Source organism: Esox lucius, chromosome 15 (assembly GCF_011004845.1).
Source record: "Esox lucius isolate fEsoLuc1 chromosome 15, fEsoLuc1.pri, whole genome shotgun sequence".
NCBI lineage: Eukaryota > Metazoa > Chordata > Actinopteri > Esociformes > Esocidae > Esox > Esox lucius.
Genome location: NC_047583.1, coordinates 10,443,466 through 11,010,000, shown reverse-complemented (window position 1 = coordinate 11,010,000; position 566,535 = coordinate 10,443,466). Strand labels below are relative to the sequence as shown.

The window sequence follows — 566,535 nt, the reverse complement described above, 5'->3', positions numbered from 1 at the left end:
GTCAAATGGCTTTGTAGAGTAGTGGCTTTCCAGGTACACCTGCTGTCAGGTACACCTGCTTGTCCGGGTGTGGGATTGGACGGTGGCGGTGTGTTGTGAATTCGTTTCTTTCCCAGTTAAGCCCTATGTCTTGTGACATCATTGCTGTCTTGACCGTCCTCTCCTCAACGGGTCAACATTGCACGTGTTTATTACAGAGGGATTTAGACAGCAGGCTGATCTCACTGGCCAAACTCTACCATGCCCCTACCCCCCCCCCGCACGCCCTTTTTTTCCTCATCCAATCTCTCACCCCCTCTCCCTTCTCACCTCCTTTTATAATATCTCTCACCATCTCTTCTGTCTCCTCCTCTTACCAAGTCTCTCCCTCCATCTGTCATGTTTTCTCCTCTTCTACTTATAAAGTATAGACACTCTCTCCAGTGACTGTTGACTGAAGCCCCGAATGCAATTCGCTTTGGGATTCAGAAAGGTCTCCGTTCAGCCCTTTCCTGTCTCTGTTGGAGGGCCTGTACGGTTATCCTGGACTTGCGTGGCCAAGGTTCAGTGGTTTTAACAGCCTGGAAGAGGGCCTAGGGATTTGTGGGAGACTTTTAAGGGTCCTGAAATGATTGGGCTTTACGGCAGACAGCTGTGTTTAAAGCTATTCTGGCAGGAGCTGGTCTGTGCAGCAATCAACATGTAACCTCAGTAGTCAGGTCAATGTGTACAGTATATTTCGTGTTTCGACTATTGGGCCTTGAGGAAGTGTCAGGTTAGGTGCGCTGCCAAACTTCTCTAATCTTTGTTTATGAAACACTAACTAATATATGTGACCTGTAGAATGCAAATGAACTGTTGACCTTTCTGCTCCTGTGCCACACACGATACATTTAAGCGCTAACACGTCCAGTGATTTTCAATCATGTTTTGTTTTTCGCCATGCCCTCCTCCTTGACTTGAGTTAAATAACTCTATATGACATGCTGTCGTTGTCAGAATCATATTACCACAAATGATGTTAGAGCCACTGTCAGGCGGCCATTTTAGTGTCATTATTTGCCCCCGCTGTCCTTCCTGCTGCACGTCTCATCACTTTAAAGTACTTAACAGGCTGATTTACACACAAGCCCTACTGAAAACACTACTGTCTTTACTTTTTTGTAAAGTCATATCAGCACTATATCATAACATGCCATTGCAGCTTTTGTAATGTATGTTCTCTATTTTACTGGGCAAGTTGGCATTTTCTGTTTTGTGATCTTGAAAATAAGCTGGAACTGTGTTCCAACTCTCATGCTTTCAGTTTTAGACACAACACAAATAATATTGATTTTACGCTCAAAAGTATGTGTTTATAGTCTTGCTTCAATATCTTTGTATTTGTAGTCTACTTCCGGACATTCTTATTTATGTTATACAGATGAACTGTGTCCACCAGTGGTTTATTAAATGTGTAGTTTTTTGTCTCTGTAAAAATAAGCCGTTACCGTGTTCCAACACACGCTTTTTGTTTTATATTTGTAACAACGGCCCTCTATGAATAACAGACTTTACACTCAAAAGCCTTTTTTTGGTTGTAGTTTTGTTACATTTAGCCTGAGACAATAACCACACAAATAACACAGGAGTGATCGAGGAAATAAATAATCTAGCCTTCTATTATCCACTGACATCATATCAATTATTTCAACTAATGTCATGATACATGATAATATAAAGTGACCTAAAGTAGGCCTTGGGAAATATAACCGACAGCTGTTCTTCTGATGTGAAGGACCTTGTTCCTGACTATTCTCCCTCTCATAATTGCATCAGAACTGAACCTATCACACGTAGCAACCGACAAAATCCTTGATGGGGGAGAATGGGTTTATGGGCGTCAAGAAGCAAGCAGTGCGTAAGCATGTAATCACAGAATTCTCCTGAACAATAGATGCCGTTCTGTTGCATTGATATAGCATGTCGTTTTAATAGTATTGTCAGGCTACTCCGGCCCTAATTCAGCGTGTACAGTGGGAACGCACGGAATGTACAGTGGCAAGGCCAAGGCGATTGGCTTCACGCGTGGTTTTGGTTATTCTTCATGAGAACTCTTCTGATTCTGAGCCCAAGTCTGAACCTATGCCTCAGAGACCTAAGCGCAAAAGAGCAAAAATACACTGAAGGTTGCCGAGCCGTCTTCACACAAAGGAGTGAGAAAGGAGAGTGGGAAGGATGGCAGTGTTTGTCTAGAACAAGCTGTTGACAATGCTCCGGGCCAATAACAGCCCACGCTGTCCTCGCGGAGGGAGAAGGGCCTACAGCGCCAGTCAAAAACAACATCCGCAATGCACACACCAGTTTAATAAAATTTTATTTACACATAACTTTCCCGTGTTTTTGTTCATTTCTTTGTACAAGCTACAGAAATGTAAACTACTATAAACAATTCTAAATAGTTTTTATATTATGGTGGGGGGGGATCCCATGATGTTGTATGTCACTAGTACTATTATGGGTCGAGAAAGAACATGTTTTCATCAGTTTCCCCTGAAGCAAGGCAGTGTCGGGTTCAGCTGTGTTGAACTACGGTAGAGCAGCTCTGTCATCTGTCATCCCCTGGAACCTGCAGAGTCACCCTTCCAGTAGGGCTTAGGGACTCCTCACGCTTGCCTGCCTACCTGTCACAACATGCTTTACATCAATCCGGAGGAGGTGGGGGGGGGGGGGGGGGGGGTGGCGGGGAGAGGGAAGTAAGGGATCAAGAAGAGAGAGATGAAAATATAGAGTTAGCGAGGGGGGGGGCATCTGGAGAGTGAGCAGAGTTCCCCACCCATCTCTCTGCCATGACAGGCTGCCTGGTCTTTCATCTCCACGCTGTTTTTCTCCTGACATACAGCCGTATTAGCCACAGCCCTGTATCACCACACTAGTTATTACTCCCTTCTGAGCCTCACAGATTGCCTCTGCCTGGGTCCCGGCCTCTGTGGTTATACTATCAAAGCCCCAGGCCCTTACTGCTCACTTTCATTAGCTATATAATAACACATAACATTGTGTAATAAGTCTGTCGCTCTGGGTTACTTCAGTTTTAATAGATGACTGCAGGTTTGAATAAGTCCGATAAGCCTGTGATTGTCTGTGTTGCAGATCTTTGAAAGTGATGAAAGCGGAAAGCCCTTCTGTCTTCCACCGACAAGTACCGAGGTGAGTCCAAGTTCCACTTCATCTAATCATTGTTTGATGCTTGAGGTGGTGAACATGGATCAGGAGTATCATGTGTCTGGGAAACCCTCACGCATAGGGGTTACATTGACAAGCTGTGTGATGACATCTCAGAAGTCAGGTGTTATTAGTATGTTTGCAGTTTGAGGCAGGTTTAGGGATGGGGTCTGTACCGTACCAAGGTCAGAGCCGGATCGGCGTTGAGACACCGGTTATGCCTCGGCAGAGATCTGGAGATCCAAAAAACCCTAACCTGCTCCTCTTCATTTGCAACGCAAAATTCATTAGTCCTATAGAACTTTTTAATTTGTGACTGCTGAAAATGGGGTGTGCAGTAGTGGTCATCTTATATTAAAAAATTTTAATCTCACCCGGCAGGATCTAATCATTTATTGAAATATTGTTACCTCATCTGATTTTGATCCAACATGGGGCAAAACAGAAAAATGAAAAATGCCTTTAAAAATGCTACGTGTGTAATTCTATCTCCACTGTTGGGGTGGTAATTAAGAAGGTTGAATCAACTGAATTTTTAATGAATCTCTCTGGACGAAGACCCAAGTGTATTTTGCCTCGAGGCACAGAGAGGTGGATGGTTCCAGTGGTAAAAGGGATCACAGAGGTTGAGTTGCAGGAGTTGGTTGCGTCATGGGGTCACAAAAGTCTCCAAAACTATAATTAGACATCACCTACATCCCAACATGCTATTTAGATGTCTTGCAGGTGAAAGCCTCTACTTTGGGAAAGAAGACTCTACTTTCAGCAAGACATCATTGTCAGTGCCTGCAGTTTGAAACAGTGTTGGACCTTTGACGGGAGCTGAGTTCGGTGGTCAGATGTCAGGTCCTGAACAAAGTAGAGGCTTTCGTCTGGCAAGTTGTTGCAATATCTTGTTGGCAATGAGGTGATGTGTAATTTCAGTTGTGAAATGTCAGCCCAAGATCAAAAAAACCTCTGCAGTTCTTAAAATAAATGTACGTACATCTCAAACCATCCTCCTCACTGTGTAGAAAATGTAAAACAACAAGTTAGACAAGCAAACCAGTTATGAAATCATTGTATCTGTATAAATGATGATCCGCTCATTTCTGGGTATACATTTTCACAAGATCAGAGGTTGGCAATTGTTATCCAAGCTGAGGTTAAGATCATCAGTGGTTATCTGCTATGTTTAACTAGTATTGTTTAGACCTACTAGAAGTTTCCTTTGACGTCTTCTACTCCGCTCTACCCCTCCTAGACTGAGCAGCACTCAGGGTTAAAATACTAGGGATGCTCTGGTGAATTAGTGAGGGTCCCTGTCTCACAGCATTAAGGTGATAACGGAAGTGCTTAGAGACCTTGTTAAAAAAAACTTGTTGGTGTGAATGTGTTGAATGAGGAGCGAATACAACCAACTCTCCCCTTTCTGAGCAGTCTCATAATGAGTGTTACTGTTAGTCCCCTTGGATCACACAATGGAACTATTAGGTGGTTATACACACATTGTCAAGGAAGTTCCAAGTAGACTGTCTGTTATGTAATCGTCCATATGGCCCTGCCTCCCTGGTGTCTATGTTGCCCATCTTTAATTTCGGTATGTCTGCTTCTTTCCCTGAGCTGTTCTGGTCTGTGCATTTTCTGTTCTACGCGATGTTTCATGTTCTGCATGAAACATGCCGGGGCTCTGAGCAGAATGCGAGACCATTAAATCCCCACTGCTTGGCCAGTCCCTGTGCGATTGGATGCATGGGACAGATAAAAATTCCCTGGTCACAATGAGCGTACTGAGTGGGCAGGAAATCCGTCCGGCCGGCTGGCCTCACTCCTCTGGCCACAAAGCTCCATATTAACACTGAGTCAGGTGTCAAGGGAGCAGTGTGAATGTGGCCAATGTCTGAGTCATGTCTGAGCCACTGCTAACATTAATTGTGTCCCAGCCTCAGAAAAGGAATTGGCTAATTTGCCTGAAGAAGGGACAAAGATGCTCTTTGTTAGGGTACAGGCTTTAATGTTGTCGTGGAAGTGTCACAGTGTTCTCGCTGTTCCTCTCTCGGAACTGGATGCGGACACAAATCTTTTCCCCAGATCCATTCTGATTTAGAATTGGGATTATTTTCGACTTGGAGAAAAAGCTAGCAAGCTGGATTGGATTGATCGCCCCCGTGTGTTTTATCTTGTCTCCGTTCCCTCCTCCAACTCCCTCCTGCTGCCTGTGATTTATCTGATGTTGTTGGGTCTTTCTGAGTTTTTACATCCAAGAATGTTGCTATGAATCAGGAGTGTCAACGTATCTTGCGGTGTACATCTCTCTTCAAGACTCTTCTCCAGAGATGGGCCGTTCCACCCCCCTCCCAACACCACTGCCCCCATGCCACTTCTTCATGCCCGAAGCCACCCCACCCCCGTCCGTCCGCCCTCACCGCCATCCCTCCTCTTCTGTCGCCACCTCTGCCCCTCCCCCTCGCTCTGCTTCTCGGGAACACCTTTGCCCTATGTCAGGTCAGGGCAGAGGAAGTGACACTGATGTTAGCTGGTCTTTTTCACACAGACATACTGTACATTTTTGAAGAAACAGGCCATGTTTGAAGAAACGGGACGTTTTTGGGTAAGTGTCCCTCAGCCGCCAGAACAGGAAGATCTGTCGAGTCCTTGAGCAAGATAGATAACCCAAATTGTTCCCGGGTAGCCATCGGCAATGTCTGTTCCCTGTCTGTGACCCCACTCTCCCAGAGGTCAGGGAGAGTCAGTTATGCAAATAATATTGCACTTGTGTAAAATATCTGGAATATAGGGCGAATACAAGCAACCGCTTAATTATTTTATTATGCTAGCCTTTTTAATTCCTTATTTAGAAGGCTCAGTGAGGAGGTTGGCTGTTCGAAATGATTTCCCCTCATATTAGAGGAAAGCCTGAGGTGTAAGTAACACAAACAGGAACAGTAAGGGCTGGTGTGGCTTGGCGGAGCCGGTGGAACGTTCATCAGTCCGCTTCATGAATGACGGCACTGTCACAGCAGCTACTGGGCCTAAACCAAAGAGGCAAACTGGTCACCAACCATTAGTTTTCCAGCCACACCATGTTAGACAGACAAACAGGCTGGATATGCAGCCCTTCCCGTGACAGCTATTTTCTGTCTTTCTGAAAATATAAACATGACCTCATTAACCCACAGGACTGGACAGAATGCTGCGAATGAACCAGCTCTCTGTTTCTTGACTCCCCAAAGGTTAAAGCAACCCATTGGCCAGAACATTAGCGGGCTTCATGTTGGGAACGTTCTGATTCGTTACCCTTCCCAAATGGACCTGTTGCTGGAAAAAGAAATGACTGTTTTCACGTTGAACCGTATTTTTTCCAGCCAACCTGATCAGAACGCCACTTTGTTATCCGCACCAGGCACTCTGGTTCTGTGTCTCTTTGTGTGTCTGATGTGGATGTTTATGCCAAAGAAACATAGCTTTCTTAAAATCACAGCCTTATCAAAGAAACCTTAGTGTAGCTGTCTGGGGACAAATGTCTCCACGGTGTCCCCCGGTGACACAGAGACCGACACCGTCCAGTAGACACATTATGGTGGGTTCCCCATGTGCTAAAACCCCACAATTCTTCTCCAGACCAAAGTCACCCCAGCCACTGTAAATGTCGATCTCTCTAATGAGAAGCGTTTTCATTGAAGTGCTGCTGAGTCATTGGTTGTTTCTGCTGGTGGTGACTTCCTCTCCATGTGGAGCCTGTGTAGCGTGTGGTCTGTGGCGTTACTGTGGCGTCGCCCACAACCCCTTAATGCAGTGGCTGTTTTCCCTTCAGAGACATGGAGTCGCAACCAAAACCCAAATACTGCTCCTTCTGAGGGCCCGGTGGCAGGACAACCCGGCATTAATGCAAACCCCAATCTCATGTTAATGTGGATGGGAGTCGTTGGCTCAACGTCCTCGGATGACCTCCAGGGGAAGGCCTGTGGAGTTAAACCGCTGATGCCTCACATGAATTTGGGTGGCCCTTATTTTTCTTTTGGGGGGGGGATAATATGTCATATGCTTTTGATAGTTTGGCAATATTTTTGTTTTGCGGTAGTTTGCTATACCTACACCAAAACATGTCTTTTTTTTCTTTATTATTTTGTAGCACTTATATTTCACGATCAGATTGTAGATATCACAGTGCTTATCAAATCGGCACCTAGGTTTGCTGGTAATATCTCATGGGGAGGTCTTGTACTCCTCAGCTCTCACGTTGCCCGGTTGAGACACTCTCCTTGCAAACTCTGCCAATACCACCCCCCCCCCGTAAATAATCTTCCCGTGTACACCATCAATATGATGGCTATTATATGAAGGGACAACGTCCTTAAATGTCAAATGAATTTGAATTGCATGACATTTTTTGCACTGCTCTTTGAGCCCCTGCCAGTTTCTGCATCGGTTTAATGGAAACATATCGATTTGTCCACCGAATGAATGTCTCTCATCCGTGCCTTCTCTCTGATACTGGACGGCTGGTACAACCACTACTCTTTGGCTCCCCCTGAGGGTGGTCAGTGGGAGTACGTTGGGGAAACCCTGATCGGGGAAACCGCTGAGATATTTGTGATGTGAACAGATTGACACAGAGGAGCAGCATTTATTTCAGGTTATGCCTTCCTCTAATTTTGAAAACAAAAACATCTTTTAATTCCATCTTGTGATATGCTCCAATCCGTGGCTACTTTGACCGGCCGACGCTCGGCGTCTCTTATAAAACTATAATATGATATCCAAATTGCCTGTAGGCTTATACTCAGCATACATTGTGACACACACCGTAGCCTCCGCCCTGTCTTTTAGCTGTGAAAGCCGTAGGATGGCTAGCTAGTTCATTATTTCACCCACACAGCAGACACCAAGCACAGACACTTCCTAATTTCGCTTCACGCTAATCACCTTTGTGCTGTAGCAAGCACTTCCCATGTCTGTCGGGATGGAGTTACCTTCCTTCCTGTGTCGACCAGGTTGCCTTGCCTTGACTAGTTGTATTTGCTGTCTGCGGCTGCGTCCAGCGTGTTTGACAGGTGGTGTTCCCCTATCACAGGTGAAGCAGCTTGCCCCCACCAATGACGAGCTCCACACGCCCCAGAATGTGGAGGTTCTAAGTCCAGCACCCAGGGAACCGCTACATGACATTGTGAGCAAACACCACTGGGAGTCCTTCTTGGCCGCTCATGTGTAAAACATAGGCATGATGTATCGCTGTACTTGCCATCGCTGAAGGAGTTTCCCATGTTTTTTTTTGCAGTACTGTGATGGGGTATTCCTACAGAACATTTTCACCCTGCACATGACGAGACCTGCCTGCGCTGGAGACTTTGGTGAGTGTTCTGTGGTCTAGAGAACAGGATGTGCGTGTTACACAGAGGTCCATTGGTTCAGTTCTAGATGTAATTATACGTTCAGCGCAACCTACACTCAGCCAATGACTCTCATCCATGTTGTCAGGCTTTGCAGTCACGGGGCACATTAACAGACAGAGCAAAAGCTGCATCTTTGTCAGTGAGGTTCTGGCGGATGGACTGGCCTTTAGTGAAGGTATGTTTGGTCCAGTTCACTTACATTTCCTGTTGATTTGTTTCTGGAATCTCTGAGAACCTGTGTGTTTTGTGTGTAACCCAGGACTGAGACCAGGGGATGAGATTCTAGTTCTGAACGGTATAGGCGTGTCCACTCTAGACCTGGGACTGATCCAGACTCTCTTCGCTGAGGAAACCCTCCAGCTGACTCTCAGAAGGGATGCCCCGCCCACCTCGCCGCTCGCCACTGGTCGCCTGACCCCGTCCCCATTACTCAGCCAATCACAGCAGCTGCAGAACTTCCTGGACACACACCACCGTGCCAAGTCTACTACTGGTGAGAAATGACATGCGCACGTGCGTGCACACACACAGTACTGTGTCTTTGCCAAAAAGCTGGTAGGCATGTATTTCTATTCCTAGGTCTAACAGAATTACTCTAACTATACAGCCTCAAGTCACTGGCTCAAAGAACTGTGTTTTTTGACAGAGTTTAGCGTCAACTGGATTAATTTAGTCACTAAGAATTATAGTAGACAGATTGATAAAACTTTCATGGTGATTTAGGATTAGTTGTGCGTGTATATGATGTCAACCGTGCAGTGAGAGCAGTAAACATGAACATCTCCCACCACAACAACAGGGCTGGGTTACGAGGCCCGAGGCCTTTGTTTTTTTATTTTAAGTCTTTTTTTAAGATAAGCTACTTTGAAAAACATTAGATGAGTTGTATGGAAATAACGTTTTGTTTCTACAGACGTATCTGTTTTCTCTTTTCAGCAAGTAGGCCTTTGCTTCAAAATGTAGCCTACTTTTTACCCCCGTAATTAAAATATGGGAAAGATTAACGGACAGCTTCAACTGAACTATCACAAAGCAACGAGCTGTATTAACCCATAGTTGGCTTGCGTTCTGCCTGAACTGCCTGAATTATTTGACTAAATTGGCCTGTTAGCCCCATTCTAGCCTAGTGCTTCAGCCTCTGTAAGTCACAGCCTTAATATGGACCAGCAGACCGCCAGGCCGGCTAGTGTCCCTGGGTATGGCAGATGGCTGATGACAGAATCACACTTCCACAGGATTGCTACTACTTGGCAGATACTGTGTGCTAGGACCGAGCCCACTGTCAGCATGTGTGAGTGCAACCTGCCTCGCTTTGGCTCCTGACACTTTCTCTGGAAACTGTCTAATAACAAGCTGTTGCTATGCCTGGTTCTGCTCCACCATTGGGATTTTAGAATCGAATCCATGCCAGAATATCAGACAAATGCTGAATGCTCAGTGGAAAATGCCAGCAATACATTTTTGGTGGGGTATAAAATCACTGTACAATTATAAATATTATAAAAACAATCATCAGTTATTTGACAAATGAGTTAGATAACATTCCGTGAGCTCTCTCTTGTCTTTCATAGCCTTCTACTCCCAGCGTATACTTTTCATGGTCTGTAGAGAAAAGATGACACATACTTATCACTTACACCCTATGAAGTCACCACAGACTTTCTGCAAGTCAAATACTTCCTCAAACACCATTAGCCCCAATCATCTATACTTCCTCAAGCCCCGTTGCCCCTTAAGAGGTCGAATGAAGTGAGCCACAGGAAGGTCTACAAAGGTTTTAGCTGCTTTAATAAGGGGTATTATTAAATGTCCCTATGTGCTATTGCCTGAGTTTGGACAGGATCTGGATGATGAGGCCGGGGTATGTACTATGGCCTCCTATGGAACCAGCTCAAGCTGTCACTGTTAAATAGTTTTTTTGTTTGTCTTCGAACCGTCGTCTGTTCTTCCTTGGCTGGTGTTTATTTCTAAGGTAAGGGCGTATGCTCAGGCTTTCCCCTAACTGTGTATTTATAATGCGCCACGTTCCTGAAGAAATGTCTTTATAAAGTGGAGATACATTTAGTGTGTAATTTGCTTTTGTTGGTGAAATTTATAGTCTTGCTGAAATATTCTATGGAACAAGTTGATTAAGGGTCACCACGCTGCTTTCAGATATGGGTTTCATGGCTCTTTAAGTTATTTGTTTAATTATGAGAACTCAAAAACATCTATGTTTTCAGAGTACAAATGACCAGATGAATTGCTGCAAAGAGGCAAGGCGTTAAGGGCAAATTGAAATGGGCGGGGAGAAATATGGATTAAAATGAGCAAGTGTATCTCCTTGGAGAAGTTGGGCTGTTGAATTCCAACAGTTTGATGTAAACAGGGTCACTGACAGGTCTGGTGATGACTAGAATTCACCCCAAACTGTCTTGTCAAAGCAAATGAATGTACACCCACTCTTACACACGTTACTGAGATATGAGAAGTGAGCAACATGACTGCATTTCTCTCCTCTGCCTCTAGATGGGGTGTGATCCCACTCAGGCTGATGTGTGAGTTTTAAACTCATGGAGTGCGATGGAAAAAACAGCCTTCCTCTCTAGTGTGTGCTGGACACATTCTGTTTGAGATATGTTTAGCAAAGTGTATGTTCAGTTCTATACTGCAAAACGGATGAGTGCTTCTAAAGGCTACAGGTAAATACGTAAATGGGAAGTGGGTACACCACTTCCCTTTTATATATTTGCCTACTTAACCGGGAATACACTCAAGCCAGTTGATTGTGCACTAGTACAGTGTTGATTTCATGTCTTTGTTAAAGCAGGGGTGGGGGGGAAGGCAGGGAGCGCCAGGCCCAGTTAGCGTAATCAGATCTGGCCCCAGTTGATCCAGTCAGGTGTGTTATACCAAGGGCAGCCTTCATATAGTCATCGTTGAGAGTGTGTGACCGGCCGCTTTCACACAATTACATTTTCTGAAAAACTGCAACAGGAGTAATCAACGTCTTTCTCTAAAGACCACTTCTAACAGGCAGAGGTAACCAGAGCATTTTTACTCACTAATGGATCTGTGGATGTTTATAATAGAATGTGAAACTGTTACTAGAAATTTTACTAGATGGATGATATAATAAGAATCAGTTCCTGTTTAAAGAAATTGTCGGACATAACCAGCCTTTGAAAAAAAACAGAACGTCCTGTGTACGCCGCTGTTTAAAATTGCTGTACTTGCAGATGCTGATTCTAATTGCTGTGTCTCTCTGCCCAGATGTGTCCACAGTTCCAGAGGTCCCTGCTGAGTCCCTAGACTTTGGGCTGGGGAACGGTTTACAGCAGAACAGCCACAGGGCCGAGAAGCACAGCAAGGTAACACTGAAGGAACGCTGCCATTACCGTCACCCCCACTTGAATGACTCAGCATAAACATACACCGAGTGGTAAAAGGGGGAGGGAGAGAGGAATTCATATCACAGAGTGATCGACAGAGCTCTGAGGCCGTGAACGTACACGCGGCAGGCCTGAAAGAATTCTGAAACAAAAGTCGCTAATGTACGCACGTGCGTGCGCGAATTAGTATTTGCGATGTGCATGTAAATGGGTGCACTGCTTGGCGGCCCTCATCGGGGACAGCTGTGCTGTGGTAGACGCTCAAGATGCTCTGGCACCACTGTGCAATTACACCACCCTGGACTCAGTCTAAAGACAGATTATTACTGTCACACTCAGAGACGCGGGCCCTGTGTCTCTGTCTCTCGCCCATAATGTGCCTGCCAAGTACCCCTGCACTGTCACTCCAAGGCTAATATCAGACCACACGCCCTGAATAGCAGGAAGTAGTAATGACAGAGTTGGGGTTGTCCGTGCTGGGCCCCGGCCAGCCCACAGTAGGAACAGCAGAGGCTGAGCGCTGAGCTCCAACGCCTGGCCCTCCTGTAGTCCGGCCTCCTCGATGGCTTCACCCCGGCAGGGAACAGAAGTGGAGTCAGGAGGTTGTTATTCGGTCTTAAGGCGATATCAATGACTAAGCCAATTTTTGGATTTCAAAGAGTTGTCAACACCTCCAGGTTTTGTTTCAGGCGAGGTCTAGGTTTGCTCTGTGACCGTGAATGGATAAAGGCCGGCTTGTAAAGCAGTGACCGACATTAAGCCTTTTTCGAGACTTAACATAGTTTTTTTTTTTACAACAATAATGTAGACTGAGCTTGTCCGAATGGACAAGAAAAAAATTCTAAAAAGTTTCTAACGATCAGTCCGAGTGTCCTAAGGAAGCGATGGGTTGTGCATTTTTACTTCCGAGTACACGTGATTGTTTTAGTTGTTCTGTAACTGAGCTGCAGTCTCTGCCCCCTGACATTGTCCGTGTGGCGAAAAGAGCACGATTCGTCCCGACCTAGTCGAACAGTTGCCCAGCCCAACCAGCTTCACAATTCTTAAATGTGCTTTATAAACAGAGACCAAAAGTCTGCAATATCTTTTATATATATTGTTTGTTAAACAAAATATGGTTATTGTTTATAAAAGTAACTTGAAAACAGTTAAAGAGTTAATTAAATCAGTAGCAAACTACCTGTGATTCGACAGCAGTTAAAGTCCCATTCAAAAGCTCCAGAGCCCAAGTTCTGCCATCCAGCCCACAGTCCCAAGCCCCGGCCACCAGCCCACAGTGCCCAAGCCCAGCCCACAGCTCCCCTGCTGACAGTGCCCGTATGCAGCCAGACCTTTCTCACTGACTGACCACCCCTTGTTAATTATTGCAGGGGTTAGAGATGCGGGCTGCCAAACAAGAGCTCCTGCGTTCGAATCTCGTCAAAGTCAAAATAAATTATGCGTTAGGATTTGTTCTGGATATATAAAAACGTTGCTGGCTACAACCTTCAGTAGCTACGTTATAGAATGCCTAAAATAAAACGGTTTACTTTTATATTGTGAGTACTTCTGGTGGATTTTCGAAGTACACGTCTGTGCATGCTTTTTGGGTCAGGATAGACAAAAACTTTGCTGGCTACAATCTTGAATAAGCCTAGAATAAAAAGTTTTCCGGCTATATTGTGACTATTTCTGTTGGGATTTTGAAGTACATATCCATGCATGCTTTTTGGGGTAATATAGGCTAGATCACAACCCCTTGGGCAGTAAAAGAGGAGGGGTTTACACAATTCTCTCGTCTTTTCAATTGACAAAAATGTCAGTTATCGTCACCTATAAGTAGTTTGGGGTTAAAGAAAAAACCGCTCACGTGGGAGCCCCAGGTTTGAATCCGGTGAGGGCACTTCGAAGTGTGGGCCAGCTTAACTAGGCTTGCTTGGTTCCTTCTCTGGTCTTTACTAGTACATTCAGCGGACGGACAAGTAAAAAATCTGTCTCACTCGCCGGAAGGAAGTGGTTGAAAAACATAATGTCAACCCCTGTAAAGGCTCCACCTTGCATTCTGTAAATATGCAAGTAAATGTCTCTTGATCATTCAGTCCATGTTTATTTTTGTCCCAGTGAGTTCTTGTCAGTTTTTTTGATATGTAAATAGTAACTTATTGAAGTCATTAAAGTATATTCATGCATTTTTTTTGTAAAGTTTTTATCATGATGGCAATAAAGCAGATTTAGGGGAAAGTGTCTACTATGTGTATTACTGGGCTGCATTAATGAGTCCCGTCATCTGGAGGTTTAATGGTTCACACTTCAGGGGACTGAAAGTACCCATGCAGCACAGAGGAGACACTCTGTATGCAGTTTGATGCTTGTAAAGTCTCCCTCTTGAGACCTAAGACACTAGCTGAAGATCTGCAGTATCTAGGCTGGCTTTTGCCTACATCCCTGTGCCTTGCACTTCTATACAGCATGTTGTCAATGTCTCATAATGCTTTCTCTAATACATTGTTATACACTGTACTGGGACAATGCCCATAATCTTAGTATGTGGGCTGTGTTGAGTCAGGGTAGTTGCAGGTCTAGGTTTAGATCGTGGCCTGCGTTAAGTCGGTCTAGTAGCAGGTCTGTAGGTCTACTACATTGGCAGTGTTAATTCGTGTAGTAGCAGGTCTGTAGGTCTAGTTCATTGGCAGTGTTAAGTCGTGTAGTAGCAGGTCTGTAGGTCTAGTACATTGGCAGTGTTAAGTCGGTCTAGTAGCAGGTCTGTAGTTCTAGTTCATTGGCAGTGTTAAGTTGGTCTAGTAGCAGGTCTGTAGGTCTAGTACATTGGCAGTGTTAAGTCGTGTAGTAGCAGGTCTGTAAGTCTAGTACATTGGCAGTGTTAAGTTGGTCTAGTAGCAGGTCTGTAGGTCTAGTTCATTGGCAGTGTTAAGTCGTGTAGTAGCAGGTCTGTAGGTCTAGTACATTGGCAGTGTTAAGTCGGTCTAGTAGCAGGTCTGTAGGTCTAGTACATTGGCAGTGTTAAGTCGGTCTAGTAGCAGGTCTGTAGTTCTAGTTCATTGGCAGTGTTAAGTTGGTCTAGTAGCAGGTCTGTAGTTCTAGTTCATTGGCAGTGTTAAGTCGGTCTAATAGCAGGTCTGTAGGTCTACTACATTGGCAGTGTTAAGTCGTGTATTAGCAGGTCAGAGAAAATGTGTATTAAGGAAGACAGGTGCCTCTGCTAATTCTTTTTGCCCAGTGACAAGAATGAGTCTCACTTCTCTGGGATCTGCACTGCGGAAACTGTCTGTGTGTGTGTGTGTGTGTGTGTGTGTGGGGGGGGGGGGGGGGGTAAAAGCGAGCACTATAAGATATTGTTCTGGCAAATCTTATTGCCATTATGAACGGTGCAAATTCAATCTTGCAACCTGGGACTGTGTGTGCCCTGCAGCAGACACAGAGCAGAACAGTCTAGTCACTGGTTAGAAACTCACGTGTATCAGGCAGGTAGCACTGGTTTATTGCAGCCTGAATCCCTGTGATTGAACAGAGGCTGATGAAGGGGAGTACTAATTTCAAGCCTTTTGTCACAGCATGTAATGGCCTGCCGCGGTACACTGACTGACTTTGATTAATTGGTCTACGGGTTTCTAATTTGCTAATATTACAGCAGAGAGGAGGGAGGGAGCACACGAGGCAGAGTTAACCTCACTATTTATCCCGGTGTTGTGACAATCCCAGAGATTTGCTGCCATGTCGTCTATGTTGTCGTCGTTCATGTTGTTGCTGTTTCGGGACTTGAAAGAGGCGGGGTACCCTGGTGTTGTCAGCCCACAATGCAGCCCCTCCAGGAGAACACTAACCTGGCTGTTGACAGGGGAGACTGCGTGGGCGGGTGTGGGCTAATTTAGGCTGGTGTACACATAGACGAGGGCAGCAGCGGATGGATGATGCATCGTAGCAGCAGCAAACGTGCGTGTTTAGTGTAGTTGGATACTAAAGGGTGGGTCCTAAAAGGAGAACGTGGCTTGTAGTTCGATGCTCACCTGATAATAATTCTAGACCATTTTCAAACCACGTTTGCAGGTTTTCTTTTCGACACACCGATTTGTTTGTAATTATGATTATGAAGTCTAGGTTATTTGTCTTACGGTGTGGGTTGTTGGGGTATGTTATCAGTACAATTTAATTTACTGCTATACCACCAGGTTGTCTTCATCAAATTTGCATGCTGTGGAATGGTTTTGCTTAAGCCGTTATGAATTATGTCTTCACTTTATGAAAAACTGATAACATCACCCCGCTGTTAGTTTTACAGCTCCAGCCAGGGCTATAAACCTGGTCTATGAGTCCCAGGAGAGGCTGTTCCACTGACTGAATAGGGTCACATTGGCCGTCATCTGGCATTGGCATGAAGCTGCTGTGTTACAGGTGCTGTTGACCCAAGTGGTTAGGAGTTCAGTTTCTCTACTTTCTGCCACCCTTAACTGAACCTGTGAAGTATGAAGACCCAGTATTGTTAAGCACCAATAGCTGCCACCTCTTTCCTTTCCCTGTTGGTTCCCCATCTTGTTCATCAGATTCATTGCTGTCATTCACTTTCTGATGGTTTAGTGCAGGACTGCTAAATCCTGTTCCTGGATAGCTTCCGTCCTCAAGGTTTTCTCTCTAAACCAAATTTAGCGCATCTGATTCTAATAATTTGCTGCATAACAAGCCAAATCAGGTTAGCCACAACTTATGTTTGGAGAGAGAACTGGGCAGGCACTGACTGGGCTGTGTTTACTGTAAATGGATGCATGCGTTTTTAAATTACTGGGAAGCATTCAGTTGCCCTATTCTCCGACCTAGACTATGAAAATGTGAACAGGGTTTTCAACACCTTAAAATGTGTGAATGTGAGATGTCAGATATGCTCTCCATTCACAGTGTGTGAGCTACTCTCCTCTACTGGGCTGTACATAAAAGCGAGCAAATACAAATTAACCTATAGAATCTAGAGCCTAGGGAAAGGGCGACAGCCCCCAAAGTCAGGCAGTCTTGGACCGTCGTCGGAGTCCTGCCTATGGAAGTAGGTGGAGTGAATAGCGATTATGTCTAATTCTGTCAGTCACCATATGGCTCTGACTAGCCTAATAATCTGGGCTTAGTGTCTGGAACGGCCCGACTGCCGATAGGCTGAGGTAGAGGAACATACCACGGAGATGTAGCCAGAGGACACCAGAGGCAAGCTGGATAGCGTGGCCTGATCCAGCTCTTCATTAGGGACCAGTCCCCGGCTCGGGGCCCCGTGCTCTCTGCAGAAACCATGTGCTGGTTCTGGCCTGGAGGCTGCGGGGCCAATCTGCCGACCCGTCTGCTGGAAGACACGTCGGCTGTGTGTGGCCTGTGAGAAACCATTAGTCCCTGACCTGTTCACTGGACTCCTGGTAAACATCCTCAGACTTGTTGTAGTAGATCAGGCCAGGGTTGGCTGATAGACACTCTGACCATACTAATGTTTAATCTGTGCATGTTGCAGTTTGTCATGTCTTACTGTATCTGTGTTGTGCTGTTGCAGTTCTGCTTTGTCCTGCCCACCCCACCATGGGAATATCCAAATTGATTTTTAATCTCAGGGTGTTTCATTATTAAATTAAAACACGGACTCTGATGTGTCCTCAGAGACCCTGTGGAATAATATTTGTTTAGAATGAATAATAAAGCATGTGATGGTAAAAGCGGAGGACTTCCTGGCTGTTTGATTTATGAGGCGCTGTCTTATAAAGCTTTAAAATGTGGCTTGGCAATGTGGCACAATAGGCTTAACCTGAGGGATGAATCCGCCCCTGTCAGACTTTACTGTGGTCTGACAGGACCCGATCTTGTGAGCAATGGGCTCAGCTGGCCAGAGGGACAGCATTTTTTTTTTTTTAATCCTCTGCTTTATACTTTATATTTTTGTATGTTTATTTTCCTTTTGAAAAAAAAATAGTATTTTAGAGCCAGGAGGCGGCGGCTTCTTTGATTTGAAACGCGTTTCATCTCTTAAAGTAGGCCGAGCCCTCTGATTTGAATGACTCTGTGTTAATGTCTGACAGAGAGAAGGAGATTAAACAGTATCCGGCTTCACTCAACTTTTTGACAGCTCCTGTTTTTCTTCAGGCTCTGTCTATTTCTAACCTCCCTGTATTTTAATACTATTTTGAAGACATCAGTGGAGGCATGTCACAGTGGTCTGACCTCAGGAGACACGTGGCTTGGTTTTTCTGCCAATGTTTGTATAAAGGAGGGGAAGGATGATGGAGGTGTTGTGAAAGAACACTGTTGGTGGGTGGAAAACTACAGGCTGGATAATCGTCCTGGTTGGCTACCCAAGCAGGAGTAGTAATCTCCCCACAAACAAACAGGTCTCTTTAACGCCAGCCAGTACTCCGACTAGCCTCCGAGATACAGTGGCGTTTGTAAAGATAATGGAAGTGTATCCAGTGTTATCTTCAAGGCTGGAGACTGTTGAATCCAGTGTAATACATTGTTTCTGTAATGAGGCTGTGCTTGTGTTGTTTTGTGTGGGTGTGGTCTGCGCCAGCTGGCCTGAAGCTCCAGTCAGGTGGTCGTATGTTGATTTGGAACAGAACAGGCTACGTGACTGTAAACAGGCTAGTGACCTCGGGTGGCCTTGTTCTCAAACACAGGATCTAAATCCCCTCTCAGCGTTAAGACGCAGCCGACGCCTCCATAAGATGTTTACTGTGAAACATAGATTCTAAAGATAGAGACCCCCCCCCCCACACACACACACACACACACACACACACACACACACACACACTGAGACGTGTCGGACGCCTCTGTAACGCAGTGCTTAACGTCAAGCGTAGCTTTTAAATGTCGAAGGCCCTTCCCTGCAGCCTGTTCCGTGTTGTTGACAGCGGAGCCGCCCCCTACCCCCGCGCCCCTCCCCCTCTCCACCCCCAGGCCAGTTCAACAGACACAGCTGTTCCCTGACAGGCTAGTGGCCCAGAAGAGTCCTCATTGTACTGATGTATTGAGAGGCCGGGCAGTGGGCCTGTGGCAGAACCGCCACTAAACACAGCAACACTGGCCTCTGCATTGTGCCCTGTGGAAGCGGACCGGGGTCACGTGGACCGGAGACGGGGCGAGACCGACAGACAGACAGACACACAGAAAGAGAAAGCAGCGGGAGGAATTCCCCTCCGTTTGCAATGTCCGCTTTGATTGATATGCAGATTGGAGTGGGCAGCAGCAGCAGTTCTCCAGTCAAATTCCTACATTTTTAGAGCCGCCAGGCTTTAGGATCAATGGCCAGATCCCATCCAGCCGCCCCTGGAGAGAGAGGTGCTTGGGTAGAGTGAGGCTTCTCCAGACTGGGTGGGGGTGGAGTCGTGAAACGCCGGCTGATTAAGCCGTAAGGAAGAGGACTGGGCGGCACGCTGGATGTGAAGAGGGAGAGACAAAAGGCCAGCGGGTGTGATTTGAACTATTAAGTGCTGTCTGGTCAGAACCGTTCCGGGCCATAATGCCGGCGTCCAGACCCAGTAGGCTGCGTAGGAAAGGCTGTAACCTGGCCCGTAGGACTCAGAGGCAGGCCGCCGCAGCCTGGAGGATCCTATACAGACTGCTGTTCATGGTGAGTGGGACAGGGAGGGCCCGGAGGTTGGTGCCGGTTTGGTGGGGTTCAGCCGTTCACTGTTTGGGTGTTGAAGCGTGGCAGTGAGGATGAGCTTGCAACATGGTTTGGGACTGTAGGCATGGTGACAGAGGTGAAAACTGTTCCCAGGTCTTCAGAGCACCACAGAGGTGGGAGTGTTCGGTGTGGGGGCGGATTGACGATATGGGATTCAACCGGTTTCTTCCTTCCCCTGCATTCGCACAGGCTTCATGGCTGCTCAGTGAGGAAGAAACCCAGACAGCGATGTTGTGCACGTGGGCTTGCAGTCACCGCGCTGCCCCCCCACTTCTCGTCGTCTGCCGTTCACAGGTCTTAATTAAACATCTGAGTTAGTCGTCAGGCATTCACAGGTCTTAATTAAACATCTGAGTTAGTCGTCAGGCATTCACAGGTCTTAATTAAACATCTGAGTTAGTCGTCAGGCATTCACAGGTCTTAATTAAACATCTGAGTTAGTCGTCAGGCATTCACAGGTCTTAATTAAACATCTGAGTTAGTCGTCAGGCATTCACAGGTCTTAATTAAACATCTGAGTTAGTCGTCAGGCATTCCGCTCAGACTGGGATGGTAGGATTGCTGTGTGAAACATGAAGACTTCTGAGTCACGCTGCCAGAACTGGAGAATTCTCCTGTTTGTTTTGCCGCGTCGGAGCGCGTTTGCGCCAGCGTGCTACAGCTTCCTGTGTGTGTGTGTGTATCTTCTCCAGATCCTCTGTAGGCCCCAGGTGCCTGAAGTGGCACAAACAAGCGGCAGACGCATTCCCCACGAAAACACTGTTATCCGTCTGTGTGAGACAGGTCTGGCTTGTGAAGTTACCGCAGGGTATTTGATTAATGTCAACATGATATCCTTCAACATGTTCCCTCCGTAAACTGGTCTCGGAGCATTTCAGCTGCCTTACGGGGGAGCTTTGCTCTGGGTTGGTGTGTGGGTGAAGCCCATGCTTTGTCTGCGTGGGCGCCGGTACTCGCCCGCACGGCTGAATCTGCTCCGTTGCGTATCGACAGTAGACAGCCGAGTCTCCGTTTAATTATCATTCGCCCCCGAGACGCCGGAACGACTGGCTGGGTGGTCCGATCCGAAAGCCAGACTGTCCCGGGCCTGGAATCCTCCCCCTCCATCCAAGATCGGTGCCCTGGCGGTACCATTCACGCCGTGCGGCCCAGTGAGTTCTCTGTGCGCTCTACAGATTAGTATTGAAGCTGCTTTGGGAGCTGGTCTCCTGGGTAGCCGTGCTATAATTAGCTGTTTCATGATGAGCTTGCTGGCTTAATAGAGGTCCTGATCTGAAGCGGTGTGGCCATCACTTGGTTACGCAGGCAAGCTCTAGACACGGTCTGGGTCCTGCAGGCATGTTTTACTGTCTATTGATATGTCATGTGTGTCAGTGCACATTTGCTGTTGCAAACTTGATGCTTTGAAGCTCGCCTTTAACTATATGTGTTTCTCACACATTTTCGCTGCCACATTCAAATAGACACTTACTCTTTCACAAATGCAAACGCACTAACCCACACGCACGCACACTCACACAGGCAGATAGTGCTGAGCAACTGTTTTGGAGGGAAGGATGTCAGCTCCCCATAGAGCCTTCTTCTGCAGTACAGGCAATGTAGAGCCAATGGCAGCAGCTAGCACTATCTGTTCTGGTATTTACTGTTCAAGTTAGCCCTTAGCTAGGGTTTAGCTCTGTGGACTCTCTCTTCAGTGTGCTATGAAGATCAATGCAGAGTTTGATTTAAATTGACATTCATTATATCTGGTTAAATGGACAAAAGCCTTTGTGACCCTTATGAGCGTGGTCTCAACGGCGTTGTTTAGCCAATCTGTGTCTCCCTACCGCCCCCTACAGAGTGTGGACACCGTGTGCACGCTGTACCACACCTTCCAGGAGGGCTCGGGAGGCTTGATGGAGGGTCACAAAGCCCCAACGCACCCAGGGGCCAACCCCACCCTGCTCAGACCCTGCCCCCGACACATGAGCCCCACCGAGAGGCTCCGCAAGGTCATCCAGGAGCTGGTGGACACCGAGAAGTCCTACGTCAAGGTACGGATGGGTTTTATCTTGGCATTCAGGGCAACGGCCAAACGGCTGATTCAGTCCGTTAAGCTCGCCCAGGACGAAGAGACCGCATGCGGGGAAGGATATTGAGTACCCATTTAGTCATGGTCTGTTTGCAAGGCGTCATGGGTAGGGAACACCTATTTACCGCTGATTATTGTTTCCGCTCGGCCGCACGCAGGCTCGTCATTCCGACGCCACGTACGCCACAGCTTTCCATTTCGGCCCTTTACTCGGAGGACGCATAAAGGGCCCCTGTCATGATCTCCGCCTCGTCTTCATAATGCCTGTCAGAGGCGTTGGCTGATTATCCTACAGCCCTCTCTCTGTCACACTCTGTCACTCCCCTCACTCTCTGTCGCTCTCTCTCCATTCTCTCCTGGTGACAGTGGGTGGGTGATTTGTTAGAGCGTCCTCTGCTTTAGCTGTAACCATTTGTCTGTGGTGTGCTGTGTTAGGCGTACGGCCGGGCTATATATCAGCCTAATGAGACTGGCCCAGTAATGCCCTAATATGCCGCAGCCACGTGAAAACACAGTGAGGGGGGGGGAGATGAGAGAGGTGCTGGGCTGATGGAGGAACCATTGGTACTGAACTGTTGATGTGTATGAGACCGGCACCGGTGTAGTTGGATTCATCTCCCGTCTGTGTCCCTCCTCCAGGACCTGAGCTGCCTGTTTGAGATCTACCTGAAGCCTCTGCAGAACGAGACCTTCCTCACCCTGGACGAGGTAGGGGAGGAGCACGGTGGGCGTGGTGGGGGGTGGGGGGTGGGGGGGTACATTTATTTTCAGTACTTCTCCTTCTTAAGACCCCTACTCAAAAAGGACTATATCTTAGAAACAACAGTTTAAAAGATGGCTCTGCCTCCCATTGTATTTTGGTAGTGTTCCTGTTATTAATGGATGCACGATTGAGTCTTCTCTCATGTTAGGATTAATCCTTGCGTATCCATTCCTCGTCGCCCTCGGCAAGGTTTTGGCTGGGAATGCTAATGAAGTCAGCGTAGCTTTATTCCTGCGTCGCTCGACTGGTGAACACCGATGTGAACTCAGCCTGACCCCGGCCTCAGAACGACGCTCTCACAGGAGTGATCCATCGATACCCACTGAGGACTGGGCTGATTAAAACCCCATTACCAGACACTCAAATGTGCCTAAGCACACAGTGGACAAGGGAGCAAGACACCCTGAAAACCTTTTAATGATGGTGTGGGAGAGGGAGGAGGAGGGTTGAGTGAGAGAGACAGATGGAGAGATTGTATTAGTGATGGGCAGAGTGAGAGGCTGGCTTTTCCTAAGTGCCCCTCCACCTGAGACATCAGCGAGGCTGCTAACGAGGCACCGGCTGCTGTAAAGAGATGTCTGTCTCGGGGGTCTATCTCTGTCTCACTGTCCGGTCTCCTCTCCCCTCCTCTCTGCCTATAGATGGATAGTCTGTTTGGCAGCCTGCCAGAGATGCTGGACTTCCAGAGGGTCTTCCTGCAGACGCTGGAGGAGAGAATCGCCTCCTCCCCTGACTTCAGCATGTTGGAGACACCTGTGCAGTTTAAGGTACAGCTGCCGGGAACGCACACGCATGCAGCCATATGTTACGTTATACATGTGTACTAGAAACACTTCGATAACATGATTCAACAACACACAGATGGGCCTATCAAACAGTGGGCGTACTATAGAAACCTACGCCTATTCCAGCTGCATTACTGTAGTCACCCCTGTGATGTTTCAAATGTTAGACTCACGCTGTTATTCAGAGCAACGTAAAGTACTGAGTTTCCTGTGGCACCTTGTGATATTTATTATTAAAGAATGGTCCCATGTTCACACGTGGCTGCTTTATATCAGCGATAAACCACTGCACTCTGGGGTTAGAGGTCGCTGCCGACTCTTCAGACACCGCCCCTGTGGGAGGGAGTTGACAGTGGGCGGGTCACAACTTTACCTGTTGTCCTTTACATGCTGACACTCTCCCATCTGTCTCTCTGGTTCCAGAAGCTTCTGTTCTCTCTGGGTAGATCCTTCCTTTACTATGCAGATCATTTCAAGCTCTACAGTGGGTTCTGTGCCAACCACATCAAGGTCCAGAAAGTCCTAGAGAGAGGTATGGGTCTCCTTTCTACTCCCTACATTCTAGTGTTCTGCATCAGGTCAGATAAAGATGATTCCCCACACAGCTGACCCGTGAAAAAATAAGCTGCGGTGGAAATTAAGACATTCTTTCAACCCCGCAAATCAGCAGGCAGTTTATAACAATTAGGTCAGAAACATTTTAAATTAACACCTTTTGTGTGAACCCAGGTGCTTGTTATGTTCAATTGTCCTGTCAAATCCCATCACCTTTGTCTACTGTGAAGTTAACAGAGGAGGACACAATTGTATATCTGTGTGTACACTACCATTCGAAAGTTTGGGGTCACTTAGAAATGTCCTGGTTTTCCATGAAAACATACATGAAATGAGTTTGAATAGGAAATATAGCATAATGAATATTAAATATAGTAATTGACTAGGTTAGAAATAATGATTTTTTTTATAAAAAATAATAATTGTGTCCTTCAAACATTTATTTTGTCCAAGAATCCTCCATTTGCAGTAATTACAGCCTTGCATGCCTTTGGCATTCTAGCTGTTAATTTGTTGAGGTTATCTGAAGAGATTTCACCCCATGATTCTTGAAGGACCTCTCACAAGTTGGATTGGCTTGATGGGCACCTCTTACGTACCATACAGTCAAGCTGCTCCCACAACTGCTCATTAGGGTTGAGATCCGGTGACTCCATTATATACAGAATACCATCTGACTGCTTCTTCCCTAAATAGTTATTGTATAGTTTGGAGCTGTGCATTTTGTCAATGTCCTGTTGTAGGAGGAAATTGGCTCCCATGAAGCACCATCCACCATTCTGTAAGGTGTTGCAAAATGCAGTGATAGCCTTCCTTCTTCAAGATCCTTTTCACCCTGTACAAATCTCCTGCTTTACCACCACCAAAGCACCCTCAGACCATCACGTTTCCTCCACCATGCTTGACAGATGGCGTCAAGCACTCCTCCTCCAGCATCTTTTATTTGGTCTGCATTTTCATATCGTTTTCTTTGTAATCCGAACACCGCAAACTTAGATTCATCTGTCCTTAACACTTTTTTTTTTTTTATTGGCCAGTCTAAAGTTTGGCCTCTTCTTTGCAACTCTGCCTAGAAGGCCAGCATCCCAGAGTTGCCCGTTTACTCTTGATGTTGAGACTGGTGTTTTGCGGGTACTATTTCATGAAGCTGCCAGTTGAGGACCTGTGAGTCACCTGTATCTCAAACTAGACACTAATGTATTTCTCCTCTTGCTCAGTTGTGCATCTGGACCTCCCCCTTTTTCTATTCTGGTTACGAGATCTTCAGTTTCATGGCAGTTCCTCACATTTCATAGAACAAAAATAGAGTTTCAGAAGAAATTTCTTGTTTTCTGACCATTTTCAGCCTGTAATCAAACCCACAATTGCTGATGCTACAGATACTCAACTAGTTTAAAGAAGGCCAGTTTTATGGCTTCTTTAATCAGCACTACAATTTTCAGTTGTGCTAACATAGTTGCAAAAGGGGTTTCTAATGATCAATTAGGCATTTAAAATGATAAACATGGATTACAAAGGTGCATATACATTATGTTTTCTTCGATATTTTATTTTAAAACTCTGAAACTCAAAATCTATTATTGTAAGGTGCCATTGGGTCTATGTTGAGGAATATTTGTAAGAAATGAAATGCTTTGAGGTGAGATTCTTTAAAAAAAAAAAAAACTTAATCAAAGAATACGTATTCTTTTAATCACTTTTAATAACTTTTAATAAACCTAATCGAAGTATCTTAACATTTAAAAATATTAGAGAGCTCATCTGAAACATAAGAAACTCTAAAGTGGTCATCCATGACTCTCTGGTTCACTGGGGTACAGAACTGGGGTTACCCATGCCCAACTTCCTTAATCATCTATTAGCACAGAGAAGGTTGGAGAACACTCAACTAAAATGACACAAAAGGTGGTTGACCTTGATAAATAAGGCAGTGACTATAAAACCCAAATGTTCCAAACATGAATATGGCCATCTCCACTACTAGGGCAATAACTAAGGAGATAAATAAACTGGAGCTGTGATGTAAGAGGACCCAAGTATGTTTTGCCCCTACGCACAGACGTCTCCAACTATAAATTGTAATTGTTCAAAAGAATGCTTCTACTCCTAACCAGCTCGGAAATACCTTCTTGCACCTCCATTTCATCATTTATTTCCTCCCCAGCACTCTATGTAAATGACATGCTTGACTAGGCTCCCAGGGTCCGGCATCAATAATGTACTCCTGTAAAATGTCTCTGAGTGGAAGTACTCGCTTGGTAAAAGTGATGTGGTGAAGTGATGCAATTCTACTTTACTTCAACTTCCTCTCCTCGTATTCCCTCAATCAGTCTGAACCTCATACTTTCTCTTTCATATTCATCTAACTTGAAATGCCTCTAAAACTTCTGTTGCATTTTTCAGAGATGCCTTCGGTTGAGGTCATTTCGATGATGTCAAAATCATCACCTATAATTTTCTCAGACTCTGTGATCAATCGTACGTTTTCTGGGAGGTGTTCAGATGGGCGGTGAGTCTCTAACCACGCCATCACCACTAACAAACCTGTTAGGATGGCCTTCCACTGTCACGGGTTACTGACAAAAAGGCAAAGGTCAATTATACAGATTGGCAAATGGATTAATAATCTCATCAGCACTCTGAATACCACCGCCCTACACTCTGAATACCACCGCCCTACACTCTGAATACCACCGCCCTACACTCTGAATACCACCGCCCTACACTCTGAATACCACCGCCCTACACTCTGAATACCACCGCCCTACACTCTGAATACCACCGCCCTACACTCTTGATCATTTTCACTCTAGATGGTGTATCCTCACTGAAAATGCTTCACTCAAGCTAATAATTTTTTTTTTAAATGTATTACTTAGAAACTTCCTGTTTTTAGCAGGTGATCTAACTGAAGGATAATGCCTGTTTCAATGTGCATCTGACATAATGGTAGCCTATCAGAGATCAGAAATTATTTTTCTGGTTCTAGCTCTATTTTTAGTAACTTTGAACAAGGAGCCATTTGGTAGGCAGATTTATGGTGAACATTGACACAACGAGTCGGTTCTCCAAAAATACTTGGAATGCCCATAACTGTATTTAGCAAAGACTAGCTGTAAAATAAGGTCTATGGGTGTGGTGTAGGGTTCAGCTGGAACGAGGAATTTGGGAAGAAAAGTGCCAAGTCTAACTGAAGTGTGCCATTGAGCTAACTAAAGCTGGTCTGTAACGAGAGAAAGTGCATTAAATGCTGACAGGGGAGTGCTAGTAATTTTGAGTGTCCCTGTATAGATGATTGATTATAAACGTTGAATTTTATTTATGCCTGCAAAGTTGGCCGTCTCCTCCATTTTGGGCATGCTGCCCAGCACCGAATGAATGAAACCAAGGAGGCGCTCCGCCTGCCAGGGGCGGGAAATTGCACCCATGTGCCTCTTAAATTCTTCTCATTACAAGATTCCACGCAAAATTCCTAGAAGCAGGTAACGAAATTGAACTTTAATGGCACAGGGAGAATCTGGCAAGCGGATTTGCCTGTTCCACAACAGTCTCTGATGAATCAGAAGGAACCAGACTCGGATGCAGCAGAGTAAACATCTAGTTGCTACAACACTACTGTTACAGTGGGGATCGCACGGCAGAGCCACAACATGGCCATTCATGGAGAACCTCTGGGCATCTGTCGGCGGTTCTAGAAATTACACATTCTCATTCTGGCTCGGCCTCTGCCGGGTTCTCGCTGTGCACACACTTTTTCTGTTTACTCATTAATTGCCTGCCAATTACTGGGTGAAGTGTGAAAGGGCTGCCTGTCTGTCTGAGGCTCAGACAGCTGTAACCGACGCTGTAGTCTCTCAGACTTACCACACAGAAAGACACAGTCAAGTGGTAAGGAATACCAACACCATATCTCCAAAAAGCCCCTCGATGTGTTCTGACTGTCCCAGCACACACCAGCATCTCTTTGGTGTAGAGTTGTAGTGTGTATTGTCCATTTACACACCGGTAATGAGAATCACTGCAGTGGCGCTTTTGAATGGAGTGGCAGGATCATGTCCAAACCATGTTTTACAGTAACCTAACTGCAGTGTGGCCATTTTACTGCAGTGATCATGCTAGTAGTCAATACTGCCCCCCTGTGGCCAGCAGTGCTGTGTCCATTAGCAAGTGGAGGGCCCCCCGCCCCCCCCCCTTTTTTTTTGGAAAATCAAGTATATCCATCTGTTGTCTGCAGCTAAGACCGACCGGGCCTTTAAGGAGTTCCTGGACGCGAGGAACCCTACCAACCAGCATTCCTCCACCCTGGAGTCCTACCTGATCAAGCCAGTCCAGAGAGTGTTGAAGTACCCCCTACTGCTCAGAGAGCTGGTGTCCCTCACCGACACAGACAGCGAGGAGCACTACCACCTCACAGGTGCAACAAGCATACACACGCAACACACCTCTCACATACGAAACACACCACGCACGCACGCACGCACGCTCACTCTAACCCGTCCTTTTCCTCCCTCGTGGCCCCCCAGAGGCCCTCAAGGCCATGGAGAAGGTGGCCAGCCACATCAATGAGATGCAGAAGATCTACGAGGACTATGGATCCGTGTTTGACCAGCTGGTGGCGGAGCAGGGCAGCCATGCCAAGGAGGTAACTGCACCAGAGGAGCCCTCTTCCTCCATTACAGCTGCTTTCATCACTCTCACATCTTCAATCCAGCCACGTAGTCAGACTGAAACCAGCACAGCCTCCCTTTGCTGCGTAGCCATCAGGGTCGATTCGGTCTACTCAGGAAAACGTGACAATGTGTCTCTCACTAGCTAAGCTTCCCTATAGGTGGTCAATATTCGCAGTAGGTTGTGTGTGTGTGGTGTCCGACCGGTCGTTGACCCTCTACAGTGATTCAGCGTTAGTATGTCCCTCACATTCCTCTCTCCCAGGTCACGGAGCTTTCCATGGGAGAGTTCCTCATGCATTCCTCCGTGGTCTGGCTCAACCCTCACCCCTCGCTGGGCCGCATGAGGAGGGAGCCGGAGCTGACCGTGTTTGGTGAGTTAGAAAGCCCCTGAACTGCTACTGCAGCATCATGGGAAAGCTATTGGCTGACCCTGGCCAGAGGCAGTTGGCAGGCTGCCTCTCCCCGGATTCGTCTCCCATTCCATTTGAAATGCTGAGTCCACAGGCTTCAGACAAACACATGTAAACACAACACAAATGTAATTAGTAGCTAGTAGATCAAAGTTTCGTACCAACATTTTAATGATACTGTTTAGTGTAAGACCAGCGTCATTTGGGGTTGTGTGGATATACTGTAGTGCCAACATGCTGTGTGCTCAGATCTAAAATGCTTCTGACGGGATGGATTTCATGTGTGCATTCTTAAAGTGGTGTTCACATCCAAAGTTTTCATGTTGTTCTCTCATCAGTGTTCAAGAAGGCAGTGATACTTGTCTACAGGGAGAGCAACAAGCTCAAGAAGAAGATGGTGGGTCCTCTATCGCTTTCATTTACTGTATCCCTTTGATGCCAGCACAGCCTAACAGCTCCCTCCCTCGTGTGTGTGTGTGTGTGTGTGTGTGTGTGTGTGCGCATGAAGACCGCCCCTCGCTCTGCACACTCCCACGGAGACCTAGACCCCTTCAAGTTCCGCTGGCTCATCCCACTCTCTGCACTGCAGGTCCGACTAGGCACTGCTACAGGTAAGAGAGACACAGGCACACGTGCACGCACACACACACACACACCCTTCTGGCTCTAATTAATTAGCAGACATCACATTCTTTTGAGTGTTTTCAAACCACATCTCGATGTTTTAATTCAAAGGCTCTTCTTCAATCCTCCTAGGCTCAGAGACTAACTGCATCTGGGAACTGATTCATACCAAGTCTGAACTCGAAGGACGTCCCGAGACCGTCTTCCAGCTGTGTAGCAGGTAACAGAGACGTGCACCCCATGGATCTATAGCTCTGGTCCTTTAGGGCCCCTGAGAATGCCCCTCCTTATCCTAGGCTTTTAGTCAGAGGCTGCCTTTTACAAGGTCAGAGGGCTGAATGGACTGTATGCAATCAGTGGGTGTTTGCATGGGTGGAGTGGTCCCTTCCTGCTGTTTTCTCTCAGAGCTTGGTAATAATACAGACTCCTACTATCTCAACTCCAGTGTCCCGGAAAGCAAAGTCCCCCTCATCAAGGTGATCCGCTCCATCCTTCGGGATAATGTCAGGCGGAATATGCTGCCGGCCGAAAGGGGGTGCAAAGAGCGCCTCACGCCTCTACGCAGGACGCTGCCCTCATCGGCCAGGATAGGTGAGTCTCTGAGAAACAACACTGCCTTGGATTCCCCCGCTTTACACTGTAAGATTTTAAGCGGCCGTTGACTGCTCCACGCTGTTTGTGCCCTGACATTAGCGGAGTATATCGCTCAATTGGCAGCTCTCTGTCCTCCACCCCCACCTACCAGGTTCATCCAGAGCCTCCTGGCTGTGTAAGAAGCCCCCGCTGGTTCTCGCCGCCGACACTCTGAAACCCAGCCAGCCTGACTCCGACGAGGGCAGTCTGAGCAGCCGCACCCAGAGCTCCTCTGGAGCCCCCCCTGGAGACCATCCCACCCGACAGGCATGGTCCCGGGCCTCCCAGTGCGGCCAGCGCCCCTCCGGCTCCAGCTCCCTGAAAGAGTCAGACATACTGAGTGACGAGGACGATGACGAGTTCAGTGAGGCTGGGGGGCGCGAGGAGGAGCAGGGAGGTCCCCCGGAGAGCGCCATCGAAGCCCAGTTCGCCGGACTGAGGCTGACCGAGGAGGCGGCGTCCTCCTTGTCACCGGCCCCCCGGGTGCAGCCAGAGGGAGCGGAGGTGGACACGCCGGAGACCCGGCCCAAGGTGGGCCCGGGCCACTTCGGCACCATGAACAGTAAAGCCTTCAGAATCCAGCGGCGGAGTCGCTCCCTGGACAGCCAGACGGACATGGCCGCCGTGGACCTCAACGCTTTCCTGGAGAGAGATTTTAGCATACAGAGTCTTACCTCTGCGGTGAACGAGGACTGCTTCTACAGCCCGACAGACACCAGCAGTGCCCCCAACGCCGCACTGGGGCAGTGACGCAAGGAGAGAAACCAAAGCACTGCAGAGCGGTGTCTGCTCCCTGGCTCAGGGTATGAGAAACCCTGGTTCAATTCTGCCCCGGCCCCAGGTTTTCACAGGGTTCTGATCGGCCTCAGCTCTGAAGTCAGACTGTGATGCTGTCAGAGTGTACATTTGGCTGGTCCCACCTTCTTGGCTATGCACAGGTGTGAAGGACAGAATAATGAGCTGTCTTTTGCTCAGCGAAAAAAATATGTCCTCCCTGGAGAGAGACGAGGTGACTCTGTCCCTGTTAATGACTGCAATGAATCTGCTGAGCACTGATGCACACGTATGCTCCGCCTCCACCCAGCCCTGCTCCGCCTCCACCCAGCCCTGCTCAACCAGGGCCCAACCATATGGAATGACTTCATCTCTGGTTTACGCAGGATAAAGGAGAGTAGTAGGATGGACAGACTGCTACTGTCATGTCCATGTCATTCACATCAGTCAGCAAAAAGCAGCGAGATGAGGATTCCACTTCAGACTGTTGAGACTCTTGAAGGTTCTTTTGAATTCTGACTTCCTCTGCTGGAAGTCAGTCTGAATCAAGAACAGGACGTGTTCCTTCCTTCAAACATTACTTCAACAGAAGCAATCAGAGGGACCTACTTGAATTTTGTCCAATAGAAACTGCTTGATGACACAGTCCCTGTTTTGCTCCGTTTGCTTCTGTTGAGGAAATGTTATGCAACATAACTTTTTGTTTGGCCAAATGAATACACCCCAGGATAGGCATTGATTTTGTGACTGCCTTGCTGTATTTCGTGCACTAAACTACACTGTTTGCCTATATTTGCGCTCTTTTTATTTGTACATCATGAGATTTTTTGTTTTTAAAGCAATGCTTATTTATTGATAGTTTAATATTTTTTTTTCATGCTTTGCAAAATATTGGGTTATGGCTTGAAGAAAAAAAATTTAAAAGGTATATTTTTTTTAACCCAATTTCAGATTATTATTCCCAGTATACTGAATATGATTTTGGCTGTCAGCCTACCAAAGTGTAGCTTCCAATGTACACACATGCATTGTCAAAATAAAACAGCTTGATTGAATCCAAATAATGTTGTCAACTTGCCCAGGTTGCTGAAGCTGTAACCTGTTTCCTTTGTGTTGTGTACATAAAATTTCTAAAGATTAGTTGTACTGTAACTTGATTTGATATCTTTCATATTCTTACACATGCTTGACATTGTACAGGTAGATACGGCTGTAACTTGCAATAAATACAGGATCTGGTACTACAGTGGTTCAGGGGTATTTCTGTAAAGATTCTTATTTTGCATCTTGAAAATACTGGGGAGAGATCATCTCTGTCAACTTACCAACACATTCCACCCTGTTTGGCCACTCAACTGAAGTGTAGACAAGCCTTTATTGCTACCAAACCAATGAATGTGAAACACAACACCCCTTTTCTTATGGAACTGTTTTATAAATAAACATTTTTTATCTGTGAGTGCTTGTTTTATCCAGTTGTATTTCAAAGCTGTCCCAGTCTGTCTTTGAGAATGTATATTCATACCACGAGCTCTGGTCCTATTGACAGGTAAAGCACAGGGAAGATGAAAGTTTTATTTCCAGCTCTATCCCAAAGCTATGTTTGCTCTTCCTTGTTGATGAGCTGTCATAAAGAACCCTTGTTCTCAAATACTGGAGTAAAATCTACCCTGAATGATGCAGGTAATCAGGTGATGGAGTAGAGATGGAAACATGCAAAGGAAAATGCATCCTATTGCCATATTTGTTACAGGTGATGGAATGAATATATTTATGACACCGTAACAATGCCATCACATACGAAGCGTTTCAAAACGGATAGCCAGCAATGTAGTCTTTATTTTCTTATATTTGGACAAACGGATATTTGAGCTAAATTCCAACCGCATTAATTTTTAAACGGTCATCTGAAATAATCAAACCAAAAAAAAATATGTTAAATATTCAATGAATAGATATGAAATGTGGAAAAAGTACTTATTTACTTTCACAAAATGGTTAAAATTAGAATAAACCGCAAAACCTGTATGTTAGAGGGTAACTTGGGAGGGTCCAGCCTTACAGAAAGATTGGAAAATTGGTCTGGTTTGGTCTTAACCATATGGGTGTGTAGTAATACAACATGCCAAGAAGAAAGATTATTGATGCCCATGAGTTTTGGAGAGTTTACAAAGATATTTCCAAGCAATTTGAAGAGCATCATTACACAATCATATACAAATCATCTAAAAGTGGAAAAATTCCAGACCACAGTTAGTCTACACAGTACAGGTTGTCCCACCAAATTCTGCTTGTCGACTTCCAAGAACCCACAAGTGACATAGAGGAAAACCTGAACCAACAACGGATCCTTCAACAGAACACAGAATGGCTGAAATAAGAAGCATTATGAGGGGGGGGGTCCTCTCAGTCAATGTAAGAGACTGATGGACAGTTAAGAAATGGTACATGATGTGAACTTGTTTTTTTCACACTATGAAAATGCATTCCTGTAGATTTTTGATGAATATACAATTGGCAAGTATAATCATTCAGTTTTATTTGTTAAATTATGTTACTTTTATCTGTCAATAGTATTGAAGTGAGGATTACCTGTCCATGCGTCCCAAAAAAATTATATATATCACGTTTTTCACATGTATATTATTTCTAACAAAGCACAACTGAGTCCTCACTGAAGATTTTGGGATTTCAAAAGCCTCACCAGAAACTGACAACTTCCAAACAGCCCTTCTCCTTCCACTTCCCACTCATCTCCCCAGTGAGGGAGACAGAAGAGAGGCGGAATGGCCTGAATACCCTCAACCTGTTTCCAGACTCCCACCACAAGATGCGGGCATGAAGGGTTGAAGAGAAGAATCGGGTGTGATGGGAAACATCTGCCCCCCACCTCAAACTCATGCTGGTCATTTCACATTGTTCATTGGCTAACTGGACAGGAGTGCCTTTCAGTTAGCCACATTAGCTGGGGGGGGGGGGCTGGGGGGGGGGGGGGTGTCTCCCTCCCTCCCTCTCAGAAGACAGCCGGTGTTCACATCTCCCCATGTTGTTTCCCCCACAGTCCCTCTACCCTCTCCAGTATTCACTGTCTCTCGCCCAGCGCCTCCAGGAGACCAAAGAAAGGCGTTTAAAAATGCATGCGTGCGCCAGGTGGAAATGTCAGTGCTAAGAGCAGTCCGTTGTCCCACTCGTCCCTTACAGAACATTAGGTGCTTCTTCCACTGTGCCCTTTTCAGCGCCTCTCTCTGGAAGACGCGTTTTCTGAGTCCTGACAGTGGTCATGCCCATTCGCTTGTTAAGGTGTTTGAGCCGGAGCTCTTCTCTGAAGTCGTAGGCGAGGAGGCCCGGGTTCTCAGAGCAGAGGTGGCTGTACGCGTCTGTCAGAGCTCTGAAGTCAGTGATTGACAGCTCTGTGGGTCGAAGGGTGGGATCAACGTCTGCCTCACGCATCATCACCTCAGCCAGCTCCAGCCTCTGGGCCTCCGGGAACAGCATTCTGGGAAAAGAACACAGTGTCACAGTGTCTAGTGGATTCCTGTCCATCATGACAACTCACAGGGGCAATATTAGCCGATGCCTTTAGCAATGTTTGTCCAGATAGAAAACACCAGAAGAGGGAATTAAAATGAAAAAAAAATGCTGCCATGAGGTAGGTTACTGTGGCTAAACAGGCAGACAAAGCAGTGGGTGTGTGAATGAAAAGGAAAAACATCAGACCACACTCCTACTGAAGATTAAAATAAGTCAAAATCCTTCTGACACAGTTCTTTTCTATTCAGAAACTTGAAGACTAAAGAGAGAGAATATAGGACCATATGCCCTCACCAACAACACAACACGGGTCTTCACATAGAGTTAGGATACTTGAAGAGCTTGACAGACCAGCTCAGCATCCACATACCTACTACAGATGCCTGCTTAGCGCTTCAGTGCCAGATAGCTCCTTCACAAGCTGTTAAAGCTGCAGTTACGTAAGTTATCCTTCCTCGTCTTCCTATGACACCCAAATGACTCATAATTGCTGCCATATACTTCTGTTATCCAGGCCCCACATCCTTGCTATGTACACTCCTCACAACCCTCCAGGGAGGAGGCGCTTTCTCTGGGGCTGGTCAAGGATGAACTAAGACTTCACTTCATAGTGGCATTTATCAAAGAGAGAGGCAGCGCGGCTGTGGGAGAGATTGGGGGGGGGGGGGGGGGGGGGGGAGCGTAGAAGGAATGTGGAAGGAATGGGAGGGAGGAAAGAAACCTCAGAGTATGTGCCATAGGAGGAGGTGTAGAAATATTGCTTACTCGATTCCTTTGTGGCAGTGCTTCCTCCGGAATTGGAAGACGTTCCTGACCACCTTTTCCACCAGCTTGAATGGCTGCTGGATCTGGGGCTGAGCCAGTGGGGTGAAGTGTACCACCCCCACATCCACCTACACACACGGAACATGGGCAACAGGGGGTTTAAACAGAACACTCAAAAGGACCCACTCATGGAAGTGAAGAGAATGTGGGTGAGGGGAAAACAGAGGGGTGGCGGGGGACAGGTGACCCAGCACGCCTTGGATGGAAAGCCCGTTCCGGTTGCCACAGTAACACCTTTGCAAAGGAACAGAAAGCCCACCCTCTCCCTGTCACGCTGCCACTCAGCCGGCGCCTGACGAGACAAGAGGTGATCCGTTCAAACGCCAAATTGGTTTTGTTTCTGAGGGAAGTGCGCAGGCGTGCACGGTAGGGCGGGGCCAGTATGAATGCTCGCTGAGGTTCCGTTGCCTCCCTGCCTTCCGATCCTGCTGTCGGAGCCAAGCTGATACGACAAACTGTTGATGCAATTGTGCCAGACTCAGCAGAGCTTATTCAGATACTCCTCCTCCCAAACTCCCCCTATCTCTCTCCCCCATCTCTCCTCTCTCATTCACTCAGTCACTCTGCCTGCCTGCCGCTCCTCCTCCTCCCTCTGAGGGTAATGAAGGAATAGAGCACCACACAAAAAGGAGCACAACTTTTCTTCTGGCGGATCTGTTGTTGGAAAGCAAACACGCCTCCCTCCCCCTCACATGACTCACCCAGGGAGGTCTAATGGGAGGACCCCCTTCCTCACCTACCTTCACCCAGATCAGGAGCCAGACTTACAACACAGTACGGACCAATGGCACGGCAGCACAGTGAGACACTGGGTAACAGAGCAGAGTATTGTAGTCTGTCTGGCCGGTTGGTTTCACCTGCTAACAAACTGGTTTCTGCCGTGAATGACTGACTGACTGATTCACTGACTGACTGGCAGCAGCGGAGGCTGACTTCCCTGTCCACAGGGAGAGGAGGTGCAGCCTGAGACGACAGCATCTCGCTGGGCAGAAGAACACCACAGTCCTGCCAGAAGGACCCAGTCTGGAGGCAATGGCACACAAACACTTACAAAGGTAAGTGAGACAGGATCCAATACGAGGCACAGGATAACAGAGTGGACGGAAAACCGACACAGGTACGTGGGCGTTTCATTTACAGCAGAGCTCCCCCCGCTGAGACCACCTGCCCCGAGGAAACTCCAGCAGCTCCCTCTGCGTCTGGGTTGCGACTCCCCCTGCTCCATCTCCCTTTGTTATTCCGGGCTATGGATGGGGATGGGCAGGATAATTACAGGAGGAATGCTAAAGTGGTCCGAGGACGTGAAGGAGGCGACAGAATGAGCTGTTTAGATTCTCCCACTCGGCGCCGGGGAGATTGTGGCGCAGTGTCTGGCTAGGCTTGTGAACCATGACCACAGTCTAACTCACCGGGTCTAAAACAGTGAATGACGCTGCTGCCGACCGGCTGATTCTACTGTAGCGGCACCAGTTCACAGACCTGCCGGCTATGATGTTTATACCATAGACTGGTACAGCTAGCTCATGGGACGCTCACTTCACTGATTGCTCCAGGAAGAGGGAAGGGTTTTGGACACCGGTTATAGTCTTTCAGCAGGAAGGAGGATTGCTTTGTGAGATATGGAGGCTGAAAAGGGCAACTGTGACACGAGAGATTGACTCATCTGCCACAAATGGGCAGAATGAGGCTGACATTAGGAAAATACATTCTTCCACCTGCCACCTCAACATGCTAGGGTAATAATGGGGGGGGGGGGTCCCCACACCCTGCTACTGCAGTCTGCCTGGCAAGAACACCCCTCTCCCCTCCCCCAGAGTGATTCTGCATCAACCGACCATCTGGTCTGGAGAGGTAATAGAAAAGAAAGCCTTTATTTTCACTCTCCTGGAGTAATTAGGCCATTTATATTCCTCACTTGATGATTTAAGAGAAGCAGAAAGAAGTCAATATTCAGACTATACGAGCAGCAGCATTTCAGCCATAGGCTTGTCCAACTCACTTTGCCTTGTGATTTATGAAGGGCCCACTACATGCCTTCACTAGGTGCTCTGCTGTAATATATCCCCCCTCGTGCCATTAATCATCCCCTGATAACCTTAACACGCAAGAAACTTCCATCTTAAATCAGGCGCCACCACCTCTAAATTGCACTTCAGCGCTTTGAAAATGCGCTCACTCAAATAGTTTGCATGTGGTGGGAGACGGTGGACTGGGAAACCAAGGCTGACTTATTTACCCTGTGACAACCTTAATATCTGTCAATGGCTCTCACTGTCATCTGTCAACCTCCATCCTCTCAGCAAGTAGAAAGCATCATACCCAGCTGAGGACTGGGGGGGTGAGACTGGGATGATGGGAATGTAAATAGGGCTTAATGTTGTAATGAACATGCATTTTAGGGCAGGAACATGGTAATCATAACCCCTCGTGATTTCTAGATTAATTTCGCTACTCCAAATTGGCTCATTATATAAGGATCGACGTAGAAATTCTTCAGCTCTCTCCATTGTTAACTTTGTTCTGCCTCTTTCAAACAAAGATTTCAGACATGAATAGTGACTTTGAGTCTATGGTTTCTCTTACAAACTAACGCTGAATGCTAAATAATGTAACTCGACTTACAATACTTTAAATATTTTTATAATACTTTCATAGAAGTTTATCCCTCCAAACACATTTTTCTGAAAAATCACAGATCTGCGTCTATCCATATAGATAGAGTCACACGCGCATCCATATTAACACTTTCACATTTCCTTATTTCATCTGTATGGCTTTCTCCATGCTCGGCAAGAAGACTGTTACACTTGCTTTCCCTGGGTCTCTTTGCCCATATACGCCATGGACTGCTTTTTCCTGACCCTACTCTCTGCCCATTGGTGTGTGAGCAGTAATTTGTCATCTCCCTCTGAGCGTAACCAAGAAGAGGTGGCAGGCCCTCGGGGTGGCCAGCCGCTACCACCTGAACAAGCCGCAATTTCCCCTTACGTAACGGCTGCAGGTTCTGAAGAGGGAGAGTGGAACAATCGAATGCAACGCTGGGGAATACAGAAAGTAAAAGAAGGGAAAAAAAGCTATAATTCCTCTGAGGGGAAAGAGATGCATTAATTATAACAATACCTTCAAAAGACAACCTTTATTACATCAGAAGCAAGGGAGGACAAGATAGGCACTCAGGAGATGTAGACACTAGGCAGTCAGCACCACTAAAGCTATCAGCTCCTGCCGGAGGGGCCCCTGCCTGTCCGTGCTGCCAGCTAAGGCTTCCCACGCTCTCAGAACAGCCTCTGGCGGACAGCACAGACAAACGAAGAACCCATCCTGATCCATGCCCATCTTATTCCCCCGCTCTGAGATCTTTTCCCAAGGAACACTTGCTGTCAAAAAACGCAACTAGGCAAAATGAAGAATTCCATTAGGTCACAAGAAGAGACAGATGACTGGGGAACAAAATGGAGTGTACTAAACAAACAGAGCATCTATGCTGGTGTCAATGCGGTGATATTTTAAACTACTCCGACATCCGAACACTTGATAAACACCTGGTAGAACACACAGAGAAAACAATGAGGGCCTAAATCAAATGAACCCTGGATAATCTCACGTTGCGTCACAGTGGCTTCCTGCCTGTGACGGCTTACAAATGTTCTGCGAGTTAAAAATGGACATGCCCATACATGGAAGAAAACTGTGTTGACAGCAACCTGGCCCTTCTCACGACACCTCCGACAGCAGTGGTTAATAACAAGGCATTTACGAAATGATTAGCCCAAAGAGAATACACCACCAAATAATAAATATGCTAATTGAACAATAAAAATCCCCTATATCAGGAAAGGACGATCTCTGTGTCCGGTCTTCCCCTGGAGCTACACCGTCGACAGCTCGCCTATGAGGTGATAAAAAAGAAGGGACCATGCTTATAATAGCCTGCCATGTCTTCACACATCACAGCATCACACATCTGCACTCCCTGGGTACATGTTAACTGCAGTTCCCTCCACCTCATCTCGCCCGTCCTGTTATTTATTTATTTATTCAATTGTATTCCCAGTGGAACACCAACAACATCGGCACATAAGATCCTGTTGGGGAAAACCTAGTCTAACACTCTGACGTGCAGAAACACCGGATATTTGTCCATCTACTGCAGCAGCCCACAGGGGCCCAGGGTATGCTGCCTGAAGGTCATCAGCACTACCACCACAGGCTATACTATAGTAGTGTGTGTATATATATATATATATATCGCTGTGTATGCAAGGTCTTACAGTGTAAATGGTCTCTGAGGGGACATCTTGGTCAGGAGAGTTAGGCCATTGGACCAAATTAAGCGAACAGATCAATCACCAAACCCAATCAATCAATCGATCGATGAACACCCTTCGGGTCGTTACAGGATTGGCGTGTGGAGAGCGGTCATTTTTGTTGTTGCTGGATGTCCAGGACGATCGTGCCCACGCAGCAACATTTTGGGAAACGATACATCGGTCATCAACGGGTATCACTTCTACTGGCAAGGGCTGTTTTTTGTGTGCCTCTTTGTCATTTAGGAGTCAAGGCTGTCCGTCCTGCCCCTCCTCCCTCCTCTATGAAAAGTCCTCTGTAGAGGGGAGTGGAGGAGAGGGGTAGCAGCTGTGAGTATAGTCTCAGATTGAGCGGTGGCTGATGCCCACTGCTCTAGAGGGTCCATTTTGGCATAGGAGGCTGTAAACACAACCACATTGCCCTGACCCTCTGAGGGACTTGACAACAAATATATATAGCTAGTTATAAAAAAAAAAAAGAGACAGACACTGCCACGTTTGCTGTGGGTTTTACCTTGATGTAGTTATTGTAGATGTTATATTGCATTATTATTGCTAAATTAGATATATTAGGTTGAATGATAGATCTGACATTGGGTTTAAAGTGAAGACATTGTTGATTAAAATATATTTCCCAGTGTGCAATTGGTTATTTTGAGTCCTAAAGTTGAAAGAAAAGCTGCAACATGGCCATCGACCGTTGGGGGCTCAGTTAAATAAAAGATGGCCAGAAAAATTCTATAAAGTTCAAGTAATTTCCTTAACTTAAATACCAGAGACTGGAGGTAAGGTCACGGACACAATTTATGCATTTGTCTGTCATTAGGCAAATGCTAAATTGCTTGCTAGCTAGCTATCGAAGGTAGATGTAAAAATGTTTTGTTGTATGTTGTTGAATATGTTGCCAAAAGTGCATACAAACTGACAATGTTTAAGATCAATATTGCTTGCCATGAAAAACAATCCAGTGCGGCTAAATGTCACCCCTAGCTAGTAATCTAATAACATACGTCAATTTTGAAATGGAACAGCTCTGTCATGATTGATTGCGCTTTTGCTAGTAGCGCGCTTAGAAGGATGGTAATAACACCGTTGCTTGTCTCCATCATTTGCTGCAGAAATAAAGCATGAGTCACACATGAATTGAAGAACAAAATTAATTATAATGCATTGCTGAAAAATGTAGTAGATGGCAGTTTACACTCAGACACACAAATACAGCAGCAGTGTCAGTTGTGACACGTTTTACCGTAGCTTTTGAACTTACATAGTCCACCACACAATTCTTTATCTATGCTCACGAGCCAAGTGACGTACACTGAAAGGGAAGAAAAGCACACCCTCTTTAGAAGCGCGGAGTGAGCATGTGTGGTCCACGACTGGCTAGGATGTCCTCTATACTGTTGCTAAGGAAATGGATGACATGAATGGATTCGTTCGTAAGGTTAAAATCTTCCTCGCCCCTCCTCATCCTGTGTTTCTTTACATGTCTGTTTACAGAAATCGGCGCGGACAAACTGGCGCGTCATAAGGATCTCTGCAGCATCAGCCGAGGTAAGGATCACAACATTGCTCTCTCTTGCTGTACATAGTGAACAGTTATAAGTAACGGGTCTCTGTCCTTGTACAGTTACTAAAGGAAATAATAGTCAGAGCATGAGAGATAAAGCTATGCTGGCAATTATACGTAAGCATCTTAAATGAATAAAGAAAATGTTATTTCAAAGTTTTGAATAAACCAACTATGTGAACAAAGAGTATACATTTAAAATTGTGAGAAATTACCTTGGCTTAAAAGGAAGTCACTGTAGTGGGTTAACCTTATCGGAGGGAGGTGAAGAGGACACTGCAGCCGAAGTCCACGTATTGAGCATCACAAATGTCAGTAACTCATTCTCCTGCACACTAATAGTTCCTTGTAGTGTCAGCACAGGGAAGCCAGACGCAACAAAAAATACACTCTCACATTAAAACCAGTGTGTCCTTATTTCAGTAACCAGGCAGGCTGTCTGTTCTCTCATCGGTCCAGCCCCACATTCTCCTTTGTTCCTGCAATAAAAGTCTTGAGTGTGTGGGGTGAGTGAGGGTGGGGGGAGAGAGAGAGAGAGAGAGCGCGCGAGCGAGAGACCTGCTCAATTCAATTTCTCATTCCTGTCTCCTCTCCAGTCCAGTGGAGCCGGCGCTGAGCAGAGGGGCTGAGGATCGGCTGCTGCCAGCTCTATCAGCAGTATCCCCCTCCAGCCGACTGAGCTGAGCGGCGGCGGGGGCGGAGGAAAGGTGACTGGCCGGCGCTAGGTGGATGGTGCCTGGAGGACGGCGGGCCTCGGCAGCAGGAGGGAGATGGCATCCACGGGCATGCAGATCTTCGCTTTCGTCCTGGCGCTGCTGGGCATTATGGGAGCCATGGTGGCCACGATGCTGCCCAACTGGAAGGTGAGCGCGGACGTGGGCTCCAACATCATCACGGCCATCTCCCAGATGCAGGGCCTGTGGATGGACTGCACCTGGTATAGCACCGGCATGTTCAGCTGCACCCTGAAGTACTCGGTGCTGTCGCTGCCAGCCTACCTGCAGACGGCCCGCACCACCATGGTGCTGTCCTGCGTGACGGCCGCCATGGGCCTGTGCCTAGCCTCCCTGGGGCTCAAGTGCACCCGCTGGGGAGGCGGACGCCGCTCCAAGAGGCACACGGCCATCGCCAGCGGGGGCTGCTTCATCGCCGCCGGCTTCCTGTGCCTGGTGCCGGCTTCCTGGTTCACCAACGAGGTCATCACTAAGTTCCTGGACCGCAGCGTGCCAGAGAGCAATAAGTTTGAGCCCGGGGGGGCCGTGTACGTGGCCTTCCTGTCGGCGGGCTTCCTCTTCGTGGGGGGGTCCATCTTCTGCATGACGTGCCCGGGGAAGAGGCATGGCCACCAGGACATGGTCCTTTTGCCGCCGCCTGATAAACTGCTACTGCAGCAGCAACAGGAGCAGCTTCAACACCAGTACTGCTCCCTCTCCCCGCTGGACAACAAGACTGGCTACAGTCTGCAGGACTACGTCTAGGCTACGGCCGGGAGACCCGCATTGCCGCGCGCCACACCAGCTTGGGGAAGCCTCCGCGTGTGATACACCTGGCTCTTAGCGGAGCGAGAGACGGAGGAGGAGGAGGGGGTGGTGAAGAAAATGTGAGAGGAGGGGAAGGACTTGGATGGCATTTTTTTTTCTCCCCCTCATTGTATCTTTTTGTTTGTTCCGCGAGCGCGAGCGGCGGAGGTGTTCCCTGAGCAGCTCCTTGGATAGACAGACGGTTGGTGAATGCAAAGCGCAGCCGGGGGAGGACGGACGGCGCTGCGGAATGGGAGGGGAACCGCAGCTGAACAAATGCAGATACCCCAGCAATCATCAGTAAATCACATTAAGAGTTCCCGGGGGAGTGGATTCGCTGATAGCCTCCCGTTCATTTCCTTTTCCTTGCCAAAGGTTTGAATTGATAAGCAATCGTTTAGCTGCTAACAATCGTTTGGTAACCACCCATTCGGCAGGTCAGCAATATTGATATTATTGTCTCAAAGAGGCAATAATACTATGTGGAATTCCTTTTTCATAAGCAAGCCATTGTAGTTTCCAACCATCCACTAGATATGCTAGTTGTTGGTACTGATTTAATAACTGATTTTTATTTTTGGTAGCTAATAGAGTGATTGATATTTTTGCCTAAGCATGCTGTCTGAACCTGTCGGTGTATAATGCAGAGGAATGCCTGGTAGGGAATGACACATATATAGTGGAACAAAATGCCTGTGCCTAAAAAAAAAAAAACTGTTGTACATTATCTTTCCTGCTGAAACTGTTCAAAGAGGATTGTTAAGATGAGTAAACAGAGTGCTGGGCTTGGAGACGGAACAAAATCCTGGATCTCACACTGCAGGTATAGACAGACAGACCGACAGACCGTGAGAGAGACTGACGGGGAGAGGAAGATGGACAGACTGATGGAGAGAGGGAGAGCCAGTAGAGTGGGCTGTTTGACATGTATCTCGTTGCTTTTTCACTGAGCTCCTTGTGCTGTGCTACGTGCTACTGACTTCATGTATTAAGGTATAGAAAGAAAACACACAAACCCACCCCACCCACAGACATACAGTTCAGTTCACATCCATGCAGACGTTACATAATTATACAAACACCCACACACACACACACACACACACACACACACAGGCAAACATCCACACACAAACACGGGGAGGAAAACCCACACGCTCACAAAAAGAAACACACTGTACCCTTTGACACACTGGGCTGGATGTGCTTTTCATCCTGCTGTCCGCCTCCTCACTGCCATGGAAACGGGATCCTGCGCCCAAATATCTTTATTGTCTGGGGTGTGTGTGTGTGACAGCTAGTGCTTTGAGGTTGGGTAGGAGGGCATCTGTCTCTGCATGGCCCTATCAGCCTGCACAGAGCATCCACACACAGAGCATCCACACACCAGAGCATCCACACACCAGAGCAGCTTCACTAAACCCCTTCATTAGCTCAGTGACAGGAGGCACAAGCCAGTCTGGAAAGGATATGTTGTTCATGACCCTAAATGCAGTGTTTCTAACATGGAATTAGGGTTGATGGCGTAACGTGAGGTTTTTGTTAATGTTGACTCAAGTAAAATCTAGTTTGAGTCATTCCTTCATATGTGAAGTGCATCAACAGGTCACATGTCCCTCCGCCTAATTGTGGAGCGATGCTTGGACTCCAGAGAAAAGCAGTACGTTGTGCAGGTCCATCAGAACCTCCAAGACGTGAGGTGATCCGCAGGTTTCCAGACCAGTAAATGCACAGGTTACGATGTGGGACAGAACTGTGGCCTCTACTATTTTAAAACGGTTAGGATTCTATGCAGCTTGGTCTTTCAGGTAGTGTGGTCTGTGTAAGACCTTGAATAGTATGACACGATGTCCAGAGTTCACCTTTCCAGCATTATTTATCTGCCTCTCCCTCCATTTCATCATTCATATGTCTCGCTCTTTTCCTCATCACAGGGACTGACTGTCTGTGACTGACAGGGGACACACTTGCATGTTGAGAGCATGTTATCCAGCATGCACCCACCCTGCCGTCCATCAATAGGTCAGGTGTCACTGTCGGCCTTCGACGCAGTCCTGTTTTAATGTGTGTCCGCTACACGGCACAGAGGAGCGGGGAGGGGGTCGTATCTGGTCTGAAATGGCTGCTCTGGTGACTGCCAGTGATGTATGGCCCAGGCCGGATGTATTCCCCCCCTGACACGCCACCTCGGACAGGGAACAGCAGATGGTTGAGTCCAGCTCGCCCCCTGCAGGTGGCCGACCACCAACCGGGGCATCACGTAAGGTCCTGGCAGGCCGCGACGGACAGGTTTCGTCCCCCCCCAGCGTGCTCGGGCGTAGAGCAGTATTTTGCCCAATGCCCAGGCGTCTCTCACAAATGCAATAAAACGAAGATAAGAATGTGACTGTGCCCTCCATGAGAATGTGCCAAATGGACTGGTGTCAGGTTGGGTACTGTTGGTAATTCACGCCGTTTACCTTTTTATTACGTCTGTATGTGAATTATACATTGGGAGATGTTTTCTAGATGATTTCTCAGTCAACTGGTCACCTGTGTACAGTAGGACGCAGCTTTCCAGGGTTGTTTCTTCAGCCTCATTATTCAATTATATTCCAAAGCACACAATCCTTTCAGAAGCATGAAAAATATTTTAGTTTCCTCCAGAAAGGTTTGCACAGTTATTTTGTTAGTAATGCTGAAATCATGCTTCGGGATTTCTTATTCAAATACGAGTCTGTACACATTTGACTAGTACATCTCTGGACTTAATTTTATATATTTTTTTCTGCCAAGGGGAACATGCTTTCCTATTTTATTAGAATGTCTGAAGTTCATAAACTGTACCTTCTTTATAAGAAGACTACTGGATCGCACCTCTGCTTGTGTTCCTTGGTTTGACAGCAGTTTGTTTCAAGTGGCTGAGCCTCGCTTGGTTCTCTGGACTGGTTCAAATGTTCATCATGCAACTGGCAGGGTGGAAAACAGCAAAGCCATTTCTGTCTAATACCATTTGAGCAGGCCAGTGTGAGCTGGAGGTTTGTGTCGTTATTTAGATGTGCAGCCTGTTCATCAGCCAGCGCACCATTTCATTAGCTTCAAATGGCCTGGGATCAAAGAACAGCCTCTAGACGTCTAAGCAGTTTCAAGACCACAATGATCATTCTGATAATTGCAGCTTATTTCTGTGGACGCTTTAGCACTTCTTCATTTGCCAGATGATTTTGAAACAGTTTGAGTGTTATAATTGCAGTGGTCTTAATGTGCTTGTGCTAGTAGTTCTATTTTCTACTAATAAAAGTATTTTGTGGAAGCAACATGCGTATATCACGTGTGTGTGTGTGTGTGTCAGTGGGCAGTTTGAGGTGGTTCTTAACTTGCTGCCAAAGATTTCTGGATGCTATGAAACATACGGAGACAGGCTGTCATTTGGTAGTATTCCTTTAGCCTCCCATAGTTGCTCTCTGAAGCACAGCTAGCCTACATCAGACAGAAAACTGATTGTATCCATAAAACACTGCACACAGACAGACCGAGAAGAGGATCTGGAAAAAAAGGCTGAAACAGACCATAAAGCACGTTCAGACTCTGGTCCTTTCTCATCGAGGTAGAAGCACGGAACACCTCAGAGGTGCGGCGGGAGCATCAGTAATAACTGAAATAACTAACCCTAGGAGAGCTCCGGCAAATGAAGATTCTTTCGTCTGGATGCATGTCAGTCTGTGGGAGAACATAAATGATAATGAAAGACAGCGTGTGGCTGGTGCCTTTCTCCAATTTGACTGGAATAATAAGCCACGGCCGGTAAAGTCGTCCAGTCAGCGTGGCCACCATGGAAGTCAGTCACAGCTGCAGTCTCTATCCCCCCAACGCTCTGGGTCCACTGAGCATCACACCCGCCATGCCGGCATCAAAACAGTCCGGTCAGCTTTAAGTCTGCCTAATATGAGCAGGAATGCCAAATCTGACTTACACTGGTCTTACACCAAGCTGGGGGTTACATCCCTCCTCCTTAAACCTCTATCTTTGTGCCAGCCTGTTTAAATTAATACACGAGTATGGTATGTTCCTCTGAATGTAGAAGTAGAAAGGATGTGTGGGAAGCTTATTAAATAGTTACCACTATAGATAGGCTTGTTAATCTGTGAGAGGATCTCACATCTCATTACAGTTCATTACAGCCAAGTCGGGGGTGGGATGTTCAGGAAAAAAAAAAAAGTGCTTTTCTGAAACAAACATGGATTATTCAAGGCTTTCTCCTCTTGGTTATGCAAGATAGTGGAGATCAAATAGCAGCACCCCTCTTGGGTAAAGTCTAATAAGATCCGCTCCTCTTGTGTATTTAACCTATATTTCCTTCAAAGGGTTTCCTGAGTTGCCGTCATGACATATCAGAGATGTGGGCTAAGATGCGGAATGAGTGTTCTGAACCCTGAAGACGTACTGGAGCTGGGGTTGATCTGTCTGAGCATGGAGACAAGTCCACTTGCACTGTGCAGAGATGCTGATGTTAGCTTTAGGCGGTGGTTCTGCGACTGCAAAACCCATGGCTGTAAATGAGTTTTCTACCACAGCAGTTAGGGCTGCACGATATATTGTTTCAGCATCGTACGCATCCGCAATAGTCACATTGCAGACCGTGTGATTTAGTAAGGTAAACATACATCAGTCCACAATATATAATTTAAAAAATTGAAAACCAGCATTATATCTGTCTGATATATGGTCATTTACTCTGATTTATGGGTTATTGGATACACAGTTTATTATTATTATTATTTTAAACATGCTTCGTTGCTGCACTTTTGACATGCAGGCTCTGCTTGTGCGTGAAGAAATGATGAGTGAGGACCGAAATTGAGAATTTGGTTGCATAAAGAAATGCATCGTCAGTTACATGGAAATATTTCGGCTACAGACAGGATGATGTTGACCAAAAACAGGTACTTTGTCGAGAGTGCCTTGCAATTGTTGCCACAACACCACCAATTTGTACGATCATTTAAAGCGGCACCACAAATACTCGTATGACGAGTGCAAAGCATCTCAATACGGTCCAAAGCAAAAATCTATTTCGGATGCATTTGCCAGTATTACAAACGGCATTTCCCCAGAGGATCATACAAGTGAGAACATTGCAACAGGGATGACAGAAGCTTTAGCTGATTGAGGCCTAGATGAGAGTCGTCTAGTCTGTATTACAACAGACAATGCCGCGAACATGGTGAAGGCTGCACCTCAACAAGTAGACCAGATTGCAGTGCTTTGGCCACAGACTGCATCTTGCAGTTGATAAGTTATGCCCAATTGCGCATTCTATTTCACTACTGTTGCTATTGCAATACGATTACTGTTACATATTATTACCTAGCAACCTGTTCTGAAATATAAACATTTTCGTGAGTTTCATAAATTAAAATTGCAGAGGATGGGGCTGGGGAAGAATGAAGGATACATACTGTCAGGTTGATAGCCAAAGCTCTTTCTGAAGACATTCTGTATTTTTTCATATCGCAATATATATCGCAGAAAAATTAAATACTGCAATGTCAGTTATTTCCAATATTGTGCAGCCCTAACAGCGGTATTCAATGTAAGTGTATGCTTCATAGGGGACGATAATGAGTCTCTTTAATAATAGGCAGCAAAGCACCTTGGGAGTCATGACGATGGCAGCTGTAAATACAGATATAGGCTGGCCCTGGTAATCTCAGCGCCCTATTGGTCATCAAAACCACATCAGCAACAGCCCTTGTGCCTTAATACATTGTTGAGAACAATCGCCTAAAGTGCTCCATTATTTCACCTTGGTTAACTTGAGGCAGTTCATTCTGGACAACAATCATCTTTATGAGAGGCCATTTTGGAGATATGAAACTGTACACTCATCAACGGCAGCGGAAAATGACCTTGCGTTGTCCAAGACTTTATCAGCACACATACAAAGGTGGGGGAATAATGGGAGTGACCTTGCTGCTGTATTTAAGCACTGAGAGAAGCAGTATGAGCTACACTGGTTTAGATGACACAGCGGGGCTTCTAAGAAAACAATACACTCTGACAGTTCAAAGGAGCATTTAAATATTTCTGATCATCATAAGCTACAGAACTGATTTTGTCCACAAAAGTCTGGTGCAGAAGGTACATGACAAGGGAGGAAATACTAAAACAGACCATTTCTCAATTTCCTTTATTATTTCAGGTATTCTGAATTAACCAAAAATGCAGAGGGAAAATGATTTCAACGCATATTTTAAAACATACGTGTGTGTATATATATATAAAGTCCCGTAAAAAAGTATTTGCTGATTTCCTGTTTTATTCCAGATTTGTCACACTGTATGTTGTCAGATCTTCATACAAAACATAGTATAAGACAGAGAGAACACAACCACATAATTCAGTGTTGAATTACCATTTTCTTTTTTAAGAACAATAAGTGATCCAACACCCACTGGCCCTGTATGGAAAACGTGACTGCCCCCTTAGTTACTCAATCAACCCATTAAGCCTATCAACAGATCATTGGATTCAATTGGAACATTCAGGCTTGATTACTGCCAGACCTGTTCAATCTAACCATTTATATAAAACCATCAATGTGAGGTAGACTACGAGGTCTCAACAAGCTGCATACCTTCCCGTGATCAAAATAATTCTGGAAGAGACAAGGGAAAAGACATATCAGCAATCCAAGTTCATATCAGGCATCATCACATCGCTGCCTGGCGCCTGCATACAGCAAAGGCAGTCATATGTGAGGCTAATGCACAATCAAATCTAATAATCAAATTAATGGACACATCTATCTTATGACTTATACAACAAACAAAGCCACTTCTAAGTCTCTGGGACTCCAGCGAACCACAGTGAGAGCCATTATCTGGTCAATCTTCCTAGGAGTGGTTGGCCTCTTTAGTCTAAACTAAGGTTAATGTTCATGAATTGAAAATAAGAAACAAACGGGGCATAAATGGAATTCATGGGAGAATTACTAGCTAAGCTAAGAGAAACATTAGCACTCATCTCACATTTGCAAAAAGCACATTGAAGACACCCAAGCCATCTGAACCAGAATCTTCGGGAGGAGAATGTCCAGCCATCAGTCCCTGATCTGAAGCTGAAGCGTAATTGGTTGGTGCCGCAGGACAATGATCCGAAACACAAGAAAAAGTTCACCTCAGAATGGCTCAAAAGAAACACCGATTAGGTTTTGGAGTGGCCTAGACAAAAACCTGACCCCATCGAGATGCTGCGGCAGGACCTTAAATGTACAGTTCATGCTCGAAAACCTTCCAATGTCTCTGAATTACAGCAATTCTGCAAATAAGAGCAGCCCAAGATTCCCCAAAAGGAATGTGAAACACTGATCTCCAATTACAGGAGGTTGCAGCTGTTGCTGCTAAAATGATTCTCGTGTTTACTAAGGTTTTCATCATTTGTTGTATATTACATTTTGTATGAAGATCTGACACCATTCAGGTTGACAAATATACAATTACAGATGAAATCAGGAAGTGTGTGTATATATGTACACACATATACAGTACTAAGCAAAAGTCTTAAGCATCTGAAAGTTGAACTAAGGCCTTCTTAACTATATAGCTGTGTGGTAACATCATCCCAAGATCTGAAGAACTATCTGAGACCCTATGAAAAATGAGACTGGAAGGGGTGGCATAGGATAGGTGGTCCCACAAAGTGCATGAGTGAACTGTCAGAAATACAGTGCGCACACTTGTCTCTGCTCTCAAAAAAGAATATCAAGACAACTGACATTTGTCAGACAAAAACTAGGTAAAGACCAAAACTACTAGAACAATATGCTGTGGGCAGATGGGTAAAATATAGATTACAAGAATGTATGTTTGGCTAAAACGAAACACTGCTTTTGAACAGAAGAACCTCATACCAGCCATAAAACATGGAGCTGGGGGCATTATGCTTTGGGCCTGCTTTTGATCAGAGTCAACCATAAATTACATATTGTAACTGAGAATTCTTGAGGAAAATGTGAGGCCTCAAAAAGCTGCTGCTTTACCAAACATGGAACTTGTAACAAGCCCAATGATCAAACATTCAGGGTCATACAGTGGGCATGTCAATGCCCAGATCTCAATCATATCCAATACTGTGGAGGGAACTAGAAGCGGACGATGCATGCCAGAAACAGGTCTGTAAATACGAGTGAGGACAAATTCCTCCAGGTTGATGTAAAAGACTGACCAGCAGTGACAAAAAAACATGGTTAGATAGAATTATTTCAGCCAAAGGGGGCACCAGTAGCTATTGAAGCTAGACGTACAGCCTATTCTGCACAATATATTTTATTAGAGAGATTTTTGATGATAAATAGTTGCATATTATACAACATTTTAATTTGTTAGGTTACCTTTTCCTGTCAATAATGGGGACATTTCAGTCTTGAGATGTTGATAAGCCAACACTGCCAAGCCGAGCATTCTGATTGGTAGGTGGGGGGTGGTATGACGACGAGGATAAAGTATTTTAAGCATTTTCTTACCTTGGGACTTTGATATATTGAGACCAAGCCTTCAGGCATTTACTCTATCTACACCGAGTCATTGAAATAACTTTGCTATACTCTTGATACTGTGGTTGACCCCATTTACAGGACAGGAATAGTCCAACTGAGTGCTGTTGTACAATGTAGCAGTAGTATATACTCAAGGATAAAACCTTATAGTCTACTGATAGATTGATTACCTACTGTGGTTGAATGGTAGTCTGGTAACGACCACCGGAAGGTATTAAGACAAAAAATGATGTATCACCAGTGTCCCACCCACTTTCTACATTTTACTCATGGTAAACAGAAACCACAGACGGTGAGAAGTCCTCATTTCAGTAGCAGTCGTAAGGCCCTCGTCATCATTAAGGGCCGTGTGCAGGGGACACATCTGTACGGCCCCCCCCCCCCCTCAGAGACCTGGGAGTCAGGGAGGGTTGATGATGGCTGATGCAGTCATTACTCAGGAGGGCTGACCATGGGCACCAGACCATCTGCTGGAGGTGTGCTTCACTCTGCCGGCAGATCAATCAATGTCATGAATCTGTCTCCGGATGTTCTCCTCACTTAACGTGTGGAGCACACACACTGACTTTAAACATCACTTGCCCTATGCCCCACCCCCACCAATGTCTTCAGCTCTGTCTCGTTGACATGGGTTTCAATAACAGATTTCGGGTGAAGCATTAGAAATGCACGCTTGGCAACAAGGCACACAGGATTGGCAGTGAAGTTGGAAGGTAAGTTTGTGTAGCTAGTCAAACGCTTTTCATCACCTGAATAAGAGACACAGCAATTGAATGCCCTTTCTATCAAGCCAAAACCTTTCTTGTTATTCCAGAAAATGATTTCAATCTGTAATTTACTGTCTCTCCATTCACCACAAGAAGACTGTGTTTTTTAATGGTCAGATACAGAATTTAAAACCCCAAAGCTGATCAGGGAGGATGTTGACAGAGGTGCAAATGTGATCCATGATGGGATAAACCTGGTGCCCACTGGTCCTCGGGGGCAGACGACCATTCAGGCAATCGCGCTGTACGGCCTTCAATGACAGTCAGTCAGTGGACGTGACAGAGGTAGCCAGTGAATTCATTCCAGGGCTGAGAAGATGCATGGTAACAGACGACACAACCCAAAGGAGGAGACGTATCTTACCACGACATGTCAATATGGATCAGCTTCTGTTAATGGAAAATAGATTCAACGTTTCCTCCTCTCTAATCACCAGTCAACCACCATGTGCCTCTCTCTCCCCCTCAGGTTAAACTGCATTAAAACAATCTAGGAGGTTTTTTCTTTCCCCCCCTTAATAATTCCTATTTTCTCTGCATTCGCGTTTAAGAAGTGCAATGGATTAACTATGTCTGCTGTTATTCTTTGTTGTTAGAGCACACGGCTTTGAAAAGGATTAACTAGGTTCTCTGTTACTGTTTGTTCGTTACAACGTAAATTAATGAAATGCATTTTCACCAATCAGGTGACCGTAAACGTGCTGCTAATTGCTATATGCGTAACATGTCCTCTGACTCTTGTAATTGGGTTTGATGTACTGTAAAAATCAGAGATAGCTCCCTGACATATGCCTCACACTGCTATGCTGAGTTTTTTATGACACAGTTTTCAGAACTCTTGACAAGTATAATTACAGCCACGCACCATTAATATTCTTTTATCTGTATTAACCCGTTACCACTGCTGTGAAGACAAACATGTTACCATACTAGTGGGGAGCCCAATAAAAAACACTAAAATCACATTTTCCCGTAACCTAAACGGAAATGTAATTGTTACACCAAACACAACTCAGATAATGAAAAAAGCTTTTCTCATAACAGGGATTGGCAGAATGTCCCCACAATGTCAAATTTCCATTGTTTCTGAATACTTTTCAGACCCTGCAAGAAATTTGGATTCAACGTTTGTTCAACATTTTTCCCTAACCACACACACACACACACACACACACACACAAAAAAACACATAACCGTAACCCTAATTTTAACTCCAACTGTAATATGTACTTTAAACCTATCCTGTGTTAACAATTGTATTTTCCTTGTGGTGACTGGCGAAACCAAGCAATGTGAAACATTATGCCCACATCAGGGAAGCATAAAATGAACACTAAGCCTACACCTGGTTAGCCTACCACAGTCCTGATGAGAGTGTGGAATATTTATATTTAGCCTACTTATATTCCAGCAAATGCCTTAACATAAATTTTTTTTTTAAAATGATTAGCGACACAAAGCTACAAAGAGAACAAGACAATGCCAACAGAGCAGTAGTCAGAAATCTTTGATGTGAGAATGTCTCCTCTGTCCATGGGCTGCACCAAGCCTAAGCATGAAGTGGAGTCACACAGAGACACTCACCGAGACCAAGCCTCAAGGGATACAGCTTCTTCTGTCCACCAGCCACTTTACTTCACATGCATTGCTTCATAGCAACAGTTATTGCCAGCGCATCTCTTGGCCAAATAACACACATTGATATTCAGTTTCATGTGCGGCGTCAGAAGCAGTGGATATCAAAGCCCTACCTTTTTTCCATGTGCCTTTTTCCAGCTTTCATGTTGAAAGTTGATATTTTAGGCCGTTTTTAGACTAGTCCACGCCTGCGGTAAGAGCCTATGAGCTGACAACAGTCAGTATAGACACTGTTGTGTAATTTCACTGCTTAATGTGTTCAACTACTTTATTATAGTAAGACAAGGGAAACTGGACACTGTGGGGCCATTTTGCCGGTCACCTCCATCATGTACAGTATGGGAGATTAATTCGATAAGAGGCCTGGTGTCTTCGGCTCCCCCTCAGATTGCAGGAGAGTTGTCGCAATCAGGCAAGGCCATAAACGTAAATGGGACAACCTACATTGTCAAACAGCGTTCTCTGCGACTGGGTTTCTATGTGAGGATCGCCAAAACAGCCAGAGACAGAAAACCATTCCCGCTCACCTAACATGGCGTCACGTAAGAACGTACATTTAACCCAGCCTTTCAGGAAAAGACAAAGGAAGAGTTAGTGAGCGGAAGTATTATACTATTTACATGAATACGTCAAAGCATGGGTACAATTGAGCATAATGGCAGAATGAGCTCATGTGTGCTGTTCTGTCTTTTATGTTATCAGCAGCAAGAGACAAGCTCATGAAATACTCATCTATCTTAATGACATCCACTCTCCCCAGCGATCTCATAATAATGGTTTGCCTGAGATACCCTACATAAACACGCGAGTGCACAAACCAACTGCAGCAGCACAATCAACACACTAAGTCACTCAGAAACACTTCCACAGAGGCCTGCTTGGAAACGCGCGCGCGTCAAACATACATCGAAACATTCAGGCACACACCAGAACACACAGATGGTGTAAAAGCCCCCTCTATGCGATGAAATAATCATTGGAACTATTTCTTCTAAGAGAATGAACAATCAGCCCTAGTTCCATTCACTTCACTGCTCTGCTCTTCCCTTACTCTGTCCATTCCGTGCATATTAAATATTTACCAACAGAAAGCTCTTAGAGAGGGACTACCACTTCAAGGGGACCCTAGTTCATCAGACAGCAGCCTAAAGCCTATCCGATGGAGCCGAGAGGCTGTATCGTCTGTAGCCAGGGTCTCTAATATTCCATACCACCCTACCCCCCCAGCCAAGACACAACAGGCACCCTCATTACTGCATCCCAAATACCCAGCAGCCATCCACACCCAACGTGTAACCATTCTGAAGATACTTCCGAGACAACGTTGCTTTAACACAGCCGTGATGAACCCGCGTGGCGTCCGCATTGCAGGGGGGTGGGTGGGTGGCAGGGGCGTGGGTGGGTGGCAGGTGCGTGGGTGGGTGGCAGGTGCGTGGGTGGGTGGCAGGGCGTGGGTGGGTGGCAGGGGCATGGGTGGGTGGGTGGCAGGGGCATGGGTGGGTGGGTGGCAGGGGCATGGGTGGGTGGGTGGCAGGGGCATGGGTGGGTGGGTGGCAGGGGTGGGTGGGTGGCAGGGGCGTGGGTGTTTTGGGGACTACCTCAGGTTTGGGGATGAAGGCACGTCCAGGGATGGTGAAGCAGCTCTTCACAGTACAGAGGTACTGGGCCATGATGGACAGACGACTCCTCTGGCGACTGGATGTGCTGGCTGTCAACCTCTGCCGAAGAGATGCAAAATGCTGTGTCAGTAGAATACACAGCACTAGGAGACGCGTGTACAGTTGAGAATGCTTATTTTTGTAATTACATTTTTTAATCTCTCATGGTGATATATTGGAGGAGGCTAACTAAACCTAACGAAAAAGCTGTTCCCGATTCAAGGAAACTGACTGAGAGAGAATGGGAACAATTGGGAGCAACCAGCACACAAACCTCTGCCACCTCTTTCTGGAAAGTAAGAGTGAGTCTGGTCCGGCCGTATACAAAGGGTCCAGTCCTGTTGGATATGTTCTCCAGCCATTTGATGATGAGAGGAGTGGACACATTGAAGGGAAGGTTCCCAATGATATGCAGGTCCGGTGGATCTGATGAAGGACAATACTGGAGGTATCACACCATTGCATGTTCCAACATATCGCCCAAAACATTTAGCAACACATCAATCTCTTAAAAGCACCGCCCTCGCAACGACCGACTTCACCTAAACTCACCATCTTCCCACGCTTTGGTTAGGACCTTCGGGAACCCTCTGTCCATTCTGTACGTGAGTATGTCACCCTGGACAATCCTGACCTTCCCTGGCGCCACTTCGGACAAGAGCTACGGAAGTCGACAGGCCATTTAGCATTTAACAGCGACACAGACCATCTCCAACACCATTGTCCCAGTAGCCCACCTTCAGTCCGGGTATGAAGCGGTTGTCCTTCTCCACCAGCAGCAGGTCGGCAGCCCCGGCGTTGAGGATGGAGCGGGTCAGTCCTCCAGGCCCGGGGCCCACCTCACACACATGAGCGTCCCTCACACAGCCCGCCTGGCGCACAATCTTATCTGCACAGAACAACCACGGAGGCCGGGGTTCACCGAGCGCTACTTCCTCCCACTGAAACGGGTGTACTAACGGGTACGACGTGTCTGTCTAGTTAACGTCACAGGCAATATTTACATGAACATCCCCCGCGTGCCTCCATGAGACACGCAGGCTGAGTCAGGGTTAGAGACGGCCCTGTATTTCAGCGTGAACATAACTCCTGCTCGTATCTCTCCCAGGCAAAGTTGTCTATGCTTCTTCGGTGCTTTTATCTGAATTACAAATCTTGTTCAAAGGCACCAGATCAGATCTGCAGCGCTGCACCACAGATACAATCAGATCCGTGGTGTCGGCTGCTTGCGGACATGGCTACGTGGGCACTGCATGTGATGGGAACACGGGGAGGAAAACAACCCATTGCATCCGCGACAGTCTATCTGGCGCTGGTGCATTGCAGTTTGACTGACTCACCTGTGAGCCTCATGTCCAGCAAAAAGTTCTGTGACAGCTGTTTCTCTGCTCGCAGCTTGTACAGCTTGATTATCTCCCCAATGGTGGGCAGGGGAGGCAAGCGGAACGGCACTATCTTCCTGGAAGCCGCCATCCCCCAAACTGTGCTGTTGAGGGAATGTAAAGGGTGGTGCTGTGGTAGGAGTGTGATGATTAATGCACCTCTTTAATAAAGGAGCAATTATAAAGAAAGTGTAAATGTCAAAGTAATTAGTGATAGATCAGAGATCTGTGGATTATCTGCTAATCTCTCAGGATGATAAACAAGCTAATGTTATACAATCAAATTGTAACTAGCATGAATCGAGGGTTCCATTTTACATATCCCTTATGTTTGCATGAAATAATGTATGCAAACATAACTGCTATCTATAATAGTCAAGGAATATTAAATAGTAGTGGGGAAAAACAGGGCACAGGTATTTGCTATTATGAAGATAAAAAAAACATGATCTGTATCGCCACCCAGTGGACAAACGACCAACCTACATCGAGTTACGAAATGTTGTCCTGCTTTGTCTTGACTTAATGATTTCCTTGTAGTTCTGCCACATGAATGTCAAGTCTATTACAACATTATGCAAGCTGTCTTAGAAAAGTGTGAACGGCAACACAAAATGTCATTAGTTGAATTTAGTTGTCTTGATTATTAGGAACAGTTAATTATAGTAGTAGGACCTACAACAGCGAAACACAGACAAGACCTTCAACAGTTAATGTTATACATTGTATGGTTGATACTGTGTGACCATAAAGAGATCTTGCTACGACTTTATTCTGAACCTTTACTGTAACTGTAGCAACTCAAAACGTGTAACTCTGTAGCTAGTTAGCTAGCAGGCTAACAAACTAAGAAACCAGCGCCTTCTGTCAGCTTCCTTTTCTCTCTACAGGACAAGAGAAAAAGCCTCTGAACTGAAACAGATGTAACAAAGGTTCACAAACTCGACCATGCAAACACATATGCGAAAAACAAACTTGAAAAGTTAACACAAGGGTGGAAAGGTAAAAGAGTTGAACCGATAACGCGTTTCTCACCAGGCTGGATGTTCTTCCTGAAATATGGATGTCGTCATGAAACATTGTAGATGACATCCAATAGGATTGCAAGAATCGGTTCTGCAACCAATTAAAGAGTGAAAGGCGGGACTTCAGTTTGCCCTTGAACATCCACGTTACGGATGTAACAGCAGAGAGAAGCATTTTGATTGCAGTTTACTGCAGTTGACAATTGTTATCTAAAGTGTTTATCACAAACTCATTATTGATTGAAGTATTTCTTGGAGAACAATTCGTTCTGTCGTGATTTCTGTCATCCTCTGCGTCTTTGAGCTATTTACAAATGCGGACAAACTTGATCCTGACTCACCTTTGGGACATAGAGCTAATAGTTGTTTCATTCAAATATTTCTTTTTTGAATAATGGATCTCATAGTTTTAAATGTAGTCACTCTGATTGTATGAACTTATTGCCTAGGTTTATAAGGATGCAGATGTACCCATACTCTATGCGTGAGTCATGAGTCAACACAGCTCTTTTTCAGTGTTCCTATGGACAGATGCAGCATCTTATGCAGGAGTAGTTCACAAAGCAAACGTGATGATGCAAAATGTTAATATACTCAGGAGCTCATTATACATATTCCTATTGACCTATTGGTACAGAATTATACATCCCGCATAAGACCTTGCAACGCATACACATAATTACATTACCCTCTCAGGGAGATTGAGCTTCAGAAGGTTTAGCTAAGGAGGGTCTATCGTACACGTGCAGCTGTTGTTTAGAATGAACCCCATGGCCCTGAGCCCCTCATCTCTCTGGCAGCTCTCCTCTGTTCACACTACAGGGAGGGTCAAGGTGTCACAAATTCTTTTTGTTGAGATGGAAATGCTCCCCTCCAGGGTCTGTGGATGAGTGGCAGTTACAGACCCTGCTGTGGCCGACCTTGGTGGAGAGGAGAGAGAGAGAGATGTTTGGACTGGAAAAAAGGAAAGCAGTTTGTCTGCTATGCTGCTGCTGCTATGGAAACAAGTCGACCAATCACGTACCTCAGAGAACGCTTCTTATGGACCTCCTGTCTTCCCTGTCTCTCCCAGAAAGTCACCTTTCTTGCAATTTATTCTGATAAGATGCCATTATTTAATTATCATTGAAGAGCAGGGGACAAATCAGCACCTTCCTGATAGGGCTACATGCATATTTCAGAGGTCAGCTGCATTTATATACATAATTAGAAGTGTACCATGAGAATCATACATTTCACAGTTTGCTGAAAACTAAATGTAAAAACATTATGATATTCATCAGTCTTAAAATACTATTGATAGACAGTAGGCCTGCAGTATTATAAACAGATATGTTTACTGAAAAACATGAATGAATAATGCAATAATTTAAAAGTTTTCACTGAGTTACACTCACCTAAAGGATTATTAGGAACACCATACTAATACTGTGTTTGACCCCCCCCTTCGCCTTCAGAACTGCTTTAATTCTACGTGGCATTGATTCAACAAGGTGCTGAAAGCATTCTTTAGAAATGTTGGCCCATATTGATAGGATAGCATCTTGCAGTTGATGGAGATTTGTGGGATGCACATCCAGGGCATGAAGCTCCCGTTCCACCACATCCCAAAGATGCTCTATTGGGTTGAGATCTGGTGACTGTGGGGGCCATTTCAGTATAGTGAACTCATTGTCATGTTCAAGAAACCAATTTGAAATGATTCGAGCTTTGAGACATGGTGCATTATCATGCTGGAAGTAGCCATCAGAGGATGGGTACATGGTGGTCATAAAGGGATGGACATGGTCAGAAACAATGCTCAGGTAGGCCGTGGCATTTAAACAATGCCCAAATGGCACTAAGGGGCCTAAAGTGTGCCAAGAAAACATCCCCCACACCATTACACCACCACCACCAGCCTGCACAGTGATAACAAGGCATGATGGATCCATGTTCTCATTCTGTTTATGCCAAATTCTGACTCTACCATCTGAATGTTTCAACAGAAATCAAGACTCATCAGACCAGGCAACATTCTTCCAGTCTTCAACTGTCCAATTTTGGTGAGCTTGTGCAAATTGTAGCCTCTTTTTCCTATTTGTAGTGGAGATGAGTGGTACCCGGTGGGGTCTTCTGCTGTTGTAGCCCATCCGCCTCAAGGTTGTGCGTGTTGTGGCTTCACAAATGCTTTGCTGCATACCTTGTTTGTAACAAGTGATTATTTCAGTCAAAGTTGCTCTTCTATCAGCTTGAATCAGTCGGCACATTCACCTCTGACCTCTAGCATCAACAAAGCATTTTCGCCCACCGGACTGCCGCATACTGGGTGTTTTTCCCTTTTCACACCATTCTTTATAAACCCTAGAAATGGTTGTGCGTGAAAATCCCAGTAACTGAGCAGACTGTGAAATACTCAGACCGGCCCGTCTGGCACCAACAACCATGCCATGCTCAAAATTGCTTAAATCACCTTTCTTTCCCATTCTGACATTCCGTTTGGAGTTCAGGAGATTGTCTTGACCAGGACCACACCCCTAAATGCATTGAAGCAACTGCCATGTGATTGGTTGATTAGATAATTGCATTAATGAGAAATTGAACAGGTGTTTCTAATAATCCTTTAGGTGAGTGTACATTTCATATAAGGAAATCAGTCAATTCAAATTAATTTAATTTATGGATTTCACATAACTTCGAACACAGATATGCATCTGTTAGTCAAAGATGCCTTCTATGCAGAGCACCTCAGACATGTTCAGTGGGTGACAACGTTGTTATACAGACCATGAAAGAACTGCATCATGTTCATCTTCCAGGAGTTGTGTACAGATTCATATAACAGAGGATTGTGCTTTATTATGCTGAAACACGAGACGACAGCGATGGATAAATGGTAAAGCAATGGGCCTCAGGACCTCGCTCTGGCAAAACTTTGGCCCAGACCACCAAACCCAAGCCCCAGACCACCAAAAGGACACCAGAACAGACCACCATCTGCCCTGAGACTAGGCAGAGAATGGCCTGCGGAGTTCTCTCCCATCACACAAGCCCTATGGGGCAGACAGAAAAAGGTAGTCGGTGACTCAACACATTCAGTTCGAGTGTAAAAAAAAAAGCCTCTTAGGGACACCATGGGGGAACACAAGTGAGCCTGTGACTCAGACGCTGTAATAGCATTGGAGGGAAGGTATCCCATTAGAAAAATGGAAGCCTACTGGGCAGGGATTCATCAGCCCAGTTCCTAAGCCTAACCTTACTGCCACTGGGCTAGACAACACTTAGTCATAGGATATACTAGATGACTCTTCAGTAAAGACTTAAACATTGAGACTGAGTTGGAATATCTTACATGGTTCTCATTCCAAAAATAATGGAAGAAATGGGAGAAAGCCCTGCCACTTGCTGTTTGATTAAGCCAGGAGGCCTGCATCTTGTGACTACAGTATTGGCTATTTATGGATTTGTGAGGCAGGACTCATTCAGAGAGGTGAGTAGAAGAAAATGCATGTAATTCTTTGTAGGTTAGCAGTAGTTAAAAAATGTGTTAACAAACTGCCAGTTTGGAGAGGCTAGCGCTAAAAAAATTATAATATCACTCAGTTTTACAGGCGTGTTAGCAGGCGTGTTAAGACATTTTTGAAGTCTATGTAGGGTCTTATCAGGGTCATTGGAAAGAAGAGCATTGGAATAGCCTAAACTTAAAAAAAAAACACTTGTTTAAGTACTGTTTGCCACAAAATTAATTGACAAGAAAGACAGTAGACCTACATCCTGTCTTCAGACAAACCAGAAGAAAGTAATATACTCTTCCAGCAAATGTTCACAGTACCTTTGATTTTTCGGGGGGACCGAACATCCACAGATACTGATATCAGAAACGAATATCTTTCTAATTGATAGGATCTAACTTCTGCATAGTCCAATGTGAGTTTCCAATCAAGTGAATGTGTTGTTCAATAGTGTCATATAGTCACTATGACCAAGATCCAAAATCTGACAACATTGGAAGGTAATTAACAACTGTCCTGGGTGTACTCTCAGTACTATGATCTAGTATTATGAGTTAAGATGCTCTGAGTGCCCAATGATATCTTTGCTGGCTAATTGAAATACCATTACAATTTTGTGAAAACTTGAGGGTCTAGTACATTATCTTCTGTATAACAGTGAGGTCGATTTTTTTGTTGAACATTTATTTCGTTTTCAGCAGTGAAACTGTATTTAGACTTTAACTCAGGGTTATTTTTAGATCCTTGCTTACATTATTAAGAGATTTATATCCTTGAGTAGGTGAAAGAAGTTTGGAATGGCATCTTAAGTCTTTTTTGGTTGTCTGAGACCATTTTAGTCAATTTTGTCCCCAAAGGCTTTGTGGAGTTAACCTCTCCATACAAATATTGAAAACTAAAGAAACCAAACATTTTAATATTATCTGCCATGACTACGAGGTGGATAGGAATATTGGGAACTCCTAGAATCTTTTGTTGACGGACAATGAGTAAGGCCCAGGGGTCCTGTAAATGGTCGCTATAAAAAGTGATTGCTGAATAGATTTCAATAGCCTTGACTTTGTAAATGCCTTTATTCTATGTTTCACTGACTTTGAAAACGTTTGCCTGTGCAAACTTGTTTTCAACCTCTGGGTTAAGCTGAACAATGTTTCTCCATCTAATGGCAGTTGCTTCAGAGGAGCATATGCTGGTAGACCTTGAACCTATCCTGTATTTTAAGTCTAAACAATCTGAGGCCTTTAGTAAGCTGGATTCATATCTGGGTCAATTGGCAGATGCATCATTCTTGCTGTCCTCAGTTCGTACAAACTGATTCCGGGGGCTCAGGAGGGTGTCAAACTATGGGTAGAGGATCTATCTTTTGTGTTGAGCGAGCCGCCTGGAAATCGACAACTTCAGAAATGTCTTTCTACAAAACAAGCAGCCTATGGGCAATATGCTGCGTGAAACCTCTGTTTAATATTTAACATTTTATACATATCCCTTGTGACTTAGCCTTTGAATTGCTCCCCTCTGTCTGGCTATAAGTGAAGGCTACACAGTTTTTCCTTCCTCAGATAGGGTCTGATCTACAGAGTCTTGTACGGCTATGTCACTCCCCTGGTTAATTTAAACACTTCCCAGTACAGTTTATTCACACCGGTGCCCAACCTTGGCCTCCAACAAAACCTCTTTACTAGTTGAGCTGCGCTGTCTGAGGACACATTTGCATATTACTTATACATTTTGATGAGGAGCTTTAGTAAAGAATGCCAAACAACGAACAATCCCTTGAACAACTGCAGCAAGGGAATTAGCCTCTCATTTCGATTTAACCTCTCATTTTCGATCAGAAAATCAGAGTCTCACAATTATTTCTGATACGCAATTATTGAATCCATGGGAGGAGCTCGAATTGCACTAACAGGTGTGTAACCTGTGTGGGCAGACTGAGAGTGACTAAAACTGATTAAGACGAGTCGAGAGAATATAATCCCGCTACACTATTTCATCTGACCCAATCTACTATGAATGAATTTGGGTTATAAATAAAAGTATTTATGTAACCAAATCTAGCATAGACCCTCATATCATGGTAAAATACTTTACATAAAGTTGCCCATGATACCTTTAGCAATTATAAAGAGGATTAGAGCGTGAGCTTATTAAAGCGATAAGTGCCCCGGCATTTAATTATTGTGTATCATGGATCAACGGTTTATACTTGGGCTCGAAGCATATTTTCTATGTGTGTGTAAGCCTGCTTTGGAAATATGGGACGCATCTCCCCGCGCTCAGGATCAATGCAGTTTTCAACTTATTGAGCTTTCGATCAACTGACCTCTATCATAGAAAATTCAATTGAATGCCCACTAACAGAATTTAGGCGGGGTGTCCACTGATGCCCATACAGTATTTTTTCAGTGGAGAACTCTGACATCACATAAAGTATGTTACAGTGCAGCCTCTGTGTCCCAATGTTAAGGTCTTCTGCTATTTTCGACCTGCTGGGAGCACAGAAACAGTCACGCATGCTTTAATTCTGACTAGAGTAACTGCGGTGGTTTCCAGCTCCATGAACAGTTTGTGGACTAGGTACGGTTAATAATCTCCTTACCACTGGAGGGCAGTATAAGCATGATGGAAAGATGATGCCTTTTTATTTTCACTGGTGGCTGTGTTGTCAGATTTATACATGCTCATTACAACACGATTCATATGAGTTTGTAGAAATGTAAATACTTTCCTCCAGGTGTCAACTCTAAACAGCTGCGCTTGCAGTGATTATAGCTTATTTTCATCCAAATGCCAAGAAGACGCCAAGCACTGTATCTTAATGGCACTGTATCTTTATGTGTGGCAGTATAACAATCTGAAGGAATACATGAGAGACCATTATCCACCTAGATTTCTCATCGGCACCCTAGGGAACAGATACCAGGGCAAGTGGTTTGATGAGAAGGCCATCCTCACCAAGTTCGTAGCCATTCAGATGGCTACGAACTGGAATAATGACATGACAATAATGAGACCAACCTCATCTCCAACAAGCCTGTGTTTAAAGACGCAGATCCCTTCTTTATCTCTGAGCTGCTGGAAGTGCTGCAGTTTCAGATGCACTTAACCAGCGACCTAATCATCCATAGGGAAGCTATGGGAGATGGCATGTACTTCATTGACAGGTCCACTATGGTGACAGAGATCAAATTGATTAAGAGGCTATTGTCTGTTGGAGCATATTTTTTTTTTGATGTATAAACATCAGTGGACAACTGTCAAGGCTGCTGTTTAGGTTGGGCCTCATTTGACTGTGTATTGAGTATCTAAAACAATTAGAGATAATCCAAAATCAAGGCTTCAGTGGAACGCGTTTGTACTGTATACAACAAAAAAAGTTTTTTTCAAATGTTGGTGTGTTGCGATCTGGAATGAAAAATTACTTTATAGCAATTCTCCTTTTCATTAAAACCAAACAGACAACACTTTGAAAAATATATATTTTTTATGTGTATTAATCAGTGATTTAAAAGACAACATTAACATAAAAAGACAACATCAACATATTGTTTCAAAAGACTCCCCATAACATGGCACAGCAACCTGCTTTCCCACGGGAAGGGAGATGAACACTGGTGGCTTGGCTGCACACAGCATTTTGCATTCAGGGCAAAACATTTTGTCTCAACTGATCAGACTATTTTCCACATCTTTGCCGTATGTACCATTTGTCTTATGGCAAAATCACAGAAGGATTTAATGTGACGGATCTAATTTGATCAGCAATGACTTTCTCTATAAAACTCTACCACATTGACCAGCTTTGTGGAAAAATGCCATTAACATACAGATTTGTGATCGCATCCTGGCTGTGGAACTCTGCAGCTTCTTCAAAGTTACTACCGGCCTCTTGGTGAATTCTGTGACCACCAACCTTTGTGTCCGGATGCTCAGCTTCAGTGGATAGCCTGCTCTAGGCAGAGTTATTGTTGTGTCATATTCTTAACATGGTTTTGTAATGGATGTAACCATGATTGAGATATATTTGTTTTTATAACCCAATCCTGAATGGAACTTTCTGACTGTTGCATCCAATCTGCAATAATGTGACACTCATTTTAATTCCACTAACATAAAAAAAAATTATTCAACTAGGTATGTGAATTTTGAAGGCAATTGCCTGCAACACATATTATTTTGGTATGTCATAGCAAAGTGTATGGATACTCTTGTAATTTTGTATACTCTTGTATATAACTCTTGTATATTGAATACATATATATACAGTACAAGACAAAAGGCACACCTACTCATTCAAGGGTATTATTTATTTTTACTATTCTCCACATATATCCACTATTCTCCACATATATTCTCCACACTCACCTAAAGGATTATTAGGAACACCTGTTCAATTTCTCATTAATGCAATTATCTAATCAACTAATCACATGGCAGTTGCTTCAATGCATTTAGGGGTGTGGTCCTGGTCAACACAATCTCCTGAACTCCAAACTAAAAGTCAGAATGGGAAAGAAAGGTGATTTAAGCAATTTTGAGCGTGGCATGGTTGTTGGTGCCAGACGGGCCGGTCTGAGTATTTCACAATCTGCTCAGTTACTGGGATTTTCACACACAACCATTTCTAGGGTTTACAAAGAATGGTGTGAAAAGGGAAAAACATCCAGTATGCGGCAGTCCTGTGGGCGAAAATGCCTTGTTGATGCTAGAGGTCAAAGGAGAATGGGCCGACTGATTCAAGCTGATAGAAGAGCAACTTTGACTGAAATAATCACTCGTTACAACCGAGGTATGCAGCAAAGCATTTGTGAAGCCACAACACGCACAACCTTGAGGTGGATGGGCTACAACAGCAGAAGACCCCACCGGGTACCACTCATCTCCACTACAAATAGGAAAAAGAGGCTACAATTTGCACAAGCTCACCAAATTTGGACAGTTGAAGACTGGAAGAATGTTGCCTGGTCTAATGAGTCTCGATTTCTGTTGAGACATTCAGAATTTGGCGTAAACAGAATGAGAACATGGATCCATCATGCCTTGTTATCACTGTGCAGGCTGGTGGTGGTGGTGTAATGGTGTGGGGGATGTTTTCTTGGCACACTTTAGGCCCCTTAGTGCCAATTTGGCATCATTTAAATGCCACGGCCTACCTGAGCATTGTTTCTGACCATGTCCATCCCTTTATGACCACCATGTACCCATCCTCTGATGGCTACTTCCAGCAGGATAATGCACCATGTCACAAAGCTCGAATAATTTCAAATTGGTTTCTTGAACATGACAATGAGTTCGCTGTACTGAAATGGCCCCCACAGTCACCAGATCTCAACCCAATAGAGCATCTTTGGGATGTGGTGGAACGGGAGCTTTGTGCCCTGGATGTGCATCCCACAAATCTCCATCAACTGCAAGATGCTATCCTATCAATATGGGCCAACATTTCTAAAGAATGCTTTCAGCACCTTGTTGAATCAATGCCACGTATAATTAAGGCAGTTCTGAAGGCAAAAGGGGGTCAAACACAGTATAAGTATGGTGTTCCTAATAATCCTTTAGGTGAGTGTATATCATTCCACATATGTATGTATATATATATATATATATATATATATATATCATGTAATATATCTCTATGGAATCATGTAGTAAACGTTAAACAAATCAAAATACATTGATATTTTTTAATCTTCAAAGTAGCCACACCCTTTGTCTTGACAACAATTTAGCTGTATCTTCCTCTTAGTTCCAGAATGTGCCACTACAAAATATGCAAATGTTATTTGGGAGGGGATACCATTAACATCATCACTGCATATTAAAATGTTCCCATTTACGCAATTTAGGAGATCACTCTTATCCAGAGCAACACACATTTTAATACTGCCCCTGTGTATCAAACCCACAACACTGGAGTTGCTAGTGCAATGCTCTACTAGTTGAGCTAATCCTAACCCACCTGCATGTATTTGTTTGGTTTAGTAAAGTGAATGGATTATTAGTATTCTAGATTAGTACTGTATACTACACTCAGATCTTGTCAAGATGGGGAAAATAATTATAATATGGTGCATAAATTGACAGAGCTTATGCGCTGCTTTTATACTGCATGTAACATAACCATATTATATGCAGTGGCTCTCAAAAGCATTCAACCCCCTGGGACCGTTCCACATTTTATCATGTTACAACAGGAAATTAAAATGGGTTTAATCAGGGGTTTTCACACTGATCAACACAAAAATATAGCTACAGTTATTTTGCTACAGTTATTGTTGGTTACATAGTAATGGCAACTTTATATATAGTGTGGCAATTCTTGTAAAGCCACATGGGAAAAAAATTGTAATGTGCTTCAGCATATCCACCTAACATTTTTATAGTATACACAGAATTATTTAGCTTCAAGGTAGCTCAATTGAACTGCACATCAGTCAATTAGAAAATCAGACATTTTCCATGATTCCAATTTAGTGTGGAGTCCTTGGCTCCCTTTGGTTCTCCCCTTTTAGATTTTCACCCTGACAGTGACAAATTACTCCTCTGCTTGGCGAGATTGAAAATTAAAAGCATTTAGAGTTGCTCATGCATTTATGCTAATGAGAAATTCAGATATGATTTGCATGCAAAAGAGGCCAGTCTGAAAGCTCATCATCCCCCCCCCCCCCAGCCCCAGCCTCACTGTGTGTCTCTGGGCTTTTCTTTTCATTTTTATGCTAGTGAAGAAAAAACGCACACTGTGTATACACTTCAAAAGTGACATTTAATACGCCAAAGCAGCATTATAAGCATAAAATTCTGTGATGGTTTGTGAGATGTTAGTATTTACATAGCCTGCAGGGTGATCACCAGCCCATGGCTGCTCAGCCAAACTGGGTCATTGTGTCTACAGTTTTCTCACAACACCACATCAGGGGAGGCTAGGAACATTAGCGTGTTGTACAGCTTCTCCTTATACATCATATTTTGTTAATAGCAATGGAGAAGTAATATTCAATCACTTCTGTAAGTGGCTAGTATTAATAGGCAAGATGATTAATGCCTTTTTAGGTTCTTTCACACGGCAAAACGTTTGAGTTTGTTTAAATTATAAGGTTAAACAAGCTCATTTTGTGCTACACATAGAATCTCTGAAATTATTTAGGTTAAAATGCTTAGCTGACCTGTATTTTTACTGCATCCAATCACTTCTCTATTACAGCAATGCATCTTTACTAGACTTTTTTGTTTCAGTTTCTGTAATGATTGTAACCTTGGCAACAGCTACATTAATGAAGGTAGAAAATGAAATGCAGGCTTAATTTGTTTTAGTGTTCCGCAAAATGGATTTTCTTTGATTGAGGAATCTGATGAGAAGGGAATGCGCTGACATGACACTTGTATTTGTCATCATGTCATTTCAAGGAGGATGGTGCTGAAATTATGAATACGAGTACACAGCAATTAAAAGCTGTGGCATTCATTAATAATTTTTATATTAATTTATCAGTGCAGGCTGAAATGATTGCCACTGAACTGACTTTCCAATTACGCTGCTTAATTAGAAATGTCAATATTAAGAAATAATTAAACTTGGGAATACATTAAGGTTGTCACATATACTCCTTTAAAAAAGTTACCACCATCACTCAAATTCTATCTCCGGTAATATGTTTTGAAATGGTTTGTAAGAACAGAAAAAAGGGTTAGGCTTCTGGTGATTATTTTCCTTATACTGAATTAACAATAGCTGTTCTTTTCTCTCCTGTACATTACTCCTGTCCTGACCTCTGACCTCCAGAGCTGTGCTTGGGCAAGCATGGTGCCAACGTGACAGCGCAGACTCCCTGCCAGCTACACTCATTATGGATGCAGGACATCAGAAGGATCTGGTCTTAAAGCCCAGATGGAGAGCATGGCCTAGCTGAGCCTCAGTGGCCTCTGGAAGTCAGTTAAAGGCAGGTGCTTTCTACAGAGAACCGAGCTCCAGACCTGGGGTTGTCCGGCGTTATGAGCCCCTGCCTCTGGGGAGCATGTGCTGCTGCATTGTGGGGTTCAATCCGGTCCACTACTCTTTGAGCAAACATGTAAAAAAGATGAGAACCAACATTTCTTTTAGATACTTAGATACTAACCCTCCCCGCCAACTACGCTACCACTTCAGGACATTGTTGATGTTTCTGACACTATCCTAATGTCGTCGGAAAACATCATCTCCACGGTTGTTCTTTCTGACGCTATGCTAATGTCATTGGAAAACATCATCTCCATGGTTGTTCGTTCTGACACTATATGTTAAGGTCGTCTGAAATCAGGGTGACCTCGATCTGTTCTAATGAAACGTACTGATAGTCTACTCATGTAACTTTCGGGTTTGTACACAGGCTCTGAAGGTTTGCAGAGCATACATTATATCTGTTGTTTTGATCATGTGTTTGGATGCACATATAAAAAGCAAACAGACAAAAGCAAAAAGTTGAAAACGACGCTGCATTTCTTTCCGCTCAGCAATTTTGCTCTTTTTTTTCCTCTCACAAAATAATGTGTAGACAACAACAGAAGAAGAATATGACGAACAAATTAACAAGAAAGTTAAAATATATGAATAATGTATGTATGTACTCAGCATGTGGGACAGGATAAAGGAAAGATAAGACAACCAGACAGATTTGTATGTGTCTTTATTCAACCCAGATCATCAAAGCACAGCAGTGGACAACACTTTACTACTTTAATAACACTGTGTGAATACCATGTTTACAGTACAGAGGCATTTATCACTTCTGTGAGCTTGAGGTTGACTCTGGGCTTTCATTGGACTTCTAATCAGTTTGAACCAATCTCCTTAAAGCACCTGTTGGCTGCAGTGGCTGCAGATAAAACTGAAGAAGACTTGAAAGCATTTTCAGCTCATAGGACGGAAGGAAGCCTGTGCTCTAATGAAAGGATCAGTGCTACAGCACTTCTTGAGTTAGCTTCATCTGGCTCAAAGCACACGTGAAAGCACACTAATTACACTGTTTCCCTCACCATTGTACAATGTTATTAGCATCTGTGTTATTGTAAGTTAATTACATTTGTTTTATCATAACAAAGGAAAACTTGAAACCCATGGAACACTGTTAGACATTCTAAGAACTTTGCACAACTTTTGTCTTTTTTTATTTTGTTGTTTTTGTGTAGAAATGACCAAAGCAGGGTGAATTTCATTTGGAGTCATGGATGGGCAGCAATAGTAAAACCATGTGTTTGATTTTCCACTAAATGTAATTGCGGACTGAGACTGGACCACCTGGGAACCTTTAACAATTCTTGGAAAGCCTTTGTATTTGGCATAGACATGAGGGTAATTGTCTCACTGAAAACGACAACTATATCCCAGCTTTAGCTTGTCATAAGTGTGAGTTCTCCATTAACTTTTTACCTGGATGTCACTCCATTAATATTCTATGTATACAGACAAACTCCTCAGGCCCCACGACAAGGATAACCATAACACCACAATCCCTGAACCTACAATACTAGGGTTGACGCTGTGTTTAATTTGATCCAAACCTGTAGTTTGCATTCAGGAAAATAAATGACTGCATTTGTTGTTTTGTCCTGCAGTGTTACTTACCAGCCATGTTGCAATACTAATGGACGATATGGAATGGATCTGTTTACAGTGACTTCTTTTAACTTAACTGCACAGGCTAGTAATGTGCAGAGACTTCAAAGTAGTTTACCCCTTTGTACTCCCTGGTATTGTGGTGACCGCATCATGTTATTGGGATGCTTTTGAACAGCATAACTAAGGAGTTTGTAGCATCAAAACAGATTTGAAAGGAGCAAAGCCCATGTAAAAAGATAACAGAAACCCTAACCCTGGGAAACAGTTACTTTTTCTGATGAACGGTTGTGCATGTTTTAATTTCAGCGACACACCATGAATGGCTTTCCACAAGGTGTTGTACATGTCTGTTCTACATTAATACAAGGGTGTGTTGTTACTATCTTATTTTAAAAAAAATCCAGTTATCGTCCTACACAAACAGGGACATTTTCAGAACCATTAAGTTTCAATATAGCTTCCATTGTTAAAACTGGAGTCTGTCAATATTCCCCTAGTAGGGGAAGTGTGCAGTTATGAGCATACTATGAGCATGTGAGGTTATTACCATGACCCTGATGTTTTTCCCATCTCTTTCAGTCATCATATCTTCTCTGCTTTCCCTGCTGAATGAACAGTGAGAATAAAGAGACCCTGGCGGCAGAAAGGCTGTATCAGTCAGGCGAGAGGGAGCGTGAGCGATTCCCTCCTCCAGCCAGCGGCTCCAGATTAGCTCTGAGAGGAAAAAGGAGCGCCCCAGCTCTGTGACAAATGAGAAAACCCTCCGTCGGCCCGGCCAGACTGACAGGGCCAATGGAAGCTATTCCTCCCGAGGCGGAGGAGAGCGGCTGTGACGAGGGCCTGGCATTCCAGCACCACTCCGGTCTGGGGGGGGGGGGGTGGCCTCGCCACAGCGGCCTTGCTTCCGGACAATTGGCATTTCTCTCAGCGTGGCGGTTGGCAATGCGGTGAAGCAGCTCTGGGAGGTGGTGTGTGACGCTGACCTGTGTGAAACCCCGTCAGCCGCGGATCACCGTCCCCTTTTACCTGCCACTGTGTGTTTGTGCCCCCTCTGCCCAGCCCCGTAGAAAAATGAGAGTTGTGTGTCAGCGCTACTGTGTACGGAGAGACTTATATCGGAGCCAATTCTGACCACAACAGCTGTCGTTAAAGCCACTGAATTCAAATAGCATTAGCTTAACACGTAAATACAACCAGGTCACAGGCGCGCCGCACTTTGGCCCGTCCACTGACCTGGAAGGCATATACTCTGGCAGTGTTGTTGACCAGGTCGCGAACATGTTGCTCCCCATTGAACAGGTGCTGTTGCTGGTGATGGGAGAATTGTCTGTGTGCCAATGTGCCAATTCTTCTGATTCTCTTTATACGTGGAACAGGACCGAACGACGCCACCGCTCATTCACAGCCAGACAATCGTCTTTAGACCTCGGTTGCCGTCTATTATCTTGGACGCAAGCAGATGTTGTTCATCCAGATAAACCTGTCATAGTGTTAATCGGCTGTAAGATGATGTCTCTCTCAATGTGTGTTGGAGTCGAACGTCCAGGCCAACTCAGCTCCGTCCACTCCAATTCAGTCAAACTAAGAGGCCTTCAATAGTGTGATTTACACCGTGACCCTAATGGATTAAATCATCTGCTGGTGAGATGTATGCTTTACGCTGGTGCTATTCAGCCCACTGTCTCCAAGGATACACTCCCAGAGTGGACTGGGAGGAAGAGTGGGAAGAGAAGGCTATATAAGGAGATGGGCTGAAATGGAGATGGAGAGGAGCCGGATATTTGTCAGTTTGAAGACAAGGTCCAGTTGAGATTTGGCTTGGGCATTTAATTCAAACTCTCTTGGAACTATTATGGTCAACTGCCTGGCTATTGGATAGAACAGCAGACTCCTCCTCCGCTTTGCCGGCTTTGATTTGATTTAGCAACCTTTTGGTTACTGGTCAGATGCTATAAGCATTTAGTGAAGATGAATGAAGGAATTCAGGATACAAAGGACTGTTGATAGCAAACAGTCAAAAGGAGAGAGAGTTAGTGAGAAAGGAGTGGAAGTTGGCTATCCTTCAGCTCCCCTGTCAGCGTTTTGTGCATGGGTGATGAGGATGACACTAGGGAGGTATGTTACCGGTTCTGCATCATGGGAGAATACAGCTCTCTGTGCACTGCCTCACCCCGGGCCAAATGGTCCAGGGTTCAATAAGACCGACAAATCCACTGTTAATATCCATCCTTGCCTGAGGAATCAATTACAGCCAAGCACCATTGTTAACAGGCGGGATCTGGCCATTAAAGTTTAAAAATATAAAAGATTAATCCTTTCAGGGACACACGCAGAATATTTACTGTTAACAAATAACTTAATAACTTTATCTTACGATTATTTATTAATGCTCTGTTCCGTCTCATTGCTGGGATCTGACTTGCTGTTAATTTCTCTGGTTTTCTACATTGGTTAAATATGCATTGCCTCTTTACTACGGCACAAGTGCAGCGGACCGATCTATCAGCTCTGTGTTGGCTTTATGAGAAAACCTGAGCTATGGTCTCATTGGCCTTTTATAGACTGTTTAAACAGGGAGTCTATACAAGTATAATTACAGTTCACATTGTGTTAGCTCCCCAAGCTAATGCCTGGGCTATAATAGCTCAGTGGGTTAACATAGTCAAGGCCACATAGAGATCTGTGGCCGGGCCAGGCTAATCTTATTCCTCCTATATTCAGATGAACTCCATAATTCAGCAGGGGACTAAAATGGGTCAGAGGGTGATGGAGGATCAGGAAAGTGGAGCCAGCTATCGGTAGCCCCACTCCCGCTGAAAGCTTGAGGAACAATGTGGCAGACCTGAAGTACTTCACAGCTTCAGCACATTCCCTGGGGGGTGTAAATTGGCTCTCAGAAGAGTAAAAAGAAACAATTGCCCTTTACCTCTGAGGTTGCATGTCATCTCTCCACCACTCACCACTGGGCCGATTAAGGTCAAGTCGACCATTTTACCTTCCTTCTCTGCTCTGAAGGCAGAGTGAAAAAAAATGAGAGGGAAACAGACAGAGAGGGAATCCGAAGGTCTTTGAAAGTGGTTTTACAGCCATCCCTGGTGATTTTCTTCCCTCAGTCTAAGAAACATGTTGATAATGGTTGCTTGTCAGATAGGATGAACTCAAAACAAAACATAGAAAGAAAGCCATGTTGATCTCATTGCTGTTGGATGTGTCCCAGCGTATTTTGCAGTTGTCTGTGAATGAGTACAAGAGGCAGATATGTTTATATGGCTTAAAGTTTTATCCAGGCACTCTGCATTGCACTGTGCTTAGGAACAGCCCTTAGCTGTCGGTGCAGTGTGTATACACTACCATTCAAAAGTTTGGGGTCACTTAGAAATGTCCTGGTTTTCCATGAAAACATACATGAAATGAGTTTGAATAGGAAATATAGTCATTGACAATAGAATTAACGTTTTTTTAATGGAAATAATTATTGTTTCAAAAACAAGGACATTTCTAAGTGACCCCCACATTTTTGAACGGTAGTGTAATTTGGAATTTATATTTTGTGGTGTAGGTGAATGTTATTTATTGTTGAAATTGTTGTTACCTATATTGAAATGCAATTAAGTATTGTGCGGACAACCTATTGCCAATCACTGTGGAGTTATTTTACTCATTTAAATATTTGAATGACAATGTCTGGCCATTTCATGTCAAGGGCAGAGTCACAGACTGCTTGCAATTAAAGGATAACAGTAATATTGTGCTGAGTCTGGCATGGAAACACAAATATGGAGCTATTTCTTCAGCTTGAAATTATTCTTATCAGGTACCTCACCTTCCTGAAGGTTAAGGGTCAGTCTGAGCAGGCAGCCAGCATTTCTCTACATAATTGAGAGGAGTTTTGAATTAATTGTATAATTAATCTTGTAGAATTAAGTTACACAGAAGTCTGACCCTAAATTAGGCAGTCTGGAATATTCCAAATTGCCTTAATGTGAAATCTGGCTCCAGAGTAGACATTGTTCTCTCATGATGAAATGAGCCAAGTTTTTTGCAGAGATGAAAAGAGTGTGCAGTAATAACCTGTTATTAGTACTTATCACGCTGTGCCTTTATATAATACAATTCCTCACAAAATAATTGTAATGTTTTCTTTAAAAAGGACATTTTTTAAGCAAAGAGGGAGGCGTATTTCATTAGGGTGAAATTAAAAAGGGACACTGTGGAATTTATGAAATACTCAATGACTACATAATGTCACATTTAACAAGATGATGAATGGTTGATATATATGACTTTTCCTGTGTGTATCCAGTCATAAAGTCAGGTTTCTGCTGTGACTCCTCACTCTGATCTTATACCCCTGTAGCACATCCGCGTCACTCATGTCAATGTTAAACATTTCAGCTGAAGTCCCTCATCCCTGCCTCACCCCCTCTAGTCCTGTCCTGCATCCCCCCTCCAGTCCTGTCCTGAATCCCCCATACAGCCTTGTTCTGCCTCCCCAACCTGGTCCTGCCCCCCCAACCCTCCAGCCCTGTCCTGCCTCCCCCCTCTGGCCCTGTCCTGGCTCTCAGCCGTCTGAATCAACCTCCCTCCTCTCATCCTGCATGTTGGGGATTTAGCAGGGGCAATAAAAAGGCAGCATGCAAACATCCTGTCTGCCTAAACGACACCCATTATCACCTGCTTAGCAGTGATGGAGTACTCCTCGTTAAGCCCTGTGGCAGACAGCTTCAGAGGCCTGGGTGGAACGCAGGCAGGGTCACATTAGTGCCTGGGTCTCTCTGGCCCTATTGGATTAGTGGATTTCAGAAGGCCTTACTGTAGTGACCAGTGGGGACATGTTAGACCGTACATTTCGCAGCCTCTGTAATGTGGAATTCCTATCTCCTCTGATGTATTACGCGTCCTGGTTTAGGATGGAATGTATGCGTCCAGATCCTAAACGGGTTTGGTCTCTGATTCCGATTTTTCATCACTTACTTAGCTCATTTTTATAGAACACTGCTCAATAGTAAACAAGTCAAACTAGTTCCTACAGGGTGTATTCATCCTTGATACGGCCGCACTTCTGGGCCAACACAATGATTCATTTCAACAGCATGGAACACGTGGCATCTCACGCCAGGTTCCACCAAGGCGTGTGATTTCTGACAGGAAAAACAATACTTACGGAGGAGTGCAGAAGTATTCTTTATCGCCAGGGTGTTACAGGAGGCTGACCAAACTCACTATCTGTCTTCACAGTTACTGAAACGGTTGTTTCTGTCAGAGGCATTCAAATGTACTGATTGAAACCTATAGATTAACTGTATAATCTGCCAGCGTGTTTTCACCGCCATGCAACTGTTTACTCTAATGACTGATTTCAATCTGCATAGAGATGCATGCACAGCTGTCTCTCTCCTGGAGAGCCCGGAGGTCTCTGCCCCTGAGGTATTTGCAAGCATAATTCTCCTTTTAACACGACAACCATACTCCGTTCTCATTGTCAGGTTTAGTAACAGCAGTGGCTTGAGAACAGTTTACTTTAGTAGGTTTGTGTGTGTGACAGCTGGAAGCGTTTTTTTCACGGCCGCTGTGAGGTACCCCACCGCAGCCTTTCCTCCACACACGCCTGCGTAAGTCTTACCCCAGCAGAGCAGTGTCACCCAGAATGCGGACAATCTGTCCTTTTGCAGTTGTGAGGAACGCTTGTGTCTATCAACATCCAGTAATGGGGAACACACGGTGCATTTTGATGTTCTATGTCTGTGTCTCTCTAGTACTCATCCCCCAGGGCCAAGCTGGTTCTCACCCCGGGCACAGAGGTTGTCTGGTCTCCTTCAGCCCGGGTGAATAGTTATCATTGTCTTAAAGAGCAAATCAGTATCTATTAGGCCCTATGGGAGAGAACATTATCCCAGGCTGAGATAGCAGGAACCCAGCATGTCTTTCCCATGACCGCTGGCGCGTGGAGAACAGCCATGTCTCCCCTCTTCCCTCACTCCACCCAGGGCCAATGACTGATTATTCACATATTTGGCCCATTTCATTCCCACACCAGGCACCCTGCTGGTCTGCAATGGAACCCCACTGCTCCTGGGGGTCTTTGGTTTTATTTCTCTCTCTTTGATTGTTACGGGAAATCTTGTAAATGCAAATGGGGCCAAAATAGAATGTAATTGCCGCTGCGTGATGATTAGGTGAGAAAAGTAATGATTTCCCAACACTAGGGTCAGCAAGGGTTTAATTAGGGAAGCACAATCCGTGTCACTCCTCTCTGTCTCCTGCCTGCCTGGGCCCATGCCAGAACCATGGGACCCACCAAGAGGCTCTCAAGACAATGGGCTTCCGAGGACAGAGGAAAGGGGAGAGCAATCGGTTCTTTTGTCTCAAATGGGAACGTTTTGGATGTAGAGCTTCTGAGGTCAGGGTTAATGGAAAGGTCCAGGTACTCTTCAAATCTCCAGCTGCTGGTGACATCAGACTCACACGCCACAGTGCCTCCTCGTATTGGCGTTGGTTCACATACTGCCACCAAGAGTTTTCACAGCGGTGGGATGCAAATGTCAAGATTTTACATTTGAAAAAAGGCCAAAGTGATCTCTAACTCGCCAAAACACCTACTGGAGGATCAGGCTGGATAAATGACTGAGACACGCCAGTTAAATGGAGCCAAGACCAATCTCCATGATTATCCAATCAGTGCACTGAAACGTCAATTGTTCTAAGTCGATTGATGATTAAGAGGGATAATTGGCAGGGTATTCACTGTGGACACTAGACCTGGTGCTGTTCCACCCCTCAGTCTTCTCAAGGCATTACCCCCTACCTCAGCTCACTGGCTGTTTCAGGAGGCCGTGATTTACGGCATCATCGCCCGACCACGTCAACAACACTGATCCCTCACTGTGCCTGGCTCCCGGCCTGCTTGGCCTTGCCTCTCTGTGTCCGCTAAATGGAAAGGGCCTTTAATACAGAAAGATCAAGAGGACAATGGGCTTCTCAGAAAGGAATCGAATCAAATAGGACCTGTCTGGGCTTTTGGTGAAAGGCCTCTAGCATTAACCTGGAATAAGACAGAGCAATTGCACTGTAATTCCCTTCCAGCTATTAGCCCATCACAGTTTGCCGTTTGCCTCGTTTCTCTCCCCAAACCAACCGCTTTTGATTAATTCATTAATTCACAAACAAAGCTGAATTACATCTTGGCCCGGGCGCCTCATTCGATACAGCAACAATCCCTCCCTTTCACTTGACAAAGAAAGAAAATACGGCGTTACGGAGAAAATAGATGTGCTCTCATTTGGCGTAATAATTTGTGGGCTTTTCATGTTTTATTTATGCTCAGAAGAACCGCTATGGGTCTGGAATATCACCGGGCCAATGAGGCGAATCACTTGGGCTGTATTGATTTAGTTTGACTGTGCAACCCTCCACCTCTCCTCCATTTCTCCACCCCTCTGCAACCCCCCCCCCCCCACACCATGTGCATCCATCTGGGCTCAGCCCCAGCTTTCCGTTCAAAGCCTAGCAGCGCCCAGGACACAATTCAGTCCCAATCATTAAATATCCCCATTATCAGATTCATTAGTTCAGTCATTGTTTTGCTCTCGTTAAGGAGAGATCCATTGTCTTGGACAACTCAGAATTATCATGTCAACCCATGGCTGCTTCTGGAATAATAGCATTCTACTATTAGCATAGCTCTGTGTGTGTGTGTGTGGGGGTGGGGGGGCACGTTGACCTTGGGTTGGCTGACATACGGACCCCTTTAGAAACCTGCTGACACACTTCATGTATGCAGACGTTTATCCCCCCCCCCCCCCCCCCCCCACCAAACACACACTCAAACACTCCCAAAGTTCGACGACAGGTTTTAGATGCGAGGCAGGTCCTTGTATCGATTGTGTGCAAGGCCTCTCAGGCCGTGCCCAGCAGTGGAGGCCATTCATCACGGAGGCCATGACTGCGAGAGGAGTCTGTCTCATCAGGGGGCACGTCAGACCTTGCCCGGGCAGGGACGGGCCTGGCTGTCTCACAGAAAGCTGCTGCTCTCCGGATGATGCTCCCGTCAGCTTGCTTCACGACCCAGACTGGCCCGCTCCCTCAATGGAGAATGCCCCCGTCACGAGTGTACTTGGTTTCAGATATCTTTGCATCATGTGGGTCTACATATGTCTAATGTAAATGGAACGACTCGTGGAAAATCCTTCTCAAACAGTCATCATCCTGAAAAAAAAACTGTCCACACAGAATAATACTGTGGTGCATTTGTCTTTTACATGATTTTGTCTGTGACTTATCTGTCTCCCCCAGTGTCAGTCCCGCCGTCCAACCTTCCGCACCTTCCGTCCTCCCCCACAATCTCCCTCATGTTCTTCCAGAGAGGCTTTGATTGATAGTGAATTCCGGAGGCACGGGGAGACATTTGTCCTGCCTGTACATGGTTAGCCCGGGGATGGTGGTGACAAGGACGAAGCAGAGCTCAGAGGGAGCATGGCGCGTGGCCCGGCGTCAGATGTGTTTTAAATAACTTTGACAGAGGAGCTGGGCCGTCTCTCAGGGCTGCAGCTAATCTGATGTGAGGGGACGCCACACTGAGGCAGAGAAACAGGACGCGGACAGAGAGGGAGAGGCAGACCCTCAGCTGGTGGGAAATCTTCTGATTCTCTCCGTCTCTCCCTCTCTACGGGCTTGTGTCCCATCCTGCTTCTCCCACTTATGTGTCCCAACCTCCATCCCTCAATACAGATGATTCGGGAAGACGTAGCTCTTCCCTTCCATTTATGAAATTGCTAAAGTGTCGCTTCCTCCATGCCTCCTCTTGCTCTCCCTATAAGTCTTTGTGGACGTGTCCTTTCAGCAGACACTCAGAGTCAAATCCCATCCAGAGAGTGCAACTCAGTGGGCGAGTGCACCAAAGTCATAGCAGGGTAATCCTCCCTCCCTGGGCCCTGACTGGCCCCCGACGCACCCCGAGTTTCGCTGTGGGACACCCTTAATCCGCATCCGCGCCCCCCGTGTCTATGTACCTCCAAAAGCAGAGCCGTCAGTCAGCCGATCCGCAACTAAGGACAAACGCTGGTGGATGAGGTTGTACTACTGTCATTGTGTGTCTGTGCTTGTTGTGGTCAGACAGGGAGATTTAAAGGACCTTGAGTGCCCCTTTCTGTTCGCGTGACAGACTGTTTTCAGGGCCTGTGTTGGAGGGCAAAGGGAGAATTATGGTTTTACATTAAACAGGATGGCAGAGGCTGTCTGAATGACAGAGGGTGAGACATTCTATTGTACTGTGCGTGAGTGTGTGAGTGTGTGTGTGTGTGAGAGAGAGAGCCTTTCAAGCTTGAGTGTTTATGTGATAAACACTAGAATAGAGTTAGGCAACTGGATTCAGCTGGGGGAAAATTTTTGTCACAGAGGATGGTGGGGGGGGGGGGGGGGGCAGGAACATAATTCAAATAATGAGTTTGCTGCAAATTGTTCACAACCAAGCCCCCCAAAATATTTCATTTAAAAAGAATAGGATTTTTATACCTGCAAAAAAAAATTGTGGGGACAGACTCCCCAAAGACATTTTGTAATTGCGGACCCTTTACTGAAAACACAGAATGGTTAACAGAACGAATTAGAGAATGTGAAAGATTTTAGATTAAAAGTGGGGACCATAAGGTGCAAGATTCATTTATTGGGTGCAAGGTGCATTATACATGCATGTATGAATTTCACATTTGTTTACTGCAAATCGCCCACTCTGGGAACCCTGTCCCTGCACCGCCTCTTGTGTCGCCCCACCACTGCTCTTCAGCACACAGCTCCCTGGGTGTCTATGAGGGGAACTGCCCTCCAGCACACTGCCTGGACCCAGCACTGCCCTCCAGAAAATTAATCAACACACAAACCCCACGAGCATATCCAACAGACGGACTGGCCATCATGTCTATGCGCACAAACGACTCCGTTTGTGGGGGGGGACCTTCATTTCTTGTGAAGTGAAGACAGAGTAGGCCTACATGGATGTTTATGCTTCCAGACAAATCAAGAAAGCTGAGTTCTCCTTAAAGGGATGCATTAGTGTTTTGAGATTTCCTGCTTAGTCAAAAACTGACAAATTGTTTTTTAATCAGTGTGCAGTTTGTTTCATGGAGCATTGGGGAACTGCCTGCAGTTACACTTCCACTCCCCCTCAGACCTGGTCTACTGGCTCTCACCACAGCTTTGTGGAGCTGGTCTACTGGCTCTCACCACAGCTTTGTGGAGCTGGTCTACTGGCTCTCACCACAGCTTTGTGGAGCTGGTCTAATGGCTCTCACCACAGCTTCATGGAGCTGGTCTACTAGCTCTGTGACTGATTCAGCCACCCACTGTGCTGACATTCAACTGTGGCTTCTTGGTAAATTTTGGCTTTCATAATTAGGCTAAATGGAAATGTTCTCCATACATCTCAAAGTGAAGGTCAGACATGTTTTATTAAAGTTTGTTTCGATTATTTGAAAGGAATCCATTTACGCAGCAACCTGGAGCCAACACTAACTGGCTCACAAAACCACTTCAATTCTTAAGAGAGCCCAAGCCGAACCCAAAATAGTGTGTCTTTGGGGATGTTGAAGGACCTGTTCCCATCCCACACAGTAGGTGGCGGCATGCACACTATAGTGTGAACAATATAATCAGGAGGTAAAAGAAGAACACGTTTTTTTTGGCGATTATCTGTAACAAATTCATTTATGTAATTCTGAATAACCAAACCTCAAAGAATCCTTTTAGAATGACCGATTCCTAACAGTAGACTGTAGACTATGAATAGTGTGCATTGGCTTGCACCCCCTCCTCTCATTCTCTTCACCCTCCTTCAAACCAGCGACCGCTGACAGACTGCCAGGTGTGTCCTCACCCAGGAGACATGCCCAGTGTCACCCAGCGGAGTGCATAGATGCCAGCGTGGGCACACTTTTACTTTTCATGGACAGAGAGAACTTAGCTGAAGACCCCAAACGCCTGTTGGTGACGTGTGTTGGCACACTTCCCTCTCCTCTCATTCCCCAGGACCGTCTTCGTACTGACCGTAAAAGTGACCTGCTAGCTCTTTCGCAGAAGCTCAGAATATGAAATAATCATATTATTAAAGCTGTACCTTTTGACATCGTCCTCTGTCTGTATTTCTTCTGCTCCTTCTTTTTCTCTCGTAGATTCTAATGCATTCAGCTTCTGTTTAAAACAGCTCAACTCTTAAAGCTGTATCACCTGGTGGGAATGACTGGCATACTGATCTTTTAATAACCATTGCCCATGTCTTCACTAGCCATTTAACATGATCATACGGAGTGCATTCTGCATTCAGTTGTACCAAACAACATGGGGTGTCTAGTGAAGGTCCTCAGTAATTTTCCTGGCATTACAGCTCTGTAGTTCTGTGGTATATTCCCAGTACTCAAACAGACTGTCTTCTGGTTTCAGTACTGTGTACTAGAGTTCTGCTGTATACTGTTTATAGACTGCTAGTCTTCCGGCGTTATCACTGTGCTAGTGGCTTGGTTATAGTCCTGTCTTCGAGTACTGTCTCTCTACTGGGTGTTCCTAATGCTTCCCTGATCTGACGGACTGGATGGACACGGGGGAATCGCCTTTCCTTTCACAGCCACATTGTGCAATTTAAACCTGCCTCGGGCATGTAGATATTACTCCCTAGCGCAACGGACGAAAATTAATGGAAATTGTTTTAGAGGGATCATTATTAACATTCTCCTTTCGATGCCCTTTTGTCATATCACCACAGATTTTCTTCACTATTATTTAGACATTTTCCATTTTCAAGAAATATATGCAGACTTTCCTATTGGGGGTGGGTACTGAGGTATGGTCATGTCCGCATGAGCAAATATGTATTATTACAACGATAACTATACAATTGCTTTAATTTAACTTCCTTACTTCATGAAACATTGCCCTGACAGTTTGGTCTATAAATACCCCAAAGTTTAATTGTATTTTTAGGATCAGGGATGACCATTTGACAGATTTGTTGTCTGGGTATTTTGTTCTTGCTGAACTACAGTTTGCTAGATTTCGATTGAGATGACCACTGTTGAAATAGTTTTAATTCCTTAAAAATGAGGTGTGTTGTACAAATTAAGTTAATCAGCATTGAAATTCAAAAAGGTGCTTCACCCAACTATGTTCTGGCTTTGGTCCAACCCATAGGTATCTGGGACCAATCAAAATGATTTGAAATGTTTTTACATTCTACAAATCTTTTTGCAGGTTCTCCACCCTGCACAATGGGAAGTAAATACATGTTAGTTTATAAGGAAATGGAAAGAGCAAGCCTGCAACATGATTTCCACTTTTGTCGGTTAGTAAGACAACACCCCGTCTAAACACCTCTACATTCACCGTATTTGTTTGCAGAAGACATTTGCAGATTCTCCCCTGACAGTTTTATTTTCTCCTTTGCCTTAGGTGAAGGGGAAACTTATTGGGATCTGGTTCTAATAGGTTTCTAAGAAGTAACAAACATCTGTGGGTACGGCGTAGCATTTGGATGGAGCAAGAAGTTTGGGTAGCCTGGCAAATGTTTTCTCTCTCTCCGTCCGTGAGTGAGTCACTGCATATTGCAACTCGTCCTCATCACAGGCGACGGAATGAGATTCCCTCCAAGCTGCTTTATTTCACACCTCTGGCTATATTAAGAGGCGTCTTTGCTCAAGGCCTGCTTGGGAATGGGTAAATATCACCCATGTTCCTGTGGCAGGGAAATCCGCTATTTAAGTGGAAAGTAATAGAATTGACATTTTCCAGTTCATTATGCAGCCCCTGACCTTCAGCAGGTAGGACTGGGATGGTTCCACGGCGTTTGTACTCACACTTCCCCCTAATGGGAAATGTTTGACCTTGTCAGAGACGCGAAGAGGTCAGGAACGAAGGAGGCTGAGCTCCATTCCACAGAGGAGAAGCATCCAGGACGCAGTGGATGAGCAGACATCGATAACACCTAGAACACCCTGCTTACCGGATGTTAATTGGCCAACACTTGCCTTGGTGTCATTCATGGGGGAACGTGTGTTTGTTGGCAAGGAAAAATGCTGTGAAACCACTCTTCGGACATCTGTAGCTTTCTTATTACACGTGTTGTAAGTACTCTGTGCACTGAGAAGTTTTATTTTAACAATCTGGTGTGAAATGTCTAGTATGTTAAGCCTTGCTCCTGGGTGGTGTCTATGTTTGTTCCTAGACCCAGGAGGAGTGTCCCTGCTGGAGCTGTGGTATTCAACTGAAGAAAATCTTTAACTGAGTTTTCCTCTTGTGTTCGTTTGTATTTTCAAATACTAAGACCCTCACTTCCATCTCTCTCTATGTCTCCAAACTTAATGAAAAATAATCATATTGGAGTCATTCACGGATTATGGCGTTTTGAATGTGACTTGTAATCTCTGCCATTTGTGTGAAACACAATGATGTCCACTGGCCGTTCTGTAGAGATAATCGTATTACTTTGCGGTCTTTTGTTTTCAGCTCCCTGTTTTCATTCTTTTATTAAAACATTTCGATGCATTAAACATGCTAATTTGTAACTGTGTGTAATTGGGGTCCTGCTTTAAAAAAAAAAAAATCTCTCCCCGTTTGTCAGAAGATTATGAATTTTATCCTGTGGATTATAGTTGGGAAGAGTTCAGTTCCATGAAATGAACTTGGTTTCCATTATTCCATAGGGTGTCCAAGCTAGTTCATGTAAAAATACAAAGCCATGACATCCTCGGTGTGATGCTGTACCATTCATACTTAATATCCCCTTTTGGTTTTAGCTGATCTGGTTTCAGCTTCAGATAACATTGGTATGTTTGTGATTAGAAAGTTGGTATTAAAAACAATCAGATGATTAGTTTTCAGCGAGATCAAGTCAACGTTTCTGTATAACATGTTTTATTTGTCCAAAACATTGAATCATGCTGGAGTAAATGACGGAATGTAGTCTACGTAATAGATTGTTTACAATGAAGGGACCAGAATCCAATGGATGTTGTGTGGGTTCAGTTTAACACCAGCAGACTGTTACAGATTCATGAACCGATCAGAAACAACTATAACACAAAGGTCTACACTAGTTATTGGATTCAGTTTTTTTCCATGTGACTTACAGTAGATGTTCGTAAAACAGAGATGAGTGTGGCATGGAGATGATAGCTCGTTCGGAGATGAGAAAAGATGAAAAAGATTGTCTCGTATTGGGTGAGGATGTCAAAGTCTCTGTCAGTCTCCACTGTTCAGGTGTCTGTCTGGTTCATATCGGGACTTAACAACTGATCATTTGGATCAGGGAATCTCTCTGTTCAAATATTGAGTAACTTTTGATTTTGTGTCAAAACATAATTAAATGTCAACACAAGCGCCACGGTTCCTATGGAGGAATGCCTCGTGCTTGTCACGGGAGCGTGCAATTTCCCTGTACCAGACTGCTTTCATATCCTGGGTGACATGATAAGTGCCTGTGTGATACAAAGGGGCTCTATTTTAATTGTTTAGACAGATCTCTCAGCGGAGAAGTCTTTGATTATGTGTGTTGACAGAATAGGCACAGGCTCGCTGAGTGACTGTGGTGTCTGCCTACTCCTCTGCCGCTCTGCTCTCATTGATTTCAATCGATTGATTATTTCTCCTGGCCGTGGATAAAGGACAGGCTTAGCCCAACGCCGTGACGCACAGGTGTTTAGGGCCGGGAATCATTTACATCACGGAAATACAATGTCAGTATAAACTGGAGTCATTTTACTTGGAATCAATCAGCAATCATGGGCCTGTCATGAATCTAAATATGACTGAAAATGGCTGGCTGGCAGATAGATGACTGAGGACCTTATATGAGGAAAAAATATAAGAATGGACCTAAAGGTGAGGACTTGTAGTATTTAGTGAGTCTTTTCGGTCTGTCTGCCCAATGTCAGAGAGCAGAGGTCAATGTCAGTCGTGTTCTACACTAGAACCTGTGTCTTAGCTCTTTGCTCTCTCATCTCGGCAGCTCTGGGGAATGATTAGGGTGACGGACGATCGGCGATGGCACAAGAAAGCAACCCCCCCCTCCCACCGCCCTCCCTCCATTTAACACAACAGCCTCAAATTACCCACTTTGCTCTCAATATTATCAGACCAATCGCATCTGTCGTAATTACAGTATCTGTGTCGCCTAGCCTCCATTAGCCTAACAAAAGGGCCCCAGAATCATCCCACTTTCGTCAAATAACGTGGAGCACACTTGACTTTTATGGAGATAGTCACTCACATCTGATGCCATTACCCGACTGGAAGCTCCGTATGCCTGGCTGTTGCTGGGTGAAATCTGTGGTGCTCCAGTGAGACAGGCAGACAGTGGAATTTCCACTCGGCTCTGGCAGGGCTGCTGTGTACACACCGAAAGACGGCGGGGTAGTGCGCAAGGCCTCACACAGAGACAGCGTCTTCACTCCATGCTTTCTCATTTCTTTGACAGCAACACAAATACAAATATCATTAACTGAATCCTGAGCCAGTGGAGCTTGTATTTCAATTACACTGCGTTAGATGCAGGCTTGCTGAGAAGAGTTACTTTCTCCCCGGCTATGGAAAAGGCATTCTGTATTCTGAAGCGTGGCGTGTGTTTGATCTCGGCCGTACCCCCTCTAAGACATCATCGCGTAACACTGTCAAAGCTGAGGGATACAGAGCATATGAAATATCAAGGAAGTTATTCATAAATATTGGATAAGATCAAAACAGCCGCTTGCTCTCCAGTGGCAAGCTACTGGGTCAAGCCATCTAGATCTCTTTGATTTGTTCCACCTAGGCTGAGTGGTCGGCTACACAACACAATGGGCCTCAGAATCTCACACATTCAAATCGCGTTCCTAAGGAATAAAGCCCAAATAACACTGCTTTGGTTTATTTTCTGATTATTCATTTTTCTTTCATTTGTGTTGTGGTCCCTAATGTACGTCCAACCTGAGGAGATGAATCATCAGGCGTTCTCCTCTCCGTCCACCAAAGCTGCTGCTGACACAAATTGGTGAAATATCCCTTTGATCATGCCTCCTGAACAACAAACAAAATGCAAACCTAATTAGCTTCATTCAGAATTGTTCCAAATGCCCTTGTTTGTCTCTGCGTGTGCTCCATGAAAACCGGAGTTTAACCAGGCGTGACTCCCTCATATGGATTCTCTCTCTGCAACTGGGTCCCTGACATGGTATGTGGGCAGATGTTCGCCTAAAATACTTGTCACTCCATGACCTTTGAATTCTTTGCTCTGTGTAGGCATGACAGCTCTAAAAGAAACATCTAAATGAAAGACTATCACCTTTATTCATTGGTTTTATCCTGTCAGGAAACAATGCCTGTTCTTTATTTTCGAAATGTGAAGTAGGCTATGTAACGAGTATATATAATACAGTATAGTCTATACCACACCTTGCAATGACTGCTGGCAAGCTCTTCCTGTTACATTTTGACATCAAAGGCAGTGGAAGAAGATATTCTTCCCAGGCAGTTAAAAGTGGGCTCAGCTCAGTGTGGATCTTGTAAATGTGGTCTTTGAGTGAGTGTCTCTCAGGGGACACTTCACACAGTGCTCTGTGAAGGAGCTCTCTGTGAAGGAGAGGACCAGTGACAGTCATCAGGGAAAGAGGCTGGGGGCTCCACCGCCGCTCTGCACGGACAGGGGCTCTCTCTCCTCTCCACATCTCTCTTCCTCGTTCCCTCCACATTTCATGTGAAGAAAAATCTTAATTCTCTTTCAACTATTTTTATTACGATAAGGGCAGATGGATCAAACAGTAAATGCATCTTTCTCATCTTTTTTTCACATACATTAAAGCACGTGACAGGAGCCAACAACACCTCCCTCCCTAAAGGGCTGTTTCACCCACCCCATGGGTGGTTCTTCAACATTGTTATGTTGGCATTAACTTTGTCCATCAGAGGGGGGAGTTTAGCTTTAAATATAGAGGAGTAATGTTTTGTAACTTGAATACCCAGATGGGTAAAAAAAAATTCAGGAGATCTTAAACGGGAGATGTTCTTTTATTCCACTTGATTTTGTAGCCTGAGGAGATACCAAACCGATTAATCAGGTTTTCAATCGATGGGATCCTACAGTGAGGGTCAGTTACACAGAGAATGCAATCTACGTACAGATACATTTTATTTACACTGTCAGTAATCATGTATTGCTGTCTATGTTCTGATAGTTTGGGCAAAAGTCCCCAAAATACAAAGAGTATAAAAAATGTATGTGAAAGTAATTGTCCTGTTTCCTTATGGAGTATCCTATTGAAGTAAGGCCCATTACACAACTGTCAACAAGAGATTTTGTAGGACAGTAGATCAGTAGAAATAAGTAGGGTCGTTTGACAAAGACCTTCTCTGCATTCAGAGATTTGATGGCAAGGTCCACATTGGGCAACCTCAGAGGATATGTTATAGTAGAGATTGAAGGATGGGTTTCTGTCACAGATGAAAACGTTCAAATAGACTAGTTTGCCCACCATTGAGCTAAACCTTTTAGGCAGAGTCTTGATCCTGGGTTCTCATTGTGTCGCCCCCTCGCACCCCTCAGATTTGAAGGGGCTCTGTAAAATGTGGAAGTAAAATCTAGGTTGGACTGTGGATGCTAACTGACAAATATCCAATTTCTCTTTTCATCTGGATGGTTTTCCTTTCATCTCCAGTATAACTGGAATTACAGCCTTATTCCGAGTGGCAGGGCTCTGTCATTACTGGCTTAGCTCATCAAATTCAGAACATCCCTGAACTTAGACAAATTGGAATGATTATTATTTGTCTTGTACTTGCTCTGGGGGTGTAATATGCAGTATGGCATGCATAGTTGCTTCTGGCACCCCAGTGTACTCAGATTTTGCTCACTTTATTCATTATTTGTTTCGCACAGTATGTAATGCACTGGTTATTGCATTCCACCTGCACACACCCAGGTCCTCGCTGATTCCTGGACTGTCCTTGTAGACTGATCAATGCAAATGCAGTTATTTACCCAACCCTGAAATTAAAAGACTATGGATCAATCTCTCTTCCACAAGACAAGGTATGCTCACAATAGCAAGCTGGCTTTGCTAAAAGACCCAAAGTCTGAGTGGCTGCGGTATCATTCCTATCTCGTAGTTCTCTTGCACTCTCACACATTCAGACACCTCTGACACCACTGCCTGAGCTGTGTTTTGGATGACCCACTTTCTGTGCCCGGCCAGGCAGGAATGCAGGCTGCTGCTATGCTCCGCTGGGGGAGATCCCAGAAGATTCTCCCAGAACAGTCCTCCACAACAGCCCCCCTACAACAGCCCCCCCAACAACAGCCCCCAACAACAGCCCCAACCTACCAACGAACTAGAAGAGCGGCATGTTGTCTCCCCATGACTCAAGACCTACGCCAGGCTGTCTCTGTGTGTGTGTGTGTGTGTGTGTGTAGGGGTGTCTCTGTCTATCTCCCACACGCCCACACGCGCAGACGTTGAGAAATACATTTAATCCACGATCTGTATTAATTTGGCCCCTCCACTTCTCTGTATTTGGGTGAGATTATTGTTTCAATCTTGCTGCATCAGTAGGCCTGAAGGTTATAAATTAAACATAAATGCAAATGCGCTGAGCCATTGTTCCTCTTCCCATTCAAACAGATCAATGTGTCGGCGGATTAATGCAAGAACAGTCTGCTTTTTTAATGAGCGGTGTGGAACATTTTAGTTGCAAAGCTCCCATGACACACCTAAACCAGCACTTTCATTTCCACGATGAATGTTGTATCCTTTGACCACATATTTCACCATTAACTATGTTATTCCTAGTGATCTGCATCACCTTCCAAAGAAGACAGTAACAGCCAGATGTGTAGATGACATGCTGCTAGTTGCAGGTAAAACATGCTGTTTGTTGGATTCCGCTTTCTAGTTTGTTTATGTAAGATAACAATAGGCAGTTCCATTATTATCAACAATACATGACACCATATGCCTTAACAGCTTTTCCATCTAGATAATTCTCATGGGAAATGTATTTGCCAATCTACACACACAGACACGCACACACACCAATGAACCCAGGATTTGGTCATCACTTCATCAAGTTGTTCCTTCTCTGCCATCTGGTCTTGATCTCACTTGCGTACTATTTACCCTTTGACCCTTCAAGACTGGGGAAGAGTCTCCCAATCCATGTATTTTGCCATCACACTTCTGCGTTAAAACAAGTGTCTGTTGAGAGTACATGCAGGGATGTAATTAGCCTGTCCAACCATCATAGTGCCATGTTATAAAGATGTCTGACATTTTATAAATGTGTCATAACATCAGGTGCACTTTAATGTAATTCAGCAAGTCTTGTCTAATTGCGATTACACTATTTATCCACCAGGGGTCTTTCTATATTGCTACTGTTGATGTTGACTGCTGATGAGTGGAGGGAAATTCGCGTTCATCAAATATGTGCGAAGTTCAAAAGCTTTGACAAGTGACATAATCTACAGTAGGCCTACTCTTGCATTTGACGAGAAATGTGTTTCGCAATTGGGTGCCATCATCATTACCATCATTGGCATCATCATATTTGTGTAATGAACCGTTTCCAACCGTCTCTATTTTATCCATCTACATCAAGCTGCTCTCTATTCAAGATCATGAGAATTCTCAAATCAAATGCTTTTGCACATTTAAGGCCAATTCAGACGTGTGAGCTAACGTGTTATTCGATGTTAAGAGTACATGGCAGATTGTTAGATATTAAGTCCTATGGTGGATCCTCCCCCCAAAATAAGAAGTGTGATCCTTAATATTTTTTGCCCAAAATATATGAAGATGAAAAGAAAGAGCAGCGTAGAAATAAAGGGACTTAAGACTATGACGTCACATATACTGTATTTCAGGCCTAGTCTTGCTAAATATGATGAAAAGCAATGTGTTCACGGTTATTAATCGTGGAAAACTTAAAAGTGCATGGTTTCACATCTCGACAAGGGCACTGTGATTATATACTTATTTTGATGTCAACATTATTGCGCGCAGCAGCTACAGCATTGCATGGCTCTGCGCTGTCTTTCAGAGCTGCTGAAACTGGATTGAGCCGAGGCAGAGCTGAGACCGGGCAACATTCAAAGCCAGATCTGGACTCTTGGCATGAATTTAAGGACACGATTATAAAGGGTGGGCTGCGTTCCAGCATAAACGTATAACAATAAATGTAATATATTATGATGTCTTCACGTACAACATGTATTTCATCCGAAACGAATGTATGGATTGGAGCTGTTGAATTTCTTTCCTAGAGATCAGAAACACTTTTTTAAGGTTTTCAGCTTTTTCTTCTGATGGACTGATTCAGACCTAAGACACTAGTTCTGGGTTCACAGTAAATTCTGTGTTTTTTATATCAGCTATGAAAACGTTCAACAAAAGGGATTTGATGTGAAAAATCCAATTGACGCATTTGGGCTGCCTGAATAAACGCAACCCATGTGAGTGATATAGGTAGCCTAGAAACAAACAAAAAACATGTTTCTCCCTCTAATACTATAATCGAAAAGCTCTCCTATCATTTAACATTCGCCCCCCCCCCCCAAAAAAAAAAATCATACGACTCTCTTTTATTTACATTGGATAATCCGGTCCACGTTTTTCGTGTGAGGCGCGCTGGAGCCGGGAGTTGGATAATAGCTGGTGGAGCTCCCTCTCTCTCATGCCATGCTGGGCCAGAAGGGCTCCGGGAGACATGCATTTACCCATATCCGGGTTGGAGGAGAGGAAAAAAGTTTCATTTAAACCTGGTCGACAAACTTCCAACATGAAGCCACACTGACAGCGCAACAACTGCGGCTGTCAGCGACGAATTTCACCGCGGAGTTTTACAAGCGTTACTGCGCTATAATAGCTTGGGTTTTCTACTGTTTTTTCCTCTACTTGTGTTTTTCCTGTCTATTTTTTGTACGTGATTGTGTTCTGTGCGTGGGTCAGTTTCACTGTCAAAAATGTTGAAGTGACAATGGCTGCGCAAGTGGCATCAGCACCGACGTCAACTAATAAGAACAAGAAATTATCTGGCAGTTTGGGTCAAGAGATACATTCTGGGAAATCGGGAGGAGGAACTATATCGAGATCTGGAACAATGCTTGGAGCTGGAGATGGGACCAACACAATAAATAACGTAGACCATCATCACCGAAACGAGCTCAACATGGTCAATTCAACTTCTCCGAATAACAATTCAGACATACGGGAGAAGGAGAGTGGAAATAACATTACGTCAAATTCGACGACCTCTTTGGAGGGAATTGAAACGGGTTTGATAGCGAACCACAAACTGAAAAACGTTAGCAGCGGAGATCCTCAGCACCTAACGCCGCCGCAACATCCCCAATTTAAAACGTTCTCTCAGCATCAGCGCCAGATACAAAGTAACAACATCAACAATAACAAGAGCCAGGCTACAAGGGGAGAGGCTGAAAATCAGCCACACGGAGGGAAAGAAGGTGTTCTGGGGAGCCAGGCAGAGCAGCAGATGCTGATTAAAGGTGAGGGGGATCATACCTGTAAACCAGGGGAGCGGATTGGCGCCAGGTATGAACACGCTAACTTGGGAACAACGACGAATAACGTCAGCAGTCAGCCACCGAGCGGCGGAGGGAACAGCGCAATTTCAGAGTTTAATAACTATTATGGCACTTCTAGAGTAGGGCCCTGCTTTGATCAACATGGCGGACAACAAAGCACTGGGATTGGGATGATGCACTCCTCAGGACCCAACAACATGGACCCAGGGCACAACTCCCACGAAGGGTACCACAACAACCAGTACAACCACTACCCTGGCTACCGGCAGGGCTACGGAAGCACGGGCTACGGCATGATAGCTCCGTCCAGACAGAGCAATAACGCGATGATGGGCCCGGGCAGCAACATTACAGCTGGACATGCCAAGGCTGCTATGGGAGCTGCTGCCTCAGGTTCTGGTGGAAGTGTTGGGGGCTTTCAGAGATTCCCAGGACACACACAGCATCCCTCCGGGGCCACCCCGACTCTAAACCAACTGCTGACGTCTCCAAGTCCAATGATGCGGGGTTATGGTAGTGGCTACCAAGACTATAACATGCCTTCTGCACAACAGCCTGGCATCGGCCTGGGCAAAGACATGGCGTCTCAATATGGCTCCACTACCCACGGTTGGCCAAGGCAACAGAGAAATCACCAGTCCGTGAGTCCTGGAAACGGAGGGCAAGGTATCAGCAGAGCACAGGTAAATACTGAACTAACTCAGCTGTTGTTCACTGAGAGCCGCTCCTGAGAGCCACAGAGTCTTCAGTCTGGCAGTTATAAAAATGCACTTAAAAGTGTTGGTACAGAGAATGACTTGGCCCTCTCCACATCGGTGAATATTGCACTTCTAATATGAAGGTAACATTATCAAAGAGAGCAGACATGTTTTCGGATATGTTCAAGGTGACTCTTGCTAGAAAAACAATAGCCTGTCAGTCACCTATGTGAGCAACTCGAAACGGATAATTTACACACCGAATTTATTGGTCCATAAAGCCTAAATTGGCTAGAGAACTATTTTGTTTTGCGCGTAGAACAAAGTAAAATGATGTTAATAGGCAATTATGTATTTATTTAAAATCGATTGAACGCACAATCTTTCAGTGTGTTCATTATGACCCTCACTATTTTTTTAAATATTGAATAGCTTTATTTATATGAGACAGTTAATACATTTTAACATTTAATCAAATCAATTATGCCTAGCGTTGAAGATTCGTCCTCTTGCCGACGTGGTTGCCGACACGTTGCAGAACGCCCTCTTGAAGGACGCGCTTTATGGACGCTCTTCAAATAATAACGTTACACATATAATAATATTGCGTTTAATTAACTTTATATCTCCAAATCCTTCGATGTTTAGCAAATATAAAAGCTGTGACGTCTATAAAAAGCGGATACGCATCTGTATTTCGTTGTCCTACGGAGTACTCCGCTATGGAAGTAAGAAGGTCTCCTCTCCCTCGCAAGATTTGGAATTTGAATTGTGGAGGTAAAGTGGCTGTAATACTCTCCAGACGGCTGCCTCTGAGTTGACATCAAATCTGCCATCTGATTGGCTCTCCATCTCTCCGCTGGGTCCTGTGCGCTGCTCATGTAAATAGAGCTGAACCTATAGCTGAACTCTTGTTTCATGCGCTCAACCTGGAGCATAGTAAATGGCACGGACCATTAGAAACCGCCGCTATAATGTCATCTTCCAGTCTAGGCGATAGAATAAAGGACAGTTGTATACAGTATGCTTCTGGGTTGTGGAACCGTGTATGGATAGAAATCTGTTCTCACAGATGCGCTCTGCTGAGTATGACTCATATATTTGACCCTTAGGGCAGAGAGGAGGTGAAGCCTACTACCTGACACAGTCTTTTCGTTTCTAATATTCTTTTTTATTAAACACACTGAAAGAAACACTGATAGGAAAGTAAAACACAACATCTCAAAAATGTAACATTGACACACACACACACACATATGTGTATATATATACATACATACATTTATAAATATGTAAATATTATTATATATAATATAAATATTCTATGTTGAAATTGTTTTAATTCTTCAGTAGTTATCATATTTTTCACAATCACAGTCGGCCTACTATGCTGGACAATTGAACTGGTACACCATTTTGCCTTACATTAATGTACAGGAAAAAAAATTCTAAGCAATTTGTAAAATATTATTCTTGATTACAGAATATCAATGTATATGTCCGTTTTCAGTGCCTTCCAAACATTCTGAAGTGCAGCCCTAACAATAGGTGGTCATCGAAGGGTGATTGTAGAATGTGATGCCTACCGCAGCCGAGTTGTGCAGCCATTTAGATAATAAGCCTCTCCTTCAGCCTCAGAGAATAATCGCTCCCAAATTGAAATTGGTAAATAAATTCTAGTAATGATATTTAGACCTATTATTTAAAGGCATCTGTGGGCTTAAGATTGGATAATGTGTGCAGTAAAATACACAACATCATAAACATTAAATTTACAGGCATAAGACATCTCTAGAAGATATTACCCAATTTCTTATTGATACAAATATTTTACAATATGTCATGCACAGATTGCATGCATTTTAACTTGTAATGAATGTATTTACATGCATTTACATACATTACTAAATCGTTTTATACTAGAACCAGAAAGGGTTTGTGTTGGCTTTTCCTTATGAACGGTCAGTGTATCTGTGGGAAAAGCTGTTTGTAATTACCTGTGAACTGTACCGCAGACAGGGTTCTTCTGTTATGGATCCTCCAAACTGGCCCATGATCTGGCTTTATGAATATCAAGGTGTGTGTGTGTATGCGTGAGCTGGACAGTATGGATAGAATCCATATTCTGATTTTGAATTCAAATTTTCCCATACGGCCTAGCTTCAGATCTGGAGAGTCGAAGATGGCAAAATGTTTTCTGATGCAGATCTCACAATGCAATCCTGCTTATTATTACAATGTTCAGTCAACCAGGAAGTAGTTTTCAGTATCTACAGCCTTGAAGGAGAACACATTCACTGGCCAACAACCTGGATCGCGTGTGCCCCACCTACAACAAGGTGTTGGAAAAGTGTATTGAGGCAAGGCATCCGGTTCCAACAACAGCCGAGCCCATTTACAATGCTGTATACGAGGCCTCTGGGCACTGACCTACGCTATGACAAGGACTTGAACTCCAGGCCGCAGTGACGCAGCTGTACTGCGAGACAGTGATGCTGTGCCACTTGGGGGTTCCTCTTTTATTGACCCTTTAAAATACTGGAACTGTTTACATTGTTTCAACCAGCCATTGTCCCATTAACAATGACCCATATTAACTTATTAACTTATTTATTTGAAACTTCACTATCTCTAGTATACATTACTTTTGATAATGAACTATATCAACATAACGCCTGTATGAGCGGGTCGATATGGTATTTGTGAGTCGTTGTTGGTTCATCAACATAGCTGTATGGTCGTTGTGAATCGTTATTGGTTCATCAACATAGCTGTATGGTTGTTGTGAATCATTTATCAACATAGCTCTATGTGTGTGTGTGTGTGTGTTTGTGTGAGGGTGATTAAACATGGCTCAGTCACCTGTTGAGAGAATCTTCCTTTTTCCAGTTAATTTCCTCCCCATTGCCTCTCTTTAGGAACAAGCTGTGTGAGGAAAACGCTTTCCTCATTTACAAGCCAGTTTCCCTCTCTTTTCTGGCCAGCAACCAACAGGCAGGGAGGTGAACCCACACGCACACACACACACACACACACACACACACATGCACACGCACACACACAGACAAAACCGCAGTGAGGTAAGCCCTAGTTTAAGATGCTCTTTCATCCAAATGGCATTGTCCTGGATTTTGATTTACTCTGTCCTATTTGACTGAGGATATGGAAAGAGGAGCATAGTCTCTGTGATGTCATAGATGACTTCGTTTGGGCACAGTTGAGCTCATCAAATAGGGCTGTCAGAAATAACACCTCTGTTGATTTGGAACGTTCAAGTCTCCTTCCAGATGTAGTATTCACTTCATTTGACACAATACTTTAATTCTTTGAGTCCTGGTACACAATTTTTCTTTTGACTCCCTTTGTTTCCCTTATTTGCCCCAGTATATATTGGTGTGGTATTTATGTTGTATCGACCCACATTTATGGGTGATTATAATTCCTTGTATGTCTAGCTTTATATTCATATAATTCCTTGTGTGTCTAGTTTTATTTTTATATTATTCTATGTATGTCTATCATAATGTTCATATTATTCTATGCATGTCTAGCTTTACGTTCATATTATTATACATATGTCTAGCTTTATGTTCATATTATTATATGTATGTCTAGCCTTATGTCCATATTACTTCTTGTATGTCTAGATTTATGTTAATTCTATACTTTGTAAATCTAGCTTTTTGTTCATATTATTCTGTGTCTAGCTTCATGTTCATATTATTCTGTGTGTCTAGCTTCATGTTCATATTATTCTGTGTGTCTAGCTTCATGTTCATATTATTTTGTGTGTCTAGCTTCATGTTCATATTATTCTGTGTGTCTAGCTTCATATTCATATTATTCTATGTGTGTCTTGCTTAAGGTTCATAATATTCTATGTATGTCTAGGCTTGTGTGCACATTTTCTTATTTATTGCAGTGGGAGTGTTTGTGTGTGTGTGACAATGGGAAGCAGACAGAAGAAGCCTCGTCAGCAGTAGTTTTCAAGGCCAGCATCGGCCCCAGTGTTGACTGCTTCACCTGCTCGCTGTCCACGCTCTGTTTATGTTGGTTTGTTTACATCCCCAGCTCTTCTAGCCCAGTGTAGCTCAGCCTAATGCTGATTAGGAACAACATAGTGAAATGTTAATTTGCTCTGTTGGTCCCGATAAGGAGCTGAAAGACTGCCAGGGTTTTCATCTTGCAGGATGAAACAAATGCGCAGGAGCGTAATTGGCAACTATGTTATCCCGGGACTGCCCACGGATTTCTTCAAATGCCAATTAAATCAAACAAAAAAAATAGATTATTGACTGGACGTATAATTAATCTGCTAATAAAATAATTGTAGCTCAGGCCTGTGATTCTCTCAGAACAGTCAAATCTTCATTTGGATTTGAAGGAGAACCATTTTTAAATTATTCAGTATGTTTTCTTTGTGACTTTTGGAGTTTAGGATGTACTTTAGTTTCAGGTAGCTAGTACACGTGCTTCATCTGTGGGTGGAGAGATGGGTTCTTGATCTGAACAAGAAGCCTAACATCTGTCTGTATGTAAATTTGTTGGAGTAGGATAGCAATACTGGCAGCAGCATTTGAACTCACAGGCCACTGAGGTGTGGGGCTGACTACTGAGACTGAGAAAGAGGGAGAGTTGTGAACAGAGGAAACGTCAGTGTTAAAAAGCTATGCGTGAAAAGTTACCCCAGCCTCAATGTGTGAAAAGAAAGGTCCGGAAATACGGTGATGTGTGTTTAGGGGAAGGCTGGTTGGTCGGGTGATTTCAACCTGCCTGTGCTTTTCTCCTTTCTCTCTGTTACCCTGGAGCAACCCCTCCTCCCCCTCCAGAGGTGGGAGTGCCATGTGTGTGAGGGGCAGGCAGGCGGGGGTTGGATGGGCGGGTTGGTGGTTGGGTGGCTTGGAGGGGAGGGCTGGGCACAGAGCCAGGAAGGCCAGCAGGGGGCCCTTTTTTGGCCTCCCTCACCTCCCACAATCCCCCTGACCTTCACACATGCAAATTAGCCATGTGCAGCACAAACGCAGACACACAGACAGCCACGCACACACACACACACACACACACACACACACCCCTCTGAGGAAAAGGGATATCTCTCTCCCTGAATTCTCTGTCTTTCCTTTTAATTTTCTCAGTTTTTTGTTGTTGTTCCAATCCTCCTGTCTCTCCCTCTCTCCCCTCTCCTCTCCCTGTCTCTCTATTTTCTGATCCCTGCTGCCTATTCTAAGCCTGTGCGTCCTCCAATGGAAGGTTAAACGCAGTCAAAAGGAGGGGCTATGCCCTAGTGGGGCTCCCTCTACCTCTATATCTATCTCTATATCCCCCTCTACATCTATATCTCCATCTACCTCTATATACCCCTCTACATCTGTATCTCCACTTACCTCTATATACCCCTCTACATCTGTATCTCCATCTACCTCTATATACCCCTCTACATCTATATCTCCATCTACCTCTATATACCCCTCTACATCTATATCTCCATCTACCTCTATATACCCCTCTACATCTATATCTCCATCTACCTCTATATACCCCTCTACATCTATATCTCCATCTACCTCTATATATCCCTCCACCTCTATAACCCTCTCCACCTCTATATCCTCCTCTAACTCTATATACTCCATCTACCCCTATGGGCTTGTTTACAACCCTGTTTCCAAAAAAGTTGGGACGCTGCATAAAATGCAAATAAAAACAGAATGCAAATATGCAAATCATTTATTCATATATTTAATTGAAAATTGTACAAAGAAAATACATCAAATGTTGAAACGTATAATGTTTTTGGAAAAATACATGCCCGTTTTGAATTTGATTCCGGCAACACATTTCAAAAAAGATGGGACAGGGGCATGTTTACCACTGTGTTGCATCACCTCTTCATAATGGGCCGTATGTTTTCAGTGGGTGACAGCTCTGGACTGCAGGCAGGATAGTTTTGCACCCGGACTCTTCAACTACAGAGCCATGCTGTTGTAATACATGCAGAATGTGGTTTGGCATTGTCTTGCTAAAATAAGCAAGGCCTTTCCTGAAAATACATGTATGTCTGTATGGCAGCATATATTGCTCAAAAACCTATATATATTGTTCAGCATTAATAGTACCTTCACTATTAATGCTGCACCCCCATACCATAACTGATGCTGGCTTTGGACTGTGCGCTGATAAGAAGCTGGATAAGAAGGCGTCTGTGATTCCCAAAAATAATTTCAGATTTTGATTTGTCAGAACACAGGACAGTTTTCCACTTCACCTCAGTCTATCTTAAAGGAAGTCAGGCCCAGAGAAGGTAGTGGAATTTCTGGATCTTGTTTATATATGGTTTCTTCTTTGCATGGTAGAGTTTTAACTTGCATTTGTGGATGCAGCGACGTACTGTGTTTACAGACAATGTATTTTAGAAGTGTTCCTGAGCCAGTGCAGTTTCCACTACAGAATCGTGTCTGTTTTTAATGCAGTGCTGTCTGATGGCCCGAAGATCACTGCCATCCAAAATTGGTTTTCGGCCTTGTCCCTTGCATATAGAGATTTCTCTGGATTCTCCAAATCTTTTAATGATATTATGTACCGTAGATGATGAGATACCCAAACTCTTTGCAATCTTACATTGAGAAACCATATTCTTAAATTGTTCCACTACTTGCCTGCGCAGTCTTTCACAGAGTGGTGAACCCCTGCCCATCCTCATTTCTGACAAACTCATCCTCTCTCGAATTATCTTTTGATACGCAATCGTGTTACTGACCTGTTGCCAATTGACCTAATTAGTTGTGTGATATTCCACCAGGTTTAGTTTTTTAGCATTACACAACTTTTCCTGTCTTTTGTTGCTTCTGTCCCAAAATTTTTAAAAACGTGTTGCTGGCATCAAATTCAAAGTGAGCATATATTTTTCAAGAAACAATAAAATGTCTCAGTTTCTACATTTTATTTGTTGTCTTTGTACTATTGTCTATTGACTATAGGTTTTAAATGATTTGTCCATGTTACGCAGCGTCCCCACTATTTTGGAAAAAGGGTTGTACATTATGAGAAAATAAAATGCTAGATAGACTTACCTTAGCTTGCATAATCATTTCCGTTGTAATTACACTTGCATGTTGGAGACGTACCACGCCGGATTGTTGCCATCGGTCACGGTGAAAATTGAGGGGTACACGTGCGCACTGCCCAGAAGCCCAGAAGTTCAGTTCTGACTCTCAAGTCTTCTTTGATAGGTCTAGGAAAATACAGCACATTGTAAACAAGCCCTATATCAACCCTCTATCTTTATATTATTCCTCTACCTCTATATCCCTCTTCTACATCTGTAACCCTGTTTACCTCTGTTTCTTTCTGTTTCTTTCTCTCTTCCTCTGACCACTCTCCATGTCTCTCTGTCTTTGTATGGTAAGAAGGTTTAAGGAGTGGAATAAAGTGATGTTTGTTTTAGATCCTGCAGATCCTATCCAATATTTATACACAAAGTATATCTATATCAGTCTGACATTCTCCACTTCCCATTTGCCCCAGGGGAGAATGCTAGATGATAGGCCAGCACTCACCTAAGTGCGATTCACAGTCTACCAGAATAGAGCCATCGGATTGCTGAAGTGTTTCAAGTCCCCACATGGGCGTCTTCCTAAACACAGTATCCAGAGGTGTGAGCCTTGATTATCTCTTAAGAACCAGTTGAATAGATATTTGTCATAATAAAAATATATTTCGTAATAAAGATATATTCCAAATAACATTCACATTGAATTAAATACAAATTTTGATTCACACTATGAATGACTCTTGATGCACCACAAGGCAAAATGCCTGCGCCAGAATTTCTATTTCACCGCTATTTCAGTCTAGTCAAATAAACAATGAGTGAGACATCTTTAGATCTCATAAGCTCCAGGGAGTATCTGTCAGGAAAGTGTCCCACGTTACTTCGCAAGTCTTGTTCATCGAAATAAATCCATCGTAGTGTAAAAACACTGCAAGGCAGTGTGTTGTTCCTTGTGATGTCATGGGTAGTGGTTTTATTTGTTTTTGATCTATAAGGCTAGGCTAGTGGTTTTCACCTGGGGGTACTTGGCCTGTCCACTGGGGGTTGTTGTGAAGACCATGGTATTTTGTTTAGAAGCCTAATATCAAGTGATTCCAGGCTGTTGTAATGACTCTGTAACCAACTAGACATCTGCATTTTGCCCTGTTATCAAAACATGATGTTCTATTTTTTAGCTGATAGGAGGGAAAACATTTAAAGCAGCATATTAACATTTTATAATGTTGTTTATTACACCGCAAGTATATTTAAGAATATTTTATGATTTTTGAATCTGTTTATTGTCTGGAGATAAAAAATTAAGCCACCATTTCCATTTTAGGCTAGGGAAGAATACTTGATTTCACAACAAATTGGAAGACAAAAACAACCAAACTCTGCTGTCGCCCCCTTGTGAATAGGAGTGGGACCTGCAAGGTTATCATATTACCAAGAGTTGACAGATGCTCGCTAAACATCCTCCACCCACTCATGTTAACTGTGTGTTCAACCCTATGTGTGTGTGTTCCACTGCCCAAGACCAGTACACTTCTCTGTCAGGCTGCTGTGCTGTACAGGGTTCATTATTGTTTTGGTCATCTTACTCAATGTTGAACTCCTTGCCAAAAGGGTCAAACAGTGTTGTAATCCCTTTTTTTTCATTTAGAAACTTTGACAACTCATTTACATTCAGATTTTCCAATACTTGAGTTTCTGTAGTCTAACTTTTCTGATTGTCGGAGAACCTCTCTCTTCATCTTTTTCTCTTTCACACAGTGCTAGCAGCAGTATGTCACACCTGGTCATGTAAAGCTACACTGCTATGCAGATGACAGAATGACAGTCAGCGTATGGGAAGGTGTCATGATGATGATGATGATATAGAGGATTTAGTGCGACTGGTCACTTTGTCTTGTTGATGAACATCCATTGCTATTGCTTGATCAGCATATAAAGGTTACTCTAATGTCAGCTGTTGGTTCTGTTTGCCTTGTTGTAGATCACATTAGCATAATCTATAGTTAGGCTAACGACGTGTCCCTGTGCTCAGAAAGGAGGCTGAGATGAGAGACATGATAAGAGACATGAGTGTTGAGGCACCTCTGTGCGATGTATCACATTTAGTGGTGGGTGATAATGAACCCTGGAGATCTCTAAATGCAGCTGACTGTAAAAGCAGGGCCTTTTACTGTAGTATATTACAGCACATATAGAGTCAGTATTTGACTGTGTGGGAAACCGCAGACCTGCACATTTCGACTGTCTGGAACATCCACTGACATTGACAGAAGTGCAAACTTAGCTTTAGGTGAGGTTGCAGTCTGAAAGGAAACATTTCTGAAATGTCTTTCTTCTGTCTTCCACTGTCTCCCTCCTTCATTATCACTGTCTCCAGCTCTCTCAATTCTGTCATTACCACTCTGTGTCCACCCTCTCAATTCTGTCATTATCACTGTCTCCAACTCTCTCAATTCTGTCATTATCACTCAGTGTCCAACCCCTCTCGATTCTGTCATTATCACTGTCTCCAGCTCTCTCAATTCTGTCATTACCACTCTGTGTCCACCCTCTCAATTCTGTCATTATCACTGTCTCCAACTCTCTCAATTCTGTCATTATCACTCAGTGTCCAACCCCTCTCGATTCTGTCATTATCACTGTCTCCAACTCTCTCAATTCTGTCATTATCACTCTGTCTCCAACTCTCCAAATTCTGTCATTACCACTCAGTGTCCAACCCCTCTCGATTCTGTCATTATCACTGTCTCCAACTCTCTCAATTCTGTCATTATCACTCTGTCTCCAACTCTCTCAATTCTGTCATTATCACTGTCTCCAACTCTCTCCAGTTTGTCATTATCACTCTGTCTCCAGGACTCTCTCCATTCTGTCATTATCACTCTGTCTCTAACACTCTCCATTCTGTCTCCGCCCTTCTCGCTCTGTGTCCCTCTACTATCGCTCTCTGTCTCTACCTTCCCTAAGTGTTGTCAACTCTCCTCTTCATTCTCCTCCAGTCAGTCCTTAGTGTTGACCTTCAGTGCTGTAGTTAGTTAGTGGGTGACTGTTGCTGCCTGCCTGCCTCCACTCTTACACCATTAAAGATGAATAGTTTCATTATAGGATAGGAGGAAAAAAGACAATCAGTCCAATTAGAGATAATTAAGAACTTAGAGGGCGAGAGGAGCTGGAGGACAAAGGGACCTGGGCTGTGGAGGTCCAACTCAGCACCGGCAGGTGTGTGTGAGTTTAGGGACGACAACTGAGGTTTGGGGGTCAAGGGACAAACCCCTTCTTGATCTGTGACCCTGTCACCCCTCCCCCTGACAGCCCTGTGGCATGATGGGAGCTTGTTAAAGACAGGGTTTTTGAAATGCCAAGCCAATAGCATCACCTTAACGAACATTCTCACATCCGCTTCTTCTGTTAATTAGGCCATGGATTTTTATGCTGATTTGCACTTTCAATATTTAGAATGCTGGAATGAAGGAGAAATCCAGGGTCAGAGTCTGGAATTGACTCTCACTCTCTCTCTCTCTCTCTCTCTCTCTCTCTCTCTGCTTTCCCAATCAGGGTCTTGTTTATGTGCCCATTTTAAATGATCACTTGGGCCTACTCTGATAATTATTCGGTAAATTCTGACCTCCAAAGAGCTACATACTACTGTGTTGTTTTTAACATGTTTATAGTTGTGCTGTACCTGTCTATTCTGTATCATGTCTCTCTGTATCATGTTTCTCTGGACCCCAGAAAGAGTAGCAGCTGCTCCTGGCATTAACTAATGCGGGATCCTAATAAAATCTCAAATATCTGTATAATTATTTTGTCAAATTGAAACAGCTGTACTCCTCTGTGTGTTGCACATGTAGGCCAAGACAAATCATCTGCCACTTGGAGAAATGAGAGGAAAATTAGTCTGGGAACATTGGAAAGGAAGATAATGACTGTATTCCAAGGTTGAGCCTTCTCCAATGGGAGCTCTGGTGCTGTCCTAATGGGCAATTCACCTGGGTCAATATTACTCTGTTAATACATGTCAGAGCAGGGAAATACAGGGCAGATTATTTCACTTGACAGACAGATAGTTTTTCTCAGATTACAGAAGAGGATGCAGTTGTACAGCACACTGTAATGTGTGTGTTGTTAGAACCTTGAGAATGTGTGTTTCAGAGTTAAATAGTGCGTGAGAGAGGCCCTGTTCTACCTCTGTCAAGGTTCCTGCTCTCTACCTTGTTGATGTTTAGTTGGGCGTGCAGCTTGCTCCGGTTCTTGCAAGACAGGCGCCCCATCTATTCCTTATTGGTTCCCAGCTTAGGCCTGTCACGTACTCCATTGGACTCAGGCCTGTCACGTACTCCAATGGACCCCACTATGGGCCCTGTGTGCATCAGAAACCATTATGCATAATGGCCTTTACGCATATCATTCTCCTCGTGTTATGACACTTATTTTATGACTGCTTACATATAAAATATTTAAATAAACAGAGCAGGGGCTGGTTGACGCCGGGGGGAGGGGGTGGGGAAATTCATTTCCGAACGCTCAGGCGGCGGTCATGCAGCACGACAGGAAGAGAGCGGGAGAGAGAAGACAAGAGGGAGGAAAGACGGCCGACGCGAGGAAGAGAAATGCTTTGCTTGCCTCCAATCAAAGCGGCGGAGGAGGACGTTTCTTCGCCTCCGCCTCGCGGTGGCGGGCGGGCGGGCGGGCGTCGGAGGGGCCATCCGTCAGCGTTTCTCTTGGGCCGGGCTGAAGGCAGGGCCCCTGTGACTAGTAAAAGCAGCCCAGCGCTGTGCACCAGTATCAATCGCATGCCAACTAGAGCGAGCAGAGGAGAAAGCGGAGGTAAAAACGGAATGTAACACAACAACATGCATAAAAAGAAAGGACAGAGGGAGGGGTAGGCGACTGATTTATCTATCTCTGTTTCCTAGAGAGAGAGAGAGAGAGAGAGGTAGGCAGAGAGGAAGAGAGAGAAAAAGAGAGGGGATGAGCCGTGCCGCTTCGCGTCGGGCAGCTTTGGTGGGAGGCCCATTACTGTCAAGCTAATCTTAAAATAATTAATTGCGAAGTCGATGCTTTTAAAGAGTATTGTAATTGAATCCTAAATTAGGCCTGGGAAAGAGGACACGTCCTGCTTTACTGTGAGCCAGTTCTCGTTCCCTCTATCCCTCCTCTCTGCCTCCATCGCTCCATCCTTCCTTCTTTCCATCTTTCTCTCTATTCAGAGGAGAATGCGTGGCAGGAAATGCTAATGAAATGCATATTTGGGGAAAAGGGGCCATCTATAATTTAGCTGTGTTCTTTGAATTTGAATGATGCGTGTGTGAGTGCTGTGATTTATTTGACTTGTGGAGAGGATGATTCTGTCAGGCTTTTATTCTTGTAAACAGAGAAAAGGGAGAATAAAAGTAGAGTAATAAAGTAAACAGAATGGAATGAATAAATTGAGTTTTGTCATGAATATTTTGTTGGGAACGAAGGGAAAGCCATGTTTTCTCAGAGATTGACATTTTGTTTTTATGTTGTTAGTCCTGACTGAATTGAAAGATATTGGATATTGACCACAATTGTATATTGTTGTTGCCTTGGTTTTGTTATCCTGCACCCCCCCACCCCCTCCCACACGCACAAACACACGGACACGTTTCTTATCTAATCCTTGTGGGGATGTTAAACACAGATATCCCTGTTTCCTATCCCCTCACCCTAACCCTAACCTTAACCTAACCATAACCCCTAAACTTGCCACGTCATAACTCTTTATGTAAATGTAAAAGTAAACCCAATTCTAATACACTGCCCAATTATATGTTTTTACCTTAACCCCCGTCAGGTTGTTCTGGTGGTGATCTGTCAGAATCCCCTGTGGGGAGTGATTTGTCGAGGTCTTTATGTTCACGTGAATCACACACGTACACATGATTGTTTCACTTCTCACAGTTGTTTTTATTTTTGGGGTAAAAAGTATTTAACCTATCCTTTAACCATGACCCCTAATATAACTCCTAACCCTAACTAAATCTTAATTCTAACCCTAATTGTGGCTTATTTTTTTTACCAGTGTTCATTTTGCCAACTTTTTTATTTTTTCGAGTCTTAGTCAATTTGAGTAAAAATCTTGATGGCTTATATTTGCCATTTGATCAATAATTTGATTTCGTTATTATCAAAATGACAAAACCCTGTGAGCAATTTTAGACAACAAAATGCCCTTACATTTTTAATACATTTTAGTCAAATCAAATTGGTTTCCTCATTAACCTATAATATAAATATAGTACACTGACTTCAGGGAATAAAATGAACACCAGTCCTACCAAATGTAGGTGAAGTTAGCTATCAGGTAGCCAAGGAGCGTACAGGAACACCATTTTTTTTATTTCAATTAACATTATCCAGCCAAATCCATTAAAATAAACCTACAATAAAATGTCAATTAATTACGTATTTTGACAGTTGACAGTTTCTAATCTCATCTCCATTCCAGTCTCGATTTGCTCATGCAGAATTTGACAATTGAGCTGCTTGCTGAGCAAAAGAAGGCTATATAATTTTCAATTGACCTGATAAAACCATGGGCCTTAGCCAGTGCTGTAGGGTTCTCTGTTTCACTGCTTCTAATTGCCACAGAGGATACAGCCTCCCTCATAACCGTGCCTGTTAATAGGAAAAATATGTGCTAAATAAATATTTTACTCACTATTTTTGTGGATGAAATTGGCACTGGTTTACACTAAACATGACCCCTAAGTCTAACATAGCCTTTTTCCTGATGGGGACGGGACACACACACACACACACACAAAGAGAGAGAACTACTTGAACTCTGTGTAGACTCCACACCTCCATTAGACTGAGGTGGAGCTGTTAGATCCAGAGAAATGTAAAGGACAGCCTGTAAATGTAGCTCAATGTGCTTCCACTTACCCTGCCTGCCTGCTCTCTGCCTGTTGCCTGCCTGCTGCATGCCTGCAGCCTGCCTGCCGCCTGTCTGCTTGCCCTTACCAAGACCCCTGACTGGCCTTCTGGATCAAAGCTCTGGGACGGTGCTGCCCTCCATAAAATGTCTGCCTCCATAGTGACTTGACGAGAGGCCTTGGATGAAAGATGGTGTTTGCTTTTTAGGTCAGTTTGAGGGTGTGAGCCTCACAGGGAAAGATGGGAACCCTTAACCATTTTGTAGTGTGTATATGGCTTGTTCTGGCTTGGTGGGGCTGAGCCTGTAACTGTTTCTGGTTCTGGCTTGGTGGGGCTGAGCCTGTAACTGTTTCTCGTTCTGGCTTGGTGGGGCTGAGCCTGTAACTGTTTCTGGTTCTGGCTTGGTGGGGCTGGGCCTGTAACTGTTTCTGGTTCTGACTTGGTGGGGCCGGGTCTGTAACTGTTTCTGGTTCTGGCTTGGTGGGGCTGGGTCTGTAACTGTTTCTGGTTCTGGCTTGGTGGGGCTGGGTCTGTAACTGTTTCTGGTTCTGGCTTGGTGGGGCTGGGCCTGTAACTGTTTCTAGTTCTGGCTTGGTGGGGCCGGGTCTGTAACTATTTCTGATTCTGGCTTGGTGAGTCTGGGTCTGTAACTGTTTCTGGTTCTGCCTTGGTGAGTCTGGGTCTGTAATTGTTTCTGATTCTGGCTTGGTGAGTCTGGGTCTGTAACTGTTTCTGGCTTGGTGGGGCTGGGTCTGTAATTGTTTCTGGCTCTGGCTTGGTGGCGCTGGGTCTGTAACTGTTTCTGGTTCTGGCTTGGTGAGTCTGGGTCTGTAATTGTTTCTGGTTCTGGCTTGGTGGGGCTGAGTCTGTAACTGTTGAACAGAGTAGGACAGATTATTCTCCCTCTTATTGTCTTGCTTTCTGTTGATCAAACAGTACATTCCTCCTACAGTAGAAGTGTTGCCAAATATCTGTCTGCTGTCCAAGACTTCACAAATAGCTAGTTCTCTCAGCATCTGGACCCAGATGGGATACTGAAGCAAAGTCCAAATGGTGAAGTGAAACAGACTGTGCACACTTTGGCCTTTGTCTATACTTTAAAAAACACAGCAATAAAAACCTTATGGTTCAAGCTAGTCAATTCAAAATTATAAATGGAGGCACAGTGGGGAGAACAAGTATTTGATACACTGCCGATTTTGCAGGTTTTCCCACTTACAAAGCATGTAGAAGTCTGTAATTTTTATTATAGGTACTTTTCAACTCTGTGTGACGGAATATAAAACAAAAATCCAGAAAATCACATTGTATGATTTTTAAGTAACTAATTTGCATTTTATTGCATGACATAAGTATTTGATACATCAGAAAAGCAGAACTTAATATTTGGTACAGAAACCTTTGTTTGCAATTACAGAGATCATACATTTCCTGTAGTTCTTCACCAGGTTTGCACACACTGCAGCAGGGATTTTGGCCCACTCCTCCATACAGACCTTCTCCAGATCCTTCAGGTTTCGGGGCTGTCGCTGGGCAATGCAGACTTTCAGCTCCCTCCAAGGATTTTCTATTGGGTTCAGGTCTGGAGACTGGCTAGGCCACTCCAGGACATTAAGATGCTTCTTACAAAGCCACTCCTTAGTTGCCCTGGCTGTGTGTTTCGGGTCATGTCATGCTGGAAGACCCAGCCATGACCCATCTTCAATGCTCTTACTGAGATACATGGCCCCATCCATTCTCCCCTCAATACGGTGCAGTCGTCCCGTCCCCTTTGCAGAAAAGCATCCCCAAAGAAAGATGTTTCCACCTCCATGCTTCACGGTTGGGATGGTGTTCTTGGGATTGTACTCATCTTTCTTCTTCCTCCAAACACGGCGAGTGGAGTTTAGACCAAAAAGCTCTATTTTTGTCTCAACATGACCTTCTCCCATTCCTCCTCTGGATCATCCAGATGGTCATTGGCAATATTCAGACGGGCCTGGACATGCGCTGGCTTGAGCATGGGGGACCTTGTGTGCGCTGCAGGATTTTAATCCATGACGACGTAGTGTGTTACAAATGGTTTTCTTTGAGACTGTGGTCCCAGCTCTCTTCAGGTCATTGACCAGGTCCTGCCGTGTAGTTCGGGGCTGATCCCTCACCTTCCTCATGATCATTGATGCCCCACGAAGTGAGATCTTGCATGGAGCCCCAGACCGAGGGAGATTGACCGTCATCTTGAACTTCTTCCATTTTCTAATAATTACGCTAACAGTTGTTGCCTTCTCACCAAGCTGCTTGCCTATTGTTCTGTAGCCCATCCCAGCCTTGTGCAAGTCTACAATTTTATTGTAGACTTGCACGGAATTCGTACTGGTTGGTAGGTGTTCAAATCCTTATGTCATGCAATAAAATGCAAATTCATTTTAAAAAAATCATACAATGTGATTTTCTGGATCAAGCAGGGCTTGACTTTTTGGTCAGAAATATCAGATTTTGTACTTGTCCAATTACATAGGTTTCAAGTATCTTGATGAACTTACTTGTTTGCAGTACCGGGGAACGAGTACTATTCTCTTTCTGTGTCAAGTCTAACTCAGGGATAACTTTGGTATGATTGAATTTGGATTCATAGACATTTTTGTTTTATTTATGCCAATGTATCAATAACAACACTTAGTTATTGATGGCGACATTATGCGTGTGTGTTCTACAAATATCAGCTGTCGGACAATAATATTCTTATGGGTGCATCCCTAAAACGCACCTTCGCACAACCACACAGGGCCCATAACTTCTTGTCTCCCAGCCACTGTGGAATAACCTACCAGTTTCTGTTTAGACAGCTTTTTTGATGCAAAAACCTGTGTTAACACCTGGAGGTTCAGCTCAGTTAACGGAATTTAGCTGAGAAGAATGAGGTTAGCTATCTTGTCCTCTTAATCTCGCAATATGATATGTTTGAAAACGGAGGTAAAATCACAGACACGCACACACACACACAACACACACACACACACACACACAAACATCTTTTGAAAAAAATAGACTTCATGAACTGATATCTGTATAATCTATGGTAAATACGGTTTATTTGTGTTGGGTTATAGTCTGGGGGTGTGGTTTAAGTCTGGGTATGCGGTTGGAGTTTGGGGGTGTGGTTAGATTCTGGGGGCGTGGTTGGAGTCTGGGTATGCGGTTTGAGTTTGGCGGTGTGGTTAGATTGTGATAGCTTGGTTGGGGTCTGGTTATGCAGTTTGAGTCTGGGGGTGGGGTTAGATTCTGGGTATATGGTTGGAGTTTGGTTGTGTAGTTGGAGTATGGTTGTGTGGTTGCAGTGTGGGTGTGTGGTTGGAGCCCTGGGTGTGTGGTTGGAGCCTTGGGTTGTGGTTGGAGTCCTGGGTGTGGGGTTGGAGCCCTGGGTGTGGGGTTGGAGTCCTGGGTGTGGGGTTGGAGTCCTGGGTGTGGGGTTGGAGTCCTGGGTGTGGGGTTGGAGCCCTGGGTTTGGGGTTGGAGTCCTGGGAGTGGGGTTTGAGCACCGGGTGTGTGGTTGGAGCCCTGGATGTCGGGTCGGGGCCCTGGGTGTGGGGTTGGAGCACTGGATGTCGGGTCGGAGCTCTGGGTGTGGCGTTGGAGCTCTGGGTGTGGGGTTGGAGCACTGGGTGTGTGGTTGGAGTCCTGGGTGTGGGGTTGGAGCCCTGGTTGTGGGGTTGGTGCCTGTTTTGGGGCAAGGTGTGCCTGGACTAGCATACATTTTTGATGCCTCAGGTTCTCTCCCAGCAGGGTGATTTGATTCAGAAGTCTTAACAGATTTGAGGTGTCCTGGGCTCTGTGCTTTTCTCTAGGGTGGCTTGGAGAGGCTGTGGGGATCATAGATAGCCTGTTTCAGTTCACACCCAGGTTGAGCAGCCCATTATGACAGACCACATGGCATTAAAAAGTCAATCTGGCCTCATCCCGTTTCAGAGTTGTGTCAGGGAGGGGGACCTAGTTTGGTGTATTTCAACAATCCACCCTAAATTACATGTGCACACACAATCGCATGTACAACACACACGCCACTCACACCTCACACACACACACACACCACACATATTAAATGTAGTTGGAGTGCGCAGGGTGATCTCTTTACTAGCCGGGTGTTCCTCCATGCATGCTATGTCCTGGCAGCGACACAACAGCGGCAGCCAGCGCATCATGTATATGAATGCAGAGAAGAAAATTAAATGAAAATCAATTTTTTTCTAATTAACTTTGTAAATTTCCCGCTGAGCTATCAGACAGTTCGGCGTGCATCGCGCAGAGTCCGATAATGAAATCAATTTGGTTCAAATTGTTTCAGGTGACTTTTAATGAGTATCTAATAACCGCCGGAGGATAGAAGGTCAGGATATCTGTTTGTTGTTTTATAAGTGATGGATCGCTTCGATGAAAAAAAATGATATTCAGAGAGGACTGGGCCGCCCTCCAAAAACCAGAGCACAGTGACACTCTGTCACTCCCTGTGCTGTGCTGGAGATTCACTAAGACTGCACCATGGGTTGGAATGCTGTGCTTGAGGAGTGACACCCAATAGATTAATGAAGACCTAAGGGTTGAAGCATTGCCACATTAATTTAGCACCATACTTCATACTGTAGCAGTACAGAATTTTCCATTTTACTAATGCTCTACTTGAGGCCGTCCTCCTCTTGTTCTACAGTTAGCACTGCAGCCAAGCAGCCTGTTCATTATTACAGCTAGGAGCAGTCTGATGAATGAAGGAGAGAGTTCTGCCCAAAGGAGCCTTCAGCTTCATTTGTGTATCTATCGGTCCTCTTAATATTCACTTATGTATTTTTCCCCTTCTCTGAACACATTACTGGGAATAGCCATTGCTAATTCATAAACACACTTGATAATTCTGCCTCATTTATAGTTATTGGAGCCGTAAACTATTACTCCCCCTTCCAGACCATTCTATTAGCTTAGGTGGTGATTTCCCTGAATAACTAAAGTGTAATATTAGTGTTTATGGAGAGTGCTGGTCCCTAAAGAGAGAGAGAGAGAGAAAATATACAGCACATTTCCTCAATAACAGAATAGCCTCGTAGCCTCTGCACTCTCCCTGGGGCCATGGAGTTATTGTTGTGTTTCTTCTTCTTGGTTGCATATTGCGTCTCCCCATCAGAATGCTTCTCTGGCTGACCGGTTGGTTCTCTGTCTCTGGCTTGCCGGCTGGTTCTCTGTCTCTGGCTGGGCCAGATGGTTCTCTGTCTTTGGATGGCCGGCTGGTTCTCTGTCTCTGGCTGTCCGGCTGGCTCTCTGTCTTTGACTGGGAGGAAGGGAAAATGAAAAACATTCTTCTCATGCCATGGCTGCCCTCCCTCACATAAAATAACTGTGGTGGCTGAGGCTGTTTCCCAGGGATCCTGCTGACAGGAAGTGGAGCGTCTTGCACTCCAACACAGCTCAGGCCACGCCATCTCCTCAGAGAGGCTGGGGGAGATGGGCATCATCCGCCTCCACCTTTTCCACCTCTGCATCTCTATGAGCTCCTTCTCCTCTCAGAAACTTTAGACAGCCGTCCAACCAGCCAGCTGGCCAGCGTGATGTCAAGCAGTGAGGTCTGTCCCTCTCAGACACTTCAGACAGCCTTCCAGCCAGCCAGCCAGCCAGCCAACAGAGTGAGGTCTGTCTCCTCTCAGACACTTTAGCCAGCACTCCAGCCAGCAGAGTGAGGTCTGTCTCCTCTCTGACACATCAGACAGCACTCCAGCCCGCCAGCAGAGTGAGGTCTGTCTCCTCTCTGACACATCAGACTGCCCTCCAGCCAGCCAGCAGAGTGAGGTCTGTCTCCTCTCAGACACTTCAGACAGCCCTCCAGCCAGCCAGCAGAGTGAGGTCTGTCTCCTCTCAGACACTTCAGACAGCCCTCCAGCCAGCCAGCAGAGTGAGGTCTGTCTCCTCTCTGACACATCAGACTGCCCTCCAGCCAGCCAGCAGAGTGAGGTCTGTCTCCTCTCAGACACTTCAGACAGCCCTCCTGCCAGCCAGCAGAGTGAGGTCTGTCTCCTCTCTGACACATCAGACTGCCCTCCAGCCAGCCAGCAGAGTGAGTTCTGTTTCCTCTCAGACACTTCAGACAGCCCTATAGCCAGCCAGCCAGGAGAGTGAGGTCTGTCTCCTCTCAGACACTTCAGAAAGCCCTCCAGCCAGCCAGCCAGCAGAGTGAGGTTGGCTCTTCTAGTTCTGTGGCTCTGATGAGTTCATGGTAGAATGAATGGGTGCATCTGGCTGTGGCTCTGCCGTGGCAGGCCTGGCATAGCACCGTCAATTCATTAGCGTTGATAGACTGTCTGGTGAGGCATAAAGGGCACTGGGATGGATCTGGTGTGGCGCACGCAGGATTGGTGTTGGCAGAATGTTGCTTCATTTTGTTTAGGTACGTGCTGTTGTCAGTGTGTCTTACTGGGTTAAGCTGCTTTATTTGTTTTGGTATTCTGTGCTGGTGTGTTTGTGTCTGTCACACACGTCTCATTTTGTCATTTCGTTTTTTCCCCCCTCAGTCTCAGTCTTGTTCTAGGAGGAAAAGAGTCCCTGCCATCCTCTGACCCCAATCTCTCCTCTGACAGATGAGCTTCCCTCCCTCTCTTCTCCTCCCTCCCTCCCTCCCTCCCTCCCTCCCAGCCTCCCATCTCTCTGTCATTCCCTCCTCTGTTCCCTGCTCAAATTATGGCTGAATGTTCCACGTGAGGAACCAAACGCTTGGCCACCTTTCCTTAGCGGCGGTGGGGGGGGGGGGGGTTAGCATTTGTAGCTGCGCGAGGATGTGTTGTAAATATTGGTGTCAAACGTGGAGGGCACTCTCCTTGCCTAACGCCTCAGCAGCCTTGGCATCCTGACATCAGGGGGAGCGTGATCCCCCAACAACAATAGTACGAAGCCGCCGCTGCCTCGCTGCTTGACATCACGCTCTTACACGCCTGCTCTGACTCTGTCTTTAGCTTTCTACCTACCTACCTCTCTCTCCATACGCATATCTATATCTCCCCCTCTGTCTGTCAGCCTGTTTATCCATCTGCCTATCTATCATATGTAACTGAGTCTATCTCTTTCTCCGTCTTTTCCTTTTGCGTTTCTCAGCTCTCCCTTCTGATAATTTGATAAATCTCATTCCTAGCTGGCCTTCATGCCTAGCTGCCCGTGCCAGCCGGGAACGAATGTTGGCATGTGGCGTCAGCATTTAGGTTGCTACATATACAGGTTCGACGGAGTGTAGTCCCATCAATTCAAATCAGCTAATGTGGCTGCATTGATCCACTGTTATTCTGCAAAAGACTGGTCATGACAGAGGTACGTGGGTCCCAAATTGCAAAACATTTAGTGATACGTTATTAAACTACATTTTAGACCTGTATATTTAGCGACTGAATGTAAATGTCAAATAAAATCTCTGGGCCAGACTACTGTTATGGCAAAGATAGCTAAAGATGGTATTAATGTTGTACACTGATGCAAGGGCTGTCTGGATACGTACTCTGCATTATGCACCAAGGGTGTTTGCTCCAAAGCTGTTTTTTAAACATACTTTCAGGCATTTTGATGCTTTATTTCACTGGAAAGTGGAGATGGATAGAGATTAGTGCTTTTTGCCGAAAGAGCAGTGCATTTGAACCCATGTTCCTGTAACGTTTTTTTGAAATATAACAGTTCCAAATTCCGTGGTCAAATGTCCAATTTCCAATTTGCACCATGGTCCTTTTGAGGAAAGCCAATTTCCCCCACCACAACTCCCCAAAGACTGTTCACATGGTCACCGCTAACATTTGCTAAGAGTGGGTTGATGTGTTAAGCAGAATGAGACTATTGTCTTGTTAAGTTTCACATACACACTTAAAATTCAGACCTGAAAAAGCACCTGCCTCTATCCCCTACATAGGAACACAATGTCAGTGTGGCTGGATTGTTAGTTAACTGTTTACAGGCCACGTACGACGTTGTTACTAACTGAATGTTGACATCATTTTAAAAGATTCAGGCCAGCTCTCTCAATATTCAAAAAATTTGTATCAAGCAGCGCACGTATACAAAAAACATTGCCGTCAGATTATCCTTCTCCGTGCATTTTATCGTCCTCGTCGTTAGCAGCTAAGAGTTAGCGTGTCTGCTCCTCTCCTCCTGATGACATCAGTATTGTCTTTGTATCCATGAAATTAATTTTCTAATCTTAGTCAGCAGGAGCGGGGAATTTGCACATTAATATGGAACTCGATCTCCTCTCCCCCTGCAGCCTTTCCCTCTCTGTTCTCTTCAGTTTAAAGCAGCGGGCCCAAAGCGCCCGTGTTTCAGGCTAACGCTAGGCTTTGTATCATACTGCAGGCACAGCCGTGTGGTTTCATTGGAAGCACTGGATTTTGTGCTTATTAACACAGAAAGGATGTCAGTCAGATTTTCTGCCATTTTTGTATCTGCATGTAGATTCTCAGGGGTCCAGAGCTGCTGAGAATGAAGGGAGATCAGAATCCAGCTGTTGTGTAGCTAATTGTATATAGATTATACGAAACATTGGCGAAGGCTTTATTCATTTGTTTCTCTTAATGGCGAATGGTGTTACGTTTATAGCAAGTATTGTCCTATTACAATAGTCTTGCACACAGAATAATAATAAGACTGCTATAGTTGTTAGCTGGTTATGATAAGATGGCCTGTTTCTCACTATGTGACCTTACACTGGTCTCCAGTCTCACCATGTTATGTGACTGGACCAGCGTTGACTCCAGTGAACCCCGGGCCGGAGATTACAGATGATGAACAGCGGTTAGCGGGTGTGGCCACGACTGGACACAGACAGTAAATGACTGTAATGACAGACTGTCTGTCGGAGGCAGGTGGTGATTTGCTCATCTGCATGAGTGAAAGGGTAGAGATGGTCATTGTGACTGACCGCAGACACCGGCCGGGCCTGGATTCAGGGCAGTAGCTGTGTTTGTTAGCTTGGCGGGGCAACCATCGTTTTTCTGCTTTCAGCAGCTGGAAGACACATGGACAATGGCGGGAAGGCATGGAAACATGGTCTCATGCACACGCGCATTGCATATACACACACACACATAATTACCCAGTCACACATATTGCCATTCAATAACGCACTGCAACATGGTGGCAAACAGTTAAATTAACCAATAAATCAAAGATTTATTTCCCCACATTCAAAATGGGATTATAATAATAACCATTAAGTCAAATTGCTTTTATGTCTATTTGATTTTGATGTGTAAATGATGTTGTTTTATAACCCATGTTTCACATAGTTTTGTGGGGAGTGTTTTGTCTTTGCTGATTAACAACTTTGCACATTAAAGTGAAAGACTGAAACCATTTTGAAGTCATAAAATCCGAGTCAATAGAACTCTGAAAAGCAATTTAACAGGTTTCACCCGGTAGTCATTTTGCTCGTGTTCCTTTCTTAATAGCTTTGTTTTGCAATAAGCTCACGAGAGTTGGAAACTGCAGGGGAGTTCATAAATTGAATTTCAGATTTAGCACTGAATTAGTATTGTCTCCAACACCTCAATTGAATGGCATGCCCAGATGAACAAAACTGAAAATACATTTGAACAAATAAAGCAATTTTACTGTTTTGCCTGTGACTGTTTTATCTACTGTCCCTCTTGGCAAAAATATGATTCAATTAATATTATTCTTCTCTTTTCAAGTTAAGCCATTTGTCCAAAAAAAAAACACTGTGGTTCCCTCTTATTGTAATCAGAGCGGCGCCCTGCCTCAGCTAAATTGTAATGCACTGCCACAGAAAAATAGAATATGTAACAGAATATAAAATATTATTTAAAACAAAATGTATTTTTCCTGGGTTGTGCGCAGTTTACCATCACATGAGCATCAGAGTAGAGCAACAACGTCCTGCACTCAACGGTCAGAGTATCAAGCAAGGTCAGCTAGCTAGCTAACCCTCTGTGCATACTGCCCGCTCGCTAGCTCAAAAAGAGGCACGCTCCCATTAATTTCTAATGAGAGCCAGCGAATCACAGCGAGAGTGGGCAGTGCTACGCTCTGAGATAAAATCTCCCAGACAGATGAGAGTCGAGAAATGAGTTTGGCAACAACCAATGGCAAGATAGATGTTCTCCGCATCTTGAAGTCCCTTCTCTTTTCTTTGCGTTAGTTTAAAACTCACTCGCTAGCTTAAAACATTGACATTGACATATACGTATATACATGTACAAAATCGCCAGTGTATCAAATACTTGTTCTCGCCAATGTATATAGTGTGTATTGTGTACATTTTCAAAGGGGAAACTGTGTGGGAAAAATATACACTAAACAAAATTACTATTTCAATAATTCTTTACATAAGATAAAGAATATTATTAGGTGGAGGACATTGTTAGAGATTAAGTTAGTAAATGTAGAGAACATCTCTAATATAAAAAGTCCTATTTACATGTTTTTACTGTTGTTAATTAGCTTGTGCTCAATTGTTTTGGATAGGGATTGTGTTATAATACCAACCACGCTTTCACTATTCCATGTATGTACTCTACGTGGACATATTACCTCATTAGTTAGTAGGTAGTTGCTTTTATTAGGAGACTGGGAGGGGATTCATGAACAGTTCTGGAGAATGGTTAACTGAGGGGGAGTACTTAGGTTATTATTAGGGAATGATGTTAAGAAAGTATTGTCAAATAATGTTAAGAAAATGAAGTTGACAGGCAAAAGAGACTGGTGTACAGGGAGGACTATACACCAGTCAACTCCCCCCCGTTGGGAAAAAGGTTGTGGAAACACTTGAAGATATTTCAATGGGTCAACAATTATATTATTTTAGTATGAGCTTGTTGGCTCATCCCAATAAAAATGTTTTTGTCTGTGATGAAATCTCATTTAGCAAATATCGGAAAAGCTGTTTTAGTTTAGGGAAATCTGGAGTCAGTTAAAAAATCTGGGGCTAGTTACTGCATGGATTGTACTAATGGTGTGTACTAATGGTATGTGTTTTAACTATGAGAAGTAAGTCTCAGAAACTAGCATTTTACTTTCCTCTGAAGAGTGTAGAGGTGGCATTCTGAACTTGGCAGCAACATGAGTGGATGTTTTCCAAGTTGCGCTCACTGTTTTGGCAAAGAGGACCCCCTTGAGACAGAAAGAGGACTGAGATGGGAAGGAAGAGCAAAGAGGAGAGAGGGCAGAGAGGGGAGAGAGGAGAGGGGAGAGAGAGGAGAGGGGAGAGAGGAGAGGGCTGAGAGAGGAGAGGGCTGAGAGAGGAGAGGGCTGAGCGAGGAGAGGGCTGAGAGAGGAGAGGGGAGAGAGAGGAAAAGGGAGAGAGAGGAGAGGGGAGAGAGGAGAGGGCAGATAAAGGAGAGGGGAGAGAGAGGAGAGGGCTGAGAGAGGAGAGGGGAGAGAGGAGAGGGCTGATAAAGGAGAGGGGAGAGAGAGGAGAGGGCTGAGAGAGGAGAGGGGAGAGAGAGGAAAAGGGAGAGAGAGGAGAGGGGAGAGAGAGGAGAGGGGAGAGAGAGCGAGGGGCACCTGAGCATATCCCATATCTCAGCAGAGTGAGTGACATAGTGCCCTGGATCTGTGGGCTGAGGAGCTGTGCCTTTTAGCCACACTTGTCTAATTAATCAGAGTGTTCAGCAGGCTCCAGGCAGGCAGGCAGGCACATCAGAATACTTCAGGCTGCAAGCAGGCAGAGATGTTATGTGTGCTGGGTTTTAAATGAAGGTGGTTTTAAGGGGTTATGTAGGATATGATATTCCTTCAAAACCTAAAACAGCGTAATTAAAAAGAACAATCATCTGATTCTCTTGCAGCTGTGCGTGCGTGTGTGTGTGTTTGTGTGTCTGAGCGTCTGCTGAGTTTGCTTCCACATTTTGTAACGTGTTATTAACTTTGTGGTCAGATTATGGTCCCCGAGGAGCGAGCGTGTGAGTGGGTGGGTGGGTTTGTGGTTGTCCTTCTGGTCAGTGACTGAAGTAAGTGGTCAGTTTGTACAGGCAGAGCATTCCTATTGGAAACCAAACTAGAAGACAAGCTTGGACATCCAGCACTCCCTGTTCACAAGAACAGGCTTTGTGTACCTTTCCACAGCGGAGTAAATTCCTTGGTATTTTGCTGCATGGCATGTATTTTGATATTGTCTCTTGATTAGGCAGACAACCAGTCAGCCATTCAGTCTGCCAGCCAGCCAGTCAGCCAGCTTGTACAGTACAGTAGGCCATTCTACTGCTTCACGCAGGGTTGGCTAAGGCCTTATTGAGTGGGGATATGGAACTATTGTTGAGGGAGCCTGGAGATGAGACCCACACAAAGCCCCCGCCCCCAACACACACACGCACACACACATGTGCACACACACACACTCACACGTCTGACTGAGGCAGACAGTGGGAACAAAATGTCATAAATCATCCATGATTCAGCACAATGGAATGGAGAGGAAATAGCAGGGAGTAGAGAATGGGAGACATTACAGTCCACATCATATGCCTTGCACACAAATCCTCCACACAGGTGACAGATTAACATTAGCCTGACATCTAGGCTGCTACTCTCTGGCAGACTCAGAAAATAACCTGTAAATGTGAAATACAGTGGTTGAAGGGAATAGATTGCTTCAGGCACTTCTCTTTTTTTTCAGTTTCAGTGTGATATGTAACAGTTGTTCATGAAGAAGATGAGTATTTGACAAACAGACAGGTTTGAATCTATTGTTAAATACACTAGTAGTGGAATTGGACTACAGTAAGTTCACCTAAATGACTCCTTTGCAGTGCGGTCAAGGGGTAATCCACCCCCTGGAGTAATTGCACAGTAAATCCTCTATTTTAGTACACCCTGAAATGCATTTATTGTAAACATATCTTTAAGGTATTGCTATAACAAAGAGCACTAACCCGGTCGTCTCCCCCCGTCTGGCACTGTGTCCAGGTGGCCTCGATGGACTTCATGGCTATGAAGCGTTCCCAGCTCTACGGAATGGGCAACAACCTCTACTCTCAGCAGCAGCAGGGCGGGCCCTACCCCTGCCAGCCCTACGGAACGCCTGCTCCACACCGATACCCAATGGGAATGCAGGGAAGGGGCCAGGTTGGCATGAGCGGGATGCAGTACCCTCAGCAGCAGGTACGAACCGTTTGTCCATATTAGGAAGACGTTTACAAGTGGCTTTAGCAACCGTTTATGCTACCGTTACTTCCCAGGGCGAATAGCTCTGTCGGACCATGTGACCTGAGCAGAGAGAAGACAAGCCCGTTCCCTGGTTCAAGCTTGACATGCGGTTTGAATGTATGTTGTAGTTTTGCTCAATTGCAAAAACACAATTTCTGAAACCTTGCTCCATTTTCTGAAAACATTAAACACAAAACCTCATCTTCAAGCACTATTTACAAAACCTCTGACTCCTCTCGCAAAATAAAAACAGTTTTACCTGTGTTCAAAATCAAACACTGCTCTCAAATCATAAACAAAGTGATCAAAATGATATACACTATCAAGCAGTCAGTAAACAATACACCAAACAATTTAAAACACATTGTTCAAAACATATAGTCCTCAGGGAGAAGTAATTTTTTTAAAATCTCAAAACAAATTTCATATTTTTCCATCATTGTCTTTTGATGAATGAAAACATGTTCTATAAAAGTTGCTCAAAAACAATCAGAAATTACTACTCTGCTTTGCTCTTTGCAAGTTTCTTTTTGTTCTTCCTCCTCCTTGTACCCCTATTTTTACAGTATTGAACCCTGAATCTCAAAAACTTGTCCTTTGTCTCTGTGATACTGTAATTATTGAACCTGCAATCAGTCAAAATCTATTGAACAGTCAGTACTGTTAACAAATGGATAGAACAATGTTCAGGGCCATACTATTTGTTCATTGTACAGTATACAGCGTACAATGCACTGTACTACAGTATACAATACTAAAAGGGACAAAAATCTAAGCAGTAAATGTGATCAATGTGCTTATTGGTTGTGTCACATCATTTCTGAGTGAATTTTGAGTGGTTGTGTTCAATCAATGACATGTGTTCTCTATTTGTATTTGATTGTTGCCACTTGTGTTTACCAGCATGGATGACATGTGCATTAGAGTGCAGAATGTGTTCTGAGAATGAGAATGTGTTAAGAGTTTTGCTGAAAAGTCTAAGTGAGATCTGCAAACGGTGTTTTACCATGTGAAATGGTTTAAGGTATTGACAACAGACTGCACAATTAGCTAAATGAGTTCAGGCAACTGAGAGCTTTGTTCAGCCAATGGGTTTTAGTGTTTTAGCAGTTGAGAAAAAACTGTAATACTTTAATTCTTGTTTTGTCTGTAAGGTACATCACGTCTGACAGTCCCGTGTGCCCGATTGCCCACTATTTCAGTAATTGAGAAACCCTCCTCTGCACGGTAGATTACAGGGAGCCGTCACAGTTGTCATATATGGGACAGCAATTGGTATTTGTTTCTCAGTGGGAACCCTATCTATCTGTAGGCCTTCTCTCGAGTGATGGCGTGTTTCATTGCAGATTTAGCCCAAAGTGCCATGTCGGGTGGCCTCTCATATTTCCGTGGCTGGCATCTGGAAGTGTCAGCGGTGTTCATCAATGCATTCCCTCTCTTGTCCTGGCGGAATGGGCTGCTTGATGTCTGTGGTGTGATGAAACCAAACCCAGTGTTGGAGACATTCTAACAGTCAACATCCATCTAGCACAGCCCAGAGCTGCACTTAACTAATGCAATGATTCAGTGTTGAAATCAAATATGTGTTTGTCCTGTCTAACACACTCTATGGTAAATCCCATTGGTGTGTGTGTGTGTGTAGGTGTGTGTGTGCGTTTGATTGGTTGTTAAACAACTGTGTTTTCTGCCAATGCAGGCCAGTCTATTCTGGGTAGAAGGCTCTCTCTCACCCCCCCTGCTGGACTGCTATATTTAGCCTGGCCTGATGGTCTGAGTTTAATGTGCTCGCCAAGGTTTGCTGCACACATGGTGAGAGCACAGATGATAGTCAGAAGGACAGGCAGGCAAACGCACACACACATGCACACATACACACATATACACACACATACACACACATACACACACATACACACACATACACACACACTCGAGGTGCGGTGCCACAGACCAAGTGTATTCCACAGTAAACTAATGCCACCGGACTACAGAGTTAATGGAACAGCAGAGGCTCAGCCCTTTGTGTCCTTTAAGTCTTTTTCATTGTTTACTCTATGTTGGTCTCATTGTTTTCCTGATTAGACCGGGACCCCAGGGTCGGCCCTGCGTGGCGGTGTGTGTGTGTGTGTTCGTATGTATATCTGTGTGTGTTTTGTATGTATGTGTGTGTGCATGCATGCGTGCCAATGGACTGAGACTACAAATCACATAAGATACTTCCAGCTTCAGCTAAGCTGCTACTAATACTGCTGCCATAGGCAGCTTCTGGCTCACTGTGATGACATCATCTTGTCATACATTGAAAAACACAGACATAAAGAGGCATACAGAGACTTAAAGTCTTACAGATAAATACAGAGACATAATGACTTACATCAATTTAAAGAGATTTACAGAGACTTACAGATACATTAAGACTTACGGAGACATATAGAGCCATTAAGACTTACAGACACTTAAAGAGACATAAAGATGTACCGCGACATACAGAGACATTAAGACTTATGGACACTTAAAGAGACATAAATACTTACGGAGACATACAGAGACATAAAGACTTACAGAGAGATAAAGACTTACAGAGACATACAGAGACATAAAGACTTACGGAGACATACAGAAACATTAAGACTTACAGAGAGATAAAGACTTGCAGAGACATACAGAGACATAAAGACTTACGGAGACATACAGAGACATAAAGACTTACAGAGAGATAAAGACTTACGGAGACATACAGAGACATAAAGACTTACGGAGACATACAGAGACATAAAGACTTACAGAGAGATACAGACTTACAGAGACATGAAGACTTACGGAGACATACAGAGACATGAAGACTTACAGAGAGATAAAGACTTACAGAGACATACAGAGACATAAAGACTTACGGAGACATACAGAGATATAAAGATTTACAGAGACATACAGAGACATAAAGACTTACGGAGACATACAGAGAAATAAATACTTACAGAGACATACAGAGGCATAAAGACTTACAGAGACATACATAGACATAAAGACTTACGGAGACATACAGAGACATACATGCACATACACATGCACACATTGTCAGATCCAAAAGCTTCTCTTCATCCTTTGGTGCTTGGACACCTATGTGTATGAGGTTTTTACCCTCACCTGTGTTCCTCATCACTCCCTAGTTTAGTTCCTCCTCTCCTTCCTTAGTGTATCTTGTCTGTCATTTTTGTGGATTCTGTTCCTTTTGTAACAATGTTCTGTTCATGTTTTTTTGTAGTTCTGTTACTTCTCAGTTCTTTTTATTTAAAGTCCTCCGTTCTCCCTTGCACCTGTGTCCTGCCTCCTACAAACAACATTACACACAATCAGACACACAACAAACAACATTACACACAATCAGACACACAACAAACAACATTACACGCAATCAGACACACAAAAAACAACATTACACACAATCAGACACACAAAAAACAACATTACACACAATCAGACACACAACAAATGACATTACACACAATCAGACACACAAAAAACAACATTACACACAATCAGACACACAACAAACAACATTACACACAATCAGACATACAAAAAACAACATTACACACAATCAGACACACAACAAACAACATTACACACAATCAGACATAAAACAAATAACATTACACACAATCAGACACACAACAAACTGATACGCAGGGAGAAAGAACATAAAGTCAGCAGCAATCAAAGGGAAGGGAAGGCAAAGGGAACTGATGTCTAAAGTTATAATTATCTGCCGATTGCATTAAAGTGTATTGGGAGAAATATTACAAACTGAAAGTAATTCATATCTGGTGATGAAAGCGTATCAATACGATTCATCTTCACAGTATAAGGACAAATTGAGACTAAGCAATGAAGAGGTTCTTATCCCTGATTGGTACAGGAGCAAAGTCTGTCTGTGATGACAAGCCTTTGACTGTCTATCCCCCATGATGCATTGTGCTCCAGGCAGGGAGAGGGCCAAGTGTGCTACAGAGAGGCATGCTGGGGGGTTGCCAGGCAACGTGTCATGTAGGCCTGTGTAGGCCTGGGTTGTCTAGGTTTAACAAATCAAGGTTAAGACAAGATGCTGTTAATTGGGAGTGAATGGAAGCAGGACAAAAATCAGTGAAACACTTAATGAATTTGATGAACGTAATGAACTCCACAAAAACATAACATAACTTCTTCTCTGTCATTTTAATAATTTAAACCTTTTAAAATCTACAGTCAGTTTAAAACTTTATATGCAGATCTCTTGTTATGTTTCAGATCTATTCCTCTGAAATCCGGCAACACACTGGTTTCATGAAATTGCTGTAGCAGAGGGTGTTATGCCTCCTGTCTAAATGTCTTGGTGTGGCTAGAGGAAAGAGGTGTCTGCTGTCAGGGACAGTCGTGTGGATAACTTGTATCCCAGGTTTATTCCTCTCCCTGGGGGGTTGAGCTGCCTTGACCGCCCCACAGCCTGGAGCACAGGAGCGAGACTATAGGAAAGGACTGACTGCTCCTCAGGTATTAACTCATAAATACACACCCCCACACACAACCAGGTACCCATGCTCATGCACGTACACACACACACACACACACACACCGACACACGCACAGACACTTGCACAGTGACATTGCTGCTCAGCCTGGCTGCCCAGCACCAGCGCTCCTCAATAGGCTCACAGTCAGAAAGCAGTGTGGCATCAATTAAAGTGATCTGTCTCCTCCACCTCTCCTTTAAACATCCACTGGTGGCTAGCAGGAGGCTAGCTCAGGTACTGAACTGTGTTTTATATCTAAAAGAAAGCTTCCGCATTTAAGTAAATGTGGTGCTGCGCTGAATTTGTTAAAGTGTGTGTGTGTATGTTCGACAAAGAGCGACGTGACAGATTCAGCATTGGCCCACAGGAGGCAGAACAAACAGAGCAAGGAGCAGAAGGATCTTTCTGGTGACAGGAAGAGACAGGTATTTGTTTGGAAGTGGAATGAACTTGAAAGTAAAAAGGCTGCCAATTCCACTGTAATTTCCTGTGATGTCAAAGTTGGCAGACAGAAAGGAAACGGAATTTGAAGGAAACATTAGCGTTTGATGTGTCTGAGGAGAGAGGGTAGAGAAAGAGATTGCCTGTGAAATGAAAGAGGGAAAATTTGCCAACAAGCCAGGGAGAAACCATTACCGATGGCTGTTGCTTGTTCGTACACACTGACTCACCTTGGCCAAGTTAATAAAAGCCAGCCATTAAACTGGAGCTACATTCTTCCACTAGTGAAGACCTCTGTCCTTTCCGCTTGGCTGTTCTTTCCACCTCTAATTTCAGAGCTTCATTCAAGGAAAGGTTGACTGAAGCATTTTCCTCTCTTGTGTTCGCACATTTAACCTTGTAAGTATGACGTTCCTGGTTTTCCTCCTTCCTCGCCGCGCCATAAAACGCTGGATCCCACTCTCCCAGATGGGCTGCCGTCACCTCTGTGCCATGGCAATCCACCACAGGGAATTAGCCATGTAATTTATGGCATTGATTGAGGCATGTTTCCGTCCTGGTGAAGCACACTTGGAGCCGGTGGAATCACTTAGGAGCCTGGCGGCTGTCTGGGAGGTTAATGCACTGAGCGCTGGTCAGCCTGACGGATGGCTGAAAGGGACACATCCATTACACTGGTGTGGTGGAGAGGAGGGGAACTGGGGCTGTTTGATGGCTCGCGCTGGGGGCCCGGGGACCATTTAAAAGTCCTCTTGCTCCTCCACCCATTTCCTCTACTCGGGGACCAGGGGCATAATTTCCCGAATCACAATGAAAACAAAAGCCTGTAAGGGGGATGGAGAGAAAGATACTGGAATGGAGAGAGAGGAAAATAAGGAGATTAAACAAGAGTCTGATTAACTAAGGTGCCCACACTGTAGAATAGATGAAGTTTCAGGTTACATTAACTAGTGGGAAGCCTGCACGTCACTGGCTCTAATGGCCTACTCTCATTGGTTACCTTTATCACCGTACTGTTCTATATGTCCCGGGCCAATCAGCCGCAAGGAGCAGGATGCCAATGCGTCTCATGTCGTCCCTCAGACCGCCAACTCATTTGTTTTTCCCAGCAGTGTTTCGATCTAGGCACGCTATCTTCCATTTTGATGTCTGTAGTCAGTTGTGAAAAGTTTTCGAGTAGGTCATAAACTGCCCCGTGTATTGAATTGAATGAGAGGAACAAGTTATTCCTGTACTTAAGGTTTGTGTTTCCTTCTTACCCTGTCACTGATGGTCTGAGGGTTTATGGGTGTTTGTTCTCTCCATTCAGGTCCTAGCTAGCTGCTCATTCATACCGCCTCTGATGGTCTATGCAGAATATGGGTGTTTGCTCTTTCTTTGTCATGACCAATGACTCTGACAGCTGGTAGCTCATTTCTCCCACAAAACAACACTGAAGTATTATTTCTTTGTCTTTGTTTGTACTGAAAGCCAACAAACAGCCGACAGAATAAAGATACTATCTGCCACTCAGCACTGAGCCAGATGGAGAGAGAGATAAAGAAAGTAAAAGTATTGAATATTGTGTGTATGACACATAAGAGAGAGACAGACTGAGAAATGAAGTGGAGAGACAGACTGACGTTTTTGTAATGTCTTTGTAGAGTTAGGGCGAGATTAGTTTGTCCTCTAATTGGCTATGCTGAGATTAATGTTCCTTTGGTTACAGATACATTAGTACAGGTCAGGTCTTGCATTAAGAGCTGGTTAAATACAGCCTTCATTCTCATATCACATCCACTCTCTAGATAGTTGGATGAAATCAGCATCAATTCATCATTTATAATTAGTGTTTCTGTTAGAGTATTGTGATGGTAGCATTAACAGAACCATGTGAAACATACAGTCCATAAGTTTTTGGACAGTGCCACAAGTTTTGTTTTGACTATGTGCTCAAGCCCAATGGATTTGAAATGAAGCAATGACTGAAAGTCTTTTTACACTACCACAGTTATATTTAGATTAACAAAAGTTGTTGCAAAATTTGCATAGAATATACATTTTCTGAAGTAAAAAATGCCTCACCATCCGAATTTTCCCCACAGAAACAACCTGAATTGTAAATACTTGAGTCGTCACGAGGTAAAAATTGATAAATGGATTGCTTCATGAATCCTACTGACCAAAATGATTGTCGGTCTGCCTGCTCGTATTCAAATTTTTTCAACAATAGTTTTGTAATTTCAGTTGTCGTAATATGCCCTAGGAGTACAGACTGTCAGCTTTGAATTTAGGGTATTTAAATCCATGTAACGTCAACAGTATAAGAATTAAAGCCCTTTTCTTCCCTACCAGTCCAACCAGCTGCCAAAAATAGTCAATAGTCAAAAAAAGTCACATTGGCCTGCAGCTCGCTATAGTTTCAGGCACATTGTTAGAAAGTGTTGTTTTCCCCTTTAACAATGATAATAATATTAATAAAAAAACTAAAAACGGCCATAATGGTTTATAAAGATACGTTTGTCTGCATGTTAATGCTTTATTGGATATAGAGACAGTGGGAAATGTTTAGGATGGGGTTTTGGCTTTATTAACAGGCCAACATTGAACTCATGCTGTAGTGGTACATGTGCTCCGGGGGCCCTTCAATCACAAGACCAACCTGGGCCACACTTAACACGTTTTATACTTATACATAACCAGGTTTTAACTAATGTTACTGAGTATTTTAGCTCACAGTGTTGCTGGTGAATAAAAACCCATGCTACCTAGTCTTTAAGAATACTCAAACAACTACTGTAAATATGAGCATTTAATAAGCATCAAAACATATTGATTAGCATTATGCAGGTAGCGTTACCCCTTTGGTGTTATGTGATTCTCTGTTAGCGTGCTATTCTAAGACATGCACTGTCTGATCTGCACTGGTCACAGTCAGTGAACTAGAGAATGAGATTCCATTTCCATGGTCACACTCCTGTAGTGCTTGATGGAACCTGACAGGTCACAGTGTCACTGCCAACACCATATACCAACGCTTTATATGTCAGAGTCGGTGTCTACAGCGGCTAATCTACCAGTATGGGAGGTGTTCTATGGCAATCGGCAGGATAATCTGCTGTCCTAATGTCAACCGCTAATGATAAGGTGCAGTGTTTGCCTAGCAATGTGTGGTTTGCATTCACAGTGTTCAAGACTAGGCTAACCGACACAAGTTACAGCTTGCCTCTATCACGTAAGGGTGAAAAAATATTACTTCAAACAAAAGAAAATGCTAATGAAATGGAACAGGAACGCATTTTAGCATCAGCGGTAGGGTTTTACTTACCAATCAATTGATGCTCTTTGGTGATGTGGAAATGAAATTGAAGGTAGCTTTCTGTGAAATGTGTTCTTTCCAACTGGCAGAGATACTGTAAGTGAAAATGATATTGTGGGGGTAGAGGGTCAAGAAAGGTGAGGGGGTTTAAATATAGTTGGTCAGGCAAGCTAGAGCAGTTCTCTTTCTCTCTTCCTCTGTAAATTCCTTCTCCCTAAAGACCAGGGCATATTCAGCCTCTGCCAGGGGACTGAAACCATTTTCTCTACATGAATCAGATTATCTCTTTTCTCTCGTCTGTGTGTGTTTTTTTTCCTCAGTCTTATTCTTGGCCTCAGATTGGGGTCAGGAGTTTAGTGGGGGAAAACATTTGAATGGGTGGCACCAGCCCAAAGCTTGGCGGTGCTGCTTACACATTACAGAGCCGACATCTCCATTACAGCCTCTGGAACAGCAGAATGCCGCGGCGCTTCAGCAATAAAGAACACGACGCAGCTACCTTACCTCTACGCCGCAAAGGTTTTCATCCATCGTTTGAAGCGTGGTAGAAGAGCACAGAGGCACAGCACAATGGCTCAAACACACACTCAGAGATACATGCGTGCGCACACACTCAAACACACACTAGCCTCAGAGCGGAGGGAAAATGGAACCAAGGTTTCAGGAGAGTGAAACAATACGACCACAAGCTGTCCAGTTTAGCCAATCAATGAAATACTATCAGCTTTCAGTCAGTCAGCCAATCAATGGAAACTATCAGCACCCAGTCTGTCAACCAATGTTATGGCTGGACTGAAGCTGCGGATGTAAAGTCATCAGGTCAATATGCGTGTCACTATCAGGCTGCACTACTGTTTATTTCAAATGTTGATCGGGATGGAAATAGATATTCGATTTTGCTGTAAGTCATTTTTTATCTGTAGCGTTGTGCGTACATTTTGGGTAAAGACCACTCTGCTCTCAGGTCGACCTCAACTAGGGCTCCAAATTATTTTCACTGTACAAAAGGAAGTTCATAGTAATTGCACTGGTGAGAGAATTGCGGCCCGTGGTTATGCATGTTACACCCCCATCCCCTCTCCGCCCCCCCGCTCCACGCCGTCCAAGGGCATCTCATTTCTGATGTGTCAAGTGGCTGGCGTGTGGAGCAATGGAGGGAGAGAGAAAAAAAACGAGAGAGAGAGAGAGAGGGGGAAGAGCGAGACACAGACAAGGAGGGGAAAAAGGATTGGTGAGAGAGAAGTGAAGGGGAGAAGAAGAGTAGAGATCAAAAGAGGCAGTTGGAGGTTAGTCACCTGGGGAACCACTATAGAAGATGTAATCTCTCTGCCCTATGTTTAATCATGAGCCCAGGTTGTTGATAGCCTCTGCGGCCCATCCGCATCTCATTTTGGGGCTCACTACCGCCCGGCACACCCTCTTACAGGGTAAATTAAAAGGGAGTAATTCTGCTATCTACCTTCCTCCACATCGCCAACCTATAGTGCTTTAGTCAGAGGAACAGACGATGGTATCAACTCTTTACCTGAAGTGGCGTTGGGCTTTCATCTACAAGCATCCCGATAACCTTTGTTAACAGCTTTGACTACAAGGTTGGTTCAGTCTGCGATTTAAAATGGGAGCCAGCGTTAATGGTGTTTCGTCTGAGTTGGCGCCGTTGTCTCTGATTGCAGCAATCTTGCTAGTGCTTCCTCAGTCTACAGGTGCTTCCTCAGTCTGCTAGTGCTTCCTCAGTCTGCTAGTGCTTCTTCAGTCTACTAGTGATTCCTCAATCTACCAGTGCTTCCTCAGTCTACCAGTGCTTCCTCAGTCTACTAGTGCTTTGCTCAGTCTACTAGTGCTTTGCTCAGTGTGCTCATCTTTTACAGTCAGGGGGAAATATAAAATTGACTGTAGATATACTGATATTAATGTAATCCAACGACCACTTCATCCTGTTTAGTAAGACCTATCCTAGAATGCTTTGCCTCATACAGACATCCTGTGGAGTGTGTGCATGTGTGTGTGTGACACTGATGTGGGTATTATTAGCCATTATTAGCCATTGTTTTTATTTTCAGTGTTCTCTGATTTCCCAGCTACTGGTGATGATCATACTAGAAATCATCCTTTATTTAAGCTAAAGCCATACCAATTAGAAGAACAGACACTGATGATTTATGGTTTCTAATTCAATATTATTTTTTGATTACCTGTAACCGTAATAAACGGGTGTGACAGGTTGTAGAGTGTCGCACCAATTAGGTTTGATACCAAAATCCTCTGATTGGGCTCCTCCCACTAACATAAGTGCTTGTGTTTGAGCAATGGATGATCAAACATTCTTACTAGATTGTAATAATTTTTAACAAATTACTCTTGAAATTAGAACTAGAGAAATGTTTGTGTCGTTAATTGAAGGTTTGTTCATATCTTAACTCGAGAATTGCCAGTCAAATATTTTCCAAAGCGCACATTTTTTGCATTGTACTGGGAATGCAGATAATGTATATAATGTACTGGGAATGCAGGTAATGTTTATAATGCACGGGGAATGCAGACAATGTGTATAATGTACAGGTAATGCAGTTAATGTGTATAATGTACAGGGAATGAAGATAATGAGCTTAATATATGGGGAATGCATAAAACTGTGTATAGTATGGGGAATGCAGATAATGTAGTTAATGTACAGGGAATTCAGATAATGTGTGCAATGTATAGGGAATGCAGATAATGTGTGTAATGTACGGGGAATGCAGATAATGTGTGTAATGTATGGGGAATGCAGATAATATGTATAATGTACGGGGAATGCAGATAATGTGTGTAATGTATGGGGAATGAAGATAATGTGCTTAATATATGGGGAATGCATAAAACTGTGTATAGTATGGGGAATGCAGATAATGTAGTTAATGTACAGGGAATGCAGATAATGTGTGCAATGTATGGGGAATGCAGATAATCTGTGTAATGTACGGGGAATGCAGATAATGTGTGTAATGTATGGGGAATGCAGATAATATGTATAATGTACGGGGAATGCAGATAATGTTTGTAATGGATGGGGAATGCAGATAATATGTATAATGTACGGGGAATGCAGATAATGTGTGTAATGTATGGGGAATGCAGATAATATTTATAATGTACGGGGAATGCAGATAATGTGTGTAATGTATGGGGAATGCAGATAATGTGTATAATGTATGCGGATTGCAGATAAGTTGTATAATGTGCTGGGAATGCAGATAATGTATATAATTTACAGGGAATTCAGATAATGTGTATAATGTATGGGGAATGCAGATAATGTGCATAACTGTGAGAATGTGTTCATCCCAAGTACTGTACTGAAGTTGTGCTTAATTGTTATCTATTGTGGGCCTTTTCGATTGTTAATTGTTTGTTTGTGAAGTGGCCTATTCCCATTGGTCAGTTTAAAAGCTGGCCTACATTTTTGTTCAGTTTATTTCATTTTCAATTGTTTTTATACTGTATTTTCCACATTCCTCTTCCTTCTCGCTGTTAAAATCCACCCTTGTTTCTTCTCTAATGCAAACATATTCTTACCGATCTGATAATTCCCAGAAAACATAGCAAGGTAATGGTTAGGATCTTGCTTACGGATTTGCCGTAAAATTCCCGTGGAGGGTGATTCATATCACTATATCAGATAAGGCCAATGGGACATTTCATTATGTTTTGCATGCAATGTCGATATTGCCTACTATTATATTAGGCCTATTTATTAGAATTTTAAGCACAGCATTGTGCCCAGTATGGAAGCGTGACATTTCCGAAATGTAATTAGCCAAAGGAAAATGGGTATTGCACACTTATTGTTATTGTTCGAGCATTTTAATTGACATGGATGGAAATATCAGTTTGAAATATAAGAACAACTTTTGATAGTTAACAAATTAGGGTATACCCACTTCTCCAGGCACCACAACACACCATATAACTCCGGAAAAAATTAAGAGACCACTGCACCTTTTTCTTTCCTTTCCAAAAACGTTGAAAAGGAAAGTTTTTAGTGAGGAACAGAAGTGTTCAGTTGGCAGTGTCTCTTAATTTTAACTCTTCTGTTCCTCACTCAAAACCTTCCTTTTTGAGTTTTTTGGAAAGGAATGAAAAAGGTGCAGTGGTCTCCTATTTTTTTCAAAAGCTGTATATTGGGATGATGTGCTTTTCCCAAGTCTTTTGACCTGTCTTTCCAAAATGCTCCTATCCAACTATTAGCTCCTATAAACTAGTAGTTATTTTTTATTTATTTTTTTCTGTTTCTGATGAGCCACTTATCGTCTCATAAAGTTAGTATTTAAAAAATATTTTTGTCACTATTTTTGTTGTACAAAATTAATACACCACTTTTATACTGTGTGATTTCTAATCTGTCAAATCTCGTAATACATTCAGAATCATAGCTAAATATCAAGCCTAACTGTTTGGTGCTGTACATCTTTTTCTTTTACTTCCATCTTCAATTGATTAGCCAGCTATTTCCTAAAGTGCTTTAAGTTAATCTAGTGAAGTTGAGATCAGACGACAGTGTTTGTCACATGCCTAGTTTTCACTACAGTGACTTATTTTATCCAATATGTATCCACGTTCATGTTCATTGCTATAGAATTTCCTCAAAAAGATTCCTCGGACTGTTCATGAAGTGTATTTTAACATATTTTAATATGATTTGTTCTTAAAAGTTACACATTAAACCTTTTATATTGAGAGTTGTTAATAAAAGGTTGTGTGACATCCAATTCAATCGTGTGCAAGACTTATGGCAGTCATAAAAAGGTCAGTATCGTAACGATACTTGGTATTGGCAGATAATCATAGTTCCTCAGAATCGGTATCGACATGGAAGAAGTGGTAGTGGCTCATCCCCAGCTGCTTTGCCTTGTTTTCACTCTCTGTTGTGGCTTGAGTTCAATCAAGGTAAAAGACAGGCAAATGCACTATTTTCTGCTTGTAAGGGTTCTGGCGTAGACCACCTGGTTGAGGGAGTGGCGTGATAAGTACCAAAAAAGCATCAGATATGCTATTTTGGACACACATCTAGGCATTGTCACTCCCAGGTTTGCTGGGAGTTGCTTCGATGAAACAGGGCCTTAATCACAAACTGAATATTACCAAACTCAGGAGAGAAAAATTATTCTAGACTAGCTTTGATACAACACCCCTTCTCTTGACGTCACCACCAACAACCTCAGCGATGGCAGCCATAGGTAGTGAACGACAGCGTAGTGGGGTCCGTCAGATCCGTTCTAAAAAGGATGAGTTATCTCATCCTGTGGCCCTGTCTCTTCCTTGCACTCTTAGGGTGGCCGCCTTTCTCCATCCACCTTCTCTTGTTTCTTCCTCTCATCACCCCTTTTCGTGCCCTCCTCTGTCTCCCTGCCTCTCACTTCTTCTGATGCGCTTGCTGGTCTGTGATCCGTGGAGAGGGCATTAGCAGCGGTGGTGTGCTAATGCTAATATAGTCCTCTGTATGCCGGTGATGTCTGTTTGGCCTGCTTACAGCTCAAACACTGCTCTGGTTGGGTGGATCCATATGTCACTCAAATGGGCAACCTGTGTTCTGGCAGAGGTCCGGTTGCCAGCCAACCGTGTCGCAGCGGCTATAGAATTATGAAAATTTGTCTGTGCTCATTGGTCCAATTGAATTACAAGCACGTCTTTCTCTCTGCCCATCTGCTGTAGTGTTCTAAATGGGTTGTCGTGGTGATGTGGCCTGTAACAGGGCTTAGACAGGGTTACCACGACGGCAGGGGGATGTTGTCTGGCGCTGTGTTCTCATGACTTTTTTTGTTTTCATGACTTCTGTTTTCATAGGCTTTTGATGGATTCTTGGGATTCTTCTGTGGCATTGTTCTTTTTTATTGGTCTGTTCTTTTCCTATTTGAAGCTCAAGCCCTTGGAGTTTATGATATCAGTATTACATTTTATGGTGAATTATTTGCTTCACAAACTATAAAGGCTGTCCGTTTCTATGAACACCAGTCTTTCATGTGCTGTTGGGTTTTAGGATCTGTATTCTTCACCTTTATTGCGCGCGGCTGTGTGTGTTGGGTGTTATTGACTGAGATAGAGTCTGCAGGGCTCAGCAAATATTGGAGCAGATCCACTGCGGTGCCTGCCTGTCTTGTAGCCTATATCAGACCGACAGATCCTCATTCACAGAAAACTGTTCAGCTGTCAGGAAACACACGTAAATGGTAACATGAATGTATGTTTTTCTCTCCCCCCCATCTTCCTGTCTGAGCCAGTCAGTGCCATTACACCGCTGCACACAACGTGATTACAGCAGGCGTCTTCATGCCACTGTGTTGTGTCATACCGTTCATACCGTTCATACCGCAACATTTCAGACTCTTTGTTGTTTTGAAGGGAAGCATACGTGGGCTTATTGTCGTCTCTACAACTCTGGAAAACAGTTAGCATAGCATCATTTAGGCTCACTTCACAGTGCCGTGAATACGCCGGGGTCTGGTTTATGTTCGAAGGTTGATCGGTGCTCCAGTCAGACAGGTTGCTGCTTGTTGAGGTTTGCCTCTGTCTGGTCTCACCCCGTCGCCTCTCATCTGTCTAGGCGAGAGGGAGAGAGAGAGGGAGAGAGGGAGAGAGGAAGAGGGAGAGCGTGAGAGAAAGGGCATGAAAGAGAGAGAGGGGAGCAAGCAGCCCATGATTGTTTTCATGGCTAAATCCTGTCCTGTCTTTTTCTACCTGGCAGTGACTAGAGAGGAGCGTACTGTAACATCACAACACAGCGTTAACATTCTCAATGACTTTAATGGAGTGTGTGAATAGGTTTTAGGGTAAACAGCCACGTGTATGCATGTGTCTGTGTGTGTGTGTGTCTATAAATTGGATGCAGACTGAACGAGCGTTGTCTCATTAGGCCTAGCAGACGCAGTGAGATCAGACGGTTTGGCATTGGGGTTAATAGCTTGGACCTTCTTATTCCAACATCACCACTGCATTCATTATGTTGAACACTCACACACACACACACACACACGCCAACACAAACTCTCTCAAACACACAAACCATGTAATATATATATATACAGTATCTCACATTATACACATTAACTACACAGTACACCCCTCACATTTTTGCAAATATTTGATTATATCTTTTCATGTGACAACACTGAAGAAATGACACTTTGCTACAATGTAAAGAATTGAGTGTACAGCTTGGATAACAGTGTAAATTTGCCCTCAAAATAACTCAACACGCAGCCATTAATGTCTAAACCGGTTGTAACGAGTGGTTATTTCAGTCAAAGTTGCTCTTCTACCAGCTTGAATCAGTCGGCCCATTCTCCTCTGACCTCTAGCATCAACAAGGCATTTTCGCCCACAGGACTGCCGCATACTGGATGTTTTTCCCTTTTCACACCATTCTTTGTAAACCCTAGAAATGGTTGTGCGTGAAAATCACAGTAACTGAGCAGATTGTGAAATACTCAGACCGGCCCGTCTGGCACCAAGAACCATGCCACGCTCAAAATAGCTTAAATCACCTTTCTTTCCCATTCTGACATTCAGTTTGGAGTTCAGGAGATCGTCTTGACCAGGACCACACCCCTAAATGCATTGAAGCAACCGCCATGTGATTGGTTGATTAGATAATTGCATTCATGAGAAATTGAACAGGTGTTCCTAATAATCCTTTAGGTGAGTGTATATATGCAAAACTAAAGGTATGTAATCAGGTGCAGGCTGTAATCCTCAGTATGTAAGACTGGAGAGTCTCCCAGGGTTCCCCACCTCAGCTGGAACGGGCTTGGTCCCTAGCCTGTTTCCGCCAGCTTTACACCACTGGTTCATGAACTGGTTTTATAAGGAGGTTTTGGGTGGACCTTTGCTCCCACACCCATTTCAACTTTAAAATCTTGTATTCAGATGAACACACACAGTGTATATGCACACACGCACAAACATGCAGGGACACACAAACACCCAGACACTCGTAAGATAGCGACTTCAAAAGTAATGTGTGTGAGTTCAAAGTAATATTCATCATCTTAAAAATAAATCACTTTTATTTGTGTCGTTGGTGGGATGTCAGGGAGAGTTGGTTTAAAATGAATAACTTAGGTGCTGGTGTCGATCAGTGTTTGTACGCTTTACGTGTGTTTTCATGTGTCTGTGTGCATTTGTGCCTGTGAGAACGCTTTACATCAGTTTTTACCGTAGAACTCAGGAATGGTATTTGCATGGCTAATAATCACAGCCAATTACACATTTTAGTAGCGGTTAACAGGCTTACAGCCAAGGTTCTGGCTGAGGCTGAAAACAGTTAGAGGAAAACCTGACAAGAAGAGTGTTGCCGGACCACAGCAAATGTTTAGGTTTCTTGGGAAGAGTGGGGCGTCCCGCGGTGTGTGTCTGCGTGTGAAGCAGTGAGTGGGTTCCGGGACGGCTGCCCATTAGAATGTGTTATGTCAAGCCCAGTTCAACAATGGAAAACACGTTGACGAATGGTGGAGAAAAGGGAGCCGTGGCACGCCGTTCAGTCGGCTCGGAGGGAAACCGATCCTGCATTCCCAAGACTACAGCGGCTCCCTCACTCCCACGGCCCGGGCACAGCGCGGAGGAGAGAGGAGGCAGGGAGCCTTTCATCATGCCTCCATGAAGCCCCACGTGGAGGGATCAACACTGGGACAACGCGTGCGTTAGCACGGCCGCGGTGGCCCGTGTTGGGGCAAGTTGGCGTTGACGCGCGTTGACGCGTTTCTGTCAGCACACGCAGAGGCGGATGCGGAACACACATTTAGTGGACTTGAGTAAGTCTACTGAAAACCTAAGTGCTCTACAACCGGGGCGGAGGGCCTAATAACCGACATTTGTAACGTTTGTAAGTGAGTGGACTAATACTGGCACGGGTAGAATGGTGTTTTGGTTGGCACCGCCTACTAACATGATAGGCCAGCTGGTCAACTGTTAATGAATGAAGGGTCTGGTTGATGCACTGCTCACATAATGAGGCTGTTAGTCAGCTGGTAATGAATGAAGGATCTGGTTGAAGGTTATTGGTGGGTCCAGGCTACTCGGAGGGCTCTCATTAACTTGCCGGGGACGGAGGGAGAATTAGGACACATTTCTGTACATTTTCACTCTCATGAGTTTTGGCTCCTCAAGCATGAATGGGAAGCGTTAGGCCTTTTGGATTATTTTAAGTTAGAGCAGATTGACTTCCATGCAGCTCTAAATGTTTTCTTGTTTGTTGTTTCGCCAGAGGGGAAGTGCTAGCTGCTCTAACTGGTGTGTGATTGGTTTTATTCTAGCAGGTTCCCCCCCAATACGGCCAGCAAAGTGTGGGATCATACAACCAGCAGCAACAGGGAACGCCCCCAGGACCCTACTTCAGCCCCCCCCAGCAGACCCCCACGGCCCCCCCGTCACAGCCCTACCTGCTGCCCCGTGCCCCACCTCAGTCGGTAAGGCCTTTGTAGTTCTCTTATGCTCCAGGGTAAGGAGAATTTTTTACTGATATCTAAGGGCTACTTCAGCTCTAGGAACTCTGCTATCCCAATGCTTTGCTCCCACACAGGCCTCCTGTTGTGTGTGTGTGTGTTTGTGTGTGTGTGTGTGTGTGTGTGTGTGTGTGCGTGTGCGTGTGGGCAGAAAGGCTGGCTCTGGCCCCACTTGTCTGATGAGTCGTCCAGATTATTCATGAGGGCTATTTCTGGCGTCTCCAGCTTCCCCTACTTTCACAGACACACACAAACACGCACATCATACACCACACACACAAACTCGCCACGAATGTACCACGCGCGAAACACACACACCATGCACTGTAAACACACCACGCACACCATACACCACACACAAAACACACAATGCACCATAAACATACCACACACCATGCATCCACCATACACACGCACACCATAAACCGCAAACACACAAAGCGCACATACAATGCACCATAAACACACCACACACAAAGCGCACACACAATGCACCATAAACACACCACACACCATGCATCCACCATACACACGCACACCATAAACCGCAAACACACAAAGCGCACATACAATGCACCATAAACACACCACACACAAAGCGCACACACAATGCACCATAAACACACCACACACAAAGCGCACACACAATGCACCATAAACACACCACACACAAAGCGCACACACAATGCACCATAAACACACCACACACAAAGCGCACATACAATGCACCATAAACACACCACACACAAAGCGCACACACAATGCACCATAAACACACCACACACAAAGCGCACACACAATGCGCCATAAACACACCACACACAAAGCGCACACACAATGCGCCATAAACACACCACACACAAAGCGCACACACAATGCACCATAAACACACCACACACAAAACATTGGGATCACAGAGACAGAGCGTTTGCCAGGAGTCATGGGCAGAGTTACTGTCAGACAGGAGCTCTCTATCTGTGTGTCCGTGTGTCTGAATATCTGCGTGTATGTGTGACTGTTTCATGGGCCAATTCTTTGTATACACACCAACAAATTCAGGATTTGTTTAACAATGGGAACTAAATTATGGTTCCAATTTTGTAAACGTACTACAGTATTCCACACCCAACCATTTTCGACCAGATCTGTATGTGTGTCCGTTTTTGCTCATGTGTGTGAATGTTAACTAGTGGCCACATCAGGAACTTTCTCACTCTTTCCAGCCTTGTGATTCAGGACCCAATACTTTACAAATCTGATAGGCTACCCAGGATATGCGGTGTCCTGCCTAAAATAGGGAAAATTGCTCATCGGTGCCTGATTGGGTGTCCAGGGTGCTGCCGGAGAGAGGCGCTTCTGGGCTGCACCTCATTCGTGCCATCAAAAGTGATATATAACGTAAATCATGCATTGGATACATTTGGGGATATGTTATATACTGTATCTTCTGTGTTATCATCCTAACTAACCCAGTGTAAAGAGCGGAGCTTCTGCTATTTTATTCACCTCACACAGGATGTCCAAGAAGTTGTTTGAAATAATGTTTCTTTTAGGATGAAGCACTTCCAACACTTTGCCCCGCCGTTTAATCCTGGACGATAAAGAAAAACATCTCTGTTTCAGAAACGATACATATGTGTCTGTGCAATGATTTCTCTTTTCTTGCATTCTGAATGTACGTGGTCGTTGAGGTCTTTATAGGCGTACATTTGAGCAGCGATTGTGTTCTCGTGTGCGAGGGTGCATGATGCGAGTCTACATAATGTGCCATTGGTGGGATTAAATAGAGCTTGTTCGGTGTTTGAAATGAAACATTGTTGCCAACAATAACACTTCGGGGAGTCACAGTGTTGAAATCAAAGACATCAAACTATAACAGAGTTGTTATTAATAAGCCTAAAACATGCGAGTCACACCCTGTGATTATTCGAATTACAATAAGAATGAAAAAGAAACATTCTATGCTTTCTCAAATAAGCTTGCCCTAACAAATTTCCTTTCATTTAAATGTTGAATTTGACTGTCAAGTTTTATAGTGTTTATTTTGTGGCTGCCTAGTGTGGTTTCTCTATTACTTGTCTATTCATGGGTACGCTGGCCCTGGTCTTGAGGTTTGAACCAAGTCCTTTCAGGGGTCTGAGGGCAAGCCCATTGAGCACCACTGGCTGTGAAAGAGAAATGTTGGGACGGAGAGACGTTCCAAACCCTAAACCGTGCCGGTTTTACAACCTGGCTATTTACTCCCTATTGCAACCTGAATTGCAACTCTAAACAACCCCCAGTCATTTATCCGTCATGACTTTATTGTCTGTCCTAGCCAATGAAGTGAGGAGAGCAGAGAATCTCTGAAACACAGAGACTTTCATGCTCCGGATGCCCTCAGTGAGTGCTCAGGCAGGATGACAATCTCTTCTGTCGCATTTCCATTGGGACATACAGTACCCCAATGGCAGTGTATCGGTTTTGTTTGTGTGGATAGATGGTTTCACACACCCCATCTCTCTTTCTCTCTGTATTCTGCGTATAGACTGTAGGCACAACTATCCGTAATGCAGTTGGCCGTTGGTAATTTGTTGAAAGATAACATTTCTATGCAGACCGACAATAAGGAAATAGACTTGGGATTTTTCAATGCAGTCTATAGCTAAAGGCATTTCCTGGCTGCTGCTTTACATAATTTAAAATCAATGAAATTGAACTGTGGTATAGTCTGTAATTGGGTCAAATTGACCTGTGTAGTATATGGAGAAGAAGGACATGGATCCAGATCTAGCCCCATGAGAAGGTTCCTGTGTCTGTCTGGTCAGGTGATGTTGATTGAAGCAGACTGAGAGGCTCAAGTGGTTAATTAAGGTAATCATTCAACTTTCTTTGGAATTGATGTGCAAGTCATTATTTTCTGTATTTTTTGTCTCTGACAAATGTAATGGTAGATGGGTATTTCTGGACAGCAAGCCACAAAGATTGTAAGTTGCCCCAAGGTGTACAATAGCATGTTCACAAGCTGGGTAGCTGTACCTTAACCTTTCGCTAGACAGCTAGCTGCTGGATCTAGCTATAAATTATACATAATTTCCCCCTCTTTTACATTGTCTCATTAGCTAGCTTATATGTGACAGTTTGCGTAACTAGGTGCAAATCAGGTCGCCAATTGCTCAAAATGTACCAAGTTAGTTCATTAGCTGGCCTACAGTACAATGTATGCAAAAGCGGGGTTTTCAAAAACCTCTCGCATTCAGTGTCAGTGAAGAATGAAGAATGAAAAATGAAAACACTTATCAACAGAAATTGTTCACTGACCATCAATTGACAATGCCAGGGAGGAAAATACATAATCTATTTTATGTATTTTGAGCCAAGGTTCATTGGGTGGTAATTAAGGGTGTTAATTAAGGGTGCTCATCCTTGCTCTTGAATATCAAAAAATATATATTTGGACAGTGAATCTAAAAAAGTAAATTTTATTTTATTTTCCAGAATTTTAGATGTGTTGATAAATGATTAATAGAAGACAGTATATAATGTCACTGTTTATTGAAGGTAATTTTGATAGATTGGCCTTACCATTACATTTAATACAATAACAAGTGAAATGTTCCAGTTACAGGACAAAGTGCTTGTCAGGGACATATGTCATACTCATTTAGTAGACTTTTTTGTGTTTAGTGGGAAGAGGTATGTTTGCTCCTACAGCCTCTGAAAAGGCATCTTTTGTCCTTGAGTACTGATGGGAGCTCAAAACATGAGCAGTCCAAGGTAGGAGAAATACAGAGGCAAAGATATTGGGCCCTTGTTTGATTTCCAATGCAATGGAGACTGCTGGTGCTAAATTTCTCACCACAATCTGAAATTAAGTTTCAAAGACCATAAATCCCTAATCTGTAATTAGCAGAAAAGTAAAGATGTTGTTCATTCCCCATGTGTTTTATTTGCTTTACACTAAAACCCTTCTCCAGTGTTGTTGTGGATCTTTGAATCTTGACATCATAATGACCCTAAATAAGCTGTTATTAGCTGTTCAGGCAGCGATATACAGTGACAACAATCTTGCTACGCTTCAAGGTTCTTTGTTAGTGTAATACTTTGTTGTTGTTACACTTTGTTGGTGTAACTCATTGTTGGTGTAACTCTTTGTTGGGCATTTGGGATCGGGCCTTAAGGACATGTTGTGATTGATGTCTCATGGAATAACCAGTTTATATTGTCCCCTTTGGCAGTGAAGCATCAGAAGAATATGGATCATTAGGAAGATTGGTTAATGATGACCATAGATCGTTTCATTGTAGAATGAGGACATTTCCTGTTAAAGGCAAACCCTATCTTTTCAATGGAAAACATAGCCACATGATCTAAAATAAATGATTGAACTCTGGGGATTGCAACTGGCATTGGTAAGTAAATCATCATACTTTCAGTGGTTCAGCAATGATTGAATCAAATTTTGTTTTAATGGAGTTTGCCTGCTGTATTGGTTAAACTAGATGTGGAGTCTGTATGTGGCCTGTGTGACTACATTTACACAGGCAGCACATTTCAGAAAGTTCTTTTGCACAAATTTGGTTTAAAATATTACAGTGGGCCTATGTGAGCAAGTGCTGATAAACACTATTGTTCTGGAATTACTGCAGATATTTTGGATATTTTCTTAGCATAGAATGCTAAACTTCCAACATAACCCTCTCCACTACATATTGTTCCTGCGGTGAGGATTCACAGTATCTGCAGTAATTCTTCATCGAAAGTTGTATAATTCATCTGGAGATTAACGTCGCTTATGCAATTCCTTAGGTTACACTGATAAGTCTATCTCGTGTCATGATCTGGGTTTCCATATCCAACGAACATTGCCTATATGTACCTTTGTTACGATATTAAATCTCTCTGTTCCATGTCTTATTCAGCACCGCCCAATGAAAAAGCCTGATTCGAACCCTTTATCCAAATTATCTAGTATCGGCCTGCTAACTAATTACTCATTGTGTAACAAACAATTATTCGGACAGAGCGCCAGAGCCAGATGTCACTCCACTTGACTTTTTGCCGGCACTCAGAGCCGACTTCAGACCAAATGCTGCAGAAGCTCTACATTTACATTAGGTGGACAACCCCACAAGCTACTTTCATTGCCATCAGAGAATCAATGATTACATAGTTGGGGTTTCCCAAGGAGCTTGCATTGTCAAGAGGCATAACGGGTTTTTGTGGTAATAAAAACAGACATGTTTTTACACTGCATTTTTACCTGGTTCTACTCTGATCTGCCTTAATAATTACAAGTATCTGAGATTTGTTACCAGAGTTCCCCAGTTTTGCCACGAGCCGCTGAGAATGTGTTGCTGTTTTGCCAACTCCACAGTCAAGTACTTGGAAAACACTAAGCCTTTTGTCAACATGCAATATTACAAATCCTTCCTCCGAAATTCAACTTTGAGAACATAAAGGTCAGAAGAAAGAAGAGGGATTCTACACCTTCTGAAGAACCGAGGAAACTTAGTTCATAATGCACTGGTAGTGGCAGTGAAGAGATGGTTTCAGGCAGAGGTCTCAGTAAAAACAGAATAATTTAAGACTGCATTCATGGTCAAGGCCTATGCTCAAAACAGTTACAGTTACGGGGAAACGTGAGATTCTTTCTTCAGAAACCTGTGGATGGAGAAATAAAAGTTTGGAAAAAGAGGGTTTATTCGCTGCCTAATCTGTCCTCACCACCACCTGGGGATATCAGTAAATCTCTGCAACATTGCTTTGTGATAAATACTGATGAGATTTCTTCTGTAGTGAGAAGTGAATGGTACTTATTTTTCTGAAAACAGATGTACAACTCAAACAAGTTACGTTCGGGAAGAAACTACATTATGTAAGAAAAGAAAATTGGGGAAATGGTAAGGTTAGTCATCACATCGAAATTTGTTACCTTTGAAGAACCTCCAAGACTTCATCATGCCATGCAACTTCCGTAATGTATTAAAGGCTGTGAGGGTGTGTGGCTGGATACAACAAGGAGACCAATGTTAATGGGATCACCTCATTGGCTATTAAAATAGAAGAAAAAGAAGCTGGCAAACAGAATGCACTGATGTTAGGAAATGTCAGCAAATACTGCAGAATTTGTTCAGAACTTCTAAACGCCATGAGAACCAGTGGAATTAGTAAAATTCTGCTGGTGCACACATTTGCTTACTCAGGCGAACTGGAACAAGCCACAAATCCTAACTTTTATCGAGGACATACAAGTCGAACAGCATGTATGAAAGCTCTTTAGATAGGGCTCAGCACCAATAACTTTAGAAGTCTGTCTGAGGTGACTCTTGACCAGGTTATTCTGTTGAACAGGACAGGGTGAAGGGTCATTTCAAGGGATCAGACAAAGGTACATGTTGATCAGACAGGAACACATTGCTGAGTGACTCAGTGGGTTTGAAAAATAAACTTAGTGAATGCTTTCTAAGGGTGGAAATCTGTGGCAAGAGAGGGAGAGCTCCCAGTGCTGTTGGCCCCTGAGAGAAGAGTGTCAAGTTCACAGGGCAAACAAGAATGTTTTCACATCCAGCTGCACTTTCACACAATCAAAGTGCAGACTGTTTTTGAGAATATGCAAAGGCCTGTGGCGCAAAACCCCCAAGGTTCTTTGGGTTCTTTCAACACAGCTTTGCAAGTATGTTACCCACTTATAATCTGTGCTCAACCTATAAATCACATCATGGACATGTTGGTGATTGTAAAGGGGTATAAAATCATCTGGTATTATACCTACATCTCTCCCCCAAAGTACAAACAATTATATAGTGTTCAATGTCCTTATCAAATGTTTGTTTACTTTGGGTATTTATGAAAGAAGTAATCAATATTAAGACATGTATACAAATGGGAATAGCAGACAAGCATGCATTGCACTGTAAACAACAGTAAACTATTATAGTAATACTGAATGGATTGAATTGAATACATTTGTTTAAACAAATCTACACACAATTAGTGGTATGCCGTTTGCGAACGTTGTGAGACGTGGTGCAACAATTAATAACTTTTTTTATGATGATCGACACAGCTTCAAAGAACCAATACATTCCCAGAGCCTTCATTCAGCTAGCTCGACACTGAATCGTTTGTGGAGCTACTGCACTTCACAAATGACATTATGTGCATATCCAGCAGTCCCTTCCAGCAGTCAGGTCAAAGCTGTTCAAAATGTAATCCGGTTGCGGTCTCAACTAGACCACATTTGAAATCCATCACCCTTTATTTTGTATTACTAGCAATCGCACAAGTGTACAGTTTAATGCATACTGTTAAAAGTCTCACTCACAATTGACAGCAATAAGCCACTTATGCTGAATGGATGGGAATGAGAGGATTGTAGAATCACGACTCATGAGTTCATTTTTTGCTGGTAAGTGGTCCTGCAAACGCTGGTTGTTATTAACCATGAATTATAAAATTAATAAGAGGAAGATTTTATCCAGTAAGGAGACAATCTCACACATTTGCATCTCTGAATTGGTTTGTATGCTAAGTCTGGATTGCTTTGCTTTGTCTATTCCAAAAACAGGTACGAATGAAATCAACTTTTAATATTTCTTTTAACTTTGAATTTGTGTCTAATGTGTTTAACAACACTAAAACAAAATTGAATAATAATGTCAATAATAAAAATGAATAAAAACATTTTAATTATTATAATATTTAACAACTGTTAAGCAGCGAAACCCTGGTCAGCATGTTCAACATATTGATCTACTTAGGACAATGTGGTGTCTCAGCCCCACACTGTACACTGGGAAACCATATTCCGCTACCAGACAAGTTGAGCTTCATTTATTTCAGACCGCAATAGCCGAGAAAGATATTCAAAAAGCCTCAAATAAATGTTGCTCACTGTAGTTCAAAGACATCTACACATGTATTTGGGCACAGCAATTTGAATGGGCAAATGGATTCATTACTTAACCAATGTTGAAAGTCATGTGTGACACTGTGATAAAATATTTATTTCATCACACTCTCACATTTTCTTATCTTCTCTTCCAATACAAACCTGAAAACACAGGTTCAGATCCCAATATGTATTTCATGAGTTTGTTGGCATGTCAAGCAACATACTTACTTTTATTATGTATATTATCCACTATTGTACTGTGTTTTGATATATGTTTGGACTCCAGGAAGAGTAGCTGCCTCCTAAACAGAGGCTAATGAGGATTATGATAAAACACACAAAAAACGCTATGGAAGCGTGATTCCATTTTTGTGTGCATTATTTTCAAACCAACTAGTGAATTTGTCACTGTTCCATTTGTAGAGCTTCACAATTCATTTTAGATATGCCACATTACATTACTATATGTGATTTGTGACACACATACTAAAGTGTTAGCCCCAAGTCTCCAATTTCCAAATAAACCATACAATGTCATCATGTGTAGGTAATTATTCTAGTGATAAAAAAGGACTTATGATCAATAGCAAGATTTCAACAGATGGTATTTATAAACAGTGTTGTTTCTAAAAGGCAGCTGTTTCTTTCTTGTCTCTGGGAAATGTCTGTGAAAATATGTAATATTTCCAGCTTTTCACATAAGTGTGTGTGTGTTTGTGTTTGTGTGTGTTTGTGTGTGTGTGTGCTTAGAAGGAGTTAAATGGGGAATGTTTTTACATCACTTCTACTGGAAGTGAGTCGCCAGTTCCGGAAAGGGAACATGGAGAATGAATTGGGGTTGAAGCAGTGCTTAACCCCGCATGCTAGAACACTGGGAGTCTGGGGCGAATCTGTGTGTTGGTGATCCAGGGTTTTAAGGAGAATCATAGTTCGGAATATGGCCAGAGGAAGAAGGCATTTACAGCAGAGAAGATGGTGCATGTTCTTGCACTCTTCCAATTTCGGTTGTATTTACTCAGTCCTGTTGAGAGAATGTTGTGGGTTGACTGCCAGATAAACTTTTCTTTCTTTCTCTGTCCCATGCATTAATCCAATCCTGCTCTTTATCTGAGCCTTCTCATCTGGTCAGGGAGTCTGTCACCAGACTGCAGGTTGGAGTAGTGTGAGGTACTGTAGCATCACCAGACTGCAGGTTGGAGTAGTGTGAGGTACTGTAGTGTCACCAGACTGCATGTTGGAGTAGTGTGAGGTACTGTAATGTCACCAGACTTCAGGGTAAATGAAGAAATTAGGGTTAGGGTCAAAACTGGAATTCAGGAATTAAAACATTTGATTTGTTTTAATTAATTAATATGTAGAATTGCATTCAGACCACTTCTAAACAACTACTGAGATGTGAAACATGAATGTCTCTTTCATTTGACACATGGTTCATCAGTGGTGTATGTTTCTGTTCCACACTGCAGTGTGTGATCTAATACTTTCTGGGAAATTAACATTAACATTTAACAATTCTCAACAGTAGGTGTCACAATTATTTATTTTCAGTAGCTTACCTTTTGAGAAAAGTGGTACAGAACCTTTTTTAAAGATGAGATCATGAGATTTAGAACACATTTTGAGGGATCTAAGACCGTTCCACCATAAAGAATTATTCCAGATCCATCATGAGGCGGGTTGGTTCCAGCCACGCATTTCCCGATTTTCGAATCTCCCAAGCCCAATGGCAGCTGCGGCGATAAGGCACGGCCATAAGCACAAATTCGATACCATGAAGTAAAGAGAAAAGGGTTTTGGGGGGGGGGGGGGGGGGGGGGGGGGGGTTTTGGTTCCTTCCTGATCCTCGACATCCTCAAGGCGTTTACATTTGTTGGATGACATTTAGGAATTGAATTGGAAATAAAGTGCAATTCGCAACTCAATCCAGAACTGACCCCGACCCTAATGTGTATGTGAATTACAGGAAGAGAGGAGTAACCATGCTCCCTCTGGCCTCCTGTGTTATTGTGGTTGTGTAAAATCCATGTCTCATTTCAGCTCCCAATCATAGAGAAAGGTCACCATTCAACCTTTTCACAGCTTTCTTTGCCGATCAGTGAAAACCCACAGACAGCACTCTGCAAGAGATTAGGATGTCATGGTTGTTGTGACCCCTCTTTCATGACCTCTTGTTACCAGAAGAGAGAAGTTCCTGTCTGCGTGTGATTAGGGTGATGCTTCGCTCCTCTCCACATTCATCTGTCCAGGTGAAAGGATTGCAGCTTCTCTGACATTATATTGCTTTAAAACCAGAATATCCTTTTTTTTTATATCCCTCAGAAAATAAAATGCTCAATTCAGTAGAGTGTGTTTCATGACCCTGGTAATTGCAGGAAATAGAAAGGCTTTTCCAAATCTGACCCATCAAAGCGGGTGCTTGAAAACATCTCAGAAATATTTCTGTCTTGATGAGGTGGAATGAAAACCACGGGTCTGTGTTATAGTCTCAAGCAATTAAGGAACGTCTCTAAGAAGTCATAATAGCAGAGTGTTACTGCCTCATCTCTCACCTGCTTTCTGCTGTCTGGCATCAACTGGTATTTTTCTCTGTTGATCAGCTTTGATAAGACAATGTTCCTCTCTGCCTTCTTCACTAACAAGGCTTTTCTCATTGTGTGTGTGTGTGTGTATGTGTGTGAGAGAGATCGAGAAAGACTGTTCAACTGTGTGCTTGCTTTCCGGTAGATACACACCTTTCGTTTCGTGGCTGCTATTCCTTTGTCTTGCTAGTTCAGGTGTTTTCAAACGTTTTAATGACAATTATCCCGAAATATTGTCAGTGAGGTGTTCCCACTCGTCTCGGAACAAAATCAGCACGCCAGTGTTGCTGTGACTACCATAAACTTACAATGACCTGCATATTTACTATCTGAGCAGGGCTGGATCTGGCCTTTTGGGGCCCTACATTAGTTTTGACTGAAATAATAGAAATAATAGTAATTGGTTTTATGGGCCCCTGGAGGACTGGGCCCTATGTCATGAGCCCTTTGGCCCTTCAGTAATGAGACCCTTCAGATCAATAATGGCAAGAGCCAAATGTGATAGCAGATTAATGGAAAAATATGATTACTGTTTGGATGGATAAAAAGGCAGGAAGATTGATTAAGATATTGCTAATTTTATTATGTAAAAAAAAAAGATATATGGATCTCCCTTTTGCCGTCTAGCAGACCCCTGGGCACCAGGGGCCGCAGTTTGAGATCACAAGTTCCAGGTATCATTACCGTATCCCAGTGTGACAGGACTACTTCCTGTTTTTCACGCTGTTACTAGTCAGGGCCATTGATTGTTCAGTTGTGTCACTTAGACTTAGTTTCTGATGAGTGATACACAGAGAATTCAACAACCAGAAGTGTACTGCTTTGCCTCTCCTCTCTTCAGTGAAATTTCCCAATCTGTACCCCTCTGTCAGACTGATCTCTAGGGCTGTTATCCTGTTTCCTGTATTAATCACAACTGCTTCCTGTATTCTCTCTAAGGGGCCTCAGTGGCTGCTCCCCCCCCCCCCCGTGTTGCTCTCTGCTCCACTTTTCTCTGTTCCGGTCTCTCCCTTTTCCCTGTAGTTCCCCTGTCCTCTCTCTCTCCTAATGACACAAGGTTAATTAAAACACTGTCACATTCACTGGCTGCCCGTCTTTATCGCCACTCCTGCTCTTGCCGCCCGCCCAACACTGCCGCTTTAATCACTGCCTGTCGATAGCACACCTCCCCGCGCATCGCCCCGAACCCTAGGATGCCACGGCAACGAGAGACCGGCGGAGGGGGATGACGAGGGGGGAGATTGAGGGAGGCAGGCCATTCAAAGTTCAATGTCATTAATTGGTCAGCATTTGAATATTAGCTAAGAACTCTGTTAATTAACTGGATAATAAAAGCTCAGATTGGGGGGGCTGATGGAGAGAGAGAGAGATGGAGGGAGGGCTACGGAAATAGAGGGCATATGGCAGAGCTGGGGAGCTGGGTGCCAGGAGATAAGAGGGACCCATCCGTGGTAAAGGTCTGGCCACTGTAATTTGCGGTAGCTGCTTTAATTGTCATAACCTTTTAAATGGCATAGTTTATCAGAGTCCTCTAAATGTCCCTGCATATCGCTAGGCACCAGTGCCACGGCAACTAGCACAGTGTTCCCATTGGCTGGCTGCTACAAGCACTTAAGCCTGATGAGTTTAGAAGAAAAAAAACGAAAGCCAGAAAAAAAACTGGTGGTTAAATTTGTATTTTTTTTGCCGGTTGGATTGTGTTTTTACTGTTGTGTGTTTTCACCTCTCTGCTGACTGGCACTTGCTAATTGCGTGACTGGAATGGCTTGCCATGTTTTTCTCATTTATGTTTGTCTGTACTTTTGTGATTCAAATGCAAATGAGAGGTGTTTTTGGAATGGTTAGGACAGTCTTAATCATGCTGGAAAGGGTAGTATTTAGCACTCTGCACCCCAGGGGGCTAATTTAGCACAACATTTGTTAGAAATGCCACTAAATGTTCCAGCAAAGAGTTTTGAAAAATACGCAGATGCACATGGAAATTTTGGACAATCACTGATGAGGCTGCCAACAGAGCTATTGTTCTGCCATCCTCTAACTGGGGTAACAACGTCTGCCTGAAATACAGTCCCTCAGGACAGCTCCAGTAAATACTACAGGATGTATCTCCTGCCCACATAGACACGCCATGTTCTGGTGTCCATGTTGTTATAATGGGATACAGAACCAGCAGAAAGGATATGGGCTCTGAATGGCCCGGCTGATCTGAGCCCTGTCTGTCTGTCTGTCGGAAGTGATAATAACTCAGAGAGCCAGCGTCTTCTAATTTTGACAAGTCTGAATAAAAGCAGTTCCAACATAACGTGTCATTACAGCAACAGAGTGTGAGAGATTATAATGTGAATAGGCTGACCTGGGGTTTGGTGGGCCAGGGGTGGCGGTAATATGTTCCCTCGCAGGTGGTGCTGGTTCGGTCTAGTTGGGTCTGACACGTTGATTGGGATTGGTGGTCAGATGGCTCTGAGTTGAGAGTGCCGTCTTAACACACCCAGACTAATGGATCAATTAAAGTTCCAGTCAAGTGAAGAGGGGAAGGGAAGGGAGGGAGAGGAGATGGCAGGAGAGGGGAGTAGAACTAGGAGAGGAGATGGGAGGAGAGGGGAGGAGAACTAGGAGAGGGGAAGGGAGGCGAGACCAGAGGAGAGGTCCCTCCTTGACTCTGTCTTCGCCCTGTGATGTTTGTAGAGAGTGGCTCTGCTGCTGCAGCCCTGCAAATGTATAAACACCCACACACACACCCCCACACACACACACAATGGCAGATAGTCTACAACCTTGGGATATGGCTGGTGTATTCACACTCTTTCCTTACAAAGAGATCACAACATATTAGTCTACAACAAACCAGTCAGTCAGTTAGTTGGTTTTTACTCTAGAGATGCTGTTGTATTGTCTGTGTGTTCTGTCTGATCCAAACTGTAAGTCTTTATGGAATCTAGAACATTTTTCATATTACAGGCCATAATAAGCTCTGCCAGCTTCTCCCTGGCAACCCCTCTCCCTCCTGTAATACAGTGCAACTTGCTGATTGCTTTAATTATGGCATCCCAATCTAAAGCGCTATTGTTATCTGTTATAATGACGGGCAGGATCGATGAATATGGATGGCCTGCATCTCCCTCTCCTCTGCAGCCTGCCTGCCTGTCTTTGTCTGTGTCCTGTTTCTTGTCATGTCTCTGATGTGCCGTGCTGCTTTGTGAACACAGACGTGTGTGTTTGTATTTTTAAACGCCATGATTCTCACATCCTCTGCTCTAAATATGAAAGCTAAAAATATCCCCCTCAAGAACAATCAGAAACAGACATGCACTCACACACATAACACACACACACACACGTGTGCACACACACACACAGAGCTCCTGTGAAGCAGGGATGAGAGGATGCATCAGTGAGCTAGTGTGTGATTGAATAGTGTCAGTGTCTCTATAGTGTTACATTCCTATCATTATCTAGGAGTACTGAGCAGTAACACACTACTGTATTATATAGAGGAGTACTGAGCAGTAACACTTTACTGTATTATATAGAGGAGTACTGAGCAGTAACACTTTACTGTATTATGTAGAGGAGCGTGGAGCAGTAACACTACTGTTTTATGTAGAGGAGAGCTGAGCAGTAACACACTACTGTATTATATAGAAGTGTGCTGAGCAGTAACACACTACTGTTTTATATAGAAGAGTGCTGAGCAGTAACAGTACTATATTAAATGGAAGAGTGCTGAGCAGTAACACACTACTGTATTATATAGAGGAGCGCTGAGCTGTAACACATTACTGTATTATATAGAGGAGCGCTGAGCAGTAACACACTACTGTATTACATAGAGGAGTACTGAGCAGTAACACACCACTGTATTATATAGAGGAGTACTGAGCAGTAACACTACTGTATTTTATAGTGCTGAGCAGTAACACAGTGTGCTTGTCTTTCTCATTCTTGTTCTCGCTATCATTCTCGGTCTTTCTCAGTTTCCCTCCATTCCATCTCTCTTCGCTTGTGTGTAGGGGTTACAGAACTGGCTTTCCTCGGGGGGCCAAGGATGCACTAGGGCCATAGGGCTTTTTAAAGACATGCAATTAAGCATAATTTTTAATGAATATTAATGGAATTAGTGGCAGATTTGGCAGAGATCTGCATCTGTGAAGGTGTGGGAATGACTTCATTTGGTAGTCATGAGGTTCCTTGCACAAGGGAAGGATGGAAAGAGAGAAGAGATCCCTGCAATTGACATGAATATCCTTTCTACTAAAGAGGAAGTGATGACGAGGGGGTAACATTCTTTTCTTTACCACTTAATTTGTTTTATTAATTTATGAATGGTCCAAGCCCTCAGACAAACAGCCCATAACACCATTTATCAAGCAATACTGTATACTGTGTGTGATATTATCTCATATCACAGCTGTCTAACATCATTTAAGTCAGGTTTCTGCATTCCCTCATGTACTTCAAGCACTTCTCTTCAATAGTCCCTTTTCTATTATACTGAAATGAAACCTTGTTAAACGCATGGTGAGTGTGTGTCTGTCTGTGTGAGAGTGTGTGTGCGTGTGTGTGTGTGTGTGTGTGAAGACAGGATTAAGTATAGCTCTGGGCATAAGGTAAGGAGTGGGTAATATTCTAGCTGCTCATCATACCAACTAAAGTAGCTCAGAAATAGGATTTTCAAGAATGACATAAAAAATACATGAAGCAAATTGGGAGTAACTTCCCTCTCACACTTTGTTGGTGACAGCTACTCTCCGTTTCTCTGTCTGTTTGTCTCTGTCTCTCTCTCGCTGTTTCGTCTCTATGTCGATCTCGCTGTTCATCTCAGTCTCTCTCTTTCTCTCTGTATGTCTCTCTGTCTGTTTGTCTCTGTCTCTCTCTCGCTGTTTCGTCTCTATGTCGATCTTGCTGTTCATCTCAGTCTCTCTCTTTCTCTCTGTATGTCTCTCTGTCTGTTTGTCTCTGCCTGTCTGTCTCAGTTTGTCCCTCGATTTGTCGCTCTCTCTATTTGTCTCTTGGTATGTCTCTCTCTGTTCATCTCTCTGCCTGTCGCTCGCTTTATTTGTCTCTCTGTGTCTCTCTATTTGTCTCTCTGTATCTCTCTATTCGTCTCTCTGTTTGTCTCTCTGTGTCTCTCTATTTGTCTCTCTGTGTCTCTCTATTTGTCTCTCTGTGTCTCTCTGTTCGTCTCTCTGTAAATCTCGCTCTGTTTCTCTATCACGTTAGTCAGAGTGAAAGGAAGTGATGTCAGAATATAAACACAGGACTAAGAACTGTGACCCAGTTGTGACAGCATTTTAGTAAACGCAAACAAAAACACTCTCACTTTTTACTGTCCTTGTTTGAACCCCAGACAATATTCCCATTTAAAATCCTGTTTCCCTAAATCCTGACCATAACTACTAAAACCAAACCGTAGCCTTAAACCCAACCCTTAATCCCTAAAATGGACATCGCTGTTCACCTCATGGTGACGGGTGTAAAGTCCCCGTCACCAAAGGTTTTTGTACCTCACACTCAAGCACACACACACAATAGTAAATATTTGAATTGTCTTTGCTGTGTCTGTCCTGTTTTCAACAGAGTGAATATACTGATGTGTGTGGCAGTGTAGTGGTGAGTGTGGCCAGAAACTTCTCAAGTGGATGACTTCCTCTGTCCCCCTTTCTCCTGTGTATTTATCCGAGGAACGCGTCCTTGTTTAAGACTGTCTGTTTATTTAAGAAACAGGGCCATGTGTAAGGCTGTACTAAAGGACTTCTGCTGATGCAAAGAGTGCATCTGACCTCTCCAGCACTGTACTTACTATAGAAACTGTTTGTCTTGGATCAGATCCAAAGTTGGCATCACCTACTGAAATGAAGGAGGTTCTGTCTTAGTTCTGTGTGTCTAGAGTATTTAGAATTTTTCTAGTCATGTCAAGCGATGACAGCGTTTGTGCTTTTGTGTGTGTGCGTGGGTGTGTTTGTGTGTGCTAGCATCAGTTATTGTACAGCTAGCAAAGAGGGAGAGAGGGAGGAGAGAGACAAACAGACAGACAGGCCGACAGGCCAGGTAAGGAATAAAGACAAAAGGTTGTCTGTATTGTCCCATATAGGAGGAGTTTATTACTGTCTGGTCACTCAAAAGCCCCATGTAGGAGGAGTTTATTACTGTCTGGTCACTCAACAGCCCCATGTAGGAGGAGTTTATTACTGTCTGGTCACTCAACAGCCCCATGTAGGAGGAGTTTATTACTGTCTGGTCACTCAACAGCCCCATGTAGGAGGAGTTTATTACTGTCTGGTCACTCAACAGCCCCATGTAGGAGGAGTTTATTACTGTCTGGTCACTCAACAGCCCCATGTAGGAGGAGTTTATTTCTGTCTGGTCACTCAACAGCCCCATGTAGGAGGAGTTTATTTCTGTCTGGTCACTCAACAGCCCCATGTAGGAGGAGTTTATTACTGTCTGGTCACTCAACAGCCCCATGTAGGAGGAGTTTATTACTGTCTGGTCACTCAACAGCCCCATGTAGGAGGAGTTTATTACTGTCTGGTCACTCAACAGCCCCATGTAGGAGGAGTTTATTTCTGTCTGGTCACTCAACAGCCCCATGTAGGAGGAGTTTATTTCTGTCTGGTCACTCAACAGCCCCATGTAGGAGGAGTTTATTACTGTCTGGTCACTCAACAGCCCCATGTAGGAGGAGTTTATTACTGTCTGGTCACTCAACAGCCCCATGTAGGAGGATTTTATTACTCAGTCAAAGGGAGGAAATGAGAGAAGCACTTTCAATCTCTGGAAAGAAAATTGGTTTACAGACTTAAAATTGGTTTTGATTATTGCAGAGAGAAACGAGAAAAGGATTTTAGTGTTGTTTTCTCAAGATATCAGATTTGGTGGAATAAACAAAAGTACTGTGTGTATGCCATGGTAACTGTGTGTCTGCCATGGTAACTGTGTGTATGCCATGGTAACTGTGTGTCTGCCATGGTAACCAGTGTGGTCACCAGTAGTCAGAACCTAATTACCTTCTGGTTTCACTGTCCAAAATCTCTTTCTATCTATCCTCTGTTTGTCTGTCCCATATCTCTTTCTATCTATCCTCTGTTTGTCTGTCCAATATCATCTATGTTTGACTGTCCCGTATCTACTATCTATCAAATGTCAACAACAAAAAAATCTATCACCCACTGTTAGACTCATATCTCCTTCTATCTATCCTTGGTCTGACTGTCCCATATCTCCTTCTATCTATCCTTGGTCTGACTGTCCTATATCTCCTTCTATCTATCCTTGGTCTGACTGTCCCATATCTCCTTCTATCTATCCTTGGTCTGACTGTCCCATATCTCCTTCTATCTATCCTTGGTCTGACTGTCCCATATCTCCTTCTATCTATCCTTGGTCTGACTGTCCTATATATCCTTCCTTCTTCCTCTGTCTGACTGGCCCATGTGTCCAATCTATCAACGGTCTGACTATGCTCCTTCTATCCATCCTCTGTCTGACTGTCCTATATCGCCTATCTCCTTTGACTGACTGAGGGACACTCAGCTCTGCCTGTTTGCACACCCACAGACATGCTCATGTACACTTGTGCGCGCACACACACACACACACACACACACACACACACATGGAGACTCATAAACAAACACTCACACAAAAACACACAGAGTACCCTGAGGTGTTCTGAAGAGACATGCCTCTTACAGTTAGTCTAGCTCACCTTGAAGTATCACAAAGGACTGTTAGAACTGCTTCGTTCATCAGACCCCCCTAGCCGAGAAACACTGTGATACATAATGTCATGATCTCATTCTCCATCTACTCTCTACTCCTTCTCTTTTTCTGTCTTTTTCTCTCCAGGAGGCTCCTCAGGAGATTTATGGAGGCAACACCAGGTGTCAACAACAGGCTCCTGGTAGTTCTGTGAAGACCAACCATGAGGACATGGGTCAGGACCGCCCATCCAGCCTCCCGGTGAGTGACAGCTCTACCGGCCAATCGCCACACAACCTTTCAGTTCCCCAATTGTGGAGTGTGAAATATGTCAGATCTAGTAGATGGAGAGTGAACAGTACGCAGCATGACGAAGAGGAGGCACGCGCCTCTTCCCCTTCCTCTCGCCACCTTACCTCTCAGAGCAGGATTTGCAGACAGCCCTGTCAATCAGGGCGGGATCAGAGCTCTGTCCTTCAATCAAACGCGCTTCGGGCTCCGAGGGCACACCCCGGATTTCACTGCCCGTTTCAGATCTAATGCCCAAGGAAAAGGGCACCTTAGATTACGCTCTGCTACGCTAAGCATCGTTAGCGCAGACCCCCTCACCGTGTGCACTCCCCTGTCCCTCGCTTGCTAAGGTAGGAATCATTAAGGAGGGTGAGTGGAGACGTAATTGAGGAGAGTGTGTGAGGCCAGGCAGAACCGGGGAGAGGAGAGGAATGGGGGGGGTGTACTGAGGGGAATATTCTGAGCTCGATTCTGCCTCACACACTCATTAGAATAAGGCTTGGCAGTGCACTCTCAGCTAGTCTCCAGCTAGTCAAGATGGAGGAAGGAAGTAACTCAGCACAGGGACCATGGCATCCCTCCCTCTCTCCTCGCTTTCATGTAGCCCTTTTCTCTCATTCTATCTCTTTTAACTGTCTCCCTCAATCTCCCTCTCTCTCTCTTAACCACCGTTTCTCCCGTTCTCTCTGAACATCCTCCCTCTCTTTCTCTGTCTTTCGGCAGTCCCCCTTTCCTATCCTCTTTTCTCCATGTCTCTGAACCGCCATCATGAAAGCATTTTTTTAAATGAGAGATTGCATTGATGTGTCAGTGTGTTTCCACTGTCTCAGACTCAGGCCCGATTCAACTTTATTACGAGCCAGGTGGCTTGAGCCCTGCATGCTGATTGGCTGAAAGCTGTGAGACACCACAGGAATTACTAAAATGACTATGTGTTACTGCACAAATGATGTTGGGGGCCATTACACTAAAATGTAAACAGGGTGCATCAAATCCTGAAATCTAATTGGCTGATAGCCGTGGTACAGCAATACATTTTAAGGGGGTGGGTTCTATGGCCAAATACTACGGCTAAGAGCTGTTCTTGGCAAGAGGCGTCTCAGAGTGCCTGGACACAGCGCTTAGCCTTGGTATATTGGCACCACATCACAAACCCCTGACATGCCTCATTACATAATTAGAGCAGTAAAAAGTGATGTGCTTTCATACTCCTGGTATATGGTATACCACATATACCACGGCAGTCAGCCAATCATCATTCCGGATTAAAACCACCTGGTTTAAATTACACCATATACCACAAATATGACATCATATAACTTTTACTGCTCAGTTGATAAGAGCAATACGGCAATTCGGGGGGGTTGTAATTTATTGGCAATATACCACAGCTAAGTTCTGTGTCCAGGCATCATACCTAAGAACAACTCCATGTACCACACCCCCTCACTCCTTATTGCTCAACTATTCTATAATACACATCTTTATACTATACTAAAATTTATCATAGATCACACTACTATCATTATCCTACATTTTACTACATGATACTACATTATACTACAAACTCAGCACAGTATAACAGATGGATGAAATAGAAATGAATTGCTTATTAGAATTTTTGTGTACAGGACACACTTTTCTGCAGCGGTTGGAAGAATGCACTGTGATTGGTTGGCTACACTTGCAACCAGGAAGGGCAGAGTTTGCATTGTGAAGTGAGAACGTTAGACCCAGTTCTTACTTTCAATCCTAAAATTACCCTTACCTAAACTTAAACTTACCCTTTATATAACATTTTATTTCCTGTACACAAAAAAGTAAAACATTTCTAATCAGCAATTTGTCCCTATTTCACAAAACCTGTGATAGCGTCTTTGATATACTACAATATGCGACATCAAATCACATCATACTTCAATACATTAAACTACATTTTACAAAAATATACCACACAATAATAAATTCCCATTATGTGGCTTTAATCCCTGGCTAGCCAGAGGAACTAAACATTTCTGAACTAAATAGACTACATTAGAAACAGTATGTAGGGTTGTTTAGAGGCTTTATTTTGTTTCTAGAATGCCACTACTTTCCCCTTTTTCCAGTGGTTGCGTGTCTGTGTCAGGCAGCCAGAATGGTTTTCTCACGTGTTTGATGTTGGATCTGTAGCTCCTGTCATCTCTCTAATGAGTGAACCGTGGGTCAGTTTATGCTGTGGTTTTTATTTGTGCCTCTACTCAAGCAGACTTGGTTTTACCTTGACGTTCCACTTTACGTTCACCACTGATTGCTGGGTTGATGTCCACCGTTTCTATGAGAGCAACTCCCCAGGGCTTAGTCAGTGAATTATGTTCCTGTAACTGAGAGCCTATTTAGACTAAATCCCTTGTTGTGACAACAGTTTTATTCAAATAACATTAACATAACATGTAAATCTTATTTTTTTCATTCTCGAGAAACTGTCGATGCGCCACAAGGCGAAAACACACGCGCGCAGCACTTTGGCCCGACCACTGACCTGGAAGGAGTATCAAATCACTGACTGTGTTGTTTAGCAGGTCACTAACACGGCACTCTCCGTCCAACAAGTGCTTTTGCTGGTGACAGTGGAACTGTTTTGGTAAAACACTGAACTTTCATCAATAATCTGCCCAGGGTGTTTTGCTGAAACATCTTTCCTTTGTTGTAGTGCGCGCGCATACAGCTAATGTCGCGCACACACAGTCAGGCATATAAACTTGGCTCTATTTGAAATACACCCCGGCTAACTGACTGACTGGCTGTCTGGTTGGCTGGTTGGCTGGCTGACTGACGGCTGACTGGCTTGTGAAAGGTTTGCACTGGAGCGTGTTTAGCAGCATTTAGCTAGATGTCAGTCCCTCTGCATGAATGATTTAGTGTGACGTTACACTCATGCACCATGTCCACTATAGACACCCACACATGACCAGTATTGCAGCCATGCCTACAACAGGATATGAAACACACTGTCCATTCACTGTGTAGAGTCTCTTTAGCCTCCAACAGGATATGAAACACACTGTCCATTCACTGGTTAGAGTCTATTTAGCCAAAAAAAATAATAATAATTGTGAAAAATCAGATTTAAATGACATTTACTTAATATGCAAATACAATGTTATATTCAAACTAGCAATGAGAAACTCTCTGCGCAAGAGGTAAGGCAAATCTGTCATCAAGTCTTGTACATTGGAAAAAAAGCTAACGTAGTGTAAAAACATCCGTAGAGTGGGTGGGATCAACTCAACTATATTTTCAGATCAGAACAGGTGTTCTTTTCTCCCAACTGATGCATCAGCTGTTGGGTCATTGCTTTCCGTTTGAATGTGTCTGTGTGTGTCTGTGTGTGTGTGTGTGTGTGTGTGTGTTTGTGTGTGTTTGAGTGTGTTTGTGTGTGTCTGAGTGTGTGTGTCTGAGTGTGTGTGTCTGAGTGTGTGCGTGTGTCTGAGTGCGTGTGTCTGAGTGCGTGTGTCTGAGTGCATGTGTTTGAGTGTGTGTGTTTGAGTGTGTGTGTTTGAGTGTGTTTAAGTGTGTCTGAGTGTGTTTGTGTGTGTTTGAGTGTGTTTGTGTGTGTCTGAGTGTGTGTGTTTGAGTGTGTCTGTGTGTGACAGAAAGCAGCAGTGTGTCAGGGTTAGGTTGCTCAGCTGTGGAGGACGAGTGTAAACTCAAGACCTGTCCCTTTTCCTTTGCTCCACTGAACCCCAACAGACGCACGCACACGCTGACGCACACGCGCACGCACACACACTACATTTTCAGAGTGAGTGAGAAGTTGAAACCGAGAGGGATGAACCTGGTTAAGCAAACACAGCCCAGCTCGTCTGCAACCTATATTACCCCTAACAACAGAGAGGAGGGGGGAGGGGAGGGGGCCTGTACTATAACACTCAGATCAGGAGGAATAGACTTGAAGAACAGAAAGAGAGAGGTCATCTATATACTATATGTAAAGGTGAACTGCTAGTTGTAACACTTCCTATAACAGAAAGCACACACCACAAGGACATCATTGGCGAGAGAGAAAACACACAATGAGGAGAACATTTATCAGAGAGAGAAGGCAAAGCATTGTTAGGACTATACTCACTAATTATCAAAATCCAAAGAAATTGCTTTTGAATTTGACAATCACCTAAAGGAATCCATTTTCAAAACTTCCATAACAAACACCTTACAGACCCCACAGAGTGCCAGGACAGCAACACAGTTGGACCCAACCAAATCATGGGAAAATTACACTGAAAATTATCAACCAAGCAAAAAGCTCATTGGAATGCTATCCTGCTGTAAACAGAGTGTGTGTAACAGAATACATGACCACTGTGAACCAAAGATTCTGGATGAGCACGCCCTGGTGGAGGAGAGACCATCATTCAAAAGACACACTGCCCACAAAATGAGGTGGAGAGGGAGCTGCACTTTCTAATCTCCTGTCTCATGTATGACCACATTAGAATTAAATCAAACCTTGATAAATTCCCATCTGTTAAGCTGCAACTACTTATATTATTGTCCAACTCTACTATTTATTCTCTACTTCTATTCTCTACTATTTATTTTTTTTTATTAATTAATCTTTGTTATTTTCCACTCAATTTAAACAAATGTTATCCATGCCAGAAAAACCCATGAAATTGAGATTGAATTATAAATTGTTGAGTGTTTGTCTCAGTGTTTTTTTTTTATATGTGTGAGAATATGTTTGTGGTTGTGTGTGTGTGTGTGTGTGTGTTGGGGGGTAATGAGATGCAGGGGCTGGTGCAAAACTAACGCACCTAACCTAAATCTAATCTTAACCTCAATAACCTAAATTAACCCTCCACCATCCCTTAATCCTAATCCATAATGCCTAAACTCTTAGTTTAAGCATACTTTTAACCCTAGAACTAATTCTAACCTTAACGTGAAAAAACCTAACCAAGACGGAAACATTTTACTGTATAGATGAGGACTGTGGAAAAAGTCTTTATTTTCTCAAAATCTCCTCCCTTAAATAGTGTGAAGTAGTCACTTTGATTGCAGTTTGACCACACACATGCACACACACCTATACACACACACCTATACACAACTATACACACTTATACACACACACCTATACACAACTATACACATACACTTATACACACACCTATACACACACACCTATGCATACACACCTATACACCCTTATACATACACACCTATACACACACACCTATACATACACACCTATACATACACACCTATACACACATACATATACACACACACCTATACATACACACCTATACATACACACCTATACATACACACCTATACACACATACATATACACACACACCTATACATACACACCTATACACCCCTATACACCCCTATACACCTACACCTATACATACACACCTATACACACACACCTATACATACACACCTATACACCACTATACACACATACATATACACACACACCTATACATACACACCTATACACCCCTATACACACATACATATACACACACACCTATACATACACACCTATACACCCCTATACACCCCTATACACCTACACCTATACATACACACCTATACACACACACCTATACATACACACCTATACACCACTATACACACACACCTATACACACACACCTATACATACACACCTATACACCCCTATACACCCCTATACACCCCTATACACATACACCTATACATACACACCTATACACCCCTATACACCCCTATACACCCCTATACACCCCTATACACCCCTATACACATACACCTATACATACACACCTATACACACACACCTATACATACACACCTATACACCCCTATACACACACACCTATACATACACACCTATACACACACACCTATACACACACACCTATACACATACACCTATACACACACACCTATACACACACACCTATACACACACACCTATACATACACACCTATACACACACACCTATACATACACACCTATACACCCCTATACACACACACCTATACACACACACCTATACACACACACCTATACACATACACCTATACACACACCTATACACACACCCCTATACACACACACCTATACACATACACCTATACATACACACCTATACACACACACCTATACATACACACCTGTACACCCCTATACACACACACCTATACATACACACCTATACACACACACCTATACATACACACCTATACACACACACCTATACACACACACCTATACACATTCACCTATACACACACACCTATACACACACACCTATACACATACACCTATACACACACACCTATACATACACACCTATACACCCCTATACACACACACACACCTATACACACACACCTATACATACACACCAATACACACACACCTATACACACACACACACACACACACACATACACATACAGAAGAACTATTGAAGCAGCATCCCCTTTCTAGCTGGCATGGTATGTGTAGTTCACTTGATCCATAGACAGCCATACCCGCCGGCTCAGTTACCAGGCTGGCCCAGTCTGAGAACGGGACTCTGTGAGGGGATGCAAGTACTCTGTGGGTTTGCGTATGTGTTTGCTCTTTAGGAGGAGAAAAGACTTGAGTTTCACCTAAAAGTGTATGTGTCATGTTCCTCAAGCACATGTCTTCTTAGGTAGATCACATGATGGAATGTGATAGTGATAGATCATGTGATGGAATGTGATTCTACAGTGATAGTGATAGATCATGTGATGGAATGTGATTCTACAGTGACAGTGATAGATCATGTGATGGAATGTGATTCTACAGTGACAGTGATAGATCACGTTATGGAATGTGATTCTACAGTGATAGTGGTAGATCACGTGATGGAATGTGATTCTACAGTGATAGTGGTAGATCACGTGATGGAATGTGATTCTACAGTGATAGTGATAGATCACGTGATGGAATGTGATTCTACAGTGATAGTGATAGATCACGTTATGGAATGTGATTCTTCAGTGATGGGTAAGGCCATCCATCCTCTTCAGATGAACTTGTGGCATGTCTCTGAATGCACATTGAAAGAAGGCTCTTTCTATGTATATACAGCTGGTCAGGCAGTATAGATGTCACTCACTTTTTACATTTGGTGTGAGGTTCTGTTAATGTTTGTAAGGAGTTCCTCATGTGTTATCTGTGTTTTTTAACTGTATATTGTCATTTGGCAAAGCTTGTGGAGAGTTGTGTGTGTGTGTGTGTAATTGTGTGTGTAGTCTGTGTATACAGTATGTGTGTGTGAAGTGTTTGTAAATATGTGTGTACTATGTAGGTGTGTGTGCATATGTGGTGTTTGTGTGTGTGTGTTGTGAGGGAGAGATAAAAATAGGAGGCTAGATATTGTTGCCATCTCTCCTCCCTCCTGTTTCCTCCGGCAGGGAATAGCATGTCCAGAGACACAACTGATAGCCTCTCTGGTGTGACTCAAAACACACTATGCTACTGCCTGAACCTGTAAATATACAGTGGGGAGGACAAATATTTGATACACTGCCGATTTAGCAGGTTTTGCTACTTATAAAGCATGTAGAGGTCTGTAATTTTAATCATAGGTACACTTCAGAAATCCAGAAAATCAAATTTTGTAATAAATAATTTGCATTTTATTGCACGACGTAAGTATTTGATCACCTACCAACCAGTAAGAATTCCGTCTCTCACAGACCTGTTAGTTTTTCATTAAGAAGCCCTCCTGTTCTCCACTTAATACCTGTATTAACTGTACCTGTTTGATCTTGTTACCTGTTTAAAAGACACCTGTCCACACACTGAATCAAACAGATTCCAACCTCTCCACAATGGCCAAGACCAGAGAGCTGTGTAAGGACATCAGGGATAAAATTGTAGACCTGCACAAGGCTTGGATGGCAAGCAGCTTGGTGAGAAGGCAACCACTGTTGGCGCAATTATTAGAAAATGGAAGAAGTTCAAGATGACGGTCAATCTCCCTCGGTCTGGGGCTCCATGCAAGATCTAACCTCGTGGGGCATCAATGATCATGAGGAAGGTGAGGGATTAGCCCAGAACTACATGGCAGGACCTGGTCAATGACCTGAAGAGAGCTGGGACTACAGTCTCAACAACAGTCTCTCTGCTCAAGCCTGCGCATGTCCAGGCCCGTCTGAAGTTTGCCAATGACCATCTGGATGATCCAGAGGAGGAATGGGAGAAGGTCATGTGGTCTGACGAGACAAAAATAGAGCTTCTTGGTCTAAACTCCACTCGCCGTGTTTGGAGGAAGAAGAAGGATGAGTACAACCCCAAGAACACCATCCCAACTGTGACGCATGGAGGTGGAAACATCATTCTTGGAGGATGCTATTCTGCAAAGGGGACAGGACAACTGCACCGTATTGAGGGGAGGATGGATGGGGCCATGTATCGCGAGATCTTGGCCAACAACCTCCTTCCCTCAGTAAGAGCATTGAAGATGGGTCGTGGCTGGGTCTTCCAGCATGACAACGACCCAAAACACACAGCCAGGGCAACTAACGAGTGGCTCCGTAAGAAGCATCTCAAGGTCCTGGAGTGGCCTAGCCAAATATACCAAATATTCTGCTTTTGGGATGTATCAAATACTTATGTCATGCAATAAAATGCTAATTAATTACTTAAAAATCATTCTGGATTTTTGTTTTAGATTCCGTCACTCACAGTTGAAGAGTACCTATGATAAAAATTACAGACTTCTACGTGCTTTGTAAGTGGGAAAACCTGCAAAATCGGCAGTGTATCAAATACTTGTTCTCCCCACTGTAGTTGCTACATACGTAAGATGTCCCAGTATGCATAGAGCCGAACAGGAGGGAAAGAAAGAGGGAGAGAGCAGGAGGAGGGAGAAAGAGAAAGACATTTGAGAGGCGGATGAAAGAGGAAGACAGTGAGTAGAGGTGAAACAACACACCATTCTTTGCCTCTCTCCTGCCCCCCCCCCCCCCCCCCCCCCACAGGATTGGTTCGGTCCACCTCGTAACCTTCCTGGATATTTTTATAATTAATCATCAGCTGCCTGGCAGCTAGCGCCCGCGCCAGAGTATTCTCACCACTCCCTCTGGCTGTTGGAAGTCTGAAATTACATCTGTCTTTGATGTCGGGTGCACTGTTAGCGTTGCTATAGCGACAGGGACGGGGAGGGGGACTGGTGGCCTCCTTGGGAGGAAGGATATGCATGAGGAAGGCAGCGAATTGTCCTGATGGTATTACTGTGATGTTATTAACGTCTCATAAGATCTGGTGTTAGTTGTTTGGTTATTAGTGGTGTGACAACATTTGTCTTCACCGTCGCGGGCTCTTCCTGCCTGACGTCTTTAGATGTGTGTCGCTATGTGTTTGACGACTGACCGTCAGTCTGGAACACCACTTCTTAGTTACGGGATGTTATTGGTTTGGAAAATGTGTGTCTGGTGGTTTGCGCTGTCACACACGCTGATGCACATACCGACGTGTGTACCAACATGCACTTAACACTACCCCACAGAGCCCAAGTCAGATTTCACAAACCTGTGTGAATTGTTTGAGCTCCTAATATTCCACTGACTACTGGATTATTCCTGTCTTTAGTTTTTTTTGCTGGTGATGCAAGTGGTTGGAGAAGGTGGTAGGCTTGTTACCAAAGGGTGGAGGGTGGGGCCAAAGCCTTCCCCAAGTCCTATTACTTTAGGATACCTGATGGAGAGAGGAAGGGGATGGGGGCTGAGGAGAGCTTTTCCAAATATGTTTGGGTAGAGTTTTTCCGTTCCCTGCCTGTAAGGATTCATGAGAGCATGACAGTGAGAGGTAGAAGGCGATGGCTGTGGTGGTGAGGGGAGGGGGGGTGAAAATAATGTTCCATTAATGCAGAGCGGAGCCTGTGAAGGGCCCGGCGCCAATCTGCATTTCCCCAAAGTCTCAGCGTTATACATTTTTCATGAACACTGAGCGGGAATTAGCGACGGATTGCTGCTGCAAATCGCTCCTTGTGGTCTGAGGCGATGGGGGGGGGTGGGGGTGGGGGGGCTAGGAAGAGTGAGGGGGAACGGAGAGGAGCAGACAGAGAGGTGAAGGGAGAGATGACCCTGGGGAGGGCTGGCGAGGCTCTGTTGTAACTGCAGGGTACACAGAGTGGACCCCCCCACGTGTTTGATTTAAACATTATTCTTAGTGCTGTAACGCCACTGTCAATGGGGCCGGGCTGTCCAGACTGGGACATGACCTTTACAGTCCGGAGGTGTTGAGGGTGAAGGTCTATGGAGGGTTGGGGGGGGGGGGTTGAAGTGGGATGTTATGGTAACCCAAGGCGACGAGCACGAGTTTGACCTCTAGCGCCTCCCCTTCAGACAGCCTGCCCCCTCAGTGGCTGTGCAGCTGTGGCTTTCCTGTCAGTCACCGGGCAGTGCATTGTGGGGGTTAGGCTACAGAGCCTACACCACACTAAAGACAACTAACTGAACACTGGCTTGGTTAGAGGGAGAGGTCATCTAATCGTCTTTGGGCCATTGTTGAGGAGAGCAACGAGCGCTGATCAACACACACAATGCCTCACCATCAAGGGCCCGGTCACGCACACTTCTGGCAGTGTTCTTGTTAATCTCACTGTGGCTCCCTTGATCGCGGGTGACAGTAAATCATATGGAGTCTTCAGTGCTTTAGAAAACAGCGTTTTAAATCTCTTAAGAAGCCAGACTGGGGAAGCCTGCTATCCTCCGCTTCAACACACTGCCTGCTGAGACGGACACCACACCTGCATGGCATGGATCTCTTCATTACTTCTCACACACACACTGCATTCCAAACGCACGCAAACACACACACACACACACACACACACAGGCACACATTTGGAGGGGTGTAGGGCAGCTGTGGAATGGACCCCCATAGACAGACCACTTGTGTCCCGGCTCCTGTTTTTGCTACTAGGCCGCTTATCTCTGTCTCGGGGACCAGAAAACAGAAAAATCCATGTTCCCTAACTTTAACCTAACCTTAACCTCAAAAACCTAAACCATGTTGCCTGAACCTAAAAGTAACCTAAGTTCTAACACTAGCCCCATTTGTAAGATAGAAACTAAACCTAACCTAAGCTGAAAATTGACTTTTCCTTTGTGGGGACCAGCAGAAACTCTTAATTAGGACAATTTGTACAGTGGAGGATTATTTTTTTTATCCCCTGCTGATTTTGTACGTTTGCCCACTGACAAAGGAATGATCAGTCTATCATTTTAATGACAGGTTTATTTGAACAGTGAGAGCCAGAATAACAACCAAAAACTCCAGAAAAACGTATGTCAAAAATGTTATACATTGATATCCATTTTAATGAGTGAAATAAGTATTTGATCCCCTCTCAATCAGAAAGATTTCTGTCTCCCAGGTGTCTTTTATACAGGTAACGAGCTGAGATTAGGAGCACACTCTTAAAGGGAGTGCTCCTAATTTCAGCTTGTTACCTGTATAAAAGGAACCTGTCCACAGAAGCAATCAATCAATCATTTTCCAAACTCTCCACCATGGCCAAGACCAAAGAGCTGTCCAAGGATGTCAGGGACAAGACTGTAGACCTGGAATGGGCTACAAGACCATCACCAAGCAGCTTGGTGAGAAGGTGACAACAGTTGGTGCGATTATTCGCAAATGGAAGAAACACAAAAGAAACACATTGTCCCTCGGTCTGGGGCTCCTTGCAAGATCTCAACTCGTGGAGTTGCAATGATCATGAGAACGGTGAGGAATCAGCCCAGAACTGCACGGGAGGATCTTGTCAATGATCTCAAGGCAGCTGGGACCATAGTCACCAAGAATACAATTGGTAACACTACGCTGTGAAGGACTGAAATCCTGCAGCGCCCGCAATGTCCCCCTGCTCAAGAAAGCACATGTACAGGCCCATTCTGAAGTTTGCCAATGAACATCTGAATGATTCAGAGGAGAACTGGGTGAAAGTGTTGTGGTCAGATGAGACCCAAATTGAGCTCTTTGGCCTCAACTCAACACGCCGTGTTTGGAGGAGGAGGAATGCTGCCTATGACCCCAAGAACACCAACTCCCCATCAAACATGGAGGTGGAAACATTATGCTTTGGGGGTGTTTTTCTGCTAAGGTGACAGGACAACTTCACTGCATCAAAGGGACGATGGACGGGGCCATGTACCGTCAAATCTTGAGTGAGAACCTCCTTCCCTCAGCCAGGCCATTGAAAATGGGTCGTGGATGGGTATTCCAGCATGACAATGACCCAAACACACAGCCAAGGCAACAAAGGAGTGGCTCAAGAAGAAGCAGATTAAGGTCCTGGAGTGGCCTAGCCAGTCTCCAGACCTTAATCCCATAGAAAATCTGTGGAGGGAGCTGAAGGTTCGAGTTGCCAAACATCCGCCTCGAATCCTTAATGACATGGAGACGATCTGCAAAGAGGAGTGGGACAAAATCCCTCCTGAGATGTGTGCAAACCTGGTGGCCAACTACAAGAAACGTCTGTGATTGCCAATAAGGTTTTGCCACCAAGTGCTAAGTCATGTTTTGCAGAGGGGTCAAATTCTTATCCCACTCATTAAAATGCAAATCAATTTATACATTTTTTGAAATGTCATTTCTTTGTCAGTGGGCAAATGTACAAAATCTGCAGGGTCCTTGTGAGGACCTCCGGTCCTAATTTGACCTTTTTTTTTTTAGAACCAAAACTGATCTGCTGACAGACACAGGTACATGCAGACAGATTTGTCCCCAGCAACATAGAGAGGTTGCTTCAGATGTGTCCTTTCACAACCTGACCTTTGCAGGGTGACCTTATGCAGCCAGCTCTGGTTACGTAGCTCCTCTCTTCGACAACATTCTCCTCCTCTGTCCTCCTTTTCTCTCTCCAGTTTTTTTTCCTCCTTCTGCTCCCCTCTTTTCCTCCATTCCCTCTTTTCGCCCCCACCCCCGTCGAACACAGTCAAACACACAGCGTGGTCCAACCCCGTCACTCTCTGGCTCCTAAGACCCAGTGAGCTGATCCATTCTACCCTGATGGAAATCTCCCATGAGCCCTCGGTGTAATTCCAGCTGGCCGATACAATTTGATCTGGGCCAGATTACAACTGTTTCACCGGCCGCTGTATATTGCAGCGTTATAGGCAATAAGTCAGAGGTCCTGGCAGTGTGTGTACAGAGCCCCTGATTGGCTCAGTAGTCTGGTCTGCTCCAAACAGTTATTAGAGCCATTCAGGTTCTGTGACGGCTCTTCTGGCCTTTACAGACGACTGTTATTACCGAACAGACCTGGCGTTGTACCGCAACCACTGGACGGGGGTTGTAACGTGGACCCACTTTGATGTGATCGGTTTCTTTGTTTTTGTTTAAAAGCAGAGACATGTCCTGGGGCAGCGTACGCTGTCTTTCTCTCTCACACAGACACACAGACACACAGACATGGCTTTAGATGCAGCCAGACCCAGACAGGATTGTGTAAATCCACTGTGAAACATGAACATGACCATTATGTTCTACCAAGATGAGAGGAGGCAGGAGGAGGTGGGACATGGAGGTTGGAAGAGGCACCTGATGGCAGGGAAATGAAGTTCATTTTGGGGGGTTTGTGAAAATTCACAATAAGATTGATTGGTCATTGTCCTCACTCTGGCGGTTTTCACTGTCTGGCTGAGCTTCATTGTATATCTCCTGTTGCTTTTGTTGTCTCTCCTTCTGTAGAGTGATTGGCCGGGGACACAAACCAGTGTTGTGTTGTTAGATGGCATGGTGTTCTCTACCAAGTGAATTTAGCAGGTTAATACCCACAAACAGACAATGCTTCGTCTGCTTTAGTTTATAGATCTCTTGTATCACACATACCTTCTGCCTGACTGACAACTAGTTATTTTGTGGAAATACAGCAGAAAATGGGAAATCAACATCCACTTTCATAAAATAAACTTTATGAAAATGTGCATCAGAGCAGCTAACAAACAGCCCCGAAAAATAATGATCTACAGCACCGCAATTTATCCTAATCACTTTCTGAGTGGTCTTAATGGTAGCTCCCCACACCTGTTCAAATGACTGGGTTGGGTGAAAAGGAAAAGTCACTTCTTTGTGGAGCGCTAAGAAATATCCCATTCACTTTTCCTTGAAATGAGTAAGAACCCAGGTTGAACACGGCCATCACCTCGGTTTGTCAGTGAACATACTGAAAGAAAAAGCCTGGACATCATTTTTATCTATAAATGGTAAATTGTCCCAAATACATTTTCCAAACTAAAGATTTACTCTAATCATTATAATAATTAAAGGCTACTAGATTTTAGCACCATTTAAAATTCTACTTCAAAGTAGGGCCATTGGAAATCCAAGGAAGAGAGTCGACTTTGTCAGCTGTTTAAAGCGCTTTGGCACCCTGTTATCCAAACACACAGAGTAAACATGCAGATTGGTACAGACATTTTCAAATAGAAAAAATAGAACATTACACAGAAAATAACTAAATTACTGCTGGGCTATAAAACAAGGATAGAAATTGTCAAAACACCTCTCCAGTGTCAGGGATACTAAACAGAAACTGATGCTGATCTGAAAAGCCCAGTGTCCACCTACTGGCTACAGCAAAAGGAAGACGGAGAGATGTTGCTATCCACATTGTGTGATCGCTGGACAGAAGGGGAGACATACAGACATACCAATCAGGATCTGGCTTCAAATACTCCAAACAGTAACAGAACCAGTTGGCCTTTATGGTTGTGAGGTCTGGGTCCACTTTGTAACCAACAATTCACAAAATGAGATAAATATCTAATTGATACTTGGCATGCATGCAAATAATGCATGCAGAACAGATTAGGAATATACCCACTAACATTCAGAAATGAATTTCACACATGCTTAAAAGATAGTTATTCTCACACAATCCAAAATATAGCACAGAATGGTCTAGAATTGAGCTTCACAGACCAGCTGGTCCCACACACAAACTGATCCTACAGAGCCCTGTGGGGCAAATTAAAAAGCTACTTTGCCCACACCCGACAGTATTTTTTGTTTATTTTTCCTTTGTTTTAACAGGGAAATCAAGCTGAGACCAAAAGTCTCTTTTGCATTTGAGCCCTGTATTACTGCAATAATAAAAAACATAGAAATATAAAATGCTTAATAAAATCTAAAATGAAATGTAAAACATAAAATAAAAAATGTACATACATTAAGAAAAGCAATAAAAGTGAAAAATAAAAAGGTAACAAATCAAACATTTAAATTTCCTTATGGGCACAAGAACATGCAAGCAACTTGCAAGGCATTCCATGATTGGTGTGTGTAATAGCCAAAGGCAGTTCTTCCTAACTCTGAGTTAGCCTTCGGTATCTCAAGGACTAGCTACAGTAGTCTTCAGGACAATTTTTTTTAGGTAAGATAATGAGGAGGTTTCTCTAGTACAGGGTTGCATTCTGCACCAGCATAAAAGCAAGTAAAGTGACGATTGAAGGAATATTTTTCCTGTCAGTAATAAACCCTGTATCCAAAACTATCTGTTTTGGCAGAGTGGTATATGAACTGCTCTTCAGGGTTTTCCCCAGAATTTGACTGGATTCCTATTACAATCCGATAGTGTAGTGACCTAGTTCTCAGATTTGGCTTTTCTAACTAGCTTTATACACAGGTTCATCAGTTGCCTTAAGGCTAGTTAGTCGGAACTGTAAGCATTTTTTCTAGCCTTAGCTCACGTCGCATTTCTATTGTGTTTAGCATCAGATACGTGAACCAGCGGTTTGATCTGTTCTGCTGTTGTACTCCTTTGTTTGGATTGTGCTTATCTGCAATGGAATTAAAAACCCTATTGAAATGTTCTAGTGCCAGCTCTGCTTCAAGTAAAGCAGAGCTGCAATCCAGGTTAGTACGATAAAGGTTGGATAAGAAAGCATGTTTTTTTTTTAATGTTTTTAGTGATAGTGCAAGGTTTGACCCTCTGGATTCTAGCATCTCTGATACATGGGGGAAATGATCACTAACATCTAGTGAAAACACACCACTAGTCATATATGCATCAGGTGCATTTGTTAAAATATAATCAATCAAGATAGACTTAGTATGTACCTTACAATTAAGCCTGTTTGGCTTAATGAATAACTGTGCAAGATTAGGCTATATACACAATTATGTGTTTCCCATTCCAATTTTAAATCTCTGAAGATAATCACCTCAGATTATATGAAAGGGCATAAAAATAAGTTAGCTGGTTTGACATACTGTTCTTAACAGCAGGTGGACAATATACACCAACAAATGTAATATTACAGTTGTTTTCAAATTTTAGGCCTAACGCTATCAGCTCAAATTGCTTAGGAATTGAAATACACTTAGGGAGAGATACCGAGAGACTAATTTTTGTAAAAATGACAATACCCCCACCTTAACCTATCCTATCTGCCCCAAATGCATTGTATCCAATAAGCTCAGTATCAGCATCATTAATCTTATTGGATAACCACATCTCAGATAACATGCAGATGGATTTTGCTGTGATACTAAAATCTTAATGAAATCCAATTTAGACTATAGGTTCCATATATTTAGGTGCAAAAATCCAAGCCCATTAAAACTTGTGGGTTATCATTACATACAGGATCACTCAAAGCAGGTTTACATTCCAGGTATGGACATTGCATGGCAGTTGTAGTTAGATTACTGGAACCAGTCCATTTGGCGAACACCTTGTGTGAGGCTGATACTTACAATGTCACAGCAGTATAGAGTGGCAGAATAACACTGTGACTAACCAAAACATTTCAAAACGTTGACAGACTCAGTGAGCATGGCTTCTTTGTCGAGAGTTCCCCCGCAGGCAGACCCGACTCTTGAGAGAAGACAGGATATGTGCACACTGCCCACATAATGAGGTGGAAACGGAGCTGCACTTCCTTACCTCCTGTCTAATGTATGACCACATTAAAGACACATTTCCCTCAGATCATACAGACCCACAAAGAATTTGAAATCAAATAAAACATTTATACACTCTCGTATCTGTTAGAAATCACAGCAGAAAGATGTGTGACTTGTTGCCATGAGAGAGGGCAGTCAATGGAGAACAAACATCATGTGAACATAACCAATATTTATTTATTTATTTATTTATATTTGCTTATTATTTTCATGTCATTCAAAATTTGCACGGAATTACTATGCTATACATAGCTAATACAATTACATTTGAAAAGCCATTATCCTTTTTTTTTTTTCTGTCTGTAATATCTATGTAGACTGGTTGTTGTGTCCTGGGGTGGTCTGAGTATACAATGGTCCAAGTGTTTAAGTGTACATTAGAATGTGCCCTCTGGGTGAGGGTGTATCTCCTGTGTTCTCATTGTCTCCTGTGCCCCGCGGCTGTGCCCGCTAATCCAATAGAGGAAGGTGATCTTGTCTCCTCCTCTGACACTCTCCCTCAGTCTTCCTCAATTACATCCAGAGCAGGAAGCACATTTGCATTGTATTACTGCTTCAGCTTGCATCATCCCATCTATCTCCACGACAACCGTACATAGCGCACCCCGAGATCACATTTAATCTGCAGCTCCAGCCGCGCTGCACTGCCAGGCGTTGACCTGGTTAACTTATACCGCTGCATATTTATTTAACTTTATATATGTTTAATAATGCAACGCGTGAGAGCGGGTGTGGTGGCGTCAGCAGGTGTGCAGCGCTCGACAGGAGGCCCGGGTTAAGAGACAGCAGGATCCGGGATCTTTTCGACCCACCTCCACCTCCATCCCGCCCCCTGCTGTGAGTTAGTTCAGTGAACACTGGGCAAAGTGTATTTGTGCGTGTTTTTACAAAGAAATGTGTCGATGTCTGTTTGAAGTATTAGTGATGAAATATCAGGTCATCCTCAGATATATGGTCGTGGGTCTGCTCACATTTTTCATACACAAATGCTTGGTTGCGCTCTCAGCCTGTTGCCTTACAATTGTACTGTATGTTGAATTAACTTTAGTTCCTCCTGTTATGACAGTGTGTGTTTTGTCCAACCATTGTGATGCTGCTGCTCTGGAAAGCCCATTAAATATGAGGCACAGTGAGGGAGCACATCTCAGAATACATCTCCACCACTGCCTCTCAACACACACATATGTGTATGTATTGATATACATATAGTGCCTTCAGAAAATCTGGACCTCATCTCTTTCTCTACATTTTGTCATGTTATAGACTGTCATAAATCATAATGACAAAGCAAAAACATGTTTTTAGATTTTTTTTCAAAAGGAAACACTGTCGTTATGACATTCACTATCTTGTCCCGAAGCCACTCCAATGTAGTCTTGGCTGTGTGTTTTGAGTCATTGTCAGGCAGATAGTTGAATCTTTGCTCCAGTCTAATGTCCTTTGCTCTCTGGATCAGGTTTTCCTCAAGAACCTCTCTGTATTTTGCTCGATACATTACTGCCGCTGAGAAACATCCCCATAGCATGATGTTCCCATCACTATGCTTTAAAATAGGGATTGTTTTAGCCAAGTGATGAGCGGTACATTGTTTTTGCCAGACATAGATATTGGCATTCAAGCCTAAAAGCTAGATTTTGGTCTTATCAGACTGAAATCAGACCAGAAAATATTTTTTTGTTTTCTCTTAATCCTTCAGGAATGGCTTTTGTGCAGCCACTCTACTATAAAGGCTTGATTGATGGTGCTACAAAAGCGGTTGTCCTTCTGGCAGGTTCTCACATATCTGTAGAGAAACCCTGATCAAAGTTTCCAGGATACCCCTGAGCTCTATTTGGAGTGTCAAGTATCTGAAGACCTACAGTATGTACATCAATATATTTCAGTCGCACATTTTCGATACATTGGCACATCATTTCTAGGGTTTACAAAGAATGGTGTGAAAAGGGAAAAACATCCAGTATGTGGCAGTCCTGTGGGCGAAAATGCCTTGTTGATGCTAGAGGTCAGAGGAGAATGGGCCGACTAATTCAAGCTGATAGAAAAGCAACTTTGACTGAAATAACCACTTGTTACAACTGAAGTATGCAGCAAAGCATTTGTGAAGCCACAACACGCACAACCTTGAGGCGGATGGGCTACAACAGCAGAAGACCCCACCGGGTACCACTCATCTCCACTACAAATAGGAAAAAGAGGCTACAATTTGCACAAGCTTACCAAAATTGGACAGTTGGAGACTGGAAGAATGTTGACTGGTCTGATGAGTCTCGATTTCTGTTGAGACATTCAGATGGTAGAGTCAGAATTTGGCGTAAACAGAATGAGAACATGGATCCATCATGCCTTGTTACCACTGTGCAGGCTGGTGGTGTAATGGTGTGGGGGATGTTTTCTTGGCACCCTTTAGGCCCCTTAGTGCCAATTGGGCATCGTTTAAATGCCACGGCCTACCTGAGCATTGTTTCTGACCATGTCCATCCCTTTATGACCACCATGTACCCATCCTCTGATGGCTACTTCCAGCAGGATAATGCACCATGTCACAAAGCTCGAATAATTTCAAATTGGTTTCTTGAACATGACAATGAGTTCACTGTACTGAAATGGCCCTCACAGTCACCAGATCTCAACCCAATAGAGCATCTTTGGGATGTGGTGGAACGGGAGCTTCGTGCCCAGGATGTGCATCCCACAAATCTCCATCAACTGCAAGATGCTATCCTATCAATATGGGCCAACATTTCTAAAGAATGCTTTCAGCACCTTGTTGAATCAATGCCACGTGGAATTAAGGCAGTTCTGAAGGCGAAAAGGGGTCAAACACAGTATTAGTATAGTATTCCTAATAATCCTTTAGGTGAGTGTATATAAATGCGCACACACACACACGCACAAAGACACATGTCTGTAGAAATGGAGTCTGGCATATATGCCTCCCCTATACCTTTTATCTTGGATATCTTGGTGTGTGAATACTCAAACCACATACTGTCAAAGGAAGAAACCCTGACAGAACCAGTTCCCAGAAGAAAAAAAAGAAAAATTATCCACTGGCTAGCTGGGCTCATGGTAAAAATAACAGAAGAATTCTGTCTGATGTCCCACCCATCCCATTTCATCCATCTCTAAAGTTCATCCTTTCCCTCAAGTTCTTACTGTCTGGCAGAAGCAGCAGAACAAACAAATGGCTTTAAATCTACTGCTTTATTGGGATATGTAAATGTATGGTGTTAGTAGAAACAGTGTGAGCGAGAAGTAATTTACTAAGCGGGCTCTGATAGCGAAGAGAGTGGAGCAGCAACTGAAGGCTGGGAGCAGAGCGGAGGAAGCCAGCGCAGGGCTAATGGCAGCCATACTGCTCCTCCAAGGCAGCACATCCATTACAACGCACATTATTGCCACATAATGGCTTATTTGTTTGCCGGAAAGATTGCCAAGGAGAGAAAGTGACAGAAAGAGAGAGAGAGAGAGTGAATGAGTGACTGAAAGAGAGAGAGAGAAGAGAGAACAAGAGTGAGATGAGCACTTGGATCATTTGGAATTGAGTTACACAGGTTGTGATTAGTTTCTTCAAAGTCACTTTTTCTCCCGTCTTTTTTTGTAAATTTATTTCTCTCCCTCCAGCCGTTGTTAGTTTAGATGTCATGAGGGCGTCTTTAATGACAGGAAGAGCTGTCTCTCCCGGATTATCTCATTTGTTTTGGGTGAGAGAGGATATCTGTCAAACCATAACACTGCTGCCTCTGTGATGTGATTGGAGGGGTGGATAAGTGTTATCCATGTTTACAGTTTTGTTTGTTTTCAAATTGCAGTGGGGAGTTGTGAGATAGATGGGCAGAGATGGGTTTAGGAGTTTCTCAGCAGGGGCCCTTTGCTGGTCTGGCAGTCTGATGAACACTCTGCTTGGTGGGTGATCTGCTCTTCCACCTCACTGTCCTTTTATTACCTGGAGAGGAAGACAGACTGGCTACTCAACCTAATGACACACACACATAGTTTATATATATATACATACCCACGCACCTTCCCGAAGTTTCCGAGGAGTGTTCTTTGTGTGTGGGAGAATGTAGTAACTTTGGAACTTTCACACAAAGGAGAATAGCCAACCTGCACCCCTCAAAGAGATCAGCCTTGCTCCGGGGTTACAGTTTGTCACTGTAGTCTCTCTCTCTCTCTGAATCTCGATCTCTGTCTGTCTCTGTCTCTCTCTACACTTGGCAGTTCTGGGACTACCTGCACAGCAGCTTCTGGAGGCCTTTAGCTAGCTCCTACGCACTCATATGCATATCTCACAAAAAAAAAACAACACACACATACACATACATTGAAAATCTGGCTCACAAAAGTCCTTTATGTGCGGTACTTAATATAAACCATCATGAATATCCATAATCCATCTACAGGTGACAGTGGTTGAGAAAACACTTGATTAGACAGCATACAGGACTCTCTGGGGTCCAGTCAAGTTGACACTGAGAGCTAGGAGGGCCAGCATGTGTGCCCATGTAGGAGTTTCTCTCTGTTTGTTTCTGAGTATGTCTCTGTGTGTCTCTGTCTGTCTCAGTGTGTCCTTGTGTTTCTATTAGTCTCGGTGTGTCTGTTTGTCTTTGTGTGTCTCTGTTTCTCGGTGTCTATGTGTGAGTATGGCTTTGGTTGGTTGGTTGGTTGGTTGGTTGGGGAGTAGTTTTAAAATCATGTGCGTACTTGCGAGAGTAGCGTGGGTGTATGTTGGGGTGGATAAATGATGTGGAAATCTAATTCACCTTCAAGTGTCCTTCTTTTTCCCCCTTCCTCCTGGCTTTGAATGCGCTTCTGTGTCGAGTTCAAAGGCAAGTGTGTGTGTGTGTGTTTGTGTGTGTGTGCTGTCTCTCCCATCTTTAAATGCTTTACTCTGTTCATGGAAGGCAGACAGGGATTAGAGGAGTCCACGTCCTTCCTTCCTTTTCTTCCTTCCTTGTCTCAGTGTCTCCTTGTCTTCTCCTTCCTTATTAGAATTATCCTCACTAGAGGACATGTGGATGTGTGTGGGAGGGTTAATGGTTGATTTAGGTAGGAGGTTGTGGGTGCCGATTGACAGACAGACTGAAAGACAGACAGACAGACAGAACAGTCAGACAGATTGTCTGACAGACAGGGAGGAAGGGGACATGTCTCTCTGATACACAGTCTGTTGCTGTTGAAACCTTTATAGGTCTGAGGGACATGAGGTCAATAAAGCAGGGGTGGGAACCACACTTTTTTCTTTCTACTGCTCTTACCATGCACAGTACACAACTAAACCTTGACAAATACCCCAAAATGTGTGGCTTATATCTTTTTATTTTGCTAAATTGTTTTGATGTGAATATATATATTTTTTAATTACATTTAGCTCTTTGAATTTCTCCGGTCAATGTGGATGAAGGACCTGGCTATGGAATGGGTGAGAGGAGGAGGGCTCATAGTAAGGTCTAAAATGGAGCTAACTGAAATGGTATGAACAACTGTGTGTGATGTGTTTGACACTGGTCCATTTAATCCATTCCAGACATTACTATGACCCTGTTCTCCCCAACATAGATGCCACCTGGCACCTGTGGCTAGCCAGTTGTTTACTTGCTTGATTGAAAATATGTGTAGGGCGTAAAATACTACTCACATTTTGCAGGTGGGGAGAGACATGGACATGACGGAGGAATCACCTGGAGCATAATCTGAAATGTTAGTTAACAGAATTAGAGAGTTAGTATATAACTACATAGAAAGGGCTGCTATGAAGGAATGTTAATGTTAATTAAACACCCAAGATAGCTAGCCCTGATGTTAGCTAGCCCTAGATCATCGTTGACATTAGCTAGCCCAGATGTTAGCTAACCCTAGATCAGAGTTGACATTAGCTAGCCCTGATGTTAGCTAGTCTTAGATCAGTGTTGACATTAGTTAGCCCTGATGTTAGCTAGCCCTAGAACAGTGTTGACATTAGCTAGCCCTGGTCTGAGTTAGCCCAAGATCAGAGTTGACATTAGCTAGCCCTGGTCTTAGTTAGCCCTAGATCAGAGTTGACATTAGCTAGCCTTGATGTTAGCTAGCAATAGATTAGAGTTGACATTAGATAGTACTGCTTTTAGCTAGCCCTGGATCAGAGTTGACATTAGCTAGCCCTGGTGCTAGCTAGCCCTGGATCAGATTTAAAGTTATCCCGGTTAACATTAGCTTGGTGACAAGCACGTATGCAGTGCAGTGCTAGAATCAAGAACGCATCTTACATTGTAGATATTAAATCCATTGTGTACCATGATAACTATCGTTTCTAAGACTTGGGAAGTTAATCCATTATTCTCTAATTAAAAATCTTTCCTTATCTTCTCAATCAATCTGTAGGCTACAGTAGGGGTAATGCTTTGAAGAGGGAGGAGCAGGTACTCCATACACAAACACACGCACACACAAACACACATGAGCAAACTCACATACACACATACACACACAAAAGCAACGGTTTTAAGCTGCAGGCCTGATACTGGAAGTAGACGTTTCTAGTAAAAGGGAGTGCTTTGCAAAGGCTCTTTGTTGCATTTTTTGTGGGACTGGGAAAAACATTGAGAGTATAAAATAAAATTATTAACCCGTTCCCTTGCTAGTTTCGTTTCTGTTCTATGAATGTTTGTTCTTTTCAGTTTTTGAGGTTTATTTCCCTGAATGCCTTCCAACCTGACAAGTTTTTTTTTTTTTTGCTACGATTAGCTACACAAAGCTGAATAATAACAGTTTTTGCTATTTTTCTGAGTCTCAGTCACCTTGACAGTATCACATGCAGGAGGCGTGGAGGCTAGCTGTGTTCTAAACAAATGTATCCAGCTCCCGGTAGAAGAGGCAAATCTGCAACTAACACACAGTCCAATCTGCTCATGGGTCTGGCAATAAGCATTCTTGTTCATACTTTTTCATACGTGATATATGTTTCAATATCTTTCAACAGTTTGGTTATCCCCTTTTCACCATATACTCCCTTTTCGAATGTTGGCATATAAAAACTTTATCTGTGTCCCTGTTTCATTGCAACAGTAGATCCAGCAAGACTGCTAAAGCCATGCACCCGCACCAAGCCATTCTGCTTGTTCCTAGACTGGTCTTCCGAGTCACTCGGGTAACCTATGTGCAGCTAATCAGAATCTCCTGATGACCTGCGTTAGCTTTGTATTCAACCGAGCCTCTTGAGGGAGTGACCAGAGCATGATGAAACCAGGAAATACCTGCTGCTAATGCCTCCTCGGCATCGCTGGTCAAGTTGTATCTCTTTGCCCAAATGGACTTCCTTTCTGTAGACTGGCACCCCAAATGGGTGATGCCTCAGCGGCTTCTGGGAGCCAGAAAGACTCACCACACAACTGTCGGAATCGTAGGTCGGTGTCCTTGCCACCGATCCTCTGCCATAGCTCTGCAGTATTCTTCTAACTTCCTGTTTCTGTCATGATTCAGGTAACATCTTCACTAATGTTCTCAAAATATCGGGGACTGGAATGCAAGTAAGAAATGTATGTGGTCATAAATTGTTTAGTATTAATTGGAGCATTCGAGCAGTCCCTTGGTGAAGACTTCAATTTTTCAGGTTACTGTATGAAATTCAACAACCATGTCTTTGTCACCACTAAATTAAGTCATGGGGTGGTGTCTTTTGCATTCTCCTGAAATGCATTCTGAGAAATTTGCAAATACATCTTTACAACATAGGGTGTTAAAACTACACCACCAGCCAGTGTTAGTAATTTGTCCTATGAAAAATTGGTAGAATATTTCTTTCTTCTCCCTTGTCCTCTATTTTCAATAAGTTGTCTCTGTTGCAGTTCTAAGTTGTGTTATTCTACTGAAATAGGGCCAGTGTGAGATTGAGTGGATCTTGGGGGAGCCAGGGTTGATTATGCGGCCGGTGAAAAGGTGTTCGTAATTCCTCAGTGTCTAGCCGCCCACGATTCCACCACCATTTTTCTTTTATCACAGCTTGAAACCTGCGTCAAATCAACCAGGAATGAAATTACAGAGAAATGGTGGTATTGTATCATGCAACACATATACATACACACACGCGCGCACACACACACACTCACATACACACATTGGTACACTAACACACCCTAACCCTAACACACACTGTAAACCAGAGGAGAGTGGAGGAGTCTTAGAGGTCAGTCATTTCTTTTCACAGCAAAGGGTTTTCTGTGTCTGTTCCTCGCCAGGGCTTGAACAGTCTGTGGCGCCAACTCCCGTGTTCCCCCGGTTAATCACACTGACTCCATCTTCCATTTTATCTTCATCAGTTTCTTCCCCTCTCTTCTTCCTTGTCTTTCACCACCTCTCTCTCTCCCCCTCATTCTCTCCTCTCTCTTTTTCTCTCTCCCATTTTATTTGTTCCTTCTCTGTCTTGCTCCAATATCCTCAAGAAGCCTTGCTTTCTTCCTCTCTCCACTACACTCCACTCCACACCTCTCACTCCCTGTTAGTCATGTAGAAGATCTTATCCTGAGCCAGTTACAATCAGAGCATTCATGTGAAGAGAGCGAGGTGGGACCACCACACAGCCCTGCAGTATTACCAGTAAACCCTAGTCATGTAACTAGTAGTCTAGTGTTAGCAGGTTAACTAGAGGCCTCACCTCATGCTCCTCATTCCATGACTTCAGCTCTTCTGTCCTCTCTCTCTTGGCTTCTTCTCTCCCTTCCCTGTCCTCTCTCTCCTGCCCTGGAGACGATGTGTAAAGGTCATCCCTGCCTGACATTTTTAGGGGCCTCATTGATTCACCTCCTCCCCCTTTCTTATTTTTCGTCCCGAGCCAATCATTCCCTTTTGCCCTTAACCCTCTTACCAGAGATCAGAGGCCGTCTGCAACTCCGTGGGTCAACGCGGTCCAAATAGCTTTCGCTTTCTGCTTCTCTCTCCGCATCCCGTCATATGAACCATGACTGTCCTGAGAAAGGAGCAACGGGGGGAGGCAAGGATGAGATTGAAAGGAGAGACATGCAGAGGCAGCAGTCGTCTCTTACAGTAGACAGTGCGCGTTAGACTGTGAATGAGTGTGTGTTTATACTGTACTCTTAGTAGTTACCGTGCGTCTCAAAGCTTGTGTTTTCTGGCTGTGTGCATGTCTGAGGGAGGCAGGCAGAAAGACAGAGGAAATTACGGAGGGTGGGAAAAAGGAATAGAGGGAGAGCTTGGCGGTCAAGCATGGTGCTTCCAACACCAAAGATTATGGGTTCAAATGTGGGTTTCCTGGGACCACCCACACATACAACGTATCCACTGTAAGCTCCTTTGGGTAAAACAACTGATAAATGGATAAATTATTATTCTTATTATTGTTAGAGGGAGAGACGGAAGGACAAAAAAAACGACAATGAGAGAGAGAGAGATGGAGCTCACTGTCCTGTTCCTCAGGCTGGCGTCTCCTCACGAGACGAGTGCTGGCGAATAAAATGTCCAAAATAAGTAGTGTAAACAAACAAGCATCTCTCTGATATGATAATGTTTCCGACTCTCTTTTTGCTCCTATGCTAATGCAGTGCATCACACAAGTAATCACTTTCAAGCCTTCAGCGAGAGGAGGAAATAGCAGGAAAACAAAGGCTTGAAACATAGCGGTGCTATGAGTGTGTGGATGGCTGGGCCCCGGGCTGCAGTAACCTAAGGAGGCTCATAGGTCCCACACCTCCCTGTAACAGTCTGTCGCAGGCGGTGGCCGGTAGAGTGTGAGAAGATGGCCCTGGGTGCTGCCCGGAGAAACAGATGGCGCTACAGTAGTTCACAGTGTCACGTCGCTGGTGCGGTAGTCCTCGTTCCCACCACTACTCATTACCCAGGCGGGGTGAGTCTCCCTGGGCGTGTGTCCTTAACAACAGCCGGAGATGTCTGGAACAATGGCAGCCCTCCGTTACGGCGCCACATGCCTCCGTGTGTGTTCTCGCTCGTCTTTGTGGGGCCTTCACAACAGACTGGCTCAGGTTACTGTGGAGACACACCTATTCAGGACAGAACGTCGTAGAGAGAGACGGACGGAGAGGGGAGGTGGGGGCAGAAAGGGAGGGAGACGGCGATAGACGGAGAAAGAGGGAAGTGAGATGGACAGAAAGAGGGAGATAAAGCTTGTTTACATTGATATTGAATAGAAAAAGAGAGCTAAAGATGGCTGGCGATAGAGACAGGCATGTAGATGAACAGGCTGAGATAGTGAGGAGAGGTGTGCGGTGATAGCAGCAGGCAGAGCACCCATCAATCAACTGGCCTGATACTCACGCAAAAAGTGCCATGTAATGATAGTTTGAGTGTGCCTCACGTGTCATGAAGGCCTTGTTGTGTTTGAGCGGTAAGTGAGTTGCATGTGATGTTTGGAAGAGAGTATCGGTCGTGTCTCAGCCTCAGGGGAAATGATGTAGCCACATCTTCACCCCGGCCACACCTCCACGTCCATACGACGCCAGTTCCCCACAGCCCCTCTGTGTGTTGCCGGGTGGAGGGCATCAGCCGCGCTACGCACCGCCGTCTACAGAGAGAGATATAGCCAGAGTACAGGCATCAAAACCCAGCTACAGAAAATATCTGAGGGCTTTGCTCTCGAGCTCTCTTTAGTTTACCTTCATATTCTAATATATTCTAACATGTTATCTCTCCTTTCCACACCCCAGCCTTGGTTGATTAACTTCAGCTTGTTTCCCTTCTGCTCACACAATTTCGGTTGAAAATAGGACCTCCGAGACCCATTTGTTTAACCGTATTTGGGTAAGACCTTGAATTTTGGGAAGTTTTCAAAGGCAGGTTGGTGAATTCATTCAACAGAATAATATTTTCCCCTGACTGAAAGTGGATTGTAGGATCGCCTTGAAGTTGCCACTTATTATTATGTGGGTGTGTGGCTGTGTGTGTGAATTTCTTTGTTTGACTGTGTTAGTGCCATTATGAGTGAATCGGTCTTAAATCGTCAGTGCAGTGAAGATGATATTGCTATTACATTGCCATTTACTGGACTACCATTCACACCCAGGAAGAGTAGCTGTCGCCACTGGCATCAGCTAATGGGGATCCAAATAAAGACAGAACCTCCTCCATTGTGCTTGGTCTGTTGTGAGAGAGAAGAGCCAAACAGTACAGCCTGTCCCCATTATCCCACATCACCCTAGGGTCCTGGAGAAATGATTGGAAACAGCCTCTTCTGAGGGGGTTATGGGCAAGGGAGAAGGTGAGGGCAGCAGGGGTTGTCCCATTTGTTTTAATCACAACAGCACTATCACTGGAGGCAAGAACCGCACAGCTAAGAGAGGGCACTGACGAAAGCAACTGTCTGCCTGCGCCTCCATCTTGTTGTGGATAGCCTGTTCTCCAGGTAACAGTGATGTAGAGCAGGACAGGCCTCAGGCTGAGAACCGGGAAGGGACACATAACAAAACCATTCAGCGGATGGCAGCTCAGAACAGCTCCACTGAAAGGCAGTATCTCAGCGGATCAGACACTCTTGTGTTGGACACAAGGCTCTAATTCTCAGGGGTGTCGTTTTTCACCAGCTATAGAACATAAACAGAATCTGCCTTTTCACCCCTTGACAACAGTTAAACGATTGGGCCGTTAAATAGCTTCTTCAACAATATCTGTGTGTGTGTGGGTGTGGGTTTGGGTGTGGGTGTAAAGCAACTTACGCCTACTGTACAGGAGAGAAGGTTAACATTGTGGTAATGAAAGTCAATATGTTTAGACTGGTTATGGTGTCCTCTTATGCTGGTTGTGGTTTCCTCTTAGGCTGATTGGCCCTCATAATTTCAAGCCGTCTCTACATCCCAACCCAAGCTGACCCTACATCTATACACTAGCTTATCCTACAATTATACCCCAGCTGACCCTACATCTATACCCCAGCAGACCTACATCTATACCCTAGACGACCCTACATCTATATCCTAACAGACCCTACATCTATTCCCTAACAGACCCTACATCTAAACCTTATCAGACTCTACATCTATACCCTAGCAGACCCTACATTTATTCCCCCGCAGACCTACATCTATACCCTAGCAGACACTACATATATACCCTTGCAGACCCTACATTTATACCCCAGAACACCTACATCTATACCCTAATAGACCCTACATTTATTCCCTAGCAGACCCTACATCTATACCATATCAGCCTCTACATTTATACCCCATCAGACGTACATCTATACCTACATCTATGTGTGCATGTAAAATATGTGTATGTCAGGCTTCTGTTGAATTTCAACATCCTATTGGGGTTTGAACCACTACATATACAGACGACCAAGGGTTTGCAGCCACATTCTATCTCATAGACCGGCTGCTCACAGGTGGATGGAAAGAGGGAGACGTTAGGGATCAGTAGAAGGTTTATACAGTAACGTTATCCATGGCTTCTTATTTATTTCTGCCCGAAATCAATTGGAAAGGTAATGAAATCAACTGGAGGCAGGAATTAGGATGGTAATTGGGGCATTTTGTGTGAGAAGTAATAATGAGATTTAGAGAGGAGAAAAATGGAGAAGACGCTCAGTTCTTTTCTCTCTGTCTCTAATTCTCTTTCTCTCAGTCTCTCTCTCTCTCTGTTTGTTGTTGATGGCTTTATGCCATTAGACACATGCTAATAGAATTCCTCCACAAAATTGAATTCATTCTTACTCTTGCAGAGCAAATTGTGCCCTTAGACCAGTAATAATTTCTGCAGACTTCCTTTCAAAGATCCAGTAGTCTTTTTGCACCCAGCGCTCTTCCTTATAGAACATCTCTCTACTTCAGTCAGTCTGGCCATCAGTCCCCCATCTCACTCCCTGTCTCCTCATCTCTCTGCATGTCTCCACATCTTTCTCGGTGTGTTCTCATCTCTTTCCGTGTCTCCTCATCTCACTCCCTGTCTCCTCATCTCTCTGCATGTCTCCTCATCTCTCTGCATGTCTCCTCATCTCACTCCCTGTCTCCTCATCTCTTTCACTGTGTACTCATTTCTCTCTGTCTCTGCATCTCTCCTTTTCTGCTCATCTCTCTCCCTGTCTCCCCATCTCTCTCTGTCTCTTCATCTCTCTCCATGTCTCCTCATCGCTCTCCCTGTTTCCTTATCCCTCTTCCTGTCTCCTCATCTCTCTGTGTCTCCTCATCTTTTCCATCTCCCAGTCTTCTCTTTCCCTGTATTTGCCTTTTCTCTCTCACAGTCTCTCCCCGTCTCTTACTTCCCCCTCTCCCTGTCTCCTTATCTCTCTCCTCGTCTCCTCATCACCCTCCCCGTCTCCCCCGTCTCTCTCACTGTTTTTCTGCTCTCCAACACCCTAGTCTTGTGTCAACAGCAGTAGGTTAGATCTTTGAGGCAGACTGGCCAGTAACCTCTATGAGGACAGATGGCAGGGCCACAGACAGGGAGGAGAACAGAAAGCGTCTGGTTCTCTTCTCCCTCCTGCCTCTGTTCTTCACTAACCCCAGGGATGGGACAGAGCTTTGTGTTGGGGGCGTCTCTCACCCAGGCCAGATGAAAGGCAGCTGGTAAAAGACTGTGTGTGTGTTGGTGGTTGGGGATGGTTCTGTGTGTATGGGTGGTGGGAGTGTACGTGTGTGTTGGTGGTTGGTGGGGTTCTGTGGATTTGGGTGGGTGTGTTTGGTTTGTGTGTGTGGTGGGGGGTGAGTGTTGCAAGAGAGAGTGAATGCCAGATGTACTAACAATAAAGTCTCACAAGAAAGGGAGCATGTTGTTGATTCCTAGCATTTTATCTCTCTCATATCTCTTTCTCTTATCTATCTCTGTCATTCTCTTCTAACTCTGTCCAATCCCTCTATCCTATCTCTCTCACTTTTCTCTCTCTCTACTATCTCAGTCTTATCTCTCCTATCTCTCCTATATTTCTCTTCTCTCTCTTATCTCTCTCATATCTCTTTCTTTTCTCTCTCTCTTTCCTTTTCCTCTCTTCAATATCCCTCTCTCCTATCCCTCTCCCCTGTCTCACTCTCCTATCTCACTCTCCTATCTGTCTCTCCTATCTCTCTCTCTCTCTCTCTCTGAGTACTCTGTCAGTTCTATTGTTGCGTTGTGTCTGGCCTGGAACAGTTGTTTTACAGAAGAGTGGTATCCAATCCAAGCAATCAGTGCATTGATTTTTACTACTGCTTGTAACTCGAGTAATAGCACACACATTCACACACACACACACACACACACAGATAAACACACACACACACAGACAGAAATCCTTTGTATGCCACCTGTGGCTGTCTGGGCATGTCACACGTGGTTGGCAGTGAATATGTAATTAAGGGCCATGCCAACCCAGATATATTAGTGTTGATCACATGGTACATGAAGCCACGATGAGAGCCTGGGAAGCCACTGCGAAGATGTCTGACTGCCATAAAACTGCTGTGTGTTTGATTGAGCCAAAACTGTATAGAACCACATGCCCCCCCATGGTCCAGCCGGCCCGTGTTGGAGCAAGAGACGACGGACCCCTGGACCTGACGTTTTCATTCTTTATTTCGTTACGTTAGAAACGACTGAAAGCTCTTTTGTTTGAAGGGAGACGGTCCGTCAAGAGTCCCCCGTCGGAGAGGAGGCAGAGAGAGTAGAGTTGTAGCAGGACGAGACGGAGCGGTACGACGCTGAGGAATGACTTGAAAGGAGAGAGGGAACGCTATCTATTGTAACCCTCGAGGCACAGCGGTTGCTATCGCCTTTGAAGTTAGAACGCGGAAAACAACAAGTCTCATCATCCTCCGCCGCAGAAGGAATCACTCTGCTGCCTTGGACTTAATGGAGGGAGATCATGGAGCTCAGCCTGTTAGGTTCTGTTTCTGATTGTTGAAATGATGTGGACGGACTCTGGGTCTGGATCCTGAGCCAGCCTGTACCAAAGATTTGGCACCGAGGGGTCACAGCCTGCTGGCAGGCCTGGGGTAGGGACCAAAGGTACAGGCACTGAGGAGGCAGGCGGCGACGGGCTGAGGTGGGGGTCTGGATTTGGGGTTTTATGTCAGAGGAGGTACTTCAAGCCTTCAAGCTGTCAAAGTGATTTACTTGCTCAGTTTTAAAGCCTCCATGCAGTCTTTGTAATTTTATTTTTAAATCATGTGTACATCTGATAAATCAGTGCTTGCGAATGTATACAGAATGTTTTATTTCCCTATGGCCTCCTAAAGCACTTGAAATGCTCAGTCAGATGGAGTGGGAGTTGGGGAGAAGATGGGAATCAGTGGTGGTGGGTAAAATGACCAGGGAAGCTAAGTCGGGGAAAAAACATTATAACCTCTATAAGCCATTATTCATAGCCTATACATATTATAACCTCTATAGGCCGTTATTCATAGCCTATACATATTATAACCTCTATAGGCCGTTATTCATAGCCTATACATATTATAACCTCTGTAGGCCGTTATTTATAGTCGATAATATTACAACATCTACAGCCATAATCCATACTCAATACATATTATATCCTCTATAAGCAGCTATTCATAGTCTATACATATTATAACCTCTACAAGCCGTTATTCATAGCAAATTATGCGCTTATACAAAACACAGAGGTTGAATAATTCCTTCACACGTATGAGTCAACACCAAACCAAGTTTGTGAAAAAAGGAAAGACCTCCCTTCACTTTTCCAGCAGTATTTAATACAAATCATTTTATAACCTATCGCACTGACAAATATAGATAGAAAATACGCTAATACTTTCAAATGTGCCTCTATTACAGTACCTTTGTGCAACATTGTACATTGGTAGACTACTATTTGTGTGGGTGTATATGTGTGTGTGTGTGTGTGTGTATCTGTGTATGTGTGTGTGTGTATGTGTGGTGCACATCTTAAATCTCTTTATGGGCTCATGACATTCTCCTCTTCATGTTGCCAAAATGTCTTAACTTTGTACGACAATACACACATTTAGTTTGTTGTCCAATTTTCTAGCTGGATTTAGTGAAACATTACCTGGCTGAACGCTGTTGCCCATCTTGCTTCAGCCAACAACGAGCCAGTTGAACTTTAAATTCTGTCTTCTCAGGCCTAAGGCACAACATCCATGGGCCTAACCTTTAGTGCTACCTGACCAGGCTAATATAGGTTTTTTGACAATTGCTAATATTTCAACATTCTTATTTGGTTAGCTCAACAAAACAGGAACAGAAATTTGTATTTGTTTTTCTGAAGTGAGCCTTTAACAGGGAGCGGGAGCCTGGGTAGCCTAGTGGTTAGGAGCGTTGGGCCAGGAAAGGAAAGGACACTGTTTCTTGCTCCCAAGTCATTGCTGAATATAAGAATGTCTTCCCAGGCTCCTTCACTGGTAAAATAAGGGTAAACAGATATATGCTATATCCTACACTTTCACTCAAAAAGAGGGGATGGACAGCAACTATCTGTATAATTTTACAATGTTCATATAGGTCAGGAAAACAGTGTTGGGACATTGCATCCTCACATATGTGTTGTGATTGTACCTTCCAGGGAAGCAAATCCGTTTAGAGGATAATATTCCATATCTTATAAATAACTCTGTTTACACCCCATGGACAAGACAATGTTATCATGTTGCGTCTTGGGAATGTTCATGTAACGTCCCTATAACTAAATAAAACCCTGTTTAGATATGATCCCTATAACATCACAGGATGAAACCCTGTTTAGATATGATCCTATAACATCACAGGATGAAACCCTGTTTAGATATGATCCTATAACATCACAGGATGAAACCCTGTTTAGATATGATCCTATAACATCACAGGATGAAACCCTGTTTAGATATGATCCACATCACATTACTGGATGAAACCCTGTTTAGATATGGTCCCTATAAAATCACAGGATGAAACCCTGTTTAGATAGGATTCTATAACATCACAGGATGAAACCCTGTTTAGATATGATCCTATAACATCACAGGATGAAACCCTGTTTAGATATGATCCCTATAACATCACAGGATGAAACCCTGTTTAGATATGATCCCTATAACATCACTGGATGAAACCAGTATTTAGATATGATTCCTTTAACACAACTGGATGAAACCCTGTTTATCCTATAAGGATAGCTGACCCCTCCTCTTCAATCTGCTTCTAATGCTTTGTTTCCTCTGGATGCTAATGACAGGCTGTCCCCCTCTCCCCCTCTAATTAAACACCTAACCAGAGAGCCAAGCTGGAAAACAAAGGGAATGGATGAATGCACCCCTGCTGGTGTCACAGTTGCCTGTGCTGTCTATATTTTGAGGTGGAGTAAATCCTCCTGTCTCTAATGTGTACCTGAAGCCGAGGAAAAGCAAGGCCTGACACTACCCCACATGCTCTTTCTTCCCATGTTAAAAGGCTCTGTTCTGTTTAGATGTTTAAACAGGCAGCTCCACAGACAGCCGTGCCGTGGGTGCATAATTAAGGACCCCTGCTCTATTGGGTTTCCAGTGGTGTCTCAGAGAAGAGACACAAGCTGCAGTCTCCCCCTCGCTAGTCTGAAGCCCCCTTCTGCTGGTCTGGGCCCTCTGTCCTGTATCTCTTAGTCTTTTTTCTCGTTCCCGTCCTCCTTCCATTCCTCCCTCCCTCTCTTTCTCCCTCTGCTCAGCGTGGCACGTCAGGGCCTGAGTTAATCATTCATCGGCATGACAACCTATCTATTTTTATTGGTGCGGGGGACTTTTCTCTCTCTTGTTCTCTCACTCACTCTTCTCGCTCCAGAAAAGGGTGTGGGGTGTGGGGGGGGGGGCGATAGAGGAAACGAGAGAGAAGCAAGCGGAATAACTTTGTCCTTGTTTTGGTCTGTGGTGGGTTAAAGAAAGAGAAATATTTAAATTACAAACGAATGAAGCAGCCGGCAGGGAAAGAATGAAAGAGACGAGAGAAGAAAATAAAACAGAGAGGGGGGGAGTGCAAGAGAGAGGGGTGCAGGGGAGGAACGAAGGGGTGTGGGGTGTTGGAAAGGAGAGAGAGAGAGAGAGAGACCAAGAGAGAATTTAAAGGAAGATATGATTAAAAGGTCTTTAGGGGGATGAGAGCCCGGAACTAGATTCCTACTGAAGACTGGCTGTAATAAATAAAGCATTACTGAAGATACCGATACAGCCCTCTGCTGCCTCGCTTACCATGGAAAACACAGAGCAAGAGGGGCCCTGGGATCTAGTGCCGAAACCAAAACGAAATTGTTTGGTGGGAAAAAGCACACAAGAAAAGATTCCAGCTGTCCTTTCATGTTATTTCTCCCTCTCTCCTCTCCTCTTCCCGTCTCCTCCGTTCCTCGCTGTGCTTCTAGCTCCAGAGGCTTCTAAAACAGTCTCCCCAACTCCGCTCTCCATCTCTCCCCTCCCCTCTGTGTTTTGAGGCAGAGTGTTCTGGGCTGAGGGGAGATGGAGCCTGGCCTCTTGGACTGGTAAAGGACTCTGCCTGTGCTATTCTGTGTGGGGTGTTTGTTGTGTGTGATGTGTGTTGTGTGAACCAAACAGGCCAGCACTAGGCACACGGATGTGGAATCCAGATGCATGAGGCGCACACACACAGACACACACACACACACACACACACACACAAGAGACCAAACCTGGGACACATTCACCCTGAGAGGGGGAGGAAGGACACTCACATCCCTTAGAGACGATAGCACACAGTCACACACACACACACACTCACACACACACACACTCATACACACACACACTCATACACACAGCTGTCCATTGGGACGTGGTGGGGAGAATGTCAGAACACATCTCTCCAGTCTTTCTGCAGCTAGAGGTCTGACATGTCAGCAATGAGAGAAACTGTGGGGATGTTGTGGGGCTGTTGTGGGGATGTTGTGGGGATGTTACATCTGCCTGTGGAGGTGAGGACCCAGGCTTTGTTTTAACTTGTAACTGGAGAAGGATGGATGGAAAGTCATCACACACACAAATAATATTGTAGCTGTACTCATTGTTTTTGGACATTCCAGATGTACCTCTTAAGCTCATTGGTTCATTTTGAGAAGCTCTATTTATCCCATCCGCAGCCACATCCCACAAGTTGCATAGTCCCTTCAACTCCCTCCTTATGTCACTTTTGTCTGTGTTTCCAGTGTAGTATCTGTTTGTGTTGGGGTTCTCACTGTCTGTTTAGTATCATGTATTTTTGTGTTGAGGTTTTCACTGTATGTTCAGTATACTGTCTGTTTGTGTTGAGGTTCTCACTGTATGTTCTGTCTACGGTTTGCTTTCGGGTTCTCACTGTATATTCCGTATACTGTCTGTGTTGGGGTTCTCTGTGTATGTTCAGTATACTGTCTGTTTGTTTTGGGGTTCTCAATGTATGTTCAGTATAATGTCTGTGTGTTGAGGTTCCTACTGTATGTTCAGTATACTGTCTGCCTGTGTTGGTGTTCTTAGTGTTCAGTATACTCTCTGTGTGTTAGGGTTCTTACTGTTCAGTATATTGTCTGTGTGTTGGGGTTCTTCCTGTTCAGTATATTGTCTGTGTGTTGGGATTCTTACTGTTCAGTATATTATCTGTGTGTTGAGGTTCTTACTGTTCAGTACACTGACTGTATGTTAGTGTTCTTCCTCTTCAGTATACTGTCTGTATGTTGGGATTCTTACTGTCCAGTATATTGTCTGTGCGTTGGGGTTCTTACTGTTCAGTATATTTTCTGTGTGTTGGGTTTCTTACTGTTCAGTATATTGTCTGTGTGTTGGGGTTCTTACTGTTCGGTATACAGACTGTATGTTAGTGTTCTTCCTCTTCAGTATACTGTCTGTATGTTGGGATTCTTACTGTCCAGTATATTGTCTGTGCGTTGGGGTTCTTACTGTTCAGTATATTTTCTGTGTGTTGGGGTTCTTACTGTTCAGTATATTGTCTGTGTGTTGGGGTTCTTACTGTTCGGTATACAGACTGTATGTTGGGGTTCTTACCGTTCAGTATATTGTCTGTGTGTTGGGGTTCTCGCTGTATGTTCAGTATACTGTCTGTATTGGTGTTCCTACTGTTCAGTATACTGTCTGTGTTGAGCATGAGCCTGATCATTCCTTTTTTTGTAATCTACAGTCCTAACAGCCTGTAATTGCCCTCCACTTAATGAACAACACTGAATACAATCTGATAACCACCAGCATGGCCGTTCACCAATACGCCATTTTAAATTTTTTTGAAACAAATAAAGTATTTTCTTTTGATATATAGAATTCATATTCGGTGTGCCCTGAAAGTATGTGTTGTCTTAAATATGTAATTATAATAATGCCACATCATATATTGCTTCATATTAATATCCCCTTTCTCTGTCCCTCCTTCACTGTCTCACTCTCTCTCTGTCCCTCCTTCACTGTCTCACTCTCTCTCTGTCCCTCCTTCACTGTCTCACTCTCTCTCTGTCCCTCCTTCACTGTCTCACTCTCTCTCTGTCCCTCCTTCACTGTCTCACTCTCTCCGTGTCTCTCCTTCACTGTCTCACTCTCTCTCTGTCTCTCCTTCTCCGTCTCCCTCTCTCTCTCTCCACCATCTCCCTCTCTCCCTTTCGCTGTGTCTCTTCTTTGCTCTTTGTTCTCTGTGTCTCTCTCTAACTCTTTCTAACCCTGCCTTTCTCTATGCCTCTCAGTCTCTTTCTCTCATTCTTGTATTTGTCCCTATAACCGGTCTTTCCTTGGTAGTACTCTAGAGGTAGGCGTTTTTCGGTGGTGTTCTTTACAAGGGTAACAATATTGCATTGTGTATGACACTAACCAACAGGGATGGGTCTGGATTGGGGCTTTACTATGTAGGTTCTGGAGTGAAGTATCACCATGTCAGGTGTGGAGTGACACTACATAGGGGCTTAATAACATTACACTATTGGTAAAAACAAAAGAACACATTCTCTCTGACACACCTTCTCATATGAATAATAGGTAAGCAGGTCTTACTGATGTTAGTTTTCTTAGCTGAGCTTTTGTAGAATGTGGCCCATTGGGTACATGCCTGAGAAGGAGGCAGAGATAGAGAGAAAAGAGAGAGACATCTCCTCAGTGTGTGACTGAAGGACTGTGTGATAGTACAGGGCTGCTGAACAATCTGTCTTTGAGATGAATTGGGTTCCATTCCCTGCTCAGTGTGTCCCTCTGAGAGCTCCATAAAGGCCTTATCTGCCTGTAGTGGATGGGGACTCCACAATAACCTGAATACACACACATATATAGCACAAACATAATCTGAATACACATGCTTACACGCACACACACACACACACACACACACACCCCTCTCCTTGGAATAGCCATTATCTTCAGCTCCAGTCCGGTTTGTTTCGTGTTTCTGCCCTTGGATGGTTTGTCTAAGGTTTGTACATTTCACAGGGCACCTGTCATCCCAAGTACCATCTCCAGCTACTGAATGCACACATCAACACACACACAGACAAACACACACCTACATACACACACACATTGGTACTCACACACTCCCGGGTTCCATTTCCAAATTGACCAGACCCTCTCCAGACCCCCTGAACGAGTGTGTTGTCTTGAAGTCAGTCCTCTACATGGCCTTGTTCCTCATTTACTCTGGCACTAAAGGCCTGGCTGGCCTCTCCCATAGATACACTCCTTATTTGTCCAATGCTCAGGAAATAATACATAGGCACTGAGAATATTTTTCGCCATTTCCACAATTGGCTTTATCCCTATTTTTACTGTGGCAGACTCGTTTGTTTCTCCCTTTACTCCGGCCCTGGTTCATTTCCCCAGGCGGGCCAGAGGCGAGAGGAGTGGAGATGTTTGTTGGCCTTTCTCTGTGGCAGGGTCTTGGGTTTAGGAGGAGAATCAATCAGAGTTACATATATTGGATTAGAGGACAATGGGAACTGAATTGAGTTTGTTCTTCCTCTCCTCTTCTTTTCTCCTCGTCTTTTGTCTCTTCTCATCTCCTTCTCGTTCGCTACTCTGGGGGTATGAAAGAGTAGAAAGGGATCATGTTATTCTTCGTTTTTCTTCGTGTTTTTCCTCCATCACCCCATTTCCTCATCTTTCTGACCTCTATCGTTGTCCCTGGGGCCCTGGGGGCGGGCAGAGGGCAAAGAAGGAATCCCTTTATTGGATGGGTGTAGGTGACTGCTGAGTGAGCCAGCCAATACAGTGCATGACCCATGGTGCAATTCCAATTGCCTCCAAAAGGCTCCTGATTTCCCCAGTGCTGCTTGTCTGGGATCTAGGGGACTCGGGAGGAGAGAGAGAGATGAATGTCAACCCCTCGCCACTGATCACATTATGGGGTCACAAAGAGCCCCAATAAGGCAGGGGCCTCACTGTCTGGTGCCTCAATCTGTCCCTTGTTCATTCTCCATCTTTCATCCATCCTCCATTTATCCCTGGATGATCTGTCTGTCATCCATCCTCCATCTATCCCTGGATGATCTGTCTGTCATCCATCCTCCATCTATCTCTGGATGATCTGTCTGTCATCCATCCTCCATCTATCCCTGGATGATCTGTCTGTCATCCATCCTCCATCTATCCCTGGATGATCTGTTTGTCATCCATCCTCCATCTCTCCTTGGAAAATTCATGTTTCCTCTGTCCTACACCTATCCCTGAATCATCCCTGTCTCTCATTCATCCACCATCTCTTCTAATCAGAGCTGAGGACGAAGGACATGTGACCTTTATCCCTGGAGTGGTGTAAAATACACCTGGGCAATAACTCTTGGATGAATGTACACTCTCATTGAGACTGTCGCACTCCTGTTGTGATGAATAATTCATATTTAGAGACATCCAGTTGCAATCGCACATTCAATTCACTTTCATTTAATTCCACCAAGTTATCTCTATTGCTAATTCTACAGTGTTTAAAAAGCCTTGTCACCTTGTAAGTCATGTGAATCCATCAATCTCACCCAGCCCGTCAGTGTGCCAGGCAGTCATCCAGCCAGTCGTTCAGTTAGCCAGTCAGCCAGTCATTGTGTGGTAGCTCATTGTAAGGTAATCCCTGAATTGAGTGAGCAGTGACCATACATATCCATGACTGTGATTCTGTCCTCTACAACAGACTGGGACAATCTGCCAACCTGGCTCTGCTTATCAATCTCTCCTTACCTCTTTCTCTATTTACATCTCTCTTTCTGTCTCTCTTTATCAATCTCTCCTTACCTCTATCTCTTCTTCTCGCTGTGTTTTTCGTCTCCTTGTCGTTCTGCTTGACAAATTTGATCCATATATGGTTTGACATGTCTGGCGTGGTCTCCTGGTGTGGTTAGCATGTTTGAGATGCTTAGACTCCTACAGGCTGGTCATGGTCTTCTCCCTGATGTTCTAAACCACACTGTTTATTTTCACCTCCTGGAACGCCTCTGTTTCACTTAAGATGGGCCGAGTTGTCCTGTGTGTGTGTGTTGGGTGTTGGGTGTTTGTGTGTTTCTGTTTATTTGTGTGTGTGTGTGTGTGTGTGTGTGTGTCTGGCTCTGTCTGACAAGCTGGCGATGAGTCAAAGAAGGGCAGCAGGAGGGCATGTGGCCTGGTGCCATGACCAGAGGCCCTGCCCACATGAAGAATGGAGAGGGAGTAGATGAGGGGGAGATTCTCCCATTACTCCCTAGTTGTAGAGGAGGGGGGAGATTCTCCCATTACTCCCTAGTTGTAGAGGAGGGGGAGGTTCTCCCATTACTCCTTAATTTTAGAGGAGGGGGAGATTCCCCATACTGCCTCTACCGAAAGCCCCTTACTGCCTCTACCGATAGCCCCTTACTGCCTCTACCGATAGCCCCTTACTGCCTCTACCGATAGCCCCTTACTGCCTCTACCGATAGCCCCTTACGACCTATAGCCCCTTACTGCCTCTACCTGTAGCCTCTTACTGCCTCTACATATAGCCCCTTACTACCTATAGCCCCTTACTGCCTCTACCTGTAGCCTCTTACTGCCTCTACTGATAGCCCCTTACTACCTATAGCCCCTTACTGCCTCTACCTGTAGCCTCTTACTGCCTCTACTGATAGCCCCTTACTACCTATAGCCCCTTACTGCCTCTACCTGTAGCCTCTTACTGCCTCTACTGATAGCCCCTTACTACCTATAGCCCCTTACTACCTCTATCTATAGCCCCTTACTGCCTCTACATATAGACCCTTACTGCCTCTACCCGATAGCCTCTTACTGCCTCTATCTGTAGTCCCATATTGCCTCTACCTGTAGCTCCTTACTGCCTCTACCTATAGCCCCATACTGCCTCTACCTGTAGCTCCTTACTGCCTCTACCTATAGCCCCTTACTGCCTCTACCTATAGCCTCTTACTGCCTCTACCTATAGCCCCTTACTGCCTTTAACTGGAGCCCCTTTCTGCCTCTAACTATACAGTAGTCTGCTGCCTGTCTTGCTGAGGAGAGGAGAACAGAGGTATTAAGGGGATTTGAAAGGCAGAGAGGAGGACAAAATGCTGTAGACCGGGCCGAGTTGTATTTAAATGGGCCGAGTTGTCCTGTGTGTGTGTGTTGGGTGTTTGTGTGTTTCTGTTTATTTGCGTGTGTGTGTGTCGTGTGTGTGTCGTGTGTGTGTCTGGCTCTGTCTGACAAGCTGGCGATGAGTCAAAGAAGGGCAGCAGGAGGGCATGTGGCCTGGTGCCATGACCAGAGGCCCTGCCCACATGAAGAATGGAGAGGGAGTAGATGAGGGGGAGATTCTCCCATTACTCCCTAGTTGTAGAGGAGGGGGAGATTCTCCCATTACTCCCTAGTTGTAGATGAGGGGGAGATTCTCCCATTACTCCCTAGTTGTAGAGGAGGGGGGAGATTCTCCCATTACTCCCTAGTTGTAGATGAGGGAGAGATTCTCCCATTACTCCCTAGTTGTAGAGGAGGGGGGAGATTCTCCCATTACTCCCTAGTTGTAGAGGAGGGGGAGATTCTCCCATTACTCCCTAGTTGTAGAGGAGGGGGAGATTCTCCCATTACTCCCTAGTTGTAGAGGAGGGGGAGATTCTCCCATTACTCCCTAGTTGTAGAGGAGGGGGGAGATTCTCCCATTACTCCCTAGTTGTAGTGGAGAGGAGTGGAGAGGGCCAGAGATAATGACATGGGCTTCATTATGGGTTTTGATAATCGACATCAAAGATAATGAAAGGCTTGGAGACTTCCCAAAACTCAACTCAGCCCCCTCTCTGCTCTACTGTTCTTCATCTCTCCCTCTCCCATTCCAGATAGCGCTCACAAATATATTCCCTGAACGCACTCCTTTTGCGTCACTGTTGAAAGGCGAATACGTTATTTTTTAAGATTACCCCAACAAAGCTATTTTCAACCTTAATGCTGAAAGAACTGTGTTTATAATTCAGTAATGCCCTTGGATTTCAAAACCCATTCACCCCAACGATATATACTATCTTGGCTACTCAATTCATCTGTTCGTGTGTGTTTACAATGCTACAGAGAATGTATTTATTCTCCATCTACAAATGTCATTTATCCACTGAAATGTATATTAGGTCAGATATGCGCTTTTTAATGTCATGAAGCATTATTATTGTCATAATGAAAATTATAATTTCTGCTCTCTGACTGTGTTTGTCAGGCTCCTGAGCAGCGGAAAGGTCATGGGGAAAGGTCAAGCACACGACTGATATACAACTGTGTGTATGCCGCGAATAGTTCATTTTACTGACAATCATCCGGGGTTACAATGTATTGCTAGTCCTTGTCAATTTGCGTCTGTGTGTTTTTGTCTAGGCCTGGGTGTGTGTTTGTGTCTAGGCCTGGGTGTGTGTTTGTGTCTAGGCCTGGGTGTGTGTTTGTGTCTAGGCCTGGGTGTGTGTTTGTGTCTAGGCCTGGGTGTGTGTTTGTGTCTAGGCCTGGGTGTGTGTCCTTAGAGCAGGAAGCTCAGTGAAAACACGTATGTGATAATGAAGCCGGGTGGAGTGTCCTGCTCCTCATATCCATCTTGTGAGCAGCAGTAATAATCTGCTACATCATTACCGTTCTAGCCTACACAGAGACCCTGCAGCACAGCACACAGCCAGTCTCCACTCAATGGCTTTTTAAGAGGGCCCGTCCTTGAGCGCTCGCCAGCCTCTGGAGTGGCTGCATATTAAAAACTTCTCTCCTCTCCATGCGCTCCGCTGTGAGGAGAATTCATAAAAGACTGCAGCCTCAAATAGCATGGCCCAGCGAGGGCAAACAGGAGAACCACTCCACCTTACGCTCTCAATCTCTCTCTCTGCCTCCTCCCTTCCTCACCCTGCCTCTCTCCATCTGTCTCTTTCTTAGTCATCTCTATATCTTCTTCTGTCTGTCCACCTGTCTGTCTGTCAGTCAAGGTAGTAAAGGCATACGTTTATTATTCCCCAACAGCTGCCCTCTGTCTATAGCCCCATACTGCCTCTACCTATAGCTCCTTACTGCCTCTACCGATAGCCCCATACTGACTCTACCTATAGCTCCTTACTGCCTCTACCTATAGCCCCATACTGCCTCAACCGATAGCCCCATACTGCCTCTACCGAAAGCCCCTTACTGCCTCTACCGATAGCCCCATGCTGCCTCTACCGAAAGCCCCTAACTGCCTCTGCCGATAGCCCCTTACTACCTCTACTGATAGCCCCTTACTACCTATAGCCCCTTACTGCCTCTACCTATAGCCTCTTACTGCCTCTACCGATAGCCCCTTACTACCTATAGCCCCTTACTGCCTCTACCTATAGCCTCTTACTGCCTCTACCGATAGCCCCTTACTACCTATAGCCCCTTACTACCTCTATCTATAGCCCCTTACTGCCTCTACATATAGCCCCTTACTGCCTCTACCCGATAGCCTCTTACTGTCTCTATCTGTAGTCCCATACTGCCTCTACCTGTAGCTCCTTACTGCCTCTACCTATAGCCCCATACTGCCTCTACCTGTAGCTCCTTACTGCCTCTACCTATAGCCCCTTACTGCCTCTACCTATAGCCTCTTACTGCCTCTACCTATAGCCCCTTACTGCCTTTAACTGGAGCCCCTTTCTGCCTCTAACTGTACAGTAGTCTGCTGCCTGTCTGGCTGAGGAGAGGAAAACAGAGGTATTAAGGGGATTTGAAAGGCAGAGAGGAGGACAAAATGCTGTAGACCGGGTCGTGTCCTACCAATGTGGAGTGTGACTTTAGTTTAAAGCCCAGAGAGTTGCCCCAGTCCCACCAGCCAAAGAACAGTGAACTGACCAGCATTGACTGTGATGAGACAAGCTTGTCTGAGGTGACCAGACGCAAACACCGGAATGCCACTGCACACACACACACAGACACAGACACACGCACACACACAGACACACATACACAGACACACACACACACAGACACAGACATACACACACACGTTGAGGCCTGGCGGGCCTGGCATGCTAATCAATAAGTGATGGAGCGTAAGTGTGAATCCTATGAGTGGGGACATGGCTCAGCGCGTGGAAGGCCTATAGGTTATGACAGACAGAGGCAGAGTTGGACCGGGACAGTCCTGCCGGATGACTGGAGACGTCACCCAGGGATGGCAGGAAGAGACGGAGGAGTGATGAGAGAGGAGCAGGCACCGAGGGGAGGTGGGGGGAGGGTGCTCAGGCAGGCTTCTCCTGTGTTGGATGTGATGTGCTGATGTAGTTAGATTACTGGGGTAGGGAGCATAAAGCACTATTATCCTCACCTAACACACTTGATTCTGTACCTGGCCACAGACAGACAATTGCCATTGGCTCATTTGATTAATGCATTTACCCTTTTTATCCAATCACCCATCTGATGATGACAGATCATGTGACCCGATCAGAGAGTTGAATTATTATGAATTGTCAAGCACTTGGGTATAAATAGCGTGGATAACTTCACTTCTACAATTAGATCATAGAAATAATAGCTTACTTAATAAATGAGCTAACTGAATAAAAAGAAGTAGTTTAAGTTAAATGTGCTTTTGACTTGTAACGCTGCCGATTTCAAGGCAGTCTGTCTGAAATGTTGTAGTAGCTTGTCCACACATTCACTGCGAAGGCGTTTGCTGCGTTTGCTCAGTTGCCCGTAGGCCTGTTGGGCAAACGTTCTCAACCCTTGAGCGATAATGTGTTTGACTGCATTGTCCAGCACAGTGAATCCACTTTTTGGAGACCGTGCTTTTCCTGTTTCTCCTGCGGGGCGACTCTAGGATAAAGAATGACTTTCTGATTCAAATCAGGAATTTGAAGAAAGATTATATAAGACATTTAGTATTAACATTTAAATTCCTTATTTAAGGAGTACATGGATGTCTTGAATTGAAAGGGCCATGTTTTTGTGATCCAGTCTGACTAGCATCCAGGCCAATCTAGTAGATCACCTGTCTGGGACAAAGTGGTGATGAAACAGTCACTTTTCAGTCCGCGTGATGTTTTCCTTTTGACAGACTCCCAGTCAGAGTCCCAGTCTGTGCTGGCAGGAAAAACCTGCTTGTTCCACTCAGCTGTTATTATCGGGTATAAATAAACATACAGCACGCCTCAGTGTGAATGGCTGCTCAACTCTTCTCACTATCCACAGGTGTGGTTCAAGGTGAAAGCTGCTTAGTTTTCTCCTCTGTTCTCTGTCACAGCTACCCTGCCTTTCTCTCAGACCCCCCCCCCCCATTTGCTCCCACTGTCCCCCCCCCCACCCAGCCCCAGTCCCCCCCAATCGCTCTCACTGCCTCACTTCCCCTCTCTTTCTCTCTCAGCCACTGTGCTCCTCTCAGCTGTCAGCTCACCTCTGTGCTACAAGGTATTACTCCCCTTCCTAACATAGCCATGGTGAATGTGTGTGTGTGTGTTTGTGTGTTTGCTGGAGTGTGTGTGTGTGAGAGAGAGAGTGTGGAAGTGTCTCCAGTGTCTGGTCCTTTCATGTGTCACAGAGCTAGCTGCACGGCTCATGTTTGCCAATGAGGCAGCTACGCTGGAGCTAAGCTACGTTAAGCCTGAATTCCGCTCAGCGCTTCACACCGCGATGCTGAGCCTGTTACAGCAGGCCTGGAAGACAGACAGAGACAGACAGACAGAGAGAGAGAGAGAGGCCTCTCACCCGTCACTCACACACCACATTACAAGCTTCACACACGCTCAGGGGACAGGATATGTCTGTGCGTGTGTGTGTCATGATGTGTCACATGCATTTATGTGTTGTATGTGACTAGCTTTGTAAACACACTAGCTATTTTGGGCTGCCTATAATTTAGTCATTTTAGGTTTCACTTTTCTTTTGTCACATTATTTCATTGAATTGTTTCTATTGGCAGTGTGCTGTTGACTGTGTTTTCTGATAGGCTGGTACCCTTTATTCCATTGTGTCCTCCTCTGAGGACGCCCTCCTCTCCTCCATCCCTCCCTCCCTCCCTCTCTCCTCCAGTATACAGACAGTGGGGACCGGGCCTCCCTCCCTCTCTTGGTCTCCACCCGTCCCAGTCTCTCTCTTCTTCCCTCTCTCTCACCTTCTTTCTCTCTGTTGTTCCCTCCTACATGTCCCTCGTTTATTGTTCCTCCTTTATTTATTAGCATCCCGCATGCGTTCTGTGGAGGCCACTGAATATGCAATGAAATCTGTGGGGTCATTGGTCCCCAGTCATTTTCATAATGTAGAATATTGAGAGAGGGCTGGAGGAGATCCGTGAAGATGGCCATTCTTTTTTCCCCCTCTTTTTTTACTGCCTCTCTTGTCTTTTCTAGCTATCTCTTTCTCTCATTCCCTCTCCTTCTGCTGCCTCTGTCTTCTCCGGAAGAAGCAGATGACAATAAAAGAGAAATGGCTTCTCCTTGTTCTGTCAAATGGATGATCTTAAGTCATTAATCTGTTTGTTCTCACTATCTCTTGCTGGCTCGGTGCCTTTGCTTTGTAAATGGGAATACACCTTTTGAATTTTACATGAAAAATACTCAAATTAAACAGAAATCCATACACACACACCAAACCACACATGTGTACACACACACACGCACACGCGCAGACACACGCACACACACAGAATATATTTATATTTTGAAATGGTGTTTAAAACAGTGCAATTCTTTTTTAAGCTAATATTAAATTCCATTTGAACACACAGTAACATGTAATATGATAACATTACAACTTAGTCATAAACCTTCCTGGGAACTTCCTGTCCAGCCCCGGTTGTCACGGTTATTATTAAGCCAATCAGCTTGAAATGCCTCAGAAGGCTAATTTATTCATGTATTCACTAAGTACTGTTTCATTAGTGTCTTTGTTTACTGCGTTAGCTGGAGGTGTCTGGATAAAGATCGCTGAACAGTGCGCTTGTGTTTGGACCCTCCAGGCCTCTGTAGCTCCCTCAGCTGTCTTAACTCTTCAGCCAGAGAGGTTAACCCTGGGGGCCACATCTCTCCTGCACCTCATCTGCTGCTCTATGCCTGTCCATCCCAACCCCAGACTCCAGGCTAGAATACAAGCCTCAGCTCTGTGGGTCAATGGAACTGACCTGTGGATGTGGACAGTCTGTTGATGTGAAGGCTCCGGGAGCTTTGCTATTGCCCGGTGTTGATGAGTTAGCCAAGAGATGATTGGGGTCTGGAGACCTGACTGTCAAGGAGAGGAGAGCAGACGGGGGGAATTCACGACGGGAAAGCTTCTTTGTCTCACTGAGGGAACGATTACTAGGGCATTATTGTTCTGTGATCTGTAGCTTATGTTGTGTACATGGTTGGTTTCTGCATTTTAATGCATGTTTTCTTTCCCTCCTCCTCCTCATTGTGCTCCAAGTGTGTCCACCATGTTTTTCTCACCGTAACACAAACGCTTTTGACATGGTAAAACTTTTTTTTGATCTCCTTCTAATCCTCTCTCCTTCTCTTTGGTGTCGCTTGAGAGCAGGTGTCTGTCCTCCTTCTCTCTCTACCCCCCCCCCCATATGTTAGCCTTAAGCCCCATCTCCTAATTCCTCTCTCCTATTCCTCCTTTCCTCTTACTCATTTCCTCTCTTTCTTTCTCTGCCTTTTCTCTCCTCAGCGCTTGGGGGATTTGACTCTAACTGGCCCTGGCGCCCGTAATGAAACCAAATCTATTTAAAGCCAAAAGCGATACAAGTTTTAATTTCCTATTCCAGACTTAACCTTTTTGGCTGCACAGCATTTCACAACCACTTAATAACTTTTACCCCTCCACTTCCTCCCGCCAACTCCCCCCCCTCCACCTCCCTCCCTCCTTTCCTTGCCTCCTTGGTTCCCCTCTACTCCCTATGAGTCTTTCGTTTCCTAGTGGCCCCGTCGTTGCCTGCAAAGGAGAGGAAAGCAGAAAGCAGCGCAGGCTGTCTCTTCAAGGGCAGTATCTGTCAAATGATTCCCCAGTGAAATTAAGATAGAAGCCATCAGAGAGAAAGGAGAAGGAGAGTGGGGAGGAGAGTGGGGAGGAGAGGAGAGATGCCAGCCTGCGTTCCTTTTCTTCTAGCTCTCAATTCAATCTAATCTCACAAAACAAGTTAAAGATAGATCTGGAGAAGGAGTCTTCATGCGTTTTACATTTCAAAAGGATGCGCTGGGAATGAAATATTTGTGTGAGATTTGAAAAAAAAAACAGCCTTTTATTTTGTCAGGACCAAATACAATGAATGTTTTTTACACGGCTGCACAGGGATCTATTATTTGTTTACATGCGCGATTACTTGCGCCGTTTGTTTGTTGTGTTCGGTGGTGTAGCCTGGATTGCACTTGAGACCCAATTCTTTGATATTTGGGGGGTGTATATGGTGTCTCCAGAGATGAGCGAGGGCTCGTATTCCATGCTATGATATTTGGGGGGTGTATATGGTGTCTCCAGAGATGAGCAAGGACTCCATGCTATGCAGGTGTATGACCTGGTCCATTAAAGGTTTAGTTAAACCTGTCTGTGATGTGGAGGTAGTCAGTTCTACCTCCGCTCCCCTGTCCCCTCCCCACCTTTTTGGGTTCCCAGTATACACAGCACCATCTGCTGGCTAGGACAACTAATGCAATAAGCCAGTAATGGGACTTAAGAGAACTTAAACCTGAGACCTGCTCAGACATTCATCATCAAAGTATTTGGTGTTTTATATTGATTTATTTGATAAATCGTGTGTTTGTTGATTCCAACAGCCCATTATTAATTTGTGTATATATGATATACATATGATATATGATATATATGTACATATATATTATTTCATTTAAATTTAAAGCTGATGCATACATGTCCAGACTGAAGAGTTTGACGAGGCGCCTTGGGTCTGTTGAAGTATTAACCCGGGGGCTCTTGGCACGCACAAGGAATTGCCTTTATCAGACTGTGATTGGAGTGTCAGGATTAGGACTGCAATGTCTAATGTCTAGGTGGCGTAACATCCAGCAGGAGGACCACTGCTTTCCCTGTCTTTATTAGTAGACAGTAAGCAGTAGACAACATTGTGTATTAGGAAGATAATGTCAAGTGGATGACATAAGCTTCCTTGTTGCCTGTGAGAAGAACATTCTGAACATCTTTCTGCCAATTCCCTCCAAGTGGTGTCCTAAGCTAGTTTTCCATGCCTGGTTGCCAAGTCCATCCTCAAATGTCTGTGTGTAAATGCAGGGCTGTCACTAACACGATTCAGGGGCCACGTGGTTTGGCAGGGCCAACTGGCCATAATGATTTCGATGTGGTCTATAGGTGAGGGGTCCCAGTCGCCTGAAGGCCGGAGAAATTGTGCTACGTGTATCTTTTCCAACATCGTGACATGCGGCGATCTGAAATGGCACTGGGCCGTGACGGTAATGACACCGATCGCGTAATATCTAGCACGCTGACGCGCTCCCAAAAGTGCACACGCGCAGGGATAGAGTGAGCGAGGGGTAGAGTGAGCGAGGGGTAGAGTGAGCGAGGGATAGAGTGAGCGAGGGATAGAGTGAGCGAGGGGTAGAGGGTGTGGGACTGCAGGGAGACACGGTCCTTTCTCCGGTTGGTGTATTGACTGTCTCATCCAATCAGCCTCCCCCAGTCACAGCTCCTTTCACCAATCCTCAGCCAGTCTCTCATATATGGAAACAAACACACAGCAATGGCGCTGTGTTATCCACCGTATATACAATATATGTTCCAGTGGATTTGAACGTAGCAGCCTAGTCTTTTGGTTTCATATGGGATGTTGGTTCACTGTTTTCACTGTGTCTGCCTGTCCACTGATCGCCCCGGTCGCTAGGCCTCACTGTCTCCCTGTGATTTGTGGTAGCCCCGCTTTCCATCGTAGAAAGTTCATCTTGTTCTGTTTCTCTTCCCATAGTTGTTGTCTTTCAGCTTCTTAGCTTCCAACGCCAGCTGTCACATCGTGTTTACCGTCGTCATTCTGAACACTGACAAGTTCAAGAGAGAAAAATACACTGGAAAAGGAATATATATCAAAGACAAATATAGCCGAAAAATATCAAAGTGACCCTAGATAAAATGGCTCGACGTTTGAGCTATATGACACTGACATGTTTTGTTTCGTGCAGTTTGGTTTTATTTTATATTTATTCTGTTTTAAAGGGCATAGTCCTTTCTGTTAGATATGGCTGCTTCATTGGTTGATGATACTCTTTCTTAGGGATCGTCCTTGTAGGATTTTTCCTTTTACAACATTCATCACTTCATTGCACTGCAAGTAAATTATATTCTATTTTGTCTTGACAGACTTGTATTGGTCCAATTTACTGTAGTTTTATATTCAACGTGATGACCTCATGCTACATAGATGCTCATCCACCAGACTGACATTGAATATGACATCATAAGATGATATTTTCAGGGAGCTGTAATGTTTCATGCTTTATGTGATTCACAGTGTAGTGCCAATCAAACACACGCATTTCGTTTGTCTCTGTGTAGGCCTGTTATTTATATATTTTAGGGCCACTTTCGACTACTGTGGTTTTTTACTTTCCTAAAATGTGTTTAATGACGATACACGTTACTTTTAGCACATTCTACCTACAACCAGATAACGATTCATCCTCTGTTTTCACTTGTACACCAACATCTCACATAGTGACACCACCATCTCACATACTGACACCACCATCTCACGTACTGACACCACCATCTCACGTACTGACACCACCATATCACATACTGACACCACCATCTCACATACTGACACCACCATGTCACGTACTGACACCAAACATCTCACATACTGACACCACCATCTCACGTACTGACACCACCATATCACATACTGACACCACCATCTCACATACTGACACCACTATGTCACATACTGACACCAACATCTCACATACTGACACCACCATGTCACGTACTGACACCAACATCTCACATACTGACACCACCATCTCACGTACTGACACCACCATCTCACATACTGACACCACCATTTCACATATTTATTATAACAAGATATGCAGGAGCAAACATGCACACATCTATGCACAAGCCTCACTACAACAATGGGAAGTGTCTGTAAACCAGTCAGCCAGACAGCCAGCCAGCCCAGCCAGCCAGATAGTCAGCCAACCAGCCAGGGGATACATACTGCTGCGTAATATTAATTGTGAAAACAGGAGGAAGAGGGGAGGGAGGCCCTTGCATGTCGTTGGAGGTATGGAGAGGTAGATGGATAGACCCTCCTCTCTACCCAGAATCCTCTATGCTGTGTGCTCTGTGACTTTGTGTCAGCAGTTTGTCTTGTGCGTAGTTAACGAAGGAGAAGCATGTGCTGGGCAGGAGGCCACTTGGCATGGGCCTTCGGAGCCGTCCCTGTCCCACGCTCACTCTTTCCCCTCCTCTCTGCCGATTCTCCTCACATCAACAGAATCCTCACAAATAAGATGTTTCCTCAGGACTAAGTGCTTGGGAGAAAGATGTCTGTCTGTCTATCTGTCTGTCTGTCTGTCGATCTATCTGTCTGTCTATCTGTCTGCCTGTCTGTCTGTCTATCTGTCTGTCTGTCTGTCTGTCTGCCGGTCTGTCTGTCTGTCTGCCGGTCTGTCTCAAATGAAGTGAAATGCTCTGGGTTGTTTTCCTTCTATATTTTCTCTCTCTTGTATTTTCTCTTGCTCACTCTTTTTCTCAATTTGAGGTTTATGCTAGAGGGAACCCGTGGCAAATTGTTCTAATGAAAGAGACAGGAGAAGGTGAAAGAGAGAATGAGAGAGATGGAGAGTAGAGTGAGATGGGAAGAGGGGGGGAGGAGAGACTGGAGCACACAGAGTAGGAATGGATGTGAGGAGAGAGCGAGAGGAGGGGAGACAAAGAAAGGATGACAGAGGAGGAGAGAGGGCAGAAAAGAGAGAGAGGAGAAGAAGAGGAGAGGAGGGGAGAGGTCAAGGGCATCCTTGCTGACTGCTGAAAAGAAACAGCAGTAAATTGGTGGAAAAACAAGAAAGAATAGTTGGAAATGAAAACAAAACATGTCCAATTAGGGGGAACTTTTGTTTCCTGGTCATGGACAGTCAGTTACACACTCTGTTGAGTGGATGATGAATTACCATTGCTATTTTTTGTAGCTAAACTCTTGCAGTTTTCTACCACCTACATTGTCTTGTTCTCAATTCTGCATGTATGTCTGTGTCTGTATAACAATGTGTGTGTGTGTTTACTGCATGGATTGATACAGAGAGCAGTTTCCTTTGTGGAGCTCCGAGCATAGAAGCCATTATACATGTGGAGTCGACCATAGCTAGCTGTATTTATGATGGTATGCATCCTGGTCACAATGTTATATCGGTCAACCAATCCACCAATCGTGTATTGATTGGTTGGGTCTGCGGCTAGGCTGCACTGATGGATGACCGAGGCAGGAGCTCTGACAGCAGGCATGCCCAATCCCAACAGACAGAGATGAGTGTGCATCGCACCAATCAAATCAGCTGCAGCAGCGCTAATTTTGATCAGTGTCATTTTGACAGCGATGCGTAATGCAGAGCGGGCTGCCAGGGAATGCAGGGACGCTCTGAGGCAGAGGATGATGGGGGGGGTGGGGTGGGGTAGTGGAGGAAGATAAACCCCCGGAAAAATCCATTTGCTCCCTGACCCTAGACGTGTGAAAACTCTCTCCCGTCTCTCTCCCGTCTCTCTCTCGGTTTCTCTCTCTCTCTGTGTACTGTCTCATCGACAAAAAACTTTTTGATTTGTTGTTTTTGCTCAATACTTTTTGGTGTTTCTTTATTTTACCTTCCTGCATTTTTCCTCTGCTTTGCCGTGGTAAACGCTAATAGATTACGTCCTTTCTCTGGAGGTTAAATCAGAACAAATCAAAACTCTCATCCTTCCGTGTTTTTTTTTCTTTTTCTTCTTTCCCTTTCTTTCTTTCCCTGTTGTTTCTCTCCTCTGTCAAGTTGAAGTTAGCGTCGTTGTGGCTTTCATCTCAGAAAGGCGAGTGCGGCCCAAATCAACAGAAGGTAATGTTGTGCAGCACTGAACTGCAGTAAGCTGAGGAAACACAAAGGCCTGGGGAAGAAAATCAGAGGCAGAGTACAAAGGAAGTGTGCTACAGGAGGGAGCTAACCTTGTCTGGCTCTGATATTCCTCCTCACGCCCTGTAACACTGCCATACCCAGCTATTACTGGCACCATGTCTCTCTCTCTCTCTCCACCCTCTCTGTCTCCTGTCCTGTCTCCGATCTCTGTTTTGCTCTCTCATTTAGCCGGGATACCTATGTGTTATAACCTTGAAGGATCTGGAGAATGTCTGTTCATCGTTCTGCGAACAAACAGGGCCTGGAACAGAAGATAGTTGGTAGGGAATTAAAGTTGGAGAGTTTGGGAAACAAACAACACAGTGGACAAGGTTGCAAGCAGAGCTACCTGGACTATAGCATAGTACTGAAGGTTGCCCCCCCCCCACACACACACACTGTTGGTCCTGTCGGTGTGCCAGGGTCGTTGATTACCGGCGCTCTTCCCCAATTATGGGCTGATTATTCCACCGCGCTCTAATTGACTGGGGAGATATGCAAATGGCTGTCATTTGGGATGATAAAGGATGCGCGGCGCGCGATGCACTGCATTATTCAGCCGTGTGGTTGCTGTGTGCGGCGGGCGGGCGGACGGAGGGCGAGGGGGGGAGGCAGCGGCACGGCGTGAAGGATGTGGCGGCTGCTTTAATTGCTGAGGAGAGAGAGAGGTTAAGCTGAACGAGCAGTTGAATTAGAAATGAGGAATTTGGCTGTTTTATTTATTTATTTAGTTAGTGTTCCCACCTTAACTGTCAGTTCTCTCTCTCCCTCTCGAATGAGTGGAGTGGAGGGGTTTTGTGTGTGTGTGTGTGTGGGGGGGGGGTGGTACTGGAATGAGTGAAGTGGAGGGGTCTGGGGGAGGGGGGATAGTGGAATGAGTGGAGTGCAGAGTTGTGGGGGGAGGGGGGATAGTGGAATACCATAAATAAAAACATTAGTAGATGCAAAAAGTGCAGAACAAATAGGTGCGTGGGGGTGGGCTGAAGGGGAGCGTGAGTGGTCTGCTTATGCATTAAACCAGTTAAGAACCTTGGTGGTTAATAAAAAATGAATAATAATAAATTAAATAAAAAACACTTCAGCAGCTCAGACAATATGGCCTGCCCGGCCTGTCAACTCATCGAGGCCCCCGCATTTAAATGGAAAAGTAGGCTGGTACATTTTAATAAAAACTGTGTAGTGGAACATTAATGACCCGGGCGCGATAAGACAGGGGGGCGTGGGGTGGCAGCATCGACCTCAATATACTGTAGGGTAAAAAAAAAGAGGGACTATCCTGAACATTTCTCCTGTGATTAAAGGTTGAGCTGCGGAGGGCTGGGGTACTTTCTTTTCTTCATTGTTCAGAGAGACAATGAAGACAATGAGGCAACGCGTTAAGTGAATAGGGCCGGGTGGCGTGCGTTAAGCGCTCGTCCTGCTTGGCTCGTCTCTATCGGCTCTGTGGTATTATCAGGGGGAATCACAGTGAAACTCAGCACTAATCCCCTGGTTTGGAGACAAGCGCCACCAGATTTGGGCGTCTTTACAGGCTTAGGGGTAATAGGGCTTCAAACGGGTCCTCCAAACAGACTCTCTTCATATCTCCACATTATTGGGGCTTAGAGAGCGAGAGTTTATCACTGCAAGCTGCCTATCTCACCAATGACAAATAGCACTAATGGGCTAGTTTTAGCATTAACACTCTCTCTTACAAATAACACTAATGGGCTTGTTTTAGCATTAACGCTCTAAGGGCAAGTGGTGTGGTTTGCTGGCAGCGTTGTTAGACTGATTGTGGTTAATATGCTATGGACGCAATGTATTTGGGCTATGGACAGAGGCATTGGCTTTTATGAGGCAATGCTGTATAGTAGTAGATCTTGGGAAGGCAACATCTATGACTAGTATCTGAAGAAAGACTGAGATAATTTAGAGAGTTGTTTTTGTTGTAAAGGTGCCGCAGTATTACCGTGCCCGGCCTTTGTGCCGCCATTTTAGTGGAATAGAAAAGTACATATTGCTTTCTGACACCATGTCTCCGCTGTAACTTTAGAGGCATGGAACAGTTAGTTCTCACACTGTGTTGTTTGAGACCAAAAAATAAAATAAAAACTACCGCCTTGAATATAAAACGCAAATAGATTTCGGTAATGTCCCTCAGAATGGGTCCAATAGCCATGCTGTGGTTGGCAAACACAGCGCCCTCCCTCACACCCTCTATCCAATGAATATGCTGCTGGTCGAGCTTCAGCCTGGAACTGGTTGTTTCCAGACTAGATGACAAGCCAGCTGTGAGTTTTTCCTTGCAATACTTCCTTGGTTTAATCACTGAGTTTAATCACTGATGCTGTTGCATAGAGACAGACACAGTAAGGGTCCAATGAGGTCTGAAATCAACACTGACAGAGGAGACCATGGCTCTGAATACAGAAGGCCCACAGGCTGTCATCATGGCACCAAGCCGGCCATGGTGTTGTGTGATGATACCTGCCTTCCCAACAATGCCAACTGGGAGTGCAACCAGTAACCGTCACTGGGCCTATGAGAAGAGAGACAAGAGGTAGTTGTGAGAGACGCTGAGGAGTGAGACAGGAGGTAGTTGTGGGAGATGCTGAGGAGTGAGACAGTAGGTAGCTGTGGGAGATGCTGAGGAGTGAGACAGTAGGTAGTTGTGGGAGACGCTGAGGAGTGAGACAGTAGGTAGTTGTGGGAGATGCTGAGGTGTGAGATAGGAGGTAATTGTGGGAGACGCTGAGGAGTGAGATAGGAGGTAGTTGTGGGAGACGCTGAAGAGTGAGACAGTAGGTAGTTGTGGGAGATGCTGAGGAGTGAGACAGGAGGTAGCTGTGGGAGACGCTGAGGAGTGAGACAGGAGGTAGTTGTAGGAGATGCTGAGGAGTGAGACAGGAGGTAGCTGTGGGAGATGCTGAGGAGTGAGACAGTAGGTAGCTGTGGGAGATGCTGAGGAGTGAGATAGGAGGTAGTTGTGGAAGATGCTGAGGAGTGAGACAGTAGATAGTTGTGGGAGATGCTGAGGAGTGAGATAGGAGGTAGTTGTGGGAGACGCTGAGGAGTGAGACAGTAGGTAGTTGTGGGAGACGCTGAAGAGTGAGACAGGAGGTAGTTGTGGGAGATGCTGAGGAGTGATATAGGAGGTAGTTGTGGGAGACGCTGAGGAGTGAGATAGGAGGTAGTTGTGGGAGACGCTGAAGAGTGAGACAGTAGGTAGTTGTGGGAGACGCTGAGGAGTGAGACAGTAGGTAGTTGTGGGAGATGCTGAGGAGTGAGATAGGAGGTAGTTGTGGGAGACGCTGAGGAGTGAGACAGTAGGTAGTTGTGGGAGACGCTGAAGAGTGAGACAGTAGGTAGTTGCAGGTTGTGTGAAGCCTATGACACGTTGGGCAAGTCACTTGAAATGATGATGACGGTAATGATGATGACGGTAATGATGATGATGGTAATGGTTAAGAGGATGATAATAGTGATTAGGTTGTTTCCATCCCCTACAAAACACACACACACAGCCAATACCAGGTCTATTGTGTGTTGTTGGGATTGTGGTGATTTCCTTCTGTCTCTGTCTGTGTGAGGTATTTAATAGCACCTGGTGATGGCTATTGCTGGGAGCTCTCAACGTGGGGTATCCCATTACACACCACCCTCCTCTCCCTCCCTGACACACAGCCATTCACAGGATCATTTGAATGGCATTTCATTTCCGGCAGATCTGGCATCAGCTCGAGATTTTAGGGAAGGAAAAACATCTTACGTGTAACAGCGTTTCCACTTAATTTCTGCTGCTCCATAGAGAGAAGCAACAGTGGCAGCTGCATTGCAGTCGGAGCCCAGTTACGAGGAGGCCGCCGGACTCACACCAGACAGCTATTAGACCTAATTACAGCTGTCATCATTCTATTTACTCTGAGAACAGAGAGGGATAAACCTTCTGTACTGTATGAGCCCACTAAGTCCCTTTTAATACCAGTGGGTAGAGTGGTTGTAGCTTTGATAGCAACATGAGTGATTAACATTTGGATCTTTTGGATTTTGAATCCGTTTCCCCTCCATTAAAATGGTCCCTCTTACGTCACTGCCAGCACTTTGAATATCAGCTTCTAACCCGTTAACGGCCCTGTTTGAGGGAGTCTCTACCGACTGGAAACAGAGAGAGAGGGAAAACCCGCCACCATCCCACATCCTCCCAGCTCTGCAGCCTGTCCGTGCCGCCTGCTGATGTGGCCTGGTGGCAGGGTTGAGGCAGCTGTCCATAGTGGCTTGGTGGCAGGGTTGAGTCAGCTACCCTAAGTGGCCTGGTGTCAGGGTTGAGTCAGCTACCCTAAGTGACCTGGTGTCAGGGTTGAGTCAGCTACCCTAAGTGGCCTGGGGCATGGTTAAGTCAGCTGTCCTCAGTGGCCTGGTGGCAGGGTTGAGGCAGCTGTCCCTAGTGGCCTGGTGGCAGGGTTGAGTCAGCTGGCCTTAGTGACCTGGTGTCAGGGTTGAGTCAGCTAGCCTTAGTGGCCTCGGGCATGGTTGAGTCAGCTGGCCTTACTGGCCTGGGGCATGGTTGAGTCAGCTGGCCTTGGTGGCCTGGTGGCATGGTTGAGTCAGCTGGCCTTGGTGGCCTGGTGGCATGGCGGTGGCAGCAGGGTGGCGGTGCTGGCAGCAGCAGCGGTGGTGACAGGGGGTGGCTGGCCCCTCCAACAGCGAGGTGACACTCTGGACAGCAGCACCCTGGGAACCACTAACCGGAGTTGACAACACCATCCCTGCATGACCCCGGCCCTCTGCTCTAGACCCAGCTAGCCACAGTCTCTGGCGCAGCCCTAGAAGCAGCCACAGCCTCTGTGCCAGCACTAGTACACTCCCCTGTGGTTAGCTGTTGTGAGAACGCCCCCCTTGCCCAATACAGTCATGTGGCTCACCATGTTGAATGTGTTGCTCGGTTTTTGTGAGGAGGTTTAGGGGTCAGTGCTCTCTCTCCCCTTGGTCCGCTGGCAGGAAATGGTAGTGTCTGACTCCTCCCTGTCTAGACAGCGTGATCATAGAACCCATGCCTGGGGAACACTCTTCATTTTTACCTCCCAGCAGCCCTCACATCTCTGCCAGCTGAAGAGGGACAAGCACTGGGTCAGTGGGAATGAGGCAAAGCCAGGTGGTTCCTCACTGTAGGGGCACTTCTCATAGCCTGGTGGTTATTCACTGTTGGGGCACTTCTCATAGCCTGGTGGTTATTCACTGTTGGGGCATTTCTCATAGCCTGGTGGTTATTCACTGTTGGGGCATTTCTCATAGCCTGGTGGTTATTTACTGTTGGGGCATTTCTCATAGCCTGGTGGTTATTCACTGTTGGGGCATTTCTCATAGCCTGGTGGTTATTCACTGTTGGGGCATTTCTCATAGCCTGGTGGTTATTCACTGTAGGGGCATTTCTCATAGCCTGGTGGTTAATAAGTGTAGGGGCTTTTCTCATAGCCTGGTGGGTCTTTCCCCTCCTTCAAAACTTCAAAAATGTCAAATAATATTACAGTACATTCTAATTCAGGCACAAGGTATTTTTAGCATAAGACAAAAGTCTGAAAACAATAACATGAGAGTTATTCACGTGTGTGGTTGTGTCCAAATTAGAATGTTTCTCTTGTAACAAGTTTCTTTTACTTATTGAGGAAGCATGTAAGAGTTAGGAATTCTTGTAAGAATTCATGTAAAAGCATGTAAGAGTTAGAATTCTTATTCTTAGCCCTTATTCTTAAGAGTGAAGAATAAGAGCTAGGCCTATTCATGTAAATTAGGTGAAGGAAGAGGTTAGGTGTAGGTTAGGTCATACTGATCACGCTGATCACACACAAACATTCCAGACGCTCTTATGTCCTTTCAGGTACTTTTAATGGGCATTAGAACATTCCTTTGCATGTGCCATTCAAAAGCATATTACACTCAAATGTATCTATAATACTCATTACTTCCACCATACTGTTCATACAGTATGTATATTTTTGCTTATATATTCTTCTTCTTAACTCTCACTACGTTGTTGTCGGGTGCGATGCCACAATAATGTCATTGTGCAGGATGACACTGTGTTGTTCGGTGCATTTGACAAATAAACGTTGAAACTTGAAAGTAGGGTAGGGGTTAGAGTTAGGGTTAGAGTTAGGGTTAGAGTTAGAGTTAGGGTAGGGGTTAGAGTTAGGGTAGGGGTTAGAGTTAGGGTTAGAGTTAGGGTTAGAGTTAGAGTTAGGGTAGGGGTTAGAGTTAGGGTAAGAGTTAGAGTTAGGGTAGGGTTAGAGTTAGGGTAGGGGTTAGGGTAAGGGTTAGAGTTAGGGTAGGGGTTAGAGTTAGGGTAGGGGTTAGAGTTAAGTTAAGGGGTTAGTGTTAGGTGTATGGGTTAGAGTTAGGGTAGGGGTTAGAGTTAGGGTAGGGTTAGAGTTACGGTAGGGGTTAGGGTAAGGGTTAGAGTTAGGGTTAGAGTTAGGGTTAGAGTTAGAGTTAGGGTAGGGGTTAGAGTTAGGGTTAGAGTTAGGGTTAGAGTTAGGGTTAGAGTTAGGGTTAGAGTTAGAGTTAGGGTAGGGGTTAGAGTTAGGGTAAGAGTTAGAGTTAGGGTAGGGTTAGAGTTAGGGTAGGGGTTAGGGTAAGGGTTAGAGTTAGGGTAGGGGTTAGAGTTAGGGTAGGGGTTAGAGTTAAGGTAAGGGGTTAGTGTTAGGTGTATGGGTTAGAGTTAGGGTAGGGGTTAGAGTTAGGGTAAGAGTTAGAGTTAGGGTAGGGTTAGAGTTAGGGTAGGGGTTAGGGTAAGGGTTAGTGTTATGTGTATGGGTTAGAGTTGGGTAGGGGTTAGAGTTAGGGTAGGGGTTAGAGTTAGGGTTAAAGTTAGGGTTAGAGTTAGGGTAGGGTTAGGGTTAGAGTTAGGGTAGGGGTTAGAGTTAGGGTAGGGGTTAGAGTTAGGGTAGGGGTTAGAGTTAGGGTAGGGGTTAGAGTTAGGGTAAGGGTTAGTGTTAGGTGTAGGTTAGGCTAAGTGTTAGTGTAATGTTAGGATTACAGGTTCAGGAAAATTGTATGTTTTGAAAATGCATGTAAATATTGTTTGTGTGTGTTGGTTTCTACTGTGCATGTTTCCATTGTGGTTGGTTGTACTGTGCATGTTTCTACTGTGGTTGGTTTTACTGTGTATGTTGCTACTGTGTGTGTTTCTACTGTATATGTTTCTACTGTGTGTTTCTACTGTATTTGTTTCAACTACGTGTTTCTACTGTGTGTTTCTACTGTATATGTTTCTACTGTATATGTTTCTACTGTATATGTTTCTACTGTGTGTTTCTACTGTGTGTTTCTACTGTGTGCTTCTGAGAGACAAGGAGCAAGAGGGAGAGAGAGGGGAGAGAAAGGGTGGGAGATAGAGAGAGAGAGGAGGTAGTTGTAAGAGACACTGAGGAGAGAGAGAGGATGGAGGTGGATGGCAACACCCCAGAGGTCAAGGGTCATACAGGTCATCAAAGCAAGTTGTTAATATCACCTCAATATTTTTGTTATTATGACAATTACATGCTTCACAGGCGAATTAAGTGATACAACATGCCAACTGGGAGTAGTTGACAGCTATTTGGAGACTCAATGCACAGAGCAATTTGCAGCAGAGGCAAACAGATTGGGTTCGGGCCACTTTGGAATGGGCCCCAGCAAGCTTGTTGGATATTTGGACGGATTCTGACGAGGCCGGCGGTTTGCTGCTCTGTAAACAGCACTGTGGAGAGTGGTAAGAAGCTGCATTTGGGCTTCATCATTGTCAGACATTTACTCTTCATATGGCGCTTGGGTTGATTCCTTGGGCTCTCTCAGTCAGAACATTGTTTAGATGTGGTCAAGCATGAGTTTAATCCAAACAGGTCAGTCATTGAATCCTTCAAATTAATTTTGTGCTTCTCCGCCCAATGGTTAATGGAGAACGGACGACTGGCAGGTAATGTAATTATTCACAGTGCTTTCCTCATTTTTAATTGTCTCCCAGCTAAATAATCAGGTAGATGTCACGCTGGATTGGCCTGCTTGGAAAGCCATCGACGTGGCTCCCTTGTTTGTAGAATCCCACTGTGTCGAATGGCACACCTGTGGTGACCCGGGACTGCCTGCTTAGAACCACAGCTCGGCTGATTGGTTGAGACAGCCTGTGACATCATCTGGCTTAGAGAAGTTGATAGGTAGAGTCAGATGGTGACACCATTGATAGAGGGGGGATGAGGAAGAGAGAAAGAAAAAAAGGAAGAGACACCTGGTGTGTGTGTGTGTGTTTGTTTGTGTGTTTGTTTGTTTGGGCGTGTGCTCGGCAGATGTGTGAGCGCAGGCAGATGATCCCATGTGACAGTCGGAAACAGCCTGGCAGAGCGGAGCGGGCAGAGTGGCAGTGGGTGGGCAGCCATGGAGGCGTGACGAACAACAAAAGCATTTGCCACCACAGAGGACGTGTTAACAACCAGCCAGACATTTGCCAACATTTGTCACCAGAAAACCAGCTTATTGGCTCTCACTGTAGAAGCAATGCTATGCATATGGGCAGTTCATCACGATATACCGCTGTACGCTTTTCCCGCCATATCGTGTGTTAACAACCACTGGAATGCGTACTTGTAACAGAACCTGTGAGGTTTTCTTTATGTTCAGCTGTTTCAACCATTTGAACAGTATTTCCATTATTGACCAAGGAGACATGTTTGTCTATGGGCCAGTGAATGTGTTTGGTTTCAGGTGCCTTGTTCGCAGTGGTCGCTGTACATAAATACTGTATTACATTTTAGCCATTTAACACATGCTCTCATGCAGTTAATGCATTAATTTGAACATATCTAGATTTGAGAGCCGCATGAGTACATTGGTTCCAATGAAGATGGGTGGACTCTACCTTCCTATTGTCATGAAAACCGCATCCACCGTTTGAGGCGCAAGGACCGAGAAGACTTGGCTGAGAGTTAGTAGGCCTCGCATATGGATCGAACGAACCAAAACACTGAGTAGAGCAGAGTGCTTAGCCTGGGATATTGGGTTTGAGAATAGCCTGGAAATTAGGAGGGACAGACCGACAGAGGTACCTCAGCTGGTGTGTACCAGGTATCCCAACAGCCACCGGGAGGTGGGTGGGTGATGTCTCTCGGCTGGAGAGCTGTTGTGATGTGTTTAAAACTGACATCATCAACACAAACACATCCACCTGGACTTCCTGCCTCTCTCCATTGCGTTCTGTCTCTTCTGTCTTTTATCAGACTATCATTCAGCAGTCTGTCAGCATTCACAGGGGGTTCCCCTTGATTCAGTCAATACTGAAATCCTCCCTGCCTGCCCTCCTCCACCCTGTTGGACTATACTAATAGACTAGTTTTAGGTTATACTAATAGACTAGTTTTAGGTTATACTAATAGACTAGTTTTAGGTTATACTAATAGACTAGTTTTAGGTTATACTAATAGACTAGTGTTTGGTTGTACTAATAGACTAGTTTTAGGTTATACTAATAGACTAGTTTTAGGTTATACTAATAGACTAGTTTTAGGTTATACTAATAGACTAGTGTTTGGTTGTACTTATAGATTAGTGCTAGTTTGTACTAATAGACTAGTGTTTGGTTGTACTAATAGGCTAGTGTCAGGTTATGCTAATAGACTAGTGCTAGTTTGTACTATTAGACTAGTGTTAGGTTATGCTAATAGACTAGTGCTAGTTTGTACTAATAGACTAGTGTTTGGTTGTACTAATAGGCTAGTGTCAGGTTATGCTAATAGACTAGTGCTAGTTTGTACTATTAGACTAGTGTTAGGTTATGCTAATAGACTAGTGCTAGTTTGTACTAATAGACTAGTGTTTCGTTGTACTAAATGGCTAGTGTTGGGTTATACTACTACTGTAGTGTTGGACTTGATGGTTTACAGCACTGTGATCCACAGCATACACTGTTCATGTCTTTATTATGTTTCTCTTATGACATTCCTCACTCACCATTGTCTCTCTTTTCTTCTGATCCAGGACCTGTCTGGCTCCATAGATGACCTCCCTACTGGGACAGATGGTGGTCACAGTTCAGCCGTCAGTGCTACAGGCTCCACTAGTAGCCAGGGGGAGCAGAGTAACCCAGCCCAGTCTCCCTTCTCACCCCATGCGTCACCCCACCTGTCTGGACGGGGCAGTGGCCCATCACCCTCTCCTGTTGGCTCCCCTGGAGGTTCGAACCAATCCAACCATTCACGCTCCGGATCTGACCCCATCTCCCCTGTCAGCGGCCCGGCCACAGTACCAGGTAAACCACATCTCCCCTGACCACGGCACAGCCACAATACCAGGTAAACCCCATATCCCCTGTCAGGGGCCAAGACACAGTACCAGGTAAACCACATCTCCCCTGACCACGGCACAGCCACAGTACCAGGTAAACCCCATCTCCCCTGTCAGCGGCCCGGCCACAATACCAGGTAAACCCCATATCCCCTGTCAGGGGCCAAGACACAGTACCAGGTAAACCACATCTCCCCTGACCACGGCACAGCCACAATACCAGGTAAACCCCATCTCCCCTGACCATGGCCCAGCCACAATACCAGGTAAACCCCATATCCCCTGTCAGGGGCCAAGACACAGTACCAGGTAAACCCCATCTCCCCTGCCAGCGGTCCAGACACAGTGCCAGGTAAACCCTATATCCCCTGCCAGCAGCCCAGACACAGTGCCAGGTAAACCCCATCTCACCTGTCAGGGGCCAAGACACGGTACCAGGTAAACCCCATATCCCCTGTCAGGGGCCAAGACACAGTACCAGGTAAACCCCATCTCCCCTGCCAGCGGTCCAGACACAGTGCCAGGTAAACCCTATATCCCCTGCCAGCAGCCCAGACACAGTACCAGGTAAACCCCATCTCCCCTGCCAGCGGCCCAGACACAGTGCCAGGTAAACCCCATCTCCCCTGTCAGCGGCCCAGACTCAGTACCAGGTAAACCCCATCTCCCCTCTCAGCGGCCCAGACACAGTACCAGGTAAACCCCATCTCCCCTGTCAGCGACCCAGACACCATAGCAGGTGAACCCACAAAGTTCTTCACAGAGCAATCCCAGAACCTCCTTCAGGTCATCAACTCTGTTTCTCTATTTAACTCCTCTGGTCTGTCTGTTCTAGTATCATGTTCTGTTATTATTTTCCTGCTGGAAAATATGATCAGATCTACAGCAGTGAACATGTCAACATAACCCATTTGGCTGACCAATATAGTTTCACTTCTGCCCTTTCTATTAAAAAGTATTAGTTTTCATTTACAGATACAGATGGCTGCTATTGGCATTGATATTCCTATAGAAACAAAAAGCAAGAAAATAAGAAAATAGGACAATAGGCAATTTCCATGTGTGAGCAGTCGGGGTTGAGGAATAGTGGAGCGTTAGTCGAGATAAACAGTGAAGTAATGAATGGGAATGTGTTGGACAGGCCTTTGACAGGTCAGAGTGACACACGACTCTGAGATGTGGACGTGACTCCGCCTGCCCTTCGCACCCGTAACGTCCGTTCCCAGCCTTTGCTGCTCTTCCTGATTGGGGCCTGACCGACACGTCAGTGACTCTCAGATCTGTCAGTCACACTGACAAGGCGGGACAAATGCTTGAGTGAGCTTCTGAGGCCAGCGAGTTGTTTCAGGCGGACCGAGCGTGTGCAGGAGTGATTGACACTAATGAAAAAGTGGGACAGCCGCTCCCAAAGACCACGCGGTGAAATCCGTTTTGAGATGGCGGGGCGGGAGGCAGATCTCATCAGAAGGATGGATGGGATTAATAGAGTGTATATAAACTAAGTCATTCTCATCCTGGTAACAGCAGTTGTGGTATTAGACTAATACTAATTAGACACACCAGCAGCAGGCATTTGAGGGAGAGAAACCCTGTGTCACCAAGTGTCATCATTTCGACAACTCAGTTGTTACTGTCTGGTTGCCTTTCTTTAAATAGCACGTTATGACATTTTATCTTATGAACGACTGGTTACATCTAGCACGTTATGTGTGATATATCAACCTGACCACCTTCCCAATATCTCTATGGCCATGTTCGACAGGACCAAAACTGCAATGCAGCATGGGTAAATTGCCACTGACTGCCTGATCTGTAAATAATATCGAGTGGTTGTTTATACAATGTGATTTGTAGATCAGTCAGTTGACGCTTGCCCGCAGTCGTTCTCACCACGCTGGCCACGGCCTGCATCTGTGCATGAGGATATCTATAGCTGCCCCTAACCCTTGGCTCTGAGTCCTACCTTCACTTGGGTATCATATAGCTGGTACAGAGTGTCAAGGTCCAGTCCGCTGTCCTGCGACGGCAGTGGCACCACGCTTTGCTGCTGACCGGGATGGCACTGTACTGTGACCGTGATGTGACCGTGGCTGTGGTTTATCGCTCTCAGACAGCGGCTGTCAGGCTTGCCTCAGTTACCGGGGCGACGCACGTCACATGGCCCAGTGCTCACGGAAACCTGTCACCCCTGACAACGGTCAGAGGAGAGCAATTCCACATTGTCAGCTTTCACCTGGCTGTCTCACGCGCCGCGTCTCACACACACAGACACGCACACAAACAGATGCGCACACACACCCACACAAACACACACACCAAGAGCCTGGCAGTTGTAGACAGTACAGACTGAAAGGTGTGTTAGCAGGCCCATAGATATACAGTACATATATTATGTTGGAGTTGGAAAGCCTCAGGTTCCCTCAATATAATGCTCTTTCTTTATTCTTTTTCCTTAATCTCTTTTTTCCCTTTTACTCTATCCCATCTCCCTCTCCTTCTTTCGTTATGTCTCTCCCCCCTCCCTCTCTGTTTTTTTTTGCAGTTTAATCATTTAAAAGACGCTCTTATCCAGAGTGACTTACATTCTTCTCTCCCATTTTGCCTCTCTTTCTTCCCCTCTTCTTCTCTCTCTCTACCGTTGTCTATGTCCCAAAGTCCCTCTCTTTCTCTGTCTCCTTTACTGCCTCCTTCACTTTCTCTGTCTCTGTCCTTTTTCTCTCTCCCTCTAACTCTGTCCCTGTCATTTCATAGAATATAGAGTATCTGGGTTAGCCTGGTATTTGGATTCTCCTCAAGCCAGGAGACACATACGGCAAATTGATTTTCTTGTTTTGCTAGATTTGTGACAGTCAAGCAGAAATCACATTGCTCAGCCCCAATGTCTCTAAACCAATTCGGAGCACCTCGCATTTCTTGGCTTTGGGGACGCAAACGGCATTACTCTCATCCGCATGCCAGGCAGAATGGGATGCGCGTTAAGAAAATCCATCAGTCGTTCTGAGCGCACTCAGTGCACTGTGAAAGGAGAGGAGGAGAGGCAGTGGGGCTTTGCTTGACACCCAGCGTTCAGTCACTGAACAATGCCTCGGTTTCCCTGCCTACTGCTGGTGATGAAATTCTCTCATGTCAACGCTGAGGAGTGAATGGTGATGTGGCTACTGATCACCACTGTGATTCTATTAGCTGTGATGATCTGTTGGTCTGGTTGGCTAACAGACCGTGTCCACCTTATTGATTGTCACTTCCTGTTCATTCTGATCACCATGGAGATAAATCCCTGGGTGTATGTGGACCGCAGGGACTGACTGATGACACTGTCCTTTGACCTCTATTGTAGTAGTATCCCGATACAGGGACGCATGTGTGTGTGTGTGTTTGTGTGTGTGTATGTGTGTGGTTGTCTATAAAGACTGCAGGAGATCCACTTATTTTGTGCTGCTGATAATGGACACAGACCACATCCTTACTCCCCTATGGCACAACACTGGTTGAGCCGCCTGCTGTAGAAAATCACAAACGCCTGTCTCCCTTTCACTCATTCTCATCCAAGGTCCATCAAGGTCCATTTAACATGGCCACGGCCCGCTCAATCCCTCCCTCCAGCCCTCCTCCTCCTTATTTTCTTCTAAAGACGTGATTGAAGCTTTCTGACGAGCGCTTGGAGAGTAAGCTGTTTATCTGCGCCCGCTTGATGTGCTTCCAGGGCTAGAGGAGCGCTGAAAGGTCAGGGCGAGTCACGTAGCGAGAGAGAGAGCGTCTCCGGATGGAGAGGGAGTGAAAGCCTGCCGGGTCTGGTATGAGTACAGCCCAAAGAACCCCCTCCGCACCCTGCCCCCATGAAGATGTTGGAGCAAAAACACTTGACGGACTGGCTTCAGTGAGGTCTGCAAAGATCAAGTGAAGGGTTGTTAATGACACAATTTGCATCATATTTTCAATTCAACTGAGCGTCCATGTTGGCTCAATCACTCATACATTTACATTTAAGTCAGTTAGCAGAGCGACTAAGCGACACTAAGTAGTGAGTGTGTTTCATAACCCCCCCACCCCCCCGCAGCAGAACATGGCACTGCAGATGTGCTCTGTGTGTTAGATGTTAAAGTTACCCCATGTGTTTCGGCTGGGAACGCCACAGTGGCAGTTCATCAGGGGCTATGCGTGCGTGGAACACTGCCTCTGGTCGATCCTCTCGTCAGCCTACCTCTTCTCCCCGTCCTTCACTCTCTTTTATCTCCCTCCCCTTCCTGTGTCTCTCCCCCTGCTCCGCGGCCCTCTGGCGTTGGAGCTCTGGCCCTCATGACGTTTGGAGCTGCAGCCCTCTGGATAACCTGCCTGTTAAAAGGAGAATCAAAAAGCCAGCTTGCTGCGTCGGCCCATTCAGACAAATCCCACTCTGACTGGCTGAGTGGAACCCGGAGCAGTTTGCTCTATTATTCTCCTGCAGCAGGCAGCCCAGAACACTGGCTTGAACGATGTGCCCCCCCCCCCCACACACACACACACACCACCCCCCATTTTAGCTTAAGCTGCACTTTTCCGCCCCTTGCCCTACCATCTCCAGCCTAGCTCAGCTCAAGCGCTAGGTCTATAATGAGGTCCGTAGGAGAGTGTTTCCCCTGCCCTAGCACATTCCCATGTCCCCCACAGGAAGCAGTAACTCACGTTAGCCGCTTGCCCCAGGTTGGAAAATCATTGACTTATGCTCATTGAGATCTAAACCACCATTATTCAGAACCCGCTGTTTACAGCTTACAGCCCCAAAAGACATAGTAGCATTTACCTTGCCGGTGTGTGTGTGTGTGTGTGTGAGAGTGTGTGTGAGAGTGTGCCTGCAGGGTGTATTCCACCAACCTGAGATGCTGCTGAACCAGCTCTTCTCCTTATTTTCCTGTCAGTCCATTAGCACTCAGCACGATTGCTTCACTTACTCAGAATGCCTTCTGCTCATCCTAATGTGTGTATGTTTGTGTGTGTGTGTGCCTCTCTTTCATCATCAATTAAATTGCTTTTATTTTCTCAGTGGGTCCGAGCTGACGTGAATCTGCATGGGATTCGCTGTGCTCAGAGGCTTAATATTGCCAACCTGAAAACAGAGATGAATATGGCCATGAGTACTCTAGTACGTCTTTGAACTATTCAGCAGCATTTGTGTTTGAAACCCTTCAAAAAAAAGCTTCAAAGATGAATCCTCTGTCTTCAAAGGGTCTTGCGTTGCCCTAACAATCCTAGCCGAGGAATATTTGAAAGTTTATTGGGTTTTAGCACTAGTATTATCTCAAAACGCGTGAACTCCATTGCTTTTTGGCTCTCACTTTGTATTGTGGGAAAAGTTCAAATGACTGTACTTGTTAAACGCTTTAAAATGGAAATTACAATAATGTTATTTTACTCCTGAACAACTTCAAAGACACTTGGTTCTAATTTAGGATATCTTTTTTACCACCAGTGGTGGGTTTCAAACAAGACACTTATTTCCTCTCCAACTTTAGCAATGAGCAACAGCATCTTGATACTGCTAAGTTCCTCCAGAATCTGAATTAAAGCTGTTCATTTACGCCGTGTGTGTTTCCTCGCATGTGTGTGTATGGGTGTGGGTGTGTGTGTGTGTGTGTGTGTGCATTGACTAGGTCCTCAGCGTGGGCTGTAGTTGAGGTGTAAATTGCTTGTAGTGGTGTTTGAGCAAGCCCACCGACAGGCATAGCAAGCCGTCCAGAGTGCTCCACCTGATTGACAGAAACGCTAATTGTGTTCTGGAGCAGCTATGGGACTTCATACACCCCCAACACTCAACATGTCTTCTAGTGCTTGTAGAAATACAGAATTAGCCCTGTTGTGGGAAGAAGCCTCCGACTGTCCTGTCCTCCAGGTCCCGAGTCAGTTTGGGTGAGCGCTGACAAACACCTGAACAACCACCCTGATGTTGCCAGACACTGGTAATAAAGACGCTGGGTTTGAGTGGCGGAGGGATGTGGGATTAAGGAAAATCCTGCTGACATTTAAACCGGCTTCTCTCTGCAGCGCTGAGCTGTAAGAAGCTGAGCAGAAGAGCCTCCTCCTGATCGTTGAATTATTAATCAGACTCAGTCTTAAACGTGCTGCCAGGCCGTGCTATAGTGTCTGTTTGTTTTATCCACAGCTAATTATTTAATGGGGCTCATTAAAGCTAAGGTGGAGAGCAGGAGAGAACCACTGTAGAGAGGAGGTGGTTCGTGGACGTGAATTTGACTGTTCTTATCGGCTTCTCTGTTCGGTCCCTTTCTCACTCCCTCTTCTGTTTTCTAATTTCCCTTCCGTGCTCTCACCTCTTCTCCTCCTCTTCTAACCTGTTCTCTTCCTCTTCTTCACATGATGCAATCCACCAGCCTCGGCTCCCTCTCCAGTAATCTCTTCACCAGTGCCATCACACAAACAAACACACACACACACACACACAGACCTCTCACTATACATGGCCTCACTCCACCTATCACACACACACACACACCCTCAGGCCTGCCTGGCTGGGAGAGATGGGTGAGAAGGATTTATTTGCGGAGGGTGTGTGGTCGTGGTTCCTCGGGGCTGTAAATGGTGATAACATGCCTCCTGCTGAGACAGCCCGAAGCCCCCTCTCCAGGAACATGTTCCCAGTGTGGTGACATGCCTTAGGGGCTAGGGTCTGGCCTCCCTTCTCTCCTCCATCTCCTCTGCGCACCACTCCTCTTATTCCCCTGGACACGCCGAGGTGGCGCAGGCTGAGCGGAGAGCTGTGTTGTTCTGCTGTTATTTCACTGTTAGACCTGTCTCCTCTTCTCCACCAGAACGGGGTGACACACTCGCTAATCGAATATTCTCGCTTCCGAGTGTTGCCACTGGAGCAACTCAAGTGGTGGTGGTCGCATGTGCGAATGTGTGCATGAGGGTGTCTGTGTGCGCGTGTGTGCACTGGTGATTCTGTGTGTTAGTGTTAGTGTGTGTGTGGGGTTATATATCAATGTATGTAAGTGTTAGTGTGTGGGCGGGCGGGTAGATGAAAATGTTGTTTGTGCAGTTTATGCAAAGCAATTATGTTGACTTAATTGGGTTTGTTTACGTGAAGCCACCTCCAGTCATGTATTTCAGCCCCACACAGCAACCAGCTCATCTACAGCTCCCCATCTCTCTCTTACCCTCCCCATCTCTCTCTTACCCTCCCCATCTCTCTCTCCCCCTTTCTCTTTTTCTCCTCCTCTCACCGTTGTCTCTTTTTCTTCTCTCTGTCTTTACTTGACACCTCTTTTTCTGCCCCTCTTTCCCGTTCTCCTTCACTCTCCATCTCACACCTCCTTGTATATCCCTTCCTCATTTCTCCCTACCTCATTTCTGTGTCCCACTCACTTCTCCCTTTCTGCCTTTCTTTCTCCTCTCTCCCTCCTTGTCTTTCCATTTCTTCATCGCCCTCCCTCTCCCCTCTCCCCACTGTCCCTTTTCTCTTTCCCCCCACATATTTAACAGAGAAGAGGGGGAAATGTTTCTGGCTGGAGGATGGACGATTCTGTACTCTTTGTTTGGTTCATATAAATATACTGCATGGGCATGTCATATGCATAGGAGAGCATTGCCCACGGGATCAATATGTTCTGTTTTTTTCCCAAGATTCTCTGGAAAATTCCTATTCCATTCGTAAATTACATAATGAGTAAGAGAGAGGCGTGCCTTACTTGACCTGTTGACCTTTGTATGAGGCAGATCAATCCATTAATCAGTCCTGCTCGTCTGTAGTAGATTTCTGTGCTACAAGAGGAACATCTGTGATCAATGAACCTTTAGCGGTGTGTTTAGAATGGTTCTTAGACGGGCCCCCCCCCCCCCCCCCTCCGTGGGCACCCACTACATTTGCCAAGGCACATTAAAACAATATCCCACACCACTTTAGGAGAGGAAACAAACTGCAGCAAACAAAACAGAGGAGAACAAACGTAGAAAGTGGATGATGTTTAACAAAGGTGTTCTCACAGCATCTGTTTTGCCATCAGAGGCAATTGGCCATATATCAGATGGCCCGGCCCAGGTGATCCAGTCTGTCAAACGAGGGGGACAGGTCCAACACATCCAACAACAATGAGTCCAATTAGTGTGCAAAACAGAACCAACCTGTATATCTAAAAGGATTGAATAGATAGAAGAACCAAAGCCTTTTTTGCGATTAAGGATTGCATTAATTATGCTTCCAACGAGGGTGACACATTGCCCAAGCTACTGGTTTATGCTCCCTGTATGAGAATTAATTTAGATATGGACTCAAACAGCCATCCATTTAATATGAACACACATTAATTAGGTTTGTGGTTATGTTCTTCATCTTTTTTTTAAGCTAGGAAAATCCATTGATTGGATAACCCCACGTAATTATGACAAGTGGATATGAGGCAATAACATTCTGAAAAGTAATCTATTGTACCAATAAAATATTTCCTTTTTTTTCTTTTTTGCTCTCATCCGACCTTGGGATTTGTGGAAGGATGGTGGATCCATTCAAACCAAACCTTTCTTTTTTTAAGATTAAAATGAAGAATGAATGTGTATTTTTTAGAGATAGGGAGGATTTACAGTAAAGAATGATGTTCATTTGAATTGGTTACTTTAATGTCAGGTTGAAATGATGTAGTATTTGTAAGTATTGTATTGTATTTTGATCATTAGATGGCCTACTCTATGTATGTTTTCAATGTCAAGAACCATTTTGGAAACACATTTTAATGAATATTTTGTAATGCTGTACACTGGGAACATTATAAATACACTCACCTAAAGAATTATTAGGAACACCTGTTCAATTTCTCATTAATGCAGTTGCTTCAATGAATTTAGGGGTGTGGTCCTGGTCAAGACAATCTCCTGAACTCCATACTGAATGTCAGAATGGGAAAGAAAGGTGATTTAAGCAATTTTGAGCTTGGCATGGTTGTTGGTGCCAGACGGGCCGGTCTGAGTATTTCACAATCTGCTCAGTTACTGGGATTTTCACGCACAACCATTTCTAGGGTTTACAAAGAATGGTGTGAAAAGGGAAAAACATCCAGTATGCGGCAGTCCTGTGGGCGAAAATGTCTTGTTGATGCTAGAGGTCAGAGGAGAATGGGCCGACTGATTCAAGCTGATAGAAGAGCAACTTTGACTGAAATAACCACTCGTTACAACTGAAGTATGCAGCAAAGCATTTGTGAAGCCACAACACGCACAACCTTGAGGCGGATGGGCTACAACAGCAGAAGACCCCACCGGGTACCACTCATCTCCACTACAAATAGGAAAAAGAGGCTACAATTTGCACAAGCTCACCAAAATTGGACAGTTGAAGACTAGAAGAATTTTGCCTGGTCTGATGAGTCTCGATTTCTGTTGAGACATTCAGATGGTAAAGTCAGAATTTGGCGTAAACAGAATGAGAACATGGATCCATCATGCCTAATTACCACTTTGCAGGCTGGTGGTGGGGGTGTAATGGTGTGGGGGATGTTTTCTTGGCCCCTTATTGCCAATTGGGCATCGTTTAAATGCCACAGCCTACCTGAGCATTGTTTCTGACCATGTCCATCCCTTTATGACCACCATGTACCCATCCTCTGATGGCTACTTCCAGCAGGATAATGCACCATGTCACAAAGCTTGAATCATTTCAGATTGGTTTCTTGAACATGACAATGTACTGAAATGGCCCCCACAGTCACCAGATCTCAACCCAAAAAAGCATCTTTGGGATGTGGTGGAACGGGAGCTTTGTGCCCTGGATGTGCATCCCACTAATCTCCATCAACTGCAAGATGCTATCCTACCAATATGGGCCAACATTTCTAAAGAATGCTTTCAGCACCTTTTTGAGTCAATGCCACATAGAATTAAGGCAGTTCTGAAGGCGAAAGGGGGTCAAACACAGTATTAGTATGGTGTTCCTAATAATCCTTTAGGTGAGTGTATATCTTTTGTCTTAATGACATTTAATGAATTTCACAATTGACAGTGTAGTTGAACTTCCTGCCTGGTTTTTAAGTGTTGTGGCACTGAAACATCCTTAGAGTGTGTCTCAGCGTATTCTGTTCACTTTGTTTCCGTACAGGGCCCCAGATGGCCCTCCAGACCCCTGGCAAGGTGCCGGATGGGCCCCACCCCCACTTGATCCAGTCCCCCATGTCTCAGGAAAGGGGTGAGTATGACCACCAAGTCTGTGTGCATGTGGGTGCCCATGTTTACATTTGTGTGTGTCTCTTGTGTATCATATGGTAATTGGAGCATTCCCTTCGGTTATGGCCCACCTGTTTAGATCAGCATGGTGGGTCCTGGCTGATTGGAACCAGAATTCACTGGATTCTGGCTGATGGGTCTGGGGACAGTATGTGTGCCGGTGTTTCACAGTGGCAAATTGGCAGTGTTTCCCAACACTCTGTGGGAACTCACTGAACTGGTAGACAAAGGCAGGATGTGATGTCATGTTACCAGTGCTACTGAGGTCTCTATACCTGACCTTTTGGCCAGTGCAGAGGGCTTTATACCTGGCCTGCTAGTAGATACTGAAGACTCTATACCTGACCTTTTGGCCAGTGCAGAGAGCTTTATATCCGGCCTATTAGCAGGGTTCAATACCTGGCCTGCTAAATGGTACTAAGGGCTCTTTGTCTGGCCCGTTAGAAGGGCTCTAAACCTGGCCGTGTACTGAGGGCTCTATATCTGGTTGTCTATTAGGTACTGAGGGCTCTATATCTGGTTGTCTATTAGGTACTGAGGGCTCTATATCTGGTTGGCTATTAGGTACTGAGGGCTCTATATCTGGCCTGTTAGAAGGGCTCAATATCTTGTCTGTTTGTAGGGTTTTATATCTGTCCTGTTAGTAGGTACATGCTTGGCATTGTATACTGGATTATACATAGACCCACGTAGGCGCACACACACACACACACATTCCCATTGCTCCTCTTGTTCCCAGCATGCATGTTAGCCAGTGAGTCAGTGAACCAGTGAGTCAGTGAACCAGTGAACGGTGGCCCAGCTCAGCAGGTATAGAACAAATACTCCCCCCGACAGGTTCCCAGGGAGGAGCTGGTGGAGAGGTAATGTATTACTGGGTCAGCTGTGAAAGCAGGTCATGGGAACAGTCCGTGGTCTGGCAATCAGTAAACCCTGTGTTCCCAACATGTGAAAACACTTCTGACTTTCTGAGTTGATTCATTATAGTAGCGGAATACATTCTGGTCATTAACGTGATTGAAAAGGCGGACAACACGCTGTGTGCCACATCAAATGAACGGTCGCTGATTGAGGCTTCCGCTAAACATCTTTCCACAGTGACCAATAATCAGCTGAAAAATGAATGTCTTGAATGAGACAAATAACCCCCACTGATATTGATTTGGACCGTGTTAAACAGCACCGGACCTGTAGGTTTTGTGCAGAAGCAGGAATGATGAATGGCATTAACACAGAGTCCAGTGCTTACAGCTTGGAAAGGACCAGTTAACATCTGACAGAGAGGGGGAGAGGCTCGGGTGGGGAGCAAGGCGATGCTGTTACACCTGTTTTACATGAAACATCAAATAAACATAAATGTAATGCTGTGCTCTGGCTCCCACTGACCCGGGAAGCCCAGTTGTTAACATAATGCTGTTTAGAATATATGATTAAATCCCATGGTTCAAGTGCCCACTCCTAAGAGCCTCTGTCATTTCCATAAATCCCTCTGAATGTCCCTTTTCTCCCTCTGCTCTCTCTCACTCTCTCTCTCTCTCTCTCTCTCTCCCCCTCGCCCCCTCCCAATTCTGCATGTCATTGTTGTAGTCCAGCTAAGAGCCTCTGTTCTGTCTGCCAGCCTGCCTCTCTGTCTCGCTGCCTGGCTGGGAGGGGGGGGGGGGGGGGGGGGGTCCTTGAATGCGTTATTTGCTTTTAGCAACTGTCTGCACAATATTCCTCTCTCCATCCATTTTCCGGGCAATTTAGAATGCAGTATTGCACAGTGTTTTTCAGAATCCTTTACGATAATGGAAGCAAAACATTACAATAATGTTCCCCTTAAACCCACATCTCCCAGCAGCATAAGCACTTTCAGGCCTTGTCTCTCTCTCACTTTCTTTCTCCATCTCTTTCTCTCTCAGTCTCTGCACACTCTCTCTTTCTCTCTCTCTTTCTCTCTCTCAGCAGAAAAGGTAGACATGGAAAGAGACAAATGCCCTCTCATCTCCGGTCTACCAGAGCTGGCCCTGAATAGCAGTATAGCCTATCAATAGAGTGAAAGTGTGTGTGTGGGTGTGTGTGTGTGTGTGTGTACGCATGCATGCATGTGTGTGTATGAGCCAAGCCCAGCGCAGCCGATCCATTTAAAGCAAATCCCGACTATTAGACCAGCAAAGACCTCTATCTCCTCTGAGTGGCTACAGTGCCAGTGACCTTTCCCAATCCAGGCAGATTTTAGACCTTTTCTCTGGCTTCACGCTCAGGTTTAGCATGTAATGAAATGGGTTGCAGTGGTAATATTGAGGCCCTGTGAGGATCATTTCAAATGTCAATCTGAATGGTGTAGGGAAGGCGAGCTGAGAGCCTTTTTCATGAATTGAGAGCTCACAGGTTCCTGTAACAGCTTAAAATTACACAGCAGTCACGGTTAAATCGCTGTCTTATTCCCCAAGTGCAGTATAATATATGTGTGTTTTCTTTACACACACGCACACACACAGACACACACACACATATAAAAGCATAAAGCACTGTCAGTTGTCTGTGTTTGTGTGTGTGTGTGTGTGTGTGTGTCTGTGTGGGTTTGTATGTGCATGTATTGATGCTGGAAGTGGCTTTGAGTAGGAGCGTCTCCTTAATAAGTCAACTGTAAATGAAGACCTTAAAGGGGTTTGTTATAGCGATCTCCTGTTTGTCCTTTACAGGAGGAAGACGTTCATATGTTTGTCTGTTTTTCAATCAGGTCTCTAGATGTCAGAGATTGCAGAAGGGTCAGTCCCCTGTTTCACTCCTCATAAAGATGGGATATTTACCCCTTTATGGAAAGCACACCTTTGTGTGGGTTAATGTTTGTGCGTGTGTGTGTTGGTTTGTTTGTGTTTGTGTTTGTATGGTGGCAGTAAATACGTTTGTTTACATGCTCTCGGTCTTCTGTGTTTGTGTTCCAGGCTTCATGGCCAACATGCAAAGAAACCAGTCTGGCTCCCAGTTTGCACCTCCACCCCAGTCAGGCCAATCCATGTCCCCTCACCCCTCTCCTGGTCCTGGGGGACAGATGTACCCTGGGATGGCGTCTGGGACATACCCCCAGGGAGGCTCCAGTGGCCACTATGGATCCCAGGGAAACCAATACGGACCCCAAGGTAGGAGCACTAGTTCTGTTTTGATTCATCACCTGTTATAACACAGGTTAGTTAGGAACTCTGGTGAGCTCTATGTATTATCTTATTAACTGTTATAGCACAGGTTAGTTAGGAACTCTGATGAACATGTTTTGTCTTATTAACTGTTATGTCACAGGTTAGTTAGTCACTCTGGTGACACTATGTTTTATTAACTGTTATGTCACAGGTTAGTTATTCGCTCTGGTGAACACTATGTTTTATTAACTGTTAAATCACAGGTTAGTTAGTTGCTCTGGTGAGACTGTTTTATTAACTGTTATGTCACAGGTTAGTTAGTCACTCTGGTGACACTATGTTTTATTAACTGTTATGTCACAGGTTAGTTAGTTGCTCTGGTGACACTATGTTGTAACTTATCAAGTGTTAAATCACAGGTTAGTTAGTTGCTCTGGTGAGACTGTTTTATTAACTGTTATGTCACAGGTTAGTTAGTCACTCTGGTGACACTATGTTTTATTAACTGTTATGTCACAGGTTAGTTAGTTGCTCTGGTGACACTATGTTGTAACTTATCAAGTGTTAAATCACAGGTTAGTTAGGAACTCTGTTCACTAACAGCTTTGCATTGCTCACCCCCCTCCCATCTCTTTTTCTCCCGTATTTCTCTCATCTTTTCCTCTCTCTATCTTTCTATCGCTCTCTACTTTTCTGTCCCTCTACTTTATTTCTCTCTCTCTCATTATGGAACTATAGGCAAGGGTGAGCCAGAATATTCATGAAATACTTGAACTCTAGATGCCACTCCTGCCTGTTTTCATTATTGGATTCACGGACAGGGGTGATAAAACGTCTGTTATCTGAGCACATTGATAATGTTGATGCTGTCCAGTCCAATTACCATGGTTAACACTGAAACCGGATTGGATGGCTTCCACTGACCACTAGCGTCATTAAGACCAATGAAAAGGTTTGTGTTGTTGCAGACTACTCATAAACAATAGAATGGACACTTCTAGAGTGGGTGCCTTCAATCAAACCCACATTGCAGTGTTCTTGCAGTTGATCTTTTTTTCAATGACATTTAGCCGCTCTATTTTCCATTACACTGCAGATAGTAGCGTGAACTGTCAGATGTGCTGGCTACATTTTCCTCCGGTCCGCTAAGTTTTCCTCCGGTCAAAAGGTCTCACTCCACTTTCACACTTGAGGGGACACGTTTAAGAATAGTTGATTGCAATTAAGCCTGCTTTTAGTGTTGAGTGTTCTCCCGCATGGCTTTAGAACATAGCTGTCCACCCTATCTGTTAGCATATGCTCTTGTGTTTAGTTCCCCTGGATCAAAGAAACCGCTGGGCTATTGGAACTGTGTGTTTTCATGTGTCACTGTAATGAATACGTACATCTGTGTTTTTCTTATATAGACGAGTCCCTCCCATTAGTTCATGTTGATTAATAGTTCTGAGGCAAGTGGTATATCGTCTCTCTCCACCCACTCCTATCTGATAATGTGAGTCAGCTGGGATGACTGCCAGTGGCAGAGGCCAAGCAGAACAGAAATAGTCAGATGAGTGGGCCATGCTGAGGGGATGAGGCTGTAGACTGATGAATGGGCCATACTGAGGGGTGAGGCTGTAGACTGATTAGTGGACCATTCTGAGGGGATGAGGCTGTAGACAGATGAGTGGGCCATGGTGAGGGGATGAGGCTGTAGACAGATGAGTGGGCCATGCTGAGGGGATGAGGCTGTAGATGAGTGGGCCATGCTGAGGGGATGAGGCTGTAGACAGATGATTGGGCCATGCTGAGGGAATGAGGCTGTAGAGAGATGAGTGGGCCATGCTGAGGGGATGAGGCTGTAGTCAGTTGAGTGGGCCATGCTGAGGGGATGAGGCTGTAGACTGATGTGTGGGCCATGCTGAGGGGATGAGGCTGTAGACAGATGAGTAGGCCATGCTGGGGGGATGAGGCTGTATTCAGATGAGTGCGCCATGCTGAGGGGACCCAGAGAAACAATAACACCCTCAGAGAATCGTGTGTTGGAGTCCTAGAAGAACATATATGTTATAGTGGGTCCATGGAGTCCCAGAGGAACATATATGTTGGAGTGGGTCTGTGGAGTCCCAGAGTAAATGGGTCCATGGAGTCCCAGATGTTGGACTGGGTCCATGGAGTCCCAGAGGAGCATGTATGTTGTACTGGGTCCATGGAGTCCCAGAGTAACATGTACAGTGGGGAGAACAAGTATTTGATACTTACAAAGCATGTAGAGTTCTGTAATTTCTATCATAGGTACACTTCAACTGTGAGGAATCTAAAATCTAAAATCCAGAAAATCACATTGGAGTCCCAGAGTAACATGTACAGTGGGGAGAACAAGTATTTGATACTTACAAAGCATGTAGAGTTCTGTAATTTCTATCATATGTACACTTCAACTGTGAGGAATCTAAAATCTAAAATCCAGAAAATCACATTGTATGATTTTTTAATAATAAATTTGCATTTTATTGCATCACAAGTGTTTGATCACTTACCAACCAGTAAGATTTACGGCCCCCCCAGACCTGTTAGTTTTTCTTTAAGAAGCCCTCCTGTTCTCCACTCATTACCTGTATTAACTGCACCTGTTTGAACTTGTTACCTGTATAAAAGACACCTGTCCACACATTCAATCAAACAGACTCCAACCTCTCCACAATGGCCAAGACCAGAGAGATGTGTAAGGACATCAGGGATAACATTTTAGACCTGCACAAGGCTGGGATGGGATACAGGATAATAGGCAAGTAGCTTGGTGAGATGGCAACAACTGTTAGCGCAATTATTCGAAAATGGAAGAAGTTCAAGATGACTGTCAATCTCCCTCGGTCTGGGTCTCCATGCAAGATCTCACCTCGTGGGGCATCAATGATCATGAGGATGGTGAGGGATCAGCCCAGAACTACACGGCAGGACCTGGTCAATGACCTGGAGAGTGCTGGGACCACAGTCTCAAAGAAAACCATTAGTAACACACTACGCTGTCATGGATTAAAATCCTGCAGCGCACGCAAGGTCCCCGTGCTAAAGCCAGCACATGTCCAGGCCCGTCTGAAGTTTGCCAATGACCATCTGGATGATCCAGAGGAGGAATGGGAGAAGGTCATGTGGTCTGATGAGACAAAAATGTTGCTTTTTGGTCTAAACTCCACTCGCCGTGTTTGGAGGAAGAAGAAGGATGAGTACAACCCCAAGAACACCATCCCAACCGTGAAGCATGGAGGTAGAAACATCATTCTTTGGGGATGCTTTTCTGCAAACGGGACAGGACGACTGCACCGTATTGAGGGGTGGATGGATGGGGCCATGTATTGCGAGATCTTGGCCAACAACCTCCTTCCCTCAGTAAGAGCATTGAAGATGGGTCGTGGCTGGGTCTTCCAGCATGACAACGACCCGAAACACACAGCCAGGGCAACTAAGGAGTGGCTCTGTAAGAAGCATCTCAATGTCCTGGAGTGGCCTAGCCAGTCTCCAGACCTGAACCCAATAGAAAATCTTTGAAGGGAGCTGAAAGTCTGTATTGCCCAGCGACAGCCCCGAAACCTGAAGGATCTGGAGAAGGTCTGTATGGAGGAGTGGGCCAAAATCCCTGCTGCAGTGTGTGCAAACCTGGTTAAGAACTACAGGAAACGTATGATATCTGTAATTGCAAACAAAGGTTTTTGTACCAAATATTATGTTCTTTTCTGATGTATCAAATACTTATGTCATGCAATTAAATGCTAATTAATTACTTAAAAATCATACAATGTGATTTTCTGGATTTTTTTAATCAAAATTACAGACTTCTATATGCTTTGTAAGTGGGAAAACCTGCAAAATCGGCAGTGTATCAAATATTTGTTCACCCCACTGTATGTTGGACTGGGTCCATGGAGTCCCAGAGGAACACTGGAGTCACTGTTCCTGAAGAAGGTGGTGTTGGAGGAGTAAGGCTGGGATGAGGCTGTAGACAGATGAATGGGCCATGTTGAGGGGATGAGGCTGCAGACCCAGAGAAACAATAACACCCTCAGAGAATTGTGTGTTGGAGTTCCAGAGGAACATATATGTTGGACTGGGTCCATGGAGTCCCAGGGGAACATGTATGTTGGACTGGGTCCATGGAGTCCCAGAGGAACATGTATGTTGGACTGGGTCCATGGAGTCCCAGAGGAACATGCATGTTGGACTGGGTCCATGGAGTCCCAGAGGAACATGTGTGTCACTGTTCATGAAGAAGGTGGTGTTGGAGGAGTAAGGCTGGTCTATTCAGGCTGGTGTGTTCAGACTTGTCAATTTAGTCTTCTCTTCAAGCTGGTGTGTTCAGACTGGTTTGTCTTGGCTAGGGCCTGGGCTTAGGTGAAAAGGCCAGACAGCTGCTGCTCATTGTTCTTAATGACAGCTCCATCTTTTTCCTGTCTCCCCCCACGCCACAAAATTACTAACCCATTAAACCAACATGGAAATGCATTCCAAGTTCCTGATCCCTGCTTGGCCTGTCTTGGCACTGCTACAAGATCCAAGCCTCAGGCTGTGAACAACTGAAAACACATTAAAGTGTGTGTTTGTGTGTGTTTGTGCATGAGTGTCATGCACAAACACACACAAACACCCCATACGCGCACTCTCTCTGCACTCCCTTGCTCTCCCTTGCCTCAGTCACTGCTCACGCACTGACATGGGGAACTTGTACTCTGGCTAAGAACATGAAAACTGCCTTGTGTTTCATTGTGTTACTGAACGGCTAGCATTCTCCTCTTATCACAAAAAAAAATAATACAACCTACTGCTTGTCACAAGGAAATCTTTCCATCCTGTCCACCAACATAAGAGGTACAGCATCTGGTTCACCACTTACGATGTTTAACTACAAATGATGTTGACCGCCTTTTGAACCCCCTTCCAAGGCCTTGGACAGGATCTAGTGCGGTTTGTTGATACCAGGCTCGGTTAAAGGCCTCCAGTTGTTGTCACAGTTGCTCTACAGACATGCTCTATTGTGAAGCCACGTCCACTGCTGTGGATCCTGAGCTATATGGAGTGCTGTAGGACACAGTCGTTGAACAGAAGAGATGCCTGCTGTGCCACTCCCACGCCAAACATCCCCTCCGCTCCCAGGCTAAATACCAGACTTGTAATAACCATGATTTGGACAGCGGTTTGTGAGCCTGGGTGCTTTACTGGACCCTTACACCTAATTCGCTAAAAGGAGAGACGCAATCCCAGAGAGCCAAAGGGGCAGGGAAGGTTTTGGGAAATTGGTTTGGTCCAAGTACACGGAGCCCTGAGGCTGTCCAGAACACTGCTGCAACACAGACACCTCAGAGAGATCTAATGGAGCCTCTGGCCGGGAACCCAACGTGGGAGAGGGGGAGGCAGGGAGTCAGGGGGAGGGAGGTAACAGAAAAGTGCCCTTTTACCCATAATCCTTCTCTCCGGGAAAAACTCCTGGCATGTCCCCAATTAGTTTTTGTTCGGGCGACATACAATACAGTGTGATTTAAGGATAGCTCGGCCGCTGTAGTATACAGCCTTGTAATCTGCCTTGCATTCCTCCCTGATGGAGTGTGCACATGCAGTGAATGGCCATTCTCCGGTACACAGGCTATTTCTCCTGCCAAGGACAGGGATGGGCGAGCCGGCTGTTAGCTGCGCCCCATCCAGTCTGCTGAGGAAGCAGTGTCTGTAATCTGTTCAGTCACAGTCCTCCTCTTCCCGCGGGAGAGTGGGGATTAAATACAGCTCGGCAACAGTGTCCTCGGAATGCGTGACCATGACTGGAATTTCCATGTAATTGGTAACGCGCCGTGCTCCTCTCTCTGCGGCTCTCTGTGGGTTATATATACCACACCTCCCAAAGGCAGCCGCAGCCTGAGAGGAGAGGGAGGGCTGGGTCGGCGGAACAGCATTGCTGGAGGACGAATTGTGTACGTCCTTCTTCCTCTGCTCTGTCTTATTGTATTTGTATTTTTTATTTATTTTTTGCTTGTAAATTGTGTCGAAACTGCAAAAGCAGTGTATAAAGCGGATGTTCAGGTGTGTGAGTGCTGTGTAGAAGTTGGAATGAGAACAAGAGGCTCGTCTGATCAGCCCTGGGTCATGTGCTGGTACTCTGGGTGAAAGACGGGGCCCCTCAGAGGCTGTGCAGAGCAGGGAGGCAACACTAATCCGCCCTGAAGTGGCTCTCTGGCACCGCACCAACTACAGTACCAGCCATCCTGGAAATGAACAATTATCACACTTTGGGAGAAAATCTCCCAGGGAAGCTGAATGTGAATCCTTCTCGCCCCCTTCCCCGAAATGTGGTCCTTAAACTGAAGGTAACGGACGAATGTCAGTGTGGTGTGGTTGGGGCACTCTGTGAAGAGCACATTTCTTTTCTGTGAGCCTCCTCAATCACACAAGCCTCATGGTAATGTATGTGTAAGTGTACATCACTGTCCATTATGAAACCAAACCCTCATGCAACCTTCACTTGCTCTGCCTCTTGATCTTTTTGGATCGGCGCTAAAGATGGAAAAGCCCAGTTTGAGTGTCCAAATGCCCCTCAGTTATACTGAACAACTTCACAAGAGATGTCTGGGCCTCTCCCAAGTCAAAACCAGAGACGGCGAGAGAGAGCATCCAAGAACCACTTTGTCCGTGCGCATACAACACACACACATACACACACACACACACACAAATGCACGCTCTTGCAGACCCTCCCTTATTCATGTTTTAATATATCCTCCTGTGTTTGTCTTTATCCCCCTTTTTCTCTGAACGGTTCCCTTTTTGGCATGTTGGAGATGAGGCCCCAAAACCCTTGACAGGTGTCAACTGTGTTCCGAATCAGTCAGGCTCCCTAGATACCTATCTGGTTTTCTACATCTTCTGCTACGGTAGATTTCATCACACTTTCTGGGCAAATTCAACTGGAGCAACATACTTTCATAGAAATACTTTTTATTTTTATTTGATATAAATCCCATCTCCAGGGGAACTTTTTTTCTGTTGGACTTGTAGGCTTATGTCATGTGGAATGTCTTTCCACTGAAGCAGCTCGGGGATAGCAAAAACCATTTCCATTTTTGGAGTCAGTTCTTTGCGCAGAATATTGTCATTCCCTCATTCAGAGCCGGAAAACCCTTCAGGTTTAAAGGGACTTGATCCCCTTTTCCAGACATAATCTCAGAGGATTAGGCTGTGAGCCCCAACTAAAGAACCCTTAATCAAATCATAATAAATAGCCTCTGTCACAAAAGGGATGCCACATTTTTCATTTCTATTTTTCCAGGATTTGTCCTCAGAGAACAAAATCACAGCAGAAAGGAGCCGTTCTTGCTGTGTGTAAGCACTTAATATTTTTCCCTAAATCTAAAAACTTTCCATCCAGAGTTAATTTCAACCATTCCAGTTATATCCCAGTATTCCTGTTCAAACTGGAAGTGCTATTTAAAAGTATACGATACCAGCGGAAATAAACAGTCATTTATACATCACTGTAAATAAATATTCTCATGAATTCTCATGGATTGTTCTTGTATGTGTAGCAAAGTCCACCTAAGTTTGGAGATGGTGCCTATTTTTAACTTATTGATTATCGAGGGAACTCCCGATCAATAACCATGTTCCTGCCATTATTCTCTAGTGTATGTCTGTGTGCATGGTTGTGTGTGTGTTTGCTTGACTTTGAGAGACTCTGGTTCTGGAATGTTTTGAACATGGAGGATTTATGTGTTTGTCTGCTTCTCTGTGTTTCTCTTTGTGTCTGTTTCTCTGTGTGTCTGTGTCACTGTGTGTCTGTTTCTCCGTGTGTCTGTTTCTCCGTGTGTCTGTTTCTCTGTGTCTGTGTTTCTATGTGACTGTGTCTCTGTGTGTCTGTGTCTCTGTGTGTCTGTTTCTCCGTGTGTCTGTTTCTCTGTGTCTGTGTTTCTATGTGACTGTGTGTCTCTGTATTTCTGTGTCTCTGTGTGTCTGTTTCACTGTGTGTCTGGGTTTCCCTGTGTGTCTGTGTGTCTGTGTAGCTGCAGTAGCCAGAAGATTAGAGCAGGTTTTTAATGTGTCGTGGTTACTATGATGATTCAGCATCCTTCTCCTCCCATAGATGCCAAAATCTGACGCCAATGGCAACAGGTTTAATGAACCAAACAATTGTATTCACATGTGGGATGTTACACGTTACATTGGCTGTTTACTGTGTCAGCTTCATCTGTCATTTGCTTTTGTTTAACATGTGACGTTTGATTTGTGTCTCATTGCAGTAGTTGTGCTATTAAGACCTAGCTACGTAATGGAATAATGTTCCTTCAGCAGATCATGTCTTCATCAAGTGTACAGTTTATTTTTACGGCTAACTTGCTCTAGTTTATCCTGTGCATTGAATGCAGAGAACATGATAAAAAACATGCCTCTGTCTCTGCGAAACATTTGTTTTTATGTCAGTCCTGTCACTTTTCACATCTGGAGATGAAGTGCCATTGTTTATCTTGCCCAAACTCACCTCTAGGTTCATCTGTCACCTCCCTCCTCAGGTAACTACCCAAGACCATCCAGCTATGGCGGGACTCCCAGCGCCAACTACAGCGGGCCGGGCCCTGGCATGACAAACAGCCTGGGCATGAATGCCAGCAGCCCCATGCATGGCCAGGGTCCCGGGCAGCCCATGCCCATGGGCCGCAGTCCTGGCGCGGGCAGCCGCCCCTACCCAAATGTGGCCCCCATCTCCCCCAGCATGCCACAGCCAGCTGGCCCTGGTATGGGCCCTCCTTCACTGGGCAATGTCAACCGCAAGGCCCAGGAGATGGCTGTCCCCGGCATGCAGGCCGCAGTCAACTCTATACAGGGCAGGTGAGATGACGTAGTGGCTTCTTGACGGTTGGTCTCTGATTTCAGGTTTTGGGTTAAGGCGTTTATTTAACAACGTTTATTGTTAGGCGTTAGATTAGGTTCTCAAGCCCCCCCTTTGTTTGTTACCACAGCCTTTGTTTGTTACCTCGCCTAAAACAGTTGAGTTGTAAAAAAAGAACCTTAACACATATCAAGCTGCATTATTTTTACTCTGAAGGTACTGGGGAATAGGTTGGGTATTCTTTATCAGGTGTGTCTGAGAATTTCAATGATTCTCGGGCCTAAGAGGAGCTGTGCAGGTGCAGGGGGTTGGTTTGTGGGCAGTAAACTCTGGTTGAACCACATCAGGGAAGCATGTGTAAACATGGACGCCGTCTTTGAAAAAGGGAGTTTCTCTGTTTTGTTTTATCAGCTATAAAAAGGATGTGGCCTTGTGATTCTCCGTCCCTGTTTTTGCACCAAACATCATTGGTCATAGGTAGCCGGGTGGCCTAGTGTTTAGAGTGTCTGACCTGTAACGGGAAGGTTCCTGGGTTGAATCCCATAGCTGGCAAATGGGGAAAATCTTTCAAAAGGTTTTTTGTGGCATGGTGTAATTGCACAAGACACAGTACTAACCAGCTGTTTCAGAGGAAGTGGTAGTATCACCCACAAAGAAAAACAGTTCCCTCTTCATGTTTTTTTTTATCGGGGCTTCCTTTTCAGAGTTAAACCAGAGACTTATCATCATCATCATCATCGTAATGATAATGAACATCCCTCTCCTAGAAGCGTTTCTGGGCGGAATGAGTTTCCACTCATGGTCAGTCTTAATGCATTGTGGGCCTGTTTGGCATTTGGAGAGTCCTGTGTGTCCGCACTGGTCGACACTGTGTGATTAACGGAGCTGATCAGGACACTATGGAAATGCTGTAGGAGCCATTAACAGACATCTTCACTGTCTCTGAGAACACAATGTGATGCCTACTGCTGAGGCAAGTCACACCGCCTGTCAGCCTCCACTCTCATCCTACCTGACATGGACCCATACAGAGAGAGGCGGGTGGCCGAAGAGGGAAGGCGGGAGGGACGCGTTCTCTGCACCCGACCTGACCTCGCCTCTCTCATCTCATCCTCCACCGGTCATGGTTTCCGTGAGTCCTCATTAAATACTTTACGTACTGATGACCATCCGCAGAAGCTGTTGGATCAGGACAATGTCTTGTCAGTGGACCCTGCTGCGAATACCTGAACCAGCTCCGTAGAAGGAACTACAGGCATGGTCTGGATCTTTCAGTCTTTCCCCAGATGTGGAGGTGGTCGAAGGGTGTCTGGAAATGCAATTAGTGCTATCTGATCCATATTCAGAGAAAGAGGGTGTGAATGGACCGGTTTTACAATACGGAAAAAGAATCCTAGCCTGGCATACAGGGGTCAGGGGTCGGGATGAATACACACCCAAGAGCTGTTATTCCAAGGTCTGGAAAGGAAGCTGTTCAAAGTAGATTATTTGGACAGAATTTGTGGACACTTTCATTGGTTCTCGTAAGCATGCTATTTTCTTGATATTTGCATGAACCATGCCCCACCACGGCTCAATGCTTCCTAGTTTGTAACCTCTCCATTGCATTCTCAACAAACTACTTTGTGTTTTGTGTATATTTTCTAGAGCTATGTGTGCTTTCCAAATGGCAATAGAAGCAGATGACTTTTCCACTCAGGAGCCACTCTTATACACGCTTCCCGCAGGCACATCAAAGCAGCCTTTCCAGACTGAAATCAAGGTGCTAGCCAGACTAAACTAATAAAAAGAGAACAAGGACCTTGAGTGATCTTTCGCTGCTCCCCATGGGGTATGCAAATATTTTCGTCTTAGAGGTTAGGATGAAGATAAGCGTTACTGTTAACGTTAGGAGTTAGTGTTATGATTTGGGTTAGGGTTAGAGTTAGGGTTCGATGTGTTTTTAAATATACTTCTTTATCTGTACTTGTCTTGTGATACTTATGAGTCCTCACACTTATTGTAAAACATTGAACATTTGGTGAAGTGAGGACAATTTGGGTGGTCCTCACAAACAAATAAGTCTATTGTAGGCTTAGGGGTTAGACTTTAGTGTAGGGTTGTGGGATAAGGTTAGAGTTAGGGGTTAATGTCAGAGCTCTAGGTTGGGATAGTTTAGCTCCAACTTGTTTCTGTTAGGGCTACAGGTCAGGATAGTTTAACCTGTTTCTGTTAGGGCTACAGGTCGGGATAGTTTAACCTGTTTCTGTTAGGGCTACAGGTCGGGATAGTTGTATAAGAACAACATCATGTTTTTTAACATTGAGTAACAGCGGTGGCTGAGTGCAGTAAGCTGCTGCCTCTCCAGCCTGCCAGATGGAATCCCCTGTGGCGCACTCTTTATTTTTCATCTGCCCAAAATAGGTCATTATTCAACGTTTGAAGGACCTGGGAAAACGTCTGATATTGCAGTGTGAATTATGAAATCCCTGCGGTGTGTGTGTGTAGGAGGGCATCTGCACGGGTCCTCCAGCTGACGTTGAGGAGCCAGAGAGCTGACATCTCCCTGCTCTGTGACTGCACATGCATGGCGTTGCCATGGAGAAGCAAGGAAGGAAGACAGGGGGACCATTTCAGAGGAATTCTGGACCTCCCCCAAGTCCCCTTTTTGTTTTCCTCTCTTCCTCAACCCTTTATTGTGTTTTGTCCTCTTTGTCTGAGCAGCTGAGGAAGATTAAGGGAAAATTGGAGTGAGCTGAAGGTTCTCAAACACTGTGTTTAGTGTTTACTCTTTTATAGTCCTGATTGTGATCTAAGAGCAGCATTCTGAAAAATGTAACCCTGTTCTTCTCTAAGAACAAGCAGGCATCAGGCCACTTCCTCAAATATCTGTCATCCCCGAGGCAACGTACTGCCACACCAGCACATCCCAGAGAAAATACCTCATCTGATAGCCAGGGATGATGTCATGCTACCTAGCTAAAGAAGGAAGGGGCTTTTGTTGTTAGTAAAGTTGTTTGACCTATTCACTGACCTCACTTTAGTTCTAACTACTTAAGCAAGTCATGGTTACTGAACATGCTAAATGGCTCAATTAATGTTGCATACTGTCAGTCATGTCTATGCAAGCTTCCTTACTTAGGCCCTCTACTCTCACACTGTAATTGAAACATTTATTTAAGTGTCTAGTGTCAGAGTTCAGGGAATCAGATATGTGCTAGACAATGTGCAGAGACAATGATTACCTCTTACATGCTAGGGGACAATTAGCTAACTCTCCACTGCTCAGTACCAGTTCAGGACCTGGTGGTGAGAAAAACTGGAGAACCGAGCACGCATACACACACACACACACACCTTCCAAGAACAGCCTAAACCATGTCCCTCGGCTTGGCTATTCCAGATGAATTACTAAGAGTGTTAAGAATGCCAAATGAGCAGAGTAAGGCCACTCTGACCTTGTATTTACATCTAGATAAATGTCATGGTGATTCACAGGGAGCTTTTTTCCAGTCCTCAGAGATGTTCGCTTAAGTGTATTGAATTATTTAATATTTTTTTCCGATTTCATTACATAATAACCAAAACATCCATGGTTCGTCTGATTGGTGCACAGATATTAGAGCAATTTTCTTAATGACTGTGTTAGCTTGCACAAATCAAAGTTTACCAAAGACCTTTTGGTTAGAGGGGCTTTTGTTAGAGAGAGGTTTGTAGTTGGGATGGGTTATGTTACAGAGAGGTTTGTAGTTGAGATGGTTTTGTTACAGAGAGGATTGCAGTTGAGATGGGTTATGTTACAGAGAGGTTTGTGGTTGAGATGGGTTATGTTACGGAGAGGTTTGTGGTTGAAATGGGTTATGTTACAGAGAGTTTTGTAGTTGAGATGGGTTATGTTACCGAGAGGATTGTAGTTGGGATGGGTTATGTTACAGAGAGGTTTGTGGTTGAGATGGTTATGAAACAGAGAGGTTTGTGGTTGAGATGGGTTATGTTACAGAGAGGTTTGTAGTTGTGATGGGTTATGTTACAGAGAGGATTGTAGTTGGGATGGGTTATGTTACAGAGAGGTTTGTGGTTGAGATGGTTATGTTATGGAGAGGTTTGTGGTTGAGATGGTTATGTTATACAATGGTTTGTAGTTGAAATGGGTTATGTTACAGACAGGTTGGTGGTTGAGATGGGTTATGTTACAGAGGGGTTTGTGGTGGATGGGTTATGTTACAGAGAGGTTTGTAGTTGAGATGGGTTATGTTACAGAGAGGATTGTGATTGAGATGGATCATGTTACAGGGAAGTTTGCAAGTTTGTTGTTGAGATACAGCTGCATGACCTGTGGATTTGAATCTAAAATGCAGCAGAAGTCATGAAGTCTTGAGTGGAGGCTGGTGTTGGGGTTTAGAGGACAGAAGGAGAAAGTAGTTTTAGGAATCTTGTTGTCCTGGCTCTGTCTACTAAAACAGAAATAGCTTTTCAAATGACTTTGGGAGCTTTTCCTGGAGCTACAGAAACACAGCTAGTAGAAATAAATACAACAACAACAAAAAACACCAAAAAATTAAATCAAAGGAAATGGAAAAGGGCGCAGGGAAACAGAGAGAAAGAAAAAGAGGGGAAGAGTGCTTCAGGGGAAATCCTAGCCAAATTATTCATTTCTGACCTCCTTAGTAAGTAAATTTACTAAATAAATAAGATCCGCTTGAATGTAAAGAATGCGTTGCTGCTGCCTCCAGTATTGTCGCTCACAGGCAGCTTTGGCAGCAGAAGCTCCAGCTAGGTTTTAGACTTCTCCCCCTTTCTCAGTCACAGTTGTTTGATGTCGGGGGGGTGGTGGTGGGGTGGGGTGAGGGGGGGAGGTTCTATGGATTTAATATGTTAAAAGGCTGTCCTTTCATTCGCTGTTTAATTTTGGATTCTGTTTGGGTTGAGTCAGGCAGTCGGGCGCTAGCTGAGCTGGCTGTTTGGAATGGAGCTTGGCTGAGAGAGAGAGAGAGAGAGAGAGAGCTGCCTCGAGAGCAGATTGTGCCCATATATAATTCATATTATTCATACCCTCCTACTGACTACCCTCTCTCTGTGTCTCTGTCAGAGGGTGTAGTGGACGCGGTCTGAATGGGGCTAGTACCGTTCTCCGGCTCCACCACGCTGAATCCACTGTTGTAGCGGTGGCGTGTGTCATACAGTGGCCTGGCAGGAAGGGGGCTTTGACACTGTTGTGCTGGACTGGTCTATAGCTGTCTGTGTGACTGCAGCTGGCTGTCTGGCACTCGGTAACCATGGCAGCCCTTGGCTACGGCCCTCTCTCTCTCTCTCTCTGCCATGCTCAGAGACAGGCCTCCTCGGATGTCCTTCACAAATGTGGGCAGAATACTAAGGGTAGCAGAGCTCCATGCAGGGACGTGAGGAGCTACAGAAAACCAGCAGGACTGACTTCAGGGCTTCTCGTTTAAATAAAAGATGTTTTTCCGCTGAGTTGATTGAAAGCACATTATTTTTTACCAGAATATTTCAAGAGGCTCTTAATTTGGCTGACACCTAATGAGAGCATTACTCATTATGGTTGGCGCTGGTTGTAATGCCGTAATGCCTTGTTCTCTGCCTTTCTTATTTCTGGGCTCCAACTAAAACCATTCCTGACTTCATTGGGAAAACATGTGGGCCTATTTATGGCACAACTTGCTGGCTCACAGATTCACTTGAAAGCAGTGTCAAATCAGCAGGAACCCGAACAACAAAATAGCAGAAAAGGCAGCCTCTTTCTGGCTGTTTGTCGCTGTGTTCTCCCAGTTCCACTGTGTCCCCAGGCCTTCACGACACAACACACCAAGCTAGGATAGAAGCAGAGACGCACAGAGAGAGAGAGAGACACACAGAGACACAGAGATAGACGCAGAGACACACACACACACACAGAGAGAGACACATAGATTGTGACAGAGACAGACAGAGTGTGTTGCTGGGTTTGATGCTTCTCAGGGAGAGGAGCTCAGCTTCCCCTCACCCGTCCTTCAGCTCAGCTAGCTCAGCTCACGCTACAGTGACTACTGGATGAATAGCCTGTGCTGTGAGCTGGAAACACACCCCCCACTGTCTCACCAGGGACACCCTGTCTCGCTCTCTTTTCCCCTTGCTGCTTTCTGTTTCTCTCTCTGTTTTCTTTCCCATGTCATTTCTCCTTGCCCTCTCGTTGTTCTGTCTTCATATCTCTTCTTTCTTGCTGCTTTTTCCTTTTTTCCTTCCATCCTTGCCTCGCTCTCCCTCCCTCTCTCCCTCCCCCTCTCCTTCCTTCTCTCCTTCCTTCCCTCCACTCTCCTCTCTGTCCCTGCCTTCCTCTCCCTCCCTTTCTTCTTTCCTCCCTCTCAGCTTTCCCCTCGTTCTCTGCGGCAACAGGGTGTGTTTTTTTTTCCTCTGCAAAGGTGCCCGAGAGCAAGATAAATGCGCTGTGCCTTTTTTGATAGCAGCACATGCATACATTAAGTGTGATTAAACAGCCTGCGTACCCTCCATCGAGTGTTTCCTAATGGGCTTTTTTATGACATGAATTAGTAATAATGGTCTAGTGCCACAGTTGAACTCCACTTTGTTGCTGTTGTTGTTTTTGTGTTTATGTTTTTTTATGACATTATTCACTAGAGCTAATGCTGGTGTATTTTCATGACATTACTCACCAGAGCTAATGCTGGTGTGTTTTTATGACTTTCACTAGAGCTAATGTTGGTGTATTTTCATGACATTACTCACTAGAGCTAATGCTGGTGTGTTAATATGATTTTTGCTAGAGCTAATGCTGGTGTGTTTTCATGACATTATTCACTAGGGCTAATGCTGGTGTGTTTTTATGACTTTCACTAGAGTTAATGCTCATATGTTTTCATGACATAATTCACTTGAGCTAATGCTGGTGTGTTTTCTTGACATTATTCACTTGAGCTAATGCTGGCGTCTTTTCATGAAATTCACTAGAGCTAATGCTAGTGCGTTTAAGTGACATTCACTAGAGCTTATGCTGCTGTGTTTTCATGACATTATTCACTAGAGCTAATGCTCTTGTGTTTTCATGCCATTATTCACTTGAGCTAACAGAGTGCTGGTGTGTTTGTATGACATTATTCAGTATAGCTGATGCTGGTGTGTTTTTGTGATATTATTCACTAAAGCTAATGCTGGTGTGTTTTTATGGCATTATTCAGTACAGCTAATGCTGGTGTGTTTTATGGCTTTCACTGGAGCTAAGTCTGGTGTGTTTTTATGGCATTATTCAGTACAGCTAAGTCTGGTGTGTTTTTTAAAAGTGGCTCGATGTGGGAAATATATATTGTACTTCACAGAATGGGAACAATCTACTTGTCATGGACACTGTGATAACTTACCGAACTGGATTTCCTACCTGCATTTACTTATTCTAGATGTATTCCAACTAGCTCCACAGTGCACCGCTTTGGCTTCATCCTAGCTGCCAGTCGTGTTGACTTCTCTAACCCAAGTAGCAGAAGGCTCCCGCTGGTACCGTATGACTTCCTGTGGTAAAGTGGTGCCGTAAAACGCGGCGCTGCCAAAGGCTGGTGTATGACAAGCAGGTTGTGATTGATATGAGTGTGTGTTGTTGTCTCCCTGTGAGCCCCGGCCGATAGAGGGATTACATATGTATAATCACACATGCTCTGTGACTAATTACATCTGTGAGATGAGATTACTGAGAGGTTTACCAAACCCAGCTCTCCCTCCCGCCCGGTTAGTCACCGTCGCTGTCTTACATCCACGACACTGAGTGGCGTCTTTTGATTGTCTGAAACGAATCTGGATTCTTTTCCGTCCGCGCGATCACTGTGTTGAAGACGGATGTAGTATGTATCATTGCCCTTCAGGTGGAGCCGCGGAGCTTTTACCATGACATTATTTGAACACAAAGCTGGCCCAACCCTTCTCCACCTATAAAGCCCGTCCTTCGCTCAAATCCCCATTCCAGTCTTTTCTGGTGTCGTTCCACCAGGAGGAAGTGATCCACCACAGATGAGGGGATGTTCTGTTCTCCTACCACTCTCCCACTCCTCCCATCTGACACCCATTTCTCTCATCTCTGTTTTCTCTCCTGTTCCTGTTCTCTTGTTATCCCATGATTAGTTGGACCAGCAGGAGGTAGAGCCGGTCCAACTGCTATCCAACCTGGTGTGCTGTCTGTTGAGTAGTTACACGGCCTGTACAGAGTAGGGATGGATCAGCAGGTTTGTGATAAGCCCTCTAACATGCCGCGATGCCACACGCCAATGAGAAAGCACAGGATTGATTTCAGCCGTTGCTATGGCAACAAATAACATGATCCTTTCCAGAAGCACACCTTAATTAGTTAAATTATTACTTTGGGGGGGGGGGGGGTGAAGGGTAAGTAGAGGAGGGAGGGAGGGAGTGATGGGAGGAAGGAGAGGGGGGGGTAAGGAAAGGAGGGACGAGATTGTTGAACTTTCTGTTCTGCTGTTGCTTACACACACACCTGCTTATAGAGATACTGTGTTCATAAGGAAATGAGTCTGCGCTACCATTTTCAGGTCCACGGTTAATGTAGTTATTGCAGTCTTTTCTACTACACTGTCAACATCCAACTTGTTTCACTCCAAGTATGCATGTTCCGTCTTTGTTCTCCAACCAGACTGTTGTTTCCCTCTGTGTCCCAGGCAGAGCAGCTACACAGGCCCTGGTGTAAACCTGACGGCCCCCTACAATCAGTCACCAGCCAACAGCTCTGGCATGGGCTCGATACCGGCCCCACCCTACAACATGCCAGCCTCAGGTAAGACCTACACAGGAGGTATGCAACTAGCCACCAGTCCAAAAATATCTGAAAGAGTTATAAATGAAACTGACAGTTCTATAGCCTTCAGTTTGACAGACTTCAACAAGTGTCTCATAGCAGTATCTAAACTACAACAAACCAATCTGCTGTGGCGTTTTTTATTAATCTATAACAGAAGGTTAGGAGGGTTGCCAGCGTTCTGCTCACTTTAAAGCTATCAAAATCAATCAGGCAGTAACGTTATGCCAGTTGGCCAAGACCCCTCGGATTAGTGTTTTAGGAAATGATTCAAACAGCAACAGATTTAAGCCAATGTCTGAACCTGTCTGTTGTGTTGCTTTCTTTAGAAGAGAATCCCTCTCTTTTCTTCTTCCAACAAGGGAAGACGAGAGACTGATTGATAAAACAAACGATTGATAGAGAGCAAGAGAGAGAAGAATTGAAAAAAGAGACAGGAAGGCAGAAGGAGATGGAGAGAGACAGAGAGAGAGAGAGAGTGATTGTTCTGAAGATGGTTATTTTCCAGCATACAGTTCTGTTCTGGTGTTTTATCTTGTTCGGTTGCCCCTCCTGAGAACAGATGAATGCGTTGTGCCCCTGTCATCGGCTCCCTCATGCCCTTCACCCCTTTGCATTGTGTTAAACGCACCACAGAGAATGCCAGGCTCTAAATGAAAATAGCTTTCTGCGTATCTTTACAAAACTAAATATCAGCCTGCATGACATTTGGAAGACTTCAAATGAATTAGAGTGACACGCTTCTTAAAACTCATCTCGGCTGCCCCTGGGGTTGGTGAAAGCTATTAGTTTTACATAGTGCTGAGAAGTAAAATAAAGGGACAAACCTTGGGACTCTGCATGTAGGGACATGTTCTTCTCAACAGGAAAATATTCATTTAGTCCACCCTTCAAGAAGTAGTCTTCAAGATCTTATTGGTTTCAAAAAAGGATTTACGTTTGTAAGAAGTTGAATTGAATCTTTACGCTCTGGGATACTTCAATAATGTAAGGGAACAGTGTTTTAAGTGACCTGTTCAGTGTGGCATGGAAACTGAAGATATTTTGTCAGCAAGGCCAACAGATCATATTAGTATTTCATTGAACATTTCTAAATTTGTATTTTGACTTCATTCCTTTTGAGACAACATTCCTGAAAGAGGACCTTGGACATGAAGAGGATGTGATTTATCTGCCCATAGAAACAGACATTCCTGAAAGAGGACCTTGGACATGAAGAGGATGTGATTTATCTGCCCATAGAAACAGACATTCCCAAAAGAGGACCTTGGACATGAAGAGGATGTGATTATTCTGAAAAGAGAAACAGACATTCCTGAAAGAGGACCTATGACATGAAAGGACATGTTTCATCTGCCCAGAGAAACAGACATTCCTGAAAGAGGACCTTGGACATGAAGAGTACTTGATTCATCTGCCCAGAGAAACAGACATTCTTGAAAGAGGTCCTTGGACATGAAGAGGACGTGTTTAATCTGCCCAGAGAAACAGACATTTCTATAATACTTTTCTCCATTGTCCAGGATTGTGTTTTGGCCTGGGGCTCTGTTTGTGCCTGTTGCCCAGACAAGTTGTTGTACACTGGCTACAGCGACAAAGACTAATACCCTCTTTATTCCTCATATATGCTTTGCCAAGACTGCTCCTCCCGCATGAGAAGAGCATGTCAACGCTCATTTGCACAGCATGTTTCAAGGTGTTGCAAGCGCACAGACAAGTTTTTGAAGTGTGTGAACTCTTTGTTAATTGTGTCCCACTATATTTGTTCTCTGTGAAGGAGCCATGAGGATGGCTGGAGAGGCCATTATGACTCAGGAGGGGAAGCAAAAAACTGATGGCAAGGAAGAGACCATGCACACCAATGATCCTCCAAAGCCCAAGGTACTCTCTCTTTCTCTCTACCTCTCTCACTTCATCCTTCTATGAAACTTTCTCTTCTTGAAACGCTAATGACCCAAAGGCATGTGATGCTGCCTCAGCATGGCAAGCAGAATTGTCCTTTTCTTTTCTGGACATGATTTGTTTAACATGATGCACATGATGTACACTTAAGAATATTTTTTGCGCTTTGTTTTTTGCCTTCAGCTCTGCTCCTTGTTGATGTTTTTGCTGCTATAGCTGAATAGGGAGTGTTTGGCCACTCACACATCTGTGCACACACGTACACACACTTGCATACACCCACCAACCCTCACACACACACACACATGTAAACACGCACAAACATACACTGTACTTTCACTCCTCTCAACAGCCCAGCCTACCATATTGCTGACTTTTCACTTCTCCCAAATTCAGCTCGGCAACAGCTTTGCTCTTTGCCTGTTTCCATTCCTTCCTTTTGTTCCCCCCCCACCATTTTTGAGAAAATGCCTGTCTTTGCTGATAATAGTGGTGGGTGTTAAATTATTGAAGGCAGTCAAAGCTGTGTGAAGACCCCAAGAGCTCTTACTATATGTTTGTACTGCTGTAGTAGCAAGGCCTGCTCTGACAAACTGGGAGAGAGGGAGAGAGAGAGAGATGGGGAATAGAGAGAAGGAGTAGAAGAGAGAGAGATGGGGAATAGAGAGAAGGAGTAGGTGAGAGAGAGATGGGGAATAGAGAGAAGGAGTAGGTGAGAGGGAGATGGGGAATAGAGAGAAGGAGTAGGTGAGAGAGATGGGGGGATAGAGAGGAGTAGGTGAGAGAGAGATGGGGAATAGAGAGAAGGAGTAGGTGAGAGAGATGGGGAATAGAGAGAAGGAGTAGAAGAGAGAGAGATGGGGAATAGAGAGAAGGAGTAGGTGAGAGAGATGGGGAATAGAGAGAAGGAGTAGAAGAGAGAGAGATGGGGAATAGAGAGAAGGAGTAGGTGAGAGAGAGATGGGGGATAGAGAGAAGGAGTAGGTGAAAGTGATGGGGAATAGAGAGAAGGAGTAGAAGAGAGAGATATGGGGAATAGAGAGAAGGAGTAGGTGAGAGAGAGATGGGGGATAGAGAGAAGGAGTAGGTGAGAGTGATGGGGAATAGAGAGAAGGAGTAGAAGAGAGAGAGATGGGGGATATAGAGAAGGAGTAGGTGAGAGAGATGGGGGGGATAGAGAGGAGTAGGTGAGAGAGAGATGGGGAATAGAGAGAAGGAGTAGGTGAGAGAGATGGGGGATAGAGAGGAGTAGGTGAGAGTGATGGGGAATAGAGAGAAGGAGTAGAAGAGAGAGAGATGGGGAATAGAGAGAAGGAGTAGGTGAGAGAGATGGGGGGGATAGAGAGGAGTAGGTGAGAGAGAGATGGGGGATAGAGAGGAGGAGTAGGTGAGAGAGATGGGGGATAGAGAGGAGTAGGTGAGAGTGATGGGGGATATAGAGAAGGAGTAGGTGAGAGAGATGGGGGATAGAGAGGAGGAGTAGGTGAGAGAGATGGGGGATAGAGAGGAGGAGTAGGTGAGAGAGATGGGGGATAGAGAGGAGGAGTAGGTGAGAGAGATGGGGAATAGAGAGGAGGAGTAGGTGAGAGAGATGGGGGATGGAGAGGAGGAGTAGGTGAGAGAGATGGGGGATATAGAAAGGCAGAGAGAGAGCACTGAAAGGTTCTGCTGACATGCAATCTGTCACTGAAACGCTCTAACACAAACCTATACACCGAGCTGGAACACTTGTTCCCTGCATTCTGAACAGTCAGGACTCTTTCTCTTGTGATGTCTTTCTTTCTCTTTCTCTCTATCTCTTTCTCCTTTTGTCTTTCCTTCTCTCTCTGTCTTTTCTCTCTTTCTCCTTAGGTCTTTCCTTCTCTCTCTCTGTCTTTTCTCTCTTTCTCCTTGTCTTTCCTTCTGTCTCTTCTGATATCTTTCCTTCACTCTCACTCTCTCTGTCCGGTTTGTTGAGTGTTTCTAAGGTGCACGGCTGTTCACAAGAGGTCTCACTTTATATTCACCCAGTCTGGTTTGGGATGAAAGTATGGAAATGGAGAGAACAGAAAGAACTGAAAGAACAGGGCAATAATGTGAAGCTGTCTATATCGCAGACATTGGTCACTGCTTTTTGTTTGCCTCTCTCTGTCTCGCTCTCTCTGCGTCTCTGTCTCGCTCTCTGTCTGTCTCTCTCTCACTGTCTCTCTCTCTCTGCCTCTGTCTGTCTCTCTCTGCCTCTCTGTCTTGCTCTCTGTCTGTCTCTGTCTCACTGACTCTCTCTCTCTGCCTCTGTGTCTGTCCCTCTCTGTGTTACAGGATGGGTACAGTGTATCCCAGCCCACCACCCCTGGTTCCATAGCGGTCCCCTCCCCACTATCCCCCAGCCCAGCCAGCCTCTCCTCCTACCATGACAGGGATGACAGTGACAGTATCAGCAGCCCCGTTTGGCCCAAGACTCCATCCAGCCCAGTTTGTGCCTCCTTACTTTTCAACCAGATCTACTTCATCATCGTGTTGACCTTTTTTCGTGATCACGCGTGCAGTTAGTGCTGTCGGTTTGCAAGGGCAGAGCTAATTCAATGTCCTGTCCATCTAACCCAACTCAGAAGCTGAACTCATCGACCGTGACTAACGAGCCAATCACAAGCCTGTATGACCTGGGCGGGGAACTGGAGAGACGTGTCTGGGTGGACAGGTACCTGTCCTTCATGGAGGAGAGGGCTACCCCGGTTCCCCAACTTCCCGCCGTGGGCAAGAAGCCATTGGACCTCTTCAGACTTTACCTGGCTGTAAGGGAGATAGGGGGGTTGGCAATGGTGAGAAAATTGATATTGTGTTTTTCTCAAGTAAACCAGGAACTGATGTACTATACTACTAACAGCGGTCAATTAGTCCCATCGAGATACCTCCATAGCTTTGAAGTGGGGCGGAGCAACTGTCTAGCGGTTTAAACCTCTGACATACAGCCACCAACATGCCGCTCTGCTCAATGTGTCTTCATCCCCTGATCCCATCGTCCTCTGTCCCCTGCAGGTGAACAAGAACAAGAAGTGGCGTGAGCTGTCCACCAGTCTGAGTGTTGGCACCTCCAGCAACTCTGCCAGTTCTCTGAAGAAGCAGTACATCCACTACCTGTTCGCCTACGAGTGTAAGATGGAGCGAGGAGAGGACCAGCCATCGGACAGCAACGGTGGTGGGGACGGCAGGAAGCAGGCCAAGGTGCAGCCACCCTCTCCTGGTGAGGACCGGTACTGCTGGGGGTGAAGATGAGGAGGATGATGATGTGGTGTAGACCGAAATGTTGGAATGTCTTTGGAAGACTGAGGTTTTTGGGATCAGAGTAAACTGTACTGAGCTGTCTCCAAAGCAGCAGGACAGTTTATCTAGAGGGGAGAATGTGTTTCTTTTTTGTGGACTGGTTCTGTGTCTTGGAACAGCCGCTTGAACAACGTGAAAAACATACAATTACTCAGCTTCTCTTGATATTATCACCACAGAAATGTCTTGATATGGATCGATATGATTACAGTGTTAGGAAGGTTATGGAAGGTAATCTTTGATTATACCTCTATGCCAGAACAACAACACCTCACCTGTCTGAATCACAGCAGATTGCTTCTTTTAGGGTGTGGAGATGTGGATCTACCTTCAGATCGTACACGCACACACACACACATACATATAACCAACCTTCTGACAGGATGTATTTTCATTTTGAGCCAGATCAGTGCGTCTAGTCAATGGACATTTAAGTGGAAAATCTTGTGAAAAACAAAACGGAAATCAAACATATTCTGAAATGAAACATACTGAATGCTGAAATATAAATAAAATGAATGTAACATCTGAGGTCCTGAGCAGTTTCCATAACCTCCATCTAAATCTAACAAACCACCATCTACTTTTCTACCTCATCCACACTATCTAAATCTTCCTGTCCTCTGATACATTTATCTCCCAGGTGAATAACTGCCTGCTCCACTGACTTTCGCTATATATAGCTGACAGCCAGGCGATGATGTCACAGGATAGGGAGAACTGTTGAGCAGCCATGTGGGGGTGATGGGGGGGTGAGGGGGATTCCCCCTGAGAATGATTAATGAGGGTGGAGTCATGTATATAAACAACACTGACCTCCAGTCAACCTCTGTTCACACACTCTCTCACACACCAAGCCACACACACACACACACACACACACACACACACACACACACACCAGTGAGCCAGCGATTTGTTTCTTATGTCATCAACCTTTACACACATACCTCTGTCCCTCTCCTTCCTTGTCAATTCTCTCTCTCTTTCTATATGTAGAGGGCCCTAGAGGTCAAACTGTGTAAATGACCCCTCCCTCTTTTCTGTCTCTGTGCCTGTGTTGTCTGTCCTTCTGCCTGTCTGCTCCTTGACTGCGCTGTCTGTCTGCCTTCCTCCATGCATGTCCCTTTGTTGTTCTTCCTGGCTGTTTGCCCGTCCGCCTGCAGCATCTGATCATGGGAGATATGATGCTGTTAATGTCCAGTTACCCTGGAATGTATTGTTTATGTTTCTGAATGAGTCCATGTTGTGTCCGGCCCCTGGCTAAAGAGCAGACCCCTTCGTCTCCCTTTACGCTGCCCCACAGCCCTCCACTCCCGTGTCCTCTACTAGTCCCACTGCAAAGCACAGACCTTAGTTCAGCCTCCCTTTCTTTCCCCCTTACCGCCCTCCTCTCGCTCTGAATTGATGTGGAGGCAGGGGGTATTTTGAATAATTCAGAATTAGTATGAATTTTTAAAGCCATTCTTTATTCCTGTTGGAGGCGTGCAGGGCAGAGAAAGGCCATGAAGGCTGTTTCAGAGGAGCTGCTACCCTAAACGCTCATTAGGATTCACAGATGTACCCTCTCTTTCTGCTACAACTAGCTGTTTTCCTTCATTCCTACTTCATACATGCCAATTCCAGCTTTTGCTTGGTGGGGTTTTTCCTGGGTTACCCGGTGTGGTGTTACGTAGCGTTTTAACAGACCTGCTGTCATAGGCACTGAAATATTCATAGTCACGGCATCATATGATTTATGTGTCATAAATATGGTATGAAACTAGCTTCATCTCTTGTTGTCAACTTAACCTGTGTTGCAGGTGAAGTGAGGTCAGTTTATCGGTACGGCAGGCTGCTTTCTCTCCGGACCTGTGACGAGGGCCCATTACAGTACACTAAACAACATAAATGAATAGTCCAGGCCTTTATTTGCGATCACTGAACAACAACCAGTGCTTATCGGCTTCTATTTGAGACAGGCGTCCATTTTCAAAAATGTTTTTTTTTAAAGGGTTTATTGTGATAATCATGACCACACCTAACATTATGTTAACACATTCAACACAGGTGTTTCCTGTTTTACAATGAAACGAACAATCGGATGTTGTTAGCCACTGTGGCTGACAGTAGTTATGCATTAGTTTTCCTAAAGCCCTCGGTGGGAACAGAACCCACTACCCTGGCATTGCAAGCGCTTTAGTGAGTTACACAAGTACAGATCATACACACTTGATATTGCGCTTCAGCGCCATTCGACAATACTTTGCCGCTTCTATCTTGCACAGTTGCTGCGGCATCACACCAGATAGAATCCGCTTCCCATCCTGGGAAAGAAGATCTAGGGAGATGTCATGAATGCTTAACTGTCAACTTTTATGTTGATGTGTCAAGTTTTTTTCCTTCTGGTTTTGCATGTTGTAGTAGGGCTGTCCCCTTCGGCCCACCTCCAAATGAACCCCTCACCGAGTTGCCTAAAATGGAAAACTATTTTCAAAAAGCTGCAAAAAAAAAGCTCTCCAAAGCGACTTTCAGCAAGTTCCACACTGTTCTCTCCAATGAGCTATTCCCATAGAGGCCTTTTTTCCCTGTTTCCCTCTCTCTTCCTCCTCATCTTCCTCCTCCTCATCCTCCCTGGCCCCTCTGTAGCAGTCCCTGTGTTCCCTCTGTACTGTCAGCAGGCACTGGGCTCATGTTATGGATGAAACACTGCAAACAGGAGCAGGAATTTGTATCCACGTTTTGGTCATTTAACAGACCTGCTTTTAAGGGACTTATAGGTCTAATTAGGGTTGAGATCCTTTCTCAAGGTCACACATGCCTTGCGGTTAGAGGATCTGACCGGTAACTGAAAGGTTTCTGCGTCAAAGCCACATGCCGACAAGGTAAAAGGTCTGTCCTTCAGTCCCTGACCAAGGCATTTAACCTCAATTACTCGCCAAGTCGTTACTGTGCGTGAAAATGAGTTCTCAGTCAATTAAAATAGGCAGCTTAGGCATTTGTATGCTTTATTTGAGTGTGGAATATAGAAGAGAGTGATTTTGCTGAATGGGCTGAGTGGGCTGGATTGAAACCCATGCTACAGCAGTACATGAGATCCGGAGGCAAGGGATTAGAAAGCGGGACCACCCTGGGCTACAGTAAATTAGGTTTAAAGCTAGATGGCTTAGGCTGGCAGTGTGAAAGTGTTCCTTAATACTGTTTTTAATGCACTCCACGGGACATTCCTTATTCATTTATGGCCAACTGTTTGTTTCCCTCCCGCTAACAGCTAACTCAGGGTCCCTGCAGGGCCCCCAGACCCCCCAGTCGTCAGGCAGCAGCTCTGCGGCAGAGCTGTCAGGTGACCTGAAGCCACCGACCCCGGCCACCCCACCCCAGGGACAGGTGCCGCCCATCCCAGCCGGCAGGTACAAACCATAACTGTTTCCTGCTCGCGTGCCCGTGCGTGTGTGTACCCCTTTATATGGTCAGTTAACCCCCGACCCCCCCCCCCCCTCCCCCCAACCCTACCCTCCCCTGTCTCTAGGAACAATATGGTGAGTGTTCAGGACCCGTTCTCGGATGTGAACGACCCCGCCTTCCAGAAGCGGAACTCCCTTCCCCCGGGGGGCCCTGGGGGGGCGTACCAGCAGGGGGTCCACATGCCCCCTGACATGATGATGAGGATGCAGTATGAAAAGGACCCCTTCGCTGGCATGAGGAAGGGTGAGCAGACCTTGGACCCTGGCACAGGTTCCACCTTAAAGTACGCAGCAACAAGAGGAGGAGTTTCACCCGCAAGGCGCTGGCAGAGTGTTGTCTCCCGCTGCTTCCTCTGAAGATAGCCACACCCGCCTGAAGAGGCCCTTGTTTTTTAGTAAATATTCGAGTGATGTTTTACAGCCTGCATGGGTCTCCAGCAGTGCGATCCATTGGCACTTTTTCCTGTGGTTGTCGTTGAGTGCTTATTGTGGTTGGGCGCCCGTCTGAAGCGCATGACCATGCCTGACAGGCTGACTTTACAAAGCGGGTCAGATGCCTGTGTTTTACCGTAACACCGAGGCTGTTTGTCACAGAATCTTTTATTTTTTAGACTCTCAGATGTCAATGAAGTCCCAGTGTAAACTTTCTCCGTCTTTTCTACAGTTTTTTTTTTTGCCTTTACGCTGTTTAGTTGTTTCGGCTCTGAGAGTATAGGATGCTATGGTGTTTAGAATGGCTCCTGAGTGAATAAAACCATTAGCTTGGCTAGCAGCACACTGCAGGGTCTGCAGGAGTTAAAAGATTATTAGTGAGAGACTCTCGCCACCTAGTGGATGAAGCTGTGAAACTACACATCTAGCATACATTGCTAATGTTTTCTGGCCTCTCTCCACAGTAGCAGGAGGGGAGCCCTACATGCCAGGCCAGATGCCCAGCGGCGGTATCCAGGAGGTGTTTGGCCGGCCTCCATCCGGCATGGGCATGGGACAGCGCTCCCAGTACCCATACGGATCGGGCTACGACAGGAGGTGAGCAGAGGCTCCGAACTGCTCAGGCATTGTTTCGGAAACCAATTTAGGGTTTAGGCTTCTGTGAAAACTGTGTGTGTGTGTGTGTGTTTCAGACCGGACCATGTGATGGGGATGGAGGGGAACATGGGCCCCCCTGGGAGCCAGAGCAACATGGGCCCTTCCAACAGCGAGGGCAGCATATACTCTCCCAACAGATACCCCTCCCAGCAGAGGTGAGGAGCACCGGGCGCTCCTTGGCGTCCAGAAACGTCCCTCTTCTTTTTATTTTTTTTACCTATCACATATTGACTGACCTGTGTTACTTCCCTTTCCCATTCTTAGACACGAGGGCTACGGGCAGTACCATGGCATGGCGTATGGCGTGTACCCACATCAACAGGTGAGAGACACAGACACGCTCCTCCGAGGACGCTCCTCATGACGCCTCAGTACTGTCGGTTGGGTTTTCACAGTCTTCCATCTCGGGTTGTTCGCAGGGCTACAAGCGACCCATGGAGGGGATGTACGGGCCACCCAGCAAGAGGCTCGACGGAGACATGTACGGAATGCAGTACGGCGGCCAGCAGCCCGACATGTACAACCAGTACAGCGCCGGTTACGCCGGGCCGGAGAGGAGGCCCATGCAGAGCCAGTTTCCCTACCCATCGCCGTACAGCCGGGAGCGCATGCAGGCGTCGGGCCAGGGTCAGCATCCCATGGGCCCCCAGATGATGAGTGGGGCACCACCCCCCAATAACGGGGTGGAAGGACCCCCGGGGAACAACATGTGGCCATCCAGGACAGACATGGGTTACCAGTACTCTAACAGACAAGGGGCGCCGTCCCAGGGACTGCCGTACGGTCCTACGGGCCGAGGGGACGATACGGAGGGCCGACCCATCCAGGACGGTCAGTGGCTGGGCCACGCAGGTCATCGCCAGTCGTCCTATATGTCAGGTGGTATGACGCCCATGTCTTCCCGCCAGCCCACTTCGGCCTACCAGACCTCCACTTCCATGGCCAACCACCTGCCCAGAGCCCCCAGCCCGGGCTCCTTCCAGCGCTCCATGGAGGCACGCATGTCCCCCAGCAAAGCTGCCTTTATGGGCTCCATGAAGATGCCGGGCAAACCGGGTATGCCCATGCCAGGCCAGGGTGGGCACCCAGGCCAGGTACCGCCGAACTTGCGGAGAGATCTCAACTACCCTCTTGGATCTGTGGAGGCCACCATGCCAATTCTCAGGTCCCGTCGCAAAATGACCTCAAAGGACACTGGTAAGTCTCCAGTCCTTTTAATTTCTTGTAAACTAGGCCCTGTGATTATGTCTTGATATCTGTGAGAGGTATTACAACCCTCTCTCCTCAAACCTCTGTGTTCTCCACAGGAACTCCCGAGGCATGGCGTGTGATGATGTCTCTGAAGTCAGGTCTTTTGGGTGAGAGTACGTGGGCTCTGGACACCATCAATATTCTGCTGTATGATGACAGCACTGTGGCCTCTTTTAGCCTGGCACAGGTAACCACACACACTACTCTTCTGTTGTCAGGACTCAGTGTTGTCAATCTGAAATGATTAAATGAAGTCATTCTTAGTAGTTCTCCACCCAAACACAAACCCACGCCTCTATTTGAATACACTCTGCATCTAAATTCCTGGTATTTTTTTAAACACTTCCAAAAAAGAGCATTATCATAAATGTTATTTCAACCTTACTGTGGAAATATATTTCTTTAAACATAGTACATTTTGTGCTGGGAAAGAGATGCTAAAGCCCTTCAAAACAGAAGATGGTATGACGACTCTTGTTTTCTGTCTCCAGTTGCCAGGCTTCCTAGAGCTGATAGTGGAGTACTTCAGACACTGTGTGATGGAGATCTTCGGCATCCTTGAGGAATATGAAATAGGCTCCATCGGTCAGAAGACACTCCTTGGGCCTGCAGTCAGTGACCAAAACGAAGAGCTGACCTCTGACACCGATATGGACTGTGACATCAGCCAACCGGATCCTGAGCAGGTGCCAGAGCTGGAGAAGGAGATCGAGAAGCGGGAGGAGAAACCTGTTGACATCACAGAGGAAATGGAAGCCGTCAGCATAGCATCACCCACTTGTGCAGTGGAATCAGCCCCTGAGGGAACAAAGGAGCAGTCTGAAGCCGAGGTGAAGGTAAAGAAAGACGAGGCAGAGGAAGAAGAGGTGGGAGGGAAAGAAAAAGAGGAAGGAGAGAGTGAAAAGACAACAGAGAGTAAAAACCCCGCTGAAAGGAAGGAAGACTCTCCAGATCTGTCTCATTCAGAGCCAAGGCCACAACAAGCCAGCAAGTATGACAAGTTTCCCATTAAGATCCTGCACAAAGAGGACCTGATTGAGGACAAGACAGAGCATCTGGGTCATGTGACAGAGTTCACCAGTGGACTGCTCCACTGGCAGGCAGGTGGGGGGGATTCCACTGCCCACATCCAGACCCATTTTGAGCGCAGGGGAGAGCATCCTGACGGGACTGGGGGAGAGGAAGAGGCGTGTGCCAGTTTGAATAACGAGAGTGAGTCACAGACCCAGAAGGAGGAAGAGGCAACAGGGAAAGCTATAACCGCCACTATAGATGATATACTGTGTGCCCGCCTCGGGGTTCTTTCAGAGGGCTACCCCACGCACTCCGCCCCTACATACCCCTTCAGGCTGCACCAGGGTGGAGGCCACACGCACATTACCCTGCTGGAGGACGAGCCTCGCTGTCTGGATGAGTCTCCTCTCTCCACTGCCTCTCCCTGGCAGGACTCCCTAGCCAAACGCTGCCTCTGTGTTTCCAACATCATCCGCAGCCTCTCCTTCATCCCTGGGAACGACCTAGACATGTCCCGTCACCCAGGCCTGGTGCTGATCCTGGGCAGATTGTTGCTGCTCCACCACCAGCACCCAGAGAGGAAGCGGACGTCCCCCAGCTACCAGAGGGAGGAGGAGCCGGGCCTGGCCTGCAGTAAAGACCAGTGGTGGTGGGACTGTCTTGCCACACTCAGGGAGAACACCTTGGTCACTCTGGCTAACATCTCTGGCCAGCTGGACCTGTCCCTCTACCCTGAGACCATCTGCCTGCCGGTCCTGGATGGGCTGCTCCACTGGATGGTGTGTCCCTCTGCTGAGGCCCAGGACCCATTTCCCTCGGCGCCGCCCCACTGCCCCCTCACCCCGCAGAGGCTGGTGCTGGAGTGCCTGTGCAAGCTGAGCATCCAGGACAACAACGTGGACCTGCTGCTGGCCACGCCGCCATTCAGCCGCCAGGAGAAGCTCTACGCCACCCTGGTGCGCTACGTCGGCCAGCGGAAGAACCAGGTGTACCGCGAGATGGCCGTGGCCACCCTGTCCAACCTGGCGCAGGGGGACTCCACGACGGCGCGCGCCATCGCCGTACAGAAGAGCAGCGTGGGTAACCTCATGGGCTTCCTGGAGGATGGGCTGAGCATGGCCCAGTACCAGCAGAACCCCCACAGCCTGATGCACATGGCCCACCACCCACGCATGGAGCCCCCCAGCGTTAGCATGATGTGTCGGGCTGCCAAGGCTCTGTTGGCCATGGCCAAGGTGGAGGAGAACAGGCCAGAGTTTGTCCTGTACGAGGGCCGCCTCCTGGACATCTCCATCTCCTCTGCGCTTAACCCGGGGGTGGCCAGCATCGTGTGTGACATACTCTTTCAGTTTGTTAAGAAATTATGACAGGACGATGGGTGGACCTGAGCCAAAACATAAACAGAGTGATGAGGTGAAAATGTTATTCTGTGGTTTTATATTTTTATTTAAAGGAAACTGAAGATTTTTTTTAATTTATATATGAATATATAAATGTCGGTGTATATATGTATGTTTGTGTGTGTGTATGTATGTATATATATATATCTCCTCTTCCCCCATTGACACTTTGGTTTTGGGATTTGAAAGATGATTTTAATACAAATATTGAATACATACTGTTGTTTTTAAATATATATTGTTTAGAGACATTTGGTTTTCCTTTGTTTTTTTTTGTTTACCCAAAATTGGTGCCAGATTTTTGAGAGGATTCTTTCATTTTATTTTTCTCTTTTAAAATGTTTCGGAATTTTATAAATATTCATATCTGTATTTACAGTGTGTTTTGTTTTGTTTATGAAGATCAGATTTATTTAAATTGTGAGAAATATTGTAGATAAAACTTAACTTGCCACACTTTCAGAAAAAGAGAACACTGACTTTACACAAAATGTTAATGTTTTGCTGGAGAAATTGTGCAATAGGCCTAGTGCAAGTTGTCTGTTGAGACAAAAAATGATTTTTTTTTTAACACTTGCAATATGTGATTTTGACCATGAGTAGGCAGTGTTGCATAAGCCAATCAGAAAAATGAGAAAAGGATGGTCCTGAATCAACAGTGTCAAATGTTTGCTTTATTGTTGTCAATCATTTCTACTACAGCCACAAGTCAACTTTCAAGAAAGAACAGTATCTTAAGCACTTGTATTATGTTTGTTTGGTTTCCTTTCTATCCCAAGTTGGCGCTATGTATATAGACTGTTGTACATTGGACGCACCTTCACTTGTTTGGTTGATTCTTCACATTCACTATCAAAAATGCTGTTACGACAAAGGGAGTTTTCCGAATATTACAACAACTACTTTTATTATTGGTATGATTTGTTACTGTTATTATACATCTTTTGTTATTGGGGTCGCATATTTGAACTTGGAGGTACATGTATGTATAAAGGTATTGTCCGCATTGTACTATAGATTCAAGCTGATCAAAACAATCATTGGTGATCAACTGTGGACATGCCAGAGTCAGGGATAACTAGCTGAGGTTACAGAAGACTTGTGAACATACTTTGTTTCTTTTATGTCCTCCATTCTTGTAAATGAGCATATTTTTAAGACAAGAAAATGTAGTTCAAAAATAAAACTAAGAAAAGAACCCACTAAACATACAAGCTCTGACAACTTATTGTAAATGTTGTCTTTTTTCTTTTGACTCGAATACTATCTTGGGCTCGATATACATCTTTATACTCTATGTTCCAACTGTCAGTAATAAAATGTTCATTGACTATTGTTAGCACCAAGGTTGCATTGTGTTCAGAAATCTTACAAAACCTTGTTTCTAAATTAAAAAAACACACGCACACAAAGAAATATATACGATCACTGCTGTTTTCTTAATCCTACTTGTAAAGCGACCCTGCAAACTGACAGATGTTCATGTTTATATGTGTTGATTAGCATGTAACATTTTAAAGACAATACAATTGTTGAACTAATGTACAATTTACACAATTCCAGTGCATTCTCTAGACATTGAGTTTTCTCTTATTTTTCATAATTTCTATATACAATTTCATTGGGGAGCCATCATGCCTGCCGAAGAATAAAAATGATTGCCCCACAATGCAGAAAAACATTGTTCAAACTGTCTTGAAATATTGCTCTGGGGACAGCATACAAGCAAATACACAAATGCCATCTCAAGGCATAGCCAGTCTTGGGAGCATATTTGTTTGATAACAGAAGTTCCAACTAATTGGAAAGGTTAGACAGGAAGTTAGGTTTCAGGGAGTCCCAGCTAAATTAAGTATAGAAAAGTCAGTGATGTGTGCTAAAATTTGCACCAGGAATTAATCGTAAAATAGTGAATTATATAGACTTATAGAGTTTTCAGTATAAACGCTGAGGCATGCATACTAAATTGGATTCAATTGTTTTTTTCCTAATCAATCTCCAAACAATATCCCATAATGACAAATTAAAAACAGATTTTAGCAATTTTATTTAAAAATATATATCACATTGACATACATTTTCACACTATTTGCTATGACAACAAATTTGCGCATCCTGTTTCCATTGATAATCCTTGAGGTGTTTGTACAACCTGTTTGAGTAAATTCACCTGAGTTGACGTGATTTGGAAAGGCACACACCTGTCTATATACTGTGAAACACGGTGGCGGCAGCATAATGTTTTTTATTGGCAGGGTTTGGGAGACTGGTCAGGATTGATGGAAAGATGAACAGAGAAAAGTAAAGACAGATCCTAGTTGAAAACCTCCAGAGTGATCATGACCTCAGACTGGGGCAACAACCTCAAGAACACAGCCCAGACAACACAGGAATGTCTTGGGGACAAGTCTGTGAACGGCCCAGCCAGAGCCCGGACTTGAACCCAATTGAACACCTCTAGAAATGGTTGTGCAGCAATGTTCCCCATCCAACGCCACAGAGCTTGAGAAAATCTGCAGAAAATAATGAGAGAAACTCCAAAAATGAGCCCAGCTTTTAGCGTCATACCTATGACACAAGGCAATGATCTCTGCCAAAGATACTTCACCTGAGTTAGTCGCACGTACTGAGTGAGTAATATATTATTAATATATATATTTAAATGTGAAATTACTTTTTTTTTCAATAGATTTGCTAGAAAACGAGAGAGGAGTCTGAATACTTTCCAAATGCACTTTATATACCACATCACCATCATGTAGCAGGGACTCAAAAGTGGCTTGCACAATTTCCTTTCTATGCTGATTTGATAGACATGATTTGATTCTATAAACTTTTATTCTTTAGCTTCACCAACTTCACCAATTCTGATTCTTGAAAATGACCTCATCAATAGCCTGAGTTCTATCACTGAGGTGATTTTGAAACCAGAGGCAATATGAGCACATACTCAACATTTGTGATTGGTGATCTGCACCCACCAGTCCTTATCACAACGGAAGAAAATAATATTAAACTGCCTTCCCTACTTGGATTAATCTTTTGTAAAGAAATAATCCCCCTTTCACAGATATTTAACAGCCAGGCACATGCAAAAGCGCACGCGTGCACAAACATGGGCAAACACACACACATTCTATCGTTGAAACTGTCCAAACCCCTTTACCCAACCCTCACTCACCTATAGTATTGGTTAGTGGTGGGAGGCTTGTGGGAGTAAAGGAGCCAAACCAGCAGCAGTGTGGGCTGTCAGAGCTATGAGTCAGCCACTTAAAAGCAGCTCTGTGTGGGAGGCTTGCTGCTTTGGTGGACTCACATTGAGCCACCGACACAACCACAGCTGAATTGAATTACATTTACAGTCCAACTACCCACGTTCTAACATCATCTGGGCCTTGTTGTTCATTCTGAACTAAGGTATCCAAAATGAGTCATAGTATTTCATTCAAACACTATAACCTGCCTACTATCACACAACACAAGAATGTCAAACGGTAGGCATTTAGATCATTTTAAGTAATGCAGATGACAGAGAACGATTGACCTCAAGTCATGTTTCAAAACTCACAATACTATACTGAATGGATTGCATGGTCACGGCACTGATCATAATTTTGTAAGATGGTCTTACCTTTCCCTGTATCCTGTGTATCAGAATATACCAGGAGAAAGGCCAAGACAGATTCTGAATAAGCCTGGTGCTGTTTTCAGACTAGACGAAAGAGATAACGTCATGACATTGACAAAAAGGCTTCATACACATAAATTAAAGTCATCGCCCAGGATTTTTCTTTACTGATAACTCAAATCCAAATAGTGTTGTTGATTTGTCCGATCATTGTATTTGTGCCCAAAGCATCAATTAGAGAAAAACACTTTAAAATGAAAGCTGCCAGCAGCGCTGAGAGGCTTTAGCAGTGGGCCACATCAGACCCCAGTCAACATAGACTGGATTATTTTCCTACAGTGAGCTAATTCTGTACTCCTTACCACATTTGCCAAATATATCAACACAGCACAGAACAACATGTAAAATTATTGACATGCATTTTGGACCATTTTCTATGTTTTTTCTACCAATTCTTACTGATGTTGATGTAGACTCCCCTAAATGTCTATCTCTGTACAAGAGCTTGTGTGACATACAGTACATCATCACAGGTATATTGCATTGAGGTACCTCTGTTGTTGAACTCAAGTGTTGACAAGATTGTATCTCAAAAAGGATGGACGCTATGAGCCATTGAACTTGCCTGAATGTTTTTTCTGTGCCACGATTTTGCCAAAGTGAACCATACTTTACTGCTTAGCTAGATTCATGTCCCTCGGCATACAGAAAACATTAAGAGACTACTGCACCTTTTTCTTTCCTTTCCAAAAAAGTTAAAAAGGAACATTTTGAGTGAGGAACAGAAGCGTTGAATTTGCAGTGGTCTTTTAATATGAACCCTTCTGTTGCTCAGTATAAGTTTAGTTTATTTTGTAGATTCCTTTCCATTAATATGATGGCAAAGACTTTCTCTCTGGAAAATGAAAGGAAACTGGTGAATGTGTTAATGAGAAAGAGACACAAAACAGTATTAGTCATTTTTGGAAAATTAACTGTCAATTCATGGGACACAGAATTTGCTGATTGGTGGCTAGCACGATCCATGCCCCCTGTATCCTCCATATCAAATCCATTTATATTCATCCTAACATTTATTGACAGTAGCTCAGTTTGTAGAGAAGTGTGCTATTACTGCCTGATGTTGTGGGTTCGATTCCGGCAGGAGGAAGTAGAACTTTGGTAATTTTGGGAAACATCCTTTTCGATTAATTGGATGGCAATGTAACTCCCTGTTGCAGACAGATATTATGTCCCATTATTCATTTAATTTATATACAGTTGGAGATACAAGTAATCACTGTTGATTTACAGTGGATATGGATTTTGCACCGGGGACACCTTTCTTTTTTCCAAGATCCCTTTTACCCTGTACAAATCTCCCACTTTACCACCACCAAAGCACTCGTAGACCATCACATTACCTTCACCATGTTTGACAGATGGTGTTAAGCACTCCTCTAGCATCTTTCATTTGGTCAGCATCTTACAAATGTTCTTTGTGATCCAACACCTTAAACTTTTTGATATGTCTGTTCAAAACACTTTTTTCCAATCTTCCTCTGTCCAGTGTCTGTGTTCTTTTGGCTATCTTAATCTTAGTCTGACAGAGATACAACTGAAGGCAGTATACCTGAGAGCTAAGAGCCTTATTTATATGCAGGTGCTGTATGACCCAATGACTCAGATACGGTATGCAGTGACTCTAAACCAATATGTTAGAAACAGTGAATGAACAAGGGGATGTAGAACTGCATGGGAGTGACAGGGTGAATCAAGCTGGAAGGCATTGTTTAGATGGATTTGGAGGACAACTGTGGTGCGAAGGTGGAACAAGGAGTCAAGGGAGCAAAGGAGCCAAGAAAATTACATATTTTTACCAATACCAAAAATCACATTCAAAACAGCTAGGGAAAACCAAAAATCCCCTAGTTATGATGTCAGTGCTTTCAAGACAACTAGTAACTGAGAAAAAGGGAAAACTCTGACTTGTGAAAAGTCAGTTCTCTTAGTTTAGTATCAAAACATCAGACAACATTACAGATGTCAGGCTTTCAAACGATCACTGGCGATCACTGACAACATGATCAGACTTTTGTTTTGCTGGCATTAGGGGGCATGTCCATATGACATCTTATCTGGACAGCCTTTGGGCCTTATTCCCTGTTGATGAACTATTTACATTTCAGTCATTTAGCTAGCAGACGCTCTCAACTGGGGCAACTTACAGATAATTAATTGATTTTAAGATTGCCAGGTGGGACAACCATTCAACTCAGCAGTACTAAGTACATCTTAATGAAGTAGTACTAGGCAGTGCAAGAAATACAATAAAAACAGTATCAGTGCTAGAAAGAATAGAAAAACAATAATAGCCACTGTGATCAGAACCTAGTACCCTTGATGTCAGGATTTAACAGAACATCCTTTTCATAAGTTATCTGAGATTTTTTATATTAATGAATCTATGTTATTTATTTTATTGTGTTATTTTATAGTAATTACATGAATGTGATTACATGTATGTTATTACGTGAATGTACTTACTACAATCCCCATAATTCATGTTGCACAACAAGAGGAGGAGCTAAGAAAATAGGTTTTTACAGAGATTCCAAACACAGAGGCACAATATGGCAATCCTTCCGGGAACTCTAAGTGGACTAGACCGACCAGACAGGGGATTGTGGTTGCACAAACCAGTGGGAATAGTAAAACATTCGTCCTTAATTTTCTCGAAATGTATATTACCACCAATGTCCTATGTAGCTACAACTGTCATTACTATAACCATGTGAAATAGACAAAAAAATCACACGGTTATTTTTGTGTGAAAAAAAACACTTAATATCAAAGGAATGCTTGTGCTTTTATGGATTGCAAATACGTGAAACGACCATTAAGACTCGATTAAGTCTTTTGCGCATGGTTCTTACATACCTAACGCGTGACCGGGTGTTTTTATTGCAGAAAGATTCTGCCTATCTCAATACTGAATTATCTTTGGTAGTGTACGTAGAATGTTGTTGTTTGCAAGTTGCAATGAGCACCACAACGTGAGGGTGGCAGCAGTGTGAATGATATCTAGGGAATATAGCTAGCTAAAAGGGAGATACCGATGTTTCAGCAACCTGTCCGGGAATGGTGCAACTTTTCGTGGTGCAGGCGATTGAGTATGTTCGGAATATCCCAACATTTCTGAAATGTTTCGATGGAAATTAAACCTACAAGTGGTATTCTGATATTTTGTACCGCGCGCAAGGTCGACCAGCGCCTTGTGCACGAAGACCAGCCAGGATGGAGGAGCTTGTCTGAAAATCAGTTGCTCTGTATACTGCAGTGAACTGAAGTAGTGTGGCGTGGGACCGATGACCCAGCCTATTTGACTTTTCATAAATGAAGCGTTTGGTAATTTTCATACCAGTTCTAAGCCTTTTGTCTTTTTTATAATTCGGAGAGGAAGGATGTTAGTGGTTTCGACTGCTGTTTACTGTCAACGTTAGCTAGGTTAGTCTACGGCAAACCCGGATAACGAGAGCGGAAAAGTGGCGTTGCCAGCAGTCGACTTTCTTCGGTGAGCTGTCGAGAGGGGTGGGTGAACTGCACGGATTCCGTTTCTGCGATAGTATGACGCCGGAGATGTCCGTAATGCACTCTGAATGAAAACGGGTGTTGGCTCACAGGAAGGGAAACAACACTCAGAAGTTTGCCCACCGAGTTTCAATACAGCCTGGCGAGTAGTCTTACGATAGCCTAGCAGACTAGCTATGTATGAGTAACGTTACTTTGCTGAATGTTCTTTTTTGTTGTTAGTTTACTTCGAGATAACTTAACGGTAGATGGCTAGCTAACGTTGTTCTGTACATTAGCCGATAGGGAAATAATATTGCTGATTATGTTCAGGTAACATACGTTCCTAAACAATTTTTCTGTAATGTTGTGTAGTTACTCTAACTAGTTCACTTGGCCAGCTAGTGCTTGCTAGCGGCTAGTTATCTTAGTTTGACAACTTCCAAACCTGACTACAGTACAGTAACCTCACTAGGTACATAACTAAGAGTAGCTATGGGTGGTACTGTATAATATCTGGACTGATAAGTAGCCAGGTAGGTCTGGTTAACATTCTGGAAAAGTATTTGTTTATTTAGGTACAATACATAAACTCACCCAGTCCCATAAAATCGTAGTGGGTAAAAGAGTTATACTTTATAGTGGTAGCAAGCTCACCTTTATAGATACATTTAACACATCATTGGCTAAACATTGGTGAATATGTCCCTCTAATATGCCAACTCCTATTCGTTGTCTCTCTGGCATAACAACTAAAGGAGTTTGCTACACTGTGCACAGATCTAACTTTCTTTCCAGAAACATCACACAGAGCTGTTGCTTTCTTTACAGCGACCTTCCTGGCCCTGGACTGCTTCTACTCTGGGGGGGGGGGGGGGTCTCACTGAGTGACCGTTAATGCTGCATCTCGGGGTGGCTGAGCCTATGCGAGACTGCGAATACAGCCAGATCAGCACTCGCAGCTCGACTCCAATGGAGACTCCATTCAAGAAGAGGACCCCCAAGAGGAGGAAGTGGCAAGCCTTCCCTGGGCGGAATAAATTTTACTGTGATGGGAGGATCATGATGGCCAGGCAGACAGGTGTCTTCTACCTCACCCTTGTCCTCATTCTTGTCACAAGCGGGCTCTTCTTCAGTTTTGAGTAAGTAAATAAACGTTTTCACTTATGATTTAACTTTTCTTTTTCTTTTTTTTTTTTCCACCAATATATTCCACTTGTGGTCTGCAGCCGCATGCTGCCTGATTGCAGGGCTGATTAGCTGGACAGGCAGGCATGGATCAGACGTTTGAGATAAAGTCAAAACATGGCTTCCTTGTTTGATTTTGATTTGGAGGGGTGGCAGCAAAAAAATAGTTGGATTTAATATCATCTTGGGCTCTGCTAGGCCAATTCCATCAGAAACACCTACCAGTAACTCCACAGGATACATGGTACTAAATACAGTGACATTCAACAATAAGACAATATTTTGTGTGCCTATTTGGTGGAGATATCTAAAATAGAGCATATTTAAGTTACTGTACTTGTGTTAACACTCTATATATGAAGTCAAGCTTTACGTGGCTTACAAGGAGCCATGGTTTATGGACCCACCTCTCAGTGTTGATCAGCCAGTGTCAGTCTGTGTGCGGGTGAGACTCTTGCTCACTCCCCCTCAAGGTACTCTTTCACCTTGAGCCATCCTAGTGCCTAAGAGTTGGCTGAGGGGTTTAACATAAAAAATGCCAGGCCTAAAGTGTGGTTACTCTTGGGGAGAAAGTAATATTTAGAAATATATTTTGAGCCCATCTTCTGAATTTTGGAAGATATTCCACGATTGTATTTTGGATTCCTCTAATGGGGTTCTTTCTGAGCCAGTCTAGAAATCCAAACACACTCCCTGATTGTGACTGTAAGAGGATTTGAAAAAAGTCACTTTTTGGCAATTCAGGGGATGAATAGCATGTCCTCTTAAAACGCATTGTGTAATCTAAATTCTAATGCGATACATCTGTTAAAGATTTTTAGGAAAAGGGAAGGAAGCAGAGGACAACTACAAATTTTAAATAAACTCCACCTGAATGACCCAATTTCCTTTTCTAGTGTTTAAACCTTTTCATTCAGTCAGCTTTATTGTTTAAGGAAGTGTCTCAGCAATCAATGTCTTAACTCTAATGCATAATTCTTAGTTACTGAAATCATGCTTGAGTTCTTAGTTATGGCAACACAGTTTTCTTCTGGACAGGTGTCTGCTCTACTATGCCTGGCATCGTCACTAAGGTGTGTGGTTAAATTAATGCAAACTATGAAACTAGTCCTTGCATGTAGGCTGCATACGCCCAAGGTGGTTAGTCCTTGGCAAACGTTCATTTGTTTCATAAGACTATTTATTCTGGACACATCCCCATTGCTGGTCCACACATGATACATATTTGTCTTTCAATCATTAGCTAATTGTTTTTCACACTTACTCTTTCTTCTTGCTTCCTTTTACTGTTCTATGTACACCCAGCGACTCTTACGTCATCCAAAGCTTCATCCATTTTAAACACCAAGCTGAGAAGGAAGTGAAACTGATAGGACCTCTTGCTTTCTCTTGCTCTTTCTCTGAGGTACCTGCTTTTCACTGCCTAAACTGGTTTACCATCTCCTCCAAAAATGCTTCAAGTTCTGTCAGATGGTGACACCTCATTCACTCTTCTTCTCCTCTGTAGCAGGCCCTTCCCTGGCCTGCTTTTATAACACAGTGCCTCCTTTATCTCAGCAACAGCACAACCTGTCTCCCAGGCTCTAATCCCACTGTGTCCTGGGCCTCAGTCACTGTCAGGCCTTGTCAGGTGCTGGGAAGTGTGTACCCCACGAACAAAAAAAGGTGTCATTAGGATGTTCCTGGAATATGCAGAGGTTGTGTCATGGTTGGAGCCCGAATGATATGGGATTTTTGTATGCACTTCTGGTTTTTGAGACAGGCTGTTTTTTCCTCTACTGATCTCAAATATCTGTTTAGCTTTACAGTCATTAGTACTGCCACTTGAGTAGTGGTGGGCTACAATATAGGAAGCATAGCTTCTCAGCCTGGGCACCTGACAGCTCAAAAGGTATTCTAGAATTATATCAGATCATGATATGCACTCTCATACAGACAATCTAAGAGAAGTGTTAGAAGTGTTGCTACATTTTTGCAACTTTACGCTAGCAATGGGCAAATCATTGAGCCAAATGACTGGATCTTTTCACCAATGTGATTCGGTTATCAAAGTTCATTGAAAAGAGATGTTTGCAAACGATCCATCACTACATGTAACCCCATTGAAAACATACTTATTGACTTGAATGGTGCCCTTTAGTCACTATTCGTACCTAACTTTTTGCAGATAATTGTACAAATTTTTTTAAAGTAGGAAAATCATGGAGCTAATTAACAGTTCTTGATATGGATGCAATTTATTTCCCAATGTTCAACAGAAAGAGGTGGTTATTTGTCTAACAATCGGTCACTACTGCAATTGTAGCAAGAACTGAACATGGATTTAATGCTGCTTTCACTCTGAGCTGCCTAGCCAACTTGACAAAAACAAAATAACATTGATATGTAGCTAAGTTTTTATCAACTGTAGGAATGTTGGCCTATAAATCTTAGTCATATTTTCATAGGGAAATCACAAAATAAACTGGTCTGCTGCTGATACGGTGCTGCTTTCATCCAAGCAAAACTTCTCAAGACAGCTAGCTAGCTGACTAACGTTAGCTCTCAGATGAAACTACAGTACATTAGTTAAAGCCAAACGTGCCCCCTCAGTGAATGCTGAGAAACACACTTCCCCAGTCCCACAGAGCTAACATTAGGTATCTAGCTGTCATGGAAATGAGGAAACGCAAGTGTAGACTTTCTGAAAACTCATACTGTACACATACTGTACACATACTGTACACAACGTTCATACAAAAGGGGGGCCGTTGCAAATCGATGATTCGAATCTATTGGTAAACTGCTAATATTGCTCAATAAAATCGGTGAACTGATATATGGGTGGAGCTCTAGTCATGGTCCCCAGTGTGCTGGGTTGATTTTGACACTGGGTCCTGTCCATGGGGATGTCCATGTTCTGCACTGTGCTAGCCCAGTCAGTCACTCTCCCCTGCTGTTCCCCTGACTAATCACTCTTTCCTAAGCATACAGTTCTTAGGAAGATGACCATCTACTTCTGCTCCCTACCTTGGAGGTTTTTGCTCAATCACAGCAGCAGCTTTTCTAGCAGTGTTGTGTTTTTCTTTTGCCTCATCAAGCCCTGGGTATATTGCGTATGTAGCCAATATGACCGGAAGTCGTTTCATGTTTTCTATATGTTGTGTTGTAATGTCTACAAATCGTGACCAGCTGCCAGGTTCCATGTCATTTGTTTTGCTGTGTGTTATGTGAGCGCTATTGATCTCCTGCCTCCAACCAACCTTACAGTAAGACATGGTGGTGGGCTGACATAACCCAAGTCCAAGTTCTGGTTCTTAGTGTTAATCAGACAAAAGAAAAAAATCAACAGCTCAAGCAACCAATGGGCTACTAGTTCTGTTATGGCCAGTGGAGTGATGTCTGGCTGTAGATGGATGTGGCTGAGCATGGTCTACACCTTGGGACCTCCATCCACACACCTGGAGGATAACAGCTGCTTCCTGGTGATAGAGACCCCTGAGGGCTTCATTTCCTGCATGCCTACTCAGTGGAGACAAAGTCTCTGTGTCGCCGGCTCCTTCTGTTATGACTGCAGGGTTCAGGTTGCAGGAACCCTCCAGGTCAACAGAGACTCTCCGTAGCGAGCACAGTGCTGTCATGTCTCCTCTGCCCGTTGGGCCACCGCAGTCCTCCTGACGGTCTTCTCTGCTCAGCTGACAGGAGTCGTCTATCCATTAGACAGGCTGCCAGACAGCGTAATAGACCTGCTCACCGGGGATTACTGTCCTTATCTGTAATTAGTTTAGATTTGTGCCATTTATCCTTTTCACCCCCAGCCAGTACGAGCCATGTCCGGACGTTGTGGTGAACATCTAGCCTGACACTTGTTGGTGCTTGCCAGGCCGCCGTAATGCTCAAGGTTTTGGTAAGCGTTGTCATTTTGGTTGCATGCTTCCCTGTCCTTATAGTGTGTACGTATTATGAGGGCATTTTGTCTCATGAATGGGCTTGTATCGGTCGTCTTTTCGTGTGTGCGTGCACGCATCATTTTCCTTAGGTTAACTCTAGTGTCTGTAGTTGGAGCCCTTTTATTGTGGTTGGTCAACGATGGCAGTGACGAGAGTTTGTTCCTTCTTGGGAAATCCATAAATGGCTGCTACCAGGTCATTGCCCCCTATTGTCCCAGAGGAACATTGGTGCCTTTTCCCCATTGTGTTAGGATTTTTAAGAGCGAACTCCGTCTTAGGAAGTATGAGAGCGGCTTACTTAAGCCTATGTTCCTCTGCCTCCTTTGGGCTAATGTCTCCAACAGTGCGGTTGAGTATGTACCCTAGACCGGTGTGTATTGTCCATCAGTAGGTTTTTGTCTCTCTGTCTTGGTCTGGTGAGGTCTGTTGTTGTTACCCCTGCTTCCTCCTGTCAATCTTATATGGTTATTGGCAGAGGAATCAGACATCTAACTGAAGTCATAAAGCCTGGGAGTGAGGTCCCATCCTCTCCGTGTCGGGGAGATATTTATGTGAAGGCCTCCGAGCCAGGCTACTCTCTGTTTATTATTCTGTTCATATGCTCTCTCCACAGCGCCCATGTGTCCAGCTCTCATTGCGACATGCACATGTTGCTTCAGGCACGTGTCTGCCCCCGTCCCCCTCAAACATTTCACCCAGACACATGTTGTACCCGTCAACCAACCATGGTTCATGCCCTTTAGAAAGGACAGTATGCCTTGGTGCATAGCATGTTGCTGTTCTGGAACAACTCAAATGTGTCTGGTGTACTCTGGACTGAATGTGGGCTAGGCTGAAGTACTAAAGGACAGCAAGACTGTGGCACTGCACCAGTGACTTAGAGCATCAGCGTTGATAGACGATGTAGGGAAGCAGGCTTTGTCAGGCCGTGTTCTGAGCCTCGGAATGTGGACGAAAGAAAAATCAGTTCCAGGATTTGGTGCTGGATGTGCCATCAGAGATGGCTGGTGATTTCCGGCCGTGCGACCTGGAATGTTTATCTGTCGGCCTAGAATTTCTGTCTTTCATAGGTCAAATAGTTGTAATGCTGCCCCTGCATTTCTTTATGTTCACCTGTATTTGACCTTGTGCTCCATATGAATACAGAGCCAAATGCAGTGACCGGAGCTCACAGAGGAATTTTCCTCTCCAATTGACTCACACACAAACCCAGCAATGTAACCATAACGGGATCATAACTGACAAAACATTCCCGACAAACTTGACAAAGCTTGAAGGTGACATTTTATTTTTCCAGAATAATCCACAAACCTCCGAAAGCAGTGGGTCTCAGATTACTTTAGTTGATGTTTCTCAGCTCAAACTAGTGTGTTTGCCATTAAATCCCCTACTTTTCCCCCACTCTCATATATTTTTGCAAGACTCAGAGATGCAGATCCCCTTTGTTTGTTTGCCACATTGTTCTCAAGATAAATCCACATGTAACATTTACCACGTTGCGTGCGAGGTAGAAATGCCCCCCCCCATCTATTTAAGGTGGATTTGTGTGCCATCTGATTCATACAGCAGGCTGTGGGTGGATAGGTGTGTCTGATTCGTGTGATTTGTATGTGTGTGTGTGTGTGTGTGTGATGGTTTCCTGCAAAATCATCATAAGATTTAACTTCCGTCATGGGGCTAGCTTGTTTGATCTTCCCCGCGACAGTAACTGACAGATCACATGACCATGAGGTGACCAGACTCTTATAACAAAAGGAAACGGCATTAGATAATTTGGTGCAATTGAATGGAATTTTTTCTTTAGACTGGTGTGTTATGATGCTGTGTTGTTTTGTGTGGGTGTCGGAAAGCAGTGTCTTTGTGTTGTGCCCTCCCTCACCCTATCCTGATACCCTGTGAATCACAGTCTAAGCTCCCAAGGCATCGTGGTCCCTCACAGCTGTTTCTTTGGGCCTGCCAGGTGCCGTTGCCTGTGGATTAAGTTCGCGTCGGGGGGGGGAGCCTCAGGGCCACTCTGCCTGCCTGACCGGCCTTCAAAGCTTGTTAAAGCATACGATTAAGATCGATCAAACGCTCAGCAGTTTTGAAATGGCGAGTAAGCTTTGTCGGAAGTCCGGGAGACAACAGACAATAAATGTAGCTGTCAGCACTTCGTTTTTTCGAGGCTCCTCTTGTGATGGAGGAAATTGGAACAGACACAATGCCTCGGGGGGGGGGGGGGGGGCGGGGGGGACCTTGATCTTCATTCAAGTTCCATTTTGACAAGCCTCTTTCAATGGCACTATGAGTGGGGTTGAAGTTGCCTCCAACAAATAAGATTGTTCTGTCTGTTGTAATGCCTCTACAACTTCATTACTGTCTGAGCGCAGAGCTGAACTCGATACAGTTGGGCATAGATCAGCCCCCCCCCCCCCCCCCCCCCCCCCCCCCCCCCCCCCCCCCCCGCCGTCAACCAGTACAAAGGGTCTCTACGTGATCACAATATCTGTCATAAGCTGCTCATAACTCCACTCTCCACCCACACTTCACAATTAATAATACCAGGGTGTGCTAATTTGTGTACTCACCTCATTCGCTCATCACGCTGAGGTTCTGTCATTATGCAAATGATCCCGTGGAGTAGCTGCTGTAGTTATCCGGCCCTGTTGCACTGAATTGGAGCCTCTCGTTTTGCATGGCCAGCCTTTGTCAGAGCAGGTAGCCACCAGGTAGACCTGATTGGATGGCTGGGGAGCACAATGGCTGCGGTGTGCAATAGAATTTCATATGTTACAATGATTGATTTTGGCAAGGCTTACTAATGAACTGTAAACATCTGTACTGACTGTTTGCAGATTGTCTCCCGTCTAGGCTTACCGGTAATTCAGGATGTTTTTTTGGTTACGGAAACTACACCAGGCTTTCCCAAACTGGGGTTCTCCAAAAAACATTTATTCACTGATCTTCCTTGATAACGTCACAAGATTTTCCTTTACTGACTGCTATAGCTCCAATTTATAAATTAAACATGAAATGAGATCACAGGCTAAAAATATTAAATCCTTAGGTTGTCTCCATCTTGGAATATACTCAAGACTGAAGGACTGAATTAAAGGGATTTATACAGTGCATATAAAAACTATTGCATTTCAAAACTGTTTTACTCTTACATTTGAAAGGTACTATTCTAAGAAAAGAAAACAATGTATGAAAGCGTGTTAAAATACTTATAGAGCCCAATGCGTTTAAGCTATTAGTTCTGCCTAGTGCTCAGAGACAATGTAATATATGTTGGACTATACCATACTGAGATAGAACAATGTGACCAGACATCAGTTCTCAAGGCCAGCCGAATCAAAGAATTCAGCTGAATATCTAGGCAGTGGCCACACTTGAAACACTTATTTCCCCTACAAATAATGCGCCCACTTTCTTGGCCTTTTCTTATAGAGGGTGGGTGGAAGGGAGTTGGCAGCAAGAAACCACAAGTGACACGTGCCTTCTTGAACAATCACAATAACCTCTGACTACAGCCACAGAGGAGGTCAAATGATTTAGCTTTACTGTGGATTTCCGGAGTTTCATTGACAGTCATTACTATTTGCATTACACAACTGGTCAGTTGGTTGGATGCTAACAAACTATGCCAAAGGTCATCCTGCTAGCTCTGTGTGTTTAGCAGACATGGCCCTGGATAGCCTAGTGTGGTCAGCTAGTCAAACAGTATTCCCTGTTTTAAGTCACAATATGGATCCGGAAGCATGATCCTAGCAGTGTTAGGATTCCACAGGGCAGTGCTTTCAGGGTCGTAATTTCAGTGTACATAGAAGGGGGTCATAAATCCATTCAGGTTTGTGCTCCTTTGCTTGTTTTCTTCATCAGATAAATATTGGTTCGCTGTGAACAAATTTTGGCATGCCATAAGACATTGACACTCTGCCATGACTTTTGTTTTTTTATGAGAAATGTAAAGGGGTAATTCATACTCACGGGTGTTTGTCTTAATTCTGACACGGGTGCACTTATTAAAATACATCAGGTCATACAAATTGTGTTTTTTCCTGACATGTTGGCAATGATTGTTTCTAAAAGAAAAGACTTGAGTGTTATCACAGTATGCTTCTACAAGGCTCTGGGATTGTTGCTCCTTATTGTGATTGACAGTCTGTAGTAAATCATAGTTGTACTGATTCGGGTCCTGACAACCCCAGATCCAATTCATCATAGTGCCCCCACTCAATGACCACACTAGCAATTTCGATTAGTTTGATGTTGTCCTTAGAGCCTGTTGATAAAGAGACTGGACCATGTGGGAAGATGTCTGGTTTGGTGTTTTCATTGACCCAGAAGTCCTGTTCAGTTCCAGATAATGATATCTGCATAAAGATACTTTCATCATATTTAACTCCAGTATATTACAGAAAAAACATTTCACAGTTTGATTTTATATGTATTAAGTTGTTAAAATGAATTATTATTATAATTACTACTAGTTCTCTGGGCCATTGTTAAGAGTGCAGGTCATTTAGCAAGCAAGCAAGTTTATTTCTGTAGCACAATTCATACATAGAAGCAATTCAATGAGCTTTACAAAGAAAAATAAAAAAATACAATAGAATGAAACCAAATACTAGAATGAAAACATTAATAAAACAAGGGGCACTCTAATCACCTAAAATAACATCATAATAATAAAACATAGAATACAAAAATAGATATAGAATAAAAAATAAAAACATAGGAAGCTTTAGAAAGCAAATCATTTGATCTCCTTTCCCCAGAAAATATTAAACAGACAGCTTGAAATGTCTTCTGTAGGATAGGCCTTTCAGAAACTAGTCTAAAAGTTTAGGATGATGCTAAATCAAGGTAGCCACGTCGTGAAAGGCAAAGACACCTCTGCAATAGTCCCTAGGTTATGAAATTGACAATCATTAGAAAAATAACATGAATTTCATTGACACAGTGGTTATGCTGATTCTACATTTAAATTTGAATGAGTGCTATCTTTTATCTCAGGTAGCGTCTGACAGGCCTTTGTTTTTGGTCTGCTATCTTGTATGTTTGTCTGTACTTCAAACTACATATGTTCCATCAGTTACTTTGTATTTTTCCAATAATAGAGGATTCTGATTCTATTTAAATTTACACAATTTGCGTTTTGTTTATTACACTGGTGCTGATATTGGTAAACCATATAGGGAAGTACAGAATACACAATATATACTAAATTTGTATTTTATAAAATGTTTTTATGAGTGGTGAGTATATAAGAGTTCTAATAGATGTATATATTTTTAGTATGTCATCTATGCAGAGAGGTTAGCTGAGTTTTGAGCGTGTTTAGTCACGGGTTTGTAGCTTGCTTGTTGAGGTGAACCCAGTGTTATACATGTCTTAGCAGAGATGGCCAGTTGCTGAGGGCTACAGCGCAGGACAATGAATGTTTGGGTTGCAGAATCTTCTTCGGTCATGACTATTTGGAGCTGTGGGTGACCAGGGTGGGATCAGTCAGTGGTGATCTTTTCTGCATGCTTCCTTGACTTGCTGCCATGACGGATCTCGATAGTTAGCAGGTGGTAGCGACCCTTTCTCTGGACTGTACAAGGCATTTAGCCCTACAACGGGAAGACCCAAAGCAGGCTGGTGGAGGAAGTGGGTGTGGACCATTTGTTTGATGCGTTAAAGCTGAATCAGGATCCACATGGGGGGTACATTTTATTTGTTTAAAAATTTTTACCGCTGCATGTGATGCATCCGCTGGTGTGCCTACTGATGATTGTTTTGATGTTATCCTATTTCCTCAGACTGTGATTGTTTCCAGATATCTGGGCAGAGATTTTAACCCACATACTCCTGCATTCTCTAGCTTGGACTGACATAGAAGGGACAGTACTTTACAGAATTGGCTAGGTATAAATCAACCCTAAGGCCTTGTCCTGTCAGGAAGCAGTGGGACCAGTCACCTAAAGAGTTGAAACCTGGGCAACTATGGAAAAGTATTGCCACATTTCCCCTGAAGTGGCTGGGAACATGAAAGAGGTCCATTAAGACTTGTGAGAAAGGGGTAGGTTTTTTGAGAAGGGGCTTCTGGGAAGACATTAAAACCGTAACCTGGGTTGGGTTCTTTTTGCTATTAATGCTCTGCGGGGGCCGACATTAGCAGTAAAATCTTTGGGCATCCCACTGAGGTGGAAAGTCTTGCCCGAGATTCCCTGTGATAATGAACACACTGCCGGCTCTATCACTGAATATTTTAGAGAGATGTTGCTCAAACAGAAATTGACATAATTGGGTTCTTCCTTTTCCTGTTTCTGAACAGTATTGCTTGCTTCTGACAACAGTACGGATTTAATGTCTGTTAGTGTCAATTGGAAGAGGGGAAGTGGACCTGGCTTGAAACCCCTTTGGTGTTTTGATAACTTTCGACCTCTTGGCTCAAACAGCCAAGCTCAAAGCACTGTTCTATTCAGCAGTTTTAGAGATGAGGGCAATGTTCATTCCTTTGGTGTTGTTTGATTAAACTCCAAACTGTTTATTTTGCAAAGGGAGAATGTGCGTTCCAGCTTAACCAAACCAGGTGATACTGACTTGACAGTCAGTTAAAACTAGAAGACTGAGTGGAGAAACATCAAAATGATGGCACCAGATGTGGAGGGTTCTCTGGTAAAAGGCAGGATATCATCATCTCATGGTAAACGTACGATGAAATCATGATGTCAAACATGGAACTTAAATGCTTGTTTACATCTGGGGGATGCAATTGAAACTTTTAAAATTGAATGTGATTGCAAGTAGGAAAGCACCAAGGTAATCAAGCAGTGACTATGTTCACTAGACCTGTACCACAGTGGCGGACATAAAGCAGACTAATGCCTCATTTCCACTGGTGTTTTACCCCAAAGTCTAGAAATGTTTCTGTTGCCATTGACACAGGCTCTCACTTGGTGCCAAGCCCAGGACTTTAGGACACAGGGTGGGGTTTGTGGGTTGACGCGTTGAGTGCTGCGAAAACGCTGCATATTGTGCTATTCGAATGACGATGTGTATCATTTGCTTAGTCTTTAGGCTTCTCATAATGGTTTTCATCCGATCTAACAAACAGCCTGCAGAACCTATGTTGTGAATGCTTTTTACCCTGTATCAGCTCCTGAGTGAGCTTAAGCTGTTGGATTCCCCACCCGAGGGTGCTTAAATAGGGCAGAGGCTGTAGTTAATTGACAACAGTTTCAATTAATTATCTTTACCATACTCACTCCTTAGGCGAGGTTACCACTGGGTCCAGAAGTCCCCAGGATGGAGTTCCTTCACAAATGTTACTTATGGTTCTGTACATTTTGCTTTATGCCTGCACTGAATTTCCTTTCTCACTACTGTTTTAGTGTGTTACTATTAGATTTTGACATTCCTTGAATATGGGAATCGTTGTCTGCGCAACATGCTGTATTTGAGTGCTTGTTTATCGGTAGGAATCAGTTATTTCTGAAGTGAAATCCTCTTTAAACATGCATATCTTGAAAACATGCATCTTTAGACTATTGTATAAGGGCTATTGTTTCTCTGTTACAGCATTCTGTTTGGTTTCATGGTCAAATAATGGATGCAGACAAATGTTTTTTTCATTCGTCATCATGTTAGGAAGTAATTTCCATGGCAGTCAATTGGAATTCCTTTGGTCACCCTCTGGGCCCTTTGGTTGGCGGTTGTTTCCACTGTCTGCGCTCCCCACTGTTTCATGTGGTGGCCTATACTTGTTCAGAACTACACAAGTGTTCTTCTCATCAAGTAGAAAAGGACTGACAGCTATGAGCTTACCTCTCACCACTTAGAATGCCTTGGCTTCTCCTTGACAAATGGTAAGATGACACAGTCATTTACTAGTCTAGGGCAATTCTGCTATTGTGTTTGGGGAGCTAGATTTGAAAGAGCTTTTTCACACTAACATTAAGAACTGAAATGCTGCTAACATTATGTGCTGAAAGGTGGTAGGCAAAGGCTACATCAAAACAACCAGTATTGTAGCCAAGTTGTAGAATATATCTTCATAAAAGTATGCATATCTTCAATCTTTATACTCATTCTTATTTTTATATAGTTAAAGCATATACAAGTAAAACCAAATTTTGAATCCTTCTTGAAATGTGTCATTTCAGGTCAAGAAATACAATGAAAATGTATTGAAATTGAAATTGGTTGTATGGGATCATAGAAAACGAAGTAACATCGGAACCTATGTAACATGAAACTTAGCCTAACTATTATTCAACATCGAACATCTTAAAACATACACATGCAAAATATCCATAGTAGCCAAAAGAACTGCAGAGAATTCTAATTATTTCAGTTTGTACCTGTTCAATGTCTGGAAGCACTATAAACAGCAATGATTTCCAAATGTTTATGGGGGAAAAGAATGGATGTTTGCCTGCAGACAGGCTCTTTGGTTGTTTAACCATGATTTATAATATCAGCTCAGTGTGTAGAAAAAAATCAGGGAAGGAATAGTGCCCTTCATATTAACTAAATCACTGCCATAATACCCAATGTCAAATCCCTAATAAAAATCCAGGTATGTCTATTAATTCATGCATATTTTCACTCCTTAGCAGTTTGCCATCACATCTCACTAAACCATGATGCCTGAAGCCCTTGTTATATTCACTTTGGTGAGGTCTTAAGTATTTGGAATGGCTGGGCAGGGATTTCTCGATACTGCCTGAAGTAATCTGGGCAATGACCTTCCAGGTTTGACTCCACTCTTTGTTATTTTGGGTAATATAATGGTCAAGTAATGTGGTAATTTCTTAAATCTGTTTTTTGCTAGTTTTTACTGCAGAACTGGTCTGAGTCATCTGCATGATTGGTAGAGAATGCCAACATGGGCTAACCTTCTGTGTTACCATGGTTGCAGAAACAATGCTGTTGTTCTGTTTGTATGTGTTCTTATTGGAAATATCCTGGGCCCTGGTGTGGGGATGGATGGTGGAAAATATATGTTTAAAAATATCTTTGGATTTTTTGAAAGACATTGACTTGGCAATTTGTTTTATTTTGGAATAGAATAATTAGGTCTGACATGGTTATAAATGCCCAAAACTTTAATTTAATGTTTATTATGGTAAAGAAAATGAATGAATTGTTTCCTATTGCATTTCTTTTAGAGTCACCATGTCCTTCTGTGGATGTCCTCTAGATAATTTGTGGATAGCAATGCTATCTGTTGATAAGCAACTGCCTGCTTAGGTTAGGTTTAGAATAAGGTTTTGGCTAAGTGTTAAGGTTAGGTTTAGGATAAAGGTTAGAGTAAGTAGATGTTCAGACAGAAAACACCATGTATTTGTTTCCATTTATTTGGAGAACTCATGCACAGCCCTGTACATGCGTGTCTTGGCATTAGTTTCTGCCCCTCTAGGGTTATTCATTGCCATCACATGATTGTGTATATGATAATACCAACAATAGCATAACCTTGACATTATAAATGCAATTCCCATGGTGTTGTGTAAGAGACCAACCGTTTCTGAAAACTGCTACATTAAGTTATTTCAGCCAAAGTGGCGCCACCAGCTATTGAAGCTAGGGCATGTGCATGATCAGTCTATTTTTTTTACCAGCCCACCATCATCGCCATGATAATTTATTTTGTTGTTTCTACCTCCACAATGGCTCCATTCTCCAACTGACAAGTGACGTTCCATAGTCCATAACGCCCCATTTAGTCAGCAATGTTGTATCTTGCCACAGACTGACAATTCATCAATAATACTGCTGTTAAAGTCATTAAAGTTGTGTAATAGCTCACAAGTTGTTACACAAACATGTCAAAGGTGACTTACCATACAAACCATTTTCGACCAGTAGGGAGAGTAAAAGACAGAAATTGCTTTATTTTAAATAATTTAATGTATTTTTTCACTTAGGCCTATTTGAAGGCATGGATACCTGAGCTAAATTTCACCATGTAAATGTATTTTACAATTCAAACAAAGTAATTTAACCTTGAAACTATTTATGACAAAATTGAACAGAAATACTAACCCTTATGCAGACGATGTTAAAACACCCCTATTTACCATTATATAAAATATCTGATATTAGAATCAGGTTCACCAAAATGGGTGCTAATCATTAGAAAACTAGTTCAGTGTAACTTGGGGGCGTCCAGTCTTCCATAAAGATCAGAAACTTGATCTTGTTTGGGCTCAACCATATGAATGTATGGGTGCACATCATACCAAGATAAAAAAGAGGCAGTTCCAAGGCCCTCTGAAGAAAGATTAGGGAAGGTTATAATGCTGTTGCCAAGCAATTCGAAGTGCATCATTTCACTGTCCGACAAATCATCTAGAAATGGAGGGAATTCCAGACCACTGCCGAGCTACATAGGACAGGTCGTTCCGCCAAGTTCACGGCTGACTGAATTATGCTCATACAAGTCTCTAAGATCCCCAGGGCAACATCAAGGGATTTACAGGCCTTTGTTGCTACAGTCAGTGTTAATGTATGAGTCAACTGTCATAAAGAGACTGCAAAAACCTGACCCACACAGGAAATCAGGGTGGTAAGGTCTCTTCTCTCAAAAAGATTGACATTTGCCAGACATCTGACACCTGGGTAACACCAAAACTATTGGAACAACGTGTGTTGGACAGATGAGTCAAAAGGCTGTTGAGTTATTTGGCTGCAATTCCAGACGCGATGCAACACCGGACAAAATGCTGCCTTAAACAGAAGAACCAAAGTTACAACAGAAGGGCAAAAAAAAGAAATGATTTGTTATAGAATGGCCTACTCAAAGCCTATGTTTCAGTCCCATTGAAATGTTGTGTTGGCAAGAAAGCCCTCAAATAACACAGCTGAACAGTAATGAGTGGGCAAAATTCTTCCCAGGTGTGTACTTTTCCCACACTATGAAATTGCATTTCTATATAATTGATGAATAAATGATTGCAGAGTATAATGTTTGTGTCGTTTGTTAAATTAGGTTACCTTTATCGGTCAATTGTTGAAGTAAAGATTACATATTTATGTCCCAATATGTAAAAAAAATTAAATAATTTGACTTCCTTGGGGTGTACTTTTTTTAACATGACTATGTTCACATAGCGTTTAAACATGCCCCTTGTCAGTGTCCAGTGCAGTTTTATCACAGGTCATACAGATGTTTTATATGGTCATATTATTTCATAAAAAAATATCAAGTTAAATTGCAGCTCATATTTACATAATAAAATGTTTATCTAATCCCAATTGCCTGTAAAATGTTGCTTATCTCTGTACCTAAATCACCTGCTTTCGCAGAATATTTAAGCGTTATGGAATGTATCCACTGGATAAACATACATGAAAGGCCCTAGCGAATGTACTACATTAGTGACTCGGCATGAGAAAAGTAGCCTTCAACAAATACTTACGGTGCCACTCAGAATTATTGGGTCCAGTGAACTGGTCTCTCAGGTGTAGTGAGTAAAGAGGGGAGAACAAGTATTTTATACACTGCTGATTCTGCAGGTTTTCACACTTACAAAGCACGTAGAAGTCTGTCATTTTTATCATAGGTACTCTTCAACTGTGAGAGACTGAATCTAAAACAAAATCCAGAAAATCACATGATTTTTAAGTAATTAATTAGCATTTTATTGCATGACATAAGTATTTGATACATCCAGATGGTCATTGGCAAACTTCAGACGGGCCTGGACATGCGCTCGCTTGAGCATGGGGACGTTGCGTGCGCTGCAGGATTTTAATCCATGACGGCGTAGTGTGTTTCTAATGGTTTTCTTTGAGACTGTGGTCCCAGCTCTCTTCAGGTCATTGACCAGGTCCTGCCGTGTAGTTCTGGGCTGATCCCTCACCTTTCTCATGATCATTGATGCTCCACAAGGTGAGATCTTGCATGGAGCCCCGGGCCGAGGGAGATTGACCGTCATCTTGAACTTTTTAAATTTTCTAATAATTGCGCCAACAGTTGTCTTCTCACCAAGCTGCCTGCCTATTGTCCTGTAGCCCATCCCAGCATTGTGCAGGTCTACAATTTTATCCCAGATGTCCTAACACAGCTCTCTGGTCTTGGCCATTGTGGAGAGGTTGGAGTCTGTTTGACTAAGTGTGTGGACAGGTGTCATTTATACTGGTAACAAGTTCTAACAGATGCAGTTAATACAGGTAACGAGTGTAGAACAGGAGGGCTTCTTAAAGAAAAACTAACAGGTCTGTGAGAGCCGGAATTCTTACTGGTTGGTAGGTGATCAAATACTCATGTCATGCAATAAAATGCAAATTAATTTAAAAAAAATCATACAATGTGATCTTCTTGATTTTTTTGGTTTTAGATTCCATCTCTCACAGTTGAAGTGTACCTATGATAAAAATGACAGACCTCTACATGCTTTGTAAGTAGGAAAACCTGCAAAATCGGCAGTGTATCAAATACTTGTTCTCCCCACTGTAGGCCTACTTTGTTAAGGTTTGTTCTTGTCCTGACAATATCTACATTGATATTGTTCATCCCAGAGGGACAGCCACTGTGCCTCAGCTGGTAAAAGTTTTTTTAGGTTTTGTTTTCCAAATGTTGGTGTTTGCTGTGTAATGTCAGATTTTTGTGTTTTCATTTCAAGCTGTTAGGCAACAGGTCGGTGGTGTCTTTCTATAACCATTGTATTTATTCACTAATGTAAGCCCCTCTAGAGTCCACTAAATGTAAAATACAAACGTCTTAAGGCTTTCTAGTTGGTCTCCTCGCTCCTAATTTTTAACACAAATCTGTTATCTCCACAGAATGATTATTTACCTTTTTTTGCCAATTTAATTGCGCTAAATAGCATAGTGTGTTAAGTGTAACAAAATTAAAGGATTTGTATTTATCTTTCCAGGAATCAATTGTTTAGCGATGTGGCAAAAAAGATGCCACCGCCGTCCCCTATTTATTGGCCAGTTGAAAGGGTATATTTAATAGCAAAACGTACCGTTGTTTTCCAGTGCGTTTAAATTTTGAACTTGAGAGGATTAGTTCTCCAACTGCTGGAATTGGCCAATAATATGGGGGCGTTTGCTACGCTACAAACAAATCGACAAACGCGGTATGAACTAGCCTTTACCCTATTGTAGCCTTGGACTTGAGATGTCTTGCAAAGCAAGAGGGACGTTTGCTGCTCTATTCAGAATTAATCTACTGCTTCAATCAGTCTTTTCTGTCACTGACCTCTACACCAGTCTCACCAGTTGCTGGCTAACCTTATATAGTGGATGGAAATCTAACACCTAAGTGGAGTTCCAACACCTTGTTTGCTGTGGGAAATGAAAATTAGCTGAGATCTGACCGGCAGTATCCCTGAAAACCACATGTTTCCATATCCTGACAACTCTGCAGAGGGTGTTGTTAACCATAGAGTATGTAATGCAAAGCAACTCCGTTAATGATGGTCAAATGGACATGATGTTTACCAGGTCTGCGTACGGTCACGTGACAGGGAAACACTACCTCAATTCCATTTACAGAAACCCACATAAAAAATATGTCTTTGAGATTTGAAAACTGAGAAGAGGAGAGCTATGCCAAGAGACAATAAAAGTTAAAAAAAGACATCCCCCACCCAAACCTCAAGCCAAATATTCTCCCGATGCTGTAATGACTTCCATCTTGTTTGCTGCCACAATTTCAATATCAAAGCATAGTTCATAGACTCTGTCTGTTCAATTTGATGGTTTGTTGGAATGAAATGGATTTAGATACATTTCATCATACAGTTTCCATTGAACCTCTTTTTACCCATCCCTTTTCTTCTTTGAAGTTGCTGTCAGTTCACTCAATTCATTTGTGTGGTTGTTTCCACGGTAACCCCTTTCCTTCTGAAAATTACCCATGAATGACAGTGGATAGTTTTGATCTCCATGGCAACAATAACCTTTTCAAAGTCCTGGTTTAATTCAGAGTTTATAGCTGAACTGAAAGGTGAGGAAGTTTGGCAAAATGTTCCCTTCCAAGGGTCATGGGCCTTTTTAGAGGAATAAAAAGATACACCCCCCTCAGTTTATCCAATGCTGAGGATAAAAAATAAAAAAAAGATTAAAATGATACATTTCATTCCTGAAATTGATGTTAAGTAACCTGAAATAAACTTTGTCTAATTGACCATTTTCTGTGGGGACAGTGAAGGCCTCACATGGCAGTTTCTGCCCTCATTAATGGCCCAAGCTTTGAATCCCTTTCCGTCACCCCTCTACTAATCGGTTTCTCCGTTGGATGTGGCTTGTTCAGTGCTGGAGCCCGCTGAAGTGGTTATTCCTGCATTAGGGAGCACCGTGCTTTAGTAGATGTCTGTAAACTCTGCATTTAGTCTACTATGCGGTCAGGACAGATCATGGGTGGAAATTTATAATGGTCTGTCTTGTTCAACTAATCTAGCCGGTAAAGTGCATTATGGAAGTCCTTTATCACGTGTGTTTGTGTGTGTTTGTGTGTGTGTGTCCTTAATGACAGCATTTTGTAAGACATCAAAAGATCCTTTCAAATGTCTTCACCGAATATATATATATATATATATATATATATATATATTTTTTTTTTTTAAGGTGTTACAATAAAATGCCTTTGAGTCACTGTAGTGGGCTATATAGACTAGGCTGGAAAAGAAACCTAGTAACACTGTTTTCAATGGTCAATCTGTAGATGCTTTACAGACTACTATAGACAGACTATCGATAGCATTTCAGTTAACTATACACTGACTCTAACTCGAAACTTAAATATCATCCTATCCCTAACCTTAACCCTTACCCTGCACTTCATCTAAACCTAACCCTATCCCTAACCTTAACCCTTACCCTGCACTTCATCTAAACCTAACCCTATCCCTAACCTTAACCCTTACCCTGCACTTCATCTAAACCTAACCCTATCCCTAACCTTAACCCTTACCCTGCACTTCATCTAAACCTAACCCTATCCCTAACCTTAACCCTTACCCTGCACTTCATCTAAACCTAACCCTATCCCTAACCTTAACCCTTACCCTGCACTTCATCTAAACCTAACCCTATCCCTAACCTTAACCCTTACCCTGCACTTCATCTAAACCTAACCCTATCCCTAACCTTAACCCTTACCCTGCACTTCATCTAAACCTAACCCTATCCCTAACCTTAGCAAGCATTTACTTTGTTTTGTGATAGTTTGTTAACAGAATGGTAATCCTACTTATCCAAATAAAGTATATCCAGAAATATTTCTTGTCATCAGTTATTAAACATTTCTTCCATCAGTTATTAAACTACCTCAACGTGGTGAGCACTGTTTGTTTGCATGTTCCATCTGTTCCACTTATGTTTAGTGGTGTTGTGGAGCTAACCAGTATATTAAGTGACTTCCATTCCTGAGATTTTTCTGCTGGTATGACACCTGCAGAGGACCCATGCTGGTGGTAGTGGATGGACCCACCAAAGAACAGAGCTCCAAACATCCCCACATGAACCTCTAAAGCCATATCATGTCTTTGTGTGCTATGCATGCATGTGCATGTCGGAACATGTGACTATATGCTTGTCATTTTGGAAATCTTATTCCCATGGTATCTGGTCTGATTTACAATCGCTTTCAGCCAATCAGCATTCATGATGCGAACCACTGAGCTTAAATTCAGGTTATGTTTCAGTATTCATTGCCTTGAGTGGTGTGAAATTCAAGTAAATTAACAGACAACCTGTCCCGTGGGAGCCTAGCCAGCATAGTCTACAGCCTGGAGGAGTTTGACTAATATCCTCTTTGATTGTCCTTGGGTTAGAACACCATGGACACTTGTGCTTTAAGATTCCCAACAAAGTTTTCGTTGGCTATTTGCAACAGACTACTTGATAGCTACACTGACCTTGCTTTGCAGTGAAGGCCTAGTGCTGCGTGATGCATTTGTAGCTTATTTCTCATTAGCTTTGGTACCTTTGGGATTCATCAATGGGAAATGTGTGACGAGTCAGGCTGAATGGAAGAGCGATTGAATGGGTAAACGTTGAGCTCCAGTAATAGCATTGATTTTTTTTTCTAATGATTTGATACAGCTTTGTCTGCTTTTTTCATTCAAAATGGACTCACAGAGGTGGGTTCGATTGACTACTTCTCTGGCTTAAGTGACTGGCCCATAAACCTTTGCACTGTTCAAATGTGTTTGGATGTGTTTGTCCAGTGCTGTGCTTTTAAAACAAATGGGTCTACCTTGTTTTAAGGGCACCTCTATCTTTCTAAGCTGTTGAAAGTTTGAATATCGAACTACCAAGTGTGCAGTTAAGTGTGTTTGTATCTATTGCTTGTGTTCTTCCCTGCAGTGGGATAAATAATCACACAAGCACCATTAATGTGTGAGCTCTCCCGAGTCAGGAGAAATAAAATCTCAAACTTATCTAAAAATGACCTCACCCTGTTTCAGGCAGATCACCACCATTAACAGTCCCAATCAAAATGAGCTTCTGTTGTTTAGCAGCAGATCACGTTTGGGGAGCAGGTCACCTCCTCTCTAGTTTTAGCTGTCTAGAATTGGATTTCACTCTGCTTGCGAGGTGGGACTTTTCAGCCAGAAGGAGGTTGAAGATGGATTATACTGTGATCGGACTGCACCTTTTTATTACTTTTGATATTTTGTTTGTATCTATTGTTCTCAGGTTTGTGAAATAAGGCAGACCGTTTTCCTACTGTGGCTGAAATGTTTGGAGTTGTTCACGTTGTTGTGTATTGGACTCAGGATAAGTGAGCTGAATCGGTTTGGTTTCTCGTTATTTCCTCTTAGGCAGTCAAGCCAAATTAGCCCCACATAACTACATTCCCTTCCTTTCTGGCGCTCCACCATGACAGGTTGGTCCGTTCTGTTTCCCTCCCAGAGCTTCAGGGTGGATTGTTTGGGCTGTGGAGCCTAATTATCATGTGCAGTTTAACAAGCCAAGAATGCATCTGGAGCAGGGAGGAGCGCTTAACGCTCATCTGAGGTGGTAGACAGCAAAGTGCTTATAGCGTTGACAGACGGACATTTCACATCTCTCCCACAGACGGACATTTCACATCTCTCCCACAGGCGGACATTTCACATCTCTTCCACAGGCGGACATTTCACATCTCTCCCACAGGCGGACATTTCACATCTCTCCCACAGGCGGACATTTCACATCTCTCCCACAGGCGGACATTTCACATCTCTCCCACAGGCGGACATTTCACATCTTTCAGCAACATATCGCTATCACAGCCTTTTCGAGGCCTTGTCTAACCTAATGACTGATTTACTTTTGCTTGGTGTTCATATTAAAACCACAATCAATGAAATAGTGTAATAAGTGCCCTGAGATGGGCTGTAATGCTTAGCTTCCTGTAACTTGCATTTCCCCAATTGTTGTGTAACATCAAACTAATGGAATAATGAAGTCCTCTGTAACCCAAGTCATGCCTCCTCACAGGAATCTTTCAATCAGCAGTAATTAATTTGTATCGTTGTCAAATTTCAGTGTTTAGTGATTTAGTGTTTGTTGATATTCTGTGTGACTGAATACATTTTTGTGTGTTTGTGTTTTAGGTAGTCTTGTGCTAGATAACTTGTTGTGCAAGGCTTATCTCTCTAGTTGAGTTGTTCGTCTTAAGTATAGCCTCCCCCTCAAAGCAACAACAGATCTACATGGATTCATTAATGTGTGTGTCTCTCTCTCTCTCTCTCTCTCACTCACTGCCTCTCTCTCTCTCTCACTCACTGCCTCTCTCTCTCTCACTCACTGCCTCTCTCTCTCTCACTCACTGCCTCTCTCTCACTCACTGCCTCTCTCTCTCTCACTCACTGCCTCTCTCTCTCACTCACTGCCTCTCTCTCTCTCTCACTCACTGCCTCTCTCTCTCTCTCACTCACTGCCTCTCTCTCTCTCTCACTCACTGCCTCTCTCTCTCTCTCACTCACTGCCTCTCTCTCTCTCTCACTCACTGCCTCTCTCTCTCTGTCACTCACTGCCTCTCTCTCTCTCTCTGTCACTCACTGCCTCTCTCTCTCTCTCTCTCACTCACTGCCTCTCTCTCTCTCTCTCTCACTCACTGCCTCTCTCTCTCTCTCTCTCTCACTCACTGCCTCTCTCTCTCTCTCTCTCTCACTCACTGCCTCTCTCTCTCTCTCTCTCACTCACTGCCTCTCTCTCTCTCTCTCTCACTCACTGCCTCTCTCTCTCTCTCTCTCACTCACTGCCTCTCTCTCTCTCTCTCTCACTCACTGCCTCTCTCTCTCTCTCTCTCACTCACTGCCTCTCTCTCTCTCTCACTCACTGCCTCTCTCTCTCTCTCTCTCTCACTCACTGCCTCTCTCTCTCTCTCACTCACTGCCTCTCTCTCTCTCTCACTCACTGCCTCTCTCTCTCTCTCACTCACTGCCTCTCTCTCTCTCTCACTCACTGCCTCTCTCTCTCTCTCACTCACTGCCTCTCTCTCTCTCTCACTCACTGCCTCTCTCTCTCTGTCACTCACTGCCTCTCTGTCACTCACTGCCTCTCTCTCTCTCTCTCTCTCTCTCACTCACTGCCTCTCTCTCTCTCTCACTCACTGCCTCTCTCTCTGTCACTCACTGCCTTTCTCTCTCTGTCACTCACTGCCTCTCTCTCTCTCTGTCACTCACTGCCTCTCTCTCTCTGTCACTCACTGCCTCTCTCTCTCTGTCACTCACTGCCTCTCTCTCTCTGTCACTCACTGCCTCTCTCTCTGTCACTCACTGCCTCTCTCTCTCTCTCACTCACTGCCTCTCTCTCTCTCTCTCACTCACTGCCTCTCTCTCTCTCTCTCTCACTCACTGCCTCTCTCTCTCTCTCTCTCACTCACTGCCTCTCTCTCTCTCTCTCTCTCTCTCTCTCTCTCTCTCACTCACTGCCTCTCTCTCTCTCTCTCTCTCACTCACTGCCTCTCTCTCGCTCTCTCTCTCACTTACTCACTCAAAGAACGCCCTGCTTCTGTTGCCCCACAGTCATTAAAGTTGCTGTGGCGTTGCGGTAATATGTAGTTTCTAGAAATAAGCACCTGGTGGATCAGACTGGATTACACTGAGGGATCTGTCATTAGAACACGTTACTGTAGAGGGAAAAAGCTGGCCCAGCGGAAGGCAGAGACCGATGTCAGGAGGCCTGGAGTTTCCATATCTAATATCTACAGTCTGTTTTCAAATGGTCTGTTTTTGGAGGATTATGATGCCCTACACTGGCTTGGCTTGCAAAAAAAAGCCAAGCCAGTGTAGTGTTTGTGCCTTAGTGCAGCCAGTTCTGAATAATTCAATACTTCCAGTGAAGATGTTTGACACCTCCTCTCCCTCTCGTCTCTCCCCTAGCTGTCCCTTCCTGTCAGTGAAGCTCACCCCAGCCATCCCTGTGATAGGGGGGGTGCTGTTTGTCTTTGTGCTGGGAACCCTCTTCAGGACCAGCTTCAGTGACCCGGGGGTCCTGCCCAGAGCAACGCCCGACGAGGCTGCTGACTTGGAGAAACAGATAAGTAAGAAGACCACTCTCTGTTTGTTTTACAGATCTCTCCCTGACCAGTGGTCATATTGTTTGCTGTCTGATTTCTGCCTCTCCCATTGGAGCGGCAGGGTGGCAGTTTGTCCCTGGCAGGTCAAAGGTCATATCTCACAACGGAGCAGACTTCTGACAGGCTGTTGCTGCATCTGCTGATGCTGTGGGCAGAGCCAGGAGGACCTCTTTTACTCCGCTGATATCTCCAGTCACAGCTGTGTGAGGGAGATAACCCAGAGATCATACGCAAAGTCAATCCTCAAAGCTCTGCTCCCGGTGAAAACTCCTATCCTCTCATCCTTTCCTTTCTCCTGTAAGCCCCCAGAGAGGAGCCTTAACCAGGAGAGCTTTTTCTGAGCTGCTCTGTGAAGTGGAGCTTATAACAGCCTGAGTCTATAGTGAATGGAAATTCCCTTGATGATAATGAACTAGATAACTGTTATTGTAGGTGGTTGACTCTGTAACATAAGAATATCCTAGAATCCTAGAGCCGGCAAGGTGAGAAATCGCTCGTTCTGCCCACAAGTGTGTTCTTAGTGAACTTACAAGGGTAAAATAAATCGTCAACTTTTATGTAATACAAATACTTCATTGAGACTATATTAACCTTTTGCTTTGGAATGGTTTGTTAAAAAAGATATGTTTTTTTCTAAGAGGATTATTGCCATGGAAAACAATGTACTAGGAGTCAGACTGAGATATTTATTGTAAGGGCCTTCTAGCATGGCATGCAGAATAGTTTTAGACCCCAGACACAACCAGTACCTGGTCCTCTTTCTACTTCCCTCTCACCGCCAGTAGGTAAACACCAGCAACAAGGACAGGACTGGTCCTTTGAACATGGTTGAAGTTCTTTGCAAATAGCTGCGGTTTATGTTTCTAAAACCAGCTGGCTGGAATATGGGAGTTTGTTCAATCCTTATACTACATGCTCATGTTGAGCAGCTCTCCTGGGAACCTTTTGGAATAGTTACTCTTCAGCTATGCTGAATGACTTGTGTTGCCATGAACACCGGAAAGTAACTAAAAGCGCCCCTAAAAATATAATAATTTAAATTTGGAGAATGAAATCAACACACGCTTTTGAGAGTCAAACCCGGATGATTCTTGAGCTTGGACATTGCTATTGGATGCAACACAAGAATAGCAGCTTTCATTGATATCCTGGGAAGTGTTCCCTCAGTGTCTGATGGGAATCCTGATGCTGATCACTGTTGCTTGTTTTGTAGGACTTAAAATCAGGTTCTCCATATGCCAAGTTTTGCTTCTTTGGCCGCAGGACTCTGCCTCATTGAACAAACAATGGAGTGCATCTTTGATGAATCTTGTTTTGGAGACGTACAGTTTTTGTATTGAATTGGTAACACAAAAAGCCTTGAAGCATTTTGTGAGTGTGGAGGTAGGCTAGCACAGAAAGGCTTTGAAGCTTTGGTTTAAATAATTTTTATTTAGCATGTCAGATGAGAAACTACAAAAGGTTCCCACTTGCAGCTTTGTGAGAGAGTGCAGTTGTGGTATAACACTGGCTTTCAACAGCACCAGTCTTTTGGCTAACTTCATGTGAGTCCTGTGCAGCTCATTTGGCTAACTTCATGGGAGTCCTGTGCAGCTCATTTGGCTAACTTCATGGGAGTCCTGTGTAGCTCATTTGGCTAACTTCATGGGAGTCCTGTGTAGCTCATTTGGCTAACTACATGGGAGTCCTGTGTAGCCACCCTGGCATGGTACATACATCGCCAGGGTGGCTCAGTACATGTACACCCCCCTTCCTGGGGAAGATCATGAAATTGGGGTATGATGCCTAAATGTTAAATTATAGATATGCCAAGTTAGGTTTTCATTTGCAATTGTCAATGCTTTGCCTTAATTCTCAGTAAATGTTATGTTTAATGACCAAATTGTAGCATTACAATTACAAGCATTACAGAAAAGGAACAGAGGCCTCATGCTACAGTAGCTTTCCATAGAATTAATGTGAATTTTCTAAAATACTCAGAAACAAAATATACATTACCTGTATATTTTCTCTCCAGTGGTGTTTCCACTAAACTATTATGACGTGGATAAAATGTGGTACATAATGATGTGGGGCACATAAAATGACCACCACCACCATGCTCACTTTTATCACTGTTAGCATCTGAACAGTCTGCCCGTGCCCAGATCCAGGGCTGCATTTGGTAGTTGTGTACCAAGCATTGCTGCTGCCGTGATCCCACTAGAACGTCTTCATCTCTTCATGTCATGATGATTTCGGAGCGTGCCAGGGTACGCTGCACACATCCATCTCAGGTACAGCACTGCTCCACTTAGTGATCCAGTCCTGACCCCTGTTGCCCTTACATCCTCTTCGGGTTCTCAGGCCACTAGCCGAGAGCTCTTTTGCCCCCCCCCCCCCCCACAAGGAATGCCAGATTTGACCTACTGACAAAGTTCACAGGCTTTTCTCATTGGGAGCAGATGGTGGAAAAAGACATTCCCTTAGCCTGAGGGTAAATCAGGGGACTGCCAAAATGACGTGATGATTTTAATTAGTATCCCTGTATTCCAGAGCTTTCTCATTGGGACTTGAATGTTGTCAGACCATTGAGCAAATGTTCATCCGTTTTCACAAAGTTCAGATGGGTTCTCTCCATTTTTATATCCCTTAAACCATCTTTCCCTGTTTTGTTCTATATTTCTGTGACTGACCTGGTCTGTAGTCCGAGGTTCTTGTTAGTAAAACATCCCTCCCCCCACCAGGAGACCATGTGCCTTTGCGTTGTTGCCATGACGTGGTGTGTTCGCCACGTCATTAGATTAGCAGCCTTCCTAAACTCACTCTGCCTATGAAAGAGGCGGTTCCTTTTACTGAGCAAAGGTGTGACTCTAAACCTGATGATGGGTTTTAACTGTCCTTGTTTACATGGTTGTGACTGTGACTAAATACTCCCTGGCATCTCAGCTGCATGTCCCCAGCTCCCTCCTTCCTCGCCTGGGTTGATATCCTGGGAAAATACCATGTCTGGCAGTCAGTCTGAAAATGCCACCATGACAACCCTGTTTGCCTTTTCATTTTTTTGGCCTGCATTCCATAGCTATGCCCTGGCTCTTTACCGCCAGCCTATGAAGCAACTAGATAGCAGTGTCGTGCCCTGACCCGTTACTGTTGTTGCTCATATTTTGGATATGTTTGTGAACAGCTGTCTCTTCACCGGTTGTTTTACGTCTGGTTTTCACTTTGTTATAGTAATGTTGTTGCCCGTGACGGGCTGTGAGTTCCGAGGACTAGGGCTGGTTTGGGGCGGGACAGTAAGAAAGTATTGGGAAGCATAATTATTAATGTTGCTTCGTTTGTCGCCACGGACGGACTGGGCCTTGGAGTGAGTTTCCTTTTTTTTTTTCTCTTATTAACTGTCTTAGGCTGCATTGTGAGCGATTTTAGGTCAGGTCTAAAACAAGATTACATGATGTGAAAAAAACACCTGTTGGTCGAAGGGCCAGTAAGTGGAAGACGACTTCATAGTTGTGCTGCCTGTGTATAAGCAGCCCATAGCAGCCGTTGATGATACTAGGTGGGTCTCTATTCTTTGTGCTTAGGCTAAAAATAGCTCTTGCCCATTCAGCGTGTCATGTTGATACTGTTCCACTTAACTAGAGGGCTGACTTCATGTCATGTTAATGACAGCAATCAATAAAACCACTATATAGGACACATTGTTCTTTCAAGGATAATGGACAGACAGAGGTACATTCTGATGACTTGATTAGGAACGTGTCATTACTTTTATAGATGTATGAAACTGAAAAGCTGATTCCAAAGGGACAAGTGTGATGAAAATGAAGTGAAAGGACATCTGGGGTCTGAGCTCCTAGGGGAGGCAGAGGGGTTCGGCTCAGGCGCCAGCTTTCTGGCTAACCAATCACGTTTAAACAGAGCAAATACAAATGCATTTCAGGGATAAAAATGAAGGATTCTCAGTATCGGCAACTTAATTTCCCCTACAACGGGCACCTGCCTCTACTTCATTACCTAGTATAGCTCTGATTGTCTGAGCCCTTTGGAGGAGTGATGCCACCTGAGGTGAGATTATGGCTGCTCACGGGATCCACAAAGGTCTTGGTCGTGTCCATGGATACAGGGCTAAAATAATTGAGAGTTAATGATGATAATTGTAGTTGTGGTCTATTCAAAGTGGTACATGGCTCTAGTTCACGTGTTGTATTGATCTGTATTTAACCTACAGGACAATAGGTCTTCAACACTGTCCTGTGTCAGGGCTGCAGTGTGTCCAGTTACAGGAAGCAGTGGTTTACTCTGTCCTCTGTGTTTTCTTTTCCTGTCTTGTGTTGTACAGATTTCCCCCCGCTGTCCCTATCAGCATGGCAACCGCAGAGGGGACTTTACCCTTCCTTTCTCACTTTCTATTTCCTTTCTCTCATCCCCACCTCTTTCTCCACCTATTTTTCTCGAATTTTCTCCCTCTTTCCCTCTGTCTCTCTGACTCCCATATCACCTGGACCGAGTGGCTGTAGCCGGCTGTGTAAATCAATGGGCCCGTCCTGTCTCTGTCCTGTGCGTGCTCTCTGTGTGTATTGAGGAAGAGCATTTATCATATATTGATCACCACTGTGGTCGTGGCAGCTGGTCTTTCCACTAATCTGCCTGCCTGCCTGTGCTGGCCAGTGCCGGCCCTGGGCAGAAGTGGTAGCACCACAGAGACCGAGAGGCTGGCGTCCTCCTGGCCTGGGCATGCCAACTCCAAAGGCTCCCAGCAAGGCATTAGTGAAACAGGGCAGTAGATGTCTTTCCCCTTCCGCTCACATCAGCTTGCGTGCCAGGGACGGAGGCTGTCAGGGACGGAGGCTGTCAGGGACGGAGGCTGTCAGGGACGGAGGCTGTCAGGGACGGAGGCTGGCCAGTAAATGTTTACGAATCCGGTGGCTAAACTAAACTCCTGTTCCTCTCCTAGTAGATGGAGGACATGGATGTTTTGTGATGGGGAGGAATGGGATGAGGATGCAGGGATGTGTGTTTTTGGGGTCTGCAGCCACTCATATTCTAGGTTATTTATAGGATTTCCCTCAATGACTACTCGGAAGCTGGAACAATCCAATTTTAAGTCTGTGCCTGCCTGCGTGCGTGCGCGTGTGTGTTGTGGGCGATAAAGGCATCAGCAGGAGAGCCTTATATTTCTCAGCTTTCTCCTCCAGCGGCCTCTATCCTCCCACTCTTCTATCCATCTTTTCTTCTTCCTCCCACACAGCATTCTCCTGCTCCCACACTGACTGACTGAGGAGAGGCAGCATTGGATCCAGGGTCATCGTCTGTCTGCCTCTGCCTGTCTCGCCTCTGGGCCCCAAAACAATTTCTCCTCAGCCATGTTATTTTACACTTCAGTCCACAATACTTCTATAGATCTGCCGTTAGTATTCTAGTTACAGTAGGACATGGAATACTGCTGGTGGTTACCCAGTAGAAAACAACACAAGGTGAAACTATATACTCATCAAAATGTGAGTTTATGTCACTGAGTTTGATCTCTTGGCTGGGTTTATTCCCAGCATGGCAGAGCTGGTAACCTGACACACCTGCCCTCCTCTCACTAAGACTGATGTTATTCCTCCCCAAGGCCAAGTAGCGGTGCGAGCAGCATGCCGACATCACCCACCCTGTTTTCATAGATCCCTCCGATTAGTAGGGATCACTTTTGCTTTCCGGGGAAATGTTTGCCAGATCATTTTGACAGGAACCCCTTCCAAGATTGGCACTGGTGCTCTTAGAGGAATTGTGGACACAGGTCCAGCCAGGTAGACTGACCGGTAGCTGCCATGGGTTTGTATTCCCGTGTCCACAGTACCAAGTGACCCTCTACCCCCTTCACATTTACCCAGATCGCCCCATCATTCAATCTGGAGAGGAAGCTTACAGTGGGCTCTAAAACCCTCCACTTGATGTAGTTGGTATAGGTCCTTTTGTGAAGCTCTTTCCCCCCACGCTCCATTAAAACAATTTCTCTTTCTTTCTGGCATTCAGAGATGGTTATTAACTCCCCCATAGAGAAAGGGAGAGACAAACTTGCTCAGGGAGACCAGGGTTATGGAGAGAGTGAGAGGTGTGGGAATCATGGGAATGGACTATTGTGTTGAATTGGGGAGGGATTAAAGAGGGAATATCAGGGGATAGCATCCAATCAAATACAAAATAAATAATACATAGGTATTTAAAATGCAAAATGACCCATTGCATGTTTTGGTATTATATTATCCTACTATTCTATATACTCTGCCCTGCTGTATTCTAATGTATTGTCCAGTCTGGTGAAACATAGACTACATTGATTAGTTTAGATTTGGACTCACATGGTGAATTACTTAACTGAACGTCCATTGGCGTCGGTCGGTGCTCAGTGGTTGAAGATGATGGTTACAGGTAAAGGAGCGAAAGAGGCCTCATGGGTAGGTGTCATTAAGAGACAGCAAAATTCCTTGAGAGAATATAAGAGAAGTGTCTAAGTATAATGGCCCTGTTTATACAGGGAATAATGGAATGGTACAATTTCTGGTACCCCTAGTTATGATTGTGTCACTGGGCTTTACTCTGTGCCTTACTCCTCATGTTCTGATTTAGTATGATAACATTCTATGGGGACCAATCAAAACCAGTTCCAAGGAATGGACTGAATTAGTAACTTACTAAGCGAGACAGCGTGGAATGGAATATCAGGATGTTTTCATCTTAGTCAGCCGGGAGCAGAAGATCTGCGAACGGAAAAGTCTGTTGTTCTGAGACAGTGATAATTGGGAAAAGTATATTTTGCCCAACAACTTAGCCTTCTTTTACCAAGCTGTTTTTCCACTTTAGGAACGTTTGAGTTGTTCCAAAACACCTTGTTATTTAACCTTCCATGTTGGAATCTTTTTAAAGGGGCTCTGTACAATCCTACCTCTAATGTTTACAAGACTGCTTTGAAACAATAACATGATTTGTCTCCTCCTGGTTTTCCCTTACTGAACGAGACCGGAATAGCATTAGCTAGTCCAGGGGGGTTTAACTGGGAAGGATAAGGCTGTGAGTGTCTAAAGAGAGTATGTGGAGATTATAAGTCAATGCAAACTGATAGATGGACCGGTGAGAACATTTCAATGGGCAGTATCTCAGGCATTCACCACAATTCTTTGGAAAGAAATATTTGAAACATTAGCGTAAAACATTAACTGCCATTGTCTTCTGGTAGTTTCTGTTTATATTTATTGCTTGAAATCCAGTAACCATTTTGCATATGTCCCCTTTAAATATATGATGGTGTTCAACCGACAACAATGGTAAATTAATTTGAATGATGTATTTGTGAAAAACGTCCCCAGGCCAAGGCACGTCCTTTGTGCATTATGTACCCGTCATCATTTAGTAAGAAATGTCTGTTGATGTCAGGTCAGGAGCATGTGGGTTGCCTGGCTACTGCATTCATTTATTATTATGCTGAAGTAGATCAGATCCATCAGTCAGGGTTGACAAGCCATGTAGATGGGCTGGTGAAATGATATCCAGTTAAGGCTGGCTCAGATTGGCACAGCGGTTTCCAGTGTTGCTGTAGGGGTAAGCCTAAGCCCTCGCATGTATTTCTGCACATCTGCAGGGCCATATGGACTATTATGGGATGCTCTGGTGTACAGGCAACAGCTGACAAAAAAATATACTGTAAAAATATTCTGAATTCTCTTGAATGTAGTTTAATTGTAGTTCTTTACCCTTATCTCTAAAAGCCTTTCTTATCAATTATTACAACAACAGTTGGATGTTATTTTATGATATACACGCACACAGAATAAGGTGTGATGGTCAAATGTTATATATTGTCAGAACCAATATGTACGCTGTAACATTTTTGTGTGTGTTATCACCGTTAGTAAAGCCCACTGAAGAGAAGTGTCCTTCGACTAACACTGTATGTGCCCGTGGACAACTCAACCGCCAGGATAGGAGTTACATAACCAGAATACTCACACACTTTGAACGGAAACACACACTGACGACTGATACCCACACTCAACTGATTTTTACATTTAATGTGTATTTTGTTTGTCTCTGGGAGATGGTCTTATGTCTCTCCAGTCTCAGGTCATTTGTTGGCTTGTCCTGAGGATTATGATTGGTCCATGTGACAGGCAAATAAAAGGACTCTGATGAGGCCTTTCAGCTGGAGCCACACAGCACATGAATAGAGCTGCTGCAGGGACAGTAATTGCCTCCATTTGAATTTACCAATCCAGTATGGACCAGACAAAGAGAGAAGGGACACCAGAAGTTCACAAGCAATTAGTGGCCTCGGCTGGCCTCTGCTATTACTGCTGGTCCCCTGCCTGCTGAATGCCTCAGCATGTTGGGGACACATTGTACAGAGGGCCTCTGGCTCTGTCTGAGAGGCAGGGGGAGTTACTCAGGGAAAGGCTTTCTGGCTGTGTCTGAGAGGCAGGGGGAGTTACTCATGGAAAGGCTGCCTGGCTGTTTCTTAGAGGCAGGGGGAGTTACTCAGTGAAAGGCTGCCTGGCTGTTTCTTAGAGGCAGGGGGAGTTACTCAGTGAAAGGCTGCCTGGCTGTTTCTTAGAGGGAGGGGGAGTTACTCAGGGAAAGGCTGTCTGGCTGTGTCTTAGAGGCAGGGGGAGTTACTCAGGGAAAGGCTGTCTGGCTGTGTCTGAGAGCAGGGGGAGTTACTCAGGGAAAGGCTGCCTGGCTGTGTCTGAGAGGCAGGGGGAGTTACTCAGTGCAAAGGCTGTCTGGCTGTGTCTGAGAGGCAGGGGGAGTTACTCAGTGCAAAGGCTGTCTGGCTGTGTTCTCCTGGTCTCCCTGTGGGAACCATCGGCCTGATTACAGCTCATCATGCAGATGTCCAGGAACCGACCCTGTCCAGTCTGCCCGCCTGCCTCTCCCGCCTGCCCGTCTGTCTTTCCATTTTGAAAATGCTGCTCAATAGCAACCAGCAACCAGGCTCCCCATCGTCGTCTCCGCTGAATTAAAAAGGCCCGTCCATAGCAGACATTCAGCATACAGATGGAGAAGCAGTCCAGTGTGAGGATTTAAAACGGATGTCAGATTGACAAACGTATCCAGACTGACAGTTTTACAGGGGTTGCCATGGTGACAGGGATGTAGCTGGATGTGCTGTGGAGCCCACTGAGGAAAGAACGGTGCATTCTGGTCTGCATACTGCTGCACATACAGACACCTGCCCACGCTCACACGCCGCCACTCGTACACGTAGCCCTTTAAAATCCAGATTGTTCTGTCCGCAGTATTGGCTCCGTCAGTCCCTCAGGTCATGTTTTTTTTGTTAATGTGTTGACATCCTGTCCCTATCCCCTCCCTATCGCTGCACGTTAGCCATTCCATGCTTTTCATACCCCTGTCGGGATGGCCCGGGCTGCTGAACCCCTTGGCTGACATTGAATCCTCCTTCCAGTGCCCCCTTGGCCTTTCTGTCTGCCGGTTAAGTTCCTGAACCACTACTGCCCTCCACCCCCATCCTCCTTCTAGATCCAAACTGAAATGAGGAAGGTTTTGGCTGGACTCACACTCTGTAATAGTCAGCAGAAAAAGCTAATTGTATGCCCCCTGGAGGTGCCTGTTTGACCATAAACTAGAAGTTGTGGCTTACAGGAGAGGGAGGGATAAGGGGGGAGCACTTCATTGACTGGGCTTATTTAAGAGGTTGAAGTCTTCACTTGTTTACCTACTGTCAGTGAATCTGTCTCTGCAGTGCCTGAGGAGGCAGGTGTCCTGGGCCTTGTCCCCGGAGCAGCTCAGCAGGAGTGCTGGTCAATTATTCATCAACAGCTGAAAGACTAAACTGATCACTGATCAGCACGGTGGACATGGTCCCCGGTCCCATTCTCCCCACTGGCTCTTTAATGCTGCGATCCAGACATTCAGAGTTTCCCGTATTGGCCTGGTTGTGTCTGTAGGTCAGCGGTGAGAGAGTGAGGTGGTGTGTTTTTCTTTCGTAGTCAATGAAAGTGTCTTTGGAAGACTTTGAAAGGCTGTAGGTCTCACGGTGTGTCTGGGATTTTCTCAGGTTGCGGTACGTTAATAGAGGTAAGTGAACAGTGCTTCATTGTTGAGGCAGGCAGTCAGACTGACTCAAAGGAGTGGTTAGCGTGTTTGAGAGGCAGTGTCAGTATTCTGGGCACCGTGCCCAGTCAGTCCATGAACTGTTCATTAGTTGTTAATCACACATGGTAGGGTTGCGCTTGAAGGGCTCGTCATAAAGGACCAGGGAGCTGTTTAATGTTTGTGATGCTAGATGGGATTTTGTCATTACGCTTCGTTGCTTTACATTTTAGACGGGGCTTTAATGGCCTTGAACTGAGTTTATGGACATGTTTTCATATAGTCGTTAGACGCTGATCTGAACACAGCGTGACAGGGAGTTCCTTAGGATGTTATCAGCCAGTGTAGAAAGCCAAACGATATGTCGGCTTTCTGTGTTGTGCCCATTAAATTAGAATGTTACTGTTCTACATTATGAATATAGCATGCCGTTCAGCAACCTGCTGCAAAGCCATTATAACATCTAGATCTATGAGCCGTGTGCGGAGTGAAGGCCATGTTACCCGGAGCAGCTCAGAATAGACGTCCCGGTGTGAAGTCAGGGGAACAGGTGCTGAATACTTGAACCCTGGCCGATTCTCTGTCTGCTGTCAGAGCCAGACCAGTTATGAACCAGCATTATAAAAGGCTTATCACTTCTGCTTTTCTCACGTCCAATACAATACTAACATCGATGGATAACTTAGTGTTACTGTTCCATTTTGATTAGATTTTGGTTCCTTTGTAGAGGCATTCAAGCAATACGTCACAAGACCTTGTGTTTTTTGGCCAATAGAGCACGGCTAAGAGATGTTCTCAGGGACGAGACATTGAAGAGGACACGTCGCTTAGCCGTGGTATTTTGGTCATTTACCACAAACTCCCGAGATGCATTATTGTTTTATCAACCGGTTCCCATGCAGTTAGGAAAGGTCACATACCAAGGCTGTCAGCCAATCGGCATTCATGATTCAAACCGTCCGGTATTTATACGTAGACAGTATTGTTTGGCATTTACCCCCCGTCATCCTCCACTGTACATGATTTGCTAGCCTCAACTCTCCAGTGGTGTTACAGCCAATGAGACCAGCTAGGATGGCAGTGTATTGTCTCTGTCAAAATGTAATTGCCAATTGATGTTCTGTTAATGATGCCCCCTTCTCCTCCCTGCCAAACGTAGCCAACTGCTCCAGTTCGGGGTACCGGCCTCCCCCCAGGACCAAAGAGGTGGTCATCAATGGGCAGACGGTCAAGCTCAAGTACTGCTTCACCTGTAAGATCTTCAGACCACCCCGTGCCTCTCACTGCAGCCTTTGTGACAACTGCGTTGGTGAGGACCGTTTGTTTCTGCGTGTATGTGTGTGGGTGTGTTTGCAACCGTTTACCTACATCTGCCTCGACTATTTCTACATGTCTGGGTTTTCTGCGTTGTGTGTTTCTGCACATGTGGTCTGAAGCCAAGCGTTCAGAAAACTCATGGGAGTGACAATTGGTCCACCAACAGTTTTCTCTACTCCTTTCTGCAGCTTTCACTATTTCTGCCCCCAGCTGTCTCTATCCAACCTCCTCCAACCCCTCCTGTGGAGTCTCTCTATCCAACCTCCTCCACCCCCCTCCTGTGGAGTCTCTCTATCCAACCTCCTCCAACCCCTCCTGTGGAGTCTCTCTATCCAACCTCCTCCACCCCCCTCCTGTGGAGTCTCTCTATCCAACCTCCTCCAACCCCCTCCTGTGGAGTCTCTCTATCCAACCTCCTCCACCCCCCTCCTGTGGAGTCTCTCTATCCAACCTCCTCCACCCCCCTCCTGTGGAGTCTCTCTATCCAACCTCCTCCAACCCCCTCCTGTGGAGTCTCTCTATCCAACCTCCTCCAACCCCCTCCTGTGGAGTCTCTCTATCCAACCTCCTCCACCCCCCTCCTGTGGAGTCTCTCTATCCAACCTCCTCCAACCCCTCCTGTGGAGTCTCTCTATCCAACCTCCTCCAACCCCTCCTGTGGAGTCTCTCTATCCAACCTCCTCCACCCCCCTCCTGTGGAGTCTCTCTATCCAACCTCCTCCAACCCCTCCTGTGGAGTCTCTCTATCCAACCTCCTCCACCCCCCTCCTGTGGAGTCTCTCTATCCAACCTCCTCCACCCCCCTCCTGTGGAGTCTCTCTATCCAACCTCCTCCACCCCCCTCCTGTGGAGTCTCTCTATCCAACCTCCTCCACCCCCCTCCTGTGGAGTCTCTCTATCCAACCTCCTCCAACCCCTCCTGTGGAGTCTCTCTATCCAACCTCCTCCACCCCCCTCCTGTGGAGTCTCTCTATCCAACCTCCTCCACCCCCCTCCTGTGGAGTCTCTCTATCCAACCTCCTCCACCCCCCTCCTGTGGAGTCTCTCTATCCAACCTCCTCCACCCCCCTCCTGGGGAGTCTCTCTATCCAACCTCCTCCACCCCCCTCCTGTGGAGTCTCTCTATCCAACCTCCTCCACCCCCCTCCTGTGGAGTCTCTCTATCCAACCTCCTCCAACCCCCTCCTGTGGAGTCTCTCTATCCAACCTCCTCCACCCCCCTCCTGTGGAGTCTCTCTATCCAACCTCCTCCACCCCCCTCCTGTGGAGTCTCTCTATCCAACCTCCTCCACCCCCCTCCTGTGGAGTCTCTCTATCCAACCTCCTCCACCCCCCTCCTGTGGAGTCTCTCTATCCAACCTCCTCCACCCCCCTCCTGTGGAGTCTCTCTATCCAACCTCCCCCCCCCTCCTGTGGAGTCTATCTCTGTCCAAGCTCCTCCATCCATGTACTTTGGAATCTCTCTGTCCGTTTTCCTCTACCCGCCTGCTTGGAGTCATTCTCTATCCTATCTTCTTACATATCCAATCCCTCCTTCTGTTGTTCTGTTTGTGGCAGGAAACATGCAAGCAATGAGCCATTCCGCTCGGACTCTCCATTTCATGTCTCTCTCTGACTCAATTTCTCTGGGTCTGTCTGGCCTGTCTGATATTTGGTGACAGGGTTCTTCTCAACCTTCTACTTAGAGCACATGGCATTTTGAAAGGCCTTGGAAACTACTCTCCCCCACTCCTCATTGTCCCATCCCCCAGTACCCTCTCATAACATTTTCTGCTTTACTTGTCTCTTCCATAAGCTCTTCTCTCAGTTCCCTGATACAGCATGCAAATTCTTGATCGTCTTGACACAGCTCTGAGCATGGAGATTTAAATGGCACATGTCCCAAAGCCGTTTCATGTTTTTTTTGAGAGTTTTTAAGCTAAGCTCTGAAATGCCCCAGCCTTTCATTACATTGTATTCAGGATGCCTGACTAGGCATCCGACTGAATCATGACGATAGACCTCGAAGTCTGGATTCTGCCGTTTAATCACACGCATACATCTACACAGCATAATATTTGAAGTCTGCCCTACATGTTGTTTCTCCCGTTGAGTCTTTTCCTCATTGGCGTGTCACTCCCGGACGACTCTGCTCTGTGTGCTCTCAGCCTCGCGTGGTAGCTCCTGTTTGAATAGGGCAGTGTGTTCCAAGAGTAGGAGCTACTCATCCCAAGCCCACTTACTTCCTGTAGAGTAATGTGAGATCCCATTGATTTTAATCCCGGCCCACTGCGTGGTCTTCCGGGGAGGTTCAGGTCACGGCACGGATATGGCAGGCCAGTGTGCGTGCGTGCGTGTGCGCGCATGTTTGTGTGTGTGTGTGTGTGTGCGCGTGTGCGTGCTTGTCACCCACCTGATCTTAAAATAACAACCTGTAATGTGGCATCAAGGTGGCCTCCGTGAACTGGGTGTTGGTTCTATGCAGTGTTTTGGAGCTGCATGAAATGTACTGCTGTTTTCACCTGCCTTTGTGTCTGCAGCCAGCTTCCTGCCCATGCAGGTTGGCAGGGCCTCAAAGCTCCCAGATGCTCTATGTTCATATTCCAGCAAAATGCTTTCTCTCTGTATATCTTTCTCTCTCTTTCTGTGTTATTCTCACTCTCTTTCTCACTGTGTATATCTCCAAGCATCATTGCGGTGTGTTAGTGTGTATGTAATGTACTGAACCTGTGTCGGAATGTGATGTGTTGAATCCTTGTCTCTGCAGATCGTTTTGACCACCACTGTCCCTGGGTGGGGAACTGTGTGGGGAAGAGGAACTACCGTTTCTTCTACCTCTTCATCCTCTCCCTCTCCTTCCTCACAATCTTCATCTTCGCCTTCGTCATCACACATGTCATCTTGCGTAAGTAGTAGAAGGCCCACTGTCACAGCTCTGACCTGGTGGTGGTGTCAGAGCAGAATACACCCAGTCACAGCTCTGACCTGGTGGTGGTGTCAGAGCAGAATACACCCAGTCACAGCTCTGACCTGGTGGTGGTGTCAGAGCAGAATACACCCAGTCACAAGCTCTGACCTGGTGGTGGTGTCAGAGCAGAATACACCCAGTCACAGCTCTGACCTGGTGGTGGTGTCAGAGCAGAATACACCCAGTCACAGCTCTGACCTGGTGGTGGTGTCAGAGCAGAATACACCCAGTCACAGCTCTGACCTGGTGGTGGTGTCAGAGCAGAATACACCCAGTCACAGCTCTGACCTGGTGGTGGTGTCAGAGCAGAATACACCCAGTCACAGCTCTGACCTGGTGGTGGTGTCAGAGCAGAATACACCCAGTCACAGCTCTGACCTGGTGGTGGTGTCAGAGCAGAATACACCCAGTCACAGCTCTGACCTGGTGGTGGTGTCAGAGCAGAATACACCCAGTCACAGCTCTGACCTGGTGGTGGTGTCAGAGCAGAATACACCCAGTCACAGCTCTGACCTGGTAGTCGTGTCAGAGCAGAAGGCCCACCGTCACAGCTCTGACCTGGTAGTGGTGTCAAAGCAGAAGGCCCACCGTCACAGCTCTGACCTCGTGGTTGTGTCAGAGCAGTAGGACCACCGTCACAACTCGGACCTGGTGGTGGTGTCAGAGCAGAAGGCCCACCGTCACAGCTCTGACCTGGTGGTGGTGTCAGAGCAGAAGGCCCACTGTCACAGCTCTGACCTGGATGTTGTGTCAGAGCAGCCAGCAGACTGTCAGGGGGCGTTTTGAGGCGCAGCAGTGTTCTGGCTCCTTAGCCCCCCAGTATCAGTATATAGTGGACTTCTGCTAAGCCTGGTCTCTGTGCAGTGGGGCTGGTATGCCGGCTGCACTTGACCTTCCTATGTGCATCCCCCTTTTGCCTGTGAAGTATTGAGTTTGTGGTTGGGGCTTTTTGAAAAAGGTTTTGTATCGTTTTTTTAAAAGATAGTTGTGTGCGTGTGTGTTAGGTCTTACTGAACTCATGGGGACCAAATGTCCCAATGAGTATAGTGAAATCAGAAAATGTTTGACTCATTGGGACCTTTTGCCGGTCCCCATGAGGCAAAAGTCAATTTCCGGCTCAGGGATTAGGTTTAGGGTCAAGCTTACAATAGATTTTATAGTTAGAGTTGGGGTTTCTTTAAGGTCCAGGTGTTGTTGGTTAAGTTTAGGGTTAAGGTTAGGCATTACATCTAGGTAAAGTTTAGGCATGAATGTTACTTTGAGGTTAAGGTTAGGGGTAGGTTAGGGTAAGGGTTATGTTTAGGGTTAAGATTAGGGCAAGGGAGCATGCAATTTCAATTTTCTGGTCCCCATGAGGGTAGCTGTACAAAGTGTGTGCGTGTGTGTCTTATTCCAAATAGTTGGACCTCCATCTGGGTAGGCACTGTCTGTCACTACCCTGCTTTTCACATTCCTTATTTAGTGACTTCAATAAAATATTTCAGTTTCTCAGTACCGGTCAGACAATGAATGTGATGTTATCTCTTTGCTAGTGTCCTCAAATCAGCTAACTGTTTTCTAACTAACTCTAAATGGGAAGCTAGTGAAGTACAAGAGTGTGTAGAAGTTAAGGTGGAGGTGGGCAAAGCCAAGCATACGCTAGCAAAACCTTATTGGCATGTTGTAGTAAAAACTTTACTACAACCCCTGCTCTGTGAAGTGAGAGTGCTCTAACATAATGTGCACTTGCCATTTTCAGAAGCTTTGACTACAGTTCAAAACACTTAGTGCATGCTGTTCCACTCTCAGAAACAGAAGGCTGTGTTTAGATCAGAGGTTCTCATTGATGAAATGTCGGTAGAATATCGGCCAAGTTCCATGTTGCTCCATACACTCCCTGTTCCTGACCACTGGGCTTCCTCTCCCAATGGGGAGTGGAAATAGCCGGATGCTTCATATTTATTCATCCTTTAGGCCATCTGGCTCCTAGTTCAGTCAGTTGTGGTAATGTTAGCTGCATGCTAGCTGCCTAATGCTACACCAGACCTGTCTGATAAAAACATTTTAATAGTTTTGTTCTTCACATTAGGGATACTTTTAAGACTACAGCTGTCCGTAGATCTACCTTACTGTATCACTAATGACAGCTGTCAGTAGATCTACTTTACTGTATCACTAATTACAGCTGTCTTTAGATCTACCTTACTCTATCACTAATTATTTACAGCTATCAGTAGATCTACCTTACTCCATCACGAATTACAACTGTCACTAGATCTACCTTACTCTATCACTAATTACAGCTGTCACTAGATCTACCTTACTCTATCTCTAAGTACTATAGCTGTCAGTATAGCTATCCTAATTATAGCTTTAGTTACCTTGTCCAAGGAGAACTGCTCACTACCAGGGATGTAACAGATTTCTGTGCAACACAAGCATTCATTGTGCATATGGACCATTCCTGGGACGCTATAGTTCATGTTGTGTTTATATACCTGTCACTGCCGTGCATGTGTGGAGCAACACGGATTCATACGACCCTGGTGACCACAGTCCGTTAGACAGTCATACTGGGTTGTGCTCTCTGTCTCCTACCCCTCTCTGTCCTTTTCCATATGGCGCTTAGAATTTAATTGCAATTCAAGTGGATACTCTCTGTCTTGCTCAGTGTCAGTATGAACCTGCTGATGGGGCCCATTTGGTTTGAGTGGTGTTTATGGGGTATGATATCCAGTGGGGCCTGCACCATTTGGTTTGAATAGAGACCCTCCTAAGTGTTTATGGGGTATATCTGCTGCAGCCTGCGGTATTGCTTATAGGAGAGCTGTAGCCCTTATCACTCTGTTAGGTACCATTTGTAGGCAGAGGCATTTCTGCTGCTCTCAGCACACGTAAACCCAGTCCATTGGTCAAAACACTTCACTGTACTTTCTGAGGCTCTCGCGCCATAGCTTCATGTCAGATTGTTATATTTTAGAGGTTGTTCTACCTTGATCCTGGTATGTTTTCAGCCTGGGCCCGTTGGCCTCTATCAGCTGACAGACTACTATGCAACTGTACAGGCTGAGATCTTTTGTGTTGTCGTTGACTTTTTACTCTAAGTGTTGAACCGGGTCCACGGAGGGCCGGGTGTCTGGAGGTTTTTGCTCTCACCTTGTACCTGATTGATTAATTGGGACAATGATTGGTTAGATTCTACCCTCACCTGGTTGTTTATGTCTGAACTGGGAACCAATTTAAAGGAAAAACCAAAAAACAGTGTTCACTGGGCCCTCCATGGAATCTGTTTGACACCTGTGCTTTAGGAAGGTGAACTGTGGCCTGTGGGTGGTCCCGCGGTGGGGCCTGTGGGTGGTCCTGCGGTGGGGCCTGTGGGTGGTCCCTCTGGGTGGTCCCGCGGTGAGGCCTGTGGGTGGTCCCGCGGTGGAGCCTGTGGGCGGTCCCGCGGTGGGGCCTGTGGGTGGTCCTGCGGTGGGGCCTGTGGGTGGTCCCTCTGGGTGGTCCCGCGGTGAGGCCTGTGGGTGGTCCCGCGGTGGGGCCCGCTGCCTCCAGTGCACATGTACTGCTGCAGCAGGGGTTTGAGTCTGGCCTGCTGCTCTTTCAGCAAATATTCTCTGCTCTGTATTTTCCTACTTTCCTGTCCAACAAATGCATAACTGTTAAAAAAAAAATATCTAATCTTTAGAAGGTTTATTTAACTCTTTGCCGTTTTTCTCTGCAGGATCTCATCAAGAAGGCTTCCTCAGCGCACTCAAAAACAGTCCTGCCAGATATCCTTTCTCACAATGTCTTCTAGATGCAAGTTGGCCGTTTCTTCTCTCGTTTACATTGAAGGCATTTAGCAGATTGTCTTTTCCACAGCAACTGAATGTATTGGGTGTATGTTTTTTTTTTTTTACGCTTTCTCACACTGGTCCTCCATTGTAATCAAACCCCTATCCCTGCCTGAACCTCTCTTCCCTTCTACTACTGATTCCTGCCTCTTCTATGCTGTACCCTGTTCTGTTCCTCAACTCTGCTCTGTAAACAGCAGAGGTTGACATGTTGTCGTGTCACCAGGGCTTGACAGCTGCCTGAGGTGGACATCATGAGGAGGGAGGTGGTAGCTGTCCCTGTTGTTGATACTGTGGTCACTCTTGACACAGGGACTGGATTAAGCCAGCTGCCAGTCTGTGTACACTACAGAGATCTTATCAGTGGTGTTGGTGCAGGTTTTTTAATAGCGTAGTTATTACATTGTTTTTAATGTATTTACACTGGTATTTTCCGTTACGGCAGAATGTAAATCCTGAATGTGGATCTATTTTATTGCTCCTGATTTCCGTCCGGTTGTGGTGTCACAGTGTGGGTGATGTCTGAAGCCTCTCCTCCAGGCTCCTCACGTCCCAGACCACTGTGTAACACTGTATAGTCTGTCAGCAGCCTGGTCCGGTCATCTGTCAGCAGCCTGGTCCGGTCATCTGTCAGCAGCCTGGTCCGGTCATCTGTCAGCAGCCTGGTCCGGTCATCTGTCAGCAGCCTTGCCTGGTCATCTGTCAGCAGCCTGGTCCGGTCATCTGTCAGCAGCCTGGTCCGGTCATCTGTCAGCAGCCTTGCCTGGTCATCTGTCAGCAGCCTTGCCTGGTCATCTGTCAGCAGCCTGGTCCGGTCATCTGTCAGCAGCCTGGTCCGGTCATCTGTCAGCAGCCTTGCCTGGTCATCTGTCAGCAGCCTGGTCAGGTCATCAGTAAGCTGCCAGGCTCCTCATGTCCCAGACCACTGTGTAACGCTGTATGGTCTGTCAGCAGCCTGGTCAGGTCATCAGTAAGCTGCAAGACTCCTCACGGCCCAGACCACTATGTAACGCTGTATGGTCTGTCAGCAGCCTGGTCAGGTCATCTGTCAGCAGCCTGGTCAGGTCATCTGTAAGCTGGCTGCTGGACGTCCCAGTGCCTGCAGGCATCCATCTGTGTGTCGGCCTGCTACAGCTCCCGCTGCTCCCTCTGGGAGGCGAGGAGCATGACGCTCCCTCTGGTCAGGAGGCTCGTCTGATAACACGGCTGACCAGTGTCATACTACACTCCACGGAGCATTAACAGCCTGGTAACCTGTTCCTCACGGGGCTCCTGTATGATCACATCTTCCTCTCCCTGCCTGTTTGGGTCTTTCATTTCACTCTGTTCCACCAGTGGGAAAATGTTCCAATGAAATTCATCAGTCGGTTTAGTGAAGAAAGGAAGGGAACACATTTGCATGCCTCCAAAAGGATGAAGACTCCCAAGGAGGGAGTGTGTTCTCTCTCTTCTTTTAGTCTGTTTATGGGTGTGTCAGTGTATGTTGCTAGGCGTCTGTGTAGCTCGGTATGTCTGTGGAAGGCTGAATGAAGGCACAGCTCTTGGACGTCCCTCCTCCACACTGGTACCATGCTGTTAACAGTCACATAGACAGAGAGGACCCCGACCGGGCGCAGGTTAAAACATCCCCAGTTAGGGCTGTGTCTTTTTCTCTGTTGTCTCTGGCTGTCAGGATGAGAGAACATGCAGTCGGTTAGTGAGCTGCAGCATTCTGTCATTTACTGTCCTTGTGGTGATTTAAACATCTTTGAAAACCTAGTAAAAGGAGGCAAAATAAATGTGTTCTATAACTGGTTATCGTAAGGGTTCGGGAAAAAGGATTGCAGATAAGAATATTCTTTGAGGTCGCCACAAGAATAGTGAAATCTAGCGTGTGAGTGTCAGATTTCCTTAACCACTTGTGTCACTGTGCTGGAGGTGGTGGTGTGTTTCTTCTCGGTCTGGTCCATAGTTGGCCTGTCTGGCTTCCACACATACCTGATCAGTTCCAACCAGACGACTAATGAAGATGTGAGTACACGCATTGTACATGCACGCATTGCTTCACAAGGTATTGTTATGTAAATGTTCACATGGATTCCCCTTTAGTAGCTGACGTTCTCATGTGTAATTTACAGTAACCTGAAGGATTCTTCAAGACCCCCAGCATTCTCCTGTCTCATACCAGATTATATTATAGACAATACTAGACCCCCAGTATTCTCCTGTCTCATACCAGATTATATTATAGACAATACTAGACCCCCAGTATTCTCCTGTCTCATACCAGATTATATTATAGACAATACTAGACCCCCAGCATTCTCCTGTCTCATATCAGATTATATAATAGACAATACTAGACCCCCAGTATTCTCCTGTCTCATACCAGATTATATAATAGATACTTGCGGACTCAGGCTGGCAGCGTGTTTTTTTTTTACTCCAGCAGACAGTTGAGTGGAATAGTGCCATATCTCTTAGCTCTGACCTCATTTATTTCCAGGCTCCATGGCTGAACACTAGACTTTTCTGATTGGGATGTTCCACACAACGAAGGAACTGAAAGTCCCGATTGACAAAAGTCATTGAGAATTGATCCTTCCCCCTTTACTGTAATTACGTTTTGACCCTTCCATTACGGCTCTAACTATGGCAACCATGCGTCTGTTTCAGATAAAAGGGTCGTGGTCGTCTAAAAGAGGAAAAGACAACTATAACCCCTACAGTTATGGAAACATATTCACCAACTGTTGTGCGGCGCTGTGCGGACCCCTGCCTCCCAGGTAAGGGACAGGCCTGTCTGTGGTTGCATTGCCTCGGCACACTCGCCACTCGTCATTTTAATGAGAAATCTGCCATTTTAGGCGAACACTGTTTTTCCTGTCACTGTTTATATCTGGCATTGTCTCAAAGCTCAAACAGACCCTGTCATACAGAGTGTGGTATCACTAGACTAAAGAGCTGTGGCCTACTGTGAAATCCTCTACTGAATGAGCTACTCTCATTCAGACCTCTGATTGTGCAGTTTTAAAAGGTTTCGTCACCACCCAGTGATATCAGTCCACGCACATCGAAATACTAGATATTACCGGCTGTTGTTACTGGGTCTTCGCTCTTGATGGCTTTCCGTTCATTGTTTCCACCCACTTGTGAAGTACTCTCACCTGATATCAAGAGCTGAATCAGTCCGTGATTAGGAGAAAGAGGAGGGGAAGGCAGTTATGTTTTCACCCTCCAGGAACAGAGTCTGTAGACCTGTGGTCCCCTTCAGTCTAACTCCCCACCTCCTACGTACCTCCGCTCACGTCCTGCTGTCTCTGTGGTTAGCACTCTGCCAGTGTAGGTGGCCTGTATCTCCTCTTATCTCTCTACAGCCCCGTCCGGCCCTCTGACGAGACAACACGCATCGGCTGCTCTGCGGTGTCACACTCTTTTGTTCACCTCCTTGGGTGGGTCATAAATGGGTCCCTGTTCTCAGTGTGGTGCACTACTTTTGATCAGGGCGGAGTGGGTGAAGTATTGTAGCCCGGGGCCTGTCAGCGTGTGACTGTTCCAATACAGCCACTAATGCCCACAACATTACTCATTTGTTCTGGTTGCTGTGATGCGGTGGGTGAGTGGGTGGGTGTGTGTTGTGTGCGTGACGTCTACACACGTTCATGTATATTCCGTTTAGCTTTTTTACTTGTTTACATTTGCGCTTCCGCCTGTCAGGCCAAAATCCTGTTGGCCACCTGTGAGCGCACAGTCCACATAGTCATTGATAGTGATTACTTTGCCCACACATGGAACACTCAGGCCTTTCCCAGCTGTGGGTTTTCACTGGAAACGCTGCGTGAATTCTGTCAGAGCTGGGCTGTCACCTTTTCATGTCAACATGGAAATGGGTGGTGATTTTGTGGTGATGGATGGATGAGTGGATGTTGTCCGACGCCGTTGGCTTGGAACTTAAGTCTCTCTTTGGTCAGGCTTACACATGTTCACACTTTAAAAATCAGTCAAATCAGAAGATGATGCGTAATCTCATTGGGTAAGTATAACTTTGACATTAGTTTTCCATTATTCTTGGAAACCAAAGCATTTCATTGTTCTAAGTGTAGTTTTGGCAGAATCACAGCAAAATAAATGCAGTGTTTCAGCTTTGGCAGAATGTACTTCAGTGAAATAGATTTTAGCCAATTCCTGGTTTAATTGACATAATATAGGCTAGTCCTGAAATGTTGTCACAGTGTAGGGCAGTGTGTTAACCTGTTACTTTCTACCTCTAGGCTGGTTCTTCAGAGTCCAATCTAGTCACACTGTTTCTTTTCTCTTTCTCCTCAGTCTTATTAACAGAAGAGGCTTCGTCGAATCAGACACTTCACAGCCCACCCCGCCAACCAATGGCATTACTATGTATGGTTCCACCCAATCACAGAGCCATATGGTAAGCCATTCTCCAATCATTGTCTACTCCACATACTCCACATCAGTGGTTGGTAGATAAAGAAGATTATGCCAATAAGACAAAAGCTGAAATATTTAGATAATATTGGAAACTTAAGTTTGACACTGCCTATCTATAGGTTCTTAAACCTCTCACCTGGGGCCCTTTGGTTCAGAGTTTAGGTTTGGGTATGGCAGCTCTAGCTGTGCCAGGCCATCTCACCGTAGCCCGATTAACCCACTGCTGTCTTACGTTGTGCTCTGTATTTCATCCCTTAACAATAGCCCTACTGTCTGTCGTGCCAACTAGATGTATTAACTAGCCCAGTCTGTCTATGGGGAGTTATAATGACAAGAAGGATTGTGGCGTGTTATTGGTCTATTAGTGAAATCATCAGTGTTGGTAATTGTTTTTAAACCATGGCTCTGTTTTTGTTTTACGGGGTCAAGAGCAGGGTGGGTTCAGAGCAGCCGTCTTCGGTCTCTCACTCCTCGGGTACCCAGTGTCTTTCTCCAGAGGAGCTTTGGGGAAACAAGCTGTACCAGAGTTCTGTTTGGATAGATAAATAAATAAAGCTGGAACCCTCATCATCCCATGCTTGCAAACTAACAAACATGGCTGTTGATCTCCTGTCTTTCTCTTCCCTGACAGCTTTTCTCAATCTAAACTAATCCAGAAAGCCAAATCCGTTTATCTGGTCCAAAGATTGGAGAAAATCAACTGGCCAAGGATTCCAGTTAGTAAATTGTTCTGAAAAGTGAAAGTTATTGTGTGGGCAGATTTTACCCATGAATACTCTGTGGTCTGGCATTAGAGTGGGGAAATGGGTCAACAGCACACGTGCGTGTGGCAGGCAGGCAGGCAATCCCATAATGTTCATTGTGACTTGGCTTCACCTGCTGTCACAGTCCCCGTCATCCTCCCCCTCTCTCCCCATCTCTGTGATGTGGTGACCCCAGGGAGGGTGTCTGTGTGCTGGGGTTCACATAATACTGTCCCTCCCCTGCTTTCCACAAGCTTACGATGACAGTCATGCTCTGCAAGGCTTTGGCAGTGCAGCCTTTTGATGGGTGGAAAGCAGGACGTGCACGACGGGCACAGTAACAGGTATTAAGAAGGATCCCTCATCTAGAGAGATGGTTTCTAAGGCAGTGTGGTTGATCGAGCCTGACTTAAACAAAGCCCTGTCAGCGGACAGTCTAATTGGTGTTGGACTCTCAGAACAAAAGGACAGAAGCTGTGAGGGTCAACTGAAACCCGTTGTCCTTCAGAGGATTGAAAAAAGAGAATGCCGTCCAACTGGACATGGTGTTGCGAGGCCCTTAGTAAACACAATGGCCTTTACCTTCTGCTTTTCTAATGATCACTACACTTCTCGCTGGAATTCACAGGGCTGCTATAATAACGCAGACTACTAAGTCCTTGTTAGTTGTCCGCGTCCCGGTAGAATGGACTGTTAAAAGCTTGAGCTGGTTGCGCTGACAGGTTTCACATTCCATCACGTTAACACTTGTAGAAATAGAGCCCGTCTGTTCTTACCAGTCGTTGTTGTTCCTGGTAGACTACAGTAATTACTTCTCACTGGGTACTGTTTTGAATGTTGGTAGTGCCATCAACTATTATTGTGAACAACTTGGAAAATGTCTTCACAAAACAATTTTAAAAAAATCTACTGTTAGCATACGTAGGTGAATTGGGGACCAATTACGATTGTGCCTTTGCTAAAGCAATGGAAGGTTAATCTATAGAAGCCTTGTCACATGTTAATGGTGACAAGAGGACATCATGAGGTTCTCTCCAACATATCTCCTCACCTCTTCTTGCCTTTTAACAATGTCAAATAGAAGCATGAAAATGTGCTTAAAACGAGACGCTGCTGTTCCCACATTGTCCACTTGTATGTAAAAAAGCGAATTATGTTTACTGGGATGGATTGAATTAAAACAAAAAGACCCAATTAAGTACCAAATTTAATTTAAGAATGCATGATTTTGCCTTCTGACAAAACCAAAGCATGCGTCAGATCCACATCTGTTCGTTTTCTTTCTGTTGCTTACACACACATCTTTATCTAGTTCTCAGTGTTTTCTCCCTTGTCATGTCTGTGGTAGCTGTCAGCTATTTTTACTCAGCAGAGCGGATATTTAATATGACTTTGATGGACTGTTGTTTTTACTTGAAGAGTTTTTTGGAGTTGTGTAGCTTAAGGGATAAAGACACAAACCACTGTTTTCTCTGTGTTGTCAACTGTTCCACATCTGTGTGATTTGTTTATTCATTAGATGGATGATTAATCGAGTCTTACTGACTTATGTGTTGATCTCATCAATTTGGAACTACCCTAATCTAATTCACTATTTAGATATTATCATGTAATTGCCTAAAGTCAACCCTGAGAAGTATTTTAGATTGTGGTGCAGTCTGCCAGCCTGTTGGGTAGGTAGGCAGATCCAGAGAAGGCCTGCAGGGTATTTTTCACTCTTAGACAAGGCTCAGGGTTGGATGGCTAGCTGTTTCCTTTCTCCCTGGTGTGGTGCAGGTCGCCCTTCCTGTAGCCCAGCTGGTGACATGTTTATGACCAGGGCTGAACTTAGCAGAGCTTAACTTCACCACCTCACAAACCCACAGAGCAACGACAGCCATCCAGAACTAGCTGGCTGTTCTCCCCCTAGTTCTTTCACCTAAACACAGGCAAAACAGTGGGCAGCAGTCTCTGACCCAACCAAAGTAATGGCAACTAGAGATCATTTTGTAGGGCTTTATATATGGACGGATGTGTCTAAACTTTTGTTTGGTGCTATATATAAAAATATATATGAATTTCAATAAATATCCGGAATCGTCTTTATATTTGAAGATCCCTGGCTTGTTGAAGCTTGTCCCAGCCTAACTTCTCTTTCCAATGTGCTGCGAAATTGCTCCCTTCGCAGTCTTGCCGCTGCTCTGACTTGATTGACCTGGTGATGTAACCCTCTTCTCTGCTTCATATTTTTGAACATCTGAAATAAAACGGTATAGCCCATGGCTAGAAATAACACTAGCCTTTTGCTTAGACTGCCCTTGTGCAATTTGTTACATCGTTGCCTGCATTCAAGAACATTACTTTGAAGCTCCTGACTGTCTCCTTAGGACACAGGCTATTTTCTAACTCTTCACATGGCCTCAAGAATGTTTCAACTCAGTTGATCAGAAATGTAAAGCCACGGCCATTTATTAGGTCCAGAATAAACCGACCAATGTTCAGCCCTGATATGCCATGCTCAAATGTGTCCAGAAAAACATAGCCAGCTTCTTTTAGAAACGCTAGTTCTCCCTCTTTGTTGATCCAACTGCTACATGTACTGATGAACTGCCTTCGGGTTCTGTAGAAGTCATTGTCAACACTTAGTCCTTCTGCTAGTGGGCCCACGTCTCCCACCACTCCCCCTTTACAGTTCATCCGCCAAGGAGGAGGTCCAAGCTGATTAGTACATAATGCCCTGTTTTATTTTCCTAATGGCAGTTTAAAGCTAAACCCTGTAAATGTTCTGCCTGAGCAGGCCCCTTGTTGTTAGATCTGGATCGGTGAAGGATTTGTAGACCTTATGGGTGAGCTTTTGTGAAGGAGAAGCTTTTGATCTGGAATCACTGACTCATGGAGTAGGCTTAAGTAATCAATGTTGGACGGAACACCTCTAAATGGACCGTACCAACTACTACAGGGCCCTTCTATAATGACTGGGACAGTGAAGCAGTTTTGTTTTCTATTTGCTATATGGTCCAAAAGAATTGGAAATCAAGCAGAAATGAAGAGGTCTGAAGAAGTATAGATTCTTAGCTTTAATTTCATGTGTAACTATTTATTTCACCATTTAGAAATAATAGTCTGGCTATTGCATGTTGAGTTTTTGGACCGATTTAATATGATGGCCAAATTTAGAACACTTCTGAAACTAATTGTCCTAATCATTTTGGTGCCCTTTAAATATGGGGATTATGTATAAATGTTGTCATTTCTAAATATAGACCCTCAAACAGATGCTTACTTTAACCTACCACTTCATGGATTGCTGGATTTCCAATAATGCTTCACTGACCCAGTGGAAGGTGCTGTACATGCCCAAAAGATACAGCCAGTGTAGAATGTTTTTCCACTGGGTGCCAGAGTCTCTTTCCAACGTCGGTCTGGTCAGGCATAGTATGACTGATGGACCAATCCACCCAGGAGACAGGCAATGTCTGCAGCGATGGGGCCAGTGTCCACCCACCCCAGCACTGTAAATGTTCTGGTCCCAGGGTATATGGCCTCCTGAATTGGCCCTGGAAAGTGTCTTAGTCTCCAGATTGTACCGGCGTCAGGTTCCTCTACAGGTGACCCCTACTGGTTGGGCCCGTCTACTTCAGAACAGGCTATAAGCCTGCATTGTGAGATTTGCTTCTGGTGCCCGGCCTCTATTAGCAGAACATAAATGACAATGAAACAGGACATATTCAGGATCACTAGCTGTTGTACTGGCTGCTAGCACAGTTGGAGTCCAGGCGTTGACTTTGTCTTTGAATGCATATAAAACAATCCACCGCTGTAAAAATCAGACCCACTGATATGATAAAGCAAATGCAGTTTAAAACAAACACTCTTAACCAAACAAACAGCTGAGTAAGGTGTGAGGAACAGACTGATTTATCACTTTAGTACTTTAGTACATTGGATCTAAGACAGTCTTTCAAAACACTAATATTCAGTTCTGCACTCTGCCTTCAGTTCTGCACTTTGCCATTACCATCTACCTTTGATAGGAATAACTATATTACATGAGGACTTGGCAAGCTGTATTACTTAACTGCCATGCATTGCTGGTTCAATGCAGTCCACAGATGTTTGATTTACATTGACACAGTTTAGGTTAGGTCAGCTATACATCATATTCATTAGAATGAGTTTAAACATACAATGCCTAATTTGTCCCTTACATGTGCCACCTTCCTTTATTTCAACTTGCTCTTTATAATCGAAGTTTAGTCCAATGTAATCGATCATATGGACACAAACACATTTAGACATCATATCATTTGTGGTAACAATTTTATAAACATTAGCATGTTAAAAGTTGTGTTGCAGCGTTGGTCCCATTCAGGACAACTGTTCACCAACCACCATGGCTTGCTCTCCCTGCTTGTCATATCACACTCAATTTAGCTGATCATGCTCAATCCCAGTTTCTTTCTACTTCTACGCTCTCCAGTTAACTAGCGATCCATAGTAAGCTTTGCTGGGAACACATCCACCCCATTAGAATCCCATTTTACATAGTAAGACGAGTAAGATGTGTCAACCAATCAAAGCTTTCCAGTGATGAAAATGTCGGTGGGCGTGTGCTCCAGAAACATTTTATTAAGCATCTAAACAAATGTCATATATTTTGTTTGTTAACATATCTCAAGATAAAAACATTTGGGCAAACTGGCCAGCCCTAATTCAGTGTACAAAGACACAGATCTGAATCCGTAGCTGTTCATGTATAGATGCAACACAGTGAGTACTTTATTTGTATGGTTGGTTTATGTTGCTTTCTAACAAGGTTACTAACAACATGTCCTTGCCTCTTTCCTCTACATTCCTTCACTTCAATCCTCATGGTGACCTCTCTTCTTTCTGCTTGTTCTTTCTGTCTCCAATCCCACTCCCTCAAAATGTTTCTCCTCCCATCTGTCTTCCTCTTTTCACCCCCCCCCCCCACACACCCCCATCTCTCCGGTGTCAGTGTGATCAAGACCAGTGCATTCAGAGCACCAAATTCGTTTTGCAGGCAGCAGCCACACCCTTGATGCAGACTGAGACGGTCATCCTCACGAATGAGGGCTCTCTACCGGGCCGGACGTCGTTAGGGGGCCCCTGCTCTGGAGCCCTGCCCCTGGGGGGCCAACCCACACCCCCCACCTCCAACCCCAACCTCAGCTCCGACAGCGACATGCTGCCCCTTCGGAAGGACCATATCGATGGGCTCCACCACCACCACACGGACGGGGGTCACCACCCCTTCCTCACACCCGAGGAAGCCCCCTCGCCACCGGGCATGCTCCCCTGTGGCAGCCCCGTGGGACACAGCCACACCGTGCAGGGCTTCTACAACCCAGCCAGCCAGGACTCTCTACACGAGGACTCCGTCAGAGGACTGGTGAAACTCAGCTCAGTCTGACGGGTTTCACTCAAACAACCCTCCGTCCCCCAGGCCTTCCAACCACACCTGTGCCAAACAGCGGGTCCTCCAAACCCTAAATGACTAATTTTCTCTTTTTCCGGGACTGCGACATTCCCTTCACTTTCAACAACATGCCAAACTTCTGCCGTCACAGCAGGGGGTTGTTGCTGCTGGGCCCAGGTCAATTTACTCAGACACAAACGTCCAGTATTCCTGTCCCATAGAGGCGCATAGTTTATGGTCCTGGGGAAGGGTTCATCTAAAGGAATGAAGCTGAGAAGTGAAGTGGTAGATGTGCGTACTGTATGCGTATCCATCAGCTGTTTCAAGCCAAAAGGAGGGAGTGTTGTGACAATTATTCCTAAACATGTATGAAAAGCTGCTTTATTTCTGTCGTGAATCACGGGTCTGGCATTTTTTTTCTTTTTGTACAACGGACTATGGCCTACTGGTTGACCACTGACACACTGTGTATTTGCCTTTCAGTCTTAGCAGATGTTTGTTGACAGGTGACAGTGCAGTCAGTAAACCAGTGGATGGCATTTTGCATATCATTGGGTTCATAATTGTTTTCAAGTTCCATGTACCAGATATTGGCTAATGTGTTGTTCCATACCAAGGTTATTTTTGTTCTCCTCCGATTATTTCCTGTGGATGAAAACGAATAAAGTCACATCTTTTTAAGGGACAACATGTCCTGTGTTGAAGTCAAGCCCCCCGGTGACCAGTTGACGGTCATGTTATCCTCTCTGACATCACGTCCTTCTGTAGGTAATTAAAATGGAGCCTTGTGATGAGTGCTTTAATAAGTAACTAAACACAAACATAATTCTACATGTATTGAGGTTGAGTCCTGCTCCAGGCTGGTCTCAGGCCCGTTCAGGTCCATTCATCTTTGGTCTGAGGCCCCGGGACCTCCAGCCACCATATCATAAAGACACTGAGGAATACAAGGGCTCTCTGTCACCAGACATACTCACCTCTTTGTGTGCACTAACGTCAATGAAAGGATTTGTGGTGTACAGCCTGGGGTTACTTCTGAAGGAACTCCTTTTCCCAAAGTCACGTGGATTCGCTATTTTTAATGTGACAAAGCAAACTTAGAAACCACTCAACAGAAAGCATCACCTTAAGTTAGTGCTTTTTCCCTTTGCATGTGGTTTGGTGTTTGTGAAAGGAATGTCTCATCTGCTGTCCCTTTTGTTTCAGAACTAATGTTGCCACTTGGTGGTTGAAGAGGGGAAATGCACCCCTGGAGTGGTAATAACCGCATACAAAGACCGTGTCACAATTGAAAATGCACCAATTAATAAATACATAAGTGCCCCCAAAGCAAATATTCCAATCATCATATATTTATTTAAAAGCACATTGACTATTTTTTAATACATTAAATAGTTGATTCTATATCATATACACCAGACGAAACCCAATGGTATAAGCATCACTATAATCGAGTCTGAGAACGGGGTCTCTTGCTTTTTTATACCAGTCCAGCATTAGTGCACTAATGAAGGCCTGCTGCTGGAATATGTCACAGCAATAAAACCCAAATAATGTATTGTTAAAAACTAAATAATGAAACCAGGCTCAATGCATGAAAGACAACTTGCATAGAGGTGGCAGGAATGACCAGCTCTCAAATGTTTAACAATCATTCCTCTCATTAGGACCATCACCAACCAGTATATTTTGACTCTGAATCTATAGTTGTGCTTTGATTGTAGCGGACTAAACTGGACAATTATGGTTGAGCAGGTAAGCGACGATTAAAGGCCATATTGCCTTCAGTATGCTGTTCAAACAATCTGATGATATTTGAAGTGCAGTCAAGAGAGTAATGAATGGCCATACATCCTCATGTACAGGATGTTATATATGGTCAGGGTTTTCATATTCCTGAGAAATGTATTCTGTAGGTTGCCAAGCAGCACCTGCAATAATTGGCTTAAACACTGAAGAACCTGAGATGGATGAATTGGAATGATTATGGATTAGGGTAAAAAAAATAAAAATAAACAACAGTAAACCTATTGCCCATAAAGAAATATAGAGAGACAATTTCAGTAGGTAACTATAGCTCCCGCCTTTGGACAAGCTGTGTTATTTTGTAAACGCTGGATCTCTAGGGCTAGAAGCATAATTCAGCCAAGTTCCATAACAATCTGGCTAGTGTTATGAGCTATCTTGTGAGATTAAGATACTCACTAATGGAGATCCACAGTCCCTTCTCAATTTCACCGTGAGAGAAAAAAACACATCATACAGCATAATACAGCAAAAATAATAATTGATCAAACCATGGCCCTTGTTATGACCTTCCACCAATGTGTTAATAACCTTGTTTCAACATTGTAATAACATGCAATCTTTATGCCGATTCCATCCACATTCTGAAAGTGTATTAATACAGGTGTGGACAAATAAACTAATTGTTTGTGTTTTATTAAGCTGCTTGGCAGCACCTACGTTTGAATTAGAAAGCATTCACTGGCCAATGATCACAATTGAGCTTGCAGGAGCCAGACCTACTAACAGGTGCTACAGTGCGGCAAGGCAAGTCTGAGACCAAGCCCACCCCAACCACGGACGGTTCTGATCCAATTTGTACCACCACGTGAGGCCTCCAGTGTGCCTCAATTAAAGACTCACAGGCATCGGATTTGGGTGTAATCTTCTTGACTCCTGGAGGGTCAAAAACATAATCCTTGTACAAGCTTTTAAATACAACCCTGTTTTCAAAATATTGGGCCGCTGCGTAACATGCAAATAAAAACAGAATGCAGTGATGTGCAAATCATTTATCCCTGTATTTAAATGAAAATGGTAGAATGACAATATATCAAATGTTGAAACTGAGAAATGTTATTGTTTTTTGGAAAAATACATGCCCATTTTGAATTTGGTGCCAGCAAAATTTTTCAGAAAAGTTGGAACAGGAGCATGTTTACCACTGTGTTGCATCACTTCTTTTAACAATACTCGTTTGGGAACTGAGGAGACGAATTGCTGTAGTTTTGAAAGTGAAATGTATTTCCATTCTTTCTTGATATAGGATTTCAGCTGCTCAACAGTTCTGGGTCTCCTTTGTTGTATTTTTTGTTTCATAATGTGCCAAATGTTTCCAAAGGGTGACAGGTCTGGACTCTTTCAGAGCCATGCTGTTGTAATACATGCATAACAGAATGTGGTTTGGCATTGTTTTGCTGAAATAAGCAAGGCCATCCCTGACCTTGGTTGGAAGTCCATGTTGCTCCAAAACCTGTATAAATTGTTCAGCATTAATGGCACCTTCAGCATTTGTGCAACATACTGTGTTCACAGACAGTGGTTTTTGGAAATATTTCTGATCTCATGCATTTAAAACAGAATTGTGTCTGTTTTAAATGCAGTGCTGCATGAGGGCCCGAAGATCACGGCCATCCAATATTGGTTTTCGACCTTGTCGCTTATGTACAGCGATTTCTCTGAATCTTCTACTGATATTATGTACTGTAGATGATGAGATCCCCAAACTTTGCAATTTAAGTTGAGAAACGTTATTCCTAAATTGTTGCACTATTTGCCTGTGCAGTCTTTCACAGAGTGGTGAACCCCTTCATCTTCACTTCTGAAAGACTCATCCTCTCTGGGATGCTCTTTATTAACCCAATTATGTTACTGACCTGTTGCCAATTAACCTAATTAATTGTTAGATGTTCCACCAGAGTTTTTTTTTTGCATTACACAACTTTTCCAGTCTTTTGTTGCCCCTGTCTCAGCCTTTTTGAAACGTGTTGCTGGCATGTGGCAAGAAACCCTAACATTTATCCGTTTCAACATTTGATATGTTGTCTTTTCTATTGAAAAATAATGTTTAAATGATTTGCACATCATTGCATTCTATTTTTCTTTACATTTTAGTGTCACAACCTTTTGGGGTATATAATTCACATTGACTTATGGAGTTAACATTTTTCAAAAAATTAGTTAATATTACTTTGAAAGTATTGCCTATAATTTGCATACATACAGGTACCAGGAAATCAGATCACCAGCCGCCCACTGCATGGATGAGAGACATTTTAAAACCATGTATAGGGGACTTTGATCCGATAGTGATAGAATAATGGTAGTCAGATTACGAATCCTGCAGGTTAGAACAAGGTGTAAAAAAGGCTAATTGTTCTATAATACTTGTCATAGTTTACACATTATTCAACATTCTTTTACACTCTGCACCAAATAGGTCAAAGGCTTGTGCTCAACTTTAAGTGGAGCCAATTCATGAAATTAAAATGAACTTCAATGATTTAAAAAAGGGCCACCTATCTTTAATGACTTTTCAGTTCACTAAAAAGGATAAGCTCTTCATGTGAAAGTTTTTTTTTTTTTTTAAATACTGGGGATTTTAAATTCAAGTTGATTTGAGCACAGCTGTGGATCCATTCCGACAGAGGCAAAGCTTCCGTCTTTGTAAACAGTTCTCACGACGTTGGAACCCGTAATCAGGTCAGTCCAACATCAGCCGGCTCATGCACTGGCCTTTGCTGAGGGTGGGTTGGGGGGGTTGTTACGGGGGGCCAGGCCGTCCATAATGGAGCTTAGCTTGGGTCTGGCCAAGCTTAGCCTAGAAGATGGTTTGTATTGGGATTACCACAGCTTGACATCCATCAGCTCCAGATCGCCCATGATCTCCAGCTGATTGATGGTGCTCAGGTCCTGCACCCGGTGCCTGTAGTCCAGCAGGTGGGAGCCGTTGACAGCCAGCTTAAACTGGTGGGGCTGGCAGAGAATCAGCATCTGGGGCAGAAAACCAAGTACGTACAATGACAAAACACTTGGAAGCACTGGTCTGTGTACATAAGCTGATGTGTAGTATTCACCGCCACGGCGGCCTCAGCTCACACAGGAACACGTCCCTTTTAAATGTGGAAGTCGGTGACAGGTCAAATGCGTGCTGATGACGTGGAGACTCTTCGATCAGCTTAGTTAAAAAAACTGCTTCCCTTTTAACCAAGCAGGAAGAAAAAAATATGTTAACCATAAAAGAATCAGCCTACCTCAAAGTAGTCGCCGGCGGAGAAGGGGAAAAAGGAGAGCTCCCTCTCCTCGGGTCCCCACGACTCACTCAGGTAGGAGTTCCTTATGAACACGGCGGACTTCATCCGGGGGTTCAGGTGCAGAGCAATGTTCTCACTGCTGCTGTCGCGAAGGTTCACCGTGAAGCTGCCAGACAGGAGGTCAGTCAGAAAACAAAGCTGCAGGTGTGTCATGGACAAAGGGCAGTGCCAATCCTGATCTTCCACACGCCCCGAAACATGCTGTCCATTTAAATGAATGAACAAAGGAACAGGGTTCAAATGGAGTCCCCGTTGTTTACCTGTGGGGGTACATGCTGACCTGTCCCTTGATGGTGATGTGCTGTCCTGGGCTCATCCCCTTCAGCAGACTGCCTTTGTATGGGAGACTCTAGAAAGGCACCAGATAGTGGCAAAGTGTTTACACGCCTATCGACACGTCGATTCGACGGATCTTGTTAGGTTCATGAAAAGACCACTCACCAGGTTGCCCGATTCCCCTGATATTGAATATATTGCCTACAGGAGAAAACGATAACCAGCTAATTCATTATAGAATTGAAAATATGATCTAAAGTCATATATGTAGAAACAAGATTGGGGGGCTACTCACTGAGTTTGGTATAAAGCCAATGGCATGCACCTTGACTTTACCAGATATAGAAAATGTGTCAATCCTTTCCAGTGGGATTCTGTGCTTGTATTCTAACAAATGAGAGCCATTCACGGCCACCTGCAGGTACAAACAATAACTGCATTCACACGGCATCAAAAAACAACACTACTGCATCTTGTTTGACCTGCACATTTGCAGTCAAAGTTCTTCTTATCTCTGGTTCTTGTATATGGTTGGCCCGGGTTTTAATTCCCCCCGGTGACCTTCCAGATATTGATCCACTTGCCTTAAAGACGTCGTCATGGACCAGGATGATGGTCTCAAAGGCAGCTCCCTGTCTGTACGGCTGCAGCTGAAGGGTCTGTTCCCACCCCCAACTCTCCTGCACCAGGGAGTTACAGACCACGCACGGGGAGCCCTTAAAGCGGGGGTTGAAGTGCAAGGCGATGTCGGCACGAGGTTTAGTGCTGGTGCCACATGACAGGTCCATCTGAAACCTACCGTTACAACATTGGTGCTTATTAGAGAGAGTATTGTAAATGTATGAAAGCTGAGGTGGGAACCTGGGTCAGAGGCTAGACACTTTCATTTTTGTTAAAGTAACTGCCCAGTGAGAACTTCCATTCTGAAAGTTCATATTCTGTACCAAATACTGTCCCTCATAGTGGCCAAAGCACAAATTGCACCTCACGTTTGTACCTCAAACAGACTTTCAAAAATACCATGGGCTATGATGTAGTAATTATTATTAGGTGGGTGCTCATATTTGTCCTATTTCATTCTGTTCTAAACACTATTTCACTCTGTATAAAAGTATTTTTACATTTTAGTCATTTAGCAGATTTAGCTATTTTCCGACTTTCAGTATGGACATACAATTTAAAAGAGCTAGGTGAAACAACAATACAGTTTAGTAGTAAACACATTCTAATCAATTAATTGGTTACCAGCAAATGTCAGTGCTGGAAAGAAAAACAAACAAATAAACAGAATAAAAGTTAACAAAAGACAAAGGTAGTTGAAGTGGAACTATTTTAAGGTGAGTATTCAGATGTTTTTTGAAGATATGAAGATACTGCTATCCTAGCCTTCAAGGGAAGCTGGTTCCAACAATGAGGTGGCAGGGCAGAGAAGAGCTTTGACTGTGGATCGGGAATTGCCCTGAAGGGGCGGGGCGGCCTAGAGCCCAGAGGTGGCTGGTAGGGATGTGGGGTTTCAGCATTCCCTGAAGGTGAGAAGGTGAAGCTCCTCTAGGTGTTCCTTAGGTAAGAACCAGAGCCATGAAGTGGATTAAAGCGTCAACTGGAAGCCAGTGTGTTGTCCAAAGAAAGAGGGGTGACATGGGAGAACTTGGGAAGATGGACCACCAGACGGGCCACTGCATTCTGAATGAGTTGCAGTGGTTTGGTTTCCACACACTGTGAGCCCCACCAAGAGTGAGTTGCAGTGGTTTGGTTTCCACACGCTGTGAGCCCCACCAAGAGTGAGTTGCAGTGGTTTGGTTTCCACACACTGTGAGCCCCACCAAGAGTGAGTTGCAGTGGTTTGGTTTGCACACGCTGTGAGCCCCATCAAGAGTGAGTTGCAGTGGTTTGGTTTCCACACACTGTGAGCCCCACCAAGAGTGAGTTGCAGTGGTATGGTTTCCACACTGTGAGCCCCACCAAGAGTGAGTTGCAGTGGTTTGGTTTCCACACACTGTGAGCCCCACCAAGAGTGAGTTGCAGTGGTTTGGTTTCCACACGCTGTGAGCCCCACCAAGAGTGAGTTGCAGTGGTTTGGTTTCCACACGCTGTGAGCCCCACCAAGAGTGAGTTGCAGTGGTTTGGTTTCCACACACTGTGAGCCCCACCAAGAGTGAGTTGCAGTGGTTTGGTTTGCACACGCTGTGAGCCCCATCAAGAGTGAGTTGCAGTGGTTTGGTTTCCACACACTGTGAGCCCCACCAAGAGTGAGTTGCAGTGGTATGGTTTCCACACTGTGAGCCCCACCAAGAGTGAGTTGCAGTGGTATGGTTTCCACACTGTGAGCCCCACCAAGAGTGAGTTGCAGTGGTTTGGTTTCCACACACTGTGAGCCCCACCAAGAGTGAGTTGCAGTGGTTTGGTTTCCACACACTGTGAGCCCCACCAAGAGTGAGTTGCAGTGGTTTGGTTTCCACACGCTGTGAGCCCCACCAAGAGTGAGTTGCAGTGGTTTGGTTTGCACACGCTGTGAGCCCCATCAAGAGTGAGTTGCAGTGGTTTGGTTTCCACACACTGTGAGCCCCACCAAGAGTGAGTTGCAGTGGTATGGTTTCCACACTGTGAGCCCCACCAAGAGTGAGTTGCAGTGGTTTGGTTTCCACACACTGTGAGCCCCACCAAGAGTGAGTTGCAGTGGTTTGGTTTCCACACGCTGTGAGCCCCACCAAGAGTGAGTTGCAGTGGTTTGGTTTCCACACACTGTGAGCCCCACCAAGAGTGAGTTGCAGTGGTTTGGTTTGCACACGCTGTGAGCCCCATCAAGAGTGAGTTGCAGTGGTTTGGTTTCCACACACTGTGAGCCCCACCAAGAGTGAGTTGCAGTGGTATGGTTTCCACACTGTGAGCCCCACCAAGAGTGAGTTGCAGTGGTTTGGTTTCCACACACTGTGAGCCCCACCAAGAGTGAGTTGCAGTGGTTTAGTTTGCACACGCTGTGAGCCCCACCAAGAGTAAGTTGCAGTGGTTTGGTTTCCACACACTGTGAGCCCCACCAAGAGTGAGTTGCAGTGGTATGGTTTCCACACTGTGAGCCCCACCAAGAGTGAGTTGCAGTGGTTTGGTTTCCACACACTGTGAGCCCCACCAAGAGTGAGTTGCAGTGGTTTAGTTTGCACACGCTGTGAGCCCCACCAAGAGTAAGTTGCAGTGGTTTGGTTTGCACACGCTGTGAGCCCCATCAAGAGTGAGTTGCAGTGGTTTGGTTTCCACACACTGTGAGCCCCACCAAGAGTGAGTTGCAGTGGTTTGGTTTCCACACACTGTGAGCCCCACCAAGAGTGAGTTGCAGTGGTACTTGGACAAGTACCTGTGCTGCTTCTTGAAGTAGGGTCACACTAGTAGGGTCAACATCAGAGGGTCAGGATGTTAAACTCATGAGGGGGATGTGATGGCTAACCACCAGTCTACTGTACATTTCCACAACATTCCAACACAGGAAAGCTGCTTTTAAACAGACATTACTTGGAAGGAAAACTATATCAGTAATTGCAGTAATAATACATTTGAGCTGGAGTGTAGAAATGAAGCAAGAGTTAGGATTGAATACGATGTGGACATGCTAGGGTTAAGGTTGTACCAGACTATGGACATGCTAGGGTTAAGGTTGTACCAGACTATGGACATGCTAGGGTTAAGGTTGTACCAGACTATGGACATGCTAGGGTTAGGGTTGAACCAGACTATGGACATGCTAGGGTTAGGGTTGAACCAGACTATGGACATGCTAGGGTTAAGGTTGTACCAGACTATGGACATGCTAGGGTTAAGGTTGTACCAGACTATGGACATGCTAGGGTTAAGGTTGTACCAGACTATGGACATGCTAGGGTTAGGGTTGAACCAGACTATGGACATGCTAGGGTTAGGGTTGAACCAGACTATGGACATGCTAGGGTTAAGGTTGTACCAGACTATGGACATGCTAGGGTTAAGGTTGTACCAGACTATGGACATGCTAGGGTTGAACATAATATAGATATACTAGGGTTAGTGTTGAGGGTTTGGGTTGAACTGGGACATATAATAATATATTTTCATTGTGTGCACACACACACACACACACACACACACACACACACACACACACACACACACACACACACACACACACACACACACACACACACACACACAATATGAAAAGCACAAAAATACTACACTATCACAAACCTGTCCGCATCATTGTGAACTGTACCCTGGATAATGATGATCTCCCCCGGGTGCAGGCCCCCAGGTATGGCCCCAGTGAACGGTATCACCTTTATCAAAGGCAAAACATAAAGTAGTGCAAACAATCAAATATTGTTACCCAAACATCTTTTTGCCAGTTCCCCCAAGGAAAAAGACTATTTCTGGTTAATGGGTTAGGTTTAGGGTAAAAGTTACACTTGGGTTTTGGGTTAGAATGAGGTTTAAGGTTAGTGTAATGGGTTAGGATTAGAATTTACGGTTCAGGTTAGATTTAGGTTTTTGAGGATTCCATTTAGGTGTTCGGGGAAATTGGATTTTGAATGGGAATAAAGTTTTGTCTCCCCATAATGATCGAGATAGCCAAAATGCCTGTTTGTTTGTGTCTGAGGGTGGAATGTGTGTCATAGCGTTATCAATCGCCTTTATCGCACTGTTGATACACCAGATAAATCGGTGAACATGACAAAAGCATTTCACAGACAATAGTCTTATTGAAATGACTCCAACATGATGGACGATATTCTAGAATACAGACGCGCATATCGATAAAAAGAAAATGCATGCGGAAGACTAATTTGCAGAGTAGGCATGTCGTAATTACTGTTTACATATAGTATAGAAAGGGATAGTGTATCGCTTTGACGCTGTAGAGATAGGCTAGTGAGAAGCCTCTTACCGGATTTAGAACAGTTTGTTTCGCATTTGCCACAGCCATCAGACCCGTTATGCACCACTACCATGCAGCGGTTGTAGCATATACTGCTAAATGACTGTAAAGAATGTAGATTGAAGTGGGTCGATGTTTTTATTTTCTGCTATATTCAGATGGCAGTGAACATTTCTCCATCTTCTACGAAATGACCCTACCACGTCACACACGCACTATGCGCAACCACGTGATACAGCTGGGCTATATCCAAACCCGCCACATACATTTTTAGGCACAGAATAGGCTACTAGTGTGAAAAAACAGGCTAGATTAGTACAACTATAAATTCATGTTGTTTCATATTTGAAAATAATCAGAATATCTTGGATATAATTCCAAAGCATACGGGCACACACGCAGATCTACCTTTACTGTGGCTACATTCGCCTATATCAAAATTGATTCCACAAATCCTTTTTTCCCTAATCATAACCTTAGACATAATAATAACCCTAACTTAACATTACCCTAACAGTAACACCAAAAGCCAAACTCGAACCGCAGAACAGGAAGGTTTTCTGCCCCAGATGCTGATTCTCTGCCAGCCCCACCAGTTTAAGCTGGCTGTCAACGGCTCCCACCTGCTGGACTACAGGCACCGGGTGCAGGACCTGAGCACCGTCAATCAGCTGGAGATCATGGGCGATCTGGAGCTAATGGATGTCAAGCTGTGGTAATCCCAATACAAAAGATTTGTACGGTGCCCCTTATTTATCTTCATTTTTGTAATAAAAAAAATAATCTTATTACAACTCTAACATATAGATGCGTTTTACAATAAGTTCATATCCAGGTGACCTCTAAAAACAACTGTATATGCATCTATGCCATACCTTTTTAATAGCTCATTATCTATATGATGATGGAGATCTACAAACAAGTGTGGGGTGTTCCTGTACCCATCCTCTCAAAGGTTAGGGTTAATCAATTCTCTGTATTTTATATATAAAATATATATGTATCAATACAACTCTATTACCAAACATAGATTCACTTTTTAAATAATTTCCTATCAAGAAAACATTTATTTTGGTCACTGAGCTTCCTTCTCAAGAGTACGGTCCGTAGATTTGCCAGTTTAGATTTTGCCATAAAATTTTAGCAGCTTTTATCCTTCTCTATTTTTAATAGCTCACTATCCATACGAGCTACTTTTCTACAAACCCGTTGTGTGTTCCCTTATCGTTCCTCTAAAAGGTGCAGGTCTTATTTTTTTCCAAAGACATTATCTGTATTTTATTTTAGAAATAGTTGTATTATTACAAGGCTATTACCTATGTAACATAAACTATTTTAATAGCTCCCAATCCAGATGACATGGACCTCTAAAACCATTTGCATTTTGTTAACTGATCACGCAACATTGTGGTCTTAACTGTTTAGGTATCAAAGTAATGGGGTTGAAGTTAGGCAGTATAAAAATATATCCTGTAGTCCAGGGGTGTCCAAACTATTCCACAGAGGGCCGAGTGTCTGCAGGTTTTCGCTTTCTCCTTGTATTTGATTGACTAATTAGGTTACTAATTAGTTAGTTTCTACCCTCACCTGGTTTCTTAGGTGTGAACTGGGAACCAATTTATAGGAAAAACCAAAAACCTGCAGACACATGGCCCTCTGTGGAATGGTTTGGACACCCCTGCTGTAGTCAGGGGTGATCATGCGACTATTGGAGCAAAAGTCAAAGACGATAAGGGCAGGGATGTTTCCATTCGACCAACCCTAACTGCCCTCATGACAACTGCCACTGGTTAACCCTTGTGTCCTCCTCAAATTGACCACCCTCTTGACACCTTCGAGGACAAAAATGTCCCATTGACTTCCATTAAAAACATTTTTTATCTCACTGCCATTACAGTATAAAACCATGCATTCTGTAATGTAAGCATTTCATTTTGAAGAAAAGTAGTGATATTTGAAATGTTTACTGTATTCCACCACACACGCACACACACACACACACACACACTTTTACTGTATTCTACCAGATTCAACCATTTTCCCATTGTAGGCCAATGGATGAAATTCTTGTATTTTTTGCCAGTTATATTATGGAGCCATGTGACTACCAAGGGGCCCCAAGAGTTTTTATGTGCACGCGTGTGTGCGCGTGGACACGGGTGTGTATGTGTGTGTGTGCGCGTGTGTGTGTTCGTGCGTGAGGTGGAATACAGTAAAAATTTAAAATATCACTACTTTTCTTCAAAATCGAATGCTCACATTACAGAATGCATGGTTTTATACTGTAATGGCAGTGAGATAAAAAAATGTTTTTAATGGAAGTCAATGGTACACTTTTGTCCACGAAGGTGTCAAGAGGGTGCAAAAAAAGTATGAAAGACAGAATTCTTATTTTTACTAAAAATAAGAATTCTGCCAAAAAATCATGCCTCAAGTTGCAACCATAGACTGTGGTTGCAACACAGACAAAATGATCACCAAATCAAAAAAATAAAAAATAATGGAGCAAAAAGGACAAAAATGTCCGAGGGTGGCATAACGTTACGTTACATCTTCAGAATTTGGCTGTCAAATTTTTACGTAAAATAATGTATTCATGCCAATTAATGTCCTCTAGACCAGTCTGCATGGAACAATCCGAGCTCTTCTCTACTTGAATTTGTTGTTAAAATACAAAGATATTCATCAGGTTCATCATAACAACTGTGAAATGTTTCCTTGGACTGCAAAACTTGGACAACTTGCACGAGTACCGGTGGCTGTAGGCTACATAAATTGCAAAGAAAGGGTGTAGCTGGCACATGACACGTTGAAATTATTTCAACAAAAAAAGTTAAGGAAATTGATTAGACTGTCTTTTTTTACCACAAGCCCTAGGTAGCTCCGTAAGGTGGATCTACTAAAATGTTTTACAGAAGTTTCCTGGGTGAGGTCTCCATGTGTAGCAATTATGATGTCAAAACGTTCTGCAGTTCTATTCGTCTTGATATTCTGCGCCCGATGTGTCGAAAACCTTCGAAGTGGAAGAGCACACTTGGCTCTTGTTCTTCGTGAATCAACATGCACATCTTCCGGACTGCAATTCCCTTCAGGAGGTTTTACTCCGAGGAACCAGTGGTTATTCCTCCAGTGCGTCGCACACCTCCACCTATCAATCCCCCCCCGGACGGAGGGTGGGGATGGATAATTGTCGCATCATCGTTTCTCTATAATGTTTTGGTACTGGGATACCACAACTCATTCGGAGTGTACCTCATCAGTCTTCTCAATGAATTTGAAGAGACAAGTTCTAAAACAGGCAAGCTTCACACAATCACATTAATTACGGCTATTTTGTCATAGTCAAATGTGCAAAGATTTTTTTTTGTGTACATAAAGTGTACATAAACTTGTAATATAAATAACAAAAAAGAAGTAACCTATCCTGAAAAAATGATTTAAGGTTTTACTTACTGTAACATGTTGAGGGGGGGAAAACAAAGCTGTCACCTGTTGTAAAATAAATGTATTTAAACCTAGCTACATAACGACCCACTACTCTGCTCTTTAGCATGGGTCCTAGCTACATAACGACCCACTACTCTGCTCTTTAGCATGGGTCGGATCCATCAGCTATGGCTTTATCATGATCTGCGGGCCACTGTCTGGGAAGCTGACTGTGAGGTTTGGGGCCAGAGAGATCTCCATCCTAGGATCTCTCATCATCATGATCTCCACAATTTGCTCGTCTTATGCACCCAATCTTGGAATGTTGTTTTTCACACACGGCTTCCTCACTGGAGTGGGCTCCAGCTTTGCTTTCACTCCAGGTTGGTAGAGGGGAGGGAATCACCAATCAGTTATACAACGGATACACTGCAACGTTCTTCCATAAATGCTCTGGTTCATTTTGTAGCATAGGCGGCTGGTTGTTGTTTCCTCAATGCCAGGACATCTAAAACATTGTCTCAGCTCCATGTCCTATTTCTCTCCTCCTAATGTGTGGCAGGTATGATCATGGTGAGCCAGTACTTTACCACCAAGCGTTCTCTGGCTACGGGGATAGTGATGTCAGGGGGAGCAGCAGGCACCCTGATCCAGACACGGCTCCATCTGTTCCTCATCGACACCCTGGGCTGGAGGCAGAGTCTGAGAGTGTTCTCAGCCCTCATGATCCTCTGTGTCGTTAGTGGCTTCACCTACCTGCCACTCAACACCAAAGGTGCTAAAACAGTTGCCAGCGTGCAGACTGGCAACTGTTTTCATGTATTTCATTACATTATAGCTTCCCATGTAAAAATGCTAGGAAAATATTGGCCATTTACCCATCATGACTTGGCAACACAGTTGGTGTACTCTTAGGGGTTTTACCTTCACACTGTAGCAGAAATATTAATCCAAAGCTTTGTGTTACTGATGGGCTATTAGTGATTTGCATTTCATGTTTCCAAGGTCATACCTCAAGTGTAGTAGATAATTTGAAGAACTCGCCCTTGAAGAAGTTTGTTGTGGACCTGGGCCTGTGGAAAGACAAGGTCTTTCTGATCTGGGTTGCTGGTAATGGACTGTGTAAATTTGGATTCTTCATTCCGTATGTCCACCTGGTAAGTCCCATAAGTTTACACATTATATATGAGTGACCTAGTTCAGGTATATGGAGAGCGGGGGGATGATAAGAACCATTTTGTGTTCTGCTCCAGGTGAAGCATGCGGTTCAGCTGGGCATCCCAGTCCACAGTGCCTCGAACATCATGCTCTGCTTGGGCTTTACAAGCATGGTCAGTAGAATCATCTTCGGCAGGATCTGCGACTCGGAGAGAATCAACAGGCTATTCTTTAACCAGGCCTCTGTCTTCGGTGTTGGTGGGTTGTTCTTTCTTACCTCACTGTTAAGCAATACGATTCAAGAGAATATGTTATGTCAGTGCCTGGTCAGAGCCCGTGTATTTAGAGAGTTGCTATGGCTATGCAGCAGACACAACCGAACTCCGATCTCCCCCCGTGTTTCCCTGGGGTCGCCAGGTCTGCTGTACCTCTTAATCCCACTGCTCCAAACCTACGGCTCTCTGGTGGCCTTTGGCTTGTTCCTGGGAATTGCTGATGCTGGGAACTACATCCTGCTTCCTGTCCTTACCTTTGATTTGATGGGGGCTGAGAAGATGCCCATGGCCTGGGGGTTCATGCTCACAGTCAACGCGGTCAGCTGCTTGGGGCCACCTTTTGCTGGTAGGTACACCGCAACAGATGCTAATGTATCAGAAGGTATGAAGTTGGAGTGTTTAGCCATGTTGATACGACAAATTAATCTGATTTAAAAATCAAACCCATCTTTGGCATAGGTACAGTGTGTTTGCAAATTTCAGCTTTTAGCCACAGAGCAATGCATCACCGTCTTACTTCTTCAAGCAGCAGGTAGCTTAACAGTTGTTAGGGAATCTGAACAGTAAATGAGGGAAATAATAAGTCAATCTGTCTCTTAACTAGGCAGGAAACCATAATCGCTTCCAGGTCTAATTGTAGATCAATCATCTCCATCAACTTACCCGGTAAAATAAGGGAAACAAAAAAATAGGCCTAATAAAAAAAGTGTCATGATAGTCCCGGTTCTAAATTTTGTTGTTTTCCTGGTCAGGTTGGATGGAAGACATAACAGGAAGCTACAACCTGGGCTTTGTGGTTGCCGGGGCGTTAAATGTGTTAGCCTGTTTTGTCCTGGCCATCATCCCTTGGGCCAAGCGCACAACCACACAGTCAGGCAAGAGCATCATGAATGTCACAATCAACCGATCAACACAGGAGATCACACAGTGGGTGGACAACCTGCTTCCTTCATCAGAGGTAATACACCAGCTCATACACTCTCTGTGCTAACCAGGAGTCATGCTGTTTGGTATGAGGGTTAGCTGTCTATTCTCTATCTTGTTTACATTCGTGCTGCCAGTTTTTCATGACCATGTGAATTGACTATGAAAAGTTATTGGTCCTAAAATGTTCTATACATATACACATCATAATATTTCAAGATCACTTTTCCATTTCAAGGAGTCAACGATATCCAGATATGTGAACTACTTCTCTACGACTACGTTCCGTAGTACAGAGATTACGGAGAGCAGACCTCAGGTGGACAGTGCAGATAAACCTGTAGATGAAGTTGATTCTGGAAATGGACCGGCTGAAGCCACCAAACTGTAGCAAAACCACCATGTTGTATTGTTAAACAAAGAGGAGAAAATACAATAATATAATGCAGGTTTGGTTGTTGTTATTATATTCAAGACATCTACTTGAATTAAAATCAGTAATGAAAGTGCATGCTGTTGTGACAGGGAGTGTTACAGTAATTGTCCAGTAGATGGCACTTATGTGCCAATAAAACCATTGTTGTTGTTCAGCACTAAGGACCGCTATGCGTGCAGAAAAACACATTTCCAACTTTGTTCAGACAAAATATTTTACTTGCAGCACAGTTTTGACTGAAATACATGATCCAGCAGTTAGTTTTTTCATTTATATGCCATTTACAGCAATAAAGCTTTCAACCAACACTGTAATTTTAAGCCATTCATTACTGCAATTTTCTTAACCAACAGCCCCAGCAGAATACCTAACTCATAAATCTAAACACATCTGTCTCAATAGTTTCAACTGCCGATCTGAGATATTGTTGTAGCAAATGTGGCAATAGCATTTTGTTCATTAAACTGAATCAAATTCCACAGATGAACAAAATTCCATGTATGTATTATTGCAAAAAAGATTAAACAAATGTCTAATTTCTAAGGAAGAGCAATGAAATGGTTTTCTCCAATAGTCAAAGTAAATTATGGATTTGGCATACCTTAGCAGAATAGATAAACATTGAGCTGAAGTTGATAAAGATTGCTGCTTACTAAATGCAGTATGGGTGAGATAATTATGCAGGAAGTAAAACTGACAGGCCATGGCAACAACACCATGCTTAATCTAACAGGGGCAATGGGCCTAAATTATACAGACATCAAGTAGTTGGGATGCATTTGCACAGTTTCCCAAAACTACTGGCCTATAAATGCCAGTCACGGTCTTATGAGCCCATTTATACCTGTTTCCAACATGCGTCCGTTGTCCAGAACTTATTCACATTTTGAATGTTAGAATAATGTACAATCACATATTTAGACTGGCATAGATCATTAAAAGACACATTGTGAACTTAAGTGTAAACAGACAAGATTAGGTTAATACCAGGCCAATATATGAATAGAAAACATGTTAGAGAAAGTTATAAATGGGGCTACTGCTGGTGCATCAAATACTTAGCGTTCCTATTAGCAAGACAACAAGAAATGTCCCTGTCCTGCATAGGAGAAATTACTTTTCACTTAACAGTGTAGCAGCCAGAGTAGTGTCCTTTTTCACAGCAACATCGATACATTGTTGCTTATAAACTGGGTGGCATGAATCCTGAATGCTGATTGGCTGATACCCGTGGTAAATGTAAGCAATGAGGCACAAGAGGGTGTGGTACATGGCCAATACACCACCGCAGCGAGCAGAGTGCCTGGACACAGCACTTAGTCGTGGTGTTTTGGCAATATATCCCTTTTTTGGCAAACTCCTGAGGTGCCTTATTGCTCTTATAAACCGGTTACCAACTCAATAAGAGCAGTAAAAAGTGATGTGATGTCTTAACAGTGGTATATGGTCTAATTTACCATGGCTTTCAGCCAGTCAGCATTCAGGATTCAAACCACCCAATTTTTAAGAGACCGTATTCCATGGGTATGACATTGAATCACTTTTTGACCAATTTGATAGGAAAACATATATTGAAATAGAATGAATAGATAGGATAGAATTTACTTGAATGGGCATTTATGTTAAAATAATATTTCTATGCATCCTTTCCTTTTGAATACCAACCCCAGGAGCAGTAAAAAAGAAAAAATTGTTTTGCAGACACAAAATAAATCGTAATCTTGGTCTGCAAAACCAGCCCCAAAATGCAAGACGAGTGCTGACCTTGACACAGCTGGGAAGGCAGATTGTTAGTTCTGAATGAATAGGTGGATACTGGCTTAAAATGAATAATAAGTGCTTTGTGCTCTTCAACATTATTCATTGGGTGTCTTGAATGGTAGAATAACAATTGTAAAAGATATGAGATTTATTCCTACCAAATAATGGCCTTCTTACTGTTTAATCACTAGGCCTACTCTAGAAGCCTTGTGCTGTAACAGATACTTAGCTTGTTTTCTTTGCATAGGAACTGAGTGTACCAGCTGTGTCAGTAAGAACATCCTTCAACTTTTCCCTCATTCCCACTGTTCAAACCAGCCGACAATATTTAAAACAATATCCTAACTATCTGCAGTTACAAAAGTGCACAATTCCATCTAAACACATGCACAAATCATTTCATTATGTACAAACAAACGCATTTGTTTTTAACGTTGCACTCATCAACACGTAAAAGCAGTCCTTGTTTAAGGCTTGTCCTGCAGAGACTGTAACTCGACATGCATTGAAACACATTCCATTACAAGCAGGTAAACTGGACAGGGAGGGAAATTAAGCTGACATGTTGAAAATGCATCATATTTTAAAGGTCCACTATGTTCTATTGAGGGGCCTCTACAGTGTTGCAGGAGTGATACACGGTAATGTCACATGAACCTCTCTGTCTTTTCTGGCAGACGGAGGACAAAGGGGAACAGTATGCCCTTGGCTTCCAGGGGCGGCCTCAGAGGCTCCTCCACGAAGTAAGAGGCGTCATCCTCCACTACAAACTGCAGAGTCTGAGTCTTGTTCACACAATAGATGCGGTTTCCCATTACGGCACACCTGAACGGCAAAGGGCTGCCCTCTCGCTGCGACGCGCAGTCGTGCCACATTTTCACTATGGTGTTGTACTTGAACACAGTGACGCCCTGGTCGCGGCTGACGTCAAACCTGTAGATGAAGCTTTTCAGCGCCACCATATCGGAGGACTTCTTCCTGCTGTTGTTGTAGGGGCACTCTTGCCACTCATCCCGCTTGGCGTCATACCTGAGGAGACGGTAGAACAGAGACCCTCCGGAGACATAGAGCTCTCCGTTACAGGTGGTGGCTTCGTGGGCCACTGCAAAGGCCCCTTTGGGTAACTGGGCCACCGGGGTCCATCGGTCAGTCCGGGGATCATACTTCTCCACCGTGAACAAACACTCCCCCCCTATGGCGTACAAGTTACCCTCCATGGACACGAGCTTGAGCTGCGACCGTGCCTGGTTGAGCGGTCGAACCTCGCTCCAGCGGTTGTTGACAGGGTTGTAACAGAACACCCTGTCTGAGACCTTCCCCTTGTCTCCGTAACCCTTTATCCCCCCGGCCACAAACAGGTAGTTGTACATGGTGCAGACCCCGCAGCCCTTGGTGTTAATGTCGTCCGGCATCACAGTTAGAGGTCTCCAGTCATTGGCTGCCTCGTTGAAGTAGTAGATCATGTGGTTCTCCTCGAAGGACGCCACGGACAGAGGGCTCTGTGGTCGACTGTTGCACCGACTCTGAGGTTGGCTCCCGACGCGGTCAAATACGTCGTTGATCTCAGCGACCATCAGGGACATCTTCCCCTCCATTCTCTTCCTCAGGACCAGATCCCTCTCGGACCCCGTCAGGCGTCCATACACAGCGGGCTCACGGAGGATCTGGAGGAAGTTGTCGCTCATGAAGCGATAGGCTGTCTCCTTCAGTTCGTTGAGGCGTTGTTTTTTAGCGATACTTAAAATCTCGTAACAGTTCTCCACAGTCACCTGCTCCGACACGGCGTCCATCGCAGCCTGGACAGCACATGGGATCTGTAAGATCTTAGCGCCTGTAATCACCTCCACCACATTGTCCTTGTGCACGTTCATCCGGGAGGTGTAGATATAGTCAATCAGGATGGTCAGGGTCTTGTACTTCAGCCCTTTCACTTTCAGGATGTCTCTGGACTGACGCGCCTTGAAATAGTCACTCTTCCCTGCCAGGACAGATTTGTGTGCGCTGACTTTCTCGCCACAGACTTCAATCACTATATCCGGCTCCTCCTTCGGCGCTGTGAGTTTGACCCGGCCGTCTGCACTGCCGTCCCGGTGTCCTGCGCTTGCCTCGAGCCCGGGCTCCTCATACAGTGTGTAATCTGCGGAAGGGCTGTGGCTAAGCAGCTCTTGTATGGGTGGCTGGTTGCCCGCGGCGATACAATGAGTGCCAGGCGCGGCGGTGCCCTGCTCTGCGGAGGCGGTGACATTAGTGATGTGACACAGACTCTTCACTATGCCCTCTCTGCAGAGGGACGGGCATCCTTCCGCTTCCTCTCGAGCCTCTCCTTTGAAGTATAGAGAGGGACCCACGCAGTCGGGAACATTAGCCCTTGCCCCGTTCATGTCCCCACCGATACCATTTCTTCCATGCGTACAGTTGTGGTCCCTTCCAGCATCAAGCTTGGGTATTTGATATGTATCTGGTTGATGGGAGAGATCAGTAATGTTAAACTGGTCTGTGTTTGAAATGTATGATCCATCACCCTGTTGACGGTCAAAGTGATGATTCCCAATCACTGTCCCTCCATCCAATAAATACTCCTTTGTAACCGGCGGGCTCTGTCGGCAGAATCCCTGGTCGTCCAGTTCGAATCCCAAGTCTGGAGAATTAGCATTCCCGTGGTGCGTCCGTGGCAGGGGACAGACACCCCCGTCTTCACCTGCGGGGGAGGAGAGGTCCGAGCAGACAGGGTGGTGAAAGATGACATCGGCCTCCACCGTGTGAATCCCTCCTCCCTGCCTCTGTCTGTCATTCATCCTGTCTTTTCAGAGCTAGTGGTAGTCCAGAACCTCGGGGATCATAGTAAGGAGAATCTGATTCTTCTGGAATCACTCCACGTCTGGCAGGTCTTGTCCCTTCTACACTATAAACGTTAGGGTAGAAGTGAAAATATATCCTGAAACATGAAAGCCAAGCGTTTTTTTAAAGCAGGTTTCACAGAAATTAAAACATGTAGACATTTTTGCCTGTGCTATTTGGAAACGCTGAGGGGCGCCGATACTCCACAAGCAAGTGTTTGTGATAATCGCTGCCCAGTGGAAACCGAAATGTAGTGCGCATGCTCAGTGGCCACTGTTCTGAGTGACTGCGATAGCCTACTACAGTGGAATAGCCCTGAATTTGATGGAAGAGAAAATCCCTCCACATTCTCATTGAGCTCTAAATACAACAATAATTCGTAGAAACGGATTCATTAATCAATTCGTAATGACGTCAAGAAATATAAATTGAGAACGCTGTGCTCAATAAATTGTAACTCGTGCTATTATTCAAGACTAGGCTATATGTGCAATTTAGTTAATCATAAAAAATGGAAAAGCCTCTCGACAGATATAAAACATTCACACTATTAGCATGACTATTATCGTCGTCGCCTACTTACGTCTTTGTTGTGAAGCAGCCAACGCAGTTCAACAAACCGGTCTCATCAGTCTCATAAACACGCGCACAGCCCAGTTATGTAAGACAGCCCCAATTCAAAAAACTGGAGTATCTCGAAAAGACAAGACAACTGTCTGTTCTCTGAAATGTATAGGTAATGATGTTTATAAGTAGACGTCCTTAAATCCACGTCCATTCGAGACATATCACCTGTTAATTAAGCTTCAGGACACGGTCTTTTCACGAAAATCGATCTTTGTTATTGCTCCAAAAAATCAAGGGACATTCCACTGTAGCCTTCATCGACGTCCTATGAGAAAAAACGCTAACAGTCAATCCAGGACAGTCTTCCAGGCTACCACAACCAATGTCGTAAAGTCGTTTTACTTCTGCAGCTTTACAATGTCTCAACTGAATACTAAGCATCAAATGTTTGCTAATTCCCCCCAACAGGGTTTAAAAGAATGAGTGAAGTGTGCCCCGTCTCCGCAACAGAGTGTTTAGAATTTTACAGTACCCCTACAGTCAGTTATTGATCTAGACCACACCTCCTTTCAGTAACCCAACACACACTCATACACGCACACGGATATCCCGGTCAGCCGCGCTAGCAGACCGCACGCGCTGGAGGCGACCGGAGGTGTAGATGCGACATTCCTTCACAGGCGTGAAATTTGTTCCCAAGATGTCATGAGAGAAACCAAGCATTGTCATTGTATGAACACACTCTTAAGAAAAGGGGCTTTTAAACTCCATATCACTTTATTACGCCCCCGTCATGTAAAATCCAGTTAAATGGTAACCCCCAGCATTAATGATACGTTTTTGGAACGTTGAGTCACTTACCCCTTCGCCTAGTTCTCACCGTTTCTCATCCTCTGTTGTTACCGTTGAGTTGTTAGAAACTCACGGTTCCAGTGTGGCAGTGTGTGACTAAGACTACAAATTATGCAACGCCACCGTCCTTGACTACTTACGTGAAGTAATTGTTTTAGCAACAACAAAGCGAGTATATGTAAACACGTCAAGAAATGTAATCAACGTCAGAACGAGCGTGAGCAATTCGCCTTTTTCTTTGGCAGTAGCTACCTAGTTAGCTATACACTTGTTACATTTAAACTTTAAATAATGTTTTAAAGCCAGTAACAGTTGATACATTGTAAAATCATTGTCATAGTCTTTATAGGAAGAACTGCCAAGTGGATGGACCGAAAAGCTTTCTTCTGGCCAGTACAAAGGTGTACAAAAGAAAATCCCAACATAACGTTTCTTAACGTTAGACCCAAGGATACATCCAAATAAGGAAACGTGTTTCAACGTTTAGAAATACTTAAGAAACCACTGACCAAGATAGCCAACACACCCTATATTTAAGAAATATAGGTGTGGCACAGATGGAAAATAAAATAAACACATTTAGCTACTTCTCTGAGTAAGGTGTACTACAACTGAGTGGTAGTAGGCTACACCTAGCTATCTTAAAATCTCATCCTGGCAGGGGCCTAGAGTAGGAGGGACGGGGTCATGACCCCCACCACAATATTACAGACAGGTCAATGGGACCTCCCTAGAAAAGAATGAAAATCCTGGGATTTACTGACCCCAATAATGTACAACACAAACCTATGCCACTGCATCCAGGATAAGTGCTTCTGCTAAATGACTAAAATGTAAAAATCGTAAGATGTGTTCTTATGCTAAATGCAACAGAGTGCTTGGACACAAGCATTTAGGCGTGGTATATTGGCCATATACCTCACCCCTAGTGCCTTAATACTTCTGTCCAGTCAGCATTAAGAGTTCGAATAAGATAAAAAATACCCAATCTTCAATGGCTCTACTCTGACTTCATAAATGTGTATAGAGCACATTAAAGTTAATGTTTGGTCGTCCATATTTGCAGAATTTCTCTCTGATCTCCCAAGATTGGTTTGCCCAATATTTAAGTTTGACAATCATTTAAGGTTTCAGCCTGGAAACCCTCCAACAATTTTTCTACATAATTGCTGTGTGTAAGAGAAGACTAACTGTTTCAAGTGATGTACTTCCTCGGATGGTTTCTCAGTGGTTCCCAAGCCCCCACACTTTACAAAGTTCACTCTCATACAGTGGCATACAAAATGTTTTTTTAATTGAATACATCAACAATAACAGTCACAATGTTATGCAATACATTATGATTGGTGAAGTTAGCTTTTACAAGTTAAATTAATATGTAATAAGTTATTCCAGGTAATTGGTACAAGAAAATGTGTTGGTTTGTCGCAATATCAGCCTACCTAGTATGGCTGTACCTACTAACCTACTTTAAAATAAAATCCAACTGGGAACAAATTATTCTGTTCTTCACTGGAGAGCAGACAGGTGCATGTTTCCTTGCGGGGTGTTGTAATTCTAAAGACCCCTGTAGGCCACATACACATTAAAATGTACTTGCTGCTGCTTTCCCTGAAAAGAACAACATTGGTTCAAAACTGCCATGGTGACCGGCTCTAAGCCCCTCTCTCAGGCCAGTCGCAAAGTATTGTAAACTGGACTTTACAAAAATATTTAAAGTGTGACTGAAATATATATGTTCTATAAAAAACAGAAAACCGAAATAACAATGCACAAGCTAGTGCTTCCCTTACCAACCAGCAAAACAAACAGTATGTACTTTGTGCACAGAGTCACGATCAGTCTGCTGTTTATGGATAGAGACAGTGATGTCCGGGCATTATTTTTCTTCAATTCTCTGCAGGTTGCATGGTTTATCCACTAGCCTTTTGGATATAAATATAGGAGCGGTGTTTGTCCTACTGTATTCATGAGAATATATGCCTCACACATGAACACGCTGTGAGGAGAGAAATCATATACACACACACACACACACACACACGCACACGCACGCTGTCACTGGGCATGGTGAGTTCTTAATGGAAACCATGCAGGGCCCGATAAGTCAGTCCACCAATGTGATAACTTACAATTGGGCCTTGTGTTAGAATTCACATTACTTTTTGGTTTAGGAATTTGGGGTTAAGGGTTAAGGCTTGGTTAAGTTTGGGTATTAAGGTTAGGTTAATGAGGTTAGGATTAAGTTTAGGAATAGGGAATAGGGAACACAAAGATTAAAACAAAAGGGTGTGTGTGAGTCAAGGCCACCTCACATATACTGTATTACCTATTGTCACACAGTGCACATTCCTGGGATTGTCTTGCGCAATGTTACAAAGCAAGAAATTATCTTGTATTTTAAGCCATATTGAGAAACGGCCATTACACCACAAAAGAAAGCAATAGTCTGAGCATGTGCTGGACTGTCTGACATAACAATGACATGTTAAATAAAGGTTAGAATCCCGGCATGTCACAACACTGAGCATAAAACTAGGTCCTACATTCACTGTGTGTTACGGAGATGATGACTGGTTCTTATACCTCCACTGGCTAATACATACACCTTGCAGCCAACTTGAAATGTAATCCTAGGACAGAGCAGTCTTCAGGCCATATGACACTACACAGTACATTTGATTACAATTGTCTATTAATTAAAAAATATGTCATAAGGGATTAGGATGAGGCAGGCACCTTGAACATCTACTTTACATTCTAGATACGTGCCTTCATTGCACATTTAGTGTTGCCATTTGTACTGAATTTGCCTTCATTGCACATCTATACATTCCACTTGTAATACACATATACTTAATACATGTACATGTTCTGCCCTCCTCTATTTGCACTTCTGGTTAGATACAAACTGCATTTCGTTATTCTGTGCTTGTACTGTTCAATGACAAAGTTGAATCGAATCTAAATCTAATCTAGAATATTTGATTTCTTATCTGAGATTATACAGTAATGTTCTGGAATACATTTGAACATGATTATGTAACACTGTGTAGGCGGCACAAGGAAGGTCCTGACCAGCTGAATAAGAATGATAGTACATGTTGAAATGCTCAGAAACGGCATTACCCGCAGTTCTTACTGCACCCCAGGCAATAGCTTGTCCCTACATGAATTGATAGCAGAACATCATCCCATAAGGTATGGTTAACAAATGCTAACCTTGCAGCTGGCTCTCTGGCAATCAATCTCAATATGCATACAATAAAATACTAAGAAAACACAAATATTAACCTTGGCCATTACTTTTAGGAAATGTTTGAAGCTTTGTATGGTTTAGGAAACACATTCAATATTAGGTACATGGGAGAGGGTGGTCTAGCTTTAATCATTTTTGTTTAGGATGATGTTTTTTTTTATATTTTTTGTGTTATTGGACAGCAGGGATTTGTTGCTTGTCAACAATAAGAACTGGCAAAGCACCACCAACTGATATTTTTTACTTGTAATTAAATGTTTCATTTCATTATATATAACCTGTGTATAATTGGTTATACAACTGAAGAATAAACTCAATAAAAGCTTTAACGGTGTACTCCTCGCTGGTTTCGCGGCTTTTTGGTTCATTTTTGCGTTAGGGTGTTTGTTATATCTGGGTCATAGCATACTACTGTTATACTAATAATAACGTGAAATATTGTCCCGGCGGTCTTCGACAGCAATTGGGTACAGCCCAGTAGAAGGCAAATTGAAATTGAATACAAACAGCGCCATAGTGACCTGTGAAAATGTTGAATATCTTACAAATACTTGCCCAAGCAGCGCCGAAAATAAACATGTAAGACAGGACAAAACACAATCGCTTCAAACCCCAAGACGAACGCTGACGTATTCAATGTCAGACTGGCCACTCGAGGTTAACATTGTGCTAAAGGAAGGTAGATCTAAAATAATGTCAAAATAAACAAACACAAACCGCCGTGTTAAACCATATCTCCGATAAAACCACGGGTGGAATTCTTAACTGCGACAGACCTAAGTTTATGGCCAGAATTTGGCTTTGAAAGGTATAAATGCTCTATAAAATGTGATTTACAACAATTTTAATGAATTAAATTGTTTTTAAAAATACTGATTGCCTTCTTAGATTGTTAGGTGAATGACGTGTGCAGAATTTAACATGAATATGGCATTTCATCTAAGCGAACTGCATTTGAGTAAGCTGTTATAGGTTGATTTATTCCAAGTACGTAATTACGATGAGGGTGTAAGCATTTTCGAGTACCTTGGTAGGGTCATGTGAAAATCTTCGAATTGCTCGCTAGGGTGGTGCCTTATTTTTTTTTTTACAGCTCAAGATGTGATCTATAAAAATACATAACACCGGATTAGAATCCATGGGGAGATTTAAATCCTGAATTAATAAAAAAACGTGGACATACTCAAAGCTGATCAATAAAACATTGTTTATAGATTTGTTAATATACACAACAGTAGTACATACAAAATGTGACAAAAGAATAAAGCTTTTCATCCTTTTTAAATACCCTTTAGTGACACATTTATTCAGGCCATTTAGAACCCTTTCTTCTTTCATTTGGTAACAGTTAGCAACTCTCCCTTATTTAGGATCAAAAGAAAACCTGGCCAGCCAGGAAATCCCTTCATACCTTTCAGAAACACACTCAGCCAATCAGCAGCTTCTCTCCCTCCACAGCCCCCTGCTAACAACGATAATGACACTTGCTTCAGTGTACCAATACAGGGGACCATTGCAAACAAAGGATCTCTCCCAATTCCAAACAAATAAACAATAACAAACAATGCAGTTCAAGACAGACTGGTCAAATTATAATTAGAGGGCTTTTATATTCCTTTATATGGAAAAACTGTGGCTGTGGAAGAGTCAGAGTAGACGTTGTTCAAAACCACAAAGATGAAAAGTAACTTTGCCTGAATTGGCCTCGGGACACATGGCAAAATTTGAATTTTGGATGTTCACTGTGCTCCTGTTTACACTGCACCGCCATCTACCTGGATACAATTATTGTGGCATCAACACTGACAATCTGGCACAAAGGCTTATTAACACTGAACATAGTAGCCAGTTAAACGTGAAGTCTGGTAACATTTCATCAGTCATCTTTGAATGGGCATCATAAGGAGAGGATCTTTTCAAGTGGTTTCTCTACATATCCATGTTCTCTTCAATTAATTCATCATGCAGCAACAGGTTAACAGACCAGGTGTTGGATGATGTAAGCAAAGTCTGGCGCCATGATTAAGTGGTTATATTGTATTCATCGCTTTGCACCCAGTGGGAATGCCCGACTTGAACAGAAGGTTTTAGCTGGGTGACGTACTACAAAATGTTTAAAACCTTTCAACGGTGTCTTATCTGGAATATTTCTCAGTATAGGACAGCTTGATTGATCCCAAGTCCAGACAACCATGGAAATAGACATCCTTTGGAGTTGTTGAGTGTTGTTACTAACTTCAAGTAGTACTGCAGCATTCTGAAGAGAAAATAAGAGAGAAGTGTGACAATGTGTGCCCTAACTGTGGATCTGGATAAGAGTGTCTGCTTAATAACCTACATGCAAATGGATACATGGAGACATAACATTATTTCTATTGTCTTATGAATAGCTAATACAAAATTAATGAGCAAATTCTCCCAAAGAAATGCAAATAAGTGGAGAAAGGAACTTTCACACCTTAATTAAAGTTCTAGGTGATCGGTCACTGTCACATTTCATCAAAGTTTTAAAACAATTGCTTGCACTCCAGTTTGCTATCAGTCAGTAGATGTTATGGACATACTCGTCTAATTGTCATGATATAATTCTTAAGTGTAGCTTTGCAACTTTTTGTAACTTTTACACCTTCACATTCTGGTTTTGACTCTGGCGTTGTTGTGTAAATAGGATTCCTGTCTACCTAGCCAATTAGCTCTGCATTGCAGCTTTCTTCAACAAATTTCAGATGTTGGCTAAAAGATTAGAAGTTCGAAATGCAGAAAAATGTCAAGTGTCCTATATATCTATTAAACTTTTGTAATTTGACAGATGCTGTTATCCAGAGTGACTAGCATATATTCCGATAATTTAACAGTATATCATAGGAATTTGTGTTTTGCATGGATTATCCCTTTAACACTAGTGACTCCCTCACTAACTACGGCCCCATTTACCTTTAACACTAGTGACTCCCTCACTAACTATGGCCCCATTCACCTTGCTTCAATGGTAGCTGGTCGATGGTCTCTCACATATTGAGCAGAGGGATTTGCCAGACCATAATGGTGGACATGGTCTCCTCGTGGCGGGACTGTTTGGTCTTCTTGTTGACCCTGCGGTGACCCAGCCCCCCTGACACCACCAGCAGAGAGCTGATGTCCACCTTCTGGACCCGTCTGCCCCTTTGGTGGTGGGCTGGGTCATTGACCAGGTCATAGATTGCGCCGTCCTCTGGCCCATGCTCCAGAGAACCCTGGGACAGAGCCAGGGAACCGCAGGAGGATGACAGCGAATCCTGGAGGGCCATGGAGGTGCAGCCTGCCTCCCCCAACCACACCCCCCGGCCCTGGCCAGGAGCCAGAGCAGAAGTAGGCATAGAGCCGGTGGTTGGAGGTGGTGAGGCCTGGGCTGTTTCCCCGTCCTGGGTGTCCCCAGGCTGGCTGGGTGGGCTGGTGCCAGAGGGCCGGTTGCACACAGCGGTTGCCATGGTGAGGAACTTCACGGGGCCGTGGTGGGCGTGGAAGGATACCATCCCCCGTCCTGCAATGGCCAAACAACCATATCACTCCATATACAGTATACACTAAAACAATTCACTAATCCAAAGGATTATATACAGGGGATAATCACTGTAAGTATACATTATACTGATATATGTATATAAACTTATGTGATACTGATAGTAACTAAGTATGAAATTACATCAGAAGTACACATTTATGAAAGAAAGGCTACGGCTCAATAAAACAAAGAAAATGAATGGGACCTGGGAGATAATGAATGAGGCGCATTAACCCTTGCTGTGCCATATTTATGATGCTATATGCTATGAAAGTCCCTAAAGCCAAATGATAATTGCGGGATGGACGGCCAGATGAAAATCGGGACAAAATGTCAGGAAAGACGGACCCACCTGTGACTTTGGGGATGCCTTGTAATCTGGGAACAGAAAGGGCCACTGTCACCCCCAGGTTGGTCCCCACCAACAGCAGACCGTGACACACCAGCAGGCTGCTCACAGAAACCCTCTGGTTCCCTATGGACAGAAAGTGGTACCGACCTTCAAACTCCAGGGCACAGTTAAACCTCTGGGAAAAGCTGGGAAGTGCTGAAATGGAGCTCCAGGGTTTGTAGTGCTGCACAACATGTTTTGTAGGTTTTGGCAAGTCAAGGGAAAAATATGTTTATTCATTGTTGATCAGCTGACCTCGAAGAATGATTTCTGGGGTCAGGCACAGTTTGACTTAACAGAGTTACACAGAAGGATACGTAGAGTAATATCTCATAGTAACGAGCAGGAACACAGCAGGCGAGTCATTGGGGCCAGATACCCTACAGTGTGAGGGAGGGACCGGCAGTATCTCTGCTTAGTGTGTGGGTAGGTTACTACGGCAACAACACTTAAAAGCCAATGGTCTCCAGAGCAACTGAGAGGAGCGCGGAGAAAAGCAGCTCTTTTCACAAAAAAGGGCACCATCATGGTTTCCCGTGAGCCAAATAAACAAACACAAAAGTGTTACGTAAGAGAATGAGTGAGCCGTAATGGGGTAATTAAGCAAGCAACTGTAGTTCTATTCAGAAAGCCTGGAGCAGGCTGGGATATAAAGGATTGTGCATGTCCTGTCTCCCAACCCTCAGACACAAATCAATTTGTTATCAATCGACACTTTGTACTGTAAATGCAGCAATTGTTAAGCAAATAGCACCTTTCAGAGGACAGTGATCCATTGTGTCGTCTAACGAGCCGTGTTTAGTAACTTATTATGTGGAACTTGGCACTTGTTTAACACCATTTTCACATGACAATAAGTTTTGCCATGACAATCAATGCTGCAAAGACTGAACAGACAAATGTGCAGAATATCCAGGGCCGTAACACAAACACACTAACCCTGTTAAAAAGGGTTATTTCTTGATAGCAGCTCGTTGAAAACACAATCTAAACAAGAGCTGTTAACAAACAGGGCAAGTTAACATAAGAAATGTTTATGGCCATTTATTTTGTGCAACACCAGGACCACACCTTGTGTACAGTTCATTATTGCTCAATAGCAACAGAAAATATGAGCTGTAAGTCTAAGTCATTCAGAAGTAATGACCAATGTTACCAGAGCTATTTTTTCTTCTGCCGTAGATTAGGGACCAATCACAGTGTAAAAGGACCACGTCACATGCCGTTTATAATCCAGATTGTGTGCCTCAATTTACTTATTAAGACAAAAACATAATTTCCTAGTATTGGATAAAGGTTATAATGCTGTTGGCACATTTAAACACCAAAACAACTATGGTAAACATTTAATAAAAGTATGCCAATAATTGTTAATGTAAATGCACTTTATGCCATTCTGATAAGAGCATCTGCATAATGACTCAAATGTAAAAATGAAGTACTGGATATGGTATGTTTGACTGAAATGCACTACCCATCATACACTGGAGTAAGAGCTGCTTAGCTAAGTCACCTCCCACCCATAATCCCCCAGGGCTTTAACCAAATCATCCACTGATCTCTCTGCCTGGCCCCAGCTCCCTTAGAGGTCAGCCCTCAGAGCAACATCTGCCTAAATCTACAGTTTCAGCAATCCAGTCAGCGCCTACACTACCCACCCAGCGCTGAACATGTGCTTATAATGAGGTACAACTGCTACCAGAAAACACACACACGCACAGTATGTTTCTCAACTTCCTCCTTTCATAATATTTGGAGTTTCCCACCCACAGCCCAAACCAAAATAAATCAGGACAGGGGTTAACACAGGTTACGCATGCACTTTCTCCCCACCATACTGGATTACAGCAGGGGGTGCAGATAGAAAAGATTAGGCCTAGTCCACATTGATATTAACTGGCCAGTTCACTACTCTACAGTAATGCCCTACTAGCTAGGCTGGGTTAAAACAGTGACCCTGCCTCACCAGAGAAATACTTCACATCAGACCAACGCCTGAGACACATCAGCCCCACACTGTCTTCCGGGAGCTTGAGTGGCCATGCTGAGAGGTGAGACAGGCCCGGGGCCAGTGTGGTAATGAAGGAGTTGGAGGTGCTGCTTACTGGCCTCTACATGTTTGTCCTCAGTAGCGTCTGCATGGCTGGGTATTTAGGTCAGGCCAAACAAAGCCGCTGATACAAGCCCTCTTCTTCTGCACTCACTACAGACCTGTCCCTTGGGGAACTTGAAAGACACAGCAAGGGGACGAACTGTATTTCGAGGGTGGTTTTTAGACATCCTTTTTTTCCTCAAATTGAAACTGCCTAACTACTCCTTGAAGATTTCGGAAAGGGCTGAGGGGTTACTGTAAGTAATCACCAAAGCACGAGGAGTCACCGGGAAATTGAATTGGAAACCGCTATAACCTAATTACAGTCAGAGAGAAGAGACCACAGTTCTTTGAAATACCTGTGAGGAATTCCTCAGTGTAATCTAAGGATTTGGAGAATCGTTCAAACTTGAGCTTGCAGGAGGACGACAACCGGACCAGAAGCACTGAACACATTCACTACACACAACACAACTAATCATTCTCAGTTTTATACCCAACAAGTGAAAGCCCTCCAGATCTTCGGACTTTGGTGACATCACCTGGTAACTAAAAAACCCCATCTGAGCCAGTGTTTCCTACAACAAGTCAAATGTTTGTAGGTCTACAATGGGCTCCCTCCCTTAGACAATAAAGACTTCTGAGAAAACGAGTTCACATAAACACACAATGTCTCAGAGCTCTCTGCTATACTTCTGAAATGCTGAAAATCAACAACTGTGTAGTTACTCTGTCTTAGTTCTTGTTGTTTATCTTACTGCGTAGGTGTGTTTCAGAAATTAGTGCGTCGGTCTAAAATAAATACTCTAGTTCTTCAGCAACAATGTACAGATGCAGAGAGTATAACATCTCAGTGAGGCAGTATACAAGCCCCATTGCTCTTTGTGCTAACACCTTGCATCCAAATGACTTGAATGAAACTAAAACTGAATTCAGGAGGATATATATATATATATTTGAGTTCAGTCCCTCTGAGAGCAGCTGCCAATAACTGATTAAGTGCCAAAGTGTAACACTATGGAAAATCCCAGACCATTAGCAAAACCCAGGCTTGGCTGGATGTACAATACAACCCCCTCCACAGACAGGAATCTGAACTTGCCCTGACAAATCACATTTACATGTTTAACCAGAGCAGAGGGCCAGTTCAGGCCAGGGCTGAAGAGAACAGATAGTGTGGAACAGTAGGAGGGTGTTTCAGTTGGCTGTTCCACTGAAAGACGGTGAAGGAAAACAGTCCTACTATGGAGAGATAAGGCATTAACCCATTACTGTTATCAGAGGAAGTCAACTCTTTGATGATTCACACAGACCAGGTTGGCGTCCAAGAGGAATTATTTTAAGTCATTGGTCTGAGGTTTCAAACTTCCTTTAGTTGGCTGACGCCTTTTATTAGTTAAAAGGACCAGGGGACCCAAAATATTGTTATCATTCACATCTGTGTTGAAAGCCTTTGTACTGCTCAACCACAAAACTGGGTGTTGGTGAGATTTCCTAGAAGGCTAGATACAGGGTGGGTAAGTCACTAATGGGATATTCATCCATGATTTACAGACTAAAGTGTACTAATTTGCTTTTCCATAACAGCCCACAATATGATGTATGGGACACAATATGATGTTGTACCATACTGTAATGCTAGTATTTAGTATCCAGAGCAACCGTTAGTAGAGAGCAATCAACAACAGCAGATAAACCACCAAAGCCATAGGATTAACACTGACACAAAGAATGTTGTTTGTGTTAAGTTGGGGTCCATGTGAATGTACTTGGCATGTAAAAAAAGTAACATACCAAGATAAAGTGTGATAAACCTGTGTTTGAATGAAATATTATACTCCTGAATGTTTAACTTTGTCGTGGCAAATTTTTTCAAAAGCTAAATATGATGTGATTCAAAAACCTATATACTGTAGCAATAGTGGATAAGGTCATTTACATGCTCGATAACGTAGACATATTCAGGCCCTTCACCTATAAACAGCCATGTCCCCTACAAAACACACACAGACTGATACAAAGCAGCTGTCACTATATAAAACCAAACAGTCCAGAGTCAAGCATATAATAACAGATTCCAAATTGAGATCAAAAGGTTCACCCTTACAGTATCTTCCAAATACTGTACCGCCTCAGACCACAGGGAAAGTGGACCACTGGAACTAGCTGGAAAATAAACACTTCATGACATCACAGAAAAAACCTTCCAGAAACCCCAACAACAACAAGGCAGCGTCACATGACTACATCAGAAGTGTTGGCGGTGCTAACATCTGCAGCTGGCAATATACAGGATCAAGTCCTCAAAACCTTAATCAAACAAACTGTTGTAATACTAAAGATCAGCTAAAGATGGAACTGGGAGTTTATGATTAGTCATGTATACGGATGTAGGACACAGAGCCCTGACACTACATTACTATTCACAGCACATCTGCCTCTGATTAATCTCCTCAGATCTGGTTTAATGCTTTTCATTCTGACCGTCACCGTTTGATGGTCACATTCCCAGCTACAGTGTCGTGTAGAAGTATCTGCCCCCCTTCCTGACTTCCATTACTACTGCATATTTGTCACACAATGTTGCCAGATCTCGTTGAAATACTGCACTTCTGCAAAGATGACTGGGCCAAGACTCCTCCAGAGAGATGTGAAAGACGGATCTCCAATTGATTGCCGTTGTTGCTGCTCAAAGTTCAGGGGCTCGATAATGTTTTCACACGGGGCCAATTGCTGTCTGAGAAAATGTTTCAGTTGTGCTCATTGGTTTCCAAACACTGGCAGAAATGGTGATATTTTGGCAATGATTTTGAAAATATGACTGATCATGCAAAAAAAAAAATTATTTAAGGATAGTGATCACATGAAGCCATTTATTATCACATAGTTGTTTGGCTCCATTTTAAATCATGATAACAGAAATCACCCAAATGGCCCTGATCAAAAAAGTTGACATACCCTTGAATTTTTGACCTTGTTACAGACACACAAGGTGACACACACAGGTGAAAATGGCAATTAAAGGGGAATTTCCCACACCTGTGGATTTTTAAACCACAGTGTCTGTATTTAAATATTCAATGAGTTTGTTAGCTCTCACATGGATGCACTGAGCAGGCGCGATACTGAGCCATGGGGAGCAGAAAAGAACTGTCAAAAGACCTGCGTAACAAGGTCATGGAACTTTCTAAAGATGGAAAAGGATATAAAAAGATATCCAAAGCCTTGCAAATGCCCGTCAGCACTGTTCAATCACTTACTAAGAAGTGGAAAATTCAGGGATCTTCTGATACCAAGCCAAGGTCAGGTAGACCAAGAAAGAATTCAGCTAAAACTGCCAGAAGAATTGTTCGGGATACAAAGAAAAACCCACAGGCAACCTCAGGAGAAATACAGGCTGCTCTGGAAAAAGACAGTGTGGTGGTTTCAAGGAGCACAATACAACGATACTGAAAATGAGCTGCATGGTAGAGTTGCCAGAAAGAAGCCTTTACTGCACCAATGCCACAAAAAAGCCTTGTTACAAAATTGCCCAACAACACTGACACGCCTCACAGCTTCTGGAACTGTAATTTGGAGTGACGAAAAAAATAGAGCTTTATGGTCACAACTATAAGCGCAATGTTTGGAGAGGGCACAACAAGGCCTATAGTGAACGGAATACCATCCCCACTGTGAAGCATGGTGGTGGCTCACCATGAGCATGGTGAGAGCTCTAAAGGCACAGGGAATCTTTGATGAATGCAGCATTTTATCAGAAAATAGTGGCAGACAATTTGGATTCTTCTGCACGAAAGCCGCGCATGGGAAACTCTTGGACATTCCAGCATGACAATGACCCTAAGCACAAGGCCAAGTTGACCCTCCAGTGGTTACAGCAGAAGAAGGTGAAGGTTCTGGAGTGGCCATCACAGCCTCCAGACCCTAATATTATTGAGCCACTCTTGGGAGATCTCAAACATGCGGTTCATGCAAGACAACCAAAGACTTTGCATGACCAGGCATTTTGCCAAAACGAATGGGCAGCTATACCACCTGCAAGAATTCGGGTGGGACAACATTACAAAAGACGGGACACTGTCATTGATGCTAAAAGGGGCAATACACAATATTAAGAACTATATGCAGACTTTTGAACAGGGGTCAGTTAATTTTTTTTTTTATGCCATGTTTTGTTTTATGATTGTGCCATTGCTATATGACCTAGAGTTGAATGTGAATCCCATAAGAATTAAAAGACGTGTTTTGCCTGCTCACTCATGTTCTTTACAAATGGTACATAAATACCAATTCTACAAGGGTATGCAAACTTTTGAGCACAACTGTATAATACATTTTGTATGACGATATAACTGTCATACAGATTGCTTCACATTTGGAAGCCAATTTCAAACAATGTAATTTTACTAAGGCAGAGGAGTTTGGCAAAAAGCGTGTTATTACGGTAACAAAACCAACTGAAGGAGCAAAATAGAATAGGTAACTACACACAAATACACATTATTGTGGTATGGATTGCTACTAAACAAACCTACTTTAATTAAAAAAATTATCCATGGCCACACGCAGAAATCTGAGATACATCCAAACCTATACTGCGTGCACAATTATTAGGCAAATCGTTTTCAAGATTTGTTTTATTGTTGAACAAACAATACTATCAGTCAATCCAAAATATAATTGAACCTGAAACATGGAAAAACGAGTTTAGATTTTTCTCAGGGGAATACATGTGTGCACAATTATTAGGCAACAATTAGTGTGCAAAATTATTAGTCAACTAAATTACAAAAATAATTAATCCAACTCACTTGTTTATTCTACATTTTTTTTAGTAAAATAAGTAACAAAATATTCAGTGACCGATATAGCCACCCTTCTTTTGAATAACTGCCATGAGCCTTCCATCCATGCAGCCTGTCAGTTTCTTGATCTGTTCACGATCAACTTTCGCTGAAGCAGCAACCAGAGCCTCCCAAATGCTGTTCAAAGAGGTGTATTGTCTTCCCTAACTGTAAATCAAATGTTTGAGAAGGGCCCTTAAGTTCTCAATAGGATTTAAGTCAGGTAAGGAAGGGGGCCAGGTCATTATTCAGGCATCTTTCAGGCCCTTGCTTGCTAGCCAAGCAGTGGAGTACTTGGATGAATGTGATGGAGCATTGTCCTGCAAAAAGAACATGGCCTTCTTGAATGATGAGGACTTCTTCCTGTACAGCTGCTTGAATAAAGTATCTTCCAGAAACTCGCAGCAGGTATGGGAGTTGAGTTTCAGTCCAACCCGAAAAGGTCCAACTACCTCATCCTTAATGATAGCAACCCATACCAGTACCCCTCCTCCACCTTGCGCCTAACAGACTCCTACCCAAAAAGACTGAGTGCTGTAATAAAATCAAAAGGTGATTCAACAAAGTATTAGTTTAAGGTTGTGCACACTTTTGCAACCATGTTATTTTATTATTCCCCCTCAAAGACTTGTTTTTAAATAGCACTGTTCACATTATAGGTCAAATTAAACTATTGGAAATATTGATTTATCAATGTCTCATTCTTTTACTTCACAAAAACCCGGCATTTTTACAGGGGTGTGTAGAATTTATATCCACTGTATCACCTGAAAATTATTCAATCCAATGAGCCTTCAAGTTTATATGGTTTGGAGTTGTGCACAGAAATAACAATACGATCAGAATACTCACTTGCCTAATAATTGTGCACGCAGTGTAGAGCCAAAGTTTATTAATCAAACTCAGAGGACAACTCCGTGTACTCTGGACTCAGAAGCTTTATTCAATCAAAAGTAGCTATACACAGTCTGACTGGTCTGTACTCGCCATTCATGACTAAACAGTCACATTGACCACAGAGCACTTATACACTCATACTGAGCAAACCGGATTTCATCAGTACAAACATGAACACACAAACTCAGTGAAAACAAATGCATTGTACATCGTTTATAGTTAATTTAGCAGATGGTCTAATTCGGTGTGACCGGACACCAGGGACATTCTACATGCTGATAAGCATCTAGTAAAATGTAAACCTACTTAAAATATTGTCAATCTGTCAAGAAATACTGTGTAATTTTATAGGAACTGGCAACTCTGTAAGGTAAGTGAAATATGTATGTTTACCCAAAACAGAGTGAAAGACAAAAGGAAGAACAAAAACCCTCAAAACAATGGCGTATTATAATAAATGGCATGATGGGTTGAGAACAAATATTGCACGTGCGACGACGTCAAAGAAAATCATGGTAAAGGTCCTTGTTATCTACAGGAACCTGTGAATAGGACCAAAACTGGTCCAACCTGTACCAACACAACCACACAGAACACACCAAACTGGGATGTCATCTAATTACAGACGGGCACAGAATGAGACGCCCCTTTGTAATTCTGAGGTCATAATGACGGAGGCTCGCCCAACTCTATAAAGGCATATTTGTGATAAATCACAGCAAAGTACTTGAGCTCCTGACTGTCAACCGTCAAAAGGTATCCACTGCTCTGTGCTGGATAACAAACAGTTAACTGGATGACTTTAGAGGAACCACAGAGGAAAAACGACCTACTCAAGGTTATGGTGGTTTATGTAAACAGAGTTGATAAGACAGTATCAGTCTTTATCATAAATCACACTGTTGGCTGTATAATGATATCCTGTAGGTAAGGTTGTTATAGAGGGCGCTTTTAGGAAGCTGTGAAGAAAATTGAGTGTGAACAACAATAAAAAAAGCATCACTGTTCAAAGGTGTTCAGATATTCAGTTCTGAACCAACAGTGAAGTCATGTTTGAAAAGTAGCCCTACTGGTCTAGAGTGTTGCGCCAGTAAGCAAGATGTCGCTGATTCTGATCCCTGAGCGGACAGGGAGAAAAAAAGCAAGACAGCCTAAATTGCTACTGCGTCGTTGCGGTTCTTAGTATACTTACCTGTAAAATAACATTAAAAAAATTTATAAAAATTCCTTCAAACATACAGGTGCAGTCAATATTCAAGGTGGCTGCCTTCACCCCATCGCTCTAAAAACAGTAAAAACAAGAGGGTCATTTCAAATCACCTATTCCTATGTACAGTTATGGATAGAATAGTGACCACCCAGCATAACTGACACCTCAGTACTAACCGGCTTCACAGGTGCTCTCCAGTCACGTTTCAGGCAAATGCACAGTACAGGACAATCTTGGCGGAGGCCCTAATTAAACAGCTCACGACTGAAGAACCCACCAGCATTCAGATTCACCCCGACCTCAGAGCTTTAAAGGTCATTATTCTACAGAGTGTCCACTGTCACCTTAACCTGCGACCTTTCTAACCACAAGCGCTAAAAAACTCTGCAAGGCCAGATGAGAGGATTTCACCACAATGGGTCAGTGTGAGGACCCATTGCCTTTCAAGCCCCAGACAGCTTTATGGAAAAATATTCAAACGCACATTACCAGCGCATCGCCTCTCTACAGAACAAAAAGGGAGAACACGTTGATTAGAAATCCTAGTTCTCCAACCGTCACACATCAGGGTGCAGCAGCTGCTGTAGCTTACCAGCTAGGGTGTTGTGTACAGGCGTCGCAGTGTTGATGTCCTGAAGGTGCTCCAGGGTCTCCGTGTGGAACAGTCTGAGGGTGGACCCGGAGCTGAAGGCTATCCAGATGCCCACTCCAGCCACCACCATGTGGGACACCACCATGCCCTCCTCCTGGTGGGCCTCCAACTGCCTCTGATTGGGGGGGGGGACGACGACGACAAAGGGATATTACTGACTACACAACAAAAAGACCCATTGCTTAGTTCTTCAGTGGCTCTAAGGGGAAATATCCACAGGAACATTACCACTGCATTCCCTGTCTTTAGAATACTTGGAGACAATGTACTTAGCAAACAACCAGCAAGAATCTAGTAGGTCTTCAACACTCTCACATCAAAAAGCATTATCACAGTTAAGCGAATGGTTTACCACAGGTTGGTCAAGAATTCCCTTTTACATGGATGCATATGCCATGGGAGTATATAATCTAAATTAATTGTATAAAGGCCTTTGTACATGAGCAGACACTAAACATTTACAGATGAATTCTTCCAAGTGGGAATAAGGGAAATAAAACTGGTTTTACTATCCCCACGTGCACACAGACGCGGATCACACGTACATAATTAACACAATGGCTCTAATCTCACTGTGACTGTTATGGCTACTGTCTGGGGACTGTTTGGAGAAACCATCAACTCAGCATACAACAATCTGAAAAAGCATGTTACATCCAAAGGTGTCATAATAGTAAATATTACAGAGGTGCAAATTGTGTTATAAATCAATTCAAGTAAGAAGTTGACTGGCAGGATGTTATACTTCGTGCAGAGTACAATAGCAATGTATGCTTCTCAGAGATCCACAGTCTGATACCAATTTGTTTGCGTAAATGCAGCCAAAAAGAATACAAAAGAATGGATATTATAGTTAAGTAAATCACTGGGATTTTCTCAGCCTAGTACCTGGGAGGCCTAAATTCCTCGACAGTATCAGCTAAGTGATTTGAGATGATCCTGCTCATCCGTGTTAATGAATGGAACATCTACTTGGCCAAGACCACATGACATCACAGGAGTGACAACAGGTTCTAGTAGGGTGTCACCGAACCTACGTATTGGAAAAACAAGGATCAAACCCACTCTAGAACCCCCCCCCCCCCCCCCCCCAGTGGTTGCAAGAGTGTAAGGCATCGGAGAGAGACTGGCAGATGACGCGTGATGAGCTTAATGATGCTAATGGGATTATGGGTCACTGAGAGCTACAGCAGGGGAGTCGGAATGTTGCTATTCCAGGACGGACAACAGGTGTGGGTGAGGGACTCTGGGACTGACAGAAAACATCTGAAAATGGGCCAGGCCAGAAGAGAGGAGGCCATGGAGAAAATGGAGGGGGACGACGACAAAGAGACCTCTCCGAGGATGTTCTGCATCACTTTAACACAATTAGGTCAGCGCCAAGACAAGTGCAGAGGTCACAGAGATTTGGACAAACAGAAAAAGTAACCAAGGAACACTAGTAGAGAGACAGGGCACATCCTCAGGCCAGGTTCTGCATTTGAATGTCTAACGTGTTGATCGCGGGGCGCAACATGTCCACAGCCAACAGTTTAAAAGCACTGTATCTTTAAGGATGAATCAGAACTAGCGATGCCTCAGAGATTCAGCGGAGCAGATGCATGGTGTGGGATGGTGGAGTATCTGAACAGAAATGCAAACTATTCTCAGAGAATGTGATGGATTTACTAACACCCATGCCTTTACAACCACACAGGACAAAATAATACACATTTGTCAAGTGTCAAACAAATAGAACCAAAATGTCATTCAAAGGTCATCACAACCTTCATCTTCAAATCTTACATCCAGTATTTGTAGACTGCTAGGGGAAGAGGTTTGATGTATTTTTATAGAAAGCTTTAAAAGTAATATTTAGATAAAGTTAGCCCTATATTTATATCATATGTAAAACACAGGTTAGCAGTCAACTACAGACTGTGCCTGGACAATTTTAACAATAATTGAATGAGTCAATAAATGAATCAGTTTCACATTCACAATGTGTATGGGGGAAAAAATCTGCCTATACAGGGATTGACACAGTATTAAGGGATGAAGAAATATGTAACATATTCTGGGGAATTTAAAGCACCTGACAAGCTCAGTGTATGGTAAAATACATATTGTAAATTGTTGACTAATCGATTGGTTGAGAGACTTTAATACTATTGGTCGAACAAGATTATTTTAGGTTTTCAGGTGTGATGGTTAGATTTGCTACCTCCACAGTGTGGGTCGCAGTACTGATGATGAAGACTTGTCCTCCAGAGGAAGCCCAGATGTGGTCTTCAACAGCTATCATGGCCTTCACAGGCAAAACCCCCAGCTTCAGAACCTTAGGAGAGTCTGGGCTCCACAAACCATCTGAAACAGAAGCACACCCAATTAATTCACACAAAAAAATAAAAAATAAATCGCCTACAAGCTACAATACAGATGTGGACAGACAAAAACCTAAAAGTGGAGCAACGTTTACCACGCAACTAACGTGTCCGTGAGATCCGTAGGGTCAGATTGTGCATGCACTAGCTGCAGAGAACCCCCGTTAATGGCATCCGCATTTAGGATCACAATTATGAAGCTGGAGAGGGCCATTGATGGTTTCACAGGATTCACAATGACTATAGACAGGCGTTACTCATCTGTCGAGCCATCCCACACACCTCCTACGTATGACTCCTGCCAGCCTGCTGCTACTGACACCACTCCAAACCCCCAACGCGACTACATCAAACATACAGCCGACACATTTCTCTGCAGCACTCCTCACTCTCTATCAGTCAAGAACTAAGCCGCTACAGCTCGAGAAACAGATCAACACATTTCAAGGATCCACGAAGCAGAAGGTCATTTCCTCCAGACACCCACTAGCTAAGCCAATTCCTGAAAGGAAAACATCCCAGGACCTCCCCAATCGCGTTTGTTTAAAGGAACTGACAAAGGCAGCTATAGAAAGTCGCAGTGCCATTCAGGGAGGAGTGGAGGGACTTAGGTACAGTAATTACTACGGAAGCAAGGAGCTGGGGGGGATTAAATACCCTGCTTTGTGTTTATTATTATAATAATCACAAGGTATGTGTGTGTGTGTGTGTTTCCCCCCCGCCATGGGACAAGGGCAGAAAAGGATTGCTAGATAAATCCAGAGAAGCCAATGTGAGCCAGACCACAACTGTACATGTGTTCTCCCTTCCTGCCTGCCAGTCAGCCTTTCATAACCTCCCTCTCCTCACAGCAGCCGGCCTACAGACCAAGTTCATTCACTTCTACACACTAGCATCATGTCAATGTCCCTCTTTACAAACACCAAACTATCCTGAGCCCAGTGTCCGTGGGCTACAATATATTTTACTTATTTGTTGTCTTTTAACATATATACATCCCCGGAAGAAATTTAGACCACTGCAACTTTTTCTTTCCTTTCCAAAAAAGTCGAAAAGGAAGGTTTTGAGTGAGGAACAGAAGAGTTCAAAATAAGAGACCACTGCAAATTGAACACTTCTGTTTCTCACTTAAAATCTTCCTTTTCAACTTTTTAGGAAAGGAAATTAAAAAGGTGCAATGGTCTCTTAATTTTGTCCGGAGCTGTATATCTATATATAACTGAAATATGCCTTGTAACCCTATGTCTAAATAGTCAAGTTAATAAGTTGCAATTTAACCCTGACCAGCTAGCACATTATAACCGTACTTCTTAGAGCTTGGCAAGAGAGTAGTTGGTCTATGCTTGCTTGCTGGCATACATGCATTTCTTTAACAGAACATTTTATACTGATTTCCTCAGTTATTTTCAAAATCATGTTGTGACAATGTTTAAAAAAATAAAAAGACTCAGATTTAAGGATATCAATTAAAAACACATTCCATTCCCAGTCTCAACAGACATTTCTCTATGCTCTCTTGGTAAGTGTATTTAGGTGTGTTAGGAGGAACAATTACAGAGTTAGGAGCAAAATCTGTAAATAACCTAGCAATTCTATCCAAGTGTGAATTTCACTTGTAATAATACTGTAAAACAATAGAATAAATACAAATAAACACTAATACCATAATGTAACAAGAATGTCTTGTGTTTTCCAAAATATAATGAATAACTTTTAGGATTGCTTGAAAAAATGGGAAGGTTGAAGACAGAAAAGGCAGTAGAAGCCTTGAGCTAAATTACAAGCAAGGTCCGTGAGAAGTCTTACAAGAACTGCCCATCTTAATTATAAAGGAGATATCATGAAATTGGCAAAGTTTTTAATAGCAAAACAAAAAAGATAATACAAAATATCATGCTTTGACTGATTGCAAATAATGTTCTCTTTCATCACGATAAAGACTCCAAACACTCAAAGACAAATAAACCTTTGAAGTGGATATTTGCAGATCATAGAGAGTATTAGTTTGACTGCCTCAGAGCCCTGACCTCAGCCTAACTGAAGCCGTTTGGGATCACTTGAACAGCAAAAAGGACAAAAAGCAGCCAAAGGCAAAACAACAGTTATTTAGTGTCAATCCTGCAAGAAGCTGGCCAGGAAATGACCACAGGACAAAAAAAAAAAAAAAAAAAAAGAACAACAGTCCAGCAATGTAAATTGCTTCAGTTTTGCATTATTAAAAAAACAAATTGGTCCAATCCAAAACCGAGGGCAATCAGGACAGACAACGGGCAGTGACAGACTGCTGTACCGTGTTACCAAAATAACCTTATCGTAAGCTAGCTAACGTTAGCTAGCTTACGATATTTGTGCATATTTGTGCATTCAAAATGCACAAATACTAACTTTTAAAAACACAAGAAGTTGTTGGAACCCTTCACTGTATTAATGTTTCTGTTTGTAATGTTATGTATTTAATTTTTTTTTAAGGTGTATGGCTCAGAACTGGCTTTATACAATGTTCTAAATGTTTTGCACAGTCCTGAAAATCCATTAGATATTATTGCTCAGACCATTCTTAAACTTGTCATCTCATTGTTAATAATGATTGCCTGCATATTGATTGCCCGCATATCATCTTCTGGAAGTCAGGTAAAGTAATAGGCTTTCTTTATTCTTTTTTATAGTCCTACTATATACAGGTCACACAAGGACTATTGTATGCACATATAGAGCATATTCAATATGATTTCACTGCAGTATATACTTTCTATGCCATGTCCTTTTCTTGTCTGGGTATGTATGGCATGTGGTCTCTGCTGAGGCATTTCTTTCACATGTACCCTAAACCAAGAGAAGACCTAGTGTGGCAGAATGGAATTGACTGGACCCTGATAGGGCCGTGCCTACTGCAGTGTGACATTACCACACACTGTTACTCAGTCACAGGCAGGCAGGGAGACAGGGAGGGAGACAGGCAGTCAGGGAGACAGGGCACAGTCACAGCCTTGCTAAACAAAAGGAAGTCAAGCGTCAGAACTACAGTGTGAGTTCGCAGCTTAGCAACACCTGCAATGCAGTGTTATTTTGCTGCGTTAGTATTTCCCTCGACTTAGCTAATCATGTAGGACTATTCCTACAAATATGTATATTCCTTCAAGCCGAATTTTTAGGAAAAGGGCCCTGTAAGTAAACACATTAGTCGACACCTGTTGTTAACATAGCGTGTGATAAATCAAATTGTATTTATTTTCCAAAACGAGTTCCGTAACATATATTAGTTTTATATTCAGGTTTTACAGTGGTGTTCATTCTTACAGTAGGCTCTGCTGCTGTTCCATTAAAATGTAAATGGTAGGTTAATATAAATGGTCATAGCATGACTTTTAAGCTCCAAGCCTACACACTGTGACAAACATACTGAGAAAATAATTTGTTAGGATGCACATGATTTCACCACTTAAACTAGGAAACAAACACTTTATCACTCCAGTTAAAAAAAAAGTACGCAAATAAAATGAAACCTATTTCTAATTAGAATCCCCAATGCTTCTTTCAGAGACAGACATTGAGATCATTGAAAAATCTGATTTTCCATTCAGTCAAACCAAAGGCAATATTAATGACATTCCCTGGCAAGTCGACTGAAATGCAAAATAATCTGCTGCAGAACGAAGGAATGGTAATCTGAGGTTCATAGGAAAGAAGGTCCATGGAAACAGTGACATTACTCGATGAAACTGAGACAGAACCAAACTAGACATTCCATCATAATGCAACATTCCCTTCTAGGCTTTAGTGCTCTGGCTCAGATCAGGAGAATGCTTGCCCCTTTTAACAAACCCTCCAGCAGATCCTGGCACTGTATATCCTGGATTTCATAACGTGACACAGCCTGCCCGGTCGATTAAGGGAAGGGAGATTTAGCCAAACTGAATTTGGATCAGGTATTTTTCAAATGTTTCTCATAGTCTCATGGTGATATAGCTGCAAATGTAGTTGAAGCTAGGATGAACCCCACTTTTCATTTGTCATTCAAAGCCTATGGATCTGGTACTAAACAAGCACCAGACTGAAGCCTATAAATAACACCACCTGACACCATGGCCCAAAAAATGAACCTCACAGCTAGATGTGATAGAACGTCTAACTGGAACACAGAGAACCGGTGTCATGCAGAGCGGGCATCAACACCCACAGGGAGACAGACCTGCAAGGCACAGATGAAATGTCAGTAGCAAAGACCCCAGGGACTTTCCTAGAGAGCCTGTGTTAGTCCCTAACCAGGATGAGACTCAGGCCTCATGTCTAGCCCACACAGATGGCACCATTAATGTCTGACTGACTTAAACAAGAGCAAGCCCTTGGCAATGTCCCAGCGTCACGTCTTAATGGGGTCGTAATGCTATCATGAACGCACTACTCAAGCAACAGCAAAAACACGTTTTCTGTACTACGACAGAGGCAGTCTGGACCGAGATATGACAATGACAGAGATACACAGAGGGAGGGTGATCGAGAGATAGAGGGGTCAATAGAGAGTGGGTGAGAGGACGTGAGAGAGAGGAGGTGAGAGAGAGGGGGAGGGGAGGTGAGAAATGGGGGAGACCCAAGACAGATATACAAAAGAGTGTAAATATACATTGCGACATCGAAATACAGTAGATGGGAAGAGAGAATTATCAGGGAAATGACTGTCAGAAAGTGTGCTTGCTCTGCAGGATATTAAATAGGTCAGAACTAGCAAGTAGATTAGCAACTTCTCCCAGAAGCCAAACCAAGCTCTGTGGAGACTGCTATGGGACCTAGTACTGCCAGTCAGCCAGCCATCCAGGCACCAACCCACTCACCCAGCCAGGCAGCCATCCACTCAGCCAGCCATCCACCCAGCCAGCCAGCCAGGCAGCCAGCCATCCACCAAGCCATCCACCCAGCCAGGCAGCCAGCCATCCACCCAGCCAGGCAGCCATCCACCCAGCCAGGCAGCCATCCACCCAGCCAGGCAGCCATCCACCCAGCCAGGCAGCCAGCCATCCACCCAGCCAGCCATCCACCCAGCCAGGCAGACAGCCATCCACCCAGCCAGGCAGACAGCCAGCCTCAGGGGGAGAGGGGGAGGCCCAGTCCCTGGAGCACAGCTAACACACTGATGAGTCTCCCTGGACACCACAGGGACTGGGTAAACACACTTAGCAGCCTCTCCAACAGTCTATCCTGTAACCATGTCTGGTTGGGAAAGGTCAGGTCCTCCCCTACTCAGGCCAAACAGCTAAATGTGTTCATTAATCTTGGTTTCACTAAATGCACATTAGCAAGAAAAAAAGGTTAGATGACCTGCCACAACATTAAAATAAGCAACCCCTATTTCTTCAACTACATCATTACTTTTTGTTGGGTTATGCTAATTGAAAACACACAGGCTGTATATTAACAGAAACATAGCCAAAACCAACCCAGAGCCGTTTGGAGAAGGCCTCACCTTGTGCTCTGGAGAAGATAGCCACTGAGCCACTGACTAGACCAGCATACAGAAACTGCCTCTTGTGCACCAGGCTGGTCACGGTGGACTTGTCTGGGGTGAAGAAGTGTTGGAGACGGACCTTCTTCGACCGCTGGCTGCTCTTATAGACTATTATGCTGCGGAGGTAAAGAGGAAAACTATAACCGATTAACCGATTTTTTTGAGGTTGGAGGTCACTCTCTGATGATATCACAGGACAACGGTCCAGACAACCCCACGTACCTGCCCTCCTCCATGCCCAGGCAAACCGTCGGGGTGTCACTGGCCTTGCCCACCAAGGAAATACTGCTTTCAGGGTCCCTCTCCTCATTCTCCAGGGTCCTCTGGTCTATGGGTACATGAGCCATACACAGGATCCTTGACTCCACGTTGAAGCACTCGGTCACTTTGGGGCTGGAGTTCTGCAAGGCCACAATGGCTACCTGACCCATCTGGTTGGTGCAGCTGGCCACCTGGACAAGGATGAAGGTATTTACAGCAGCACAGGCCTTTCCTGCCCGCATGACCTGAACAGGAAAACAATTCCTGGTCCTATAAGAAATAAATAGCTTACAAAGACCATTCTTATTATGACCTCATCCCTCATGAGGTTGGGAAACAATGGATGAAGGCAGAGGGAAACTGCAAATAGTCTTTCCAGAAACTAGCTGAAAGATGTATAGCAGACTGACCAATAGGATGGTAGTGGAGGAATTTTCCTCCCAACCCAGGCCACAGTGACACATTTCCAATGGAAAAGTGTGAGTAGCCTTTGAGAATGGGAGCAGTCCATTACTGGAGGACATTGGGAGGAGTCCAAGAGCAGTGAAGCTTTAATCACTGTGTCTGAATTAAACACACAGGGCAAAGAGGCACTCTACTACCCTGTTAAGAGCTGAACTAATTCATACAGTAAACAAGCCTCTGGTGTAGAGTCACCAGTTGAAGGCCATCTGTTAAATTATTAATACCCATTTCAGCGGGAGTGGATGAATGCTGTTTTTATAGCTGTGTATAAATATGACTCTGGCTACAAACATAATCTGTCCTGTGTGGCTCAGTTAGTAGAGCATGCCTCCTACAACACAGGGGTTACGGGTTCGATTCCCACGGGGGACCAGTACGGCGGATCAGAACGTATGCTAAATTACTAAAATGCAAATAAAAGATGTGAAATTGATACGATATGCACCTGTTGCTCTATACTTAAGAACATATTTGTCAACACTGCAGATATACTCTACTATGGTGTATGTTCCGGGAAACCAAAAAACCAGGTGCCCTCACCCACACACAGCCGTGTCCCAGAGCAGGCATGTCGGCCGTGCTCTCAGTGTTGATGTGGGGCTCAGGGTTATGGACCGCACACTCGACCTAACGGAGAGAACACGAAAGAAAAAAAAAAAGGGTTTCCAGGCACTGAGTTCTCACATTCATTTTTCATGTTTCGTAGGTGGCGTTCTAAACATACTGTATTGTTGAAGGCGGTCATGTACACGGAGTCCCTAACACCTGCTCTGACAGAGGTGTTGTGGGGGAGGGGAGACCCACCTTGAACTCCTGTAGTTTGGACATGACCACGGGCATCTGCCTCAGCAGGAGAGGATGTTTCTGCTTCTTGATCTGGTTACCGTCATCCTCCGCAAAGGCCCAGCCCTGCAGGTTGTCCTCCTCTGTCAGAGAACACACAGAAACACACTTTAACGGAGCCCACAAATAACGTTTGCCATGGAAAAAGAAATTATCATCTCTTCATGGTCTCTGTAGGCAATTACACCTCTTTCTCCGTAGCGTGAGGTTCTCATGACACAGACACAGCGCAGTACCTCGCTAACTGCTTCACCCCGGACTTACGCAAGTCTGCAATCTGAAGGCCACTTACTGTCAGCCTGTGGAAAGGCCCCAGATTTCAGAATAGCACAGAACGTTTGCAATGATAATCGAGGGGGTACAGGCATAATATATAGGGCTGATATTTAAGCTACCTGTCAATAAATGTCTGCTCCATGTAGCAGTAAAATGACCCACCCTCCAAAAGTGTCAGAAAAACATCCTCAAACCTATTTGGCATGAACAAAGGTAGTTACAAAAGGCCTCAGTTAAATAACCATGTTTTGGCACACACGTCTACCTCTGAAGAGCCAATACACACACAGAGCGAGCTTCATTGCAAATGTTTAATGAGTCGTTTGATTGAGTAGGGGACCACGATTGCCTGTGCCCATAGAATCATTTCATTTCTAAGAGGAGCACAATCCTAAATTCGAACAGTGAGATGCCTCTGGATCTGTTACATAACATTTGATTATATAACCCAGACAACAGATTCAGGATTTATAACAGGATTTTCACTGTCAGCTGACAATTAAGCCAGAGAAGTAAACACTAATTCATGATATTTGCTTAGTAGACATTGATTTTTAAATAATTACTGGAACGCAATTGAACCCCAAGTTTGGAAATGACAGCTACAGTTTTCCAGAACTGAAAAAAGGGCGGTAAAGCCGAGAGAGGCTACCCCTCCGTAGTCAGTACAAAAAGACAGACGCAGTGAGTAGAACCAATGAGGAACACAGACTGTCCAACACACACACAGGAGAGGGTCTGTGATGCTGAGGCCAGACCAGACATACCCAGAGCCAGCTTAGCCATTTGGAGGTTACTGATCCATGACTGTTTAATGGCAGGAGAGAACGTATTGAAGACTGCAGTGAAGTATGTGGGCCTGTTTGACCTGCCAAAACGACAGAGGGAAGGGAGAGAGACAAGGGGACATAAGAAGCAGCGTTGAACACTGACAGCATCCCATCTACCCAGTGTGCTGCTCAGAGCCCACGCAGTGCATGCAGACCCTGGGCTGCATTCAGGATCCATGAGTTGCACAACGTTTCAAACAAGTTGGTAGGGAAGCAGAAAATGAACTTGAGTAAGTAAATTACAGACATTTCAATTTAAAAAACGTTTCTGAAAAGGCCTCAGGGATCTTGAATACGGCCCAAATACCTCCCACACCCTCGGATGATGCAGAGGAAACAGCACCAGGCTCTGTCCCTAACAGCTGGAGAGACATGTGATCCTGCTGAGCCGTTCGTGACAGCAGAAAGGAATGTGAGGTGGTGGAAAAATGTTTGGGATTATAACAGCTAATAACAGTTAAACGAAGCATCACAGGGGACAGTCTTTCTGATAGGCATCTCTAAAGACAGTGCCGTTTCTAAATGAGGGGATCAGACAGGAGTGAGGCCAGAACAGCGGCGTCTCTAAACATGATGCCCAGGGGGTAATCTAACCAGCAGCCAGGCAGAGGGTTAACCAGTCTATGGTGTCAGACGACTGAGGGAAACAGCCAAAGTGACTTCTATAGGGGCAACTCTACCACCGGGTGGGAATATAACTAAAGTTGAAGTTGTTAATACCCTGTGAATGGAACATATCTGGATGCTGACAGCATTGCAGAGAAAGTGTGGCCATTTGGACCAAACCCGGTGAGGGGAACCAGAACCAGCACCTTGTTCACCGTTGCTGAGGTGATGGAAGGCATGACGTAATAAACTATAGTGTGTCTGTATGAGGTATGGACCGCCACATCTCTAAGGTCTGCGTCCGACAGGTCTGGCGAGGTACTAACTTGTCCTGTTTGCCAGGCAGCTGCAGCTGGATCCTACAGCGGTCTGCAGCCCGGATCTCCTCCTCCTTCTTCAGGATGAGACGCTGCAGACCCGACACCCAGTCTTGGGCCACCGTGGGATTGACGTTCTACAGCCGAGAAGGAGACAGGAGGGCGGGGGGGCGGGCAAAGCATGAACGCGGGACGTAGTCCCATAGGGTTGAATGCAAACTAGACCTGTCACAGCTTTCACATCACTGGACATGCAGAGATTAAATTGACGTGCCAGTTCATATAATTGACCACTGTGCGTGGGAAACGTCCCCGTGTGTGACCGGTCCTCTGTTTCCCCATCACTCGGACACGCTGCTCACCTGGTAGTTTCCCTTGAGGCTGCCAATCATGCTGGAGATCTGGTTAACCAGGCTGAGGTCGTGGATGAGGTTCTGGAGGTCCTGGTACAGCTGACCCGGCCCCATATACAGCTTATCTGGACGGAGACAACCAGATCAGGTCAAACAAATAATAATTAAAAAAAAAATCACTTCAGCATTAAACCAGTGAATTCGTCATTGCCACGCAAAGTCGGAAGTAATCAGCGATTCACCAAGCTGAACCCGTAGTCCAGATCCCATCTGAATATATTTACCCAAGAAAAGCCGTGCACTGAAAGTGCAGGAGGTGAAGTAAGACATACTGCCAGACAAAAGATGAAACACAGTCTGTCGGTCGGTTTCCCACAGAGATCTGTGACACATGTGCAAATTCACTCGGCATGGTCCTGAACCACAAGGCCACACTGACCGAGTGTCTTCGACAGAGAGCCTGTGTGTGCCCCTTGTAAATACCTTCAGTAAGTTTTGTTACCTAATGACAGTTTCCTGTGGGTCTTTCAAAACGTGCCTTGTCTAACCAAACCGACAGTCTAGTGAAGTGAAGAGATCATGGTGTTTCTGTCAGTCCATCTTAGGACAATGGGACGCATTTTTTAGCAGTACTCAGTCTGTCGATGAGAGAGAAAACCAGAATATTCGGAAAGGAAGAAAGAAATGAGAGTGTGTGCTCTTAGCCTTCTCCCCCAGCTGGGACACCATTGAACCCTCCTTGTCTTTCAGTCCTGCCAGCAAGTCACCTGACAAGTTAGCAGGGAAGCGCTTAAGAAAGCCAGACTTCTCAACATAAACGTGACCTGTCCGTCCCATGAGGCAGCCCATTGGAAAAAGGAAGGGAAGGGTTAATGTGAATGGGAATGTCTGGTTTTGTCAGTCTACTTTCTGTGGGCTCTACAATGGCTATTCACACTGACTACCCCAGTGTTCTAGCTCCATGGCAACCGCTCACGTCTTCAAGGCTGCCCAGAGAAGACCCTCAGAGAAATTTGCACTTTGCACTTCACAATGTAGCTAGCTACTTCACATGCGTAGGTGGTGTGACACTGGAGACAGAAAGAGTTATTCAGAAATGTCTACTTTGTATTTCAAAGCATGCGCAAGTATCACAAAATATATAAAAACATATTTTTATCTTGTGATCTCTAACTTGGCTCATCACAGCAGCTTCAAAAAACCCTTGGGAGAGTCCAAGATCAAGGAGTGTCTTTCAAAACCTCCTGCTAACACACTGCTTTTTAATCACTGTTAAAATATATACTGGCACCTTCCTTTGATAATTCTGTTGAAAGGAAAGTGAAAATGTACGATAAAATTAACAATTTGCCCTTGGCTTCTGAAGCATGTTAAAATATCATGTAATATATAGTGCACAAACTGCACTGTCCAACACTTCAAATATTAATGCGTCATCTCTCTTAATGACAGCTTACGTGCATTTGAAACCAGGCCAGGACAGAAATGCTGAATAAGCGCGAGTCATGCTCGGTGGCTTGTCATCCATGGGACATGATTCATTTCTATGGCTGCGGAATATAAGGAGGAACAATAAGGGGGAAGGCTGTGTATAAACTCTGGCTCAGCTAAACCTGACCTGTATCAGGGACAATCATCCGCAGCTGTGACCAGGACTAGTGAAGCCCACCGACCTTCGACCCATGACCCCCATGTGGCACCAACTGTAGGACCTAAATAACATCATGGTTGATCACGGAGTAATGGCTTCCGCCAGGAGACATGAGAACACTGTCCACCCCCTCAGTAGGCCTTTAAGAGCAGGCCTTGGTCTTCGCAGAGCAGTCGGAAGAGCCTGTGAAATCCTCACGCGAGCTGATCTTTGGATGAGCCCTCTGTAACGCATTTTTTCAAAGCCTTCACGATGTCAGCCAGCAGGACTGAGGTTCACGGGTTACTGCTTATTGTCGATGTGACTGACCATCTCTGTTGGCAGTCCAGTCAGCTGAGCCGAGCAGAAGAGACGTGAGGTAAGCACACAGACATCCATAAGAGAGCACAGGGAAAATGTGACCTCATTCGCTGGAGCGTCGGTTTATTACCTCTTTAGCGGGCAGGTCACCAGTTGTTTTCACTCTGAAAATACTGCATAATGAAGAGTGGGGCAGGGCTCTTCCACTAGTTAAAATGGCTGTATCCTAACTCAGGAGTAGACAGCTGGTTAGAAACCAGCCCAGGTTCCAGATGCTGATACGGAGTGTGCAGCCTCCATCCTCCATTAGGCCGTCAGATGCAGGGACGAGAGGGCAGATGGACACGTAACAGGTGGGTGTGTGGGTAAGAGGCTTGGGGGAGGAGCGGGGATGGAGGTGACAGTTGGGCAGTGGATGAGAGGTGGGTGAGGAAATCCCCTGGCATTTCAGTGAGTAAGAGGATGAGGGAAAAAAAAGAAATGGCCCATATGGTCAACTTCACCTGTGGGGGTCCTGTGCTTTAATAATACGAATGGAGACTGGCACAGTGGATCACTAATGGACTCTAAAACAGGCTTATGCACAATTTCATCCATTTACAGGCTACACTGACCCCCCCATTCTACGCATTCTTCACAAAGAAGTGGCTAGTACAAATGAGGGGGGATTAAATGTAAATCATTGAAGTGGAGCACACCCCTACAGATAAGCCTGACCAGTGCTGGAGAAGCAGAGCTGGGAATAATGCGGCAGCCATAATGCCTGCTTAGTCACTGCCTTCCAGCGACAGGAAATCACACAAATGACATCAGTACATAACCTCTGGCATACAACCACATGGTTACAACATAACCATTACCGCATCTACCCGCATCCCCCGAGGATGTAGCTCTGACACCACCTGAACACGGTACCGGCGGCACCGGAAAGCACACTAACGTCACGGCCTTCCTCAGTACCCGGACCCACTTCTGGTGGCTTGTCGGCTAAACATACGAGAAACCGACACTGCCTGGATATGACAGCACATTATCCAGTCGGATCAAAATGGTTGAACAGTTTCCAATCAGTTCAAAGAAGAGACCAGGCTAGCCGAGCAGATGCCAGTGCCAGCTGCTTATAGGCAGTCTCTATGTGACTTAGGCCATTTTAAAACAGCCCTCAGTGGTTCAAAAAGGAGTACCTGACACACTGAACATGAAGGAATGTCTGTGGTTGGTGTATCTGAAATGAATAAATGATGGTTAACTGGTGTAATTAACTGGGACCCTTCGGTAGAACCCTAACATATCGAATAGGTTTAAGATAAGAACTTCTATCAACAAACTGAATAATATATTTGAAGTTGGGTGTATCAGAAAATAAAATCAGAAAATTCAATGAATACAAAAATAACAAAACCAAATCAAATGTCAAACCCGGTAAAGCCCATTTAAATCTGAAGGATCTAGGCCTATGGTTTGTGGTGAACGGTACGGGGAAGTCCAAGTCATAACTGACTGAAGAGAACATTAATACTGTGATTTTGACACAGTCCCATTTAAGGTGCCCTGCACGGCTTGTGAGGGATGTGGAGGGAAAGAGAAGTGTGTCTGAAACGGCTAACTCATTTAAGTGGTCATCTGCATACAGATCTAGTCGGAATAAAACAGTGTTCTGTATCGCGTCAACCGCTAAATTGGGGACCACAGAGTTTGTCTAACTTTTCCATGAGGCATTCGGGGGTGACGAACAAGCATTTCTCCTGTCCAGACACTGGGTCTGAGAAAGGCCTGCAGTGCTGGTGTGAACCAGGTACCATCAATATAGTAGAGGGAGTGTTGTAGAATTATCTGCAATAAAAGGTAATAGTATTGATTTTACAGACAGTCCTGTCCTGTGGGCCACTACATCAATATGGTGTCACTCACATCTCCCTCTTTTTCGATTCAATAATATTTTTATTTCATGGAACGGAAAAGCTAGAATTTCAGACCTCCAGTCCAGACCACCAACCTAACAACCGGATGTGGACCTCTGAGGGATTCTGTATTCCACCAAACCACACTGCACACACACATTCCACGTAACACATCACCATACAAAGGCAGCCCTAGAAAGACTCCTGGGGCTGGGACCTACTTGGCTTGGCGTTGATGACCACCTTCTCTCCAGAATGGGGCTGGGGATTAAAGCGGCTGTTGTCAGCCATCTCCTCGCTGGAGCCAAACTCAACCACGTTCACAAAGCTCAGAGGGACACTCCACTTCAGCAGGAACTTGTGGCCCACTGGGGGGTTACCACTTCCCTCAACACTGCACCTGATTACAGAGGAAGAGCAGCACTCAGACACACGGCACCAGAAGAGGTGCCCTCACAGGGATCGATCATGAAATGTCTTTAATCAACATTGAATCAACAGTGTACTCCTTACTGGTGTAAACACAATCAGGGATAAAAGCTGAGGGGGAAAAAAAAAAGCATTTTACCATTGTACATTTTCACAGCATTTTAGTGATTTAGCAGAATCCAGAGCAATGCAACATTTATACACCAGATCCTTTTGTCAGAGCCAGTGGGCTGTAAATAGTAGTGAGGCATTGTATAATTACAAGAGCCAGGCTCCTCCACCAGGCGATATGAATCATACCCAGACAGGGTGTCGGGTATGTGGTAGAAACCCTGGGGGGTGCCGAGTCAGTGTGGTTCTTACCGGACGTTAGGCGTGGCACACATAAGCACATCGTTGAGAAGGAAAAGGCGTCGCTCCTTGGTCTTAATGACCTCCCCTCGTTCGTTGTACACCGTCTCCACCATGTCGTCTGAGCGAATCAGGTAGCGGCTGCCGTTACTCAGAAGCTGACCGGTTAAGGAGAATGATACAGAGGTCACAGGTCATCCCGTTTAACACTTGCCGGTTTTTTTTGTCTGCATGTGGATACAAACAGCTGTCCATGATATGGATATGAGAACAGTTTTGAGCCAGAACTGTTTTTAGTCTGGTCTCTGTCTAGGATAGACATAACAATTAGCATAGAACATAATATAAGCACATACGCTTTAGTTTACAGATAAGTGTGGGTTTAGTTAAAGTAAATGCACTCCACAGCACATATGCATAAATATAGATGTCATGGGGTGGCCGTTTGCTCTTGTGGGCAGACAAATAGACAAATAATTAGACAGTGTAGTAGCCCACACCTGCTTTAAGCCATCTCCATTATAAACCCACCCATGAGGATACTTCTACAGTAAAAACTTCAATACAATGGCCACACAAACACAATCCGTTCAAAACACTCAAATAGCGTTCAGTTATCTAGGACGTACATTGAGCTACCATCTAAATACAATTACAAGGCGCGTGTTGAGTAATACCTTGTTCAGGTAACGCTCGTTCATGGCTTTGGCTATGTGTCGGATCTCACAGCGCTGGTCAGCCTCTCGCTTCTTCTCATTGAGCTTGTCGGCCAGAGTCTCCAGCTCCGTCAGGGCCATCTGAAGGGGCAGCCGGTCGCTGTGTCCTGCTGGGGTGTTCTTCAGCATGTCCTGCAACACAGCAGGGAGAGATGCCACGTTCACAGGGCCCAGCTGGTGCATTGCCACAGTGGAACTGCATCGGTTCCAGGGCATTCGGGCTCTCTTCGATGGCCCTCAAGCTACCTTAGAGCTCACCCTCAGTCATAATCACCATGAGTTGGATTGAAATGTAAAGCACTGGGAGACCAGAAGCAGAAACACATTCCCAAGACTGAAGTGAGGACACTCATTCCCAAAAAGAGGAGTTTAAAAGAGCTCCTTGCATAGTAAGTAGGTATATGGCTCCCTCTGATGGTCAATCTGTGTATTGCATACAGTACATGCTAATATCCAGAGAGACTTGCGGTAGTGAGCATAATCATGGGGAAGTAGGGCCACTGGGCACATTGCAGCCGCCCTTGTCATAAACTCAGCACCCGCAACGAGATTACGAAACTCATCTTTTACTGCTACAGACCAATCTATGTAACACGGCTGTCCGCTGACCAATACTTTCTGATGGGCTACTTCAGTACATCATCCTATTCTAAAGGCATCAATGATAGTTACCAAGTGTTTTGAATCATTAAACTATCTCCCTCTCTCTCTAAAATGGTCAATAACACTGACAATAAGCATCTCAAATAATGAATAACCTATTAACGGTTGAGGAACAATGCACTACAAAACATACCTGTAGCAGAAGAATAAACTGAGGGAATCTCTGGATGGGCTTCATCATGAGCCCATAGAGAGTGACCCGGTCACTGCTAGTTTCCTGACGATGCTGTGAAGAAAATGGAGGACAATCAATGATGACTGATTGATGCAGCGCAGGAAAATCCCATACACAGCACCACAAACTATTTTAGTTTTGCCACAGATTCCCATTCTGCATAGCTGTATCGGTATATTTTCAGATTTTCTTCATTTATTTTTTTCCAGAGGAGACTGACCTTGAGGAAGTCAAGGAAGCTTGGTTTGGAGGCACACGTCTTCCTGACCACTGCCATGGCCGTGCTGAAGTTGTTAACATACTCACAGTAGGCATCCATCACCATGGACTTGGAGAACTGTGATGGTTGTCATAGATAAGATAGATAGATAGATAGATAGATAGATAGGAGACATAGGGATAGAAAGGAAAGAGCCAGCTATCAAAACTCTAGACAAGTCCAATACAATGTCAGGAATGGAATCAACCTGGATCTAGACCAACGAGAGGGAATTTAAAGAACAAAAATATGCTGTTAGTAGGAAAGTTGTATTATGATGGCCAGGGTTGTAAAAAGGGAGCACAGCAGGGCAGGAAGCACACCGCACTAAGGGCACAGATGCTGCATCCTGCTCCAGTTGTTTGGTCTGACAGGGGCCAGGGGTCAAACTTCCAACAGTAACATCAAGGGGAAGGAAAAGGGAGAACGGGTGTCACTGACAATGTCTTGGAAGATTCCTGACCGGGTTGCTAGGCAGCGAAAGACACCAAGGTCTAGCACTTCCTCCATAAAACCCACATTGTAGATTACTGTGTGCGCATTTAGATTAATCTTAAGGGTGCAGTACAGTCAAAAATAGTCAGGTTTATTACAATCAGATCAACTTAGTGAAATCATAAAGTTTGCAAAATGTCCCATTCCACCTAGACAGGCTGCAACTCCAGAAATTTTGTCCTGTATTGACATTACATAAAAAGGGCATAATAATAATAATTTGACTTCACAGTGGAAATAAGACAACAGCTATATCACGATCTCTGATTGCAGAAATGTGCCTCCGACATACAGCGATCATTTCACATCTTACCGAAGCGACAAACACGTCCCCGATCATCTCCAGACTGTCCCACTCAGCCACACGGCTTGCCAGGGCGATTTGGAACAGGGCGTGACACTGGAGAATCTCCCGGATACGATAGAACGTCATCTTCAGCTTCCTATCACTTAGCAACCTGGGCTCAATCTCCGACAGTGGTTTTTCATAGTGCTGATAGGAGAGGATGAGCAGGATTAGGGTGTTCATGGAGGACACACTGTTCTATTGGGTATTATGAAATATTAAATTTATCAACTGTAAATAATTTACCTCTAAAATCCGCTTCAGTGCATCTAGATAGTTCTTCTCACTCTCTAATATGGAGCCCAGAATACACCTTCTCAACACCTGCTGCTGTGAGAGCCCTTCAGGGATTGGACTGAGAACTGGCTCCATGTTAAGGCACTCCACCTCAATGAAGAGCTCCGACTCTTCATCCTCAAAACAGGTTGATTTCCTCTCTGAGAACGGTAGGTGAAAGGCAGCCATTATGGAATCCATAGACCCCATGCCAATTACATAAGATTCACCAACAATTATCTGTCTGCAGAGAGACCACAGAGCCATGCTAGCGTTTTACCGTTACAGAAGGATTTGGTCTTGATGAACGACCGTCCCTTCTTCACCACCGCTTTGGTCTTCTCCAGGCCATCTTTGGTCCCATCTCTCGCTGCCTTCACCAGCTTTTGCATCTTCAGGTATATCAACAACAGTAAATAGAGGCTACATAGTAAACATGCTAGTGAAGCTTTAATGGAGAAGACAGGAGCCATGTTAGGAGAAAGTAGATGGCAGATCATGTAAATACAGGAACAGGACCTTAAGGAGAGCAGAGTGGACCAGAGGAAGCCTGCATCTATGACAGCAGCCGAACTGAGTCAATCTAAACCAAAGGAATCAGGCAACTGCATAATGCCTTGAAGTGACGTGTTCTTAACCGTTTTCCCTCTGCACGATAGGGAATGGGGACTGTTCGTAGTTTAGAGGTACTTTCATTCGATGGAGTAGTTTTAATAGATTTGCATGGATTGCTACAACCATAAAGTGCAAATACACATCCAAACTACTCTTTTTGTTCCTAGATATATTCCAAGGCGTTCTAGTATCATCCCTTAACGACCGGACTGACGTGACCCCATAGGGTTCACCTCTCTAAGCCGACAAACCAGTCAGCGGTGCTGGTGTCCCCGTACGCTGTCCAACTCAAGAGCATGTCACATCAGCCATACAGTTAGTGGGAACGGGACAGACACAGACCCACCACCACACACCAGAGCAGGATGAAAGGGAGACCGGGTCAGGGTCAGTCGGGTGAAGAGGCGCCGTGAGAGAGGGGTTAGGGAAGCCCAGGAGGCTCTAGATTCTCACTAGGATGATGACACACATCGACCACGACGGTGACATTTACCTTCTGCTCGTGTTTCTGTTTAATCTGCTGCAGCTCTACCGTCCCCACTGTATTTGCCATGAGATCTTTCATCTTTTTCTCATAGTGTTCTTTCAAGCGTGTCAGATCTTGAGAAAGCTAAACAAAAGCAAGAGCATTTGAAGAAGCGTTACCGACCGTTGCTTTGGTTGGTGGTCGAGCAAATAGGATGGTATCAGCCCACCCCATTCAACCTCCCTTAATCTCCACTCTGGACACACGCTTCGACTCCCATCCCAAATCCAAATCTGAACCCCATCTACAGAAGCCAAGCGGTCACTTCGTGCCACAAGCAGAGCTATTACAGTGAAAATTCCCTGGCAAGAATGAGAGGGCCGTTACTTTAAACCAAATATACAAATGAAGAACTGTATATTATCGAGAGCATGGTCCGAACGTGCAGTCAGAAGGGAAAGGTAAGCCTGAAGTATGTTAACCATCGCTTCAGCATATTTCATTTGAAATATGAGGATGTGAGAAATATTTATTTCTTGTTTAACAGCACTTTATATTTAATCTGATTTCACTGTGTGACACGGCTCCAACTTCCTCATCTGTAAAGACGCTGAAATGAAACTTCCCTTCTTTAGCTTCTCCTTCATTGGGGCCCCATGTTGGTGCATCTCTCGGTAAACACCCCCCTCCCCTCCCCGATTTGCCGACAAAGGAAGCAATGTTTGGTTTACACACATGGGTCTTTCTCTGGGGGGGCTTCCCTCTCATGAAGGCATCCGGCAGGCCATTCTCCCCGCGCCCTTCCCCGTCGCTCTGCTCGTCATAACTCTCAAACTCGCTGGAGCTCCAACCGTTGTCCAGGGAGCTGCCACAGCCCTCCTCCCCAAACTCCACGTCATCATAGATCATTTCATCTGGCTCTGAGGGAAGAAGGTTTGAAACCCTGATATTGCACGTTACTTATATCCAGTCAGTTAGCATGATTGTTCTCCAACTAAACAAAACAAAAGAAAACTAACAAAAAAACAAGTACCAAACTGCACATCTACAGCATTTTGGAATCCACTTTTGGGGACAGAACCCGATAGACTGTTTCTTTTGGACAACAGGTTATTGATTATAATAAGCACCCAAACAGATTTGAGGACACATCTTGACATAGACTGCCTCGGGTCTGCTGGGAGTCGCTGCAATGAAGTTGGAAAGAAACAAAAACCCGGCCATGGTTGAACGGTGTACTTCCATCAGGTAACATAAAGGCCAGTGCCTGCCACCGTGGAGGGTTCTTTCAAAGTGCCTAATTGTCCTATTTTAACTACTATAAATGTCTTTAGGTTTTTGTTTAAGCTTTCATGTACACTCACCTAAAGGATTATTAGGGACACCTGTTCAATTTCTCATTAATGCAATTATCTAATCAACCAATCACATGGCGGTTGCTTCAATGCATTTAGGAGTGTGGTCCTGGTCAAGACAATCTCCTCAACTCCAAACTGAATGTCAGAATGGGAAAGAAAGGTGATTTAAGCAATTTTGAGCGTGGCATGGTTGTTGGTGCCAGACGGGCCGGTCTGAGTATTTCACAATCTGCTCAGAGTCCCATGGGGGATGCAAATTGGGCAGTTTTGACCCGAGATTGCAGATTAATTTTCTGTAAGGAATTCCTGGCCGCGTTCTGGGCTGCTTACAAACCTAACCCATGTGACTTCTTGGTTGGTCTAGTGGAAAGAAAGCAGAATGGCTGGGAAACCTTGACATGATTTTCAATTCTCCCGAATTGACGGATACAACTGAACATGAATAAATCGCAGGTGAAAAGGGTTCCATACAAATAGTAAACTTTGACTAATCTACAACGCGATTAAAAACGATTTTTTGTTTAAATGTATAATTTGGAAATGCCACCATATTTGTATCAGATTCCTTAACATGAGTAATGAGTGATGTTATAGTGCATAGAAAAGCCTAACACAGTTCGATTAATTCCACCACATTCGGTTTTAGAAATGCAAAACAGTGTAAGTCACTTATATGCAGAAGTAACCAGAAACTGTGGCATAGAGGAATGGCAGTGTTGAATGGCCTGAGAGTACAGAAAGGAAAAAAAGAGAGAGAGAAGCGAAAGCAGCACGAACCTGTGGTGGAGTCAGAATTCTCTCTGGGCACATCATCATAAATCACCTCATCAGGATCTAAATGACAAAGCAACCATGTTTGAATGGACTCAGGTCTCAGTCTGTAATAAATCTTCAAACAACGGACAGGATAGAGTCTGAGGAAAGGCGGGAGGAGAGACCCTACAAGGTTCCTCAAAAGGAGCTGGAAGGAGGAAGTGTCTGGGAATTCACTTGAGAAAAGAAATGAAAACTGCGCTGTATAATCATGCATTGTGCAACCGCAGTGACAGATTCAGTAAGACCTCAACATCTTCCAACTTCTGTGTTGTGCCGAACACATCAAAAAGGTATACATCTTTATTACCAGATACTCTTATAGCAAATACAATATTAAACAGAAATGCGAGAGTTTACATATTTGTAAATGGGAAATACATACTTTCCATCCATGCAGTGTTTGCAGGGTCTGACACCCATTTGGACAAAGCGTCCTCTTCTCTGATGGAAGGATACTCCTCAGTGAAGACACTGGAATAAAGACAGGACCAAAACGTCAACAAACAAAAATGCACATCATTCTGGCACATCGACTCTAGATCTAAAAATGCTGAAGAGTCTCTCACCTGTCGGCAGACATGCTGCCTGTCCCCACCACAGTAACTGAAGGGAGAGACAGAGAACATTGAACATTGAGGATTCCAGTAAATAAATAAAAACATTTGCAACTAAACATTTCCTTTGCTATTAGCACAAACAAAATCAATGTTCTACCACTAGGGGGCAGCCATCACTGAAACATCTTGGACATCTTGTTGATGTTAGGGTGAATAAGATGATTAGGGCAGATCTAAAATGAGCAGTCAAACTATAAAAAGCTTTGTATGTTCAGGCCATTTAATATCAGATTATTAATTCTAAAAATTGCAATGATAAACTATTAGCTGATATAGTACCAGCTATATTATCTACAATGATGGGCTCTGTGTCACAAAATAAATCTTGCAGTATATGGTGGAACAATCATCAGTCAATGTATTAACTTAAGAATATACAGAAAGTTTTAAAACACGTAAAAACACTTCAAACATCATAACAGCAGTGATCCTCCCTGATGTTGGCTAGCATAATTATTCAGCAATTTTTCCCCAGAGTAGCCAAGCCACACATTTGGAAAGTGCTACTGTAACATTTGTGAAAGAAAACAGGAAAACTGTCAAGAGCCAACACAGAGTTTTGTGGGGTGCTAAATTTAGTTCTCACTTCCTTGCGACAAGGCTTTAGGAAAAAGGAGCTGGGAGTACAGAGTAAGCCAGTGTCGCACCCTCTCATCCCAAAGTCAGTTGGGGAAGGGGGGGATAGGACAGGGGGATTTCCACCACAGGAAAAGGAAAGAGCAACAGTTGGAGAAGCCATGCCCAGAAAATATTTTCAGGGCTCTGTTCATTCTAGGAAAATCTATCAACAGCATTACGAAATCAGAACACAAAATAAAAGAACCGAAGAGGACAGGCTCTTCGTCCTTCTAATTCAACATTTCAACCACGGCCGGGTTCCTCCTTTACCATCCTCGTCCACAGAGAAGTGTCTGATGATGACGGGCGTGGTGTAGGCTGGCGTGATCAGGGGCACACCCGATGGGGTGGCGTACCCACAGGGCACCGGCACAGAGTAGCCCGGGGGCACGCAGGGAGGGCTGGAAGAAGGGACGTCCTGACCCCCTGACTCCGCCTCCTCCTCTCCCTCTCCCACCGCCCTCTCAACAGGTGAGGATGAGAAAGGGGCGGTCCCGGGCTGCTGGTCTGTCTGGAGGGGGGAGATGTCAATCACAGAGTAAGGGTTGACTTTCTTCTGGGAGGTGGTCCTGGGGCCGGCCGGGGGCGGCGAATCCCCAGAAACGTCCTGATCTGCAATGGAAACATAACACACAGAGCTGTCAGACCCAAATCGTCCCTCAGTACACATAGTCACAAGTCATCCGCTGTTTTGAATGGGCCGGAACTGATTTGGTATCGGATTACTTTGCCGTCACATTCCAGCAGAGCACGACAACACATCCATCACGGGTTGGGTGACACGCCCACGTTCGATCATTGCCGAACGCAAGACAAATGCCGTGACTACATGATTTAGGGCAGGCAGAGGAGCTGAAATATTTAACTGCTTCAGATCTTAGCTTTTGGGCCTTCGCATTCCTTGAATTAGACAGACAGGCACAAGAGTGTTTATTTCTACAAAGCAAAAACAGAGGCCTTGTCTCAGGTCCTGAAGTCAGGGGAGATAAATCACCAACACCCACTAAACAGAGACAGATAAGCTACAGCAGGAACAACACCACCGGTCATCAATGGAGAGGAGAGACTGACTGGGAGTAGGTGTCAAAAGAAGAGAGACTCTGACTAGGAGTACGTGTCTCCATAGGAGAGACTCTGACTGGGAGCAGGTAAGTGAGTGCTAGGAGGGGACAACAATATGGACACTACTACCTGTTGGCAAGCACGTGGTGGTTGGGTGGGCCTTTCTCCCCTCAGTGAGAGACTGAGATTGCTAGGTTATTAGTGTCCTGGCAGTGTCAAGATGTGTGTGTGATGAATGCCAGGAGCCACCCTGCACTAGGCAGCCAGCAATACTCTAATGTCTCCCGCTGCCTGACATGGGGCATGCGCCAGAACGAGGGCACAGAACACGAGCTGGCACACAACCGACCCTAAAGACCGACCACACGACACCATCCATCCACAGTCCATTTCCCCGGGTGGTGGTTGTGGAACGCCATTTGTTTTACGGCTACGCATCGGCCAGACAACGAAAGCCCATGCAGGGGGCTCACACACCTGCAGTGACAACACCCGGTCCGGCTGGAGCAGAGTTCTGGGGAGGTGGAGGAGGGGGCAAGTCTCGGTCTGAAGCCAGGGCGGCGGTGTCCGTTGTGTCTGCCGGAACCGCAGCCGCGCCCTGCGTCGCTGCCGCCGGGGGGTCCGAGTTTGAGGCCTTCCCCTCTAGGTGAGGCGACACACCGTTGACCTGGGCCTGAACCCCATAGTCAGGGGCTGGGGGGGCGGGGGCCGGCTGGGTCGCCTCGGGGGTCTCATCCCCGCTGTCGTCGAACTCAAACTGCTCCCCCTCTTCTTCGTCCGCATAGGGCACCTCGTCCGCCAGCACTGAGCGCGGAGAGAAGAGGGGGAGAGTCAGATGAGCACAGCGTACATACAGACGGTCTGGAGTGAGACAACATGAAACTCAAGGAGGTAGAGCGATTAAAGCTTAGCCGTTACGCTCCGAGAGAAAAATACCTCCTCACAGAAGTGGCTGTTCCCTTCTGTTAAAGAAGATTACATCTGAGGTTAGCTGACGCAAGCCCCCAGCCCCAGATGCCTGTTAACAGACATTCAATGGGTGGAGGCATACTCGACCAAATGGAGGTTTGTAATTAGCAAAAAGGGTCGGTCTGTTTTCAATATAACCCTAGATTAAATATTCCATTGCTATTTCAATAAGAAGACTTCTGGTGCTACAGTTTTTGTACAGTTTTGGAATGCATTTGGCCCCCTTCACTTCACATTGTCAGGTTAGAGATTTTTATCTATCAACATAAAATACACCATTATGACAAATAAAAAAATATTTTCATGTTTGCCCAAAACTGAAATCAAAATCCCTTCTCCAATACACTCAAAATTGAGCTCAGATACATCCAGTGTACTTTGACCTTGAACTAGATTGTAGTCCATCGTAGACAAATTAAATAAATTGGACATTATCTAGAAACACCTTTCTATATAAGGTCTCACGTTTCACAGTGTCTGTCAGAGCAAAGCAAACCAAGTCCAAGGAACCGTTCATAGAGCTAAGAGATTTGAACATCTGTGGGAAGCCTGAAAATCGCAGGCCACCGACACTCCCTATCCAATCTGACAGAGCTTGAGAGGATCTATAAGGAATAATGGGAGAAACCGCCCACATCTAGACATGCAAAGCTGGTAGAGGCACACCCAAGAAGACCCAAAGCTATGATCTCTGTCAAAGGCACTTCTAGAAAAGTAGTTAAAGGGTCTGTACTCATGTACATAAGATTTTTTGCTTATTTTTAATACATTTAAAATGTACTCAATTATAAATTAAGCCTATAACACAAATAAAGTGAAGGGGTCGGAATACTTTCTGAAAGCACTCTATGTTTATTTTTTCAGCCAATTTAGGCACTAAAGTCAAGTGCTCAGACTGCCAGGTCAAACTAGGCCATGGGAAATTAAGAATTGATTTGAAAAAAAACAATTGTTTGTGCATAGATCCAAGAGCACATCAGACACCCCAACACAAGCACTGCAAGATGAACTGGTGTTACGAAAGAGCACCATAGACAGGTTACGGAAGCACTATGAAAACATTATATGAACGTTCAAAATAAATTATTTAAAAAGGTCAATTAAATAAAACTAACAGTGCATATAAAACTACGTACCAATATGCTGTTCTTATGTTTCAGTTTGTTTCAATTCAGTGCTTTCATCAGTTCTGTAACTTGTGTAACAGAGGAACAGGTAACCTCCATTGAAATCTCTGACAGGCAATAATTAAATCCACAAACAATGACTGATATCGTACAAAGTATAACTATGTTTAAACCGTTTTGATCGGATGCAGATACAAACATGCAGCTCAGGGAAACATTTAGAGACCACTGCAGTGGAAAAGGTGCAGTGGTCTCAATTTTTTTCTAAAAGCCCTGTCTTTTCATATACAGTATCTGACAAAAGTGAGTACACCCCTCACATTTTTGTAAATACTTGAGTATATCTTTTCATGTGACAACTTTGCTACAATGTAGTGACTGTACAGCTAGTATAACAGTGTACATTTGCTGTCCCCTCAAAATAACACAACACACAGGCATTAATGTCTAAACCGCTGGCAACAAAAGTGAGTACACCCCTAAGTGAAAATGTCCAAATTGGGCCCAAAGTGTCAATATTTTGTGTGGCCACCATTATTTCCCAGCACTGCCTTAACCCTCTTGGGCATGGAGTTCATCAAAGCTTCACAGGTAGCCACTGGATTCCTCTTCCACTCCTCCATGACGACATCAAAGAGCTGGTGGATGTTAGAGACCTTGCACTCCTCCATCTTCCATTTGAGGATGCCCCACAGATGCTCAATAGGGTTTAGGTTTGGAGACATGCTTGGCCAGTCCATCACCTTTATCCTCAGCAAGGCAGTGGTCGTCTTGGAGGTGTGTTTGGGGTCGTTATCATGTTGGAATACTGCCCTGCAGCCCAGTCTCTGCTTCAGTATGTCACAGTACATGTTGGCATTTATGGTTCCCTCAGTGAACTGTAGCTCCCCAGTGCCGGCACCATGACCCTCCCACCACCATGCTTGACTGTAGGCAAGACACACTGGTCTTTGTACTCCTCACCTGGTTGCCGCTACACACGCTTGACACCATTTGAACCAAATACGTTTATCTTGGTCTTATCAGACCACAGGACATGGTTCCAGTAATCCATGTCCTTAGTCTGCTTGTCTTCAGCAAACTTTTTGTGGGCTATCTTGTGCATCATCTTTAGAAGAGGCTTCCTTCTGGGACAACAGCCATGCAGACCAAATTTGATGCAGTGTGTGGCGTATGGTCTGAGCACTGACAGGCTGACCCCCCACCCCTTCAACCTCTGCAGCAATGCTGGCAGCACTCATACGTCTATTTCCCAAAGACAACCTCTGGATATGATGCTGAGCATGTGCACTCAACTTCTTTTGTCGACCATGGCGAGGCCTGTTCTGAGTGGAACCTGTCCTGTTAAACCGCTGTATGGTCATGGCCACCGTGCTGCAGCTCAGTTTCAGGGTCTTGGCAATCTTCTTATAGCCTAGGCCATCTTTATGTAGAGCAACTTTGTGTTAAATAGGGCTTGTCAAAGCCACAGCAGAATGAGCGGGAAGAAATGGATGGCCCATAAAACAGGGGTGGCTTTCTTTTCTTGACATGAACTGCTGCAATGCATATGGAATGCAAATGTCATGGTGCATTACATTCAGAGGAAGCCACTAATATTGAAATGGCATTAGGTTAGAGGCCACCCCCCCCCCCGGATGAGAGATCCCTTGGGATGCCTGTATGTTGGTCTAGTAACAGGGAAAGCTGCAAGTGTGGTAGATGGAGAACACTGACTGACACCATTGTGTTACATGTAGAAAAAAAAACAACAACAGTAAAATGAAATCTTGACATGCATCGTGGGAGGGACACCTCCGGTACCCTTTACAAATTAGACGTAATATCAGAATTCCTAACAGGATGCTGGCCAAGGGTTAACAGACAGTGACACTGCTGATAATCATCTGGTGGGTGGAACGCTCCACATTCAGCCCAGTCAAACTTCCACTTTTCTCCACAGGAATTGAAGGACTTCCTAATAGGTCCGGAGTCCTACAGTATATTACTGTTCCCACAACAGGAGGAAGGAGCTCCAGTAGGTCACAACCCCATCAGAGACTGCTACTTTATCCATGTACCCTAAGCTGAGGTTCCTATCACAAACTGGCACGCCTCTGCTCTTAAACATACCACAGATTCCTCAGTCCCAGTGCAAACAGCACTGTCCTTTCAGGATTACGGCTTCTCCACGGTCACATAGATGGTGAACTCCAATATCCTGACTGTTCCTGATAAGAAACTCTCCCCCAAGTCCTTGCTCAATTTCCTGAATTACCATTTTCATTCAGTAACTTATAAGCAAAGGCCAACACCTTCTTCCTTTTGACCCCCATAAATATCTGTTGTTTCCTGTCCTGGCAAAGTATTTCCAGTTAGACAAATTCAGCGCTTAGCTGGTGCTTACAAAGCCGTTAGAAGAAACAAGATAAGTTAGAATACACTTAGCCTGAGGCCAGGGGCCAGGAAGGATACAGGCTAGGCCCAATAAACATCATCAACCGCAACAAGCTACTAACTCCTCAGGGCCTATAACCAGTTTTAAAATAGTCGTTTTAAAGTTTCTTACAGTTACTCAGATACACAGACAAACCGTAAATAACATAGTAGATAGAGAACTCAGCCAGTGACTGAAAGGTCACTGGTTCAAAATGCTGAGCTGACAAGGTGACAAATCATTCAGTGTGCCCTTGAGCAAGACACTTACCCCTAAAAACGACTCAAAGACACAAAAGTCTTTTGACGCTACACAGGGCCATGACCCCTCTTCTAAAACGCCATTGTTTCCCTCAGGGGTTGACAGGCTTTGTTCTAGCCCTTAGTCGGGGGTTACGGCTGTGGTCCGTCACTAACTCCATGTATTCTCTCTCTGAACTCTGACCTTCATGCAGACCACAAACTAAACATCAGAAAGGTGTTAAGGCAGAACGTTAGGAGATAAAATCTGGAAACAGGTGCAGTTCCCATCTGATATAATGAATTGCTTGTCTTGGACCAGTTGGGTTGATAAGGCACAGCTAGTTCCCTTGCCTTCAGGGCTGCATTGCTACGGAGCCACGGATTGAATATTCATCCTGCCATTACTCACATGTACTACAGAGGCACATGTAGGGCCCAGAAGGACGGGTGCAAGTGAAGGGGGGACTAAATGATTAGTTTCAAATGCCCATTTGGTAGTTGGGTGGCAATAGAGTGTGGTTGATGACCCATAGCCAGCTGGCTCAGTGAGAATGTGTGTGCTGTGATTTGTTCAATACTCTAAGGCGCACGCACGCGCACACACACACACACACACACACACACACACACACACAGGGAAAAGGATAGGGAGAGAACTACGACTCAGCACACATTGTCAATTCATAACTACAATAGACAGTAGACTGTGTCCTCCACTCTGCCACCCTGGTCTGCCGTATGAGTCACGGGTTTACAACGCACTCCAACAGCACCATGGCAACAAGGCAAAGGCTTGCCCAGCTGACAGGCTTCTTTCTCCACTGGTGTGTGTGTGTGCGCGTGCGATTCTGCAGCATTCAGACTGAGCTCAGATACTCAGACACATTTCTCCTCCTCTTCAGTCCTCCTCCTCCTTGGTTCTGTGGCCCACACGCTCCAGAGCGGTAGGGGAGAGGAATGTTTGTTTAAACACTCTGTCCACCCTGAATGTTTCTCTGGGAGCTGTGATGACCATCAGAATGTACGCCAGAACAGACATTTCAGACCTGTTACTATCAACAACAGACATATGAAACAAATATCACCACAGAGACCAGTACAGACTATCAGTGTACAAAAGCATTTAAGGACAACAAGCTAAATTCACCAATGAACATCAACCACCAGCACCTCGCATTAAACACAGCTTGGAAAACAGAACAGACGCGTGCCCTATGATTGGCAATGGGACAGATAGAGACAAAAAGAGAGAGAAAGAGAAGAGTGGGATTTTGGCATTCCATACTTTCAGGAGGCGGGGGAGGGAAATCTTCCACAGTGTCCATACTGGGGGCTGTCCCTCTGGGCATAAAGGTTCACTCAGCAGCCTGGCAGTGGGGGTGAATGTCCTCTATAACCACACATAGCCCTGTAGGAAACACACAGAGGAATGTCAGAGGAGGCACCCTAAACTGCACACTTATTTCAGTAGCCAAACAGCAAATTATTTCCCCATGTTTTATCTGGTACTGGGTTATCCCAGGCTGTGTGACCAAATTATATCCTAACTAGTGTCCGTCACCTCATGGAGTTTGAGCCCAACACAGTTTGAGCCCAACATGAATACATGGAGGAATGTCAAAATATTGCATGTAATAGAATAGAAATGTCAGTCCAGGCACACAGCAAGGGGAGGGGAACCGGTGACGCAATGTGGTCGTGAATCTTGTCTGAACGTCAAGCATTAGAAGCACAACTCATTTCAAACAAATCGGGAAACAAAAGGTCCTATTGCAGACTACAGGGTTTGAGAAAGTGGGGCTGTGTCGGAGCTTGATAACTGTGCCTACGGAAAGGAATGTGCTGCTCACAGTAGGAACAAACACTCCGCGCAAGAGACCCTGAATATGTAAACATGAGTGAGCTGACAGCTTCACATCATGGGAATGCACAAAGAAAACAACTGGAAGGTAATAATTGCCTGTGTGTGTGTGTGTGTGTGTGTGTGTGTGTGTGTGACATCCAGGTCTTTAAGTACACGTGAGCACCAGATGTCCCCACAAAGACAGTGACACCTGACAGGCATTTAAAAAAATATTCTCAATGAGAAAAATTGCCTCTCCAGGTCACCAGTTGATTGATTCAGGGGCAATAGTCTACATATACATATACTCATTCAACAGCCACTGAGAACAGACAATTGTTGTTTATTTTCTAAACAACCAAAGGCTACTGACTATGAGGTTCAGCACTACTGAAAATCTGATAACAGCTGCCCAAACAGGGCTGTTTAAATTTAGCAGCCATTTTCATTGTTACCAAGCCAGTTTTCCTCCTAGACAAACTGATTTTATTTAGTCTACAAATCATCCAGTTCTTAATGTGATTCTCTTTCATGCTGATGGGAGTAAAGCTGGAAATGACACAATGAAACAACTGGAAAAATGTTTATTGCAAACAGCTGGTCAGTAGTATCTATTTTAAATTTGATTATTTTAGCTGACAATATGATTTTTAAATTAACCTGTGCATGTGTGGTGCCATTCAGATGTACACATTAGAGCATATCTGATGTGCATATCTTGTAAAAATCCAAATTCTGACTGAAAGGTAGAGGACAGAGTGACTGGTAAGCAGTGGGATGTGGGGTCAAGGGTCACAGACAGCCTCCTCACCTTTTATTTTTTTTGCTGACAGGCAGAAACTTTGCGTCAGATAGTTTTATTGAACGCAACATAAAAAATAAAAAATAATACAGGGGATCACATGTGGGCTAAATCAGGAAACACACAGACTTGAAAATGAGACCTGAGAAACATAGCAGTATTTGCTAGTATTTGCTTTGCTCAACAGATGAAAAAAACACGAATGACACTTCAAATGTCGGTAGACACCACACAGCACTGACATCACACCATAGAATAAAAGGTCTCTTGTTGAGTTCTAGTGAGTTCCATATTGTTCAGATGTGCTCTCCAATTCGATTTACACCATAATAAGAGAACCTCACAACACAGTACAATCTGTGAATAAGACCGTTCCATTCAGGGCTGCCAAAAGGGGACAAAAAAAAATAAACTAGAGACTCAAAGCATTTCTTGTCTAAGAATAATGGGAGCACCACTGATTCTTCATCCCCACCTAGAGGACAAAGCTAGAACCAGGCTTGGACAGTGGAGGTGAACAGAACACTTTCAAAATGTACTTTATTTTCAGAGAAAAAAAAATATATATCATATTTGTCCTGTCCTGGAGACAACATAAAACAGGTCAAAGCTAGAGGTAAGTAACTGACTAACTGGACAGATCTAGACAAGCAGAAATGGTCTGTAAAGGATGGGATACACCCTTAACATGGCTGATAAAAAGATGAATCATTGCCATCCTCCTAAATACTGTATGAGCTGTAACCGAAATGGAAAAGGAGGGGAAAGGAAACAGCGCAATCAGGTATGTTCATCCTCTGAGCTTCCTAAAAAGGAAAGACATTTTCCAAAAAGAACACAGAGGGTTATCATGGCCTACATATTTTATATGATTCATGAGTCATTTAAATTTGACCAATTATGTTTAATTTAACAGAAGACCTTATACTCAGGTTATGTTTAACAACAGTCTCATGTCAGAACAAACTCCTGTCTCAACAGTCCAGCTTTTCTTTTTTTTTTTTTTAAGACTGAAGATTCCTTCATTTTACACCTATAATTACTTTTCCCAGATCTTTTACTTGCTAGGCAGAAGCAAGAAGCACCTTTGCCAAATAACATCCTGCCTGTGGCCTCTGGGACCCCCTGGGCCACTCACATGACACCCCTGGGCTCAGTACACAACAGCAGGCCAGCCCATCAGAGGCCATCTTCAAATTGCTGTAAAAAAATCTCTTGGTGGCAGGCAGGCAGGCAGGCAGGCAGGCAGCCAAGTGAGCCGTCTGAAGACACCAGAGGGAGAAAAAAACGAGAGCAGTCTGATGACAGACTTGGCCAAGCATGTCATTACAAGTCAGCAACACTCACCTAAGCCACTGTAGTTTGCTGAGCACAGAGAGGAAAACAGTGATCTAGGGCCTTCGGTTAATGCTGCCGATTTGTTCCCGCTGGTTTTACTGAGTATTCACAACAATCGTTACTGAAGTCCTGATAATAAAACGAGCCATGGCCATAATAAAAAAAGGAGTTGCTAGGCACCACCACAACGTGGAAATCCAAGCCAATAGGAGATTAAGACGGCAGCCAGGATGTGTTGTGAGGTTGCTGGACGCTTCTTGTTCACATCATCCTGTGTTGGAGGGGTTTTGACGTGTTCGAAGACAAAAACATCTCAAGCACACTTAATGGTAAGTGGTATAAATAACACACACACACACACTTTCAGAGCTGGAGCTGTGTCGCTCTGCCGTGTTGTTGGCAGCATGTAGTGATCATCCATTGTCAGCATTACAGTAATCAGGGGTCCACACACACAACAGGCCATCTTGTGAATGGATAGACAGCCATGACAAAGACATTTGTGCTGGAGTGGACGGTGCCCTGCAGCATACTAAAATTGCCATACTCCGTTCCACTGGCTTGTGTATTTCTCTCTGTTCTATGACATGCAGAGGAGGAGCTCAGGAACACCCCAGTGAAAGAGGAGGACAACAGCATGCAAGTCAGTAGGCTTCCAAGGAATGGAGCTTAAATTATACTGGATATTTAGCAATAAACAGAGTTCCAATGCACTGTTGGCAGCTCATTCATCAGCAGAAATAACTAATGACAAAGCAGAGCAGTTTGCACACCGGGAAATAGGGAGTAATTACACATATCCACATACAGTGTTAGCAGTAACGTAATTCCACAGCCTAGCTGAATATTACACTCACAGCAGCTTTCTAAAGCCTCCCGACCGGCCTGTAATGTCATCTGGCCTATAGAAAGAGGAATCCATACTGCCTAGAGGACCAGCACGGCCTTTCACATCAGCAGCTGTAATTATATGGGGATGGAGTGTTCAGACCGCCCCAGCCCTGGGGTTAGAGGTTTTATTGGGCTAGGTTCCTGGCGCAGACCAAAATTGTGTACACGTGGACGGACTCGTCACTCCTGGGTGCCTGTGGTGAGAATATGAGCTCAGAGATTCACAAACTGAACTGAGGCTAACTTTGAGCTACGCTGCTAACATACACCAAGCACTGAAGACAGCGGCAAGCATCTGACAAAACAGGTAAGATCTTGCCTGTGTGCTCTAAGAGGGATTGGCAGGATGTGGCCAACCTTTAGAACAAGCCCCCATCTTGCGGAATATATAAAAGAAAATGACATTTTCTGTAAAAGGCCCTTATATTTTGTCTCCGAACACTATGTGAGCAACTCGATCTCGCCTAACCCCTTCCAGTCCAAACTTCTGAAGAGTGAAGTTGTAGGAAAAAGCCAGGGCAGCACTGGAGTTCTGTATGCAACATTCCATTATAGATGGAGGCACCACCTCCACAGTCCCTCTGAAAGAGAGTCTCCACCCACACAGTCCATACATGAGACAATCCAACATGTCATCAGAACCAAACACTGTCTCAGTGTGTACAGGCAATGGGAGACCGCGAGAGCCCAGAGAGGCCTTTGTTACTGGTCCAGTTAATGGCTCCGGAGGCATTTCAATAGCAATACAACCAACAGGCCAAAATTACCTCCTAACCTCAAATTAGGACGAGACAACAGGCCCGTTGAAAACCTCCCGTAGCAGGGGCATACAATAAGATGACTTCAGACTGAGCAGCTCCAGATCAAGGCTGCTGCCATAATGGTTTTTCAATAGATGTGACATTATAGAAGTCACCAAATCTACAGGGTAAGAAACATGCCACCTACAGAAACAGCCTTCACAATCTGAGTCACTATGAACACAGATGGTAACAGGTGGTCAACATTTCCCATGTCCACTCTACCTGTATGTGGAATGAAGGGCACGTGAGTCAGTTCCCAGCTGTGTAGGGTGGGGCATTAACAGCTATAACATTATCTCAGTGGTTCGTGGGTGGTAGACAAACTGGAGGTTAGCCCATTGAGAAATGAGAGGTATGGTCCTCTCTGCCCACTGCTGTGTACTCTGGTCTGGGTCATACCCTCTGACAGGAACTCCCATGCTTTCCCGGGAGCCTCTACCCACTGGACAGACTTTTGGAGTTCATGCACACGCACAATTTGTGGTTGTGCCCAGCTGCATGTGGGACAAAAACAACCAGGAAAACAACAGAAACAGAGCCTCTCTAATCTGAAACGATCGCTCTGTTTTGAAGCCGATTACAAAACTAGCTGGGATTATTCTGAGTTCGTAGACCTGGAAGCCAGGAGACTGAGCTGGTAAGGGGTGGCAATAGCCAAGGGGCCCACCAGATAATTACTTAGGAGTCGATACAAGAGCGATTGTAATAGTCATGATTCCATTTGTATGGTGATTCCATATTGCGATTTGTTTATGGTTGCTGCTGAGGGATGAGAAAGACACATGCGGTAAACCAACCACTCACCTGACCGCTCAGGACTCACCTGACCGCTCAGGACTCACCTGACCGCTCAGGACTCACCTGACCGCTCAGGACTCAGCTGACCGCTCAGGACTCAGCTGACCGCTCAGGACTCAGCTGACCGCTCAGGACTCAGCTGACCGCTCAGGACTCACCTGACCGCTCAGGACTCACCTGACCGCTCAGGACTCACCTGACCGCTCAGCTAAAGAACATCTGACTGGAGTTGGACACAGCCAACTGTCCTTTACACTCTCCAAATACCAGAAAACTTTTTTTCAAAGAGTTATTATTGTGGTGAAGGAATCTGTACTCACAGCAGCCAAGTGACCCGGATATTTGCTAAGCAAATCACCAGTAGGGTGTGCAAATCTCCTAGGCTCCCAACTCGCTCTGCAGTACTGATGCAAAGTGAACTGGACAAGCATGGAGCCACACAATACCAGAGAAGATCAAAGCACTGACCATATCTAAACCATCTTTTAACAGCCGGGCCCAAGGCACACAGATTCCTAAAATACTGTTTGATGAGACGCAGTAGCACATTACGCCAACCACTTAGCCAACTTGACAAAAACGAACCTTCCGATAATTATAACGGTATAATATTGTACCATACAAAGTTCCAGTTCAATGGAGTAAAGCACTTGCTTTATTGAGGAATGTTATACCATGACTAAATGAAGTTGAGTGCAGTCCAGTGATTTATATTATATATAAATCACTGGAAGATACATGTAGAAAATTAAATCACTGTTAGAATTAAACATTACTACACACCTTAATCCAAAACTATTTTGGACAAGACTAACATCTATAGTTAATCTGAAAACCCTTGGCAATACACAGAAAATCTGCTCAGTTATGACACTACCGCATCATTCAGAACGACTATTACATTAGATAATTCGAGATTCGTTTATAAAATCAGAAACACGTATTACTGAGGATCATATCTTCGAATAAGGGTGTAATAAATAGACGTATCATGAAACGAGTGAATATACAGTAGACCTCTTATCAAACATTATCCATTGATGGTACTTAATGCAGGCCATGAGTTTGAGGACATCCCGATATCATGCACCTGCACCCTTGAAAAAGAACAGAGGGCACCTCACATTTCAGACATTCAGTTTGTACAGAACATCTCGCAATGAATCACAAGGCTGCGGTCGGTTTAACAACTTCTGACATGCGTGTGAGACTAAAGAGGCGTGAGAAAGTAAATGTAGTTAAGAATATTTGTCTGAAATTGACAACGGGACACATGAACAGACTTGACATCATCAGTTCTACTGAATTGACAAACCCGATACAATACGTAGAAAAGTCCACTCGAACGTCGCCACGTTATAACAGCGCAGCCGAGCAAACAACTACTCACTTTCTTTGCAGAGCAAAAAGTGTATTGGACGTGTAATTTAGATATATTTATTCCATTCGCTGCATATGGTCCCAATACATATAAACAACTTATTATACTGGTTATCACTGTATTGGAAAAACATATTTACATCACTTTTAGTTGAGAAAGATTTATCCAAAGCTAGACAACTCACCATCTTTCGAATCCTAATACATATATATATATATATATATATACCGTTCTTGCTCCTAGTTCCACTTAAAGATAAATGCAAACATCAGTCAAAAACTGAATATGAACTATCGCCCGTGTAAGTGAATTTTCCCTTTTTCGACTGCTGAAATTTTCAAGCTTTTCCCAATGCAATCCGACTCCAAAACCTCGCCTCCTTCTCAATCATTGGCGGAGATTTCGGGTGCGGATCCTTAATTGGCTCAAGAGACCCTCAATCCCAATCCAGGGTTCACCTCCTAGAATAAAGTACGCGTTCCATTGTGTACCACGTGATCAATGAGGCGGCTCCGGTGGAACAGCTGTGGATCAGTCATCATCATTAGAGAGAAACAAAGATATTTTCTGAAGTGTCTTTTAAATAATCCACTCCCACAAATTGTGTAACATTTTAGTAATTAGGGTTAGTAATTGTCAGTGGTTACACATTTTAGTAATTAGGTTTAGTAATTGTCAGTGGTTACACTTCATTTGGACATTAAAGATTATCATCTGTACATTCTCTACATACATTCATACTATCCTCAAACTACTAAAAAAGTAAAGGCTTTCTAAGGTTAGTTAGGGTTAGGTTTAGAATAAGTGTTAGGATTAAGGTTAGTATATGATAATGTCATTGACAGTCTGTAAAACATACAGATTAACCATACAAATTAAGTGTTACCATGACTAAATGAAGTTGTTAGAAATAGGGATCTTTATAATTTATTTTATTAATTTATTTTTCCTATAGCCGTGATTCATTTCCACCATACAATCTTATCCAGACAGACTTTTCCACATCATTCTTGAACCTGAAGTAAATTTTTACTCTGCTTGAGGAAGTGGTCAACATCACATTGAAGTGAAAAACGTCTTATGTAACATTAAGCAAAACCTTGATAAGTCCAGACTAAAGCCCATTAAAAATAAAAATGTGTTGTATCTGATGCATTATTGATGTTACTTCCACCACAGACTACCCATTGAGTCAACAATTCAGAAACCTTGAAATATGGAAAATGCTGTCTTATAGCTCCACCTAGTGGATTAATTATTTACTGCCATGAATTCATAGACATCATTGACATATACGTTTTGTGTAATTTCAAATCAGCAGCCTGAGAATAATGTTATGCATTACACAACTTCATAGTAACAGGCTAAGAGAAATGAAACTGTGAAAACAAGATCAGAAGCATATTAAAACGACACTGTGTTGTAATTAACAATTTTTAAATAAATGGGGAAAAGACTTAGGATTTGTCTCATGTTTGGAACCCATAAGAACTTCTTTGTCTTTAGTTAAAGCTGGGAGCAACTAATTAAAATCAAAATCATCATAAGAAATGCTGACTGTGCCTCTTATCAGTGCGGCAAATAACCAACACAACCATGTCGGACACTGAATAAAGATCAAATACTGTTAATTGCTTTGTGGCCGTACCATATCACACCTTTATCTTTCCAAGTAGTCTGACTGTTCTAACATCTGACTGATACCGCATGTAACGCCGATTGTAAAAATGGAAGTGGATAAACAATAACACGTACCTGTGATGCAAAGTAACATGATCCTTTCCTTAAAATGTATCTAGATTTAAATATTAAATGTATTCACACCAACCATGAACAGACCCATGTCTTGAGGAAGCTGTCGTAAGCAGTTCCAATTGCTAAGGTTCAATGTTTTCTAAGCCTCTCTTCTAAACAAGAGAGCCTTTGTATAGTAGGGCTAATAGGATGGTGTAGATGTAGTTCAATGTGGGTGAGTTGATCCAAAAGTCCTCTATGCTAGTCTACAGGACTAAAATGCACCATTGTCCACAAATGACCAGGTTAAGGGTTTAAAATACCTCTACCCCCATCTCAAGCATAGAGAATAATAGAACACATCCTTAGATCGTTCCCATTACGACATTTGTAAGCTTACAGGCAGCACTGCTGAGGAAATCTCAATTTCCAAGCAGTCAAGTTTTCTTCCTGAGAATTCTCTGATCCCTCATGATAACACACTCAATAGGGTCATCCAGAGGAATACACAAGGAAAGTCCCAACCAGTAAAAAAAATTAATAAAAATGTGTATAGGTGTTAGCCCTCAGTGTAACTATCCATGTTATAATTGACTTTTGGTCACTCCGTTTTCAAGTTACTCTTAACTTCTGATTTAGTACTTAGCAACATATATGCAGGCTTCCAGAGTGTCCATTGATATTGGTAATTAAAAAGGATTACTTGTTACAAAAGAACACGTAACTCATCTTCGCAGGAAGTCCAGCGGTAGAGTTTGTTAATGACAACAGGAAGCAACATGACCATTGGTTTGGCCTGAATGGTGGTACTTCTTAGTAGCCTCTATTCCCTTCAGCATCTCATTTGAATAGAGGACTGTTTCTCAGTGCTCCCATCGTAACATCCACTGTAAAATGTTTGAGAGTTGACGCATCGAATCAACCCCATGATCAAAGATGCGATTCGGACAATCACAGGGCACAGGGACCACTTGGTCAAGGTGACTAGATAACAAAAGGAATGGATAAAGATTCAACCACGTGCAACAAATCCAGTACACCATCGACAGAACTCCTAATCAAGACTGGAACCCCTCTGTCCAGAAGTAGATCACATTTGAAAGAGTCCTCCTCTGACAGATCCTGCAACTATTGGTTTCTGTGTTGTTGCCAGTTATGGATGTTGTTGACCTACAACATTTCTTGTCTACAGTGAAATGTTTCAAAAGCTAAGTTTCAACATCCATAACTGGCTCTTTAATCCACAGCCCATTGATACATAGCAGCAAACCTACACGGAGACCCAATACAACATGGTACAGCCGTTCTGTATACCCTGAAATCCTCAAACAATAACAAGCAAACGGTTAGTAACCAAATCTTTGAATGGCCTTGACCTTGTGTTAAAAATGCAAAAGAGTGGCCTATGGAGCGCCAGAGTTACTGAAAAACAGTCTAGGAATCTCCCTTCCTTTCCTCAGCAGGTATAGGGAAAGTGCCATACGACTCTCCAGTTTGGCCTACAGTACTTGGCCCTCTCAGCTCTCGTGAGGTTTCTCCTTCCGATCCCCACCGAACCTGTTGGGTGGCGGCTTGTCGCTGAAGTTCCAGTCGACTGGGTTAAGGAGCTGCATGGTCTTCTTGTGTGTCCAGAAGGGGTTGATGACCACAGTGAGCAGGGCCAGGCCAGTGTAGAAGAGGACGCGGTGGGGCAGGGCCACGTAAACATGAATCTCCCCCCAGTGGCTCCAGCTCACCCACCACATGTAGTACGTCACCACAATGCGGCAGTGGAACATGTGGACCATCACCCACTGATTGGCTTTCCAGAAGAGCTTATGAGCCCAGCCCACCTGGAAGGGAGAGTGAGAGGAACGGACAGTGAGAGCATTACCAATGTCCATCAAAAATATATATATATAAACGAGGTATTCGCTGAATTTATCATCTTGGGTCGAAGGACCAAAAGTTAAGATTTGAAACCTCACATGATTTGGGTGTGCCGACGGCTATTCTGGGTGCTGACTACTTCGACAGAAAGAGGAACTGAAAACCAGAATGGCTTATGTAGAAACTATCGGTGACCTCTGTGTACTATGAATAAACAAGCTTTTAGTGTCAACATGAATTCACAGTGACACAACTGTAATGTAACTGTAAAGTAGATCATGTGACAAGACAGAGCAAAACGCAGACCTTATACCACCAAGACTGCTTAAAGACATGATTGGAACAGTAGACCCTGAACTACTCTCCATTATAAACAGGTCTCTCAGCACAGGTTGTGTCCCTGACTATTTTAAGTCAGCATGTGTTCAGCCTCTTCTTAAAAAAAAAAACAACAACTAATCCTGACATCTCTGTGCCTGTCATAAGTGGTGGTCTGCAGGGTACCATCCTGGGGCCAATCCTGTTTTCTCGGTTTATACTACCATTAGGTAGTATAATTTGTCAGAATGACATTTCATTGTAAGAATAATGAAATGTCATTCATCAGCAAGAATAATTACAGCGTAATTACATATTAGGCTGTTTTTCAGTCACAATAAATAGTTTATAAGGTTGTTATTATTAGCCCTTATTACATGTATTGGCTGAATTCCAGTGCAGAATGCGTGTTATTTCTTGATAACAGACCGTTGCCATTAAAAACAGCGCCTTGCTATGGACGCAGCAGGATTCTAACCAGAGACGGAACAGAGTATTTTCTTTAGAGGAAGCAATACAATTGTTTTTAAATCAATAAATTCCTTTTGAAATCAATATTTTGTGTCAAATTATTGATTTATTTGGTAGGTAGCCATGTAATAAGCGGGATAAGGCGGTTGTTATAGCGAATACAACCCCTTCAGGCTGATTCAAGATCCCTCCGCTTCGTCCCCCCAAAAAATTGTACCGTGGAGGAGAAAAATATTTGATTTTGAAATCGAGCTTCGCACCGAGCGCACGTCAGAAACAGAGGACAGTGTGTGTGTGTGTGTGTTCATCTCTTTAGTACTGTGACTTGACTTGACTTGAAACTTATAAGGACTCGACTTGACTTCTTAGGGTGAACCCTTGACTTGACTTGATTTGCTTGATTTATCTAAACTGTGACTTGAGACTTGATGGTTAAGACTTGAGACTTACTTGGACTTGACCATGTGTGACTTGCCCCCATATCTGCTACTTATCACTTTTAAGGCACTACATGGTCTGGCACTTGATTACATTTGTCACATGCTAAACCCATACTGCACTGTTAGGCCTCTCAGACTAGTTGAAAAAGAACGTCTGGCTGTTCCGGAGTCTAGACTGAAAACCAAAGGGAACCGGGCCATTGCTATATGGGCCCCTAGACTCTGGAGCGGTCTACCACAGAATGTCAGAGATGCGCTACGTCAGAGCATTCTTTGAACTCTTACCTAAAAACTCATTTTTATAAGATGGCTGCCACTAATATTTTATCACTGATTTTATATTTTGCTTATTCTTTTTACTTCTATTCTATTCTATTTTTGTGTGTAAAGCAGTATAATTGTACTAGAAAATCACTATACAAGTTATCATCATCATCATCACCTTCAGGAACATCCAGGAGATGCAGGTGAAAGGCGTGCTCATCTCCAGCAGCAGAGTGACCATAGCCAGGTGGTGTCCTGTCGAGTCCCAGAACACAGCCCCGGCAAACCCAGACAGCGCGAAGAAATGGTGGGTGGCCAGGGGAAGGTCGAAGGACTTGAACACTGCGCTGGAGGTGTGCAGAGCCACATTCTCAAACAGGAAGAAGCCGGTGGCGGTGAGCAAGGTGAACCATGACCAGTCCTCCTGACCTCTGACCCTGTCCCTGGACAAGGCCGAGTCCTCGGTCAGCGCCCGCAGGCCCGCCGCGGTACTTTGGAGACCGAACACCGCCCGTGTGGCCGCCAGGTTCCAGAACACCTTCTCCTTAGTCAGCAGAGAGCAGTAGGTCTGGGAGAAAGCTCTGGACACCAGGTGGGAAAGGAGGAAGATGGCTGTGTAGAAGGCAAAGCCCAGACCAATGACCTGCAGGCGAAGGTCCCAGGAGTTGTAGTCAGAACGGAATGCCGGCAGTGGGTTGGCCTGCTCGGAGCTCATCTTAAAGTATGGTTTGATGAAGGATGTCTGTTGAAGGTCCCAAACAGAGTACAATGTTCGCTAATCCCTGAAAAGCGTCATGGGTTAGTGACTACTGTGATTTGTTTTTAAATTCAAAACAAATTTAAAATCAGTAAAATGAATAAAAATAAGAATTTTATCACTGTCTCAAAACGTATCGAGGACACATCCAAAAAAGGTAGTAGTAACCGCAGACAAAGCGCTTTGAAAAAGGCAAACGGTCGACATTATGTTTGAAATAATTCAGAGACTTCAAGAAGGGAGTGACTTAATGTCTTCTTATCGTCTGACAGACGAAACATAACATATTCGTTACCTGTTTAAGACAGTAATCTGTCAATTTTTCAATTTTAAATTCAACTACAAAGATTAAAGGTTAAAAGACAAGCAAGACCACCTTACAAAACAATGTAAAACACTTCACACTTCATCTGGCCCAATTGCAATAACTCAGTTGCACCACTGTTTAAGGTTGCTTATGTTTCTCAGCAGGACAGGGTATAACTACACAAGAAACAAACGTCTGCTTTCGTGCGGCTAAACGAGCAAATATCCCTTTAATGTTTGGTGTGGCTAAACGAGGAAACCAACATACATAAGTCATCGCAAACGAAGCAATACATAATTTCTGTCTTAAAGAAGAATTCGAATTACATACCCACTTCGTTGATTCTTGGCCAACATCTTGGGGTAAAACAGCGCGAACATAGCCTACTAAATTACGATCTTCAGTAAATTTGTAATCATATGACTTCAATCTGGTCATATGGCAAGAAAATAGGAAATCCCGCCCTTTGATAGTGCCTAGCTCTTCTATTAGTCAATGCTAGTCATGCAAGTATCTTACCGTGTTTCTATTGGCCCTGATGGTATGACATACTATACTTTGTTTAACCACACAGCAGGCGGCGCTGTTTTGCACGTTGGAATGCTTGATCCAGGCTTTTGGCCACTGGAGGTTTTAACAGCTTTTTAACCATTCGTGAATGACTGATTCATAACTACAGTATCAATATGGGTGACAATAACGGACTTTTTCGTCAAGTGAAAAGACGAGAGAATCGTGTAGTAAGCAATGTTTTTGTCTATCCTGAACAAATCCTCTTTTGCCACTGGCCGTTTTAACAGATAATTAGCCATTTCTGATACAGTATCTGTCAATATACAGTGAGTGAAAAAAAGATTTGATCCCCTGCAGATTTTGTAAGTTTGCCCACTGACAAAGAAAAGATCAGTCTATAATTGTTATGGTAGGTTTATTTGAACAGTGAGAGACAGAATAACAACAAAAAAAGAGACAGCATTGAGAGGGGATCAAATACTTATTTCACTCATTATTAAAATGCAAGTCAAAAATCAGTAGGGGATCAAATGATGTTTTCCCTCACTGTAGGTGACGACAACAGACATTTTGAAAAGGCTAGAGAATCATGTAGCCAGCAAAGTGTTTGTCTATCCTGAAAAAATCTTAATATCCACCAGGACAGTTTTATTTTAGGCTTCCTATTACGTTGCTACTGCAGGTTGGAACTAGCAAAGTTTTTGTCTGTCCTGAGCACATCCTCAGGCATAATCATAGACTGTAAAAAGTTATTTTGGGCATCATTTGTTTTGATTGTGACGGGAGTCGAATGTGGGCCCTTTTGCACTATAGTCAGCATCTCTAACCACTATGCTATTTAACAAGTTTAAGAAAACAATTGTAGCAGCAGAATCAATCAAATACATTTTTACCCAATTTTTGTCCCCTCCCAGATCCATGATGTACAATTTTACGAATATGGCCTTGCTTCGTCGCAACATCCCCCAGCAGATTGAGGTGAGTTGGTGTTTAAATCTTTTTGCCAAGCTGTTCTGCTTGTTTTCACAACGCTTGCTCAACCAGGAACATGTAGGCCTCGCCGTAGGACAAAATATTTTTTGCTGTGCTTGGGGGAGAATTTATTCTCTGGCCCCAAAACCATAATTGTCCATCTCAGACGGTTATATAAATATATATACACAGTGGGTATAAAAAGTCTACACACCCCTGTTAAAATGCCAGGTTTTTGTGATGTAAAAGATAAATCATGTCAGAAGTTTTTCCATTTGTAATATGACCTATAATATGAACAATTCAATTGGAAAACAAACTGAAATCTTCGAGGGGGACAAATGAAAAATAAAAACCTTACCTGGTTGCATAAGTGTGCACACCCTCTTATAACTGGGGATGTGGCTGTGTTCAGAATTAACCAATCACTCTCAAACTCATGTTAAATAGAAGTGTTTACACACCTGGCATCATTTAAAGTGACTGATTAATCACAAATAAAGTTCAGCTGTTCTAATAGGATTTTGCTGACAATTTCTTAGTTGCAACGCAGAGCATAAGCCATGGTCGGCAGAAAGCTTCCAAAGCATCAGAGGGATCTCATTGTTGAAAGATATCAGTCAGGAGAAGGGTACAAACAAATTTCCAAAGCATTAGATATTCCATGGAACACAGTGAAGACAGTCATTATCAAGTGGAGAAAATATGGCACAACAGAGACATTACCAAGAATTGGATGTCCCTCAACAATTTATGAAAAGACGAGAAGAAAACTGGTAAGGGAGGCTTCCAAGAGGCCTACAGCAACATTAAAGTAATTGCAGGAATTTCTGACAAGTACTGGCTCTGTGCTACATGTGACAACAATCTCCTGTATTCTTCATATGAATGGGCTATGGGGTAGGGTGGTAAGATGGAAATATTTTCTTACAAAGAAAAATATCCAAGCCCGGCTGAAGTTTGCAAAAACAAACATCAAGTCTCCTAAAAGCATGTGGGAAAATGTGTTATGGTCTGATGAAACCAAGGTTGAACTTTTTGGCCATAATTCCAAAAGGTATGTTTGGTGCAAAAACAGCACTGCACATCACTCAAAGAACACCATACCCACCGTGAAGCAATGGTGGTTGCAGCATCATTTGGGGCTGTTTTTCTTCAGCTAGAACTGGGGCCTTAGTCAGGGTGGAGGGAATTATGAACAGTTCCAAATACCAGGCAATTTTGGCACAAAACCTTCAGGTGTCCGTTAGAAAGATGAAGAAGTTCATCTTTCAGCATGACAACGACCCAAAGCACACATCCAAATCCACAAAAGCATGGCTTCATAAGAAGAAGATTAAAGTTTTGTAATTGCCCAGCCAGAGCCTAGACCTGTGGGGTGATCTGAAGGGGGCTGTTGACAGGAAATGTCCTCGCAATCTGACAGATTTGGAGCTCTTTTGCAAAGAAGAGTGGGCAAATATTGCAACATTAAGATGTGCCATGCTAATAGACTCCTACCCAAAAAGACTGAGTGCTGTAATAAAATCAATAGGTCCTTCAACAAAGTTTAAGGGTGTGGTGTGCACACTTACGCAACCAGGTTATTGTGTGTTTTATCCCCCCCCCCCCCCCCCCAAAGATTTCAGTTAGTTTTTCTATTGTATTGTTCACGTTATAGGTCACATTAAAGGTGGAAAAAGTTCTGACATGATTTATCTTTGTCTCTTTCTTTTACATCACAATAACCTGACATTTTAACAGGGGTGTGAAGACTTTTTTATTTCCGCTGTATATAGACTGCCTGACTTAAAATGTTTCATTTCATCTACTACAATGAAACCTAAATTGAGAGAAGCTCTTGTTTGTCGCCTTGCTTAACAAAATGAGTCTCTCCACCATCTTTGTGATACTGGTTATGAAGATGAGGAAGATTGATTGTGATGTTTGGGTAGATTGATTGCAATGCTTGGGTAGATTGATTGCAATGTTGCGTTAAGCTAACGTATGGTAATTTTATGCTGTACCTGATGTGAACGAGGCTTTAGACCACTGCACCACTAAATCACAATTCAGAAGTTCTTTGTTAAGTTGTAAATGAACACAATAATGAATGTAAGTCACTTTTGATAAGAGTATCAAATAATTTTCTAAAATGTGAATGTCATATAATTCATCATAAAGTTTGGTTTGCTGTTTGATTTGAGGAGTACATTTCTGTGGCCTTTTGCATACAAGGTACAACTGAAAAACGTCCACTAGAGGTGTGGGGAGCTGATGCGTTGTTACACTGAATTATACACTTCATGCAGAAGTTCATTTAAACTTACAGAAACAAAGAAAATACTGAGACACCACTGACTCCCTCTGAAACGTTTTTCATCAAAAAAATTTAATTGCTAAAGTATTTACATCCGATGATATCAGCAATGACCAACCTACTTTTAAGAAGCAAAACCTTCAAAGAGTTCATTGGGAAAAATTGAGAAAATACAGAAATACAGTGGTGCTGTGTTTAAAATAACAGATACAAAATAAATAACAATGCGAAAAAAGTAAACATTATTACATATAAAAAACCTAAATACTGTAAATATATATAAATGCATCTTTGATAAATAGGTGGATAAATAACTATATCAACATAAATGTCAGTACTGTTAACACAAAGAGAATGAATAAACAAATCCTACATTCAGTATCAATATTTTGCATGCCATCATAACAGCAATTTTAAATAACCTGAACCAAGGAACAAACAATGATAAGAGCAGAAAAATGTTTTGTTTCAATGAGGCATATATTATATATTAATATATTTTATATCTATATATATCTATATATCTATATATATATCTATATATCTATATATATATATATATATATATCTATATATATATATCTATATATATATATCTATATATATATATATATATATATGTATTTCTTTACAAATAATGAATATTTGGCATTATATTCATCCTCACTATAGATATGATATACAAGAGATGAAAATAACTTTAGCTAAACAACTACCTTTTTAATTTGTCTAGTAATTTCACATTCCAAGATCCGGGAAGTAGTGAATCAGTGTATCATCTTTTCTCCACAATATGGTCAAGAAAAGTCTGGTGTTCAATATCAGAAAGACAGATAAACAAACAAAGTCTTGTGTGTATAAATGAAGAGCGCTGTCCTGGACACCGATACATCATGTGAAACAGGGACTTGTGATGAGGTGTTGCGCGGTTATGGCAGACCATTTATCCACACCAGCTGAAACAGTATAGCACAGCCTTGGACAAAACCTTGTGTTATTTGATTGGGTATAGCTGACACACTGGAAGTGCCTGATGACTCCTGTGAGAGTTGCTGTCATGACACATTTGAACATACAGTGCAAACCAGTCTGTGATCTGGGGTAACATATCAAGGGGAAACATTTATAAATCACGTTTGGTGTGCATGTAAAACTGAAACGAACTTCAGTGCCATCTGGTGGACGGAATTGTAATTGTTATATTTTTTATAAAATATAGTAAATGCAGGTAAATAAAGAGAAATTACAACCCATTAATAAATGTCTGTAATGATGGGCCTGGCTCAGAGAAGGCAGCTTCATCTGAATAGATCTGCGCTGATGTTAACCAACAGTAGAGTTCTAATGGTTGACTATGGCAGGTTTGAGAATACAATTTTAGAATATGGCACAATTTGTTATTCTAATGGCACTGGTATGTAGAAAATATAATGCTATAATGAGCAATTCAAATACAGAGTACAGAATTATTCTAATAAATTCAATTTGACTAAAACAAATATGCCGAAAAATATACCGAAATACCCTTATAACTCCTCCAATCCTCCAAATGTAGATTTTACTATTCCACTTTTTCATTTCCATCGACCTTTCAAACATTCATCACACAGTCACAAAACATATTGAAAAAGCTAAGCTATGCATGAATACACTGCTAAAGCCATAGTGGTTAGACTGAATCTGAGCTTTAAATCGGAATTGCCAGCAGCTCTATACCTGCCCAAGCTACTTGTCATTCCCTGGGCCATCATGTTACACCATGATGCTTTAATGAGTACTGTGTTTGGGTGGAATCCAACTTCAAATATGGGACTCTGGAGAAGAAAGCACCTTTGAAATAGGAGCCAAAGCAGATGACAGTTCTCTCATCAAGGCAAAAAAAAAAAGACAGAAGAAGATACAATATTGGGCACAAACTCATAGAAGCCCACCCTGATGAATTTGCATATAAATAAGTACACACACGCCCCTGTCATTTTAATGGTGCCCTGTAAACCAAGCCGAGAGGACGTCGGGGTGTGCGCCCTCTGGGAGAGTTAGGGCCGTCACGGAGCCAAACTGCGTCTATGTAATCCATATAACGCCGTGATTATGTGCTTTAGCCTGTCATCCTGAACAGAAGCCAAATGCACCGACTCGCTACAGCAACTCGCTCAGCGGAAGAGCGACACTCGGCCTGAGCCTGAGGATCGTTGGCTTGAGCCCGGGGAGCCTTCAGTCGGGTTCATCTCTCAGGACCTTCAAGGGATGACGCTTGTGTAAGCCCCGCGTGGTCCGCACCAGCACGCCGCCCTGTCAAGACGAATCCCATCGCCGCCACCGACAGACTCTACGCAACAGTTTTGCGGCGTGGTGCGCCATCAGAACATAAGGCAAAGATCCCAGGCTCCTCAGACAGCATGTATATGTGTCTCTTTTATCTGAACAGCCGTCTGTGTACCACCGTGGGAACAACCAGAGAACACCGCTCACCTGCCAGCGCCTTGTACATGGGTACCGTACACAGATGTGCATCAGAATCACGGCAGCCTGTCATCCTGGCCAGGTCGGTAAACCTCCCTATGACCATATGATTGACATCACACCACGCAGACAGATGTTAGCAGAAGGCAGACGCATCTTGAAGAGGGAAGGGAATGTTTTTCACCTGCTTCATCTTAACTAACTGGCAATGTTACAAAATGAATCCACAAAGAGGGAAAAAAACGGACTAAATCTGATGTGGATAGAATGATGTTGACAAACAATATCCAACCTTTCTCTGTATCCTACAAGCTGTTATATGCTTCAAAGTGTTGCATAATGTCTGTTTAAAATGTTTATTTTTTATGCTGTTTCAAAACATCTCTAACTGAACATACCCGCAGGACAAGGCTATCAAAACACATCTTTTTGCGAGGATGCATAAGATGGCAGTGTGTGTGTGTGTGTGTGTCTGCTCATCCACACTCTGCCTGTTGGGCTGGTAAGGGGGTGAAGGTGGGGCCAAGTCTCTGTGGATCGATAGGGGAGTGACTTTCCAGCCGACCTGTGTTTCTGAAGCCATCAGCAAAGTACCACTACAAGGCCATTGCGTCCACTACACAAATAGGACACCAAGTGTCTCCCAAGGAAATGTACAGTACAGTATAATGACTGCAATATGAAGAAAAAAATCTCTCTTTCCCTCCCTCTCTCTCGCTCTCTCGCTCTCTCTCTCCGTACCAGTTACAATAGAAGCCAGGCTTAGACAGCCCAATAGCAAAAATAAACAATCATTCTTTTTCTCAGTATCAAAAATAGATAGTATGTTGTATCAATTAGCTGAGAGTGCTACTGTAAGTGTTGCATTGATTCCTTACCCAGTTCTGGATCGATTGAATAAAAAGCAGCACCATTGACTTGATTCATTACCCCCAAAATATGACAAAGCGCTATAGTCTATTGGTAAAACAGCCAGAAACAAGGCTGGAGCAGAATTAGCCTGCTCTGCTATCTGCTGTCTCAGGGACATTATATAAGACAATGACAATGGAACTGGCAAGGCTGCCACAGACAAGCTTCCTGAATGATGACCTTTTACATGTCCTACAGCAGAGCTTCTAGTGTGATAGCCGGTCATCACAGGAAGTAATTAGCTTCCTAGGACATTAAAGAAATTCCTACAAATCGCCTCTTCCCTCACCCTAACCGCTCAAGTCCCATATGTTCTAATGCCTCGTTGGGCTTTTGGAACTGAGAACAAGCCCTGGTCATTGCCATTCCCTGTAATATGAGGATGCTGGGAACACAGCACAGTCCCATCAAGTCCCATCAGTCCACTGGAGTAGTGCACATTTCAGAGCTGTGTGAGAAGACAATCACCCCGGGGTAAAGATGACTCATATTCCCAGAGGTTCTATCCAAACCCACGAGAGCATGTAAATCTCACCAACGTCAAGTCTTTTTTCAGAAGGGAGCGAAACAGCATTAGTCACTACATAAAATATGAAAGGGTTTCTTCCCTTGTACCCCTTCCCTGGGACGGATTCACCTTGTAGCAGATCCTAAAAGCGGTAAATATGTTTTTCACACCACTCACTTGTCTAGTAGATAATCGACAATAAAAAAAAAAAAGTTCACCGAAAGATTGTGCAAGCAATGTTTTGATGAATGAATGCATGTAACTAATGTGTGCTGTTTGAATGTCCACTTTTTTATATTTACACTTACTGTTGAGTTCAGGGATGGGGGAGTGTTAGATGTTTGAAGAAATGAAAGAACCAGTTTGGCGAAACACAACAATATGTAGGAAGGCATGGTGAGATCAAGGGAAAAAATCAACCATGTTATTAAGAATATTAATTTCCTCTTGCAATTCAGATACAGCAATACTGTCGTGAACTTTCCCTTGGAAATACAAAGAAGTATAAGAAGTGCAAAAGTGCATTATTCTACGGATATTTGATCTAGAGCTAAGCAAACCACACAGAGTATTTTCCTCCCACTGCAGTTAAATAAGGTCATGTTTTTAGATAAACGTTGGCACAAGTCTTGCATGTAGTCTGCTTCAAGTAAACGTTGTTACATGTGAAATGTTAATGGTATCGTGTTGTCCAGGTGATATTCTGGTTAGGTGAAAGGTTATGAGCCTATGCCTACCCCCTTGACCTCTACCTGAATGGGTAGAACGCTGCATTTTCCAACACCGACAAAAAAAACTTACAAAGACTGTACGGCACAAAAACAGATATTTCAGATGAGATGACCTGCCCTGTGGTCAGAAGCTACAGTGTGGCATGCACGGTTGAGGTATTTTAAGCATTGGCACTTACAAATAGATTCACTGGAAACATATTGTGATTTTTAGATTGGGGACATTTGGAAACAAAAGTAGGATAGTTGTAGGAGTTTCCAGCCGGAGTTGGAGGCATAATGGGGTCAGCAATTCATAACTTCGGGAACTTTTTGAACCCAGACTGGGTGGGCATTCTCTAAGTTTTTCTGACAAATTTCAAAGCTGCTCTTTATAATTGCACTTTGCAAACATTGAAACGGACATACCTTTCCGGGACTGTTCAATTAGAGCTTAAGGAGTTTGCTATTCCATCGTGTGACACGATTAAATCAACGTAAACCAAGTAGAAGATGAGCCAATGATAAATCCTTTTTCTAAGACATACAGTACACCTACTAATACACATTTGGCATGGAAGAAGGGTTTCGTGATGTCCCATTCAGCGAGGGCTGGAGTTCAGAAGAACTCAGAAGATGACAGTCAAGTCATGGGGAGACACATAAAGGAGGGAGGTGTGTATTAGACAGTCTAGAAAAAGGCTAGTTAAAGTAGAGTCTAGTTGACGGTTGGCCTGAGGGGGGGGGGAGGGGAGGGGAGGGGGGGGCGGGGCGGGGGGGGGGGCTGACCCCATTCTCTCAAAGGCGAGTCTGGGCCTCGGGGATGTAGATTTCGATGCTGTCTGCTCTTTCTGACACTGAGTTCTGACGGAAGGAAGCGGCCCGTTTCGCGGCCATCAGCCTCCTGCGCGCTTCCTGGCGGTGGCGGTCTGGAAGGTCCAGAGACTTTTCCCTGGTCATCCCTCTCTTCCCCATCATGCATTTCTTTGGTACGACAGGTGGTAGCTGGATGCAGGAAGAAAGAGAGACAGACTAGACCGAAATCAGATAAGCAATCAGAAAGGGTTCTCATTCATCACGCACAGGCTGCAGTTGGAATCATGATCCGTTTGAGTGGCTGGAAATAATTCTCTATGGACGGTTAAAGTACTGTGTCCGGTCAAGGACACTGAGTGGCGCTTCACTAGAAAAACATTACCAATTCACCACACCTCTGTGCTTCTTACTACGAGTAGTCGTCCATCTCTAAGTAAGGCTATGACTGTGAAATATCTAACCGAATCTGTAGGTCAGTAGGAACACAGTATCATGTCCCATAAATCCATGTCTGTCACTGAGAATCAACACCTTAGGGGTCCTGCATGGCTGAATGTCACCCACCTTCTTGTCTGGGCTCTTCTCCACTGGCCTCCAGTCGTTGTTCTTGATCTGCTGCAGCTCATCAAACTTGGCACCGACGTCATCGATGGACAGCTGCAGGAGGTCCCAGAATCCAGCAAGGTCCTGAGAGGTGGGGCGGGGCATGGCACTGGGGTCCTGTAATGGGTCATAGAGGTCCAGGTCAGTGCCTGAATAAGAGCTAAACAGAAGCCATAGAAAAAAAGATTTTAGTAGAAAAACTATTTAAAAAAAAAACAAGAATGTAAAGGGAAGCAATCAGTCTGAATTCCCTGGAGACAATGGAAAAAACGCAGGGCTCGCATTTCAATCAATGACTTCTCACGTCGAATCGGCTAGTTACAATGAACTGGAGCTAAACCAGGGCTCTAATGTGTCTCTAATCTAGGTCCCATATTAAGGCCCCAGGGAATGCAGGTGAGAAAATCGACCATTTCTTTTGCTTATTACTGTAACCTCTGTTGTATAGTTTAGCATCCCATTGGACCTTGCCTTACCCTCTCACTGACTTTATATATTGGATGGCTGGAGGGCACAACAATATTACTGGTGTCTGTCCAGGAGGGTTTCAGCTGGATTCTGAATGTGCGTCTGAATTGTGATGGCAATTCCATCGATCAGAACTCATAAAGAAGGAAGTACAGAGACAAAATTCTCTTGGCACAACAGTTTATTAATTATTTGCAAATAAGAGAGACGCGTCAAACGCTTACAAACATAATCATCCGAGGAGTCTCTGAAGTAGATACATGAACAGTTCGTATTTATTACAGTTAAAAGGGGTGTGGTAGGTTGTTGTCCAATCTGTCTCGTGTCACATAGGTTTTACCCAAAGGGCGGGCTGTCCCCCCACCTTATCCTTCCTGCCATAATGTTTACTTTTGTGTTTACCTAAAGGGGCCAACTGACATTACTTTCCCCCAAGGACCACATTCCTAAGGAACAAAAGGACTGACACCCTTCTTTGTCTAGGCAGGAGAACATGGTCCAAATACCTAATAATCCTCTGATATGTGTCACAATCAAATTAAAGATTTATATACCAGCCAATGGAAAGATAGACATTTCTCAAGTGTACCTTAGTTCATAATTTCCATAACAGAATATAAAGGCTCTTGGAATTCAAAGAAGGGAATATAGCGAAGGTCTTGCAAAGGACAAAGTGAACTACATGTGCTGAGCCTAGTAAAGGGTTATTGCAAGTTAAATAACACAATAGGTTAAGATGAGAGCTGCAATGCATGTAGTTCTGCTGAAGTTATTGCCAGTTATCCACTGCAGTATGGAATGGTGTGTCCAGTGAGCGAGGGTGACCACACATCCACAGTTGTGGAGTCCGTACTTAAGCTAAATATGTCCCAGAAATGTCCTGGATTAGCCAAAAAGAAGAAAGCCTCCCAGAGGCCTGAGTGACACTGATATTGTGTATCCAATATGACATTTTTGTATGAATTATGTGTATCCATTTACCAGACTTGTTTGCTAACATAGACCTTTTATAGGTTTGTGTGTTGGATCAATGATTAGCAACAATGCACAATCAGCATTAGCAACAATGCCCATGGCCTGAAAATGCCTCCAAAAGCAACAGCTACCAAAAATTAGGTTAATTAAAAGATGGTTAAGGTTAAGAAACCTGTGTGATAGTGAAAATGTTAAATATAGTTCTATGTCGTTTCATGGAGGAATATTATTTATAAGGGCATCTTACTCAAGATGTCCTCAACTTTTGTGTGGCCTCTGTTTAGATAGCTCAGACAATTATAACTTAACTGCAGTCTGTCTGACAACAGAAAATAACTTCTATGGTCTGTCTTTCGGAGCTTGTTTTAGACAGGCTTAAGTTTTTCAAGAGAAAACAAATGGGGAAGACGGCTCGATAAAGCGCAATTAGACATCTCTTTAATCCTCTTATTTGAGGAGTGCACTTCTTCAAATGGACTCAAATCCATGTTCTGAAATTGTGTGCAGTATTATCAAGAAACTGTCTTTGTCATATAGAGGGATGCTGCAGCTTGCGTAAGCTTCTGTAACTGCTCTGCTCTCCTCTACAATAGAAGCAGGAAAACTCTATAAAAGACTGGTTCAAACTAAATAATCCCCTGTGCACATCTCAGCCTTTTCTGAATGCAGGCAGTTCTGCTGTATATGGAAAAACGTAGCAGTACAGTTTGTCATAACTCCTGACAGGCTTAATCTCCAATTTTGAACATTTGGCTAAGATCAATAAAGAGTAAGAACACAGACATCCCTGACATCCCAGAATTTGTTTTGATAGCATGAATGTATACAGTGGAGATAGTTCTTAATTTAAACAGCTGGCATCTTAGTATTCTAGTCAGATATGAGAGTGCATCATTGGAGAACCTGACTTTCCTTTCCATATTGTTACATTAAGATGTTCTCAGATGTCAGAACAATAAACTTGACCCCAGGCCGTAGGTTTGTGTGGCATATTGGGGGGTCAGGGTCAGTGGTTCCCGGGAATTTCCTTATTTTCCAACAGGGTAATATTGACCTGTCTGTAAAATTCTATGAAATCTATGCCCCTGACCAGATCACTATCAACTTGTTATTTGTATTATATATTTTTTTTTACTATTGATGGTACTTCTGAGAGAAAAGAGGACCGTGATTAAGCGGTAATTAGGCACCTGAGGCAGTGTATATCGTGAATACAGTCACAGGACTTGTGTGCTAATGCTTTTATAAAAAAAAAAGTTTTCTAAAATGACAGTGATTTTCATGTTAATTAAAACATTATCTTGATGAGTAAATTCAAACAGTACTTCTCCTAGAAGATATAGTCCGGAGAATTCTGCCATGTTGCCAGAGGCGATAGTAAATGTGTGAACAGAACCAACGATGTCAAAGGACGTGGTTGTATGTTGTCACTGAAGTGGTCGCAATGCAGGCTGACTGTTGTTCTGGTTGTTTGGTAGCCGACTGCTAACTCAGTCACATCGAAACAACTGAAATCAGTTTTGTTTGCTTTGGATCTTTCTGCAGTAACTTACTCTGATTATTCAATTCGGTCTAAAGGGAATTACTAAGCCTTGAAAACACTATATTCTTATGAGGTGCAATAATCATTTTCAGATGGAGCTGGCATTGTTTGCTGGCATTGTGTGCCTGTAAAGGCCAATACCACACAACTTCTGAAAGTTGCTCAGCATCCCAGATACATAGAACCAATTCTATAATGTCAGATATTGGAATGGTGATATAATGTCTCTTTCTGTTCAGAGATCAGACTAGCAGAATAGGTGTTTTGAAACATAAACTCATAAAAAACACTATGAGTATACACACACACAAACAAATACACAAACAAACACACACACACAGATACACACAAAAAAAGGTACACATCTCAGAGATGTACTTACCAGGTTCTGCTGACACAGCCAGTAAAACTGCTGGAATTTCTGAGACATGAGAAGCTGGGCACTGCCTACTGCACTTCTGATCTTACCAAGGACTGAAAGAAAGAAAATCAAGCCATCATCTGTCACATGAAAGTGGCTTTGGAAGAGCGTGTCTGCTATATTGGCTGTACATTCCGAATCCGGTCCCACTCACTGTCCTCAGAGAGGTCGTTCTCCTCCGCCTCTGCCTCCATCTCTTTACACCACCCCTCCATCTTCTTGGTCTCTGTGTGGAGCATTTGCATGAACCAGCTTCCATCTCTCCGCAATGCTGGGGACACCCGGCCTGACTCGCCCGGCGACACTGCGGGCTCCCTCGGTGAGGGTGTCTCTAGTTGCCAGGTGGTCTCGCTGGAGGTCTGCTGTGGGCTCGGGGGCTCAGTGGGGGTCCGGTAGTCCTCTCGGTAGCTAAATAGGCCCTGGGTGCGGACAGTGCGAACGCCGTACTGAGTGGGCGTGCTGGGCTCAGAGTGCCCCCCCAGGAAGCCCCCGCCAAACTGCAAGCCCTTGTCCTCCATAGTGGGAAAGCCCTCCATCTCCATGTCAGCCTGAACGGAGGCTGTCACACTGTTGGAGCGCTTGAACCTGCCCTGCCCTCTGACACACGGAGGAGGAAAAGGAACATTCAGGCCAACCAGAGAGATACTGTCAACGAACAGACACGGCTGCTGAGGAAAGTCAGGTGACGTTCAATTCTCAGACCTCGGCGCAGAGGAGCACGAGCCAGGAAATGAGCAGGAAAGGGAACTTATGAACTTACCGTTTGTCGTCTTCCACTTGGATTCCCACAGAGTGGTATTCCCGTGACCCTTTGCTTTCTGACTCTGAGTCTGTGGCGGCTTCCACCTGTTGCAACATAATAACACAGTGACAGTGTTGTTATTGGGGTCTGTCCCAGATGTCCGTGGGGTTATTGGTTCAGGGCCTGGGCTGCGCCTCCTCAACCATAAACAGCCTGTCAGGCCTCAACTGAAGAGTGATTTATAGAGACAGAAGGGCCAACCAAACACAAACAGTTATGCAACACACATCAGATGACTGATTTCTACCAACAACAAGCAGCTGTGCTTGATAGATACACACTGACAGGAATTACAGTTGTGAGGGACAGGATATGTGTCATTATGTGTAGTGCATGGGGATATGCCCCATTCAAACATTTATCAAAGTATGTTGCTGTAGTTGTTCTGTTTGTTTTCTGGTGCAGTGAGCTTGTTCATTCACTATCTTCCAATCCACCTGTATAATGAGTACTCTCCCCCTGTGCCACTCTTTCCATTGCAGACATCTCCTTATAGAGTTGGGCCTGCTGGTCCTCCTGGATAAAACAGTCAGTCAGACAGGGCTTTGTTAATGTTCACTGGGGCATGGTACTGGGTCCATGGTATTGGCAGCGGACAGTAAACGCTGATCCCTGTTTGTCCTGAGCTGATCCTGACTGAATGGCCGTAGAACTGATCCTTTATGAGCTCAGCCCCAATGGATGCTACCCTTTACAACCTTAATGGACATGCTGTCTTTGTCTTCATTTCTTTATCTATCTCACACATGCTCAATGAACACCCAGGACAGTCCTCTGTTGTTTATGAAGCATATGACAGATCCAAAGTGATTTAAAAACAGAATGTAGAAATGCCTTGTCTGGTATTGTCCTGGAGATCATGAAAAGGAGGTTGAAAAATGCTGGAATTAGCCATTATGCCTACAGTCTGAAGGGACTAGTAAAATTTGGAAGGCAATGGTGTTATGCTTGATGTATGTGTTATAGCTAGATTTAGTCCTTGTGAAGCCCACTCACATTCTGTTTCTCTGATGAGTAATACAAGTGTGAGAACAGCAGACCTCTAATTTTACACTTTACTTTATGATTATCAGGGTCATTAAAAAGTCCATTCACCCACATTTTAATCCTCCTCTGCTCAGAGAGAACTAACCTTCCTCCAGTTAATGTCCTGGCCCTGATAGTTTGTTCTAGCATACGCAGGCAGAATCCTGACTAGGGCAAGCCTGGAACATCTGTCTGCCAGTCTGAGAGCTTAAAGCCTATGAAGATCCAAACTCCCATTTATAACTGTTTAGCTTGAAGTGGTTTGCGATGACATTTTTGGAGGGACTGTTTTCATTCTAGGCAGTGATGGCTCTGAACTGAAATCCGCAGTGAGTTGCTTCTGGTCCAGGTGACCTCCATTACTTTCTGGTAAAAGCACAAGGGAAATCCACTTCAGGGAGAGAGAATGAGCTGTGGCTCATTGGTGGATCAGGAGGGATGAGATTTAGTCAAGCCTTTGCAATTTTAAATATCCCAATTTTTTATTAAATTCTTTAATCATCATTGGATCATCATAATCATCAATAAATCAATTTGTTTATTTAGTAAAATATTTATCCAAATGTTACGTTTACGATTTGTTTTCTCCTAATATTACTCTGTCACTCTCCGCTCCTAATTCTGTGTCCAATAACTGCTTCGCTTCATGACATCTCTCACCACGTTCGGGAGAGTTAAACATTTAGAGTTTTCATCCGAAAACACTTGCCAGATCAGCCTCACACTGATTGCTTAACCAGGAAGTGGTCACCAGAAGCTGCCACGCATGCTTGGAGGCGAACAGAAACAACCACGATTGATCTCGCCATGGCAACAACAAGAAGGACTTGCAGTGGCGTGATGAGGCAAGGCAACAGTGTTTGAAACCAACCCCACCCCCCTTTATGGTGCTGAGCCAATTTACTTCACTACATGCAAGTTGTGAAATGCTTTGTCTGATCTTTTGTACATTTGGAAACATATATTGACTGATAACAGGACAGCCCACACACGTATCCAGATGAACAGTAACTGGTCTATTAAATTTAAATAAGCCTTAAGCATCGTCATGCATTTGGTCAAAAGTACCATCCGGCCCAAATATGCTAAAATAAAAATTTTCAACAGGACTTGGGGGATTGCTATTATAAACATTTCAGATAATTTATTATAGTGTGAAAATATCCTCCCACTCATTTCTTACAGTTGTGACTGCACTGGGGAATTTAGGGGTGCTAGCAACAGAAAAATAAGCAACACTTTGAGTGAACACAAACAGAAACAGGTGTGAGGCAACTGGAACCTATAGGCATCAACCTTGGTTTAGACTCATTGAGACGAAGGTAGCTAATGGCAGGTGTGTCAAGAGAGAAAGGTCCTAATGTGGAAACTTTAAAGAACAGTATAACAACCCAAAATGGTGATAGGCCTGAGGGGCTGAGACTGTGGTCTTTTTTGAGGTGAGCAGGGAACCGTCATCCTATATGAATTTAGACTGATCTGAGTACACCAGGCAAATACTAGTGGTTCTGTTTGAAGTTAAACTTTGTAGGATGTTTTGCTGCATGTTTTTGTGTTGCATGCAGTATGTTTCAGTAAATGTAGACCTTCCACTGTCAGCCATTACTAATCTAAAGTAGTTCTGTATTTTATACACATCACTGGAGCCATTTGAAAAACCAATTCCCCCTCCTGACTCTATTTCTCCATTTCTTCCGTCTCTTTCTTTCCCTGTCCTTCTCTCTCTCCCCCTCTCTCCCTGTCTGTCTCTCACTCTCTCTCTCTCCCTGTCTCCCATTCATCTTTTACCCCCTCCTCCCCTGCCTGTCGCCCTGTCATGCCATTTCTCGGACTCTTTCTGCCTTTCACCACAGCAGTCTTCTTTTCTGCGTCTCCAGCTGATTAGCTGATTGCGGTAAACGAGGAGTACGTTAGTATGCTGATTTGGGGAGTTGGCAGGTGGTGTGATTGCATATGCGTGGCGTGTGGCACAACAAGGCACCGCGATAAGCGGCACAATGTTCAGCTCAGCCACTTAAAATCATCATTCATCACCCAGAATGGGCTGCCTGATCATCTCTGACTGACTGAGACTCCCCTGTGTTCACAAAAAAAAACTACCCAGGGAGGGATAGAATAATACAGAGAGAAGAGAGGGAGAAAAACATAAAGGGGGGAGAGATGGGGGAGAGTAAAAGGGAGATAGAGGTGTGAGGGGGGATATATAAAGGGAAGAGAGATGGGAAAGGGAGAGAGAATTGAGGGAGAAGGAGAACAGAAAGTGGGAGGGAGAGCGATGGTGAGTGAGAGACAATGAACACAAAAGATATACTGTTAAATGAGACAATAGAAAGAAGAATGAAAAAGAAGAGGGGCTACTATGGAGGGGGTTACTATGGAGAGGGTTACTATGGAGAGGGTTACTATAGGGATAGGGAGCTTGTGAATGAACTGCACCAGGAAACAAGCAGAACAACTGTAATGTTCTCCAGTGATGAAAGGCTGTATGCAGTCAGTGAGGTGTCAGTCAGCCTGTTTTATTCAAGGGGGACTGGTGGCCCTGACATGAGCAAACTGCAGTCTGTGATCTAGACCATTACTCTCAGGGTCACAGAGGGAAGACAGGATGAGTGAGGGGGGGGGAGTAAAGAGAGATAGAGAGGAGGGAGGAAGTGAGAGAGAGAGAGAGGGAGAGGAGGGAGACCCATTCAGTAAAGGCTGATTCACGAGTAGAATTCTAATTAATGGATTGCAGTAAGATGACTCACTGGTGCTATTTTTAGGCCTGGGAAAGAGACTGACATGCCTGAGTGGGATACATGACCGTGTGACTTTATGAACGTGTTGTTGTGGGTGCGTGCCAAGTGTGTGTGTGTGTGTGTCAGGTTGTACGTTAAGTATGTGTGATGTGTGTGTGTGTGTGTGTGTGTGTGTGTGTGTGTGCGCTCGTGTGCGTATATGCGTGCGTGCATGCCAGTCACCTGTATCCCTATTGAAGAGCGCGGCGTTTTGAGGTACTCCTCAGCCTTGGACACCAGAATGGCTTTATCACAGGTCTTCACGGAGTTGTGACTGTCTGTGGATGGGGGCCTCTTCCCAGGCATCGCCCCTGCCGCCTCCATGGCTATAGACACGGCCTTGGCACTGTCCAGGCTGTCTGTGGAGTTATACAAGGCCCTACCAAGGTTCAGGCCCAGCCCGTCCCCCCATCCTCCAGCATGCCTGCCCTCGCGGTAGGTGTCCTGGGTGGACTCGGTGCTGCTCTGGGCCGTGACGGAGATGAGGGGCTTGGAGCCCGAGGCGGATCGGGGCGGGACCGGCGGAGGCGTGGTCTTCTTGTAGTTGTTTGTGTATGTCACCGCTGAAAGACACAAAGAACGGGTCGAGGTTCCAAGGAATGAGGTGATTTTGAGGCCGTTGAGGTGAGGTGCTGCATAGATACCCCGCTGCCAACCAGAGACATGAGAGCACTGAATGGTTTTTACTGTGGAGTGTTGGCAGTCTCCTTACATGTTTTTTATGAGCAAGGGATTATGAAACGGATCCTTTCTTTCAAGTGCAAATGAAAATTTGGTGTTAATCCACAATGGTGGACTAATGAATGACTGGTTTTGATGTGTCCTCTGCTTAGAGGGAGCAGACTAATACTGTAGCAAACTGTCAACTACAACAGCTTGTCCATTTGAAGAACATCCAATGATCAAAGCCAAGAATGGTCTTGGCTCATCAGAACTCTGTCAGAGAGAGGGAACGGGGAAGGCACTGAATAATAATGTTTCACCGCTTTGCAATTATTTGTAACACCACCATCATTCTCTCTGGAAATTGTGTTCTGAGCATCAAATGAAAGGTAATTAAAATGGCTAATTTTTATGTGTTGAGGCGCTTTAGTGTTATTGTACGTTGTGTCTTTCTCCACTAAATAGTTTTGACATCACAAATACATCCACCGGGTTTCTCATTTGAAGATTATATTAAAATGGACTGACAGCGGCATTGGAGAAAGTGGCTTTGAATATGCAGGATGTAATACATAATTTGTCCGACTAACATCCTGTGCGCAGCACTGTGCTCTGAGGGCCAAATGACTCACTTTGTTTTCCGTTCAAAAACGTACTTCTCAATGAGGTCAGCCAGTTGAGTCAGTGGAGATCAGAGACAGACAGAAATGGAGAGAGGTAGAAAACCAGAGAGAGGGCAAGGAACCGAGAGAAAGATCAGAAATAGACAGAAATGGAGACAGGTAGAAAGCCAGAAAGAAGGCGAGGAACCGAAAGAAAAAGAAAAAGGGAGAAAGATGGAGAAAAGCAATTGACACATTATTACCAAGTGAGCCATACAATGAGGACTAATAACTGCTGAGCCCATCTTGGCAGTGTTACTCAATATGATTCCCTGTATATCTGTATATCAAAACCTGGGCTGCATCTCAACCACTAAGATTATGGGAATAATAGCACTGTTGCACCAACACGTGACAAATATCTCCAAACTAATGTCAAGATGCAGAAAAAACTTTGGGCAGCATGTAAATAGAAGTAAACAGAAAGAGATGTGTCCCTGCAGTGTACCGTGCCGGGTTCCTTGTCAGATACCATTCATGGTACCGTGCCGGGTTCCATGTCGGATAACATTCAGGATACCGTGCCGGGTTCCATGTCGGAAACTATTCTGTGTAACATGCCGGGTTACATATCGGATACTATTCTGGGTACAGTTCTGGGTTCCTTGTCGGATAGCATTCAGGGTACCGTGCCGGGTTCCATGTCAGATACTATTCTGGGTACCGTGCCGGGTTCCATATCAGGTACTATTCTGGGTACCGTGCCGGGTTCCATGTCAGATACTATTCTGGGTACCGTGCCGGGTTCCATATCGGATTCTATTCTGGGTACCGTGCCGGGTTCCATGTCAGATACTATTCTGGGTACCGTGCCGGGTTCCATATCAGATACTATTCTAGGTACCGTTCCGGGTTCCATGTCGGATACCATTCAGGGTACCGTGCCGGGTTCCATGTCGGATACTATTCTGGGTACCGTTCCGGGTTCCATGTCGGATACCATTCAGGGTACCGTGCTGGGTTCCATATCAGATACTATTCTGGGTACCGTACCGGGTTCCATGTCGGATACTATTCTGGGTACCATGCCGGGTTCCATGTTGGATACTATTCTGTGTACCATGCCGGGTTCCATATCGGATACTATTCTGGGTACCGTTCCGGGTAGACGTGTTTTTTTTAACCTTTAAATCACACAACTATCCACAGGGAAAACCTACTCATCTCCATGACAACAACATTGATGCATTTTCTTCACAGTAAACAGGAACATCTTGTTGACAGAATCCTGTTCAGTTTAGTCATAAACTGTGAATAGAACATTATGACCTGTTTTACTTAGAGCTGTTCTTTGTACTCACTGGTCCTCTTCACCTTTTACACACATTTGTTTTAGCAATCTTTGTTGCGGCCTGGGAATCCATTTCTCTATCCCTAACCTAATAACCTAAATCTCAATAACCTAATATGCCTTAACATATCATAACCCTGAAGCCTAACTCTAAACCGAACACATAATGCCTAATTCTGATAGTAAACACTAGGTAAACACTAGGTAAAGTAGGTACACACGCATACACACACACATGCTCTCTCTCACCACAACACACTACACACACATGTCCAGTCTCATTAACCTCAGAGACAAACTGTGGGATTCAAGTGAACAGCCTCTGTTAGAAACCTGATCAGATTTGAATTGTGTTTTATACTTGAGAGACTCAGGCACTCAAGGGATGTTGTCATTAAGAGTGTTTCTTCCAGATTAAATATAATTCACCTCGAGAAAAGACTGCTTTCTTTCACAGGGTTTTAAGTAAATCTATAAATGACCTGGGAATATACTGGCGCCGTCAAAAGCATCCCACCACAAAAGAAATATGAAAAAAACAAAGACAACAATTACCTCAGACAGACACTAAGTCCAACTACATCAGAGAGAGAAGGGTTGGAGAGGACCGAGAGAGACAGAGGGACATGAGCTAGTGCCTGGAGAAAGAGCAGAGACATGGTATGGCAAGAGAGTAGAGAGAGAGAGAGAGAGAGAGAGAGCAAGAGAGAGAGAGCAGGAGAGAGAGAGCAAGAGAGAGAGAGAGAGAGAGAGAGAAAGAACGAGCGAGAGGGAGTGAAAGAGAGAGAGAGTATAGATATAGACAGAGCCGTACAACGGAGTGTGCCAGACCAGTGACCTCCTCCCTGTCACTCATCTCCCATGGCTGACAGCACAGCATCTGCCACGCTGAGGGATGGGAATATCCTGGCCTGAACTCCAGCCTTTAAAACTAAATGAATTGACAAAGTGCTCTGTCCACCAGATGGATCACCACGGCCCAGGGAAACTTAAAATAGAAAAGGTGTGTGTGTTAGCTGCCGTCCTGGCCAGACGTGTGGGGTGTGTGTGTGTGTGTGTGTGTGTGTGGGATGTGGGCAGAGATACGTAGGGGAGCTCGTGAATGTGACGGACCATCAGTCATGTAGGCCAATCTTCAGAAAGTATTCGTCATTGATAGAGGTCCATGAGTTTTCTCGCTCCCTCAGCTCGTTTCGGGTGGAAGTAGAGTCGGACCATTTCACATTCCACCGCCGTTTTTCAATCTACCTGGGAGATAAGGGCTCTGCGCCTGATGAATCAATATGGTCCGCAGCGCTGGCAGAGAGAGGCTCAAGGAGAAAACAGCCAGGAGTGACCAACCCAATGACAGGGACAGAGAGAGAGACAGCTTCTAGCTGTGTCTTGAAGATAAATCTGGGGCTTGTTTTCGGGGGAATTTCACTCTGTGTGGCTGTGGTGTTTCTAATCTCAATAAGCTGGATAAGTGAGTGTGAGAATGCTCATTCCAATAACTTTAACTGCATGACATGACTATATTATGATGATGCTGTTTTTTTTCTTCCTTTAAATAATAAATTAATCGCCAGCTTTTAGTTAGGACAGTAGGTTTACCTGGGGTTTCGTGGGTCGTCCGGTCAATGCTGCAGGTAGAGGGGAGGCGGAACTGGATCCCTGAAACAAGTCAGCCAATTAAATTCAACCCCTTGGTCACATCTGCCAAGTGGCTACAACCTACCAAAATCACAGTAAACCATATACAGATGTACCCAGACCACAGATAGGAGGATAACACAAGATAATGTATGCATTTTATCACTTTGGTTAGACAGTTAGAGGCAGCAGTAGTATAACTTCCTGTAACTGCAACAGCTAGTCAACCCGTGAAAAGGTGAAGATTCCGTTTAGTGTCCCTCTATCGATGAGAATATGCACTCAGAATGTAAAGCTCTTGAGTAACAATAAGCTCATTAAAAGTTTTGTTCCGCTCACAAAAATATATCGATAAAATATCCTCTTCTAGTACTTATAACTAGCAATAATATTCACAAAGCTTAATTTCAAGCGATTTACATTTGAAATGAAATGTCCTCATCCATGTTACTACCCCAGTTCCCCCCTTTAAACTGTAACAGGACCACTGAGAGGGTGAGACGATGTGCAAAAAGGAAGCACTCACGGTACTCACAGTGAGTCATGAACACATCACTCTCAAGCTAAAGACGCTGAATGCACCGGTTGAGTGTGAGACGGATTTAGCGTCCCTGTAAGAAAACCAATGGGATGGCGAACGCAAAGAGCAAATCTGACAGTTGAGCACGGCTAAACAGAAAATAACGAATGATGGCGATCCCACTGAAATGATAGGAAGGTATTTAGAGATATGGGGTCGGCAAGCATGACTCTTCTCACTGGTTGAGCTCATAAAAATAACTCCACACTCTGTTGCAGAGCACTTTGGTGATTGCTAAGCAACGTTGAAACTCCATTCAAGGCAATGAGGGTGGAAGAGGAGTGTCTATACATTTCTAACTTGACAGTAAGCACTCAATATGTGCAATAAAAAGCCCTCAAAGAGAGCCTTTTAATATGCTGCTTTCCTAATATGGATACCATGTAGTTGATAGGGTATATCATTTCCACAGTGGTCTACACATTTTAGCCCATGTCTAGATGAAATTCTATCTTAATAAGAAGCCCTCAGCAGGAGAGAGAGGAGATGTGATGTATTATCCTGTGGAAGAAAAAAAATGAATATGACTATAGCACCTAATTAACTTCTCCCCTGTGAAAACCTTGTCAGATTCAGCCAATTTAACAAACTTTCATAAACTGTGGCGCATGAAAATAAGGAATTAACTCCACTGTCTCTACACTGTCATCTTCTTAGGCTGTCAATGTACAAACTGGTAATACAAATCATATACATTTTTACACTTTATTATGGCCCAAAATGTATAATGGGATATTTCATACACAGCTCCTTAATGAAGACAGTACTGATGTCCTTTAAGTTTCATCAGGCTGCTGCCTAACTGTTGTTTCAATAGTCTCTGGGGTCTGTTCCCGACACTAGGCACAAAACATAATATATCTGCCCGCAACAGACACAGTAGAGCTGGTGTCAGAACAATAAGTCTTCAGTGTCATCAGAACCATGCAGCTTAACATCAGTCACTCCAGTCTCCTCGTGAACAATGTCACCAGCAACTCTTACAAATACTACAGTCATTTACATATGTCTTTATACAAAAAAATAAAGAAATAAAGAAAACATTAACATTGGATACACATGGGTACCAGCTGTTACAATAACATTCTCAGTGTTTGGTTCCTGAGCATGAGGAGGACGCACGACAGTCCAGACACAGCAACATCTCTCCCCGGTGGCAGACAGACAGGACCCCCATGTCCTTGCTACAGTACCTGGGGTTGAATTGAGTTGACACTGACATGGAAACATCACCACAGATGTCTTGCTGCTGTCGTTGACACTGACATGGAAACATCACCACAGATGTCTTGCTGTCAGATATTCACAGTCTATTGATATATAGGTGTTGGACAGGACTGACTATAAACTGACCAAAGCAAGGAGTGGTAATAGTCCAAGTGTGTGTGTGTGTGTGTGTGTGTGTAAATGTTTTTCTTTAGTAACCCATGTCAATTCTGGCAAATAGGGGGTCCTCACATATAAAAAAGGCTATTTTAGGCTTGTGGAAAAGGATAGGGTTGAAATTAGGGTTATGGTTAGAATTAAGGTCAGTGCATAGGGATTAGGTTTAGGGTTAGAGGGTGAGGTTACATTAAGATTTACGATTAGCATTAGTGTTGTAGGGTTACGGTTAGAGTGAAGGTAAGGGCTAAAGTTACAGTAAGGGTTAGGGAAAATAAAATTTTGAATGGAATTACTTTTACTAAACAAGCGTGCGTGTGTGTAAAACGAATGCATGTGTGAGTGTTAGTGTATCTGTTGGTCTGTGTACACCTCTATGTGAGTGTGTTTGTGTTTGGCTGTTAGAGTGTGGACATGCATGTATAAAAAACATGACACTATTCCCAACAGACACTGGGTATTTCCATTCCATCTGATTGTGCGAACAATGTCCTTTCCCAAGGTTCACGTTTGTCTTTGGGATTAATAGTTATATGATAACTGCCAAGATTTTCATCGCTCCATTTTGGAGTGACCTTTAACATAAAACACAAGACATGTCAGAGAAAATATGTATATCCACTGAAAAACAATATATCTGCACTCACAGCAAAGATTGTCAAGACCCATATGCAAAGGGGTAGTCTATTTAGTCGACCTTCACAGAGTCTTTGGTAAAATATGTGGTATATATAATTTATGACAGGCTATTCGATTGAAAAGAACACAATTACTATAAATCCTCATAAAGACCAGAAAGTTAATATCGTCTCACTAATGCTCACAGCAGTTCAGACTGCTTTTGTCCATCAAAGTTGAAGCCAAGCGCATTTGCTCTGTTGTGTACATTCACCTTCTTGAATTGTTCATCACATTCTCCTGGTACTGTTCAATTCATTCAGCTATGTGGTTTCTGTCTCTAATCCTTTAACACCAAACCACATGCATGATCAAAGATTCATCCTATCCATTATAAAATGTTCTTTACGTGGATAAGATACCCAGAATAATCCATTCACTACAGAGGAACACTGCATTTGAACATCAAAACAAGTGCTCCTGTGCCCACTCTGCTATTCATGTATTCACTGCAACATTCTTCTCCTAGTGACCTTGACGGGACAGTACATTTTCAGAGTGTGAGGGACATATATGTTATCTCTGCACTGTTGTATTCATATCTCCCACTCCATAGCTCCACACTTGAACTCCTTTTCATGGACCGAGGTTCCCACTGGGGCACCTTTTGTTGCCACCTGTCCCATAGAAAGGTCTGGTCACAGTGGGACTTCCCAGGGGCTGTCTTGCCCCCTGGAGGTCTTGTGTCCTCACGGACATCCATGCCAGAAGGAACTGTTGCTCCGCCTGTGGCATCCTCTGGCTCAACGGGGGCCAGCTCAAATGGGGAAAAGCTGAAGCTAGCTGGTCCCAGGATCAGCGGTCCTGGGGGCGACGTAATGGCTGGGTCCATGTCTACGGAGTGTGTGGTGCATGGAGTGCCCAGTCCAAGTGAAACCGGACCGGGGGAATGTAAGGTAACTTGGTTCAGTGTTTCGGTATCTTTAGGACACTCACTAGTTGGGTCTTCACTTGTGTGACTGAACTGGTACTCCATAGCTGGGTTCACACACATTGATTCCATTAGGCAAATTGACACTTGGTCCAGACTGGGGGGACTTAGAGAAACTGGGTCTGGCGGTGTGTACATAGCAACTGGGCTTAAATCTGACGAACTCACACTACCTGTCTCCAGAGGTTCTGGAGGATCCAAGAAGACTGAGTCCAGATCCGATTCATCTGATGAATTGAAGGTTGTTAAGTCCAAATGGACCACAAATGGATCAGAAGGGCACTCAGTGGCCTGCTCCGCTGGTTCTGGACAAGGTGGCCATTCTGGCTCCAAAGGCTCATCAAATTCATCGAATGAGTCAATAGTGACTGGATATGCATGTACTATTATTCCTGATGGGAATACGACAGACTCAATAGGGATCGGATCTGGGAGATCTGAAGGGCAGGCAGTGGCTAGGTCATGTGATTCTTGATCAGATGGAGTCAGACACACATCCACAGGTTTTAAGTCAGTTGGGCTCTCCGGTGTAACTATGACAGTTGGGCAAACGGTGGCTGACTCTTGATCAAGTTGCTCTAATGAGCACAAATTGGAGGACTGTGGTTGAAAACCGGAGGAGACATTGGTAGGATACAGAGGCTCTATCTCCGGTTCTGATGAAACATTAATGCCTGGGTCTAACGTTCCAGGATCTGACAGACAAACAGGGCAACTGGGTCTTGAGAAGCCAGATCTTGTTGGCACACAGTGACGTCTTCTACAGATTCTGAATTTGATTGGGACGAGTCGGGGTCGGACTCTTGTGGTGGGGACACAGTGACCACAGGAACTGGATATGGTAGGTATGTCAAACCAGGCTCTTGGACTAGCAGTTTTAGATTACTTGAATCAATTGATTGGACTGTGTCAAGGTCAACGGTTTCCTTGGGGGGGACACTGTCTTCGTCTGTGGGCTTTTCTTTCGAATTGTCTGTATCTAAATGGTAAACATTAGCTGTGGCTAAAGACACTGGACCTAGGGAGCACAAGGTCCTTGGGTAATAATGCTCTAAATCCTGGGGGTTCAAAATTGCTGGATTGACTTTTTGTACTTCTGAGGAAATCAAACTGATTGGATCAGGATATATGAGTTCAGACAGGCTCACAGTGTTCTGTTCGCTTGGTTCAGTAGACCTATCATCCACAATGGACGATAGGTCTACTGGCAATGGTTCTGGTTGAACAATGGTGACTGGATCCAACATGACTGAATCTAGAGTGATGGGGATAGAGCCCTCCACAAACATAGATGCCGGACGCCTCAGAATGGCTGGGTCCATTGAGATCTGTTTAGGAAGACGCCGTCTCACGACAGCCTGCTTTTTCTGAACCGCACCCTCTTCCGGACAGTTGACGGCTGCGTCCGCTGTGCTCTGCCTCACCAGCACCTTGCTCCTGGCCTGAGTCCCTACAGACACTTGAGCCACTTTAGCCCGTTTCCCAGTCACCCCTGTTCCCCCAGCAGCCCCAGGCTGGGGAGACCAGGTATTGTAGTGCTGCGTGAAGGTATTGAAATTACTGTTGAAGGCCCTGAGCTCAGTGCACAGGTCCCTCCTGAGGTCAGACAGCTCACGACGCATGGCAGAAACCTCTTCTTTCCACTGCATACTGATGGCCGCAGCTAAGTGGGCCGACTCCTTGATACTGGCCTGAATGGCTTTGGGTGAGGGCCTCTCTGGGTCCTGGTCGTTAGTTTTAGGGGGCCTGAACAGGCTGGGTAAAACAGGGGGACCAGACTCGGGTTTGGCTGTAGCACCGATACTGTCTTGGCGGTATAGTCTGTCTCTTCTGATAGGGCAGCCTAGATCGTCATGGGCCAATGGGACTGTGTCTGCCACATCTCGACGTACACTGGCGTGGTACTCAGGTAAGCTAGTGGCCTCCTGTGTATATTTTCCCTCTGGAAGACAAACGTAAATATGTGTAGTATGTCATCAGGCCACAGGTGTGAGCAGCTGGAGATAATGTGCTAGTTTAGCCACAAAGCACAGACATCAAGTCATGCAGTTATTACGTTAAGAAATGTGAGTCAAAATAAGACTTAATTGGCCTAGACCAGCAGTGTCTAAAATATTTATTATAGGCCTCTAGGAAAATACATGAACTCATTTTGGTTATCAATATTAGACTAAAAGTTAGTCCTATTTTGACTCATAGTTGTATTTACAGTTTACACTGCCTTCTCAATCTTAAATGAACCGGTATCATGCATGCTTCTCATCTTTTCACTGCACAAAGACAGCTCCAAAAACACATGACAATATACAGTATGTATATATATGTATCAGCGAACTTTATGCAAGGTATTCAAAACTTCTGGAAGATTAACCACATGTGATACAGCCAGGTGTAACTTTGTGCACTGAAAAGAAGCAAAGATGAGCAAAGCATCCCCACCTCTATCAGGAAGTACAGTATGAACCCTATTGAACATTGTGAGGTCCAGCGTGATCCATCTATCTGAAGTCAGAGGGTGGAACCAATTGCCCAAAGACTCCTGACATCAGACACACCTCACCCTCCACACCATAGATTACATGAAATTGCAATTACAAATGCAAAGAGGATGTTTAAGTTTGTTGAGAAAGCAGTGTAAATAACTGTCAAAATCACAATTCTCCAGTTGGCCACACCTTCTCTGACCCCTCCCTGATGTCATTGGTATGCTGTTAAGTCCACAGAATGGGTGTCATTGCTATGTTGTAGATCTTCTTTTTCAGGACTTGTTCTTCACTTCTTTCCCAGGTTGTTGTTGGATTTTGGGGATACAGGAATGGGAAACTGTGTCATTGGCCCTATTCGTCCTCTAAGTGACCTCACAGGACCGTTTGTGAAAAATATTTTTTATTCACTCAGGGTCACATCTGAAATCTAGTTTATTCCACGAGAAAAATAAAATAATACAACTTTTGTCATTATAACCTCGATTTTATTGACCAGTGCAGTCATTACTCGCCACATGAGAAAACCTGAATCTTGGGGAACGGAAGTGGAGAATCTGTGGAAGAGAAACTCAAAAGCCGTTGCTGTGGCAACAAGGTGTGTGCTGTGCATCACTGTGTGGTCTGTGAGTACAGGTAGATAAATCTGTAGTAAAACCATTCAGACATGAAGACTCCAGAGCTCAAGGGCAGTTCATCCCAGCCCTATTTACCACGCCCAGAGTCTCAGTCAAGCTGAGAACACACCAAGAGCATCTATGGCTAATTATGAAATGAAATATTGAGCCTGGTTGTGCTAAAGGCTAGCAAGTCCATCACGTGAAAGAAAAACTTATGGTACGGAGAAAAACGATCCATCCTTCCCTTAATCTGAAAAGGTCTCATAATATTACGTTCACTTCATGTGCCTGCAGACTCATTTCAATAGGGTTCATATCTTTACTCTCTGATATGATGATGAATGGGGATATGACTGAATGACGGTACTGAAAATGCAATATGATGGATTGGCTCAAAGCAACTCACAAAACCATACTCAAAAAAGCTGTATATCAAAGAAATAAGTAAAAGAGGTTCATGCAAATGAATGAGGCCACATCATAAAGCATTTCAAGAGCACAACATCACAAATGTCATGTGCATGTTGATAACTTCTTCAATCTCCCTTTATATACTGTACATCCATATGTTTGTATGTACTGCATAAGGATCACTTTGCATGGCTATGTCAACTTATGATTCACTTAGGATAGAAAATAAGACGTCATTTTAATCTACTGTTCATTCACCACTGTTTGCTAGCTATGTCTCAGGTCTATGCTGCATTCCCCCTCCCCCTGTTGGTTTTACCGGTGGTGGATCTGATGGTAGAGGTGACAGTGGAGGAGGTCATGGAGGGGATGCAGTCATCATCCTGGGAGTAGCCAGCCTGGATGGCTCTCAAGTAGCTATGGCTCCGTGTCCGGAAGCACCCAGGCAGGTCCAGAGCTTCCACAGCTTGAGATTCCACCTCGCTGAACACCGACTCACACACCGACTCAAACTGACCGTTTATCTCTGACTCACTCACCTGGAGAGGAGAGAACAACAGGCAGAGAAAGGTTAGGGTTAGGGTAACTTAAACTAAAATGTTTGCCTAGTTTTATGGGAATAAGACATGGTACAGTGTTATACTTGTTTCTTTCATGTATCAGAAAAGTGTTTGGGGCTCCCAGGTGGTGCAGCGATCTTAAGCACTCTCTCGTAGTGCCAAGCTGTCCCCAGAATCTAGGTTAGGGCCGTGACCGTGCTGTTGGATGGTGAGGAGTGGGAGTATTGACCTTGAATCACCCGGGGTGAGGGTTGGCATCTTCACTAAGCCTGTGAGTTGCTCACCAGGCTAACATTTCCCTAAGTTTGCTGCAGTAGCCAACGTTTTGCATTCCAAAAGCTATTTGATATGATGAAATGCTTGAAGGGTTGAGGGAAGTCAAGGTCACTTCCTGTAGTGGCACAGCATACTGTGTGAGTGTTAGCTCCCTGTGAATGCCTTGAGAGAAGGAATCCTGATCTCAACAGAAACCTTATTTGGCAATCTTAAAAATCCCCAAACAGATACGCATCTTGCGATTTAAAGATAGGAAGTTCAAAATGGTCCGATGGATATCTCACTATTCCTATTTGGCAATCTTGAGAATCAGAGATAATGATCCGGTCCAATTCAGAGATGTATTATCTTGTAATAACTCCAGAAATGTACTGTGAAGACAGAGATAGAGCCAGAGAACAAGGTGCAAAGTGGTTGAGCTTTGTTGGGCTAATCATGACTCTCTTACTAAAAGATTTAGATCTTAAATTGAATATAACACCATACCAGACACCATTTTGTTATAAAAAACGAAATAAGCAAAGCATTGCATGTAATAAAGGAAAAGAGAACTGTGACTTATCTTGGTAATATAATATATATATATAACATATATATTTACTGTGTAGACTGTATACGCTTATTAAAAATGGTTCATTTGTCCCCTCTCCTCCCCCATAACAAAAGTACATTATTACATACTTCATGTAGGTATAAAAGTTTAGCAATAATGTGAGTTGCTCTGGAAATGTGTCAGCTAAATTATGAAAATCTAAAACTATTTAAATATATATGACTGGCCTCATCACACTTTAGTGTCTTCCTACAGTGGCTTGGTGGCCTGTGAACTCAGTTACATTTATTGTCATATTTATGTTTCCTTTCTTTTACCAAGCAAGTCAATTCAGAACAAACTATTATTTACAACAATGGCCTGGCAGGAGGCAAAATGCATTCCATAGGGAATGGTATTGGTATAAAAACAGGTCGACAACACAGAAAAAAGGCACATGGCAACATCACAGTACCAACAACAAATACATTAAAACCAAGCACATAGAGAGATACTGCTACACTAAGAACAAAAGTGACAATGGAGCAAGAGAACAGCGTACATGATCTCTCAGTTAGGGCAGAGTGACGCCTAAGAGCGTTTGATAGATAAGCATTAACCAATGATCTAGCATGTTAGTATTTGGTTTAACACATCCTGGTTGAGTGTAAAAAGAAATGGACTTGCTGAAGAACATTAATTCCGTTTCTTGGCCTTGACTGTCTACAGGGAGTGGTTGTGATGAAGATGGGCCCAAATCACATACTGAATATACTGGAATTTAGTAGAAAAACTAGGAATAAGTAAAAATAAAAGGACGTTTGTATCCACATGAACCAAATCATTTGTTCACTTGCCCAGTGTCTGAAGACATAAACAAGCTGTTGGCTAAATCTGTTACAACAACTATTTTCTTGAATGTACTGAGACTAATGATTTATTGTACCTTGTCCCTGCTCAAATGTAATTATTATTATTATTATGTACTCATCATGTACTGAAAAAAAATGAAAAACTGTGGACATAGGCTGGGATCTGGCGAATGGGGACTTGATGTGTTTTGATGGACAGATTGTGTTTTTCAGAGTGCTTGTGTTTTACCAGAGGTTCTCAGATTTTTACTTATTTCATAGGGAAGAGGAGCAATTAGGTGAACTGTCTTGCTCAGGGACAGAACGAGATACTGTAGCCTTTACCTGGGTGGTTTGGGGTCTAGAATCCAGAATCTTTCGGACACTAGTCTTACTAGTCTTACATGTTTTTATACCGTTTTTATTCTATTTCTATTTTCTTATTCTATGTTTTATTGTTATGATGTTGTTTTGATTTTTTCATTTGAGTATTTGTTTTTATGCTATTGTATTTGTATATTTTTTATTTTTATTTTTCTTTGTAAAGCACTTCGAAGTGCTTCTATTCATACAGTATGTATGAATTGTGCTATATAAATAAACTTGCTTGCTTGCTACTAGTCAGAAGCCCTGACAACTATGTCACCTTACTGCCCCAACTGAGACTCCCAGAATGGTTCTGCATGTTGGTTTAAGTTTTTTTGGAGGTTTCCATTTTTGACTGTAGCCAGTGCTTGCAATACAACTCATGTAATTGCTGTTAGAGAGTAATATAGCAGAAGTATATTCCAATTCAAAATTCAACACACAAAACAGTCACAGTGAGGTTTTAGTTTAACAAAACTGTTGTTGCTTGCTTGGCCTGGCAGTGAGTAAAAATCGAGCTGGTACAAGCCAATAAAGGATTTCAAGCTGGGTTAGATTTTTAAACCATTTCTGTTTTCAATATCATTCTGATTCATCTACAGCTTTCCAACGATTCACCAAGGTGTGCCAGCTTGGGTCATGCTACTGATGTCCTTGTCCGTCACAGTTTATGCGATTACTGTCGCCAAGTGTGCTCTCTTGCACCCATCAGGCTGTGCTGGGTCTCCCATAAATGCTGCACGCAGGGCAGCCCTAGCCAGTCTTTAATTCCGGAGTTGTTCAAAGAGATGTTCCTTTGACTGGGTCTTCTGGAAGTCATTATTTTTCTCAGATTTCTGGCCCATTCTTGATGAGCAGGTCCAGAATAAGCTCTTCCAACAGTCCAGTGATATAGGTTTCCTCAGCAAAGAGCAGAAAAGTGTGTGTGTGTGTGTGTGTGTGTGTGTGGGGGGGGGGTTAAGTTCCCATCTGCTACATGGCTAGCTGCCTGTGGTGAACATGTCTGTGCAATGCACAGTGCCGCCGTTGACAATGAGTGTGCTAATGTGGGGATACAACTCCCCACAAAAACTCCAGCTTGAATAGTTCCCACCCGTTCAGGGAGTAAACAGAGCCACCTGTCTCTCGTGACTGGAGCATGGCCCTGAGTAAAGAGATCCCCTCTCTCCTGAAGAAACAAGCAGTTTTAATTGTACCCATTTCAGAAGCCCAGGATGCTTTGTGCCCAACAGGCATCTCATTCTGGAGTTAGAGGCCTGCAATGTTTTATTTCTGTTTCTAAGTTGAAAATCCCTCAGCTATTGGAGTCAGTGCATACCATGGATAGATCTATAACCATTGATCTGAAGGATTTATACTTTCATGTACCAATTTACTCTCAAACCAGGACATTTCAGAGATTCTATTTCGAAGCTGTACCATATGGCTTTCTAACCCTTCCTTTTGGGCTCTACACACCTCCTTACTCATTCTGCAAGGTGGTCCAGGGAGCTCTATAGAAAGAGGCTCAGAGTGTCAACACATTCCTCCGTCTTCCTCTCCCAGGCTCATTCTTTTGGGTTCTCAGTGATCTTCAAGAGGAGGTGCCAGGTTCCATCTCTGTGGAACGCAAATTGGAAACAGAGTACTGAATTCCACGTTCCATATCCATTTGCAAAATCCATGCGGCCTTGCGCCTCAACCCCATAGTATACTTTTGCAACTTCTTCCAGCTGCTGGGGACGATGGGGTCTACGACATGCTGTTATGGACGCCACCAGTTCAGGGCCAGGTGTTGTCCGTGCGGCTGAATGCATCTCGCAAACTTTACCAGAGGCTTTGGTTCTCCCCATTATGCCCCAGGGCACTGGTCCTGTCTGTGGTTGCATGGTACACAAAGGAACAGTCTTATCACGCCACTATGGGCAGAGTCAACCATGGGGAAGGCGTTGCGGTGGGCATTCAATAAGAGCAAAGTGGTCCGTGGTGAAATGAGCACAGCACAATAATTGTCTGGCTGCTAGTAAGTTCGCTACGCCACTGGCTTTGAACCGGTATGTGCTTTTGAAGACCCGCAACAGGGTGCTGGCAGCGTATGTCGCCAGACAAGGAGGGACCCATTCACTGTTGATGGTGGTGTGCTCCCTGTTAACATGGAGCAATTTGCAACTTAGGCAACTATGGGCAATTTACTTCTCCGAATATTGCAACCCAGGAGCAGGTCTACCTTGCAGGAGTCCTCAGTCTTCAGGCTACACCGCTCAGTAGTCTCCCAGATACGGGGGGTTGTAAGTCTGACATAGATCTATATTCATTGCGACAAAAAAATCCATTGTCTTAGCTAGTCAGCTCTATGTAAAATTGGGGTAAACCTCTTAGGTAGATACATATCTATGGCAACAAATCTTTCATAACTGACATGCACCAGGGCAGGTTAACTTACTGTAAACTCGATGTTCCTTGCAAGAAATAATTGAGCCATGAGTCTGACTCACTCTCTCTCTCTAAAAGGTTCATCACGCCTTTCATTTAAAGAAAACAACTGATTAAGTAACGCACTTTTTAAATGATTGGTTTATTTTTCTTCTTCATATTGTACGTTTAGTTTCACTCACAGTATGACTTTATAGCATAATTTTGTGATGTTTTTTTACCAAACCAGTATAGAATTATACCAATATAGAAGTGTTTGACTAGTCATTATTAGTGTCTCTCAAAGGCATTCATCCCCCTTAGACCTTTCCACATTTTACGGTCTTACAACATCAAAAAATCACCACTGATCAACACAAAAAGTCTGCAGATTGATCTAAATTGATCACAAATATTTAAAAAAAATGTTTTTATTGCACAAGTAACCACCCCCTTTGCTATGACACCTGAATAAGGTGCAAACAATTGTCTTCAGAAGTCCAAGTGATTAGTTGAATGGAGTCCATTTGTGTGCAATCAAGATGTTTGATATGATTTCAAGTAAAGTATACCTTTCACAGTAAATTAGGGCCTGGAAAAAACACATCATGAAACTGATGAAAACCAACCGGGGTAACATATAAGAACATTTCAAATGCATTGAATTTCCCAGGAGCACAATAAAATCCATTATTAAGGAACAGAGAGGATATTGCAAAAAAATCTTGAACAGACAATCCTCAAAAATCCAGGTGAGAAGGGCATCTAAAGGAATTACAGTGTTCCACATCTACTCTGGAAGACACTGCAACAACAACCCAGGTGCCTTCATGGGAGAGTGAAACAAAGAAAGCCACTCACATCAAATCTTGGCCTGAGTGTGCCAGAAGTTATGTGGGAGCCTCTGAGATCAAGTGGAAGAAGATTATATGGTCTGATAAGACTAGTTGAGCTTTTTGACCTCAACGCTAAGCGCTATGTTTGGCCCAAGCCTAACACTGCAGGTATTGAGAACACCATCCCTACCGTGAATCATGGTGGTGGCAACATAATGTTATGGAGATTATTCTCTGCACCAGGGCCTGGAAAGCTTGTGGAGACAAAGTGCAACGTGCAAAACAATCCTAGAAGAAAACATGAGACCAGGAACCTGGGAGAAAATGTATCTTTCAGCAGGAAAATGGCCACAAGCATACTGTAGAGCCAAGCAACACTGGAGTCGCTTAAAAAAACTAAAAGGTCAATGTCCTGGAGTGGCCCAGTCAAAACACAGACCTCAAGTCAATTGAGAAAAAGTTGAAAATTGTTGTTCACCAAAAGGACCCCATCCAACCTAACAGAGGTTTAGCAATTTAGCAAAAACATTTCCAGATGTGCAAAGCTGGTAGAGACTTTTATTTAATTTCAGTCAAAGATGCCTCATCAAATATTGACTAAGGCAAGGCAAGTTTATTGTATAGCACATTCCATACACCGGGCAATTCAAAGTGCTTTACATTAGAAATAATTTTAACATAAAAGACAATGCATACAGACAAAAACATCACAATTAAGAAGGCTAAAAGATTATTAAAAGATTAAAAAAAGGCAGAAGAAAAAAAGGTTTTTAGCCTAGATTATAAAGTGGTCAGTGTTGTAGCAAGACTAAGATTCTCTGGCAGTTTGTTCCAAATCTGTGCAACATAATGACTAAACATTGCCTCACCAGCCTTTATCCTTACTTTAGGAAAGGTTGGCAGACCACGGCCTGATGCCCTAAGGTGTCTAGAGCGTTCATACTGAGAAGGTCTGAGGTGTTACCTGAAGCATTCAGTGATTCATAGACTAGTAGCAGAATCTTAAAATGAGTTCAGGTTTCTTAGTTTTTGTCAGAACTCAAACAGCAGTGTTCTGAATGAGCTGCAATTAAAAAAAAAAATCAAGAGAGACTGTAGTCCAACCCACTTTAGATAAAAGCATGGATAATTTCTTCTAGATCTTGTCTGTACATGAATCCTCTAATTCTACCTATGTTTTTATGGTAATAATAGATTTTTAGAGTCCATAATTAGCCCAATATTTTTTACCTGGCTTTTTCTTAAGGAACAGTTTGTCAAGGTAATTACTGGCAGTCAGTGGCACCAAAGACAATTATTTCAGTTTTATCCTATCACTGATTTGTTCAAGGCACTAATAACAACACCGTTTTGCAGTCTGTCTTGCAGCATTGAATGGTCGACTGTGTTGAACGCCGCATTAAGGTCCAATAACACTCGGATTAACCTCTACCACAATCAGTGTTCAGACAAATTTGTTTAAAACTTTAATAAAGGCAGTTTCAGTGCTGTGGTGGGTCTCAAATCCTGAGTGGTAAGTGTAAAAACTTGGTTTTGAATCCATTTTTCCACGATTTTACGTATTGAGGCTAAATGTGATTTACTGTAGGTCTGTAATTGTTGACTACACATGGGTCTAGGCTAAGCTTTTTCAACAACGGTTTACTGACTGCTGTTTTCAGGGCCTTTAGAAAATTGCCAGGTAAGAGTGAGCTGTTAACTATTTGCTGTAGATCTATCGCCAAACAGTTAAAAGCATCTTTACAAAAGTTAGTAGGCAGAGCATCAAGGCAGCAGCTAGACAGCTTAAGATGCAGTTCAAAGTCAAAGTGTTTAAACTGTGTCATGCTTACCAAATTCCTTTTATGTGTATGTAGCAGTGGAACTGTTTTTATTGTTGTGGAGTTTTTAATCGCTTGTCTAATGCCATTCATTTTATCCTTGGAAAAAAAAGCAAATTCATTGGATTTATTGGTGGAAAGGAGCTTGGGGACTATTGATGCTGGGGAAAAAAACACTAAAGGGGATACATAATTGTCTGTGCAATACATTTTTATCTATTTTGGATTTGTAATTCATTTAGAACAATTTGTAGATTTGATTTTTCACTTTGACATAATGTACTTTTTTGTGTCAATCAGTAGCAAAAAATCCTTAAATCCATTTTGATTTCACGCTGTAACACAATATCATGTGGAAATATTCACCCAAAGGAGGGTGAACACTTTTTTGGAGCCACCGTACAGATGATGTCTGAGCTGGAATATGAGACCTATCTTTGCATTGCTGTTTTAATTCATTCTTGTTTGCTTGTCTACTTTCGGTTTACGTTGTGAACAGACTCCGGTTCCAAGACTCACCTGACTGACACAGCTGGCCTGGCTGAGTGTGCTCACCGCCCGCATGTAGCTCTGGTTCCTGGAGCGGAACTGTGCCGCTGGGAGGGATTGTTCAAGGGCCATGCTGGGGTGGGGATGCATCTCTCTGGAGGCCTGCAACTGGTAGCTGTGACTGAATGGATAGAGAGAGAGAGAGAGAGAGAGAGAGAGAGGCAAGGTGGAGAGGGAGCAATGGAGACATGCACAGAGGGAGACTACTATCAAGGTGCCATAGACATTAGCGTGGTCATGTTAATTAAACATAGTTTGACTAATAAACAACTCATATGACACACGGCCACAGCTGCAATGAACAGGGGGGGAAACGGTTGAGTATTATTAACGGGACACCGGGCATCCTCTGGGTGAGCTGAACTTCAGACTGATTATGACATTGTGTTCTCCATGTTCCTCCGTCCACTGAATCCTGTGTTCCACAGTGTCCTCGAAATCGCAATTCGATTTGCTATTGTGCTGAAGCATCCAATCAATGCTTGGAGATGAGGGGAAAAGCAAATTAGGAGCTAGTTAGCGAGCAGAGCAAGCATTTCTGAGAGAGCAGGAGTGTTTGCCAGGTCAATTGAATTTATTCCCCAGAACGGCAGCACAGCCTTTACTCATGGACTCAAAGGAAAAGGATGGACTAGAAATATTCAAACATTTTCCATGGAACTAAAATAGAAAAAAACAACCATATAGAGAAAGAAAGATGGAAAGAAAAGTAATAAAGTTAACAATATAAGGCATAGTATATAAGGCGATATAAAATTAAACTAATGACAGACATGGATAAGTATGCTGTTTTCTAGCTTTTGGGTATAAAATAAAGGCAGTGATTAAAACACTGCCATTCAACAAAAAAAAGTATGGAGATGGATCTCCCACATTTACACTGCATTCATATACAGTGAAGCCAGATATCCATTGGCAGGATCAGATGGCATCCAACAATGACGGAACGGAGGAGATTCAAGTTCAGAGGCTCAGATAAACTGTATAAGTATATAACAACTAAATGCTGGTTACAGACAAAACCGACACAGGGCTAGAAATATAAGAGGCATAATCAGTTAGTCTCAGTCTACAGGCTTTGTCAATGTTGCACAGTTAGCAAACAAAATAAAGCATGAAAAATAGGCCTGGCTGACCATTCATTTCAAGTGTGTTTGCTGCATTGGTTGTCCATACTGAGTCCGTCAGCACGACTCCAGCCTGACCACTGCAACATGGCAGGACCAGGGAGTGTGGGGAGGTGGGGGTTAGGCACAGTTGTGCTGATATTCACCTTAAGTCTGAAGCAAAATGGGTGATGTAGTTACACACGTCACTGTTCATGTTTTCCACCCGGTAAGAGCTGCGAGTAGAGAAGAAACAGCGTTACTAAGTTCACTTCCGGGGGATGTCAGTGGATCTGTTTGAAAGTGAAAGCCCATGACAATGTTAATGGATTCAGATGGGATTCAGAGGTTCATGTTTAAGATGACCACCACAACTTGTGGTGTTAACGTGGAAGATGCACAAGTTTTATTGCAGACTGCTTAGAGGGATTTTGGTGTTTTGCATGTTCGATCTCATTTTCCACCTAATTGTGGCGTTGAAGCGTCATCAAGACAAATGTCTTGGTCAATGTTCCATTTCGGAGGTACATTTGTGCGTCTAGTTATGTGCATTACTCATATCGTGCAGTGGCTAGACACTCTGTAATAGCACAGACACACAGTAAACATGATGGGGCACTAAAAATGAAAAAGACAATTCAGCTAATAACCAGCTGTTGTTTGTGTTATATGGCCTTTAGAAGGCGAATACATTTTGCTAAATGTGTGAATGCTTGTTCACTCAACAAATCATGACTCACAGTGAGCTGGATGTACAAAAACCTGTGAAGTCAAAATTGACGTTGGTGCAGTGATATGGTCAAATGGTGCATGTTTACCGCTCAAAACCACACCCATCATTTATTTACATGCTTCATTGCTAGTCGCTTGCAAGTCGCTTTGCACCCTAGTTTACCCAATACCACACAAACATATAAAACACACATTAGAAACAAATCTGTTTGTGTCATCTCTTACTAAGATGGCTGTTGCAATTTATATGAATTCATCCCACAACCCAGTTTGTGATGAAAAGAGAGCTGAGCCGGAAGGCAAAGCTCTCGATATACCGGTCAATTTTCCTTCCTATCCTCACCTATGGTCATTAAGGCTGGGTCATGACCGAAAGAACTAGATCGCGAGTACAAGCGGCTGAAAAGGGTTTTCTCAGAAGGGTGGCTGGCTTCTCCCTTAGAGATAGGGTGAGAAGCACAGTCATCCGTGAGGAACTCGGAGTAGAGCCGCAGCTCCTTTGCATCGAAAGGAGCCAGTTGAGGTGGTTTGGGCATCTGGTAAGGATGCCCCCAGAACGTCTCCCTAGGGAGGTGTTCCAGGCACGTCCAGCTGGGAGGAGACCTCGGGGTAGGCCCAGGACTAGGTGGAGAGATTATATTTCCACACTGGGCTGGGAACGCCTCAGGATCCCCCAGTCAGAGCTGACAAATGTGGCTCGGGAAATGGAAGTTTGGGGTCCCCTGCAGGAGCTGCTGCCCCCGCGACCCGATACCGGATGAAGATGAATATGAAGAAGAGACCCAGTTTGCTAAATATTAGATCAACAAAAGTACAATCAACATCTTTTACAGTGAGTTGTTTCCCAATGATCTGGACTTTTAGCTTTAATGAAAATTAGATGAACATAAAATGTACAATAAAAATATGTAATTATTCTAGCCTGCTCTTATGAATATAATCAACAATAATAAAGTAGTCCTATGACTATGGCTGATTTACCCATGAAATGAAAATGCAGGTCTTGTGCAAAAAAGTAATTTTCTAATAGCAAATTAGATTGTGGGTAAATGAGCAAATTCAGGAGTAAAAAATCACAAAACATTCCATCAAGACTGAAAGTAGTTCCAGATGTTTACTGAAGAGATTAAATAACAGTGCATCGACTGACTAAACGGAAATTCGCCGAGTAAAAAAGCATAAAAGGGTAGACTTCTTTTTTTTTTTTTATAGCCTGAAAATAATAGACACCCTGACGCTGTAGCTATGGTAATGTGCATAATGTCACCCAACGTCTTTTACTGTGCTAATGCACTTCCCATTGTTGGACGATATGAAAATACATGAGACAATGTAAATGTCTCTCCCTCTCTGTCGGCCTTTCATGCTGGCTATGACTAGGCCCTGATATATTCTTTCAGTGGTTAGACAAAGAGCACACAGAGACAAAGTAATTGTGCTGAGTTCCACCAACAGGGGGAAAGACAGGGAGAAGTCCTTGGAGAGTACAAAGGACAGGGTTAATGCTGCCGCCAGGAGAGGAGAGATTGTGGTATAAAGGGAGTAGAATGAACTCCAGAGGATGGGGAGGAAGTAAGAAAGAGAGAGGAAGATTAAACCTTTAGGGTGAACCAATGAGGCACATGCATTGGGACTTATGGGAAATGTGTCTTCTCTATAACAGGAGGTCAGCAGATATAGGCCCTACAAGATCCCAGAGAACCAGAACTAATAGCAAAGCCCATTGGAGCATAATCACATTGTCTGGCTGTTTACTGTCAGTGGGACTAAAGATAATGAGGAGTGAAGGTTAGCCTTATACCAGAAGAAAAGAGATGACAAGGAAGTCAGTGAGTCAGAGAAAACCTCAAATGTGTTTAAGCCACATTATAAATCCATTTTAAACCATCAATGTTTAATGATGATAATAAACAATCCTCATCTCCATCCTCAACATGAGCAAACAGGAGATTACCTTTAATAGACCCCATGTATTTACCTTTAATAGACAACAAGTATTTATCTTTAATAGACCCCATATATTTATCTTCAATAGACCCCATGTATTTACCTTTAATAGACCCCATGTATTTATCTCCAATAGACCCCATGTATTTACCTTTAATAGACAACATGTATTTACCTTTAATAGACAACATGTATTTAACTTGACCCTTAAGAGACAACATGTCTTTACCCTTAAACATGATAGAAATAAGGACAGGATCTCATAAGTTGTGAAGCAGTCTATGGCACCATGACCTAATACCAAGCAAATCCCCAAAGTCTAGGTTCAAGCCTTAACTGCACCATTGCCTGATGGGTGGAAGCCCATGGACATAGCTAAATGGTTAGCAAGGGGAAGAGAGTTATTACCTGGGGAAGAGAGGGACCACCAGCACGGACTATCTGGTCTGATCACCTTCTAGTGAGCCCTTCATGTGGCTTGAGCACCTGAAAAGCTTCCTGAGCTGGTCAGGTGAGTGAACGTGCTCTCCTCAGGGCTCGACAATAATGATGGCCAGTATAAAGTCAATTCGGGACTAACGAAACTAGCAAGTCCCTGTCCCGATTGGGCCACCGCAAAAATGTCTGACATTGTAAAATAATAATGGCATTATAAACTCGACACCCTCCAGGTGGTTCGTAATCTGGCACACGAGCAAAACGACCTTGCAGCTCCTTCCGCGCGCTTTCGACCAGTCAACAGTTGAGCAGTGATGTGACGCGCCACGCCAATCGCAAACAACACCTGGTCAGCATGACAGCCGAGCAGGTGGCTGACAATCCATCTTCAGGGCCCTTGGTTGTATCAGGAATTTAAATGCAGATGCCCATTGGGTGATTGCAGGACATAACAACAGCACACCTAGTAACTGACAGATCAGCCGGTTGCCTCGTTCCCTGGGGTGGATGAGTCAGTGTTTTGTTTGAAAGTCAAATGCTTTTTTGTCTTATCTTTTTATTCATTTTTATAATTAGAAATGTTATGAAAGAAATATAAAAAGATTGTCTTTTATATATCCAGAATGAATTTCATAAATGATTGATCATGTTGGGTAATAAAAGTATTTGGTTCTATGTTGTAACACTGATAAATTACAACTTTTAGAACGAGGGACAGTAAAAAAATGTTTCTGGTCAGTTAGTTGAAAAAAAAAATACGTTGAGCCCTGTCTCCTACAAGTTCATATTCTTGACCTTATGGTTGGAAGAGCAATATGGAAAAAAGCAGAATGGCTTGGTGCAGGTGACTAGAAAGAAGATTCCCACAATATTTAACTTTCCCAAACCATTGGGTTGCTGTGATAATAGTTTCATATGAAGAAATTGGGGGAGGACAGAAAACAGGGGTGAAAAGAGGGTAATTAAATGTTTTACAGGTTTTAAGACCTGTACGCTGTATGTATTAAAGGCATTGCAGAACCAGCTCACAAACAAGCACATAAGGCAGCATATGTTTCTCAAACAGAGACTAATCAATGGAATGGGTTTCCCCTCTGACCTTGAGATGTGAGCAACAATTGTTTGTGTGGTGCACTGTTAAAATCTGAATGACTAATTGCCTTATTGTGTCACATCAGGAATTAACAAATGCTTCACTAATGTTAATTTTTATGAATTATGACTGCTTCTCAAGAGGCTAATCATAATTTGAAAGGAAAGTTATTCTAAATCCATCCTCAAATAGCTAGGATTGATTGGCTTGGTTTTTGTAGACATTGCCCACCCCCCGATCCACCAATCCAGTGAGGGGAAGTGCTTCTTTGCTCCCCTATCAAACAATACAGTGCAACAAGATGCTGTGTACCAAGCCTGATTGACTCATTAACTTATCCTGCTATGCAGTGACATTTCATATTGCCACATGTCATTCCGGTTCTATCATCATCATTAACGCATTCATTAAGCAGGTTTGGCAAGTCCCTTGTATCATGGTGAGAAATCCAATACACATTCCATATATCTTAGTCTCCAGCCTACAGCTTGGGACCCCAAGATACATTTTGGTGGGGGGTAAAGTGTGGGGCGTAAATTAATATTAATTAAAATGATCCTCAACAGCAGGGTGCTCCAGCTGACTGACTCAGTGACAGTCATATATGTTGGTGAGAGTGGAGAGAAAGCCACCCTGTCAGCCATGGGAGGAGGTGACAAGAGAAGGCTGATCTCAATTTAACACCATTAGCTCCAGGAACCTTTGCTGTCAAATTTACATCTGCCACGACCCTGCGGGAGAGGAAATTGCTTCAAGTGGGAACAGAAATCCAGCTTTGCTTACACGTTCACACACACACACACACACACACACACGCTTCAAAATCCAATCCACTTCTGTCCAAACAAGCAGTGAGCCATGATATTATGAGAACTTTTGTGTCAGGTGCCACTCAGGTTATCCGTGCCACTTATGCATGGCGCCCCATACTGCAGAGAAGTAATACACAAGCCCTGTTCTAAAGCAACTTAGATACACGGTCTGTTTGGAGTTTCTAATTGGTCACATTCATTATGCATAAAAGCCCCGGTCCTAGAGGCTCAAACGGCAATGGGAGTCCTCAGGTGTCACAGGAAGATTAATGGTCAGACGGGTAGAGTGGCATTCACTCCATCCAATCATGACTGAAAAGCCTCCACAGCAGGCCGGGAACGGGAAGCCCACCTCAGCAACACTGACATCCGGAGGGAGCCAAACCCTGTCCGCCGAAAATACAGGAGCGACCTCATAAACTGTACTTGTGTGGATGTCGATGGACCCCGTGGAGGGCCACGGGGCCATGCATAAAAGGATCCATACGGGTCAATATACCCGTTTCACAATGAACAGCAGCCTACCGCACTAACTGCCTGGTCCACAGAAAACTCAAGAGGACAGTAAACGCCATGGATATTTGCTGTTCCATCTTCTAAATCACTCGCCCCTTTGAGGCATTTTTAATGGAGGATTGAGCTTAGTTCCAAAATCCAAGTCTTATTTCTAAATCAACAGGTTTTGACGTTTTGGATCATAGGCTGATGGAAGGAATTTGCAAAGCCACCATCAAAGCAGCATGGTTTAATTCACTGGTGTAATGTTTACTATATTATTTATGTGTGTGTGTGTTTCTCTCTGTGTGTGTGTGTGCGCGAGTGTGCGCGAGTGTACGCGCGCATCTCACTGATGTGCATTCACACACTGCTTTCACATATCACTGACCCACAAAACCACAGAGTAATTTTAAACCATAACATATTCCTTTGAATGTATTACCATACAAAATAATAATATTATTTTGCAACTAAGCAACAAAAAAAACTGTATAAATGTTAGGTGATATTGACATCCCAGGTGCCCCAGCGGTCTAATCTGTACTTTCACAGCACCAAGCTGACCACTAGCTTTAAGACTTCCCTGTGCTTTTTATTTGACAAGTGGCTGGAAAGCCCTGTGGGTGATGAAAACTGGCCAATATTACCTGGGGAATGGGAAGACATTCAAATGGAATGGAAGGGCAGTGCGGAAAAATCTAGAAATTCTGAGGACTGGTGCTTATGAGGAAAGCTTGCCACGATCTTCAAATACTCCGGAATCAGTTAGGATTTGTCGTGATGACACAGGACAATAGGTACAATGGGACATGACAATTTTGGGGACGTTAAAGTGGTAAAATGGGAAATAATAAGGGGGCGCTACTTTATGAACACCATGTGATCCTCTATAACAGCGAGCAAACAACAGACTGCTTGGGAAACAAACTTGAATTAATTTGTGTGTGCGTGGCTGAGGTCAGTCGGACAGCATCGAGGGATTCTGTTTGTTCTGCTTGCTGTGGCGTCGGTACTACTTACCCACAAAAAGCCCTGCGGTGCCCCAAACCATAATTCACCAACCTGTGTTAAATGGTAATGAGGAGAGCGGCTGCAGCCTGTGTGGGCTGGATACTGGAAGCGGCCACACTATCATGGCCATAATAGCTACACTGCATCGGGACCACATTGAGCTCATACCACAGCACAGCACTAACACTACAAAGACAGTCGAAATTACTGGAGACAAAAGACGCAACTAGAGATACACACGAAGACACGAAAGCAACACCTTTTCCCTTATCAATCTCGTTTTTCGGGAAAAGAGAACGTATAACAATGACCTGCGCATGGAAAGAGCCAAGCTCAGGTCATTCGCTGAATGGAATTGACAGACCAATAAAATCTTGTTCGGCAAGTGCAGGTACTGGAGGAGTGTTGAAACATGAATAAACATTGATACTGAAACGTTAACAGAATGCATTTCTGAATTCTCCTTAAATGACTGTCCATATTCTTCATAATGAAGAATGGGAGATGATTTCCCGTTGAGGGCGAACGTGAAAATGTGCTTGCTCTGGCAGCAAGAGGTTATACTTGGACTTGACAAATAAAATTAAAAACTCTGTGTTTTTATGTTTGACAAATGCACTGGATTAAAATGTAATAAAGAAGAAACCATGGCTGTGGCTCTGGGATTGTTGACCTTGTCATACATGCACGGACACAATCAAGGACAGCTTTTAATCGAAGACAAAACTTAGAATAAAAGCTGATGGGAGGTGGATATTACATTGAGATTCACAATAGGACTACAACAGGATCTCAAAAAATTCCAGATTTCTATTACAATATAACCCTGCCGCTGCTCTGTCACATACATTTAGAAGGATATGAATGATCTATGAGAGTGTCACAGGGGTGAGGGACTGACGTAACAAGGGAATGGGAGAAGAATTGTGCAAACAGCAGCCATTGACAAGGACAATTACTAAAACATACAGGAAGTCCGACAGAAGACGTAGACACAGAGGACATTATGTCCCTTCAAACACACCGTGAAATAATTCTGGCCCCGGAAATTGGTTGTGAAACCTTTCCATGTAATTAACATATCTGTTTTTTATTTTATTCACTGACGTTAATGTTAAGAAAGGTAAACGACTACAATATGCACTCTTATAATCTAATAATGACATGAGCCTACCAACAAAGGAGTTTATAAGCCATTAAAACAGCATTATAGGATCTATTTTCTGTCATCTCATTAATTAATCTATAAGATATGTTTTGCAATGTAATATTATTGCTGTGCAAGAATTTTCCTCACACCCAACTATCCTTGTACAAGTATTGTAATCTAATTCCATGTTAATCTTCTCCATTTGTTCTAATGCCACACCATTATCATCCTAACCTCCAATTACTAGGCAGTAATGTTTTTTTTCTTTGACTGTGTCTGCATCATGTCCCATCTAATCCTTTTAAAGCTAATTTCCTCTGTCAAAACACTGTACCAAGCAAACACAACTCTCCCCTCTTAATATTTCCCTCTAGAATGAATTAACTCCATACCCAGGTGTGCAAAAATGCAGTCTGGGATTGTAAGCGTTAAAAATTGTTTTACGTTGTATAGTTTGGACTCAGTAACCTATCATACGAGTGACTACATTTTTTTTGCAGGACATAAAATGTCAAATGGGTCTTGTACTGTGGTTGCACAAATGTGTTCAAGACATCACTTCATTAGGTACACCTATCTAGTATTGTGTAGTGCCTCCTTTTGCCTCTATCTACTTCAAGGTTCAATGCATTGTGCTTTTCAGAGATGCCCTTCCACAGTTGCACAGTTGTGATGAGTTTTATAAATATTTTAAGTATTTGTGGTCTTTTTGTCAGCCTATTGTCTGCCTATTCACTTCTGACATCTCTCATTTACAAGCGGTTTTGCCGACAGAACTGCTGCTCAATGGATGCTCTTTGTTTATTACACCAGTGTAAATTTGAGAGATTGTAATGCTTTAAAATCCCAGGAGGTCAGCTTTTTATGAGATGCCGGAACCACCACGACTGGAACCAAAAACTATACCACAGTCTTAGTTAGTTAGATCAGGTATCTTCCAGATTCTAATGTTTGGTAGAATAAGAACTAAACCTCTTGATCATGTCTGCAGGCTTTGTGTATTGTGTTACAGCCAAATGCATTCTGGCTACTTGCATTAATGAGCAGATGTACTTGATGAAGTGGCTGGTGAGATTAAGCATGAAAATATTTTGAAAATTACAGACTTTTAACAACCCTAGTTAGCACATAGTTATGCACAGGTTTTGCAGACAAATGTGGTTTGTGAGAACTACTTATGAAACTTTTTTTTCATTCAAAAGCTCAAGAAGACAACACGGTTTATAAACAATGATGCCCAAAAAAAGGTTTGCTGTTGAAATCCCTTGACTCTTTCATTCCTTAATTAGATATTTTCACATCTGTATTTCAATCACCGTTAAGCCGTTGCCCTGATTAAACTGAAATCAAGGATCACCTTTGGCATGGTATACTATTACATGGCTTACCTCTGGGAGTCCAGGAGTGGCCTCTGCATAACAGACTTGACCAGAGCGTCCGGGCGGACTGTCTTCACGGGGGAGGTCTTAGGGCTGGAGTCTGACTCACCACTCTCTTCATCCCCCATTGCTTTGACATAACTGCTGCTGCGCATCCTCCGACATGGGATCTCATCATCCTTACCTCCCCCAGGGTAACCACTCCACTCATCATGAGGTACCTATGGGGGGTGGGGTGGGGGGGGGGGATAGGGGTGTAAACAGAAAGGTTTATCTTTTAAAGTGGCAGTACAATCAGTAACAGTAAGTAATGTAACCTGGGCACAATGACACTGAGTGAAATAGTCGGTCAAATATCCCCCTCAGAGACTTATGGCATATAGATACCCTAAGTTGCGACACTGACTGAGGCCTCAATCATGTTTAGTGGTGAAATGGTGCCATTTTCATCCCGAGCTCAGGTAGTTGACTGCTTCCAGTCATTCGCTCTCTACAGCTAGTCAGAGAGCTTGTAAGCTGATCATGGCATCCTCCCCGGTTGGTAAGACGCTTAAAGGGGAATAACGACCAATTTGTCAAAGTTCATAAATTGCTTGGAGTAATTGTAGGACAACTCTCTAGGCTCTGCTCTGGTTTATTATTTAGCATGTACCACTTTGCAAGCAGGAGACAACACGGCAGCCACCTTCACATTCAATACTGAAGTCCGACAGTCCACTCTTGTTACCTCTGCTCTGGTTTATCCTTTAGCATGTAACGCTATGCAAGCCGGAGACAACACGGCTCCCGGCTTCACATTCAATACTGAAGTCCGACAGCCCACTCTTGTTACCTCTGCTCTGGTTTATCATTTAGCATGAAACGCCTTGAGGTAATTCTTTGGTAATCGCTTGAGGTAATTCTTTGACTACAACTCTCTCACTCAGGCAAGGTGGAGATATTGCGTGTGTGGCTACGAATATCGTAGATATTAATTGTTATTCCCCTTTCATTTTCTGACTCTGTTTGAGGCTCCAAGTGTGGTATGTGCAGTTTGAGTTGTAGTGTTGATCTTTGATTGCACTAGTACAAGTCACAAAGCACTTAAATATTGAAGGTTGGTGCAGCAGCCATGTTATCTCCTGCTTGCACGGCGTTACATGCTAAATGATAAACCAGATCAGAGGTAACAAGAGTGGACTGTTGGATTGTTTACTAAGAGTTCCAAAAGTCTGGAGAAAATAAAGTAAATAAACAACACACAAGAACAAAAAATAGCTCAAAAGATACTTTACTGATGAACTATCTTGTCTAGGAGATATTTTGAAATGCAAGAGTCTTTAACACATTAACAGTCTCTGAGACTCCCAGTTTCACCAAATACTTATTCATGGAAAAGATGGTGTTAACCACCTGTTCCTTGCACCCCATTCCCACAGCACTCATAAAATCCAGCTTTCCAATTCTCAGTCCAGCTATAACCAAAGACATAAATTGCTCTTTAAGAATGAACTGCAGCAAAACAGAGCTTCTGTATCTTTAAGCTTTAAGAATGCATGAAGCAAGATGAAAACTTTGTCGCTTTCTCTGGATGATAATGTCATCATAGCTTCCTCTACTGCCAAGAATTATGCTATCATTTTACTGCCAGAAATGTTTGTCATTTCACTGCCAGAAACTATGCTGTCATTAATCACTCAGGACTTTCATTTGCAGCACACAACTGCAACATAAAGAATGGGTCATTTTTCCACCTTCAAATCAGTTTTCTGTTGCCCACTACTGATGCTATGGAGCTTGTGCTTAATCTGCTAACATCTTGACTTGACCACTGTAATGCACTGCTAAAAAGAATCCAAGTCTCCTGTCTCAACGCTAGATGTTACAAACCTCATATAAAACAAGAAACCAGGCAAGCCTAGTTCAGCTGTACCACTAAATCAAAGGCTTGTTAAATAAATATGCAGCTTTTATAAGGTCTCTCAACAAACGCCATAATAAATTAAGGGAAGTATTTCAACATTTCCCTCAGAGGCATATTCTGTACTGTACATACTGTAGCGATTCTGGATCTAGAATTGGGAAAGGGAGAAAAAGTTGAAGGACAAATGATGACACCATGCCGTTCTTAAACTCAAAAATCTAAGGCTTGTTAAATAAATGATCACTAGTCTCTCATTGTCGAACAGTTTTGAATTACTTAAAAAGTACAGCAGAGTTAAATTTCCTCAACTACAACACGAGCTGAGTCAGTTTCTAGGTTGCACACACACACACACATGCACACACGCACACCCGCACGCACACACACGCGCACACACACACACACACAGGAGTATTTCACACTGCCCGCAGGCACACTAATGAGGAGTACTGTACTGCAACTTCACCATGGATAACTAGAGATGCGGGCTGAGTGCGAGTCTGTGTGTGTGTCTGTGTGTATGTGTCTGCGTGTGTCTGTGTGTGTCTATGTGTGTGTGTGTGTGTGTGTGTGTGTCGTTGTGAATGTGGGTTTGTGCTAGCATGCATTCATGTGCGTGTGCATGTTGGTGTATTTGAAATAAAAAATATTATCCCTTCATGGCACATTGCATCTCAAAAGCTATCTGAAAATCACAGAACAAACGTGACATTTGACATTTCGTTTGCATCACACAGGGTCTTCATCTTTCATGGACACTCAATGTCACTCACGGTGCATTTACACCAAGGATTCAAACTTCTTGAGTTGTTCATTACTGATGCTATGGAACTTGTGCCAAGTCTGCTAACATCTTGACTTGACCAATGTAATGCACTGCTAAAAAGAATCCCAGAAAGTCTCCTGTCTCCATTCTAGATGCTACAAACCTCATAGAAAACAAGAAAGCAAGCAAGCCTAGAAAGTATTGCCCTCTTGAGATTCAAAACCGGGTCGCCCATGTGAAATGCTATGTCGCAAACCACTACACCACAGAGCTCTACCTTCAAGGCGTGTCAGTATAACCTCTATCCTGAACGAATCCTTGTTTGCCACTGGCTGTTTTAACAGCTTACTAGCCAGTATCTATTAACTCACTGGAATAGTCATAGGAATTGAGCAATTGCTAGCGAGTCTGCCAAAGCTATTTCATTTCAGTGCATAACAACGTATTTTTTTTTTCATAACATAACAACATACTGTGTTCTTTTATTCGTGAATTACATTGATACAATAACTATAAAGAAAGGTGACGATAACTACCTTTTTCAAGTGAAATGACAAGAGAATTGTGGAAATAAAATAAATAAATGTCGTAGTTCACAACAGACTTGAACTTGAGCCTTCCACGTGAGAGGTAAACATGACTAATGTTCACCTCCACCAGAAATAGCGTCATATGATCTGTTAGCTTTTGCCACTGGCCGTTTGAACAGCTTATTAGCCAGTAATAGGCTTACTGATATCTACTAACTTCTTAGGAATAATCATAAGAATTTAGCAATTGCTAGCAAGACTGAAGATTAACTTTTCAATGCCAGAAACAGTCGCAATATAACCGTATACAATTTCAGGTTTCGGTTTTAACCAGCGAAGTTTTCGTCAATACGGAATAATTGACAATGCGTACTTTGCTTCGCCTGTGAGGAAATATGAACATGGGACCTATAGTTCACAAAGTCGCTTCTAACCACTACGCTATTTAACAAGGGGTAATCAGTCAGTCAGTCAGTAAGAGACATTCGCTTTTCTTAGCCGGCCCTGCTTACGCGGTCTGGCAAAAACATATTAACCCTGTTTTATTATACCTCTGCAGACTTCCGGCTCAAAATAGTACAACATTTAAGAATCTGCTATGCATTGGGTTGATGACTCCTAGAACTTAGAAGCCCTGAGGAACATACCAATTGTGCCTGTTCAGTAACCCAGACTTGAACTTATAAAGAAGTACTCCCCAACCACACGCTGTGATCATTAGCCTCAAACAGTCTGGTCCACCAGCCACCAAAATGGGCAATATAGGTCACAGAGACATGTCTGTTCTAGAATACACTATCTGCACATCTCAAGGATACTGACTTAATTTCCTTTTTTAAAAAGCAACTGAAAACCTGGAGTGGCTCTCAAAAGTATTGACCCCCTTGGACATTTCCACATTTTATTGTTTAACAACAGGAAATCCAAAGGGATTTTCTTTTTTTTCTTTTTTTTGCTGATCAACACAAAAATATCCTATAATTTCAAAGTGGTAAAAATCTACTAGTTGTTAATTTGTTACATATATAAAACAGATTATGCAGCCCCTTTGCTACAGTATGACCCATCAGAATGAGCTGTGACGCAACCCATTTCCTTACGAAATCACGCAATGCGTTATATAGAGTCCCCCTGTATGCGGTCAAGATTTCACATGATTTCAGGTTAAATACACCTGTCTCTGGGAAGTCCCACCATCTGTCGAGATCTTCCTCCTGGCTAGAAATGGCATGAGTCAGGGAGGTTACCAAGGCCAAATAGAGGCCTATGGCACCTCTAAAGGAGTTGGTCATAAATTGCTGTGTCTACAGTACCACATACCGACCACATACCCAGACATGCTCTCATTCACCCGAACAGACAGACTTGCATACTCGTTCAGTATCAATATTAATGCATATACTTTGATTACTGCTGATGTCATGTATTTTCTGCCATGATTATTATTATGTAATTGCTGCTGTCGTTGTACATTCTTTTGCATTGTCAAAGTAAGAATTTGGTTGTGTTATTTTGTTTATGTCCTCTAAGCACTTAAACTTGATATACTTTTCCAGTTATTATCGCCTCTCTGCAGTAAACTGATTGTGAGAAATACATGGCTTTACACACATTTTTATGAATCCAATTGGAGTAAAATTTTAATGCTGGTTACATCTAGAATGGACTTGTTTCTAATTTCTCCCCCATATTTACAATATATTCAAGAAATAAGCCATCAACGTGCTCTTTTTGCTGATCATTTTATGATTATACTGAAAGCTTAAAATAATTCTGTGGTATTCGAGGATAGTGCAAACTTCATAAGTCCTTTTTAAGGCAACATCAGGTGAACATATAGAAAGGGGGTGGTGGCATACTGTATACTCTGTATACATACGGTACGCACAGACACACAAGACACAAGTACAGTGTGATGAAAAAAGAAGACAATGAATGAAGAAGACAATGAATATAATGAGATATATTAATGAATAGGAACACTGCTCTGCAGGCCTGTGATGGCGGAGGGAACAAAGGTAACGGCTAATTTATGCAGATTTATGCGTCCCAGTGCCTACTGCGGATTATGGTGCTTTGGTTGGCGTTGTCCAATGATAGTTTTGGGTTCGATTGTGGGTGTGTGTCTGTGTGAGGTGGGTATGTGTGTGGGTGTAGGTGTGCAAGCAGAAAAGAAAGAAAAAAAAAAAAAAACGGGTTTGAAATTATGCTAATATTGATGGTGAACAGATTGATACTGTCTTCTCGCTTCGGGTTGATCTACTCCCTCCAAAAATTAAAATAATATTTTGTTATTGTTATAATATAACTGAAAATAAATTCTATTTGTACATTTATTTGGTAATGAAGTGAATATAAATTAAAAGAAAAAGTTCTTAGAAACCTAAAACTCCCAAAATGTTATTGGAATGCAAAGCAATACCTTCAGGAATAAATAATTTAAGACATTTCTCTTGTGTTTTGAAAATTATTATTTCAACAGTATTTCAGCATTTCCCTCAGAGGCATATTCTGTACTGTACATACTGTAGCGATTCTGGATCTAGAATTGGGAAAGGGAGAACAAGTTGAAGGACAAATGATGACACCATGCCGTTCTTAAACTCAAGAATCTAATGCTTGTTAAATAAATGATCACTAGTCTCTCATTGTCGAACAGTTTGGAATTACTTAAAAAGTACAGCAGAGTTAAATTTCCTCAACTACAACACGAGCTGAGTCAGTTTCTAGGTTGCACACACACACACACATGCACACACGCACACCCGCACGCACACACACGCGCACACACACACACACACAGGAGTATTTCACACTGCCCGCAGGCACACTAATGAGGAGTACTGTACTGCAACTTCACCATGGATAACTAGAGATGCAGGCTGAGTGCGAGTCTGTGTGTGTCTGTGTCTGTGTGTGTGTATGTCTGTGTGTGTGTGTCTGTGTGTGTGTTGCTGTGGACGTGGGTTCGTGCTAGCATGCATTCATATGCGTGTGCATGTTGGTGTATTTGAAATAAAAAATATTATCCCTTCATGGCACATTGAATCTCAAAAGCTATCTGAAAATCACAGAACAAACGTGACATTTGACATTTCGTTTGCATCACACAGGGTCTTCATCTTTCATGGCTACTCGGTGTCACTCACGGTGCATTTACACCAAGGATTCAAACTTCTTGAGGTCTGCATTTGAACCTCCTTCCCCCAACTCCTGGGACTCACTCTGACCTGAGGGCAAGTCAAGAGGCCGCTGGGACTTTTCGGGCTGCACTAAATACTGGGCGTTGGCCCACGGAGTCTTACTGTGGGTCATATTAATGAAATGAAATAAACACATAGACAGAGAGGTGGGGTCAAAGTGATTTTCAAGAGACAAATAGTAATAGTAGACCACAGTAATAATAGATGCATTTCTTCTGTGTAACTATTGTATTATATATACAATGTTTACTCTGACCTTAATTTTCTGTGAAAAGTTTTGTTTGTAAGCTCTAATGAACTATGAAAAAAATGCTGAAAACCATTTCTCTCACTATTATCACAGAATATAAGGTCCTCTTGCAGGTGGTTTTGAAATTAATTAAATCTTGGGAAGGACCCAAGGGAGTATATTCTTCCAAGGTCAAGAAAGAACAGTGCATTTTTATAAGAACAACACTGGCAAATATGATCTACTGGTTTATTGAAACTCAACACTCAAGTGTGATATGCTGAATTTCAATATTGTTCATAATGATTGCAAATCACATTATTATGAGATTAAATTAGGTATAAACAGAGATTCACAATGAAGTAAGGTTTGGAGAAAATGAATTCTACTAAATGTGTCTCTCTGGCATTCTGTCATTTTGGCGTCTAATTTGTCAGAGCTTATAATTGTCAACAAATGAAAGTCGACCTGATATGTCATTATTATTGACCTCACATAATCCTTCAATAATAGACACTCCGAAATGTTGAGAGAGAGAAAATCTCTGCAGAGCCCCGGAGGATGAAGACATTTCTGTCATTGCCGGCAGATATGAAGGGAGGCACCAGTTGCTGCTCTGTAGGAAAGCTCAGAAGGATACCGTTTTGTAGTGTTGGAAGTCAGAGGATTTAAGTGGTGCTTGTTTGAGGAAGGGAACTGGCCATCTTAAAGTCATAGGGGATGAGTTGATGACAGAGGTAATGAATGTGATAAGGTCTCTGGAGGCGATCATGAAAATGGGATCAGCGGAGCACATGTACGGGTGACTGGAGATGACAAGTTGGAGGATTTCATCTGAGGAGGGGCGGGGGAAAAAGCAGTTAATTCATGGAGATTATACGAATGACTAGTGAACCTCACATGGCTGAGTGCGAGAGGCGCGGTTGACAAAGTAACCTGCAGAGAGAGACGTTTGAGTGGAGCATGTGAAGGATCGAATGGCCGAGCCAGCCGAGAGGAATGGAGATATGGTGAGAATCATAGGATGTGGAAAGTGAGCGGAGGAGGGTTGAAGAGACAGAATCAGCAGACAAAAGTGTGAAGGACTGAGGAGAGGAAATGATAGGGCCGAGGAAGAGAGTGTACTGTAGTAGGGGAGAGATAATTAATATTGTGACGGCATATGGCCATATATATATCGGGAAAGAGAGAAAGTAATGATCAGAGGGCATATTGATCATCTTTCATTGTCATTCCTCAACAACTCCCAGGTTAACTTGTGTGTGTCGTGGCTTATCATCAGAACAGCAGATACATCCACATAGAACATTACTTTAATGGCTTCATCATAAACGGAAGCCGTGTCAGTGATCATTAACCATCGTGTTGATGTCGCAGGTGAATCAAGGGCAATTACCATATATTTGTTATACCTTTTTAACACTGTGTGCTTGGCACCATCCTAGCCCACCACACAATATCCCTCTCCTATATATTCCATCAAGTATTGAAAGGGAATTACAAAAGATAGGGTTCTCTGGTGACTGTAGTGCAACTGCAATTTCGCAGCATGTTCGGTTGAGTCTGATGCTTTGAACATAACTCGCTCATCTGAAGCGAGCTGTCTTCTGAAAATAGTAGCTAACCTTTCGAGTGGTCGGAGAAGTAAATCCTCTCAAGTTCAAAATGTAAATGCACTGGAAAGCAACAGTAGGTTTGCTAATCAATATAACCTTTCAGCTAGCCCACCTTCCTTTTTTTATAGAAATGTATGCAGGTAAAATTTTTTAAATTAATCTATGAATTTCCCTAAAAACAGGCAAGAGTAAATAAGTCAGCCACCCACAGAAGATGCAGTCACACTAAGTTTTTTGTGAGACTAGCATATTCCAGTTAATTTCTATAGCTCACACCTTGGGCTAATCGCTTACCTTTGCAAATATCAGATCTCTACAGCTTGGTTCACCAAAGTTTCAGTAAGTTATATTATATCCATGGTGATACCTTCATATCCATGGTGATATTGATATATTCATGTTGATATTGTTATATCCATGGTGATATCGTTATATCCATGGTGATATTATATACATGGTGATATCGTTATATCCATGGTGATATCGTTATATCCATGATGATATCTTCATATACATGGTGATATAGTTAGATCCATGGTGATATTGTTATATTCATGGTGATATTGTTATATACATGGTGATATTGTTATATCCATGGTGATATCGTTATATCCATGGTGAGCCTTGGCAGTAATAAGATGGCTACACTGACTCCAGTCACAAACAGCTTGAATAACGGACCAATAACAGTAATTTAAAAGCAAGCCTTTGTTGATCACGGAGAGTTGTTATCAAACAGCATTATATAATTTGATCTTTAGCTGGGTAACAGTGATATGACAGTATGATATTGAAATGAATAATGTTATGATTTCAGAGTAACGCGGTCCCAATAAAATAACATGATGATGCCACGGAAATAAATAAGATTGCTCTCATAGGCCACACATACGGGGGGGGGGGGGGGGGCTATGAACTTACATCCTTCAGACACACACGCTTGCAAGCCGATGCACGCACAAATTCACAAAAGGACACGCGCTCAAACACACACACACACACATGCTGAAAGCTCGCCAAGCCAACGGGTTAATTAAGTCTTCAAGGAGTTTGATATTTTTAGACGTCTAATTAAGAAAGGAGCGCTGGAGGACAGCCTCAAGCTGTGGGGAGATTTGTTTCATTTGGATTTGCTGATAAACTACAGCAGAGGATCTCCCGTCACCCCGAGTGCAGGGACAATGGACCAGACCTGCATCCTAATGCATCCGCTATCAGGCTGATAACATTGAGGAAGGGAACATACAAATGTATTTGGACCACTAAAACCTGTGTACTTAGTTATCTACGGGCAGGGAGAACTGAGTTCTTTCAAGTGACGAGTGACCTTTTCAAACTATTCTAGTCCTTTTCACATTGCACTTGTTCTCAGCCACAGGATCTCCTGTCCCTCAGCCCAGGGTTAAGAAGGCTCTAAGCTCTGGGCTGGTCACGCAGTGGGAACGTGCTGAATAGTGGCAAAAGTTGCGATGCGGAGAAAGGCAACACTATCTAAGGTTCCCGTTGCTCTCAGGGGACGTGAAGCCCCCCCCCACCCCCCCCAAGCCTGAGAACCCAGCATTGATCAGGCCCCAGTAGAGGGACATTAGACATTCCAGTCCAGTGCCCAGGTGATGTGTGTGAAGGACCCTGAACTGTGTGTTCCACGGGGGAGGGGGTGGGGGGGCTTGTTCGGTAGGCCCTGCTGCTGCCGATACTCCTGCAGTGCATAATTGATTAACTCTGTTGCTCCACTCCACTTAGGTCAGGGTCCTCTCCTACTAGAAACATAAGTCAGTGGGATTAAAAGCCAACACAGCCAGTCTGGGCGAGGGGCTGGACCTGGCATTCCTGGCCCAGTGCTTGTATCGAAACAACTCAATCAATGATTATACCTCCTACTCCATCATTTCCTCAGAGCAAGGTGAAGGAATAGCGTGATGTGAGTTAATTTATACCCCTCCCTCCCTCAATACAACTTTCATTTAAAGGCTGTTCTTAGCATGAAAAGCATTTATTCACATTGCCAAAGCAAATTAAAAATAAGTACACATCACTAGAATAACTAAAAAACATACAAACCCAAGTTTGACATTTCTAAGTTAACATTCTCTTTCTACTACTCTCAGTCTCTGTCTGACCACACCTCTTTCTCTCTCATTTCCCTATATCTTTCTCTCCTTTTTCTCTTTGTATGTTTTTTTTTTAAATCTGTGTTGCCCAGTCCTTGGTTTGTATCTCACTGCAGTTGGCAGCGTTACTTCCCACCACTCGGTTATTGGGCTCCATTATCAAGGCAATGAACGGCAGAGACACTCTCTTCCACGCTCACAGCCTCAGAAACGGGGGGGAAAAAGGCACAGCAAGTCTCTCTGTTCACAAAACGCATGAAAGATAATTGTGAAAGACAGAGGCATACATAGGCAGGAAAAAAGATATGCCGCTGGCCGATTCCTTTCGTATCCCCCCCCAATCCGTCCTTAGCTGAGATTTCTTCCAGGCCTCAGATGTCCCAGGCTGTCTTAATGTCTGGTCACAGCTGCCATCCTGTTCCATCCATCTACAAAGAGCAGTCTCCCCTGGGATCGGGGCCCACTGTCTAAAGTGTATCTATACATATCCTTCACATAATATTAGCTGCATGGATGATCCTTTTCACACACGGTGTAAAAACAGAAACTATGGCAGTAGTGCATGCTGCCCGTCTAATGGGATAAGGCATGTCTGATGACTTTTCCTCCACAGCATATATTTCACTGTCATGAGCAGTTGGTTTAAACCGGAACAAATATAAATAATGTGACTGTTTTAGGGTTTGTTAAGTATATTGTACTATACCTTTGTCTTCTGTACAGTTGTCCTATGTGTACTCATCATGGCTGGCCTGCGGTCTAGTGTATCTGTTTAACCAAGCCCTCCTATGAGTGTCAGACTTTCGGAGGATACTACAGCCCATCTCTGAGGGTTTATTCAGAGTCTGTATGGCTTATCCTCGGATAGATAGAGAGAGAGAGAGAGAGAGAGAGAGAGAGAGATGAGAGAGTATAGAGAGGATAAAGAGACAGGAGTGAAAGAAGAGATTGAGACACAAGATGGAGGGGAGAGAGAGCAGAGAGACAGGAGGAGAGAGATGAGAGAATACATGAGAGATATGTTGGTTTCTGCAGTGCTGCAGCTTCACTCTCCCTTTAATCACAGGCTTTCTCTCTGAACGGCCCACCTTTGGCAAGTCAACATGGCAGTTAATTGACTTATTAAATCCTGTGCTGCAATGCCCTATCAGCAAAACTATCAAAGTGTAATCCTTGCTTTGTACTCTTTTGGAAAGAAAAGACAGTTGTGTTAAGCAGCGCAATTGAATTAATCAGGGCTAAGGAACAATAGCAAAACAAAGTTATTGTGTTGGGCACTCTGGCTAAGCACTGTAGTGGATATTGAGACACATATAACATGCTTGTAAATGCATTCTGAGTCCATTTACATCGATACAGTCTCCTTGCAGTTTACTTAAGTATCTCAGGCCGAAGATATTCTCAAAGAGAGTTGGGAGATAGAGAGAGACAACGAGAGAAAAAGAGAGAGCGAGAGATGGGTGAGAGGCTGAGGAAAGATGATGAAAAGTGATTAAAGTGATTAAAAAAGGGAAGAGAGGGAATTAAAGTCAATAGCATATTTTAAATCATGTTTTATATTCTGCATATTTTGAACATGATTTGTCAATATAAAATAATGTTTCCCATGCCATTAAAGCCCTTTAAATTGTAAATTGAGTTTGTACAGAGATATGCATGATGACAGGGAGTGAAAACAGAGAAGCAGTCTGCCACGAATGATGCCGTGCCCCCCACAGGCCAATCAGTGTCATTTTGTAAATCTAAATCACCTTTTAGGAAGTAGTGGACTACCAAATATTAAACAAACCTGAAAGAAACAAACCCATGAGAACCACTTTTGGGACAGAACCCTATTTACTGGCAGTACTTTTTTTGTCCTAGCATAATCGATCCTCTTCTGCTTAACATACTGTAGATATGGAGTGGTCCCTCTGGCTATTGAGACTGGTTGTCCAGGAAAACAAAAGGTTCATTTTGAAAGGACGGCTCTGCTGAAACTGTGGATTACAGTATGTCAAGTAAAATTGCTGATCTTTTTTGACAGCTGTCCAGACAAAACCAAAATCCATATTTTGTCTTTGAATCATTGCATAGTGACACATACACAAAATTGTATCTTACTCCCTTAACCCTTGCTAAAGTTGAGTCAAAACTGTGACAGTGGTGTCTGAGATATGACTTGGGTTAGCAAGGCTAATGACCTTCGCTGTGTGCACCAAGTCACTCTGAGTCGATCAGTGAGAAGACACAAATGTATTAGCTCCAATGTGTGGTCAACATGAATGCTGTTTCTTATGTTGAGACTGTCAAGTGTTTGCAATATGCGTGCCAAATGTTGTTACAAAACAAATGTCATTGACTGATGTACATGCATTTACATATCAGAATATGCAAATATCCATTGGTCAATATCATTATTTTGTTTTAGGAACTAATCTGGATAATGTTCATGTAAACTTTCTGTTCAGTTCTAGAGGAATAGCATTTGAAGTAATTCCAGGCATGACTGAGCCAGTCAAGGATATTCACAGACTTTTTCTGAAGCCACTCCAGCATTATATTTGCTGTCTGCTTTGGGTCTTTGTTGTGTTGAAATATGAAACTTTGCCCAAGTCTGGATAAGGTTTTCTTCAAGGACCTGTCTAAGTTTAGATCTTTTGATCCTTCCCCATATCCCAACCAGTCTCCCAGTAGAGAAGCATTCCCATAGCATGCAGCTTCCACCTAAACACTTCACAGTAGGGTTGGAATAATTTTGAGTAAAGACCAAAAGTTGTTTTGGTCTTTACTCAGTTGTTGTATGGTAACTGTCAGTCATGTCTTGATATTCTTCTTGGAGAGCAGAGTCTTCTATTTTTCTAACCTCCCATGTAGGCCAAGTTTGTGGATATTCTTTTAGTTGACTCATACACTTAGACATTGATTGTGGCAAGAGAGGATCCTTAGTGGCAGTTGTAGTTCCCTTGATGTTACCATGGGGTTCTTAGAGACTTCTATGAGCATCATTCTGTCTGCTCTTGACCTGAATGTAGATGGGACAACCTGTCCTATGTAGATTGCCAGTGGTCTGGAATTCCCTCCATTTGTACTAGATCTGTTAAACAGTGGAATGATTTACATTAAATTGCTTGGATATGGCTTTGTTTCCCTTCCCAGACTCATCAATACTCTTTCTACTGAGGTCCTTAGACCTCAAGAAAATGGAACGTAATATTCTTTTTTTTATAAATACTTTTTATGCTTTGTGTTGTCCCTAGGAACTATAGCTGCCTCTTCAGCAAATAGTGCCAGCCTCCTAAAGGCATCCATTGAATCTCTAGCCCTGGACATTCCTTTCACAAGGCCCACGGTCTGCTGAGCATAAGAAGTCAGTCTACGACTTGAGCGGTGGTCTACGAGAGCTTGTAGAATGATTGATTGTATTGTCATTGGGGAGCAAATGAAAACATCTCACACTGGCACTGTGAAAATTATTTTAGCACTTTTAAAATGCACTGACAGAAAGCACAAATGTAAGTTAGTAGGTAAACTACATGGTCAGTCAGTGTACAGTGGATATAAAAAGTCTAAACACCCCTGTTAAAATGCCAGGTTCTTGTGATGTAAAAGAATGAGACAAAATTAAATCATGTCAGAACCTTTTCTACATCAGCTGTTCTATTAGAATCTTCCTGACATTTTCTAAGTTGCATCTCGGAGCAAAAGCCATGGTCCGCAGAGAGCTTCCAAAGCATCAGAGGGATTTCATTGTTGAAAGATAGCAGTCAGGAGAAGGGTACAAAATTATTTCCAAAGCATTAGATATACCATGGAACACAGTGAAGACAGTCATCATCTAGTGGAGAAAATATGGCACAACAGAGACATTACCAAGAACTGATGGTCCCTCAAAAATGTATGAAAAGATGAGAAGAAAACTGGTCAGGGAGGCTTCCAAGAGACTTTTCTTACAAAGAAAAGCATCCAAGCCCGGCTGAAGTTTGCAAAAACAAACATCAAGTCTCCCAAAAGCATGTGGGAAAATGTGTTATGGTCTTTTCTGGCCATAATTCCAAAAAGTATGTTTGGCGCAAAAACAACACGGCACATCACCCAAACACCACACCATACCCACAGTAAAGCATGGTGTCATCATGCTTTGGGGCTGTTTTTCTTTAGCTGGAACCAGGGCCTTAGTCAGAGTGGAGGGAATTATGAACAGTTCCAAATACCAGGCAATTTTGGCAAAAAACCTTCAGGCATCCGTTTGAAAGCTGAAGATGAAGTTCACCTTTCAGCACAACAACGACCCAAGAAGGCTTCACCAGAAGAAGATTTTGGAATGTCCCAGCAAGAGCCCAGACCTGAATCCAATTGAACATCTGTGGGGTGATCTGAAGAGGGCTGTGCACAGGAGATGTCCTCCCAATCTGACAGATTTGGAGCGCTTTTGCAAATAAGAGTGGGCAACTATTGCCATGTCAAGATGTGCCATGCTAATAGACTCCTACCCAAAAAAATCTAAAGGCGCTTCAACAAAGTATTAGTTTAAGGGTGTGGTGTGCACACTTATGCAACCAGGTTATTGTGAGTTTTTTATTTTGTATTTTTCCCCCTCTAAGATTTCAGTTTGTTTTTCAATTGAATTGTTCACGTTATAGGTCACATTAAAGGGGGAAAAAGTTCTGACATGATTTATCTTTGTCTCATTCTTCTACATCACAAGAACCTGGCATTTTAACAGGGACGTGTAGACTTTTTATATCCACTGTATATGCTGTGTGGGTCAGGGGGCTGGCCAAGGATTGTGCAGCACTTTACAGCATACCTCCGGCCCAATGAGAGGTTCAGTTTGCTATTGTGAACGGAAGATTTGATATACATATTAAGTAAATGGTTTTTAAATTAATGCCACGTGACTTCTTGTAGTTTAAATAGGCCCATAATTTACTGTTGTTGAACAAAGACCGTGGGTGGATTCCAAAGCAAATTAGACAAATTAAATTACACATTTAGTGTGACAGCATAATGTGACTTGCAGTGTAAACCTGTAAACCAAGAGTTTCCTAAACCCACTGTGATGGCGTATAAAGGGTAGTAAGGCGGGTGGAAATATTCACTGAGGATTATAGGAAGAACCTTTTCAAGAGACAAAACAACAGTTATTGGTAGAACTGTGGTCAAACCAAAAAATCCCATATGGCTGTACTAAGCTAATCTGTTTCTAAGGTCATAAAGAGTCCGTATGATGGCCATTTGAGCTGGTCACTTACAGTAATAATGTGTGTTGTAACTGCCCCCTCATTCCACTTCATCACATTCTAACAAGGAGCGTTAGAGAGAGATTTTGTGTTTGAGAGAGATTATCATTGTCATATATGATTCCTAACATGTTGTTATTAATCACCCCTTATTACCAACATGCTGTACTTTATGTTTCTCGTCTCTGAGACTAATAACTCCCTCACATTTCAATAGGTTTTCTGGGTTTCCACTTATTTCTACCATGTCATATAATTCAAGGACAAAAACAAGGTGACTGGCACATCCACACATGGGATGCAACACACCAAAGCGACAACTCTGTTTTGGACGTTTTCAGCCTTAAACCAACAGAAGAAAAAACGGAACCACAGTAGGAAACTGCATAACTTCCAATGTGACCTTGCTGGAAGTATGTGTACCTTTTTAACTGACAACTCACTCTACCAGCCTCACCGCTTTTGTTGATGAGGAGACCAATAGCCAGCCAGCCAGAGACCAGAATAGTCTGTTAATTTCCCCATGCCTGCTAGTTCTCTCTGGACCCACAGCCCTCCCTGAAAGCTAGCTCACCTCTGAGAGAGAAGAGGGCATCAATCCCTGGGGGAAATGCGTCACCCTGGGCCGATTGACTGACAACAGACTAAATATAGCCCTGCGCCAGAGAACCAATGAAACAGACCAAGCTATTTAAAGAACAACCAACATGTTTATGGGCGTTCAGACACCCCATTAAATGACAAGGCAAAGAATGCTTTACCATAGCCTATTGTCATTGTTTCAGTAGAGTTACGTGCACTTTGAGAATTGAGGTTGTAAGAATCCAATGTTGTCTGGAGTTCATAATTTAGATACATTTTAAAGGTTCTTTTATGCAGACACTTATAACTAGTCATAAAACCTACTGCTTTTGTTTTCATGTTTACGTCAGCTAAAAGTACGATACAATTCCTTGCCTCCTCATTTCATCGGTGGGTGGGTTGAGTAATGTACCTCTTGCCCATTAGAGACAGCGTCTAACAGTTACACCACATTCCACTTCCGCTGGAGAGTCTCGAGGGACTGTTTCTCTCAGTGCTGAGAAGATCACATGGTTTTAGCTTCAGGCAGTAACCAAATCAAACCCACTCAAGAGTTGTACATGTCATGTGTAAAACATGCACTTATATTGATTTTCAAACAACAATACCATACATAAATAAATACAGTAAGTATTTTATGTATTTCAACTTTTCTGTTCCGTGTTGAGAAATAGTACAGTAGGGATCCAAGGAAGTGGGTTTGCTTCGCTATTAATTGACTGTTGATGGCGTTACCCAGAATCCCACTCAGCGGATGCTGACTGAAGTGTTCTCTCACACACCGATACAGACCAACTGCCACCTTGGAGAAACACTCCACAACAACAAGCTCGAATCTACATCGATCCTGGTTCTGTTCTTTCCCTCCAGCCTGGTCCCTGTTGTCATTCATTGATACAGTAATTGATTGCTCCCACTGCGCCTTCCCTTTCAATGTTTGTACCCCACTGAGCCCCTGACAGGTGAGTCATATCCGGGACAGGGAAATACAAGAGATTATCTCCCAGCACTATCAGAGGTCCAGCTGAGACAAACAACATGCGAGTACCACTGTCTGGATTAACTGTCTATCAGCTTGTCGTGCATGGGCCTCTGAAGGAGCGCTGTGTAAACAGCAGGCCTTAATAGTTGTAATCAATTAGCCTCTTTCTTACAGTGTTTCTCAGTCCAAGCATGAAGCGCACGGTTACCTGGATATTTACTAACTGACAATAACCATCCATCTATTTTGTATGTATATACAGTACATGTCAGGTTTGGACTTGTATTGCATGTCTGTCTGTCTGTCCGTCTGTCTGTCTGTCTGTAGTATTCCAGTCGTCCAAGCCACAGGCACACATGAACTCAATGACTCACCTGCAGGTAGTGGCAGGCCCTGAGATTGGGCTTGAGGTCAGCAGGGGTCATGGGTTTCTCTAGGTTGAGCGAGGACTTCCTGTAAGCCTCCTTGGCCTGGCTGACGGTCAGCGTTGACCAGGAGCTCCTCTTCATGAACTTCCCCTCAGGAGCCATGGCCACGCTCTCGCACGCAGAGCACTTGACGTCATTGCTGCTCTTGGAGGTCTTGAGCGACAGGTCCCCGTAGTGGCCGTGGACTGAGTCGGGGTAGCAGTGGCTGATGTGGTCCACGGGTTGGCGGGACATGACGCTGGGCGTCCGGTATGTGCTGTCACTGTCCAGGTTATCGTCGGAGCTCCACCAGCCTGCCACCCCGGAGCGCTGCTTGCCGCTGCTGTCGGACGACTTGCGCTCTTTGCTCTTGCCGCGCTTGCTGTGTTTGTGGTGACCGTGGTGACCGTGGTGACCGTGGTGACCGTGATGGTGGTGGGAGCCTTCTCTGTGGGAATCCCCCTTGGTGCCGTTCATCTTGGACGAGCCCTCCAGAGAGTGGGACTTGGTGAAGAGCTTCTGGACGGAGTGGACGAGGTGCCGGATCCTGCCCGGGCTCTCGTTGCGCTGCTCCGTGGTGGTGGTGTGGGTCCTCTGGTATTGCAGGGTGTGAAAGCCGTCGCGGTGCAACGGGAGCTGCTTCTCGAACTGGTCCAAGAGGTTTGCCGGGATTCTGTTCATCTTACCGTTGCCGTCGTGCGATGAGCCACAGTCATCTCGATCCCGTGAGCCACCGCCGCTTCCACCTCCGCCCCCGCCGCCCCCACTGCCGCCACCGCCGCCCCCGCCGCCCCCGCCGCCCCCGCCGCCCCCGCCGCAGCCACCGTCCCGCGTCCCACTGCCATCGTGATGGGAGCTGTAGTGCATCCTGGGAAAGGTGCTGCTGGAGATGGAGTGGTCTGTGTTGGCCATGGAGACGGGCAAGGGTGTGCACTCAGAGTGGATTGAGCTACGAGGGGAGAAGCGGTGGTGCTCCATAGGACAGCTGTCGGTGGGGCTGAGGAGATACGAGGGGGTGCAGGAGTCATGACGATCCAGGGAGTGGTCACAGTCGGCCAGGGCACAGGTGTGAGCTGAGGTGATCTGGAGCTGGCTGGGCCGCCCGCCCGATATAGCCTTCATGTTCCTGGGTGGAGGAGGGGAGTAGCTGTCTTCATCGAAGGGCTGAGAGGGAGACCATGAATACTGCAGGTCTGTAGGAGAGGTAAAGAGAGAGGGGAAATTATCAGATAAACAAGGCGAGGAGAGCCTTCTACGCCATAAAAAGAACAATTGATCTCAACATCAAATCAAGAACTGGCTTAAAATACAGTCACAGAACGCCCATTGGCGTGTGTCCACTGACCAAAGCAAAATTCACAAAATAAGACAATCCCCCAATTGAGACTGCAGAATTCTGCTAAAAAGTTTACAGAGTAGAATACAAAATCCCAAACCATCCATGCTGAGCAGAATTCAAAATTCACACACTAATGATCAAAATCACAAAAATACTTTTCACAACCACCTACAGGAAAGCGGTTGTAACACCTTCCATAACAAAGACATCTAAAGGCTCCAAAGCCATCTGGTACTGGGACTCTGTTCACTAACAGAACTCGTAGAGCACAAGGGAACAATCCACTTACAGCCAGTCAAATAATAAGAAAAGCCGAAAAATATTATTTGAAACACACGAAAGATTCAACCAAAAACAGAGCAAACTGGAATACCTGACCACTGTGACTGATCCGAAATTTAGAAACACCTTGACCTAACTTTAGACACAGAGACCATGGCCTTGTTTTCAATATATGTCGCAGTAGGTGTCAATAATGACACTCTTTGGAATGGATTTTTTACAGGGGACATTGGGATTTTGTTTGTGTATCTTCACGTGTGGTGTTGTGATTGCAAACGTCACTCTAATTTGATTGTATGTTTATTTCAAACTGGTGTGTGCTGTGAAGTGGGTGTGTCAATTGTATCCATGTAGCAACTTTCTAATGAGTACCAGCTGCAGCCAATTTCCATCTAATCCTCTTAAGACAAAAAAAAGACAGGGTTTGGACCTTGAGTAAAGGTGAAAGACAAATGCAAAACATGACAGCTGTGGAGGTTGGACTGGAACAAGGAGCCCTTCTTGAGCTGTTAGCCAAAGTAGGACGCAAAGAAGCAACAAGACGATAGAAAACAAACGGATGAGGACAAACAGTGAAAGTGTGGGATACAACGCTCTCCAGCACGCTGGGAAAGTACACCGGTGATCAATATCTGGATGTTTGTGTAAGTTTCCTCCTCTCCAGTCACCGGGAGGAGCTGGAAAACCAGGCAGATTTGGCTGAGCGGCTGACAACCGACAGAGTCTAAACCAGTGCGAAGTGTGAGACGCCAGCGAAGCCCAGCTCTACCATTCGCCGCCGCATTTGGACGAGGCGACCGCCATGGGAGGACGATCCACCTGTGCGTTCAGCTACTCCCTACCAACGATCAGCCGTACGCGGAATACACGTAAAAGGGTTACTGACCTATGTGATACTGTGGGTCCCAAATAGCCCACACCAAATAAGGATTATTTTTTTAGATACTGACATTAATCCAATCTATTTAACTTGTTAAAATAATTGTTTGTATCAAGACCTATGTTGGTTTATCTTTGTGTGAGATCCGAACCCCTGTTGGGTTTGACAGGCAGTCTTGGCTCTTGAGAAAACAGGCAGGTTATGTGCACGTTGCCCTTAACATGATGTGGAAGCCGAGCTGCACTTTTTATATTCCTGCCAAATTTAAAAACACATTAGAGGTATATTTCCCTCAGGTCATACAGATCAACAAATAATAATAAAAAAAATTTAACGTTAGTATTTTCTTGTGTCTGCTATGCAAAATATTGCAATGCACAAAAGCAGTACCACTGAAGAACAAAATATTGTACATTTTTAAACAATATGAATCTTTGTTCATACATATTTTTCAATTGTGTGTCCTGTGCCAATAAAGCCTTTACATTCAACTGTGAGTGAGGGGACACAGTGTAAATAGAATAAGAATAAATATTCTGCAGCTTCAGCAATCAAAGCCCATTATCAAATCAGTTGCTTATCAAAAATGTTGTCACTTCTACAGAACAATGTACTCCGTCAAAATAGAGAATGAGAACGCAAGCTCACATAACATGGTCCTACAGGCCTGGAGGAGAGGAAGGCGAGGGGGACAGGTAACATTGCCATTCGTCCAATGCAAAGTGAAATAATAGCTTATCATTCTGAAGCAGCAGCGTCATCCATCAATGCCCAGGGGAGCACAGTTTGAGGTGCATTAGTGGTTGGGCGTCCTTGGGGGGGGGGGGGGGGGGTAGGCACCAACCGTTTTTTTACCCCAGCGCGACCAATCGCTACATCAAAACCATATCCTCTGTGATCTGTCACTAGGGTGGCTGTCAAAACCTACCCCTATACCAAATGTAACTTAATCAGTGGATGGCTACTTCTATTTGGACAACCCCTCACCATTATGTTATGTTTTTCTGACGGCACATATTCCCCCTTGAATTAATGTTTTATCCTAACCCTTAATTCAATGGCATATTCTGAAAATTCTTTCATCATTGTCATCCAACCACTTTAAAAACCACAACAATAACATGTTACAACTCGAGACTATCATGATTATGTAGAAATGTGCAGAGATGATCTAAACTCATCCCTCACAGAAATGACCATCAGGTCAGACACCACAATGACACAGAAGATTCCCAGCCAGTGTTGCAAGTGTTGTGTGTTTGGTCATGAAGAGTTTGACCGGCCATCCGTCATTCAGTCTTCCTTGTAAATACCGGAATAACCAAATCAAGCCTCTGCCAGGCGGCAACCTTCCAGTCAATACAGCCCATAAACTCAAGCAGTTCCTCAAAATTGAGATATAAGTGCAGTAAACAAAAATCATATCCTCCATGTTTTTTAAATGTCATGTTTTTGATTTGGACAGGACATGTATGGGGGATTATATGGGCATAGAGTGACCTAAGGCCAACAAGGGCCAGGGGTTTACATGCTACACTAGTTCCATGGCCTATCGTCTCTACTCGGCTCTTCTAGCTATCACACTTGGAAAATAAATCCTCCTTTGAGGGGAAATTATGGTCTTATTCTCTATGTAGTCTTTGCTATTGAACCCCAGAGCGAGACAAGGAGCCGTGCTACAGCAGTTGGAATGCTGGAAGTATCCATTTGTATGAATGTAAAGCATTCAAATCAAATCAAAATCACATTTATTTCTTAAAGCACTTTTTACTTGTCACCAAGTGCTTTTGCAGACACCTAATGTTCGACTAGCCCTGGGTGAGCCCTTCTGCTCTCTTAGCAGAACCAAGACGAACTGATCTGGTGAAAGTATGATTGTGTAATTTAGAAACATGGTGTCAAAAGAAACTAAGATAGGAAAATGATAACAGCACACGGCTACAGCAATGGCAGCACAGGTCTAACCTTCTCTCTGGGCTATGGCAGTTACACTTTGTGTAATTCCCTCAGTATAGAGGATGTGGACATGGCTTTCCCCTGCTGCATGTCCCTGTCTGCATGGCCTTCACTCTACTCTGACGATTGACTAGGCCACAAAGAATCTCAGAGAAGCTGAATAAATTATTGGTTGGCAGAGTTTTGGCATTTCCCAGGATTATACACCATGAAGTGACATACTCATCCAGTCTCTCTCTCTCTGGCTCTGGCTCTCTCTTTCCCGTGCTCTCTTATTCTCTCTTTCAGAGAATTCCTGTTTCACAGAAAGAAAAATTCTGACAGTGACTCATACGACGGCCATTGAATATTTATTTCAGTCAGAGAAGGGGGGGGCGTATTTTCTCTGCTGTCTATGTGCAAGCATGCTTCCAGCAAATGTTCTCGAAACGGAGGCGGGTATCTGTGACATCCGTGGAAACACAGACGAAATGTGGTTTTAGCCCCAATACCAAGGCTTCTATCTCGGTCTCAGAGGGGGAATGCTGAATACTGCGGGACAGGATGTTGTTTAAGAAAGCAGATTACCCTTAATTAAATGTATCTCCAGTTTTACCAGAAAAAGTATTGTGGCCATTAGGCACAAAACTTGAGAAACCATTTTCAATGGAGGAAGAAGCCTGCATATAACGCAGTTGAATCCATTTTTTTAACACAACCCAACCCAGATGTGGAGTAAAGCACCAGTTACTAGCTCATGGCTCAGCCAGCCATCAATCTGCTCAGCCAACTAGTGATCATGTCTGGCGCACCTCTTGGCCCCCAGCCATCACGCCAATATTCTCAACGCTCCAAGAAGCAACCCCACCACTTGCCCCCGGGCGAACATTGACATTAAGGACACAGGCAAAAGGGAAAGTGAGAGGAAGCGCCTCATATATTGAGGGCTCGAGTCCAGTACGCAGACTGCACTGGCCACTGAGTATGAGTAAAGGGAGTTGGGCTCCTCTTATCACATTTGCATTTAAATAGCATTATATCTGTTCAGAGTAACTCTGACAGGCACAAGGCTTCCATCATTTAGCCTGGAACATGGCTTGAAAACAAACTTAAAAGGATAATAATAAAGCCAGGAGCAGACTACAGCAAAATGCCCTCGACCTCCAGAATTGGCCTAATACTAATAACTCAGTGTTACGTAACAGTAGAACAATAAAGGGCCAACCACAGGGCGCTGAGCATCAGAGCAGTATATCATCATTGGCTTACAAAGGAGCACTTGACAATAACAAGAGCCAGAGCAAGCTATGAAAGGAGCATCAAGGCTATTAGGTGGAAGTGTGAGACGGGGGACAGCGGTAGGGCCGAGGCTTGAGAGACAAAGAGGGCGGAGCCTGATTCCCCCCCCCCCCCCCCCCCCTCCCTCCCTGTCCCAGGCGCCCAGGTCACTCACCCGGCCGGGCCTCTGTTATGGACGACACCCGAGCTACATCCCCAGCCCGTCCCAACGCACCGTGCCAGCAAATATTATTACAGAGAGGGATTTGAAAAGTAATGAGAGGAGAAAGCGGAGTGAGATAAAGGCTCAGGGAGAATATGTGGGTTTTTCACTTCTTCCCCTGGACGTGCTGAGTCAGTGTGTCACAGATCATATAGACGGCGGGTGGCTCTCTGAATGCAGTCCAGCCAGGGGGTCTAAATCAAATGGACAGCTCCCACACTGATCACTAAGATGATATATGGCACTGTCACATGAACCCCTACTGCAGACATGACTTCGCTTCTCAAACTGAAAAACTAGCAGTGCGATAACTTAACTCCTACTTTACCGATATGATGTACAATAATTTCGTACATTCTTTAAGCCGTATTGTTAGTTCTAGATGTTAATACATATCAGGTATGCATGATTTCAGCTGCATATCCCGCGTTTTACATTCTGTAACATTTCATGATCTGATCTATTTCTGTGAACCAAGTCAATGCTCCGACAACTTGAAGGGGCCTTTCGAGTCAAGGTGTTTCCCAAATGTAGTCACCTCTCCCATCCCGTACGCCTACCGTGCCAGAATGTCGGTGGTTCTGAGACATTGCAAAAGAGAAAGAAAGAGAGAGAGGCTATAGTACGAGCGTTGCTGGGTGGGTGGGTGTTTCACTGTGTTGGCTGGATGCGACAGAGCCTGAGGTGCATCCTGTTGCTCAGCTCAGCGCGCTGTGTTGGTCCACAGAGCTGGCAGCTCAGGGAGGATGTGACTGAGGAGAGATAGCCGCGGCTTGCTGGGCCTCAGCAGTGTGAGATGGAGCAATCAGGGCAGCGCCCTCACCATCCCTGGCTCCGCGGGGAGGGGGGGGGGGTGAGCAGCACCGAGGCCGGGGCCAGAGCACAGCTACTGCTGCAGTGTGCTCGTCTACAGGGAAGCAAGGAGCTGCATAACAGAACATCAATGAGTAGAGAGGGAGTGGGAGTGAGGGGAACAGAGACGGGGGGGGGGGGGGTGGAAGCGTGTGAGAGAGAAACAATGTGTGTGTGAGAGAAAGAGACAGGGGGAGGAGACAACCGAGGGGTAAGAACAACAGCAATAAGCCAAAAGACAATTCCCCTTCACCACGGGTAGGATATCACTGTTTTTGCTGCTCTAATTGGGTTGGTAATCGGTTTATAATAACCATAAGTCATCTTGGTTTTTTTGGGGTGTATTGCCAATATACCACGGCTAAGCACTGTGTCCAGGCATGACGCATTGCAGAGTTCTTAGACATATACCACACCCCCTCGTGCCTTATTGCTTTAATATACCAACACTTTCTGGATTTAGGATTTTAACCAACAGGTTTCTAATAGAATATACACAGTGTGCATAAATACCAAAGTAAAATTTTAATTTGCATTGTACGAACAGGAATTACGTTTATGTATGTTTTACAATGTTTTACAATTCACAATTGTGGGTTATCAAAAAAAAAACACAGCTCCAATAAGCTATGGCTCCAATCTGCTATCACTGCAATATATCTTACCTAAAAGGCAACAAATATATCATTTTCATTTCACTTTAAATATTACAACAGTCGCCTAACATAAAACCCCACAAACCCACATAAAACCATCGACCATGAATTCCCCCAGAAGGTATAGGGTCCGGTATCCCTTTGTAAACTGACCCATATTCTCTTTCCAACAATCTCACTGTATTCTCCAGAACCACACTGTCAGGAACCAAAGGCACTCTTACTTTGCTTTCCTACCATGAGATTAAGTTAGCCAGATAAGCAGGGCAGCAAAGGCTTGAATACTTATCATGGCGTGGAGAATTAGCAGCTTAATGATGAGGCCAGCATGTTATCTCTGCTGTGCTCAGCGCTCTGCAGTACGGAATGTCAGTCAAACTGGGAACGAGATGGAAGGGAACAAGATCTTTGAAGTGACAGAATCGGCGCTCCTCTTCAACTGCTTCTCCTACAGAATAGAGAATAGTCTCCATTTTGATTTCATGACTATTGCCACAAAACCACACACTGTAGCCATAGAATCTGATAAACATTGAAAAAATGTACGGCAACGTCCCACAAATGCCCACTCCCGGAGTAGGTGGCCCAGATGAACAATCCAAGACCTGACAATAATATTACAACCACAGTACAGGAGCTGTGCAGGCCGCTTCAACACCTGTGTTCACCTGTTTACCCAAATTCAAAACCCGGGCCTAATGTGCTCTGTTTCGCTCTCTCTGTATCTCTATCTGTTTTTCTCCTTCTCCATGTCTCTTAGTCCCTTCATCTATCAACAGTTCCCACTCCCTGTAGCCTTCTCCTTTTCTCTCTCTCTTTCTTTCTTTTGGAAGCAGCACCCATCTAAAACAATGAGGACTGAGTGTAACAGTTGCATCTTAGCATATTGAGGAAGTACATGCACAGCTTAAGCTCCTTGTCACCTTCTCAAAGTAAACGAAAACATAACAGCCACAGAGTAAATTGGTGTGTTAATTTATTTGTTGCGATGTTTATCTAGGCTATATCAAGGATGAATTTCTAAAGCACCACATTTCTCCCTTTTTAAATTGCATAAATATTTGAATTCATAAATGTTATGGGTTAGGGTTATATTTGCAAATGTTATTTTTGCATGAATGGATTGTCACAATTAAGCTAATAGTGTTCCGCAGTGGCTAATTAACACACACACACCCTCCCACACACACCCTCCCACACACACACACACACACACACACACAAAGACACACACACTGGTATTGAAAAGGTTGTGGCTGCCTCCAGGGTAGAGATGGACACAAGCACATTTGACAGTAAAATGTAATTAGTGTTAGTGGATGACCCAGGGTTTTACTGGCTGTTTTAGAGACAGTGAAATTAAAGGGCTGCAATTGACCCCGGCCCTAGATGCAGAACGTGAAAGACAAACCATCAACACTGGACGGAAAAAAGTATCGAAAACAAAAACGGGACTTGACAATTGTTTACTCAAAACCCTTTTTCAGAAGTATGGAGTTAGATATGTACGGAGGGAAAGACATTGTCCACAGTTATTGTCCACGTGTGTTTTCATCACTTCGTATGAAACTTCATAGGAAACACCCTAAAATGGAATTTTCTAGAGGTCTGGTTTCGGACCTGCTCGTGTTAGCAGTTGGAATCCATACAGGGCTTGTCCTGTGCCAACGCTATCAGGCGAAACAGAATCAAACAACGAGACTAGCGATGATGACGTTCACAGTTGGTTCTAGCAACAGGCCTAACAACCGGCCAATAGAATTATACCAATCCAATTGTGACGCAGGGGGAAGATGTTTTCTGGCAGAGGGGTGCGATTTGGCACGACGGGCCCTTTTAATAGGGCCACACAAAGCCTGTAGGCCTGTAGACTTCATCTGTGGTCATTTACTCAAATCCACATGATTCAACTCATCATTCAATGGACTGAGCTGATTTAGTTTCCCTCTCCAGGTCAAGCAATAGTAACAAGATAAGAGAAGAGATGAGATGGGAACCTGGCAGCAGGTCTTCTAGAGGACCAGACTAGATCTGATAAATGCCTGCTTTCTGATAAATGTCTGCTTTAGGGAAAAGTGGTTCCCGAACCTTTTCTATTTCTGGGTAAGCCAAAACACAGTCAGATGCACTTGAGGACCATGTTCACAGAGTCGCAATGAACTTTATCTTGCAACTCAACATTTTATAGACCCACGCCTTTCATTATGATGAAGTGCTTTTGTTTTTCGTATTCTAATACAATTAAAACCAATGTTTTTTGTATATAAAGATACATGAATATAAAATCATTTGCAGACAACCAGCAGTTCACAGACCACAGGTGGAAAATTGCTTCTTTATGGCCAGGAGGGGTTGCGGACAAGAGAAAAAAGCTTTCAAAATGGAGGGTTGGGTTGAATTACGTGAAAGCAATTCAGGACATAAACTGACATAATCAAATAACTGAAACAAGATCATGAAGTTAAAAAAAGATATACTTCAATTCAATTCCACTCCGGGTTGGCCCCTACCTTCAGTTGGGCCCAACCCGCCTGGTAGGGGGATATGTTAAAACCTTTGCCTCTCTGTGTTTCTGCCACTTCCCACAAGGGGAAGTCAATGGAACCGAGACAACTAGCTGCAGTGTTCCTGTCACACAGGCAGAGGCGAAAGCACAAAACACACTAGCTCCATTTAGATGGGAAGGTGATAGGGTTGATTTGGCCGAATCCACCGCACTCATACATGTCTGTTGTCAGCCACATTATGTAAATGAACTCTCTTTCAGTCCCTCCTCTCTCCCCCACACCCGTTAATGATTCGTCATAGTTTTTGTCTCCATCCATTCACCCGGTTCTCGATGTCTTCCGAGAAACGTTTTCCAGCTGCAGCCTCAACCGGCTCAGCTTGATCCCTGGTCGGGTGACTGCGGTAGCACTCCATGTCAGGCCACTTAGTGAGCGTCTAAGAGAGTAATGGAGGGCAGAGTGTGTGTGTCTCTCTCTCCCTGTGTGTGCATTGTACGAGTGTGAGAGAAGGAAGAGGCAATGATTAAGAGAGAGTAGGTAAGTGCGAGTGAATGAGACTAATAACAGTGGGGGACAGTGAACAAGGGAGAGAAACAAGACTGAACTATAACAACAGCGTGATAGATCCACAAGACTGTAACCAAGCTCCTCAGATAGTCTCACTCTGCTGGCATAACACCCCATGGAGAAGAGGCCATCAGCAAGCCATCATCCATGCCACAGAGGCCCGACTCATAACACACACACACATTGTCATGTCACTCCTCACAGCCCTGAGTTAAGGGTTGCTGGGAAACAGAAGGTTAAGCACAACATGGATTTATCTCAGTGTTAGTCAGTGCTGGAGGTTCGAGCGGAGAGAAATGTCCCAATCACATTCAGTGTAGTGAGGTGAGACATCACTTCACAGGTGTGAGATGTCATAATTAAATTGTCTCCATGTTGGTTACATTTGCAGTATGGCTCTGCCGCTTGCTGGCTGGTGTTCTGAGCATTATGTCCACTGCAATCTTGGAATTATAATTGCAAATGAACAAGCTAAATGAACCATAAGAAGCATATTTTTCAAAGCCCAAATACCGGCCAACAATGTATTGCCATCTATCATAGAATCCCAATGATTTACTCAAACTTACTCAGCCCAAGGATAAACTACCAGTACTTTTAAGTGAAAGAACACTGCAATGTTCAAAGAAAACATGCTCCTAAATTGGGCAGGTATAAGATATTCTCATATATTACAAAAGATAATGTTTTGTAACCTCAAAACAACAGCCGGGCAATTCAATATTACAACAGCACAAAATGAAACACCTTTCAGATACAATGTTGTCTATTTCGGCTTCAAAGTCAGTAATAATCAAAGTTATTGTAATTTGTCGGCCACTGAAACCTCCCCAAGTATTAGTGGCCAGAGATGTCTGCCCAATCAGTTCAGACAGAGTCCCAGAGCCATCATCACCCACCACAGAAACACTGACTGTTGTGTTAGGCGTCTGTCCTCCCACATAAGCCCTATTTATACCTGGTTCCAACAAGTCCTGATCCTGACCACATTCTGATTAAGCCAACGTTTCAGGACCAGTAAACCGTGCCTTGCGATCCGATTGTGATCAGATCTGACGTGTGCGAAAACCGACAAGATCGAATCAAGATCCGGACGAGATGAGGAGCAAGGACACATGTTAGTGGGAGGAGATTTCTGCCATCTATGTGGCATCAGCATCGTCTGCTGTTGGGTTTAATAGCGGGACATCTGCTGGTCTCCTACCGGAGTCAATAAAGTCCTTGCGGAATCCCTGGCAGCCATATTAACACATCTAACACTATAGGCCCCCTGGGAGGAGGCTGCCTCATCACATGTCACACTAACTCACACCCCTGTGTGAGTGGGTGTCCTTCAGACCAAAGCTTTGGATGTGTACGCACTGCAAACGAAACAGGCCCAGGTCTCCGACTTTATTCCTCAGTTCACGCCCTCCCCCCAGCATCATTACAGCGTCGCCCGCTCAGATCAGGCAGGGAGGAGATTTCCCTCCGTCCAGTACACGCGATCTGGACCAGTCTGAGGGATGTCACTGGGAGGTGCGCCTGTCTGCGCGTTGGTCATTGTGTTGTCGTCCCAAAGGAGAGGTAGCTGAATTGACATGGCAGAAAGAACTCGGGACAAGAAACGGGCGAGGTATGGTTAGGGCTGATTCCTACTGTTTTGCTTGAATTAACAGGGAATATATGAAACCAGCTGCAAATCTGTTTCCATCAACGGTCAATTTGATACAATTTAATACCTAATTATGTTTCACTTGTCCTAGCTTACGCTGCTTGTGTTTGAACGAGGTGCTGATTTAATTGACACAGGCCCCTTGCTCAGTGCTTAGTACGTTAATGCCAGTGTTTGGTATATAAGATAGCTGTTAGAATATACAGCTCCGGAAAAAAATTAAGAGACCACTGTCCCTTTTTCCTATCCTTTCCAAAAAAGTTGAAGTGTTCAATTTGCAGTGGTCTATTAATTTTAACCCTTCTGTTCCTCGCTCAAAACCTTCCTTTTCGACTTTTTTGGAAAGGAAAAAGAAAGGTGCAGTGGTCTCTTAATTTTTTCCAGAGCCGTATGAGAATATAAAACACATAAATGGTGTTAAATGTAATTGAGGTATATATGGCCTCTGAGTCCGTTAAATGTGATGACACCCGACGAGTTTTCTGAAGTCACCCGACGAATGGCCACAGGGTTCTAAGGTCAACCACTAAGGTTATATAGGACTTCCTCCCAGGAGCCCCTCCAACTATTCAGTCAATGATTCTACTCTATCCCCAGTTCCCATAGGTCCTTCCAACACTGTACAGGTCATACGCACAGCCCTCAGCAGGAGCAACAGCTAAAACCTTACCTCTCCTGTCCTCAGGAGATATACAGAGAATGCTCTAATCGATCACAGCTCTGTGTCAATAAGGAGAGGGCGGGGGGGGGGGACTCCCACCTCTTCAATTCTTAATCGGTCTGAGCACTACAACATCCAGTCCCCCAGTGCTCCTCACACAGGGCCAACGTCATAGCAAGAGGGAGGTGGAATCTGGTTAACTCAAGCGTTGTTATACGCAACGAGGGCTGAATGATAAAAACATTTTATCTCGCTAAATTAGACCGAATGACTAGGAGGTGGAGTTGTCAGATTTGCTTCCTCTATTGCTGTCTGTGCCGCAGAGATCAAAATGAAAGCCACCTTTCCTAGCGGAGCAGCAGAGAGGCAGCCGGAGCTCCCTTTTGATCACCACTCCCGCTCCCTTCCACGGCTGCTGGTGGGGAGCTCGACGGTGGCAGGAGGCGCGACGCGAACACACTGTCTGAGCAGGAAGGGGGGTTTGGCAGAAATAGATTCTCTCATATATTTGCTGAATACCTGCAACCCTGCCATCCCTCCTGTAAAACGAAACCCCCATGAAACATCGTAATCGCGTAAAATGAAATGTTGAATATGAGATAGATGATCTTCCTCACAAATAGATGATCTTCCTCACATGTGGAAAGGTGCTGTTAATGTGGTGCAGTGGCACTGTTTGTGGAATTGCATGTTATGTAATGCGTCAGTACATCGCTTCTTAGACTAAGTTAAAAGAGAGGAAGGTTTTCCCATTTACATGACATGAGTCTAGCCAAGAGAAACTACTCTATGGTTGAGAATATATCTAGGTACATTAGATGAGAAACCAATGTTGTATCATGTTGGTGTAAAGGTGTCATTGGGAGATGGGTACATTGTTGCCAGGTGGCTGCTGGACCCCCTCCAAAAGAAATTCACACGTCGATTTCTGTACCTGTTCAATTACTGAAATGTCTAAGGGTTAAACGAATGGTCATTCTGTTTCCAAAACTAGAACCTGGGAAAGAGAGGGCGAAGCTTGTGAGTCCTATACTTCTCAAGTTTATTCATGTTCCAGAAAATTCTCCTCAGATTAGGATGTCTCCACCAGCAGGTAGTAAGTATCTCCATGCAACTGTTTGCCAATTCTGCTGTAAAGGATGTGAGGTATGTAATTAGCTTACATTCTCCTTGACTTGAAGGGGAGCAATGGAGATGCTCAATGAATAACTTCAGGCTTAGGAAACGGAAGAGTGAAAATGGTGCTTGTGTCTCACTGGGATGTTCCCCAGGGGGAGTGAAAGCACTAAACATAAAAAAGTCATTTTGTAGGACCAAAGCTTGAACGCTTACTTTTGGTCACAGAGGGAAGCAATTATTATCTTAATGGGATAGTCAAGACAAGTCTGTCCTAAACAGCTCCTAGGCCCTACTCCCTAAGCCCTTCCTTTCCGAGGGAGGTTCTGAGTGCACTGGCCTAAGCAAGGGAGAGTTAGCCAACTCACTATTGCACGTGATTATAGTTTGCATTGATTTGTGGGTGATATCAACTCTGCAACTGGGCAAAGTTTTTCACTCATCCCCTGAAGCTAAATCAAGGGTGATTGGAGTACAGCCCAGATCATTCTCTGTTGTCAGCCCTGTGAAATGGTGCCAATTTGGAATGCCGCTAAGTATGATCATATTTATGTTGCAGTTATAAAGTGAAATCTTACAGTAAGTCAGTGTAATTTGATTGTTACAATGCTAAAATTTGAATTGTATAATCATTTACACAATATGGCAAAATTCCACTGGAATGGGAGGCGTGCTGTTGGAGTTTGCATACTTTTCGTTTTATTTGTGGGATTCGAGACTGCACAAAATAAATGAGAGAAAAGCAGGTGTGTCATCATGGAGGATCGCTTCACCTGGCTGAACGACCAGTTAGTACATTAAAAGAGAATAAACGACTAAGATGGCACTACAATAGATAGCAGACGTCTTACAGGCTTGTGAACAATAGTTTTTTTTGTGTTTGGAAGAATGTCTGGAAATCAGAACAATGTAATTCACCTTATTGTGGACTATAAGGGAGTTCACTGTTCACTGGGAGAGGGGCTGGTCAAACACCAGGTAAACAGAAATTATATAAGTCTTTGTAACTTGTATAAAATATTCCTTGTGTTAATGCCTTATATCTTAATATTTTTTGTTTTATTTCAGTTTGCATTTTGGGGGAAATGGCCATAAGGGCTATTTCGGCGTGATGATGGCAGAGAAAAATCTTCTTGTGGTGATGGCAGAGAAAAACAACTACCCTTATCTTGTTCACTACTATATACTACTCATTTAAAAACATGAGCCTTGTAAAGCCACTGAAAATCATGTAAAAGTAGAACAAGCAATATTACAAGCTAGATGTTGATTAGATAGCGTTCATAGTAGCCATAACTGAGTTCATTTAGGCACAAAGCACGCTCTGGTGTATCATATCAGGCACTTCAATCTCATCTGTGGTGAAAGAGCAGAAACGGGACAAGACCCTGTACACCTCTAACTGGATGAAACTAATTGGACACTAACACAAGTTTGGTAATGTCTTTCTGTTTACCAAAATATATTCAAGTTACAGTTAAATAATTAATATGGGTGCAGTCTCTCCGCTTTAATTTAAGGGGTTTTACATCCAAATTGGAGTAAATGTAGTCCCCTCTTTTTCAAGGGAGCAAAAGCTGTTTCATGGACAGGTGTGGGCTATTCCTTCGTTATTTCTTATATATATATATATATATATATATATATATATATATATATATATATATATATATATATATATATACACACACACGAATAATATATATATATATATATATATATATATATACTGAGGAGACAAAACATTATGACCTCTTAGGTGAAGTGAATAACATTGATCATCTCCTAACAAGGGCACATGTCAAGGTCTGGGTAGATTAGATGGTAAGTGAACAATCAGTTCTCATAGTCAACGTGTTGGATGCAGGAGAAATGGGCAGGAGTAAAGACCTGAATGACTTTGACAAGGGCCAAATTGTTACGGCCAGACGACTGGGTCAGAGCCTCTCTGGAAGGACAAGGCTTGTGGCATGCTCCCAGGCAACAGTGGCGAGCACATACCGACAGTGGCCCGAGGAAGGACAAACCACAAGCCGGCGAAAGGGGGTTGGACACCCATGGCTCATTGATGCATGAGGGATTCCATCTGGTCCGAACCGTAAGAAAATCTACCTACACATCGTTGCAGACCAGGTACACCCATTCATGGCAATGGTATTTCCTGATGGCAGTGGCCTCTTTCAGCAGGATGATGCACTCTGCCACAGTGCACACATTGTTTGGGAATGGTTTGAGGAACATGATGATGAATTCAAGGTGTTGCCCCTGGCTTCCAATTTCCCCAGATCTCAATCCAACTGAGCATCTGTGGGATGTGCTGGACCAACAAGTCCGATCCATGACAGCTCTACCTAGCAGCTTATCGGACTTGAAGGATCTGCTGCTAATGTCTTGGTGCCAGATACCACACCTTCAGGGGTCTTGTTGAGGCCATGCCACGGTGGGTTGATGCTCTTTTGGCAGCACGTGGAGGACCATCAACATATTAGGCAGGTGATCATAATGTTTTGGCTCATCAGTGTTTATCTGCAGCATACTGTATGTGTTTCAGATCTGTCCATCAACTAGTGAGGGGACCACTGTGTTCTATAATTTGCAGACACCGGATGAAACAATAAAATGTTCAGATGGAACTGTGATGTTGCCTGAGGAAATGCAGCATTACGGCATCCTGCAGTTTCAATTTCCACGAGGATGGGAACACAGTGTATAATGGACTTCTGTGACTCTTCACAGAAGTACTTCAGAAGCACAGAAGTGCATCAGTGGATGTACACAGAATTGCTTTTTGCAGTTCAGTACAAGAAAAGGAAATCACAGTAATTCCTTCGTTCTTTAAATTTGAAAACATTCTTTTGTGTTTGTCATTTGCTCTCCCTATCACAGGCACCCAGCTCCACCATCTTCTATTGGACAATAAAGCTCATGGACCAACAACTGAATTACTAATATGACAGAGTCAGCCTGGTCTCTTAGCTGTGCAAGTCTCCACCTTTTTGTCACGGAATAAAGATGTTTTGAAAACAGCTAGCACTAGGAAAAAGGCCAAATTATGACTTACAGTAACTTACAGGTCGGAAAATTGTAGCTGTTCAATTTTGCCAGACTTTCAGAATTCTCTGTACAATAACTGTTTAAAAAAAAAATCCCAGTCTGAGCAAAAAAAAGTTCCCAGTTGAAAGCTTTGATCCATTTCAGAGAGTAGTAGGCAATTTAGATATTCTGTGTGTGTGGACTATTCAGGCCTGTCCATAAAAAATTCTACTTATCTGACATTTTTGCCAGAAAAACCGGATGACAACTTCACAGATAGGGCACCTGAGATGCCTCTATCCGGAAAAAGTCTATTCGTTTTCAGCAGTACAATACCAGATGTCAAATTAGTCTGAACAGCTTGAATCTAAGGTCATGAGTAAACAGACAATATTACGAAACTGTGATGATAACGGCCAATCATGGCCTTGTAATGAAAAAGGGACTTTTGTTTACATTCAGATAAAGGTTGAAACATCTTTTTCATCATTCCACTACAGTGGCTGGGACTCATACTTCACTATGGCAGTAACCTAGTAGACTATTCTAACAATAACGGACACACATAATTTATATTAATTTAACAAATGAGGTAAGTCTATTGTTATCACACTTTAATATCCTTAATATCCGTACTCTCCATCCTACTCTCCTGCCTTTCCAAGTCCTTCAACTCTTATTGTCCCCTTTCCTCCTTGGCTACCTAAGGCTGTCCCTTCCTGTTCCAAGGCGAAATGAGACACTCAGATATTTCTCTCCTTCCCCCTACTGACACCCAGGTGTCAACATGCATTTTTGTGTGCCTGGCTGACATCTCTGCTTAGATGTCGTTTCACCACCTCAAGCTCAACCTTGACAAGACTGAACTTCTCTTCATCCACGGGAAGGCCTATACACTCCAACACACGGTTTACAAAAGACAAGACATTGGCGTCAACTTGGACAACACTGTGTTATTCTTCACTTCATCAAAGCAGTTATTTGCTCCTCGAGGTTAATGCCCTGAAACATGAGAGTACGACCTAAAGAGACAACAATGAGCCATTTTGTGATTTGGGGGAATTCACTTTTTAAGTTACATTTTACCCCTCCAAGAACTGCCACCTTAACGTGGTGGAGGGGTTTGAGTACCCGAGTGACCCTAGGAGCTATGTTGTCTGGGGCTATATGCCCCTGGTAGGGTCTCCCAAGGCAAACAGGTCTTAGGCGACGGGTCAGACTAAGAGCGGTTCAAACCCCCCTTAATGAAGAACAACATAATGAGTACCGTGACGTCGCCCGGTATGGCGCAGCCGGGGCCCCACCCTGGAGCCAGGCCCGGGGTTTGGGCTCGTATGCGAGCGCCTGGTGGCCGGGCCTTCCCCCATGGGGCCCGGCCGGGCTCAGCCCGAACGGGTGACGTGGGGCCGCCCTCCCGTGGGCTCACCACCCACAGGAGGGACCATAAGGGGGACTTCTGTGCTAGTCACAGTTTGTCCATAACGAACACCATGTTCAAGCATAAGGGTGTCCATCAGTGCACGTGGCACCAGGACACCCTAGGCCGCAGGTCGATGATCGACTTTGTTGTCGTCTCATCTGACCTGCGGCCGTATGTCTTGGACACTCGGGTGAAGAGAGGGGCGGAGCTGTCAACTGATCACCACCTGGTGGTGAGTTGGATCCGATGGCGGGGGAGAAAGCTGGACAGACTCGGCAGGCCCAAGCGAACTGTAAGGGTCTGCTGGGAACGTCTGGCCGAGTCTCCTGTCAGAGAGATCTTTAACTCCCACCTCCGGCAGAGCTTCGACTGGATCCCGAGGGAGGTTGGAGATATTGAGTCCGAGTGGACCATGTTCTCCACCGCCATTGTCGAAGCGGCCGCTCGGAGCTGTGGCCGTAAGGTCTCCGGTGCCTGTCGAGGCGGCAATCCCCGAACCCGGTGGTGGACACCGGAAGTAAGGGATGCCGTCAAGCTGAAGAAGGAGTCCTATCAGGCCTGGTTGGCTTGTGGGACTCCTGACGCAGCTGACGGGTACCGACAGGCCAAGCGGGCTGCAGCCCGGGTGGTTGTGGAGGCAAAAACTCGGGCCTGGGAGGAGTTCGGTGAGGCCATGGAGAAGGACTATCGGCTGGCCTCGAAGAGATTCTGGCAAACCATCCGGCGCCTCAGGAGAGGGAAACAGTGCCCTACCAACGCTGTTTACAGTAGAGGTGGGCAGCTGTTGACCTCAACTGAGGATGTCGTCGGGCGGTGGAAGGAATACTTCGAGGATCTCCTCAATCCCGCTGTCACTTCTTCCATTGAGGAAGCAGAGGATGAGGGCTCAGAGGTGGACTCGTCCATCACCCGGGCTGAAGTCACTGAGGTGGTCAAGAAACTCCTCGGTGGCAAGGCACCGGGGGTGGATGAGATCCGCCCTGAGTACCTCAAGTCTCTGGATGTTGTGGGGCTGTCTTGGTTGACACGCCTGTGCAACATCGCGTGGCGGTCGGGGACAGTGCCTCTGGGATGGCAGACCGGTGTGGTGGTCCCTCTTTTTAAGAAGGGGGACCGGAGGGTGTGTTCCAACTATAGGGGGATCACACTTCTCAGCCTCCCCAGGAAAGTCTATGCCAGGGTACTGGAGAGGAGAATACGGCCGATAGTAGAACCTCGGATTCAGGAGGAACAGTGTGGTTTTCGTCCGGGCCGTGGAACACTGGACCAGCTCTATACCCTCTACGGGGTGTTGGAGGGTTCATGGGAGTTTGCCCAACCAATCCACATGTGTTTTGTGGATTTGGAGAAGGCATTCGACTGTGTCCCTCGCGGCATCTTGTGGAGGGTGCTTGGGGAATATGGGGTCCTGGGTCCTTTGCTAAGGGCTGTCGGGTCCCTGTACAACCGAAGCAGGAGCTTGGTCCGCATTGCCGGCAGTAAGTCAGACTTGTTCCCAGTGCATGTTGGACTCCGGCAGGGGTGCCCTTTGTCACCGGTTCTGTTCGTAATTTTTATGGACAGAATTTCTAGGCGCAGCCAGGGGCCGGAGGGTGTCAGGTTTGGGGACCACACAATTTCGTCTCTGCTTTTTGCAGATGATGTTTTCGTGTTGGCCCCTTCTAACCAGGACCTTCAGCATGCGCTGGGACGGTTTGCAGCCGAGTGTGAAGTGGTCGTGATGAAAATCAGTACCTCCAAATCCGAGGCCATGGTCCTCAGTCGGAAAAGGGTGGCTTGCCCGCTTCAGGTTGGTGGAGAGTGCCTGCCTCAAGTGGAGGAGTTTAAGTATCTAGGGGTCTTGTTCACGAGTGAGGGAAGGATGGAACGGGAGATTGACAGACGGATCGGTGCAGCTTCTGCAGTAATGCAGTCGATGTATCGGTCTGTCGTGGTGAAGAAAGAGCTGAGCCGCAAGGCGAAGCTCTCGATTTACCAGTCAATCTACGTTCCTACTCTCACCTATGGTCATGAGCTTTGGGTCATGACCGAAAGGACAAGATCCCGGATACAGGCGGCCGAAATGAGCTTTCTCCGCAGGGTGGCCGGGCGATCCCTTAGAGATAGGGTGAGAAGCTCGGTCACCCGGGAGGAGCTCAGAGTAGAGCCGCTGCTCCTCCACATCGAGAGGGGTCAGCTGAGGTGGCTTGGGCATCTTTTTCGGATGCCTCCGGAACGCCTTCCTGGGAAGGTGTTCCGGTCCCGTCCCACCGGGAGGAGACCCCGGGGAAGACCTAGGACTCGCTGGAGGGACTATGTCTCCCGGCTGGCCTGGGAACGCCTCGGTGTCCCCCCGGAAGAGCTAGAGGAAGTGTCTGGGGAGAGGGAAGTCTGGGCATCCCTGCTTAGACTGCTGCCCCCGCGACCCGGCCCCGGATAAGCGGAAGAAGATGACATGACAAGTTACATTTTAGTCACTTGAGGGACAGGCTTAACCAACAGGAGTTCCAGGTAGTGCAAACATTTAAGCGGCCGAGGGGTTGGCTGTAGAGTTATTTTAGGTGTTCTTTGAACGGGTAGGGTTTCAGATGTTTTTGTCTTCTATTTTAGTCTCAAAGAGAAACTTGTTCCACCATTGGTGTGCAAGGACAGAGAAGAGTTTTGAATGGGCAGACTGGGAGCTGCCCTCCCGTAGGGGCAGGACAGCCCAAAACCCAGAAGTGGGTAGGGATGTAATGTTTGAAGTTAGGTGGAGGAAGCTGCTCTTGCTTACTCTGTAGGCAATCATCATGGCCTTGTAACGGATGCAAATTCAACTGAAAGCCAGTAGAGTGAGTGGAGCAGCCTGCTGACAATGGGAGAACTTTGCAATATTGTGAAGTCGGCGGCCACCTTTTAGAAAAGTTGGTGGGATTGGTGGCACATGCCAATAGTCCTACCAACAGTAAGTTGCAGTAAGTTTGCTTGGATTTGCACCTGCGTTGCATCTGGTATATACTTCCTGAATATAAGTACCCCATATCTGGGGTACATCTGTTACTTAAATAAATTCAGTCTTATATGAGAACGGTAGACCCTATCTGGGTATCCAGGGTGTCTGCTGAAAGCTGAGAGTCTTGTCTTTCCAGCGATGAATTCCAATCTTTGGTGTGACTTGCAGGCATAGAAATCAACCATGTTGTTATTACACATAACCTATTACATGATTAATTGGAATCATTGTGTGTACAGTATACCTCGGAATAATTAAAATAATAGATCAGGGTTTTGTTTCACCACAATCCTGTATTTTACAATGGATACACCCCCCCCATGAAAAACATAAACAACTTCTAAACCACAGTTATTACCATACTCTTTCAATGTGCGGTAGTTTCTATATTATTATTATAAAAAATGTTTAGGGATAAGAGGAGCTTGACTGACTTTTGCATGCAATGGTTTAACTGACAGTCAGTACAGTTCAGTTGTGTTGGGAGGACAGTTATGGCTGAAATTTACATTGAAGGGTTAAGCAGTATAATGGAGAAGGTTTGACAGGAATCCATGCTTTGCTTCCATTATTCTTTACACATTTGTGGCACAAATCCCATCCAAGTTCAGAAACCAGCATAGCATGTTTGTGCCTTGCATTCAAATCAGATCTGAAGCATCTGTATTGTATTGTGAAGCTCAGCAATGGCCCTAAGAAATAAAATTGAAGATTAAGACACATTAAGAATGCTGAAATTGGTAACATGAATGGAATGGGATCTGTTCACAAATGCCACAAAATCATTGTACCAACATTATAGTTTTTGTACCATGTCTTTTTTGTCACATGGCATTTGCTATTTGAAAAGGGATACATTTTTAGGAGATTTAAAATTAAACAATAAAAATGGGTTTAAAATGGAGATCCAGTATGTAAGAAAAAAAACTTTAAAGTTGACCATTTAGACAAGTTTGGGACCTTAAAACAGGGATACTATGTATAAAACATGCTGTCATTTTTTTAATTATTCTGACCATTGGCGTCGTTAGGCCTAGGTGACCGGATCTTTTATGAATAGCCCCGGATCTCAAATTGAACAAAAATAATAATAATACAAAAATAGCCCATGATCTATTCATTTATAATTCTGATGCGCTTTATGACAATGTAGACGTGTAGGCCGCTAGCATGTACATTGACATTTTCCGCATTTACATTCAAAACCCTGTACTTTCTGTCCCAGGCAGGGCAGGGGGGTGGGCTAAGCCCTGAATGTATTGTGATCCTAGTGACGCCTCTGATTCTGACATTAATGGGGAATGTGTGCACTAAGACACATAGTCAATGTATTATGTCAAATCCAAAGCGTTGGAAAACAGAACAAATGACAAAAACAGTGTCACAATCCACTTGTGATTTGTCCACATCTAAAGTGAAGGCTGCTTTTTTTTAATGGGTTGGTTCAATAGTGCATCTGTAGTATAGGAAATAGGTGGACTTATCTGTGTGAAAACGCCACTTTAAAAGACAGTGATGGATTGTTTGTTTACATGAATTAGCAGTCTATAGAGTGGGTGCTGTAGCATATAACTTTTCTAAATTAGATTGGTCCTCAAAAACATTTGACATGCTAAACATTCAGTTAAATCAGTTTAACTATGTCTCTTAAAGAGAGCACTAGGGAACATACTATTTGCATTGGGATGCATGACAAGTGTGACTATATAAACCATACCTCCCAAGATAATAAGCGACACTGCATTGCAATTGTCCATAACAAAACACTGAGACTGAAATTGTCCCAGTTGGAAAAACAAACCACTCCATTTTCCTTCCATGGAGCTGCTATACCCCAGGCTGTGGTTTTATTCAGCAAGTACAGCCGTGAATAAGATCTCTAGTCACAGGCCAATGTTTGGATTACAATACAACAGAAATCGGCCAGGCAAAGAGAACTAACTCAATCCATCATACAGAGCCCTGGTGGATCGGTCAACTACCCCACCACTGAACCTTACCACTGAACCTTACCACTGAACACCACTACTGAACCTTACCACTGAACCATACCACCGAAGCCCACCACTGAACACCACTTCTGAACCTTACCACTGAACCATACCACTGAACCTTACCACTGAACCCCACCACTGAACCTTACCACTGAACCCCACCACTGAACCTTACCACTGAACTTTACCACCAAACCCCACCACTGAACCATACCACTGAACCCCACCACTGAATCCCACCACTGAACCCCACCACTGAACCCCACCACTGAACCTTACCACTGAAGCCCACCACTGAACCTTATCACTGAACCTTACCACTGAACCTTACCACTGAACCCCACCACTGATCTTTACCACTGAACCCCACCACTGAACCTTACCACTGAACCTTACCACTGAACCCCACCACTGAACCTTACCACTGAACCCCACCACTGAACCTTACCACTGAACCCCACCACTGAACCCCAACACAGGTGGAAGGAGCTTGGTGGACCTAGAGGCCACAGAGTGAAGGGACATCTTTAGGGTTGTGGCCCTCAGACCGGCGCTGAAGTTGTGCTAATAACCCTTCATGTCTGGGATTACTGCCACATCTACACCACAGGGAGCAGAAATGACCCTGACTGACTACAATGTGCTTCCTGTCATATCTAAAGGTTATTGCCAAAAGAAATTGTAGACAAAAACACTTACTGAAAAGCAAGCACTGTAGGTCTACAGAGGCACACGTCTGTATGCTCTGCTCTCTGTGTGTGAGAGAAAACAACAGTAATTTGATTGTAGGGAGACAGATAGCAAAACAACAGAAGGGAGAGAAGAGAATTCTTTGCACAATGCATAGAAAAGATAGAGACTAGAGAAGTGTGTCGTGTTGGAAGGCATACTTCAAGACAATTCAATATGCAACATGTAGAACAGACTGAAGTTCGATGCAAAGAAGATATTCTTCTGCCATCGCTTAAGTGTGTGAGGAAATGAATTAACATACTGTAAACATATAGTTGGAAGCCACATTGTTGATGGTCAGGATTGACTGGTGAGTCATATAAGTAATTGTGCGTTTTCAGGATATTGGGGGATGCCCTGAAGGCGTTCTTGTGAGCAACCTCATTCTTTCGTTGTTTACTTTATGCATTTTACATGTGAAGCGAGCTGTCTCTCCACTGAAAATAAATATTCAAGATTGCTGTTTGGGAGGAAGACACTATTTTTAGCAACGATAATTCAATCTCTGGTTCTTTTGGTTTTACCTTAGAGAGGATTTCTCAATTCCTATGCTGTCTTCATGAATGGGATTTTTCTTTTTATATTTACAAAGTGAAACTAAATATTTACACTGTAGTAATATTATTAACAAAGCATTATCCTTTAGTAGCTAGCAAAACACAGGAATTAGCTAACTTCATGGAAGTATACCTCATAGAAAACCAGATGAATTGATGGATTACGAGAAGTCAAGCAAGTTAATATGCAGTTGATCTTTACTTTCAATGAGCAATCAAGCAACATAATTCTTTCACAAAATGTTCGATATATACCGGTAATATTCTGTATGTTACGTTCAGGCAAACTCCTTAATGGACAAGAGGCAATAGATCAGAAGCCTAGGAGAAACCTATCTGAGACATACAGTACGTTTTTTAAATGTAGACCTGGGTTAAGGTAGTCAGTGAGGCTGTAGGCATACACTCATGACACACTCACACACAAACATATGTAGACAACTCAGTATAAACCATGTGTGACAGCCGTTGGAAACCAAAACTTAGTTTTAATGGGTTTTCAAATCAGCTGAGTGGATGGCTCGCAGTCGGTGGGGGTGGTGGGTAGCAAAGAATGAAAGAAAACCAGCTCTCTGCATTATTATTCAAGAACCTTGCATTTTTTGAATCCAATTAGTTTTTCCTCCTACTATTAAAGTGGAGGCTCTGTCTCAGTAAAAGGGTTGCATATAAGTCCTCATTAAGTCCTCCATCATCATCCCAGTACCCAAGAAGCCAAGGATCACAGGACTTAACAACTACAGACCAGTCGCCCTGACCTCTGTGGTTATGAAATCATTTCAGCGCCTTGTACATCAAGACCGCCACTGACCCTCTACTAGATCCGCTGCAGTTTGCTTACAGAGCCAACAGGTCTGTGGACGACATGGTCAACATGGCTCTTCACTTCATCGTTCAGCATCTGGACTCCCCTGGATGTGGGCTCCCCTGTTTGTGGACTCCAGTTCTGCATTCAACACCATAATTCCCGCTTTGCTCCAGAACAAGCTAGGCTGGATCACAGCCTTGCTGTCCAACAGGAAGCAGCACGTGAGGCTGGGGAAGCACCAGTCCGACCCCCTGACCATCAGTACCGGCTCCCCCCAAAGCTGTGTCCTGTCCCCCCTACTTTTCTCCCCGTACACCAACAGCTGCACCTCCAGTCACCACTTTGTCAAGCATTCTGTCAAGCCCAGCTGCCCTTCCCCCGATCGCCGTGTGTGGATCCCCAGTCAACTCTGTGGGGTCCTTACACTTTCTGGGCACCACCATCGCACAGGACCTCAAATGGGAGCTGAAAATAACCTCTCTTACAAAGACAGCACAGCTGAGGATGTACTTCCTGTAACAGCTGAAAAAGTTCAACCTGCCAAAGACTATGATGGTGCACTTCTACACTGCCATCATAAAGTCCAACCCGACCTCCTCCATCAGAGTCTGGTACGCTGCAGCCACTGCCAAAGACAAGGACAGGCTGTAACGCATCATCCGCTCTGCAGGCTGCAATCTGCCATCTCTACACGACCTGCACACCTCCAGGACGCGGAGGCGGGCAGCAATGATTGGGGCTGATCCCGCTCACCCCGGAAATGGACTATTCAGTGTTCTCCAGTCTGGCAGAAGGCTGAGGTCTGTCAGGACCAAAACATCCTGCCGCAAGAACAGTTTCTTTCCTACAGCACTAAAGCCTCATGAACATGTCCCGGGAACCAAACTGACTATAACACCCTCCCAACATACACACAACCCTCAACTGGACAAATATATTAACCCTCCCAACATACACACAACCCTCAACTGGACAAATATATTAACCCTCCCAACATACACACAACCCTCAACTGGACAAATATATTAACCCTCCCAACATACACACAACCCTCAACTGGACAAATATATTAACCCTCCCAACATACACACAACCCTCAACTGGACAAATATATTAACCCTCCCAACATACACAACCCTCAACTGGACAAATATATTAACCCTCCCAACATACACACAACCCTCAACTGGACAAATATATTAACCCTCCCCACATACATAAACAACCCTCAACTGGAAGAAATCTTGCACCTTACATATACTTTTTTTGTCATTTTTAGTAATTTATTCATGCACTGTTTACTCCTTTTACGCTCAGTCCACTGTTCTTATTTGTTTTTACTTCCTTTATTCCTTTTGTATTGTATCGATATCTGATTCTGATTTCTGATTCTGATATAGACTTCTGGAGTAAAATCTGAGGAAGTGGAGGAGAGGACGTTGTGGTTTAGTAACCCCTTCATACTGGAGTATACACTAAGGGCCGGTTTCGCACAAACACAGATTAGACCTAGTCTAGGACTATAACACGGTCAATAGGACTAAAAGATAGAGCCCAATGGAGTTCTATATTGACCATGAAATTTCAACTAGGCTTAATCTGTGTCTGCAAAATCCTCCCTGGAAGTATGTATTCAAAAGGAACTGCTCTGACGACATGATGCCTGTTATGGGCCTTCCAAAGGCACGGTTGTTGGGAAACAGATTGAGATCACATCGGACTCATTGCCACAGAGGGACCAATTTAACGGCTAAGCCACACTCTGGAGAGCACATCAGACAGCGTAGAGATGCCGGAGAGGTGACACTGAGGTGGTCTGCAGCCAATCATGCACAGCTAACTACCAACATACTGTACATAAACTAAGATGCTCAGTTGTACAGCTGATTAATTGCACACACATCCGACTTGTTAAAGACAAATTTATTTTTTCCTCACCGAATAGACCAGAAATAAACTGCCCCTAGACAAGCTGTATTACACTATCTTGACTTTTACCACTTTAGCTAAATGCCGGCCATCAGTCTTATATCCCACACACAGTTTCCTGTGGGGTACAGCAACGGAAGGCCCATGATGCATTGCAAGCAACTGCATCCCATGTCTAAGATTCAGCCCTGTTTGATGCTTGGCCAGTCATGCAGCTCAAACCAAACACACAGAGCATTCATGGCTAAAACCGCATTGATAAGCTGCGATTATTATAAAACATTCGCCTGATGCACCACAAAAAGACGAAGAGAGCTCTGCAGTGCTGTGTAATCAGTATGATTTCAGGGTTTATCCTCGCAGGCCCTTGTGATTAATGTAACTACTTGGAGGCTAAACATACAAGTTATTTACCGTGGAGTGGTTCAGTGTAGAATGGTACTCTTATGTAGAATTAGGATAGGGTAATGTATTGTTCCTATAAAGCATAAATTACCCACAGAGCGACAGAAATAATGTAAAGGGGAATTTGACTAATTATTTATGGGTTTTGTCTAAAAGCCACCACTGAATGGGATTTTTTACATGAGTGAACTGTCAAGGATGCCAATAACTGAAGGTACTAATTTTAAGTAAGGCAAGCTTGAACTGTTGTCCTCTGTGTAGCAAATGCTTGAGTTTTATTGATGAAACAAGCCTCAGCTGTGACAAGCATTTTGGACACACTAAACCTCTGACAGTGTAGCATCTATACCACCATCTCAATCTCTGAATTTGCTAGGCACCTTTTTAACCCATTATATTTTTTCTGCTCAAAGACAAAATACAACACTGGGAATGATGCTGCTTTGGCAGATTAGAACGAGACCTATAGTACACTAATATCCCACTCCTCTTTCTCAGCACCATGCCAAACATTTGAGTATATTTTCACAATTTCTTTACCATCTATCTCATTAGTACAAGGAACATGTATGGAAACAGGTTCACAGACATCTTCTCTTTAATATAGAGTATAACAACAATATATATATGTAAAAGGGGCCATCAGCACATGAACTACACAGCATATCCAGTCCAGCCTCCTTGGGAGTCAGTTAGCTTTGTCATTGATATTATAATAAACACTAACAAGAAAAGCATTGTTATTTGTTTTATTCTTATGCTGAGGTTGATTATAGTAGTATTTACTATTATTATTTTTAATCATGGGGCAGGTTAAACTATTAATCAAGAGGTTATTCAAAGAACCATTAAAAGAAAAAAACATTTTAACTGATTCCTCAAACAAATTTTAGGGGAGAAGGGGGCAGAGAAAGGCCCATGGGTCATATACACTGATGAGACAAAACATTATGAACACCCACCTAATGTGTTGTTGGTCCTCCACATGCTGCCAAAACAGCGTCGACCCACCAAGGCATGGACTCTACAAGACCCCTGAAGGTGTCCTGTGGTATCTGGCACCAATACATTAGCAGCAGATCCTTCTGTAAGTTGTCGGGTGGAGCTGCCATGGATCATACTTGTTGGTCCAGCAAATCCCACAGATGCTCAGTCAGATTGAGATCTGGGAACATTTAGAGGCCAGGGCAACACCTTGAACTTTTGATCATGTTCCTCAAACCATTCCTGAACAATGTGTGCAGTGTGGCAGAGTGAATTATCTTGCTGAACGTGGCCACTGCCATCAGGGAATACCATTGCCGTGAAGGGGTGTACCTGGTAGGTGTCTCGTGCCAAATTGATGTCCACATGAATGCCCGGACACGGGGTTTCCCAGCAGAATATTGCTCAGAGCATCACACTCTCTCCACCAGCTTGTATTCTTCCCACAATGCATCCTGATGCCATCACTTCTCCAGGTAACACTTACATGACCGTCCATGTGATGTCAAATATAATGGGACTGACCGGACCAGATGACCTTCTTCCATTTGTCCAGTTCCAACGCTTGCATGCCTATTGTAGGCGCTTTTGAAAGTGGACAGCAGTCATCATGGGCACTCTGACCGGTTTACCTATACACTGCTCCAGGAAATTAAGGGAACATTTAAATCACACATTAGGTCCTGACGAACTAAATATATTAAAGATCAAACTATTTACAGTACATTGTGTAATTCGCTATGAACAAAATTATTTATCAATGGTCAATGGAAACGAAAATCACCAACCGATTGAGGGCTGAATTCAAACTCACACTGAAAATCAACCTAAACAATTGTAATCAAAGGCTGTTCCAACTTGCGTGAATTAAATCATGGCAACTCATAATGTGACTCAGTAGCGTGTATGGCTCCCATGTGCCTGCTCCCAGCAATGTCTGGGCATGCTCCTGATGAGACGGCAGATGGTGTCCTGGGGGATCTCCTCCCAGACCTGGATCAGGTCATCAGTGAGCCCCTGGACAGTCTGTGGCGCTACTTGGTGGAGAAGGATGCACCGATAAATAACATCCCAGAGGTTCTCAATAGGATTCAGGTTTGGAGAACATGAGGGCCAGTCAATGGCATCAATGCCGACGTCATCCAGGAACTGCTTACACACTCTGGCCACATGAGGCCGGGCATTGTCCTGCACCAGGAGGAACCCAGGGACCACGGCACTAGTGTAAAATCTGACGAAGTGTTTGAGGATTTAATCCTGGTACCTAACAGCAATCAGCAGTCAGCAGTTGGCTAGCACGTGGAGGTCTATGTGACTCTTCAAGGATGTGCCTCTCTAGACCATCACTGACCCACAGCCAAACCGGCATTACGTTCACCACGGTGTCTCCAGACTCTTTCACCGCTTTCACGTCTCCTTGAGACGGTATTGGGAGACACAGCAAACTTGCGATGGCACGTATGGATGTGACATCATGAAGGAGCTGGACTACCTGTGTAACTTGAATGGGCTGCAGGTACCGCCTCATGCCAAGAGTAGGGACAAGGAAACTAGACATATGCAAAACTAGAGCAGAATCAGTCAGGAAGAATAAGGAAAGAGCAATTGTCTGTGGCCACCACATGCAAAACCTATCCCTTTTCACTTACGCTTCCTAAATGGACAGATGGATATCCCTGAGGTTTAACTGACTTGGCAAGTTCCAAGTTTCATAGTTTCAAGATTACATGTTTCCTTAATTTTTTGGAGCAGTGCATAAATGTATATATAATATATATACATTTATTTCTAAATTAAGCCAAAAAGTTTACCCAACCCTTATAGGGGCTCCCCCACGGTCACAATTCAAAGAACAACTTCAAATCATCCAAGAACCTTTTTCTTTTTAGTAAAACCTGCATCAAAACCACAAGCCTCTCTTTAACTCCTCCTAATCTTGTATCTTCAGCAAAGGTTTTATCTAAGCTGTGAATGGGCACGACCGCACAACTCAGATTGATGAGATTCAACTCAAGTCTGTCCCATTAGTTTGCACTATATAAAAAAAAAAGATTCCCAAATTATCACGTCATAATAACAGCAGTCTCCTTCAATGTAACAAGGGAAACCAAACTAAGATCCAGAGCATATTGGAGTGAAGTTACATTGACAGTAGCCAACAAGCGTTTTCTCTCCAACCGTGAGTGGAAGCGCTTTTCAGACAAAGAGCTCAGATCCAAGTGTGCAACACATTTGTTATTCTTCTTTGACAGTTTGTGAGTTACAGTGGGGAGAACAAGTATTTGATACACTGCTGATTTAGCAGGTTTTCCTCCTTACAAACCATTAGTCCAGTTCTAAGTTTTAATCCGGTCAGCAATTGTGGGAGTTACTACTTCCTACAACAGCACAAATTGTGTAGCCTTGCCCTGCATTTCAAGATGTCTTTAAATGTGAGTCAGGTAAAAACGTTCAAGGGGCACTGTTGCATTCTGAGACAGGCTTGAATATTCAAATTGTAAAAGGCTATGCAGACTTTTGAACAGGGGCCATTCAATTTTTTTCTTTGTTGCCATGTTTTGTTTTATGATTGTGCCATGCTGTTATGACCTACAGTTGAATGTGAATCCCATAAGAAATAAAAGACATGTGTTTTGCTTGCTCACTTATGTTTTCTTAACAAATGGTACATATATTACCAATTCTCCAAGGGTATGCAAACTTTTGAGCACAACTGTATGCAAATCAGTTATCACCTTAAACGTATGCCAAAAGTAGAAGAAAATTCTCATTACTTCAAGAATTCTCATTTCTTCACACAAGACTGGAAATGTGCTCAGTGTCAACTTTATATTACTCAGCATCAATGGCGCAGGACCAGGAAGACATGTCCCCCCATTGATAGAAGCAGATACATTGGTCCCCCACACAATAATAAAAAAACTACAAACATTTTAAATGTGTCCCCCCTCATGAAATTCACTCCTATGCCCTTGCACAGCATAGCTGTCAAATCCTTTGATTTCAAATTAAACTGCCACATTTTATGGTTTATATTCCCCATTTTGGTCCATGGCTGTTTTTTGATTGGTTGAGACAGACTAATTCAATCCCTTCATTTTTGATTAACTGCCTCTTCCAGTGTGGGAATAGTTTGCGAGGGGAGAGGTCAATGTCTGTATGTGCCTTGGTAATGTAATCCAAACTTTTCACTTTCTCCACTTTGTCTTTTTGTAGACTGAATTCATAATTGATTAAATAAAAACAATGCCATCAACAGCACACACAATAACCCATAATAACAAAGCAAAAACACATTTCTTAAAATTTGTGCCAATTTATAAAACTGAAAAATAATAATATCTCATATACATTAGCATTCAGGCTCTTTGCCTTGACAGATCAGATGGATTCTGTGTACTTTCGTCATCTTTAAGATGTCTCTAGAACTTGATTAGAGTTTACTTTTGGCAAATTCTGTTGATTGGACAAGATTTAGAAAGGCACACATCTGTCTAGATCACACACTTGGATACCAGGGCAAAAACAAAGCCATGAGGTCCAAGGTCATCTCTTGCCGCATTAACACTGGTGCTTTACTCCGGTACCAGGGCTAGGTACCAGGGCTTAGTACCAAATGTATGTTTCCACTATACATTTGGTACTAAGGACTTAAGGAGGAGCTCAGATGGGAAAGAGTAAACTATCAACACGTTTTGGCTTTCTGGTTACGAAAAATAAAAGGTGACATGCTGGTAGTAAAAAAAATAACATAACCCCATGCTCAGTTTGTTTACAATATGGAGTCTCAACACTCCGTACTTCTTCGTAAACCTTTTGGTCGATCCATCTCTTTCCATTGTGAGTCTTTGCTTCCCTGTACTGCTGCTTTATTTTATTTATTTTATCAAGGATCTGTTTGTTAGGTCAAATTAAACCCATCCCGAGAAGCCTACCGTGTCAACCCTCAAGCCCAACCTTAAGTCCTAAAGTCCAGGGCTTTGCACCAAGTGAGAGCTGGGGTATGGCCGACCACGCCGTACTCGCAATCTGGCACCGGCCTGTGTTATTGGAAACAGAACATAGTCTGGACTTTTGGGTAAAACCCCAGTGTTTGGCACCAGTGGAAACAAGGCATCTTTAGACCTCTGAGTCACAATTGCGTTTAGGAATTGATCCGGAGAAGGTGTTTCAAAAACTGTCATGGCCTTGAATGTTTCCAGGAGCAGAGTAGGCTCTATCATTGTGAAATTGAAGAAGTTTGGACAAACTAATATTCTTCCTAAAACTGGCCGCCCAGCCAAATTAAATAATTGGGCAAGAAGGGCATTGGTCAGGGAGGTGAACAAAACCCAATTGCATTCTAACAGAAATTCAGGGTTTCTTTGCAGAAAAAAAGACAACCTGCCAGAAGGACAACCTGCAGCACTCTATCAAAGAGGCCTTTATGGTAGAGTACCTAGATGGAGGCCAGTCCTGAATAAAAGGCATATGACATGCCACCTGAAGGAGTGCAATGAGGAAGACTACTGGACTACATCTAGTGAAAACAAGGTACCGCTCATCATATGGCTTATACTATCTTTACAGTGAAGCATAGTGGTGGGGGCATTATGCAGTGGGGATACTTATCAGCAGGAGGGACATCGCCTTTATTTCTAAGACTGTTGGGATGACTGGACTCGATAGCATTGCACTGTGGGTCCAGTGGGTCCTTATCAAATGAATAGCTTCATGACTGGCAGTGAAACAAAGTGGAATGCCTTTAGACCATATTTCCCAATAGCCAAGTTCTGATTTCAGTAAGGTTTTGAAAAGCAGGCTGTCAGCCTGTGTCATCACAACTATTTTATATAGATTTACAGAGTTGAAGATCATTCCAAGCCATTTCGCATTCTTTCCAAACTACACTTCCAAACAAAGTCACATGGGTCAACAGGTGAGGACATGACAACCTTGGCTTTTCAGGCTCGCACTGCTGCAGCGGTTAGATTGATGGACCACTCTAGGCCACAAGAGATCTGATTCCTGACTCTTGAAGTCTGTCATGTAGAAGAACACAGAACTCTTACAGCTGAAGAGACTTCTGTGTTCCTTTCAGCTTGGGGCAGCAGACAGGTAAGCGATGCTATGGCCTGGCCAGTGGAAAGTGATGACATGTCTCTGGGCCTATTTACACTGCATGGTCCCCCAGGACTGCAACAGAAGTGCTTCAGTAATGATAATGTCCCAATTAGCATACTGAAGGTCATATGCTCATGTTAAAAGACCTGGTAGGTACCCATAAACCCATATGGCCTTCAGAACACTGACATCCATTAGCTCTTTCGCAAGGACACATTTCATTGCATTACATGTTAACAACCTTGTGATGATTAATACTGTAAGTTAAACTAAATGTTTTAAGTTTGTAGCAGTAAAGGACCTTTAGATATTGCTTGTGACTCAAGAAAAATAGTTATTCTGAACTATTCCAACTGTACACTCCATCTCTCACCTTGAACACGTTGGAATTGAGAGGCAGAACCAAAGTTAACATTCAAATCAACATCAAAGCACATGTCTGTGCTCAATTTGGTGCATTTGTCTTTGCCAAGAGCCCTGTCAAGGCTTTACTTTATTCAAGTGTCTGTTTGCAACTTGTGCAGTATTTCCTACAGTGATTACCCAGCACAACCCAAGCTTGGACAGCTGCTCATTTGGGACACACACACAAACACTCTGCTACTCAATCTGCATCATGATTGTGTAGGGAATCCCTGGGCTGTCTCAGGCCACATTTAGAAAACATAATGACACGTTCGTCCGACTCTTTTCACTTGCATCCAAGCTCCAGTCAGAAGCATTGTGACTTTCACTCGCCTAGGAGTGAGCTTTGCCTTATTATCCGCAACTCAGCCACCTCATTTCTCAATCCACCGCGACCTGGCATCTTAGAGGAAGACTGATCGATCACAGAGGAAAGAATGAGCGAGAGAGCGAAAGGGGAAAGTTGAGGGATTCTCTGTGTCCCCTTTGATGAGACAGATGTACACATTCATCATGATGCACTCAGACTGAAGTGGTCTTTTGGGACATGTCAGCATTCGAGCCACTGCCATGACTTTCTCCTCGTGAACCGTTCTTACTGCGGAGGGTAACAACCAACGCCATTGCGAACCACTGCATTAGAGCAAATGAGCAAAAGCAGGTGGTTGGTCCTGGGTCATCTAAAGGTTCAATATGAGCATTTGTCCAGATCTATTACTGTGTGCTTCCAAACTGACCTAAAAAAAAATTATAATAACGATTCTCAGACATTAGGGGAAAGGTACAGTAGAAAATGCTGTGTTGGGAGTAAACTGGGCTGAGAGCAAGGAGAGAAAGAATGAGACTTTGCTTACTTGACGATAAGCCTGGAGTGTTGGTCTGCCTCCCTGCACCTGGCAAAAACCTCTTGCGGTTTTAATGGCATGTTTGCTTAATCCACTTCACTGGGCCGCCTGAGGCAATCTTTAGATGTTCACATTTTTCTCAGATGGCTCTTGGTGACACAAAGCCCCTGCCTTGCCCTACTCAGAGATACTAAGCCCGCGCAATTCTTTTGTGCTCGGTGATGTGAAATTCTGCCTCTCAAACCACTTGGACCTGTTTCATTTATCCTGACCTAGTCACGGGAGGTGTATTGCGGCCTTGCTGTCGTATTGTGGCTGTGTTCTCACATCTTATCCTGCTCTATATTGAGCATTGACCTTCGGCTGTAAACTGGCACCCATCCAGCCTGTCTAGCCTCTAAACAATGTAAATGGCTTTATAAAATTAAATAGCCATGCTGCCCATTTAAATATAGAACAATGTTTTGTTTCTGGGCACAGGGGCTTAATTCTATTAGCAGGCCCTTTAAGAGGTCCAGAGCCCCTGTAATGCCCCTTGAGGCCAGTGGACACAGTATAAAGGTCTCTCACAATGAAATTAGACCGTCTGGAAGATAAATATTGTGTTCTGCTCGGGATGTTTTTGTTTGTGGATGGAAAATATTCCAGCAGTATGAATGCACTTTCTGATGTGGAGTACTGTATTACAGTACATTGGCATATGAGTGATTGAGGAGGTCACAGAAAGCCACATTCACTTGGCCCCTTATCCTTAGGGAACAGATCACGGATGTTATGAGCATCCTGCTACCCTCTTCACACATACATAGTGGTTATCCTTACATTGATTTTGGAACATTTTATTTTTAAAACATCTATTTTAAAGCCTTTGCTGGATCAATACCCTATCATGGCGATTGACCTTGAGAAGCGCTGTATAAGTAACACATAACTCAGTGCCCAGAGACAACCGCTTCCAGAACACATATTAACCGAGTGCCAATCTTATTGGTCCACCGGCCAACAAATGAGGCACTTTAAAAAGCTTACTATATCACAAGGCATGCTGGAATATTTGTCAGTGTATTTACTAACAGCGATGAACTCTTCAATCTGAGGGATCTGCGCTCCATTGATCGTCTGGGGTGATGTGTTGCTCAGAGGACAGTGAGGGGAAAGACTGATCTGCTGGTCAGTTATGGGTCCGCTTCACACGATTCACAGACTCCAGGCCTTGCTTTGCTCTCAGCCGTTCTGGCATTTACACACAGTCACATGCCCATTTGGGTCTCAACAGGAGGTTGGTAGCATCTCTTTCGCTCTTTCTTTCTCTGACTCACTATTTTCTTCCTCTCTCCCCCCCTTTTCTTTCTCTGTCGTGGCGCTACTGGTGCAGAACGTCCGTCAGAGAGGCAAGCCTACCCAAACAACTACAGTTGTCTCCCGGCCTCGTGATGCACATATCACACCGGCGCTTCGCCACCAATCTCCACATCTCAGTCAATCAATAGCCACAGAAGGTCAGGCCTTGAGTGAACACCTTGCCCATAACAATACACATCCATTTGAATTTCAAGAGAGGAGAAACCAGGTTAAGATTGGACTAATGGCCAGTGAATATTGAATAAAGAGTGGAGCCTGGGTTGAAGGGTAGGACACCCACATCGTTTGACAGAGAGTACCTTGAACAAAGTAGGAAAGCCTGAACCAATTTAATATAGTGTGCACCATGTTATTCTTTAGAGCATGTTGTATACTGACTCACTTCCAGAGCTGCAGTATAGCTACCTTCTATTCAGCCTATATTTATGAGAGTGCTCTAAATTAAAATTGTGCATTTCACCTTTCCTGGCTTGTACATCAAATTCTGGTCCCTCTACTGTGCTAATTGTTGGATGCAAAATAACCATTTTAATTTCTATGATTAAAAGCTTGTTTTCCACCCCACTGTCCCTGGTACTGTAAACCCTTTTTTAAATGAAATCGTCCATCTGGTTTGGAATGTCTCTGGGTTATTTTAATATGAATTCAGGCCGCACAGAGGATACAGTTTATTTGGAGTTTCTGTGGATGGTCAGTATAGGACAATGGAAATGGCTTCAAATTGGCAATCGTTTTCTTCAACAACATGACCCTCCACTTGTCATGTTCTTGCTATTTTTGAAATGGAAATGTGGCTCTCTATTTGAGTACACCGTAAAAATATAACTAGGGAATTTACTTATTTCCCAGTTAACAGTGCAGCAGATTGTGGCCATTTAGCCTGATTTTCAACGACAATATAGAACCCATATTGACAGACTACCTCCGCATTGCTGAATAATGATGTGTCTAAAGCGGGAGAGGACTGATAACTAGACAACAGTGACAGATGATTTTACCTCATCTGTCTTAGGAAATATTGAATGTCTTCATTTAAACCAGATGTTGGTATTATCAGATGGCATTTTGGATGAGGTCACTAAGTTGTAAGGATCGAGGTAGTTACTTCCATCTAAGAGATTAGATGTTTGTCAAAGTTACAGTTGGGTTTAGGAGTGTAGGTTTAGGGAAGACAATATAGAATGTTATCTGTGACTTTCATACTGTGACTTTCAGAATGGGATTACCTTAGACTCACATGCTCTCATACTTCCTCTAATACTTCCACTTCTCTTCTAGCGCTCTCATTTATCTCTTTCTTTCTAAGTAAACACACACACACCAACATCTTGCTCATATAAACATCCCCCCTGTCTCTCCTTCCTTCTCTCCTTCTGGCTAAGACATATTTCTCAGTTCATTCTAGGTTTTGGTTTATCCAGGATCCTGGGTTCTGGGGCATCAGTCTGTGTGGCCCTGTGACCATCGGAGGCCCTGAGGAGTGACAGGAGCAGTCTGACTATGGAGCATCTAGCCTGCTGGGAGCTCAGAATAAAGGTCTGACTGATCTGGTTCCTTCTGCTCGAGCTGGACCATTCCCCTGGACCTTCTGGACAGCTACCTCCCCTGGCGCTGTAGGAAGGTCACATCTACTGTTATCGAAGTCAATATGATTACGTCTTAACCCAATAAGCATCCAGAGCTCTATTGATTTATGAACATGAAGTAATGCTTGGCAAGGTTAGGCATACAGTTCTCAGGGAACAGTATCGTCCTGTTGCTGAACATACCTGAAAATCGAGGCAAATGCTCTAACGCAAAGTCACATCTCGTGTAGATTTACAGTTTATCCAACAGGGGGTGCAGTTTTAGAAGTAGGAACACAGACACACACGTAGACAACATGGAAGAGTGCAACACACATTTGCCATTTGCTGATTAGATGAAAAAAGGCAAGGAAATGCGTAACACTACCTCACACATTACAGTGCACAGCGAAAAAGAAAGGCACAAAAGTGCTCCGAAATCCAAGTGTAACACACCATGCAAGATCTTTGAGAAAAAGGCTATTAAAGGGGCAGTCTGCAAATCAAACAATAAAAGTTATCCCACAATTTATTTGGTTATCTGTTGAGGGTTTGTTGCAACAGAAATTTTCATTACATTAGAATTTGTAGCTTAAACGATCTTTGTGAAAAATGCGTTTGTTAAATATTTTGAACTACATATTTAACAATATTTTAGTGTGAAAAGTTCACAATTTGGACTGTGATGGAATATGACAGTTAAACTAACCTCATCATGAGGCATTTCGAGGTTATATTATGAAACAGTTCACTAAATTGAAAATACAAAAAAGAGCAACATGAATCGCAGATTGCCCCTTGAAGAATGAGGAGTTTGTGATGGCAGCCAATAACAGGAAAGGATGAGTAAGAGGCTCTATGACTCAAGAAGCTTTCAGCCATTCTGTAACACTTATGTATTCTAATAAGACAATATATCAAACACACTGCCCATAACTTCCCGTTGTTAGTAATGCAAAGCTGCTTTGCCATAATGGTACAATCTGTCCTAAAGGATGGGTGCATGCTGTCGTTCCAGTTCAGCACTAACACATCTGTTTCAAATATACTGTCTGAACCAGTAATGGTGGAATCGGGTTAGTTAGTGGTGGGCAATAACAAAAGCCTGCTCCACACCATGACCTGCATGCACCCTACAAACACTGCACAAGCCCGGATGATGACAGAAGCTTTGAACGGCGAGGCACACTCACCTTCTGGCTCACCACACAGTGTGCACTGTGATTCTACAGAGTAGAGAGAACCAAGAGAAACAAGAGCACATGATTACCATCAGATACTGTGCATGCGATCGTGATGGGAGAGGGAAGGGACGGGACATGGCATTGATTGGAGTGGACGGTCATTTTGTAGCACATCGATCAAACAACATTAGAGCAAAGTGCATGAACACAGACAACAGAAGACAGTACTCTCAATGTTTTGACATGGAATGGTAATATTAGTGTATAAGGTGGGAAGTGACAACCCGTTGTGGCTCTATTTTCACCAAAAGACGGTGACAATAGAGACATAAATCTAAATAGAAAAGCTCAGCAGCAGAGCCAAAGATTAATGATAATGTATAAATTCATCACTGTCACTGCAGACAAAATGTTAATGTCAAAACATTGTAAACTAAGGCATTCACAAAAGTGTATCTAAAAGTAAAAAAACTTGACAATGAACATCAAATTATATACAGATGCTAGAAACACAGTAGGGCCCCATTCACAGTAGGGCCTCATTCACAGTAGGGCCCCATTCACAGTAGGGCCCCATTCACAGTAGGGTCCCATTCACATTAGGGCCCCCTTTATGACTGTCAAAATGTTTTGACATTTTATTTTCACATAATAACATTTGCTAGTGCTAGTGTATTTGTTGTATTTCAAAGCCATGTAAATTAGTTTGACCGAGCAGTATTTAATGAATTCCAAGTGTCTTTCTCTCCCTAAATTACACAGTGAATAAGGCCCAGTGTGGCTGTGTTTGTACGTACAGTATGTATGTATGCACATGTATGCGTAAATGTGTCTATGTTTGTTTCAAATGTGTGTTTGTATCCATATTTGTTCCTGGAGTAAGACACAATTCCCATTATGAGCTTATGCAGGAATGATGACGGTGAGACCCCCAACTCCGAGACCATTAATCTTCTAGACCTGCTCCACGCCATGCTTTCCCTGATGCCCATACAGCAGGTGTGTGAGCCGTAGCCTTAAAGCAACGCCCTCCTGTCACCTGTTAGCTGAGGGACCAGAGTCATTCCGTCGCTACACCAAGAGCCTCCGTCCTCTAATCAGATCAATTAGCTGCTAGATTAGATACACAACAGCCTTGTCCTCTCGAAGCTGAACATGGGAAGTGGGTGGCTACAAAGAATTTACAACTGCTTCTCCCTGGAACAGCTGGCACCGTGTACACATCAGTACACACAGGCATGGGCGCACATATACACCCACATTGTCCATGGATGTGTTCCGCGCTGGACTGAGTACCTGCTGTCAGGTGTTAAAAAAACCCAGATTCATAGACACTAGTACCTCCTTCTCAGTGCCTGCTGTCCAGTTGGAAACAAAACCAGGGGTAATAGACTACAGTAAGTCATTCTCAGTGCCTGCTGTCCAGTTGGAAACAGAACATGGGTAATAGACTACAGAAAGTCCTGTTCAGTGCCTGCTGTCCAGTTGGAAACAGAATCAGAGTAACAGACTACAGTAAGTCCTTCTCAGTGCGTGCTGTCCAGTTGGAAACAGAATCAGAGTAACAGACTACAGTAAGTCCTTCTCAGTGCGTGCTGTCCAGTTGGAAACAGAACATGGGTAATATACTACAGTAAGTCCTTCTCAGTGCCTGCTGTCCAGTTGGAAACAGAACATGGGTAATAGACTATAGTAAGTCCTTCTCAGTGCCTGCTGTCCAGTTGGAAACAGAACATGGGTAATAGACTATAGTAAGTCCTTCTCAGTGCCTGCTGTCCAGTTGGAAACAGAACATGGGTAATAGTAGGTATTGATCAGGTAGAGACATTACTGGATTTGTGACATTTTCTCCTAGGTTAAGTTCCTGGAGAATAGTAGATCATCAGGGCCGTACCTTATAAAGAGGAGCTACACAATAAAGAAATGCTCAATGTTTGGAAAATGTGCTGCTTTACTTACTATCCCCTCAGTATACAGTGAATGTACAGTACATCATTCAGACCTACTACTGTGCATTTCCATTAGGCCGTCCTACCTCTATTAAATAGAACTGGCTGCCACTACATTTCCTTTTATGGAACTGAAGAGGATATATTGATGAGTCATCCCATAGCCCATCCATTGGTCCTAGGACAGGATGTGCTTCTGTACACCGTCTTCACAGGAAGAGACTGTCAAAATCTTCATCTCATTCTGGGGAATAGACAATGCCCTGTGGCTATGTTTTCCCTGTCGTTTGACTGGGTCTGGAGACCTTGTTCATCTGCCTGATGGGATGACCCGTCATAAACAATTCAAGCCCAGTGTGCCTACTCTACATGACATCTGATTCCAGCTTTTCATGGCTGATTGGTGATACAGTATAACATGTCTGTCCTCCACAGAGAAATTGGAATTCAAATGAAAATGTAACCTCATGACCATATTTCTGAATCACGGCCCATACTTATATTCATAAAAGGATTATGGCGCAGTGTAAACACAGGTGCCATTATTCGGTAATGAACAAGAACTACTTATAACTAAGGAAAACAAACAACATTATGATTTATTTACAATATGACAACTGAACAAAAAGGCAAATTGAAGTTGCAAGTGTGCTGCAAGCGGTTGCCAAGCAACCAATGGGATTTCTAAATCAACTGCTATGGCACAGAGAGAGAGAGAGAGAGAGAGAGAGAGAAAGGGAGAGAGAGAGAGAGAAATGGAGAGAGAAAGAGGGAGGTAGAGAGCAATACACTAGTGTTGATGGATACAGAATAAAGAATATCTTTGCATTAACCATGAAGATTACAATCAATTAAGATTTTCCAACAAGGCCTTGAGAGTAAATGTGTACCTGGCTGCACAGAAGGCCTGCTGAACCCATTGGTCTCCACACACACGGGCGAAAGCCTGTGATTACATACACTAGACAACCGTTTATCGTCAAGTGTCGTTGAAGTTCATAACAAGACGGATTTCCTCCCTAACGTATGTTAAGTGTCAGGCTGTAACTGTCAGGCTTTAACCATGATGGTCACAAAATACAAATACCTACACTAAACACTCACACTGCCGCAAGGGCAGTCAATTAATATAAATCAAAAGACCAACTACAATATAACAGCAACAAAAGCAAGTCATAATCCTATTCGTCAGTTATGACTCTTCACCCGGCCAGCCAAACATCCTGGTAGATCTCACAAGATATTCCACCATAATTAACATGCTCATTTGCATATCGGCAGCACTGCTCACACTTCCTCTGTCAGCATATGCACATCGCAAACATTCGTGCACATACACACACACACGCACGCACGCACACACCATAAACATTAGCACAGACACACATCACCGCCAACACCCTCCCGCTTCACACAACGACATCTAGAGGAACACCAGTGAGGCTGAACTTGAGGCTGGCCATTGATTTCAGTTTACACTCACCTGACTACCATCATCCTTCATGACTGCTGACGCCTCCGCTGAGCTGAGATGGCGGTTCTGAAGTAGCAGGGTGAGGAATCATCACCCCCAATAAAGCCTGGCTGTTCCCTGGTTAACCGCACGGTGCTACAGACACAGCCCCCCCCCCCCCCGCTGTCCCTGTGTAAGTGGAAACCGCAGTCAGCGAGTCCCAGGAGTGACTGGAGGCCAGCACTGATGTGCTTATTTCACAATCACAGGTACAGTCACCTAAGACTGAGTTGTGGCCGCTAAAGTGGTGGCTGTTAGTGACCGATACCTGAGGGATTACTGTACTGTTGTAATAGTGTACTGTAGTGTGGGAAGTGTTAGGCTTGTGCCACAGCCAGTTCAGTGTTCTGTTGAGAAATAACACTTCTGCTGACAAAAGTAGTTCTCCGCAACTGTGGCTGCAAACATCTGCAGCATACTGTACTGAATGACCTTCTGGACTTAGTCAGATATAAAATAAAATACAACAAACTACTGTGGAGTCCGTTGAAAAAATTAAAGAGTGACACAAGAGATACATTTGAGGGCATAAACATGCCTGAACTGTAAACTGTACAGGAATTACAGCCCTTTTAAAACAAACTCCTTCCCCATTTTAGAAGGCCATTATGAGGCTGAAAATCTTAGTTAATTCATCAGACAGAGCCAAAATACATGGCGTGTCAAAATCTAATTTTTGCAACATTGTTAAGAAAAAACTGTCAACTAGTGAGCTCAGTAATAGCAAACAACCTGATAGAACACCAAAGACCACTGTAGTGGATGAACAAGGAATGCTTTCCAATTGTGAAGGAAAACTCTATTTTCACCTGTAGAACAGATCAAGAACACTCTCCAGGAAGTAACAATAGATGTGTCAAAGAGTACCATAAACAGAAGGCTACACTCAGAATGGCTTCAGCTGGAACTGGCTCACTTGTCTTCATTGACTTCTGAGGGCAGCAGCAACATGAATTCCGAAGTGTACAGAAACAATTCATCTGATCAGATCCAATGAAATGCCTCAAAACACACTTGGAAAGTTCTTTATAGTCAATTCCCTGACCTGTATCAAATTCAGCACGCATTTCACTTGTTGATGACAAGACTGAAGGCAAAAATGTCCCAAAACAAACAGAAACTAAAGAGGGTGGGATCACCAGGGTAGATTCCCAGTGTCTGGTGATGTTTTGGTGGGGAGACCTCAAGCAATTGAAAGGATTTTCAGGACCAAGTACTACATAGTTTATTTTAGATTAGATTAATTAGTCCAGTTAGTGGAGGGACTGAAATTCTAACACAGATTATGGTTTATGGTTGTCAATACCATCCAATCCAAGTCTGCACATTAACCTAGTAACCATTGATTGAATTCAAATCCAATGAGAGCCAACGTGTTTTACTGTCAAAAAATCTCATGGTCTGCAATGTTATTTTGAGCCGAGTACAGGTTATGAACAAATAACTCGAAAGAGATTGAGAAGAAAAGCGTTTGAAGAAAAAAGTATTTGGTTGCTCAGCTGTCTTCAGCGGGCATTAGACAGACAATGTTTTCATGTGACGGTGTGAAGTGTTGCATGATATAGCATCCTATTCAGACTGACTGCACGCTGTTGTCCAGCTTTAGCCTGGTGGATTTTAAAAGCTGCCACACGTCAGCAAGCACTCGACAGCGTGTGGGCTCTTTCACGACACGTCAGAGAACACAACCCAACAACCCAATTATCGGGCCACATCACCACACACAGGTGGAGAACAGAGAGCACGGTAAGAGGATGCATGATGACATCACAACACCTGTTTGCTTCCAGTGTTTCATTGAGAATGATGTGTGTTGAGGTACTGTACCTAGTAGCACTTTAGTTTTGAACTAAACCACAGTGGAATAGTGCTTTTCAGCTTAACATATAGTCAACAATGCAAGAATGTATGTGTGTTTGTGGGGGTTGAAGAATTTCTGGGGGGGTTGTGTGGTTAGAAGAATGTCTGTGTGTTTGTGAAGGTTGAAAGTTGTATGTGTGTTTGAGGATGTAGAAGAATATATGTGTGCCTGTGGGGGTAGAAGAATGTATGCGTGTTTGTGGGGTTAGAAGAATATATGCAGGTTTGTGGGGTTAGAAGAATGTATGTGTGTTTGTGGGAGCAGAATAATGTGTGTTTGTGGGGGTAGAATAATGTGTGTTTGTGGTGGCAGAATAATGTGTGTTTGTGGGGGTAGAATAATGTGTGTTTGTGGTGGTAGAATAATGTGTGTTTGTGGGGGTAGAATAATGTGTGTTTGTGGTGGTAGAATAATGTGTGTTTGTGGTGTTAGAATAATGTGTGTTTGTGGGGGTAGAATAATGTGTTTGTGGGGGTAGAATAATATGTGTTTGTGGGGGTAGAATAATGTGTGTTTGTGGTGGTAGAATAATATGTGTGTGTTTGTGGGGGTAGAATAATGTGTGTTTGTGGGGGTAGAATAATATGTGTGTGTTTGTGGGGGTAGAATAATGTATGTTTGTGGGGGTAGAATAATATGTGTGTGTTTGTGGTGGTAGAATATTGTGTGTTTGTGGGGGTAGAATAATGTGTGTTGTGGGGGTAGAATAATATGTGTGTGTGGTGGTAGAATATTGTGTGTTTGTGGTGGTAGAATAATGTATGTTTGTGGGGGTAGAGTATTGTGTGTTTGTGGGGGTAGAAGAATGTGTGTTTGTGGTGGTAGAATAATGTGTTTTTGTGGGGGTAGAAGAATGTGTGTTTGTGGATGTAAAACCTGTTTAGGGTCCTGTTGGTCACAGACCTGAGCCAATGGTACCACACGCCAAATGTGCCATTCATTAGTACAGAGAACAGTGTATGGCATGTGTAGCCTTTCTCTGACACCGCCTGGTGACAAGGGGCTTGGCCCTTGGCTTTTGGCACAAACCTCCCTGCTATCAAGGGCATTGAAGTCACCACATAAAGTGGCGTTGAGGCCTGATTAGATACTTCCAATGGTTCACCACTGGAACTTTCAGCCAAGCATTTTCAGCCTTCTAAGAGGGAGTGAGCGCTGCCGTGCACAACAGTCTGGGTCTGTATGAACCATGGACCTGTTTGGCGGTGTGCACACAGAGGAACCTGAGGATAGGGCCATTCTCGCTCCTTTATCTCTCTGACGTCGAGGCACAGATCGTACGCCGGGCACCACCACACTCCCAGGTCCTCAGGTCTCGTCGTCATCAACGATCGGGCCTTCCACTGCTGTGTCCCCAACACGATGGGGGGAGGGAGTCGTGCTCCGCCACGCAGTTGTGGGCGAACGCGGAGTACAGGAGGTGACTAAGGGGAGCCCGTGTTGAGGGTGAACATGGCAGATGTGTTACCCTCACCACCTCTGGGCAGCCCGTCAAGAAGTCCAAGATGGAGTCGCAGGGGGATGTTGAAGACGCTTTGTCACGACACCTTGCCTGAACATGCTCTCACCACACACCTGTGTTGTCACATTTGAAGTTGCGGCTTCGCGACTGTTAACCTTTTCAAATGTATTCCTCACATCCGCTATTAAGTGTGATCACATATTTGTCCAGAACAGCACGTTTGGTCCTGTGATTCTTGCCTCATATCGAGCATAAAAGGCATGCAGCTCATCTGGTAGGCTTCTGTCGCTGGGCTGCTTGCAGCTGTATGTCCTAGTCTGTGATAGTTTACAAGGCTTGCCACGTCCAATAAGCTTCAGAGACAGCGTAATGGGATTCAATCTTAGTCTCACATGCACAGAATGGCTCACAACACTAAGATTTCACATTGGTGAGTGAGCAGAGAACTCGACTTGCATGCAGAGATCCTTTGCTGCGCGATCATTAACCAAATTGAACGCAGTGTTTGGATTGGAAATTATTCTTGAGAGCTTGCAAGTCAGATATAGAGCAAGCTAAACATCATTGTTGCACACAGTAAATTAGCAAAAAAGCATGTACCCAGTATTCAAAACCAAGAACTCTGTGGTTTATGTCACACAAGGAATTCACTGCGACCATGCTTTCAGGGCTTCAGCTCCAGATAATTTTGGGTCAGCCCTGAATCTACTGCATGCTAAGGTGTTGAATGACCCGCTAACTAGAATAGAGTATCAATAAATGTGCTGTAAGTGTACCTGCCCACTAATCTGAAAATACTCTTTACTTCCTGGTATAGTATCTGCTAGGGTTTAATAATTTCCTCCAAATAGTATCATATTTCAAGTGGAAAATAAATATTTAGAAAACATAAAACCAGAGAATAGAAAACCGAAATGATTAAAGGTAGAAATATATATGGATAGATCTAAGGTTGTATTAATTTAATCAACTCAAAACAGTATTTCCCATCAATTGTTCATGTGAAATTACAAGTCTGCATTTTTTATTGGTAGTTTTTGCATTCATTAACATTTGTTAACAGTCATTACTCAAAATGTGTAATATACACTCACCTAAAGGATTATTAGGAACACCATACTAATAATGTGTTTGACCCACTTTCGCCTTCAGAACTGCCTTAATTCTACGTGGCATTGATTCAACAAGGTGCTGAAAGCATTCTTTAGAAATGTTGGCCCATATTGATAGGATAACATCTTGCAGTTGATGGAGATTTGTGGGATGCACATCCAGGGCACGAAGCTCCCGTTCCACCACATCCCAAAGATGCTCTATTGGGTTGAGATCTGGTGACTGTGGGGGCCATCTCAGTACAGTGAACTCATTGGTATGTTCAAGAAACCAATTTGAAATGATTCAAGCTTTGTGACATGGTGCATTATTCTGCTGGAAGTAGCCATCAGAGGATGGGTACATGGTGGTCATAAAGGGATGGACATGGTCAGAAACAATGCTCAGGTAGGCCGTGGCATTTAAACGATGCCCAATTGGCACTAAGGGGCCTAAAGTGTGCCAAGAAAACATCCCCCACACCATTACACCACCACCACCAGCCTGCACAGTGGTAACAATTTTGGTGAGCTCGTGCAAATTGTAGCCTATTTGTAGTGAAGATGAGTGGTTCCCGGTGGGGTCTTCTGCTGTTGTAGCCCATCCGCCTCAAGGTTGTGCGTGTTGTGGCTTCACAAATGCTTTGCTGCATACCTCAGTTGTAACGAGTGATTATTTCAGTCAAAGTTGCTCTTCTATCAGCTTGAATCAGTCGGCCCATTCTCCTCTGACCTCTAGCATCAACAAGGCATTTTCACCCACAGGACTTCTGCATACTGGATGTTTTTCCCTTTTCACACCATTCTTTGTAAACCCCCTAGAAATGGTTGTGCGTGAAAATCCCAGTAACTGAGCAGATTGTGAAATACTCAGACCGGCCCGTCTGGCACCAACAACTATGCCACGCTCAAAATTGCTTAAATCACCTTTCTTTCCCATTCTGACATTCAGTTTGGAGTTCAGGAGATTGTCTTGACCAGGACCACACCCCTAAATGCATTGAAGCAACCGCCATGTGATTGGTTGATTAGAACCAATCAATTATTAGGAACAGGTGTTCCTAATAATCCTTTAGGTGAGTGTATTTATAATGAACTAAAGTCAACCATAATGTTTTGTTTAATGTTTATGTTGATTTCATTTAATCAATTAGCATGGATCGAATATTGTTTTGACATATTAGCACATTTTAAGTTGACTTGTGTGTTCATTATCATTAGATTAGTTAATTAATTGTTAGGGAAGATCTAAAGTTTTTGCTAGCATGAATATTGAAGGTGTCGGCTACAGTAGATCGTTGTTGCACTATTCTCACATAGTAGTCTACGCATCTGGTAAATCAATAGGGTAACCGTAAGGTTTCCATCTTTGACCAATATATAGATTTCTGGCTGGGCAAATAAGTGGAGATGCAGCTCATCTAGTACCTCATCTACTAGTTTTCTCATCAATTATCAGGAACATTTGTCATGCTCTAACAGAGCTAAGCTAAATCAATTTCTGGTTGTCCAAACAGGCTATTAACTTCACTTAGGGAATTTTAGGCTACCTGCTGATAGTTATAATATGTAGCAGCATAATTGTAAGCTAATGTGTGCAATAACCTTACTGACCACAATAGTCTGTATATAATTGATCAATTTGCAAGAAGTGTTGGTAAATTGAGTTTGCCTTGGGGATAGTACCATGTATGGTAGAAAACATAGCTGGGGGATGTTGGATTCCTGTTGATTATACATATTTGCTAAATTATATAACTATTCCACTCTGCATTAGGCCTACAATCAGGGAGACCGTAATTTGGGAGAACAAGTGGTAAATATTAAACAGCTGATGGTTTGGTTTTGACTGTCAATGGCAGCAGCTGTAAGTCCTTTTGCTACAGATACAATTGTGGGAATAAATGGTTGGGTGCGTTGCGGTAGGGTTTGTGCACAAAAATGTGGTTTTATTGATCAATGTTGAGATATCAATGTTAGTGGCAAGGGTTAAGTTGTAAGTGCGCAGAAACATCAACGTTTTACTTTGATGGAAACTTGGGGAATACTGTCTATGCCTGCTTTCTGACAAATGTACTATACATGACAATGACTCTCACTGTTGTACTATTAATGAGGCCACTGGTACTGACCATTTCATACACAGGTTGTACGGAGGAAACTGGCTTTCCATTGAAGTTATGCAGGTTCAGTCTGGGTTAGTTCCTGGACAGGAAACCACATGAATGCTGGAAGCAGTGTTGGAGGGCCAGAAGCAAGCACTAATACGACTGGTATTAAGATTAACTTCCTACACCCAAGGGCAGTGGAAGACATTGCCTTGCATAATGTTTTGGGATGAGACATCAAACAGGTTTCTCGATGCTCTGTGTTCACAAAAAATCCCTTTGGGACTTATCGTAAGAGTAGGAGAGTTAACCCAGGTGTCCTGGCTAAATGATCAAAGTCAATTGGCTGGAGGAACACTGCCTCAGAGTGTGCATTTTGTAGTGTGTTCACAGACCTGTCACAAGTGTATCAAAAACATTGAACGGTATTGTAGATAATAAGTGTGTCAATAAGTGTGTCAAAACCTTTGAATGGTACTGTATGTCTCCATACCGTTCCTTGGGTACCTAGGAACAAAGACCCCCCCCTTCCCCTTAATAGAGTTTATCGTCTTACTGGAGTTTGTGTCTTGGTCACAGTGATGCAAAGAGAAACCCGACTAGATGAGTGTTAATACTCTTAGAACCATGACTCAGTAAATCATAAAATATTACGCCACTACAGTTGTCGATTTATAGGCCAGTCTTGATTGTATCTTTTATTTTTTCACTGATTGGACATTCACCAATAGCACTAGCGGCAGAGTTGTTTGTTTGCTGTCGTAGTCTTGTTAGTGTGCCTTGACTGCTTAGTCGCGGGGATTCGGGTTTGGTGCGGTGAAAACCGAAACAAGGCCGCCAACCCATTAATATATTACTCTACAACAAGGTCACAAGGTGATTGATTATTGTTTTGATTTTCAGACTTTTATAGGAAACGATGGCGGAGATATTAGGTTAAAAAAATCCTTTAGATCTGCATTAAAGCAAATACAACATTACACATTGGTCAGGAGCCTGTTTGTATGTGTAAGGATTAGGTTGAAGGTTTTGGGCTGGAGAAAATAGGATTCTAAATGTGTGTGCGTGTGAGTGCATGCATATGTGTGTGTGTCTTCTTTTGTTGTGTTTACTCTGTGAAACATATGAGCCACATGAACTTGGGGACTTCAGTCCACATCAGGGACTAAACCACAACTCTAGGGGACTCTACAACATGGATCTTCAGGGCTCCCCTGTCCTCAACAGGGGAGTGTCTGTGACTGAACAGCTTCCATCTCCTCCATCCCCTGCAGCCAACTGTTTGTTCACTATATCCATCCCTGAGCTTCACCTTCAGCAGATTAGTCCCACTGGATAGATGAGGGCAGAGGGGAAGTGTGACAGGAGGGGGAGGGATAGGAGAACAGGAGGGTAGAGAGAGCGGTATAAGAGGGCACAGGGAGAGGGGGACAAGAGGGCAGAGGGGGACGGAGACAAGAGGAGAGGGAGAGGGGACAAGAGGGCAGAGGGAGAGGGGACAAGAGGGCAGAGGGGGAGGGGACAAGAGGGCAGAGGGGGACGGAGACAAGAGGAGAGGGAGAGGGGACAAGAGGGCAGAGGGAGAGGGGACAAGAGGGCAGAGGGGGAGGGGACAAGAGGGCAGAGGGGGACGGAGACAAGAGGAGAGGGAGAGGGGACAAGAGGGCAGAGGGAGAGGGGACAAGAGGGCACAGGGAGAGGGGGACAAGAGGGCAGAGGGGGACGGAGACAAGAGGAGAGGGAGAGGGGACAAGAGGGCAGAGGGAGAGGGGACAAGAGGGCAGAGGGGGAGGGGACAAGAGGGCAGAGGGGGACGGAGACAAGAGGGCACAGGGAGAGGGGGCAAGAGGAGAGGGAGACTGAGACAAGAGGGCAGAGGGAGAGGGGACAAGAGGAGAGGGAGACTGAGACAAGAGGGCAGAGGGAGACAAGAGGGGGAGGGGGACAAGAGGGGAGGGCGAAGAAATGGGAGGGTAGTGTTAAAACTTCTGATCTTTTTTCTATCAACCTCCAGGACCCCTACACAGATTTGTGGGTGACTTATTTCACCTTATGGGAAGAGTGAGCCAGGTAGAGGAGGCTAGGGATGGGAAGGTGGAAGAGGGGAAGGTGGAGGGGTCTGATGTATAATTGTTTGACTGGCCTAACTTTGGGGGCGGGGGCATGGTGGAGGCTACAGCAAGATAGAGTGAGAGAGGCCAGGGTTATTGATGGCCTCCTTCACGCCCCAACAACCTTAAGTCTTATTGGAACATCTATCAGGAGCATTTGCCCTGTGGATGGTCATATCGACGGCCATTGAGGCCGCACTCTTACTGAGGGGACTCTACACATCCTATCTGGGGGTTTTTCATTCTCTGTTCAGACTGATTGAGCAGATTCAACCCCCCACCCCCACCCCCACCCCCATTCCCTGGAGGAACAGTAAGCTAAAATTGGGCAATGGCTGAATTCTGAAGCCACAGGGACTGGAAAAGCTTCCCTTTGAGAGGCGGCCTTCTAGACTGCCAATAGCCAATAAACAAACAGCTGAGTGCTATTACAGACCCAGTCACATCATTAACCGATCAGATCCTCCATCTCGGTATGATGGTCGAGATGCCGTTCTTTCGAAATCATAGCACAGTTAGATGGAATGCATGGGAGCTCGACATGTGTGCAGTAGATTAAGATGCTCCATGTAGGCCAATGCATACAGTGATGTAGGCTATTACACAAATCAAAGGGTTGATGAACTACAACAACTGTTACAATTATGAATCAATACAAGTAATTACTGTTACAGCTTAGTCACAGTATTGTGTGTAGGAATGAAAATAGTTTAAAGAGACAGACTGTACACCGCTCTGAAACAGTATTTTGTATTTTTTCTGATTTTCTGTTGTTTGCAAATAATGTTTAAAAGGAGCCTCAGAGAACAAAATGGTAACCTTCTCCAATAGTCCAAAAGCTAACCAGAAACTCCAATAAATCCCCCAAATCCAGAGAGAATGGCTAAAGTACAAAAGGATAAGGCAATAATCTACAGTATCTCACAAAAGTGAGTACACCCCTCATATTGTTGTGTCTTTTCATGTGACAACACTAAAGAAATGACACTTTGCTACAATGTAAAGTATTGAGTGTATAGCTACCCACAGATGCTCAATAGGGTTTAGGTCTGGAGACGTGCTTGGCCAGTCCATCACCTTTACACTCAGCTTCCTTAGCAAGGCATTGGTCGGAGGTTGAAGGTTTGTTTGGGGTCGTTATCATGTTGGAATACTGCTCTGCTTCAGTATGTCACAGTACATGGTTCCCTTAATGAACTGTAGCTCCCCAGCACTCATGCAGCCCCAGATCATAACACTCCCACCACCATGTTTGACTTTAGGCAAGACAGACTTGTCTTTGTATTCCTCACCTGGTTGCCGCCACACACGCTTGACACCATCTGAACCAAATAAGTTTATCTTGGTTTCATCAGACCACAGGACATGGTTCCAGTAATCCATGTCCTTAGTCTGCTTGTCTTCAGCAAATTGTTTGCAGGGTTTCTTGTGCATCATCTTTAGGAGAGGCTTCCTTCTGGGAGGACAGCCATGCAGACCAATTTGATGCAGTGTGCAGCATATGGTCTGAGCACTGACAGGCTGACCCCCCACCCCTTCAACCTCTGCAGCAATGCTGGCAGCACTCATACGTCTATTTCCCAAAGACAACCTCTGGATATGACGCTGAGCATGTGCACTCAACTTCTTTGGTCGACCATGATGAGGCCTGTTCTGAGTGGAACCTGTCCTGTTAAACCGCTGTATGGTCTTGGCCACCGTGCTGCAGCTCAGTTTCATGGTCTTGGCAAACTTCTTATAGCCTAGGAAATGTAGAGCAACAATTCTTTTTTTCAGATCCTCAGAGAGTTTTTTGCCATGAGGTGCCATGTTGAACTTCCAGTGTCCAGGTCGAGGGAGTGTGAAAGCGATAACTCCAAATTTAACACATCTGCTCCCCATTCACACCTGGGACCTTGTAACACTAAAGAGTCACATGACACCGGGGAGGGAAAATGGCTAATTGGGCCCAATTTGGAATTTTTCACTTAGGGGTGTATTCACTTTTCATGCCAGCGGTTAATTAATGGCTGTGATTTTGAGTTATTTTTAGGGGACAGCAAATGCACACTGTTATACAAGCTGTACACTCACTACTTTACATTGTAGCTAAGTGTCATTTCTTCAGTGTTGTCACATGAAAAGATATAATCAAATATTTGAACTCACTTTTGTGAGATACTGTGGGCTGAAAGGCGGAATCCAAACCCACAGTAAGTTAAACAGAAAATCTCAGAGGAAAACAGGCTCAGTAATGCATACAAAACAAACAGTACCTCAAAAAGTCAAAACACAAACTGAACAGACTTAAATAGTGGGTGCTAATGGACTAACAGGTGAAAACAATTAAGACTAATGAAACTGAAATTAGACAAAGAAATACGACATACTAAAAGAGAAAAAACTAAAGACATGGACTCCAAAACCAAAACCACCAAAACTTAACATTATTACTGTAGGATTGTAAGACTGTTTGATAAATCACACTTTTCTATGCATACAACTATTTTTTATTATTTTTGTGAATACACATTTTGGATAAATGAGGCACCAGATGAAATTTGTCAACTTTATCTAGCTACACTTTTTAATGCTAATTGCCATTGGAAATTCTTAAGCTGAAATTTCAGGTAGTTTCTAAATGGTGTAGTGTTGTTAAATATCTAATGCTGATTCCCAATCTCTCAACTGACTCCAACTCTATCGCACCTGTATTACATACAAAATTACTACAAATTCGGAACATTGTGGTTTTCTTAGAACCAGAAAGTGCAGATAAATTGCCTTTACCAGTGAGATGCAAAAAGTGAGGAAAGCTGTAATTTTACTAACATGGACTTTACAGAGATAACGCCCAGTGTTCCACTGTGAAAGAGTTATGGCCACCTTACATTCCATAACTGGCAGTGAGCAATGACTGCAACCCAAATCTTCCTGTAGTTGTTGATAATTCTCCCTCCTTGCAATGAAATTAATTTCAGCCCACTCATTAAAGCAGAATAAGCTTGAACACAGAAAATGTGTAGGTTTTTGAGCATCAAAGGTGTCATTTCAGATCCTGAAACAGCAGTTATACATTGACATTTTAGTCTTCAAACTGAGTGTTATCCAAAGCAGTTCAAAGGTGCTGTTAGAGTTAACTGTAACAAAAAAAAAATAATACCATGTGCTGCTCTAACACTTAATCCAGATCCAGATTTTATGCAAATTTTGTCCCAGGAACGCCTCAGCATAAATTACTGCTCACTCTCGGGTTAAATCCCAAATCATCCTGTTCCCCTTCGCGTTAGTCCTTCATCTGCACATTGTGCCGCTGCCATTTTCAGAAATGTCCCAGAGCACAGAAAGTGAAAATGATACCAGGATTTGGGACTAATTAAACTCTTTGCTGGTCCTTGTAGTGAATCTACATTTACACAGCCACATGGATTCTTTTATGACCGATCAAGAAACTTGTCACTTAGGTTTATATATTGAAATAGATTTGTTCATTAGAACTTCATGCTAATTCAAATATTTGAATGGTGGAACCAGAATTGCATCATTCAAGTCACACTCATGAATTCTCTGAGCTTCATCAGCAACATGTAACCACGAAAGGCCCTCAGAGCAAGTTGGTGGGTTTGAGGGACTGGTTTGAGATTCAAAGTCTAATTCAGTTTGTTCTCCACACTCACCTCGCGCCGTCTGTGGAGGAACTAGGAAGGGTTAGAAATCATTGACGTAATTTACAAAAAGACTGCCAGCTTAGATTTCCTGGCATATCAAGATATATTATCGATCTGATCTGGCTCAGAGCAACACAGACCCACGTGGGGTACAACAAATTACGCCGAATAGCCTAGTGGTTGCATCTTGCATGCATGTACGTGTGCGAGTGCAAGTGTGAGCATATGTGCAAGTGAAAGATTCTGTGTGTGTGTGTGTGTGTGTCTCCATCACCCATGGACACAGGCTGCTCCACCCTCAACAGTAATCTGATCAAACAGGGAAAAAAACATCCTTTAGCTACGGCACCACAGCATTAAAACTGTGGGTGAGATAAGATATTTTGGTGCGGATGAACCCAATTTTCTTCTCTGTTGGCATTTAGCACTGCATTGTTCCATGTGATCAGTCATGTCTTTAAAATGAAGAAATATTGTCAGTGGCTGTCTCTTCAGTGTTCCACAGTCACACCTGCTGCTTTTGGCTGAGGAATGGACCTTGGGGAGAGTTGAATAGGAGGCAGCAGATGTACGAGAGAGTCAGTGCTGCCCCACAGCATTGCATTATTTCCCATCAACACAACTTACTGTAGATTTTTTAATGTCCCTTAATGGGCCAACAGACGAGTGGTGCAGAGAAGATATACACCCGTCTAACATCTGGTCTCACCTTCCCTCTGCATCCATTTAGGATCTTAATGCTTGTTTGTTAGTTGTTCTGCTCTATCGGGAGAGGCAATGTTCCTGCATTGGTGTAGATTTGTTTGCATATCACTGGCTTAATTATCCATAGAAAATTAAAAATGCAATTGAAAGGGTAACAGCAGAGACATGATGCAGATGTGTAAACTTTGTGAAACCTGTTATTTCATTTGGAGCTATGGAGGCCAACTAAGTCCATTTGCAAACCATCCCTAATCATCCCTTAGAAAAAGGTCTTGCAATGTGATTACCAAGTAGATGCCCAGGTTGAAAATAGCTGATGGGATTTCAGCCCATTTTTAAAAAACCCACAGCATCCACAGGGAATACCACACTTCAACTGCAACAGACAATTCTGTGGAGTTGGCTTCCTAAAAGTTTTATAAGCTTCTCAGTGTCTATGTGGTGACAGGAGTATTCAGAAGAGTTCACAACGGACTATGTTTAACGCAGAGCGAATCTTTAGAGACAATGTCTTTGTACTCTGGTAGCCTAGCAACGATCAGCGATAGGTTCATTCTGCGCTACTGTGTGCAGATTACAGGAGCCCTTTGTGAGCACCAGTAGTGATGTGTAGGGGAAAAAAGCTACAATGACTGAAGGGGATGGGAGACAAGGAACACGGCCGATAAACAAACGGCATCCCAAAAACCCCTCGCATGAACTGTAGAGGGAGGTACAAACAGAATATCCAAATGCAAACATCACATGCACACACAGACACAGATGCCCCCAGATACAGCGTGTCTGTTTGAAGGTATGCCGTTGCCATGACGATGTGTGTGGACCAGGAGGTGTTGTGGCTGGGTACAGTTTAGCACACTGCTGTGCTCTGCCGCTCTGTGAGGGCTGTATGCATATATGTATGATGCTAATCTACTAACACACGTCTCCAAGTTTCTACCAGACTTGATTTAATGTAGCCCAGTTCCATTTTAGATTGGCTCATCATAACAGAGGAGGGATGCTAGAACTCATCCCCCTGAGGTGATGTTTAAGCTCTGTTTCTCATTCTTAGGATGGGCTGTGCTGCATAAGATTTAGAGTATGTCCCCACCCTTGTATTGTAGGACCCTAGAAGCCTACATTATGAAAATAACTGCATACCATAGAAAAATAACATGCTCCAAACCCTCCAAAACCCTCCAAACAATGACACAGGCAGGAAATGTATTATAGACATGGTGTAGTGATGGTGTAGCAAAATGTTGTAGTGGTGGTGGTGTTATTAAATTACTGTAATATGGTACATAATAATGTAGTGGTGGTGTGATTACATTTCAGCAATATGGTAGATCATATTGTAGTGGTGGTTGATTAAATTACAGCAATATGGTAGATCATATAGTAATGGTGGTGTAGTTCTATCATAGCAGGCTTTCACGCACTGTACACAGAAAGGCAACATTCAAAACATGTTGGACCAACATGTTGATCTCATGCACATCTAGTCTGAGCTCCCACTGTTTACACAGGCCTTATGGACAAAGCGCTACTCATGTGCAACGAGGCATGGAATCCCCAGATGACGCAAAGACACAAGCATTTGAACACATCCCAGGGTTAGGGTCAATTCAAATGAAAAGTCTCTCATTTCGCCAAAAAAATATATATTCTTCTAACTCCAAACCTAACCGCTAAGTCAAAAATAGCCTGTTTCCTCCAGCTTAAGATAAAAGTTCTTGTTTTACCATATGTCTGGGTATTCTCAGCTATCATCAGGTTAATAAAACGTGAACGCCCACACATACGCTCTAACGTGTAATGTCTGTCATACTGAACCTGTCCTTACTAACCTAGAGTTTTGCTGAACATTCTACATATTAGACCACTCCATAAAAATCTGAAAACACCCACACACTAGCTACTGCTGAATAACATTCTATAGTGAAGTCCAACCTTGACTTCAAAGTTCTGTCACTAACAAGCTTTTCCCCCCATCAAACTATAGTATATAAAACTTGATCAAACCTGTCTTGAAATTCAAATAAAGTGCTAGCCCTGCATGGGCAGTATCCATGGGCAGTATCCTACTCAGCCACTGTTATTATCTACAGATAAAACTACAAAGGCATGTTAAACAGTAAAACATGGTGAGCAAACGTCCATGTCAGATTTGATTGAAAAGATGTTGTTATAAAATAACTACAGAAAATAAATTTAGGAATGAGAGTTCCTTAAGCGACTACTCTGTGAAGAAAAATAAATGGTAGTTATCTATGAGAGGCCATAATAATAATAAAATAATAAGGAATTAATACCATCATTTCATTTTTACTGTACTATGCATTTCATATATTATAATCAAAGTGCTAATACATGTACAGTACACCAATACCAGGACTTCTTCTTCCACCCATTTCATTAGAAAACCAATACCAGGACTTCTTCTTCCACCCATTTCATCAGAAAACCAATACCAGGACGTCTCCTTCCAGCCTTTCCATCTGGTTGATGATGTTGTCGGTATCGTATAAATTGCAAAAACAATCTGTTACCAATCATTTTTTCAGATTATACTGACGTGGAATCGCCTATAAAGCAGATGAATTCGCCTCATCTTATCATCCGTCATGACGATAATACTGGAGTGATCAGCAATTGCTCTGGCCAGAGCATTACACTGGTTATCCTAATCATAGTCATTACATGTTAAAGCAGCTTTACGTTAAATTATTGCTAATTATGCAAATTATGTTAATTAATATAGTAAAAGTCTAAAAACATTTACTAGTTTAATTTGGGATAGCTAACCATGTAAAATAATCTTGGTTCTGTCTTTTGAGATAAAATGGTTAAAGAAACACTTTTAGTGGGTAAATTAATGACAATTATGCAAATTAAATGAATTTGTATAATCATAGTTGTTACACATTTAAGCATTTTAAATTGGATAAATAGTGTCAGTAGCATGAAAGGGTGAAGAGATCATGTTAATGGCTCAATTAATGCTAATTATGCAAATTATGATAATTAATATACTGTAGTCATAGTTGGTAACCATTTAAGAGATTTCAGTTGGGATAGCCTAAACATCTGAAATACACTTAGTTTGATCTCACTAACTTGTACGATTTCTGAGATACTGTTTTAGAGTTAATTAATGTTAATTATGCACATTAGGACACTAATTAAAACAATCAAAGTCAATAAATGCTTGAGCAGTTTCAGTTGGGAATGCATAAACATCTGAAACAAAGTTGGTTAAGTATTTTTTTCTTGAAGCTTATGGCAGTTCAATGGATAATGTGTTTTAGATTAACTAACATGAAATATGCAAATTAGGCCAATTAATAGAGTCATATTGTCTGTAACTCTTAAAACATAAGTTGAAATAGTGAATACATTTGAAAAAAAGTTGATTTGGTCTCTAGCTTGAACAGTCCAAGAGATACTGTTTCACGTTTATGTAATGTTAATTAGGCAAATCCGGTGAAATCATACAGTCATAGTCAATGAACGTTTAAGCATTTTCAGTTGTAATAGCCTAATAATATGGAAAAAAGTTGGTTTCTTCTTTCTAGCTTGAACTGTTCAAGAGATACAATGGCAGGCTTAATTAACACAACGCAAAATAGACTTATTTGAAATAGACTTATTTAAAATAGTCTGTACTTTAAAACGTTTTATACAATTTTAATTTAGGTTATCATTAAAGCTTAAAATATGATATTATAGCTTGACTGGCCAAGAAGCGTGACCATTTTGAATAGAACCATGTTAATCCCTGTGGATCACAGTGAAAGCCATATTAGATTACAAATGTCTTGAAGGCTAATTATAACAAAAGTATAGAATCAAAAAGCCAAATGGAAGAAGCTCAAGTTGGGTCAGTCTGAACAGATCAACAGTAGTTTAGAAGTGATGACTTGAACAGTGTCAGAGAAGATGTACTGACATTTTTGGTTTTGTACTTTAGTCCAAGTTACCTTTTTTCCCATTCCTGTTTACTGGAAACTCATAAAAATATTAGCATGATAAAAAAGAACATTAATGATATCCGATCTGTCTTTTCATGCAAACCGAGTCAAGGAAGTAATGGACTAATGACATTCTGTTTTGTCTGGATAGTGTGGGACTATTTTTGTTCCCCTCCACAGTGTGGAGATGCGAAGAAAATAAGAATATAAACAATGTAGAGAAAGAGAGTGTAAAGTAATTCATGTTCCCTACTATTGAAGGTGTGTCACCTTAAATATAAAAAAACATGGTAACAGAATTGGGATCAAAACCATGCCCACAACTCAGATAATCGGAAGAAGTAGTCAACTTCTATATATAACATCTTTAACTAACCAGGAAACAAACAATCAACTGGTTAGCAAAGCCAGAAGTAAACTAAAACCTAGATGTATGTAGTCAGAGCAAGAAAACAATCAGGAAGTAGTATCAGCACAAGCTAACCCAAATGAGATAGCATAACAAGCGTTACTTCAAAAATCTCAACCATCCAAATTCAAATGTATTCCCCCAAAGGTATCTACAGTGGTTTACCCACTTCCATTGGTTTGGACAAGCTTCTGGATTAGATAAGCACCGCAAGACAGGAGAGTGAATGTTACTATATTCCATGGGAGCAAAGGCCGAGGCTACGACACGCTCCAGAAAGTTGACAACTGACAAGCTAATGATTTTTGACACTGTCACAGCCGTGCTGAACAGCCACTTTGTGACAAAACGGAATTACATTTTTGAGAGGGCTAGGTTCAATAAACGCAAACAGAAAAGTGGTGAACCAGCAGACAAGTTCCTCCTTGCTTTGCATGTACTTAGTGCCCATTGTGACTGAGGACATTTGCAAGATAATTTAATAAGGAACAGACTAGTAGTGGGCCTTCGTGACAGCTTTATCAGAATAAATGCAGATGAATTCAGCAGTTACTTTTGAGAAGGCTAAAACCATAGCCCGTCAAAAGGAAATAATAAAAACCCAACAAAATACATTTAGGCATGACAGTCGAACAAAGACAAATGGTTGAGGCTATAGCAAGTACAAAGCTGCCTTTCCAACACACTGTAAAACCTAAATTCACAAACTGCCAAACAGGGCTACACAGAAAGGTGACACTGTTATACTATAAATCAATTAACAAAAACCACGTTCAGGGTGTGGAAAGGGGACCCATGACAGACAACTTTGACCAGCCAGAGATGTTATCAGTAGAAATTGCCTAAAACATTGGGTCACTATGCTACAGCCTGCCGATGACAAACGGCAGTGTCAGAACTCCAAGAATTGGATGAGAATAATGTTTTTTTGTCTCTGTCAAGTCAAGTGCTGACCAACCATGGATAACTACCATTTGCATGTGTAACCATCAGGTTGAATTTAAGGTTGATACAGAGGCAGATGTCACAGTCATTCCAGAGACTAAATATACAAGGCGGACCAAAGATCTATTAAATTACACAATTAAAGACCTTCAAGAACCCAGTCAAATATCCCTTAATGTTAGAGGAAAATTCCAGGATACACAGGGGGTACGTTGACCTCAAGGACAACTATTCTTGATTCGTGTCCTTGGCAGAGCATTTATAGGGTGTCTTGCAAACACAGTACACGGACTGGTCGCTCAGACGAGTCCGTGAAATGAGAGACCAAGTTTTACTGGTATTTCCCCCATAAACTCAAACCCTTTTCCTGGTACAGACACTATAGAGAAACCAGTCAATTCTAATAAATGATTGAAAATATACAAATACTCTGATTCAATATGTCTTCCACATTGCTATCTCTGCTCCTCTATCTGTATGATAGTTAATACTAAATTCTGTGAGCCGTGTCAAGAACCACATTTACTTTCACCAAGTCTCCATAAATTCCAAGCATACATATTATTTGTACTGAAACAAATATATAAATCTTAGTAAACATGAATTCCACAGAAGCATGCAAAACATGCAAGCAAAACATTAAATGTACAACCGGTTTCACAAACTGATTTCTCCCTCATTCAGTAGACCTATACCTCAAAAACACGAGGCAAGTACAGATGGGTGTTCTCGGCTATTTATTACATTTTAGTAAGCCTAATAGCCCAGGTCTGTGTGACCAGAAGGCACACATTTCATTTACTTTACGCTGTAACACTTATAAACATATAACAAGACCATAAGTGATGATCAGTGACTTGAATACAAATATAGATTTTTAGACAAACAAATGCCACTGAATATAAAAAAATAAGAATATATACATATATTTACGGATAATCACACACCAGTTGTCTTAGATCTGGGGCAATTGATAAAACGCAACTGTTTTTATGGTTTGAATCTCCACTAGATGCGGTGATTGTGGACAATCAGTTATCAAAATCACCACCTAAGCATAAAGTAAAGCGTGGACAGCCACAACTTTAAAAAAGAAATGGACAAAGCTGCATCCTTCATTCAAAAAAAGAAAATGTAAAAATGCACGTGGCCGCATGGTTGGGGGAAGGCCTCATTACCAGAGTGGATGAAGCAACGGAATAGTGTGCTGGGATGATTGTAGTCCTTAAGCCCGATTGGGATGTTTGCATCTGCGTGACGTTAACCAATCTGAATGACAGCATCTCACAGGACTTACAAGAGCTGCCTTGCGTCGAGCACTTTCAGCCAGTTGGCGATGTAGTTAGGATTCTGGCAAATCCCCATGTCAAAAGACGAAAAACTCACCACGTTCATCACCCCCTTCGGAAGACACTGCTTTCAGAGGCTCCCATTCGGAATATCCTCGGCCCCAGAACATTTCCAGCGCAGAATGTCACAACTACTGGAGAGCCTCGATCGGGTCGCCTGCCAAACGGATGATATTTTAGTATACTGGGCAACTCGACAAATGCTGTTTGCAGTTCTCTGGCGCCTTGAACAGGCAGGACTGATGATGAACATTACTGACGTGAATTCTCTAAACAAAAAATTTAAATCCTGGGCCAGATCATTGATGGAAGCGATGTTTGAGCTGACCCAGATAAGTTGCGGCCATGGCACAAATGCTAGCTCCCACAAATGTGAGCAAGGTGTGGAGATTCACGGGCCTAGTCAACCACCAGATGGAAATACATCCCTCACCTCGCAGAGACATCTGGACCCTCTCACTATGCACAGACAGAAAAAGAAGCTCTTGCTACTAAAACAAAGATGCACCCAAACGTGCAGTACAGACTGCAAAACAGCTTCTTCGCAAATCCTCAGACCCCTATCTGTCGCTCTTGATCTGTATCTGGCATACAGATCAAAACCCCTCTCTAATGGCCTGAGCACATCAGAGCTGTTGCAAGGCAGAATGCTGTACACAGGCATTCCCACCCTGCCCTATTTGCTGATTCCAGGGAAGCCAGAACTATCTGGGTTACAGTCAGGCAATCTAAGCTCAACAACAAGGAACATTAAGACAGTCCTCACCGTGCAAACACTCTCAGTCCTGTAGATCCTGGAGTTACAGTATGGATACAAGACTACCAGAAGAAGGGCTCTGTACAAAGAGATGTGGACACACCAAATTTCATCCTGATAAACTCTCAGGGGCAGACGCTCAGGAGAAACCGACAATGCTTCACCTTGGCCCAACCAGACACTATGTCACCACAGAGGTACCCTGACTCTGCTAAACACAGAGCCGACCCCTGCTTTGAGGAGCCTTCTCCTTCTCAGAGCCCTCCATTACCACCTACCTACCTTAAAGACTACAGCTCCATTCAGTAGTTCACCACAGCACCTGGACAGTGTGCAGCCCTAGATATATAGACATTGTTATGGGTAATTTACCCTGTTACAAAAATAAAAGAAAAAAGGGAACAGGTCGTTCACAGTTGTTGAAACATTAATTTACTTTAGGTCAAGATATATGGGTGAAATAATGCTTACCCTGAGTGGTTCTTGAAGGTCCAAGGAGTAATTTTTCATGACAAGCCATTATTCACTGTCCAGTAGTTTAGAGAATTGCAGTAATCTAATCTTGAAGTAACAAAACCATTAATTTGTTTTTCTGCATCATTTATTGATACAAATATTCAATTTTTTGCAATTTTCCAAAGATGGAAAAAAACACCTGTTGAAGTATATTTTATATGTTCATCAAAGGAGAGAACAGGGTGGAGGCTAGGGTTTTGGGGAAATTGACAGGGTTTTGGGATACGACCATACAGCCATCAAGATTAACTATGAGATCTACCAACAAAGCTCTCTATTTCTTGGGTCCTAAAATGTCATCCACTTCCTTATGTCAGAAGCACATGCTTCCAAAGTAGCTAATTTCATCGCATCTCCATGTTTCATTGAAATATAGAAATGTGTGTCAACAACATAAGAGTGAAAAGTGATTGCGATAACACAGAGGCAGCATATATAATGAAAACAACAGTGGTCCCAAAACCGAGCCTTGAGGAACACCAAAACATACATTTGATTTGTCAGAGGAAAAATCCACACATATAAATCGATATAACATGGGTTTTTAATCTCCCCAAGAGAAGGGAGTTATCAGTGGTATCAAAGGCAGCACTAAGATCAAGATGCAACAGGACAGATGAAGAACCTTTGTCTTAAGCCATTAAAAGGCAATTTACTACCTTCACGAGCACAGTCTCTGTGTTATGATGGGGTCTGAAACTGGATCGGAGCATTTCATAAACATTATTTGTATTCAAATTAGGCATTGAGTTGTTGGGAAACTGATTTTTCCAAGATTTTTGAGAGGAACAAGAAGTTCAATATTGCCTATAGTTGTTTAATATATCCAGATAGAGATTGGATTTTTTTACAAGAGGCTTTCCTTCTAGTGAGATTGGTACGCATCCAGAGAATAGGGAGCAATTTATTTTGTGCAACATCAGCGAACCAAGCACAGGAAGTAGCTTCTTAGGTAGTTTGAAATCAGGTCCAGTTGACAATGGGCGTGTTAAGAACTCATTACAAATTTTGTGAACGTGTCGAGCGATCAAGTGTCCCCATTGATACCAGGTCAGGGCAGTTCTGTGCATTCTCTGGACAACTGAGTTTTTGAGGAAAATACCTATTTAAGGAGAAGTCTGATATTTGTTATCAAATGGTGATGATCTTTTCATCAAAGATATTCATGTACATATTCATCACTGCTGAAGAGATGACCAACTTCACTTGTTGAGCATTGCGTTTTTGTTAAATTTGCAATAATCAAAAATATTTGTTTTAATAATTTTTGTTCACCTTAATCATGTTGGAGAAATAGGCTGATCGAGAAGATGTGAGTGCTTTACGTTATTGCACTGTACTGTCTACCCAGACTAGTCTAAATACTTCCAACTTGGTGGAGTGCCACTTTCGCTCCAACTTTCAAGAGGCTTGCTTGTCTGTGGACCGGGAGCAACCATATCTAAGGTATTACGCTGTGTTATGTTTAGATCCTTGATTAGACTGTTTAAAGATTGATTTACTCTGTCATCGATGAGCAAGCCTGGAAGAGTTTCAACAAATCTTTTGGTAGTTAGAGAATTTAGATTACAGCTTTTTGGTAGCCCGAGAATTTAGATTACGGCTTCTAGAAGTCATTGTTTGGGGTGCAACTGGGTTAGTTGTTGTAATGGTAAATGTAATACGACAGTGGTCCCGATATTCCCAGATTATGAGGAAAAAGTATTACATCCAAAATATCTATTCCTCGTGACAAGACAAAGTCTAAGGCATGATTGTGGCAATGCGTAGGCTCCTAGGCATGTTGGACAAAACCCACTGAGTCAATTATGGCTTCAAAGGCCTTTAGAAGTCATTGCACTTTTACATATGAATATTGAAATCGCCAAAAATTTGAATAGTATCTGCCATGACTACTAAGTAAGATAAGAAACTGGGAACTCAATGAGGAGTCTGGGAACTCAATGAGGAACATTGTGTACGGCCCTGGGGCCTGTAAATAGTAGCTATATAAAATGATTTATCAGCCTGGTTAGCTTTCATGGGTAAAACTTCTAAAGACTAAAACCCAGTGATGTGTTTAAGTGTAAATGTATATTTTTTGTCATAAATATTAGCAACACCCCCCTCCCATTTGCGGGATGCGCGGGGGATATGATCACTAGCGTTGCCAAGAGGAGAGGCCTCACTTAGGACAGTAAATTTAGCCAGGTTAGCCAGGTTTCATACAGGCCAATTGCATCCAGTTTATGATCAGTGATTCATTCATTTATTGCAATTGCCTATGAAGCAAGGGTTCTAACATTAAGGAGTTCCATTTTGAGATGCGAGGTATTACCGTCATTTGGAGGAAGGCTTTATCTTAATAAGGCTGCTATTGTTAACACTACCTGTTAACAATTCCAGGCTGACAAAAGTTGTTACTTTTGCTTTTGTCAGCCTGAATCGGGTCACCGTCTCAGTAGGGAAATTCTATGCTAACTTCTTTGACTATGCTATCGACAGACTCCACTATGCTAGCAGGCTGGCTTACAGCCTGTGGCCTAACCTGCACCCTCTCTCATGGTGAGGCTATAGGAGTGAGGCTCTGTCTATGCTCCTAGATAAAAGAAGAGCACCACTCCAGCTAGGATGGAGTCTGTCACTCTTCAGCAGATCAGACGTGGCCCTATTTCTGCAAGAGTCCCAAAAAGAAAACCAGTTCAAATTCTACCTCCTGTGATGGGCAGAACTCAGTTTTCAGCCAGCGAATGGCTTGCGTGCGTCTGCTGTAGATCTCATTACACTGCCAAACTGGGAAGGGGCCAGAGACAACAACTGGATGCCGATACATAATTGACACACTGATGCTATGTCCTGCTTCTACCTCTAAACGTTTCCTTGCCAGCGGGCCCAAGCCTGAGGGACATAAAAGGTGGTTTGGGGGTACTCCCCAATGAGATTTTGAATGTCAGACACTTCATTTCCTGCATTCTGGTGAATTTGTATGCACCAATTTGTGCTTTTTATGCATCAAATTAAAATTCCTCTGCTACTCTTAACATGAATATAATGGAAATAGAGTCAATAAGAGTAAAGAACAGTTGCATCAATTATATTAAGGAATAAGGTATATATATATATATATATATATATATATATATATATATATATATATATATATATATATATATATATATATTATGGCATATTTGGAAGAAGCAAGAACCCACCCTCCAGGAAGGATGTGATAGCCTAGCTTTTTCTGTTGCTGCTCCCATACTTTGGAATAGTCTCCCATCCCACATTAAGTCCCATTTCACCATGGACAACTTTGAATCAAATTTAAAGAACCACCTTTTTTCTCTTGCTTTTAGTTCAGTCTGAGGTTGTCCCTTGGTTTCTGTCAAGTCCACTCTACTTAACATCCTCTTACCATGTTTTAATCTGTTGATTCTATTCAATTTCTCTTAACTAATTGTTTTACTTTGATCTTGATTTAATCATTTTAGTTGTCTTAAGTGTTTTCCATTTGAGTCTTGCCCTCTATGTATTATACTATTGTATTATGTATTGTTGTCTTTTCCTTTAATTATATATACAGACCGGGCAGCATGGGGGCCATTGCCCCCAACAAGAATGCTGTGCCCCTAAATGTTTTTTGGGTAAGACGCTTCTTAATACTCTACTTCGCTAACTACTGTTGTAGGCTAGCTCTCTTGCCTTCGTCTGCAAACGCGATCGAAGACGTGCTTCACCAAATTACAAAGAATGTGTAACTAGCCTACTGCAGTTACTAAAAGCTTTCGAATTTGATTGACAGTTTTGTATTTTGCCAGTATATAGCTTCAGCAAGTCATACATGCAAACATTATTTACTTTCCGTCCCTCGTGCTGAAGTTACTATTCTATGTTGATAAATAGGATAAACGTGCACGCCCATGGAAATCAAAAGCCTGTCCAACACGTTTTCTAGCGCCTGCACGTATACTTGCCTACCTGTATTGGGGCGGATGTTAATCTATCTGCCCCAACTGTAAACACCATGGGTCAACTCCTGTTGTTTTTAAATGTGCTATATAAATAAAAGTGACTTGACTTTCCACCAAGTGGGATATTGGTTACATTTCTCTGACACATACACACACAGCTCACTCACGCAGAGTGGGCAAGCCTTCAGCCTACAGGACTGGCAACTTGTGTATCTGGGTGAACCGCACTGCAAATTTACTGCGCGTCTTAGTCTCCGTAACCAGGGCAACGATGACGTTGAGTGACAGATTACTCGCCTGTCATTCTGATTTAATACTTCTCTGCTATGTCTCATTAAACTCTTTTGGTTTTATTATTTCTCATGTCAATCCAAGCTTGTGAAAACGCAATGCATGCATTAGAGTAGGGTGTGCACGAAAATCGCGTTCCGTATTGAAAAGGGACAGTTTTATTTTTCAATTCGGGACGATCCCGTATTATACGGGACGGGTTTCAACCCTACGTGAGAACACCTCCGTTCAACTTGGCTGCAATAACAATAGCTTTGGTAGGCTATCAAATATCTTAAGTATATTTTTCAGCACTGTTTCAATTATCTATGTTTCTTGAGAGAAAGCATTTGGCATTTAAGCTCGATGGGCTATTCGTAACATATAACATTCTGATCCAGTCATTTCGACCAATCGGATCATTTATTTTGTCAAAAAGTTAGCAACAGATCAGAATCAGGTGTAAAAGCATCTAGAGGCGCCTGGCAATTACTGCTTTGAGGAAGAAAATAGCAAACAAAAACATTTGTGGGAGATATTGGCATGCAAGCTCCGAATCTAATAATTATTTCGGGAGCTTGAATCAGACCTGTCTGCCTGTTATGTGGACTATCAGAGCTTCATGACAGCTTGATTTAATTCCTCTTAAAAAAGCAAACAGGGGTAAAAAAAAAAAAAAAAAGTCAGTGTCACACAAACGGTTTGGTTCAGGTTTAGTAGCTCTGACACTAATTTCTCAGTGACAAGACAGAAATCTGAGCATCACATAGAGATGTTGGGCGAGACGAATGGTCCGGCTGGGATGAGCAGCTGGAAGTCATGGAAGCCGTCTGTCTGTGTTAACCCTGTTGTAGATAAGTCATCACACGCAAAAGTGGTTAGCTCACATACAGATAATGAGTCCCAAGATTTTTCTTTTCAGACTAAGATAACACACTCTACTACTGAGGCTTAGAGGGAGATTTTGGTGTCTAATCCATAAAGCCAAGATCTAGGATCTGGTGTTTTCCCTGGCCATATGACTGGACTATGAGACATTTTTCTAAAATAATGCGGGTTGACTCTTCCTAATGATCAAAGACCAACAGTAAGACACCCAATTCTGGTGACAAAGATTAGGTGTGGTGAGACTGTTCTCCAATTCACAGACATACAGTATCTAATCACCCAGTTGTCAACATAGACACATAGCACATCTCTATCTAATCAAAGCACACACTTGGGACAGAAAGTCCAGCCTCTCTCTCCACACATCATCTGCATTTCCGCATTCACATCCTGATTTACATTTCTAAAATAAGAATAATGAAGGCTCCCTCCTTTGGCGCCACGGCACAGTGTGATTTCATTAAAACCTAAGTCCATCATGTCTCCTATGTGGAACATGCCATGGCCTTACCACATCATCCTGCAGCAGCTGCCCTGCCACTAAATATCATTCCAATCAATGCTTTAATAGATTAAAGACACTAAACCCTTTCCGCTTGGCACAGAGAAGGGGCAGTAACGTGATTGATTAGGTGCATGTGTGTTTTCGGGGTGTGTGTCTTTGTGTGTGTCTGTGCTTAAGGAGAGTTATTTCATTACTTCTAAAGTTAGACTCATCCAAAATGTGTCCATTAACGTTGTCATTAAATCTTAAAGAAGCTCATCCAGTTAAATAGTCATAATGAAATGTATTATTTGGCAGCTCTTTCGGTTTCAATACCATTCGGAATGTAACACTTTATTCAGTGTTACAACATCCGCTTAGGCCTTACATATTGTTTGTTTGTTGGGACCGGTACTCAGCTGACGGAGCACACATGAACCTGGGAGGATTCACATATTGAAAAGCATTGTAAACACTGACTGGTACATACTGCTGCATCTTGTTGGAAAACTAAAGTGATATAGTGATATGAATTTTATGACAGACAATACGAAGTATAAAACAATTGAAATCGGAGGCAAACTTAAGATTCTACATGTGAAACCAATGGGGTAGGCATTCTTCAGACAAATATGTTTTGATAATCAGTGAATAGGAACAGGTTAAGGTGTACAGAACACCCTGTTAATGAAAGTACATCTCAGACATAAAGACAGACAAGACAAGATGTGTTCCAGCCTCTGAGCTGTCTATCTGAACTGTGGCACATCTGTTTCCATATCTGCGATTGGGTTTGTTTTTTTAGACTTCTTCAAAAGCACTACTATAGACACTGCACAAGTACTCTGGTTTGAAAAGCTGTCTACTGATAACAAAGTCCTTGATTCGAGTGGACACAGGCAGCACAGCCGTCGCACTACTTCAGTGTCCAGTCCGGCCATTGACAGCCAATGTGAGTAACAGCTCCAGTCACAGCAGCTCTCTGGAGAGGAATCTGCTCACACTGCAGTCAGCTGGTGTCACACTGCAGTCAGCTGGTGTCACACTGCAGCCAAACAGGCTCTTATGAACAGGAGGACAGTAAGTCCAGAGAGATCTCTGTAAAAGGCATTTAGGAGATTGCTAAATATGCTTTTGTTAAAGTGATATGATGCGTGTCTGTGAAGGCTTGTCACCCGTGATGGAACATCTCTTCTTACATTGTGGACAGCACTCGATATCAGACAAATGCAGCTCTGGCTGTACCGGACTCGCTTCGGGCTGCTGGGGAAACTCACTGGCCTGGACGTTGCTGATCAACTGATCACACCCTGATCACCACCTACATAAGAATGCTGCTATTTTTTAAGACATTCTCAACTTCACACTTACACTGTTTAACAACCAACTGTTGACATTCTCACTTGCAGTGTACATAGCTCCCACATTGTCTGTGATAGAGATATCTTGTCATAATAGTCTACATGTTAACTGTGACAGAAATGACCTATTTCCAAAGATCTTTCACAACGCTCACACTTTGACAGTCGAACAGTGAGTTAGATGAATTTACGAGTCGTGGCATAAGCCATACTGTTATTCCCTGTTACATTTTTCTGCATGCCAAACTTGCATTACATTGTCAATGTGGAGAGTCTGGAGGGATGTGCTAATCTTGGAAGTGGGATACCCATTTGACTGTACGAAGCAGACTTTTGAAGAAAATCATCTTAAAAAACAGCTCCTCATCACTCTTGGAAAGCCTGGGATTTGGATCCAAGCTGGGCGTCTTGATATTTGGCAGTCTGGGTCACAGACACCAGCATACAGTCTGAGGCCTCTAACACGCTGTACTGTCTAAGAGTAAAGAGAGAGACAGCTGGCTAAATATTGCTTCAATTTGGCATATCCATTTGCTTGTTGGGACAACACGCTTTCTAAACCCTTGAGTATCCATGCATCGAACAACACAGAAATTGTTCAAACAAAGCACTGTATTTTAAATGTATGGGCGCCTGTGTGTCATCCCTGGGAACACACCTGAGCCACAGGCGTGTGATAGCGCCATCAGCATGCATTGCATCAACCTGTGCATTGGCTACTTACTACCCGGCCTGTAGGTATTAACGTCGACACATGCTACACCGTGATCTCCTGCTGCTCCATGAAGCCTTAATGACTTTTCCTTGAATTTCCCAGCATGCTTCTGGCACAGCCGTCACGCATAAACTCATCGTGGCGGGACACCCGGAGAGTCCAGAGGACTCTGCCCAGGAGATGTTTGTGAGTCCCACTCCCACATGACTAAGACAGGGACATTTTGGTGCCTGTAGAATTCATTTAAAAAAATCAGAATATTTTACTGGATGTAGCAATTAACTGAAAGCCAATCTCTACTGTAAGCAATTCTCCTGTCAGGGTCATTTGTAGCTCTCTAGATGTGCAGTTCTTATGCACCAATCATTACTGTGACCAGAGCTGTCCCCTAGCCATGTCAATTGACCCAGGAACATTTCTGGTCTCTGTTATAGATAAACTCACAGCCAGCCTTAATTATTAACCGGTATGAACAATAGAGCCTGATCTAAAATTGAGGCACAGATTCTTACCTATCCTAACCTACAGGCCTGCGCCTCCTGTCCTCTGTCCTCCTCTCTCTTCTGTGCCCTGCCATCCCCTGGTCACATTGCCTATGCTGCCCTCAGACCACATGTCTGCCTTGGGCTAATGAATACATCCACACACTGACCCTCCACCTCTGACCTCTCCCAGTGGGCCTTGTATAGAATCTAGCAGAGGTCAGAGCCATCTGTCACTGCTACTCTACATTATACTTTCTTGCTCTATGTGTCTCTCTTTCTCTCTCTCTACTCTCATAGAGAAGAAACAGAACAGCAATCTCTGGAGGTAACAGTTCAATGCCTAGGGCAAAGAGTAGACTAGGGTCACAGTTCCTTCGTGAACTGAGGAGAGGGGAAGAGTTGCTCCTATTGTTAGCTAGAGTTTAATAGACAAATGGAAAGCCAGCCATTTATCAGACCCTCAAAATATTTGATATTGGAAATTATTAAATACAAAAATACAGATTTTGCTGAGGCATTTTTTTTTTACTTGTTGCTTTAGTGAACCATATTATAAGACTAATGTGAAGTGATTGACTGTAACTGTGAGCACTAGAGCATTGGTCAATTTGTGCAGTTCAGTGATTGGACACAACCTTGGGAATTGTTGATTTAGCAACAAAGTCCTGGTGGGACTGACCATTTTTTTTTTAAACACACTGGCTGATACTATTTTATATCAAAGTTGAATTCCAGTCACATGATCGCCCCATTGAAATTGCCATGCATCACCAAAAACACACGGTTCTCTAAAAGTGATCTAATCTTGTCTAAAAGTGACCTCACCCTGTCTCAGAAATATCAAATTGTTTGGAGGGGGATTAACCTATTGAAAATGTATTTTTCAACAGAACAGAATTGATTGTGTCTCTTTTTTGTCTTCGTCTCAATGACTGGTTTGCACCGAGGGACTTTTCAGCTGGTAGGAGATTTCAGTTGGATGATCGTGTGATGAGTTTCTCTTTAAGCAGTATTCCCTGTCAAAAGCGGTGTCTTTCTTCCCTGGCTGCTCTTGAGATCTTGACACAGCCAGATAACTCTTGTTTTATAGCCGTTTGAAGTTTTTGTCTCAAATGACACCATATTCCCCAGACAGTGCCCTCTTTTAAGCAACTACTGGATGCAGAAGTCTCTCTATATCACATTGTTCCACACCAGACTGGTCTCAGTGACCTCGTGGTCATTCGTTTTTTGAGCCAGGACCCTGTACCGCAGCCTGACAGTGATTTAGATACTGCCAACAGAGGGAACAACTGCAGTTTGAATCCCGTAGCCGTGCTGCATTACAAATTGACTTAGTGATGGAAAAATACTGCATCATGTCATAGCTCCTAACCACTAAACTAGGGAAAGGAAGCAAGCATTTGGAGGCTGTGAGTTGAATAATAAGATCATAATAAGATGGGGGGGGGGGGGACGACGACGACGACGATGACGACGAATAATACAGTGGACTCTGTGCTTCCACTCTGGTTTTCAGTGCCACACACTGAACTGACACTCGGAACAGGCAGTGTTGTGTCGGCCCAGGACGTTGTCACTTACGCCACTGAGCCTGAGCACAGAATTAGTACAGAATTAGTCATGAGGTTTTTATTCCCATAGCATGGTCTCCACTAACGTGTTATGTACCTGCCCTGCTTATAGTGTTGCCCCTAAGGCACTAGATGAGCAAAACATGATTTCCCTAATGAGATATTATATCAATAAAATCAGAGCCCTACTATTACAGAGCGCTACGTTACGGTGACATTTGTCTGTATGGATTTGAAAAGACATCCGGTGCGTGTTCTCCACTTGAAGCTTGCGGTGATGACGGTTTATTGAAATGCCCTTCAGGGCACTGCAGCGAGCTCCCGCCCACACAGACACGGACAAACACCTCAGACGTACTTTCCTCTCAATAGGAGGTGAACCCTTTTCATAAACACACACACACGTATATTTAGCGTGCACACGTATACTAATTTCTAGCGCGCACACTCTTTTCTTTTCTTCTTTCCTATGTGTCTTCCTCCTCTTTTCACACACCCACACATCACCCACGCACAGCCAGTTGGAACTAGTGAGTCCCAAGAATTGCTGTGGGCTTGACGTGGTACTGTATGCAGAGAAATGCAAGAATCGCCACCGATAATACTGTCTGACGACATCTCCATGGCAACAGGGGTAGCGAAGCCCCTCAACGCAGCATCGATGAAATTAGGAATTTAAACCTCAGCATAAAATAAAGACAAAAACACTGCCGGATTTTTCATATAAAAGACAAACCGAATGTATCGCTTCTTATTTTCACTCCAAGTTTCTAAAGAAGGAAATACCCTACTTCCTTATATTCATGATACAAACATGTCTTCAGCTCTACACTTCAGATGCAAAGATGATAACATGTTCTCCCCTTGTGTTCAGCCTGCAGTATTTGCTTACATTAATGGGCCACTCTCAAGAAACTCACATCAGATTTTACATCATGATTTGGTAACTCATGTTGCTCCAGACGTGTTTAAAAATGGTTTCATTAGAATTCCCCCAATGCTCATAACAATACATGTTACATTAGCTCATTCTAATTAGGCATACATAACATCATGATGATAATAAATGATGACGTTTTCTCTCCTAGGGCATTTGTTGCTTGTTGGGTAGGCCTCTTCTCTGCTCTGTAAGTCAAGCTTTGCATGTGTGCATTTATTCACATGCATGTGCACACGTGCATGTGTGCTCCTGTTTCTGTTTGTCTCATCAGTGATTGATGCTAGTTGAACTGTGTCAATCTGGCTTGTTAAACTGTGCAAATCAACATGAGAGCTGGGACCTTCAGGTCGTCTCAGCAAACACAGCAAATCATCCTTCTGCCGCCTCATCCCAGAGTACAGTACAGCATGACTGAATGAGGGCGGCAATGCTAACAGTGCTAATTCAACTACTACTCAACCAGCTGTAATCCAGGCACCTACCAAACCAAGTGTGAAATGATGTGAGTGCAGACTTTTTAATCACGTCACCAACGATGCTTCAGACTTTCATTCTAAGCAATGCAATGATCTAACGTCTAATGGCCTGGCTTCCACTGAAATGGATCATTTTAATGAGCCAGTATACTGTGGTACACTCTAAAAAAGAAATGTTCCCCGGAGCATCATTTAAGGGTTCTTTATATGTAAACTTTGTAAACCCCTATACATTATTTTAATAATAACCTTCAGAGGAATCATCTCCCATTATAATAATAATAACAGTAATAACCTTCTGAAGTACCATCACCTATAATAATAATAAACTTCTGAAGAACCATCACCTCTAATAATAATGATAATAATAATAACCTTCTGAAGAACCATCACCTATAATAATAATAATAACCTTCTGAAGAACCATCTTCCATTATAATTTGAAGAAACTTTTGAAGAACCATCCCACATTTACATATTGATAACCTTTTGAAGAACCATCTCCTATTATAATAATAATAATCTTTTGAAGAACCATCACCTATAATAATAATAAACTTCTGAAGAACCATCACCTATAATAATAATAATAATAACCTTCTGAAGAACCATCACCTATAATAATAATAATAATAATAATACAATTCTGAAGAACCATCTTCCATTATAATTTGAAGAAACTTTTGATGAACCATCCCACATTTACATATTGATAACCTTTTGAAGAACCATCTCCTATTATAATAATAATAAACTTCTGAAGAACCATCACCTATAATAATAATACACTTCTGAAGAACCATCACCTATAATAATAATGATAATTATAATAACCTTCTGAAGAACCATCACCTATAATAATAATAATAATAATAATAATAACATTCTGAAGAACCATCTTCCATTATAATTTGAAGAAACTTTTGATGAACCATCCAACATTCACATATTGATAACCTTTTGAAGAACCATCTTCTATTATAATTTGAAGAAACTTTTGAAGAACCATGTCCTATTATAATAATAATACACTTTTGAAGAACCATCTCATATAATAATAATAATAACCTTTTGAAGAACCATCTCCTATTATAATAATATTAATAAATCTGCATAATAATGAGACAAATTGCACAATAATGTAGGCTTTATTATGTCTTTATTATGATTTTAGTGGCAAAGTAGAAATAATAATACTTAAAAACAAGGTAATCCCAAGCTCCCAGCACTGCTTCAAGTCCAAATGGTAAATCCTCTGAAGTGTAGATTAATAGTGTAGATGAATGGTGTAGATGAATGGTGTAGATGAATGGTGTAGATTAATGTTATAGATGAACGGTGTAGATGTATGGTGTAGATTAATGGTATAGATGAACGGTGTAGATTAATGGTATAGATGAACGGTGTAGATGAATGGTGTAGATGAATGGTGTAGATGAATGGTGTAGATGAATGGTGTAGATGAATGGCGTAGATGAATAGCGTAGATGAATAGCGTAGATGAATAGCGTAGATGAATGTGTAGCTATACCCAGATTGATCTTGCATGTGCAGTAGGACATGGTGATCAAATATGTTTCCTATTACATTCATCAGAGTAGGGTGGCTACGAATACAGAAAATATATATTTGTACACATAATTAACAGAATGTGCAGTCATTATTAAAACCTTTTTTTCTTTTCAGGTGAACATGAATGTTTCACGGTTTCAGAACACATACCATGTCTATAGACGTCGAAGTCTCTGGGACCTTTTTTGATGAGACGAGTGCAAGGGCCGCTGTGAGCCCTGTAAGGCTTTTAAAAGGTTTATGAAAATTAATTTGAAGATGATACATGCGATCTTTGAGTCAGACCGATTGTACATACCTTGCTGTGTCTCCTCGGTTATATACCTGCCGGCCAAGACAAAGAAACACACGCAATCAAACATGAGGAGTTCAGTCATTTGTGCCTATGCAGCTAGATACCAACATATTCTTACCTCAGGAGATTGATATTCACTGAACTGTGTCCATTTACTCTTTCCGAAGAGGGATAAAAGAAGTGTCAAGAAACACCTATTTGCAGAAATATAAAAAGACAGATTGAATCATCCTGAAACATAGGGTATTAGCCTCTTTAGCTGACATTCCACACTGGATACTCAGTGTCATGTGCCAAGGATGGCAATGACAAGTCTGGAATGAGACTACTCACACTACATAAAACAGTGTACATTCAGATCATGCTAGATAGAAATCTTACTTTGGCAGATCTTTACCTTTATCTTTCAGTGAAGTGCCTACACCTGTAATTAAACTCAAAATACTTTGTGTGGAGTTATGTTCCTGTCAGAACACTAACAGGGTTGAATAATTAATCCGACATGGATGACAATATTACATTATCCATTATGGCGGACCGTATCCACTTTAAACGCACAGTAATTGTATAATTTCAGATCCAAAGTGCTGGGAAAAAAAGAGGAAGAGGAATATAAAAAGGTGCCACTGTCCACATTTTTGAGTTCAGACTACACAACTTGTAATTTAAATAAACTACGCTTACAAGTATAAATATGCTTTCTTTGAACATACCAGACCTTGAGCTGTCGTCTAGGCAATTTATCAGTTTGTCTTGCTGGTCTTTGCTTATGTATCATGTTCTGAGTTACATACATTTCTCCTTGGGAACTGTCAACTGCAATTGTAGCTCAATGATGTCTGACGTCAGTGGAGAAAATGCTGAGACATATTTGTTTCTTGCTGTGTATTGATGTGTAAGTGTGTGTGTGAGTGCACAAGCATATAATAAATGTCCACGCAGTGTAGTGGGAGTACTAAAATTGGGCTAAGAACATTTTTCAATGTTCACATTACAGTAGCCTAGTAGTTTGTGTCTGCAGGGCATTCAAAATGCTGTGTGAGAAATGAGGAACATCACACACACTTATGGTCATGTGTGGTTCAACACAGCTACATCTCCCACAACCAAGGGGCCCCAACAAATGATCCCGCTCAAACACATCAATCACTTCCAACTAACTCAATACGGAAATACACTGTTTACAGATTCAAATCCACAAACGGTACTCAAGTCATCGGTCTTCTCTAAAAATAAAAGTGACAAATAATTTCCTCCTTTCGACAGACGTATCAGTCTGCCTAAAGCGTATAGGTTTATCAGGACATCCTGACAGGTCATTGAAAAGGACAACTCCAATGGAGGTGTTCTGACAGACAATCCATACAATGATATTGTGGGCCGGATAAATATTCATACCTGCAGACTGCTGCTTAGTCCAGCATGGTATAGAGGACTAATAACCTGGCTACATGCACACGCACGCGCACACACACACACACACACACACACACACACACAGCAAGGGGAAATCCCGAGCGCTAGGGGGCTGTGGTGGGCTGGCAACACTTCAAGCCAGAGAAAGGGTCCTTAAACCTGCCTGGCACATACAGCTGGAAAACCTCCTGAGCCAGACCCCCACACTGGGGAGAAGACCGCTGGTCCAGCCACCGAGCTCCCTGCCTCCTTACAGCACTAAATACTAACCTTAACCATTGGGGGGCGAAAGGACCGAACAGTGGGTGGCTCTTGCACTGGATTAGGCAGTTCTACACTGCAGCAGTGTTCTCTGTTCTCTAGACTCCCTGTACTCTGTGCATTATATGGTACCCAGCTGCAGTGGCTCGGCGCTCCAGAAGTGTGATTTATTTTGAGATGGAACAACACAGGGAATTTCAAAATATTCCGAATATGTTGGAGTGGCTGTATGCTACAACTGTAAACACAGGTAAACACACATATGTATATATACAAACACACACACACAAACACACAGGTGTAAAAAAGCATCCACTCCTAGAGATAATTGGGCAGAGAACTGCAATAATCAGGAGCTGATATCATACACTGTGTTTTTAAATGATACGGTGTATGCATTACGATATAGTGTGTCACCATTTCATATATATATTGTGTTTTGATATTGTGATTTTATTTTATTTGACGCTGCAGATATATTGCTCACCTATATGGCTGCTGCAGAAGAACCCAAGAGCCGTGCCATATTAAATGAAATAGTTTTAGTCAGTCATGGGAAAAAAAGCAGAAAAATAAAAGATAGAGGCCAGGCTATAGGAGAAGAAATACTAAAGTTTTGCTGCAGGTGCAGCCAACTAGTCCTGGCAAAGATCTTCAAAAAATCTATTGATGTAATCAAAATAATGATGTCAATAATAATAATTCAACACCATACACCATATTGATTCTTACACACCCATCCCAAAGGGATCCCCACGACACAACCTCTAAACACAAATCATTGACAAACATGCAAAACACGTAACCGCCCACTCACGAGCAGAACACTCCATGAGAAACTGACATCAGCAACCCCCCCCCACACACACACACACACACAAATCTGAGAGAGATATCACCCACTTTGTGAATTAAAATGCCCTCTAACCAGTACTGTCTAACTGTTTTGCCACAGAACTGTAGGCTACATGTGTCTTAGAGATCTCTCTAGGCTCTGAAGCAACCACCCTGCTTCTCCATAATGAACCACCTCTGCAACAATATAGGCACCGATGTTACAATTATGCCACCAAAGACTAGAAGTGTTTTTTAACCACAAGAGTAAAAACAGGTACAACCTTGTGTGCCACTCGTTTATTAGTTCTATCTGAGAATGGAGAGAACTTACCTGACAGTGTGACTAGAGGCAGGACACATCAGAGAGCATGAGCATGTCGTTCACACGGTGACAGGATTACAGTCATGACGCTTCACTCTCACTATGAATCAGGCTCACTTATGTCAGCTCTCTCTTTTCTTTTCCGTCCTTCCTTCCTTCCTCTTCCTGTTTTTCTCGTTTATCCAAACCCTCTGAGGAGAAGCGCAATAACGGGTAATGGGGAAGATGACAGCAAGATGCTCTGCTCTCCAGCGAGACTACTTCTGAGCTTGGCGAGAGCCCCTCACACTGCAGAACAACACAGCACAGCAGAGTGCAGAGGCAGGCAGACAGGCAGGCACTTTCGCTCCCCGTTCACACCGCCTGGTGACACACAAAACCCGGAACTGGAGCCTGCATCCGCACGGATGCTGGACTGGATTATGCGTGAATAACTACATAGAGTCAGTGAAAGACAGACGAAGCTTCTTCTAGAAGAAGTAAAGGTGTATAAAAGTTGTCACAGCAGCACAAACACATATTTCACCATCACCATAACCTCATGGCCAGTATACGTTTCACCAGGGACCCATCTAAAAAAGGTCATCAGAGGCTCAATTAAAGGCTCAATTAACTGAAAATAAAGTAACTACATAATTATTCAGAAACTTTGCTGTGACTCCTCATTGACCCACCACCATCCCAATGATGAAACATGGGGGTGGGAGCATCATGCTATGGGGATGCTTGTCAGTAGCGAAACTGGGAGACCGGCCTGAACTGGGAGAATGGTCAGAACTGAGAGAACGGTCAGAACTGGGAGACCGACCTGGATTGAGGGAAGGATGCATGGAGCAAAATACAAAGAGCTCCGTGAAGAAAACCTGATCCAGAGAGTACAGGACATCAGACTGAAGATGTATCTATTTATTTATGACAGAAAGCACATATCCAAGACAGCACTAGAGTTGCTTTGGGACAAGTCGGTGAATGTCCTTGAGTGAAGTAAAGCTGGGAGAGGCACACCCAAGAACACTGCAACAGGCTTCCAAACAATCACTACTGTAAGTCTGTCTTCTTAATTACATAAATGTTAACACACTACAGCTGACAGAAACACACAACAAGTATACATTGTAATGTGATTGAGGCAGCAGACACAAGGGACATATCAGCGATGGCACACCCTCAGACACTAAAACAGCCGGGAGACAGAGGGTGCAGAGCAGAGGGTGTAGAGGGTGTAGATGGTGTAGAGTGGGCAGAGGGTGTAGAGTGGGGAGAGGGTGTACAGGGTGTAGAGGGTGCAGAGGTGTAGAAGGTGTAGAGGGTGTAGACGGTGCAGAGGGTGCAGAGGGTGTAGAGGTGTAGAGTGTGTAGAGGTGTAGAGTGTGTAGACGGTGAACAGGGTGTACAGGGTGTACAGGTGTAGAGTGTGTGGAGTGTGTAAAGGGTGTACAGGGTATAGACGATGTAGAGGGTATAGAAGGTGCAGAAGGTGCAGAGGTGTAGAGGGTGCAGAGGTGTAGAGGGTGCAGAGGTGTAGAGGGTGCAGAGGTGTAGAAAGTGCAGAGTGTGCAGGGGGTGTGGGGTTTAGACCGCCTTGTCCTGTGTCTCACCTAGTTACAATATATAAACAATAATACAATAAAGTAATTGGCACATGCCTAGTGCTCCATTGACATTCACAGGGATGTAAAAAGTATATATTGTAGGGGAGTGAAAGAGATGTGTTTTGGAGGACTGTGAAAGTGAAACTTTGTCTGGCGTTTTAACTCAGTGGGACATTCTAATTGCAGACCAACAAGGCCATTTGCTTCCTCGCAGGAACAGTTATTAGAGGAGAAGGATCAAAGTTGTCCACTCGGACCGCAAAGGCAACAACCACATGTAAAGAGGGATAAACCAACAACATGGTAAAATGTCACTCATTGGATTAGTTACACTGTTGATTGGTCTTTTCCTGTGTCCCCCATAAAGGAATAGATTCCCCGATATGTTCCTTTATTGTACATATTATGTATAGTTTTCTACAGATAAACGTTTGCCAGATTGCAAGGACTACTTACTGTGAAAGAAGACCAAATGCCTATCCAAGGAGCTAATTGTATTTATGTAAATGTGTGAAAGCTGGTTTCTTTTGTTTTCATGGTTTTAGCCTAGGGGTAAGTGATCCTATTATTGGAGTTTGGGAAGGATCTTTTCCTCTAGGACAAATAGGAACATTTTAGTCCATTTGAGGAAGTTATCATAAACTGATACTCAACGTCCGTCTGCCAACGTGTTTTTTCTTACTGAAAGTGCAGAAAATGCAGTGGTTTTCCTGGGATTTTATCACTTTAACATACTTGCCTCTCATGGAGTGTGTAGCTGTTGCCTGAGCAGGGTGTAGAAGTGTCCTGCCTTGTCGTCCCAAGGTCAGGCAACAGCCCTCTTGACAGGCCTTCAATATTTAACAGTGACAGACAGGATGAAACACTCGTCAGTCCAGATCTGCGACTGGGCCAAGAGACAGCCAGCCAGCCCTACAGCATTTTATTAATGACCCAGAGCACACAGGAGATATGTCCCTATCAGGAGTAATCATAACGCTTTCACGCAGGGGGTGTGGCGGTGTGTTTACAAAGAATACTGATATCCCTTTTGTGTTGCATTCATAAGTAAAAAAGGGACAAGGTGGGAACAAATAATGGGACAGCATGTCGGGAGTGTAAGATTATATCCGGGTCATGACCCGACGTGACTCATAGAGCTGACAGCTAAAACACGTCTAACATGACCCACTCGTTGAGCATACACAACTTTAAGAGCAAAACTATAATTAAGAGCAAAAATATTATACCCACTGGCTCCACTGGAAACCTGAACTGAGAAGTATCAGTGAGGTTACACAGGGGAATTCCTATGCACAGGAGCTACCCTACATGGATGAATCAATTGCGTAGGACCTAGCGAAACGTATTGCCCCTATGTAGCTGTTCAGTGGAGATCCAAAACTCTGACTAAGCTATTTTAATCTAGCAGGGAAAGCTCATTCATCCAGACCTAATGGGCTTTGCTCACAACTTAAAAGACCTTGTTTAATCCTGGGTCTCCCTTTTCCTTTCCTCCTTTTCCTCCTCCTCCGCCCTGTTCCTCCCCTCCCCTACCTCTCACCATCCAGCCTCTCCTCCTGCCGCCTCCCCATCCAATATGTTCCTCTCTTTCTTCACACTCTTCTCCTGCTCTACCGTTCCCTAAACCTCCACAGCCTCTTTCCACCGCATTCCACTCCTACATCCTCTCCTCTTGATCCTCCTTTCATCTCCCTCCCTCCTCCTACCAACCTCCTTCTCTCCTCTCTTCGCCCCCTTCCCCTCCACCTTATTTTGTGCAGTCCTCCACAACCACTTTTTTCTTTTCTAACTCCTCCTCTTTCTCTCTCCTCAGTATTCCGCACCCCACGGATCTATTGCTGCTTGGCTGGTTGCTGCGCTGGCTTTGAGTAAGGAAGAATGGCGACTCCAGCCCAATACTCAGTGCATAACAAATCTAATCTCACACAAATATTCATTTCACGGGTCACACTCCAATACATGACAGTCTGTGCAATAAGAGATGAAGGCATTAGACACTATCCCCCTTCCATTTAAATTCCAAACAGGGGCAAAGGAACCCAACAGAGATATTACTCTGCTGTGTGCAGTTTGTCCTTGTAATGAGATCGCAGTGCCAGTAAATATTCATATGTAATTCTGTCCCCAGTTCCCCTTATCAAGGATTGAAAATGACTGTGGCTGAATGACTTGCTGTGGGACACTTACACCTGTCCTATTAACACGTTGCCAACATTCGAACATGTCATGACACGAAACATCTGTATGCATTAATTATGTAGGCCCATTCAACAAAGACTATGCAACAGTCGCAGAGTTCCTTGAAAATTCTAGCCTGGGCAGTATTGCATTAGCCTGGTACGACCATCCTGGTCTCGCTAGCTCACATTCTGTTTCACTCCACCTATCAGTCTGGATACACGCGCGCTCTTAACGTTTGGTAGGGGACGTGGACAATCGGCGTTGTGAAAAATTCTTCTGCAGGCTACTGGATCACCCTAAACCAGTCAAAACAACGACACCCATGACGCTTTTCCCGAAACCAGTGAGAAGAAGAGTGAAAACATAATTGTTCAGAAAAACCTTGTTAATGTTGCTATTTGCTGTTCTTTCAATGAAGTTACACCCTCTGGTTGTGATATAACTGATGCTAAAGCAACATTAAAGCCAACATCTTAACACCAATATCTACAAACACCAACATCGACAAAACATGGTTGTTCAGTTGTTCGTTTTTTTTTTTATTTCACCTTTATTGTGGTCGTCATCAGCTAAAACCCTCCCACAGATTGTTTGTGAATGCTGATTGGTCCGACCAAAACTTGGACTGAGGAAGACAAAATTCAATTGTTTGTATCCAGACTGATACGTGGAATGAAATAGAATGTGAGCTTGTGAGATCAGGAGGTTCGTATGGGGCTAGTATTGCATTGCACTGCGAGGAAGGAAATGCATGTCCAATCCCATTGACAGCGATTAAAATCATATTGACATATTTTTGTGATGTGCACAAGTTCACATTAGATACCTGCAAAACTGCCCTATAGGCATGGTTGGCTAGCTACTTTTTAAATGTAATCCGTTACAGTTACAAGTTATCTGTCCACATTTGTAATCAGTATCGTAACTTTTTGATTACTCATACTCAGTAACGTAATCAGTAACATTTAATTACTTTTAGATTACTTTCATATTAAGAGGCATTGGAAAACAAATAGGAATAGCCTATAACCAACTGATACCTTTTGCGGGATCAATCAATGTAAGAGTTTAAATAGCTGGCCAAAAACGGAATTCGCATTTAATCTTATGGGTTGTGTAGGTTATACAGTGTGTTTGGAAATGGGTTTCTAATCCATTGCTTTTTACTTCAATATGATTGTGCTACATCTCTACATTACACGCTAAAGGTCTGTCAGAAATTCAGTTATTCCAATTAATCCAATAAACCTTGATCTTCCAGAATCTGACTTTTTATCTGAACGTAACCCACAATCTAATTATGCTTAAGCCTGTTCTGTTATTTGTGTTTTATTCATGTTTTTAATTGTTTCAAAACAAAAATAAATGTAAATTACTCGAAAAGGGTATTGACATGGTTGTATATAAAAGATATCCGTAGCTTTTGGCACATAAACTAAATCTGCAGTAGTCTGATAATTTGCTCCACAACCAACATTGTCAAAATGTTTCAGTAAGCCCCAGCACGCGAATGCTAATCGTGAACACCCGCATAGAAATAAGAAATACTCGCGCTAACGTAACCTGCGATTATTATGGCCACCACTGATGGATTTTCAGAACGCAAATGAAAGAAATGAGCTGTTATTATAAACCTGCACACTTAGCTTAAAGTAAATGACGTCAGCAGCTAATGATAACAATGAACACAATTTTCAGTGATGCAAAGCAAGCAGAATCACATGGTCTACCTGTTTGGCCCAAGTTGATGTGGCCGTATCAAATGCAAATAATCATCCTTTGGCAGAGTGCTTCACAACACACCTTTTCTCCTCAAATGTCGCGGTAAAGTCCATATAATGTTTTATCTTGAAGGCAGCGCCATGTTATAGCTATCTAACAAACAGTTGCCTAATCTATTAAAAAACTATTCTTGTAAAAGTTATTTGGTGCAACTCGTCCTGTCTGTGTTGTTCGGTGCATTTGATAAATTAACCTTGAAACTTGACAAATGTATAACACCAGGTAGGCCTATTGCCTATCACTGTTCTGAGAATTATGCGTCGAGTAGATAACTAAATAACATTTTATATGACTCGGCTGATATTATCGAAGATATACTCTGTTTTTACCAGCCATCTAACCAACCAAAACCAGAGGGATTTAAACTAGCGCTTCCTCCGTCACGCACGTCCACCTTTGCCCGCATGATCACACACACAACTGAGGCACGCAATTCATATTTTGGTTAAAATAAGGATGTTTTCATAACATTAAATAATAAACTCAAACATACAACATGTCAATTATTTTGCGCACCTATTATTTTTCAATTGAAGTAATCCAAAAGTAATCTTTTTTTCCCCAAAAGTAACGGTAATATGTAATATTCCTGTTGTGGTAACGTAACGGATCACAGTTACTGTTTTTTTTGTAATCTTGTAATCCATTTCTCCCCTGCTCTGCCTATAGGATGCTATGCCAATGATTACATCTGGGTCCATCAGACAAAAACAGACTCTAATTTGATATCACATCTAAATTACTGGCAGGCATCTCATGTCTGTTTCCTTCTCGACTAATGGCTCTCTTATCATCCATCTCTTATTCCTTTCTTATGATATTTAGTGCTAAGAAGCAAACTCAAATGTGTTCTGGCAGTCTGGGATTCTGTGGTTGGGGCAGAGGGGCTATGATCTATACCATCACTAAATGATAGAGCATGTCGTTGTTAGAGAGGAAATACCGCAATAACAAAAACAACAGACCTCATTCCCAAGTATGATTTTACTATATATAGTTTACAGGTTGTTGCAGCATTGATCCAGATTCCCATTGCCTTTCCCTACTAGCCAACAGCAGGAGTAGAGAGCTATGTTTTGAATCATTTACAGCCAGCTTCAAAGAGCCAAAGGGAGCTTGCTGTTGAGGGGACCATGCTGTTAGATTCAACACACCTTCAGGCTATGGGAACTGCACAGTAAATCAGGCTTCATATGTTTAAAAAAAAACATGTATACTTTATGTTATCAGGTGAGGTAACTGAGTGTACACTTGTTTTTCCGACAACAACAGAAACCTAAATTACATAGTTAAAATACTTGAATAATATGCTACGTACACAAGCTTGTCAGGAGGAAAACACAACACGAATCATTAAATCAATAGTAAAGTCTTGAAAAACAAACACATCCTTCCTTAACAAGGTCCTCACAGCTGGAGCCTTAACATATCCAGTAGAATGCGCTGGACAATTCCACAAGGTGCAAAATTACAAAAGGCAGAATTCGCTATCTTCTTTAATATCATATCTCCCTGAGACATGTCTGACTTCATGAATTTCTATAGGTTGAACTTGTATTTCTACAGGTTGAAACATAAGTAATGTATGCTGGTAGTTTATGCAAAAGGGTAGTTGTTCCATTCATACTCCTGTCATCTCTGCTCACTGAAGCCTTCATTTCTCCCTGTCTACATGGGGGAGATTGATGAAGTCAGATTTGCTTCAAGCAGAAGGCAACAATGTGCTAAACATGCTGAGCCAGTCCGTATGTGGTTTCACAATGTAAGGAGAGAGTCTAAGCAGGTGATTAACCGATTGAATTAACAACCATGATGGATTCTCCCTAAGGTCATAATGCATCCGCCTATGACAAATGTGAATGTAAAAAGCCTTGAACAGCAACGGTGTAATGATACACAATCTATTCATTTCTTGGAATCACAGAGGGAAAATAATGGTTGGGTAATTCAATAAAAGTGTTTTCATATTTCTTTGTAGTGCTGCATTTCAGCCTGACATCTCCACCACGACAGTCTGATTGCTACAACCACTAAGGTCTGCTTTCTATTGTCCCAAAATTGTTGATGCCACACATCTCACCTTTCACAACTCACACTTGACAGTGATAGTTGTATTAGCTCCTGTTTCTGTGGAGAACAGTAAGACATTTCCAATTACTTTCCAGCCCTCTTAATACCTTCTATCTATCTCCCTCTCTCTTTCCCAGTGCCTCTCGAAGCTTCTTCCAACCTTACATTTAAAAAAAAAAACATAAAACTGACCATAGCTCAGCAGAGCACAAACTATTTTCCAAGTCAAATAGATAGGAGGGTGATGTTGAATATAAGTGATGTGGAATGATAAAAGCCCCATGCCTTTATTTAGCTTCAATAGGTTTAGTGGGAAATGCAGGTGTTGGCATTGCACTTGATGTTGATTCTCTGCATCCCATCTGAGTAAATCTGGGGAAAACACTACAGCAATTAAGGCCAGTAGCCCATACTGGATCATTTGATATAGGCTTAACATCCATCTAGATGCATCCCGAGAGATTGTTTTGACGAGGGCCCTAAATGAGTGTTTGTACATGAAAAGGGCCTGACTCAGCATTTTTGGCAGTGGCGCACACCCAGAATAAAAAAGACCTTCAGCAGTTTTCCTCTGATTTCCCTACATCATTACCCAGCAACTAAATAAGAGTGCAAGGTAAACCTTCAAGAATGTGCAACATTGAAGGTGTAATAACAGTGAGGATATCCCAAACCATTTATGTAGCTTAATAAAGAACATGTCAACTACATTTTTATTTTCATCTGAACAAATGGTTTATGGCTGAGGTCACCCCAATGAATTAGTGTAATTGTGGCATGGAACAAGACAGACTGTTGGAACTGACAGCTGCTACCCCGCTGCTGATCTGAGAGGGTCACTGCGGTTGACCAGGAAATGCTGCTGATTCACAGATGAAGGAGGCATGTTTGGAAACATAACTGTTCAGTGGGGCACTGCTGGAGAAACTGTTGAACTACACTGAGTAACTGACTGCCACAATGGCCACGGAAAAAGGAACAGTGGTCGGCTTTGCATGTTCCAGCCTCTGGGATGAGACGGAGAGCCTTTCCTTCTGTCCAGTGGCATTCTGCATTAGTTCCGTGGTATCAACTGAGAATGGAAAGCAATTATTATGAAAAGAACAGTACTGCCCCAGTAAGAAATGTGTGTTGTCCGATACTGCATGGCTTTCTTATTGTATTGGTTGGCTGACTTTAAAGGTCATTCTAAATACAATTAAACAAAGCACATTTCCATATTTTCATTATAACACGTAGAGAGTACCTCCAACTTGGCTTGCCCAATTACATGTAGTCGGCTGTGAAATTCAATTGATAAAGTGCCCTTCATCTTTGAATGGACTTATATTACAAAACACAGTGTAACAGCGGAGATGGGAACAAAGCGACAGAGTATTCAGCTAGATTCAGGGCAGCGTCCTCCAAAAGGAGCGCAATGCAATTTAACAGGTGAAAAAAATATATATATATATTTGAAACACTATCAATCATTTTACTTTAAGTAAGTTGTGATAATTAACAATTATTTAAAATGGTTTGTCCCATGGTTGTTCTCACAGACATGCCTCACTTCCAGAAAAGCTAAACACCCTCTTTGCACATTTGGGGGCAAACAAGTCACAACCGCCTGCAATAACTCTGCTGCTAATGTGTATAGTGGGCCAGGACGACTTCCCCAGTCACGTCCTCAGAGAATGTGAAGAACAACTAGCAATGAAGCAACTCTCACTTTTCCAGACAGTTGTCCCCAACTACCTCAAGATGTTCACCCTTGATCCAGTAGCAAACATGTCAGGGTGACCGAGTTAAATTACTGCCCTCCAGCAGCACTTACTTTAATCATGAAGAGCTTTGAGAGGCTGCTGAAGGACCACATCCACCCCATCATACTAGCCATCCCTAGGCCCATTTGCAATTTGCATACCACCCCAAGAGAGCCACGGCGGCTGCCATAACCGCCAAAATGCATATTGCTCTATCCCACCAAGTAAGTGCCAATGTTGTTTATCAACTACAGCTCAGTTTTCAAAACCATAGTTCCCTCAAATATTGCTAGGAGACTGGGGGCTGAACCAGCCATGCCGAACTAAATCCTGGACATCCTATCTGGCTGACCCCAGGTGGCGGGGGCCCACCTCTGTTCTCCCTGTTTGGTCATGACTGCCTGGCCATGTATGTCCCCAGCTCGATCCACAGGGATGCTGCAAACACAACCGTGACAGACCTGATTTACAGCAATGATGAGATGGCCTGCTGGGAAGAAGCTAGATCCAAATAATGAAGTTCTCCCTCAATGTGAAAGAAACAATGGTGTTAATTCTGGTCTTCAGGAGACGGAAGAGAGAGTGTGGCTGTGGGACGAAGGCTTTCAGTTCAGCATATTCTATGCACAAATAATCATTTCATACAGAGTGCATACACAATACAAACCAGACATATTTCTAAAGCTAACAGACGACCAACGGCTAAAACCTGAAGTATTTAGCTGGAAACAGATCATTGTGTAGTTTAACAAGTTTAGCAAGTGACCAAAAAGGTAACCATTTTAATAAGATTAGGAAAACAATTTGATACTAATTTCTAGATCTGCAAGCACCAAACAAAAAATCCCCTCTCTGAAATTAACCAATTTTGGCAAAAGATAGTTGTTTTATTTATGAAAAAGACTGCCTTAATTGGTACCATGTATTACCAAATGCCAAACATACCAACCAATCACATGGTGTGTGACATGACCTTAGAGTGTAAATGGGAACACTGACATCAGGAAATGTGTGGACAGAATGTAATTGTAATTATCTCAAACATCATGTACATCATACCATTTAATTAGATGGTGTTAAAGGTCCACCCAAAACCACACATTTCTTTGACATTACATGATGTAATTATATGAAAATGATAATTATGTTGTGACATTCTTCTGCATTTCGTAGTTACGTCAAGTTAGCCACCAGTGAGAAATCGTGTTAAAAGAATGTGTTTAGACTCATGATGACTACAAAGCCCACACTTGGACACTCTCTCTAGGCAGGCTCTGGCTGGCAAAACAAATGTTCAATACGTAGTTTGGAAACAAATCTATACAATAATATCAAAATCAAGATGAGCATATGAAGTAGAAGTTATAACAAATAATTTAAACAAGGCTCACTATCAATTTAGAAAATATAAATGCATCATATTCATCTTGGTTAAAATTGTTTCTATGGCAACATGCAACGAGTCTGAATGTAAGTTCAGCTGAGATTCACAGCCAAATGAACCCTTAAAAGTCACCCAAGAGGCCTGACAAAATTGCCCAAGGTTTGCAAGAATAGGTAGTTACCTTGACTCCATGCTGTGTATAATGGCTTACTTTATAACATTAACATAATTTTTATTCTGTTAAAAGGAAACAATTGTATTCTTCTTCCAGATGCTGCAAACAGGCAGGAACACAAAATAATGAATACCAGAGTGCCAGTGGACAATTGTCACGTTTCACGGAGAGGCAGGACACAAATGTAGTGTAAAGGTAATAACAGATTGGGGGCCTATTAATCCAGAAGATTTACTTAAACACGGCAAGGCTAAAAAGGACAAGACACTTTCTAAACAGTCAACATTGACGGACAAAGTGACAGGGAACTGGGGAAACTGAATAGGGAGGTGATAAAGGTTAAATGAGACTAAAGACACTGCTGAAATGAATGAACATGAGGAATGAAAAACTGATCAGAATGACTTGAACCTAAAAACACAGAAGTACAACAACCAGGATGGTGCTGGCTGGGTCAACAATGAAAAGATAAGTGAAATACACTTTCTTTAGGTAAACAATAGAAAACTGCGAGACAAGCTCGATTAGCACAGCTCAAACAAATAAAATAGCATTCACAATTGCTTTAATACATTTAGCAATTTAAACAAGCCATAATATACGTGCAGTAATAGCGGAATAGCATTATGTTTTGGTGGCATAGACTTATATCATGCAATGAATGAATAACAATGTTAGTGATTATCTTAAATCTGTTGTTTTTGGCAAAATGTTTGGATGTAGCACACAGATCCACACACTACCAGAGTACCATTATAACATTGAGGTAGCCAGGCAATAACCTTTTGCGAGAAAAGAGGCCACCTACACACTATATTTTTATAATTGTAAAGATTGAGGAACTAATTATAAAAATCAAAACCTGCTTTTAGGAAAATTGGTAACAATTATTAAACGGCTGCACAGAATACCGTAAATGTAAGACTTACAGGATTGTTCCAGTCTTTGTCTTAGTTTTGGTTTCCTTGCTTGTTAGTGTCATGTCCTGATTTGGTGTTTCCAGTTGTTTTTAGTGGATTAGATTCCTTCCATTCACCTGTGGTTCCACTCACCTGTTTTGTGTTTGACCTTTAGTAGGTGTATTTAAATCAGACATTTTCTCCCAGTCCTTGCTGGTTGTGGTTGTGTCACTGGACACTGTGCATGTGTTCCAGTTCATTTGGATTAAAATTTTAGCTGCCTGTGTCTACTTCTTAAAAACCCTCAAAACGTGACATAAAACACCTAAGTCACCCCCAGGCACATTTTTACATCATAGAGAAAAATATATTTAGATAATTTAAATATCTTATACTGGAGTATTTGGAAGATCATATATTCAAAGAGAAAATGATGAGAAAATCCACTGTTGAGCAGCAGAAAAAATTTGATCATGTCACAATTATAATAAACAGTGGTGTCAAAAAACATAGCTAACTACAGTAGCTAAGTTAATCATTAACACCAAGCTGGGTAATAGAGGTTACATGTTTAATTCAAACATGTAACCCTTTTTAAAAAACAATTGTCAAAAACTACCTTTACAGAAACCAAGCCTGAAATTGAGAAAATGAAGATTGTTCAAGAAATCCAGAAACAGTTACTGCTAAAGAAGGATGCTATGTTAGTTGTATGGGCTGATTTTGGTATTAAACCTAGTGACTTTTGGTATTAAAACCTAGTGATCCGAGCGAGGCAGTGTCCTTGAGCTGCCACTAAACTATAGCAACCACTGGAGGTAACGCAGGCAACACATTCCACCATTTGAAACCCAGGCATGTACTGAAATATAGCATGAAAATGTTGCACCATCATGGCAAGAGCATTGCCCAGGGGCAACCATCCATTATGAAAGTGTTTACAAACACAACCCCCATTTGCAATGCACACACACTAATGGAATAAAATGAGGGCTGCCATAATGTGGTGTGGCTGCACCTTCTCCAGAATCAGCCTCTCACCACCGCCCCATGAGGGCCAGCATGTCTAAACAAAACAGCACTGTGGACTGTGTCTGTTCCCTGTGTTCTCCCTGTGGGAACACCAGTGTCTGTTCCCTGTGTTCTCCCTGTAGGAACACCAGTGTCTGTTCCCTGTGTTCTCCCTGTGGGAATACCAGTGTCTGTTCCCTGTGTTCTCCTGTGGGAACACCAGTGTCTGTTCCCTGTGTTCTCCCTGTGGGAACACCAGTGTCTGTCCCCTGTGTTCTCCCTGTGGGAACACCAGTGTCTGTTCCCTGTGTTCTCCCTGTGGGAACACCAGTGTCAGTTCCCTGTGTTCCCCCTGTGGGAACACCAGTGTCTGTTCCCTGTGTTCTCCCTGTGGGAACACCAGTGTCTGTTCCCTGTGTTCTCCCTGTGGGAACACCAGTGTCTGTTCCCTGTGTTCTCCCTGTGGGAACACCAGTGCCTGTTCCCTGTGTTCTCCCTGTCAGAGTAAGGTACCATATTGCAAAATATGAACCTGATTTGTGGGTATAAAAAGAACAAAAGCTGAACAAAAGACCCAAAATACCACTAAGAGAATACTTTTCTTAAAACTCAAGGACCACTCACATGGGGGACATCATGGCCGGGGGGCAGACAGAGTCCGTAGCAGCCTGTTATCTGAAGCAGATGTGCATCACAACGGACAGTCGGGCAAAAGACAAACCAGCAACGTAAATGGATGGATGAGGCAGCAGTTTGGCTGTAAATATCCCTTGGCCACTGGTATTTATATTTAAAGTGAGCAAAATTCAAGGCCTGCATTTTGATTGTGTTTTGTAGCACATTTTGCTGCAATTACTCTTATGCTAATATATTCATGGTTTGAAATTAGTCTTTTATGTCTTAATACATGAATGCAATAAAAAATGTTTTAATGCTACACATGCATTTCATGTCTTATTCATGTCTTGGACTACTGATAGAATCTACACATGCACTCTGAAGAGAACATTATGTGAGTTTGACTATTCCAAAGCCATTCTGCATATCCTCAACTTTATTGTCTTCAATGTGGTGGAAGGAGAAACATATCTGACCAAGTCCACCAAGGATCACAATCAGCACAGAACCCCCGAGAAGCAAGTACAGTCAGTGCGCCAGGAAGGAAAAGGCCCAGCAAAACATTTTGATAACTTTTTCAAGGGAAGCAGATCAGCTTTAACATCTGTCCCCACTTCCATTCCAAATATCACTAAAAGCAGAGGTTAATACCTTGATCCTTGATGACCAGCTCTAGAAAGAGTCTCGGTGGTTCAAACTGACTTAAATTTAACAATAATGGAGCCCACTGTGTCTCGAC

At 43.8% G+C, this 566,535-nt stretch overlaps 11 protein-coding genes across 28 annotated transcripts in view; 4 read left to right on the top strand and 7 right to left on the bottom strand.

The window, feature by feature from the left end:
* The window catches only part of tiam2a (TIAM Rac1 associated GEF 2a), a 70,358-nt gene extending 38,043 nt beyond the window's left edge, over positions 1-32,315 (top strand). For all 3 annotated transcript variants that reach the window (XM_010879187.4, XM_010879186.4, XM_020054064.3), the window contains 18 exons: positions 3,112-3,168; positions 8,237-8,329; positions 8,441-8,513; positions 8,641-8,730; positions 8,815-9,048; positions 11,808-11,905; positions 21,410-21,604; positions 22,282-22,350; positions 23,047-23,172; positions 23,614-23,722; positions 27,980-28,159; positions 28,269-28,387; positions 28,678-28,786; positions 29,164-29,222; positions 29,334-29,436; positions 29,582-29,669; positions 29,895-30,040; positions 30,195-32,315. In XM_010879187.4, the coding sequence (XP_010877489.2) occupies positions 3,112-3,168; positions 8,237-8,329; positions 8,441-8,513; positions 8,641-8,730; positions 8,815-9,048; positions 11,808-11,905; positions 21,410-21,604; positions 22,282-22,350; positions 23,047-23,172; positions 23,614-23,722; positions 27,980-28,159; positions 28,269-28,387; positions 28,678-28,786; positions 29,164-29,222; positions 29,334-29,436; positions 29,582-29,669; positions 29,895-30,040; positions 30,195-30,832 (2,586 nt within the window). In that variant the 3' untranslated portion in view covers positions 30,833-32,315. The remainder of the gene's footprint in view (positions 1-3,111; positions 3,169-8,236; positions 8,330-8,440; positions 8,514-8,640; positions 8,731-8,814; positions 9,049-11,807; positions 11,906-21,409; positions 21,605-22,281; positions 22,351-23,046; positions 23,173-23,613; positions 23,723-27,979; positions 28,160-28,268; positions 28,388-28,677; positions 28,787-29,163; positions 29,223-29,333; positions 29,437-29,581; positions 29,670-29,894; positions 30,041-30,194) is intronic.
* Positions 32,316-32,675: 360 nt separating this feature from the next.
* Positions 32,676-57,672, bottom strand: tfb1m (transcription factor B1, mitochondrial). 3 transcript variants are annotated; one of them, XM_010879184.5, is made up of 8 exons: positions 57,626-57,672; positions 56,549-56,694; positions 55,946-56,097; positions 55,761-55,869; positions 55,483-55,634; positions 55,149-55,268; positions 35,153-35,280; positions 32,676-34,352 (listed from the first exon to the last, which is right to left on the bottom strand). In XM_010879184.5, exons 1-8 carry the CDS (start codon positions 57,661-57,663, stop codon positions 34,052-34,054), a joined length of 1,146 nt encoding a protein of 381 aa, XP_010877486.2. In that variant the 5' UTR covers positions 57,664-57,672; the 3' UTR covers positions 32,676-34,051. The 3 variants fall into 3 exon arrangements, with proteins under 3 accessions (XP_010877486.2, XP_010877485.3, XP_010877484.2); XM_010879183.5 differs by having other exon boundaries at positions 56,549-56,720; positions 57,626-57,664; XM_010879182.5 differs by lacking the exon at positions 57,626-57,672 and adding an exon at positions 57,077-57,619.
* LOC105015778 (claudin-20) lies at positions 35,853-45,905 on the top strand. 3 transcript variants are annotated; one of them, XM_010879180.3, is made up of 3 exons: positions 35,853-36,267; positions 41,020-41,073; positions 41,686-45,905. In XM_010879180.3, the coding sequence occupies exon 3, from the start codon at positions 41,860-41,862 to the stop codon at positions 42,565-42,567; it is 708 nt and encodes a 235-aa protein (XP_010877482.1). In that variant the 5' UTR covers positions 35,853-36,267; positions 41,020-41,073; positions 41,686-41,859; the 3' UTR covers positions 42,568-45,905. The 3 variants fall into 3 exon arrangements, with proteins under 3 accessions (XP_010877482.1, XP_019909627.1, XP_019909628.1); XM_020054068.2 differs by having other exon boundaries at positions 35,853-40,304; XM_020054069.2 differs by lacking the exons at positions 35,853-36,267; positions 41,020-41,073 and adding an exon at positions 41,454-41,595.
* Positions 57,673-91,400: 33,728 nt separating the features above from the next.
* Positions 91,401-264,513, top strand: LOC105015777 (AT-rich interactive domain-containing protein 1B). Of its 3 annotated transcripts, none has more exons than XM_010879178.4 (21): positions 91,401-92,931; positions 119,807-120,001; positions 137,626-137,775; positions 156,115-156,228; positions 219,543-219,813; positions 229,924-230,010; positions 232,976-233,170; positions 241,693-242,008; positions 250,658-250,773; positions 252,572-252,675; positions 254,995-255,147; positions 255,285-255,494; positions 255,712-255,916; positions 259,247-259,385; positions 259,505-259,683; positions 260,336-260,468; positions 260,564-260,683; positions 260,793-260,850; positions 260,948-261,725; positions 261,836-261,966; positions 262,271-264,513. In XM_010879178.4, the coding sequence occupies exons 1-21, from the start codon at positions 91,681-91,683 to the stop codon at positions 264,158-264,160; spliced, it is 6,795 nt and encodes a 2,264-aa protein (XP_010877480.3). In that variant the 5' UTR covers positions 91,401-91,680; the 3' UTR covers positions 264,161-264,513. The 3 variants fall into 3 exon arrangements, with proteins under 3 accessions (XP_010877480.3, XP_010877479.3, XP_019909655.3); XM_010879177.4 differs by having other exon boundaries at positions 137,623-137,775; XM_020054096.3 differs by lacking the exon at positions 156,115-156,228 and having other exon boundaries at positions 137,623-137,775.
* A 6,319-nt stretch (positions 264,514-270,832) lies between these two features.
* On the top strand, positions 270,833-326,734 carry LOC105015775 (zinc finger DHHC-type palmitoyltransferase 14). 5 transcript variants are annotated; one of them, XM_010879174.4, is made up of 10 exons: positions 270,833-271,208; positions 272,202-272,512; positions 295,792-295,952; positions 307,219-307,368; positions 310,123-310,260; positions 314,027-314,075; positions 316,046-316,148; positions 316,794-316,903; positions 318,444-318,546; positions 324,288-326,734. In XM_010879174.4, the coding sequence occupies exons 2-10, from the start codon at positions 272,268-272,270 to the stop codon at positions 324,720-324,722; spliced, it is 1,494 nt and encodes a 497-aa protein (XP_010877476.1). In that variant the 5' UTR covers positions 270,833-271,208; positions 272,202-272,267; the 3' UTR covers positions 324,723-326,734. The 5 variants fall into 5 exon arrangements, with proteins under 5 accessions (XP_010877476.1, XP_010877475.1, XP_010877474.1 ...); XM_010879173.4 differs by having other exon boundaries at positions 270,833-271,374; XM_010879172.4 differs by having other exon boundaries at positions 270,833-271,391.
* Positions 326,735-328,440: 1,706 nt separating this feature from the next.
* On the bottom strand, positions 328,441-335,192 carry lgals8b (galectin 8b). Its single transcript, XM_010879170.4, has 8 exons — positions 335,013-335,192; positions 334,316-334,404; positions 330,688-330,898; positions 330,399-330,518; positions 330,269-330,304; positions 330,088-330,176; positions 329,768-329,933; positions 328,441-329,507 (listed from the first exon to the last, which is right to left on the bottom strand). Exons 1-8 carry the CDS (start codon positions 335,049-335,051, stop codon positions 329,358-329,360), a joined length of 900 nt encoding a protein of 299 aa, XP_010877472.2. The 5' UTR covers positions 335,052-335,192; the 3' UTR covers positions 328,441-329,357.
* Positions 335,193-341,289: 6,097 nt separating this feature from the next.
* Positions 341,290-347,408, bottom strand: LOC105015773 (kelch repeat and BTB domain-containing protein 11). 4 transcript variants are annotated; one of them, XM_034297507.1, is made up of 2 exons: positions 347,250-347,408; positions 341,290-345,918 (listed from the first exon to the last, which is right to left on the bottom strand). In XM_034297507.1, the coding sequence occupies exon 2, from the start codon at positions 345,776-345,778 to the stop codon at positions 343,631-343,633; it is 2,148 nt and encodes a 715-aa protein (XP_034153398.1). In that variant the 5' UTR covers positions 345,779-345,918; positions 347,250-347,408; the 3' UTR covers positions 341,290-343,630. The 4 variants fall into 4 exon arrangements, with proteins under 4 accessions (XP_034153398.1, XP_010877471.3, XP_010877467.3 ...); XM_010879169.4 differs by having other exon boundaries at positions 341,290-345,885; XM_010879165.4 differs by lacking the exon at positions 347,250-347,408 and adding an exon at positions 346,405-347,186.
* Positions 347,409-351,689: 4,281 nt separating this feature from the next.
* Positions 351,690-402,498, bottom strand: arhgef10 (Rho guanine nucleotide exchange factor (GEF) 10). 3 transcript variants are annotated; one of them, XM_010879161.5, is made up of 29 exons: positions 401,849-402,498; positions 395,094-395,216; positions 389,532-389,858; positions 388,263-388,604; positions 387,324-387,360; positions 387,140-387,228; positions 386,719-386,775; positions 385,319-385,503; positions 384,611-384,727; positions 383,783-383,894; positions 383,473-383,663; positions 383,194-383,373; positions 382,347-382,463; positions 382,085-382,177; positions 381,250-381,420; positions 380,585-380,730; positions 380,014-380,192; positions 375,950-376,065; positions 375,597-375,724; positions 374,602-374,702; positions 373,520-373,641; positions 373,256-373,342; positions 372,212-372,441; positions 371,948-372,105; positions 366,330-366,472; positions 364,067-364,241; positions 354,393-354,515; positions 353,477-354,019; positions 351,690-352,756 (listed from the first exon to the last, which is right to left on the bottom strand). In XM_010879161.5, exons 2-28 carry the CDS (start codon positions 395,155-395,157, stop codon positions 353,508-353,510), a joined length of 4,302 nt encoding a protein of 1,433 aa, XP_010877463.2. In that variant the 5' UTR covers positions 395,158-395,216; positions 401,849-402,498; the 3' UTR covers positions 351,690-352,756; positions 353,477-353,507. The 3 variants fall into 3 exon arrangements, with proteins under 3 accessions (XP_010877463.2, XP_010877465.2, XP_028981589.2); XM_010879163.5 differs by lacking the exon at positions 384,611-384,727; XM_029125756.2 differs by lacking the exons at positions 386,719-386,775; positions 387,140-387,228; positions 387,324-387,360; ... (2 more) ...; positions 395,094-395,216; positions 401,849-402,498 and adding an exon at positions 385,617-385,964.
* Positions 402,499-402,579: 81 nt separating this feature from the next.
* cln8 (CLN8 transmembrane ER and ERGIC protein) lies at positions 402,580-408,281 on the bottom strand. The gene is made up of 3 exons (XM_010879160.3): positions 408,155-408,281; positions 406,939-407,542; positions 402,580-405,230 (listed from the first exon to the last, which is right to left on the bottom strand). The coding sequence occupies exons 2-3, from the start codon at positions 407,473-407,475 to the stop codon at positions 404,916-404,918; spliced, it is 852 nt and encodes a 283-aa protein (XP_010877462.2). The 5' UTR covers positions 407,476-407,542; positions 408,155-408,281; the 3' UTR covers positions 402,580-404,915.
* An 8,692-nt stretch (positions 408,282-416,973) lies between these two features.
* On the bottom strand, positions 416,974-473,630 carry LOC105015769 (disks large-associated protein 2). Its single transcript, XM_013137470.4, has 12 exons — positions 472,832-473,630; positions 455,323-455,534; positions 446,421-446,489; positions 445,118-445,268; positions 437,286-437,505; positions 429,842-429,901; positions 425,816-426,195; positions 421,788-421,873; positions 421,182-421,624; positions 420,989-421,080; positions 417,582-417,737; positions 416,974-417,206 (listed from the first exon to the last, which is right to left on the bottom strand). Exons 1-12 carry the CDS (start codon positions 473,543-473,545, stop codon positions 417,000-417,002), a joined length of 2,790 nt encoding a protein of 929 aa, XP_012992924.4. The 5' UTR covers positions 473,546-473,630; the 3' UTR covers positions 416,974-416,999.
* An 11-nt stretch (positions 473,631-473,641) lies between these two features.
* On the bottom strand, positions 473,642-552,610 carry LOC114840944 (disks large-associated protein 2; the record flags this gene model as incomplete). Its single annotated transcript, XM_029125532.2, has 4 exons — positions 552,346-552,610; positions 535,255-535,374; positions 512,121-512,153; positions 473,642-474,057 (listed from the first exon to the last, which is right to left on the bottom strand). Coding segments are annotated over exons 2-4 (522 nt in total), but the record flags the coding sequence as incomplete, so codon positions are not given.
* Positions 552,611-566,535: the final 13,925 nt, after the last annotated feature.

Coding starts and splice junctions, on each gene's coding strand:
- LOC105015778 (XM_010879180.3), top strand. CDS start 41,860: ATGGCATCCACGGGCATGCAGATCTTCGCTTTCGTCCTGGCGCTGCTG.
- LOC105015777 (XM_010879177.4), top strand. CDS start 91,681: ATGGCTGCGCAAGTGGCATCAGCACCGACGTCAACTAATAAGAACAAG. Junction 92,932..119,806: donor AAGGTATCAGCAGAGCACAG/GTAAATACTGAA, acceptor CACTGTGTCCAG/GTGGCCTCGATGGACTTCAT. Junction 255,148..255,284: donor CCAAGACTCCATCCAGCCCA/GTTTGTGCCTCC, acceptor AACCCAACTCAG/AAGCTGAACTCATCGACCGT.
- arhgef10 (XM_010879161.5), bottom strand. CDS start 395,157: ATGCCCAGAGGGACAGCCCCCAGTATGGACACTGTGGAAGATTTCCCT. Junction 381,421..382,084: donor AGTTTATTCTTCTGCTACAG/GTATGTTTTGTA, acceptor GCTGTGTTGCAG/GACATGCTGAAGAACACCCC. Junction 376,066..380,013: donor GGTCATCAACGCCAAGCCAA/GTAGGTCCCAGC, acceptor GTCTCCGTCCAG/ATAAGCTGTATATGGGGCCG.
- cln8 (XM_010879160.3), bottom strand. CDS start 407,475: ATGAGCTCCGAGCAGGCCAACCCACTGCCGGCATTCCGTTCTGACTAC. Junction 405,231..406,938: donor TCTCCTGGATGTTCCTGAAG/GTGATGATGATG, acceptor TCTCCCTTCCAG/GTGGGCTGGGCTCATAAGCT.
- lgals8b (XM_010879170.4), bottom strand. CDS start 335,051: ATGGCTGTGGCAAATGCGAAACAAACTGTTCTAAATCCG. Junction 329,934..330,087: donor GTCAGCATGTACCCCCACAG/GTAAACAACGGG, acceptor CCTGTCTGGCAG/CTTCACGGTGAACCTTCGCG. Junction 329,508..329,767: donor CCGCCGGCGACTACTTTGAG/GTAGGCTGATTC, acceptor TTTCTGCCCCAG/ATGCTGATTCTCTGCCAGCC.
- tfb1m (XM_010879182.5), bottom strand. CDS start 57,141: ATGTGGCAGAACTACAAGGAAATCATTAAGTCAAGACAAAGCAGGACA. Junction 55,870..55,945: donor GCTTCATACCCGGACTGAAG/GTGGGCTACTGG, acceptor CGACTTCCGTAG/CTCTTGTCCGAAGTGGCGCC. Junction 35,281..55,148: donor CCTTCATCCCCAAACCTGAG/GTAGTCCCCAAA, acceptor CCGTGTGTGTAG/GTGGATGTGGGGGTGGTACA.
- LOC105015769 (XM_013137470.4), bottom strand. CDS start 473,545: ATGAACAGAATCCCGGCAAACCTCTTGGACCAGTTCGAGAAGCAGCTC. Junction 426,196..429,841: donor GACGACCCACGAAACCCCAG/GTAAACCTACTG, acceptor TGTGTCTTTCAG/CGGTGACATACACAAACAAC. Junction 417,207..417,581: donor AGAAGAGCCCAGACAAGAAG/GTGGGTGACATT, acceptor TCCTGCATCCAG/CTACCACCTGTCGTACCAAA.
- LOC105015773 (XM_034297507.1), bottom strand. CDS start 345,778: ATGAATGACAGACAGAGGCAGGGAGGAGGGATTCACACGGTGGAGGCC.
- LOC105015775 (XM_010879174.4), top strand. CDS start 272,268: ATGCTGCATCTCGGGGTGGCTGAGCCTATGCGAGACTGCGAATACAGC. Junction 295,953..307,218: donor TGACTTGGAGAAACAGATAA/GTAAGAAGACCA, acceptor TGCCAAACGTAG/CCAACTGCTCCAGTTCGGGG. Junction 310,261..314,026: donor CATCACACATGTCATCTTGC/GTAAGTAGTAGA, acceptor TTTTCTCTGCAG/GATCTCATCAAGAAGGCTTC.